Here is a 564,782-nt window from a genome sequence, read left to right on the forward strand (position 1 = left end):
CTAAATGAAGATTGCTGCCAGACAAAGGTTGCCACCACAGAAAGTTCTTCCTGCCCAAGAAGTGCCCAGGCTGCACCAACTGCACCTGAAGCCAAAGGTTCCAGACTTTTTTTTCATTAGGGAAAGAGCTGCTGTTCCCTTTTTTCTGCCCTGTGCTGCAATGGCCGGTCCCACCTCCTGGAATTTTGAATCCAAATGAAGATTCCTCCTAGACAAAAGGTGCCACCACAGAAAACTCTTGCTGCCCCAGAAGTGCCCAGGCTGCCCCAACAACTGCACCTGAAGCCAAAGCCTCCAGACTTTTTTTCCTGGTGGAAAGAGCTGCTGTTCCCTTTTTTCAGCCCTGCTCTGCAATGGCCTGTCCCACCTCCTGGAAAATTTACTCTAAATGAAGATTGCTGCCAGACAAAGGTTGCCACCACAGAAAGTTCTTCCTGCCCAAGAAGTGCCCAGGCTGCACCAACTGCACCTGAAGCCAAAGGTTCCAGACTTTTTTTTCATTAGGGAAAGAGCTGCTGTTCCCTTTTTTCTGCCCTGCGCTTCAATGGCCTGTCCCACCTCCTGGGAAATAGAATGTAAATAAAGATTCCTGCCAGACAAAAGTTGCCATCACAGAAAGTTCTTCCTGCCCAAGAAGTGTCCAGACTACCCGAACAACTGCATCTCCAATCCAAAGCCTCCAGACTTTTTTTCCTGGTGGAAAGAGCTGCTGTTCCCTTTTTTCAAGCCTGCGCTGCAATGGCCTGTCCCACCTCCTGGAATATTTTCTCTACATGAAGATTCCTGCCAGACAAAAAGTGCCACCACTGAAAACTCTTTGCTGCCCCAGAAGTGCCCAGGCTGCCCCAACAACTGCACCTCAAAGCCAAAGCTTCCAGCATATTTTTCCTGGTGGAAGGAGCTGCTGTTCCCTTTTTTCAAGCCTGCGCTGCAATGGCCTGTCCCACCTCCTGGAAAATTGAATCCAGCTGAAGATTCCTGCCAGACAAAAGGTGCCACCACAGAAATTTCTTGCTGCCCAAGAAGTGCCCAGGCTGCTTCACCAACTACACGTGAAGCCAAAGGTTCCAGACTTTTTTTCCTGGTGGAAAGAGCTGCTGTTCCCTTTTTTCTGCCCTGCGCTGCAATGGCCGGTCCCACCTCCTGGAATTTTGAATCCAAATGCAGATTCCTCCTAGACAAAAGGTGCCACCACAGAAAACTCTTGCTGCCCAAGAAGTGCCCAGGCTGCCCCAACACCTGCACCTGAAGCCAAAGCCTCCAGACTTTTTTTCCTGGTGGAAAGAGCTGCTGTTCCCTTTTTTCTGCCCTGCACTGCAATAGCCTGTCCCACCTCCTGGAAAATAGAATGTAAATAAAGATTCCTGCAGACAAAAAGTGCCACCACTGAAAACTCTTTGCTGCCCCAGAAGTGCCCAGGCTGCCCCAACAACTGCACCTCAAAGCCAAAGCTTCCAGCCTTTTTTTCCTGGTGGTTAGAGCTGATGTTCCCTTTTTTCAGTCCTGCGCTGCAATGGCCGGTCCCACTTCCTGGAAAATTTACTCTAAATGAAGATTCCTGCAGACAAAAGGTGGCACCACAGAAATTTCTTGCTGCCCAAGAAGTGCCCAGGCTGCTTCACCAACTACACGTGAAACCAAAGGTTCCAGACATTTTTCCTGGTGGAAAGAGCTGCTGTTCCCTTTTCTCAGCCCTGCGATGCAATGGCCGGTCCCACCTCCTGGAAAATTGAATCCAACTGAAGATTCCTGCCAGACAAAAGGTGCCACCACTGAAAACTCTTTGATGTCCAAGAAGTGCCCAGGCTGCCCCAACAACTGCACCTGAAGCCAAAGAATCCAGACTTATTTTCCTGGTGGAAAGAGCTGCTGTTCCCTTTTTTCTGCCCTGCGCTGCAATGGCCGGTCCCACCTCCTAGAATTTTGAATCCAAATGAAGATTCCTCCTAGACAAAAGGTGCCACCACAGAAAACTCTTGCTGCCCCAGAAGTGCCCAGGCTGCCCCAACAACTGCACCTGAAGCCAAAGCCTCCAGACTTTTTTTCCTGGTGGAAAGAGCTGCTGTTCCCTTTTTTCAGCCCTGCTCTGCAATGGCCTGTCCCACCTCCTGGAAAATTTACTCTAAATGAAGATTGCTGCCAGACAAAGGTTGCCACCACAGAAAGTTCTTCCTGCCCAAGAAGTGCCCAGGCTGCACCAACTGCACCTGAAGCCAAAGGTTCCAGACTTTTTTTTCATTAGGGAAAGAGCTGCTGTTCCCTTTTTTCTGCCCTGTGCTGCAATGGCCGGTCCCACCTCCTGGAATTTTGAATCCAAATGAAGATTCCTCCTAGACAAAAGGTGCCACCACAGAAAACTCTTGCTGCCCCAGAAGTGCCCAGGCTGCCCCAACAACTGCACCTGAAGCCAAAGCCTCCAGACTTTTTTTCCTGGTGGAAAGAGCTGCTGTTCCCTTTTTTCAGCCCTGCTCTGCAATGGCCTGTCCCACCTCCTGGAAAATTTACTCTAAATGAAGATTGCTGCCAGACAAAGGTTGCCACCACAGAAAGTTCTTCCTGCCCAAGAAGTGCCCAGGCTGCACCAACTGCACCTGAAGCCAAAGGTTCCAGACTTTTTTTTCATTAGGGAAAGAGCTGCTGTTCCCTTTTTTCTGCCCTGCGCTTCAATGGCCTGTCCCACCTCCTGGGAAATAGAATGTAAATAAAGATTCCTGCCAGACAAAAGTTGCCATCACAGAAAGTTCTTCCTGCCCAAGAAGTGTCCAGACTACCCGAACAACTGCATCTCCAATCCAAAGCCTCCAGACTTTTTTTCCTGGTGGAAAGAGCTGCTGTTCCCTTTTTTCAAGCCTGCGCTGCAATGGCCTGTCCCACCTCCTGGAATATTTTCTCTACATGAAGATTCCTGCCAGACAAAAAGTGCCACCACTGAAAACTCTTTGCTGCCCCAGAAGTGCCCAGGCTGCCCCAACAACTGCACCTCAAAGCCAAAGCTTCCAGCATATTTTTCCTGGTGGAAAGAGCTGCTGTTCCCTTTTTTCAAGCCTGCGCTGCAATGGCCTGTCCCACCTCCTGGAAAATTTACTCTAAATGAAGATTGCTGCCAGACAAAAGGTGCCACCACAGAAAGTTCTTGCTGCCCAAGAAGTGCCCAGGCTGCTTCACCAACTACACGTGAAGCCAAAGGTTCCAGACTTTTTTTCCTGGTGGAAAGAGCTGCTGTTCCCATTTTTATGCCCTACTCTGCAGTGGCCTGTCACATCTCCTGGAAAATAGAATGTAAATGGAGATTCCTGCCAGAAAAAAGGTGCCACCACAGAAAGTTCTTCCTGCCCAAGAAGTGCCCAGACTACCCCAACAACTGCACCTCAAAGCCAAAGCCTCCAGACTTTTTTTCCTGGTGGAAAGAGCTGCTGTTCCCTTTTTTCAAGCCTGCGCTGCAATGGCCTGTCCCACCTCCTGGAATATTTTCTCTACATGAAGATTCCTGCCAGACAAAAAGTGCCACCACTGAAAACTCTTTGCTGCCCCAGAAGTGCACAGGCTGCCCCCAAAACTGCACCTCAAAGCCAAAGCTTCCAGCCTTTTTTTCCTGGTGGAAGGAGCTGCTGTTCCCTTTTTTCAAGCCTGCGCTGCCATGGCCGGTCCCACCTCCTGGAAAATTGAATCCAAATGAAGATTCCTGCCAGACAAAAGGTGCCACCACAGAAAACTCTTTGATGTCCAAGAAGTGCCCAGGCTGCCCCAACACCTGTACCTGAAAGCCAAAGAATCCAGACTTTTTTACCTGGTGGAAAGAGCTGCTGTTCCCTTTTTTCTGCCCTATGCTGCAATGGCCGGTCCCACCTCCTGGAAAATAGGATGTAAATGAAGATTCCTCCTAGACAAAAGGTGCCACCACAGAAAATTCTTGCTGCCCCAGAAGTGCCCAGGCTACCCCAAGAACTGCACCTCAAAGCCAAAGCCTCCAGACTTTTTTTCCTGGTGGAAAGAGCTGCTGTTCCCTTTTTTCAAGCCTGCGCTGCAATGGCCTGTCCCACCTCCTGGAATATTTTCTCTACATGAAGATTCCTGCCAGACAGAAAGTGCCACCACTGAAAACTCTTTGCTGCCCCAGAAGTGCCCAGGCTGCCCCAACAACTGCACCTCAAAGCCAAAGCTTCCAGCCTTTTTTTCCTGGTGGAAGGAGATGCTGTTCACTTTTTTCAAGCCTGCGCTGCAATGGCCTGTCCCACCTCCTGGAAAATTGAATCCAAATGAAGATTCCTGCCAGACAAAAGGTGCCACCACAGAAAACTCTTTGATGTCCAAGAAGTGCCCAGGCTGCCCCAACAACTGCACCTGAAAGCCAAAGAATCCAGACTTTTTTACCTGGTGGAAAGAGCTGCTGTTCCCTTTTTTCTGCCCTGCGCTGCAATGGCCGGTCCCACCTCCTGGAAAATAGGATGTAAATGAAGATTCCTCCTAGACAAAAGGTGCCACCACAGAAAGTTCTTCCTGCCCAAAAAGTACCCAGGCTGCCCCAACAACTTCACCTCAAAGCCAAAGCTTCCAGCCTTTTTTTCCTGGTGGTTAGAGCTGCTGTTCCCTTTTTTCCTGCCCTGCACTGCAATGGCCGGTCCCACCTCCTGGAAAATAGAATGTAAATAAAGATTCCTGCAGACAAAAGGTGCCACCACAGAAAGTTCTTCCTGCCGAAAAAGTGCCCAGACTACCCCAACAACTGCACCTCAAAGCCAAAGCCTCCAGACTTTTTTTCCTGGTGGAAAGAGCTGCTGTTCCCTTTTTTCAGGCCTGCGCTGCAATGGCCGGTCCCACCTCCTGGAAAATTGAATCCAACTGAAGATTCCTGTCAGACAAAAGGTGCCACCACAGAAATTTCTTGCTGCCCAAGAAGTGCCCAGGCTGCTTCACCAACTACACGTGAAGCCAAAGGTTCCAGACTTTTTTTCCTGGTGGAAAGAGCTGCTGTTCCCTTTTTTCTGCCCTGCGCTGCAATGGCCGGTCCCACCTCCTGGAATTTTGAATCCAAATGCAGATTCCTCCTAGACAAAAGGTGCCACCACAGAAAACTCTTGCTGCCCAAGAAGTGCCCAGGCTGCCCCAACACCTGCACCTGAAGCCAAAGCCTCCAGACTTTTTTTCCTGGTGGAAAGAGCTGCTGTTCCCTTTTTTCTGCCCTGCACTGCAATAGCCTGTCCCACCTCCTGGAAAATAGAATGTAAATAAAGATTCCTGCAGACAAAAAGTGCCACCACTGAAAACTCTTTGCTGCCCCAGTAGTGCCCAGGCTGCCCCAACATCTGCACCTCAAAGCCAAAGCTTTCAGACTTTTTTTCCTGGTGCAAAGAGCTGCTGTTCCCTTTTTTCTGCCCTGCGCTGCAATGGCCGGTCCCACTTCCTGGAAAATTTACTCTAAATGAAGATTCCTGCCAGACAAAAGGTGCCACCACAGAAATTTCTTGCTGCCCAAGAAGTGCCCAGGCTGCTTCACCAACTACACGTGAAGCCAAAGGTTCCAGACTTTTTTTCCTGGTGGAAAGAGCTGCTGTTCCCTTTTCTCAGCCCTGCGATGCAATGGCCGGTCCCACCTCCTGGAAAATTGAATCCAAATGAAGATTGCTGCCAGACAAAAGGTGCCACCACTGAAAACTCTTTGATGTCCAAGAAGTGCCCAGGCTGCCCCAACAACTGCACCTGAAGCCAAAGAATCCAGACTTTTTTTCCTGGTGCAAAGAGCTGCTGTTCCCTTTTTTCTGCCCTGCGCTGCAATGGCCTGTCCCACCTCCTGGAATTTTGAATCCAAATGAAGATTCCTTCTAGACAAAAGGTGCCACCACAGAAAACTCTTGCTGCCCCAGAAGTGCCCAGGCTGCCCCAACAACTGCACCTGAAGCCAAAGCCTCCAGACTTTTTTTCCTGGTGAAAAGAGCTGCTGTTCCCTTTTTTCAGCCCTGCTCTGCAATGGCCTGTCCCACCTCCTGGAAAATTTACTCTAAATGAAGATTGCTGCCAGACAAAGGTTGCCACCACAGAAAGTTCTTCCTGCCCAAGAAGTGCCCAGGCTGCACCAACTGCACCTGAAGCCAAAGGTTCCAGACTTTTTTTTCATTAGGGAAAGAGCTGCTGTTCCCTTTTTTCTGCCCTGCGCTTCAATGGCCTGTCCCACCTCCTGGGAAATAGAATGTAAATAAAGATTCCTGCCAGACAAAAGTTGCCACCACAGAAAGTTCTTCCTGCCCAAGAAGTGTCCAGACTACCCGAACAACTGCATCTCCAATCCAAAGCCTCCAGACTTTTTTTCCTGGTGGAAAGAGCTGCTGTTCCCTTTTTTCAAGCCTGCGCTGCAATGGCCTGTCCCACCTCCTGGAATATTTTCTCTACATGAAGATTCCTGCCAGACAAAAAGTGCCACCACTGAAAACTCTTTGCTGCCCCAGAAGTGCCCAGGCTGCCCCAACAACTGCACCTCAAAGCCAAAGCTTCCAGCATATTTTTCCTGGTGGAAGGAGCTGCTGTTCCCTTTTTTCAAGCCTGCGCTGCAATGGCCTGTCCCACCTCCTGGAAAATTTACTCTAAATGAAGATTCCTGCCAGACAAAAGGTGCCACCACAGAAAACTCTTTGATGTCCAAGAAGTGCCCAGGCTGCCCCAACAACTGCACCTGAAAGCCAAAGAATCCAGACTTTTTTACCTGGTGGAAAGAGCTGCTGTTCCCTTTTTTCTGCCCTGCGCTGCAATGGCCGGTCCCACCTCCTGGAAAATAGGATGTAAATGAAGATTCCTCCTAGACAAAAGGTGCCACCACAGAAAGTTCTTCCTGCCCAAAAAGTGCCCAGGCTGCCCCAACAACTTCACCTCAAAGCCAAAGCTTCCAGCCTTTTTTTCCTGGTGGAAGGAGCTGCTGTTCCCTTTTTTCAAGCCTGCGCTGCAATGGCCGGTCCCACTTGCTGGAAAATTTACTCTAAATGAAGATTCCTGCAGACAAAAGGTGCCACCACAGAAATTTCTTGCTGCCCAAGAAGTGCCCAGGCTGCTTCACCAACTACACGTGAAGCCAAAGGTTCCAGACATTTTTCCTGGTGGAAAGAGCTGCTGTTCCCTTTTCTCAGCCCTGCGATGCAATGGCCGGTCCCACCTCCTGGAAAATTGAATCCAACTGAAGATTCCTGCCAGACAAAAGGTGCCACCACTGAAAACTCTTTGATGTCCAAGAAGTGCCCAGGCTGCCCCAACAACTGCACCTGAAGCCAAAGAATCCAGACTTATTTTCCTGGTGGAAAGAGCTGCTGTTCCCTTTTTTCTGCCCTGCGCTGCAATGGCCGGTCCCACCTCCTAGAATTTTGAATCCAAATGAAGATTCCTCCTAGACAAAAGGTGCCACCACAGAAAACTCTTGCTGCCCCAGAAGTGCCCAGGCTGCCCCAACAACTGCACCTGAAGCCAAAGCCTCCAGACTTTTTTTCCTGGTGGAAAGAGCTGCTGTTCCCTTTTTTCAGCCCTGCTCTGCAATGGCCTGTCCCACCTCCTGGAAAATTTACTCTAAATGAAGATTGCTCCCAGACAAAGGTTGCCACCACAGAAAGTTCTTCCTGCCCAAGAAGTGCCCAGGCTGCACCAAGTGCACCTGAAGCCAAAGGTTCCAGACTTTTTTTTCATTAGGGAAAGAGCTGCTGTTCCCTTTTTTCTGCCCTGCGCTTCAATGGCCTGTCCCACCTCCTGGGAAATAGAATGTAAATAAAGATTCCTGCCAGACAAAAGGTGCCACCACAGAAAGTTCTTCCTGCCCAAGAAGTGTCCAGACTACCCGAACAACTGCACCTCCAATCCAAAGCCTCCAGACTTTTTTTCCTGGTGGAAAGAGCTGGTGTTCCATTTTTCAGGCCTGCGCTGCAATGGCCGGTCCCACCTCCTGGAAAATTGAATCCAACTGAAGATTCATGCCAGACAAAAGGTGCCACCACAGAAATTTCTTGCTGCCCAAGAAGTGCCAAGGCTGCTTCACCAACTACACGTGAAGCCAAAGCGTCCAGATTTTTTTTCCTGGTGGAAAGAGCTGCTGTTCCCATTTTTATGCCCTACTCTGCAATGGCCTGTCGCATCTCCTGGAAAATAGAATGTAAATGGAGATTCCTGCCAGAAAAAAGGTGCCACCACAGAAAGTTCTTCCTGACCAAGAAGTGCCCAGACTACCCCAACAACTGCACCTCAAAGCCAAAGCTTCCAGACCTTTTTCCTGGTGGAAAGAGCTGCTGTTCCCTTTTTTCAAGCCTGCACTGCAATGGCCGGTCCCACCTCCTGGAAAATAGAATGTAAATAAAGATTCCTGCAGACAAAAGGTGCCACCACAGAAAGTTCTTCCTGCCCAAAAAGTGCCCAGACTACCCGAACAACTGCACCTCAAAGCCAAAGCCTCCAGACTTTTTTTCCTGGTGGAAAGAGCTGCTGTTCCCTTTTTTCAGGCCTGCGCTGCAATGGCCTGTCCCACCTCCTGGAAAATTGAATCCAACTGAAGATTGCTGCCAGACAAAAGGTGCCACCACAGAAATTTCTTGCTGCCCAAGAAGTGCCCAGGCTGCTTCACCAACTACACGTGAAGCCAAAGGTTCCAGACTTTTTTTCCTGGTGGAAAGAGCTGCTGTTCCCATTTTTATGCCCTACTCTGCAGTGGCCTGTCGCATCTCCTTGAAAATAGAATGTAAATGGAGATTCCTGCCAGAAAAAAGGTGCCACCACAGAAAGTTCTTCCTGACCAAGAAGTGCCCAGACTACCCGAACAACTGCACCTCCAATCCAAAGCCTCCAGACTTTTTTTCCTGGTGGAAAGAGCTGCTGTTCCCTTTTTTCAAGCCTGCGCTGCAATGGCCTGTCCCACCTCCTGGAATATTTTCTCTACATGAAGATTCCTGCCAGACAAAAAGTGCCACCACTGAAAACTCTTTGCTGCCCCAGAAGTGCCCAGGCTGCCCCAACAACTGCACCTGAAAGCCAAAGAATCCAGACTTTTTTACCTGGTGGAAAGAGCTGCTGTTCCCTTTTTTCTGCCCTGCGCTGCAATGGCCGGTCCCACCTCCTGGAAAATAGGATGTAAATGAAGATTCCTCCTAGGCAAAAGGTGCCACCACAGAAAGTTCTTCCTGCCCAAAAAGTGCCCAGGCTGCCCCAACAACTTCACCTCAAAGCCAAAGCTTCCAGCCTTTTTTTCCTGGTGGTTAGAGCTGCTGTTCCCTTTTTTCTGCCCTGCGCTGCAATGTCCGGTCCCACCTCCTGGAAAATTGAATCCAACTGAAGATTCATGCCAGACAAAAGGTGCCACCACAGAAATTTCTTGCTGCCCAAGAAGTGCCCAGGCTGCTTCACCAACTACACGTGAAGCCAAAGGTTCCAGACTTTTTTTCCTGGTGGAAAGAGCTGCTGTTCCCTTTTTTCAGGCCTGCGCTGCAATGGCCGGTCCCACCTCCTGGAATTTTGAATCCAAATGCAGATTCCTCCTAGACAAAAGGTGCCACCACAGAAAACTCTTGCTGCCCAAGAAGTGCCCAGGCTGCCCCAACACCTGCACCTGAAGCCAAAGCCTCCAGACTTTTTTTCCTGGTGGAAAGAGCTGCTGTTCCCTTTTTTCTGCCCTGCACTGCAATAGCCTGTCCCACCTCCTGGAAAATAGAATGTAAATAAAGATTCCTGCAGACTAAAAGTGCCACCACTGAAAACTCTTTGCTGCCCCAGAAGTGCCCAGGCTGCCCCAACAACTGCACCTCAAAGCCAAAGCTTCCAGCCTTTTTTTCCTGGTGGTTAGAGCTGCTGTTCCCTTTTTTCAAGCCTGCGCTGCAATGGCCGGTCCCACTTGCTGGAAAATTTACTCTAAATGAAGATTCCTGCAGACAAAAGGTGCCACCACAGAAATTTCTTGCTGCCCAAGAAGTGCCCAGGCTGCTTCACCAACTACACGTGAAGCCAAAGGTTCCAGACTTTTTTTCCTGGTGGAAAGAGCTGCTGTTCCCTTTTCTCAGCCCTGCGATGCAATGGCCGGTCCCACCTCCTGGAAAATTGAATCCAACTGAAGATTCCTGCCAGACAAAAGGTGCCACCACTGAAAACTCTTTGATGTCCAAGAAGTGCCCAGGCTGCCCCAACAACTGCACCTGAAGCCAAAGAATCCAGACTTATTTTCCTGGTGGAAAGAGCTGCTGTTCCCTTTTTTCTGCCCTGTGCTGCAATGGCCGGTCCCACCTCCTAGAATTTTGAATCCAAATGAAGATTCCTCCTAGACAAAAGGTGCCACCACAGAAAACTCTTGCTGCCCCAGAAGTGCCCAGGCTGCCCCAACAACTGCACCTGAAGCCAAAGCCTCCAGACTTTTTTTCCTGGTGGAAAGAGCTGCTGTTCCCTTTTTTCAGCCCTGCTCTGCAATGGCCTGTCCCACCTCCTGGAAAATTTACTCTAAATGAAGATTGCTGCCAGACAAAGGTTGCCACCACAGAAAGTTCTTCCTGCCCAAGAAGTGCCCAGGCTGCACCAACTGCACCTGAAGCCAAAGGTTCCAGACTTTTTTTTCATTAGGGAAAGAGCTGCTGTTCCCTTTTTTCTGCCCTGCGCTTCAATGGCCTGTCCCACCTCCTGGGAAATAGAATGTAAATAAAGATTCCTGCCAGACAAAAGTTGCCACCACAGAAAGTTCTTCCTGCCCAAGAAGTGTCCAGACTACCCGAACAACTGCACCTCCAATCCAAAGCCTCCAGACTTTTTTTCCTGGTGGAAAGAGCTGGTGTTCCATTTTTCAGGCCTGCGCTGCAATGGCCGGTCCCACCTCCTGGAAAATTGAATCCAACTGAAGATTCATGCCAGACAAAAGGTGCCACCACAGAAATTTCTTGCTGCCCAAGAAGTGCCCAGGCTGCTTCACCAACTACACGTGAAGCCAAAGGTTCCAGACTTTTTTTCCTGGTGGAAAGAGCTGCTGTTCCCATTTTTATGCCCTACTCTGCAATGGCCTGTCGCATCTCCTGGAAAATAGAATGTAAATGGAGATTCCTGCCAGAAAAAAGGTGCCAACACAGAAAGTTCTTCCTGACCAAGAAGTGCCCAGACTACCCCAACAACTGCACCTCAAAGCCAAAGCTTCCAGACTTTTTTTCCTGGTGGAAAGAGCTGCTGTTCCCTTTTTTCAAGCCTGCACTGCAATGGCCGGTCCCACCTCCTGGAAAATAGAATGTAAATAAAGATTCCTGCAGATAAAAGGTGCCACCACAGAAAGTTCTTCCTGCCCAAAAAGTGCCCAGACTACCCCAACAACTGCACTTCCAATCCAAAGCCTCCAGACTTTTTTTCCTGGTGGAAAGAGCTGCTGTTCCCTTTTTTCAGGCCTGCGCTGCAATGGCCTGTCCCACCTCCTGGAAAATTTACTCTAAATGAAGATTGCTGCCAGACAAAAGGTGCCACCACAGAAAGTTCTTGCTGCCCAAGAAGTGCCCAGGCTGCTTCACCAACTACACGTGAAGCCAAAGGTTCCAGACTTTTTTTCCTGGTGGAAAGAGCTGCTGTTCCCATTTTTATGCCCTACTCTGCAGTGGCCTGTCACATCTTTTGGAAAATAGAATGTAAATGGAGATTCCTGCCAGAAAAAAGGTGCCACCACAGAAAGTTCTTCCTGCCCAAGAAGTGCCCAGACTACCCCAACAACTGCACCTCAAAGCCAAAGCCTCCAGACTTTTTTTCCTGGTGGAAAGAGCTGCTGTTCCCTTTTTTCAAGCCTGCGCTGCAATGGCCTGTCCCACCTCCTGGAATATTTTCTCTACATGAAGATTCCTGCCAGACAAAAAGTGCCACCACTGAAAAATCTTTGCTGCCCCAGAAGTGCACAGGCTGCCCCCAAAACTGCACCTCAAAGCCAAAGCTTCCAGCCTTTTTTTCCTGGTGGAAGGAGATGCTGTTCCCTTTTTTCAAGCCTGCGCTGCAATGGCCTGTCCCACCTCCTGGAAAATTGAATCCAAATGAAGATTCCTGCCAGACAAAAGGTGCCACCACAGAAAACTCTTTGATGTCCAAGAAGTGCCCAGGCTGCCCCAACAACTGCACCTGAAAGCCAAAGAATCCAGACTTTTTTACCTGGTGGAAAGAGCTGCTGTTCCCTTTTTTCTGCCCTGCGCTGCAATGGCCGGTCCCACCTCCTGGAAAATAGGATGTAAATGAAGATTCCTCCTAGACAAAAGGTGCCACCACAGAAAGTTCTTCCTGCCCAAAAAGTACCCAGGCTGCCCCAACAACTTCACCTCAAAGCCAAAGCTTCCAGCCTTTTTTTCCTGGTGGTTAGAGCTGCTGTTCCCTTTTTTCCTGCCCTGCACTGCAATGGCCGGTCCCACCTCCTGGAAAATAGAATGTAAATAAAGATTCCTGCAGACAAAAGGTGCCACCACAGAAAGTTCTTCCTGCCGAAAAAGTGCCCAGACTACCCCAACAACTGCACCTCAAAGCCAAAGCCTCCAGACTTTTTTTCCTGGTGGAAAGAGCTGCTGTTCCCTTTTTTCAGGCCTGCGCTGCAATGGCCGGTCCCACCTCCTGGAAAATTGAATCCAACTGAAGATTCATGCCAGACAAAAGGTGCCACCACAGAAATTTCTTGCTGCCCAAGAAGTGCCCAGGCTGCTTCACCAACTACACGTGAAGCCAAAGGTTCCAGACTTTTTTTCCTGGTGGAAAGAGCTGCAGTTCCTTTTTTTCTGCCCTGCGCTGCAATGGCCGGTCCCACCTCCTGGAATTTTGAATCCAAATGCAGATTCCTCCTAGACAAAAGGTGCCACCACAGAAAACTCTTGCTGCCCAAGAAGTGCCCAGGCTGCCCCAACACCTGCACCTGAAGCCAAAGCCTCCAGACTTTTTTTCCTGGTGGAAAGAGCTGCTGTTCCCTTTTTTCTGCCTTGCACTGCAATAGCCTGTCCCACCTCCTGGAAAATAGAATGTAAATAAAGATTCCTGCAGACAAAAAGTGCCACCACTGAAAACTCTTTGCTGCCCCAGAAGTGCCCAGGCTGCCCCAACAACTGCACCTCAAAGCCAAAGCTTCCAGCCTTTTTTTCCTGGTGGTTAGAGCTGATGTTCCCTTTTTTCAGTCCTGCGCTGCAATGGCCGGTCCCACTTCCTGGAAAATTTACTCTAAATGAAGATTCCTGCAGACAAAAGGTGCCACCACAGAAATTTCTTGCTGCCCAAGAAGTGCCCAGGCTGCTTCACCAACTACACGTGAAGCCAAAGGTTCCAGACATTTTTCCTGGTGGAAAGAGCTGCTGTTCCCTTTTCTCAGCCCTGCGATGCAATGGCCGGTCCCACCTCCTGGAAAATTGAATCCAACTGAAGATTCCTGCCAGACAAAAGGTGCCACCACTGAAAACTCTTTGATGTCCAAGAAGTGCCCAGGCTGCCCCAACAACTGCACCTGAAGCCAAAGAATCCAGACTTATTTTCCTGGTGGAAAGAGCTGCTGTTCCCTTTTTTCTGCCCTGCGCTGCAATGGCCGGTCCCACCTCCTAGAATTTTGAATCCAAATGAAGATTCCTCCTAGACAAAAGGTGCCACCACAGAAAACTCTTGCTGCCCCAGAAGTGCCCAGGCTGCCCCAACAACTGCACCTGAAGCCAAAGCCTCCAGACTTTTTTTCCTGGTGGAAAGAGCTGCTGTTCCCTTTTTTCAGCCCTGCTCTGCAATGGCCTGTCCCACCTCCTGGAAAATTTACTCTAAATGAAGATTGCTCCCAGACAAAGGTTGCCACCACAGAAAGTTCTTCCTGCCCAAGAAGTGCCCAGGCTGCACCAACTGCACCTGAAGCCAAAGGTTCCAGACTTTTTTTTCATTAGGGAAAGAGCTGCTGTTCCCTTTTTTCTGCCCTGCGCTTCAATGGCCTGTCCCACCTCCTGGGAAATAGAATGTAAATAAAGATTCCTGCCAGACAAAAGGTGCCACCACAGAAAGTTCTTCCTGCCCAAGAAGTGTCCAGACTACCCGAACAACTGCACCTCCAATCCAAAGCCTCCAGACTTTTTTTCCTGGTGGAAAGAGCTGGTGTTCCATTTTTCAGGCCTGCGCTGCAATGGCCGGTCCCACCTCCTGGAAAATTGAATCCAACTGAAGATTCCTGCCAGACAAAAGGTGCCACCACAGAAATTTCTTGCTGCCCAAGAAGTGCCCAGGCTGCTTCACCAACTACACGTGAAGCCAAAGCGTCCAGAATTTTTTTCCTGGTGGAAAGAGCTGCTGTTCCCATTTTTATGCCCTACTCTGCAATGGCCTGTCGCATCTCCTGGAAAATAGAATGTAAATGGAGATTCCTGCCAGAAAAAAGGTGCCACCACAGAAAGTTCTTCCTGACCAAGAAGTGCCCAGACTACCCCAACAACTGCACCTCAAAGCCAAAGCTTCCAGACTTTTTTTCCTGGTGGAAAGAGCTGCTGTTCCCTTTTTTCAAGCCTGCACTGCAATGGCCGGTCCCACCTCCTGGAAAATAGAATGTAAATAAAGATTCCTGCAGATAAAAGGTGCCACCACAGAAAGTTCTTCCTGCCCAAAAAGTGCCCAGACTACCCCAACAACTGCACCTCCAATCCAAAGCCTCCAGACTTTTTTTCCTGGTGGAAAGAGCTGCTGTTCCCTTTTTTCAAGCCTGCGCTGCAATGGCCTGTCCCACCTCCTGGAATATTTTCTCTACATGAAGATCCCTGCCAGACAAAAAGTGCCACCACTGAAAACTCTTTGCTGCCCCAGAAGTGCCCAGGCTGCCCCAACAACTGCACCTCAAAGCCAAAGCTTTCAGACTTTTTTTCCTGGTGGAAAGAGCTGCTGTTCCCTTTTTTCTGCCCTGCGCTGCAATGGCCGGTCCCACTTCCTGGAAAATTTACTCTAAATGAAGATTCCTGCCAGACAAAAGGTGCCACCACAGAAATTTCTTGCTGCCCAAGAAGTGCCCAGGCTGCTTCACCAACTACACGTGAAGCCAAAGGTTCCAGACTTTTTTTCCTGGTGGAAAGAGCTGCTGTTCCCTTTTCTCAGCCCTGCGATGCAATGGCCGGTTCCACCTCCTGGAAAATTGAATCCAACTGAAGATTCCTGCCAGACAAAAGGTGCCACCACAGAAAACTCTTGCTGCCCAAGAAGTGCCCAGGCTGCTTCACCAACTACACGTGAAGCCAAAGGTTCCAGACATTTTTCCTGGTGGAAAGAGCTGCTGTTCCCTTTTCTCAGCCCTGCGATGCAATGGCCGGTCCCACCTCCTGGAAAATTGAATCCAACTGAAGATTCCTGCCAGACAAAAGGTGCCACCACTGAAAACTCTTTGATGTCCAAGAAGTGCCCAGGCTGCCCCAACAACTGCACCTGAAGCCAAAGCCTCCAGACTTTTTTTCCTGGTGGAAAGAGCTGCTGTTCCCTTTTTTCAGCCCTGCTCTGCAATGGCCTGCCCCACCTCCTGGAATTTTGAATCCAAATGAAGATTCCTCCTAGACAAAAGGTGCCACCACAGAAAACTCTTGCTGCCCCAGAAGTGCCCAGGCTGCCCCAACAACTGCACCTGAAGCCAAAGCCTCCAGACTTTTTTTCCTGGTGGAAAGAGCTGCTGTTCCCTTTTTTCAGCCCTGCTCTGCAATGGCCTGTCCCACCTCCTGGAAAATTTACTCTAAATGAAGATTGCTCCCAGACAAAGGTTGCCACCACAGAAAGTTCTTCCTGCCCAAGAAGTGCCCAGGCTGCACCAACTGCACCTGAAGCCAAAGGTTCCAGACTTTGTTTTCATTAGGGAAAGAGCTGCTGTTCCCTTTTTTCTGCCCTGCGCTTCAATGGCCTGTCCCACCTCCTGGGAAATAGAATGTAAATAAAGATTCCTGCCAGACAAAAGTTGCCACCACAGAAAGTTCTTCCTGCCCAAGAAGTGTCCAGACTACCCGAACAACTGCATCTCCAATCCAAAGCCTCCAGACTTTTTTTCCTGGTGGAAAGAGCTGCTGTTCCCTTTTTTCAAGCCTGCGCTGCAATGGCCTGTCCCACCTCCTGGAATATTTTCTCTACATGAAGATTCCTGCCAGACAAAAAGTGCCACCACTGAAAACTCTTTGCTGCCCCAGAAGTGCCCAGGCTGCCCCAACAACTGCACCTCAAAGCCAAAGCTTCCAGCATATTTTTCCTGGTGGAAGGAGCTGCTGTTCCCTTTTTTCAAGCCTGCGCTGCAATGGCCTGTCCCACCTCCTGGAAAATTTACTCTAAATGAAGATTGCTGCCAGACAAACGGTGCCACCACAGAAAGTTCTTGCTGCCCAAGAAGTGCCCAGGCTGCTTCACCAACTACACGTGAAGCCAAAGGTTCCAGACTTTTTTTCCTGGTGGAAAGAGCTGCTGTTCCCATTTTTATGCCCTACTCTGCAGTGGCCGGTCCCACCTCCTGGAAAATAGGATGTAAATGAAGATTCCTCCTAGACAAAAGGTGCCACCACAGAAAATTCTTGCTGCCCCAGAAGTGCCCAGGCTACCCCAAGAACTGCACCTCAAAGCCAAAGCCTCCAGACTTTTTTTCCTGGTGGAAAGAGCTGCTGTTCCCTTTTTTCAAGCCTGCGCTGCAATGGCCTGTCCCACCTCCTGGAATATTTTCTCTACATGAAGATTCCTGCCAGACAGAAAGTGCCACCACTGAAAACTCTTTGCTGCCCCAGAAGTGCCCAGGCTGCCCCAACAACTGCACCTCAAAGCCAAAGCTTCCAGCCTTTTTTTCCTGGTGGAAAGAGCTGCTGTTCCCTTTTTTCAAGCCTGCGCTGCAATGGCCTGTCCCACCTCCTGGAAAATTGAATCCAAATGAAGATTCCTGCCAGACAAAAGGTGCCACCACAGAAAACTCTTTGATGTCCAAGAAGTGCCCAGGCTGCCCCAACAACTGCACCTGAAAGCCAAAGAATCCAGACTTTTTTACCTGGTGGAAAGAGCTGCTGTTCCCTTTTTTCTGCCCTGCGCTGCAATGGCCGGTCCCACCTCCTGGAAAATAGGATGTAAATGAAGATTCCTCCTAGACAAAAGGTGCCACCACAGAAAGTTCTTCCTGCCCAAAAAGTACCCAGGCTACCCCAACAACTTCACCTCAAAACCAAAGCTTCCAGCCTTTTTTTCCTGGTGGTTAGAGCTGCTGTTCCCTTTTTTCCTGCCCTGCACTGCAATGGCCGGTCCCACCTCCTGGAAAATAGAATGTAAATAAAGATTCCTGCAGACAAAAGGTGCCACCACAGAAAGTTCTTCCTGCCCAAAAAGTGCCCAGACTACCCCAACAACTGCACCTCAAAGCCAAAGCCTCCAGACTTTTTTTCCTGGTGGAAAGAGCTGCTGTTCCCTTTTTTCAGGCCTGCGCTGCAATGGCCGGTCCCACCTCCTGGAAAATTGCATCCAAATGAAGATTCCTGCCAGACAAAAGGTGCCACCACAGAAATTTCTTGCTGCCCAAGAAGTGCCCAGGCTGCTTCACCAACTACACGTGAAGCCAAAGGTTCCAGACTTTTTTTCCTGGTGGAAAGAGCTGCTGTTCCCTTTTTTCTGCCCTGCGCTGCAATGGCCGGTCCCACCTCCTGGAATTTTGAATCCAAATGCAGATTCCTCCTAGACAAAAGGTGCCACCACAGAAAACTCTTGCTGCCCAAGAAGTGCCCAGGCTGCCCCAACACCTGCACCTGAAGCCAAAGCCTCCAGACTTTTTTTCCTGGTGGAAAGAGCTGCTGTTCCCTTTTTTCTGCCCTGCACTGCAATAGCCTGTCCCACCTCCTGGAAAATAGAATGTAAATAAAGATTCCTGCAGACAAAAAGTGCCACCACTGAAAACTCTTTGCTGCCCCAGAAGTGCCCAGGCTGCCCCAACAACTGCACCTCAAAGCCAAAGCTTCCAGCCTTTTTTTCCTGGTGGTTAGAGCTGATGTTCCCTTTTTTCAGTCCTGCGCTGCAATGGCCGGTCCCACTTCCTGGAAAATTTACTCTAAATGAAGATTCCTGCAGACAAAAGGTGCCACCACAGAAAACTCTTGCTGCCCCAGAAGTGCCCAGGCTGCCCCAACAACTGCACCTGAAGCCAAAGCCTCCAGACTTTTTTTCCTGGTGGAAAGAGCTGCTGTTCCCTTTTCTCAGCCCTGCGATGCAATGGCCGGTCCCACCTCCTGGAAAATTGAATCCAACTGAAGATTCCTGCCAGACAAAAGGTGCCACCACTGAAAACTCTTTGATGTCCAAGAAGTGCCCAGGCTGCCCCAACAACTGCACCTGAAGCCAAAGAATCCAGACTTATTTTCCTGGTGGAAAGAGCTGCTGTTCCCTTTTTTCTGCCCTGCGCTGCAATGGCCGGTCCCACCTCCTAGAATTTTGAATCCAAATGAAGATTCCTCCTAGACAAAAGGTGCCACCACAGAAAACTCTTGCTGCCCCAGAAGTGCCCAGGCTGCCCCAACAACTGCACCTGAAGCCAAAGCCTCCAGACTTTTTTTCCTGGTGGAAAGAGCTGCTGTTCCCTTTTTTCAGCCCTGCTCTGCAATGGCCTGTCCCACCTCCTGGAAAATTTACTCTAAATGAAGATTGCTCCCAGACAAAGGTTGCCACCACAGAAAGTTCTTCCTGCCCAAGAAGTGCCCAGGCTGCACCAACTGCACCTGAAGCCAAAGGTTCCAGACTTTTTTTTCATTAGGGAAAGAGCTGCTGTTCCCTTTTTTCTGCCCTGCGCTTCAATGGCCTGTCCCACCTCCTGGGAAATAGAATGTAAATAAAGATTCCTGCCAGACAAAAGGTGCCACCACAGAAAGTTCTTCCTGCCCAAGAAGTGTCCAGACTACCCGAACAACTGCACCTCCAATCCAAAGCCTCCAGACTTTTTTTCCTGGTGGAAAGAGCTGGTGTTCCATTTTTCAGGCCTGCGCTGCAATGGCCGGTCCCACCTCCTGGAAAATTGAATCCAACTGAAGATTCATGCCAGACAAAAGGTGCCACCACAGAAATTTCTTGCTGCCCAAGAAGTGCCAAGGCTGCTTCACCAACTACACGTGAAGCCAAAGCGTCCAGAATTTTTTTCCTGGTGGAAAGAGCTGCTGTTCCCATTTTTATGCCCTACTCTGCAATGGCCTGTCGCATCTCCTGGAAAATAGAATGTAAATGGAGATTCCTGCCAGAAAAAAGGTGCCACCACAGAAAGTTCTTCCTGACCAAGAAGTGCCCAGACTACCCCAACAACTGCACCTCAAAGCCAAAGCTTCCAGACTTTTTTTCCTGGTGGAAAGAGCTGCTGTTCCCTTTTTTCAAGCCTGCACTGCAATGGCCGGTCCCACCTCCTGGAAAATAGAATGTAAATAAAGATTCCTGCAGATAAAAGGTGCCACCACAGAAAGTTCTTCCTGCCCAAAAAGTGCCCAGACTACCCCAACAACTGCACCTCCAATCCAAAGCCTCCAGACTTTTTTTCCTGGTGGAAAGAGCTGCTGTTCCCTTTTTTCAGGCCTGCGCTGCAATGGCCTGTCCCACCTCCTGGAAAATTTACTCTAAATGAAGATTGCTGCCAGACAAAAGGTGCCACCACAGAAAGTTCTTGCTGCCCAAGAAGTGCCCAGGCTGCTTCACCAACTACACGTGAAGCCAAAGGTTCCAGACTTTTTTTCCTGGTGGAAAGAGCTGCTGTTCCCATTTTTATGCCCTACTCTGCAGTGGCCTGTCGCATCTCCTGGAAAATAGAATGTAAATGGAGATTCCTGCCAGAAAAAAGGTGCCACCACAGAAAGTTCTTCCTGCCCAAGAAGTGCCCAGGCTGCTTCACCAACTACACGTGAAGCCAAAGGTTCCAGACATTTTTCCTGGTGGAAAGAGCTGCTGTTCCCTTTTCTCAGCCCTGCGATGCAATGGCCGGTCCCACCTCCTGGAAAATTGAATCCAACTGAAGATTCCTGCCAGACAAAAGGTGCCACCACTGAAAACTCTTGCTGCCCCAGAAGTGCCCAGGCTGCCCCAACAACTGCACCTGAAGCCAAAGCCTCCAGACTTTTTTTCCTGGTGGAAAGAGCTGCTGTTCCCTTTTTTCAGCCCTGCTCTGCAATGGCCTGTCCCACCTCCTGGAAAATTTACTCTAAATGAAGATTGCTCCCAGACAAAGGTTGCCACCACAGAAAGTTCTTCCTGCCCAAGAAGTGCCCAGGCTGCACCAACTGCACCTGAAGCCAAAGGTTCCAGACTTTTTTTTCATTAGGGAAAGAGCTGCTGTTCCCTTTTTTCTGCCCTGCGCTTCAATGGCCTGTCCCACCTCCTGGGAAATAGAATGTAAATAAAGATTCCTGCCAGACAAAAGGTGCCACCACAGAAAGTTCTTCCTGCCCAAGAAGTGTCCAGACTACCCGAACAACTGCACCTCCAATCCAAAGCCTCCAGACTTTTTTTCCTGGTGGAAAGAGCTGGTGTTCCATTTTTCAGGCCTGCGCTGCAATGGCCGGTCCCACCTCCTGGAAAATTGAATCCAACTGAAGATTCATGCCAGACAAAAGGTGCCACCACAGAAATTTCTTGCTGCCCAAGAAGTGCCAAGGCTGCTTCACCAACTACACGTGAAGCCAAAGCGTCCAGAATTTTTTTCCTGGTGGAAAGAGCTGCTGTTCCCATTTTTATGCCCTACTCTGCAATGGCCTGTCGCATCTCCTGGAAAATAGAATGTAAATGGAGATTCCTGCCAGAAAAAAGGTGCCACCACAGAAAGTTCTTCCTGACCAAGAAGTGCCCAGACTACCCCAACAACTGCACCTCAAAGCCAAAGCTTCCAGACTTTTTTTCCTGGTGGAAAGAGCTGCTGTTCCCTTTTTTCAAGCCTGCACTGCAATGGCCGGTCCCACCTCCTGGAAAATAGAATGTAAATAAAGATTCCTGCAGATAAAAGGTGCCACCACAGAAAGTTCTTCCTGCCCAAAAAGTGCCCAGACTACCCCAACAACTGCACCTCCAATCCAAAGCCTCCAGACTTTTTTTCCTGGTGGAAAGAGCTGCTGTTCCCTTTTTTCAGGCCTGCGCTGCAATGGCCTGTCCCACCTCCTGGAAAATTTACTCTAAATGAAGATTGCTGCCAGACAAAAGGTGCCACCACGGAAAGTTCTTGCTGCCCAAGAAGTGCCCAGGCTGCTTCACCAACTACACGTGAAGCCAAAGGTTCCAGACTTTTTTTCCTGGTGGAAAGAGCTGCTGTTCCCATTTTTATGCCCTACTCTGCAGTGGCCTGTCGCATCTCCTGGAAAATAGAATGTAAATGGAGATTCCTGCCAGAAAAAAGGTGCCACCACAGAAAGTTCTTCCTGCCCAAGAAGTGCCCAGGCTGCTTCACCAACTACACGTGAAGCCAAAGGTTCCAGACATTTTTCCTGGTGGAAAGAGCTGCTGTTCCCTTTTCTCAGCCCTGCGATGCAATGGCCGGTCCCACCTCCTGGAAAATTGAATCCAACTGAAGATTCCTGCCAGACAAAAGGTGCCACCACTGAAAACTCTTTGATGTCCAAGAAGTGCCCAGGCTGCCCCAACAACTGCACCTGAAGCCAAAGCCTCCAGACTTTTTTTCCTGGTGGAAAGAGCTGCTGTTCCCTTTTTTCAGCCCTGCTCTGCAATGGCCTGTCCCACCTCCTGGAAAATTTACTCTAAATGAACATTGCTCCCAGACAAAGGTTGCCACCACAGAAAGTTCTTCCTGCCCAAGAAGTGCCCAGGCTGCACCAACTGCACCTGAAGCCAAAGGTTCCAGACTTTTTTTTCATTAGGGAAAGAGCTGCTGTTCCCTTTTTTCTGCCCTGCGCTTCAATGGCCTGTCCCACCTCCTGGGAAATAGAATGTAAATAAAGATTCCTGCCAGACAAAAGGTGCCACCACAGAAAGTTCTTCCTGCCCAAGAAGTGTCCAGACTACCCGAACAACTGCACCTCCAATCCAAAGCCTCCAGACTTTTTTTCCTGGTGGAAAGAGCTGGTGTTCCATTTTTCAGGCCTGCGCTGCAATGGCCGGTCCCACCTGTGGAAAATTGAATCCAACTGAAGATTCATGCCAGACAAAAGGTGCCACCACAGAAATTTCTTGCTGCCCAAGAAGTGCCAAGGCTGCTTCACCAACTACACGTGAAGCCAAAGCGTCCAGAATTTTTTTCCTGGTGGAAAGAGCTGCTGTTCCCATTTTTATGCCCTACTCTGCAATGGCCTGTCGCATCTCCTGGAAAATAGAATGTAAATGGAGATTCCTGCCAGAAAAAAGGTGCCACCACAGAAAGTTCTTCCTGACCAAGAAGTGCCCAGACTACCCCAACAACTGCACCTCAAAGCCAAAGCTTCCAGACTTTTTTTCCTGGTGGAAAGAGCTGCTGTTCCCTTTTTTCAAGCCTGCACTGCAATGGCCGGTCCCACCTCCTGGAAAATAGAATGTAAATAAAGATTCCTGCCAGACAAAAGGTGCCACCACAGAAAGTTCTTCCTGCCCAAAAAGTGCCCAGACTACCCCAACAACTGCACCTCCAATCCAAAGCCTCCAGACTTTTTTTCCTGGTGGAAAGAGCTGCTGTTCCCTTTTTTCTGCCCTGCGCTGCAATGGCCGGTCCCACCTCCTGGAATTTTGAATCCAAATGCAGATTCCTCCTAGACAAAAGGTGCCACCACAGAAAACTCTTGCTGCCCAAGAAGTGCCCAGGCTGCCCCAACACCTGCACCTGAAGCCAAAGCCTCCAGACTTTTTTTCCTGGTGGAAAGAGCTGCTGTTCCCTTTTTTCTGCCCTGCACTGCAATAGCCTGTCCCACCTCCTGGAAAATAGAATGTAAATAAAGATTCCTGCAGACAAAAAGTGCCACCACTGAAAACTCTTTGCTGCCCCAGAAGTGCCCAGGCTGCCCCAACAACTGCACCTCAAAGCCAAAGCTTCCAGCCTTTTTTTCCTGGTGGTTAGAGCTGATGTTCCCTTTTTTCAGTCCTGCGCTGAAATGGCCGGTCCCACTTCCTGGAAAATTTACTCTAAATGAAGATTCCTGCAGACAAAAGGTGCCACCACAGAAAGTTCTTCCTGCCCAAGAAGTGCCCAGGCTGCTTCACCAACTACACGTGAAGCCAAAGGTTCCAGACATTTTTCCTGGTGGAAAGAGCTGCTGTTCCCTTTTCTCAGCCCTGCGATGCAATGGCCGGTCCCACCTCCTGGAAAATTGAATCCAACTGAAGATTCCTGCCAGACAAAAGGTGCCACCACTGAAAACTCTTTGATGTCCAAGAAGTGCCCAGGCTGCCCCAACAACTGCACCTGAAGCCAAAGAATCCAGACTTATTTTCCTGGTGGAAAGAGCTGCTGTTCCCTTTTTTCTGCCCTGCGCTGCAATGGCCGGTCCCACCTCCTAGAATTTTGAATCCAAATGAAGATTCCTCCTAGACAAAAGGTGCCACCACAGAAAACTCTTGCTGCCCCAGAAGTGCCCAGGCTACCCCAACAACTGCACCTGAAGCCAAAGCCTCCAGACTTTTTTTCCTGGTGGAAAGAGCTGCTGTTCCCTTTTTTCAGCCCTGCTCTGCAATGGCCTGTCCCACCTCCTGGAAAATTTACTCTAAATGAAGATTGCTCCCAGACAAAGGTTGCCACCACAGAAAGTTCTTCCTGCCCAAGAAGTGCCCAGGCTGCACCAACTGCACCTGAAGCCAAAGGTTCCAGACTTTTTTTTCATTAGGGAAAGAGCTGCTGTTCCCTTTTTTCTGCCCTGCGCTTCAATGGCCTGTCCCACCTCCTGGGAAATAGAATGTAAATAAAGATTCCTGCCAGACAAAAGGTGCCACCACAGAAAGTTCTTCCTGCCCAAGAAGTGTCCAGACTACCCGAACAACTGCACCTCCAATCCAAAGCCTCCAGACTTTTTTTCCTGGTGGAAAGAGCTGGTGTTCCATTTTTCAGGCCTGCGCTGCAATGGCCGGTCCCACCTCCTGGAAAATTGAATCCAACTGAAGATTCATGCCAGACAAAAGGTGCCACCACAGAAATTTCTTGCTGCCCAAGAAGTGCCAAGGCTGCTTCACCAACTACACGTGAAGCCAAAGCGTCCAGAATTTTTTTCCTGGTGGAAAGAGCTGCTGTTCCCATTTTTATGCCCTACTCTGCAATGGCCTGTCGCATCTCCTGGAAAATAGAATGTAAATGGAGATTCCTGCCAGAAAAAAGGTGCCACCACAGAAAGTTCTTCCTGACCAAGAAGTGCCCAGACTACCCCAACAACTGCACCTCAAAGCCAAAGCTTCCAGACTTTTTTTCCTGGTGGAAAGAGCTGCTGTTCCCTTTTTTCAAGCCTGCACTGCAATGGCCGGTCCCACCTCCTGGAAAATAGAATGTAAATAAAGATTCCTGCAGACAAAAGGTGCCACCACAGAAAGTTCTTCCTGCCCAAAAAGTGCCCAGACTACCCCAACAACTGCACCTCCAATCCAAAGCCTCCAGACTTTTTTTCCTGGTGGAAAGAGCTGCTGTTCCCTTTTTTCAGGCCTGCGCTGCAATGGCCTGTCCCACCTCCTGGAAAATTTACTCTAAATGAAGATTGCTGCCAGACAAAAGGTGCCACCACAGAAAGTTCTTGCTGCCCAAGAAGTGCCCAGGCTGCTTCACCAACTACACGTGAAGCCAAAGGTTCCAGACTTTTTTTCCTGGTGGAAAGAGCTGCTGTTCCCATTTTTATGCCCTACTCTGCAGTGGCCTGTCGCATCTCCTGGAAAATAGAATGTAAATGGAGATTCCTGCCAGAAAAAAGGTGCCACCACAGAAAGTTCTTCCTGCCCAAGAAGTGCCCAGGCTGCTTCACCAACTACACGTGAAGCCAAAGGTTCCAGACATTTTTCCTGGTGGAAAGAGCTGCTGTTCCCTTTTCTCAGCCCTGCGATGCAATGGCCGGTCCCACCTCCTGGAAAATTGAATCCAACTGAAGATTCCTGCCAGACAAAAGGTGCCACCACTGAAAACTCTTTGATGTCCAAGAAGTGCCCAGGCTGCCCCAACAACTGCACCTGAAGCCAAAGAATCCAGACTTATTTTCCTGGTGGAAAGAGCTGCTGTTCCCTTTTTTCTGCCCTGCGCTGCAATGGCCGGTCCCACCTCCTAGAATTTTGAATCCAAATGAAGATTCCTCCTAGACAAAAGGTGCCACCACAGAAAACTCTTGCTGCCCCAGAAGTGCCCAGGCTACCCCAACAACTGCACCTGAAGCCAAAGCCTCCAGACTTTTTTTCCTGGTGGAAAGAGCTGCTGTTCCCTTTTTTCAGCCCTGCTCTGCAATGGCCTGTCCCACCTCCTGGAAAATTTACTCTAAATGAAGATTGCTCCCAGACAAAGGTTGCCACCACAGAAAGTTCTTCCTGCCCAAGAAGTGCCCAGGCTGCACCAACTGCACCTGAAGCCAAAGGTTCCAGACTTTTTTTTCATTAGGGAAAGAGCTGCTGTTCCCTTTTTTCTGCCCTGCGCTTCAATGGCCTGTCCCACCTCCTGGGAAATAGAATGTAAATAAAGATTCCTGCCAGACAAAAGGTGCCACCACAGAAAGTTCTTCCTGCCCAAGAAGTGTCCAGACTACCCGAACAACTGCACCTCCAATCCAAAGCCTCCAGACTTTTTTTCCTGGTGGAAAGAGCTGGTGTTCCATTTTTCAGGCCTGCGCTGCAATGGCCGGTCCCACCTCCTGGAAAATTGAATCCAACTGAAGATTCATGCCAGACAAAAGGTGCCACCACAGAAATTTCTTGCTGCCCAAGAAGTGCCAAGGCTGCTTCACCAACTACACGTGAAGCCAAAGCGTCCAGAATTTTTTTCCTGGTGGAAAGAGCTGCTGTTCCCATTTTTATGCCCTACTCTGCAATGGCCTGTCGCATCTCCTGGAAAATAGAATGTAAATGGAGATTCCTGCCAGAAAAAAGGTGCCACCACAGAAAGTTCTTCCTGACCAAGAAGTGCCCAGACTACCCCAACAACTGCACCTCAAAGCCAAAGCTTCCAGACTTTTTTTCCTGGTGGAAAGAGCTGCTGTTCCCTTTTTTCAAGCCTGCACTGCAATGGCCGGTCCCACCTCCTGGAAAATAGAATGTAAATAAAGATTCCTGCAGATAAAAGGTGCCACCACAGAAAGTTCTTCCTGCCCAAAAAGTGCCCAGACTACCCCAACAACTGCACCTCCAATCCAAAGCCTCCAGACTTTTTTTCCTGGTGGAAAGAGCTGCTGTTCCCTTTTTTCAGGCCTGCGCTGCAATGGCCTGTCCCACCTCCTGGAAAATTTACTCTAAATGAAGATTGCTGCCAGACAAAAGGTGCCACCACAGAAAGTTCTTGCTGCCCAAGAAGTGCCCAGGCTGCTTCACCAACTACACGTGAAGCCAAAGGTTCCAGACTTTTTTTCCTGGTGGAAAGAGCTGCTGTTCCCATTTTTATGCCCTACTCTGCAGTGGCCTGTCGCATCTCCTGGAAAATAGAATGTAAATGGAGATTCCTGCCAGAAAAAAGGTGCCACCACAGAAAGTTCTTCCTGCCCAAGAAGTGCCCAGGCTGCTTCACCAACTACACGTGAAGCCAAAGGTTCCAGACATTTTTCCTGGTGGAAAGAGCTGCTGTTCCCTTTTCTCAGCCCTGCGATGCAATGGCCGGTCCCACCTCCTGGAAAATTGAATCCAACTGAAGATTCCTGCCAGACAAAAGGTGCCACCACTGAAAACTCTTTGATGTCCAAGAAGTGCCCAGGCTGCCCCAACAACTGCACCTGAAGCCAAAGAATCCAGACTTATTTTCCTGGTGGAAAGAGCTGCTGTTCCCTTTTTTCTGCCCTGCGCTGCAATGGCCGGTCCCACCTCCTAGAATTTTGAATCCAAATGAAGATTCCTCCTAGACAAAAGGTGCCACCACAGAAAACTCTTGCTGCCCCAGAAGTGCCCAGGCTGCCCCAACAACTGCACCTGAAGCCAAAGCCTCCAGACTTTTTTTCCTGGTGGAAAGAGCTGCTGTTCCCTTTTTTCAGCCCTGCTCTGCAATGGCCTGTCCCACCTCCTGGAAAATTTACTCTAAATGAAGATTGCTCCCAGACAAAGGTTGCCACCACAGAAAGTTCTTCCTGCCCAAGAAGTGCCCAGGCTGCACCAACTGCACCTGAAGCCAAAGGTTCCAGACTTTTTTTTCATTAGGGAAAGAGCTGCTGTTCCCTTTTTTCTGCCCTGCGCTTCAATGGCCTGTCCCACCTCCTGGGAAATAGAATGTAAATAAAGATTCCTGCCAGACAAAAGGTGCCACCACAGAAAGTTCTTCCTGCCCAAGAAGTGTCCAGACTACCCGAACAACTGCACCTCCAATCCAAAGCCTCCAGACTTTTTTTCCTGGTGGAAAGAGCTGGTGTTCCATTTTTCAGGCCTGCGCTGCAATGGCCGGTCCCACCTCCTGGAAAATTGAATCCAACTGAAGATTCATGCCAGACAAAAGGTGCCACCACAGAAATTTCTTGCTGCCCAAGAAGTGCCAAGGCTGCTTCACCAACTACACGTGAAGCCAAAGCGTCCAGAATTTTTTTCCTGGTGGAAAGAGCTGCTGTTCCCATTTTTATGCCCTACTCTGCAATGGCCTGTCGCATCTCCTGGAAAATAGAATGTAAATGGAGATTCCTGCCAGAAAAAAGGTGCCACCACAGAAAGTTCTTCCTGACCAAGAAGTGCCCAGACTACCCCAACAACTGCACCTCAAAGCCAAAGCTTCCAGACTTTTTTTCCTGGTGGAAAGAGCTGCTGTTCCCTTTTTTCAAGCCTGCACTGCAATGGCCGGTCCCACCTCCTGGAAAATAGAATGTAAATAAAGATTCCTGCCAGACAAAAGGTGCCACCACAGAAAGTTCTTCCTGCCCAAAAAGTGCCCAGACTACCCCAACAACTGCACCTCCAATCCAAAGCCTCCAGACTTTTTTTCCTGGTGGAAAGAGCTGCTGTTCCCTTTTTTCAGGCCTGCGCTGCAATGGCCTGTCCCACCTCCTGGAAAATTTACTCTAAATGAAGATTGCTGCCAGACAAAAGGTGCCACCACAGAAAGTTCTTGCTGCCCAAGAAGTGCCCAGGCTGCTTCACCAACTACACGTGAAGCCAAAGGTTCCAGACTTTTTTTCCTGGTGGAAAGAGCTGCTGTTCCCATTTTTATGCCCTACTCTGCAGTGGCCTGTCGCATCTCCTGGAAAATAGAATGTAAATGGAGATTCCTGCCAGAAAAAAGGTGCCACCACAGAAAGTTCTTCCTGCCCAAGAAGTGCCCAGGCTGCTTCACCAACTACACGTGAAGCCAAAGGTTCCAGACATTTTTCCTGGTGGAAAGAGCTGCTGTTCCCTTTTCTCAGCCCTGCGATGCAATGGCCGGTCCCACCTCCTGGAAAATTGAATCCAACTGAAGATTCCTGCCAGACAAAAGGTGCCACCACTGAAAACTCTTTGATGTCCAAGAAGTGCCCAGGCTGCCCCAACAACTGCACCTGAAGCCAAAGAATCCAGACTTATTTTCCTGGTGGAAAGAGCTGCTGTTCCCTTTTTTCTGCCCTGCGCTGCAATGGCCTGTCCCACCTCCTAGAATTTTGAATCCAAATGAAGATTCCTCCTAGACAAAAGGTGCCACCACAGAAAACTCTTGCTGCCCCAGAAGTGCCCAGGCTGCCCCAACAACTGCACCTGAAGCCAAAGCCTCCAGACTTTTTTTCCTGGTGGAAAGAGCTGCTGTTCCCTTTTTTCAGCCCTGCTCTGCAATGGCCTGTCCCACCTCCTGGAAAATTTACTCTAAATGAAGATTGCTGCCAGACAAAGGTTGCCACCACAGAAAGTTCTTCCTGCCCAAGAAGTGCCCAGGCTGCACCAACTGCACCTGAAGCCAAAGGTTCCAGACTTTTTTTTCATTAGGGAAAGAGCTGCTGTTCCCTTTTTTCTGCCCTGCGCTTCAATGGCCTGTCCCACCTCCTGGGAAATAGAATGTAAATAAAGATTCCTGCCAGACAAAAGGTGCCACCACAGAAAGTTCTTCCTGCCCAAGAAGTGTCCAGACTACCCGAACAACTGCACCTCCAATCCAAAGCCTCCAGACTTTTTTTCCTGGTGGAAAGAGCTGGTGTTCCATTTTTCAGGCCTGCGCTGCAATGGCCGGTCCCACCTCCTGGAAAATTGAATCCAACTGAAGATTCATGCCAGACAAAAGGTGCCACCACAGAAATTTCTTGCTGCCCAAGAAGTGCCAAGGCTGCTTCACCAACTACACGTGAAGCCAAAGCGTCCAGAATTTTTTTCCTGGTGGAAAGAGCTGCTGTTCCCATTTTTATGCCCTACTCTGCAATGGCCTGTCGCATCTCCTGGAAAATAGAATGTAAATGGAGATTCCTGCCAGAAAAAAGGTGCCACCACAGAAAGTTCTTCCTGACCAAGAAGTGCCCAGACTACCCCAACAACTGCACCTCAAAGCCAAAGCTTCCAGACTTTTTTTCCTGGTGGAAAGAGCTGCTGTTCCCTTTTTTCAAGCCTGCACTGCAATGGCCGGTCCCACCTCCTGGAAAATAGAATGTAAATAAAGATTCCTGCAGATAAAAGGTGCCACCACAGAAAGTTCTTCCTGCCCAAAAAGTGCCCAGACTACCCCAACAACTGCACCTCCAATCCAAAGCCTCCAGACTTTTTTTCCTGGTGGAAAGAGCTGCTGTTCCCTTTTTTCAGGCCTGCGCTGCAATGGCCTGTCCCACCTCCTGGAAAATTTACTCTAAATGAAGATTGCTGCCAGACAAAAGGTGCCACCACAGAAAGTTCTTGCTGCCCAAGAAGTGCCCAGGCTGCTTCACCAACTACACGTGAAGCCAAAGGTTCCAGACTTTTTTTCCTGGTGGAAAGAGCTGCTGTTCCCATTTTTATGCCCTACTCTGCAGTGGCCTGTCGCATCTCCTGGAAAATAGAATGTAAATGGAGATTCCTGCCAGAAAAAAGGTGCCACCACAGAAAGTTCTTCCTGACCAAGAAGTGCCCAGACTACCCCAACAACTGCACCTCAAAGCCAAAGCCTCCAGACTTTTTTTCCTGGTGGAAAGAGCTGCTGTTCCCTTTTTTCAAGCCTGCGCTGCAATGGCCTGTCCCACCTCCTGGAATATTTTCTCTACATGAAGATCCCTGCCAGACAAAAAGTGCCACCACTGAAAACTCTTTGCTGCCCCAGAAGTGCCCAGGCTGCCCCAACAACTGCACCTCAAAGCCAAAGCTTCCAGACTTTTTTTCCTGGTGGAAGGAGCTGCTGTTCCCTTTTTTCAAGCCTGCGCTGCAATGGCCGGTCCCACCTCCTGGAAAATTGAATCCAAATGAAGATTCCTGCCAGACAAAAGGTGCCACCACAGAAAAAACTCCTGCTGCCCCAGAAGTGCCCAGGCTGCCCCAACAACTGCACCTCAAAGCCAAAGCTTTCAGACTTTTTTTCCTGGTGCAAAGAGCTGCTGTTCCCTTTTTTCTGCCCTGCGCTGCAATGGCCGGTCCCACTTCCTGGAAAATTTACTCTAAATGAAGATTCCTGCCAGACAAAAGGTGCCACCACAGAAATTTCTTGCTGCCCAAGAAGTGCCCAGGCTGCTTCACCAACTACACGTGAAGCCAAAGGTTCCAGACTTTTTTTCCTGGTGGAAAGAGCTGCTGTTCCCTTTTCTCAGCCCTGCGATGCAATGGCCGGTCCCACCTCCTGGAAAATTGAATCCAACTGAAGATTCCTGCCAGACAAAAGGTGCCACCACTGAAAACTCTTTGATGTCCAAGAAGTGCCCAGGCTGCCCCAACAACTGCACCTGAAGCCAAAGTATCCAGACTTATTTTCCTGGTGGAAAGAGCTGCTGTTCCCTTTTTTCTGCCCTGTGCTGCAATGGCCGGTCACACCTCCTGGAATTTTGAATCCAAATGAAGATTCCTCCTAGACAAAAGGTGCCACCACAGAAAACTCTTGCTGCCCCAGAAGTGCCCAGGCTGCCCCAACAACTGCACCTGAAGCCAAAGCCTCCAGACTTTTTTTCCTGGTGGAAAGAGCTGCTGTTCCCTTTTTTCAGCCCTGCTCTGCAATGGCCTGTCCCACCTCCTGGAAAATTTACTCTAAATGAAGATTGCTCCCAGACAAAGGTTGCCACCACAGAAAGTTCTTCCTGCCCAAGAAGTGCCCAGGCTGCACCAACTGCACCTGAAGCCAAAGGTTCCAGACTTTTTTTTCATTAGGGAAAGAGCTGCTGTTCCCTTTTTTCTGCCCTGCGCTTCAATGGCCTGTCCCACCTCCTGGGAAATAGAATGTAAATAAAGATTCCTGCCAGACAAAAGTTGCCACCACAGAAAGTTCTTCCTGCCCAAGAAGTGTCCAGACTACCCGAACAACTGCACCTCCAATCCAAAGCCTCCAGACTTTTTTTCCTGGTGGAAAGAGCTGCTGTTCCCTTTTTTCAAGCCTGCGCTGCAATGGCCTGTCCCACCTCCTGGAATATTTTCTCTACATGAAGATTCCTGCCAGACAAAAAGTGCCACCACTGAAAACTCTTTGCTGCCCCAGAAGTGCCCAGGCTGCCCCAACAACTGCACCTCAAAGCCAAAGCTTCCAGCATATTTTTCCTGGTGGAAGGAGCTGCTGTTCCCTTTTTTCAAGCCTGCGCTGCAATGGCCTGTCCCACCTCCTGGAAAATTTACTCTAAATGAAGATTCCTGCCAGACAAAAGGTGCCACCACAGAAAACTCTTTGATGTCCAAGAAGTGCCCAGGCTGCCCCAACAACTGCACCTGAAAGCCAAAGAATCCAGACTTTTTTACCTGGTGGAAAGAGCTGCTGTTCCCTTTTTTCTGCCCTGCGCTGCAATGGCCGGTCCCACCTCCTGGAAAATAGGATGTAAATGAAGATTCCTCCTAGACAAAAGGTGCCACCACAGAAAGTTCTTCCTGCCCAAAAAGTGCCCAGGCTGCCCCAACAACTTCACCTCAAAGCCAAAGCTTCCAGCCTTTTTTTCCTGGTGGTTAGAGCTGCTGTTCCCTTTTTTCTGCCCTGCACTGCAATGGCCGGTCCCACCTCCTGGAAAATAGAATGTAAATAAAGATTCCTGCAGACAAAAGGTGCCACCACAGAAAGTTCTTCCTGCCCAAAAAGTGCCCAGACTACCCCAACAACTGCACCTCCAATCCAAAACCTCCAGACTTTTTTTCCTGGTGGAAAGAGCTGCTGTTCCCTTTTTTCAGGCCTGCGCTGCAATGTCCGGTCCCACCTCCTGGAAAATTGAATCCAACTGAAGATTCATGCCAGACAAAAGGTGCCACCACAGAAATTTCTTGCTGCCCAAGAAGTGCCCAGGCTGCTTCACCAACTACACGTGAAGCCAAAGGTTCCAGACTTTTTTTCCTGGTGGAAAGAGCTGCTGTTCCCTTTTTTCAGGCCTGCGCTGCAATGGCCGGTCCCACCTCCTGGAATTTTGAATCCAAATGCAGATTCCTCCTAGACAAAAGGTGCCACCACAGAAAACTCTTGCTGCCCAAGAAGTGCCCAGGCTGCCCCAACACCTGCACCTGAAGCCAAAGCCTCCAGACTTTTTTTCCTGGTGGAAAGAGCTGCTGTTCCCTTTTTTCTGCCCTGCACTGCAATAGCCTGTCCCACCTCCTGGAAAATAGAATGTAAATAAAGATTCCTGCAGACAAAAAGTGCCACCACTGAAAACTCTTTGCTGCCCCAGAAGTGCCCAGGCTGCCCCAACAACTGCACCTCAAAGCCAAAGCTTCCAGCCTTTTTTTCCTGGTGGTTAGAGCTGCTGTTCCCTTTTTTCAAGCCTGCGCTGCAATGGCCGGTCCCACTTGCTGGAAAATTTACTCTAAATGAAGATTCCTGCAGACAAAAGGTGCCACCACAGAAATTTCTTGCTGCCCAAGAAGTGCCCAGGCTGCTTCACCAACTACACGTGAAGCCAAAGGTTCCAGACATTTTTCCTGGTGGAAAGAGCTGCTGTTCCCTTTTCTCAGCCCTGCGATGCAATGGCCGGTCCCACCTCCTGGAAAATTGAATCCAACTGAAGATTCCTGCCAGACAAAAGGTGCCACCACTGAAAACTCTTTGATGTCCAAGAAGTGCCCAGGCTGCCCCAACAACTGCACCTGAAGCCAAAGAATCCAGACTTATTTTCCTGGTGGAAAGAGCTGCTGTTCCCTTTTTTCTGCCCTGCGCTGCAATGGCCGGTCCCACCTCCTAGAATTTTGAATCCAACTGAAGATTCCTGCCAGACAAAAGGTGCCACCACAGAAAACTCTTGCTGCCCCAGAAGTGCCCAGGCTGCCCCAACAACTGCACCTGAAGCCAAAGCCTCCAGACTTTTTTTCCTGGTGGAAAGAGCTGCTGTTCCCTTTTTTCAGCCCTGCTCTGCAATGGCCTGTCCCACCTCCTGGAAAATTTACTCTAAATGAAGATTGCTCCCAGACAAAGGTTGCCACCACAGAAAGTTCTTCCTGCCCAAGAAGTGCCCAGGCTGCACCAACTGCACCTGAAGCCAAAGGTTCCAGACTTTTTTTTCATTAGGGAAAGAGCTGCTGTTCCCTTTTTTCTGCCCTGCGCTTCAATGGCCTGTCCCACCTCCTGGGAAATAGAATGTAAATAAAGATTCCTGCCAGACAAAAGGTGCCACCACAGAAAGTTCTTCCTGCCCAAGAAGTGTCCAGACTACCCGAACAACTGCACCTCCAATCCAAAGCCTCCAGACTTTTTTTCCTGGTGGAAAGAGCTGGTGTTCCATTTTTCAGGCCTGCGCTGCAATGGCCGGTCCCACCTCCTGGAAAATTGAATCCAACTGAAGATTCATGCCAGACAAAAGGTGCCACCACAGAAATTTCTTGCTGCCCAAGAAGTGCCAAGGCTGCTTCACCAACTACACGTGAAGCCAAAGCGTCCAGAATTTTTTTCCTGGTGGAAAGAGCTGCTGTTCCCATTTTTATGCCCTACTCTGCAATGGCCTGTCGCATCTCCTGGAAAATAGAATGTAAATGGAGATTCCTGCCAGAAAAAAGGTGCCACCACAGAAAGTTCTTCCTGACCAAGAAGTGCCCAGACTACCCCAACAACTGCACCTCAAAGCCAAAGCTTCCAGACTTTTTTTCCTGGTGGAAAGAGCTGCTGTTCCCTTTTTTCAAGCCTGCACTGCAATGGCCGGTCCCACCTCCTGGAAAATAGAATGTAAATAAAGATTCCTGCAGATAAAAGGTGCCACCACAGAAAGTTCTTCCTGCCCAAAAAGTGCCCAGACTACCCCAACAACTGCACCTCCAATCCAAAGCCTCCAGACTTTTTTTCCTGGTGGAAAGAGCTGCTGTTCCCTTTTTTCAGGCCTGCGCTGCAATGGCCTGTCCCACCTCCTGGAAAATTTACTCTAAATGAAGATTGCTGCCAGACAAAAGGTGCCACCACAGAAAGTTCTTGCTGCCCAAGAAGTGCCAAGGCTGCTTCACCAACTACACGTGAAGCCAAAGGTTCCAGACTTTTTTTCCTGGTGGAAAGAGCTGCTGTTCCCATTTTTATGCCCTACTCTGCAGTGGCCTGTCGCATCTCCTGGAAAATAGAATGTAAATGGAGATTCCTGCCAGACAAAAGGTGCCACCACAGAAAGTTCTTCCTGACCAAGAAGTGCCCAGACTACCCCAACAACTGCACCTCAAAGCCAAAGCCTCCAGACTTTTTTTCCTGGTGGAAAGAGCTGCTGTTCCCTTTTTTCAAGCCTGCGCTGCAATGGCCTGTCCCACCTCCTGGAATATTTTCTCTACATGAAGATCCCTGCCAGACAAAAAGTGCCACCACTGAAAACTCTTTGCTGCCCCAGAAGTGCCCAGGCTGCCCCAACAACTGCACCTCAAAGCCAAAGCTTCCAGCCTTTTTTTCCTGGTGGTTAGAGCTGCTGTTCCCTTTTTTCAAGCCTGCGCTGCAATGGCCTGTCCCACCTCCTGGAAAATTGAATCCAAATGAAGATTCCTGCCAGACAAAAGGTGCCACCACAGAAAAAACTCCTGCTGCCCCAGAAGTGCCCAGGCTGCCCCAACAACTGCACCTCAAATCCAAAGCTTTCAGACTTTTTTTCCTGGTGCAAAGAGCTGCTGTTCCCTTTTTTCTGCCCTGCGCTGCAATGGCCGGTCCCACCTCCTGGAAAATAGAATGTAAATAAAGATTCCTGCAGACAAAAGGTGCCACCACAGAAATTTCTTGCTGCCCAAGAAGTGCCCAGGCTGCTTCACCAACTACACGTGAAGCCAAAGGTTCCAGACTTTTTTTCCTGGTGGAAAGAGCTGCTGTTCCCTTTTCTCAGCCCTGCGATGCAATGGCCGGTCCCACCTCCTGGAAAATTGAATCCAACTGAAGATTCCTGCCAGACAAAAGGTGCCACCACTGAAAACTCTTTGATGTCCAAGAAGTGCCCAGGCTGCCCCAACAACTGCACCAGAAGCCAAAGGTTCCAGACTTATTTTCCTGGTGGAAAGAGCTGCTGTTCCCTTTTTTCTGCCCTGTGCTGCAATGGCCGGTCCCACCTCCTAGAATTTTGAATCCAAATGAAGATTCCTCCTAGACAAAAGGTGCCACCACAGAAAACTCTTGCTGCCCCAGAAGTGCCCAGGCTGCCCCAACAACTGCACCTGAAGCCAAAGCCTCCAGACTTTTTTTCCTGGTGGAAAGAGCTGCTGTTCCCTTTTTTCAGCCCTGCTCTGCAATGGCCTGTCCCACCTCCTGGAAAATTTACTCTAAATGAAGATTGCTGCCAGACAAAGGTTGCCACCACAGAAAGTTCTTCCTGCCCAAGAAGTGCCCAGGCTGCACCAACTGCACCTGAAGCCAAAGGTTCCAGACTTTTTTTTCATTAGGGAAAGAGCTGCTGTTCCCTTTTTTCTGCCCTGCGCTTCAATGGCCTGTCCCACCTCCTGGGAAATAGAATGTAAATAAAGATTCCTGCCAGACAAAAGTTGCCACCACAGAAAGTTCTTCCTGCCCAAGAAGTGTCCAGACTACCTGAACAAATGCACCTCCAATCCAAAGCCTCCAGACTTTTTTTCCTGGTGGAAAGAGCTGGTGTTCCATTTTTCAGGCCTGCGCTGCAATGGCCGGTCCCACCTCCTGGAAAATTGAATCCAACTGAAGATTCATGCCAGACAAAAGGTGCCACCACAGAAATTTCTTGCTGCCCAAGAAGTGCCAAGGCTGCTTCACCAACTACACGTGAAGCCAAAGCGTCCAGAATTTTTTTCCTGGTGGAAAGAGCTGCTGTTCCCATTTTTATGCCCTACTCTGCAATGGCCTGTCGCATCTCCTGGAAAATAGAATGTAAATAAAGATTCCTGCCAGAAAAAAGGTGCCACCACAGAAAGTTCTTCCTGACCAAGAAGTGCCCAGACTACCCCAACAACTGCACCTCAAAGCCAAAGCTTCCAGACATTTTTCCTGGTGGAAAGAGCTGCTGTTCCCTTTTTTCAAGCCTGCACTGCAATGGCCGGTCCCACCTCCTGGAAAATAGAATGTAAATAAAGATTCCTGCAGATAAAAGGTGCCACCACAGAAAGTTCTTCCTGCCCAAAAAGTGCCCAGACTACCCCAACAACTGCACCTCCAATCCAAAGCCTCCAGACTTTTTTTCCTGGTGGAAAGAGCTGCTGTTCCCTTTTTTCAGGCCTGCGCTGCAATGGCCTGTCCCACCTCCTGGAAAATTTACTCTAAATGAAGATTGCTACCAGACAAAAGGTGCCACCACAGAAAGTTCTTGCTGCCCAAGAAGTGCCCAGGCTGCTTCACCAACTACACGTGAAGCCAAAGGTTCCAGACTTTTTTTCCTGGTGGAAAGAGCTGCTGTTCCCATTTTTATGCCCTACTCTGCAGTGGCCTGTCACATCTCCTGGAAAATAGAATGTAAATGGAGATTCCTGCCAGACAAAAGGTGCCACCACAGAAAGTTCTTCCTGCCCAAGAAGTGCCCAGACTACCCCAGCAACTGCACCTCAAAGCCAAAGCCTCCAGACTTTTTTTCCTGGTGGAAAGAGCTGCTGTTCCCTTTTTTCAAGCCTGCGCTGCAATGGCCTGTCCCACCTCCTGGAATATTTTCTCTACATGAAGATTCCTGCCAGACAAAAAGTGCCACCACTGAAAAATCTTTGCTGCCCAAGAAGTGCACAGGCTGCCCCCAAAACTGCACCTCAAAGCCAAAGCTTCCAGCCTTTTTTTCCTGGTGGAAGGAGCTGCTGTTCCCTTTTTTCAAGCCTGCGCTGCCATGGCCTGTCCCACCTCCTGGGAAATAGAATGTAAATAAAGATTCCTGCCAGACAAAAGGTGCCACCACAGAAAGTTCTTCCTGCCCAAGAAGTGTCCAGACTACCCGAACAACTGCACCTCCAATCCAAAGCCTCCAGACTTTTTTTCCTGGTGGAAAGAGCTGGTGTTCCATTTTTCAGGCCTGCGCTGCAATGGCCGGTCCCACCTCCTGGAAAATTGAATCCAACTGAAGATTCATGCCAGACAAAAGGTGCCACCACAGAAATTTCTTGCTGCCCAAGAAGTGCCAAGGCTGCTTCACCAACTACACGTGAAGCCAAAGCGTCCAGAATTTTTTTCCTGGTGGAAAGAGCTGCTGTTCCCATTTTTATGCCCTACTCTGCAATGGCCTGTCGCATCTCCTGGAAAATAGAATGTAAATGGAGATTCCTGCCAGAAAAAAGGTGCCACCACAGAAAGTTCTTCCTGACCAAGAAGTGCCCAGACTACCCCAACAACTGCACCTCAAAGCCAAAGCTTCCAGACTTTTTTTCCTGGTGGAAAGAGCTGCTGTTCCCTTTTTTCAAGCCTGCACTGCAATGGCCGGTCCCACCTCCTGGAAAATAGAATGTAAATAAAGATTCCTGCAGATAAAAGGTGCCACCACAGAAAGTTCTTCCTGCCCAAAAAGTGCCCAGACTACCCGAACAACTGCACCTCAAAGCCAAAGCCTCCAGACTTTTTTTCCTGGTGGAAAGAGCTGCTGTTCCCTTTTTTCAGGCCTGCGCTGCAATGGCCGGTCCCACCTCCTGGAAAATTTACTCTAAATGAAGATTGCTGCCAGACAAAAGGTGCCACCACAGAAAGTTCTTGCTGCCCAAGAAGTGCCAAGGCTGCTTCACCAACTACACGTGAAGCCAAAGGTTCCAGACTTTTTTTCCTGGTGGAAAGAGCTGCTGTTCCCATTTTTATGCCCTACTCTGCAGTGGCCTGTCGCATCTCCTGGAAAATAGAATGTAAATGGAGATTCCTGCCAGACAAAAGGTGCCACCACAGAAAGTTCTTCCTGCCCAAGAAGTGCCCAGACTACCCCAACAACTGCACCTCAAAGCCAAAGCCTCCAGACTTTTTTTCCTGGTGGAAAGAGCTGCTGTTCCCTTTTTTCAAGCCTGCGCTGCAATGGCCTGTCCCACCTCCTGGAATATTTTCTCTACATGAAGATCCCTGCCAGACAAAAAGTGCCACCACTGAAAACTCTTTGCTGCCCCAGAAGTGCCCAGGCTGCCCCAACAACTGCACCTCAAAGCCAAAGCTTCCAGCCTTTTTTTCCTGGTGGTTAGAGCTGCTGTTCCCTTTTTTCAAGCCTGCGCTGCAATGGCCTGTCCCACCTCCTGGAAAATTGAATCCAAATGAAGATTCCTGCCAGACAAAAGGTGCCACCACAGAAAAAACTCCTGCTGCCCCAGAAGTGCCCAGGCTGCCCCAACAACTGCACCTCAAATCCAAAGCTTTCAGACTTTTTTTCCTGGTGCAAAGAGCTGCTGTTCCCTTTTTTCTGCCCTGCGCTGCAATGGCCGGTCCCACCTCCTGGAAAATAGAATGTAAATAAAGATTCCTGCAGACAAAAGGTGCCACCACAGAAATTTCTTGCTGCCCAAGAAGTGCCCAGGCTGCTTCACCAACTACACGTGAAGCCAAAGGTTCCAGACTTTTTTTCCTGGTGGAAAGAGCTGCTGTTCCCTTTTCTCAGCCCTGCGATGCAATGGCCGGTCCCACCTCCTGGAAAATTGAATCCAACTGAAGATTCCTGCCAGACAAAAGGTGCCACCACTGAAAACTCTTTGATGTCCAAGAAGTGCCCAGGCTGCCCCAACAACTGCACCTGAAGCCAAAGAATCCAGACTTATTTTCCTGGTGGAAAGAGCTGCTGTTCCCTTTTTTCTGCCCTGTGCTGCAATGGCCGGTCCCACCTCCTAGAATTTTGAATCCAAATGAAGATTCCTCCTAGACAAAAGGTGCCACCACAGAAAACTCTTGCTGCCCCAGAAGTGCCCAGGCTGCCCCAACAACTGCACCTGAAGCCAAAGCCTCCAGACTTTTTTTCCTGGTGGAAAGAGCTGCTGTTCCCTTTTTTCAGCCCTGCTCTGCAATGGCCTGTCCCACCTCCTGGAAAATTTACTCTAAATGAAGATTGCTGCCAGACAAAGGTTGCCACCACAGAAAGTTCTTCCTGCCCAAGAAGTGCCCAGGCTGCACCAACTGCACCTGAAGCCAAAGGTTCCAGACTTTTTTTTCATTAGGGAAAGAGCTGCTGTTCCCTTTTTTCTGCCCTGCGCTTCAATGGCCTGTCCCACCTCCTGGGAAATAGAATGTAAATAAAGATTCCTGCCAGACAAAAGTTGCCACCACAGAAAGTTCTTCCTGCCCAAGAAGTGTCCAGACTACCTGAACAACTGCACCTCCAATCCAAAGCCTCCAGACTTTTTTTCCTGGTGGAAAGAGCTGGTGTTCCATTTTTCAGGCCTGCGCTGCAATGGCCGGTCCCACCTCCTGGAAAATTGAATCCAACTGAAGATTCATGCCAGACAAAAGGTGCCACCACAGAAATTTCTTGCTGCCCAAGAAGTGCCAAGGCTGCTTCACCAACTACACGTGAAGCCAAAGCGTCCAGAATTTTTTTCCTGGTGGAAAGAGCTGCTGTTCCCATTTTTATGCCCTACTCTGCAATGGCCTGTCGCATCTCCTGGAAAATAGAATGTAAATAAAGATTCCTGCCAGAAAAAAGGTGCCACCACAGAAAGTTCTTCCTGACCAAGAAGTGCCCAGACTACCCCAACAACTGCACCTCAAAGCCAAAGCTTCCAGACATTTTTCCTGGTGGAAAGAGCTGCTGTTCCCTTTTTTCAAGCCTGCACTGCAATGGCCGGTCCCACCTCCTGGAAAATAGAATGTAAATAAAGATTCCTGCAGATAAAAGGTGCCACCACAGAAAGTTCTTCCTGCCCAAAAAGTGCCCAGACTACCCCAACAACTGCACCTCCAATCCAAAGCCTCCAGACTTTTTTTCCTGGTGGAAAGAGCTGCTGTTCCCTTTTTTCAGGCCTGCGCTGCAATGGCCTGTCCCACCTCCTGGAAAATTTACTCTAAATGAAGATTGCTACCAGACAAAAGGTGCCACCACAGAAAGTTCTTGCTGCCCAAGAAGTGCCCAGGCTGCTTCACCAACTACACGTGAAGCCAAAGGTTCCAGACTTTTTTTCCTGGTGGAAAGAGCTGCTGTTCCCATTTTTATGCCCTACTCTGCAGTGGCCTGTCACATCTCCTGGAAAATAGAATGTAAATGGAGATTCCTGCCAGACAAAAGGTGCCACCACAGAAAGTTCTTCCTGCCCAAGAAGTGCCCAGACTACCCCAGCAACTGCACCTCAAAGCCAAAGCCTCCAGACTTTTTTTCCTGGTGGAAAGAGCTGCTGTTCCCTTTTTTCAAGCCTGCGCTGCAATGGCCTGTCCCACCTCCTGGAATATTTTCTCTACATGAAGATTCCTGCCAGACAAAAAGTGCCACCACTGAAAAATCTTTGCTGCCCAAGAAGTGCACAGGCTGCCCCCAAAACTGCACCTCAAAGCCAAAGCTTCCAGCCTTTTTTTCCTGGTGGAAGGAGCTGCTGTTCCCTTTTTTCAAGCCTGCACTGCCATGGCCGGTCCCACCTCCTGGAAAATTGAATCCAAATGAAGATTCCTGCCAGACAAAAGGTGCCACCACAGAAAACTCTTTGATGTCCAAAAAGTGCCCAGGCTGCCCCAACAACTGCACCTGAAACCAAAGGTTCCAGACTTTTTTTCCTGGTGCAAAGAGCTGCTGTTCCCTTTTTTCTGCCCTGTGCTGCAATGGCCGGTCCCACCTCCTGGAAAATAGGATGTAAATGAAGATTCCTCCTAGACAAAAGGTGCCACCACAGAAAATTCTTGCTGCCCCAGAAGTGCCCAGGCTGCCCCAAGAACTGCACCTCAAAGCCAAAGCTTTCAGACTTTTTTTCCTGGTGGAAAGAGCTGCTGTTCCCTTTTTTCAAGCCTGCGCTGCAATGGCCTGTCCCACCTCCTGGAATATTTTCTCTACATGAAGATTCCTGCCAGACAAAAAGTGCCACCACTGAAAACTCTTTGCTGCCCCAGAAGTGCCCAGGCTGCCCCAACAACTGCACCTCAAAGCCAAAGCTTCCAGCCTTTTTTTCCTGGTGGAAAGAGCTGCTGTTCCCTTTTTTCAAGCCTGCGCTGCAATGGCCTGTCCCACCTCCTGGAAAATTGAATCCAACTGAAGATTCCTGCCAGACAAAAGGTGCCACCACAGAAAACTCTTTGATGTCCAAGAAGTGCCCAGGCTGCCCCAACAACTGCACCTCAAAGCCAAAGAATCCAGACTTTTTTTCCTGGTGGAAAGAGCTGCTGTTCCCTTTTTTCAGGCCTGCGCTGCAATGGCCGGTCCCACCTCCTGGAAAATTGAATCCAACTGAAGATTCCTGCCAGACAAAAGGTGCCACCACAGAAATTTCTTGCTGCCCAAGAAGTGCCCAGGCTGCTTCACCAACTACACGTGAAGCCAAAGGTTCCAGACTTTTTTTTCCTGGTGGAAAGAGCTGCTGTTCCCTTTTTTCTGCCCTGCGCTGCAATGGCCGGTCCCACCTCCTGGAATTTTGAATCCAAATGCAGATTCCTCCTAGACAAAAGGTGCCACCACAGAAAACTCTTGCTGCCCAAGAAGTGCCCAGGCTGCCCCAACACCTGCACCTGAAGCCAAAGCCTCCAGACTTTTTTTCCTGGTGGAAAGAGCTGCTGTTCCCTTTTTTCTGCCCTGCACTGCAATAGCCTGTCCCACCTCCTGGAAAATAGAATGTAAATAAAGATTCCTGCAGACAAAAGGTGCCACCACAGAAAACTCTTGCTGCCCCAGAAGTGCCCAGGCTGCCCCAACAACTGCACCTCAAAGCCAAAGCTTCCAGCCTTTTTTTCCTGGTGGTTAGAGCTGATGTTCCCTTTTTTCAAGCCTGCGCTGCAATGGCCGGTTCCACTTCCTGGAAAATTTACTCTAAATGAAGATTCCTGCAGACAAAAGGTGCCACCACAGAAATTTCTTGCTGCCCAAGAAGTGCCCAGGCTGCTTCACCAACTACACGTGAAGCCAAAGGTTCCAGACATTTTTCCTGGTGGAAAGAGCTGCTGTTCCCTTTTCTCAGCCCTGCGATGCAATGGCCGGTCCCACCTCCTGGAAAATTGAATCCAACTGAAGATTCCTGCCAGACAAAAGGTGCCACCACTGAAAACTCTTTGATGTCCAAGGAGTGCCCAGGCTGCCCCAACAACTGCACCTGAAGCCAAAGAATCCAGACTTATTTTCCTGGTGGAAAGAGCTGCTGTTCCCTTTTTTCTGCCCTGTGCTGCAATGGCCGGTCCCACCTCCTAGAATTTTGAATCCAAATGAAGATTCCTCCTAGACAAAAGGTGCCACCACAGAAAACTCTTGCTGCCCCAGAAGTGCCCAGGCTGCCCCAACAACTGCACCTGAAGCCAAAGCCTCCAAACTTTTTTTCCTGGTGGAAAGAGCTGCTGTTCCCTTTTTTCAGCCCTGCTCTGCAATGGCCTGTCCCACCTCCTGGAAAATTTACTCTAAATGAAGATTGCTGCCAGACAAAGGTTGCCACCACAGAAAGTTCTTCCTGCCCAAGAAGTGCCCAGGCTGCACCAACTGCACCTGAAGCCAAAGGTTCCAGACTTTTTTTTCATTAGGGAAAGAGCTGCTGTTCCCTTTTTTCTGCCCTGCGCTTCAATGGCCTGTCCCACCTCCTGGGAAATAGAATGTAAATAAAGATTCCTGCCAGACAAAAGGTGCCACCACAGAAAGTTCTTCCTGCCCAAGAAGTGTCCAGACTACCCGAACAACTGCACCTCCAATCCAAAGCCTCCAGACTTTTTTTCCTGGTGGAAAGAGCTGGTGTTCCATTTTTCAGGCCTGCGCTGCAATGGCCGGTCCCACCTCCTGGAAAATTGAATCCAACTGAAGATTGCTGCCAGACAAAAGGTGCCACCACAGAAAGTTCTTGCTGCCCAAGAAGTGCCCAGGCTGCTTCACCAACTACACGTGAAGCCAAAGGTTCCAGACTTTTTTTCCTGGTGGAAAGAGCTGCTGTTCCCATTTTTATGCCCTACTCTGCAGTGGCCTGTCGCATCTCCTGGAAAATAGAATGTAAATGGAGATTCCTGCCAGAAAAAAGGTGCCACCACAGAAAGTTCTTCCTGCCCAAGAAGTGCCCAGACTACCCCAACAACTGCACCTCAAAGCCAAAGCCTCCAGACTTTTTTTCCTGGTGGAAAGAGCTGCTGTTCCCTTTTTTCAAGCCTGCGCTGCAATGGCCTGTCCCACCTCCTGGAATATTTTCTCTACATGAAGATCCCTGCCAGACAAAAAGTGCCACCACTGAAAACTCTTTGCTGCCCCAGAAGTGCCCAGGCTGCCCCAACAACTGCACCTCAAAGCCAAAGCTTCCAGCCTTTTTTTCCTGGTGGTTAGAGCTGCTGTTCCCTTTTTTCAAGCCTGCACTGCAATGGCCTGTCGCATCTCCTGGAAAATAGAATGTAAATGGAGATTCCTGCCAGAAAAAAGGTGCCACCACAGAAAGTTCTTCCTGCCCAAGAAGTGCCCAGACTACCCGAAACACTGCACCTCAAAGCCAAAGCTTCCAGACTTTTTTTCCTGGTGGAAAGAGCTGCTGTTCCCTTTTTTCAAGCCTGCACTGCAATGGCCGGTCCCACCTCCTGGAAAATAGAATGTAAATAAAGATTCCTGCGGATAAAAGGTGCCACCACAGAAAGTTCTTCCTGCCCAAAAAGTGCCCAGACTACCCCAACAACTGCACCTCCAATCCAAAGCCTCCAGACTTTTTTTCCTGGTGGAAAGAGCTGCTGTTCCCTTTTTTCAAGCCTGCGCTGCAATGGCCTGTCCCACCTCCTGGAATATTTTCTCTACATGGAGATTCCTGCCAGACAGAAAGTGCCACCACTGAAAAATCTTTGCTGCCCCAGAAGTGCACAGGCTGCCCCCAAAACTGCACCTCAAAGCCAAAGCTTCCAGACTTTTTTTCCTGGTGGTTAGAGCTGCTGTTCCCTTTTTTCAAGCCTGCGCTGCCATGGCCGGTCCCACCTCCTGAAAAATTGAATCCAAATGAAGATTCCTGCCAGACAAAAGGTGCCACCACAGAAAACTCTTTGATGTCCAAGAAGTGCCCAGGCTGCCCCAACAACTGCACCTGAAACCAAAGAATCCAGACTTTTTTACCTGGTGGAAAGAGCTGCTCTTCCCTTTTTCCTGGCCTGTGCTGCAATGGCCGGTCCCACCTCCTGGAATATAGGATGTAAATGAAGATTCCTCCTAGACAAAAGGTGCCACCACAGAAAACTCTTGCTGCCCCAGAAGTGCCCAGGCTGCCCCAAGAACTGCACCTCAAAGCCAAAGCTTCCAGACTTTTTTTCCTGGTGGTTAGAGCTGCTGTTCCCTTTTTTCTGCCCTGCACTGCAATGGCCGGTCCCACCTCCTGGAAAATAGAATGTAAATAAAGATTCCTGCAGACAAAAGGTGCCACCACAGAAAGTTCTTCCTGCCCAAAACGTGCCCAGACTACCCCAACAACTGCACCTCAAAGCCAAAGCCTCCAGACTTTTTTTCCTGGTGGAAAGAGCTGCTGTTCCCTTTTTTCAGGCCTGCGCTGCAATGGCCTGTCCCACCTCCTGGAAAATTTACTCTAAATGAAGATTGCTGCCAGACAAAAGGTGCCACCACAGAAATTTCTTGCTGCCCAAGAAGTGCCCAGGTTGCTTCACCAACTACACGTGAAGCCAAAGGTTCCAGACTTTTTTTCCTGGTGGAAAGAGCTGCTGTTCCCTTTTTTCTGCCCTGCGCTGCAATGGCCGGTCCCACCTCCTGTAATTTTGAATCCAAATGCAGATTCCTCCTAGACAAAAGGTGCCACCACAGAAAACTCTTGCTGCCCAAGAAATGCCCAGGCTGCCCTAACAACTGCACCTGAAGCCAAAGCCTCCAGACTTTTTTTCCTGGTGGATAGAGCTGCTGTTCCCTTTTTTCTGCCCTGCACTGCAATAGCCTGTCCCACCTCCTGGAAAATAGAATGTAAATAAAGATTCCTGCCAGACAAAAAGTGCCACCACTGAAAACTCTTTGCTGCCCCAGAAGTGCCCAGGCTGCCCCAACAACTGCACCTCATAGCCAAAGCTTCCAGACTTTTTTTCCTGGTGGAAAGAGCTGCTGTTCCCTTTTTTCAAGCCTGCGCTGCAATGGCCGGTCCCACCTCCTGGAAAATTGAATCCAAATGAAGATTCCTGCCAGACAAAAGGTGCCACCACAGAAAAAACTCCTGCTGCCCCAGAAGTGCCCAGGCTGCCCCAACAACTGCACCTCAAAGCCAAAGCTTTCAGACTTTTTTTCCTGGTGGAAAGAGCTGCTGTTCCCTTTTTTCTGCCCTGCGCTTCAATGGCCTGTCCCACCTCCTGGAAAATAGAATGTAAATAACGATTCCTGCCAGACAAAAGGTGCCACCACAGAAAGTTCTTGCTGCCCAAGAAGTGCCCAGACTACCCGAAACACTGCACCTCAAAGCCAAAGCTTTCAGACTTTTTTTCCTGGTGGAAAGAGCTGCTGTTCCCTTTTTTCTGCCCTGCTCTGCAATGGCCAGTCCCACCTCCTGGAATTTTGAATTCAAATGAAGATTCCTCCTAGACAACAGGTGCCACCAGAAAAAACTCTTCCTGCCCCAGAAGTGCCCAGGCTGCCCCAACAACTGCACCTGAAACCAAAGAATCCAGACTTTTTTACCTGGTGGATAGTGCTGCTGTTTCCTTTTTTCTGCCCTGCGCTGCAATGGCCTTTCACAGCTTCTGGAAAATAGAGTGTAAATAAAGGTTCTTCCAGACAAAAGGTGCCACCACAGAAAGTTCTTCCTGCCCAAAAAGTGTCCAGACTACCCGAACAACTGCACCTCAAAGCCAAAACATCCAGACTTTTTTTCCTGGTGAAAGGAGATGCTGTGCTCTTTTTTCAGTCCTGCGCTGCAATGGCCGGTCCCACCTTCGGAAAAATTTACTCCAAATGAAGATTCCTGCCAGACAAAAGGAGCCACCAAAGAATACACTTCCTGCCCAAGAAGTGCCCAGGCTGCCCCAGCAACTGAACCTCAAAGTCAAACTTTCCAGACTATTTTTCCTGAGGGAAAAGGGTGCTAATTCCCTTTTTTTTAGCCCACTCCTGAATAGGTCAAAGTAACACCCAAAATAGACTCCAGATAAAGATTCCTGCCAGACAAAAGTTACCACCAAAGAAAACACTTCCTGCCCAAGAAGTGCCCAGGCTGCCCCAGCAACTGAACCTCAAAGTCAAATCTTCCAGACTTTTTTTCCTGGTGGAAAGAGCTGCTGTTCCCTTTTTTCAGCCCTGCTCTGCAATGGCCTGTCCCACCTCCTGGAAAATTTACTCTAAATGAAGATTGCTGCCAGACAAAGGTTGCCACCACAGAAAGTTCTTCCTGCCCAAGAAGTGCCCAGGCTGCACCAACTGCACCTGAAGCCAAAGGTTCCAGACTTTTTTTTCATTAGGGAAAGAGCTGCTGTTCCCTTTTTTCTGCCCTGCGCTTCAATGGCCTGTCCCACCTCCTGGGAAATAGAATGTAAATAAAGATTCCTGCCAGACAAAAGTTGCCACCACAGAAAGTTCTTCCTGCCCAAGAAGTGTCCAGACTACCTGAACAAATGCACCTCCAATCCAAAGCCTCCAGACTTTTTTTCCTGGTGGAAAGAGCTGGTGTTCCATTTTTCAGGCCTGCGCTGCAATGGCCGGTCCCACCTCCTGGAAAATTGAATCCAACTGAAGATTCATGCCAGACAAAAGGTGCCACCACAGAAATTTCTTGCTGCCCAAGAAGTGCCAAGGCTGCTTCACCAACTACACGTGAAGCCAAAGCGTCCAGAATTTTTTTTCCTGGTGGAAAGAGCTGCTGTTCCCATTTTTATGCCCTACTCTGCAATGGCCTGTCGCATCTCCTGGAAAATAGAATGTAAATAAAGATTCCTGCCAGAAAAAAGGTGCCACCACAGAAAGTTCTTCCTGACCAAGAAGTGCCCAGACTACCCCAACAACTGCACCTCAAAGCCAAAGCTTCCAGACATTTTTCCTGGTGGAAAGAGCTGCTGTTCCCTTTTTTCAAGCCTGCACTGCAATGGCCGGTCCCACCTCCTGGAAAATAGAATGTAAATAAAGATTCCTGCAGATAAAAGGTGCCACCACAGAAAGTTCTTCCTGCCCAAAAAGTGCCCAGACTACCCCAACAACTGCACCTCCAATCCAAAGCCTCCAGACTTTTTTTCCTGGTGGAAAGAGCTGCTGTTCCCTTTTTTCAGGCCTGCGCTGCAATGGCCTGTCCCACCTCCTGGAAAATTTACTCTAAATGAAGATTGCTACCAGACAAAAGGTGCCACCACAGAAAGTTCTTGCTGCCCAAGAAGTGCCCAGGCTGCTTCACCAACTACACGTGAAGCCAAAGGTTCCAGACTTTTTTTCCTGGTGGAAAGAGCTGCTGTTCCCATTTTTATGCCCTACTCTGCAGTGGCCTGTCACATCTCCTGGAAAATAGAATGTAAATGGAGATTCCTGCCAGACAAAAGGTGCCACCACAGAAAGTTCTTCCTGCCCAAGAAGTGCCCAGACTACCCCAGCAACTGCACCTCAAAGCCAAAGCCTCCAGACTTTTTTTCCTGGTGGAAAGAGCTGCTGTTCCCTTTTTTCAAGCCTGCGCTGCAATGGCCTGTCCCACCTCCTGGAATATTTTCTCTACATGAAGATTCCTGCCAGACAAAAAGTGCCACCACTGAAAAATCTTTGCTGCCCAAGAAGTGCACAGGCTGCCCCCAAAACTGCACCTCAAAGCCAAAGCTTCCAGCCTTTTTTTCCTGGTGGAAGGAGCTGCTGTTCCCTTTTTTCAAGCCTGCGCTGCCATGGCCTGTCCCACCTCCTGGGAAATAGAATGTAAATAAAGATTCCTGCCAGACAAAAGGTGCCACCACAGAAAGTTCTTCCTGCCCAAGAAGTGTCCAGACTACCCGAACAACTGCACCTCCAATCCAAAGCCTCCAGACTTTTTTTCCTGGTGGAAAGAGCTGGTGTTCCATTTTTCAGGCCTGCGCTGCAATGGCCGGTCCCACCTCCTGGAAAATTGAATCCAACTGAAGATTCATGCCAGACAAAAGGTGCCACCACAGAAATTTCTTGCTGCCCAAGAAGTGCCAAGGCTGCTTCACCAACTACACGTGAAGCCAAAGCGTCCAGAATTTTTTTCCTGGTGGAAAGAGCTGCTGTTCCCATTTTTATGCCCTACTCTGCAATGGCCTGTCGCATCTCCTGGAAAATAGAATGTAAATGGAGATTCCTGCCAGAAAAAAGGTGCCACCACAGAAAGTTCTTCCTGACCAAGAAGTGCCCAGACTACCCCAACAACTGCACCTCAAAGCCAAAGCTTCCAGACTTTTTTTCCTGGTGGAAAGAGCTGCTGTTCCCTTTTTTCAAGCCTGCACTGCAATGGCCGGTCCCACCTCCTGGAAAATAGAATGTAAATAAAGATTCCTGCAGATAAAAGGTGCCACCACAGAAAGTTCTTCCTGCCCAAAAAGTGCCCAGACTACCCGAACAACTGCACCTCAAAGCCAAAGCCTCCAGACTTTTTTTCCTGGTGGAAAGAGCTGCTGTTCCCTTTTTTCAGGCCTGCGCTGCAATGGCCGGTCCCACCTCCTGGAAAATTTACTCTAAATGAAGATTGCTGCCAGACAAAAGGTGCCACCACAGAAAGTTCTTGCTGCCCAAGAAGTGCCAAGGCTGCTTCACCAACTACACGTGAAGCCAAAGGTTCCAGACTTTTTTTCCTGGTGGAAAGAGCTGCTGTTCCCATTTTTATGCCCTACTCTGCAGTGGCCTGTCGCATCTCCTGGAAAATAGAATGTAAATGGAGATTCCTGCCAGACAAAAGGTGCCACCACAGAAAGTTCTTCCTGACCAAGAAGTGCCCAGACTACCCCAACAACTGCACCTCAAAGCCAAAGCCTCCAGACTTTTTTTCCTGGTGGAAAGAGCTGCTGTTCCCTTTTTTCAAGCCTGCGCTGCAATGGCCTGTCCCACCTCCTGGAATATTTTCTCTACATGAAGATCCCTGCCAGACAAAAAGTGCCACCACTGAAAACTCTTTGCTGCCCCAGAAGTGCCCAGGCTGCCCCAACAACTGCACCTCAAAGCCAAAGCTTCCAGCCTTTTTTTCCTGGTGGTTAGAGCTGCTGTTCCCTTTTTTCAAGCCTGCGCTGCAATGGCCTGTCCCACCTCCTGGAAAATTGAATCCAAATGAAGATTCCTGCCAGACAAAAGGTGCCACCACAGAAAAAACTCCTGCTGCCCCAGAAGTGCCCAGGCTGCCCCAACAACTGCACCTCAAATCCAAAGCTTTCAGACTTTTTTTCCTGGTGCAAAGAGCTGCTGTTCCCTTTTTTCTGCCCTGCGCTGCAATGGCCGGTCCCACCTCCTGGAAAATAGAATGTAAATAAAGATTCCTGCAGACAAAAGGTGCCACCACAGAAATTTCTTGCTGCCCAAGAAGTGCCCAGGCTGCTTCACCAACTACACGTGAAGCCAAAGGTTCCAGACTTTTTTTCCTGGTGGAAAGAGCTGCTGTTCCCTTTTCTCAGCCCTGCGATGCAATGGCCGGTCCCACCTCCTGGAAAATTGAATCCAACTGAAGATTCCTGCCAGACAAAAGGTGCCACCACTGAAAACTCTTTGATGTCCAAGAAGTGCCCAGGCTGCCCCAACAACTGCACCTGAAGCCAAAGAATCCAGACTTATTTTCCTGGTGGAAAGAGCTGCTGTTCCCTTTTTTCTGCCCTGTGCTGCAATGGCCGGTCCCACCTCCTAGAATTTTGAATCCAAATGAAGATTCCTCCTAGACAAAAGGTGCCACCACAGAAAACTCTTGCTGCCCCAGAAGTGCCCAGGCTGCCCCAACAACTGCACCTGAAGCCAAAGCCTCCAGACTTTTTTTCCTGGTGGAAAGAGCTGCTGTTCCCTTTTTTCAGCCCTGCTCTGCAATGGCCTGTCCCACCTCCTGGAAAATTTACTCTAAATGAAGATTGCTGCCAGACAAAGGTTGCCACCACAGAAAGTTCTTCCTGCCCAAGAAGTGCCCAGGCTGCACCAACTGCACCTGAAGCCAAAGGTTCCAGACTTTTTTTTCATTAGGGAAAGAGCTGCTGTTCCCTTTTTTCTGCCCTGCGCTTCAATGGCCTGTCCCACCTCCTGGGAAATAGAATGTAAATAAAGATTCCTGCCAGACAAAAGTTGCCACCACAGAAAGTTCTTCCTGCCCAAGAAGTGTCCAGACTACCTGAACAACTGCACCTCCAATCCAAAGCCTCCAGACTTTTTTTCCTGGTGGAAAGAGCTGGTGTTCCATTTTTCAGGCCTGCGCTGCAATGGCCGGTCCCACCTCCTGGAAAATTGAATCCAACTGAAGATTCATGCCAGACAAAAGGTGCCACCACAGAAATTTCTTGCTGCCCAAGAAGTGCCAAGGCTGCTTCACCAACTACACGTGAAGCCAAAGCGTCCAGAATTTTTTTCCTGGTGGAAAGAGCTGCTGTTCCCATTTTTATGCCCTACTCTGCAATGGCCTGTCGCATCTCCTGGAAAATAGAATGTAAATAAAGATTCCTGCCAGAAAAAAGGTGCCACCACAGAAAGTTCTTCCTGACCAAGAAGTGCCCAGACTACCCCAACAACTGCACCTCAAAGCCAAAGCTTCCAGACATTTTTCCTGGTGGAAAGAGCTGCTGTTCCCTTTTTTCAAGCCTGCACTGCAATGGCCGGTCCCACCTCCTGGAAAATAGAATGTAAATAAAGATTCCTGCAGATAAAAGGTGCCACCACAGAAAGTTCTTCCTGCCCAAAAAGTGCCCAGACTACCCCAACAACTGCACCTCCAATCCAAAGCCTCCAGACTTTTTTTCCTGGTGGAAAGAGCTGCTGTTCCCTTTTTTCAGGCCTGCGCTGCAATGGCCTGTCCCACCTCCTGGAAAATTTACTCTAAATGAAGATTGCTACCAGACAAAAGGTGCCACCACAGAAAGTTCTTGCTGCCCAAGAAGTGCCCAGGCTGCTTCACCAACTACACGTGAAGACAAAGGTTCCAGACTTTTTTTCCTGGTGGAAAGAGCTGCTGTTCCCATTTTTATGCCCTACTCTGCAGTGGCCTGTCACATCTCCTGGAAAATAGAATGTAAATGGAGATTCCTGCCAGACAAAAGGTGCCACCACAGAAAGTTCTTCCTGCCCAAGAAGTGCCCAGACTACCCCAGCAACTGCACCTCAAAGCCAAAGCCTCCAGACTTTTTTTCCTGGTGGAAAGAGCTGCTGTTCCCTTTTTTCAAGCCTGCGCTGCAATGGCCTGTCCCACCTCCTGGAATATTTTCTCTACATGAAGATTCCTGCCAGACAAAAAGTGCCACCACTGAAAAATCTTTGCTGCCCAAGAAGTGCACAGGCTGCCCCCAAAACTGCACCTCAAAGCCAAAGCTTCCAGCCTTTTTTTCCTGTGGAAGGAGCTGCTGTTCCCTTTTTTCAAGCCTGCGCTGCCATGGCCGGTCCCACCTCCTGGAAAATTGAATCCAAATGAAGATTCCTGCCAGACAAAAGGTGCCACCACAGAAAACTCTTTGATGTCCAAAAAGTGCCCAGGCTGCCCCAACAACTGCACCTGAAACCAAAGGTTCCAGACTTTTTTTCCTGGTGCAAAGAGCTGCTGTTCCCTTTTTTCTGCCCTGTGCTGCAATGGCCGGTCCCACCTCCTGGAAAATAGGATGTAAATGAAGATTCCTCCTAGACAAAAGGTGCCACCACAGAAAATTCTTGCTGCCCAAGAAGTGCCCAGGCTGCCCCAAGAACTGCACCTCAAAGCCAAAGCTTTCAGACTTTTTTTCCTGGTGGAAAGAGCTGCTGTTCCCTTTTTTCAAGCCTGCGCTGCAATGGCCTGTCCCACCTCCTGGAATATTTTCTCTACATGAAGATTCCTGCCAGACAAAAAGTGCCACCACTGAAAACTCTTTGCTGCCCCAGAAGTGCCCAGGCTGCCCCAACAACTGCACCTCAAAGCCAAAGCTTCCAGCCTTTTTTTCCTGGTGGAAAGAGCTGCTGTTCCCTTTTTTCAAGCCTGCGCTGCAATGGCCTGTCCCACCTCCTGGAAAATTGAATCCAACTGAAGATTCCTGCCAGACAAAAGGTGCCACCACAGAAAACTCTTTGATGTCCAAGAAGTGCCCAGGCTGCCCCAACAACTGCACCTCAAAGCCAAAGAATCCAGACTTTTTTTCCTGGTGGAAAGAGCTGCTGTTCCCTTTTTTCAGGCCTGCGCTGCAATGGCCGGTCCCACCTCCTGGAAAATTGAATCCAACTGAAGATTCCTGCCAGACAAAAGGTGCCACCACAGAAATTTCTTGCTGCCCAAGAAGTGCCCAGGCTGCTTCACCAACTACACGTGAAGCCAAAGGTTCCAGACTTTTTTCCTGGTGGAAAGAGCTGCTGTTCCCTTTTTTCTGCCCTGCGCTGCAATGGCCGGTCCCACCTCCTGGAATTTTGAATCCAAATGCAGATTCCTCCTAGACAAAAGGTGCCACCACAGAAAACTCTTGCTGCCCAAGAAGTGCCCAGGCTGCCCCAACACCTGCACCTGAAGCCAAAGCCTCCAGACTTTTTTTCCTGGTGGAAAGAGCTGCTGTTCCCTTTTTTCTGCCCTGCACTGCAATAGCCTGTCCCACCTCCTGGAAAATAGAATGTAAATAAAGATTCCTGCAGACAAAAGGTGCCACCACAGAAAACTCTTGCTGCCCCAGAAGTGCCCAGGCTGCCCCAACAACTGCACCTCAAAGCCAAAGCTTCCAGCCTTTTTTTCCTGGTGGTTAGAGCTGATGTTCCCTTTTTTCAAGCCTGCGCTGCAATGGCCGGTTCCACTTCCTGGAAAATTTACTCTAAATGAAGATTCCTGCAGACAAAAGGTGCCACCACAGAAATTTCTTGCTGCCCAAGAAGTGCCCAGGCTGCTTCACCAACTACACGTGAAGCCAAAGGTTCCAGACATTTTTCCTGGTGGAAAGAGCTGCTGTTCCCTTTTCTCAGCCCTGCGATGCAATGGCCGGTCCCACCTCCTGGAAAATTGAATCCAACTGAAGATTCCTGCCAGACAAAAGGTGCCACCACTGAAAACTCTTTGATGTCCAAGGAGTGCCCAGGCTGCCCCAACAACTGCACCTGAAGCCAAAGAATCCAGACTTATTTTCCTGGTGGAAAGAGCTGCTGTTCCCTTTTTTCTGCCCTGTGCTGCAATGGCCGGTCCCACCTCCTAGAATTTTGAATCCAAATGAAGATTCCTCCTAGACAAAAGGTGCCACCACAGAAAACTCTTGCTGCCCCAGAAGTGCCCAGGCTGCCCCAACAACTGCACCTGAAGCCAAAGCCTCCAAACTTTTTTTCCTGGTGGAAAGAGCTGCTGTTCCCTTTTTTCAGCCCTGCTCTGCAATGGCCTGTCCCACCTCCTGGAAAATTTACTCTAAATGAAGATTGCTGCCAGACAAAGGTTGCCACCACAGAAAGTTCTTCCTGCCCAAGAAGTGCCCAGGCTGCACCAACTGCACCTGAAGCCAAAGGTTCCAGACTTTTTTTTCATTAGGGAAAGAGCTGCTGTTCCCTTTTTTCTGCCCTGCGCTTCAATGGCCTGTCCCACCTCCTGGGAAATAGAATGTAAATAAAGATTCCTGCCAGACAAAAGGTGCCACCACAGAAAGTTCTTCCTGCCCAAGAAGTGTCCAGACTACCCGAACAACTGCACCTCCAATCCAAAGCCTCCAGACTTTTTTTCCTGGTGGAAAGAGCTGGTGTTCCATTTTTCAGGCCTGCGCTGCAATGGCCGGTCCCACCTCCTGGAAAATTGAATCCAACTGAAGATTGCTGCCAGACAAAAGGTGCCACCACAGAAAGTTCTTGCTGCCCAAGAAGTGCCCAGGCTGCTTCACCAACTACACGTGAAGCCAAAGGTTCCAGACTTTTTTTCCTGGTGGAAAGAGCTGCTGTTCCCATTTTTATGCCCTACTCTGCAGTGGCCTGTCGCATCTCCTGGAAAATAGAATGTAAATGGAGATTCCTGCCAGAAAAAAGGTGCCACCACAGAAAGTTCTTCCTGCCCAAGAAGTGCCCAGACTACCCCAACAACTGCACCTCAAAGCCAAAGCCTCCAGACTTTTTTTCCTGGTGGAAAGAGCTGCTGTTCCCTTTTTTCAAGCCTGCGCTGCAATGGCCTGTCCCACCTCCTGGAATATTTTCTCTACATGAAGATCCCTGCCAGACAAAAAGTGCCACCACTGAAAACTCTTTGCTGCCCCAGAAGTGCCCAGGCTGCCCCAACAACTGCACCTCAAAGCCAAAGCTTCCAGCCTTTTTTTCCTGGTGGTTAGAGCTGCTGTTCCCTTTTTTCAAGCCTGCACTGCAATGGCCTGTCGCATCTCCTGGAAAATAGAATGTAAATGGAGATTCCTGCCAGAAAAAAGGTGCCACCACAGAAAGTTCTTCCTGCCCAAGAAGTGCCCAGACTACCCGAAACACTGCACCTCAAAGCCAAAGCTTCCAGACTTTTTTTCCTGGTGGAAAGAGCTGCTGTTCCCTTTTTTCAAGCCTGCACTGCAATGGCCGGTCCCACCTCCTGGAAAATAGAATGTAAATAAAGATTCCTGCGGATAAAAGGTGCCACCACAGAAAGTTCTTCCTGCCCAAAAAGTGCCCAGACTACCCCAACAACTGCACCTCCAATCCAAAGCCTCCAGACTTTTTTTCCTGGTGGAAAGAGCTGCTGTTCCCTTTTTTCAAGCCTGCGCTGCAATGGCCTGTCCCACCTCCTGGAATATTTTCTCTACATGGAGATTCCTGCCAGACAGAAAGTGCCACCACTGAAAAATCTTTGCTGCCCCAGAAGTGCACAGGCTGCCCCCAAAACTGCACCTCAAAGCCAAAGCTTCCAGACTTTTTTTCCTGGTGGTTAGAGCTGCTGTTCCCTTTTTTCAAGCCTGCGCTGCCATGGCCGGTCCCACCTCCTGAAAAATTGAATCCAAATGAAGATTCCTGCCAGACAAAAGGTGCCACCACAGAAAACTCTTTGATGTCCAAGAAGTGCCCAGGCTGCCCCAACAACTGCACCTGAAACCAAAGAATCCAGACTTTTTTACCTGGTGGAAAGAGCTGCTCTTCCCTTTTTCCTGGCCTGTGCTGCAATGGCCGGTCCCACCTCCTGGAATATAGGATGTAAATGAAGATTCCTCCTAGACAAAAGGTGCCACCACAGAAAACTCTTGCTGCCCCAGAAGTGCCCAGGCTGCCCCAAGAACTGCACCTCAAAGCCAAAGCTTCCAGACTTTTTTTCCTGGTGGTTAGAGCTGCTGTTCCCTTTTTTCTGCCCTGCACTGCAATGGCCGGTCCCACCTCCTGGAAAATAGAATGTAAATAAAGATTCCTGCAGACAAAAGGTGCCACCACAGAAAGTTCTTCCTGCCCAAAACGTGCCCAGACTACCCCAACAACTGCACCTCAAAGCCAAAGCCTCCAGACTTTTTTTCCTGGTGGAAAGAGCTGCTGTTCCCTTTTTTCAGGCCTGCGCTGCAATGGCCTGTCCCACCTCCTGGAAAATTTACTCTAAATGAAGATTGCTGCCAGACAAAAGGTGCCACCACAGAAATTTCTTGCTGCCCAAGAAGTGCCCAGGTTGCTTCACCAACTACACGTGAAGCCAAAGGTTCCAGACTTTTTTTCCTGGTGGAAAGAGCTGCTGTTCCCTTTTTTCTGCCCTGCGCTGCAATGGCCGGTCCCACCTCCTGTAATTTTGAATCCAAATGCAGATTCCTCCTAGACAAAAGGTGCCACCACAGAAAACTCTTGCTGCCCAAGAAATGCCCAGGCTGCCCTAACAACTGCACCTGAAGCCAAAGCCTCCAGACTTTTTTTCCTGGTGGATAGAGCTGCTGTTCCCTTTTTTCTGCCCTGCACTGCAATAGCCTGTCCCACCTCCTGGAAAATAGAATGTAAATAAAGATTCCTGCCAGACAAAAAGTGCCACCACTGAAAACTCTTTGCTGCCCCAGAAGTGCCCAGGCTGCCCCAACAACTGCACCTCATAGCCAAAGCTTCCAGACTTTTTTTCCTGGTGGAAAGAGCTGCTGTTCCCTTTTTTCAAGCCTGCGCTGCAATGGCCGGTCCCACCTCCTGGAAAATTGAATCCAAATGAAGATTCCTGCCAGACAAAAGGTGCCACCACAGAAAAAACTCCTGCTGCCCCAGAAGTGCCCAGGCTGCCCCAACAACTGCACCTCAAAGCCAAAGCTTTCAGACTTTTTTTCCTGGTGGAAAGAGCTGCTGTTCCCTTTTTTCTGCCCTGCGCTTCAATGGCCTGTCCCACCTCCTGGAAAATAGAATGTAAATAACGATTCCTGCCAGACAAAAGGTGCCACCACAGAAAGTTCTTGCTGCCCAAGAAGTGCCCAGACTACCCGAAACACTGCACCTCAAAGCCAAAGCTTTCAGACTTTTTTTCCTGGTGGAAAGAGCTGCTGTTCCCTTTTTTCTGCCCTGCTCTGCAATGGCCAGTCCCACCTCCTGGAATTTTGAATTCAAATGAAGATTCCTCCTAGACAACAGGTGCCACCAGAAAAAACTCTTCCTGCCCCAGAAGTGCCCAGGCTGCCCCAACAACTGCACCTGAAACCAAAGAATCCAGACTTTTTTACCTGGTGGATAGTGCTGCTGTTTCCTTTTTTCTGCCCTGCGCTGCAATGGCCTTTCACAGCTTCTGGAAAATAGAGTGTAAATAAAGGTTCTTCCAGACAAAAGGTGCCACCACAGAAAGTTCTTCCTGCCCAAAAAGTGTCCAGACTACCCGAACAACTGCACCTCAAAGCCAAAACATCCAGACTTTTTTTCCTGGTGAAAGGAGATGCTGTGCTCTTTTTTCAGTCCTGCGCTGCAATGGCCGGTCCCACCTTCGGAAAAATTTACTCCAAATGAAGATTCCTGCCAGACAAAAGGAGCCACCAAAGAATACACTTCCTGCCCAAGAAGTGCCCAGGCTGCCCCAGCAACTGAACCTCAAAGTCAAACTTTCCAGACTATTTTTCCTGAGGGAAAAGGGTGCTAATTCCCTTTTTTTTAGCCCACTCCTGAATAGGTCAAAGTAACACCCAAAATAGACTCCAGATAAAGATTCCTGCCAGACAAAAGTTACCACCAAAGAAAACACTTCCTGCCCAAGAAGTGCCCAGGCTGCCCCAGCAACTGAACCTCAAAGTCAAATCTTCCAGACTTTTTTTCCTGGTGGAAAGAGCTGCTGTTCCCTTTTTTCAGCCCTGCGCTGCAATGGCCGGTCCCACCTCCTGGAAAATGGACTGTAAATGAAGATTCCTGCCAGACAAAAGGTGCCACCACAGAAAATTCTTGCTGCCCAAGAAGTGCCCAGGCTGCCCCAACAACTGCACCTGAAGCCAAAGCTTGTAAACTTTTTTCCTGGTGGAAGGAGCTGCTAATTCCCTTTTTTTTAGCCCTTTCCTGTGTAGGCCAAAGTAACTCCTTAAATAGACTCCAGATGAAGATTCCTGCCAGACAAAAGTTGCCACCACAGAAAGTTCTTGCTACCCAAGAAGTGCCCAGGCTACCCCTCCAAATGAACCTCAAAGTCAGACCTTCCAGACTATTTTTCCTGAGGGAAAGAGCTGCTAATTTCCTTATTTTTGGCCCACTCCTGAATAGATCAAAGTAACACCCAAAATAGACTCCAGATAAAGATTCCTGTGAGACAGAAGTTGCCACCACAGAAAACTCTTCCTGCCCAAGAAGTTCCCAGGCTGCACCAACTACACCTGAAGCCAGACTTTCCAGACATTTTTTCCTGAGGGAAAGAGCTGCTAATTCCCTTTTTTTTCAGCCCTTTCCTGTATAGGCCAAATTAATTCCTTAAATAGACTCCAAATGAAGATTCCTGCCAGACAAAAGGTGCCACCACAGAAAGCTCTTGCTACCCAAGAAGTGCCCAGGCTGCCCCAAAAACTGCACCTGAAACCAAGGGTTCCAGACTTTTTTTCCTGGTGGAAAGAGCTGCTGTTCCCTTTTTTCAGCCCTGCACTGCAATGGCGAATCCCACCTCCTGAAAAATTCACTACAACTGAAAGTTCCTGCCAGACCAAAGGTGCCACCACAGAATGGTCTTGCTGCCCAAGAAGTGCCCATGCTGCCCCACTAATTGCACCTCAAAGCCAAAGCTTCCAGACTTTTTTTCCTGGTGGAAAGAGCTGCTGTTCCCTTTTTCCAGCCCTGCTCTGCAATGGCCGGTCCCACCTCCTGAAAAATTGAATCCAACTGAAGATTCCTCCTAGACAAAAGGTACCACCACAAAAGCTCTTCCTACCCAAGAAGTGCCCAGACTGTCCCAACTACACCTGAAGCCAAAGCTTCCAGACTTTTTTTCCTGGTGGAAAGAGCTGCTGTTCCCTTTTTTCTGCCCTGCGCTGCAATGGCCGGTCCCACTGAAACAGGAGACCAGGCCCAAAAGAGTTAACTAAGAAATTTGGGCCTGCTAACAAGCTACCAACATCCAAGACGATCTGTGTTCGTTCTGTTATACTTACTGGACCAAAGCTTCAGAGAATAGTACAAGAACATGTAATAGGCCTAGAAGCAATAAATTAGAAATACAGCAGGATCAGGTAGACATTTGAATAGCAGAAATAGGCCGGGAGCCAGGGCTTTTCCCAAGCTTCAGTGAGCGGGTCAAGAACAATGGAAGAGAAGAAGGGTCAGGCTGAAGAAGATGAGTTTAAGCCCCCAGACCCACCAAAACTGAGGGCCAAGAGAAGCACCACCCCAAGCCCTGCCTGAGCTCCAGCTATACTCCGCCTCGCAGGGGACGCCGTCTCACAGGGGACACGGGAGAGGACGCTCTCCCGGGGGAATATCCCCTCTGGTCTGGTCTGGTCTGGTCTGGTTTTGTTTGTATTTGGCCAAGTATTGTTATTGTGTACCTGATATATCTTGCTTACCTTGAAACATCCAGGAGCACACAGTTAAAGGTATTATCATGCTAAGAGTTGCCATATGAGAGGTAGTGCTGAAGAGTTAACTATAAGCACATCACTTTGGATAAGATCTAGAATTAAGATTTGTCAGTTTTGCAACTGTTAGTTATATGTATGAGCCTTGTGTAACAGATGTAAGGTTTGCCTCCCCGACAGACAAGGCTGGGTCAGAACCAGTGTGCATATTGCAGAAAAGAGGGACACTGGAAACAAGAATGCCCTGAATTAACAGGTGGAAATGCAGGCACAGGAGAGGCTGTTGTTGCTTACAGAGTACTGAGTGAAGGGGGGGCCGGCAGGCCAGTGCTAGGGGACCTGCTGGTAAAAATTAAGCTAGGGGAAGAAAAAGAAGAATTAGATTTTCTAATTGATACTGGAGCTACATTTTCTGTTTTGAATTAATACCTAAAAGTGATAAATATGTTTAAGTCCTGGGTGCCACTGGCCAATCAGAAAAGCTTTCTTTTGAAATCCCTAAAGTTCAAAATTGGAAAACAAATGGGAGTGCATCAGTTTTTGTATTTACCAAATTTATCCAAACTCGTATTGGGCAGAGACCTACTAGAAAATCTGGGAGCTGTAATAGAATTCAAACAAGGTAAAATTGAACTTAAGGTAAAGGAAGAACAATTAATAGCAGCTCTGAGTTTAGCAATAAGCTATGTGGAGCCAAGCCAGGGTAATTCAAATGTCAATCAAATTTTAGATCAGGTATACCCAGGAGTTTGGGCTACTGAAACACCAGGAAAGTCAAAAAGAGCAGCTCCTATTGAAATAGAATTACAGACAGGAGCAAACCCAGTAGTTAGGAAGCAATATGCACTGAAGCTGGAAGATAGAAGAGGAATTGAGCCAATAATAGACAACTTTTTGAAATTAAGGTTATGTAGAGTGTGAATCAGATTGCAACACCCCAATTTTACCAGTCAAAAAGACAAATGGAACACATAGGTTGGCTCAGGATTTAAGAGCAGTAAATAAAATAGCTAAAACATACATGCAGCTGTTGCAAACCTATATACCTTATTAACAATATTAAAAGAAAGTGTAATTTGGTTCACAGTATTAGACTTAAGAGATGCCTTTTTCTGCCTTCCCTTAACACAGGAAAGTCAAAGGATATTTGCCTTCAAGTGGGAAAATCCCACCACAGGAAGGAAAACTCATCTCATTTGGACAGTGTTACCTTAAGGGTTAGAAAATATTCCCACAATTTTGGGAATTAATTAGCTAAAGAATTGGAACAATGGCAGTCACCACCGGGAAAGGGTGTACTTTTATAGTATGTGAATGATCTATTGATTGTTACTGAAAAACAAGGAGAATGTGTTCAATGGACAGTACCAAATATGCCTTTGGCATAGTTCACGCTCATGGAGCAATTTGGAAAAAAGAGGACTTTTAACTCTTCAAGGAAAAGTTGTGGAATATGCTGAAGAAACTCTATGATTGTTAGAAGCTGTACAGCTCCCCTCTCAGGTGGCAATTATGCACTGCCAAGGACACCTGAAAGGTAACACTGTCCTGGAAATAAGAAACAGAAAAGCTGATGCAGAAGCTGAATTAGCTGCTGCAAGAAGTAAAGAACTATCAGTAGCAGCTTTAGTGCTAGAAGAACTAGACACAGATCAACAGGTAGAATATCAAGAAACAGATTATAAGTGGATACATGAAAATGAAGGTAAGGTGTTAGACAATAGATGAAGTTAACTAAAAACAGATCAGTTAATACTGTTAGAAAAATTAGTGTGGCAATTTGTAAAAGTGAAACATGATAAAACTATTGGGGCTTAGACTCACTCTATTAGCATTTAAGGACTAGAGTAGCAGGACCAAATTTATTTATCACAATAGAGCAAGTCACATCCCAATGTGAACTTTGTCTTTAATACTGGAACAAAAATACACCAAAGGGCAATAAGTAAAGGGCATTTCCCAGGTGAAATTTGGCAAATTAATTTCTCTGAGCTCCCAAGAAAAGGGGGGGGGGGGTCCTGTTATCTCTTAGTTTTGACTGACGCATTTTCTGGATGGCCTGAAGCTTTCCCATGTAGAAAAAAATGAATCAAAAGGAGTGGTTAAAGTCTTGTTGAATGAGATTATACCATGGTTTGGAATGCCTAAGAGCATCTCTTCAGATAGAGGTTCACACTTTTGTGCATGAATTGTACAAGCAATAAGTAAAGCACTAAAAATCAATTGGCAACTGCATATGCCCTACACACTGCAAGTAAGTGGGCAAGTAGAAAAGATGAATCATCTCATTAAACAACAAATTGCTAAAATATGTCAAGAAACAAATTTTTATTGGTATCAAGCTTTACCTATTGCTTTAATCAGGCTAAGGGTCAAGCCAAGATCAAAAGAGAAACTGAGTCCATTTGAAATTCTATTGGGCAGACCCTACATGATGCAAGCTGTGAATAGTGAACCTGTAGATCAAATCAGTAATCAATATGTGTGTGATCATGTTATGGCTGTAGGAAAACAATTGCAGAAAAATGCTACAGTGGTGTTAGAACACCAACCCAAGCAGCCTGATTGTAAGTTACATCCATTCAACCCTGGTGATCAGGTATATGTTAAGAATCTTTCAGGAGATCCACTACGAGAGAAGTGGGATGGACCCCAGCAGGTGCTGATGACCACCTTCACAGTGATCTGGGTGAAAGAGAAACCCACGTGGATCCACTACTCTCGAGTCAAGAGGGTTCCAGAGGAAGCATGGACCTCGGGAGAGGACTCATCTACTATCAAGCCTCCTCAATGCTGATCTTTGGACTGATAAGTACATTGGTGTTAAATCAAACTCTTCCCCAAAAATTATTATGGTCTTAGGCCTATAATGGGAATTCTAGTCTATGATTTGCTATAAATACAGATATTCTGAATCCATCTGAACTGAACCAATACAATGCATCTGTTATAGTCCTCCAAGGAATGAGGGTACTGAATAATTGGTAAAATCCTGGTACCCCATACGATGCAAGTGTTTTAATAGGCACAGATTAGATGGTCACCCAGAACTGACGTTACTGTGAAATGTAATTAGTGGCTGATCAGTGTTGGCACACCTTCACTCTAGATAAATCAGTGTCTGTGATGTGTCAGTGGACATTCAGGGAAGGAAATATAACCAGGAGATTTCCAACCAGCAAATCTCCTACCACCCCATTGACTAAGACCACCACCAGTTCTACAACTCCTTCTTTAGCCTGTGAGAGTGTCCACAATTTAACTGATGCTGGACCTTACATGATTAGACACTCAAATGAGCAGAAGCTGTTGTTAGATCCCACATATTCACTGAAGAGGGTTCGAATAAACCTTCAAGTAAACATATCAAACATACAAGAAGATTGTCAGCCCTGTATTCCACAAAGCCTTAAAGGCTGGCATGCATAGATGATGGCCAGATCCCCTCGTACCTGAATTCAAAGAGATGTAACCGGATGGTTTGGCACAGGATTAGGTGTATTAAACACCATAGATAAGAAGTATTAGTGAATAAACTAAGTGCTGTCACATCTGATCTAGGAAAACTCAAAGTCCCTTTAAGATCATCTTTGCTCACTTTGGCAGAAACACAATCATTGGCAGTTAAATTGTTAACATTAGTAGCTAACCACACTGCAAAGGATTTCACCAAAATTATTGACTATGCTGGTGTCATCCATAAAAGGTTTGCATTTGCAATACAATGTCTCCAAACTCAACAGTGGGTACAATCTGTAGCTGCAAGAATATTAAGGGAAGGAACCTCAGGAATATTACCACAAGAAGTAAGAGAAATAATAGCTAGAAACAGTTCTACTACACAATTTGAGAAAAATTACCAAGCATGGTGGCAGTTAGTGAACTTCACTTACAACCCTCAACATGAACAAATTGAAGCTTATGTACTCACTATCAGTGCAGCTAAAGAAAAGACCATCTTTCCTATCCTGACATTAGGAGCCATACACCAAAATGTAATTGTCAGACCCATAGACCATAATGTTTGGGCAAGTTATGATCACACCAAGAAAAACTGGCAGCCAGTCAGTCAGTCCTGAGGCATGTATTCCTAAAGGACAATTAGGATATATCTGTGAAAATGCTGTCATAAGAAATGAAGATTTATGCTTAGATGCTGAAGATAGTGTGTGTACCTTTGAAATGCTTCCCCATACTAAAACCCAATCACAAGTCTATTATGTAGGAAATAGTTGTGCACGTGTTAGAATCTTTTGTGTTAATTTTACCATAGATACTTGTCATGAAGTAGTCAGTGGTACTAATTTTTTGTTTTACTAGAATAAAAGGCTGTGACTTTGATTATATCATTCTAGTGACTACTAGACAACTGATTGAAGCTGATTATACAATGTATCATGATGTGCCAAAATTGCAGATAGGAATGAACATTAATCTTCTAAAGCAATGCTTAAACATCCTGATATAGAAAAACTGGTCCAGGAAGTAAACAGAACGACTAAACGAATGCTCTGGCAAGTAGAACACGACACTGAGAGCATAAAAACTGTTCTAACCAAAGTGGAAAAAGTGGGAGAGCACCACTGGTGAGACATCTTTACAGGATACTCCCCTACAGCATCACAAGTGTTCCACTATTTGATACATCCAATACTGGTATTAGGAGCTGGCATGATTCTACTACTGGTCCTAATTGTTTGGCTATGGTACAAATCAAGCATCATGGTTAGAAGGATGCAGATAATGTGGGCTGTGATGAATACCTATCAAAATCCATTAGAACTTGACGAAAGAATTCATAAATTCTAAACAAAAAGGGGGGAATGAAACAGGAGGCCAGGCCCAAAAGAGTTAACTAAGAAATTTGGGCCTGCTAACAAGCTACCAACATCCAAAATAATCTGTACTCGTTCTGTTCTACTTACTGGACCAAAGCTTAAGAGAATAGTACAAGAACATGTAATAGGCCTAGAGGTGATAAATTAGAAATACAGCAGGATCAGGTAGACATTTGAATAGAAGAAATAGGCCGGGAGCCAGGGCTTTTCCCAAGCTTCAGTGAGCGGGTCAAGAACAATGGAAGAGAAGAAGGGTCAAGCTGAGGAAGATGGGTTTAAGACCCCAGACCCACCAAAATTGAGGGCCAAGAGAAGCACTGCCCCAAGCCCCGCCTGAGGTCCAGCTATACTCCACCTATTATTAATATGCATTGATAGATGTTGTAATGACTTGAATATGCATTTAATCCCATCTGAAGATTGTATAAAAATGCTGATTTTGTGTGAAGCCTTTGAGCAAGTTTGTCCAGTGTGAGCTGGCTTGCTCCCAACCTTGAATAAACAAATACCTTGCTGCTAAAAGATAAAAAAGTCTGTGAGCAGTTTCTTGGACCGATTTTTCGGATTCATGACATCATACCATTTCTGTGACATCACACTTCCCATGTGACATCACAGCTCCCCTGTGACATCACATCTTTATTGTGACATCAAGGATTCTCTATGACATCACATCCATCATATGACATCACATCATATCATCCCTGTGAAATCACATCCTCCCCGTGACATCACAGCTCTCCTGCGACATCACAGCTCCCCTGTGACATCACGTCTTTCCTGTGTCATCACATCTCCCTCATGACGTCACAGTCATCATATGACATCACATCTCTCCCGTGATATCATATAATCCCTGTGACATCACATCCTCCCCTGTGACATCACAGCTCTCGTGTGACATCACATCTCCCCATGACATCACATCTTCCCCGTGACATCACAGCTCCCCTCTGACATCACACCTCCACTGTGAATCACATCTCATCTATGATGTCACAACTATCGTGACATCATACCTCTTCTGTGAAATCATAACATCTCTGTGATGTCACATCCTCTCCTGTGACATCACAACTCCCCTATGACATCACAACCATCATTAGAATCACACCTCTCCTTTGATATAGTATCATCCCTGTGACATCACATCCTCCCTGTGACATCACATCCTTCCTGTGACATCATATCCTCCCTATGATGTCCTATCCATCATATGACATCACATCCTTTCTGTGACGTCACATCTCTATGACTTCACATCCATCATATGACATCACACCTCTCCTGTGATATCACATCGTCCCTGTGACATCACACCTCCCCATGATATCACAGCTCCCCTGTGACATCACATCCAGTCACATCCAGATCCATCCCAAGGCTGGGGGTGTGTGTGAGACAGGCAGAACCACAAATGCCTGCACAGCCCAGAGCAGTCAGTGTGGGGCTGTGCTTGCTGCTGCAGAGACCCCCAGGGAACAAATACAGGCAAGAGTTTGGGGGTGGGGGCTGTGTCCCTAAGGAGGACACTTGCCTGATTATTGCTTATTGTTTGTAATATCTTACAGATCTATCATACAACACCTAAGGATGGATTCTATAGAATATGTGCCATAGATATTTGGGTTGGGTCTGGCTGAGCTGCAGTTCAGTTCCCCACAGCAGCCCTCCCAGGGCTGGGCTTGGCATTGGCAGCTGGAAGGGGGTTGAGAACACCCCAGTGTTTTGGCCACTGCTGAGCACAGCACCAACACTGGGACATTCCTTCCTTAGCTGAGGGCAAGAGCCTGGCAGGGGACCCAAGTAGGCCAGCTGAGCCCAACTGACCCAAGGGACATTGCAGACCATGGGAGGTCAGCTCAGCTCTAAAAGCTGAGGCAGGGAGCAGGAGGGGGGCATTCATTGTCTGATGGCTGCCTGCTGAGGAACCGTCCCGCGGACCCAAGCCCTGCTCCTCGGGAGTGGCCGACCATGGCTGCTCATGGGAAGCAGAGAACAAACCCTGCTATCTTTTGCTTTAAATAAACTGCCTTATCTCAACCCACCAGTTGTTTTTTTTCCACCTTACTCTCTCCCCTGTCCTGTTGGGAAGGGGAGTGATAGAGCGGCTGGGAGGGCAGCTGATGTCCAGCCAAAGTCAACCCACCACACACCTGAACACTTCCAGAGACTCCACCACCTCCCTGGGCTACTTGTTCCAATGCCTGAACACTCTCTCAGTGGAAAAAGGTTTCTTTAATATCTAATGTGAACCTTGCTCAAAGCAATTTAAAGCCATTTCCTCTCTTCCTGTCACTATAGCCTTGGCAGACCAACCCACACCCCACTAAAACCTCCTTTCAGGTCATTGCAGAGAGCAATGAGGTCCCCCCTGAGCCTCCCCTTCTCCACACTCAACAAGCCCAGTTCCCTCAGCCGTCCCTCAGCAGACATGTTTTCCAGAGCCTTCCCCAGCTCCGTTCCCCTCTCTGGACACACTCCAGCCCCTCAAGGGCCTTTTGGCACTGAGGGGCCAGAACTGGACACAGCACTCCTGGTGGGGCCTCCCTAGTGCCCAGCACAGAGGGGCAATCAGTTCTCTGCTCCTGCTGGCCACACTCTTCTCCACAAAGGCCACGATGCCCTTGGCCTTCTTGCCCCCCTGGGCACACTCTGCCTCATATCCAGCTGCTGTCAAGCAGCACCCCCAAGTCCCTTCCTGCTGAGCTGCTCTCCAGCCCCTCTGCCCCCAGCCTGGAGCATTCCAGGGGTTGTTGGGATCCAAGAGCAGGCCCTGACACTTGGCCTTCTTGATCCAGCCTGTCCAGATCCCTCTGCAGAGCCTTCCTGCCCTCCAGCACATCCACACTCACACCCAACGTGGTGTTGTCCACGACTTTCCTGAGGGGACTGGAAGGCCACAATTAGGTCACTACAAAGCCTTCCCTTCTCCAGCCTCAACAATCCCAATTCTCTCAGCTTTTCCTCACAGAAAGGTTTCAATAGACCTCAAGTGGCTGAAGCCCTGGGTTTGGCCATCAGGCCTTGTCTTTCACTGCTGTGGTCTTTTAATAGAGCAACAGAGAATTGCAGCAAAAAACTGAAGAGAAAAACTTTGTAAATTTTGTTTCAGAATTGTTGCCTTGAACCTTTGGTCGAGGTTGGGAATGGTTTGTCTCCCTTGGCAGGGAGGGTCAGTACTCTTTGTCATTCTGACATGACTGCCCAGGTCCCTGATTTTATCGTGGCCAAAATACTGGGCTTGGAAACCAAACCAGGAGCTGGTAGGTAACAGCAGCTTGAAAAATGGGCTGATGCCTAATTGATGTGACAGAAGGAATGAAAGACTCGTGACAGCTTAGAAAAAAATTGGGCTTTTCAGTGCCTTCCTCAGGTTAGGATCACTGCCTGTGTCTTAGTGGAGGAAGATGTTTTTGTAACTTTATTGAAACTTGTTGATAAAATGTGCCTTAATTCCTAAGGAAACAACCACTGTGAAATCTTTAAAAACCAAATGGAGATTTCCAAAGTGTAGAAGTTGCTATTAATATTTTGGCCGTTCCTGTGGCATCTTTTTGGTGTATGAATAACTCTGAGAACAAGAACGTGTTCTTAATTATAACACATTGTCAGGTCTGTTTACTGCTAATTATTTTACAAGGTTGAGAGAAGAGTTTAAGATGAAAGTTGTGGGGTTACTTGCAAAGTTTTTGGTACAACCAATGTGGTTGAACCTGGTGCGGAAATTTGCCCTTAAGTTGGTTTTGGCAGATCTCATGAGTGTCTGAGGCAGAGGCCAACCCAACTGGAAAGAGCCTTTCAAGGGTGACTAAGATGTAACTAGATTACCTTTTTGAGAGGTGGGGAAAGCTGATGTCAGGAATAAAATTTCCTATGTTAAGCTTAGGTAAAAATATAATAATATAAAAATAATAAAATTATTTTAATGGTCTTATTTATGGGGTTTTCACTGTGCTTATGTTAGTACTTCTGAGTGTTTGATTGTGACAATAATGGAAAGCTTTGTGGTTTGTTTTTTTTTTTATTTTTCATGTTTTGATACTTTGGTCAAGGCATTAACATTAAAAATCATTCAAAATTTTAATTCATCTTCAAACACTGAAAGAGATTTGAAATGAGGTTAATGAGAACAGTGAGGGAAAAAAAAACCCGAGCCCAAAACCAAAACAACCCCAAAAACTGTTCATTTTTCCATTGTATTTTAAACAAGGAAGTCTGTAGAGCAGCAGAAAACAGGACACGTGGGCAGGTGTGAAAGTCAGACTGGGGCTTGTTGCACTGGTTCCAGTGCTCTTTGCTTCAGTGTAACTGGTCATTTATCGAGGAACAGGGTAGTGGTGAATTTGGCTTTCAGACTAAAATGAGGTTAAAGTTACACATATTCAAAAGAATAAACTGATGTTGGAGTGCAGATATTCAAAATCCTGAAGACCTTTTGAAACCTTTGTTGCGTGTCAGTCCTACGGCCGAAGCTCTTCCCGCAGTCGGGGCACTCACAGGGCTTCCCTTACTGGTGGGTCTGTTGGTGTTTGGTCAAGGTAGAGCTGTCGGTGAAGCTCTTCCAACACTCCCCACACTTGTAGGGCCTCTCCCCGGTGTGGATGTGCCGGTGGGTGAGGAGGGTGGAGTTCTGCTTGAAGCCCTTCCCGCAGTCGGTGCAGCGGAAGGGCCTCTCATCCGTGTGCGTCCGCTCATGTCTGAGGAGATGTGAGCTGGTCTGAAACCTCTTCCCACATTTCCCACATGTGTAGGGCCGTTCCTTGGTGTGGATGCGTTGGTGGGCGTGAAGATTGGAGCTGTCACTGAAACTCTTTCCACATTCCCCACATGTGTAGGGCCGCTCCCCAGTGTGGATGCGCTGGTGGCTGAGGAGGTTGGAGCTGCAGTTGAAGCTCTTCCCACATTCCCAACACGTGTAGGGCTGTTCCCCAGTGTGGATGTGCTGGTGGGAGTGGAGGGTGGAGCTGTGTCTGAAACTCTTCCCACATTCCCCACACCTGTAGGGACGTTCTCCAGTGTGGATGCGCTGGTGGCTGAGGAGGTTGGAGTTGCAGTTGAAGCTCTTCCCACATTCCCCACACTTGTAGGGACGTTCCCCAGTGTGGATGCGCTGGTGGGTACGGAGGTTGGAGCTGTCACTGAAGCCCTTCCCACATTCCCTACATGTGTAGGGCCATTCCCCACTGTGGATGCGCTGGTGTTGGATAAGGTTGGAACTTTGCCTGAAGCTCTTCCCACACTGACCACACGGGTAGGGACGTTCCCCAGTGTGGATGTGCTGGTGGGTGAGGAGGGTGTTGCTCCTGCTGAAGGTCTTCCCACATTCCAAGCACCTGAAGGGCTTCCCCCTGCTGGGAGGCTGCTCAGGGACCACCAGCTCAGAGCTCCCGCTCAAGCTCCGGCCGCCTTCCCAGCACAGGTTGGCTCTTTCCTCCTCAGAGCACCCTGGGCTGGCTTTGGAGCCCCTCCTGTGGGGGGATCTCCGGCCCTTTTCCTCCCCGCTGCCTTCCTGCGCCGGGGAGCCCTTCAAAACGGCCTCTCCCACCAGGGTCTCACGGGGGGATTTGTCCTCCGGGCTCTCCGTCCTCAGCTCGGGGCCTGGGGTAGGAAGCAAGAAGGACAGGGAGGGGATTTGCCTCCGGCCCACAGGGAAGGCCAAGGACATCCCCCCAACTCCGGCCCCGGCAGGACGGCGGCGCCAGCGGGGTTGTCCTGCAGCCGGGGCCATGCTCGGCTGACAGAGCCAGCACAACACCCGCCCAAAGGGACACTGACTGCCTCCTCACCTGCCTGGGGGGCCCAAGGCATCTTCCTCTTCCTCGCAGCCTCCTCCTCCATCCGCCCAAGCTTTGGGAAGGACAAATCCTGCTGGGAGGGAAAACAAGGGCTGAGTGCGTTGGCTTGGGGGTTCCTCCTGCCCAAGTCCATCCCTAGAACTCACCGGGCATCCTGTGTCCATAAAAACCTCCAAAACACCAAGATTCAGCCCAGAAATCCCAAACCAACATGATTCAGGTAAAAAACCTCTTGGAAATAGCGAGATGAACCTCCTCACAAACTACAAAAAGTTAAATTTAAGTGAAAAAATACACAAAATATGAAGATACAACCCAAAAAAAGGTGTTTAATTGGGAGGATGAGGAGAGTGAGGTCACTTCATGAGCACTTGATTGAGTTGCAATATATTAATCAAAAGCTGTATTAATGTAGTATCACTTAAAACTCTCCAGGGCTGTTCCTCAAGGTTCTCTGGCCCCCTGCCAGCCCAGGGCTGTTTCTCCAAACCACCAAACCACGTGTGCCAAACGCCCTGGTTGGTCAGTGCCGGCTGGAAGAGCGGGCACTCGGTGAGGGGATGAGAAAACTGCACCTGGGGCTGGGCTGAAAGAGGCTTCAGCACCACTTCTGATGGCCCAGGGGCAGCATCTGGCTTCTCCCAAACAGAGAGATGGCACTTGTTCCTCTGCAGGGAGTCAAGGGCAGGAGGGTGACTCCTGCTGCATGGATGGAATGGCAGAGGATCCCTTTGGTCCCCAGGATGGATCAGCACTTGGGGATACAAACTGCCCTCAGGCTCAGGATGCAGCTGCCAGCAGAGATTCACCTGCAAAGTCTGCAGTGAGTCAAGCTCTGGAGAGCAGGTGCGCAGGGACCTAAGGGGATTATGGACAGGGGCCCAGCAGAGACAGACAGGGCCTGCAGGGGAAGGCACACGGACAACCTGGCCCCCCACACTGCCAGGGTTGTCTCTGCTCCTCCTTGCAGGCTCCGTGGCCAGGCACAGTTTGTGTTCCTGGGTGCCCACCATCTCAGCACTTGGAGACGCTCAAATCAGCGCCCGCAGCTCTGCAGCAAAGCCCCAGCTCACCTGGCACACAGGGGATGGACACAGCACCTTCTCAGGGATGGGCATTCACAGCTTCGACTCTTCTCCACCACGGGGCTCTCCTTCCTCAGCAGCACCTCTGCCTTGCACTTATTCTCAGCCTCACCTCAGGGACAGCTCTGGGCTCACCTCCGCGCCACTTCTCAGCCTCACCTCAGGGCCTGGGCTCAAGGACAGGAACCTGCAGGGAGGGGACATCAGGTGCAAGCTCAGGGCTGCCTGCTTGCACTGGCCTCTGGGCTTCTTTCTCCTTCTACAACCAGCCCAGAACTCAGCCTGCTTTTCTAACACCACACATTTACAGACTAACCTTGGAGATAGATATGGACAGACATCTCTATCACCCTGGGGATAGAGCCTCAAGCATGTGCTGCCACAGGAATGGGAATCACAGAATCACAGAATCAGCTGGGTTGGAAAAGACCTCCGAGATCATCAAGCCCAACCCTGGATCCAACCCCGCCGTGCTTCCCAGACCATGGCACTGAGGCCACATCCACTCTCACCTTCAACACCTCCAGGGACACTGACTCCACCCCCTCCCTGCCCAGACCATTCCAAGGCCTGATTACTCTCTCAGCAAAAAATTGCTTCCTAATATCCAACCTAAACCTCCCCTGGCACAGCTCAAGACCCAGCCCTCTTGTCCTACTGCTGCTTCCTGGCAGAACAGCCCCACCCCCACCTGGCTCCAACCTCCTGGCAGGGACTTGCAAAGAGTGATTATTCATCCTGGGGACCTGAGGGAGCCTCTGCAATCCCATCCATGAGGCACAATCTGCTCTCCAGAGCTTGACTCACTGCAGACTTTGCAGGGAAATCTCTGCTCGCAGCTGCATCCTGAGCCCAAGGTCAGTTTGTATCCCCAAGTGCTGATCCAATGGGTGCCCTGGGATTGGAGCCTGGGGTCTAATTAACCTCTCCTGTGCTGCCAAACAGCAGGAGCTGTATGGTCAAGGGACAAACTCTGTGATCCCTGTCAGTGTCCATGGCCCCTGTCAGTGTCCTTCAGGGAAACTGGGAGGAGGAAATGAAGAAACTGGTTTGGAACTAAACTGATGTTAAAGTGGGAAAAACCTCCTTCCATGGAAATAAAACTTAATATTTCCTGGGATGAATGAGCTCATTCAGGGATGAAGGACTGGGACTTCTTTGGAGACTTGTGCTGGTTTCTTTGGACACTTGTCTTCCTTCAGAGAGCTCCTGGAAACACTCTGCTGTTCACTGTCCTGTCTGCAGCAGCAGATTGCAGTGGGATGGGAGAAATGCTTTTCTGAGCCTCTGGGGTGGACACAGGCACAGCCTGACCCTGAACCCAAGGGAAACAAAGACAAATTCCACGGTTTTAGCTGGAGCAAGGGTGGAGGGGTTTCCTGAGGGCAGCACTAACCAGACTGTTTTGTGTGTGTGTGAGACAGGCAGAACCACAAATGCCTGCACAGCCCAGAGCAGTCAGTGTGGGGCTGTGCTTGCTGCTGCAGAGACCCCCCGGGAACAAACCCAGGCAATACTTTGGGTTTATTCCTTGCTCTGTGTCAGTGGAATAGAATGTTCCACAGGAGCTCTGTCCCCCTCTGTGGCACCGGGTGGCTCGAAGCTGAAGAGGGGGGGGGTCAAGTGCAAGTTCCCTTCTGAAGTGTGTGTCCCTAAGGAGAACACTTGCCTTATTACTGCTTATTATTTGTAATATCTTATAGATCTATCATACAACACCTAAGGATGGATTCTATAGAATATGTGCCATATATATGATACAGAATATATCTGATTACTGCTTTATCTGTCTGCCCAGACAGATATTGTGTATGCAGAGATATTGTATTTGAGGGATATGTTCCTCTCAATACCCTGTGAGCTCCACTCCCAGTGCCAGCAAATTCCTGAAGCTCCCCCTTCTGTGCCCTGCAGGTTTTGGCAGATTTGCAAGAGCAGGGGAATCACTCCCTGCAGCCCCTTTGCACTGTAGGAAATGGGAGCCCTGTGCACATCCTGCTGCCTCCAGATTCCATTCTGGGTGTGGGAAGGACCCTGTGGGGAGCAAAGAAATGCCTGGTTCTGCAGGAGCTGCAGATGCTCAAGGGGCAGCAGGACCAAGTCAGGGGCCTGAAGGGGCCTGGGGGGCTTTGGGGTCCAGGAGAGTCCTTGGGGAGCTGGGGAGGGGCTTTGGGGATTGGGGGTACAGACCAGGACAGACCAGGACAGACCAGTACCTCCTCACTGCTCCCTGGATCTCTTCTGGAGCTAGGCCACCTTGTTCTGGGACACCTGAGGCCCCCCAGTGCCCTCCCAGTACAGCCCAGTGCCCCCAGTACAGCCCACTGTGTTCCTGCCCCAGGATGCCAGGTGATTCCTCTTGGGGAGGGGTTGGAATGGATTTGAGAGAGGGGCTGGAAGAGATTTGAAGGGATCTGGGGGGGTTGGATGGGGATTTGGTGTCTTTGGGTGTATTTGGGGGAGTTAAAAAGGGTTTTGGGGACATTGGGGCATCAAAGGGATCTGTTGGGGGAGGGGATTAAAGGGAAAATGGAGGCTAAGAGGCATTTGGAGAGGGTTAAAAGGGCTTGAGGGGGAAGAGGAGGAGCTCCATCATGAACATCTGAGTCCTGAGGACCCCCCCTGAGGACCCCCCCGAGACCTTCTTGGTGTCCCCAGTTCTTTCCTTGACACCTCAAGACCCCCCTGGTGTCTCCAATGTCTCCAGGGCCTCTCCATGGCCACAATTCCCCCCTTGACACCCCCAATTCCACTGCCCCCAAACCCCATCCCTGATGTCCCCAACCCTCCATCTCACCCCAGGAGCCCCCCCTGGACCCTCTGACCACAAACCCCACCCCCCACTATGTTCACAGAAAGGCCAAGGGCATCTGGGAACATGTTGGAGACAGTTGGGGGGCTTTGTGGGGCACTGGGTGATTACTGGGGGATACTGGGACACACTGGGGGGAACCAGGGGGCACTGGGAGGGACTGGGGGGTTACTGAGGGACACTGGGAGGGACTGTGAGGGACTGGAGGTGAACTGGGGCACACTGGGGGGCACTGGCAGAGAACTGGGGAGTTACTGGGGGATTACCAGGACACACAGGGGGGACACTGGCAGGTTACTGGGCCATACTGGGGGTTACTGGGTGCTCGCTGGAGGATCACTGGGCCATACTAGGGGGCAGTGGGAGGTCACTGGGACACACAGGGTGGTTACTGAGTGGGTTACTGGGCCATACTGAGAGTCACTGGGAGGTCATTGGGATATACTGGGGGTACTGGGATTCCCTTACCTGGATGTGGTAAATCTCCCCCCCTCGATTTTGTGGGGATTCCCTAGCACCTCTCCCCTGGGGGCTGGGAGATCCCACTGAACCCACTGCTGGGCTTTAGGGAACTCCCCCAAATCCCCTCAAAACCCTGAAATCCCCCCCTCGACTCATTGAAACCTACTCAGGAATCCCTAAAATGCCCTCAAAGACCTCATCCCTCCCCAGCACCCCCTAAACCCTCTCAGTAACCCACAAAACCCACCTGGGACTGCCACAAGCTCATTCAGGGACCCTTCAATCTCCCTCAGGGACCCTCAAAACCATCTGGGACCCTTTAAACGACTTGAGACCTCAAAACTGCCTAAAAGGTCCCGCAAAACCCCCCAGGACCCCCAAACCTCCTCATAGACCCTCAGGACCCCCAAACCTCCTCATAGACCCCCAAAGCCTACCTAGGACCCCTCCAAATCTCCTCAGAAACCAAACCCCTCAGAGACCGCAAAACCTCTTCAGGGACCTTCAGCTTCCCCCCTGAGTCTCCTCAGGATACCGAACCCCCTCAGGGACCCCTCACAACATCCTCGGAAACCCCCGAACCCCCGCGCTAAACCCTCCCGAGCCCTCCAGCCTTTCCACCCACAGCCGCGCTCCCCGCAGCCCCGGAGGGGATCCCCAGAGTCCCGCTCTCGCCACAGTCACCGCCAGATCTTACAGCGAACTGAAGGCCCCGGTGCCATCACCGATTCCGGAAGCCAACGCGGCGTTCTGCGCGCGCACCGCTTTTAGAAAAGACCACCGCACCCAATCAGCGCGCGGCCTCGCCCCCGCACACCCGCCGCTGCGCCTGCGCCTTGCGCAGTTTACTGTGGGAGTTGTAGTCCTTGCGGCGGATCATAGCGGCCCTTTGCATGTAAGCGGACGCAAGATAAGGCGGGGAATAAAGAAAAAAGAAAAAAGAAAGAAAAGAAAAGAAGGAAAAAGGATGAAATAAAGACAGAAAAACAAAAAACCAAAAAGTCCTACCCTCCTTTGCCGCAAGGACTTACAACTCCCACAATGCACCGCTAAAGCGGGTGTGTGGCAGAAGGCGGGCAGGGGCCGTGGCCACGCGCTGATTGGCTGCGGGGCGGGTCAGTAAAGGCGGTGCGCGCGCAGAGCCAGCGCCATGTTGGCTTCCGGAAATCCGTGGTGGCGGCGGCGGCGGCGGGTGCTTCGGTGAGCTGCGCGTGCTGGTGGGGGGGGTGGCGAGAGCGGGGTCTGGGGATCCCCTCGGGGGCTGCGGGGAGCGCGGGTGTGGGTGGAAGGGCTGGAGGGCTCGGGAGGGTTTAGCGCGGGGGTTCGGGGGTTCCTGGAGACGTTGTGAGGGGTCCCTGAGGGGGTTCGGTGTCCTGAGGGGACTCAGGGAGCAGGTTGAAGGTCCCTGAAGGGGTTTGGGAGTCTCCGAGGGGGTTTTGGTTTCTGAGGAGATTTTGGGGGTCCCAGGTGGGCTTTAGGGGTCTGTGAGGAAGTGTGGGGGTCCTGGAGGGCTTTGCGGGACCTTTTAGGCAGTTTTGGAGTCTCTAGAGGGTTTAAGGTGTCTCAGGCGATTTTGAGGGTGTTTGAGAGAGACTGGGGGGGCCTTTAATGGGCTTGGGGGGTCCCAGGTGGGTTTTGCGGGTCACTGAGAGGGTTTAGGGGGTGCTGGGGAGGGATGAGGTCTCTGAGGGAGATTTGAGGGGACCTTGAGGAGGTTTCAATGGGTCAAGGGGGGGATTTCAGGGTTTTGAGGGGATTTTGGGGGGTCCCCTAAAGCCCAGCAGTGGGTTCAGGGGGTCCCCCAGCCCCAAGGGGAGGGGTCCTAGAGATGCCCCCCAAAATCGAGGGGGGGAGATGTACCACATCCAGGTAAGGGAATCCCAGTACCCCCAGTATATTCCAATGCCCTCCCAGTGACCCTCATTATGGCCCAGTAACCCTCTCAGTGACCAGCCAGTGTGTCCCAGTGACCTCCCACTGCCCCCCAGTATGGCCCAGTGATCCTCCAGTGAGCACCCAGTAACCCCCAGTATGGCCCAGCAACCTGCCTGTGTCCCTCTTGTGTGTCCTGGTAATCCCCCAGTAACTCTCCAGTCCCTCCCAGTCCCTCCCAGTCCCTCCCAGTGTCCCTTAGTAACCCCCCAGTCCCTCCCAGTGCTCCCTGGTTCCCCCCAATGTGTCCCAGTACCCTCCAGTAATCCCCCAGTGCCCCCCAAAGCCCCCCAGCTGGCCCCAGTGTGTCCCCAGATGCCCTTGGCCATGCTGTGAGTTGGGGGGGGGCGTTTTTTTGATCAGAGGGTCCAGGGGAACTCCTTGGGCGAGATGGAGGGTTGGGGACATCAGGGATGCGGTTTGGGGACAGTGGGGTGAGGTTTGTGGACAGAAGAACTGGGGGTGCCAAGGGGGGAATTGGAGCCATGGAGAGGCCTTGGGGACATTAGAGACACCAGGGGGGTCTCGAGGTGTCAAGGGGGAAGCTGAAGACACCAAGAGGGTCTTGGGGACACCAGGAGGTGTCTCAGGACTCACCTGCTCTTGGTGCAGCCCCTCCTCTCTCCCCCAGGCCCCTTTAACCCCCCTAAGTGTCCCCAACCTCCATTTTTCCTTTAATCACCTCCCCCCCCCAGATCCCTTTGATGCCCCAATGCCCCCCAAACATGTTTTAACTCCCCCAAATGGACCCAAAACCCCCCAAATCCCCATCCAACCCCCTCCAGATCCCTTCAAATCTTCCCCAGTGAGTCAAGCTCTGGACAGTAGATTGTGCCCCATGGATGGGATTGCAGAGGCTCCCTCAGGTCCCCAGGATGAATCATCACTCTCTGCAAGTCCCTGCCAGGAGGTTGTAGCCAGGTGGGGTGGGGCTGTTCTGCCAGGAAGCAGCAGTAGGACAAGAGGGCTGGGTCTTGAGCTGTGCCAGGGGAGGTTTAGGTTGGATATTAGGAAGCAATTTTTTGCTGAGAGAGCAATCAGGCCTTGGAATGGGCTGGGCAGGGAGGGGGTGGAGTCAGCGTCCCTGGAGGTGTTGAAGGTGAGAGTGGATGTGGCCTCAGTGCCATGGTCTGGGAAGCACGGCGGGGTTGGATCCAGGGTTGGACTTGATGATCTTGGAGGTCTTTTCCAACCCCGCTGATTCTGTGATTCTGTGATTCCCATTCCTATGGCAGCACATTCTTGAGGCTCTATCCCCAGGGTGATAGAGATGTCTGTCCATATCTATCTCCAAGGTTAGTCTGTAAATGTGTGGTGTTAGCAAAGCAGGCTGAGTTCTGGGCTGGTTGTAGAAGGAGAAGGAAGCCCAGAGGCCAGTGCAAGCAGGCAGCCCTGAGCTTGCACCTGATGTCCCCTCCCTGCAGGTTCCTGTCCTTGAGCCCAGGCCCTGAGGTGAGGCTGAGAAGTGGCGCGGAGGTGAGCCCAGAGCTGTCCCTGAGGTGAGGCTGAGAATAAGTGCAAGGCAGAGGTGCTGCTGAGGAAGGAGAGCCCCGTGGTGGGAAGAGAGGCAAAGCTGTGAATGCCCATCCCCGAGCAGGTGCTGTGTCCATCCCCTGTGTGCCAGGTGAGCTGGGGCTTTGCTGCAGAGCTGCAGGCGCTGATTTGAGCGTCTCCAAGTGCTGAGATGGTGGGCACCCAGGAACACAAACTGTGCCTGGCCACGGAGCCTGCAAGGAGGAGCAGAGACAGCGGTGTCAGTGTGGGGGTCCAGGTTGTCCCTGTGCCTTCCCCTGCAGGCCCTGTCTGTCCCTGCTGGGCCCCTGTCCATCCCCATCAGGTCCCTGCCCGTCCCCCCCGGGCTGAGCTCCGCCCAGGAAGTGCCGTGGAGCTGAAGCTGCTGCCATCCCCCCCTGCAGCTGCTGCCCCAGGCAAGGGAGCAGCAAAGGCAGGGCCAGGAGCAGAGGCAGCAGCAGGGGAGCCCTGGGGGTGCCGGGAAGCTCTTGTGTGGGTCAGGAAAGAGGCGCTGGGCACGAGGCCGGGGCTGTGCTGAGCAGGCCCAGCCCTCACATCCCCCCAGCCAACGCCGGCTGCCCGGGGGGCTTGGGAGGGACCCCCAGCCCGTGTGCCCCACACTGAGCTGGCAGAGAGAGAGCCAAGGGACAGAACCACGGGCATGGCCACGGGTGAGGGACAGGCAGGGCCATTGCAGGGCCACGGTGAGGGCACAGCCTGTGGCAGCAGAGCTGCCCAGGGCCGGGGGCAGCCGGGGGTGTTGGTACCAGCCAGTGGTGGGGCTGAGCAGACCACGAGGCCTCTTGCAGAGCCCTGGAGCAGCTTCCCACTTGCCAGCCCTATTCTCAGGGCAGAGACATTTCTTTGGGCCAAAGAGCCGTAAAGCACTTGGCACTGACCACACTTTACCACCATCTGTTCTCCAACTGCTCTGCTGGTTCAGAGCAGCACAGTAGGACAATGGTGACCCCTGGTATCCTCGGGACAGCAATGTACAGAACCCAGAGAGGAGGAATGTCTGGGAACATGGCACTTGGAAGGCGAGAGTCAGAGGAGAAGGGACCCTTTGGACCCCCAACACTCTCAGCATCACAAAGAGGGACCCCCAGCATTCCAGACAGGGGAGACCCTCTGAACCCCAGAGGGGGCAGACCACAATGGGGGAACTCCTGGGAGCGTTTTTTTAGGCAGAATTTTCATATTTTGGAGTATTTTTTTCCTGAATCTCAACTTTTTGCAGTTTGAGGGGGGGCTTCATCTTGCTATTTCTGAGAGGGTTTTTTGCCTGAATCTGGGTGGTTTGGGTTTTTCTGGGCTGAATCTTGGTGTTTTGGAGGTTTTTATGGTCACAGGATGCCCGATGTGTTCTAGAGATGGACTTGGGCAGGAGGAACCCCCAAGCCAACACGCTCAGCCCTTGTTTTCCCCCCCCATCAGGATTTGTCCTTCCCAAAGCTTGGGCGGATGGAGGAGGAGGCTGCGAGGAAGAGGAAGATGCCTTGGGCCCCCCAGGCAGGTGAGGAGGAAGTCAGTGTCCCTTTGGGCGGGTGTTGTGCTGGCTCTGTCAGCCGAGCATGGCCCCGGCTGCAGGACAACCCCGCTGGCGCCGCCGTCCTGCCGGGGCCGGAGTTGGGGGGATGTCCTTGGCCTTCCCTGTGGGCCGGAGGCAAATCCCCTCCCTGTCCTTCTTGCTTCCTGCCCCAGGCCCCGAGCTGAGGACGGAGAGCCCGGAGGACAAATCCCCCCGTGAGACCCTGGTGGGAGAGGCCGTTTTGAAGGGCTCCCCAGCGCAGGAAGGCAGCGGGGAGGAAAAGGGCCGGAGATCCCCCCACAGGAGGGGCTCCAAAGCCATCCCAGGGTGCTCTGAGGAGGAAAGAGCCAGCCTGTGCCAGGAAGGCGGCCGGAGCTTGAGGGGGAGCTCTGAGCTGGTGGTCCCTGATCAGCCTCCCAGCAGGCAGAAGCCCTTCAGGTGTTTGGAATGTGGGAAGAGCTTCAGGAAGAGCTCCGACCTCCTCAAGCACCATCACATCCACAGTGGGGAACGGCCCTACCTGTGTGGGGAATGTGGGAAGTGTTTCAGGAACAGCTCCAACCTCCGCAGACACCAGCGCATCCACAGTGGGGAACGGCCCTACATGTGTGGGGAATGTGGGAAGAGCTTCAGTGACTTATCCACCCTCCGCAAACACCAGGTGATCCACACTGGGGTGCGGCCCTACACGTGTAGGGAATGTGGGAGGAGCTTTAGGGACAGCTCAAAGCTCCTCACCCACCAGCACATCCACACTGGGGAACGGCCCTACATATGTGGGGAATGTGGGAAGAGCTTCAGGGAGAGCTCCAGCCTGATCCGACACCAGCTTATCCATACTGGGGAACGACCCTACAAGTGCTTGGAATGTGGGAAGAGGTTTCAGACCAGCTCAGATCTCCTCGTGCACCAGCGGACGCACACGGATGAGAGGCCCTTCCGCTGCCCCCACTGCGGGAAAGGCTTCAAGCAGAACTCCACCCTCGTCACCCACCAGCGCATCCACAGCGGGAGAGGCCCTACAAGTGTGGGCAGTGTGGGAAGAGCTTCATCAAGAGCTCAACTGTGGGGAATCCTGCTGATTGAAAATGGAGGCATTGGTCCTGACAACATGTTGATGCACCCTGAGAGAGGAGAAAAACATCAAGAGAAAGCTGTCCCGTGAGAACAAGGACACTGTGCCATGAGAACAACAACTTATTTTGAACAAAATGGCTGAGAAAAATATAAACATGAGAAGAAAACAAGAACAGATGTGGAGAGGGACTGTGAGAAAGTAGGACTGAAAGGGTCCACCTATCAGCTGTGAAAATTCTAGTTTGTGTATTTGAATTGACCTATCTATGTAATATACATATGCCTAAAGAACTGTGTTTAAAGAGCTGTAAACTGCAGCTCCGGGCTGCTGCTGCTTCCTTTTCTTTCCAATAAACTTTCTTGCTGGATATTTTGTGTCGCGGTCCATTCCAACAGCGACATCTGGTGACTCCGACGCGGTACTGCATCTGTGTGGATATTGGACGGCAGAGAAGCCGATCGGGCGGCGGGAGGTTGCCGCGGGAACGGAGCTAGGTGAAGCATTGAGAGCAACGGAGAAGTTGCCCGGCTAGCCTAGAACCAAGACACCTGGAGAGGTGAGCCACTGAGAACATGGGGACAACTCTTAAGCAAAGAGGAATCTAGTGTTGTATCTATGTGGAAGTCTATCCTGCTTAAACGGGGAAGAAGTTAAACAACTGGCTTTGCGAAAGATACTACTTTGGTGCAAGGGACAGGGATATGAAGTGGACACTATTACTGCTTTTAGTCTCTCTACTTGGAAAGAAATTAGTGATAAGCTCTTTACTGCTGCCTCTAAGAGAGAGAGAGTTGCTGCTTCCTTCCTTACAACTTGGCGATTGTTATATGAAACAGTAAAAGACATTAAAGCACAGACTGGTAAAGACAAGACAGAACTTTCTGATCATAAGCCTGTGAGTTAAGTGCCTTTTGCCAATATCCCTGCACGCTCCCCGCCTCCCCCTCCTGCGCCTCCTCAATGCAAGTGTAGCTGGTGCTTGGAAGGCAGGTAAAGCTCTTGAGAACTTTTTTCTAGTCACTATGGGGGCAGACCATAAGTGCAAACGAAAGGCATGTGTTTATCGTCTGGAAAGTTCTGTTTTGCCTGGGAAGACATTGGAATGCTATTAGATGCTGTCATACAGAGAAATCATACAAAAGAAGAGTCGAGCGGAGCCGAAGGGAGCCGATGCGGGACCAGAGGTCACAGAGTGGAACCGCGAGCAGCCAAGCAGCCCCACCAAGATGAACGCAGTGCTAGCGATTCGGCAGTACACGTCCAAGATGATGGGGGACGGCGGCTACGGTGTGGAGGTGCTGCTGATGGACCGGGAGACGACCTTATGAACGCTGTGACTGATTTCCACCTTAAGAAGCTTTCTGCTTCTTGTCTGAGCAGTGCTGCAGAGCTGTGCTGCCATGTCAGGTCTGCCTGCTCCAAGTGCCTGCAGAATGGCGCCAGGTCCGGGTCCGGCGCCGCCGAGTCCGTTTGTGCCCGGCAGGCAGCGGTGGCCGCGGCACGGCTGCGACAGCAGCGCCCACAGCCTTGGGTGCCGGTGCGGTGGGCAGCGGCAGCAGTGGCTCCATGCGTGATTGCAGTGCCATGCCCAGCCCCAGCCAGGGGCTGACGGGATCGCTGTGGCTCTGGCGGCCCCGACTCAGAATGGTGTGCCCGCGCATGTGTGCCGGCAGCTCCTCAGGCAGTGGTGCAGGGGGGACCTTATCCCCCGCACTGCCGACAGCCATGGTCCCAAGCGGTGGGACGGGGGAGGGTCCCCTCCCCTTCTTCACAGCAAGTGTTTTTTCCCCTGGTACCCCTCCTCTCCCTAGAGCGGCGAGTTGATGACAGTAGCAATGGCTTCGGGGGGTGCAGTCGGGGGAGGGGGGAAGCTGTTTGTCTTTTTACCTCGTTACACCAACCACCCCCCCCTCTGAAACGTGCCTATTTGCAGCTATTTCTCCCTCTCCTATGTTTTTGTCTTAAGCAGACTCCATGATTAGGTTGCTAGTTCCTTCTGTTGATTTTCTCTGAGTGAACCCGTCCTCTCCTCCCCCTCCTCCCCCTCCTTCGTCCTCCGGCTGCAGGGGGTGGGGGAGCAGTGTTCAAGAGAAATGGGTGATGGGGGGGCAAAAGACGGAAAAAGGGAAAGACAACTTAAAACTGACAATACCCCAACTTACAAATCAAATAAGATTGCAGTGTTTTTACAGCAATAGGTGTTACACATGTTACAGGCAACCCTCATTTCTCCCACAAGCTAAAGTGTTGCTGAGCGTGCTCATGACATTCTCAAACGTTTTCTTCAAAAACAGAAAGGGAGACTGATGAAAGAATCCCTTGAAGCAAGATTAAAAATGAGGTAATGTACATGTTTAGCTTTTTGCATGTTGCAGAACGTTGTTAGGAATCTCCTATAGTTCACCATTTCGCATCTTTTACATGAAATTTGGCTGTTTCCCCCGGGGGCAGGGTGCGGGTAGAAAATTTGCACATGGAACGATGAGACGAAGGGGGTAGTCTTGCCCCCTGCAAAAGTAGTTCTATTGCCTTTATGACAGAGTATCATTGCTCTATGAGAAGGGTTGAAGATTTCCAAGATAATATCCTATATTTTCTTGCTGTATTCATCTTTTGCATGGAGAGTTATGCAGGATTTGCAGATTGTTGTTGGTGGCTATGCCATAAATTTCCTTTGAATTATGAAAGTAATAAGAAGTGCACAGCCAATGACTACTTGAAATGTGTGTGTGACTGATGAGTGTCTGAGGTGGCCACCTAAGTGTGACTGGAAAAAACTGTGTGAAAGAGAAAAGCTACATGAATGTGTAACTGTGTAAACTTAAAAATACTTTCCGTCGGTGTCGAGATTTTAAGAAGGTGTTAGGACTGAGGTTGAATAAGAGATTCTTACAGAAATTTGGTGTTCTATTTCAACCCTGTATGAAGATTGTGGAGGTTAAATCTCAGGTGAAGTTTTTCCACTGGTGTTGTTCCTTAGCTGTGTGAGCTGCGCAGGAGACCATTAGTTTTGGAGCAAGTAAAAACCATAAGCCAGCAAGCATTAGTGCAGGCTGCAGAGTTAGCAGAGCCCAGAGCATGGTGCACAACCATGCGTCCAGGTGCCCAGGAATCATTCTTACAATTCGTGGAAGAGCTGCAAGATGCTGTAGAGAAACAAGCTTTTGACACTCAGTTATAGAAGCTGCTAGTTACACAATTAACCAGAGATAATGCCAATATAGACTGTCAAAAAGTACTATCCTTGATGCAATGATGCAGGCTTGTGCCGGGGTGGGGTCCTTAGACCATCAAATAATTGCATTTGCATCTGCTATGGCAGTAGTGAGGGTCGTTTGAGCTTTTCTGTGTTTCCAGGATTTAAATCAGGAGTTGTTGATGTTGCTGCCTTGCTTGTTCAGCCCATTGCAGGGGGGCCCTTGCAGACTGTCAAGGCCATCCTGCGTGCCTTTTCAGGGGCATCTGCAGTATGGTGGATAGTGTGTCTTCAGGCCTCCTGGCTGGAGGCCAGAGCAGACCAGTTATGCTGATCAGTGTGCCAGAGCTGAAATGTTGTTTTAAAGAGTCCTTATATATTCTCTTAAAAACCCCTCCCATGCAGCAGCTGGTGGCAATATTCATTGTAAAACAGCTAGTCCTTCATCCTTAAGATGTGCCCTGCCCATTGCAGCTGTGTTCTCAGCAAAATAGCCTCACTACTTGTGACTGCTGCTTGTTTCATACTAGACGTATTGCTTGCGTAATTTGACTAGTGGATGTTTAGGATTATGCAAAGGCAACATGAGTTAAGTGCCTTGTTAATCGGTTGTTCTAATAGCACACTTGCAAGACGTTTTGTTCATGTTGCAATCATTGCTGCTAATTATACAAGGCAATTCTGTGTTATAGCTTTCACACCTTATCCACCACTGATAATTTCTAAAAGAGACACAAATAGCTCAACTTATACTTTTTGTGAGTTATGTTCCCCAAGCAGAGTTTCGTGAGTGTCGAAATGAAGAATTTGGTTCTACTGATGCACCACAAGTCTTTTGGTCACTGCTGATTTCTGCCCTAACCTGTACTCTTTGTGATGCTCAAAGCTTGCTGTTAATTGTCCAAACAAACAAACTTCTGTAGTCATGCCAGGGGTTGGGGTTGTGAGACTAGGAGGTACTGCTCAGAGTTTTCTTTTAGAACATACAGATCCTGTGTGACTTAAGCAATGGCTCCTACCTAGAGAACAGCTGTTGGCCCTGCAACAGCTTGTTAAAGAGCAGCTTGATTACATTGAACCATCTCAGAATCCTTTAATTACCCCGTCTTTGTGCTGAAGAAAAAATCTGTGAAATGACGACTGTTGTATGGTCTCAGACGAGTTGGTGCAGTCATGGTAACCATGTAAGCATTGGTTTATTGACCCCTTCTGTGCTTTCTGCTGAATAACCCATTGTTGTTATTAATTTGACAAGTTGTTTTTTCACAATCCAGTTAGACCCCAGTAATAGAGAAAAATTTGCATTTTCAGTTCCATCTATTATTCGTGCAGAACCTTTCGAGCGTTATCCACAGAAAACCCTCTCCCATGGAATGAAGAGCTTTTCTATAATTTGTCAGTCCTTTATGATTCCAACATTATTTTCTGTACTAATGCAATTTTCTGACTGTCTTTTGTTGTCATTATATAAATGATATTTCTGCCGACTGTAGCCACTGAGGATCAGCTGGGTGTGTTGGACACTGAAACCAGAAAGAGTTTACAATTCTTTGGCCTAGTAGTTTCTCCTGACACGGTGCAGTGAGAGGTACCCTGGAAATATTTAGGGTTCACGTACACAAAAAGCAGTCATTCCTCAACCAATTCAATTGGGTATTAATGTTAAAACTCTTACTGACATACAGTAGCTATTAAAGTCTTTAAATTAGATTGCATCATACTTGAAATTGCCAAACACCCACCTGGCACCTCTATTTGACCTGCTCAAACATTCTGACAATTTTCAGGAACTGAGGGAACAGACTGAGAGAACTGACTAACAGAGCAGTTTGAACCATCCAACAAGTAGAGCAAGCTTTACATTCTAAATTTGTTTCACACATTGATCATTGTCAAATTGTCTAATTTTTCATTTTTGCATATCACAGAGTTCCTTTTGTCAAAAACCTGCTCCTGGATTGTTTGAGCACATAGCTCAAATCACCATTAAGGCTAGAGGAAGATGCATAGAGAGTACTGGCAGAGATCCAGCTCACATTGCTGTACCTGTACACTCTCATTACTTTGAGTGGTGTCTGACAAACATATATGAAATGCAAACTGCTTTAGCTGGGTTCCACGGCCAAATTTCTTATCATTCATTAGTCCATAGAAGGAGTGCAATGTCTGGGTCACCTTAATGAAGGCCTTGAATCAAACCACCTTTTGTGCCTTGCTTGCATGGCCTGAGCAGCCTTTTCCTACCTGTCTGGTAGGAGTTCTGTTAAATGGCAGTGAGGCCAGCCTTATAGCAGCCTCAGACCCCTGACAAAGTCGTTTTGTACAGTTATGCGGCAGTATATAGGCAGTTGGGATTTGTTGCAAGAAAATTGCCCTCTGGTCTGTTTCTCATATGTGGAGACAGGGCCTGACCAGGAATTCCCAAAGGGATAACAGGGGAACCTTGTACCATAGGTCGTGTAGGATTGTTAACACCTTCTCACAAAGTGCCCTTTAACCACAGTGGGAAAAAAAAAAAAAAAAAAAAAAAAAGAAGAGCCCCTAGATGGTCTTACAGTCTTGAGGAAGACAGGTAAAGCTGCGGTAGTGTGGAAATAAAATTTGGATGACAGCATCAAATTGTTCATCAAGAAAATTCTCCTCAAATTGTGGAACATCGAGCTGTAACCCTTGCTTTTCAGTTTTTTCCTAATCAACCTTTGAATGTTATTGCTGACTCTGCATATGTTGTTAATTTGTTACAGTGACTTGCTCAGGTGGTGTTGTATTGTCCATTTCCAGGTCTTATTTTTCAAGCATTGTTTGTACTCTAAAGAACTCCTTTGCAGAGGCTTGTTCCAGCAGGTTTGCTATGCTTCGATCCAGCACAGCTTCATGGTTCTTCACCTCTTTTAGAGTTTTGGGAAAAACACGCTGTGCTTTGCCAAAAGCCTCCTCCAAATTGATGATCTTGTGGTCCCCGTGGGAGCTGAGGACAGAGCACATGTAAGGGGGGTACTTTTGGATTAGATGATCAATGGAGCACAGAGGCGTGAGAAAGGAATCATATTAGGATGTGAAACCAGCTGAGTATGGTACAATGTAACTTCATGGCACAAGCGAATTGTAAGGTCCATTGTACTTTTTGGCAAGTCAGCTGGATATCCCCTATTATCAGAGCTGAGTTCTTCCTTGGTTTTGCTACATATTGCAAGATAGATACATCTACCCTTGAAACACAATGGTAGAGGTCATACATAGGGGTGAGAAAGATGATGATGGGAGGAAGATTCTGTGGGCAGGGGTCGCTGGCCCCTTGCCCTACAGCAGGGCATGCACAGACTGTTGCTATCAGGGGATGAACAGGCGGGGTTTGGCTGCCACTCAGGCATCACCTTATACTGCGTACTGGCCCTACGTGGTGTAATGTAGAGCTGATAAAATGGGGTGTCAGGACTGCTGGGGTGAGCGATCCTCATCCTGCCATGGAGACTGTGTTGTTCCGCCGGGACGCCCGCTAAGCACGGGCACCGACCAGCTGCTGCAGATCCTGGCAGCCCTGGCCTGTATGTGTGGGTAAGCACAGTTTATTGATAGGAAGCTTCTGAGAGAACAAACTTTTTAATATCCTTTTAGTGTTCCTTTAATTCCCCTTTTATGTTTATGGTATTTTTCCTTTAGTTTCCCTCTTTACTAACCAATATCGTGTTATCCATAATAATGTGTTAAGATCCTTTTTTGGTATCCCTTTTCACTAGTTAATACTGTATTAAATGATGTTCGTAGTATTTGTTTTAATGCCACCCGATAAGGTAGTTAGTTTGTATCCTTTTTTAGTTTTTAATTCCTCTTGCTAAGTTTATTACTATTATTATTATTCTCACTGTAATAAAAGATATTTTGTGTGTTTGAGTATTTCTGGCACTTGTCTTTATTCCGGACATGTATCCAAGCGAACGGTTACAATCACAGCTCCTCTGTGACATCAGATCTTTCCTGTGACATCACATCCTCCCCATGATATCACACCTGCTCTGTGACATTACGTCCTTCCTGAGACATCACATCTTCCCTATGGCGTCACATCCATCATAAGACATCACATCTCCCTTGTGATATCAGATCATCCCTGTCATGTCATGTCCTCCCTTGTGACATCACAGCTCCCCTGTGACATAACATCCTCCCTGTGACATCACATCCGTCCTGTGACATCCACATCTCCCTTATGACATCATATCGGTCCTGTGACATCACATTTTTCGTGTGATATCACAGCTCCCCTGTGATGTCACATGCATCATATGACATCACATCTCTCATGTGATAACATATTATCCCTGTGACATCACATCCTCCCTTCTGACATCACACGTTCCTGTGACAACACACCTCCCTGTGACATCACATCTGTCCTATGATATCACATCCATCACATGATATCACATATATCCTGTGATATCATATCACTGTGATGTCACGTGCTCCCCTGTGACCTCACATCGTCCCTGTGACATCACAGCTCCCTATGATAACACATCCACCCTGTGACATCACATTTCCCCTATGACATCACATCCATCATATGGTATCAAATAATCCCTGTGACATAACATCCTCCCCTGTGACATCACATCTCCCCTATAACATCACACCTCCCCATGATATCACAGTTGCCCAGTGACATCATACCCTCCCTGTGACATCACACCTCCCCTGTGACATCATATCCTTGTTGTGACATCAAGGCTCCTTTATGATGTTACATCCATCATATGACATCACATCTCTCCAGTGATATCATGTCATCCCTCTGACATCACACCGGCCCTGTGACAGCCCGTGACATCACATTGCCCCTGTGACATCACAGCTCCCCTATGACATCACATTTTTCTTTGACATCAAATCTCCCATATGGCATCATGTCCATCATATGACATCACATCTTTTCTGTGATATCATAGAATCCCTGTGAATGCACGTCCTCCCCATGACATCACATCCTTCCTGTGACATCATGTCCTCCCTGTGACATCACACCTCCTCCTGACATCACATCCATCCTTGTGACATCACAACTATAATATGACATCACATCTCCCCTATGACATCACACCTCCCCTGTGACATCAAACCTCTACTGTGATATCATATCATGCCTGTGATGTCAGGTCCTCCCCTGTGACATCACATCCTCCCCGTGACATCACAGTTCCCCTATGACATCATAACCTTTCTATGACATCACATCTCCCCTATGATGTCACATCCTTCATATGATATCACATCTCTCTTGTGATATCCTATCATCCCTGTGACGTGACATGCTCCCCTGTGACATCACAGCTCTCCTATGATTTGACACCCATCATATGACATCACATTCTTCCTGAGACATCACATTTCCCAAATGACATTGCATCCTCCTCGTGACATCAGAGTTCCCCTGTGACATCACATCCTTTCTGTGACATCACATCTACCAATGTCACAACCATAATATGTCATCACATCTCCCCTGTGACATCACATCCAGTGACATCTAGATCCATCCCAAGGCTGGGGGTGTGTGTGAGACAGGCAGAACCACAAATGCCTGCACAGCCCAGAGCAGTCAGTGTGGGGCTGTGCTTGCTGCTGTAGAGACCCCCAGGGAACAAACCCAGGCAGGAGTTTGGGGGGGGTGTCCCTAAGGAGGACACTTGCCTTATTGTTGCTTCTTATTTGTAATATCTTACAGATCTATCACACAACACCTAAGGATGGATTCTACAGAATATGTGCCATAGATATTTGGGTTGGGTCTGGCTGAGCTGCAGTTCAGTTCCCCACAGCAGCCCTCCCAGGGCTGGGCTTGGCATTGGCAGCTGGAAGGGGGTTGAGAACACCCCAGTGTTTTGGCCACTGCTGAGCACAGCACCAACACTGGGACATTCCTTCCTTAGCTGAGGGCAAGAGCCTGGCAGGGGACCCAAGTAGGCCAGCTGAGCCCAACTGACCCAAGGGACATTGCAGACCATGGGAGGTCAGCTCAGCTCTAAAAGCTGAGGCAGGGAGCAGGAGGGGGGCATTCATTGTCTGATGGCTGCCTGCTGAGGAACCGTCCCACGGACCCAAGCCCTGCTCCTCGGGAGTGGCCGACCATGGCTGCTCATGGGAAGCAGAGAACAAACCCTGCTGTCTTTTGCTTTAAATAAACTGCCTTATCTCAACCCACCAGTTGTTTTTTTTTCCCACCTTACTCTCTCCCCTGTCCTGTTGGGAAGGGGAGTGATAGAGCAGCTGGGAGGGCACCTGGTGTCCAGCCAAAGTCAACCCACCACACACCTGAACACTTCCAGAGACTCCACCACCTCCCCGGGCTACTTGTTCCAATGCCTGAGCACTCTCTCAGTGGAAAAAGGTTTCTTTAATATCTAATATGAACCTTGCCCAAAGAAGTTTAAGGCCATTCCCTCACAATCTTTCACTATAGCCTTGGCAGAAGAGACCGACCCCAACTCCACTAAAAACCTCCTTTCAGGTCACTGTAGAGAGCAATGAGGTCCCCCCTGAGCCTCCCCCTCGCCAGACTCAACAAGCCCAGTTCCCTCAGCCGTCCCTCAGCAGACATGTTTTCCAGAGCCTTCCCCAGCTCCGTTCCCTTCTCTGGACACGCTCCAGCCCCTCAAGGACCTTTTGGCACTGAGGGGCCAGAACTGGACACAGCACTCCAGGTGGGGCCTCCCCAGTGCCCAGCACAGAGGGGCAATCAGTTCTCTGCTCCTGCTGGCCACACTCTTCTCCACAAAGGTCATGGACCCCTTGGCCTTCTTGCCCCCCTGGGCACACTCTGCCTCATATCCAGCCACTGTCAAGCAGCACCCCCAAGTCCCTTCCTGCTGAGCAGCTCTCCAGCCCCTCTGCCCCCAGCCTGGAGCGTTCCAGGGGGTTGTTGGGACCCAAGGGCAGGCCCTGACACTTGGCCTTATTGATCCAGCCTGTCCAGATCCCTCTGCAGAGCCTTCCTGCCCTCCAGCACATCCACACTCACACCCAACGTGGTGTTGTCCACGACTTTCCTGAGGGGGCACTCGATCCCCTGGCCCAGATCATCCCCAACGATGTTAAACAGGAGCAGCCCCAACCCTGAGCCCTTGGGAACCCCACTAGTGACCAGCCCCACCTGGATTTCCTTCCATTCCCCACCACTCCCTGGGCCATCAGACACTTTGTCACCCAGCAAACAGTTCCCCGGGCAAGCCATGAGCAGCCAGTTTGTGCAGGAGATGCTGGGGGAGATGGTGCCAAAGGCTTTCTGGAATTCCAGAGAGACACATCCCCAGCCTTTCCCTCAGCTGCTGAGCGGGTCCTTTGTCAGAGAAGATGAGGTTGGTCAGGCAGGACCTGCCTTTCCCAACCCCACACTGGCTGGGCCTGATCCCCTGGTTGTCCTGCCCGTCCCATGGGATGGCACTGAGGAGGATCTGCTGCATGGACTTCCCAGGTCCTGAGGCCAATGGGACAGGCCAGGAGTTGCCCAGATGCTCCTTTTGGCCCTTCCTGGGGATGGGCATCCCATGTGCTTGTTGCCAGTCAGCTGGGACTTGTGCAGTTGTGCAGCACTGCTGGGGAATGAGTGAGAGTGGCTTGGCCAGCTCTTTCTCCAGCTCCCTCAGGATTCTTGGCTGCATCCCATGTGGGCCCAGGCACTTGGGGGGGTCTCACTGGCAGAGTAGGTCACTGACCATTTCCTCCTGCATTGTGGGGGCTTCACTCAGCTCCCCAGCACCAGCTTCGAGCCAAAGCCTGCCTGCCAGGTGTCCAAGGGGTCAGTTCTGCTGCCCCCTCCTTCCTTCCCCCACAATGGAAAACTCCCTCATTTTGGGTCCCTGTGCCCCAGACGGCTCCAACCACCACCTCACCCACCAGTCCCACAATCATGGAATGCTTTGGCTTGGGAGGGGCCTTCAAGAGCATCTCAGCACCCTCAGAGTCAAGAATTCCTTCCTACTATTTCCTCCAACCCTGCCCTCAATCTGTGTGAAACCACTGCCCCTTGTCCTGTCACTCCAGGCCCTTGTCCAAAGTCTCTCTCCATCTTTCTGGTTGGCTCCCTTCAGGCACTGGAAGGCCACAATCAGGTCAGCACAAAGCTTTCTCTTCTCCAGCCTGAACAATCCCATTTATCTCAGCCCTGAGATATTTCTGAACCTCCCAGAATCCAGGGGCCATTGGGACCCTGCAGAACCTCCTGCATTCCAGTGGTCCTTGTGAAACTGCAGGCTCTCCTGGAACCCAAGGATTCCTGGAACACTGCAGAGCTCACGGAACCAAAGGGCCACTGTCCCACTGCAGCTCCTCCTGAAGCACAAGGGACCCTGGGACAGTGGGAAATCTCCTGGAATCCAAAGGGCATTTTGGGACTGCAGGGCCTCGTGGAACAAAAGGAACCTTTGGAGACTGGGGAAGCTCATGGAATCCAGGGGCCATTGGGACATGTGGGGCCTCCTGGAAGAAAAGGAACCCTGAGAATTTCTGTGGGAACAAGTTGAGGCAGGAGCAGCTGCATTCAGTTAATCAGGATCCAAAAGGAGTGTTTTGGCCTTGACTGGTGTTTTCCATCCAGAGAGTGCTGTTTGCCAAAGTGGAAACCACTTGGAACGCTCTGCATGGTAGCCTGTGTTTTTCTCTGGTGGCTGAACACAGCCAGCACATGAGGGGAGGGGAATGTGTGAGATCAGGGCACTGCTTTTGGGCCATGCTGGGAATTCCAGTGGACTAAAAGACAAACTTCAGATGCTGTTTCCAAAGGAACCCCAATGAAAGGGGGACGCCGGAAAGATGGGCGGACAAGTCCCGCAATGGAACTCTGTGTGTGCAGACTCATTTTCTCCTTCAGTGCCCACAGGAGAGAGGGCAAAAAGTGGGGGTTGGGACCCCAAAACTGTTTGGGGGGAAAATTGGAGATTGAGGGGACAATGGGAAAGTGGGAGGAACAGGGAAAAGGGTGGAAAAGGAGGTATAGTCTGGCAAGTCCCACAGTCCCATGGGGGTCTATGGGCATAAGGGGGCTAGGAAAGGGGGGGGACAGGCCTTGAGCTTCCAACTTCCTGTGGGGTGCTGGGGGCTGCTGGATCCAATCTCAGCCTTCAATTATGCCAACAGAATCAATTTAGAGGAATTAGAGAGGTGCGACTGAAAAACTTCTGTCCCCCAGGTTTTAATGATGGCAAATCAGATCTATTGATAGAAATGAATTTATTTAGGGTTCCAAATGATCAGACAAAAGATCTTCATCAAAATTATTTATTGCACAATAGACACACTAAAACTAGCAGGAGTACAGGATAAGATAGGACAGTGCTCTACACTAAAGCAATTGTTGAAGCCAATTGTTGAAGCTGGCAAAAAAGCAATAATTCCTAATTAGAGACGGATGGAACTCCCCCAGACCAATGCTGGTGGGGAGATCTCTGCTCTAAACTTCCAGGACTGACACCCCAAGAAGGGTTCTGTTGCAAGAACCAGCCACTGGGAAAGGGGACTGGCCCTTTCTGGTCGAAAGGGATGGACTGACAGTCACTGGACTCCAGGGGTTGCCTCACCATCAGGGGGTTCATTTGGGGTGGAAGCAGCGGCCGAAGCTCTTCCCACAGTCGGGGCACTCACCGGGGTTCTATTATCGGTGGGTCCGTTGGTGTCTGGTCAAGTTAGAGCTCTGGGGAAAGCTCTTCCCACACTCCCCACACTTGTAGGGCCTCTGCCCGGTGTGGATGTGCTGGTGGGTGACAAGGTTGGAGTTCTGGTTGAACCCCTTCCCACAGTCAGTGCAGTGGAAGGCCCACTTCCCTGTATGTGCCTGCTTGTGCTTCAGGAGATATGAGCTGGTCTGAAACCTCTTCCCACAATCCAAGCACTTGTAGGGCCTTTCCCCGGTGTGAATGCGCTGGTGGACATGGAGGGTGGAGCTCTCCCTGAAGCTCTTCCCACATTCCCCACATGTGTAGGGCCGTTCTCCAGTGTGGATGCGCTGGTGACTGCGGAGGTTGGAGCTGTCACTGAAGCTCTTCCCACATTTCCCACAGGTGTAGGGCCGTTCTCCAGTGTGGATGTGCTGGTGGCTGAGGAGGTGGGTGCTCTGCCTGAAGCTCTTCCCACATTCCAAGCATTTGAAGGGCTTCTCCATGCTGGGAGGATGCTCAGGGACCACCAGGTCAGAGCTCCCCCTCAAGCTCCGGCCGCCTTCCCGGCACAGGCTGGCTCTTTCCTCCTCAGAGCACCCTGGGATGGCTTTGGAGCCCCTCCTGTGGGGGGATCTCCGGCCCTTTTCCTCCCCGCTGCCTTCCTGCGCCGGGGAGCCCTTCAAAACGGCCTCTCCCACCAGGGTCTCACGGGGGGATTTGTCCTCCGGGCTCTCCGTCCTCAGCTCGGGGCCTGGGGCAGGAAGCAAGAAGGACAGGCAGGGGATTTGCCTCCGGCCCACAGGGAAGGCCAAGGACATCCCCCCAACTCCGGCCCCGGCAGGACGGCGGCGCCAGCGGGGTTGTCCTGCAGCCGGGGCCATGCTCGGCTGACAGAGCCAGCACAACACCCGCCCAAAGGGACACTGACTTCCTCCTCACCTGCCTGGGGGGCCCAAGGCATCTTCCTCTTCCTCGCAGCCTCCTCCTCCATCCGCCCAAGCTTTGGGAAGGACAAATCCTGATGGGGGAGAAAACAAGGGCTGAGCGCGTTGGCTTGGGGGTTCCTCCTGCCCAAGTCCATCTCTAGAGCTCACCGGGCATCCTGTGTCCATAAAAACCTCCAAAACACCAAAATTCAGCCCAGAAAAACCCAAACCACCCAGAATCAAGCAAAAAAGCCCTCAGAAATAGCAGGAAGTCCACCACCTTCCAAAAGCTGAAATTCAGCCAAACAATACTCCAAAATATGAAGATTCAGACAAAAAATATCTCCCAGGAGTTCCCTCTCTCTGGTCTCTCCCCTCTGGGGTTCGGAGGGTCTCCCCTGTCTGTCACGCTGGGGGTCCCACTTAGGGATTCTGGGAGTGTTGGGGTCCCAAGGGTTCCTTCTCCTGTGACTCTTGCCTTTAAGTGCCGCATTCCCAGACATTCCCCCTCTCCAGGTTCTCCATTCTGTTTTCTCAGGGATCCCAGGGGTCTCCACTGTCCAGGTTTGCCCTTCTCTGTGCCCTCCGTTTAAGGCTCCTGGGGGTCCTAGGGCTCCTCCCTCTCCGTGCTCCCCCCTCCAGGTTGCCAGGGGTCCCCCAGCTCCACCATCGCCCCGCTCCGCCCTCCACACTCGGCAGCTCCCGGGCTCCACACCCACCCCGGGCACTCCCGGGGGGCCCCAAACCCGCTGTGTCCCCCCCGCTGGCACCGGGCTGACAATGGAGCCGGCGGGGCCTGACCCAGCAACACCAACCCCCACCGTGGGGGGGACCCGCATCCCCCCGCCCACTGTAGGGGCTCTGCCCCCAACCCAGCCCAGCACCCCCAAAAAACACCTCCAAGAGCCCCCAAGGGCACAGCCCTGCACAAGGGCCAGCTGTGCCCAAGGCAACCAAACAGCCCCACAGGCAGGGGAACACCAGAGGTTGCCCCAGGGCAATGACAGCAGGAAGTGGATCGGGCCCCCTGACACGTGGGTGGGCTCTGGGTTCAGCCTGACCAGGGGCAATTTGGCACCAACAGCACGGCCCCGACCGCTGGCTCAGCACAGGGGGCCCGAGCTCTCCCCTCTCTCCAGCCTCCACCACTCTACAAGGATCAAGTCATGGGGACAACAAGGCAGCCCCACAGCACATCCACTCCCATTCTCCCTCCTCCCCCTAGCCCCCCTCTCCCACCCCTTTCCCGGGCTGTTCTCCAGTGTGGCTGTGCTTGTGCCGGAGCAGATGAGAGCTTCGGCTAAAGCTCTTCCCACACTCTCCACACTTGTAGGGTTTCTCCCCAGTGTGGATGCGCCCGTGGGTGAGGAGGTTGGAGTTCCGCTTGAATCCCTTCCCGCAGTCCATGCAGCGGAAGGGCCTCTCATCCGTGTGTGTCTGCTCATGCAGGAGGAGATTTGAGCTGGTCTGAAACCTCTTCCCACATTTAAAGCACTTGTAGGGCCGTTCTCCAGTGTGGATGCGACGGTGGGTGCAGAGATTGGAGCTACGGCTGAAGCTCTTCCCACATTCCCCACACGTGTAGGGCCGTTCCCCAGTGTGCATGTGCTGGTGTTGGAGCAGGGTGGAGCTACGGTTGAAGCTCTTCCCACATTCCAAGCACCTGAAGGGCTTATCCCTGCTGGGAGGATGCTCAGGGACCGCCAGCTCAGAGCTCCCCCTCAAGCTCCAGCTCCCTTCCTGGCACAGGCTGGCTCTTTCCTCCTCAGAGCACCCTGGGATGGCTTTGGAGACCCTCCTGCGGGGGGATCTCCGGCCCTTTTCCTCCCCGCTGCCTTCCTGCGCCGTGGAGCCCTTCAAAACAGCCTCTCCCACCAGGGTCTCACGGGGGGATTTGTCCTCCGGGCTCTCCGTCCTCAGCTCGGGGCCTGGGGCAGGAAGCAAGAAGGACAGGGAGGGGATTTGCCTCCGGCCCACAGGGAAGGCCAAGGACATCCCCCCAACTCCGGCCCCGGCAGGACGGCGGCGCCAGCGGGGTTGTCCTGCAGCCGGGGCCATGCTCGGCTGACAGAGCCAGCACAACACCCGCCCAAAGGGACACTGACTGCCTCCTCACCTGCCTGGGGGGCCCAAGGCATCTTCCTCTTCCTCGCAGCCTCCTCCTCCATCTGCCCAAGCTCTGGGAAGGACAAATCCTGATGGGGGGAAAACAAGGGCAGACTGCATTGGCTTGGGTGTTCCTTCTGCCCAAGTCCATCTCTAGAACTCAGCGGGCATCCTGTGTCCATAAAAACCTCCAAAACACCAAGATTCAGCCCAGAAAAGCCGAAATCACCCAGATGCAGGCAAAAAAATCCCTCAGAAATAGTAAGAAGATCCTCATCCCCCCAAACCGCACAAAGCTGAAATTCAGATGAAAAATACTCCAAAATACGATGATTAGCCCCCTCTCCCTCCTCATAGCCCCCCTCTCCCACCCCTTTCCCACCCACCCCCCAAACCCCGGCTCCCCCCAGCTCCCTTTGGGGGTGACCCACCATCCCTCACGCTCCCTTTGGGGGTCCCACCCGCTCTTTTCACTTCTCTCATCCCTTTCCCATCGTGGCCGCTCCGCTCACCCGACAGCGGCAGGAAGGGCAGGGACAGGGGTGGAGCAGCAACAGCAACAGCAAGAGAACAATTCCCCCCCCATCCCGCAGGTGCCCTGGAAGGGGGAACTTGTCCCAGATATCCTGGGGGGAGGGCGAGGAGGTCGTGACATATTTGGGCTGCCAGCACAGATTTCCCTGCAAAGTCTGCACTGAGTCAAGCTCTGCACAGGGGATTGTGCCCCATGCATGGAATTGCAGAGGCTCCCCCAGGTCCCCAGAATCAATCAGCAACCAGGAATATGCACAATAAAAGGCCCCTACGAAGATTTTGGGGGGAGTGTCCTGTAGGGAGGGGACAGTGTCACCCCACCAGAGCAGGGCTGGCAAGTGGGAGGCTGCTCCAGGGCTCTGCAAGAGGCTTCGTGCTCTGCTCAACCCCAGCACTGCCTGGTACCAACACCCCCGGCTGCCCCCGGCCCTGGGCAGCTCTGCTGCCACAGGCTGTGCCCTCACCGTGGCCCTGCAATGGCCCTGCCTGTCCCTCACCCGTGGCCCTGCCCGTGGCCCTGTCCCTTGGCTCTCTCTCTGCCACCTCAGTGTGGGGCACACGGGCTGGGGGTCCCTCCCAAGCCCCCCGGGCAGCCGGCGTTGGCTGGGGGGATGTGAGGGCTGGGCCTGCTCAGCACAGCCCCGGCCTCGTGCCCAGCGCCTCTTTCCTGACCCACACAAGAGCTTCCCGGCCCCCCCAGGGCTCCCCTGCTGCTGCCTCTGCTCCTGGCCCTGCCTTTGCTGCTCCCTTGGCTGGGGCAGCGGCTGCAGGGGGGGGATGGCAGCAGCTTCAGCTCCATGGCACTTCCTGGGGGGAGCTCAGCCCGGGGGGGACGGGCAGGGACCTGATGGGGATGGACAGGGGCCCAGCAGGGACAGACAGGGCCTGCAGGGGAAGGCACAGGGACAACCTGGCCCCCCACACTGCCACCACTGTCTCTGCTCCTCCTTGCAGGCTCCGTGGCCAGGCACAGTTTGTGTTCCTGGGTGCCCACCATCTCAGCACTTGGAGACGCTCAAATCAGCGCCCGCAGCTCTGCAGCAAAGCCCCAGCTCACCTGGCACACAGGGGATGGACACAGCACCTGCTCGGGGATAGGCATTCACAGCTTTGCCCCCTTCCCCACCACAGGGCTCTCCTTCCTCAGCAGCACCTCTGCCTTGCACTTATTCTCAGCCTCACCTCAGGGACAGCTCTGGGCTCACCTCCGCGCCACTTCTCAGCCTCACCTCAGGGCCTGGGCTCAAGGACAGGAACCTGCAGGGAGGGGACATCATGTGCAAGCTCAGGGCTGCCTGCTTGCACTGGCCTCTGGGCTTCCTTCTCCTCCTACAACCAGCCCAGAACTCAGCCTGCTTTTCTAACACCACACATTTACAGACTAACCTTGGAGATAGATATGGACAGACATCTCTATCACCCTGGGGATAGAGCCTCAAGCATGTGCTGCCATAGGAATGGCAATCACAGAATCACAGAATCAGCGGGGTTGGAAAAGACCTCCAAGATCATCAAGTCCAACCCTGGATCCAACCCCGCCGTGCTTCCCAGACCATGGCACTGAGGCCACATCCACTCTCACCTTCAACACCTCCAGGGACGCTGACTCCACCCCCTCCCTGCCCAGCCCATTCCAAGGCCTGATTACTCTCTCTGCAAAAAATTGCTTCCTAATATCCAACCTAAACCTCCCCTGGCACAGCTCAAGACCCAGCCCTCTTGTCCTACTGCTGCTTCCTGGCAGAACAGCCCCACCCCCACCTGGCTCCAACCTCCTGGCAGGGACTTGCAGAGAGTGATGATTCATCCTGGGGACCTGAGGGACCCTCTGCAATCCCATCCATGGGGCACAATCTGCTCTCCAGAGCTTGACTCACTGCAGACTTTGCAGGGAAATCTCTGCTCGCAGCTGCATCCTGAGCCCAAGGTCAGTTTGTATCCACAGGTGCTGATCCAATGGGTGCCCTGGCATTGGAGCCTGGGGTCTAATTAACCTCTCCTGTGCTGCCAAACAGCAGGAGCTGTACGGCCAAGGGACATACTGTGATCCCTGTCAGTGTCCATGGCCCCTGTCAGTGTCCTTCAGGGAAAGTGGGAAGAGGAAATGAAGAAACTGGTTTGGAACTAAACTGATGTTAAAGTGGGAAAAACCTCCTTCCATGGAAATAAAACTTAGACAGTTTTTCCTGGGCTGAACGACTGGGATGAAAGACTGGGACTTCTGTGGACACTTCTGCTGGTTTCTTTGGACACTTGTGTTCCTTCAGAGAGCCCCTGGAAACACTCTGCTGTTCACTCCCAGTGCCACCAGTGCCTGGGTCCTGTCTGCAGCAGCAGATTGCAGTGGGACGGGAGAAATGCTTTTCTGAGCCTCTGGGCTGGACACAGGCACAGCCTGACCCTGAACCCAAGGGAAACAAAGACAAATTCCATGGCTTTAGCTGGAGCAAGGGTGGGGGGTTTTCCTGAGGGCAGCACTACACCAGACTTTTGTGTGTGTGTGTGAGACAGGCAGAACCACAAATGCCTTGTTATTGCTTATTGTTTGTAATATCTTATAGATATATCATACAACACCTATGAATGGATTCTGTAGAATATGTGCCACAGATATGATACAGAATATATCTGATTATTGCTTTATCTGTCTGTCCAGACAGATATTGAGTATGAAGAGTATATTGAGTATTTGAGGGATATGTTCCTCTCACTACCCTGTGAGCTCCACTCCCAATGCCAGCAAATTCCTGAAGCTCCCCCTTCTGTGCCCTGCAGGTTTTGGCAGATTTGCAAGAGCAGGGGAATCATTCCCTGCAGCCCCTTTGCACTGTAGGAAATGGGAGCCCTGTGCACATCCTGCTGCCTCCAGATTCCATTCTGGGTGTGGGAACGAACCTGTGGGGAGCAAAGAAATGCCTGGTTCTGCAGGAGCTGCAGATGCTCAAGAGGTAGCAGGACCAAGTCAGGGGCATGGGGGGGCATGGGGGGCTTTGGGGTGTGGGAGGGTCCTGGGGGAGATGGGGAGGGGCTTTGGGGATTGGGGGTACAGACCAGTACAGACCAGTACAGACCAGGACAGACCAGGACAGACCAGTACCTCCTCACTGTTCCCCAGATCTCTCCTGGAGCTGGGCCACCTTGTCCTGGGACACCTGAGCCCCCCCCAGTGCCCTCCCAGTACAGCCCAGTGCCCCCAGTACAGCCCACTGTGTTCCTGTCCCAGGGTGCTGGGTGATCCCTCTTTGAGGGGGGTTGGAAGTGATTTGAGGGGGGGGCTGTGGGAGATTTGGGGGGATCTGAAGAGTTTGGATGGGGATTTGGGGGTTTTGAGTGCCTTTAGGGAAGTTAAAAGAGGTCTTGGGGACATTGGGGGGTCAGAGGTACCTATGGGGGGAGGGGATTAAAGGGGAAATGGAGGTTAGGAGACATTTGGGAGGGGTTAATGAGGCCTGGGTGGGCAGAGGAGGGGCTGCACCAAGAGCAGGTGAGTCTTGAGACCACCCCTAGTGTCCCCAAGACCCTCTTGGTGTCCCCAGTTCCACCCCTGACACCCTGAGACCCCCCTGGTGTATCCAATGTCCCCAGGGCCTCTCCATAGCCCTAATTCCCCCCTTGACATCCCCAATTCCACTGTCCACAAACCCCTCCCCACTGTCCCCAAGGCCCATCCCTGATGTCCCCAACCCTCCATCTCACCCCAGGAGCCCCCCCTGGACCCTCTGATCACAAAAACGCCCCCACACACACTCACAGAAAGGCCAAGGGCATCTGGGGAAACATTGGGGACAGTTGGGGGGCTTTGCAGGGCACTGGGTGATTACTGGGGGATTACCAGGACACACTGGGGGGAACTGAGGGACACTGAGAGGGCACTGGGAGGGACTGGGGAGTTGCTGGGGGATTACCAGGACACACGGGGAGACACTGGCAGGTTACTGGGCCATACTGGGGGTTACTGGGTGCTCACTGCAGGATCACTGGGCCGTCCTGGGGGGCAGTGGGAGGTCACTGGGACACACTGGCTGGTCACTGAAGGGGTCACTGGAAAGTCACTGGGATATACTGGGGTCTAGGGATCCCCTTACCCAGATGTGGTACATTCCCCCCCCCGGATTTTGGGGGCCATCCCTAGGACCCCTTCTTTTTGGGGCTGGGGGACCCCCTGGACCCACTGCTGGGCTTTAGGGGACCCCCCAAAATGCCCTCAAAACCCCTGAAATCCCCCCTCGACACATCAAAACATTCTCAAGGTCCCCTCAAATGCCCTCAGAGGCCTCATCCCTCCCCAGCACCCCCTAAACCCTCTCAGTGACCCGCAAAACCCACCTGGGACCCCCCAGTCCCCTTTAGGGACCCCCCCAATCCCCCTCAGAGACCCTCAAAAACAATTAACACCCCGTAAACCCCCTAGAGACCCCAAAAATGCCTAAAAGGTCCCGCCAGGACCCCCAAACCTCCTCAGAGACCCCCAAACCCCACCTGGCACCCCCCAAATCTCCTCAGACACCAAAACCCCCTCAGAGACCCCCAAACCCCTTCAGGAACCTTCAACCACCCCCTGAGTCCCCTCAGGACACCGAACTCCTTCAGGGACCCCTCAAAACCTCCTCGGTTATCCCGAACCCCCCCGCTAAACCCTCCCGAGCCCCCCCGGGGGACTCACAGCACTCAGAGCGAACCGCAGGCCCCGCCGCCATCACCGAGTCCCGGCTGCGCGCGCACCGCGTTCAGAGAACGCCGCCGCAGCCAATCAGCGCGCGGCCACGCCCCCGCAGCCCCGCCCCCGCCCCTGCCGCGTTGGCTGCCGGGAATCGGTGATGGCGGCGGGTCGGTCGGTGAGCTCTGAGTGCAGGCGGGGGGTGCGGGAGAGCGGGGTCTGGGGATCCCCTCGGGGGCTGCGGGGAGCGCGGCTGTGGGGGGAAAGGCTGGAGGGCTCGGGAGGGTTTAGCGCGGGGGGTTCGGAGGTTCGGAGGACCCTCTCGGGGGCCGCGGGGCCCAGAGGCCTCCCAAGAACCCGGAAGGGTGATTCGATTCCTGAGAAAGTCCCTCAGAGAAAAAAATTCAAAACCACCCAACCAGAAAAAGAACCCTAAAAAAAGGAAAAGTGAGAAAAAGGTGAAGGAAAAACTGCAAGGGCCAGGATGATTTTATTACTTTGCTTCAGTTTTTCCTTGGTCTCCTCCTTCTCAGATTCTTTGCTCTCTTCCTTTACAGAAAGCTCTTCTGCTGTTCTGTGGTTTTGTGGTCCCTTAGGGGCTTTTCGAGGTCCCTGAGGAGGTTTTGGGGGGCTCTGAGAAGCTTTTGTGTCGTGAAGGGACTTAGGGGGGAGGTTGAAGGTCCCTGAAGGGGTTTGGGAATCCCTGAGGGAGTTTTGGAGTCTCCGAGGGAATTGGGAGGTCCTGGGGGGCTTTGGGGGTAGGGTCTTTGAAAGAGTTTTGGAGGTTTCTAGAGGGATTTATGGAGTCCCAGACTGTTTTGAGGGTCCCTGAGGGGGTTTTGGGGTCCCTGAAAGGGCCTGGGGGGTGCCAGGTGGGTTTTGCAGGTCACTGAGAGGGCTTAGGGTGTCCTGGGGGGAGATGAGGTCTCTGAGGGGATTTGAGGTGTCTTTGAGGAGGTTTTGATGGGTCCAGAGGTGGATTTCTGAGAGGATTTCAGGGGGTTTGCCTGGATTTTGGGGGGTCTCCGTGTCAGTCCTGTCTGGCCACGGCCAACTAAAACTCCTATGATGCCATTTCCCATCCCACCACAGCACCTCTGCCAGCCCAGCAAACCAACCCCAGGGAAAGGGGATCCCAATTCCCCCCTCGAACCCCAGAGACCCCCAAAACTCAGCACACAGAGACCCCAAAGACAGGGGGGCCCAGGTGTCCCCTAAAGCCCAGCAGTGGGGTTCAGGGGATCTCCCAGCCCCCAGGGGAAGGAGTCCTGGGGGTGCCCCCAAAAGTCCAGGGGGAGCAGAACCAACTAAGGGGATCCCAGTGCCCCCAGTATAGCCCAGTGACCTCCCACTGACCCTCAGTACGGCCCAGTAACCCCCTCAGTGACCACCCAGTGTGTCCCAGTGACCTCCCACTGCCCTCCAGGATGACCCAGTGATCCTCCAGTGAGCACCCAGTAACCCCCAGTATGGCCCAGTAACCTCCCAGTGTCCCCCCGTCTGTCCTGGTAATCTCCCAGTAACTCCCCAGTCCCTCCCAGTGCTCCCTGGTTCCCTCCAGTGTGTCCCAGTATCCCCCAGTAATCCCCCAGTGCCCCAGAAAGCCCCCCAGTTTTCCCAAACATGTCCCCAGATGCCCTTGGCCTTTCTGTGAGCAGGGTGGTGGGGTGTTTTTGTGGTCAGAGGGTCCAGGGGGTCTCCTGCGGTGAGATGGAGGGTTGGGGACATCAGGGATGGGGTTTGGGGACAGTAAGGTTAAGTTTGGGGACACTGGAATTGGGGGTGTCAAGGGGGGACTTGGGGCTGGGGAGGCCCTGGGGACATTGGAGACACGAGGGGGGTCTTGGGGTGTCAAGGAAAGAACTGGGGACACCAAGAAGGTCTTGGGGACACCAGGAGGGGGTCTCAGGACTCACCTGCTCTTGGTGCAGCCCCTCCTCTCCCCCCCAGGCCTCTTTAACCCCCCAAAAATGTCCCTTAATCTCCATTTTCCCTTTAATCCCCTCCCCTCACAGATCCCTTTGATGCCCCAATGCCACAAAAACCCTTTTTAACTCCCCCAAATACACCCAAAGACCCCCAACTCCCCCCAAATCCTCATCCAACCCCCCCAAATCCCTTCAAATCTCCCCCAGCCCCCCCTCAAATCACTTCCAACCCCCCTCCACGAGGGATCATCTGGCACCCTGGGACAGGAACACAGTGGACTGTACTGGGGGCACTGGGCTGTACTGGGAGGGCACTGGGGGGGCTCAGGTGTCCCAGGACAACGTGGCCCAGCTCCAGGAGAGATCTGGGGAGCAGTGAGGAGGTACTGGTCTGTCCTGGTCTGTCCTGGTCTGTACCCCCAATCCCCAAAGCCCCTCCCCAGCTCCTCCAGGACCCTCCCGCACCCCAAAGCCCCCCAGGCCCCCTTCAGGCCCCTGACTTGGTCCTGCTGCCCCTTGAGTGTTTCCAGCTGCTGCAGAACCAGGCATTTCATCAGCAAATGTGCAGGTGACACCAAGCTGGGGGTGTGTTGATGTTCTGGAAGGCAGGAGGGCTTTGGAGCACAGGTGGTGTGAGGAGAGGCTGAGGGAGCTGGGGGTGTTGAGGCTGGAGAAGAGGAGGCTCAGGGGAGACCTCCTGACTGTCTGCAAGTCCCTGCCAGGAGGTTGGAGCCAGGTGGGGGTGGGGCTGTTCTGCCAGGAAGCAGCAGTAGGACAAGAGGGCTGGGTCTTGAGCTGTGCCAGGGGAGGTTTAGGTTGGATATTAGGAAGGAATTTTTTCCCAAGAGAGTAATCAGGCCTTGGAATGGGCTGGGCAGGGAGGGGGTGGAGTCAGCGTCCCTGGAGGTGTTGAAGGTGTGAGTGGATGTGGCATCAGTGCCATGGTCTGGGAAGCAAGGCGGGGTTGGATCCAGGGTTGGACTTGATGATCTTGGAGGTCTTTTCCAACGTGGCTGATTCTGTGATTCTGTGATTGCCATTCCTATGGCAGCACATGCTTGAGGCTCTATCCCCAGGGTGATAGAGATGTCTGTCCATATCTATCTCCAAGGTTAGTCTGTAAATGTGTGGTGTTAGAAAAGCAGGCTGAGTTGTGGGCTGGTTGTAGAAGGAGAAAGAAGCCCAGAGGCCAGTGCAAGCAGGCAGCCCTGAGCTTGCACCTGATGTCCCCTCCCTGCAGGTTCCTGTCCTTGAGCCCAGGCCCTGAGGTGAGACTGAGAAGTGGCGCGGAGGTGAGCCCAGAGCTGTCCCTGAGGTGAGGCTGAGAATAAGTGCAAGGCAGAGGTGCTGCTGAGCAAGGAGAGCCCTGTGGTGGGGAAGACACAGAAGCTGTGAATGCCCATCCCCGAGAAGGTGCTGTGTCCATCCCCTGTGTGCCAGGTGAGCTGGGGCTTTGCTGCAGAGCTGCGGGCGCTGATTTGAGCGTCTCCAAGTGCTGAGATGGTGGGCACCCAGGAACACAAACTGTGCCTGGCCACGGAACCTGCAAGGAGGAGCAGAGACAGCCCTGGCAGTGTGGGGGGCCAGGTTGTCCCTGTGCCTTCCCTGCAGGCCCTGTCTGTCCCTGCTGGGCCCCTGTCCATCCCCATCAGGTCCCTGCCCGTCCCCCCCGGGCTGAGCTCCCCCCAGGAAGTGCCGTGGAGCTGAAGCTGCTGCCATCCCCCCCCTGCAGCCGCTGCCCCAGCCAAGGGAGCAGCAAAGGCAGGGCCAGGAGCAGAGGCAGCAGCAGGGGAGCCCTGGGGGGGCCGGGAAGCTCTTGTGTGGGTCAGGAAAGAGGCGCTGGGCACGAGGCCGGGGCTGTGCTGAGCAGGCCCAGCCCTCACATCCTCGCAGCCAACGCCGGCTGCCCGGGGGGCTTGGGAGGGACCCCCAGCCCGTGTGCCCCACACTGAGCTGGCAGAGAGAGAGCCAAGGGACAGGGCCACGGGCAGGGCCCCGGGTGAGGGACAGGCAGGGCCATTGCAGGGCCACGGTGAGGGCACAGCCTGTGGCAGCAGAGCTGCCCAGGGCCGGGGGCAGCCGGGGGTGTTGGTACCAGGCAGTGCTGGGGCTGAGCAGAGCACGAAGCCTCTTGCAGACCCCTGGAGCAGCCTCCCACTTGCCAGCCCTGCCCTGGTGGGGTGACACTGTCCCCTCCCTACAGGACACTCCCCCCAAATCTTTGTGGGGGCCTTTTGTGTCTATTCCTGGTTGCCGATTCCTGCTGGGGACCTGAGGGAGCCTCTGCAATCCCATCCATGGGGCACAATCTCCTCTCCAGAGCTTGACTCCCTGCAGACTTTGCAGGGAAATCTGTGCTGGCAGCCCGAGTATGTCATGACCACCCGCACTCTCCCCAGGATATTTGGGACGAGTTCCCCTTCCCGGGTGCCCGTGGGATTGGGGGGAAGGCACTTGTTTTCCTGCTGTTCATGTTCCTGCTCCGCCCCTGTCCCTGCCCTTCCTGCAGCTGTCGGGTGATTGGGAAAGGGGCGAGAGAAGCCCCAAGAGCCTGAGACGGGGGAGCGGAGAAGGGGAAGCCTGGACAGTGGGGACCTCTGGGATTCCTGGGACAACAGAGTGGAGAACCCTGGAGAGGGGGAATATCTGGGAATGCGGCACCCGTAAGGCGAGAGTCACAAGAGAAGGAACCCTTGGGACCCCCAACACTCCCAGCATCCCTGAGTGGCACCCGCAGCATTCCAGACAGGGGAGACCTTCTGAACCCCAGAGGGGAGAGACCAGAGAGGGGGAACTTCTGGGAGAATTTTTTGGCTAATCTTCATATTTTGGAGTATTTTTAGCTGAATTTCAACGTTTTGCAGTTTGAGGGACTAAGGGTCTTCTTGCTATTTCTGAAGGTTTTTTGCCTGAATCTCATTGGTTTGGGTTTTTCTGGGCTGAATCGTGGTGTTTTGGAGGTTTTTATGGACACAGGATGCCCAGTGAGTTCTAGAGATGGACTTGGGCAGGAGGAACCCCCAAGCCAACGCGCTCAGCCCTTGTTTTCCCCCCCATCAGGATTTGTCCTTCCCAAAGCTTGGGTGGATGGAGGAGGAGGCTGCGAGGAAGAGGAAGATGCCTTGGGCCCCCCAGGCAGGTGAGGAGGAAGTCAGTGTCCCTTTGGGCGGGTGTTGTGCTGGCTCTGTCAGCCCAGCATGGCCCCAGCTGCAGGACAACCCCGCTGGCGCCGCCGTCCTGCCGGGGCCGGAGTTGGGGGGATGTCCTTGGCCTTCCCTGTGGGCCGGAGGCAAATCCCCTGCCTGTCCTTCTTGCTTCCTGCCCCAGGCCCCGAGCTGAGGATGGAGAACCCGGAGGACAAATCCCCCCGTGAGACCCTGGTGGGAGAGGCCATTTTGAAGGGCTCCACGGCGCAGGAAGGCAGCGGGGAGGAAAAGGGCCGGAGATCCCCCCACAGGAGGGGCTCCAAAGCCATCCCAGGGTGCTCTGAGGAGGAAAGAGCCAGCCTGTGCCAGGAAGGCGGCTGGAGCTTGAGGCGGAGCTCTGAGCTGGTGGTCCCTGATCAGCCTCCCAGCAGAGAGAAGCCCCTCAGGTGCTTGGAATGTGGGAAGAGCTTCAGTAGGAGCAGCACCCTCCTCAGCCACCAGCACATCCACACTGGGGAACATCCCTACACGTGTAGGGAACCTGGGAAGAGCTTCAGTGACAGGTCCACCCTCCTCAGCTTCAGTGACAGGTCCACCCTCCTCAGCCACCAGCACATCCACACTGGGGAACGGCCCTACAAGTGTAGGGAATGTGGAAAGAGCTTCAGTAAAAGCTCTACCCTCCTAACCCACCAGCACATCCACACTGGAGGACGGCCCTACACATGTAGGGAATGTGGGAAGAGCTTCAGCCAGAGCTCCACCCTCCGCACCCACCAACGCATTCACACTGGGGAACGGCCCTACAAGTGCTTGGAATGTGGGAAGAGGTTTCAGACCAGCTCATATCTCCTCCTGCATGAGCGGACGCACACGGATGAGAGGCCCTTCTGCTGCACCGACTGCGGGAAGGGCTTCAACCGGAACTCCACCCTCGTCAGGCACCGGCGCATCCACAGCGGGGAGAGGCCCTACAAGTGTGGGGAGTGTGGGAAGAGCTTCACCCAGAGCTCTAATTTGACCAAACACCAACGGACCCACCGGTAAGAGAAACCCTACCAGTGCCCCGACTGTGGGATAAGGTTCAGCCATTGCTTCCACCCCGAATGAAGCCCTTGATTGTGAGGCAACCCCTGGAGTCCAGTGACTGTCACTCCATCACTTTTGACCAGAAAGGGCCAGTCCCCTTTCACAGGGGCAGGTTCTTTCAACAGAATCCTTCCTGGAGGATGTTTGGAGATTCCTGCCTTGGCTGGGGCCCCCCAAAGTCACTGCTGGAGGCTGAGAGCAGAGATCTCCCCCCGAGCGTTGGTCTGGGGGAGTTCCATCCATCTCTAATAAAGAATTATTGCTTTTGTGCCAGCTTGAGTAGAATTGCTTCAACAATTGCTTTAGTGTAGAGCACTGTCCTATCTTATGCTGTACTCCTGTTAGTTTTAGTGTGTATTTTGTGCAGTAAATAATTCTGATGAAGATCTTTTGTCTGATCATTTGTAACCCTAAATAATTCATTTGTATCAATAGATCTGACTTGCCATCATTAAAACCTGGGAAACAAAAGTGGTTCAGTCACACCTCTGTAATTCCCCTAAACTTAAAAGTGTTGGCATGATCGAAGGCTGAGATTGGATCCAGCAGCCCACAGCACCCCACAGTCAGTTGGGAGCTCAGGGGGGCCACCCCCCTTTTGCCAACCCCCCTGTGCCCAAAGACCCCCATGGGACCATCAGACCGGTCAAACCACCCCCCCCTTTTCCACCCTTCTCCCTATTTCTCCCACTTTTTCATTGTCCCCTCAATCCCCCATTTCCCCCCTGAACACTTTTGGGGTCCCAACCCCCACTTTTTGCCCCCTCTCCTGTGGGTGCTGAAGGAGAAAATGAGGCTGCACACACAGAGTTCCATTTTGGGACTTGTCCTCCCATCTTTCCGGCATCCCCCTTTCATTGGGGTTCCTTTGGAAACAGCACCTGGGCTTTGTCTTTTAGTCCACTGGAATTCCCAGCATGGCCCCAAAGCAGTGCCCTGATCCCACATATTCCCCTCCCCTCATGTGCTGGCTGTGTTCAGCCACCAGACAAAAACACAGAGAAAAGACCATGCAGGGCATTCCAAGTGGTTTCCACTTTGGCAAACTGCACTCTCTGGATGGAAAACACCAGTCAAGGCCAAAACACTCTTTGGTGATCCTGATTAACTGAATGCAGCTGCTGCTGCCTTAACTTGTTCCCACAAAAATTCTCAGGGTTCCTTTGCTTCCAGGAGGCCCCACATGTCCCAATGGCCCCTGAATTCCATGAGCCTCCCCAGTCTCCAAAGGGTTCCTTTAGTCCCACGAGGCCCTGCAGTCCCCAAATGCCCTTTGGATTCTCAGAGATTTCCCACTGTCCCAGGGTCCCTTGTGCTTCAGAAGGAGCTGCAGTGGGACAGTGGCCCCTTGGTTCCGTGAGCTCTGCAGTGTTCCAGGAATCCTTGGGTTCCAGGAGAGCCTGCAGTTTCACAAGGAGCACTTGAATGCAGGAGGTTCTGCAGGGTCCCAATGGCCCCTGGATTCTGGGAGGTTCAGAAATATCTCAGGGCTCCCTTGGTTCCAGGAGATTTGACAGTGTCCTAGAATTCCTTTGATTTGATGAGGCCCTGGATTGTCCCAATGGACTCCTGATTCCATCAGCCCCCTCAATGTCCCAATGGTCCCTTGGTTCCATGAGTTTCTGCAGCGTCCCAGGGTTCCTTTTGTTCCATGGGGAGCTGCAGTGTCACAATGGGCCCTGAATTCCAGGAGTTTTGCCAGGGTGACAGTGCTGCCTTGATTCCATGAGATTCCATAGTGTCCCAGGGCTCCTTTGGCTCCAGAAGGCCCTGCAGTGTCCCAATGGTCCTTGGTTCCATGAGGTTCCACCATGTCCTTGCTGGAACATGCGTGGCTGTAATGCTGCCCCACCTGCAGAGCTGCCTCCAGCTCTGGGCTCCAGCCCAGGAAGGACATGGACCTGCTGGAGCGAGTCCAGAGGGGAGCAGCAAGAGGATCAGAGGGATGGAGCAGCTCTGCTGTGAGGAAAGGCTGAGAGAATTGGCATTGTTCAGGCTAGAGAAGAGAAGGCTTTGGGGTGACCTAATTGTGGCCTTGCAGTGCCCAAAGGGAGCCAACCAGAAAGATGGAGAGAGACTTTGGACAAGGGCCTGGAGTGACAGGACAAGGGGCAGTGGCTTCACACGGATAGAGGGAAGGGTTGGAGGAGATAGGAAGGAATTCTTTCCTCTGAGAGTCCTGAGTTGCTCTTTGAGGCCCCTCCCAAGCCAAAGCATTCCATGATTGTGGGACTGGTGGGTGAGGTGGTGGTTGGAACCATCTGGGGCACAGGGACCCAAAATGAGGGAGTTTTCCATTGTGGGGGAAGGAAGGAGGGGGCAGCAGAACTGACCCCTTGGACACCTGGCAGGCAGGCTTTGGCTGGAAGCTGGTGATGGGGAGCTGAGTGAAGCCCCCACAATGCAGGAGGAAATGGTCAGTGACCTGCTCTGCCAGTGAGACCCCTCCAAGTGCCTGGGCCCACATGGGATGCAGCCAAGAGTCCTGAGGGAGCTGGAGAAAGAGCTGGCCAAGCCACTCTCACTCATTCCCCAGCAGTGCTGCACAACTGCACAAGTCCCAGCTGACTGGCAACAAGCACATGGGATGCCCATCCCCAGGAAGGGCCAAAAGGAGCATCTGGGCAACTCCTGGCCTGTCCCATTGACCTCAGGACCAGGGAAGTCCATGCAGCAGATCCTCCTCAGTGCCATCCCATGGCACGGGCAGGACAACCAGGGGATCAGGCCCAGCCAGTGTGGGGTTGGGAAAGGCAGGTCCTGCCTGACCAACCTCATCTTCTCTGACAAAGGACCCACTCAGCAGCTGAGGGAAAGGCTGGGGATGTGTCTGTGGAATTCCAGAAAGCCTTTGGCACCATCTCCCCCAGCATCTCCTGCACAAACTGGCTGCTCATGGCTTGCCCGGGGAACTGTTTACTGGGTGACAAAGTGTCTGAAGGCCCAGGGAGTGGTGGGGAATGGAAGGAAATCCAGGTGTGCATGGTCACTAGTGGGGTTCTCAAAGGTTCAGGGTTGGGGCTGCTCCTGTTTCACATCGTTCTGGGTGACCTGGGCCAGGGGATCAAGTGCCCCCTCAGGAAAGTGGTGGACAACACCACGTTGGGTGTGAGTGTGGATGTGCTGGAGGGCAGGAAGGCTCTGCAGAGGGATCTGGACAGAATGGATCAAGAAGGCCAAGTGTCAGGGCCTGCCCTTGCGTCCCAACAACCCCTTGGAATGCTCCAGGCTGGAGGCAGAGGGGCTAGGGAGCTGCTCAGCAGGAAGGGACTTGGGGGTGCTGCTTGACAGCGGCTGGATATGAGGCAGAGTGTGCCCAGGGGGCAAGAAGGGCAAGAGCATCGTGGCCTTTGTGGAGAAGAGTGTGGCCAGCAGGAGCAGAGGACTGATTGCCCCTCTGTGCTGGGCACTGCTGAGGCCCCACCTGGAGTGCTGTGTCCAGTTCTGGCCCCTCAGTGCCAAAAGGCCCTTGAGGGGCTGGAGCGTGTCCAGAGAAGGGAACGGAGCTGGGGAAGGCTCTGGAAAACATGTCTGCTGAGGGACGGCTGAGGGAACTGGGCTTGTTGAGTCTGGAGAAGGGGAGGCTCAGGAAGGACCTCATTGCTCCCTACAATGACCTGAAAGGAGGTTTTTAGTGGGGTGGGGATTGGTCTGCCAAGGCTATAGTGACAGGAAGAGAGGAAATGGCTTTAAATTGTGTTGGCAAGGTTCATATTAGATATTAAAGAAACCTTTTTCCACTGAGAGAGTGTTCAGGCACTGGAACAAGTAGCCCAGGGAGGCAGTGGAGTCTCTGGAAATGTTCAGGTGTGTGGTGGGTTGATTTTGGCTGGACACCTGGTGCCCTCCCAGCTGCTCTATCACTCCCCTTCCCAACAGGACATGGGAGAGAGTAAGGTGGGAAAAACAAAATAGTGGGTTGGGATAAGGCAGTTTATTCAAAGCAAAAAGCAGAACAAAGCTTGGTCACACAGAAGCCAAAGACAGCAGGGTTTGTTCTCTGCTTCCCATGAGCAGCCATGGTTGGCCACTCCCGAGGAGCAGGGCTTGGGTCCGCGGGACGGTTCCTCAGCAGGCAGCCATCAGACAATGAATGCCCCCCTCCTGCTCCCTGCCTCAGCTTTTAGAGCTGAGCTGACCTCCCATGGTCTGCAATGTCCCTTGGGTCAGTTGGGCTCAGCTGGCCTACTTGGGTCCCCTGCCAGGCTCTTGCCCTCAGCTAAGGAAGGAATGTCCCAGTGTTGGTGCTGTGCTCAGCAGTGGCCAAAACACTGGGGTGTTCTCAACCCCCTTCCAGCTGCCAATGCCAAGCCCAGCCCTGGGAGGGTTGCTGTGGGGAACTGAACTGCAGCTCAGCCAGACCCAACCCAAATATCTATGGCACATATTCTATAGAATCCATCCTTAGGTGTTGTATGATAGATCTGTAAGATATTACAAATAATAAGCAATAATAAGGCAAGTGTCCTCCTTAGGGACACCTCCCCGAAACTATTGCCTGGGTTTGTTCCCTGGGGGTCTCTGCAGCAGCAAGCACAGCCCCACACTGACTGCTCTGGGCTGTGCAGGCATTTGTGGTTCTGCCTGTCTGACACACACCCCCAGCCTTGGGATGGATCTGGATGTCAGTGGATGTGATGTCACAGGGGAGCTGTGATATCACGGGGTGGTGTGATGTCACAGGGACGATGTGATGTCACAGGGGAGGATGTGATATCACAGGAGAGGTGTGATGTCATATATGGATGTGAAGTCATAGAGATGTGATGTCACAGAAAGGATGTGATGTCATATGATGGATGTGACATCATAGGGATGATGTGACATCATAGGGAGGATGTGATGTCACAGGAAGGATGTGATGTCACATGGAGGATTTGATGTCAGAGGGAAGGATGTGATATCAAAGGAGAGGTGTGACGTCATATGATGGTTGTGACGTCATAGGGGAGATGTGATGTCACAATGGAGGTGTGATGTCAGAGGGGAGCTGTGATGTCATGGGGAAGATGTGATGTCATGGGGAGATGTGATGTCACATGAGAGCTGTGATGTCACAGGGGAGGATGTGATATCACATGAGAGATGTGATGTCATGTGATGACTGTGACGTCATGAGGGAGATGTGATGACACAGGAAAGATGTGATGTCACAGGGGAGCTGTGATGTCTCGGGGAGGATGTGATTTCACAGGGATGATATGATGTGATGTCATATGATGGATGTGATGTCATAGAGAATCCTTGACGTCACAAGAAAGATGTGATGTCACAGGGGAGCTGTGATGTCACATGGGAAGTGTGATGTCACAGAAATGGTATGATGTCATATGATGGATGTGTCACCATAGGCGAGATGTGAAGTCACAGGGCAGCTGTGATGTCACAGTCGAGCACGGGATGTTACAGGGATTATATGAGATCACAGGAGAGATGTGATGTCATATGATGACTGTGACGTCATGAGGGAGATGTGATGACACAGGAAAGATGTGATGTCACAGGGGAGCTGTGATGTCGCAGGAGAGCTGTGATGTCGCAGGAGAGCTGCTTAAACCAACCACCATGCTATGAAGTTAGCAGTCTATTAAAAGATTGCAGGCATGATGCGAGCTGGGGCCTATGGGGGGACTAGACACTTTCTTTGCTTTTCAACACAGGGCCCTTCTTCCGTGAGGCCCAGCACCCCATGCACTGTTATTTATAATCTTGTGTGGACTCGTAAACTAAGAGGTTTCCTTCATATGTTGCAGTAGTTAGAGAGGAGAGAGAGAGATTCAAAACAATCCTTGCCACTTGCTATAAAACCACTGGGACAAAACATATATAAACAACACCCATCTCCATGAAAGACAATAAAACATAATATCAATAACTATGGTATTGTCTGGCAACCTGACAGCACTATTCAAACTATACAAGCAATCCACCTTTTCAAAGCCTTTCCAGTCTGGATATGATACAGAATTTTGAGTTTGTTTTTCAAATTTTAGCTAAATTCATAATACAAATTCAATTATATTATAACCCTCTATACTGGAGAAAAATGCAAGTTTTGACTCTAACTCTGATCCTCGCCCACCAGCAATACAACACCACATACGGAAGGAATAAGTCAAAACACATTGTTGGTGACAGAGACTTTCTTAACTCTGGAATAGGAGATTCAGGGATCTATTAGGGCAAGAGGCCTGCTATATAAGAAAGAAAAAACCAATGCATTTTGTTCTTCAAGATGCATGGCCTGCATTCAATGGCTAATGCATGGCTGTAGTTATTGTTCTGATTAATACAAAGATGACAAAAGCAATTAGAACAGTTTCTCTCATTTACTGTATTCTGCATCATCGTCTCAGTCTCGGGCTTGGCTCACCAGAGCCACAGATTGGCTCCTCTTATTCATGAGAATTACTAATGATAGATTGAGAGTGAATACTTTTTGATTTGTGATATAACTAAACGAATAAGGATCACTTGAAGGCATATTAAAGGTATTGCTAGTTATATTAATTACAACATCGGGTGCATCTCAGGTCTTTTCAATACAGACTATACATTTTTTGCACTTGGGATCAAATTAAAGATTTAGTTTTGTTTTCTCTCTTTTTCCAAAATTATAATGGATGGAGAAGGCCAGATTCCAGCTTACAGCTGGTTCTTTAGATGTGATCCATATTATCTGCTTGTATTTTTAGGGTTTTTTGTCTATGAAATTCTGGTAAGAGAACAAAATTCACAACATAAGCAGCACAAAGGAGAGCAAATAACTGGTTGTAAGATCATGTAAAAATCAGCTGAGTAAACTTTTTAAACACAATTCTAAAGCTGTGATCAGCATAATGCCAACCCAGGGGAAGGCCTCTGGCTTTAACCACTTGTATTCACAGCACCAGCTGTGGGGTTGCTTCAAGAAGACAGTTCCCCCACTCCGGCAGACTGAGGGTCTAGAGAAACCCTGAGCAAAGTACACACAGAACCTGACAGGGTCACTCCACTGTCACGGTCACTTCTCAGTTTATAACAGGGAGATAGAAAGATGTTTTATCTAAGAGTTAAGGAAATCCTCAGCCTACTGGCTTTCCATTTATCTTATTTGCAAAGTTGTAGTTTTTAGAAAGCAGGGGGGTTCTACACCCCACCCCCAGCCCCGAGAAACTGGTAATTTAAACTTTTTTGAGTTCGGCCAGAGGAGGTTTAAGCCTCCCACTCGGTTCCTAGGCAACAAACTATCTCTATTGTGTGAGCTATTAACACCTGATCTCTTTCTCTGCTAAGGCAAAGGGCAAGTTTTGCAGGAGGGCTTTTTATCATTTTTGTCAAAACCCTGTTTGTTTGGGTTTTTTTTCTGAATACAAAGTTTTGGCAGAAGGTTTTTATAGGGGTACAATACAATCAAGAAGGCATTTCACTAAAACTTTTGTACAAAGCCTCATTTCCCGGAAAAACTCCCTAAAACTGTCTGCATACTAGCTTGCAGTTAAACGCAATTCTTTGGTTTTAAGTTCTCTCCAAGTGATTAGAAGGACTAAAGAGAGAGATTTTGCTTTCTTTTCTCAACCACTTACATGCTTGGTTTCTGCAGGGCAAATCCCCGGTCTCTCCCTAATTTCCAAATGGCAGGAGTTAAAGATGGAAACAAGAACTATGGAAAGGTGTGTACTTGTTTGTTTTAAATACTTATTCCCCAAGAGGAACAGAAAAGGGAAAGAAGACTCTTTTGTTTCTCTTTCTGACTGCAGCCTCTCCTGCCCTTCTTACTCACTCTCCCCCCTGTCCCCCTTCCCCGCGGGGCGGGGAGGAAGAGAGAAAAGGCTGGAGCTACTTTTCGTTTCTTTTCTTGCTGCCGCAGTCCCCACCGAGCTCGCCATCGCTCTGCTGTTCCCCGGGCCGCCCCGCAGCCGTGGAACTCCTGGGGACCCCCGCACAAGTCTGGCCGGCTCTGCAGAAGCAGCTCCCGGCGCTGCCGCCCGCTCCGCCACCGCCTCTGTCGCTGGGGTCCCTCTGCCGCTCCGCCGCCTCCTGCCCTGGCTACCGGCGCTGCCTTCCCCCGGCACGCCGGGCTCAGGCAGCAGTTTGAATAACCCTAAAGTGAATTTCTATGCTCTTGTGTTCACCTGCGACGCTCTAACGGGAGGAGAGTCTCCCGGACTCTCATCTCTGGGGTTCAACAGTGACTGACAAACTTATGGTCGCTTCTCCACACACACACAGCCCCCAACACACACACACGCCAGCACGGTACCGTCAGCAACACTGTGAGCTCACGGCGACATTGGACACACAACACAATTAACACGAGAGTTAACAGAGATATGGGAAGGCAGTTCTCTAGCCTGCCTCTCCTGTCAACGAGAAGTGGCACTTTTTCGGGGTTGCTCTGTTCTTGTTTCCCTCTGGGGCTGCTCCGTTCCTGGTTTTTTCTTGCATTGGTGCTGCCGGGCTGTCCTCTCGCCGGCTCCCGGGCACTCCGGCCCTACCCGTGCGGCGCTGCCAGCTCTGCTCCGCCACGCCCTTAGGATTCTCCAGCAGCCGGAGTGGCTCTCTGGTGTTCGTCTGCACCACAACTCCGCGCGGGGTGGCAGCGGCCACGACTGGAACTCGCACTGTTCGATCGGTGCAGTGCACACTGGGCAGCGATGTGCTACCCCTTCCAGCAGGGCGACTGCATGGCCGAAAAGTCTCGTATCAGCGGCGAGGAGGGGTGGCCTTTCTCCTTTTACTGTCTCTGAGGGTGATTTGCTGGGGTTTTCTTTATTTTCTGGCTTGAAGGGTGGTGATTTTTTAGAAGCATGATCTTTTGAAGTTTTAAAGACCGTTCGCCACAGTTTCAGGATGCTGGCAGCCTGCTTAAGAGACTCAGTGGCTGCATTAAAAAGCACTCTCCCTGCAGAGTCCCAAATGTCTGTACCAAATGCTGACTGAGCACCTACCCCATTTCTTTTGCACCAACTATATAAGGTGCAGAGCACACATTTCTGATATTTCACACTGTGCTTCTCTAGTATCTCTGTTAGCACTATGCCAACAGATTCCTCCTCCACGGATATCTGTGCTTCCATTATTTATTCCCCAATGGCTCACCTTCTTTCCAGGTGTCTGTAAGTCTTGACTTACTCTTCGGCTCTAAGGTCTGCTGACAAATGCTACATTGGGGTTCCATCCTCACTGCTCTGAGGTCCACAGTCACTGCTCTCAGGTCCATGGCAATAAATCCCCTCCCTACTGCTCTAAGGTCTGCGGCAAATCTTCTGCAATAAATCTTCTCTATCACCACTCTAAGGTCTGCGGTCTTTCCAAGGAATTCTCCTTGCAGTAAATCTTCTGTGCAATAAATCACGTCAGGGTTCACCAATTGAGGACAGCCAAGAATGCACTCAGATAGCAGGGAAAGGCACACGGCTACTTTATTGCTCTCAAATGTTTCTTTTATACTCTTTGTATACTCATGTTACAACATAATTGGTTAAAAGTCTCAAACATAAAACACTGTAGGTACTTTCATTGGTGACACAGAAGACACTGTACATACTTTCATTGGTGACACTACACACATTTGGATTGGTGACCTTTGGTCTCAGCTGCATTACGTTTGTTCTGTCTGGCATTGCAGTAAATATTTCCTTAGAGTTGTTTACATTCCTCTGCAACTTCAGAGCTGCAACTGCTCAAATTCAAGGCCTACCATCCGGTCATTTCCCACAGGGAGGTGTGATGTCATAGGAGAGATGTGATGGCACAGGGACGATGTGATGTCACAGGAGGACATGTCGTCACATGATATCACGGACATGTCGTCATATGATATCACAGGAGAGGTGTGATATCATATGATAGATGTGACACCATAGGGCAGATGTGATGTCACAGGGGAGCTGTGATGTAGCTCTGCAGAGCCCTGACAGTGCCACTGCAATCCCAAGCTGCATTGCCCGGGTCAACACTCAGCACAGCCAAGGCCACAACCCTTCCTGAAAGGTGTCCCTTCTGGGCAGGGCCAGGGGGACAAACCCCTCCATCTGTCCCTGCACATGTTGTGTCCAATTCTCAGCCCCCACTTAGGGACAAAGTCAGGCTACATTGGGTGTTTAGCTTGGCATTTTCTTCACTCTTTTGTGCTTCCAACACACCCCCCCCAGTCTGGGCAGAGTCTGGCCCCCCAGAGAACACAAGATCTGACTAGTTGTGGCTCCCACTGCAGTGGCTGCAACTTGGGCCACGATATGTGCCAGGAGTAGAGAGGTCCCTCCCCACAGAAACTTCTTGGCAATGGAGTTCTTAAGAAAACAGGACAGGCTGTGGGGATCACTTGCAGGGCACAGTCAGGGACATGTCTTGACCAGCCTCCTGTTTAACAGCACCAGTTTTTCCATTCTCTTTTCTCTGTTTTCTCATGCTTGTTCCTCCAGTAACCATTGTGATCCTACTCTTGCTTTGGTTCTTTCCTAGACATCCCAGGACAAGTCTTGCCCAGTCCCCAAATCCCCTTTCTGTCTGCCCATCATGAGTCTCAGACCCCGAGGCCAAATCCCCCATCCTCAGCTAAAGGGTCACCCTGAGAGGTTCTGCCTATGACCCACTTGCTTAAAGTTTCATACAGATACCTTGGAACTTCCTTTGAAACCTTGGAACTTCCTCGGAATTAATTTGTTACCTTTTGGGCTTAGAATGGCTTCTTCAAAAACATGGTAATTCATGTCCTCAACATGGAAATACTTTGGAGAAGGAGTTTGGGATATTAGACTCAAAGAATCACAGAATGGTTTGGCTTGGAATGGATATAAAAGCTCATGTGGTCCGAACTCCTGCACATAGACAGTGACATCTTCACTAATTGAGGCTGCTCAAAGTTCCTGACCTTGGACAAATCCAGGGATGGGACATCCTCTTCTCTGGGAACCTGTTGCAGTTCTTGTCAGACCCATTGGCAAATATTTCCTCCTATTATCCAATAGAAAGCTCCCCTATTCCAGTTTAAATCCATTGCACCATATTCTGCCAATACTGGCCTTGGTAAAACATATCACTGTGACTATCTTAGAGTATGAACACAATGTTTTCATCTGCAAACACCTTGGAGAGTGCTCAGGGATGTCCCTACAAAAAGTTTGTCCCCATCTTTCTTAGAAGCCTCTGTGGTGGTGCATCCTCCCCCCATTGTCCTCAGGCCTGGTTGATGATCTCAAAAGCTCCTGACAAGCCTTGACCAAACCAGCTGAGCAATGAAGAGCCCCTGGACTGTGCCAGGGGTGTGGGGAAGTGTCCCTGGACTGGACCAGGTGCTCCTGGATGATAAAGGTGGGAACAATCCGGAGTGGATCAGCTGGGGAACACAGGATAATCAGTCATCCCATGAAAGCCTTGGAACATTTCCTGCCTGAATTGTAGCCCAAATGGACCAGATTGGATAGAATTCCCAAATATTTTGGAAACTCCAGTCATTACTGACACCAGGATGGAAATTCAGCAAATAACTAAAGCCAGTCCCCTTGGGAGCCCACAACCAAGGGGGCTGAGGGAGGCCCTGGCAGCTCCCCAGCACCTCCCTCTCAGTGGGACACCTCTGGCAGCCTCTCCCAGCTCGGGAACCCTCCAGTTTGCAACACTCCAAAGACCCTCGCTGGTTCCCAGGACAATTCTGATCCCCCTCAACAAACACTCCTCCAGCTGTGACCCTTGTCTGTTGGCAAACACAAAGGGATTTGGGGGAGTGTTTCCCTGACAACAAGGAGAATTTGGGAGAGGGACCTTTCCACACCCAGCTCTTGATGTGTGCACACATCTCTGCCTGGGTGTGGGTGTGAATTGACTGTGGGGTGAAGGTTGTTCTTGGGAATCTATAATTCAGTCACTGTTAAAATTGTAGCAAATGCTATTGAATCACTTGATAACTGTTAAACTGGTCAATAATTAAATGCTAATAATCTCTCTTGCCCCTTTATATTTGTGTCCAAATCCTTTGCACCCTGACCCTCTTGCATCCCAAGGCTCTGTGTAAATCATTCCCTTTCATCAAAAAATATATATTTTTTGTGACATCCACTTTAAAATCTTCCTCCTTAGGTAAACTACAAAACAACTCCAATTAGTTGTTGACGTCTTGAGGACAATTAAAGAAAGAAAAATAATTTGGTTTTCAATGTTTTAATGGGTCCCACGGTGTGTTTGGAGTTGCATCAGCTGTCAGTCCAAGATGGGCCATGTCAGAACTGGTGAGGTTGGGGGGTGAGGAGCAAGGTTGATCATCCAGGGTCAGTGTGGATCTCCTGAGGAGACACTCAGCATCAAAATCACTTGGAGAACACCTCTATCACCTCTTCTCTGAACTAAAATATATCCATTCTTTGAATTAAAAAAAAAGTACAAACTTTGAAAACTTGTTTTGAAATTGCCTTGAAGACAATTAAAGGAAGACAAAGAGATCCTGGGGGATTTCTGGAAATTAATGAGCCCCACGGTGTGTTTGCAGCCCAGCCCATGATCCTGAGGTACTGAGAGAAGATTGAAGCAGCTGCTGAAGAAGTCAGAAGCCAAACTCCAAGTCCCTTGAAGCATTGCTGGGCCCCACTGAGGGCAGGCCCTGCCAAAGCCTCCCCAGGGACTCCTTGGAGCAGCTCCTTGGAGGCCAGGAGTGCAGGCAGACAAAGGCTCTGGGCAGGCCCCTGCAATGCTGAGCAAAGCCTGCCTTGGTTTTGTGGAGCACAAAGGCCAAGGCCTGAGCCCCAGGCCCTGGCCCAGCAGATCCTGTCCCTCCCGGCTGGCTCAGGGCTGTTTGGGGGGCACTGGGATGGGAGGGGGAGGAACAACAAAGGCCCAAAACTGGGCAACCCCTGCCAGGCTCCTGAGGGAGGGGCGAGGCAGAAACCAAGTGCAGAACCTGCCAGGCAAGTTGCTTGTGGTGGCCTGAGTGGCAGAGGCAGCTGCCAGAGGCAAGGGGACAAAGGCCTGGGTGCCTTTGGGCCTTGCAGCCCTGCCAGAGCCCTTGGCCATCTCTCCTGCAGGGCTGTCCTGCCCTGGCCCTGCTGCTGCTCTGGCCTTGCAGGCTGCACACACCCCTCCTGCTTTCCCACCCCCCTCCCAGCAGCATTTCCAGACCCTCCCTGATGTCTCTGCACCAGCTCTGGCTGTTGCCATGTGCACTTGGCCTTCTGAACTTGGATCCTGAGCCCCTGTGCCACAGGACATCCCTCCCAGAGCCCAGGCCCTTCTCCTGGGGGTCACTGCAGAGCTGAGCAGATCCAGGTCACCTCCCATTCCTCTGCCAACCCCCTGGGCCTGCTCTGGGCTCTCCAGGTCCTTGCCCTGCTCCCAAGGGCTGTGGGGGTGCTTAATGTTCAGGGCTTGGGGTTTAGAGCTCAGGGTGGGGATTAGACAGAGCTTTGGGAGGTTTGTGGCACTGTCTGGTTCATGATCAGGGGAAGAGCTTTTTGGGCTGAGTTAGGATAAAAGCTTGTTTTTTAACATTGATAATACAGTTTTGGGATTGGGGTGGGCATTAGAGGACAAATAAGAGTCTGGAGTTCTGGTTTGGGGCTTTTTCTGGCTTGGAAGTAGAGCAGTGGATTCCTTTCCATGGGTGGAGCAGCACTTTTGAGTGGTGTTAGAACTTGAGGTTCCAAAGTGCATAAAGGTCAATCAGGAGTGTTTGCAGTCAGTGTTTCAGCACTCTCAGCATTCCCTGAACCTGTTTTTACCTCATCAAAATCTTTCCTCTCTCTTGGCCAAGCCCCTCTTTCCTTCCCCAATTTTCTTATTCCTTTTGTCCCAGTTCTTCCCAGGCTCCTCAGAACTTTCATCAGGATGGGCTCAGCTTTGTGATGATGCTGTGCAACCTCATGGAATCAAGGAGCCACTGTGTCAAACTGCAGAACCTCATGGAATTATGGGGCCATTGTGACCCTGGGGAAACCCTTGGAATCAAGAGGCCACTGGGACGCTCCAGGGCCCCATGGAGCCAAAGGAACCCAGAGACAGTGGGCAAGCGTTTGAAATAAAGGGGCCATTGTGACACTGCAGAAACCCATGGAATCAGGAGGCCATTGTGGCACTGCAGGGCCTCTTGGAAACAAAGAAACCCTGGGCCACAGTGGAATTTCATGGAATCAAGAAGCCATTGTGACACTGGGGAACCTCATGGAACAAAAGGAATCCAGGGGCACTGTGGGACTTCATGGAATCAAGGGGCAGTTATAACACTGCAGAGCCTTATGGATCCAAAAGAACACAGGGAAACTGTGGAATCTCGTGGAACCAAGGGACTGGTAGGGCCTCATGGAACAAAAGGAACCCTGAGACATTTTGGAAGCTCATGGGACAAAACGTCCATTGTGCCACTGCAGGGCCTCATGAAAATAAAGGAACACAGGGACACTGAAATGTGGTGGAAAAAAGGGGCCGTTTTGACATGTGGGACGTCATGGAAACAAAGGAACCCTGAGACCTTTTGGAACCTCATGGAACCAAGGGGCCATTCTGACCCTGAGGAACCTCATGGACTCAAGGGGCCACTGTGACACTGCAGGGCCTCATGGAACCAAAGGAACCCTGAGACATTTCAGAGCCTCATGGAACCAAGGGGCCACTGTGCCTCCCCAGAACTCCATGGAATCAAGCAGAGCCGCTGCCTCCCCCCCGCCGCCGCACGGACTGGAGTCCTCGGCTCTGCCCCGCTTGGACACCTCTGGAGTCAGCGTGTTCTTGGGCAGCACAACTGATCTCAGACCAGAGAGTTTCCCACCTTTTGCTTTGCCCCCTCTTTTCCCCAGGCACAGGGCAGCCTCTTCCCATGGCCCCTCTGCTCACACAGGGTGTCCTGCTCTTCTCCTGGCACATCCCATCTCCCCGCAGAGCCTTTCCCCAGGGGAACACGTCTGTGCTGGCCTGAGCAGCCCTTCCTGCACCCCCTGCCTGTGCTCCCCACAGCCCCCGAGATGGGGGGGCTGCTCTGCAGAGCACGGGGGCTGTGAGGCCCGGGGCCATGGGGGACTCTGTTGGGCTGTGCTGCTCCAGCTGGGAGGCAGAGCCAGCTGATGGTGCTCCCTGCCACTGACCACCTCCCACAGAGGCTCCTGTGTGGCCATGGAGGGGGCTCAGAGGGGCCCTGCCTTGTTCCAGAGCTGGGACATGGCTTTGGGGGCTGCTCTTCGTCAACCTACCCCATGCAGTGCTACAGGCTGGGCAAAGAGTGGCTGAAGAGCAGCCAGGCAGAAAGGGACCTGGGGGTACTAATTGACAGGAAGCTCAACATGAGCCAACAGTGTGCCCAGGTGGCCAAGAAGGCCAATGGGATCTTGTCCTGTATCAAAAATAGCATGGCCAGCAGGAGCAGGGAAGTGATCCTTCCCCTGTACTCTGCATTGGTGAGGCCACACCTTGAGTATTGTGTTCAGTTCTGGGCCCCTCAGTTCAGAAAGGATATTGAGGTGCTGGAGCGGGTCCAGAGAAGAGCAACAAGGCTGGTGAAGGGACTGGAGCATAAGTCCTATGGGGAGAGGCTGAGGGAGCTGGGGTTGTTTAGCCTGGAGAAGAGGAGGCTCAGAGGTGACCTCATCACTGTCTATAACTACCTGAAGGGAAGTTCTAGCCAGGTGGGGGTTGGTCTCTTCTCTCAGGCACTCAGCAATAGGACAAGGGGGCACGGGCTTAAGCTCCACCAGGGGAAATTTAAGTTGGATATCAGGAGAAAATTCTTTACAGAGAGAGTGATCAGGCATTGGAATGGGCTGCCCAGAGAGGTGGTGGATTCACCATCCCTGGAGATTTTTAAACGCAGATTGGACGTGGCACTGAGTGCCATGATCTAGTAAATGGACTGGATTTGGACCAAGGGTTGGACTCGATGATCTCGGAGGTCTTTTCCAACCCAATCGATTCTATGATTCTATGATTCTAACCTGTGGAAGTTCACTGAGGTCAAGAGAAGTCATTTGCAAGAGTTTTCCCTGTACCTGCTGTGTCCCCTGGGCTTGCAGAGCTGTTTGCCCCTTCACAGCAAGATTTAGTACTTGATCTCTGGTAACTCCACCCTGGGCAGGATTCTGCTCCAGGGCTCCATTCACTGCTGACTGGATGGGATGAGCTGTCCCTGCAGATCCTCTGTGCTCTCCTGCAGTTCTTCATTTCCTACAGACAAGTCCTCACCTGCCATCAGAGCCCTCACAAGCTGCAGAGCCCCAGGCAGGTGACTTGGAGATCATTTGTCATCTCCATTGGCCATTGGCCACCAACACACAACATCTGAACCAGCCCTCAGTCCCTGAAGTCCCAGTGGATCCCTGACCTCACTGCACTGTCTCCATGAGAAACAAGCAAAGCAACAAGACTTTTGACAGTCTAATCCTTGGACTTCTTCTCCATACCAGTGTTGGGAAAAGACCTCAGCCTTCAGGAAGTGCCTGGAGGGGAACCCCTTTGCTGCTGGAACTGCTGTTGTGGAGCCCAGCCCTGTCCCAGCAGTGCCCAGGGCCTGTCCCTGCCTGTGCTCACAGGCCTGACCCACAGCAGGACAGTGACTGAGCTGCCAGAGCACTCAGGCCTTGGGCACAGACAGGAAAGGAGAGGGTGGGAGTGCAAAGAGAGCAGCTCTGAACAGACCCAGTTCTGGGGCTCCCTGGCAGTGCTGGGACTCTTTTCCCCTCCACATCTGCAAACATGGAAATGCCCTCCAGCTTCAGGGGAGGTGTTGGAGGAAGAATCTGGAAAAAAGAATTTGTGTCCTTTCTTACACTCAGAGATTGTGATTCCTCATGTACAAACTAACACAGGGAGGATGTTTGACAAATACCTTGCTGCACAAGCTTTTAATTTGTTTAAATGCACACAAAGAATGATTCCTGATTTGTACATTTTGTGGGTCAAACAAAAGAGGTAGAGAGTGAATTATATGGGATGAAGAATAAAATTTCAGTGTTAATGACATGAACAGATGAACAAAAAGAAAGCCCACCACCACCACCACTATCAAAAGCATTAGAAGGCAGGCTGGAGGCAAAATGAGTTACGCCATGAGTGTTCTGCAGAAGAAAAGATGCAATTTATTGCTTCTCAAAAAACATGGAGTTATCATTTTTCTCAGGGCATCCTTGAGCTCCTGGTTCCTGAGGCTGTAGATGAGGGGGTTCAGTGCTGGAGGCATCACTGAGTACAGAACTGCCACCGCCAGATCCAGGGATGGGGAGGAGATGGAGGGGGGCTTCAGGTAGGAAAACACGACAGTGCTGACAAACAGGGAGACCACGGCCAAGTGAGGGAGGCACGTGGAAAAGGCTTTGTGCCGTCCCTGCTGAGAGGGGATCCTCAGCACAGCCCTGAAGATCTGCACATAGGAGAAAACAATGAAAATGAAACACCCAAATATTAAACAGGCACTCATCACAGTGAGCCCGATTTCCCTGCGGTAGCCTGAGTGTGAGCAGGAGAGCTTGAGGATGGCAGGGATTTCACAGAAGAACTGGCCCAGGGCATTGCCCTGGCACAGGGGTAGGGAAAATGTGTTGGCTGTGTGCAGCAGAGCATTGAGAAATGCAGTGGCCCAGGCAGCTGCTGCCATGTGGGCACAAGCTCTGCTGCCCAGGAGGGTCCCGTAGTGCAGGGGTTTGCAGATGGCAACATAGCGGTCGTAGCACATGATGGTGAGGATGGAATACTCTGCTCCAAATAAGAATATGAGGAGAAAAACCTGTGTAGCACATCCTGTGTAGGAGATGGTTGTGGTGTTATGGAGGGAATTGTGCATGGCTTTGGGGACAGTGGTGCAGATGCAGCCCAGGTCTGTGAGGGAGAGGTTGAGCAGGAAGAAGCCCATGGGGGTGTGCAGGTGGTGGTCGCAGGCTACTGCACTGAGGATGAGGCCGTTGGCCAGGAGGGCAGCCAGGGAGATGGCCAGGAAGAGCCAGAAGTGCAGGAGCTGCAGCTCCCGCCTGTCTGGGAGCGCCAGGAGGAGGAACTGGGTGAGGGAGCTGCTGTTGGACATTCGTTGTTTCTTAGCATAGGGCCTGTTCAGAAAAGGAAAGGACAGGGAACAGTTAAAACAGACCTCTGTGAAAAAGCAACTTCATTTCTAAAATAAATCAATGTGTCAAATGTCACCAAATGCACTGCCAAGGAGTCAGTTTTGCTCTGCTCCAAGGGGACATGGAATTTTTTGGTAGAGCTCTCACACACACAAGTAATATCAGATGTAAGAGACCTTGAATACAAAAGTTCCATCTCTACACTCATGACTCAGAAGAGCTGGGGCTGCAGAGCAGAAGCTTAGTCTGAGCTTAGAATAATTGTTACTGTGGTTTTTATTTTTGCCATCACACCTGGGGAAGGTTCTTTTCCACTGCAGGAATCCTCATTTCTATGGCCCAGCACACAGTGCCCAGCAGAGCTCCAGGGAAGGGTCCCCACAGCTGCCTGAACGACCCCTCCCCCAGGCCTTGGGGGCTCTTGCCCCCCACTCCCTGCCCAGGGCTCTGCTGCCTGGAGCTGTCCCTGCCAGCAGCTGCTTCCTGGGCTCAGAGCTGGACACTACCAGTGCTGCCAGAGCCCATCCCAGCCCTGGGGGCTCAACTCTGCCCTGCAGAGCCCTCCCAGCAGCACAGGGCACTGCCCAGAGGCATCTCTGCCTGGGCAGGTTCTGATGGCAATGTCAGAGCAACCCTGAGGAGGATGGAAAAGTGACACTGGGGTGTCTAAAGGACAGTTTTGATGTCTGATACTCTCAGGTTCAATCCCCTCTAATCTAACAGAGTTCAAGTTTCAGTGTCTCCTCCTGTGCACAGAGATAGATTTCCCTGTCACAGTCAGCACCCAGACAACCCAAAGTATAACACTGAAAGAACTGGTTCATTCTCTTGAAGGTACCCCCTGTCTGTCTGTGCCTCTTGCAAATACCTTCTGGGAAATTTCCTGCTTTGATCAGGAGCTGTGACCAGCCCTCATCCCTGCAGCCCACTTTGGAGATCAGAAGGACTCTGCCCTGCTCTGCCCTCCCAGGAGTTGTTCCTTCCCCACAGCCCTTCTCCCCCAGCCCCGTGGCAGCTCCTTGGCCAGGCTGAGAGCTGACCCTGGCAGGCAGCAGAGTCCCTGCCCCAGCACACAGAGCCCTGGGGGCAGGACCCTGCTCTGCACCACAGCCCTGGGCACCCCTGGCTGCACCCCCACCTTCCCACCCCACAGCCAGCCCTGGCACAGGGAACCTTCTGGCCCTGGGCCTCTGATGGGGCAGCAGCAAGTCCTGCTCTGCAGCAGCTTCTCCTGCTGCACCCCAGCAAATCCAGCAGAGCCATCCTGACAGCTCCTGCCACTGCTGCCATTTGGCAGCTGGGAGAGGCACTTGCAGGAACTCACCTGCACTGCTCTGCAGCCAGAGCCTGACCGTGGCAAAGGGCTGGCAAGGTTCCTGCCCTGAGCAGCTCTGCCCTGTCCTCCCACCCCAGGATCCCTTGAACCTCCTGCTCCCTTCTCCTCTCTGCCTTTGCTGCCTGCAGCTCCTGCCCTGCTCTGCCATATGGCCACTTCCCCTGCACTGCAGCAACTGGGAGAGTCCTGCTGAAAGATCCCAGAAGCTGTGGGATGTGCCAGCTTTAGGAGATGCCTCCAGGAAGAGAAGCTGAACTTTCCTACAGCCAGAGAATTCTTCCTTCAAATCCTGGGAAGGTTTCTCCTGTAGTGAGAGCTCAGTCACCTTCCAGCCCAGGCTGCCTCTCATCTCTCTGCCTTCTCTCCTGTGCCCTGGGTGCTGCAGGCAGTGCCCTCAGCCCTGCTGGGCTGTGCAGAGGAGCTGCTCACCAGCAGAGCTGTTTCTTTGAAGCTCTTCTTCCTTGCCAGGAGCTCCCTGTGTGCCAGGAGCCTGGCCCAGCTCAGCAGCACAGCAACAGCCCCAGGCAGCCCTTTCTCTGCCCCTCTGGGCTCCCTCCAGCTGTCCCTGGGGCTCCAGGGAAACCTGCTGGCACATAACTGAAGGAAATAATGATGTTCCTTCTCTCAGTTGGGCACAGACACACTTCTTTCAGCACTGTCATTTTTCCAAACACACACAGAGTTCAAGAGTCCCCTTTTCATGTCCCATCATTAGACAGGAAACGCAGACAGTGCCCAGAAGGGATCTCCTTCACCTGCACTGAGGGAAGGGACTCAGCTGAGTCAACTGAGGTGTCTCCTTGTGGCTCTGCAGACCTGGGGCCAGAAGGACACTCAGCTCCCTCCACAACCCCCATGGGCTGGGATTCCTCCTGCCCCACTTCAGTGGGCAAAAAACAGGCCCCTGCAGGTGACTCCTTGTCCCAGCTCACATGGGAATGAAGGAAGACCAAAGCCAGGAGTGACCTGCTGGGACACAAACCCCTGGTTCCTTCTGAGGGGCCAGAGGTGGCTGAGATTCCTGCTGGGAACTGCAGGCTCCAATGGAGCAGTTCCTAGGGACAGGGCAGCAGCTGTGGGATCTTCTTGGAGGCTGCTGGGACATTGCTTTGGCCAACTTCAGTGGCAGAAGGGGCCCACAGGTAGGACAGGGGAACCTGTCACTGTTCCTTCTGTCCAGGGCAGCCCATAGGTGTGTTCAGGTGACCAAATGGAGTCAGGTGGCACAGGGAGAGAGGTCTCTCTCCTGTTCTTTATCAGAGGTATTTTCTACATGTCTTCAGAGTACAATGGCAGTTGTCTCCTGGACATCCCTTCACTGCTGAACCAAATTCAGGGCAGCTGAGCCTGGACTGAACAGCCAAAGAGGGGCCTGTAGTGCCAGGGGAGGTGCCAGGGCTCTGCAGCACAAGTGCAGCAGCTGCCATGGACAGCACAGGGCCTGTGCAGGAACCCTGTCCCCATTCCCAGCAGTTTTGGGACAGGCACCACCCAGGGCTTCTCAGACACATTGGGTGTATTTGGGGCAGGGAGTGAATCCCAGCCCTGCAGGGACACAAAGGCTGTCCCTTCTCTGCCCAGCCAAGGCCAGGCCAGGCACGAGTCCAGAGCACATCAGCCCAGGCTGTCCACACTTGTTTCCTCCCTCTGCTGGCTCTTCTCTCCCCCAGCATTTCAGCAGCATGTGCTGATCTCCTCAGGGATCAGGTCTGGGATTTTCCCCCTGGGCCTGAGTCCCAGCACGTCCACCCCCAAGGCCATTGTCAGCAAAGCCTCTGCACACCCCAGCTCTCGGGGCTTTCAGAGCAGCTTTCCCCACTGCAAGTCTGTTCTTACCCCGGTGCCCCCGCTGAGGGGCTGCAGCCAGACAGGCCCCAATGCCCTGCGTGTGGGGCACAGGCAGGAGGAGCTGCAGCCCCAAGTCTCTCTTCATTCCACTTGCAGGCAATAACAGCCCAGGCCTGCTGAGACAGTTCCCAGGTTGCAGGGCTGTGATGGGTTGGGAGAGAAGGCCAAGGAGACACAGGACAGAAAGAGCAGGAGAGAGGTGTCCTCAGCAGGAAGGAGCTTCTTGGACCTGTGGAGCTGCTCTAGGGGATGAACAACTTGGGTGAACTTTTGTGGGTGAGGGTGAGAGGAGAGAGTGGTTTGGGTGACACTGTGGAGTGAGAAAAAGAGCCCATTCCAGTTGTCTTTGATAACCCTGGAATTCACTGGAAAGGCACCACGACAGGATGCAAAGAGTCCCAGAGGTTTGTGCAGGGTCTTGGTGAAGACACCCCTTGGGACACAGGCCTTTAGAGCACAGCTGGCAGGTTGGTGGACGACAGGGAGGTTCATCTGCATCTGCTTCTCTCCAAGAGGAAAAAGAGTTTACCATAGTAACTGACTGTAGCTATGGGAATGTATGCTGGTTGCCATGGTAACCGACCATAGCAACAAGAATGTATGCTGGTTGCCATGATAACTGCCCATAGCAATGGAAATGTCTGATGGTTGCCATGGTAACTGACTGTAACAACAGAAATGTATGCTGGTTGCCATGGTAACCGACCATAACACTGGGAATGTGTCATGTTTGCCATGGTAACTGACTGTAACAACGGGAATGTATTCCGCTTGCCATGGTAACCGACCATAGGAATGTGACTTTATGATGGTTGCCATGGTAATTGAGCATAGCGATGTGACTCTGTGATGGTTGCCATGGTAACAAACCGTAGCAATGGAAATGTGTGATGGTTGCCATGGTGACTGTAGCAACGGAAATGATTGATGCTTGCCATGGTAACCAACTGTAGCAATGGGAATGTATGATGGTTGCCATGGTAACTGACCATAGCAGTGGGAAGTATGATGATTGCCACGGTAACTGACCATAGCAATGGAAATGTGTCATGGTTGCCATGGTAAACTGACTGTAGCAACTGGAAGTATGATGTTTGCCATGGTAACTGACTGTAGGAAGAGGAATGTATGATGGTTGCCACAGTAACTGACCATAGAAATGACAATGTATTGTGGTTGCCATGGTCACGGCCTGTACCAGTGGGAAGTATGTTGTTTGCCATGGTAACTGACTGTAGCAACGGGAATGTATGTTTTCCATGGGAACTGACTGTAGCAACGAGAACGTATGTTAGTCGCCATGGTAAACAATCATAGCAACCTGACTGTATGATGGTTTCCATGGTAACTGACCATAGCAATGCTAATGTATGATGGTTGCCATGGTAACCTACTGTAGCAATGGGAATGTATGGTGGTTCTTATGGTAACTGACCGTGGGAATGAGAATGTGTGCTGGTTGCCATAGTAACTGACCGCAGCAGTGGGAAGTATGATGATTGCCATGATAACTGACTGTAGGAATGGGAATGTATGCTGGTTGCCATGGTAACTGACCATAGAAACTGGAATTCACATGGTTGCCACGCTAACTGATCATAGCAACGTGGCTGTATGATGGTTGCCATGGCAACTGATTGTAACAGTGGACCGTATGATGGTTGCCACGGTAACCAACCACAGCAATGGGGATGTGTGATGGTTGCCATGGTAACCGACCATAGCAAAGGGAATGTATGATGGTTGCCATGGTAAACGACTGTAGGAATGGGAATGTATGATGGTTTCCATGGTAACCAACCGTAGCAATTGGATTGTATGCTGGTTTCCATAGTGACTGACCGTAGCAACGCGGCTGGATGATGGTTGCCATAGTAACTGATAGTAGCAATGGGACTGTGTGATGGTTGCCAGGGTAACTGACTGTGGAAATGGCAATGTATGATGTTTGCTATGGTAACTGACAGTAGGAATGGGAATGTATTATGGTTGCCATGGTAACTGACAGTAGGAATGGGAATGTAATATGGTTGCCATGGTAACTAACTGTAGCAACGGGAGTATATGCTGGTTGCCATTGGTAACTGACTGTACCTGTGGGAAGTATGATGGTTGCCATGGTAACTGACTGTAGCAATGAGAATGTATGCTGTTTTCCATGGTAACTGCCCATAACAATGGAAATGTCTGATGGTTGTCATGGTAACCAGCCATAGCAATGGGAATGTATGCTGGTTGCCATGGTAACTGACTGTGGTAACAGGAATGTATGATGGTTGCCATGGTAACTGACCATGGCAATGGGAATGTGTGATGGTTGCCATGGTAGCTGTGTGTAGCAGTGGGAATGTCTAAAGGTTGTCATGGTAACTGACCATAGAAATGGGAATGTGTGATGGTTGCCATGGTAACCGATTGTACCAGTGTGAAGTATGATGGTTGGCTGTAGTAACTGACTGTAGAAAAGGGAATGTATGATGGTTGCCATGGTAACTGACTGTACCAATGGCAATATATGATGGTTGCCGTGGTAACTTACCATGGCAATGAGAATGTATGCTGGTTGCCATGGTAACCAAACATACCAGTGGGAAAGTATGATCATTGTCACGGTAACTGACTGTAGGAATGGGAATGTCTGATGGTTGCCATGGTAACCGACCGTATCAATGCAACTGTATGATGGTTTCCATGGTAACTCACCGTAGCAATGGGAATGTATGATGGTTGCCATGGTCACTGACTGTACCAGTGGGAAGCATTATGGTTGCCATGGTAACTGACCATAGCAGTGGGAAGTATGCTGTTTGCCACAGTAAATGACTGTAGCAATGGGAATGTACTATGGTTGCCATGGTAACCGACCATAGCAATGACAATGTATTACGGTTGCCATGGTAACTGACTGTGGCAATGGGAATGTATTCTATTTGCCATGGTAACTGACCATAGCAATGAGAATGCATGCTGGTTGTCATGGCAACTGTGATTTCCTTAGACTATGAGCATGATATTTTCATCTGCAAAAACATTAGTGAGTGTCCAGAAATCTCCCAAGATGGGCTTTAAAGGTCTCAAGCACATGAGCACTAGAGAGGGGCTAAGGAGCTGCGGCCTCAATGGTGTGGAGACTGAGGACAGTACAGGACAGCCCTGAGAGGGCTTGAAAAGAGGATTTAGAGATGGTGGATCCATTTGTCAGAGCAGAAAGGAGCATGAGAAAGAAAGAATTAATGCCAAATGCAGCTGGGGAGGTCCCGAGTGGACGTGAGGAAAAAGGAATTTCACTCCATGGAAAACACTGGGCTGGAACACATCACATAGAAGGAGTCTGGATGAGCCCAAGGCTTTGTGTGTGCAGGAAGAGCCAAGGAGGACGCAGAGATGTCAGTGCAGGAAGGTGCCAGCCAGGTGGGGCAGCCAGGGGGATGAGGACAACCTGCAGGGAAAGGGGCAGGGCATGGACACCGTAGGACAGCCTGGGCTGGAGAGGAGACAGGGATGGGGAGAAGCTGAAAGGCCCTGACAGAGCCACCTTCTGCAGGCCTTTGGCCAGGGCTGCTGTCTGTGCCCCTGATGCCAGGAGGAGGGGAGTGGCCCTTGCAGCCCTGGGGCCTCATGGCCTCCTTGTCCCTGCTCAGCAGCCTGGCAGGTGCCACCCCATGGTCCTGCCCTTGGCACTGCACATCTCACATCCCAGTGCCCCAGGAAGAGCTCTGAGGAATGAGATAGGGACAGGATGTCCCTTTTCACGGGGTTGGGGCTAAGGGCTTGGCCCTTTGGACTAATAAAACAATCCAGGTTTCCTTATCATCAGAGCCACCTTTCCCCTGCTTGTCCCTACTTGTCATCACTGCAATTTTCTGTTCCAACTGGAATCTGGGGACACTTTCACAGTCGTGTCCCTCAGTGGGACCCAGTAACAGTACAAGAAACTTCAGTATTTCAAACTCATTTTGACTTCTTGAAAAGTTGTTTGAACTTACTCTCAGGGACTGAGTTTCACGTAAACAACGCAAACCCCCTCTGGGGGTCATTAAAGACCTGGAGCTGTTGCTGTGCTGCTGAGCTGGGCTGGGCTCCTGGCACACAGGGAGCTCCTGGTAACCAAGAAGAGCTTCAAAGAGACAGCTCTGCTGGTGAGCTGCTCCTCTGCACAGCCCAGCAGGACTGAGGGCACTGCCTGCAGCACCCAGGGCACAGGAGAGAAGGCAGAGAGATGAGAGGCAGCCTGGGCTGGGAGGTGACTGAGCTCTCACTACAGGAGAAACCTTCCCAGGATTTGAAGGAAAAATTCTCTGGCTGTAGGAAAGTTCAACTTCTCTTCCTGGAGGGATCTCCTGAAGCTGGCACATCCCACAGCTTTTAGGTTTTTTCAGCAGAACTCTCCCAGTTGCTGCAGTGCAGGGGAAGTGGCCATATGGCAGAGCAGGGCAGGAGCTGCAGGCAGCAAGGGCAGAGAGGAGAAGGGAGCAGGAGGTTCAAGGGATCCTGGGCTGGGAGGACAGGGCAGAGCTGCTCAGGGCAGGAACCTTGCCAGCCCTTTCCACAGTCAGGCTGTGGCTGCAGAGCAGTGCAGGTGAGTTCCTGCAAGTGCCTCTCCCAGCTGCCAAATGGCAGCAGTGGCAGGAGCTGTCAGGATGGCTCTGCTGGATTTGCTGGGGTGCAGCAGGAGAAGCTGCTGCAGAGCAGGACTTGCTGCTGCCCCATCAGAGGCCCAGGGCCAGAAGGTTCCCTGTGCCAGGGCTGGCTGTGGGGTGGGAAGGTGGGGGGGCAGCCAGGGGTGCCCAGGGCTGTGGTGCAGAGCAGGGTCCTGCCCCCAGGGCTCTGTGTGCTGGGGCAGGGACTCTGCTGCCTGCCAGGGTCAGCTCTCAGCCTGGCCAAGGAGCTGCCACGGGGCTGGGGGAGAAGGGCTGTGGGGAAGGAACAACTCCTGGGAGGGCAGAGCAGGGCAGAGTCCTTCTGATCTCCAAAGTGTGCTGCAGGGATGAGGGCTGGTCACAGCTCCAGATCTAAGCAGCAAATTTCCCAGAAGGTATTTACAAGAGGCACAGACAGACAGGGGGTACCTTCAAGAGAAAGAACCAGTTCTTTCAGTGTTATACTCTGGGTTGTCTGGGTGCTGACTGTGACAGGGAAATTAATCTCTGAGCACAGGAGGAGACAATGAAACTTGAACTCTGTTAGATTAGAGAGTGCTGAACCTGAGAGTATCAGACATCAAAACTGTCTAATAGATGCATCAGTGCCACTTTTCCAGCCTCCTCGGGGTTGCTCTGACATTGCCATCAGAGCCCTACAGCCAGAGATGCCCCTGGGCAGTGCCCTGTGCTGCTGGGAGGGCTCTGCAGGGCAGAGCTGAGCCCCCAGGGCTGGGAAGGGCTCTGGCAGCACTGGCAGGGCCCAGCCCTGGGCCCAGGGAAGCAGCTGCTGGCAGGGACAGCTCCAGGTAGCAGAGCCCTGGGCAGGGAGTGGGGGGCAAGTGCACCCAAGGCCTGGGCGAGAGGGTGTTCAGGCAACTCTGCTGGGCACTGTGTGCTGGGCCATAGAAATGAGGCTTCCTGCAGTGGAAAAGAACCTTCCCCAGATGTGATGGTAAAAATAGAAAACACAGGTATTTATTCTAAGGTCCTTATTCTAAGGACAGACTAAGCTTCTGCTCTGCAGCTCCAGCTCTTCTGAATCATGGGTGTAGAGAGGGAACTTTTGTATTCAAGATGTGTTACAACTGACATTCCTTGTGTGTCTGAGAGCTTTACCAAAAAAGTTATATGTCACACCACAGCAGAGCAAAACAGACTCCTTGGCAGTGAATTTGGTGACATTTGACACATTGATTTCTTTTAGAAATGGAGTGGCTTTTCCACAGAGGTCTGTCTTAACTGTTCCCTGTCCTTTCCTTTTCTGAAACAGATCCTGTGCTAAGAAATAACAAATGTCCAACAGCAGCTCCATTTCCCAGTTCCTCCTCCTGGCATTTGCAGACAGGCGGGAGCTGCAGCTCCTGCACTTCTGGTTCTTCCTGGCCATCTCCCTGGCTGCCCTCCTGGCCAACGGCCTCATCCTCAGCGCCGTAGCCTGTGACCACCACCTGCACACACCCATGGGCTTCTTCCTGCTCAACCTCTCCCTCACAGACCTGGGCTGCATCTGCACCACTGTCCCCAAAGCCATGCACAATTCCCTCTGGGACACCAGGACCATCTCCTACATGGGATGTGCTGCACAGCTCTTTTTCTTTTATTTCTTCATGTCAGCAGAATTTTCCCTCCTCACCATCATGTGCTACGACCGCTATGTTGCCATCTGCAAACCCCTGCACTACGGGACCCTCCTGGGCAGCAGAGCTTGTGCCCACATGGCAGCAGCTGCCTGGGCCACTGGCTTTCTCAATGCTCTGCTGCACACAGCCAGTACATTTTCCCTGCCCCTGTGCCAGGGCAATGCCCTGGGCCAGTTCTTCTGTGAAATCCCTGCCATCCATAAGCTCTCCTGCTCACACTCAGGCTACCTCAGGGAAATTGGGCTCATTGGGGTTAGTGTCTGTTTAGGATCTGGTTGTTTCATTTTCATAGTTTTCTCCTATGTGCAGATCTTCAGGGCTGTGCTGAGGATCCCCTCTCAGCAGGGAAGGCACAAAGCCTTTTCCACGTGCCTCCCTCACCTGGTTGTGGTCTCTCTGTTTGTCAGCACTGCCACATTTTCCGACCTGAAGCCCCCCTCCAACTCCTCCCCATCCCTGGACCTTGTGGTGGCAGTTCTGTACTCAGTATTACCTCCAGCACTGAACCCCCTCATCTACAGCCTCAGGAACCAGGAGCTCAAGGATGCCCTGAGAAAAATGATGACTAGATGCTTTTCAAGAGCAAGATCCTGCCTCTTTTCTTCTGCACTACACTCATTGTGTAGCCATTTACTGGCCCAGCCTGCTTTCTAAATCTTTTGAGAGTGGTGGTGGGGGCCATTTCCTACATTTTTTCCTCTTTAAATGTTGTTAACACTGAAATTTATTCTTCATCTCATACTTAATTCACTCTCTAACTCTTTGTTTTGACCCACAATTGTGTAAATGAGGGATCATTCTCTGTGTGCATCTAAAGAAAATAAAAGTTTCTGCAGCAATTTCTTTGTCAAACATCCTGATTTTGTTATTCTGTACATAAGGAATCACAATCTCTGAGTAGAATAAAGGACTTGATTTTTTTTTCCAGATTCTCCCTCCAACTTCCCTGAAACTGGAGGGCAGTGTCTGTGTGCAGAGGAGAAGGGGTAAAGAGTCCTGGTACAGGAGCACTGCCAGGGAGCAGCAGCTCTTGGCCTTTTCAGAGATGATCTTTTTCCACTGCCTCCCTCTCCTTTCTGCTCCTTGCCCAAGGCCTGAGTGCTCTGGCAGCTCAGTCCCTGCTGTGTGTCACTCCTGTGACCATGGGCAGGGACAGGCCCTGGGCACTGCTGGTACAGAGCTGGGCTCCTTAACATCATTTCCATCAGGAAAGGGGATCCCCCTGGGCATTTCCTGAAGAATTTGTTCTTTTTGAAAGGTTGGTGTAAAGAACAAGGCCAAGGAATAGACTCTGCACAGTCTCATTGCTTTGCTTGTTTCCCCATTCAGTCCCTGCAGTGAGAGAAGCGACTCACTGGGGTACTTGAGGGCCTGAGGGCTGGTTCAGATGTTCTGTGCTGGTGGTCAGTGGCAAATGGTCTCCAAGTCACCTCCCTGGGGCTCTGCAGCTTGTGAGGGCTCTGATGGCAGGTGAGGACTTGTCTGTAGGAACTCAGGAAGTGCAGGAGAGCACAGAGGATCTGCAGGGACAGCCCGCCCCATCCAGTCAGCAGGGAATGGAACCCTGGAGCAGAATCCTGCCCAGGGTGGAGTTACCAGAGATCAAGTACTAAATCTGCCTGTGAACTGGTAAAGGAGAGTTCTGCAACCCCAGGGGCTGCAGTAGGAACAGAGAATGGACTCTGGGGAGTGACTTGCCTCACCCACAGTGAACTCCCCTTGTGCCTCCCCAGTTCAGGGGGGGCTGTACCAGAGCCAGGGGTGGGCTTTCCAGGAGGGTGTCCTGAAGAACTCTCCAGCCCACAGGCTGCATGGAGTGGAGCCCTGCCCTGCCCTTTGTGCCATTGGAAACAGCCCATGGTCCTGCCCAGCCTTGTTCTTGGCTACTGAGCCTTCCAGGACTATGGCAGAGGGTGGAGAGGAGTGATCCCCATCCTGCTGAGTCTGCTCCCCACCCTGACCAGCATGGTCAGTGCAGGGCCACCCCAGGGTGCCACAGCCCCTCCCTGTGCAGAGCAGCACCTCCAGCTCAGGGCCCTGCAGGGATCCCAGGCTGGGATCTGCAACTGGCCAAGGCAGCCTGGACACACTGACCTGGGCAAAGGGATGTCCCTGCAGAAGAGCAAGGCAGCATTTCTGGGCCTGCAGAGAGGAATCCCTGACACAGAGAAAGCTCTTTCTGCAGCCCCCCTGGGGACAGGCTGCTCTGTCCCTGGGCCAGGACTCTGGGCTGGGCTGGGCAGAGGGGCTGGCACTGAGGGGCACAGTCAGGCTGTGCTGGGCATCTCCTGGAGGTGACACCAGGGCTCCTGCAGTTTCCCTGACCTCCATTTCCTCCTGCCATGCTGAGTGTCCAGCCCCTGAGCTGATGGGGATGCTGAGACTCCTCTCTGTGCCCCAGGAGCTGTTGTGCCCCTCAGAGGGGCTGGGGCTGTGGGGGGAGTGCCCAGAGCTCTGCAGCAGCCTGGGCTGGGCACTGCTGTGGGGCCAGACCAGACTGGGCTGCTCCACCAGTTGACCTCTATAATGATATCACTTCTAATTTTCTCCTGAAGAACCATGAGAATATGTGTTGTCTCCTGAGCACTAGACTGGAACTGTGGGATAATAGAAAAGGTTTTGGAGTAGCGGATATTGAGAAGGCTGGGCAGTGTCACTGGGAGACCTCTCCCAAACCCTTGGAAAGGCCAGAGCCATCCCAGAGCTTCTTGAGGCCTTGGCAAAGGCAGACATGGAACCAGTCTGCAAACAGGGCAGCAGGAGGGTTGGGAGAGTTCCAGACTGCTCAGGCTCAGCAAGGAAGGGGATAGGGCAAGTCCTCCTGCAGCCATTGCCAGGCATTGGAAGGACAAGGCAGGGATTGCAGAACCCCTGTGGGAGGGAAAAGAAGGGGATGTTGTGTGCCCAGACTTTATCAAGGCCTTTGACATGGTCTCCTGTGGTCTCCTTAGAGCCGGACTGGTGACAGCTGGACTGGCCAACTGAAACATGTGGTGAGTGGGAAGTTGAATGACTGATGAGGGTCAAAAATCATGGCACAAATTCCTCTTGGCAGCAACTCCCAGGTGACATCCATCAGGGACCAGCCCTTGACCATTCCTATGGAACATCTTTATTATGTCTCTGGATGATGGGATGAAATGCACTTTCCACTCCTTTGTGGGTGATGCCAAGTTGCAGCGAGTCTGTTAGAAACCTCATCCAGTTAATGGTGACTTGTACAAAAATGTGGTCAAGATGACTGAGTTGGAGAAACTTGTCCTACCATCAGGTGCCCAGCAAGGCCCAAGACAGTGAAGGAAAAACTCATGGATCAGAGGAAAGGAAAATCAAAAGGAGGGAAAAAGACCAAACACAACCAAACCAAACCCAAACAAACACAGAATGACAGAATATGCTGAGTTGGAAGGGACCCACAAGGATCATCCAGTCCAACCCAACTGTTCCATTGCCATCTGCCCCCACCCCAGCAGGCTCTGGAGCAAAGCACGGCTGAGGTCCAGCACAGCTCTGCTCTGACAGAAAGAACCTGCAGTCAGGGAGAGGAAGAGGACAAAGTCTTGTTTGACCAGCCTGAGGAATAATGGGATCAATGACCTCCTCTATTCCTGGGCACTTGAATGACCCAGTGGATCAGGTTTGGTAGCAGGGAGGGGGCTGCAGGTTTCCCTTAGGGAAGAGGAGAGCAAGAGTTGATTCTGTGTCAGAGAGAGCCAGTTTCAGGTGGCTCCAAAATGGACCAGCCCGTGCCCAAACTGAGGTAAAAAGCAATTCCAGAGGCACCTCTGTGATCACCCTTTGGAGAAAGGACAAAATCCAGGGTGCTGTAATCCAGAGAGGAGTGAGACAAATGTGGGAGAAACAACCCTGCAGGCACCAAGGGGAGTGGAGAAGGAGTGAGAGAGAGCCTTGTTGGGCACCTGGCAGCCAAAATCCAACCCCTAGCCCTGAGAGCCACAGCTGAGCCCAGCACAAAGCTCCTTTAGGTCTGGAGGTTCTTTGCAGCAGCTTTTTAGCAGAACTGCCAGCTGGGCCATCAAAGGGGATGCTCAGCTGGGTCTGAAACCTGGGTGATCCCTGTCAGCCTTGGCTCTGTAGGAATGAACTACAGAATCCTAAATAGTTTGTGTCAGATGGGACCTTTATAGGACATCTAGTCCAATGAACAGGGACACGTTCAATTAGATCAGGTTGCTCAGAGCCCTTTCTAACCTGGCCTTGAATGTTTCCAAGGGTGGGGCATCTATGACCTTTCTGGGTGACCCGTGCCAGTGTTTCACCACCCTCAGTGTAAAAAATTTCTTCCTTATATCTAGTTCCAATCTGCTCTTTTTTAGTTGAAAACCATTATCACTCGTCTTATTACAACTAAGTCTGTCCCCATCCTTCTTATAGGTATGATCTCAGGAGCTCCTGACAAGCCTTGACCAAACCAGCTGAGCAATGAAGAGCCCCTGGACTGGACCAGGGTGTGGTGAAGTGTCCCTGGACTGGACCAGGTACTCCTGGATGATACAGATGGGAACAATCCAGAGGGGAACAGCTGGGGAACACAGGATAATCAGTCATCCCATGAAAGCCTTGGAACATTCCCTGCCTGAATCACAGCTCTAATGGAACAGTTTGGATCCAATTCCCAAATATTTTGGAAACTCCAGTCATTCCTGACACCAGGATGGAAATTCAGCAGGTAACTAAAGCCAGTCACCTTGTGAGCCCACACCCAGCAGGGCTGAGGGAGGCCCTGGCAGCTCCCCAGCACCTCCCTCTCAGTGGGACACCTCTGGCAGCCTCTCCCAGCTCGGGAACCCTCCAGTTTCCAACACTCCAAAGACCATCCCTGATGCCCAGGAAAATTCTGATCCCCCTCAACAAACACTCCTCCAGCTGTGACCCTTGTCTGTTGGGAAACACAAAGGGATTTGGGGGAGTGTTTCCTGACAACAAGGAGAATTTGGGAGAGGGACCTTTCCACACCCAGCTCTTGATGTGTCCACACATCTTTGCCTGGGTGTGGGTGTGAATTGACTGTGATGTGAAGGTTGTTGTTATGAATCTATAATTCAGTCACTGTTAAAATTGTAGCACATGCTATTGAATCACCTGATAACTGTTCAATTGGTCAATGATTAAGTGCTACTAATGTCTTTTGCCTCCTTGTCTTTGGATCCAAATCCTTTGCGCCCTGACCCTCTTGCATCCCAAGGCTCTGTGTAAATCATTCTCTTTCATCAAAAAATATTTTTTTTTCATGATGTCCACTTTAAAATCTTCCTCCTTAGCTAAACTACAAAATAACTCTAATTAGTTGTTGATATCTTGAAGACAATTAAAGAAAGAAAAATAATTTGTTTTTCCATGTTTTAATGGGTCCCACAGTGTGTTTGGAGTTGCATCAGCTGTCAGTCCAAGATGGGCCATGTCAGAACTGGTGAGGTTGGGGGGTGAGGAGCAAGGTTGATCACCCAGGGTCAGTGTGGATCTCCTGAGGAGACACTCAGCATCAAGATCACTTGGAGAACACCTCTATCATCTCTTCTCAGAACTAAAAAATATCCATAATTAAATTAAAACAACAAAAGTACAAATTTGAAGACTTGTTTTGAAATTGCTTTGAAGACAAAGGAAGACAAAGAGATCCTGAGGGATTTCTGCATTTTAATGAGCCCCACGGTGCGTTTGCAGCCCAGCCCATGATCCTGAGGTACTGAGAGAAGATTGAAGCAGCTGCTGAAGAAGTCAGAAGCCAAACTCCAAGTCCCTTGAAGCATTGCTGGGCCCCACTGAGGGCAGGCCCTGCCAAAGCCTCCCCAGGGACTCCTTGGAGCAGCTCCTTGGAGGCCAGGAGTGCAGGCAGACAAAGGCTCTGGGCAGGCCCCTGCAATGCTGAGCAAAGCCTGCCTTGGTTTTGTGGAGCACAAAGGCCAAGGCCTGAGCCCCAGGCCCTGGCCCAGCAGATCCTGTCCCTCCCGGCTGGCTCAGGGCTGTTTGGGGGGCACTGGGATGGGAGGGGGAGGAACAACAAAGGCCAAAACTGGGCAACCCCTGCCAGGCTCCTGAGGGAGGGGCGAGGCAGAAACCAAGGGCAGAACCTGCCAGGCAAGTGGCTTGTGGTGGCCTGAGTGGCAGAGGCAGCTGCCAGAGGCAAGGGGACAAAGGCCTGGGTGCCTTTGGGCCTTGCAGCCCTGCCAGAGCCCTTGGCCATCTCTCCTGCAGGCTGTCCTGCCCTGGCCCTGCTGCTGCTCTGGCCTTGCAGGCTGCACACACCCCTCCTGCTTTCCCACCCCCTCCCAGCAGCATTTCTAGACCCTCCCTGATGTCTCTGCACCAGCTCTGGCTGTTCCCTGGAACACAAAGCCATGGGCTGATCCTGACTCCCTCTGGGTGACCTCTTGCACCACAAGGGTCCCTGTTGAGTGATATTTCTTTTTCCTCACCTTCAGTCCCAACCTTCCATGCTACTCCTTGTGGAGATTTCATTTTATTTCCAATACGGAGAAAAGCTCCATCCTGTCAGGTCTCCTCTAGACCCTCTCCAGTTCTTCCTCATTCCTCCAGAATGGGGAACCTCACAGACAGACAGACCAGTCCAGATGTGGTGAGCCCAGGGATGAGTCCTGGGGTGACAACTCCCTTGTCTGGGTGCCCACACTCCCCCCAAGGCAGCCCCATGTGCAGTTGGCCTTAAATCAAGGGACCATTCTGATTCTTTGTAAAGTCACAGAATCAAGTGGCACCGTGACACTGCAGGGCCTCATGGAACCAAAGGAATGCAGGGACACTGTGGAATCTCATGGAACCAAGGGACCATTGTGACATGTGGGGTCTCTTTGGAACAAAAGGAACCCTGAGACATCTCAGAACCTCCTGGAACCAAGGGGCCACTGTGCCTCCCCAGAACTCCATGGAATCAAGCAGAGCCGCTGCCTCCCCCCCACCGCCGCACGGACCGGAGTCGCCGGCTCTGCCCCGCTTGGACACCTCTGGAGTCAGCGTGTTCTTGGGCAGCAAAACTGATCTCAGACCAGAGAGTTTCCCACATTTTGCTTTGCCCCCTCTCTCCCCGGTTTTGTTTTTTTTTACTTTGTTCATTCAGGAGGAAAAGGGGAAAGAGAGGCACATGTTGATCCCTGTTTGTATCTCTTTACAAAAGGGAGTTGGGGCAGATGGGTAGAGAGGAGGCAATTTCTCTCTCTGCTGTTGCTTTGAATAGTTCTGTTGGTATTGCTGTTTTTGCTGCTGTATTTCTTGTCAGTAAACTCTTATTGTTTTCACCTCTACCTCCTTATATTTTGTCTCCTTGTACTGGTAGGGAATAAAAGGGGAGTGAGTTCTTTTTATTGGAGTTCCCACCCCAATACATGTCTTTAAACCAGGACAGGTTACTCAAGGGTTCCCTGAAATTTGGCATCATTCACAAATGACTAGAAAATGCATTTTGTCTCATTATATCGAGAGCTCTTCTGCATTGGTGTTCAAGGGCTGATCACTGAGGGATTTCATCAGGAAGTTGCTGCCAAGAGGACTTTGTACCATGGATTTTATTTGACACTCTTCATTCAGCCAGCTTCCCACCCACCACATCTTCCACGTCTTCAGTCCAGCTCTCACCAGTCTGGCCATAAGGAGACCACAGGAGACCATGTCAAGGGCCTTGATGAAATCTGGGCACACAACATCTTCTATTCCCTCCCACAGGGGTTCTGCAATCCCTGCCTTGTCCTTCCAATGCCTGGGAATGGCTGCAGGAGGACTTGCCATATCCCCTTCCCTGCTGAGCCTGAGCAGTCTGGAAGTCTCCCAACCCTCCTTGCTGCCCTGTTTGCAGACTGCTTCCATGTCTGCCTTTGCCAAGGCCCCAGGAAGCTCTGGGATGGCTCTGGCCTTTCCAAGGGTTTGGGAGAGGTCTCCCAGTGACACTGCCCAGCCTTCTCAATAGCCCTGACACCAAAACCTTTTCCATATCCCACACTTCCAGAGGAGTACCCAGGACACAACACAGGTTGTCCTGGTGGTTCTGGAGAATGAGAAGGGATTTCTTCCTAGAGACCAACCCCTCCAATTGGATCTGAGTGCAGCTGACAGGTTTCCTCAGCATTTTCCCTGGTGCCTCCCTGCCCTGAAGGTTTCTGGCCATCAGGCTGGAGCTGAGGGGGTTGGGCAAGTGCCTGAGGAAGGGGGTAGAACAAGGGCTGTGTCCAACTGTGCCAGGAGGGCTGTGCTGGGCAAGGATGAGGAGGCTGCAGAAAACAGTGGCCCTTGGGAGGTGAGAGGAGCAGCTGGAGAGACCTTGTGCCTGCCCATGCTGGGCAGGAGCTGCCCCAGGATGGCAGCTCTGAAGCACTCCCAGGATGTCCCTGTGAACAGGAGGGGAAGACTGGATCTAAAAATGAAACCTGGAAAGCAGAGAGCAGGAGTGTCATGGGGACACTGCAGGAGAGTTCCAGCCCTGGAGCAAGGTCACACAAGAAGTGACCCAGTACATGCAGTGGCCTCAGAAGATCCCACAGCATCCTGGAGATGCTGGAAGGGAGCCCAGCTCTGCTTCACAAGTTCCCAGGGCCTGTCCCTGCCTGTGTTCGAAGGGCTTCCAGCCCACAGGACTGTGCTCAGAGAGCACTCAGGCCTTACAGCGAGAAAGGGGCTCAGGAGGACAGTGTGGAAGTGGCAAGAGAGCAGCTCTGCAAAGACCAAGCCCTGCTGCTCCCTGGCAGTGCTGCTGGGCTGGGATTATTGTCCCCTTCCCCTTTGCAAATACACCCTGTCCTGCAGTGTGCTGTCCTTTAGGAGCATCTAAGAAGAAGGGTTTTGGACAAAGAAGGCACTGCAGGGTCCTTTATTTTGTTAAAATCCTCAGTGAGCACAATTCACCATTTGTACATGTCTGGGACAAATTCAGTGGGTAGACACTAAATTAGAAGGTAGATGCATAATATTTAATTGCACAGAAAATTATTGCAAGAACAACCTGATGACCTCCACGAAAAACCTGAGCAGGAAGGCTGGTCCATTAAGGAGTCCCATTCTGAATGCTACACACCAGAAACCTGGCACATAATTGCTCCGGAAAAGCATCCAGTCAGTGTTTTCCTTATGGCATCCTTGAGCTCCTGGTTCCTGAGGCTGTAGATGAGGGGATTCAGTGCTGGAGGCACCACTGAGTACAGAACAGACACAATCAGATCCAGAGATGGGAAGGAGATGGAGGGGGGCTTGAGGTTGGAAAATATGCCAGTACTGATAAACAGGGAGAGCACGGCCAGGTGAGGGAGGCACGTGGAAAAGGCTTTGTGCCGTCCCTGCTGAGAGGGGATCCTCAGCACAGCCCTGAAGATCTGCACATAGGAGAACACAATGAAAATGAAAAAACCATACCCTAAAAAAGCACTAACCACAATGAGCCCAAGTTCCCTGCGGTAGCCTGAGTGTGAGCAGGAGAGCTTGAGGATGTGTGGGAGTTTACAGAAGAACTGGCCCAGGGCATTGCCCTGGCACAGGGGCAGGGAAAATGTATTGGCTGTGTGCAGCAGAGCAGTGAGAAACCCAGTGGCCCAGGCAGCTGCTGCCATATGGGCACAAGCTCTGCTGCCCAGGAGGGTCCCGTAGTGCAGGGGTTTGCAGATGGCAACGTAGCGGTCGTAGCACATGATGGTGAGGAGGGAAAACTCTGTTCCAAGAAAGAAGACAAGCAGGAAGACCTGTGTAACACATCCTGTGTAAGAGATGGTTGTGGTGTTGCGGAGGGAGTTGTGCATGGCTTTGGGGACAGTGGTGCAGATGCAGCCCAGGTCTGTGAGGGAGATGTTGAGCAGGAAGAAGCCCATGGGGGTGTGCAGGTGGTGGTCACAGGCTACGGCGCTGAGGATGAGGCCGTTGGCCAGGAGGGCAGCCAGGGAGATGGCCAGGAAGAGCCAGAAGTGCAGGAGCTGCAGCTCCCGCCTGTCTGCGAATGCCAGGAGGAGGAACTGGGTGAGGGAGCTGCTGTTGGACATTTGCTGTTCCTTAGGACAGGGTCTGTTCTGAAAAGGAAAGCACAAGGAACAATTAAGACAGCCCCCTCTCAGCAAAGCCAGTGCAGTTTTCAGGGAAATCCCCTCCACGTCAAGGCATTTCTTTTCTCTGGTTTGTGCTCTCTGAGGGTGCTGTGAGGAGCAGGAGCTCTGGCCATGTGCTGCCAAGGACTCAGCTTTGCTCTGCTGCAGTGCAGACATGGAGCTGCTTTGGAACAGCTCTCATGATCACAGGGGATGTCACATGGAACCCAGCTTTGATGGAAAAGTTCAATTCCTGTACTGTTGTCTTGGAGAAATTTTGGCTGCAGGAGAGAGGCACAGTGTATCCTTAAAATAATTTTGACTGGATTTTTTGGTTACAGTTATAACACGTGTGGGGTGTTTTTTTAGGGGCAAATTTTTCTGATGACAAATCTGAAGAGTGTTGAGACAGGACAGGCAGAAGGGCTGAGCTCTCCATTGCTTATTGCAGAGCCAGGAGAGCTGCAGTGCTTCTCAGCCTGTTTCCCATCTGCCCTGCACTTTCCCTTGGGCTGCCTTGAAGATGACTTCACACACAGATTCCTCTTTAAAAACCCCACCAAGATCTGTGCTGAGAGCAGGGCAGCACTACTTGAAAGGGCAGCTCTGTGAAGTGTCCCCTGTGCCAGCCCAGAGGTGCAGCTGTGCTGGACAGAGCAGGACAGGAGCCCTCCTGCAGGGAAGCCAAGGGCTGGGACAGGAGAGTGCCCACCCCCAAGGGAAGGCTCAGCACTGCCCAGGATCCTGTGCTCATCTCTGATCCTGCCTGAAATATTCACCTTAGAGAGTAAAAGAGTTGGAATTTCAGTGCAGCCTCCTGAACTGAGAGAACAATGTCTATGCTACAATGCCCAAGCAGGAAACACACCTCAGGACTAATTCCTTTCCTGTAGCCCCTGTCTTTTCTGAGCTTTGCAAAACATTCTCCATTCAATATGCTGCAGTGATCCGGAGCTTTGAGCAGGTCTGACCCTGCAACAGCAAGACATGGAAAAGAACCTCCCTCCCCTGCCAGGTTTGCTCCTTGCCCACAGCCCTTCTGCCCCAGCCCTGGCAGCAGCTCCCCGGGCCGGCTGAGAGCTGCCCCTGGCAGGCAGCAGAGTCCCTGCCCAGCACAGCACCCTGGGCTGCAGGACCCTGCTCTGCCCCACAGCCCTGGGCACCCCTGCTTGCACTCCCAGCTTCACAGCTCTTTCAAAGGGCCTCCAAACAGCCCCCTGCTCACCCATCCCATCAGCTGGGGCTGGGCCAGCTTTAGGAGATGCCTCCAGGAGCTGCCCCTGCACTGCCCTGCAGCCACAGACTCACCATGTGCAGCCCTGCCAAGATTCCTCCTGCAGGGAGCTCTCAGCCCTCCTGCCAGTGCTGAGCCCCTTGAAGCTGTTTCTGTGCCCTGCTGGTGTCCCTGAACTGCCCTGGCAGTGCCCTCAGCCCTGCTGGGCTGTGCAGAGGAGCTGCTCACCAGCAGAGCTGTCTCTTTGAAGCCCTTCTTGCTTGCCAGGAGCTCCCTGTGTGCCAGGAGCCTGGCCCAGCTCAGCAGCACAGCAACAACCCCAGGCATTTCATGACCCTCAGGGTGGTTTGGTGTTGTTTACATGAGACTCAGTCCCTGAGAGGAAGTTCAAACAACTTCTCAAGAAGTCAAAATGAGATTGAAACACTGAAGTTTCTTGTAGTGCTAATGAGTCTCACTGAGGGACACAACTGAGAACTTCTCCCTGGGTTCCAGTTAGAGCAGAAAACTGCAGACAGTGATGACAAGGATGGACAAGCAAGGGAAAGGTGGCTCTGATGCTGAATAAACCTTGACTTGTTTCCTTAATCCAATGGGCCAAGCCCTGATCCCCAGCCCCTGGGAAGGCAGATCCTGTCCCTGCCTCATTCCTCAGGGCTCTTCCTGGGGCACTGGGATGTGGGATGTGCAATGCCAAGGGCAGGACCATGGGGTGGCACCTGCCAGGCTGCTGAGCAGGGACAAGGAGGCCATGAGGCCCCAGGGCTGCAAGGGCCACTCCCCTCCTCCTGGCATCAGGGGCACAGACAGCAGCCATGGCCAAAGGCCTGCAGAAGGTGGCTGTGTCAGGGCCTTTCAGCTTCTCCCCATCCCTGTCTCCTCTCCAGCCCAGGCTGTCCTACGGTGTCCATGCCCTGCCCCTTTCCCTGCAGGCTGTCGTCATCCCCCCGGCTGCCCCACCTGGCTGGCACCTTCCTGCACTGACATCTCTGTGTCCTCCCTGGCTCTTCCTGCACACACAAAGCCTGGGGCTCATCCAGACTCCTCCTGGGTGACGTGTTCCAGCACAGTGTTTTCCATGGAGTGAAATTCCTTTTTCCTCATGTCCACTCAGGACCTCCCCAGCTGCATTTGGCATTAATTCTTTCTTTCTCATGCTCTTTTCTTCTCCGACAAAAGGATCCACCATCTCTAAATCCTCCCTTCAAGCCCTCTGAGGGCTGTCCTGTACTGTCCTCAGTCTCCACATCAGTGAGGCCACAGCTCCTTAGCCCCTCTCTAGTGCTCATGTGCTTGAGACCTTTAAAGCCCATCTTGGGAGATCTCTGGGCACTCACAGATGTTTTTGCAGATGAAAATGTCATGCTCCTAGTCTAAGGAAATCTCAGTGATACTTTTTACCAAGGCCTGTAGTGGCAGAACATGGGGCAGTGGCTTTGAACTGAAAGAGAAGAGTTTTATACTGGATAATAGGAGGAAAGATTTAACAATAAGGGCAGCAAGAACTGGAAGAGGTTTTCAGAGAAGTAGATGTCCCATCCCTGCATTTGTCCAAGGTCACGGTGTGTGAGTAACCTCAATGAGTAAAAGATGTCACTGCCCACCTCCAGGGATTTGGACCAGATGACCTTTTAGCTCCCTTCCAACCCAAACCATTCTGTGATTCTTTGAGTCCCAAACTCCTTCTCCAAAGAATTTCCATTTCTAGGACATGAATTGCCAAGTCTTGGAGAAACCATTCTAAGCCCAAAAGGTAACAAATTAATTCCAAGGAAGTTCCAAGGTATCTGTATGAAACTTGAAGCAAGTGGGTCAATGGCAGAACCTCTGAGGGTGACCTTGCAGCTGAGGATGGGGGATTCGGCCTCGGGCTCTGAGACTCATGATGGGCAGCCAGAAAAGGGATTTGGGGAGTGGGCAAGACTTGTCATGGGATGTCTAGGAAAGAACCAAAGCAAGGGTAGGATCACAGTGGTTTCTGGAGGAACAAGCATGAGAAAACAGAGAGAAAAGAGGCTGAAGAAGCTGGTCATGTTAAACAGGAGGCTGGTCAAGACACATCCTTGGCTGTGCCCTGCAAGTGATCCCCACACCCTGTCCCATTTTCTTAATAAATCCATTGCCAAGAAGTTTCTCTGTCCAGGGACCTCTCTGCTCCTGACACAGATTGTGGCCCAAGTTGCAGCCACTGCAGCAGGAGCCACAACTAGTCAGGTCTGGTGTTCTTTGGGGGGCCAGACTCTGCCCAGACTGGGGGGTGTGTGTTGGAAGCACAAAAGAGTGAAGCAAATGCAAAGCTAAACACCCAATGTAGCCTGACTTTGTCCCTAAGTGGGGGATGAGAATTGGACACAACATGTGCAGGGACAGATGGAGGGGTTTGTCCCCCTGGCCCTGCCCAGAAGGGACACCTTTCAGGAAGGGTTGTGGCCTTGGCTGTGCTGAGGGTTGTCCCGGGCAATGCAGCTTGGGATTGCAGTGGCACTGTCAGGGCTCTGCAGAGCTCCTGGCAGTTCATGCATTTGTCCCCAGCAATGCCAGAGAACTGCAGGGGTTGCAGTCAATCACTTGTGCTCTTTGGGACCCCGACTGGCTCTGCTGAATGGGAGCAGGCCTGGAGTTCCCAGACTGTTCCTGCATCCAGGGTCGGGCCTGCAGTGACGTTTGTGCAGCATTAAATTGGTGCAGTGGCAGGATGGCCATGGATCCATTCCTGCAGAAACACAATGGGGCTCCATCCCAGGCAGGGATAGAATGGGCCCCAAAATGTTGGAAGAAGCAGGGAGTTTTGGCACTGTGGAACCCCATGGAACCAAAGGAACCCTGGGACATGGCAGAACCTCATGGAATAAAGGGGACATTGTGACCCTGCAGCACCTCATGGAACCAAAGGGAATCTGGGACGTGGCAGGGCCTGATGGAAACAAAGGGACCCTGGGACACTGCCAAAACTCAGGGAACCAAAGGAACTCTGGGACATGGTACAATCTCCTGGAATCCAGGGGCCATTGGAATACACTGGGGCCTCCTGGAACCAAAGGGAACATGGGATATTGCGGAACCTCATGGAATCAAAAGGACCCCGGGACTTTGTGGAATGTCAGGGAATCAAGGGGCCAGTGTGACATCACAGAACCTTTTGGAACCAAAGGGAACCAATGGGACATTGCGGAATCTCATGGAATCAAGGGTCCATTGTGACCCTGTGGAACCTCACAGAATCCAGGGGCCATTATGATTCTGCAAGGCCTTCTGGAGTCGAAGGGTCCATTGTGACACTGTGGAATCTCGTGGAATCAAGGGTCCATTGTGACACTGGGGAAAATGATGGAATCAGTGGGCCATTGCAACACTGTGGGGTTTTATGGAGCCAAAGAACACTGGGAAACAGTGCAACCTTCTGAAATCAAGGAGCCATTGTCCCACTGCGGAGCCTCAAGGAATAAGGGATCCAATCTTTGCCTCAGATTTTGTCAACACATTAAATTTAAGGAATTACAGAAGTGTGATTAAACCACTTTTGTCCCTCGGGTTTTAATGACTGGTCAAATGAGAATATTTCTATAAAATGAAACATTTATTCTTACAAATGATCAGACAAAAGATATTAATCAGAATTATTTACTGCACAATACAAAGCATAAAACTACAAGTACTACAGTGTAAGATGGGATAGTGAATTATATTGAAACAATTATTGAAACATTTATATTAAAGCTAGCCAAAAGAAATAATGATCACATAGAGATCTGATATAAGTCACCCAGACCAACGGTCGTGGGAAATTTCTTAGGCTCAGCCTTGAGGAGTGTCCTTGGAGGGCGTCCCCACCCAAGGCAGGAATCTCCCCACAATTACCCCAAGAAGGGCTGTGTTAGAAGAACCTGCCTGTAGGAAAGGGGACTGGACTTCTCTAGTAGGAAGGCATTGACTGCTCCTCCCAAATGGACAGGCCAGTTACCAGCTTCTCTGTCCCATCCAACTTCCAAAAGCAGGATGTGTGTTTGGAGTTGGGTGAACCAGGCTGGTTTGAGCATCAATCAACACCAAAACCATTCCCATGGTGCCACCAGTAACTCTCAGATCTCACAGACAGCTTGCATGAGAGCTGGCACTGTTGGCATTGTCTGATGGGATTTTAGGCCTTATCAGGGTAGGCCCTCCTGCCACCCGGGCAGAGAGGTTGGCTGTGAAAGTCCATCCTGGAGATGCACAGGGAGCCAAGAGTTGGGCTCCTGAGTGACATCCAACAATGGACAGGTGGATGGGACTGACCAGATGAAAGTGTCTCAGGTAGAGCACCTGGCACTTGGCCTTGTTGAACCTCCTCCAAGTGGCCTGGGCCCATGGATCCAGCCTGTCCAGATCCCTCTGCAGAGCCTTCCTGCCCTCCAGCACATCAACACTCCCCCCCAGCTGGGTGTCCCCTGGGAACTGCCTGAGGCTGCACTCGATACCCTTGTGCAGATCATTGAGAAAGAGATTGAACTGCCCCGAACCCAGTGCTGAGCCCTGGGGAACACCACTGGATGGAACTCCATTGCCCACCACTCCTTGGGCCTGGCCATCCCCACAGGTGTTTCCCCAGTGAACAGATACTACAGAGGATGTTTGATAACGTTTCTGTCACCCCAGATTATTGGAATAAATGAAAATTTACTCTGCACAACACAGAAATTCATTCACTTTCTCTTTTCCTCCCTCTGTGGATCGAAGGAACTTGTGACTTCAGTGTGTGACTCACTGTGTGCAAAGGGCAAATATGGACAGAATCCAGGGCAGGGAGTGTTGGGGGGATCTTGGGATCTGTGCTTGGCACAGAAGGTGTTTGCCATTGGTCTAAGACTATCTACTGTGCAAAGTGGACTTCAGTGGAGGCCATGTGGACTTAATATATAGCATGGGAAGGATTTCTGTTTTTTATTGAGCTGTGCCTTCCTCTGTTTTTGTTTGCTGGCCATAAATGAACATCCCTCTGTGTCTTGGGCAGCTCTTTCTCCAAGCCAAGCAGGTGGGAGTTGGTGCCAAGGAGCTGAAACCTGCAGGTCCAGCCTTGAGTGGAGGAAGCTGAGATTTGCCCAAGGCTGCTTTGAGTGCCAGGGGTTTGATGAGGGAATGGTGGGGTGGGGATAGGGATAAAGTCTGATGGATTGTCAGACATAAAAGGGTCTTGATTTTCTTATCTATTCAGGCTGAACTGGGACATGCCTGGGATCAATATCAAATGGAGATGGCTGATATCAATGTATAAACAGGAAAAATGTAAACAGGCCACAAAAAAGGAAGTATTTTCTCATTTCTTCTTTAATATATTTATTTTGAATGCACTTCTGAGATTCTGAGATCTAATTAACCACAAAACAAATGAAGACTTACAAGTAAATTATCTCCAAGGGGCTTGTCTGCTTAAGATGCCAACACTGAAAATAGAGTGTGGAGGAATGAGCAGACAAGGAGACCATCTCTGGGGCTGGGGAAGCAGGAACTCAGAGTCACTGGTTACAGGTGGCAAATGGACTGTGGGATGTTTCTGGGAGAGCCCCTAAAGGCTGTTCTGGTTTCAGGGGGAGTACAGTTAAATTTCTTCCCTGTGGCCGGTGCAGGGCTGTGTTTTGGTTTGTGCTGAACACAGGGTTGATAATCACAGAATCACAGAATATGCTGAGTTGGAAGGGACCAACAAAGATCATCCAGTCCAACCCTTAGCCCTGCACAGGACCATCCCCAAGGGTCACACCATGAGCCTGAGAGGATCATGCAAACACTTCTTGAGCTCTGTCAGCCTTGGTGCTGTGCCCACTGCCCTGGGGAGCTTGGTCAGTGCCCAAGCACCCTCTGGGGGAAGAATCTTTTTCTAAGACCCAACCGGACCCTGACCTGACACAACTCCAGGCCATTCCCTCAGTCCTGTCCCTGGTCCCCCTAGGGCAGAACTCAGGGTCTGCCCCTCCTCTGCCCCTGCCCAGGAAGTTGTATCTGCAGTGAGGTCTCCCCTCAGTCTCTTCTTCTCCAGCTGAACACACCAAGTGCCCTCAGTGTCCTCACACGCCTTCCCCCCAAGGCCCTTCCCCATCTTCCTTGCCCTCCTTTGGACACTCTCTAATGGCTCAATCTCTCCCTTCTCTTGTGTCCCCCCAAACTGCCCCAATGGTGCAGGTGAGGCCGCCCCAGGGCAGAGCAGAGCGGGACAATCCCCTCCCTGGCCCGGCCGGCCATGCTGGGCCTGATGCCCCCAGGACAGGCTTGGCCCTCCTGGCTGCCAGGGCACTGCTGACTCAGGGCCAACTGGCCACCCACCAGCACCCCCAGGGCCCTTTCCCGGCACTGCTTTCCAGCCTCTCCTTCCCAGTCTGTCCGTCCATGCGGGGTTGCCCCATCCCAGGGCAGAATCCGGCACTTCCCCCTGTTGAAGTTCTCAGGGCTCCTAAAGAGCCATGAGGTCACAGGATGTCACAGGGCTCCATGGTGACCTTCCAGGTGTCATCCTGAGGAATCTCCTGGAATCAAAGGACATTGTGACCCTTCAGGGCCATATGGAGTCAAGGGGGCCATTGTGACACTGGAAACTCATGGAATGAAGGGACCATTATTACACTGCTGAATCCCATGGAATCAAAGGGCCATTGTGACCCTGCAGGGCCTTATGGAGCTGAAGGGACCATTGTGAAACTGCCAAACCTCGCAGAGTCAAGAGTCCAGTGAGACAATGAAGGTTATCTATGAACCAAAGGTAACATGGAAAGCACAGAAACTCATGGCATCAAGGGGTCATTGTGACACTGTGGAATCTCAGGGAATAAAGAGGTCTTTGTGACACTGCAGGGTCTCATGGACCCTTGTCTGCCGGGAAGCACAAAGGGATTTGGGGGAGTGTTTCCCTGACAACAAGGAGAATTTTGGAGAGGGACCTTTACCCACCCAGCTCTTGATGTGTCCACACATCTCTGCCTGGGTGTGGGTGTGAATTGACTGTGGTGGGAATGTTGTTGTTGTGAATCTATAATTCAGTCACTGTTAAAATTGTAGCAAATGCTATTGAATTACTTGATAACTGTTAAACTGGTCAATAATTAAATGCTATTAATCTCTTTTGCCCCCTTATCTTTGGATCCAAATCCTTTGCACCCTGACCCTCTTGCATCCCAAGGCTCTGTGTAAATCATTCCTATTCATCAAAATATACATATTTTTCATGACTTCCACTTTAAAACCTTCCACCTTAGCTAAACTAAAAACAACTCCAGTTAGCTGTAGAAGTCTTGAAGACTTGAAGACAATTAAAGGAATAGAAATAATTTGGTTTTCCTGTGTTTTAATGGGTCCCACAGTGTGTTTGGAGCTGCATCAGCTGTCAGTCCAAGATGGGTCATGTCAGAACTGGTGAGGTTGGGGAGTGAGGAGCAAGGTTGATCATCCAGGGTCAGTGTGGATCTCCTGAGGAGACACTCAGCCTCAAGATCACTTGGAGAACACCTCTGTCACCTCTTCTTTGAACTAAAAAATTATCCATCATTGAATTAAAAAAAATACAAATTTTGAAGAGTTGTTTTGAAATTGCCTTGAAGACAATTAAAGGAAGACAAAGAGATCCTGAGGGATTTCTGCATTTTAATGAGCCCCACGGTGTGTTTGCAGCCCAGCCCATGATCCTGAGGTACTGAGAGAAGATTGAAGCAGCTGCTGAAGAAGTCAGAAGCCAAACTCCAAGTGCCTTGAAGCATTGCTGGGCCCCACTGAGGGCAGGCACTGCCAAAGCCTCCCCAGGGACTCCTTGGAGCAGCTCCTTGGAGGCCAGGAGTGCAGGCAGACAAAGGCTCTGGGCAGGCCCCTGCAATGCTGAGCAAAGCCTGCCTTGGTTTTGTGAAGCACAAAGGCCAAGGCCTGAGCCCCAGGCCCTGGCCCAGCAGATCCTGTCCCTCCCGGCTGGCTCAGGGCTGTTTGGGGGGCACTGGGATGGGAGGGGGAGGAACAACAAAGGCCCAAAACTGGGCAACCCCTGCCAGGCTCCTGAGGGAGGGGCGAGGCAGAAACCAAGGGCAGAACCTGCAAGGCAAGTTGCTTGTGGTGGCCTGAGTGGCAGAGGCAGCTGCCAGAGGCAAGGGGACAAAGGCCTGGGTGCCTTTGGGCCTTGCAGCCCTGCCAGAGCCCTTGGCCATCTCTCCTGCAGGCTGTCCTGCCCTGGCCCTGCTGCTGCTCTGGCCTTGCAGGCTGCACACACCCCTCCTGCTTTCCCACCCCCCTCCCAGCAGCATTTCTAGACCCTCCCTGATGTCTCTGCACCAGCTCTGGCTGTTGCCATGGGCACTTGGCCTTATTACCTTGGATCCTGAGCCCCTGTGCCACAGGACATCCCTCCCAGAGCCCAGGCCCTTCTCCTGGGGGTCACTGCAGAGCTGAGCAAATCCAGGTCACCTCCCATTCCTCTGCCAACCCCCTGGGCCTGCTCTGGGCCCTGCAGGTCCTTTCCCTGCTCCTAAGGGCTGTGGGGGTGCTTAATGGTCAGGACCTGGGGTTTAGAGCTCAGGGTCAGGATTAGGCAAAACTTTTAGAGGTTTGTTGTTCTGCTGGCAGTGTCTGGGTCATTAGAGCAGTGGATTCCTTTCAATGGGAGAGGCAGCACTTTTAGGTTGGGGCTTGAGTTTACAAATAAGATAAAGGTCTATCAGGAATATTTGCATAGTCAGTGTTTCAGCACCCTCAGCATTACCTGACTCTGTTTTTACCTCATCAAAATCTTTCCTCTCTGTTGGCCAAGCCTCAATTTCCTTCCCTTCCCCAATTAATTTATCCCTTTTTTTCCAGTTCCCCTTAACCTCACCAAAACCTCCATCTGGGTGGGGTCAGTTTTGTGATGACACTGTGCAACCTCATGGAATCAGGGAGCCATTGTGACACTGCAGGGCCTCATGGAAACCAAGGAACACAGGGACACTGAAATCTTGTGCAGTGAAGGGGCCATTAAACACTTGGGGCCTCATGGCAAGAAAGGAACCCTGAAACATTTTAAAAACTCATGGATCCAAGCAGCCATTTGGAAAGTGCAGGCCCTCATGGAAACAAAGGAACCCGGGGACATAATGGAAGCTCATGGATCCAAGGGGCCATTGTGAGACTGGGGAACCACATGGAAAAAACAGGAACCCAGGGACACTGTGGAACTTTGTGGAATGAAGGAGCCACTCTGACAGTGAGGAACCTTATGGGCTCAAGGGGCCATTGTAGCACTGCAGGGCCCCAGGGAACCCAAGGAACCCTGGGACACTGTGGAATCTACTGGAATCAATGGGCCACTTTGATGCTGCAGAACTGCATGGAATCAATGGTCATTGTGACACTACAGGGCCTCATGGAACCAAAGGAATGCAGAGACACTGGGGAATATCATGGAACCAAGGGGCCATAGTGACACTGAAGAGTCTCATGGCACCCCCTGTGCCTCCCCAGAACTCCATGGAATCAAGCAGAGCTGCTGCCTCCCCCCCGCTGCCCTGCTTGGACACCTCTGGAGTCAGCGTGTTCTTGGGCAGCACAACTGATCTCAGACCAGAGAGTTTCCCACATGTTGCTTTGCCCCCTCTTTCCCCTGGTTTTGTTTTTTGTTCTTTGTTCATTCAGGAGGAAAAGGGGGAAGGGAGGCACGTGTTGATCCCTGTTCTCACCTGTTTACAAAAGGGAGTTGGGGCGGAAGCAGAGAGAGGAGACAATTTGAACTCTTCTGTTGGTATTGCTGATTTTGCTGCTATATTTCTTGTCAGTAAACTCTTATTTTTTTCACTTATACCTCCTTGTATTTTGTCTCCCTATAGTGGTGGGCAATAAAAGGGGAGTGAGTTATTTTATTGGAGTTCCCACCCCAATATGTGTCTTTAAACCTGGACAGGTTGCTCAAGGGCTCCCTAAAAATTTGGCATCATTCACAAAGGACTAGAAAATACATTTTGTCCCATTGTACAGAGAGATAATAAAGATGTTCTACAGTGGTGTTCAAGGGCTGGTCACTGAGGGATTTCATCAGGAAGTTGCTGCCAAGAGGACTTTCTACCATGGATTTTATTGGACACTCTGCATTCAGCCAACTTCCCACCCACCACATCTTCCACTTCTTCAGTCCAGCACCCACCAGTCTGGCCATAAGGAGACCACAGGAGACCATGTCAAGGGCCTTGATAAAGTCTGGGCAAAAAACATCCCCTTCTATTCCCTCCCACAGGGGTTCTGCAATCCCTTCCTTGTCCTTCCAGTGCCTGGGAATGGCTGCAGGAGGACTTGCCCTATCCCCTTCCCTGCTGAGCCTGAGCAGTCTGGAACTCTGCCAACCCTCTTTGCTGCCCTGTTTGCTGACTGGTTCCATGTCTGCCTTTGCCAAGGCCCCAGGAAGCTCTGTGATGGCTCTGGCCTTTCCAAGTGTTTGGGAGAGGTCTCCCAGTGACACTGCCCAGCCTTCTCAATATCCCTGACACCAAAAGCTTTTCTATTATCCCACAATTCCAGAGGAGTGCCCAGGACACAACACAGGTTGTCCTGGTGGTTCTGGAGAATGAGTTGTGATTTCTTCCTCGAGGCCAACCCCTCCAATTGGGTTTGAGTGCAGCTGAAAGGTTCCCTCAGCACTTTCCCCGGTGCCTCCCTGCCCTGAAGGTTTCTGGCCATCAGGCTGGAGCTGAGGGGGTTGGGCAGGTGCCTGAGGAGGGGGTAGAACAAGGGCTGTGTCCAACTGTGCCAGGAGGGCTGTGCTGGGCAAGGATGAGGAGGCTGCAGAAAACAGTGGCACTGGGGAGGGGAGAGGGGCAGGTGGAGAGACCTTGTGCCTGCCCACGCTGGGCAGGAGCTGCCCCAGGATGGCAGCTCTGAAGCACTCCCAGGATGTCTCTGTGAACAGGAGGGGAAGATTGGATCTGAAAATGAAACCTGGAAAGCAGAGAGCAGGAGTGTCATGGTGTCACTGCAGGAGAGTTCCAACCCTGGAACAAGGTCACAGAAGAAGTGACCCAGTACATGCAGTGGCCTCAGAAGATCCCACAGCATCCGGGAGATGCTGGAAGGGAACCCAGCTCTGCTTCAGGGCCTGTCCCTGCCTGTGCTCCAAGGGCTTCCAGCCCCCAGGACTGTGCTCAGAGAGCACTCAGGCCTTACAGCGAGAAAGGGGCTCAGGAGGACAGTGTGGAAGTGGCAAGAGAGCAGCTCTGCAAAGACCAAGCCCTGCTGCTCCCTGGCAGTGCTGCTGGGCTGGGATTATTGTCCCCTTCCCCTTTGCAAATACACCTTGTCCTGCAGTGTGCTGTCCTTTAGGAACATCTGAGAAGAAGGGTCTTGGACAAAGAAGGCACTGCAGGGTCCTTTATTTTGTTTAAATAGTCAGAGAGCACAATACATCATTTATACATCTCTGAGTCAAATTTAATGGGTAGACACTAAATTAGAAGGCAGATGCATAATAATATTTCATTGTACGGAAAATTACTGCAAGAAGCACCCAATGACCTCCATGAAAAACCTAAGCAGGAAGGCTGGGTCATTAAGGAGTCCCATTCTGAATGCTACACACCAGAAAACCAGAACTTTATTGCTCCTGAAAAGCATCCAGTCATAATTTTCCTCAGGGCATCCTTGAGCTCTTGATTCCTGAGGCTGTAGATGAAGGGGTTCAGTGCTGGAGGTACCACTGAGTACAGAACTGACAGGGCCAGATCCAGTGATGGGGAGGAGATGGAGGGGGCTTGAGGTTTGAAAATATGCCAGTGCTGAGGAACAGGGAGAGCATGGCCAGGTGAGGGAGGCACGTGGAAAAGGCTTTGTGCCTTCCCTGCTGAGAGGGGATCCTCAGCACAGCCCTGAAGATCTGCACATAGGAGAAAACAATGAAAACAAAGCAACTGGACAGTAAACAGGCACTAACCACAATGAGCCCAAGTTCCCTGAGGTAGCCTGAGTGTGAGCAGGAGAGCTTGAGGATGTGTGGGATTTCACAGAAGAACTGGCCCAGGGCATTGCCCTGGCACAGGGGCAGGGAAAATGTACTGGCTGTGTGCAGCAGAGCATTGAGAAAGCCAGTGGCCCAGGCAGCTGCTGCCATGTGGGCACAAGCTCTGCTGCCCAGGAGGGTCCCGTAGTGCAGGGGTTTGCAGATGGCAACGTAGCGGTCGTAGCACATGATGGTGAGGAGGAAATACTCTGCTGTGATGAAGAACAGAAAGAAAAAGGCCTGTGCAGCACATCCCATGTAGGAGATAGTTGTGGTGTTATGGAGGGAATTGTGCATGGCTTTGGGGACAGTGGTGCAGATGCAGCCCAGGTCTGTGAGGGAGAGGTTGAGCAGGAAGAAGCCCATGGGGGTGTGCAGGTGGTGGTCACAGGCTACGGCGCTGAGGATGAAGCCGTTGGCCAGGAGGGCAGCCAGGGAGATGGCCAGGAAGAGCCAGAAGTGCAGGAGCTGCAGCTCCCGCCTGTCTGCGAATGCCAGGAGGAGGAACTGGGTGAGGGAACTACTGTTGGCCATTTGCTGCTTCCCAGCACAGGGACACTGTTCAGAAACATGAAAAGACAGAGAGAAGTTAAGACAGGCTCCTCTAAGCAAAGCCACTTTATTTCTCATAGAAATCCCCTGAACTGAAACGCTTTTCCTTTCCCTTGTTTGTGCTGGCTGAGGGTGCTGTGAGGAACAGGAGCTCTGCTCATGTGCTGCCAAGGGCTGTTTTCCCCTTCTCCAGTGGGGACATGGAGCTGCTCTGCCACAGCATCAAACACTCCCAAGGGATGTCAGGCATCATCCACCTTTAAGGGAAAAGTTCAATCTCCACTCTCAAGACATGGAAGGGCTTAGCATGTCCCTTAAATAATGTTGTCTGTGTTTATTATTTTTGGTGGTTGCATCTGGTACCTGTTCTTGTCAGGAGTACAAATCATCATTTTTATGATGCCAAATGTAACAAGACTTTAAACAAGAGAGGACAAACAGCTCAGCTCTCCATACCTTAGTGCAGAGCCAGGAGAGCTGCACTGTCCCTCCGTCTGTTCCCATCTGCCCTGTGCTTTCCCTCGTCCTACCTGAACATAACTTCACATGCAAATTAATTTTTAATAAACACAAATACCTACAGTCTGATGAGTGCAGGGCAGCACTGTTTAAAAGGGCAGCTTTGTTAAATCTTCTCTGTTCCAACCCAGCAATACAGCATTGCCCAGGGGAATCTCTGGCTGTGCAGGCTCTGATGGCAACGTCAGAGCAACTCTGAGGAGACTGGAAAAGTGACCCAGAGACACATGTAAGACACAGGAGTGGTGATTTCTGATGTTGCCTGGTCTTATCTCCTCTAAGAGAAATAGATTTGGAGTTTCAGTGCCTCCTCCTGAACTGTGAGATTAATTTTTAGGATCAATTTCCCACCCAGAAAACACATATTTAAAGATGGAAAGAACAGGATCCTTGACTTTCAGGTATCCCATGACTGGCTGTGCTTTCTTAAAACTCCTTTGAGAAATGTTCTGTAATGACCTGGAGTTGTGAGCAGCCCTCACAACCTGCAACCTACTCTAAACAGGGGAAGAGCCCTTCCCTGCCCTCCCAGGAGTTGCTCCTTGCCCACAGCCCTTCTGCCCCAGACCTGGCAGCAGCTCCCCGGGCCGGCTGAGAGCTGCCCCTGGCAGGCAGCAGAGTCCCTGCCCGGCACAGCGCCCTGGGCTGCAGGACCCTGCTCTGCCCCACAGCCCTGGGCACCCCTGCCTGCACCCCTGGCTTCACAGCTCTTCCAAAGTGCCCCAAAACAGCCCCTGCTCACCCATCCCATCAGCTGGGGCTGGGCCAGCTTTAGGAGATGCCTCCAGGAGCTGCCCCTGCACTCCCTGCAGCCACAGACTCACCGTGTGCAGCCCTGCCAAGATTCCTCCTGCAGGGAGCTCTCAGCCATCCTGCCAGTGCTGAGCCCCTTGAAGCTCTGTCTGTGCCCTGCTGGTGTCCCTGAGCTGCCCTGGCAGTGCCCTCAGCCCTGCTGGGCTGTGCAGAGGAGCTGCTCACCAGCAGAGCTGTCTCTTTGAAGCTCTTCTTGGTTACCAGGAGCTCCCTGTGTGCCAGGAGCCCGGCCCAGCTCAGCAGCACAGCAACAGCCCCAGGCATTTCATGGCCCTCAGGGGACATTGAGGTTGTTTACATGAGACTCAGTCCCTGAGAGGAAGTTCAAACAACTTTTCAAGAAGTCAAAGTGAGATGGAAACACTGAAGTTTCCTGTAGTGCTAATGAGTCTCACTGAGGGACACAACTGAGAAAGTGTCCCCAGGTTCCAGTTAGAGCAGAAAACTGCAGACAGTGATGACAAGGATGGACAAGCAAGGGAAAGGTGGCTCTGATGCTGAATAAACCTTGACTTGTTTTCTTAATCCAACGAGCCAAACCCTGACCCCCAGCCCCTGGGAAGGCAGATCCTGTCCCTGCCTCATTCCTCAGGGCTCCTCCCGGGGCACTGGGATGTGGGATGTGCAATGCCAAGGGCAGGACCATGGGGTGGCACCTGCCAGGCTGCTGAGCAGGGACAAGGAGGCCATGAGGCCCCAGGGCTGCAAGGGCCACTCCCCTCCTCCTGGCCTCAGGGGCACAGACAGCAGCCATGGCCAAAGGCCTGCAGAAGGTGGCTCTGTCAGGGCCTTTCAACTTCTCCCCATCCCTGTCTCCTCTCCAGCCCAGGCTGTCCTACGGTGTCCATGCCCTGCCCCTTTCCCTGCAGGCTGTCGTCATCCCCCCGGCTGCCCCACCTGGCTGGCACCTTCCTGCACTGACATCTCTGTGTCCTCCCTGGCTCTTCCTGCACACACAAAGCCTTGGGCTCATCCAGACTCCTGCTTTGTGACATATTGCACCACAACACTGACCTTGGAGGGAAATTTCTGACTTCTTGTCACCAGTCAAGGCCACCCCAGCTGCCCTTGGTGGCACTAGTTCTTTCTTAGGCTGTTTTCTGACAGGAAGAAAAGCTCCACCAGCTCTGACACCCCCCTTCCAGACCTCTCAGTCTACTCCTCTACTGTCCTCAATCTTCACACCACTGACCCCTGAGTTTTCAGCCTCTATATACAGGTCATGTGCTTGAGGCCCCAAATTCCTTCCTGAGGGATATCTGGGACCTCTCCAAGGTTTTGGAAGATGACAATAGAGTGCTCTGATCCCAGGAAACACAGAGCGACACTTTTTTCCAAGGGTTGTCTTGGCAGAATGAGGCACAATCTCATTAAACTTTCTGGCACAAGGGAGCTCTGAGCTCTGGGTATGGAGGGAGGTCCAAGTGCCAACCACTGGAGTGGGAGCTACAAATCATCAGGGCTTGTGTTCTTTGGAGGGCCAGACACTGGTGAGAGTGGGGGGTGTGTGTGCACATGGAAGGACTTGAAGGGCACAATGAACTGTCTCAAAACACTGTCTAAGCAGGAAAATCCCATAAGACACCACAACACATAAGCACTGGTGGCAAACAGGAAGGCCTTTAATTCCAAGGCCTAAAGGGAGGTGAAGCTTTGGAAGTAGCCCCCAGGACAGACTTGCACTGTGCAGACTGGGGGAAAGAGCAGACAGCCCCAACAGGAAGCCAGGGCTGGTAAGGCAGGACCCTTGATTCCATGGGTTCGCAAAATGTCTCAGGACTCCTTTGGTTCTAGGAGGCCTCACATATCCCAGTGGCCCCTCGGTTCCATGAGATTAGGGAAGGGTTAAATGGGGTATTAGGAAGAATTTCTTGATTGTGATGGTAGTGAGGCCCTGGCACAGGTTACTCAGAGAAGTTCTGGCTGCCCCATCCCTGGAAGTGTTCACGGCCAGGTTGGATGGGGCTGTGAGTTCTGAGTGTAGTGGAAGGTGTCCCTGCCCATGGCAGGGGGTTGGACTGAGATGCTCTTTAAGGTCCCTTCCAACCCAAACCATTCCATGGTTCTGTGACTGGTGTGGGATGTGGTGGTCAGATCTGATGGGCACAGAGACCCCAAAATGATGGAGTTTTCTGTTGTGTGGAAAGGAAGGAGGGAGCAGGAGAACTGACAGCCTGGACTGCTGGTGGTCAGACTTTGTTCTGTTTGGGAGACTGGGTGTGAGTGCAGATGTGCTGGGGGGCAGGAAGGCTCTGCAGAGGGATCTGGACAGGCTGGATCAAGAAGGCCAAGTGTCAGGGCCTGCCCTTGGGTCCAACAACCCCCTGGAACGCTCCAGGCTGGGGGCAGAGGGGCTGGAGAGCTGCTCAGCAGGAAGGGACTTGGGGGTGCTGCTTGACAGGGGCTGGATATGAGGCAGAGTGTGCCCAGGGGGGCAAGAAGGCCAAGGGCATCGTGGCCTTTGTGGAGAAGAGTGTGGCCAGCAGGAGCAGAGAACTGATTGCCCCTCTGTGCTGGGCACTGGGGAGGCCCCACCTGGAGTGCTGTGTCCAGTTCTGGCCCCTCAGTGCAAAAAGGCCCTTGAGGGGCTGGAGCGTGTCCAGAGAAGGGAACGGAGCTGGGGAAGGCTCTGGAAAACATGTCTGCTGAGGGACGGCTGAGGGAACTGGGCTTGTTGAGTGTGGAGAAGGGGAGGCTCAGGGGGGACCTCATTGCTCTCTGCAATGACCTGAAAGGAGGTTTTAGTGGGTGTGGGGGTCGGTCTCTTCTTTAAAGCCTTTAGTGACAGGAAGAGAGGAAACGGCCTTAAATTGCTTTGGGCAAGGTTCCTATTAGATATTCCAAAACCCTTTTTCCCCTGAGAGAGTGCTCAGGCATTGGAACAAGTAGCCCAGGGAGGTGGTGGAGTCTCTGGAAGCATTCAGGTGGCATCTGGATGTAGAGCTTCGGGATGGGATTTAGGGGTGATTCTGGTGGTGCTGGGTTGACAGTTGGACTAGAAGATCTGGAAGGTCTCTTCCAACCTTGATGATTCTGTGATTCTCTGACCTGTCATCCCTGTTTGCAGGTTTGTGCTCTAACAAGACCCTGGGGATGTTTTCTCAGCTGGGTCCACAGAGATTGTTTTGTGTGAGCTTTTTTCCTCTACCATCAAAACAAGGAGTAATTAATGCTCAATCCAGCAGATGGATTAGCAGGATACCCAGGGGTGCACCAAGTACCTTCCAGTGAGAAGCACAAGAGACCAGGAGACAGTGACAATATTGTTCTAATGTTAATCTCACAGGAGCACAGAGTGAGATCACTTCTGAGTTATGTTTCTTTAATTAGTGATTGGGAATAAAGAGAAAAATCACATAGTTGATGACACTCTAAGATTTATTTCACACTCTTAACAATAAGGTATTTTCCAGCTGGACTCTGAATAAGGTTCCATGGTATATTGCAAATTTCTATCTCAAGTTAACAGTCTTCTGTTAACTTCTTCTTCCCAAAGAAATTCTCAGCAGCTAACACCCTTTCATCATCTTGCTCTTTCCGTGTTGGCTTGGCTTCTTTCCTGTTTTATCCCTTCTCAGCCACTCATGCCAGAGGCAATATTGAGGAAGGAACTGGGTTTTAAAAAAGAGAAAATGCAAGAACTTCCTTCAGGCAGTCAGTTCTTCTGGGCAGGGCTGTCTGACTCCTGGTGTGTTTCCCTCCATGTGCTCAGCACCGGCACAGGGCACACTGAGGGAGGTCTCCAAACTTTCCTGTAGGTGATTCCATCAAAACTAATCCCCTCCCAGGGCATCACAAGATGATGCTAATCAGCTCTTCCAAGTCAAAGGATACTTTTCCCCCAGGGCAGAAAAGATGGAAACATGCTACCGGTGCAAGAGAGGGACAGCGGAGGCCCATCCTCTGCCCTGGGGGCAGTGACCCAGATTCCCTGTTTGTCCTCTAGTCCCTCTGGGAGCCCTGAGGTTTCCCTCTGGTCCCCTCTGGCTCCCTGTGCTTGGAAAGCCATCCAAATCCATTCTGGTGAGGGGAGGTGGTGATGCAGCAACAGCAGATGCCTCGTGGGATGCCTGGACACCCCTGGGGAGGCAGAGCTGGGGCCACTCATTCTGTGCCCTGTCCTGGCTGGGTGCTGGGGGGACTGCCCTGAGGAGAGACCAAGGAGGCTTCTCCTGGGGAAAGCCTCAGCCAAAGCTCAACTTCCCAAACAAGTCTGGGGCTGGGGGTGTGCCAAGGGGGAAGTTGTCCTGCAGGCAGCAGGGCAGGACAAGCAGGACGCAGTCTGCTCAGGACACGGCGCATCTGAATGACACCATGGGTTTGGGCCCATTGTTGCTGCTTTATTAAATCACAGCTGCCTCCAACTGGCTCAGTGGGAACAGAAGAGCAGTGCTCGTAGTTTGAATTGTGGTTCTTGGTGAAGATTTGATGGCATCAGGATTCCAGTTCTCCTGCCTGTAGGAAGGACAGAGTTTCTTTTTTGTGATAAGATCCATGCCTGGAAAGCTCCCCAGGCAGCCATCAGGCCCTAACATGGCATCAGGGCAGTTGGCAGCAGTCCCCCCAACACCTGCCTCCCAGCCCACGCCAAGCCACTGCCTTACCCACAGCCCCAGAGCCCTGGATGCCACCATGGATGTCCCTGACACCACCCTGCTCACCAGCTCAGGTGTCTCACACAGCGCCTGGGAGGCTGGGAATGTTGGAAGCTCTTCATGGATGTGGACATTGGTGCCTGAAGAGCTTCTGGCCTGAATCGAGGGCTCGGTGTTGGTCCTAAAGCCTCCAGGATGCCGATGGTCTGTTCTGCCAGGCAAGAGACGACTTCACTGCTGTCTGTCTTCAAGGGCTGAAGGGCTGTGAGAAAAAAAACAGAGCCGAGATGAAACTCCAGACATCCCTCCAGCCCATGTTCCCCACTCACGGCTGCAGATCTCATCCAGTTGCTCTGTGCTTCGGTTCCTCAGGTGCCCATTTTCCAGCTCCAGGGGGACAGGGCCAGTCAAACCATGACAACTTGGCAGAGACGTCTTCAACTGCTTCTGCTTCCTCAGCACTGCTGAGCCCAGGTGGTCTCTGAAGGGGCAGATGGAGAAATCCTGCATGTTGCTGCTCTCCTGGGAGGAAGGAGGAAAGGTGAGCTTTGGAAACAGCAGCCCCCTGCCCACAGTGAAAGGGGATGGGGATGGTGGCTGAGGGAGATGCCCTGGGCTCAGATTCCAGAGCAGGGACAAGTTGCACTGGGCTGCAAGGCCCAGAAGCCACCAGAGCCCAGGGGAGCAGAGCCTGTTGCCAGAGCTGCTGACAGGGCTGGGCTGCAGGGGAATTCTCACAGCCCAGTGCCCATCTCAGGGCTCACAAACCCACATCAGCCTTACCATGTTGAGGAAGCATGAGAGGTTCTCCACCAGATCCTCAGTGGCTGGGCAGGCCTTTATCTTCTCCAGGTTTGTACACATCAGGTTTTTAGAGACCATCACAATCTCTGTCCAGGAGTCTTCACTGCCAAGAGACAGGAGCTCCATCATGTTTGGCACCAGGAGCTCCAGTTTTCCTGAGCAGTGGGACCAGTGCACTCCACAGAGACATCTTCAGTTGCTTGTTGTTCCTCAGCACTGCTGAGCCCAGGTGGTCTCTGAAGAGGCAGATAAAGGCCTCTCGCATGTCGCTGCTCTCCTGGGAGGAAGGAGGAAAGGTGAGCTTTGGAAACAGCAGCCCCCTGCCCACAGTGAAAGGGGATGGGGATGGTGGCTGAGGGAGATGCCCTGGGCTCAGATTCCAGAGCAGGGACAAGTTGCACTGGGCTGCAAGGCCCAGAAGCCACCAGAGCCCAGGGGAGCAGAGCCTGTTGCCAGAGCTACTGACAGGGCTGGGTGCAGGGCAGCTCTCACTGCCCAGTGCCCATCTCAGGGCTCACAAACCCCCATCAGCCTTACCGTGTCAAAGAAGCGCGAGAGGTTCTCCACTAGATACTCATCCATGGCTCTGGCCGTTTTCTTCTTCAGGTTTGGACACATCAGGTTTTTAGGATCATCACATCCTCTGTCCAGGAGTCTTCACTGCCAACCCACAGGAGCTCCATCATGTGTGGCACCAGGATCTCCAGTTTTCCTGCCTGTATGAAGGACAGAGTTTCTTTTCTGTGTTAAGATCTATGCCTGGAAAGCTCCCCAGGCAGCCACCAGGCCCCAACATGGCATCAGGGCAGTTGGCAGCAGTCCCCCCAACACCTGCCTCCCAGCCCACGCCAAGCCACCGCCTTACCCACAGCCCCAGAGCCCTGGATGCCACCATGGCTGTCCCTGACACCACCCTGCTCACCAGCTCAGGTGTCTCACACAGCGCCTGGGAGCCTGGGAATGTTGGAAGGTCCTCATAGGTGTGGACGTCGGCGCCAGAAGAGCAGTGCTTCTGGCCTGAATCGAGGGCTCGGTGTTGGTCCTAAAGCCTCCAGGATGCTGATGGTCTGTTTTGCCAGGCAGGAGACGAATACATTGCTGTCTGTCTTCAAGGGCTGAAGAGCTGTGAGCAAAAGAAACGGAGCCGAGATGAAGCCCTGTGTCTGCAGAGACCTCCAGACGTCCCCTCCAGCCCATGTTCCCCACTCACCGCTGCAGATCTCATCCAGTTGCTCTTGGCTTCGGTTCCTCAGGTGCCGCGTGGCCACCCCTAGGCACAAAGCTCCATCAGCCCCTGCTCCCCAGCGGGCTCCCAGCAGCACGGCCCCTGGCCCTGCCCTCCTCCCCCTCAGCCGGGATGAGCCCAGGAAGCACCAGGAGCTCAGGGGGGTGGAACTCAGCCCAGTGGCCACCAAGCCCAGCCACGTGGGCAGGGGTGGCAGAGGGAGGCCCAGGCCCAGCCTGCAGCAGCCGGGGCTCAGGTAGCCCCAGGGCTGGGCCTGGCTGTGGCTGCAGGAGCAGGGACAGGGGCCAGCTTGCCCAAAGAGGGACCCCGGGGGCTGGGGCTCACCGATGAACCTGATGGCCGCCTCTCGCACACTGGCCTCAGGGTCCTTGAGGTAGCTCAGGCCCTGACGCAGGTACTCTTCAGCCCTGCTCCTGTCCTTCCCCACCTGGAGAGAGCACAAGGACACAGGCATGGCACAGAGCCCCCCCGCTGGCTGCAGCAGGCCCTCCTGCCAGCACTCAGTGTTGCCCAGAGCCCTCTCTCCCGCTGGCTGCAGGGAAGGGAGAGGGGCCTGCAGAGGAGCCCCTGGGGCTCTGTTCTTGGAGGGCACACACTGGGCTGCAGCTCCAGCCTCTGGGCTCTGGGCCCACACAGTGGGCTCTGCCTGTGGGGTAAGCCTCACCCAACCTGCACCCTGGCACTTGGCCTTACCAAGCACTCGCCAATCCTCCACATCTGCTGCTTCTTCACCAGCTCTTTCAGCTCCCTCCACTTGAGCAGCTTTGCTGCAGCAAGGAGTGCTTCCTGGGCGGCCTGCATGGAAGCAGAAGGGGTGAGGTAGCAGCATGGCTGGCAAAGGAGAGCTCTTGGCTTTCTTGCTGGGGAGATTCTGCCCTCAGGATTTGGGACATGCCCTCACCAAAGTGTCTAGGGGACTTGGGAGGACAGCCCCCTAGGACAGGGCCTGAGGCTGGAAGCCCTGGCCTTGGACACATGCCAGGGACAGCAGAGAAGCCTGTGGGGATGTGCCTGTTCAGGCTTTGGTGGTCACAGTCTGCTGACGAGCCCTACTGGAGCCCTAGGGCAGCTGTTGGAAATGGCTGTGCCAGCTTCTCCATCCCTGCTGGCGCTGGCTCTGCAGGGACCTTTCCCACGGCTTGCGCTGGGCCACGGCTGCCCACTGCCAGCAGCCCTTGCCCTGCTGCCTGGGCCCCACAGGGCGGGCCAGCCCACCTCTCTCTGTGCCAGTGCTCAGCCTTCCAATGTGTACCTTGGCCACGCTCGGGGGCTGGTCACTTGTGCGAATGAGCAGCGGGACCAGTGCACTCCACAGAGACGTCTTCAATTGCTTGTTGTTCCTCAGCACTGCTGAGCCCAGGTGGTCTCTGAAGAGGTAGATAAAGGCCTCTCGCATGTCGCTGCTCTCCTGGGAGGAAGGAGGAAAGGTGAGCTTTGGAAACAGCGGCCCCCTGCCCACAGTGAAAGGGGATGGGGATGGTGGCTGAGGGAGATGCCCTGGGCTCAGATTCCAGAGCAGGGACAAGTTGCACTGGACTGCAAGGCCCAGAAGCCACCAGAGCCCAGGGGAGCAGAGCCTGCTGCCAGAGCTGCTGCCAGGGCTGGGTGCAGGGCAGCTCTCACTGCCCAGTGCCCATCTCAGGGCTCACACTCCCACATGAACCTTACCATGTCAGGGAAGCGTGGGAGGTTCTTCACCAGCTCAAATGGCCCTGGTGAGGGAGTGCTGCCATGGTGGGCACAGAACCCCAGAGTGATGGAATCCCAAAAGAGTTTGGGTTGGAAGGGACCTTTCGAGGCCATCTGGTCCAACCCCCCTGCCATGGGCAGGGACATCTGCCACCAGACCAGTTTGTTCCAGGCATCAGCCCGAGTGGGGGACATGGGCCAGTGCCCACTGCCAGCAGCAGGAATCCGGGCAGGGCGAGGATCCATTGCTTGGCTTTGGGCTCTCTGATGGCCCAGGGGAATGCCATGAGGATGGGAAGCAAAGCCTGGAGCGCTTAGAGGTCCAAAGCCTTAAACATCAGCCCCTCCGGCTCCCAAACCTTCTCCCAGATCCCTTTGGCTGCAGCAGGAAGGGCAGCAGGAGGTTTCCTGCCTGCTGTGGGGGCAGCGCTGCAGGGGCCGCTCATGTCAGACCCCCCTCTCTGCTGGGGACAGCTTTGCTCTTGGGGACACCGCTCTGCCCCAGCCCAGGGACACCAGCACTGCCCAGGGCCGGCACCTTCCCAAGGGGGACCCCTCTGGGCACAGGTCCCCCCACCCCCAGGGACCCCTGCCTTTATAAAAACATCTATAAAATGTATTTACATTGTACGGGCCTGTAAAACAACAACAATCTATGAAATGCATTTACAGAACAACAATAAAGCAACAACATATAAACCATATATAGAATGTATTGACAGGAGAAGAATCTTTTGAAAGCAAAAATCTTCTAAGAACAACACTCTATAAACCTTATTTAGAGACCAACAACAAAAGAGCAGCACATCAAATGTATGCACAGGAGATTCACATCCGTGTCCGGTCTGTCTGCCAGTCCTGGAAGAAAAGCCAGGATGGAGTCCAGCTGGGGATGGGAGCTGGATCCGGCAGGATGCTGAGGGGGTCTGTGGGGCTGGGAGGGATCTGCGGGGCTGGGGGCATCTGTGGAGCTTTTTTAGTTTACAGTTAGGTATTTATCTTTGTTTAAGAAATGGATGCTTTTCCGTAGCATAATTGATACAGAAAAAAACTCTATCCCAAGCAAATTATCCAAAAACATTCATAAGGTATTGTGCATAGAAGCTGGAAAATAACCCTTGGAGTAATCTGAAGCTGGACACTGATGTGGGCTATTCCAAACACAACGTCTGGCACACAAGGTAGACAAAATAGAAAAGCTGACAAGGTCCAGCAAGAGCTGGTGAGCCAGGGACTACTTGCTGCCTAGGTGTGAAGAGCAATAAAAGCCTCCAGCCAAGGGGAGTTGATTTCACATGAGTTGTCATTGACAGAAGGGGAAACTTTTTCAGTCAGAACAACGGGTCACCAGAAACGAAGACTTGTTTTTTTCTACAAAGTGGAAGGAAAATAAAGGAAAGAGTGAGGCTGTAGCTCTACACAATCATCATGAGATAGACTAGAACTAAAACTGAGGCAAAGGACTTCAATAAGTGCAGCATTGTTCACACTTATGGCTGTGTCCTGGTTCCAGGGGCTGGGACCAGTTTATCACGATGTGGTATAACCCAAACTGTGCATCCTTTTAAACCTGCCCAGTGTGTGACAGGAATTCCTGTCACAGGAACCCCCCCAAGCAGTGCAGGAGGAGCCTCCCAAGCAGCAGTTGCAGGGCAGCAGGGACCGACCTGAGCTGCCTTTGGTGCCCAGGAACTCCCCCCACACAGCCCCTCTCCTGCCCCGGGGGACCACCAGAACAGGGGCAGCCCAAAGGACTGGACTGGAGCAATTCAACAGACATTTTGGGGCCATTTTATGGACATTTTGCAGGGGTGGTGCAAAGACTAAGGGAAGGAGACCTGTGTGTTATAGCAAAGAATGGGGAGGGGGTGGTGGGGGGTAAAGTTGTATTGAGTCGTGTGGGGCCTGGGCATGATGGGACTGGTGTGGAATAAGGGCTGGAATGTGCTGGTTTGGGCCGGGGTGGAGTTAATTTTCTTTGCAGGGGCTGGTGTGGAGCTGTGTTTGGGCTTGTGCTGAGCACAGGCTTGAGAACACAGAGGTGGTTTTGTTAGTGCTGAGCTTACCCAGAGCCAAGGCCTTTCCTGCCCCTGGCACAGACACACTGGGGAGGTGCTGGGGGTGTGTGGGAGGCTGGGAGGGGACACAGCCAGGACAGGTTTGGAGTGATGGAGATTGTTTTCCCAAGCCACCATTCCATGGGATAGGGCCCTGCTCTCCTGGAGGTGCTGAACACCTGCCCAACCGTGGGAAGTAGGGAATGAATTCCCTGTTTTATTTTGCTCCTGCGTGCAGTTTTTGCTTGTCCTTATTAAAGTCTTTATCTCAACCCATGAGTTTTCCAGCTTTTCCCCTCCCAGTTCTCTCCATGGTCCTGCTGGTGGGGGAGTGAGCAGTGGCCAGGAGGGGCTTGGGGGCTGCATGGGGTGAAACCACAACAGCCTTTGTTGGTGTCCAGGGTGGGGTTGGGAGTGTTGGAGGTACCCACAGATGTATCTGGGATGGGCTGCTGAAATTTGCAGCTGCTGGTGCTGTCTGGGGCTCCTGGCTGTGTGTCAGAGTCTGGGACTCCTTGGTGGCTGGCACTCCGTGTGAACTTGAGCTGAAGGGCCTGTGACCTGTGGGGGAGTCCAGGGTGGAGCAGAGACCCACCTGCAACCTGGGGAGGAGCCCACACTGGAGCAGATTTGCTGGCAGGACTTGTGACCCCTATTATCAACATAAGACTCCAATCTTTCAGTTTAAGGCCATTGCCCCATGTTCTGCCAATACAGGCCTTCGTAAAACGTATCCCTGTGATTTCCTTAGACTGTGAGCACCATGTGTTCATCTGCAAACACCATGGAGAGTACCCAGGGATCTCCCAAGAAAAGATTTGAAGGCCTCAAGCCCATGACCACTCTGTAGGGACTAAGGAGCTCTGGGCTCCATGGTGTGGAGACTGAGGACAGTGCAGGGGTAGCCAGAGAGGGTTGAAGGGTGGTTTCAAGAATGAAGGATCCTTTTGTCATAGCAGGAAACAGCATGAGAAATAAAGAAACAATGCCAAGTTCAGCTGGAGAGATCCAGACTGGAAACAAAGAGAACGGAGTTTCACCCTGAGGGCAATGGTGTGCTGCAACACATCACCAGAAGGAGTCTGGATGAGCCCAAGGCTTTGTGTGTGCAGGAAGAGCCAGGGAGGACACAGAGATGTCAGTGCAGGAAGGTGCCAGCCAGGTGGGGCAGCCGGGGGGATGACGACAGCCTGCAGGGAAAGGGGCAGGGCATGGACACCGTAGGACAGCCTGGGCTGGAGAGGAGACAGGGATGGGGAGAAGCTGAAAGGCCCTGACACAGCCACCTTCTGCAGGCCTTTGGCCATGGCTGCTGTCTGTGCCCCTGATGTCAGGAGGAGACAAGTGGCCCTCACAGCCCTGGGGCCTCATGGCCTCCTTGTCCCTGCTCAGCAGCCTGGCAGGTGCCACCCCATGGTCCTGCCCTTGGCATTGCACATCCCACATCCCAGTGCCCCAGGAAGAGCCCAGAGGAATGAGGCAGGGAGACAATCTGCCTATAAAGGAAGCTCAGGGCTTCGCCCGTTAGATTAAGGAAAAAGCATCAGAGCCACCTTTCCCTTGCTTGTCCATCCTTGTCATCACTGTCTGCAGTTTTCTGCTCTAACTGGAACCTGGGGACACGTTCTCAGTTGTGTCCCTCAGTGAGACTCATTAACACTACAAGAAACTTTAGTGTTTCAATCTCACTTTGACTTCTTGAGAAGTTGTTTGAATTTACTCTCAGGGACTGAGTCTCATGTAAACAACATCAACCCCCCTGAGGGTCATGAAATGCCTGGGGCTGTTGCTGTGCTGCTGAGCTGGGCCGGGCTCCTGGCACACAGGGAGCTCCTGGTAACCAAGAAGAGCTTCAAAGAGACAGCTCTGCTGGTGAGCAGCTCCTCTGCACAGCCCAGCAGGGCTGAGGGCACTGCCAGGGCAGCTCAGGGACACCAGCAGGGCACAGAAACAGCTTCAAGGGGCTCAGCACTGGCAGGAGGGCTGAGAGCTCCCTGCAGGAGGAATCTTGGCAGGGCTGCACACGGTGAGTCTGTGGCTGCAGGGAGTGCAGGGGCAGCTCCTGGAGGCATCTCCTAAAGCTGGCCCAGCCCCAGCTGATGGGATGGGTGAGCAGGGGCTGTTTTGGGGCACTTTGGAAGAGCTGTGAAGCCGGGGGTGCAGCCAGGGGTGCCCAGGGCTGTGGGGCAGAGCAGGGTCCTGCAGCCCAGGGTGCTGTGCTGGGCAGGGACTCTGCTGCCTGCCAGGGGCAGCTCTCAGCCGGCCCGGGGAGCTGCTGCCAGGGCTGGGGCAGAAGGGCTGTGGGCAAGGAGCAAACCTGGCAGCTGAGGGAGGATCTTTTCCATGTCTCCGTGTTGCAGGGTCAGACCTGCTCACAGCTCCAGATCAGTACACCATATTGAATGGAGAATGTTTTGCAAAGCTCAGAAAAGACAGGGGCTACAGGAAAGGAATTAGTCCTGCTGGTAGTTTCCTGCTTAGGCATTGTAGCATAGACATTGTTCTCTCAGGTCAGGAGGCTGCACTGAAATTCCAACTCTTTTACTCTCTAAGGTGAATATTTCAGGCAGGATCAGAGATGAGCACAGGATCCTGGGCAGTGCTGAGCCTTCCCTTGGGGGTGGGCACTCTCCTGTCCCAGCCCTTGGCTTCTCTGCAGGAGGGCTCCTGTCCTGCTCTGTCCAGCACAGCTGCACCTCTGGGCTGGCACAGGGGACACTTCACAGAGCTGCCCTTTCAAGCAGCGCTGCCCTGCTCTCAGCACAGATCTTGGTGGGGTTTTTAAAGATGAATCTGTGTGTGAAGTCATCTTCAAGGCAGCCCAAGGGAAAGTGCAGGGCAGATGGGAAACAGTCTGAGAGGCACTGCAGCTCTCCTGGCTCTGCAATAAGCAATGGAGAGCTCAGCCCTTCTGCCTGTCCTGTCTCAACACTCTTCAGATTTGTCATCAGAAAAATTTGCCCCTAAAAAAACACCCCAGGTGTTATGATTGTAAACAAAAAATCCTGTCAAAATTATTTTAAGCATACACTGTGCCTCCCTTCTGCAGCCCAAATTGCTCCAAGACAACAGTACAGGAATTGAGTTTTTCCATCAAAGCTGGGTTCCATGTGACATCCCCTGTGACCATGAGAGCTGTCCCAAACCAGCTCCATGTCTGCACTGCAGCAGAGCAAAGCTGAGTCTTTGGCAGCACATGGGCAGAGCTCCTGCTCCTCACAGCACCCTCAGAGAGCACAAACCAGAGAAAAGAAATGCCTTGACGTGGAGGGGATTTCCCTGAAAACTGCACTGGCTTTGCTGAGAGGGGGCTGTCTTAACTGTTCCCTGTGCTTTCCTTTTCTGAACAGACCCTGTCCTAAGGAACAGCAAATGTCCAACAGCAGCTCCCTCACCCAGTTCCTCCTCCTGGCATTCGCAGACAGGAGGGAGCTGCAGCTCCTGCACTTCTGGCTCTTCCTGGCCATCTCCCTGGCTGCCCTCCTGGCCAACGGCCTCATCCTCAGCGCCGTAGCCTGTGACCACCACCTGCACACCCCCATGGGCTTCTTCCTGCTCAACCTCTCCCTCACAGATCTGGGCTGCATCTGCACCACTGTCCCCAAAGCCATGCACAATTCCCTCTGGGGCACCACAACCATCTCCTACCATGGATGTGCTGCACAGGTCTTCCTGCTTGTCTTCTTTCTTGGAGCAGAGTTTTCCCTCCTCACCATCATGTGCTACGACCGCTACGTTGCCATCTGCAAACCCCTGCACTACGGGACCCTCCTGGGCAGCAGAGCTTGTGCCCACATGGCAGCAGCTGCCTGGGCCACTGGGTTTCTCATTGCCCTGCTGCACACAGCCAATACATTTTCCCTGCCCCTGTGCCAGGGCAATGCCCTGGGCCAGTTCTTCTGTGAAATCCCTGCCATCCTCAAGCTCTCCTGCTCACACTCAGGCTACCGCAGGGAAATTGGGCTCATTGGGGTTATTGCCTGTTTAATGTTTGGTTGTTTCATTTTCATTGTGTTCTCCTATGTGCAGATCTTTAGGGCTGTGCTGAGGATCCCTTCTCAGCAGGGACGGCACAAAGCCTTTTCCACGTGCCTCCCTCACCTGGCTGTGGTCTCCCTGTTTATCAGCACTGCCACATTTGCCCATCTAAAGCCCCTCTCCATTTCCTCCCCATCCCTGGACCTGGTGGTGGCAGTTCTGTACTCAGTGGTGCCTCCAGCACTGAACCCCCTCATCTACAGCCTGAGGAACCAGGAGCTCAAGGATGCCCTGAGGAAAATGATGACTGGATGTTTTTTTAAGAAGCAGTAACCTACCTCTTTTCTTCTGCAGAACATTCATTGTGTAACATATTTTGGGCCCAGCCTGCCTTCTAAAGCTTTTCGTAGTTTTTGGGTTGGGGGCTTCCATGTTTTTTCCCTCTGTTCATGTCATTAACACTGAAATTTTATTCTTCATCCCATCAAATTCACCCTCTACCTCTTTTTTTTCACCCACAAAATATAGAAATGAGGAGTCATGCTTTGTGTGCATTTAAACAAAATAAAAGTTTGTGCAGCAAGGTATTTGTCAAACATCCTCCCTGTGTTAGTTTGTACATGAGGAATCACAATCTCTGAGTGTAAGAAAGGACACAAATTCTTTTTTCCAGATTCTTCCTCCAACACCTCCCCTGAAGCTGGAGGACATTTCCATATTTGCAGATCTGGGGAGGAAAAGAGTCCCAGCACTGCCAGGGAGCACCAGAACTGGGTCTGTTCAGAGCTGCTCTCTTTGCACTCCCACCCTCTCCTTTCCTGTCCGTGCCCAAGGCCTGAGTGCTCTGGCAGCTCAGTCACTGTCCTGCTGTGGGTCAGGCCTGTGAGCACAGGCAGGGACAGGCCCTGGGCACTGCTGAGACTGGGCTGGGCTCCACAACAGCAGTTCCAGCAGCAAAGGGGTTCCCCTCCAGGCACTTCCTGAAGGCTGAGGTCTTTTCCCAACACTGGTATGGAGAAGAAGTCCAAGGATTAGACTCTCCAAAGTCTTGTTGCTTTGCTTGTTTTTCCATGGAGACAGTGCAGTGAGGTCAGGGACCCACTGAGACTTCAGGGACTGAGGGCTGGTTCAGATGTTGTGTGTTGGTGGCCAATGGCCAATGGAGATGACAAATGATCTCCAAGTCACCTGCCTGGGGTTCTGCAGCTTGTGAGGGCTCTGATGGCAGGTGAGGACTTGTCTGTAGGAACTCAGGAAGTGCAGGAGAGCACAGAGGATCTGCAGGGACAGCCCGTCCCATCCAGTCAGCAGGGAATGGGGCCCTGGAGCAGAATCCTGCCCAGGGTGGAGTCACAAAGAGATCAAGTACTAAATCTTGCTGTGAAGTGGCAAACAGAGCTCTGCAAGCCCAGGAGACACAGCAGGTACAGGGAAAACTCTTGCAAGTGACTTGTGTTCCCCTCAGTGAATTTCCACAGGTCGCTCAAGAGCAGCCCCCAAAGCCATGTCCCAGCTCTGGAACAAGGCAGGACCCCTCTGAGCCCCCTCCATGGCCACACAGGAGCGTCTGTGGGAGGTGGTCAGTGGCAGGGAGCACCATCAGCTGGCTCTGCCTCCCAGCTGGAGCAGCACAGCCCAACAGAGTCCCCCATGGCCTCGGGCCCCACAGTCCCCATGCTCTGCAGAGCAGCCCCCCCAGCTCGGGGGCTGTGGGGAGCATGGGCAGGAGGTGCAGGAAGGGCTGCTCAGGCCAGCACAGACGTGTTCCCCTGGGGAAAGGGTCTGTGGGGAGATGGGATGTGCCAGGAGAAGAGCAGGACACCCTGTGTGAGCAGAGGGGCCATGGGAAGAGGCTGCCCTGTCCCTGGGGAAAAGAGGGGGCAAAGCAAAAAGTGGGAAACTCTCTGGTCTGAGATCAGTTGTGCTGCCCAAGAACACGCTGACTCCAGAGGTGTCCAAGCAGGGCAGAGCCGGCGACTCCGGTCTGTGTGGCGGCGGGGGGGAGGCAGCAGCTCTGCTTGATTCCATGGAGTTCTGGGGAGGCACAGTGGTTCCAGGAGGCTCTTCACTCTCACTATTGGCCCTTGGTTCCATGAGGGTCTGAGATGTCTCAGGGTTCCTTTGGTTCCAAAGAGGCCTCGCGTGTCACAGTGGCCCCTTGGTTCCATGAGATTCCACAGTATTCCCGCATTCCTTTGGTTCCATGAGGCCCTGCAGTGTTATAATGACTCCTGATTCTATGAGGTTCCAATTTCTCCACAAGTTTCTTTGGCTCTATAGGGCCCTGCAGGGTCAAAACGGCCCCTGGATTCCATGAGTTTCCACAGTGTCCTCAGGTCCATAGTGTCACAGTGTCACAATGCCTCCTTGATTTGCAGTGTCCCAGGGAGAGCCTGCACTGTCCAAATGGCCTCTTGATTCCATAAGGTTCTGCAGTGACACAATGGCACCCCAATTCCATGTGATTGCACAGTGTCCCCAGGTTCCTTTGGCACCATAATGCCCTGTAGTGTCACAGTGATCCCTTGAGTCCATGTGGTGTCCTCAGTGTCACAATGACCCCTTGATTCCATGAAGTTGCATAGTGTCTCTAGGTTCCCTTTTTCCACGAGTTTCCCCAGTGTCACAATGGCCCCTTGATTCCGTTGGGTTCCCCAGTGTCCCAAGGTCCATTTGGCTCCAAAAGGGCCCTGTAGTGTCGCAGTGGCCTCTTGATTTTATGAGGTTCCACTGTGTCCTGGCATTTCTTTGTTTCCATGAGGCACCACAGTGACACAATGGCCCCTTGATTCCATGAGGTTCCAAAATGTTTCAGGGTTCTTTTTGTTCCACAAGGCCCCAGATATTAAACGGCCCCTGATTCTACAAGATTTCACACCACAGTGTCCCTGTGTTCCTTAGTTTCCATGAGGCCCTGCAGTGCCACAATGGCCCCTTGATTCCATGAGGTTGCACAGTGTCATCACAAAGCTGACCCCACCCAGATGGAAGTTTGGGGGACATTAGGAGCAACTGAGAAAAAAAGGATTGGATATTTGGGGAAGGAAAGAGGGGCTTGTCCAACAGAGGGGAACGAATTTTATGAGGTAAAAACAGGTTCAGTTAAGGCTCGGGGTGCTGAAACACTGACTGTGCAAACACTCCTGATGGACTTTTACGCTATTTCTAACCTCAAGCCCCAATCCAAAAGTGCTGCCCCTCCCAATGAAAGGAATCCACTGCTCTAATCCCAACCTCAACTTGACCTCAAAGGCTAAGCCCAAACCCAGAACTCCAGACTCTTATTTGTACTCCAATGCCCACCCCAATCCCAAACCTGCATTGTTGGTATGAAAAGCCAAACTTTAATCTTAACCCAGCCCAAAACACTAATCATGGACCAGACACTGCCAGCAGAACCACAAACCTCCCAAAGTTCTGCCTAATCCCAACCCTGAGCTCTAAACCCCAAGCCCTGACCATTCAGCACCCCCACAGCCCTTGGGAGCAGGGCAAGGACCTGCAGGGCCCAGAGCAGGCCCAGGGGGTTGGCAGAGGAATGGGAGGTGACCTGGATCTGCTCAGCTCTGCAGTGACCCCCAGGAGAAGGGCCTGGGCTCTGGGAGGGATGTCCTGTGGCACAGGGGCTCAGGATCCAAGTTAATAAGGCCAAGTGCACATGGCAACAACCAGAGCTGGTGCAGAGACATCAGGGAGGGTCTAGAAATGCTGCTGGGAGGGGGTGGGAAAGCAGGAGGGGTGTGTGCAGCCTGCAAGGCCAGAGCAGCAGCAGGGCCAGGGCAGGACAGCCTGCAGGAGAGATGGCCAAGGGCTCTGGCAGGGCTGCAAGGCCCAAAGGCACCCAGGCCTTTGTCCCCTTGCCTCTGGCAGCTGCCTCTGCCACTCAGGCCACCACAACCAACTTGCCTGGCAGGTTCTGCCCTTGGTTTCTGCCTCGCCCCTCCCTCAGGAGCCTGGCAGGGGTTGCCCAGTTTTGGGCCTTTGTTGTTCCTCCCCCTCCCATCCCAGTGCCCCCCAAACAGCCCTGAGCCAGCCGGGAGGGACAGGATCTGCTGGGCCAGGGCCTGGGGCTCAGGCCTTGGCCTTCGTGCTCCACAAAACCAAGGCAGGCTTTGCTCAGCATTGCAGGGGCCTGCCCAGAGCCTTTGTCTGCCTGCACTCCTGGCCTCCAAGGAGCTGCTCCAAGGAGTCCCTGGGGAGGCTTTGGCAGTGCCTGCCCTCAGTGGGGCCCAGCAATGCTTCAAGGCACTTGGAGTTTGGCTTCTGACTTCTTCAGCAGCTGCTTCAATCTTCTCTCAGTACCTCAGGATCATGGGCTGGGCTGCAAACACACCGTGGGGCTCATTAAAATGCAGAAATCCCTCAGGATCTCTTTGTCTTCCTTTAATTGTCTTCAAGGCAATTTCAAAACAAGTCTTCAAAATTTGTACTTTTTTTGTTTTAATTCAATGATGGATATTTTGTAGTTCAGAGAAGAGGTGATAGAAGTGTTCTCCACGTGGTCTTGATCCTGAATGTCTCCTCAGGAGATCCACATTGACCCTGGATGGTCAACCTTGCTCCTCACCCCCCAACCTCACCAGTTCTGACATGGCCCATCTTGGACTGACAGCTGATGCAACTCCAAATACACTGTGGGACCCATTAAAACACTGAAAAACAAATTATTTCCCTTCCTTTAATTGTCTTCAAGTCTTCAAGACTTCTACAGCTAATTGGAGTTGTTCTGTAGTTTAGCTAACGAGGAAGATTTTAAAGTGGACGTTCCAAAAAATAATTTTTTTGATGAAAGGGAATGATTTACACAGAGCCTTGGGATGCAAGAGGGTCAGGGTGCGAAGGATTTGGATCCAAAGATAAGGGGGCAAAAGAGATTAGTAGCACTTAATCACTGACCAATTGAACAATTAGCAAGTGGTTCAATAGCATTCCCTACAATTTTAACAGTGACTGAATTATAGATTCACAACAACATTCCCACCACAGTCAATTCACACCCACACCCAGGCAGAGATGTGTGCACACATCAAGAGCTGGGTGTGGAAAGGTCCCTCTCCCAAATTCTCCTTGTTGTCAGGGAAACACTCCCCCAAATCCCTTTGTGTTTCCCAACAGACAAGGGTCACAGCTGGAGGAGTGTTTGTTGAGGGGGATCAGAATTGTCCTGGGCATCAGAAATGGTCTTTGGAGTGTTGCAAACTGGAGGGTTCTGGAGCTGGGAGAGGTTGCCAGAGGTGTCCCACTGAGAGGGAGGTGCTGGGGAGCTGCCAGGGCCTCTCTCAGCACTGTTGGTTGTGGACTCACAAGGGGACTGGCTTTAGTTATCTGCTGAATTTCCATCCTGATGTCAGGAATGACTGGAGTTTCCACAGTATTCGGAAATTTTATCCAAACTGTTCCACTTGGGTTATGATTCAGGTAGGGAATGTTCCAAGGTTTTCAGGGGATGACTCCTTATCCTGTGTTCCTGAGCTCTTACACTCATCCAAATCAGCTGGATGGTTTATTGACAATGTGTCCCAAGGGGCAGCACCTCCGATGCCATAGAAACCCCTCCCCTGGATTAGGAAACCTTTGGAATTCAGGAGGTGTTCCAGCGGAGCATGAAAATGAACAGCAGCTTTCCTAAAGCCCAGACCCCAGCAGAACAAAGGCAGGCCCCCTCAGTGTCAGAGCAAAGGTCCCCCATCCCTGTGTCCCTGTGGCCGCTGAGGCGGCAGCGCAGGCCCGAGGCGGTGCCGGGTCCCGGTGCAGCCGGGGCAGAGCGGCGGCTGCGCGAGCGGCAACCCCGGCGGTGAGTGCGGCAGCCCCGTGGGAGCGGCGGCTCCGGGCACAGACGCCGGCGGCAGCCGCTGTGGCTCCTGGAACCGAGTGGCCACTGGGACACTGCAGGGCCTCCTGGAGTCCAGGGGCCGGTGGGACACTGGGGAGCCTCTTGGAGCCAAGGGAACCCTGGGATGTTTTGGAACATCCTGGAATCAAGGAGCCATTGTGACGCCGCAGGCCCCCATGGAACTAAAGGAACCCTGAGAGTTTTTGCAACCTCATGGAATCAAGGGGCTGTTTCTGGCAAGATGCTCTGCTTTGATAATACCTAAAAATAGTCAGAGATTGCAAACAATGCACACTCTCTGTGATGAGTTACTGCTGGTGTCAAGGTGCTGTTTTTAATGTTGAATTATTCTAAACTCAAAATGCTTCATGAAAGTTCAAACACACATCCTGCTTTCTGAAGCAGGATTTGACAGATAAGCTGCTCCCTGGCCTGCAAATATGTCTGGCAGTCAAACCCTTGATAACTATAAAAGCCCCGTCCAACTGTCATGTGGCAGATTGTTCCCCAGACTTCCTTGAAGTGTGTGGAGTTTCTGCCATGAAGCAGGGACAGCTCTTCATGGTCACTGCCCAGGGGTTGGCCGGAAGAAAAAAGAATTACCCCCTGTCCTTGTGGGGTGAGTTACCTCAATCTCTGCTTCAGGATTGTTTCTTTTTGCTGGCTTTGATCCAATTGCTTTAATAGAGTTACTTTGATAGACTCCACTGTCCTATCTTACACTATACTACTAGGGGTTTTTGGCTTTTATAATTTGAAGTAAATAATTCTCTTTAAGGTCTTTCATCTGTTCACTTTTCTGATCAATTTTTTGTTCATTTGTCATAATAAATCATTGTTTTTATAGAAATATTTCTGATTTGCCATCACTAAAACCTGCAGGACAAAGTGATTGAATCACACCTCTATAATTCCTTCAACTGAAACCAAAGTCTGAGCCTGAGACTGGATCCAGCCCCCCCCAGGCTCCTCTCTGAGAAGGAATTTAGAAAGCAAGGGGGTCCTTTGTGCACCTCGTAGCTCAACGAGTTTAGCACAGAATCCCCCTGCACACACACAAACACACAGGCATGGGAATCTACACACACACTCCTGTTCATCCCTACACAGACATAACCCAGACAGACTCGCAGGGGAACTCCACACACCATTCCCACATCACAACATGAGAACGGTTAGAAAAACATAAAATATGTACAGCAACCATCACTGCACTGCAGCATTCACAGGATGTGACACCTGTGTCCATTTTTAAATGTTACAGCCATTCTACACAGCCTTTATTTCCTGTCAGCTGAGTATTCTATCAGGTGCATTCTAAGATGAAACTCCAGGCACATGAACAGCTGAATCTGTTCCACATTTAAACGCTGTTGCACATTTTTAAATGGAGAAAGTAGGGAAACTGCTCAGTGTTCAAATGAATGAAACACAGTGAGCCACAAAAGGCAAAAGTACATAGTGTGCAGCAGCTTTGTGGAGTTACAGATCTGCTCAATGTTTTATGTTTGGCATTCAGAGACCATGTTTAAATTTATTAAACTACTCCCATTCTGACACACACACCCCCGTTTTGGACTGTTTCAGTTGCCTTTTCTTCTTCCAACAGCTGTGACAACTGCTAAAACAGTCAGTAAAATTAAGTCTCCTCTATAATCCTTTAGTCAATGTTACATTTTAATCAGAGGTTGAGGAAGATTTCCTGTTATGAACGCCCTGATTAATTTAAACTTATTAAACTGACACATATGTCAAAATGAGCAGATATAGTTATTACATCTGTTAGCTCATTCACTATTAGTAATTATTAGTGCCATTGTTATTGCTGAAAGTGCAAAAATTCAAGACTGCAGCTGGCTTTAAGTTATTGCATTCTTTAACATGCTCTGCCTTAAAATCAAAGCATACCTAGTGATGGTCAGACAGATGTCTCTGCACTCTCAAAATGTTCAGACAATTTTTATCTCGAATCCTCTCTCCCCTCACCCATAACACAAGAACTGCAGAAACTACAACACCTATTTCATATTCCTTATGCTCACATGTGCATATGCATGTCACAATATATAGTCAAATCACAATTACTATGAATATTATTAATGTGTTAAACTGTAGGGTTTGTTAATTGAAGCAGATATGTTTCTGAATGTTAGTTCTTTCTCTGTGTCCATTCAATCCCATACATTCAATCTCAAGCCCTGCACTCACACAATATACTGAGCATGTTTTAAGATGGCTTTTAATTGAGCCAAAGAGGAAGAAAAAAATTAGTTCGAACCTTGCACCAGAGCCAAAAAGACATGTGCCCCAATTTCATTGAAATGCATCTACTCTAAGAGGCTTATCTAAACTAATCATTCAAATTAACTGTAAGAAGGGACATTCAAGAAAGCTCCTTTGGGGAGGTTGGGGGGGGACAAAGCATTCACAAAAAAAACCCCAAAAAACACCAAAAAAAGCCCAACCTAACACCCAACTTATCGTCTCTTTATATATTTTATAAAAAACGTGTCACTGTAGTAAAAGATGTAGAAACTGCATTCTTATATTTCTGAAGCTGTCTTACACTATACACAGTGCACTGATCTATAAACCATATCTGAAAGGGGACCCTCCTCTGTTTATTTTCTGTTATTTACCCCGGAACATCACAGTGGGTTTTCCCTGCGCCCCCTTCCCAAACTGTGCTCCCCCCAGCCAGGCTGTTTGCTACTTCCCGCATCATTTCAGCACCGTGGGATCGCCGCCATTCCCTTTTCCTGCCTGGCTCAATTCCCCCCAGCCCTGCGCTGTGCAGGCAGTAAGGACAGCGAGTGGGCAGCTCCCTCTAGCACACTGTCACCTCCCGAGCAGCCTCTGCGCCGCTGCGGCCGGGGCGATGCGGTCCCTGCTCTTCCTGGCGGTGCAGGGAGAGCGGCTCCGGCAGGCAAAGTTCTCCCCAGTCCATGTGTGCCCAGCCTTGGAACAAAGCCTTGGAAATCTTTTATCCATACACGGGATGACTGGAACCATCACTTACAGCAGGGTTATCTCTATGTGCTGTCTTTATGTTGTCTGACATCTAACGCATGGGTTTAAAAAAAGAGATTAAAGTGGTTGCGCTTTTTAAATGTGCAAGGAACACTGAATTCAACCCTCCCACTTGAATCAATAACACTACAATAAATACCCACATCAGAAAAGCATCTCTTTTAAGTCCTGAAAACCAGAAAAGGGACTTTCCACATGGGTGTCCTGTCATCCAGAACTATTAGGGAAGAATTCAACATAATAAAGAAGTCTATAAGTGTTCTGTGCAAGATCAAGGTGAGATTCTCTATCTTCTAACATTTCACTGACCTAGGAAGCAAGAATTTGTCACAGAATTAATACTGGAGAAAAAATGAGACCAGTGAAAGATCCTGAGCTCAGGAGAACCTGACTGTGCTGGGGAATCAGAGCTTTCACCCTGGGAAATGAACTGCTCTGAAAGAGTGGGAAGAAACCAGGAACAAAGGCTGAGTTCAAATGCTCCAGAGTAAACAACTCCTTCCTCACCAAAAGGTCTGAGCTCCCCTTAACTCATCTCTCGACATCCATGGAAATAAAAGAGCCTGACCTTGAATCCAAGGGAAACAAATTCCAGGGCTTAAGCTGGAGCAAGGTGGGGGGGATGTGTCACTCCTCTATGACATCACATGCTCTCAGTGATGTCACATCCTTCCTGTGACATCACACCTACCTTATGACATCACATCCTCCCCATGACAGCACGTCCCCCCTATGACATCATGTCCTCCCCTGTGACATCACATCTGCCCTGTGACATCACATCCTCCCCAGGACATTGCATCCTTGTTGTGATATCAAGGCTCCTCTATGATGTCACATCCATCATATGACATCACATCTCTCCTGTGATACCATATCATCCCTGTGACGTCTCATCCTCCCCTGTGACATCACATTGTCCCTGTGGCATCACAGCTCTGCTGTGACATCACATCCTTCCTGTATCTTATATCATCCCCGTGACATCACACCTCCCTGTGACATCCCATGCTTGCCTGTGACATCGCATCCTCCCTGTGACATCACATCCTTCTTGTGACATCACATCTCCCTTGTGACATCACATTCTTTTTGCGACATTAAGGCCCCTCTATGACATCACATCCATCATATGACATCACACCTCTCCTACGATCTCCTATCATCCCTGTGACGTCACGTCCTCCGCATGCCATAAAAACTCCTTTATGATGTCACATTCCATCATATGACGTCACATCTCTAATGTGGTCTCATATAATCCCTGTGACATCACATCCTCCCTGTGACATCAGGTCCTCCCCTGTGACATCACACCCGTCCTGTGACATTACATCTTCCCCTATGACTTCACAATCATCATATAACATCACACCTCCACATGACATCACAGCTCCCCTATGACATCACATCTTTCTTGTGACATCACATCTCTCCTGTGATATCATATCATCCCTGTGATGTCACATCCTGCCCTGTGACATCATATCATCCCTGTGTCATCAAGGCTTCCCTATGATGTCACATCCATCATATGACATCACACATCTCCTGAGATATCATATCCTCCCTTTGACATCATGGCATGCCCTGTGAGATCACATCATCCCCATGACATCTCAGCCCCCCCGTGACATCACATCCTCCCTGTTACATCACATTCTTCTTGTGACATCACAGTTTGCATATGACATCACACCCCTCCTGTGACATCACATCTCCCATATGACATCACAACCATATGGCATCACATCTCTCTTATGACGTCACATCCATCATATGACATCACACCCTACCTGACACGTCGCACCTGCCCGTGACATCACATCCTTCATGTGACATCACATGTCCCCTATGACATCACAGCCACCATATGACATCACATCTCCCCTATGACAGCACGCCTACCTTGTGACATCACATCCTTCCTGTGACATCACATCTCCCCTATGAGGAGATGTGATATCCATCATATTCTGGGATAATGCAGGACCACATGAAATCAAAGGAATTCTGGGACACTGTCGAACCTCCTGCAACCAAGGGTTCCTGCTGACATGTGTGTCCTCCTGGAACCAAGGGAGCCCAGAGATATTTCTGAACCTCCCAGAATCCAGGGGCCATTGGGACCCTGCAGAACCTCCTGCATTCAAGTGCTCCTTGTGAAACTGCAGGCTCTCCTGGAACCCAAGGATTCCTGGAACACTGCAGAGCTCACGGAACCAAGGGGCCACTGACCCACTGCAGCTCCATCTGAAGCACAAGGGACCCTGGGACAGTGGGAAATTTCTGAGAATCCAAAGGGCATTTGGGGACTGCAGGGCCTCATGGAACTAAAGGAACCTTTGGAGACTGTGGAAGCTCATGGAATCAAGGGGCCATTGTGACATGTGGGGCCTCCTGGAAGCAAAGGAACCCTGAGAATTTTTATGGGAAAAAGTTAAGGCAGGAGCTGCTGCTCTCAGTTAATTCAGATCAACAAGGAGTGTTTTGGCCTTGACTGGTGTTTTCCATCCAGAGAGTGCTGTTTGCCAAAGTGGAAAACCACTTGGAATGCTCTGCATGGTAGCCTGTGTTTTTGTCTGGTGGCTGAACACAGCCAGGACATGAGGGGAGGGGAATGTGTGGGATCAGGGCACTGCTTTGGGGCCATGCTGGGAATTCCAGTGGACTAAAAGACAAAGCCCAGGCACTGCTTCCAAAGGAACCCCAATGAAAGGGGGACACCGGAAAGATGGGCGGACAAGTCCCACAATGGAACTCTGTGTGTGCAGCCTCATTTTCTCCTTCAGCACCCACAGGAGAGGGGGCAAAAAGTGGGGGTTGGGCCCCCAAAACTGTTCAGGTGGAAAATTGGAGACTGAGGGGACAATGGGAAAGTGGGAGGAACAGGGAGAAGGGTGGAAAAGGGGAGGTGGTCTGGCAGGCCTGATGGCCCCATGGGGGTCTTTGGGCACAGGGGAGTTGGCAATGGGTGGTGGCCCCCCTGAGCTCCCAACTTACTCTGGGGTTCTGGAGGCTGCTGGATCCAATCTCAGCCTTGGGACAACTGAAACAACAGTTTCAGTTTAGAGAAATTAGAGAGGTGTAAGTGAACCACTTTTGTCCCCAAGGTTTTAATGATGGCAAATCAAATCTATTGATTTATTAAGGGTTCCAAATGACCAGACAAAAGATCTTCATCAGAATTATTTACTGCACAATAGAAACACTAAAACTACCAGGAGTACAGGATAAGATAGGACAGTGTTCTACACTAAAGCAATTGTTGAAGCAATTCTACTCAAGCTGGCACAAAGCAATAATTCTTAATTGGAGATGGATGGGACTCCCACAGACCAATGCTTGTGAAGAGATCTCTGCTCTCAGCCTCCAGCAGTGACCTTGGGGGGTCCCCAGCCAAGGCAGGAATCTCCACACACCCCCCAAGAAGGGTTCTGTTGGAAGAACGTGCCTCTGTTAAAGGGGACTGGCCCTTTGTGGTGGAAAGGGATGGACTGACAGTCACTGGACTCCAGGGGTTGCCTCAACACCAGGGGCTTCATTAGGGGTGGAAGCAGCGGCCGAAGCTCTTCCTGCAGTCGGGGCACTGGTAGGGCTTCTCTTACTGGTGGGTCCGTTGGTGTTTGGTCAAGACACCGATCTGGGTGAATCTCTTCCCACACTCCCCGGTGTGGATGCGCCGGTGGGTGACAAGATGGGATTTCTCCTTGAACCGTTTCCCGCAGTCGGTGCAGCAGAAGGGCCTCTCATCCGTGTGCGTCCGCTCATGCGTGTAGAGATTCCCCCTGGTTGGAAACCTCTTCCCACATTCCAAGCACTTGTAGGGCCGTTCCCCAGTGTGGATGCGATGGTGTTTGCGGAGGGTGGAGCTATGACTGAAGCTCTTCCCACATTCCCTACACGTGTAAGGACATTCTCCAGTGTGGATGTGCTGGTGGGAATGAAGGTGAAAGCTCCGGTTGAAGCTCTTCCCACATTCCTCACATGTGTACGGCCGTTCCCCACTGTGGATGCGCTGGTGGGTGCGGAGGTGGTACCTCCGGCTGAAGCTCTTCCCACATTCCTCACACTTGTAGGGCCGTTCCCCGCTGTGGATGCGCTGGTGGGTGCGGAGGTGGTAGTTCTGGCTGAAGCTCTTCCCACATTCTCCACACGTGTAGGGACGTGCCCCAGTGTGCATGTCCTGGTGTCGGAGCACGTGAGAGCTCTGACTGAAGCTCTTCCCACATTCCAAGCACCTGAAGGGCTTCTCTCTGCTGGGAGGCTGATCAGGGACCACCAGCTCAGAGCTCTGGCTCAAGCTCCAGCCGCCTTCCTGGCACAGGCTGGTTCTTTCCTCCTCAGAGCACCCTGGGATGGCTTTGGAGCCCCTCCTGCGGGGGGATCTCCGGCCCTTTTCCTCCCCGCTGCCTTCCTGCACCGTGGAGCCCTTCAAAACGGCCTCTCCCACCAGGGTCTCACGGGGGGATTTGTCCTCCGGGCTCTCCGTCCTCAGCTCGGGGCCTGGGGCAGGAAGCAAGAAGGACAGGGAGGGGATTTGCCTCCGGCCCACAGGGAAGGCCAAGGACATCCCCCCAACTCCGGCCCCGGCAGGACGGCGGCGCCAGCGGGGTTGTCCTGCAGCCGGGGCCATGCTCGGCTGACAGAGCCAGCACAACACCCGCCCAAAGGGACACTGACTGCCTCCTCACCTGCCTGGGGGCCCAAGGCATCTTCCTCTTCCTCACAGCCTCCTCCTCCATCCGCCCAAGCTTTGGGAAGGACAAATCCTGATGGGGGGAAAACAAGGGCTGAGCGCATTGGCTTGGGGGTTCCTCCTGCCCAAGTCCATCTCTAGAACTCACCGGGCATCCTGTGATCATAAAAACCTCCAAAACACCAAGATTCAACCCAGAAAAACCCAAACCACCGAGATTCAGGCAAAAAACCCCTCAGAAACAGAAGGATGAACCCCTCCCCCTAAACTGCAAAAAGTTAAGATTCAGCCAAAAAATACTCCAAAATATGAAGATTCAGCTCAGAAAAAGGTGTTTAATTGGGAGGATGAGGGAAGTGAGGTCATTTCATGGGGACTTGATTGAGTTGCTATATGTTAATCAAAAGCTGTATTACTGTAGTGTAACTTAAAACTCTCCAGGGCTTTTCCTCGAGGTTCTCTGGCCCCCTACTAGTTCGGGGCTGTTTCTCCAAACCACCAAACCACGTGTGCCAAACACCCCGGTTGGTCAGTGCCGACTGGGGGAGCGGGCACTCGGTGAGGGGATGAGAAAACTGCACCGGGAGCTGGGTTGAAAGAGGCTTCAGCACCACTTCTGATGGCCCAGGGGCAGCATCTGGCTTCTCCCAAACAGAGAGAGGGCACTTGTTCCTCTGCAGGGAGTCAAAGGCAGGAGGGTGACTCCTGCTGCATGGATGGAATGGCAGAGGATCCCTTGGGTCCCAAAGATAGATCAGCACTTAGGGATACAAATTTCTCTGCAAAGTCTGCAGTCAGTCTCCTCTCCTCTGGAGAGGAGATTGTGGCCATGGATGGGATTGCAGAGGCTCCCTCAGGCCCCCAGAAGGAATCAGCAACCAGGAAGAGACACAAAATGCCCTCTAAAGAGTTCGGGGGAAGTGTCCTGAAGGGAGGATAAAGTGTCACCCCACCAGGGCAGGGCTGGCAAGTGGGAGGCTGCTCCAGGGGTCTGCAAGAGGCCTCGTGCTCTGCTCGGCCCCACCACTGCCTGGTACCAACACCCCTGGCTGCCCCCGGCCCTGGGCAGCTCTGCTGCCACAGGCTGTGCCCTCACCGTGGCCCTGCAATGGCCCTGCCTGTCCCTCACCCGTGGCCCTGCCCGTGGCCCTGTCCCTTGGCTCTCTCTCTGCCAGCTCAGTGTGGGGCACACGGGCTGGGGGTCCCTCCCAAGCCCCCCGGGCAGCCGGCGTTGGCTGGGGGGATGTGAGGGCTGGGCCTGCTCAGCACAGCCCCGGCCTCGTGCCCAGCGCCTCTTTCCTGACCCACACAAGACCTTCCCGGTCCCCCAGGGCTCCCCTGCTGCTGCCTCTGCTCCTGGCCCTGCCTTTGCTGCTCCCTTGGCTGGGGCAGCGGCTGCAGGGGGGGGATGGCAGCAGCTTCAGCTCCACGGCACTTCCTGGGGGGAGCTCAGCCTGGGGGGACGGGCAGGGACCTGATGGGGATGGACAGGGGCCCAGCAGGGACAGCCAGGGCCTGCAGGGGAAGGCACAGGGACAACCTGGCCCCCCACACTGCCAGGGTTGTCTCTGCTCCTCCTTGCAGGCTCCGTGGCCAGGCACAGTTTGTGTTCCTGGGTGCCCACCATCTCAGCACTTGGAGACGCTCAAATCAGTGCCCACAGCTCTGCAGCAAAGCCCCAGCTCACCTGGCACACAGGGGATGGACACAGCACCTGCTCAGGGATGGGCATTCACAGCTTCATCTGTTTTTTCCCACCACGGGGCTCTCCTTCCTCAGCAGCACCTCTGCCTTGCACTTATTCTCAGCCTCACCTCAGGGACAGCTCTGGGCTCACCTCCGCGCCACTTCTCAGCCTCACCTCAGGGCCTGGGCTCAAGGATAGGAACCTGCAGGGAGGGGACATCAGGTGCAAGCTGAGGGCTGCCTGCTTGCACTGGCCTCTGGGCGTCTTTCTCCTTCTACAACCAGCCCAGAACTCAGCCTGCTTTTCTAACACCACACATTTACAGACTAACCTTGGAGATAGATATGGATAGACATCTCTATCACCCTGGGGATAGAGCCTCAAGCATGTGCTGCCACAGGAATGGCAATCAGAGAACCACAGAATCAGCGGGGTTGGAAAAGACCTCCAAGATCATCAAGTCCAATCCTGGATCCAACCCCGCCGTGCTTCCCAGACCATGGCACTGATGCCACATCCACTCTCACCTCCAACACCTCCAGGGACACTGACTCCACCCCCTCCCTGCCCAGACCATTCCAAGGCCTGATTACTCTCTCAGCAAAAAATTCCTTCCCAATATCCAAACTAAACCTCCCCTGGCACAGCTCAAGACCCAGTCCTCTTGTCCTACTGCTGCTTCCTGGCACAACAGCCCCACCCCCACCTGGCTACAACCTCCTGGTAGGGACTTGTAGAGAGTGATGATTCATCCTGGGGACCTGAGGGACCCTCTGCAATCCCATCCATGGGGCACAATCTACTCTCCAGAGCTTGACTCACTGCAGACTTTGCAGGGAAATCTCTGCTCACAGCGGCATCCTGAGCCCAAGGTCAGTTTGTATCCCCAAGTGCTGATCCAATGGGTGCCCTGGGATTGGAGCCTGGGATCTAATTAACTTCTCCTGTGCTGCCAAACAGCAGGAGCTGTACGGCCAAGGGACAAACTGTGATCCCTGTCAGTGTCCATGGCCCCTGTCAGTGTCCTTCAGCGAAACTGGGAGGAGGAAATGAAGAAACTGGTTTGGAACTAAACTGGTGTTAAAGTGGGAAAAAGTTCGTTCCATGGAAATAAAACTTAGACGGTTTTTCCTGGGCTGAACAAGCTCATTCAGGGATGAAGGACTGGGACTTCTGTGGACACTTGTGCTGGTTTCTTTGGTCACTCGTGTTCCTTCAGAGAGCCCCTGGAAACACTCTGCTGTTCACTCCCAGTGCCACCAGTGCCTGGGTCCTGTCTGCAGCAGCAGATTGCAGAAGGAGAGGAGAAATGCTTTTCTGAGCCTCTGGGCTGGACACAGGCACAGCCTGACCCTGAACCCAAGGGAAACAAAGACAAATTCCACGGTTTTAGCTGGAGCAAGGGTGGAGGGGTTTCCTGAGGGCAGCACTAACCAGACTGTTTTGTGTGTGTGTGAGACAGGCAGAACCACAAATGCCTGCACAGCCCAGAGCAGTCAGTGTGGGGCTGTGCTTGCTGCTGCAGAGACCCCCAGGGAACAAACCCAGGCAATACTTTGGGTTTATTCCTTGCTCTGTGCCAATGGGAGTAGAATGTTCCACAGGAGCTCTGTCCCCCTCTGTGGCACCGGGTGGCTTGAAGCTGAAGGGGGGGGTGTCAAGTGCAAGTTCCCTTCTGAAGTGTGTGTCCCTAAGGAGGACACTTGCCTTGTTATTGCTTATTATGTGTAATATCTTATAGATATATCATACAACACCTAAGGATGGATTCTATAGAATATGTGCCATATATATGATACAGAATATATCTGATTATTGCTTTATCTGCCTGTCCAGACAGATATTGTGTATGCAGAGAGATTGTATTTGAGGGATATGTTCCTCTCAATACCCTGTGAGCTCCACTCTCAAGGCCAGCAAATTCCTGAAGCTCCCACTTCTGTGCCCTGCAGGTTTTGGCAGATTTGCAAGAGCAGGGGAATCATTCCCTGCAGCCCCTTTGCACTGTAGGAAATGGGAGCCCTGTGCACATCCTGCTGCCTCCAGATTCCATTCTGGGTGTGGGAACAACCCTGTGGGGAGCAAAGAAATGCCTCGTTCTGCAGGAGCTGGAGATGCTCAAGGGGCAGCAGGACCAAGTCAGGGGCCCAGGGGGCTTTGGGGTCCAGGAGGGTCCTGGGAGAGCTGGGGAGGAGCTTTGGGGATTGGGGGTACAGACCAGCACAGAGCAGGACAGACCAGTACAGACCAGTACCTCCTCACTGTTTCCCAGATCTCTCCTGGAGCAGGGCCACCTTGTTGTGGGACACCTGAGCCCCCCCAGTGCCCTCCCAGTACAGCCCAGTGCCCCCAGTACAGCCCACTGTGTTCCTGTCCCAGGGTGCCAGGTGATCCCTCTTTGAGGGGGGTTGGAAGTGATTTGAGGGGGGGTTGTGGGAGATTTGGGGGGGATCTGAAGAGTTTGGATGGGGATTTGGGGGTTTTGGGTACCTTTAGGGAAGTTAAAAGAGGTCTTGGGGACATTGGGGGGTCAGAGGTACCTATGGGGGGAGGGGATTAAAGGGGAAATGGAGGTTAGGAGACATTTGGGAGGGGTTAATGAGGCCTGGGCGGGCAGAGGAGGGGCTGCACCAAGAGCAGGTGAGTCTTGAGACCCCCCCTGGTGTCCCCAAGACCCTCTTGGTGTCCCCAGTTCCACCCCTGACACCCTGAGACCCCCCTGGTGTATCCAATGTTCCCAGGGACTTCCCAGAGCCCTAATTCCCCCCTAGGCACCCCCAATTCCACTGTCCCCAAACCCCTCCCCACTGTCCCCAAGGCCCATCCCTGATGTCCCCAACCCTCCATCTCACCCCAGGAGCCCCCCCGGACCCTCTGACCACAAAAACACCCCACTCATGCTACCAGAAAGACCAAGGGCATCTGGGGAAACATTGGGGACAGTTGGGGGGCTTTGTGGGGCCCTGGGTGATTACTGGGGGATACTGGGACACACTGGGGGGAACTGAGGGACACTGGGAGGGACTGGGGAGTTACTGGGAAATTACCAGGACACACGGGGAGACACTGGGAGGTTACTGGGCCATACTGGGGGTTACTGGGTGCTCACTGCAGGATCACTGGGCCATCCTGGGGGGCAGTGGGAGGTCACTGGGACACACTGGGTGGTCACTGAAGGGGTCACTGGAAAGTCACTGGGATATACTGGGGTCTAAGGATTCCCTTACCCGGATATGGTACATTTCCCCTCCCCCGGATTTTGGGGGCCATCCCTAGGACCCCTCCTCTTTGGGGCTGGGGGACCCCCTGGACCCACTGCTGGGCTTTAGGGGACCCCCCAAAATGCCCTCAAAACCCCTGACATCCCCCCCTCGACACATCAAAACCTTCTCAAGGTCCCCTCAAAGGCCCTCAGAGACCTCATCCCTCCCCAGTACCTTCTAAACCCTCTCAGTGACCCGCAAAACCCACCCGGGACCCCCCGAGTCCCCTTTAGGGACCCCCCAATCCCCCTCAGAGACCCTCAAAACCGTCTAAGACCCCGTAAACCCCCTAGAGACCCCAAAACTGCCTAAAAGGTCCCGCCAGGACCCCCAAACCCCCTCAGAGACCCCCAAACCCCACCTGGCACCCCCCAAATCTCCTCAGAAACCAAAACCCCCTCAGAGACCCCCAAACCCCTTCAGGAACCTTCAACCACGCCCTGAGTCCCCTCAGGACACCGAACTCCCTCAGGAACCCCTCAAAACCTCCTCGGTTATCCCCGAACCCCCCCGCTAAACCCTCCCGAGCCCCCCCGGGGGGACTCACAGCACTCAGAGCGAACCGCAGGCCGCGCCGCCATCACCGAGTCCCGGCTGCGCGCGCACCGCGCTCAGAGAACGCCGCCGCAGCCAATCAGCGCGCGCCCACGCCCCCGCAGCCCCGCCCCCGCCCCTGCCGCGTTGGCTGCCGGGAATCGGTGATGGCGGCGGGTCGGTCGGTGAGCTCTGAGTGCAGGCGGGGGGTGCGGGAGAGCGGGGTCTGGGGATCCCCTCGGGGGCTGCGGGGAGCGCGGCTGTGGGGGGAAAGGCTGGAGGGCTCGGGAGGGTTTAGCGCGGGGGGTTCGGAGGTTCGGAGGACCCTCTCGGGGGCCGCGGGGCCCGGAGGCCTCCCAAGAACCCGGAAATGGTGATTCGATTCCTGAGAAATTCCTTCGGAAAAAAAAATTCGAAACCACCCAACCAAAAAAAGAACCCTGAAAAAAGGAAAAGTGAGAAAAAGGTGAAGGAAAAACTGCAAGAGCTAGGATGATTTTATTGCTTTGCTTCAGTTTTTCCTTGGTCTCCTCCTTCTCAGATTCTTTGCTCCCTTCCTTTACAGAAAGCTCTTCTGCTGTTCTGTGGTTTTGGGGTCCCTTAGGGGCTTTTAGGGGTCCCTGAGGGGGTTTTTGGGGGCTCTGAGGAACTTCGGTGTCGCGAAGGGACTTAGGGGGGAGGTTGAAGGTCCCTGAAGGGGTTTGGGAATCCCTGAGGGAGTTTTGGAGTCTCCGAGGGAATTGGGAGGTCCTGGGGGGCTTTGGGGGTAGGGTCTTTGAAGGAATTTTGGAGGTTTCTAGGGGGATTTAGGGAGTCCCAGAGGGTTTTGAGGGTCCCTGAGGGGGTTTTTGGGGTCTTTGAAAGGGCCTGGGGGTCCCAGGTGGGTTTTGCAGGTCACTGAGAGGGCTTAGGGTGTCCTGGGGGGTAGATGAGGTCTCTGAGGGGATTTGGGGTGTTTTTGAGGAGGTTTTGTTGGGTCCAGAGGTGGATTTCTGAGGGGATTTCAGGGGTTTTGCGTGGATTTTATGGAGTCTCCGTGTCAGTCCTGTCTGGCCACGGCCAACTAAAACTCCTATGAGGGCATTTCCTGTCCCACTACAGCGCCTCTGCCAGCCCAGCGGACCAACCCCAGGGAAAGGGGATCCCAATTCCCCCCTCGAACCCCAGAGACCCCCAAAACTCAGCATACAGAGACTCAGCATACAAAGACACCCTTTAGGTGGGTTCAGGGGATCTCCCAGCCCTCAGGGGAGGGGTCCTGGGGGTGCCCACAAAAGTCCAGGGGGAGATGTACCACATCCGGATAAGGGGATCCCAGTGCCCCCAGTATATCCCAGTGACCTCCCAGTTACCCTCAGTATGACCCAGTAACCCCCTCAGTGACCACCCAGTGTATCCCAGTGACCTCCCACTGCCCCCCAGTATGGCCCAGTGATCCTGCAGTGAGCACCCAGTAACCCCCAGTATGGCCCAGTAACCTCCCAGTGTCTCCCTGTGTGTCCTGGTAATCCCCCAGTAACTCCCCAGTCCCTCCCAGTGTCCCTCAGTTCCCCCCAGTTGTCCCAGTATCCCCCAGTAATCACTCAGTGCCCCTCAAAGCCCCCCAACTGTCCCTAATGTGTCCCCAGATGCCCTTGGCCTTTCTGTGAGTGTGGGAGGCAGTGTGTTTTTGTGGTCAGAGGGTCCAGGGGGGCTCCTGGGGTGAGATGGAGGGTTGTGGCCATCAGGGATGGGTTTGGGGACAATGGGGACAGTGGGGAGGGGTTTGTGGACAGTGGAATTAGGGATGTCAAGGGGAGAGTTGGGGCCATGGGGAGGCCCTGGGGACATTGGAGACACCAGGGGGGTCTCGGGGTGTTAAGGGGGGAACTGGGGACACCAAGAGGGTCTTGGGGACACCAGAGGGACACTCTCAGGAATCACCGGCTCGTGGAGCTGCTCCTCCCCACCCAAGCCCCTTTAACCCCCCCTTAATGTCCCCAACCTCCATTTTTCCTTAAATCCCCTCCTCCCATAGATCCCTTTGATGCCCAAATGCCCTCCAAACCCATTTTAACTCCCCTAAATGCACCCAAAGATCCCCAAAACCACCCAAATCCCGATCCAACCACCCCCCAGATTGCCCATTTCTCCTTCAGCCCCCCCTCAAATCCTTTCCACCCACCCACCCACCCCCCCCAAAGAGGGATCACCCGGCACCCTGGGACAGGAACACAGTGGGCTGTACTGGGGGCACTGGGCTGTACTGGGAGGGCACTGGGGGGGCTCAGGTGTCCCACGACAATGTGGCCCAGCTCCAGGAGAGATCTGGGGAGCAGTGAGGAGGTACTGGTCTGTCCTGGTCTGTCCAGGTCTGTACTGGTCTGTACTGGTCTGTCCTGGTCTGTTCCCCCAATCCCCAAAGCCCCTCCCCAGCTCCCCCAGGATCCTCCCACACCCCAAAGCCCCCCAGGCCTCCCCAGGCCCCTGACTTGGTCCTGCTGCCCCTTGAGCATCTGCAGCTGCTGCAGAACCAGGCATTTCATCAGCAAATGTGCAGGTGACACCAAGCTGGGGGTGTGTTGATGTGCTGGAAGGCAGGAGGGCTCTGCAGAGGGACCTGGCCCAGCTGGATCCATGGGCTGATTGCAAGGGGATGAGGTTCCAGCAGGCCAAGGGCCGGGTCCTGCCCTTTGGCCACAAGAAGCCCCGTCAGCCCCCCGGGCTGGGGCCAGAGTGTCTGGAGAGCAGGCAGGCAGAAAGGGAGCTGGGAGTGTGGATGGACAGGAAGCTGAAGAGGAGGCAGAGTGTGGCCAGGTGGCCAAGAGGGCCAGTGGCTGGTGTCCTGTGTGAGGAAGAGTGTGTCAGCAGGAGCAGGGAAGTGATTGTTGGGCTGGAGTGAGCGCTGGTGAGGCCACCCCTGGAGTGCTGTGTCCAGCTCTGGGCCCCTGAGTTGAGGAAGGCCCTGGAGGGGCTGGAGCAGGTGCAGAGAAGAGCAGCGAGGCTGGGGAAGGGAGTGGAGCACAAGTGGTGTGAGGAGAGGCTGAGGGAGCTGGGGGTGTTGAGGCTGGAGAAGAGGAGGCTCAGGGGAGACCTCCTGACTGTCTGCAAGTCCCTGCCAGGAGGTTGGAGCCAGGTGGGGGTGGGGCTGTTGTGCCAGGAAGCAGCAGTAGGACAAGAGGGCTGGGTCTTGAGCTGTGCCAGGGGAGGTTTAGGTTGGATATTAGGAAGCAATTTTGTACAGAGAGAAGTGAAAAGAGCGGGTGGGACCCCCAAAGGGAGCTTGAGGGGCGGTGGGTCACCCCTAAAGGGAGCTGGGGGGAGCCGGGGTTTTGGGGGCTGATGGGAAAGGGGTGAGACAGGGGGTAAGAGGAGGGGGGAGAGCGGGAGTGGGATTGTTGGGGTGCCTCGGTGTCCCCATGCCTTGATCCCTGGAGTGTGGGGGAGGCTGAAGGGAGGGAGGAGCTTCAAGAGCCTGGAGAGGGGGGGCACGGAAAAGGGGAAGTCTGGACAGTGGGGACCCCTGGGATCCCCTAGGACAACAAAGTGCAGAACCTGGAGAGGGGGAATGTCTGGGAATGCGGCATCCAGAAGGCGAGAGTCAGAGGAGAAGGGACCCCTGGGACCCCCAACACTCCCAGCATCCCTAAGTGGGACCCCAAGCATCCCCAGAGGGGGGAAACCAGAGAAGGGGAACTCTTAGGAGAATTTTTTTGGGCTAATCTTCATATTTTAGAGTATTTTTTAGCTGAATGTCAACTTTTTGCGGGCAGGAGTCTTCTCACTATTTCTGAAGGGCTTTTGCCTGAATCTCGATGATTTGGGGTTTTCTGGACTTCATGTTGGTGTTTTGGAGGTTTTTATGGTCACAGGATGCCCGGTGAGTTCTAGAGATGGACTTGGGCAGGAGGAACCCCCAAGCCAACGCACTCAGCCCTTGTTTTCCCCCCATCAGGATTTGTCCTTCCCAAAGCTTGGGCAGATGGAGGAGGAGGCTGCGAGGAAGAGGAAGATGCCTTGGGCCCCCCAGGCAGGTGAGGAGGAAGTCAGTGTCCCTTTGGGCGGGTGTTGTGCTGGCTCTGTCAGCCGAGCATGGCCCCGGCTGCAGGACAACCCCGCTGGCGCCGCCGTCCTGCCGGGGCCGGAGTTGGGGGGATGTCCTTGGCCTTCCCTGTGGGCCGGAGGCAAATCCCCTCCCTGTCCTTCTTGCTTCCTGCCCCAGGCCCCGAGCTGAGGACGGAGAGCCCGGAGGACAAATCCCCCCGTGAGACCCTGGTGGGAGAGGCCGTTTTGAAGGGCTCCCTGGCGCAGGAAGGCAGCGGGGAGGAAAAGGGCCGGAGATCCCCCCACAGGAGGGGCTCCAAAGCCATCCCAGGGTGCTCTGAGGAGGAAAGAGCCAGCCAGTGCTGGGAAGGTGGCCGGAGCTTGAGCCAGAGCTCTGAGCTGGTGGTCCCTGATCAGCCTCTCAGCAGGGAGAAGCCCTTCAGGTGCTTGGAATGTGGGAAGAGCTTTAGGAAGAGCACCCATCTCCTCACCCACCAGCACATCCACACTGGGGCACGGCCCTATACATGTGGGAATTGTGGGAAGAACTTCAGTGACCGGTCCACCCTCCACACCCACCGTCGCATCCACACTGGGGAACGGCCCTACACGTGTGGGGAATGTGGGAAGAGCTTCAGTCAGAGCTCCAATCTCCGCACCCACCAGCGCATCCACACTGGGGAACGACCTTACAAGTGCTCGGAATGTGGGAAGAGGTTTCAGACCAGCTCCAGTCTCCTCCTGCATGAGCGGACGCACACGGATGAGAGGCCCTTCCGCTGCACCGAGTGCGGGAAGGGCTTCAAGCAGAACTCCCACCTCGTCACCCACCGGCACATCCACACTGGGGAGAGGCCCTACAAGTGTGGGGAGTGTGGGAAGAGCTTTACCCAGAACTCTACCTTGACCCAACACCAATGGACCCACCAGTAAGGGAAGCCCTACCAGTGCCCCGACTGCAGGAAGAGCTTCGGCCGCTGCTTCCACCCCAATGAACCCCTTGATGGTGAAGCAACCCCTGGAGTCCAGTGACTGTCAGTCCATCCCTTTCGACCACAAAGGGCCAGTCCCCTTTCCCAGGGGCAGTTTCTTCCAACAGATCCCTTCTTGGGGGGTGTGTGGAGATTCCTGCCTTGGCTGGGGACCCCCCAAGGTCACTGCTGGAGGCTGAGAGCAGAGATCTCCCCACGAGCATTGGTCTGGGGGAGTTCCATCCATCTCTAATTAAGAATTATTGCTTTTGTGCCAGCTTGAGTAGAATTGCTTCAACAATTGCTTTAGTGTAGAGTACTGTCCTATCTTATCCTGTACTCCTGGTAGTTTTAGTGTTTCTATTGTGCAGTAAATAATTGTGATGAAGATCTTTTGTCTGATCATTTGTAACCCTAAATAATTCATTTCTATAAATAGATTTTATTTTCCATCATTAAAACCTGGGGGACAAAACTGTTTCAGTCACACCTCTGTAGTTCCTCTAAACTGAAGCTGTTGTCATAATCCAAGGCTGAGATTGGATCCAGCAGTCCCCAGCACCCCACAGTAAATTGGGAGCTCAGGGGGGTCACCCCCCTTTGCCAACCCCGCTGTGCCCAAAGACCCCCATGGGACTGTCACACCTCCCCTGTGATATCACATCCTTGTTGTGACATCAAGGCTCCTCTGTGACATCACATCAATCCTATGACATCACATCTCCCCTGTGACATCACAGCCAGTCACATTCAGATCCATCCCAATGTTGGGGGTGTGTGTGAGACAGGCAGAAGCACAAATGCCTGCACAGCCCAGAGCAGTCAGTGTGGGGCTGTGCTTGCTGCTGCAGAGACCCCCAGGGAACAAACCCAGGCAGGAGTTTGGGGGACTGTGTGTGTGTCCCTAAGGAGGACACTTGCCTTATTATTGCTTATTATTTGTAATATCTTACAGATCTATCACACAACACCTAAGGATGGATTCTATAGAATATGTGCCATAGATATTTGGGTTGGGTCTGGCTGAGCTGCAGTTCAGTTCCCCACAGCAGCCCTCCCAGGGCTGGGCTTGGCATTGGCAGCTGGAAGGGGGTTGAGAACACCCCAGTGTTTTGGCCACTGCTGAGCACAGCACCAACACTGGGACATTCCTTCCTTAGCTGAGGGCAAGAGCCTGGCAGGGGACCCAAGTAGGCCAGCTGAGCCCAACTGACCCAAGGGACATTGCAGACCATGGGAGGTCAGCTCAGCTCTAAAAGCTGAGGCAGGGAGCAGGAGGGGGGCATTCATTGTCTGATGGCTGCCTGCTGAGGAACCGTCCCGCGGACCCAAGCCCTGCTCCTCGGGAGTGGCCGACCATGGCTGCTCATGGGAAGCAGAGAACAAATCCTGCTGTCTTTTGATTCTGCGTGTTCAAGCATTGCTTTACTTTTTGCTTTAAATAAACTGCCTTATCTCAACCCACCAGTTGTTTTTTTTCCCACCTTACTCTCTCCCCTGTCCCGCTGGGAAGGGGAGTGATAGAGCAGCTGGGAGGGCACCTGGTGTCCAGCCAAAGTCAACCCACCACACACCTGAACCCTTCCAGAGACTCCACCACCTCCCCGGACTACTCGTTCCAATGCCTGAACACTCCCTCAGTGGAAAAAGGTTTCTTTAATATCTAATATGAAGTTGCCCAATGCAATTTAAGGCCATTAAAGAATCATAGAATAGATTAGGTTGGAAAAGACCTGCAAGATCATCAAGTCCAACCCCTGATCCAACTCCAGTTACTATATCATGGCACTAAGGGCCACGTCCAATCTCTTTTTAAAAACCTCCAGGGATGGTGAATCCACCACTTCTCTGGGTAGGCCGTTCCAATGCCTGATAACCCTCTCTGTAAAGAATTTCTTCCTAACATCTAACCTAAACCTCCCCTGGCAGAGCTTGAGCCCATGTCCCCTTGTCCTATTGTTGGTTGCCTGGGAGAAGAGACCAACCCCCGCCTGGCTATAACCTCCCTTCAGGTAGTTGAAGAGAGTGATGAGGTCACCTCTAAGCCTTCTCTTCTCCAGACTAAACAACCCCAGCTCCCTCAGCCTCTCCTCATAGGACTTGTGCTCAAGTCCCTTCACCAGCCTCGTTGCTCTTCTCTGGACCCGCTCCAGCACCTCAATATCCTTCCTGAACTGAGGGATTTTCCTGCTTTGACAGTGTTTTGAGACAGTTCATTGTGCCCTTCAAGTCATTCCATGTGCACACACACACGCCACTCTCACCAGTGTCTGGCCCTCCAAAGAACACAAGCCCTGATGATTTGTAGCTCCCACTCCAGTGGTTGGCACTTGGACCTCCCTCCATACCCAGAGCTCAGAGCTCCCTTGTGCCAGAAAGTTTAAAGAGATTGCCAAGACAACCCTTGGAAAAAGGTGTCCCTCTGTGTTTCCTGGGAGAAGAGCACTCTATTGTCATCTTCCAAAACCTTGGAGAGGTCCCAGAGATCTCCCAGGAAGGAATTTGGGGCCTCAAGCACATGACCCATATATAGAGGCTGAGGACTCAGGGGTCAGTGGTGTGAAGATTGAGGACAGTAGAGGAGTAGCCTGAGAGGTCTGGAAGGGGGGTGTCAGAGCTGGTGGAGCTTTTCTTCCTGTCAGAAAACAGCCTAAGAAAGAACTAGTGCCACCAAGGGCAGCTGGGGTGGCCTAGACTGGTGACAAGAAGTCAGAAATTTCCCTCCAAGGTCATTGTTATGGTGCAATATGTCACAAAGCAGGAGTCTGGATGAGCCCAAGGCTTTGTGTGTGCAGGAAGAGCCAGGGAGGACGCAGAGATGTCAGTGCAGGAAGGTGCCAGCCAGGTGGGGCAGCCGGGGGGATGACGACAGCCTGCAGGGAAAGGGGCAGGGCATGGACACCGTAGGACAGCCTGGGCTGGAGAGGAGACAGGGATGGGGAGAAGCTGAAAGGCCCTGACAGAGCCACCTTCTGCAGGCCTTTGGCCAGGGCTGCTGTCTGTGCCCCTGATGCCAGGAGGAGGGGAGTGGCCCTTGCAGCCCTGGGGCCTCATGGCCTCCTTGTCCCTGCTCAGCAGCCTGGCAGGTGCCACCCCATGGTCCTGCCCTTGGCATTGCACATCCCACATCCCAGTGCCCCAGGAAGAGCCCTGAGGAATGAGGCAGGGACAGGATGTGCCTTCCCAGGGGCTGGGGGTCAGGGCTTGGCCCTTTGGATTAAAGAAACAAGTCAAGGTTTTTTCAGCATCAGAGCCACCTTTGCCTTGCTTGTCCATCCTTGTCATCACTGTCTGCAGTTTTCTGCTCTAACTGGAATCTGGGGACACTTTCACAGTCATGTCCCTCAGTGGGACCCATTAACAGTACAAGAAACTTCAGTATTTCATTTTGACTTCTTGAGAAGTTGTTTGAACTTACTCTCAGGGACTGAGTCTCATGTAAACAACATCAATCCCCCTGAGGGTCATGAAATGCCTGGGGCTGTTGCTGTGCTGCTGAGCTGGGCCGGGCTCCTGGCACACAGGGAGCTCCTGGCAAGCAAGAAGAGCTTCAAAGAGACAGCTCTGCTGGTGAGCAGCTCCTCTGCACAGCCCAGCAGGGCTGAGGGCACTGCCTGCAGCACCCAGGGAAGAAAAGCAAGGCAGAGAGAGGTCACACACAGCCTGGGCTGGGAGGGAAGTCGAGAGGAAGATCCACTGGAGGAGGAATCTTTCCAGGCTTCCTCACGGTGAGTCAGCATGAAGGGCAATGTGTCTGCAGTTGGTGCAAAGATCTCCTAACGCTGGCACATCCCACTCCCTGCTGCACCATCCCAGGCACATCCCAGCAGGGTTCCCTTCTCCCAGGGATGGCTTCAGGGTTGTGAAGCCGGGCTGTGCCACCCAGGCTGCCCCAAGCTGTCCTGCAGAGCAGGGTCCTGCAGCCCAGGGCTGTGCCGGGGCAGGAGCTCTGCCACTGCCAGGGGCAGCTCTCAGCCAGGCTGGGGAGCTCCCTCGGGGCTGGGCAGAGGCTGGGGGTGGAAAGAGCAAAGCCTGGCAGGGCAGGGCAGGTTTCTTCTGCTATCGAGTGAGAGTTTTGTGGGTCACAGGGCTGCTCACAGAACCAGAGCAACCCAGGATATTTTCCAGGGGATACTTCAAGGGGAAGGTGCAAGGAGGGATTTCTCTCAAGCTCTCAAGCCACATGCCTGGTGGTTTGTGTTCCAGAGAGAACTGTAAAGAGCTGTCCAGGGCTGAGAACAACTTGCTAGCACTGTTGGTGTCTGGGAGGTGGCACAGCTGGCTCAGGGTGATGCTGCCCTGAGTGCCCAGTGGGCTCTGCTCTGGCCTCTCCCAGCTGGACCCTCCCTGTGCGTTTCCTTGGTTCTCAGCTTGCCCCTGGTCCTGAGGTTGTTCCCTCCTTCTCTCAGTCAGGCTCACTGGGAGGGGAGTTCAAGCTACACAGTCCAACACTGATCCCGGGATTCCCCTATGGCAGGTGTGTCCCTGGGAATGAGACATTCCACTTGTCCTCTGCCCTGTGGGCTGTGGGCAGTGAAGTCTGTGGGCCTGGGTAAGGAGCTCTTTTTCCCTCAATCAGACCCCGTCATTAGGACACTTGGCTCTTTTCTGAGGTGTCCTTCCAAGCTGGGAGCTGCCCTGGAGAATGCAAATCATCCTCCCAGCACAGCTGTGTTCTCTGAAAGCCCCAGTAAAGAGGGGCAGAGATGCTGTGCCCGTGCCAGGAGATGCTGTTGGGTTGGGGAGATGAGCAACAGGTGTCCTTGGCTCCAAGTGGGTGCTGAGCCCTTGAGACAGGCTGAGACCTTGAGGGGTCTGGGATGGATCCCTCTGCTCTCAACAGTGTCTGGTGGCTTTTCAGACCCAAATGGGAGTGTCATCAATGTCCATCTCAGGAAGAAGCAAAGCCAGGGCAGTTGGGAACAAGAGAAAGGGACAGAGCAGCTCCCCTCACTCTGCACTAAGCCCCAGACAATCCTCCTGCCGGGCAGGACCTGCTCTGTTCTCCCAGAGTGCATCAGAAGTGCTGAGGGGTTTTGACATCCAGGAACACTCCACAGCAGAGATGAGGGAATTGGAAAAAAAAATAAATAAAATGAAACAAACCTGTGACACTGCCTTCTGCTGTCCTGGTTTTTCTCAGAAACTGGGAGTGCAGTGGGAGCAGTTTCATCTGACACAGCTGAACATCAGGATGGGCCCCTTTGCCCACCATGCCCATGACCCCACTGGTGCAGAGCAGGGCTGAGCCCTCACAACCAGTGGGCAGAGGGTCTGCTCCTCATGGAAGATGTAGTGAGCCCCGAGCAGGGCTCCAGCCATAGAGCTGAAGGAGAGACTCCTAGAAAAGGAAAACCAACGGAGCAGTGAGAGGGGTGTTGGAAAGCAGCTTTGATTTTTCTTAGAATGTTCTGCCCTAACTTGTCACTGTTATTTCTGACATGAACAGGTCCCCATGGCTAGAGGCAGCAAATGTCCAACAGCAGCTCCCTCACCCAGTTCCTCCTCCTGGCATTTGCAGACAGGAGGGAGCTGCAGCTCCTGCACTTCTGGCTCTTCCTGGCCATCTCCCTGGCTGCCCTCCTGGCCAACGGCCTCATCCTCAGCGCCGTAGCCTGTGACCACCACCTGCACACACCCATGGGCTTCTTCCTGCTCAACCTCTCCCTCACAGACCTGGGCTGCATCTGCACCACTGTCCCCAAAGCCATGCACAATTCCCTCTGGGACACCACAACCATCTCCTACATGGGATGTGCTGCACAGCTCTTTTTCTTTGTCTTTTTCATCTCAGCAGAGTTTTCCCTCCTCACCACCATGTGCTACGACCGCTACGTTGCCATCTGCAAACCCCTGCACTACGGGACCCTCCTGGGCAGCAGAGCTTGTGCCCACATGGCAGCAGCTGCCTGGGCCACTGGGTTTCTCAATGCTTTGCTGCACACAGCCAGTACATTTTCCCTGCCCCTGTGCCAGGGCAATGCCCTGGGCCAGTTCTTCTGTGAAATCCCTGCCATCCTCAAGCTCTCCTGCTCACACTCAGGCTACCTCAGGGAAATTAGCCTTCTTGCAGTTTGTGGTTTTCTGTTTTTAGTGTGCTTTGTTTTCATTGTTTTCTCCTATGTGCAGATCTTCAGGGCTGTGCTGAGGATCCCCTCTCAGCAGGGACGGCACAAAGCCTTTTCCACGTGCCTCCCTCACCTGGCCGTGGTCTCCCTGTTTCTCAGCACTGGCATATTTTCCTACTTGAAGCCCCCCTCCATCTCCTCCCCATCCCTGGACCTTGTGGTGGCAGTTCTGTACTCGGTGGTGCCTCCAGCACTGAACCCCCTCATCTACAGCCTGAGGAACCAGGAGTTCAAGGATGCCCTAAGGAAAATGAAGACTACATGTTTTTGAGACACAATAAACTGCCTCTTTTCTTCTGCAGAACACTCATTGTGTAACACATTTTGGGCCCAGCCTGCCTTGCTAAGCTTTTGATAGTGTTTGGGACGGGGGCCTTCCCTGTTTTTTTCCTCTGTTCATGTCATTAACACTGAAATTTTATTCTTCGTCCCATATACAATTCACTCTCTACCTCTTTTTTTTCACCCACAAAGTATAGAAATCAGAAATAATGTTCTGTGTGCATTTAAACAAAATAAAAGTTTGTGCAGCAAGGTATTTGTCAAACATTCTCCCTGTGTTAGTTTGTACATGAGGAATCACAATCTCTGGAATCACTGCCAGGGAGCACCAGAACTGGGTCTGTTCAGAGCTGCTCTCTTTGCACTCCCACCCTCTCCTTTCCTGTCCGTGCCCAAGGCCTGAGTGCTCTGGCAGCTCAGTCACTGTCCTGCTGTGGGTCAGGCCTGTGAGCACAGGCAGGGACAGGCCCTGGGCACTGCTGGGACAGGGCTGGGCTCCACAACAGCAGTTCCAGCAGCAAAGGGGTTCCCCTCCAAGCACTTCCTGAAGGCTGAGGTCTTTTCCCAACACTGGCATCGAGAAGAACTCCAAGGAATAGACTCTCCAAAGTCTTGTTGCTTTGCTTGTTTCTCTATGGAGACAGTGCAGTGAGGTCAGGGACCCACTGGGACTTCAGGGACTGAAGGCTGGTTCAGATGTTGTGTGTTGGTGGCCGATGGCCAATGGAGGTGACAAATGATCTCCAAGTCACCTGCCTGGGGCTCTGCAGCTTGTGAGGGCTCTGATGGCAGGTGAGGACTTGTCTGTAGGAACTCAGGAAGTGCAGGAGAGCACAGAGGATCTGCAGGGACAGCCCATCCCATCCAGTCAGCAGGGAATGGAGCCCTGGAGCAAAATCCTGCCCAGGGTGGAGTCACCCAGAGATAAAGTACTGAATCTTGCTGTGAAGTGTCAAATAGAGCTCTGCAAGCCCAGAGGACACAGCAGGTACAGGGAAAACTCTTGCAAGTGACTTCTCTTGACCTCAGTGAACTTCCACAGGTCGATCAAGAGCAGCCCCCAAAGCCATGTCCCAGCTCTGGAACAAGGCAGGACCCCTCTGAGCCCCCTCCATGGCCACACAGGAGCGTCTGTGGGAGGTGGTCAGTGACAGGGAGCACCATCAGCTGGCTCTGCCTCCCAGCTTGTCCAGCACAGCCAAAGGCTCTGAGATGTCTCAGGGTTCCTTTGGTTCCATGAGGCCCTGCAGTGTCACAGTGGCCCCTTGAGTCCATGAGGTTCCTCAGTGTCAGAACAGTCCCTTGGTTCCATGAGCTTCCAAAATGTCTCAGGGTTCTTTTTCTTCCATGAGGCCCCACATGTCAAAATGGCCCCTTGGTTCCACCACATTTCAGTGTCCCTGTGTTCCTTTGTTTCCAAAGGCCCTGCAGTGCCACAATGGACGTTTTGTTCCATGAGCTTCCAAAATGTCTCAGGGTTCCTTTTTTTCCATGAGGCCCCGCATGTCCCTTGGTTCCATGAGATTCCACAATTTCCCTGTGTTCTTTTGGATCCATAAGGCCCTGTAGTGTCACAACTGCCCCTCGATTCCATGAAGTCCCACAGTGTCCCTGGATTCCTTTTCTTCCATGAGGTTCCCCAGTGTCACAATGGCCTCTTGATTCCATGAAATTCCACTGTGGCCCAGGGTTTCTTTGTTTCCAAGAGGCCCTGCAGTGCCACAATGGCCTTCTGATTCCATGGGTTTCTTCAGTGTCACAATGGCCCCTTTATTTCAGGAGGTTGCCCATTGGCCCTGGGTTCCTTTGGCTCCATGGGGCCCTGGAGTGTCCCAGTGGCCTCTTGATTCCAAGGGTTTCCCCAGTGTCACAATGGCCCCATAATTCCATGAGGTTCTGCAGTTTCACAGTGGCTCCTTGATTCCATGAGGTTGCACAGTGTTATCACAAAGCTGAGCCCATCCTGATGAAAGTTCTGAGGAGGTTGGGAAGAACTGGGACAAAAGAGAAGGAAAACTGGGGAAGGAAAGAGGGGCTTGATCAACAGAGAGGAAGGATTTTGATGAGGTAAAACCAGGTTCAGAGAATGCTGAGGGTGCTGAAACAATGACTGGGCAAACACAACTGTTAGGCCGTTACTCTCTTTGTAACCTGAAGCCCCAACACTACCTAAAAGTGCTGCCCCTCCCATGGAAAGGAATCCACTGCTCTAATTCCAACCCAGAAAAAGCCCAATCCCAGAACTCCAGACTCTTATTTGTCCTCCAATGCCCACCCCATTCCCAAACCTGTATTACCTGGATGAAAAGCCAAGCTTTAATCCTGATCCAGCCCAACAAGCTCTTCTCCTAATCATGAACTGCCAGCAGAACAACAAACCTCCCAAAGTTCTGCCTAATCCCAACTCTGAGCTCTAAACCCCAAGCCCTGACCATTAAGCACCACCACAGCCCTTGGGAGCAGGGCAAGGACCTGCAGGGCCCAGAGCAGGCCCAGGGGGTTGGCAGAGGAATGGGAGGTGACCTGGATCTGCTCAGCTCTGCAGTGACCCCCAGGAGAAGGGCCTGGGCTCTGGGAGGGATGTCCTGTGGCACAGGGGCTCAGGATCCAAGTTAATAAGGCCAAGTGCACATGGCAACAACCAGAGCTGGTGCAGAGACATCAGGGAGGGTCTAGAAATGCTGCTGGGAGGGGGGTGGGAAAGCAGGAGGGGTGTGTGCAGCCTGCAAGGCCAGAGCAGCAGCAGGGCCAGGCCAGGCCAGCCTGCAGGAGAGATGGCCAAGGGCTCTGGCAGGGCTGCAAGGCCCAAAGGCACCCAGGCCTTTGTCCCCTTGCCTCTGGCAGCTGCCTCTGCCACTCAGGCCACCACAAGCAACTTGCCTGGCAGGTTCTGCCCTTGGTTTCTGCCTCGCCCCTCCCTCAGGAGCCTGGCAGGGGTTGCCCAGTTTTGGGCCTTTGTTGTTCCTCCCCCTCCCATCCCAGTGCCCCCCAAACAGCCCTGAGCCAGCCGGGAGGGACAGGATCTGCTGGGCCAGGGCCTGGGGCTCAGGCCTTGGCCTTTGTGCTCCACAAAACCAAGGCAGGCTTTGCTCAGCATTGCAGGGGCCTGCCCAGAGCCTTTGTCTGCCTGCACTCCTGGCCTCCAAGGAGCTGCTCCAAGGAGTCCCTGGGGAGGCTTTGGCAGTGCCTGCCCTCAGTGGGGCCCAGCAATGCTTCAAGGCACTTGGAGTTTGGCTTCTGACTTCTTCAGCAGCTGCTTCAATCTTCTCTCAGTACCTCAGGATCATGGGCTGGGCTGCAAAAACACCGTGGGGCTCATTAAAATGCAGAAATCCCTCAGGATCTCTTTGTCTTCCTTTAATTGTCTTCAAGGCAATTTCAAAACAAGTCTTCAAAGTTTTTACTTTTTTTTTTAAATTCAATGATGGATATTTTGTAGTTCAAAGAAGAGGTGACAGAGGTGTTCTCCAAGTGATCTTGATGCTGAGTGTGCCCTTTCGGAGATCCACACTGACCATGTAGGATCAACCTTGCTCCTCATCCCCCAACCTCACCAGTTCTGCCATGGCCCATCTTGGACTGACAGCTGATGCAACTCCAAACACACTGTGGGACCCATTAAAACACTGAAAAACAAATTATTTTCATTCCTTTAATTGTCTTCAAGTCTTCAAGACTTCTAGAGCTAATTGGAGTTGTTTTGTAGTTTAGCTAAGGAGGAAGATTTTAAAGTGCAAGTCATGAAAAAAATATATTTTTTGATGAAAGGGAATGATTTACACAGAGCCTTGGTATGCAAGAGGGTCAGGGCACAAAAGAATTGGATCCAAAGATAAGGGGACAAAAGACATTACTAGCACTGAATCATTGACCAATTGAACAGTTATCAGGTGATTCAATAGCATTTGCTACAATTTTAACAGTGACTGAATTATAGATTCACAAGAACAACATTCCCACCACAGTCAATTCACACCCACACCCAGGCAGAGATGTGTGCACACATCAAGAGCTGGGTGTGGAAAGGCCCCACTCCCAAATTCTCCTTGTTGTCAGGGAAACACTCCCCCAAATCCCTTTGTGTTTTCCACCAGACCAGGGTCACAGCTGGAGGAGTGTTTATGGAGGGAGATCAGAATTGTCCTGGGCACCAGTGAGGGTCTTTGGAGTGTTGGAGGGTTCCCGAGCTGGGAGAGGCTGCCAGAGGTGTCCCACTGAGAGGGAGGTGCTGGGGAGCTGCCAGGGCCTCCCTCAGCCCCGCTGGTTGTGGGCTCACAAGGTGACTGGCTTTAGTTATCTGCTGAATTTCCATCCTGGTGTCAGGAATGACTGGAGTTTCCAAACTATTTGGAAATTCCATCCGAACAGTTCCATTTTGGTTATGATTCAGGCAGGGAATATTCCACGGTTTTCAGGGGATGACTCCTTATCCTGTGTTCCCCAGCTCTTACACCCATCCCAGTCAGCTGGATGGTTTATTGACAATGTGTCCCAAGGGGCAGCACCTCCGATGCCATAGAAACCCCTCCCCTGGATTAGGAAACCTTTGGAATTCAGGAGGTGTTCCAGTGGAGCATGAAAATGAACAGCAATTTTCCTAAAGCCCAGACCCCAGCAGAACAAAGCCAGGCCCCCTCAGTGTCAGAGCAAAGGTCCCCCATCCCTGTGTCCCTGTGGCCGCTGAGGCGGCAGCGCAGGCCCGAGGCGGTGCCGGGTCCCGGTGCAGCCGGGGCAGAGCGGCGGCTGCGCGAGCGGCAACCCCGGCGGTGAGTGCGGCAGCCCCGTGGGAGCGGCGGCTCCGGGCACAGACGCCGGCGGCAGCCGCTGTGGCTCCTGGAACCGAGTGGCCATTGGGACACTGCAGGGCCTGCTGGAATCCAGGGGCCGGTGGGACACTGGGGAGCCTCTTGGAGCCAAGGGAACCCTGGGATATTCAGGAACATTGTGGAATCAAGGAGCCATTGTGACGCCGCAGGCCCCCATGGAACTAAAGGAACCCTGAGAGTTTTTGCAACCTCATGGAATCAAGGGGCTGTTTCTGGCAAGATGCTCTGCTTTGATAATACCTAAAAATAGTCAGAGATTGCAAACAATGCACACTCTCTGTGATGAGTTACTGCTGGTGTCAAGGTGCTGTTTTTAATGTTGAATTATTCTAAACTCAAAATGCTTCATGAAAGTTCAAACACACATCCTGCTTTCTGAAGCAGGATTTGACAGATAAGCTGCTCCCTGGCCTGCAAATATGTCTGGCAGTCAAACCCTTGATAACTATAAAAGCCCCGTCCAACTGTCATGTGGCAGATTGTTCCCCAGACTTCCTTGAAGTGTGTGGAGTTTCTGCCATGAAGCAGGGACAGCTCTTCATGGTCACTGCCCAGGGGTTGGCCGGAAGAAAAAAGAATTACCCCCTGTCCTTGTGGGGTGAGTTACCTCAATCTCTGCTTCAGGATTGTTTCTTTTTGCTGGCTTTGATCCAATTGCTTTAATAGAGTTACTTTGATAGACTCCACTGTCCTATCTTACACTATACTACTAGGGGTTTTTGGCTTTTATAATTTGAAGTAAATAATTCTCTTTAAGGTCTTTCATCTGTTCACTTTTCTGATCAATTTTTTGTTCATTTGTCATAATAAATCATTGTTTTTATAGAAATATTTCTGATTTGCCATCACTAAAACCTGCAGGACAAAGTGATTGAATCACACCTCTATAATTCCTTCAACTGAAACCAAAATCTGAGCCTGAGACTGGATCCAGCCCCCCCCAGGCTCCTCTCTGAGAAGGAATTTAGAAAGCAAGGGGGTCCTTTGTGCACCTCGTAGCTCAACGAGTTTAGCACAGAATCCCCCTGCACACACACAAACACACAGGCATGGGAATCTACACACACACTCCTGTTCATCCCTACACAGACATAACCCAGACAGACTCGCAGGGGAACTCCACACACCATTCCCACATCACAACATGAGAACCATTAGAAAAACATAAAATATGTACAGCAACCATCACTGCACTGCAGCATTCACAGGATGTGACACCTGTGTCCACTTCTGAAATGTTACAGCCATTCTACACAACCTTTATTTCCTGTCAGCTGAGTATTCTATCAGTTGCATTCTAAGATGAAACTCCAGGCAGATGAACAGCTGAACTTGTTCCACATTTAAACGCTGTTGCACATTTTTAAATGGAGAAAGGGAAACTGCTAAGTGTTCAGATGAATGAAACACAGTGAGCCACAAAAGGCAAAAGTACATAGTGTGCAGCAGCTTTGTGGAGTTACAGATCTGCTCAATTTTTTATGTTTGGCATTCAGAGACCATGTTTACATTTATTAAACTACTCTTGTTCTGCCCCCTCACCCCTTTTTTGGAGTGTTTCAATTGCCTTTCCTTCTTCCAACAGCTGTGACAACTGTTAAAACAATCAGTAAAATTAAGTCCCCTCTATAATCCTTTAGTCAACGTTACATTTTAATCAGAGGTTGAGGAAGATTTCCTGTTACAAGTGCACTGATTCATTTAAAATTATTAAACTGACACATATGTCAAAATGAGCAGAAACATTTATTGCATCTGTTAGCTCATTCACTATTAGTAGTTATTAGTGCTATGTTATTGTTGAAAGAGCAAAAATTCAAGACTGCAGCTGGCTTTAAGTTATTGCATTCTTTAACATGCTCTCCCTTCAAATCAAAGCATACCTAGTGATGGTCAGACAGATGTCTCTGCACTCTCAAAATGTTCAGACAATTTTTAGCTTGAATCTTCTCTACCCTCACCCATAACACAAGAACTGCAGAAACTACAATACCTATTTCGAATGTCCCTTTGCTCACATGTGCATATGCAGGTCACAATATATAGTCAAATCACAATTGCTATGGATATTATTAATGTGTCGAACTGTGGGGTTTATTAACTGAGACAGGGAAGCAGATATGTTTCTGAATGTTAGTTCTTTCTCTGTGTCCACTCAATCCCACACACCTCAAGCCCTGCACCCACACAATATATTGGGAGTGTTTTAAGATGGCTTTTAATTGAGCCAAAGAGGAAGAAAAAAATTAGTTCAAACCTTGCACCAGAGCCAAAAAGACATGTGCCCCGATTTTATTGAAATGCATCTACTCTAAGAGGCTTATCTAAACTAATCATTCAAATTAACTGTAAGAAGGGACATTCAAGAAAGCTCCTTTGGGGAGGTTGGGGGGGACAAAGCATTCACAAAAAAACCCCCAAAAAACACCAAAAAAAGCCCAACCTAACACCCAACTTATCGTCTCTTTATATATTTTATAAAAAACGTGTCACTGTAGTAAAAGATGTAGAAACTGCATTCTTACATTTCTGAAGCTGTCTTACACTATACACAGTGCACTGATCTATAAACCATATCTGAAAGGGGACCCTCCTCTGTTTATTTTCTGTTATTTACCCCGGAACATCGCAGTGGGTTTTCCCTGCGCCCCCTTCCCAAACTGTGCTCCCCCAGCCAGGCTGTTTGCTACTTCCCGTATCATTTCAGCACCGTGCGATGGCCGCCATTTCCTTTTCCTGCCTGGCTCAATTCCCCCCAGCCCTGCGCTGTGCAGGCAGTAAGGACAGCGAGTGGGCATCTCCCTCTAGCACACTGTCACCTCCCGAGCAGCCTCTGCGCCGCTGCGGCCGGGGCGATGCGGTCCCTGCTCTTCCTGGCGGTGCAGGGAGAGCGGCTCCGGCAGGCAAAGTTCTCCCCAGTCCATGTGCGCCCAGCCTTGGAACAAAGCCTTGGAAATCTTTGATCCATACACGGGATGACTGGAACCATCACTTACATCAGGGTTATCTCTATGTGCTGTCTTTATGTCATCTGATATCTAATGCATGGGTTTTAAAACAACAGATTAAAGGGGTTGCACTTTTTAAAGGTGCAAGGAACACTCAATTCAACCCTCCCAGTTGAATCAATAACACTCCAATAAATACCCACATCAGAAAAGCATCTCTTTTTAGTCCTGAAAACCAGAAGAGGGACTTTCCACGTGGGTGTCCTGTCATCCAGAACTAGAAGGGAAGAATTCAATAGAATAAAGAAGTCTATAAGTGTTCTGTCCAAGATCAAGGTGAGATTCCCCTTCTTCTAATATTTCACTGACCTAGGAAGCAAGAATTTGGCACAGAATTAATACCGGAGAAAAATGGGACCAGTGAAAGATCCTGAGCTCAGGAGAACCTGACTGTGCTGGGGAATCAGAGCTTTCACCCTGGGAAATGAACTGCTCTGAAAGAGTGGGAAGAAACCAGGAACAAAGGCTGAGTTCAAATGCTCAAGAGTAAACAACTCCTTCCTCACCAAAAGGTCTGAGCTCCCCTTAACTCATCTCTAGACACCCATGGAAATAAAACAGCCTGACCTTGAACTCAAGGGAAACGAAGACAAATTCCACAGCTTTAGCTGGAGCAAGGCTGGGGGAGGGATGTGTCACACCTCTATGACATCACATGTTCCCCATGACATCACATCCTTCCTGTGACAGCACACCTGCCCTATGACATATCTCCCATATGACGTCACATCCATCATATGACATCACATCTCTCCTGTGATTACATATCATCCCTGTGACGTCACATCCTCCCCAGTGAAATCACAGCTCTCCTGTGACATCACATTATTCCTGTGACATCACACCTCCCCGTGACATCACATATCTCCTATGATGTAACATCCATCATATGACATCACATCTCTCCTTTGATATATCATCCCTGTGAAATCAAATCTCCCTGTGTCATCACAGCTCCACTATGATATCACATTCTCCTTTAGGACATCACATCTCCCCTGTGAAATCACACCTCCCCTATGACATCACACCTCTCCTGTGACATCACAGCTGACATCACATCCATCATATGACATCACATCTCTCCTGTGATATCATATCATCCCTGTGCCGTCACCTCCTCCCCTGTGACATCACATTCTTCCTGTGACATCACATCTCCCCTATGACATCATATCCATCATATGACAACACATCTCCCCTATGACATCACACCTCCCCATGACATCACAGCTCCCTGACATCACAGCTGATGTCACATTGATCATACGATATCACATCCTTCCTGTGACATCACATCTCCCCTATGACATCACATCTCTCCTGTGATATATCATCCCTCTGACATCACATCCTCCACGTGACATCACAGCCCACTGTTACATCACACCTCTCCTGTGACATCTCATGCTTCCTCTGATATCACAACGCCCCTATGATATCACATCCATCCTATGACAGCACACCTCTCCTGTGATATCATATCATCCCTGTGACATCACACCTCTCCTCTGACATTACAGCTCCGCTATGACATCATATCCTCCCCTGTGACATTACATCTCTCCTGTGACATTACAGCTCTGCTATGACATCATATCCTCCCCTGTGACATTACATCTCTCCTATGACATCACAGCTCCCCATGACATCACACCCTTCCTGTGACATCACATCTCCCCTATGACATCACATCCATCATATGCCATCATATCTCTCCTGTGATATCATATCATCCCTCTGACATCACACCCGCCCTGTGAAATCACATCATCCCTGTGACATCACAGTTACTGTATGACATCACATCTATCCTGTGACATCACATCTCTCTGATGACATCACACCCACCATATGACATCACATCTCTCCTGTGATACCATATCATCTCTGTGACGTCACATCTCCCCTATGACATCACATCCTTTCCATGACATCACACCCGCCCTGTGACATCACATCTCTCCTATGACATCACATCCATCATATGACATCACACCTCTCCTGTGATCTCATATCATCCCTGTGCTGTCACGTCCTCCTCGTGACATCACATCATCACTGTGACATCACAGCTCCCCTGTGACATCATATCCTTCCTGTGATATCACATCTCTCGTCATATCATATCATCCCTGTGACATCCCGTGCTCATCTGTGACATCACACCTCCTGTGACATCACATCTCTCTTGTGATATCACATCACTGTTGTGACATCAAGGCTCCTCTATGACATCATATCCGTCATATGACATCACATATCTCCTGTGACATCACATCCAGTGACATCCAGATCCATCCCAAGGTTGGGGGTGTGTCAGACAGGCAGAACCACAAATGCCTGCACAGCCCAGAGCAGTCAGTGTGGGGCTGTGCTTGCTGCTGCAGAGACCCCCAGGGAACAAACACAGGCAGTAGGTTGGGGGGTTGTGTGTGTGTCCCTAAGGAGGACACTTGCCTTATTATTGCTTATTATGTGTAATATCTTACAGATCTATCACACAACACCTAAGGATGGATTCTATAGAATATGTGCCAGAGATATTTGGGTTGGGTCTGGCTGAGCTGCAGTTCAGATCCCCACAGCAGCCCTCCCAGGGCTGGGCTTGGCATTGGCAGCTGGAAGGGGGTTGAGAACACCCCAGTGTTTTGGCCACTGCTGAGCACAGCACCAACACTGGGACATTCCTTCCTTAGCTGAGGGCAAGAGCCTGGCAGGGGACCCAAGTAGGCCAGCTGAGCCCAACTGACCCAAGGGACATTGCAGACCATGGGAGGTCAGCTCAGCTCTAAAAGCTGAGGCAGGGAGCAGGAGGGGGGCATTCATTGTCTGATGGCTGCCTGCTGAGGAACCGTCCCGCAGACCCAAGCCCTGCTCCTCGGGAGTGGCCGACCATGGCTGCTCATGGGAAGCAGAGAACAAACCCTGATGTCTTTTGCTTTAAATAAACTGCCTTATCTCAACCCACCAGTTGTTTTTTTTTTCCACCTTACTCTCTCCCCTGACCTGCTGGGGAGTGATAGAGTAGCTGGAAGGGCACCTGGTGTCCAGCCAAGGTCAACCCACCACACACCTGAACACTTCCAGAGACTCCACCACCTCCCTGGGCTACTCGTTCCAATGCCTGAACATTCTCTCAGTGGAAAAAGGGTTTTTTTAACACCTAATCTGAACCTCACCTGATACAGCTTTAGGTCATTTCCTCTCTTCCTGTCACTAAAGGCTTTGCAGAACAGACCAACCCCCACCCCACTAAAAACCCCTTTCAGGTCATTGCAGAGAGCAATGAGGTCCCTCCTGAGTCTCCCCTTCTCCACACTCAACAAGCCCAGTTCCCTCAGCCGTCCCTCAGCAGACATGTTTTCCAGAGCCTTCCCCAGCTCCGTTCCCTTCTCTGGACACGCTCCAGCCCCTCAAGGGCCTTTTGGCACTGAGGGGCCAGAACTGGACACAGCACTCCAGGTGGGGCCTCCCCAGGGCCCAGCACAGAGGGGCAATCAGTTCTCTGCTCCTGCTGGCCACACCCTTCTCCACAAAGGCCACGATGCCCTTGGCCTTCTTGCCCCCCTGGGCACACTCTGCCTCATATCCAGCCCCTGTCAAGCAGCACCTCCAAGTCCCTTCCTGCTGAGCAGCTCTCCAGCCCCTCTGCCCCCAGCCTGGAGCATTCCAGGGGGTTGTTGGGAGCCAAGGGCAGGCCCTGACACTTGGCCTTATTGATCCAGCCTGTCCAGATCCCTCTGCAGAGCCTTCCTGCCCTCCAGCACATCCACACTCACACCCAACGTGGTGTTGTCCACGACTTTCCTGAAGGGGCACTCGATCCCCTGTCTCAGATCATCAATAATGATGTTAAACAGGAGCAGCCCCAATCCTGAGCCCTTGGGAACCCCACTAGTGACTGGTCCCACCTGGATTTCCTTCCATTCCCCACCACTCCCTGGGCCATCAGACACTTTGTCACCCAGCAAACAGTTCCCAGGCAAGCCATGAGCAGCCAGTTTGTGCAGGAGATGCTGGGGGAGATGGTGCCAAAGGCTTTCTGGAATTCCAGAGAGACACATCCCCAGCCTTTCCCTCAGCTGCTGAGCGGGTCCTTTGTGAGAGAAGGAGATGAGGTTGGTCAGGCAGGACCTGCCTTTCCCAACCCCACACTGGCTGGGCCTGATCCCCTGGTTGTCCTGCCCCTGCCATGGGATGGCACTGAGGAGGATCTGCTGCATCGACTTCCCTGGTCCTCAGGTCAATGGGACAGGCCAGGAGTTGCCCAGATCCTCCTTTTGGCCCTTCCTGTGCATGGGCATCCCATGTGCTTGTTGCCAGTCAGCTGGGACTTGTGCAGTTGTGCAGCACTGCTGGGGAATGAGTGAGAGTGGCTTGGCCAGCTCTTTCTCCAGCTCCCTCAGGACTCTTGGCTGCATCCCATGTGGGCCCAGGCACTTGGGGGGGTCTCACTGGCAGAGCAGGTCACTGACCATTTCCTCCTGCATTGTGGGGGCTTCACTCAGCTCCCCATCACCAGCTTCCAGCCAAAGCCTGCCTGCCAGGTGTCCAAGGGGTCAGTTCTGCTGCCCCCTCCTTCCTTCCCCCACAATGGAAAACTCCCTCATTTTGGGTCCCTGTGCCCCAGACGGCTCCGACCACCACCTCACCCACCAGTCCCACAATCATGGAATGCTTTGGGTTGGGAGGGGCCTTAAAGAGCATCTCAACATCCTCATAGAAAAGAATTCCTTCCTACTATTTCCTCAAACCCTGCACTCGATCCGTGTGAAACCACTGCCCCTTGTCCTGTCACTCCAGGCCCTTGTCCAAAGTCTCTCTCCATCTTTCTTGTTGGCTCCCTTCAGGCACTGGAAGGCCACAATTAGGTCACCCCAAAGCCTTCTCTTCTCCAGCCTGAACAATGCCAATTCTCTCAGCCTTTCCTCACAGCAGAGCTGCTCCATCCCTCTGATCCTCTTGCTGCTCCCCTCTGCACTCGCTCCAACAGGTCCATGTCCTTCCTGTGCTGGAGCCCAGAGTTGGAGGCAGCTCTGCAGGTGGGGCAGCATTACAGCCACGCATGTTCCAGCAAGGACATGGTGGAACCTCATGGAACAAAGGACCATTGTGACACTGCAGGGCCTTCTGGAGCCAAAGGAGCCCTGGGATACTGAGGAATCTCATGGAATCAAGGGACCACTGTCACCCTGGGAAAAATCCTGGAATTCAGGGCCCATTGTGACACTGCAGCTCCCCATGGAACAAAAGGAATCCTGGGACGCTGCAGAAACTCATGGAACCAAGGGACCATTGTGACATTGAGGGGGCTGATGGAATCGGGAGTCCATTGGGACAATCCAGGGCCTCATGAAATCAAAGGAATTCTGGGACACTGTTGAATCTCCTGGAACCAAGAGTTCCTGCTGACATGTGTGTCCTCCTGGAACCAAGGGAGCCTGGAGATATTTCTGAACCTCCCAGAATCCAGGGGCCATTGGGACCCTGCAGAACCTCCTGCATTCAAGTGCTCCTTGTGAAACTGCAGGCTCTCCTGGAACCCAAGGATTCCTGGAACACTGCAGAGCTCACAAAGCCAAGGAGCCACTGTCCCACTGCAGCTCCTTCTGAAGCACAAGGGACCCTGGGACAATGGGAAATCTCCGAGAATCCAAAGGGCATTTTGGGTTTGCAAGGCCTCATGGAACTAAAGGAACCTTTGGAGACTGGGGAAGCTCATGGAATCCAGGGGCCAATGGGACATGTGGGGCCTCCTGGAAGCAAAGGAACCCTGAGAATTTCTGTGGGAACAAGTTAAGGCAGCAGCAGCTGCATTTAGTTAATCAGGATCCAAAAGGAGTGTTTTGGCCTTGACTGGTGTTTTCCATCAGGGAGTGCTGTTTGCCAAAGTGGAAACCACTTGGAACGCTCTGCATGACCAGCCTGTGTTTTTCTCTGGTGGCTGAACACAGCCAGCACATGAGGGGAGGGGAATGTGTGGGATCAGGGCACTGCTTTTGGGCCATGCTGGGAATTCCAGAGGACTAAAAGACAAAGCCCAGGCACTGTTTCCAAAGGAAACCCAATAAAAGGGGGACGCCGGAAAGATGGGAGGACAAGTCCCAAAATGAAACTCTGTGTGTGCAGCCTCATTTTTTCCATCAGTGCCCACAGGAGAGGGGGCAAAAAGTATTGGTTGGGACCCCTAAACTGTTTTGGAGGAAAATTGGAGATTGAGGGGACAATGGGAAAGTGGGAGGAACAGGGAGAAGGGTGGAAAAGGGGGGGTGGTCTGGTGAGTCTGATGGTCCCATAGGTGTCTTTGGACACTGGGGGGCTGAGAAAGAGGGGTGGCCCCCCTCAGCTCCCAACTTCCTGTGGGGTGCTGGGGGCTGCTGGATCCAATCTAAGCCTTGGATTATGCCAACAGTTTCAGTTTAGAGGAATTACAGAGGTGTGACTGAACCACTTTAGTCCCCCAGGTTTTAATGATGGCAAAACAGATCTATTGATAGAAAGGAATTTATTTACAGTTACAAATGATCAGACAGAAGATCTTCATCAGAATTACTTACTGCACAATAGAAACACTAAAACTAAGAGGAGTACAGCATAAGATAAGACATTGCTCTACACTAAATCAATTGTTGAAGCAATTCTACTCAAGCTGACACAAAAGCAAGAATTCTTAATTAGAGATGGATGGAACTCCCCCAGACCAACACTTGTGGAGAGATCTCTGCTCTAAACTTCCAGGACTGACCCCCCAAGAAGGGTTCTGTTGGAAGAAGCTGCCCCTGGGAAAGGGGACTGGCCCTTTGTGGTTGAAAGGGATGGACTGACAGTCACTGGACTCCAAGGGTTGCCTCACCATTGGGGGGTTCATTCTGGGTGGAAGCAGCAGACAAAGCTCTTCCTGCAGTCGGGGAACTTGTACGGTTTGCCTTACCAGTGGGTTTGTTGGTGTTTGGTTAGGGTAGAACTGTGGGGGAAGCTCTTCCCACACTCCCCACACTTGTAGGGCCTCTCACCGGTGTGGACACGGCAGTGGGTGCTGAGGTGAAAGTTGTACTTGAAGCCCTTCCCACAGTCGGTGCAGCGGAAGGGCCTCTCATCTGTGTGCGTCCGCTCATGTGTGAGGAGATGTGAGGTGGTCCTAAACCTCTTCCCACAATCCCCACACTTGTAGGGCCGTTCCCCGGTGTGGATGCGTTGGTGAATGGGGAGGTAGGAGCTGTCACTGAAGCTCTTCCCGCATTCTCCACACTTGTAGGGCCTCTTCCTGGTGTGGATGTGCTGGTGGGTGCGGAGGTGGGAGCTCCGGCGGAAGCTCTTCCCACATTCCCCACACTTGTAGGGTCGTTCTCCAGTGTGGATGCGCTGGTGGATGAGGAGTTTGGAGTTTTCCCTGAAGCTCTTCCCACATTCCCCACAAGAGTAGGGCCGTTCCCCAGTGTGGATGCGCCGATGGGTGTGGAGGTGGGAGCTCTGCCTAAAGCTCTTCCCACATTCCCCACAAGAGTAGGGACGTTCACAACTGTGGATGTGCTGGTGGGTGCGGAGGTTGGAGCTGTAACTGAAGCTCTTCCCACATTCCAAGCACCTGAAGGGCTTCTCTCTGCTGGGAGGCTGATCAGGGACCACCAGCTCAGAGCTCTGCCTCAAGCTCCGGCCGCCTTCCCAGCACAGGCTGGCTCTTTCCTCCTCAGAGCACCCTGGGATGGCTTTGGAGCCCCTCCTGTGGGGGGATCTCCGGCCCTTTTCCTCCCCGCTGCCTTCCTGCGCCGTGGAGCCCTTCAAAACGGCCTCTCCCACCAGGGTCTCACGGGGGGATTTGTCCTCCGGGCTCTCCGTCCTCAGCTCGGGGCCTGGGGCAGGAAGCAAGAAGGACAGGGAGGGGATTTGCCTCCGGCCCACAGGGAAGGCCAAGGACATCCCCCCAACTCCGGCCCCGGCAGGACGGCGGCGCCAGCGGGGTTGTCCTGCAGCCGGGGCCATGCTCGGCTGACAGAGCCAGCACAACACCCGCCCAAAGGGACACTGACTGCCTCCTCACCTGCCTGGGGGGCCCAAGGCATCTTCCTCTTCCTCGCAGCCTCCTCCTCCATCCAACCAAGCTTTGGGAAGGACAAATCCTGATGGGGGGAAAACAAGGGCTGAGCGTGTTGGCTTGGGGGTTCCTCCTGCCCAAACGTCCATCTCTAGAGCTCATCGAGCATCCTGTGTCCATAAAAACCTCCAAACCACCAAGATTCAGCCCAGAAAAACCCAAACCTCCGAGATTCAGGCAAAAACACTCAAAAATAGCACAAAGACCCTCACCCACCCAAACTGCAAAAAGCTGAGGTTCAGCTAAAAAACTACTCCGAAATATGAAGGTTAACCTAAAGAAATTCTCCCAGGTGTTACCCCTCTCTGGTCTGTCCTTTCTGGGCTTGGAAACAGCTTCCCTTTCTGAGATGCTGGGGGTCCCACTCAGGGATGCTGGGAGCATTGGGGGTCCCAAGGGTCCTTTCTCCTCTGACTCTCGCCTTCGGGATGCCAAGTTCCCAGACATTCCCCCTCTCCAGGTTCTCCACTTTGTTGTCCTGGGGATCCCAGGGGTCCCCACTGCCAGGGTTTTCCCTTCTCTGGGCTCCTCCTCCAGGCTGCCGGGGGTCCCCCAGCTCCGGCATCTCCCCACTCCGCCCTCCACACTCGGCAGCTCCCGGGCTCCACACCCACCCCCGGCACTCCCAGGGGGCCCCAAACCCGCTGTGTCCCCCCCTGTCAGCACCGGGCTGACAATGGAGCCGGCGGGGCCTGACCCTGACTATGGACCCGGCGGGACCTGCATCCCCCCGCCCACCACCGCGGCTCTGCCACCAACCCAGCCCGGCACCCGCAAAAAACACCTCTCGCCCACCCCCAAGAGCCCCGAAGGGCACAGCCCTGCACAAGGGCCAGCTGTGCCCAAGGCAACCAAACAGTCCCACAAGCAGGGGGACACCAGAGGCTGCCCCAGGGAAATGAGAGCAGGGAGCAGATCGAGCCCCCTGACACGTGGGTGGGCTCTGGGTTCAGCCTGACCAGGGGCAATTTGGCACCAACAGCACGGCCCCGACCGCTGGCTCAGCACAGGGGGCCCGAGCTCCCCCCTCTCCAGGCTCTCGGAGCTCTCACAGCTCCCCCCTCTCTCCAGCCTCCCCCGCTCTCCAGGGATCAAGGCATGGGGACAGAGAGTGATCTCCATGGCAGCCACGCTCCACGCTCCTGCTCTCCTCCCACTCCTTAGCCCCCCTCTCCAACCCTGTTCCCATTGGCCCACAAACCCTGGCTCCCCCCAGCTCCCTTTGGGGGTGACCCACCATCCCTCACGCTCCCTTTGGGGGTCCCACCCGCTCTTTTCGCTTCTCTCACCCCTTTCCCATCGTGGCCGCTCCGCTCACCCGACAGTGGCAGGAAGGGCAGGGACAGGGGCGGAGCAGCAACAGCAACACCAGGAGAACAACCACCCCCCACCATCCCGCTGGTGTCCGGGAAGGGGGAACTCATCCCGAATATCCTGGGGGGAGTGTGGGGGATCGGGACATACTCGGGCTGCCAGCACAGATTTCCCTGAAAAGTCTGCACTGAGTCAAGCTCTGCAGAGGAGATTGTGCCCCATGGATGGGATTGCAGAGGCTCCCTCAGGTCCTCAGCAGGAATCAGCAACCAGGAATAAACACAAAAGGCCCCCCTGAAGATTTCTGGGGGAGTGTCCTGTAGGGAGGGGACAGTGTCACCCCACCAGGGCAGGGCTGGCAGGTGGGAGGCTGCTCCAGGGCTCTGCAAGAGGCCTCGTGCTCTGCTCGGCCCCAGCACTGCCTGGTACCAACACTCCCGGCTGCCCCCGGCCCTGGGCAGCTCTGCTGCCACAGGCTGTGCCCTCACCGTGGCCCTGCAATGGCCCTGCCTGTCCCTCACCCGTGGCCCTGCCCGTGGCCCTGTCCCTTGGCTCTCTCTCTGCCAGCTCAGTGTGGGGCACACGGGCTGGGGGTCCCTCCCAAGCCCCCCGGGCAGCCGGCGTTGGCTGGGGGGATGTGAGGGCTGGGCCTGCTCAGCACAGCCCCGGCCTCGTGCCCAGCGCCTCTTTCCTGACCCACACAAGAGCTTCCCGGCCCCCCCAGGGCTCCCCTGCTGCTGCCTCTGCTCCTGGCCCTGCCTTTGCTGCTCCCTTGGCTGGGGCAGCGGCTGCAGGGGGGGGATGGCAGCAGCTTCAGCTCCACGGCACTTCCTGGGGGGAGCTCAGCCTGGGGGGACGGGCAGGGACCTGATGGGGATGGACAGGGGCCCAGCAGGGACAGCCAGGGCCTGCAGGGGAAGGCACAGGGACAACCTGGCCCCCCACACTGCCACAGCTGTCTCTGCTCCTCCTTGCAGGCTCCGTGGCCAGGCACAGTTTGTGTTCCTGGGTGCCCACCATCTTAGCACTTGGAGACGCTCAAATCAGCGCCCGCAGCTCTGCAGCAAAGCCCCAGCTCACCTGGCACACAGGGGATGGACACAGCACCTTCTCAGGGATGGGCACTCACAGCTTTGTCTCTGCCCCACCACTGGGCTCTCCTTCCTCAGCAGCACCTCTGCCTTGCACTTATTCTCAGCCTCACCTCAGGGACAGCTCTGGGCTCACCTCCGCGCCACTTCTCAGCCTCACCTCAGGGACACCTCTGGGCTCAAGGACAGGAACCTGCAGGGAGGGGACATCAGGTGCAAGCTGAGGGCTGCCTGCTTGCACTGGCCTCTGGGCTTCTTTCTCCTTCTACAACCAGCCCAGAACTCAGCCTGCTTTTCTAACATCACACATTTACAGACTAACCTTGGAGATAGATATGGACAGACATCTCTATCACCCTGGGGATAGAGCCTCAAGCATGTGCTGCCATAGGAATGGCAATCACAGAATCACAGAATCAGCCAGGTTGGAAAAGACCTCCAAGATCATCAAGTCCAACCCTTGATCCAACCCTGCCGTGCTTCCCAGACCATGGCACTGAGGCCACATCCACTCTCACCTTCAACACCTCCAGGGACGTTGACTCCACCCCCTCCCTGCCCAGCCCATTCCAAGGCCTGATTACTCTCTCGGCAAAAAATTCCTTCCTAATATCCAACCTAAACCTCCCTTGGCACAGCTCAAGACCCAGCACTCTTGTCCTACTGCTGCTGCCTGCCAGAACAGCCCCACCCCCACCTGGCTCCAACCTCCTGGCAGGGACTTGCAGACAGTCAGGAAGTCTCCCCTGAGCCTCCTCTTCTCCAGCCTCAACACCCCCAGCTCCCTCAGCCTCTCCTCACACCACTTGTGCTCCACTCCCTTCCCCAGCCTCGCTGCTCTTCTCTGCACCTGCTCCAGCCCCTCCAGGGCCTTCCTCAACTCAGGGGCCCAGAGCTGGACACAGCACTCCAGGGGTGGCCTCACCAGCGCTCACTCCAGCCCAACAATCACTTCCCTGCTCCTGCTGACACACTCTTCCTCACACAGGCCACCAGCCATTGGCCCTCTTGGCCACCTGGCCACACTCTGCCTCCTCTTCAGCTTTCTGTCCATCCACACTCCCAGGTCCCTTTCTGCCTGCCTGCTCTCCAGCCACTCTGGCCCCAGCCCGGGGGGCTGACGGGGCTTCTTGTGGCCAAAGGGCAGGACCCGGCCCTTGGCCTGCTGGAACCTCATCCCCTTGCAATCAGCCCATGGATCCAGCTGGGCCAGGTCCCTCTGCAGAGCCCTCCTGCCTTCCAGCACATCAACACACCCCCAGCTTGGTGTCACCTGCACATTTGCTGATGAAATGCCTGGTTCTGCAGCAGCTGCAGATGCTCAAGGGGCAGCAGGACCAAGTCAGGGGCCTGGGGGGGTCTGGGGGGCTTTGGGGTCTAGGAGGGTCCTGGAGGAGCTGAGGCGGGCTTTGGGGATTGGGGGTACAGACCAGGACAGACCAGGACAGACCAGTACCTCCTCACTGCTCCCCACATCTCTCCTGGAGCTGGGCCACGTTGTCGTCTGACACCTGAGCCCCCCCAGTGCCCTCCCAGTACAGCCCAGTGCCCCCAGTACAGCCCACTGTGTTCCTGTCCCAGGGTGCCGGGTGACCCCTTCTTTGGGAGGGGCTGGAAGGGATTTGAGAGTAGGCTGGGGGAGATTTGGTGGGGAGGTTGGATAGGAAGTAGGGGGGTTTTGGGGTGCTTTGGGTGCATTTAGGGGAGTTAAAAGGGGTCTTGGGAGGGCAGAGGGATCTGTAGGGGGAGGAGATTAAAAGTAAAATGGGGGTTGGGAGACATTTGGGAGGGGTTAATGATGTCTAGGGGGAAAGAGGAGGGGCAGCACCAAGAGCATGTGAGTCCTGATACCCCCCTGGTGTTCCCAAGACCTTCTCGGTGTCCCTAAATCTCCCCTTAACACCCTGAGACCCCCCTGGTGTCTCCAATGTCCCCAGGGCCTCTCCATGGCCATAATTCCTCCTAATTCCACTGTCCCCATACCCCACCCCACTGTCCCCAAACCCCAGCTCTGATGTCCCCAGCCTTCCATCTCACCCCAGGAGCCTCCCCTGGACCCTCTGACACCAAAATCTTCCCCCTCCCCCCGCTCACAGAAAGGCCAAGGGCATTTGAGGTCACACTGGGGACAGTCGGGGGGCTTTGGGGGGCCCTGGGGGATTACTGGGGGATACTGGGACACATTGGGGAGGACCAGGGGGCACTGGGAGGACTGGGGCATTACTGAGGACACTGGGAGGGCACTGGGAGGGACTGGAGGGAACTGGGGCACACTGGGGGTCACTGGCAGAGAACTGGGGAGTTACTGGGGGATACCAGGACACACGGGGGGACACTGGGAGGTTACCAGGCCATACTGGGGGGAACTGAGTGCTCCCTGGGATACATTGGGTGGTCACTGGGGGGTTACTGGGCCATCCTGAGGGTCACTGGGAGGTTATTGGGATATACAAGGGGCACTGGGATCCCCTTACCCGGATTCAGTATATCTACCCCCTCTGATTTTGGGGAGCATCCCTAGGACCCCCTCCCTGGGGGCTGGGGGACCCCCTAAACACACTGCTGGGCTTTAAGGGACTCCAAAAAGTCCCCTCAAAACCCCCGAAATTCCCTCAGAAATCCATTCCAGGACCCATCGAAATCTCCTCAAGGACCCCCCAACTCCCCTAAGAGACCTCACCCACCCCCCCGGACCCCCTAAACTCTCTCAGTGACCCACAAAACACACCTGGGACCCCCCCAAGCCCATTCAGGGATCCCCCCAGTCCCTCTAAGGGAGCCTCAAAGCCGTCTGGAACCCCCTAGAGACCACAAAAACTGCTGCAAACGTCACCGCAAAACCCAACCAGGACCCCCAAACCCCCTCAGAGATCCCCCAAGCCCACCTGTGAGCCCCCAATCTCCTCAGTAACCCAAACTCCCTGAGAGACTCCCAAACCCCTTCAGGGACCTTCAACCTCCCCCCCCCGGGGCCCCTCAGGACACCGAACCCCCTCAGGGACCCCTCAAAATCTCCTCGGGAACCTCCGAACTCCCCCCCTAAGCCCTCCCGAGCCCTCCAGCCTTTCCACCCCCAGCCGCGCTCCCCGCAGCCCCCGAGGGGATCCTCAGACCCCGCTCCCCCCGCAGACCCCCCCAGCTCACACACCCAAGCGCAGCTTTTCCCGGGGCCGCCGCCCCCGAATCCCCCACGCGCCAAAGATGGCGCCCTTCGCGCGCTTCGGGTGGAGACACCCCCGCCGCAGCCAATCAGCGCGCGGCCACGCCCCCTGCCCGCCCTCCGCCCCGCCCCCGCCTCGCGCGGGGCACCCCGGGAGATTCCCCAGTCAGTGCCCGGGAACAGCCCCGGCAGCGCAGCCCCCAAGGGCACACGATGGGCTGTGGGCTGGAGAGGACCCTCCTCAGCCTGGGCAGCAGGGCTGCAGGGGGGGATTCCCTGACCCTCCCCAGATGGGCCCTTCCTGCCCACCAGCTCCTGCTCCAAAGGGCTCCCACACACCCTGGGCCACTTGTCCCACTTGGGCACTGGAGCTGCCCCAGGGCATCTCTGGGCAGTGGCCAGCTCTGGGACTGCTCTGGCAAGTCATGGCCTGAAGCCACGAGTGTGGAATTTAGGAGACACTTGAAACCTCTGGAGAACAGAATTCTTGGTAATTGCTGAAGGCTTCCAGGCCAGCATTGCCAGACTTTTGATTTTTTTTTTTTAATCTCAACAATTTTTCTCCACTTGTTTTCATTGACAACACCTTCTATATATTCTATTAAGCTGATTCTTTCATTGTCTACATGAATAGTTTTGTGCAGCTACTTATCAAAGTAAATATCCCACCAGTGAGTCAATTATGGAAACCTGGCTCAGAGGAAGCTCCTGATTTTTGGGGCACCTTTCATCTCTCTAATTTTGCCTCTTTTGTTCTTCCTCTCCCTATTTTTGTCTTGAAAAAGCTCTCCAGGATGTGTGTGCCTGGGAGTGTTTTCATCCTCTGAGCTGTGCCCTGTGCCATGGGACAGGGGACAAATGCACCTTCCAGAGAAATCTGCCCCTCCTGCTCACAGAAGCCCTCTGAGTGCCCAGGTGAGATGGTGCCCAGGCTGCTTTGCTGGTGTGGAATGAAAGGGCCAGGCCAGAAAGGCAGAGGAGGGTGATGGAGGAGACAGGGCCATTTGCAGGGGATGTGTGTGAGGCTGGGGAGATGAATGTCCCTGGGCCAGTGAAGGCTGTTCCTGGAGTCACCCCAGAAGTGTCAGGGCTCTGACAGGGCTCCAGAGGGCATCCTCAGTGCCCCTCCTCCCTCCACTTTTGAGGGGTCCCACTCCCCTCCCACTCAGTTTGGGGTCCCACCACCCCTTCTGTCCCCTCTGACCCCCCTTTTCCCACTGACCGCCCCCTTCCCACCCCCCACTCACCCGAGAGCTCCTCGCCCGCAGCCGGGGGGGCTCCCAGCACCTCCAGTGCCCAGAGAAGTCCCCCCAGAGAAGGGGTTGGGTGGGATCCTGGGTGGGCTTTGAGTATGTTTAGGCAGTCCTCCAGAGCCTGTGTGGAGGTTTAGGGTGTTCAAAGTGTGCTGGGTGCCTTATTGAGGGGCAGGTGCCCTCCCAGAGCCCCCCCAGAGCGGGCTGACAGGGGGGAACACAGAGGGGTCCCCATTCCCGATCCATCCCGGGGCCTGTTCTGCCCCCCCCCCCCAAACTCGGCTCCACCCCTTGGGATTCCCCCAAGCCCCTTCCCCACTGCCCCCCAATAACCGGAACTGGGGAGAACTGGGAAGCTTTCCTGGGATCAGGAGTGACAGCAGGGGAGGGGGGGACACACGACCCCCCCAAAATCCTCACAGGGACAGGGGGGGTCCAGGCTGGGCCCGAGGCCCCGGGGAGGGGCTGCAGCCGCCGCCGGCTCAGGAGCTCTGTGGGGAGAGAAAAGGGGGTGACACCGGGGTGGGGGGTCCCCGGGGGGGCACAGACGCTCTGGGGGGACACACGACCCCCTGGGACCCCCCTCACCTTCTGGCGCAGGTAGAAGCCGAGCCCCAGCGCCAGGGAGACGAAGGCCAAGAGGAAGCCCCCGGCCCCTCCTTGGCAGCAATTGCTCAGGCTGATGGAGCCCGGCAGGGCCGGGGCCGCCGGCGGTGTCCGATCCCGGCAGGAAGCGGGGAGGGCCCCGGGGAGCGGCGGCGGCGGGCGGGGCCCTGGGGGAGCCGCCCCGAGGGGTCCCCGCCGCCCGTGGCACTGAAGGAGCCGCCCCGGGACGGGCCCTGGCGGGGGTCGCCAGAGAGGGGGGGCGAGCTCGGAACGGAATCAGCTCCGGAGAATAAACCAAGGGAAACCAAAGGGCCGCGCCGGGGGAGTCTCCGCCGCCCCGGAGCTAAAAGAGCTGCCCCGCGGGACGGGCGAGGAGGGGCGGCGGTGAAACAGTCGCCCGGGGTGTGGCGAGGGAGGCGGGAATGGGATAAAAGAGAGAGAATAGAGGGAGAAATCGCTTTGTCTCCCCCCTCCCTCCCCACCCCAGCTCCCTTTTGTATACAGATAAAACCAGAGATCAGCATGTGATCTCTATCAGCATGTGATCTTCTATTCCCCCTTTTCCCTCAGGGGAACAAAAAACAAAAAAGAAAACCTTGGGAAAGAGGGGGGAAAGCCAACATTGGAAAACTATCTTGTTTGAGATAAGTTATGCTGCCAAAGGAAAAGCTGACTCCAGAGGTGCCCCAGCCCTGCAGAGCCCCCACCCTGCCCACTCACACACTTCAGCTCAACATTGGGGTTTTCCCCTCCCTGGCACTGCCCAGTCCAGCCCCTCCCTGGTCCCCCCATCTCCCTGCCCCTGCCCCAGCCCAGCAGAGCAGCACACTCAGGTCTGGCCCTGCAGCAGGACATGGAGGCCATGGAGCTCAGGGACAGGCCCTCTGGGTCTGCAATGCTCAGCACATCATCAGCTCAGGCAGCTCCTGCAGCCCCAGGGCCAGCCCCGCTCCCCAGCACAGCAGCAGAGAATCGGCCCCGGGCTCCTCAGGCCCCATTTGCCATCTCCGGGGGCACTGGCCACCACCAGCACCAGCTGGAGCAGCCTCAGCCCCTCCAGCCCCCACAGTGGCACCCTGAGGGCAGCACACGGACTCCAGGGAGAAACCAGCAAGGCAAGGACCCTCTGGAGAGTCTGCTCCTTGGCCTTGTTCTTGAGAGCCCTGGAGAAGAAGAGCTGAGGCTTCAGGCTGTGCCCGGAGCAAATGGAGCCCCTTGTGTGGTGGAAAGAGTGCAGTGGAGCCCAGCTCATGCCAGCAGTGCCATGGCCACAGGACTGACCCAGCCCAGCCCAGGGACCAAGGCCCAGAGCACTGAGGCCTCAGCCGAGGCCCAGAAGGGGAGGGGGGCAGGAGAAAAAGAGCAGCTCTCAACAGGCCAAATGCTGCTGCTCCCTGGCACTGCTGCTGTGCTGGGACTCTGTTTCCCTGCCCCTCTGCACACAGGCACTGCCCTGCCAGACTCATCAGAGGTCTCAGAAGGTTGAACTCAGAGAAAACAAGTCACTGAAGGATCCCTGACTTTGTTTCAATGCATTCCTCATTTACACAGGCTCTGAGTTAAATTCAAGATGTAGACAGTGACCCAGACATGGGATGAATAATCAATCTTCACTGTACACAACTTTATCCCAGGAGAAAAACCCCATGAAAACCCTAACCCAGCACCACAAAACCCTGAGCAGGCAGGCTGGAACAAGGAGTCCCATTCTGAATGCTATGGAAGAGAAAACAGGCCATTTGTGCCTTCAGAAAAGCATCCAGTCATCATTTCCCTCAGGGCATCCTTGAAGCAAAAGATTTCTTAAGAGAGATGCCAGAGCTTGGCAGCAGGCTGTCCTTCTCAGCTTGGAAAATCTCTGCTAACTTACCTAGCAATGGTACAAACCCCCCACGTTAATGTTGTCAAACAGCTGCACCTGCAGGATTCATGTTCCAGCATTACCTAATGCACAGTTATCACACCTCGTTTTAAAATTAAAGGAGAGGGAAAAAAAAGTGGGGGGTGGGGGGAGACTCCCCACCCCAGTGATCCATCAAGTGTACATCCTGGCCACTGCTCCCAAGAAATTTAATATATGCTAAAGAGATATAAAAACACATCAAAAGCTTTCAGATATAAAAGTGTTTCAGAAGCTAGATTTTAAGATTGCCAAATGGGTTTTTGCCAGATTATAAAGTTGACTGAAATGCCAGGATACTGCATTTTGGAAGCAGCAGCAGCAGCTCACATATTGCCTTGTATTGGTGTCTGAAGTGTATTGCTGATTCCAAAGCTGGACTATCATCATCTGTGGGGGAGAGTAGATAAATAAATGAATAAAAATTCACATTCCCTACCAACCCTGCTGCCTTGAAGCACTCTTTTCAAGTGTGGCCTCCACAGGAAAAATAAAGTTAAGACCACTTTATTTTGATTATAGTGCTTTCCCCTGGCAGGAATTTATATTTCAGTTAGAATCTTTGAACCATTCCATTTTCAGTGAGGCATTTTTATATTTACAATTGACATCTTCAGAGAAGAATGAAACCTTTGAGCAACAGTTCTGAAGCATGAAGGTTGCCTGCAGGATATACTAAAATTATTTTACATCCCAATGGAGCCTGTTGTTTTTAGCTAAAATTTAATAAACCTTAAATCAATGACCTTTCTTTTACTGAAAGCCTGCCCTTTGGAAAACTAACTTTCCCGAGAAACATATTTGGGTGAATAAATGCCAAACAAAGGGCTATTGAAATCTAAACATTTTGTCAATTTATAGCTTGTGAACATTTAGTTCCTAAATTCCCAACTGCTACCTAATGTACAGAACAGTGGTGCCTTGGTTGAATCACATATCATTGATTTCAGAGTGTCACAGGGATCTCATTGACAGGAATCAATTAGAATCCAAAATCAATCAAATATGTTCATGCACTATCATTCAGCGAATTTGAATATCCCCAAATTAATTGTAAGCATGTGAAAGAACCTAGAAACAAATTTTGAAAAGGTACAAAAATAAAAATCAGTCAACTTTGAGAAGATAATAGTGCATCTGAGCATGTTTCATGCCTGCTGGGGTAAGTTAATGGTGAATCACACCTTCCCTTCCCAGCACAGGCTGAGATATATTCTTTTTGGAACATGAAAATACCCAGGGACTGAAGGCAGAGGACACACCAGTCAATGATCCAGCATTATTTTATGAACAGCCTGTTACACACCCAATATCAAACATGCTGCCAGGATATTAAAAAATGCACAAGGATGTGACACTCTGAAAAACTGCACATTGTGAGTTAGCCACTGCACTTCAGGGAGAAAGAAAGGAGAGAATTCCTGAATCTCTACCAAAAGCAGGAATAGATGTGGCCACTGATCCAAAGAGCAGTTACAGTTGCTGAGGACTCCTCTCTGAACACATTCACCTGTAATTCTGTCAAGGTAATAAATCCTTCCACTCCTTACAGCACACTCAAAAGCACCCTGCTATTTAATTTCAATGGAAAAATGGCCCAAAGTGTCTAAAACATTTCCTTTTGCTCATGTAAAAGTGCTGGCATTTTACTTCCTTCCTGATAAGCCAGTGCCAATGGACCTGATCATTCTTTTCTTATTCAAAGCACATCAGTAGTTCCAAAGCACTCTCCATCTTATCAGGTGTCTGAACAGCACAGTTACTGAAAACAGTTTGTCCTGCTCCTCTCTCCTTCTGCCAGGCTATCAGATAAACCCAACTAACTCTCTGTATTTACACACAATCCAACATAAGCTGTGTCTTCAACCCACTGTAGCCTGTTTCTGGCATGTTACAGGTTTGCTGCTTGACATTAGTTGTACCCAAAACAGCAGCAGTGAATTAGCTTAGAACAAAAATATAGTCACTCCATAGCACAGAACACAAAAGGGACACAGGATAGGAAAAAAAAAAAGAGAAACCTTTTGTGAAGGAAGAATGATCACTCTCATCTCAGTAGTTCACAGGTATTTATCTGGTGCTACTTGAAAAAGAGCATGGAAGCAGCAGGATTCAAATGCATTCAAAACAGACCTGACACAGGCCTCAAGAGTAGAAAAATAATTTCTTTTTTTTGTTTATTTTATTCTCCTGTCCTCTAGGAACTGTCTCTGATTTGCAAGGGGTGAGAAAGTGAAAGGAAAATGGTTACAGCATCTGAAAGCATTTAAATGCCTTTACAGTTTTTGTCTTTAACAAGACTGATTTTCATGATCCAACCTTCATTTGGCACTAAAAGACCCCCACAAAAACAAACCAAAAAAACACTCTCTCCCAAACAAGCCTCTCAGCAACTCTCCTTTTCATTCAGTGTCTCAGATACAGAATTTTCAGTGCTGACTACTGAGGAATAACACAAGATCAACTCCTTCAGAAGGGCCACAGCTTTGAAGGTTTTGCTTCCTGCCCAGCCCTAGGGAATAGGCACAGCATCTCCCTTCCTTCTTCTCAGGATGACAGGATATCCTCGGGATGAGCCCAGTGTTGGAAGAGTTAAACACTAACCTGGCTGTGCCCTGGGCACTCTCAGCTGGCTAAATGAAAAGTTCTGGAAGGCCAGGAGAAATCCTGAGTTGCAGCTCTTTGATTAAGTACAGCCTTCTTTAGAAGCTGAAGCTCCAGCCCCTGAGTGGAGGCTCCTTCCCACCACTTCTCCCACTGACAGACCCCCTGAGCAGTAAAATATCAAACATAAAAAGACAGTGGCATTCATCTTCCACAAAGACAGGACCAAATCCTGCACCCAATTTGATGACAGAAAAAAAATTTAAAAGGAAATAAAGAATACACAGAAAATTTCTTGATCCTTTGTTACATTTCCAGTATATGGAGAACTACACAAACTGCCAGTAGCAGAGTGCTCAGAGTACATAAAGGAGTGTGATTTCACCATTTTGTTAAATATTGGTTTTACTAGATTTTCGTGTCTTGTATTTCTTTGAAAATATTCACGTGTGAGATTGAAAAAAGTGTTTCTTTCAAAAACAGCTCTAGAAACCAACCCAGAAACAGGGGGAGAGGGGTGAAAGAGCAGCAGTCACACGTACAAGAATGGTCTGAATAAAGCAAGTCACCTCCTGCCCACCCATCCTGGCACCTGCTGGGAAGGAATTTTGGAAATGCTGAGGAACAAGCCAGCACTACATTTTAGATATGACTTTTTCATCTCTACATCTACAGGGCTTTAAACTGTTTCATGTCTGTAAGGGGGGTACTTTTGAATTAGATGATCAATGGAGCATAGAGGCGTGAGAAAGGAATCATATTAGGATGTGAAACCAGCCAGAGTATGGTACAATGTAACTTCATGGCACAAGCGAATTGTAAGGTCCATTGTGCTTTTTAGCAAGTCAGCTTGATATCCCCTATTATCAGAGCTGAGTTCTTCCTTGGTTTTGCTACATATTGCAAGACAGATACATCTACCCTTGAAACACAGTGATAGAGGTCATACATAGGGGTGAGAAAGATGATGATGGGAGGAAGATTCTGTGGGCAGGGGTCGCTGGCCCCTTGCCCTACAGCAGGGCATGCACAGACTGTTGCTATCAGGTGATGAACAGGCGGGGTTTGGCTGCCACTCAGGCATCACCTTATACTGCGTGCTGGCCTTACGTGGTGTAATGTAGAGCCTTTAAAATGGGGTGTCAGGACTGCTGGGGTGAGCGATCCTCATCCTGCCATGGAGACTGTGTTGTTCCACCGGGACGCCCGCTAAGCACGGGCACCGACCAGCTGCTGCAGATCCTGGCAGCCCTGGCCTGTCTGTGTGGGTAAGCACAGTTTATTGACAGGAAGCAACTGAGAAAGCAAATGTTTTATATCCTTTTTTAATATCCTTGTAATTCCCTTTTTACTAGTTAATACTGTATTAAAAGCCACTCATAGTATTGTTTTAATATCCTTTAAATGTTCCTTTAATTCCCTTATTACTAGTTAATACTATAATAAAAGCCGTTCATAGTATTGTATGAATGCCAACTGATAAAGCAGGTTTTTTGTATTCTTTTTTAGCTTTTGATTCTCTTTGCTAGTTTTTATTCTCACTGCAATAAAAGATTTTTTGTAGTGTTTGAATGTCTGTTGCACTTGTTTTATTCCGGGCATGTATTCAAATGAACTAATACACAGGGGCACAGCTCTTTGGGGCAGGAGACGGGCAGCAGCCTTGCCAGGACTCGGGGTAGTGGCAGGTCTCCTTGGGCCAGGACTTGCCACAGCTGCTGATTTGGGTGCAGCCCTGGCCAAAAGGCTCCCAGCAGCATTGGTCCCCTTGCCCACACCTTCCTTCTCGGTGTCAGCCCCCCTGTTTAGGATGGCCACCAGCCAGCACTTCTCCCAAGGAGGCCGTGCCAGCTTGTGTGGAAGGCCCCGTGCCCTTCCTGCTGCAACTGAGTCGGCGGCCGAGGGGGCTCCTTGTGCTGCCGTGAGCAGGCACAGGAGGGGAGTGTTTGCTCATTTCTTGAGCCGTTCCTACAGTTCAGGTCCAGCCAGATTAGATACTTCAGAGAGCGGATTCCCTCCAAGGTGGGGCAGGTTGGCGGGGCTGGGGGAGGCCCCAGGCCACGTGGCACTGTGTCCCAGGGCCCTTTGTGACACGCTGGGCACGGCCGGTGGGATGGAAGGGGGCAGGGTGTCCAAGGGCCCTTTATGACCCGCGGTGACAGAGGTGCTGCTGGTGACACGGCCACAGTGTCAACAGTGCTCCTCGGAGCAGGCGACGGGACAGGACGGGACAGAGCGGTGCTGTGCGGAGCCCCCGCGCAGCCAACTCGTGCCTTGCTGACCCGGAGCGTTTTGGAGGATTTTCTCGCTTTCAGGTGACCTCGAGGCATTTCCACAGGATTTGGAGACCCGGAGTTTCTCCGAGGTGTCTCTAATTCCTGTGGCAGGTGCCCTTGAGACCCTTTTGCAGGACTTGGAGACCCGGAGTTTCTCCGAGGTGTCTCTAAGCCCTGTGGCAGGTGCTCTTAAGACCCTTTTGCAGGACTTGGAGACCCGGAGCTTCTCCGAGGTGTCTCCAATCCCTGCGGCAGGTGGCCTCAAGGCCATTCAGCAGGACTTAGGGCCCGGAGTTTCTCCGAGGTTCTCTTTCTCTCTTGCAGGTGCCCTGGACACCAGACTGTGGCATGGCAGGGAGACGCTTCAGCCTGCTCAGGCTGTTCCGGAGGAAGAAGGAGGAGGAAAGCCCTGGGGCTGCTCCAGCACAGCAGCCTGAAGAGGTGCAGCAGGTGCAGCCCCCGCAGGAGGGTGAGTGCTGGAGCTGGGCCACAGGGCTGGTGGCTGCAACCCCCTTGGCCTCATCCTGTCCCATCCCCTCTGGACATGCCCAGGGAAAGGGAGGGGGGCAGAGGGGCTGAACTTCTGGCAGCCGTGCTCCATCCACTGGGCATCCCGGGGCTGGCCCTGCCTGTGGAGGCCAGGCCTGGGCTGTGTTCTCCGGCCTCTCCCGCACACCCTCAGCTCTGAGCACGCTCGCTCTTTGCCAGATGCAGGCCAGGAGCGGACAGAAGAGCAGCTCCGTGCCCGTGGCCGCTTCCGCAGGGCAGCACAGGTACCTGCAGCCATCCCTGCCTGGGCTGGGCCTGCTCTCACTGCTCAGCCCAGCACCGCTGTCGCAGCCCTCCAGGGGACATCCCTCTCTTCCCTGCCCTTCTTTCTCCTGCAGACATTTATGAAATTCATGGGCAGTCGGCGTAGAAAGGCCAGGATCACACCAGCTGATGTCCAGGCCCAGCCTGACACCATCCCGACCCAGGTGACAAATCCTGATGTCAGCACCGCGTCGACTGCTGCCCCAGCAAAGTGTGACACCGCAACCACTGATCACACAACCCACTGGGACACCACGTCCACCGATGATGAGTCAAACTGTGACTCTGTGCTGCCTGGTCTCACGGAGGAGGCCGACGCCACAACGACGGAGGGCGTGGCGAGCACTGACGCCGCGCCTGTTCAGCGCCTGGCCGATACCCCCAGCCTGGAGTTTCTTGAGGAGAGAGCTGTCTCTGCTGAAGTAAGCAGCCTGTGGCCCCCCAAGCTGGGTGCGCCGGGCCCCCTCAGCCTTTGAGGCTGGCACAGTGTGCTGGGAAGGGAAGCATTTCTCCGTGGAAGCTGGGCAAGTTGCTCACTCTGGCAGCTCTCCACTTCTCCCCTGTGCATCCTCCAGGCCAGACTGTGGGACCTGGGGACCTGGGGCTGCTCAAGGCATCTCCAGTCCCTGGGGCAGGTGCCCTTGAGGCCAGACAGTGGGACTGGATAAGGCGAGGCATTTCCCAGGCTTCTCTCTTGCAGCTGCCTTCAAGGCACGACTGCAGGACTTGGAAAGCCAAAGCTTTTTTAATGGCATCTCTGCTGCAGGTAGCCATAACACCAGACGGAGACATGCAGCAGAGACCCCCTACGGTGCCCAAGCTGGCCTGGGTGAAGAAGGAGGAGAAGGAGGAAAGCCCTAGGGCTGCTCCAGCACAGCAGCCTGAAGAGGTGCAGCAGGTGCAGCCCCCGCAGGAGGGTGAGTGCTGGAGCTGGGCCACAGGGCTGGTGGCTGAAGTCCCCTTGGCCTCATCCTGTCCCATCCCCTCTGGACATGCCCAGGGAAAGGGAGGGGGGCAGAGGGGCCGGGGCTGATCTCCCGGCAGTCGTGCTCCATCCACTGGGCATCCCGGGGCTGGCCCTGCCTGCTCCTGGAGCCCAGGCCTGGGCTGTGTTCTCCGGCCTCTCCCGCACACCCTCAGCTCTGAGCACGCTCGCTCTTTGCCAGATGCAGGCCAGGAGCAGACAGAAGAGCAGCTCCGTGCCCGTGGCCGCTTCCGCAGGGCAGCACAGGTACCTGCAGCCATCCCCGCCTGGGCTGGGCCTGCTCTCACTGCTCAGCCCAGCACCGCTGTCGCAGCCCTCCAGGGGACATCCCTCTCTCTTCCTTGCCTTTCTCCTGTAGCTGGTTTGCAGATTCATCAGGTGCATTTGGCATGAAGAGGCCACTTTCATGGCCACTTGGGACACGGCAAACTCGGACCTCTTCAATGCCCAGACCAGCGCTGCCCTGCTGGATTTGCTTGTGGAGAATGGTGTCTACAAAGCAAAGCAAGTAAGAAGCCTGTGGCCAGGGCTCCAGTCCCCCAGGGATGCTGTGGCCCCTCACGTCGGCTGCTCTGGGTCCCCTCAGCCTTTGAGACCAGCAGAGATTGGTGGCAAGGGGAGCACTTCTTGGGGGAAGCTGGGCAAGTTACTGGCTCTGGCAGCTCTCCAACTGTCCCCCGTGTCCCCTCCAGGTGCCGGCCATAGTCAGGTGCATCCACCAGTGGCTCACGTCCAATGTGTCTGATGAGCACAGGCTGGACAAGACTCTGGTCCTGCTGACCAAGGCACACCCCATGGATGTTGCAGTGACCCTGCTGCGCTCTGCCCCAGCCTGTGACAGGTATGGGGCCCACCTGCCTTGAGGGCTCACCTGCCTTTAGACTCCATCCCCCTGGACAGTCGTTCCCAAATGGGGTGCCAGAGACATGGAGACTTCCAGGACACTCCATCTCCTCTCTTTGCCAGCTTTGGCATGTCAGCCTCCAATCCTGAGGCCAGCCTGCCTCCCTGCCCCACAAGGCACCGTGGCTCTGTCACCTGGGCCCCGCAGCTGCCCAGGCCACAGAGCTGTGTCCCAGACCCCCCTGAGCCAGAGTTGTGACTCCACAGAGCTGCTCGCACCATGTGGAAGACGCTCATCTCCTCCAGATGGACTAAGGAGCCGGTGCTGCAGATCCTCTTCCATGTGCTGGAATACTGGCCAGCGCACAGGAGACGCACCTCTGATGGGGATGAGAGGGATGTCTTTGCCCTGGCTGTGAGTTTCTTGAGCTGGCCTCTGCTCGCCCCCAGGTTGCCTCTGGGATGCCTTTCCATCCTCCCTCACCACTGCTTCTCCCTGCCCCAGGCACTGGGCTGCAAGCCTGGCTTAGGGGCAGGTTCAGGGACACCAGGCTGGGGGATCCCCCTGTGTCTCCTCTGGCCTGTCCCTGCCACGCTTGGGCCCTGCCACATGGACATCTGGGCCCTGAGAGCTGTCTCTGGGTGCTTTGTCTTTGGCAGGGAACTGTGGCACTCTGGGAGATCATCCAGCTGTCCCACTCCTGGTGCCCAAGTGCATTGAAGGACAATTTCCCGCGCCTCCTTCTGACTCTGCTCTTCCAAGTTTTCATCAGCACAGAGGAGATGTCAGAGGAGGTCGAGACCTTCTGGAGGCGATGTCGGGAGCAGCGCAGCCTTCCCCCCAACCCCAACAGGTGCTCCATCCCAGTCCCCTCTCCCTGCCACGCCCTCGGGGCTGGGGCCAGGGCCCTGTGCCTGACCTGGGCTGTGCTCTGCACACAGGTTTACAGTGCAGACTGTTAAAGCCCTGCTGCGCCAGCTGCTGGATGAGAACGTGTTGATGGCGATCGGTCGCAAGAGTGGCTGGGACATGCTCCTCAAGGCTGACAGCCACCACTATGCAGTGGGTCTGCTGGCCAGGTGAGAGCCCTTTCTCCCCACTGCCCCACACCCCCACAGGTCATTTCTGCCCTGTGCACAGGCCACCCCTCACAGTGCCCGTGCTGCTGGGCCAGAGGGCCTTGGCAGCCAGGGATGGCTGAGCAGAGTGGAAAAGGCGGAGAGGGGCGGCTGCACAGGAGGAGCCACCTCCCAAAGTGCCCACGTCCTCTCCTGGGCTGGTGGTCAAAGACCAGGCCTGTGTGAGTCAGTCCCAGGAGAGCTTTGCCCACCTGGCTCAGGGTCTCTGTCACCTTTATTCCCCCTTGCAGGGAGCTGTGCCGTGTCTCCCGCTCCTTCGGTCGCCGCATCGCCGTCAGCCTGCTCCCGCGGCTCAGCAGGGGAGAGCCCCTGTGGGAACTGCCTGCCCTGGCGTTCCTGGTGGAGGTGAGCCTGATGGCGAGCGCTGCCTGGCCCAGCTGCCTCCCCCTCTCTGCCCTCTCACAGCCGCAGCCGCCCGGGACGGTGCCTGCACCCTGTGCTGCTGCCTGGGCCCAGCCCCGGGCGGGTCCGGGCTCCTGCCGGCCGGGCACCCCGTCACTGCTCCCTGCCTTTCAGGTCCTGTACTGCCTGAACCCCAGACAATATGGGCCCAGCGTCCTGCAGATTATTTCCAGGCACCTGCGCAGTCAGTGCCCGGAGAGGCGTCGCCTGGCGCTCCGAGGCCTGGTGGTGCTCAGCAAGGCTCCCTCAATGGTGAGCAGGGGGCAGGGGCTGAAGCCGGGCCGGCAGCGTGCGGCTGTGCAAGGCAGTAGCTTGGCCTTGGCTGGCCTTTGGCAGCTGTGGCAGCTGCTCCCAGCTCTCCTCCTCCCCATTCAGCTGCCCGACTCCTTTGGGAGGCACCTTTGGCCTCTGGGCCCCGCGGCAGCAGCGTGGGGCTGCACCACAGCATTGTGTTCCACACAGGCTAAGAGCATCTGGAGCCTGAATGAAAGCCTCCTGGAGCTACTGCAGGATGCAGACACGGACGCGGTTGAGATGACTCTCACTGTGTTCATCAATGTGCTGGGCTTGAAAATCATCCAAATATCCACCCCTACTGCCCTGAAGTTGCTTGAGGCGCTGCGGCCACTCTTTGACAACGTAAGGCTCTGTGCCCCTCATTGTGGGCACTGAGTGCTGCCAGGAAACTTTGGGCCCAGTGTCTTTTCAGGCCTGTGCCCCGGTGGGACTGGAGAAGCCAGTGCTGAGGTCTTTTCCTCTTCCTTTGCACCAGGAGCACAGCCAGCTGCAGCAGCTCTCCATGCTCCTCTTCCGGGAGCTGATGGAAGCAACAGAGAGGAGCAAGAGCCTAAAGCCACACGTGTACCTGAGTCTGGTGCCATTCTACTTCAACTGGCACAATGAGAACCAACGTGTGGCAGAGGTGAGGACTTGTGGGCTCTGGTGTCCCCATGGCAGGAGGCTGCTGTGCCTCCTGCCCTGGCCCATGGTCGCCTGCAGCCACCTCCTGGCCTTGGTGCAGGGATGCGGGTGCTGTGCCCTGGGCTGCGGTGCCATGGCCCGCTCTCTGTTGCTGTGCAGGCCTCTCGGAGAGCACTGTTTGGTGCAGCCAGGTTCCTGAAGTGGAGGGATCTTGAGCACTTGGTGACCATGGAGCAGCCGTGGAGGTTTCCCGAGTGCCTGGTAAGGACGGCCCCAAAGCCCCAGCCCCTGGCTCCCCGGGAGCACCTAGCCCTCTGCTCCCCCCAAAGCCCGGCCCCAGCAGCTGCTGGCCAGGCCTCAGGGCTCTGTGGGCAGGGGAGCCCCGTGCTGGGGGCAGGGAGTGCCCGGCCAAGGGGCAGAGCCTGAGCCCAGCCTTCCCTCCATGCCCTGGCGCTCTTTGCAGCTGGAAAAGGACAGGAGCCGAGTGGGCCAGTACGTGCGCCAGGCCCTGCCGTTCCTGGAGAGCCCAGAGGAGCCCCTGCGAAAGCTGGCCATCAAGTTTCTGGGTGAGCCACAAGGCCGGGGTCCCTCCCCACCCCGCTGCAGCTCGGCCCCAGCCCCGGCTGCTGCAGCGGCAGCAGGATGCGGCCCAGGGCATGTGGAGCCCCGAGTGGCCCCGAGCGCCTGCTGCCGCCCTGTGCCAGCCCAGCCCTGGGGCGTCCCCATGTGGGAAGGCCCCGGGCTCAGCCCTGCCAGGGCAGGAGGCTGTGTGGCCGGGCTGGCAGCGCCGCTGCGGGGGACCTGTGCCTCTGGGGCCTGACAGGCTCTGTGTTCCCAGGGATCGCCGCCAGGTCCATGAAGCAGGAGCAGCCAGAGCTGCAGCTCATCTGCCAAGGTGAGCGAGGGCACCCTCCAGCTGATCCCCTTGGGCCCTGCTCCCTCCTGGCCATGGCAAGAGCTGGCTGGGATGGCCCTGGCAGGAGGGGCTCCTCACGTCCCCACACCCCTGGCCTCTCACCTTGGCTCTCTTCCTTTCTCCTCCAGCCCTTCAAGACATGACTGATGACAGCCCTGCCGTCTCAAACCTGGCCCAGGAAACGCTCCACATCATCAGAGCTGTACGGAGAACTTCATTCTTCCCATTCTGGTAGTCTCCGTTGCTGCCTCTTCCAGCCCGTAGAGGCGTGACAGAAAACATCAGACTCACCATGGCAGGCCTGGCAATTCAACACTGCTACGTGCTGAGAGCTGTACAGATGGCTCCCTACTGCAGATTCCAGCAGCTCCAAGACTGGCTGTGCAGGGTGTGGAAGACCCGGCCTTTTCCGCAGGGCAGTGTCTGCCTGTGCTGCTGCAGCTCTGTGGAGAACTGATGCAGGAAGCTCCATCTCCTGGGGCCACCTGAGCCTGTGGGGAAGATGCCTCTTCCCTGCAAGCACCTCCTTTGAGCCCAGCATGGGAACATGACCAACATGTTATCATGCACAGAGGCCCAGGAGTTTTTTTTTTGGTGCCCAGTGTGCACAGGGCCTTGGGGAAGAGGGGAAAATAGCTCCTTGTGCTCAGCAACACTTGCCCCGCTGTGCAGCGTGTCAGCAAAAGACCAGCAGGGGAGGGGGCGCTGGGAGGCCAGGAAGGGGTGAGGTGCTGTGGAGGCCCTGATGGGACAAGGGAGCAGGAAGTCTTGAGGGGAATCTGGGAGGTGGTGGGTGGCAGAAGGCTGCGAGACGACAGACTGGGCGCAGGCCCCGAGGGGCAGGGTGGAGGGAAAAGCCCCCAGGACTTGGGGGGGCAGAGGCCATAAGCAGCCCCCAGGCAGCCACCTTCTTCCCTGCCAGCCGGCTGCTCTCGTGCTTTCCCGAGGCCTCTCCCAGCCCTGTGGCAGAAGCCCTGGAGGCCAGGCCTCAGCAGCAGGGTGGGCACACCCCCAAGGGGGCCAGGTTGGCCTGGCTGGGGACAAGGAGGGCAAGGGGGCCCTGCCAGGGCAGGTCCGCCGGGTGCTGCCGGCGAGGGGCAGTGGCACAGGCAGGGCTGGCGGCCAGCCCGGGCCCCCACAGCTGCCCAGGCCATGGGGCTGTGGCCGACACCCCCCTGAGCCAGAGCTCTGGGCCCGCAGAGCTGCTGCCACCACGGGCAGGGCGCTGGGCTCCTCGGGCAGGGCTGCGCACTCGCTGCTGCCCAAGCGGCTCCGCGCCCCACAGACAACAGCACCAGAGGCTGCCCAGGAGCAGCAGCACCCACAACGCCTGGGCCTCCTCACCCAGGCACCCACACCCGCCAGGACACCAAAAGTGGGCAGACTGTGGGCACAGTTGCACCCGCTTTGGCAAAAGGCTTCAGGGCAAGTGGCCACCACAGCTTTCCAGTGACTCCCCAGCCTCACAGCAACCCTTGGCAGCTCCAGCTGCAGCCTGACATCCTGACTGACTTCAGTGGCCCTGCTTGAGGCTGGACACACCTTCCACACTCAGGTGTCCCCAGCCAGCACCACTGGTGCCATCCTTAGAGACTCTGCTGGGACACCAGCCTCGGGCTGCAGCTGTTCAACCTCTCCTCCACACAGGCACCTTCAAAACACGGCCATGGGCTTCTAAACTCTACATCCAGCACTTGAGGGCAACAAAGGAAGAAGCGGCAGAAGCTGAAGCAAAGCAGGGCCTGGTGTGGCGGAGCTTCAGGGATGGAGGCAAGTAAGCACCGTGGTGTCTGCTGAAGAGATGGCCCAGTTCACCAGCTCACACTTTGCTGCTGGACGTTCCTCCTTTGGTCCTGCTGGAGCCCATTCCCTACCAGTGCATGGCCCTGCCTTGTTCCTGGATCCAATCACCGGGAGCCCTGGCAACAAGTGGGCCCTGTGTCCACCTGAGAGCAGAAACTGGCAGAATGTCTCTGCTTCCAGTACTTCTCTTGGCTGCTCCTTCAGGCGGGTGGCACCTTCAGGGGAGACACAGAACAGCTTCTCATGCCAGACTTCTCCCTGTCCCCTGCACTTCCCCAATGGACTGGACATCAGCTGCTGGCCACAGCTGAGCACACAGACACTGGAGTGTTGAACATGCGAAACTGGGCTGATTTTTTTTCCAGAAGGCAAGAAAACAAGCAAAAAGAACACAAGGAAGCTTGAGAGTCTCTCTGTCCAATCTAATTGTCCTCTGAAACTCAGCAGCTGATGGTGGCTTTGTGCTGCTGCTAATCACTTCCACCCAAAAATCATGCCAGGAAGGAGCAACGGCTTCTGACAGATGACAAGTCTTGCCACTAATTGCTCCAGCTGCCGCTCCCAACAGCCACCTGCAAGAGGGCAGACCTCAGTGCCCCTTGGCTTTGGCTGCCCTCTGGTAGAGAAGTCCCCCGGGGGCACAGCTCTTTGGGGCAGGAGACAGGCAGCAGCCCTGAATCCAAAAAATCGGTCTGAAAAACTGCTCAGAGACTTTTTTATCTTTAAGCAGCAAGGTATTTGTTTATTCAACGTTGGGAGCAAGCCAGCTCGCGCTGGACAAATTTGCTCGCTGGCTCCTCAGAAAATCAACACTTTTATACAATTTTCAGATATGATTAAATGCATATTCAAGTGATTACAACATCTATCAATGCATATTAATAATAGGCGGAGTATAGGTGGAGCTCAGGCAGGGCTTGGGGTGGTGCTTCTCTTGGCTCCCCATTTCGGAGGGTAGTTCCCATCTTCCTCCATAGGGGAAGGGGCTTCAACTCATCTTCCTCAGCTTGACCCTTCTTCCTTTCCATTGTTCTTGACCCGCTCACTGAAGCTTGGAAAAGGCCCTGGCTCCAGGCCTATTTCTCCTATTCAAATGTCTACCTGATCCTGTTATATTTCTAATTTATTGCTTCTAGGCCTATTACATGTTCTTGCACTATTCTCTGAAGCTTTGGTCCAATAAGTAGAACAGAATGAGCACAGATCATTTTGGATGTTGGTAACTTGTTTGCAGGCCCAAATTTCTTAGTTAACTCTTTTGGGCCTGGCCTCCTGTTTCAGCCTTGCCAGGACTTGGGGTGGTGGCAGGTCTCCTTGGGCCAGGACCTGCCAGAGGCTTTCCCTCAAGAATCCCAAGAGGAGGCAGGGAATGCTGAGCAGAGCAAGCCCTGCCCGGATGTCCCATCAGGATGACACTGTTCTAGGGGGAATTCACTGTATCTGCTAACTCTTCCTGACTGGCTTAATGACTCAGCCATGGTGTGTCCCTGTCACTCAGATCCCTTCTTGGCCGCACCTGATGTTGTGATTCGTGTGACTGACCATACCTTTACCATCCCTGTAAGTAATCCTTCTTATTTTAGTTGTCATGGCTGAGCTTCGTGAACGAACATTTGGGGAGGGCTCTACCCAAGTTTGTTGCAAGCGCGTTGGTGGCTAAAAAGGCCAATACAAGACAGGCATGTCCGGTTGCAAAAGGTACAACAGAAAGACTCCTTAGGTGGTATATTCTGCAAGGCAAGATTCTTTCTGCCTTGTCTTTTCTCCTCAAGGGTGATCCGGCGTGCTTTCTCGAAAGCATCAGCTGCATTATAGATAGTGTGTCTCCAGGCCTCACGATTGGAGGCCAGAGTAGACCAGTGATGGTGATCAATGTGGCCAAGGCTGAGATGTTGTTTCAGGGAGTCCTTGTATCTTCTCTTTGGGGCTCCTCTCTTGCGGCAGCCGGTGGCAAGTTCACCATAAAGGAGGATCTTAGGGAGGCGGTGGTTGGTCCTTCATCCTGGAGACGTGCCCTGCCCATTGCAGCTGTGTTCTCAGCAACATGGCCTCAATACTTGTGACTGCTGCTTGTTCTAGAACAGATGTGTTGGTCCTACAAACTGATTTACATGTGCACATGAGCAAAACATGAAAATGCAAATATATTGTTTGTACTCAGTGTCTCTCCAAGTGTCTATTTATAGATTTGGCTCTTTTTCAATATTTTTTATTCCAAATGTTTTCAAATCTTTGCATGTGTATGTGTTCTCTCATATAAAAATCACCCATAAGGAATCCCTATGCATGTGTCATTTGATGGGGTCACTTTTCTGTGTTCAGTTCCCTGGAATACACCCTCCTTAAAATATGACAGCTGATCCACTTGGAAACTCACCAAAGGACAGGTGAGCTTCATTTCTACTTTCCCTCATTATCTCCTAAGTTTTGATATTCAGGGGCTGAAACATGAGGGTCTTTCCTTCTGTCCTGATCTGTCTCCTCTAAGCCCTCCTTTTCCTGTTCCCGTGGCTTCCACTACCTTGTTAGCTTGTCATCCCCCCCGCTTTACACCCCCAAATAACACGTTTTTCCTCTCCCCCTGTGAGCCATCACTACTTATCTATCAACCATCTGCCATCCAAGCCAGCAGCTCTCTTCCCTGCCAGTGCTGCTGCTTGGAGAACCAGAAATCCTGGGCTGTCCTTTGCCTGTTGATAAACAAAGCAATTGGCTTCTTCCCCAGGGACTGAGAGTGTCACCTCCCCCAGACTGGGGCCTGGAATTCCAACCACATTCCTGACCTTGGGTTTCAGTTACCCATCAGTTTGGGGGAGGGGAAAAGAAAAAAGGTGAAGAGATTACAGCAGCAAGTAAACTGGGGCTAAGTGTACCTTCATTTTCTCAAGCTGTTCTGGAGAAATAAATAAAAATAGTATTATGGGGAAAAAAAGTTCAAGCCAGGTATCAGTTTACTGAATTTGATCAGGGAATACAGAATAGGAACATGCCTGCAAACACACATCTGCACTAACTTCTCAAACTGTACAGTGCAAAGTCTTCCCACAAGGAGTCTGTACAAAACAGTGGGAATGGAATCAGAGAGGGGAAGGAAAAAATCATCAGCAGTGCCTGTGCCAGTCAAGGGGCATTACTGAGCAGCACCTACATTTCCATGGCTCTCTGGGCAGGTCATTTTTCATGTGTGCCAAACAGCACATCTTGAAGCTTCTTCCCATTGAAATACTACTGACATTTCAGGGCATCTGAACAGCCAGATTCTTAAAGCACAACGACCTCAAGGCAAGGGAAGAAGTGAGATTCAGTGGCACTTGGCAGAAGCTGCCCAGTGCATTGTGTCAAATGGGTATTTACCAAAAGGAGCAACAAGCTCAAGCCATCAGGGAAAGAGCCAGATGATGAAAGGGTGTTAGCTGCTGAGAATTTCTTTGGGAAGAAGTAGACTGTTAACTTAAGATAGAAATTTGCAATATACCATGGAACCTTATTCAAAGTCCAGCTGCAAAATACATTAGTGTTAAGAGTGTGAAATAAATCCTAAAGTGTCATCAACTATGTGATTTCTCTTTATTCCCAATCACTAATTAAAGAAACATAACTCAGATGTGATCTCACTCTGTGCTCCAGTGACATTAACATTAGAACAATATTGTCACTGTCTACTGGTCTCTTGTGCTTCTCACTGGCAGGCATTTGGTGCACCCCTGGATATCCTGCTAATGAGGTAAAAAACTAATGCTTCTAATATTTCAGATTTTCCTCTCCTGTTTGTACACAGTTGGACAAACTGGACCAAGTTATTCCTTGAAAGCCATCTCCTGGATTTATCATTAATTACTCCTTGTTTTGATCGTAGAGGAAAAAAGCTCACACAAAACAATCTCTGTGGACCCAACAGAGAAAACATCCCCAGGATCCTGTTAGAGCACAAACCCGCAAACAGGGATGACAGGTCAGAGAATCACAGAATCATCAACGTTGGAAGAGACCTTCCAGATCTTCTAGTCCAACTGTCAACCCAGCACCACCAGAATCACCCCTAAACCCCATCCCAAAGCTCTACCTCCAGATGCCACCTGAATGCTTCCAGAGACTCCACCACCTCCCTGGGCTACTTGTTCCAATGCCTGAGCACTCTCTCAGGGGAAAAAGGGTTTTTGAATATCTAATCTAAGCCTCACCTGATGCACCTTAAGGCCGTTTTCTCTCTTCCTGTCACTAAAGGCTTTGCAGAAGAGACCAACACCCACACCCACTAAAACCTCCTTTCAGGTCATTGCAGAGAGCAATGAGGTCTCCCCTGAGCCTCCCCTTCTCCACACTCAACAATCCCAGTTCCCTCAGCCATCCCTCAGCAGACATGTTTTCCAGAGCCTTCCCCAGCTCCGTTCCCTTCTCTGGACACGCTCCAGCCCCTCAAGGGCCTTTTGGCACTGAGGGGCCAGAACTGGACACAGCACTCCAGGTGGGGCCTCCCCAGTGCCCAGCACAGAGGGGCAATCAGTTCTCTGCTCCTGCTGGCCACACTCTTCTCCACAAAGGCCACGATGCCCTTGGCCTTCTTGCCCCCCTGGGCACACTCTGCCTCATATCCAGCCGCTGTCAAGCAGCACCCCCAAGTCCCTTCCTGCTGAGCAGCTCTCCAGCCCCTCTGCCCCCAGCCTGGAGCGTTCCAGGGGGTTGTTGGGACCTGGGCAGGCCCTGACACTTGGCCTTATTGATCCAGCCTGTCCAGATCACTCTGCAGAGCCTTCCTGCCCTCCAGCACATCCACACTCACACCCAGATCAGTCAGTCTCCCAAACAGACCAAAGTCTGACCACCAGCAGTCCAGGCTGTCAGTTCTGCTGCCCCCTCCTTCCTCCACCCAGAATGGAAAACTCCCATTTTGAGGTCTCTGTGCCCAAGACAGTTCTTACCACCACATCCCCCACCAGTCACAGAATCATGGAATGGTTTGGGTGGGAAGGGACCTTAAAGAGCATCTCAGTCCAACCCCCTGCCATGGGCAGGGACACCTTCCACTAGACTCAGAGCTCAGAGCCCCATCCAACCTGGCCTTGAACACTTCCAGGGATGGGGCAGCCAGAACTTCTCTGAGCAACCTGTGCCAGGATCTCACTACCATCACAGTCCAGAAATTCTTCCTAATATCCCATCTAACCCTTCTCTTTCTCAGTGTGAAGCCATTCCCCTTGTCCTGTCACTCCAGACACTTGTAAATAGTCTCTCTCCATCTTTCTGGTTGGCTCCCTTCAGGCACTGCAAGGCCATAATTAGGTCACCCCAAAGCCTTCTCTTCTCCAGCCTCAACAATCCCAATTCTCTCAGCCTTTCCTCACAGCAGAGCTGCTCCATCCCTCTGATCACCTTGCTGTTCCCCTCTGCACTCACTCCAACAGGTCCATGTCCTTCCTGTGCTGGAGCCCAGAGCTGGAGGCAGCTCTGCAGGGGTGACAACATTGCAGCCATGTGTGTTCCAGCAAGGACACTGTGGAACCTCCTGGAGTAAAGGGGCCATTGTGACACTGCAGGGCCTTCTGGAGCCAAAGGAACCCTGGGACACTGCGGAAACTCATGGAATCAAGGGAGCATTGTGACAGTGTGAAAACTCATGGAATTAAGAGGCCATTGGGATACTGCAAGGCCTCATGGAACCAAAGTAACCCTTGGAGACTGCGGAAACTCATGGAATCAAGGGGCCATTGTGGTGCTCCAGGGCCTCATGAAATCAAAGGAATCCTGGGACACTGTGGAACCTCATGGAACCAAGGGTTCATTGTACCATGAAGGGTCTCATGGAACTAAGGGAGCCCTGAGACATTTCAGGACCTCATAGAATCAGGGGGCCACTGTGACACTGAGGAACCTCAGGGATTCAAAGGCCACTGTGACACTGCAGGGCTCATGGAACCAAAGGATTCCTGGGACACTGTGGAATCTCATGGAACCAAGGGGACACTGTGATATGTGGGGCCTCCTAGAACCAAAGGAGTCCTGAGACATTTTGCAAACCCATGGAATCAAGGGTTCATTATCACACTACAGAGCCTTACGAAGCCAAATGGACCCTGTGACTCTGTGGAACCTCATGGAATCCAGTGGCCATTCCCACACTGTAAAACCTCATGGATACTGTCAGGTTCCCATTATGAAAAGACGGCTCTGCCCAAATTCAGCTGCAAAGGAGACCATGTGCCAAAGTCAGCAGTCCAGCTTTGATTTAACAGTAAATAGGAGGGAGAGAAAGAAACAGAAAGAGAGAAGAAGAGAGTGGTGGGAAGCCAGTGAGAGAGAGACAGAGATGAAGTAAATGTATCACACCATGGAGATCCCTGAGGCTCCCACCGGCCCTTCTTCACCCTGCTCTGCTCGGTGGAGGGTCCCCAAGTTGTGCTTCTGGGCTATCACTTTTATACAGCCCAAGCCCCGGGTATTCAGGGGGGTAGATGCTGTTCCCACAGCTTGGGCTGGCACATCTACCAGGACTTGCTTCCTTTCCCAAAACTTGCCACGGTGGGAGTTTTGCCCGGTGTGCTTCCAGTCTGCAGGTGGGAATCTTTGTCTGGATGGGTTCCCCAGACCTGCCTTACCAGCCCTGGCTTCCTATTGGGGCTGTCTGCTCTTTCCCCCAGTCTGCACAGTGCAATTCTGTCCTGGGGGCTACTTCCAAAGCTTCACCTCCCTTTAGGCCTTGGAATTAAAGGTCTTCCTGTTTGCCACCAGTGCTTATGTGTTGTGGCGCCTTATGGGATTTTCCTGCTTTTACAGTGTTTTGAGACAGTTCATTGTGCCCTTCAGGTCCTTCCATGTGCACACACACACAGCAGTCTCAGCAGTGTCTGGCCCTCCAAAGAACACAAGACCTGAGGATTTGTAGTTCCCACTCCAGTGGTTGGCACTTGGACCTCCCTCCATACCCAGAGCTCAGAACTCCCTTGTGCCAGGAAGGTTAAAGATATTGTGCCTCATTCTGCCAAGACAAACCTTTGAACAAAATGTCCCTCTGTGTTTCCTGGGATAAGAGCACTCTATTGTCATCTTCCAAAACCTTGGAGAGGTCCAAGAGATCTCCCAGGAAGGAATTTGGGGCCTCAAGCACATGACCCGTATATAGAGGCTGAGGACTCAGGGGTCAGTGGTGCGAAGATTGAGGACAGTAGAGGAGTAGCCTGAGAGGTCTGGAAGGGGAGTGTCAGAGCTGGTGGAGCTTTTCTTCCTGTCAGAAAACAGCCTAAGAAAGAACTAGTGCCACCAAGGGCAGCTGGGGTGGCCTAGACTGGTGACAAGAAGTCAGAAATTTCCCTCTGAGCTCAGTGTTGTGGTGCAATATGTCACAAAGCAGGAGTCTGGATGAGCCCAAGGCTTTGTGTGTGCAGGAAGAGCCAGGGAGGACGCAGAGATGTCAGTGCAGGAAGGTGCCAGCCAGGTGGGGCAGCCGGGGGGATGACGACAGCCTGCAGGGAAAGGGGCAGGGCATGGACACCGTAGGACAGCCTGGGCTGGAGAGGAGACAGGGATGGGGAGAAGCTGAAAGGCCCTGACACAGCCACCTTCTGCAGGCCTTTGGCCATGGCTGCTGTCTGTGCCCCTGATGCCAGGAGGAGGGGAGTGGCCCTTGCAGCCCTGGGGCCTCATGGCCTCCTTGTCCCTGCTCAGCAGCCTGGCAGGTGCCACCCCATGGTCCTGCCCTTGGCATTGCACATCCCACATCCCAGTGCCCCGGGAAGAGCCCAGAGGAATGAGGCAGGGACAGGATCTGCCTTCCCAGGGGCTGGGGTTCAGGCCTTGGCCCTTTGGATTAAGAAAACAAGTCCAGTTTTCCTCAGCATCAGAGCCACCTTTCCCTTGCTTGTCCATCCTTGTCATCACTGTCTGCAGTTTTCCGCTCTAACTGGAACCTGGGGACATGTTCTCAGTTGTGCCCCTCAGTGAGACTCATTAGCACTACAAGAAACTTAAGTGTTTCCATCTCACTTTGACTTCTTGAAAAGTTGTTTGAACTTACTCTCAGGGACTGAGTCTCATGTAAACAACATCAACATCCCCTGAGGGTCATGAAATGCCTGGGGCTGTTGCTGTGCTGCTGAGCTGGGCTGGGCTCCTGGCACACAGGGAGCTCCTGACAACCAAGAGGAGCTTCAAAGAGACAGCTCTGCTGGTGAGCAGCTCCTCTGCACAGCCCAGCAGGGCTGAGGGCACTGCCTGCAGCACCCAGGGCACAGGAGAGAAGGCAGAGATGAGAGGCAGCCTGGGCTGGGAGGTGACTGAGCTCTCACTACAGGAGAAACCTTCCCAGGATTTGAAGCAAGAATTCTCTGGCTGTAGGAAAGTTCAACTTCCCTTCCTGGAGGCATCTCCTAAAGCTGCCACATCCCACAGGTTCTAGGATCTTTCAGCAGGACTCTCCCAGTTGCTGCAGTGCAGAGGAAGTGGCCATATGGCAGAGCAGGGCAGGAGCTGCAGGCAGCAAGGGCAGAGAGGAGAAGGGAGCAGGAGGTTCAAGGGATCCTGGGGTGGGAGGACAGGGCAGAGCTGCTCAGGGCAGGAACCTTGCCAGCCCTTTGCCACGGTCAGGCTGTGGCTGCAGAGCAGTGCAGGTGAGTTCCTGCAAGTGCCTCTCCCAGCTGCCAAATGGCAGCAGTGGCAGGAGCTGTCAGGATGGCTCTGCTGGATTTGCTGGGGTGCAGCAGGAGAAGCTGCTGCAGAGCAGGACTTGCTGCTGCCCCATCAGAGGCCCAGGGCCAGAAGGTTCCCTGTGGCAGGGCTGGCTGTGGGGTGGGAAGGTGGGGGTGCAGCCAGGGGTGCCCAGGGCTGTGGTGCAGAGCAGGGTCCTGCCCCAGGGCTCTGTGTGCTGGGGCAGGGACTCTGCTGCCTGCCAGGGTCAGCTCTCAGCCCGGCCAAGGAGCTGCCACGGCCCTGCAGGGAGAAGGGGTGGGTGGAAGGAGTGACCCCTCAGGGCAGGGCAGGGCTGGGCAGGGCCCTTCAGCTGCAGGCTCAGGGCTCCTCACAGCTTCAGCTCCACCTCCTCCATTTCCAGGGGCCCTTCTCAGGAAGCACATCCCCCCAGAACACCTCCCCCTTCCCAGCCACCACAGGCTGTCTGGGATCTGCTCTGCAGCCCCTGCCCAGGCACAGCTGCCCCTGGGCACTGGGGTGGGGATGGCTCTGGCAGCACTGGCAGGGAGCTGAGCTGGGCACAGGCAGGGGCTGCTGGCAGGAACAGCTCCTCACCCAGAGACAGGCAGGCAGGGAGAGGCAGCTGCTGCCACAAGGGCTGGGCAGGGGGATGGGGGCCCCTCCCTGCTGTCCCTGTGGCACAGACCCCTTCCCTGAGCAGCTCCTGCCTGGGCTCCTTTCCCAGCCTAAGCAGAGCCTGTGCCCTCAGGCCCACGGGGGCTGGGCTGTGCATTGCCCTGCAGCAGCCAGAGCCCAGGCAAGGACAGGGCCCTGATTTCCAGCTGTCTCTCTGTGTCCCTCCTCCCTTGGCAGCAGCACTGTGGCATTTCACTGCTATCTCCTGCTGCCTGGGCTCTCCTTGTTCTCACCATTGGGTTTTCTGAGCCAGTGTGGGGGTTGGGGGTGGCAGATTCCTGTCCAGACACAAACCCTTTGGGTGCTGCTGTGGGGATGTGTCTGTGGGAGCCAAGTGCCCAAGTGCCCTCCAGGCACCTTCAGGGTATTCAGCTGTTTGCCTGGGTGTCCTGCAGGGCTGCAGGTGCCCTCCAGAAGGGCACAGCTCTGCCATAGGATCTCTGTGCTGCACAGGATCTCCACGGAGAAAACTCCTCAGTGCTAAATCCATGGAAACGCTCTGGGCAGCTGTACTTGGGAGCTGCAATGATCCCTGTGTGTGGCAGTCTGGGAGGATAGAGATGAGATCCTAATCAGGCATCCTGAGGAGAGGCAAGGATTCTGTCAATGTGCTCTTTGAACCAGGATTCCTCTGCTCCCAGAAGTGCCTTGTTTCTTTTTGCAGGGAATTCCTAAGGGCCATCCCCTTTCAGCTCCAAGCTGCCAGCCAGGGGCAGCTGTGAACAGCAAAGATGGCCAGCTCTTGTCTCTGCACCAAGAGACCATCCCTTTGCCTCTCAGGACTCACAAGATTTCACTTGGAGCACATGAGAAATGTCAGAGATTTCAACCATCCAAACTCACTCCTGGCAAGAGGAACTGGAACAAAATCAAGTCCCCCAAATCCCCTCCCTCTGTTCTGCCCTTGGGCAAACTGTGACCAGCAGTTCTGGAAATACTTTGATGCATCACAAGTGCATTTAATTGGAGGTCACCCTGTGCTCCAAGTTGCCTCTCACTGCACAGCAAGAAGGATTCCTTGGGAGCCCATTCCAGGGTCCCTGCTCTCAGTGCCCCCTTCAGCCAGGAAAACCCAGAGCTCAGGGAGAGGGATGCAGAGATATCTTCCTGAAAAGAGGCCCTGAATGCTGAATTGCTATGAGACATGCAAGATGTTTTGCTGATTGAGTCTGGCCTAATTCAGTTCTGCCTTTTTTCTCCTCAACAGAAAACAATAACCTGAGGCAGCAAATGTCCAACAGCAGCTCCATGCCCCAGTTCCTCCTCCTGGCATTCTCAGACAGGAGGGAGCTGCAGCTCCTGCACTTCTGGCTCTTCCTGGGCATCTCCCTGGCTGCCCTCCTGGCCAACGGCCTCATCCTCAGCGCCGTAGCCTGTGACCACCACCTGCACACCCCCATGGGCTTCTTCCTGCTCAACCTCTCCCTCACAGACCTGGGCTGCATCTGCACCACTGTCCCCAAAGCCATGCACAATTCCCTCTGGGACACCACAACCATCTCCTACATGGGATGTGCTGCACAGCTCTTTTTCTTTCTGTTCTTCATGTTAGCAGAGTATTTCCTCCTCACCATCATGTGCTACGACCGCTACGTTGCCATCTGCAAACCCCTGCACTACGGGACCCTCCTGGGCAGCAGAGCTTGTGCCCACATGGCAGCAGCTGCCTGGGCCACTGCGTTTCTCGATGCTCTGCTGCACACAGCCAATACATTTTCCCTGCCCCTGTGCCAGGGCAATGCCCTGGGCCAGTTCTTCTGTGAAATCCCACACATCCTCAAGCTCTCCTGCTCACACTCAGGCTACCTCAGGGAAATTGGGCTCATTGGGGTTACTGGCTGTTTAGTGTTTGGTTGTTTCATTTTCATTGTGTTCTCCTATGTGCAGATCTTCAGGGCTGTGCTGAGGATCCCCTCTCAACAGGGACGGCACAAAGCCTTTTCCACGTGCCTCCCTCACCTGGTCGTGGTCTCCTTGTTTGTCAGCACTGGCATATTTTCCAATCTCAAGCCCCCCTTCATCTCCTCCTCATCCCTTGATGTGGCCCTGTCAGTTCTATACTCTGTGGTGCCTCAAGCACTGAACCCCTTCATCTTCAGTCTGAGGAACCAGGAACTCAAGGATGCCCTGAGGAAAACGATGACTGGATGCTTTTCAGGAGCAATAAAGTGCCTGTGTTCTGATGCATAGCATTCAGAATGGGACTCCTTAATGGACCAGCCTTCTTGCTCAGGTTTTTCGTGAAGGTCATTGGGTTATCCTTGTAATATTTTTCTCTGCAATTAAATATTATTATGCATCTGCCTTCTAATTTAGTGTCTACCCATTGAATTTGACCCAGAGATGTATAAATGATGAATTGTATTCTGACTATTTAAACAAAATAAAAGACCCTGCAGTGTCTTCTTTGTCCAAGACTCTTCTGCTCTGATGTTCCTAAAGGACAGCACACTGCAGGACAGGATGTATTTGCAAACAGGAAGGGGACAATAATCCCAGCCCAGCAGCAATGCCAGGGATCAGCAGTACTTGGTCTTTCCAGAGCTGCTCTCTTGCCACTTCCACACTGTCCTCCTGAGCCCCTTTCTCGCTGTAAGGCCTGAGTGCTCTCTGAGCACAGTCCTGGGGGCTGGAAGCCCTTGGAGCACAGGCAGGGACAGGCCCTGGGAACTTGTGAAGCAGAGCTGGGCTCCCTTCCAGCATCTCCAGGACGCTGTGGGATCTTCTGAGGGCACTGCATGTACTGGGTCACTTCTTCTGTGACCTTGCTCCAGGGATGGAACTCTCCTGCAGTGTCACCATGACACTCCTGCTCTCTGCTTTCCAGGTTTCAATTTTAGATCCACTCTTCCCCTCCTGTTCACATGGACATCCTGTGAGTGCTTCAGAGCTGCCATCCTGGGGCAGCTTCTGCCCAGCGTGGGCAGGCACAAGGTCTCTCCAGCTGCTCCTCTCCCCTCCCCAGTGCCACTGTTTTCTGCAGCCTCCTCCTCCTTGCCCAGCACAGCCCTCCTGGCTATTGAGAAGGCTGGGCAGTGTCACTGGGAGACCTCTCACAAACACTTGGAAAGGCCAGAGCCATTCCAGAGCTTCCTGGGGCCTTGGGAAAGGCAGACATGGAACCAGTCTGCAAACAGGGCAGCAAGGAGGGTTGGCAGAGTTCCAGACTGCTAAGGCTCAGCAGGGAAGGGGATAGGGCAAGTCCTCCTGCAGCCATTCCCAGGTTTTGGAAGGACAAGGCAGGGATTGCAGAAACCCTGTGGGAGGGAATAGAAGAGGATGTTGTGTGTCCAGAACTGGAAAGGGTCTAGAGGAGATTTGACAGGATGGAGCTTTTCTCTGTTTTGGAAACACAATGAAATCTCCACAAAGAGTAGCATTGAAAGTTCAGACTGAAGGTGAGGAAAAAGAAATATCACTCAATAGGGACCCTTGTGCTGCAAGAGCTCACCCAGAGGGAGTCAGGATCAGCCCATGGCTTTGTGTTCCAGGGAACAGCCAGAGCTGGTGCAGAGACATCAGGGAGGGTCTAGAAATGCTGCTGGGAGGGGGGTGGGAAAGCAGGAGGGGTGTGTGCAGCCTGCAAGGCCAGAGCAGCAGCAGGGCCAGGGCAGGACAGCCTGCAGGAGAGATGGCCAAGGGCTCTGGCAGGGCTGCAAGGCCCAAAGGCACCCAGGCCTTTGTCCCCTTGCCTCTGGCAGCTGCCTCTGCCACTCAGGCCACCACAACCAACTTTCCTGGCAGGTTCTGCCCTTGGTTTCTGCCTCGCCCCTCCCTCAGGAGCCTGGCAGGGGTTGCCCAGTTTTGGGCCTTTGTTGTTCCTCCCCCTCCCATCCCAGTGCCCCCCAAACAGCCCTGAGCCAGCCGGGAGGGACAGGATCTGCTGGGCCAGGGCCTGGGGCTCAGGCCTTGGCCTTTGTGCTCCACAAAACCAAGGCAGGCTTTGCTCAGCATTGCAGGGGCCTGCCCAGAGCCTTTGTCTGCCTGCACTCCTGGCCTCCAAGGAGCTGCTCCAAGGAGTCCCTGGGGAGGCTTTGTCAGTGCCTGCCCTCAGTGGGGCCCAGCAATGCTTCAAGGCACTTGGACTTTGGCTTCTGACTTCTTGAGCAGCTGCTTCAATCTTCTCTCAGTACCTCAGGATCATGGGCTGGGCTGCAAACACACCGTGGGGCTCATTAAATTCCAGAAATCCCTCAGGATCTCTTTGTTTTCCTTTAATTGTCTTCAAGGCAATTTCAAAACAAGTCTTCAAAGTTTTTACTTTTTTTTTTAATTCAATGATGGATATTTTGTAGTTCAAAGAAGAGGTGATAGAGGTGTTCTCCAAGTGATCTTGATGCTGAGTGTCTCCTCAGGAGATCCACACTGACCATGTATGATCAACCTTGCTCCTCACCCCCCAACCTCACCAGTTCTGACATGGCCCATCTTGGACTGACAGCTGATGCAACTCCAAACACACTGTGGGACTCATTAAAACACGGAAAAACAAATTATTTTCATTCCTTTAATTGTCTTCAAGATGTCAACAAAAAATTGGAGTTGTTTTGTAGTTTTGCTAAGGAGGAAGATTTTAAAGTGGACGTCACAAAAAATACATATATATTTATGTAAAGGAATGATTTACACAGAGCCTTGGGATGCAAGAGGATCAGGGTGCAAAGGATATAGAAACAAAGACAAGGGGGCAAAAGACATGAGTAGCACTTAATCATTGACCAATTGAGCAGTTTTCAAGTGATTAAATAGCATTTGCTGCAATTTTAACAGTGACTGAATTATAGATTCACAATAACAACATTCCCACCACAGTCAATTCACACCCACACCCAGGCAGAGATGTGTGGACACATCAATAGCTGGGTGGGTAAAGGTCCCTCTCCCAAATTCTCCTTGTTGTCAGGGAAACACTCCCACAAATCCCTTTGTGTTTCCCACCAGACAAGGGTCACAGCTGGAGGAGTGTTTGTTGAGGGGGGTCAGAGTTGTCCTGGACATCAGCGAGGGTCTTTGGAGTGTTGCAAACTGGAGGGTTCCCGAGCTGGGAGAGGCTGCCAGAGGTGTCCCACTGAGAGGGAGGTGCTGGGGAGCTGCCAGGGCCTCCCTCAGCCCCGCTGGTTGTGGGCTCCCAAGGTGACTGGCTTTAGTTATCTGCTGAATTTCCATCCTGGTGTCAGGAATGACTGGAGTTTCCAAAATATTTGGGAATTGTATCCAAACTGTTCCATTTTGGTTATGATTCAGGCAGGGAATATTCCAAGGTTTTCATGGGATGACTGATTATCCTGTGTTCCCCAGCTCTTACACCCATCCCAGTCAGCTGGATGGTTTATTGACAATGTGTCCCGAGGGGCAACACCTCCGATGCCATAGAAACCCCTCCCCCTGGATTAGGAAACCTTTGGAATTCAGGAGGTGTTCCAGTGGAGCATGACAATGAACAGCAATTTCCCTAAAGCCCAGACCCCAGCAGAACAAAGCCAGGCCCCCTCAGTGGCAGAGCAAAGGTCCCCCATCCCTGTGTCCCTGTGGCCGCTGAGGCGGCAGCGCAGGCCCGAGGCGGTGCCGGGTCCCGGTGCAGCCGGGGCAGAGCGGCGGCTGCGCGAGCGGCAACCCCGGCGGTGAGTGCGGCAGCCCCGTGGGAGCGGCGGCTCCGGGCACAGACGCCGGCGGCAGCCGCTGTGGCTCCTGGAACCGAGTGGCCATTGGGACACTGCAGGGCCTCCTGGAATCCAGGGGCCGGTGGGACACTGGGGAGCCTCTTGGAGCCAAGGGAATCCTGGGATATTTTGGAACATCATGGAATCAAGGGACCATTGTGACACCGTAGGGCCTCATGGAACCAAAGGAACCCTGACAGTTTTTGGAACCTCATAGAATTAAGGTGCCATTTCTGGCAGGATGCTCTGCTCTGATAATACCTAAACAATGGTCAGAGAATGCAAACAATGCACACTCTCTGTGATGAGTTACTGCTGGTGTCAAGGTGCTGTTTTTAATGTTGAATTATGCTAAACCCAAAACGCTTCATGAAACTTCAAATACACATCTTGCTTTTTGAAGCTGGTTTTGACAGATAAGCTGCTCCCTGGCCTGCAAATATGTCTGGCAGTCAAACCCTTGATAAGTGTAAAAGCCCCGTCCAAGTGTCAAGGCGCAGATTGTTCCCCAGATTTCCCTGAAGTGTGTGGAGCTTCTGCCATGAAGCAGGGACAGCTCTTCATGGTCACTGCCCAGGGGTTGGGTGGAAGAAAAAGAATTAACCCCTGTCATTGTGTGATGAGTTACCTCAATCTCTGCTTCAGGATTGTTTCTTTTTGCTGGCTTTGATCCAATTACTTTAATAGAATGACTTTGTTAGACTGCACTGTCCTATCTTACACTATACTGCTAGGAGGTTTTGGCTTTTTTACTGTGCAGGAAATAATTCTGTTTAAGGTCTTTCATCTGGTCACTTTTCTGATCAATTTTTTATTCATTTGTCATAATAAATCATTGTTTTTATAGAAATATTTCTGATTTGCCATCACTAAAACCTGCAGGACAAAGTGATTGAATCACACCTCTATAATTCCTTCAATTGAAACCAAAATCTGAGTCTGAGATTGGATCCAGCCACAGGCAGGCTCCTCTCTGAGAAGGACTTTAGAAAGCAAGGGGGTCCTTTGTGCACCTCGTAGCTCAGCGAGTTTAGCACAGAATCCCCCTGCACACACACAAACACACAGGCATGGGAATCTACACACACACTCCTGTTCATCCCTACACAGACATAACCCAGACAGACTCGCAGGGTAACCCCACACACCATTCCCACATCACAACGTGAGAACGGTTAGAAAAACATAAAATATGTACACCAACCATCACTGCACTGCAGCATTCACAGGATGTGACACCTGTGTCCACTTTTGAAATGTTACAGCCATTCTACACAACCTTTATTTCCTGTCAGCTGAGTATTCTATCAGTTGCATTCTAAGATGAAACTCCAGGCAGATGAACAGCTGAACTTGTTCCACATTTAAACGCTGTTGCACATTTTTAAATGGAGAAAGGGAAACTGCTCAGTGTTCAAATGAATGAAACACAGTGAGCCACAAAAGGCAAAAGTACATAGTGTGCAGCAGCTTCCTGGAGTTACAGATCTGCTCAATTTTTTATGTTTGGCATTCAGAGACCATGTTTAAATTTATTAAACTACTCTTGTTCTGCCCCCTCACCCCTTTTTTGGAGTGTTTCAATTGCCTTTCCTTCTTCCAACAGCTGTGACAACTGTTAAAACAATCAGTAAAATTAAGTCCCCTCTATAATCCCTTAGTCAACGTTACATTTTAATCAGAGGTTGAGGAAGATTTCCTGTTACAAGTGCACTGATTCATTTAAAATTATTAAACTGACACATATGTCAAAATGAGCAGAAACATTTATTGCATCTGTTAGCTCATTCACTATTAGTAATTATTAGTGCTATTGTTATTGCTGAAAGAGCAAAAATTCAAGAGTGCAGCTGGCTTTAAGTTATTGCATTCTTTAACATGTTCTCCCTTAAAATCAAAGCATACCTAGTGATGGTCAGACAGATGTCTCTGCACTCTCAAAATGTTCAGACAATTTTTAGCTTGAATCCTCTCTACCCTCATCCATAACACAAGAACTGCAGAAACTACAATACCTATTTCCTATGTCCTTATGCTCACATGTGCATATGCCTGTCACAATATGTAGTCAAATCACAATTACTATGGATATTAATTATGTGTCAAACTCTGGGGTTTATTAATTGAGACAGGGAAGCAGATATGTTTCTGAATGTTAGTTCTTTCTCTGTGTCCATTCAATCCCATACATTCAATCTCAAGCCCTGCACTCACACAATATACTGGGAGTGTTTTAAGATGGCTTTTAACTGAGCCAAAGAGGAAGAAAAAAATTAGTTCAAACCTTGCACCAGAGCCAAAAAGACATGTGCCCCAATTTCACTGAAATGCATCTACTCTAAGAGGCTTATCTAAACTAATCATTCAAATTAGCTGTAAGAAGGTACATTCAAGACAGTTCCTTTGGGGAGGTTGGGGGGGACAAAGCATTCACAAAAAAAAAACCAAAAAACACCAAAAAAAGCCCAACCTAACACCCAACTTATCATCTCTTTATATATTTTATAAAAAACGTGCCACTGTAGTAAAAGATGTAGAAACTGCATTCTTATATTTCTGAAGCTATCTTACACTATACACAGTGCACTGATCTATAAACCATATCTGAAAGGGGACCCTCCTCTGTTTATTTTCTGTTATTTACCCCGGAACATCACAGTGGGTTTTCCCTGCGCCCCCTTCCCAAACTGTGCTCCCCCCAGCCAGGCTGTTTGCTACTTCCCGTCTCATTTCAGCACCGTGGGATCGCCACCATTCCCTTTTCCTGCCTGGCTCAATTCCCCCCATCCCTGCGCTGTGCAGGCAGTAAGGACAGCGAGTGGGCAGCTCCCTCTAGCACACTGTCACCTCCCGAGCAGCCTCCGCGCCGCTGCGGCCGGGGCGACGCGGTCCCTGCTCTTCCTGGCGGTGCAGGGAGAGCGGCTCCGGCAGGCAAAGTTCTCCCCAGTCCATGTGCACCCAGCCTTGGAACAAAGCCTTGGAAATCTTTGATCCATACACGGGATGACTGGAACCATCACTTACATCAGGGTTATCTCTACGTGCTGTCTTTATGCCCTCTGACATCTAATGCATGGGTTTTAAAACAACAGATGAAAGGGGTTGCACTTCTTAAAGGTGCAAGGAACACTCAATTCAACCCTCACAGTTGAATAAATAACACTACAATAAATACTGACATCAGAAAAACATCTATTTTAAGTCCTGAAAACCAGAAAAGGGACTTTCCACGTGGGTGTCCTGTCATCCAGAACTAGAAGGGAAGAATTCAATAGAATAAAGAAGTCTATAAGTGTTCTGTCCAAGATCAAGGTGAGATTCTCTCTCTTCTAACATTTCACTGACCTAGGAAGCAAGAATTTGGCACAGAATTAATACCGGAGAAAAATGAGACCAGTGAAAGATCCTGAGCTCAGGAGAACCTGACTGTGCTGGGGAATCAGAGCTTTCACCCTGGGAAATGAACTGCTCTGAAAGAGTGGGAAGAAACCAGGAACAAAGGCTGAGTTCAAATGCTCAAGAGTAAACAACTCCTTCCTCACCAAAAGGTCTGAGCTACCCTTAACTCATCTCTCGACATCCATGGAAATAAAAGAGCCTGAACTTGAATCCAAGGGAAACAAATTCCAGGGCTTAAGCTGGAGCAAGGTGGGGGGGATGTGTCACTCCTCTATGACATCACATGCTCTCAGTGATGTCACATCCTTCCTGTGACATCACACCTACCTTATGACATCACATCCTCCCCATGACACCACATCCCCTCTATGACATCATGTCCTCCCCTGTGACATCACATCTGCCCTGTGACATCACATCCTCCCCAGGACATTGCATCCTTGTTGTGATATCAAGGCTCCTCTATGATGTCACATCCATCATATGACATCACATCTCTCCTGTGATACCATATCATCCCTGTGACGTCTCATCCTCCCCTGTGACATCACATTGTCCCTGTGGCATCACAGCTCTGCTGTGACATCACATCCTTCCTGTATCTTATATCATCCCCGTGACATCACCACCTCCCTGTGACATCCCATGCTTGCCTGTGACATCGCATCCTCCCTGTGACATCACATCCTTCTTGTGACATCACATCCTCCCTGTGACATCACATTCTTTTTGCGACATTAAGGCCCCTCTATGACATCACATCCATCATATGACATCACACCTCTCCTACGATCTCCTATCATCCCTGTGACGTCACGTCCTCCGCATGCCATAAAAACTCCTTTATGATGTCACATTCCATCATATGACGTCACATCTCTAATGTGGTCTCATATAATCCCTGTGACATCACATCCTCCCTGTGACATCAGGTCCTCCCCTCTGACATCACACCCTTCCGGTGACATTACATCCTCCCCTATGACTTCACAATCATCATATAACATCACACCTCCACATGACATCACAGCTCCCCTATGACACCACATCTTTCTTGTCACATCACATCTCTCCTGTGATATCATATCATCCCTGTGATGTCACATCCTGCCCTGTGACATCATATCATCCCTGTGTCATCAAGGCTTCCCTATGATGTCACATCCATCATATGACATCACACATCTCCTGAGATATCATATCCTCCCTTTGACATCATGGCATGCCCTGTGACATCACATCGTCCCCATGACATCTCAGCCCCCCCGTGACATCACATCCTCCCTGTTACATCACATTTTTCTTGTGACATCACAGTTTGCATATGACATCACACCCCCTCCTGTGACATCACATCTCCCATATGACATCACAACCATATGGCATCACATCTCTCTTATGACGTCACATCCATCATATGACATCACACCCTACCTGACACGTCGCACCTGCCCGTGACATCACATCCTTCATGTGACATCACATGTCCCCTATGACATCACAGCCACCATATGACATCACATCTCCCCTATGACAGCACGCCTACCTTGTGACATCACATCCTTCCTGTGACATCATATCTCCCCTATGAGGAGATGTGATATCCATCATATTCTGGGATAATGCAGGACCACATGAAATCAAAGGAATTCTGGGACACTGTCGAACCTCCTGCAACCAAGGGTTCCTGCTGACATGTGTGTCCTCCTGGAACCAAGGGAGCCCAGAGATATTTCTGAACCTCCCAGAATCCAGGGGCCATTGGGACCCTGCAGAACCTCCTGCATTCAAGTGCTCCTTGTGAAACTGCAGGCTCTCCTGGAACCCAAGGATTCCTGGAACACTGCAGAGCTCACGGAACCAAGGGGCCACTGACCCACTGCAGCTCCATCTGAAGCACAAAAGACCCTGGGACAGTGGGAAATTTCCAAGAATCCAAAGGGCATTTGGGGACTGCAGGGCCTCATGGAACTAAAGGAACCTTTGGAGACTGTGGAAGCTCATGGAATCCAGGGGCCATTGTGACATGTGGGGCCTCCTGGAAGCAAAGGAACCCTGAGAATTTTTATGGGAAAAAGTTAAGGCAGGAGCTGCTGCTCTCAGTTAATTCAGATCAACAAGGAGTGTTTTGGCCTTGACTGGTGTTTTCCATCCAGAGAGTGCTGTTTGCCAAAGTGGAAACCACCTGGAACGCTCTGCATGGCAGCCTGTGTTTTTGTCTGGTGGCTGAACACAGCCAGCACATGAGGGGAGGGGAATGTGTGGGATCAGGGCACTGCTTTGGGGCCATGCTGGGAATTCCAGTGGACTAAAAGACAAAGCCCAGGTGCTGTTTCCAAAGGAACCCCAATGAAAGGGGGACACCGGAAAGATGGGCGGACAAGTCCCGTAATGGAACTCTGTGTGTGCAGCCTCATTTTCTCCTTCAGCACTCACAGGAGAGAGGGCAAAAAGTGGGGGTTGGGCCCCCAAAACTGTTCAGGTGGAAAATTGGAGACTGAGGGGACAATGGGAAAGTGGGAGGAACAGGGAGAAGGGTGGAAAAGGGGAGGTGGTCTGGCAGGCCTGATGGCCCCATGGGGGTCTTTGGGCACAGGGGAGTTGGCAATGGGTGGTGGCCCCCCTGAGCTCCCAACTTACTCTGGGGTTCTGGAGGCTGCTGGATCCAATCTCAGCCTTGGGACAACTGAAACAACAGTTTCAGTTTAGAGAAATTAGAGAGGTGTAAGTGAACCACTTTTGTCCCCAAGGTTTTAATGATGGCAAATCAAATCTATTGATTTATTTAGGGTTCCAAATGACCAGACAAAAAATCTTCATCAGAATTATTTACTGCACAAGACAAACACTAAAACTACCAGGAGTACAGGATAAGATAGGACAGTGCTCTACACTAAAGCAATTGTTGAAGCAATTCTACTCAAGCTGGCACAAAGCAATAATTCTTAATTGGAGATGGATGGAACTCCCCCAGACCAATGCTCGTGGGGAGATCTCTGCTCTCAACCTCCAGCAGTGACCTTGGGGGGTCCCCAGCCAAGGCAGGAATCTCCACACACCCCCCAAGAAGGGTTCTGTTGGAAGAACGTGCCTCTGTTAAAGGGGACTGGCCCTTTGTGGTCAAAAGGGATGGACTGACAGTCACTGGACTCCAGGGGTTGCCTCAACACCAGGGGCTTCATTAGGGGTGGAAGCAGCGGCCGAAGCTCTTCCCGCAGTCGGGGCACTGGTAGGGCTTCTCTTACCGGTGGGTCCGTTGGTGTTTGGTCAAGGCAGAGCTCTGGGTGAATCTCTTCCCACACTCCCCACACTTGTAGGGCCTCTCCCCGGTGTGGATGCGCCGGTGGGTGACAAGATGGGATTTCTCCTTGAACCGTTTCCCGCAGTCGGTGCAGCAGAAGGGCCTCTCATCCCTGTGCGTCCGCTCATGCGTGTAGAGATTGCCCCTGGTTGGAAACCTCTTCCCACATTCCAAGCACTTGTAGGGCCGTTCCCCAGTGTGGATGCGATGGTGTTTGCGGAGGGTGGAGCTGTGACTGAAGCTCTTCCCACATTCCCTACACGTGTAAGGACATTCTCCAGTGTGGATGTGCTGGTGGGAACGAAGGTGAAAGCTCCGGTTGAAGCTCTTCCCACATTCCTCACATGTGTACGGCCGTTCCCCGCTGTGGATGCGCTGGTGGGTGCGGAGGTGGTAGTTCTGGCTGAAGCTCTTCCCACATTCTCCACACGTGTAGGGACGTGCCCCAGTGTGCATGTCCTGGTGTCGGAGCACGTGAGAGCTCTGACTGAAGCTCTTCCCACATTCCAAGCACCTGAAGGGCTTCTCTCTGCTGGGAGGCTGCTCAGGGACCACCAGCTCAGAGCTCTGGCTCAAGCTCCAGCTGCCTTCCTGGCACAGGCTGGGTCTTTCCTCCTCAGAGCACCCTGGGATGGCTTTGGAGCCCCTCCTGCGGGGGGATCTCCGGCCCTTTTCCTCCCCGCTGCCTTCCTGCACCGTGGAGCCCTTCAAAACGGCCTCTCCCACCAGGGTCTCACGGGGGGATTTGTCCTCCGGGCTCTCCGTCCTCAGCTCGGGGCCTGGGGCAGGAAGCAAGAAGGACAGGGAGGGGATTTGCCTCCGGCCCACAGGGAAGGCCAAGGACATCCCCCCAACTCCAGCCCCGGCAGGACGGCGGCGCCAGCGGGGTTGTCCTGCAGCCGGGGCCATGCTCGGCTGACAGAGCCAGCACAACACCCGCCCAAAGGGACACTGACTTCCTCCTCACCTGCCTGGGGGGCCCAAGGCATCTTCCTCTTCCTCACAGCCTCCTCCTCCATCCGCCCAAGCTTTGGGAAGGACAAATCCTGATGGGGGGGAAAACAAGGGCTGAGCGCGTTGGCTTGGGGGTTCCTCCTAGAACTCACTGGGCGTCTTGTGTCCATAAAACCCTCCAAAATACCAAGATTCAGGCAAAAAAAACCCCAGAAATAGCAAGAAGACACTCGCCCCCCCAAACTGCAAAAAGTTAGAGTTAAACCAAAAAATACTCCAAACTATGAACATGCAGCCCAAAAAAATTCTCCCAGAAGTTCCCCATCTCTGTTCTCTTCCCTCTGGGGTTCAGAGGGTCACCCCTGACTGACCCTCTGACTCCTCTGTGGTGTTGGGGGTCCCAAGGGTCCCTTCTCCTCTGACTCTCGCCTTTGGGTGCACGTTCCCAGACATTCCTCCTCTCCAGGTTCTCCACTTCGTTGTCCCAGGGATCCCAGGGGTCCCCACTGTCCAGGCTTCCCCTTCTCCGTGTCCCCCATTTCAGGCTCCCAGGGGTCCTGAGGCTCCTCCCTCTCCGTGCTCCCCCCTCCAGGCTGCCAGGGGTCCCCCAGCTCTGCCCTCCACACTCCGCAGCTCCCGGGCTCCACACCCACCCCCGGCACTCCCAGGGGGCCCCAAACCCGCTGTGTCCCCCCCGCCGGCACCGGGCTGACAATGGAGCCGGCGGGGCCTGACCCAGCAACACCAACCCCCATCGCAGGGGGGGACCCACACAAGGGCCAGCTGTGCCCAGGGCAACCAAACAGCCCCACAGGTGGGGGGACACCAGAGGCTGCCCCAGGGCAATGAGAGCAGGGAGCGGATTAGGCTCCCTGACACGTGGGTGGGCTCTGGGTTCAGCCTGACCAGGGGCAGTTTGGCACCAACAGCACGGCCCCGACCGCTGGCTCAGCACAGGGGGCCCGAGCTCCCCCCTCTCCAGGCTCTCAGGGCTCTCTAAGCTCCCCCCTCTCTCCAGCCTCCCCCGCTCTCCAGGGAACAAGGTATGGGGACAATAAGGCACCCCCACTGCACATCCACTCCCACTCTCCCTCCCTCCCTCCTCCCCCTACCCCCCTTTCCCACCCCTTCTTCGAGCTGTTCTTCTGTGTGGATGTGCTTGTGCCGGATCAGGTGGGAGCTGTGGCTAAAGCTCTTCCCACACTCCCCACACTTGTAGGGCCTCTCCCCGGTGTGGATGCGCCGGTGGGTGACAAGGTGGGAGTTCTGCTTGAAGCCCTTCCCACAGTCGGTGCAGCGGAAGGGCCTCTCATCTGTGTGCGTCCGCTGGTGCACGACGAGATCTGAGCTGGTCCGACACCTCTTCCCACACTCCCCACACTTGTAGGGCCGTTCTCCAGTGTGGATGCGTTGGTGGGTGCGGAGGGTGGAGCTGTCCCTGAAGCTCTTCCCACATTCCCCACATGAGTAGGGTCGTGCCCCAGTGTGGATGTGCTGGTGCTTGAGGAGGTCACAGCTCTGCCTGAAGCTCTTTCCACATTCCAAGCATCTGAAGGGCTTTTCTCTGCTGGGAGGCTGCTCAGGGACCACCAGCTCAGAGCTCCGCCTCAAGCTCTGGCCGCCTTCCTGGCACAGGCTGGGTCTTTCCTCCTCAGAGCACCCTGGGATGGCTTTGGAGCCCCTCCTGCGGGGGGATCTCCGGCCCTTTTCCTCCCCGCTGCCTTCCTGCACCGGGGAGCCCTTCAAAACGGCCTCTCCCACCAGGGTCTCACAGGGGGATTTGTCCTCCGGGCTCTCCGTCCTCAGCTCGGGGCCTGGGGCAGGAAGCAAGAAGGACAGGGAGGGGATTTGCCTCCGGCCCACAGGGAAGGCCAAGGACATCCCCCCAACTCCGGCCCCGGCAGGACGGCGGCGCCAGCGGGGTTGTCCTGCAGCCGGGGCCATGCTCGGCTGACAGAGCCAGCACAACACCCGCCCAAAGGGACACTGACTTCCTCCTCACCTGCCTGGGGGGCCCAAGGCATCTTCCTCTTCCTCGCAGCCTCCTCCTCCATCCGCCCAAGCTTTGGGAAGGACAAATCCTGATGGGGGGAAAACAAGGGCTGAGCGCATTGGCTTGGGGGTTCCTCCTGCCCAAGTCCATCTCTAGAACTCACCAGGCATCCTGTGATCATAAAAACCTCCAAAACACCAAGATTCAACCCAGAAAAACCCAAACCACCGAGATTCAGGCAAAAAACCCCTCAGAAACAGAAGGATGAACCCCTCCCCCTAAACTGCAAAAAGTTAAGATTCAGCCAAAAAATACTCCAAAATATGAAGATTCAGCTCAGAAAAAGGTGTTTAATTGGGAGGATGAGGGAAGTGAGGTCATTTCATGGGGACTTGATTGAGTTGCTATATGTTAATCAAAAGCTGTATTACTGTAGTGTAACTTAAAACTCTCCAGGGCTTTTCCTCGAGGTTCTCTGGCCCCCTACTAGTTCGGGGCTGTTTCTCCAAACCACGTGTGCCAAACACTGTGGTTGGTCAGTGCCGACTGGGGGAGCGGGCACTCGGTGAGGGGATGAGAAAACTGCACCGGGAGCTGGGCTGAAAGAGGCTTCAGCACCACTTCTGATGGCCCAGGGGCAGCATCTGGCTTCTCCCAAACAGAGAGAGGGCACTTGTTCCTCTGCAGGGAGTCAAAGGCAGGAGGGTGACTCCTGCTGCATGGATGGAATGGCAGAGGATCCCTTGGGTCCCAAAGATAGATCAGCACTTAGGGATACAAATTTCTCTGCAAAGTCTGCAGTCAGTCTCCTCTCCTCTGGAGAGGAGATTGTGGCCATGGATGGGATTGCAGAGGCTCCCTCAGGCCCCCAGAAGGAATCAGCAACCAGGAAGAGACACAAAATGCCCTCTAAAGAGTTCGGGGGAAGTGTCCTGTAGGGAGGATAAAGTGTCACCCCACCAGGGTGGGGCTGGCAAGTGGGAGGCTGCTCCAGGGCTCTGCAAGAGGCCTCGTGCTCTGCTCGGCCCCACCACTGCCTGGTACCAACACCCCCAGCTGCCCCCGGCCCTGGGCAGCTCTGCTGCCACAGGCTGTGCCGTCACCGTGGCCCTGCAATGGCCCTGCCTGTCCCTCACCCGTGGCCCTGCCCGTGGCCCTGTCCCTTGGCTCTCTCTCTGCCAGCTCAGTGTGGGGCACACGGGCTGGGGGTCCCTCCCAAGCCCCCCGGGCAGCCGGCGTTGGCTGGGGGGATGTGAGGGCTGGGCCTGCTCAGCACAGCCCCGGCCTCGTGCCCAGCGCCTCTTTCCTGACCCACACAAGAGCTTCCCGGTCCCCCAGGGCTCCCCTGCTGCTGCCTCTGCTCCTGGCCCTGCCTTTGCTGCTCCCTTGGCTGGGGCAGCGGCTGCAGGGGGGGGATGGCAGCAGCTTCAGCTCCACGGCACTTCCTGGGGGGAGCTCAGCCCGGGGGGACGGGCAAGGACCTGATGGGGATGGACAGGGGCCCAGCAGGGACAGCCAGGGCCTGCAGGGGAAGGCACAGGGACAACCTGGACCCCCACACTGACAGGGCTCTCTCTGCTCCTCCTTGCAGGTTCCGTGGCCAGGCACAGTTTGTGTTCCTGGGTGCCCACCATCTCAGCACTTGGAGACGCTCAAATCAGTGCCCACAGCTCTGCAGCAAAGCCCCAGCTCACCTGGCACACAGGGGATGGACACAGCACCTGCTCAGGGATGGGCATTCACAGCTTCATCTGTTTTTTCCCACCACGGGGCTCTCCTTCCTCAGCAGCACCTCTGCCTTGCACTTATTCTCAGCCTCACCTCAGGGACAGCTCTGGGCTCACCTCCGCGCCACTTCTCAGCCTCACCTCAGGGCCTGGGCTCAAGGACAGGAACCTGCAGGGAGGGGACATCAGGTGCAAGCTGAGGGCTGCCTGCTTGCACTGGCCTCTGGGCTTCTTTCTCCTTCTACAACCAGCCCAGAACTCAGCCTGCTTTTCTAACACCACACATTTACAGACTAACCTTGGAGATAGATATGGACAGACATCTCTATCACCCTGGGGATAGAGCCTCAAGCATGTGCTGCCACAGGAATGGCAATCACAGAATCACAGAATCAGCGGGGTTGGAAAAGACCTCCAAGATCATCAAGTCCAACCCTGGATCCAACCCCGCCGTGCTTCCCAGACCATGGCACTGATGCCACATCCACTCTCACCTCCAACACCTCCAGGGACACTGACTCCACCCCCTCCCTGCCCAGACCATTCCAAGGCCTGATTACTCTCTCAGCAAAAAATTCCTTCCCAATATCCAAACTAAACCTCCCCTGGCACAGCTCAAGACCCAGCCCTCTTGTCCTACTGCTGCTTCCTGGCAGAACAGCCCCACCCCCACCTGGCTCCAACCTCCTGGCAGGGACTTGCAGACAGTCAGGAGGTCTCCCCTGAGCCTCCTCTTCTCCAGCCTCAACACCCCCAGCTCCCTCAGCCTCTCCTCACACCACTTGTGCTCCAGAGCCCTCCTGCCTTCCAGCACATCAACACACCCCCAGCTTGGTGTCAGCTGCACATTTGCTGATGAAATGCCTGGTTCTGCATCTGCTGAAGATGCTCAAGGGGCAGCAGGACCAAGTCAGGGGCCTGGGAGGGGCTGGAGGAGCTGGGGAGGGGCTTTGGGGATTGGGGGTACAGACCAGTACTGACCAGTACAGACCAGGACAGACCAGTACCTCCTCACTGCTCCCCAGATCTCTCCTGGAGCTGGGCCACTCTGTCCTGGGACACCTGAGCCCCCCCAGTGCCCTCCCAGTACAGCCCAGTACCCCCAGTACAGCCCACTGTGTTCTTGTCCCAGGGTGCCGGGTGATCCCTCTTTGAGGGGGTTGGAAGGGATTTGAGGGGGGGCTGGGGGAGATTTGGGGGGATCTGGGGGTGTTTGATTGGAATTTGGGGGTTTTGGGGGCCTTTGGGTGCATTTGGGGGAATTAAAAGGTCTTTGGGGCACTGGGGGGTCAAAGGGATCTGTAGGAGGAGAGGATTAAATTTAAAGGGGTGTTGGGGGATATTTGAGGGGGCTAATGGGGCCCTGGGGGGAGAGGAGGGTCAGCACCACCAGCTTGCGATGCTGCAGTTCGGTGTTAAACCCAACCCTGAGACCCCCCTGGTGTCCCCAAGACCCTCTTGGTGTCCCCAGTTCCCTCCTTAACACCTCAAGACCCCCCTGGTGTCTCCATTTCTCGCAGGGCCTCCCCACGGCCCCAATTCCCCCTTGACACCCCCAATTCCCTTGTCCACAAATCCCTCCCAACTGTCTCCAAACCCCATCCCTGATGTCCCAAATTCTGCATCTCACCCCAGGACCACCCTGGACACTGACCCCAAAAACACCCCCCCCCCCCCCCACACACTCACAGAAAGGCCAAAGGCATCTGGGAATATGTTGGGAACAGCTGAGGGGCTCTGAGGGGCACTGGGTGATTACTGGGGGATACTGGGACACACTGGGGGAAACCAGGGAGCACTGGGAGGGACTGGGGGGAACTGAAGAATGCTGGGAGGGCACTGAGAAGGACTGGGGAGTTACTGGGGGATTACCAGGACACACAGGGGGACACTGGCAGGTTACTCGGCCATACTGGGGGTTACTGGGTGCTCACTGCAGGATCACTGGGCCATACTGGGGGGCAGTGGGAGTCACTGGGACACACTGGGTAGTCACTGAGGGGGTTACTGGGCTGTACTGAGGGTCACTGGGAGGTCACTGGGATATACCGGGGGCACTGGGATCCCCTTACCCAGATGTGGTACATCTCCTCCCCCGGATTTGGGGAGCATCCCTAGGACCCCTCCCTTGGGGCCTGGAAGATCCCCTGAACCCCACTGCTGGGCTTTAGGGGACCCCCGGGCCCCCCTCCCTGTGGGGTCTCTGTGTGCTGAGTGTTGGGGGTCTCTGGGGTTCGGGGGGGTCACTGGGATCCCAGTTCCCTGGGGTCGGTCCACCAGGCCGGCAAGGGCGCTGTGGTGGGAAAAGTAATGGCGGATCGCGCACAGCCTCATGGGAGTTGCAGTTTCCTCATGAGTACTCCGCCGGCGCGCCTGCGCAGTGCAGCCAGGGCGCTCGATCAGCCCCCCACCCCCTCCGCGGCTTCCAGGCCTCGCGCTCTGCCCTTCGGGAACCCCCGAACCCCTCGGCTAAACCCTCCCGAGCCCTCCAGCCTTTCCACCCACACCCGCGCTCCCCGCAGCCCCCGGGGGGATCCCCGGAGCCCCGCTCTCCCGCAGGCCCCGCCAGCTCACAGTGCAGCACGGAGCCAGCGCCATCTTTGCTTCCCGGAAGCAACCACGGCGCTCTGCGCGCGCACCGCCTGTACAGAGCCCCCGCTCCCCCTCCCCTCCGCCCGCCGCGCTCCCGTCGGGAATGTTCGCACGGGCGGTGCCGCAGCGCCCTCAGCCTGAACTGAACCTGGTTTTACCTCATGAAATCTTTGATCTCTGGTAGCCAAGCCCCTCTTTCCTTCCCCAACTGTCTTGTCCTTTGGGGGGGGTCATAGCGGCCCTTTGCACTTGAGCGGACTGAGGTTTCTACCACAAAGGGCCAGTCCCCTTTCCCAGGGGCAGCTTCTTCCAACAGAACCCTTCGTGGGGGTGTGTGCAGATTCCTGCCTTAGCTGGGGACCCCCCCAGGGTCACTGCTGGAGGTTGAGAGCAGAGATCTCCCCATGAACGTTGGTCTGAGGGAGTTCCATCCATCTCTAATTAAGAATTATTGCTTTTTTGCCAGCTTGAGTAGAATTGCTTCAACAATTGCTTTAGTGTAGAGCACTGTCCTATCTTATCCTGTACTCCTGGTAGTTTTAGTGCTTCTATTGTACAGTAAATAACTGTAATGAAGATCTTTTGTCTGATCATTTGTAACCCTAAATAAATTGATTTCTATCAATAGATCTGATTTACCATCATTAAAACCTGGGGGACCTAAATGGTTCAGTCACACTTCTGTAATTCCTCTAAACTGAAACTGTTGGCATAACCCAAGGCTGAGATTGGATCCAGCAGCCCCCAACACCCCACAGGAAGTTGGGAGCTCAGGGGGCCATCCCCCTTTGCCAACCCCCCTGTGCCCAAAGACCCTCATAGGACCATCCAACCCACCAGACCACCCTCCCTTTTCCACCCTTCTCCCTGTTCCTTCCACTTTTCCGTAGTCCCCTCAATCCCCACCCCATCCCCAGATTACTCTGGGGGTCCCAACCCCCATTTTTCCCTCCTCTCACATCTTCCACATCATCCCCCAATCCCCAGCTTCCTCCAACTCAGTATGGGGTCCTACCACCCCAAAAAGGGGTTAGGTGGAGTCCTGGATGGGCTCTGAGTATGTTTGGGGGGTTCTCCAGGGCCTGTGGGGAGATTTAGGGGGGTCCCAGCACCTTTTGGGGTGAGCTGGATGCCTTTTAAGGCGCAGGTGCCCCACCAAGACCGTCCCAGAGCGGGTTGACACAGGGGGAACACAGGGGGGTCCCCATTCCCGATCCATCCTGGGGCCGCTTCTGCCCCCCCCAAACTCGGCTCCACGCCTTGGGATCCCCCCAAGCCCCTCCCCCACTGCCCCCCAATAACCGGGACTGGGGAGAACTGGGAAGCTTTACTGGGATCACTGGGAGCAGCCGGGTGGAGGCAGAGTGGCAGCAGGGGAGGGGGGACACACGACCCCCCAAAATACTGAAGGGGATGGGAGGTGTCCAGGCTGGGCCCGAGGCCCCGGGGAGGGGCTGCGGCCGCCGCCAGCTCAGGAGCTCTGTGGGGAGAGAAAAGGGGGTGACAGCGGGGTGGGGGGACAGGGGGGACACCGGGATACACCAAGACCCGGACTGGATCCAGTGGGACCAGTACTGGGATCACTGGGAGCACCTGGCAGCACGTTGGAGGCAACTGGGATATACTGGGAGTAGCTGGGAGTACCTGGAACCACACTGGCAGCAACTTGGATCATACTGGGAGCAACTGGGCCTCTGCTGGGATCATACTGGGAGTGACTACAATAATCCTGGGAGTGTGTGAGAGGGACTGCAGCCATACTGGGGATGAGTGGGATCAAACTGGCTTTGTACTGGAAGTGTCTGGAAGTCACCGGTATCATACTGGTGGCAACTGTGATTGTACTGGGATCATACTGGGATCAGAGTAGGATCATACTGGGAGCAACTGGTTCTATGCTAGGGGCAGCTGGGAACTACTAGGATCCCACTGGGAGGAAGTGGGAGCAACTGGGACCATGCTGGGCACAACTGGGATCATATTGGGAGCAACTGTGCCCACATTGAAGGTGGCTGGGGTCATACTGGGAGTGACTGGGAGCATTCTGAGGGCAGTTGGGACCATGTTGGCACAACTGGGATATACTGGGAGCAAGTGGGATCATGCTGGAAGTGATTGGGATCATACTGGGAGGCACTAGGACCCCACTGGGGGTGACTGAGAGTGGCTGTGAGCAACTGGGATCATGCTGGAAGCTACTGGGAGCATTCAGGAGTGAGTGGGACCACACTGGGGGCAACTGGGATATACTGGGAGAGACCAAGAGTGACTGGGATCATACTGGGACTGCCTGGGAGTGTACTGGGAGTGACTGGGAGCATGCTGAGGTCAGCTGGGATATACTGGGAGAGACTGGGAGTGACAGGGATCCTACTGGGAGGGACTGGAACTCTAGTGGGGTGACTGGGAGCAAGTGGGACCCTGCTGGGGGCTAATGGTTTTATCCTGGGAGTGCCAGGGAATGTCTGGGTTCATCCTGGGTGTGAGTGCCACCATACAGGGTGCCGCTGGGATCATACTGGAGTCATACTGGGAGGGACTGGGAGGGACTGGAACTGCAGTGGAGTGACTGGGAGCAACTGGGACCATGCAGGGTGGTAACTTGGATCCTACTAGGAGAGACTGGGATCATACTGGGACTGACTGGGAGCATGTTGGAGGCAACTGGGATAATATTGGCAGTGGTTGAGAGTGACTGGGACTATACTGGGAGTGACTGGAATCATAGTAGGGGTGAATGGGAGTAACTGGAACCATGGTGGGGGCAACTGGGATCCTACTGGGAGCAGCTGAGCCCCTGCTGGGGTCATACTGGGGTCATACTGGAACTGACTGCAATAATACTGGGAGTGTGTGAGAGGGACTGCAGCCATACTGGGGATGAGTGGGATCAAACTGGCTTTGTACTGGAAGTGTCTGGAAGTCACTGGTATCATACTGGTGGCAACTGTGATTGTACTGGGATCATACTGGATCAGACTAGGATCATACTGGGAGCAACTGGTTCTATGCTAGGGGCAACTGGGAGCTACTAGGATCCCACTGGGAGGAAGTGGGAGCAACTGGGACCATGCTGGGCACAACTGGGATCATAATGGGAGCAACTGGGCCCACAGTGAGGGTGGCTGGGGTCATACTGGGAGTGACTGGGAGCATTCTGAGGGCAGTTGGGACCATGTTGGTGCAACTGGGATATACTTGGAGCAAGTGGGATCACACTGGAATTGACTGGGATCATACTGGGAGGCACTAGGACCCCACTGGGGGTGACTGGGAGTGGCTGTGAGCAACTGGGATCATACTGGAAGCTACTGGGAGCAACTGGGAGTGAGTGGGACCACACTGGGGGCATCTGGGATATAGTAGGAGAGACCAGGAGTGACTGGGATCATACTGAGAATGACTGGGAGCGTACTGGGAGTGACTGGGGGGTCACTGGGGAGCATGGGAGCATGCTGGAGGCAACTGGGATATACAAGGAGTGGCTGGGAGTGACAGGGATCATACTGGGAGGGACTGGAACCCTGCTGGGGGCAACTGGGATCCTACTGGGAACAGCTGGGCCCCTACTGGGGTCCTGTTGGGGTCTTACTGGGAGTGACTACAATACTACTGAGAGTGTGTGAGAGGGACTGCAGCCATACTGGGGATGAGCGGGATCAAACTGGCTTTGTACTGGAAGTGTCTGGAAGTTACTGGGATCATACTGGGGATGACTGGACTCATACTGGGATCATACTGGGAGCAATTGGGACCATGCAGGGGGCAAATGGCATCCTCCAGGGAGTGACTGGGAGTGACTGGGGCCATACTGGACTCAGAGTGGGAGTCCCTGAGAGTGAAAGGAACCATCCTGGGGGTGGCTGGGAGCAACTGGGACCACCTTGGGGGCAACTGGGATCCTATTGGGAGTGACTGGCAGTAACTGGGATCATAGTGGGAGTGACCACCACCATACTGGAATCACAGTGGGAGTGACTGTAAGGGACCAGGATCAAACTGGGAGTGACTGGAACTACACAGGGGGGAACTGGGAGCCAGTGGGGCCAGGCTGGAAGCCAACTGGGAACATCCTTGGAGCAACTGGGATCATGCTGGAAGCAACTGGGAGTAACTGGGAGTGACAGGGTGCATGCTGGAGGCAACTGGCATAAACTGGGAGTGACTGGGATCATCTTGATGGAAACTGGAACCATCCTGGGGCAAGTGGAAGTAACCGGGTGTGACTACGAGCATGCTGAGGGCAACTGGGATATACTGGAAGTGTCTGCAACCATCCTGGGGGTGACTGGGACCACGCTGGGAGCGACTTGGACCATGCTGGGGGCAACTGGGAGGAACTGGGAGTGAATGGATCTACAGTGGGACAACTGGGATTGATTGGGACCATGCTGGGGGAAGACTGGGATCATACTTGGATTGACTGGATCTATGCTGGAGGCAACTGGGAGAAACTGGGACTATGCAGGGGGCAACTGCAATCGTACTGGGATCATAATGGGATCAGACCAGGATCATAATGGGAGCAACTGGGTCTGTGCTAGGGGCAACTAGGAGCAACTGGGATCACACTGGGAGGAACTGGGAGCTACTGGGACCCTCCTAGGGACAACTGGGATCATACTGGGAGCAACTGGGCCCACAGTGAAGGTGGCTGGGGTCATACTGGGGGTGACTGGGAGCATTCTGAGGGCAGCTGGGACCATGTTGGCACAACTCATCACTGGTTGCCAAAGTCATCACATACCTAAAATAAACCTGAAACTCTGCTTTTCAGTTAACCTGCTGGCTTGCAGTCAAATTATCAGGCAATGCAATTACAAACTACTAGAAGAGGATCAAAACTGCATTCAGCAGGTGTGTTTTGGAAAAAAAATCCTAAAATTTCCTGGTGTTGCCAATCAAAACAGCTGTTTAAATTACACTTTTATGAATCCCAAAAATCCAATGGGATTGAACAAGCTCTTGGTAGAAGACAACCTGCTGGCATATCTAAATTGTCTTTGGATTTGCTGCAACATTACAAAACAGACATTTACTTGGAACTGGCAAAATCAGCATGAAAAATCTAATCAACTAATATGGGAGTTGGTTGTTGTGAGGAAAACAAAGTTTCCTGGTCTTCAGCTGATATTGCCAAAATGACAAATTTAAGTATCAACAACAGTATCTCAGATGTATTTTGGAGCTCAAGCCACCCATCAAAGTGTTTACTGGCAACAAATGGAACACTAATCCTGATTTTCAATCAGAGAGTTTATTCATTGTTCTAACCAAACATACTTGGAGTTATATTTGGGTTTAATAGTGCTAAAAAGCCATACAGATTCTCTGCCAGTAAAATAAGGGACTGGGAAAAACACTGTGACCACTTCTCTCCCCACACCACCCAGTGGCAAACACAAGAGACCCATGTGTAGGCTTGTGTAGGTTGCACTGACAAATATTAATTAGGTATTTTACTTAGAGAGTCTCTTCACTGGGTAGCAAAATAAATCTTCTGGGAGGAAAATTCTGTGATTTTCCACAGAAATTTTTGTTGTCGGGTTCCAGTGACAATGTCTAATTAACATCCATTTATATCCCAACCATTACTGACCTTTCGCTGGACTTTGTTAACTACAGAGACAAATACTCAAGACCTCTGTGTTCTTTTTTCACCTTTTAAAATTAGTTTCCAACAGAAGGAGCTGCAAAAACATCCTACAGTTTTCTTCAAAAACTTTAAAGTCAAAAAAAGACTGAAGTTACAAGACAAATCATAAAACTTTTTCTTCATCCTCTTTTCAGGCAGGCCAAGATTACAACAGTTGTAAAGTGTTCTGCCGTGTGTTTCCTCATCATTTCTTACTTGGTCATCTTGACCTTGTTTATCTGTCTGTCTGCACACACCTTTGGCAGCAACCCTACAGCAACCCTACAGCCCAAAAGAGACAGAACACTCTTCATCAGCAGAATCCATCCCAAGAGGGAATTGCCTCCCACCCTCCCACCTTCTGTATTGGACAGAGAGACTGGTTTTCTTGCTCCTGCCCCTGCCTTGCCACAACTTGGCACGGCAGGAGTTAGCTGGTGAAATCAGAGCAGGGAAGTCCTCAGATGGCAATACTGAAACTGCCCAGGAGGATGTCAGCAGAGCCCTGCCTTACATGACATTGTGTGCAACCGCTCATGGGATGAGCTTCTACACACGGGAAACAACCACAGGCACAGGTGTACACACGTACAAAGGTACAGGGCAGTGCCCAGGGAGGCTCTTGCACAGCTTCACACTGAAATACCTGTGTGCATATACACACCTGTACAAACACTGCACCAAAACACAGCCGTGTATCCCTGCACACTGAAGGACAGCGTTCAAGGCCGGGGGAACGAGGCTCCGAGCCTTTGACTGCAGGTTTTGGGGGGTTGGAACTGGGTGATCTTCAAGGTCCCTTCCCACTCGCCCCATCCTGCGGTTCTGTGACACACATCCCTGGCCCAGGGACACCCCGCGGTGCCCCCGCCCAGCCGTGTCCCCACACACGGACACAGCCCGTGCACAGGGCCCGTCCCGCGGCCCCCCCGCCGCTCCCGCGGGGAGCAGGACGCGCTCTCCCGGCGGCGATCCCGGAGCTCCCGCCCCCGGCGCTGCCTGGCAGCGGGTGCCGGGGGCCTTCGGGGCCACTCGGGAGCGCGGCTGTTCCGCACACGGAGACGCTTTTCTCCCTCAGCACGTCCCGTGTAACAACTGCTGGGCTTGCACCGCCTGTGCCAGGGGTAGAACCATCCCCGTAAGGTCACTTGATCTGATCTGTCACAAACGCCGTGAAAACGTGGAACAAAAGCGTTCTCACAGCAGTGACTGTCCCCCTGGACTCAGCACTGGGGAGGACACACGTCAAGTTCTGCGTCCAGTTCTGGAGCCCTCAGTTTAGGAAGGACATTGAGGTGCTGCAGCAGGTCCAGAGAAGGGCAACAGAGCTGGTGAAGGATCTGCAGTGCATGTCCTGTGAGGAGCGGCTGAAGGAGCTGGGGGGGTTTAAGCTGCAGAAAAGGAGGCTCAGGGGAGACCTTGTCACTCTCTACAACCACCTTAAAGGAGGTTGTAGCCAGTGGGGATCGGCCTCTTCTCCCAGGTAACAAGTGACAGGACAACAGGACACAATCTTAAGCTGTGCCAGGGGAGGTTTTGGGTGGACATGAGGAAGAATTTCTTCACTGAAAGCGTGATTAGACGTGGGAATGGACTGCCCAGGGAGGGGGTCGAGTCACTGTCCTTGGAGGTGTTTAAGAAACAACTGGATGTGTGCCATGGTCTGGTTGACATGGTGGTGTTGGGTCATAGGTTGGACTTGATGATCTCAGAGATCTTTTCCAGCCTAATTAATTCTGTGATTCTGTGAACTGGGATACAGCCTTTTTCAGCAGGATGCTCCAAAGGGCCACAGCAGACCTCGATGATCAGGACGGGATCTACATTCGATACCGTACTGATGGAAGCCTTTTCAACCTAAGGCGACTGAAGGCCCACACTAAGACCTTAAATCATCTTGTCCAGGAGCTGCTTTATGCTGACCCCGCTGCCCTTGTTGCCCACACAGAAGCAGCTCTGCAGCGTTTAACATCCTGCTTTGCAGACGCTGCTGAGCTCTTTGGGCTGGAAGTCAGCTTAAAGAAGACAGAGGTTCTCCATCAACCTGCACCTCAGGAAGTCTTCCTTCATCCCCATATCACCATTGGCCAATCAGTGCTCAAACCAGTTCAGCAGTTTAATTACCTGGGTAGCCTCATCTCCTCGGATGGTGAGATTGACCGAGAGATAGACAACAGGTTAGCAAAGGCATAGAGAGCTTTTGGAAAGCTTCATAAAAGAGTATGGCATAATAAACACTTGAAGAAAAGTACAAAGATCAGTGTTTACAGAGCCATAGTGCTGTCCACTCTCTTATACGGATCTGAATCATGGGTCATCTACCGCCACCACCTGTGACTCCTAGAACGCTTCCATCAACGCTGCCTCTGTACAATCCTAAACATCCACTGGTCAGATGATGTGACCAACACATCTGTTCTAGAACAAGCAGCAGTCACAAGTATTGAGGCCATGTTGCTGAGAACACAGCTGCGATGGGCAGGGCACGTCTCCAGGATGAAGGACCAACCACCGCCTCCCTAAGATCTTGCTTTATGGTGAACTTGCCACCAGCTGCCGCAAGAGAGGAGCCCCAAAGAGGAGATACAAGGACTCCCTGAAACAACATCTCAGCCTTGGCCATATTGATCAACATAACTGGTCTACTCTGGCCTCCAATCGTGAGGCCTGGAGACACACCATCTATAACGCTGCTGATGCTTTTGAGAACGCAGCAGGATCACCCTCGAGGAGAAAAGACAACGCAGAAAGAATCGTGCCTTGCAGAATATGCCACCTAAGGAGTCTTTCTGCTGTGCCTTTTGCAATTGGATATGTCTGTCTCGTATTGGCCTCATAAGTCACCAGCGTGCCTGTAACAAACGTTACAGGCCTTCCTAAATCATCGTTCGCAAAGCCTCGCCATGATGATGATGAGCTGGAGCAAGATGGGGGGGGATGTGTCACTTCTCTATGACATCACATGCTCCCTGTGACACCACATCCTTCCTGTGACATCACACCTCCCCTATGACATCACATCCATCATATGATATCACATCTCTCCTGTGATATCATCCCTGTGACGTCGCATCCTCCCTGTGACATCCCAGCTCTCCTGTGACATCACATCCTTCCTGTGACATCACACCTGTCTGTGACATCACATCTCTCCTATGACGTCACATACACCATATGACATCACACCCTTCCTGTGACATCACAGCTCCCCTGTGACATCATAGCTGATGTAACATCCATCATATAACATCACATCTCTCCTGTAATACCATATCATCCCTGTGATATTACACATGCCCTGTGACATCACATCCTCCATGTGACATCACATCCTTCATGTGACATCACCACTCCCCTATGATGTCACATCCATCATATCACATCTCTCCTGTGATATCATATAATCTCTGTGACATCATATCATCTCTGTGACATCACATCCTCCCCATGACATCACAGCTCCTCTGTGACATCACATCCTCCCTGTGACATCAGAGCCGACATCACATCCATCATATGGCATCACACCTCTCATGTGATATCATATAATCCCTGTGACGTCACATCCTCCCCTGTGACATCACATTGTCCCTGCAACATCAAAACTCCCCTATGACATCACATCCTTGCTATGCAGTCACATCACCCTTATGACATTACACCTCCCTTGTGACATCACAGCTCCCCTGTGACATCACACCTAACCTGTGACATCACATCCATCCCTGTAACATCACACGTCTCTTGTGACTTCACATCCTTCCTGTGACATCACATCTGTCCTAGGATGTCACATCCATCATATGACATCACATCTCTTCTGTGATATCATATCATCCCTGTGACATCACGTCCTCTCCTCTGACATCACATCCTCTCCATGACATCACACCTCCCCTATGACATCACATCCTCCAATCTGATATCACATCCTCCCTGTGACATCACAATATCCCCTGTGACATCACATCCTTGTTGTGACATCACATCTCCCCTGACATCACATCTCCCCTATGACATCAGATTCTCCCTGTGACATCACAGCTCCTCTATGACAACACACCTTCACATCACATCACAGCCCCCTGTGACACCACAGCTGACATCTGTCCATCATATGACATCACATCCTTCCTGTGACATCACATCTTTTCTATGACATCAGATCCATCATATGACATTTCAACTCTCCTGTGATATATCATTCTTCTGACGTTACGTCCTCCCCTGTGACATCACACCTTCCCTATGACATCACACCCCCTTGTGACATCAAAGCTGACGTCACATCCATCATATGACATCACATCTCTCCTGTGAAATCATATCATCCCTGTGACATCACATCCTCCCTGGGACATCACAGCTGCCTTATGATATCACATCCCCCGTAACATCACATTCTTCCTGTGACATCACATCTCACCTATGATGTCACATTCATCATATGGCATAACATCTCATAGTGATATCACAACTCCCCATGACATCGCAGCCTCCTGTGACATCACAGCTGACGTCACACCCATCGTTTGACATCACATCCTTCTCAAGACATCACATCTCCCCTGTGACATCACATCTCCCCTAAGAGGTCACATCCATCATTTGACATCACACCTCTCCTGTGATATCATAGCATTCCTCTGACATCAAACCTGCCCCATGACATCAGATACTTCCTGTAACATCATAGCTCCCCCATGACGTCACATCCATCACATGACATCATGTCTCTCCTGTGATATCATATCATCCCTGTGACGTCACAGCTCCCCTGTGACATCACACCCTCCCCTGTGACATCACACATCTCCTGTGACATCACATCTCCCCCATGACATCACATCCATGATATGAAAACATATTCTTCCCGTGACATCACAGCTCCCCATGACATCACAGCTCCCATATGACATTACCTCCTCCCCTGTGACATCACACCTCTCCTATGACATCACATCCTCCCCGTGTAATCACATCCTTCCTATGACATCATATCTCCCCTATGACATCACATCCATCATATGACATCACATCCCTCCTGTGACATCACATTTCCTCTATGACAGCACACCTCCCCATGACATCATATGTCCCCTATGACATCAGATCTCCCCTGTGATGTCACAACCATCATATGACATCACACCTGTCTGGTGATATCATATCATCCCTATGATGTCACATTCTCCTCTGTGACATCACATCCTCCCCATGACATCACAAAAGCACCAAATTCAGCTGCAAAGGAGACCATGTGCCAAAGTCAGCAGTCCAGCTTTGATTTAACAGTAAAGAGGACGGAGAGAGAAAGAAAGAAATAGAGAGAGAGAGAGAAGAAGGAGGTGGTGGGAAGCCAGTGAGAGAGAGACAGAGATGAATTAAATGTATCACACCATGGAGATCCCTGAGGCTCCCACCGGTCCTTCTTCACCCTGCTCTGCTCGGTGGAGGGTCCCCAAGTTGTGCTTCTGGGCTATCACTTTTATACAGCCCAAGCCCCGGGTATTCAGGGGGGTAGATGCTGTTCCCACAGCTTGGGCTGGCATGTCTACAAGGACTTGCTTCCTTTCCCACACCTTGCCACGGTGGGAGTTTTGCCCAGTGTGCTTCCAGTCTGCAGGTGGGAATCTTTGTCTGGATGGGTTCCCCAGACCTGCCTTACCAGCCCTGGCTTCCTGTTGGGGCTGTCTGCTCTTTCCCACACTCTGCACAGTGCAATTCTGTCCTGGGGGCTACTTCCAAAGCTTCACCTCCCTTTAGGCCTTGGAATTAAAGGCCTTCCTGTTTGCCACCAGTGCTTATGGGTTGTGGCGCCTTATGGGATTTTCCTGCTTTGACAGTGTTTTGAGACAGTTCATTGTGCCCTTCAAGTCCTTCCATGTGCACACACACACACCACTCTCAGCAGTGTCTGGCCCTCCAAAGAACACAAGCCCTGATGATTTGTAGCTCCCACTCCAGTGGTTGGTACTTGGACCTCCCTCCATACCCAGAGCTCAGAGCTCCCTTGTGCCAGAAAGTGTAAAGAGATTGTGCCTCATTCTGCCAACACAGCCCTTGGAAAAAAGTGTCCCTCTGTGTTTCCTGGGATAAGAGCACTCTATTGTCATCTCCCAAAACCTTGGAGAGGTCCCAGAGATCTCCCAGGAAGGAATTTGGGGCCTCAAGCACATGACCCGTATATAGAGGCTGAGGACTCAGGGGTCAGTGGTGTGAAGATTGAGGACAGTAGAGGAGTAGCCTGAGAGGTCTTGAAGGGGGGTGTCAGAGCTGGTGGAGCTTTTCTTCCTGTCAGAAAACAGCCTAAGAAAGAACTAGTGCCACCAAGGGCAGCTGGGGTGGCTTAGACTGGTGACAAGAAGTCAGAAATTTCCCTCCAAGGTCACTGTTGTGGTGCAATATGTCACAAAGAAGGAGTCTGGATGAGCCCAAGGCTTTGTGTGTGCAGGAAGAGCCAGGGAGGACGCAGAGATGTCAGTGCAGGAAGGTGCCAGCCAGGTGGGGCAGCCGGGGGGATGACGACAGCCTGCAGGGAAAGGGGCAGGGCATGGACACCGTAGGACAGCCTGGGCTGGAGAGGAGACAGGGAGGGGGAGAAGCTGAAAGGCCCTGACACAGTCACCTTCTGCAGGCCTTTGGCCAGGGCTGCTGTCTGTGCCCCTGATGCCAGGAGGAGGGGAGTGGCCCTTGCAGCCCTGGGGCCTCATGGCCTCCTTGTCCCTGCTCAGCAGCCTGGCAGGTGCCACCCCATGGTCCTGCCCTTGGCATTGCACATCCCACATCCCAGTGCCCCAGGAAGAGCCCTGAGGAATAAGGCAGGGACAGGGACTGGGGGTCAGGCCTTGGTCCTTTGGATTAAGGAAACAAGTAAAGGTTTATTCAGCATCAGAGCCACCTTTCCCTCGCTTGTCCATCCTTGTCATCACTGTCTGCAGTTTTCTGCTCTAACTGGAACCTGGGGACATGTTCTCAGTTGTGTCCCTCAGTGAGACTCTTTAGCACTACAAGAACCTTTAGTGTTTCAATCTCACTTTGACTTCTTGAGAAGTTGTTTGAACGTCCTCTCAGGGACTGAGTCTCATGTAAACAACGCCAAACCCCCCTGAGGGTCATGAAATGCCTGAGGCTGTTGCTGTGCTGCTGAGCTGGGCTGGGCTCCTGGCACACAGGGAGCTCCTGGCAAGCAAGAAGAGCTTCAAAGAGACAGCTCTGCTGGTGAGCAGCTCCTCTGCACAGCCCAGCAGGGCTGAGGGCCCTGCCTGCAGCACCAAGGGCAGGGGAGTGAGACAGAGAGAAGTTAAAGGCTGTCAGACGTAGAATGATGCTGAGACCTCACTGGGGGAGAATTTTTAACAGATCTTGGCACAGGAAGTCTGTTCATGCAGGGCAATGGGACTGCAGCTTTTGGAGGCATCTGGGAAAGCTGGCACTGCCCATCAACTACTGATTCTCTAAGTGCAACTCGAGAGTATCTGGAGTGCAGAGGAGGAGGACATGCTCAGAGCTTCAGCTCCCACTCAGAATATTTCCAAGATAAAGATTTTTATAAGGTTAAAGAAATTTCCTGAGATTGTGCTTCCAGTTTCCTACTCTTGAGGAATGGGAGGAATAAATCATTAAGAAAGTATTAATTTTGAGAGGTCCCTGAGACATATGAACTGTGAGTGCTCAGTAGGTCTGTCTGAGCTTCCTAATGTGCTTTCAGCCACTGCTCTGCCTGTGGGCAGCACCAGCATCACCTCTGCTAGACCCATCGGGACTGGTCTGAGATGTCCTTTTTGCACTTGCAAACGGAATATGACCCCTACCAGTGCAGCCTGTGGTGCTGGGGAAGGAGCTGAGTCTGCTTAAATCAAATGCCATCATAAGGACACTTGGCTGTCTCCCTGAGGTTTCCTTCCAAGTTGTGAATTTCCCTCCAGGTTGGAAACCTGTCCCTTAACATCTCCTTGTTATGTGAAACCCCTGTACAGAAGCACAGTGCTGCTAAAACAGTGAAAATGCTGTTGAGTAGGGACCCAGCACTGGAGCTGAAGGAAGATCTCCTAGGAAATCAAAAGACTGTCTGTGTGTGCCCTGGGGAGTATCTGTAGAATACAGCTTTGACTTTGTTTAGCTAAGTCCACGCTAACTGGCCTCTTACTGTCTTCTTCTCCTGTGTTGGAAACAAACACCCAGAGGCAGCAAATGTCCAACAGCAGCTCCATGGCCCAGTTCCTGCTCCTGGCATTCTCAGACAGGCGGGAGCTGCAGCTCCTGCACTTCTGGCTCTTCCTGGCCATCTCCCTGGCTGCCCTCCTGGCCAATGGCCTCATCCTCAGCGCCGTAGCCTGTGACCACCACCTGCACACCCCCATGGGCTTCTTCCTGCTCAACCTCTCCCTCACAGACCTGGGCTGCATCTGCACCACTGTCCCCAAAGCCATGCACAATTCCCTCTGGGACACCAGGACCATCTCCTACATGGGATGTGCTGTACAGGCCTTTTTCTTTTATTTCTTCCTCTCAGCAGAGTTTTCCCTCCTCACCATCATGTGCTACGACCGCTACGTTGCCATCTGCAAACCCCTGCACTACGGGACCCTCCTGGGCAGCAGAGCTTGTGCCCACATGGCAGCAGCTGCCTGGGCCACTGCCTTTCTCAATGCTCTGCTGCACACAGCCAATACATTTTCCCTGCCCCTGTGCCAGGGCAATGCCCTGGGCCAGTTCTTCTGTGAAATCCCACACATCCTCAAGCTCTCCTGCTCTCACTCAGGCTACCTCAGGGAACTTGGGCTTATTGTGTTTAGTGTCTGTTTAATGTTTGGTTGTTTCGTTTTCATTGTTTTCTCCTATGTGCAGATCTTCAGGGCTGTGCTGAGGATCCCCTCTCAGCAGGGACGGCACAAAGCCTTTTCCACGTGCCTCCCTCACCTGGCCGTGGTCTCCCTGTTTGTCAGCACTGGCGCATTTTCCGACCTGAAGCCTCCCTCCATCTCCTCCCCATCTCTGGATCTGGCCCTGTCAGTTCTGTACTCAGTGGTTCCTCCAGCACTGAACCCCCTCATCTACAGCCTGAGGAACCAGGAGCTCAAGGATGCCGTAAGGAAAATGATGACTGTGTTTTTTGAGAAGCAATAAACTTCGTCTTTTCTTCTGCAGAACACTCATTGTGTAACTTATTTTGGGCCTGGCCTGCCTTCTAAAGCTTTTCGTAGTGGTGGTGGGTTTTCCTTTTTTGTTCATCTGTTAATATTAACAACACTGAAATTTTATTCTTCATCCCATATAATTCACTCTCTACCCCTTTTTTTTCACCCACAAAATATAGAAATCAGAAATCATGCTTTGTGTGCATTTAAACAAAATAAAAGCTTGTGCAGCAAAATATTTGTCAAACATCCTCCCTGTGTTAGTTTGTACATGAGGAATCACAATCTCTGAGTGTAAGAAAGGACACAAATTCTTTTTTCCAGATTCTTCCTCCAACACCTCCCCTGAAGCTGGAGGGCATTTCCATGTTTGCAGATGTGGAGGGGAAAAGAGTCCCAGCACTGCCAGGGAGCCCCAGAACTGGGTCTGTTCAGAGCTGCTCTCGTTGCACTCCCACCCTCTCCTTTCCTGTCCGTGCCCAAGGCCTGAGTGCTCTGGCAGCTCAGTCACTGTCCTGCTGTGGGTCAGGCCTGTGAGCACAGGCAGGGACAGGCCCTGGGCACTGCTGGGACAGGGCTGGGCTCCACAACAGCAGTTCCAGCAGCAAAGGGGTTCCCCTCCAGCCCCTTCCTGAAGGCTGAGGTCTTTTCCCAACATTGGTATCGAGAAGAAGTCCAAGGAATAAACTCTCCAAAGTCTTGTTGCTTTGCTTGTTTCTCCATGGAGACAGTGCAGTGAGGTCAGGGACCCACTGGGACTGCAGGGACTGAGGGCTGGGTCAGATGTTGTGTGTTGGTGGCCGATGGCCAATGGAGATGACAAATGATCTCCAAGTCACCTGCCTGGGGCTCTACAGCTTGTGAGGGCTCTGATGGCAGGTGAGGACTTGTCTGTAGGAACTCAGGAAGTGCAGGAGAGCACAGAGGATCTGCAGGGACAGCCCGTCCCATCCAGTCAGCAGGGAATGGAGCCCTGGAGCAGAATCCTGCCCAGGGTGGAGTCACCAGAGATCAAGTGCTAAATCTGCCTGTGCACTGGTAAAGGAGAGTTCTGCAACCCCAGGGGACGCAGCAGGAACAGAGAAAGGACTCTGGCCAGTGACTCGTCTCACCTGCCCAGCCTTGTTCTTGGCTACTGAGCCTTCCAGGACTATGGCAGAGGGTGGAGAGGAGTGATCCCCATCCTGCTGGGTCTGCTCCCCACCCTGACCAGCATGGCCAGTGCAGGGTCAGCCCAGGGTGCCACAGCCCCTCCCTGTGCAGAGCAGCACCTCCAGCTCAGGGCCCTGCAGGGATCCCAGGCTGGGATCTGCAACTGGCCAAGGCAGCCTGGACACACTGACCTGGGCAAAGGGATGTCTCTGGAGAAGAGCAAGGGAGCATTTCTGGGCCTGCAGAGAGGAATCCCTGACACAGAGAAACCTCTTTCTGTAGCCCCCCTGGGGACAGGCTGCTCTGTCCCTGGGCCAGGACTCTGGGCTGGGCTGGGCAGAGGGGCTGGCACTGAGGGGCACAGTCAGGCTGTGCTGAGCATCTCCTGGAGGTGACACCAGGGCTCCTGCAGTTTCCCTGACCTCCATTTCCTCCTGCCACGCTGAGTGTCCAGCCCCTGAGCTGATGGGGATGCTGAGACTCCTCTCTGTGCCCCAGGAGCTGCTGTGCCCTTCAGAGGGGCTGGGGCTGTGGGGGGAGTGCTCAGAGCTCTGCAGCACCCTGGGCTGGGCACTGCTGTGGGGCCAGACCAGACTGGGCTGCTCCACCAGTTGACCTCTATAATGAAATCACTTCTAATTTTCTCCTGAAGAACCACGAGAATATGTGTTGTGTCCTGAGCACTAAACTGGAACTGTGGGATAATAGAAACGGTTTGGTGTCAGGGATATTGAGAAGGCTGGACAGTGTCACTGGGAGACCTCTCCCAAACACTTGCAAAGGCCAGAGCCATCCCAGAGCTTCCTGGGGCCTTGGGAAAGGCAGGCATGGAAGCAGTCTGCAAACAGGGCAGCAAGGAGGGTTGGGAGAGTTCCAGACTGCTCAGGCTCAGCAGGGAAGGGGATAGGGCAAGTCCTCCTGCAGCCATTCCCAGGCATGGGAAGGACAAGGCAGGGATTGCAGAACCCCTGTGGGAGGCAAAAGAAGGGGATGTTGTGTGCCCAGATTTCATCAAGGCCCTTGACATGGTCTCCTGTGGTCTCCTTATGGCCAGACTGGTGAGAGCTGGACTGAAGACGTGGAAGATATGGTAGGTGGGAAGTTGGCTGAATGAAGAGTGTCAAATAAAATCCATGGTACAAAGTCCTCTTGGCAGCAACTTCCTGATGAAATCCCTCAGTGGTCAGCCCTTGAACACCACTAGAGAACATCTTTATTATCTCTCTGTACAATGGGACAAAATGCATTTTCAAGTTCATTGTGGTTGATGCCAAATTTCAGGGAGCCCTTGAGCAACCTGCCCTGGTTTAAAGACACATTTTGGGGCAGGAATTCCAATAAAATGAATTCACTTCCATTTTATTCCCCACCAGCACAAGGAGACAAAATACAAGGAGGTATAATTGAGAAAATAAGAGCTTACTGACAAGAAATACAGCAGCAAAACCAGCAATACCAACAGAACAGTTCAAAGCAACAGCAGAGAGAGAAATTGCCTACTCTCTCTCCCCCTGTCCCAAATCCCTTTTGTAAATGGATAAAAACAGGGATCAACATGTTTCCCTTCTCCCTTTTCCCCCAGAATGAACAAAGAACAAAAAAAAAAAAAAACTATGGGAAAAGAGGGGGCAAAGCAAAATCTGGAAAATTCTATGGTCTAAGATAAGCTGTGCTGCCCAAGAACACGTTGACTCCAGAGGTGTCCAAGCGGGGCAGAGCCGGCGACTCCGGTCCGTGCGGCGGCGGGGGGGAGGCAGCGGCTCTGCTTGATTCCATGGAGTTCTGGGGAGGCACAGTGGGCCCTTGGTTTCAGGAGGTTCTGAGATGTCTCTGGGTTCCTTTTGTTCAAAGAGACCCCGCATGTCACAGTGGTCTCTTGGTTCCATGAGATTCCACAGTGTCTCTGCATTCCTTTGGTTCCATGAGGCCCTGCAGTGTCACGGCGCCACTTGATTCCGGGACATTACAAAGAATCAGAATGGCCCCTTGATTTAAGGCCAACTGCACATGGGGCTGCCTTAGGTGGAGTGTGGGCACCCAGACAAGGGAGTTGTCACCCCCCTGGGCTCAGCCCTGGGGTCACCACATCTGGACTGGTCTGTCTGTCTGTGAGGTTCCCCATTCTGGAGGAATGAGGAAGAACAGGAGAGGGTCTAGAGGAGATCTGACAGGATGGAGCCTTTCTCTGTATTGGAAATAGAATGAAATCTCCACAAAAAGTAGCATTGAAAGTTCAGACTGAAGGTGAGGAAAAAGAAATGTCACTCAACGGGGACCCTTGTGCTGAAAGAGGTGACCCAGAGGGAGTCAGGATCAGCCCATGGCTTTGTGTTCCAGGGAACAGCCAGAGCTGGTGCAGAGACATCAGGGAGGGTCTAGAAATGCTGCTGGGAGGGGGTGGGAAAGCAGGAGGGGTGTGTGCAGCCTGCAAGGCCAGAGCAGCAGCAGGGCCAGGGCAGGACAGCCTGCAGGAGAGATGGCCAAGGGCTCTGGCAGGGCTGCAAGGCCCAAAGGCACCCAGGCCTTTGTCCCCTTGCCTCTGGCAGCTGCCTCTGCCACTCAGGCCACCACAAGCAACTTGCCTGGCAGGTTCTGCCCTTGGTTTCTGCCTCGCCCCTCCCTCAGGAGCCTGGCAGGGGTTGCCCAGTTTTGGGCCTTTGTTGTTCCTCCCCCTCCCATCCCAGTGCCCCCCAAACAGCCCTGAGCCAGCCGGGAGGGACAGGATCTGCTGGGCCAGGGCCTGGGGCTCAGGCCTTGGCCTTTGTGCTCCACAAAACCAAGGCAGGCTTTGCTCAGCATTGCAGGGGCCTGCCCAGAGCCTTTGTCTGCCTGCACTCCTGGCCTCCAAGGAGCTGCTCCAAGGAGTCCCTGGGGAGGCTTTGTCAGTGCCTGCCCTCAGTGGGGCCCAGCAATGCTTCAAGGCACTTGGACTTTGGCTTCTGACTTCTTGAGCAGCTGCTTCAATCTTCTCTCAGTACCTCAGGATCATGGGCTGGGCTGCAAACACACCGTGGGGCTCATTAAATTCCAGAAATCCCTCAGGATCTCTTTGTCTTCCTTTAATTGTCTTCAAGGCAATTTCAAAACAAGTCTTCCAAGTTTGTACTTTTTTTGTTTTAATTCAATTATAGATATATTTTAGTTCAGAGAAGAGGTGATAGAGGTGTTCTCCAGGTGATCTTGATGCTGAGTGTCTCCTCAGGAGACCACACTGACCCTGGATGATCAACCTTGCTCCTCACCCCCCAGCCTCACCAGTTCTGACATGGCCCATCTTGGACTGACAGCTGATGCAACTCCAAACACACTGTGGACCCATTAAAACACTGAAAAACAAATTATTTTCATTTCTTTAATTGTCTTCAAGTCTTCAAGACTTCTAGAGCTAATTGGAGTTGTTTTGTAGTTTAGCTAATGAAGAAGATTTTAAAGTGGACATCATGAAAAATACATTTTTTTTGATGAAAGAGAATTATTTACACAGAGACTTGGGATGCAAGAGGGTCAGGGCAGGAAGGATTTGGATCCAAAGACAAGGGGGCAAAAGACATTAGTAGCATTTAATCATTGACCAATTGAACAGTTATCAGGTGATTCAATAGCATGTGCTGCAATTTTAACAGTGACTGAATTATAGATTCACAAGAACAACATTCCCACCACAGTCAATTCACACCCGCACCCAGGCAGAGATGTGTGGACACATCAGTAGCTGGGGGTGGAAAGGTCCCTCTCTCAAATTCTCCTTGTTGTCAGGGAAACACTCCCCCAAATCCCTTTGTGTTTTCCACTAGACCAGGGTCACAGCTGGAGGAGTGTTTGTTGAGGGGCGTCAGAATTGTCCTGGGCATTAGCGAGGGTCTTTGGAGTGTTGGAAACTGGAGGGTTCCCGAGCTGGGAGAGGCTTCCAGAGGTGTCCCAGTGAGAGGGAGGTGCTGGGGAGCTGCCAGGGCCTCCCTCAGCCCCGCTGGTTGTGGGCTCACAAGGGGACTGGCTTTAGTTATCTGCTGAATTTCCATCCTGGTGTCAGGAATGACTGGGGTTTCCACAGTATTTGGAAATTCCATCCGAACAGTTCCATTTTGGTTATGATTCAGGCAGGGAATATTCCAAGGTTTTCAGGGGATGACTCCTTATCCTGTGTTCCCCATCTCTTACACCCATCCCAGTCAGCTGGATGGTTTATTGACAATGTGTCCCGAGGGGCGGCACCTCCGATGCCATAGAAACCCCTCCCCTGGATTAGGAAACCTTTGGAATTCAGGAGGTGTTCCAGTGGAGCATGAAAATGAACAGCAATTTTCCTAAAGCCCAGACCCCAGCAGAACAAAGCCAGGCCCCCTCAGTGTCAGAGCAAAGGTTCCCCATCCCTGTGTCCCTGTGGCCGCTGAGGCGGCAGCGCAGGCCCGAGGCGGTGCCGGGTCCCGGTGCAGCCGGGGCAGAGCGGCGGCTGCGCGAGCGGCAACCCCGGCGGTGAGTGCGGCAGCCCCGTGGGAGCGGCGGCTCCGGGCACAGACGCCGGCGGCAGCCGCTGTGGCTCCTGGAACCGAGTGGCCACTGGGACACTGCAGGGCCTCCTGGAGTCCAGGGGCCGGTGGGACACTGGGGAGCCTCTTGGAGCCAAGGGAACCCTGGGATGTTTTGGAACATCATGGAATCAAGGAGCCATTGTGACACTGCAGGGCCTCGAGGAACCAAAGGAACCCTCAGAGTTTTTGCAACCTCATGGAATCAAGGGTCTGTTTCTGGCAGGATGCTCTGCTTGGATAATACCTAAAAAATGGTCAGAGAATGCAAACAATGTAAGGTCTCTGTAGTGAGTTACTGCTGGTGTCGAGGTGCTGTTTTTAATGTTGAATTATGCTAAACCCAAAATGGTTCCTGAAACTTCAAACACACATCCTGCTTTCTGAAGCAGGATTTGACAGATAAGCTGCTCCCTGGCCTGCAAATATGTCTGGCAGTCAAACCCTTGGTAACTATAAAAGCCCCGTCCAACTGTCATGGGGCAGATTCTTCCCCAGACTTCCTTGACATGTGTGGAGCTTCTGCCATGAAGCAGGGACAGTTCTTCATGGTCACTGCCCAGGGGTTAAGTGAAAGAGAGAGAACTACCCCCTGTCCTTGTGGGTTGAGTTACCTCAATCTCTGCTTCAGGATTGTTTCTTTTTGCTGGCTTTGATCCAATTGCTTTAATAGAGTTACTTTGATAGACTCCACTGTCCTATCTTACACTATACTGCTAGAGGTTTTTGCCTTTTATAATTTGAAGTAAATAATTCTCTTTAAGGTCTTTCATCTGTTCACTTGTCTGATCAATTTTTTGTTCATTTGTCATAATAAATCATTGTTTTTATAGAAATATTTCTGATTTGCCATCACTAAAACTTGCAGGACAAAGTGATTAAATCACATCTCTATAATTCCTTCAATTGAAACCAAAATCTGAGCCTGAGACTGGATCCAGCCACAGGCAGGCTCCTCTCTGAGAAGGAATTTAGAAAGCAAGGGGGTCCTTTGTGCACCTCATAGCTCAAAAAGTTTAGCACAGAATCCCCCTGCACACACACAAACACACAGGCATGGGAATCTACACACACACTCCTGTTCATCCCTACACAGACATAACCCAGACAGACTCGCAGGGGAACTCCACACACCATTCCCACATCACAACATGAGAACGGTTAGAAAAACATAAAATATGTACACCAACCATCACTGCACTGCAGCATTCACAGGATGTGACACCTGTGTCCACTTTTGAAATGTTACAGCCATTCTACACAACCTTTATTTCCTGTCAGCTGAGTATTCTATCAGCTGCATTCTAAGATGAAACTCCAGGCAGATGAACAGCTGAACTTGTTCCACATTTAAACGCTGTTGCACATTTTTAAATGGAGAAAGGGAAACTGCTAAGTGTTCAGATGAATGAAACACAGTGAGCCACAAAAGGCAAAAGTACATAGTGTGCAGCAGCTTCCTGGAGTTACAGATCTGCTCAATTTTTTATGTTTGGCATTCAGAGACCATGTTTAAATTTATTAAACTACTCTTGTTCTGCCCCCTCACCCCTTTTTTGGAGTGTTTCAATTGCCTTTCCTTCTTCCAACAGCTGTGACAACTGTTAAAACAATCAGTAAAATTAAGTCCCCTCTATAATCCCTTAGTCAACGTTACATTTTAATCAGAGGTTGAGGAAGATTTCCTGTTACAAGTGCACTGATTCATTTAAAATTATTAAACTGACACATATGTCAAAATGAGCAGAAACATTTATTGCATCTGTTAGCTCATTCACTATTAGTAATTATTAGTGCTATTGTTATTGCTGAAAGAGCAAAAATTCAAGAGTGCAGCTGGCTTTAAGTTATTGCATTCTTTAACATGTTCTCCCTTAAAATCAAAGCATACCTAGTGATGGTCAGACAGATGTCTCTGCACTCTCAAAATGTTCAGACAATTTTTAGCTTGAATCCTCTCTACCCTCATCCATAACACAAGAACTGCAGAAACTACAATACCTATTTCCTATGTCCTTATGCTCACATGTGCATATGCCTGTCACAATATGTAGTCAAATCACAATTACTATGGATATTAATTATGTGTCAAACTCTGGGGTTTATTAATTGAGACAGGGAAGCAGATATGTTTCTGAATGTTAGTTCTTTCTCTGTGTCCATTCAATCCCATACATTCAATCTCAAGCCCTGCACTCACACAATATACTGGGAGTGTTTTAAGATGGCTTTTAATTGAGCCAAAGAGGAAGAAAAAAATTAGTTCAAACCTTGCACCAGAACCAAAAAGACATGTGCCCCAATTTCACTGAAATGCATCTACTCTAAGAGGCTTATCTAAACTAATCATTCAAATTAGCTGTAAGAAGGTACATTCAAGACAGCTCCTTTGGGGAGGTTGGGGGGGACAAAGCATTCACAAAAAAAAACCCAAAAAACACCAAAAAAAGCCCAACCTAACACTCAACTTATCATCTCTTTATATATTTTATAAAAAACGTGCCACTGTAGTAAAAGCTGTAGAAACTGCATTCTTATATTTCTGAAGCTATCTTGCACTATACACAGCGCGCTGATCTATAAACCATATCTGAAAGGGGACCCTCCTCTGTTTATTTTCTGTTATTTACCCCGGAACATCACAGTGGGTTTTCCCTGCGCCCCCTTCCCAAACTGTGCTCCCCCCAGCCAGGCTGTTTGCTACTTCCCGTCTCATTTCAGCACCGTGGGATCGCCACCATTCCCTTTTCCTGCCTGGCTCAATTCCCCCCATCCCTGCGCTGTGCAGGCAGTGAGGACAGCGAGTGGGCAGCTCCCTCTAGCACACTGTCACCTCCCGAGCAGCCTCTGCGCCGCTGCGGCCGGGGCGACGCGGTCCCTGCTCTTCCTGGCGGTGCAGGGAGAGCGGCTCCGGCAGGCAAAGTTCTCCCGAGTCCATGTGCACCCAGCCTTGGAACAAAGCCTTGGAAATCTTTTCTCCATACACGGGATGACTGGAACCATCACTTACATCAGGGTTATCTCTATGTGCTGTCTTTATGTCATCTGATATCTAATGCATGGGTTTTAAAACAACAGATGAAAGGGGTTGCACTTTTTAAAGGTGCAAGGAACACTCAATTCAACCCTCCCAGTTGAATCAATAACACTCCAATAAATACCCACATCAGAAAAGCATCTCTTTTAAGTCCTGAAAACCAGAAAAGGGACTTTCCGCATGGGTGTCCTGTCATCCAGAACTAGAAGGGAAGAATTCAATAGAATAAAGAAGTCTATAAGTGTTCTGTCCAAGATCAAGGTGAGATTCTCTCTCTTCTAACATTTCACTGACCTAGGAAGCAAGAATTTGGCACAGAATTAATACCAGAGAAAAATGAGACCAGTGAAAGATCCTGAGCTCAGGAGAACCTGACTGTGCTGGGGAATCAGAGCTTTCCCCCTGGGAAATGAACTGCTCTGAAAGAGTGGGAAGAAACCAGGAACAAAGGCTGAGTTCAAATACTCCAGAGTAAACAACTCCTTCCTCACCAAAAGGTCTGAGCTACCCTTAACTCATCTCTAGACATCCATGGAAATAAAAGAGCCTGACCTTGAACCCAAGGGAAACAAAGAGAAATTCCATGGCTTTAGCTGGAGCAAGGTTGGGAGCCTTGACATCACGTGATCCCCGTGACATCACAGTTCCCATGTGACATCACACCTCCCATATGACATCACAACCATCACATGACATCACATCTCCCCTATGACATCACACCTCCCCTGTGACACCAGAGCTGACATCTGATCCATCATATGACATCACATCTCTCCTGTGATATCATATCATTCCTGTGACATCCCATCCTCCCCGTGACATCATATCTCCCCTATGATGTCACCTCCTCCCCTGTGACATCACATCCTTCCTGTGACATCATATCTCTCCTGTAATATCATATCAACCCTGCCCTGTGATATCACATCCTCCCTGTGACATCACAGCTCCCCTGTGACATCACATCATCTCAGTGACATCACATCCTTCCTGTGACATCACATCTCCCCTATGACATCACATCCTTCCTGTGACATCACAGCTCCCCTGTGGCATCACATCTCCCATATGACATCACATCCATCATATAACATCACACCTCTCCTGTGATCTCATATCATCCCTGTGACGTCAAGTCCTCCCCGTGACATCACAGTTCCCTCTGACATCACCCCTCCACTGTGACATCACATCTGCCCTATGGTGTCACATCCATCATATGACATCACACCTCTCCCGTGATATCATATAATCCCTGTGTCGTCCTGTCCTCCTGTGACATCACATTGTCCCTGTGGCATCACATCTCCCCTATGACATCACACCTCCCTGTGGGAAAGGACTGGATGGTAGGCCTTGAATTTGAGCAGTTGCAGCTCTGAAGTTGCAGAGGAATGTAAACAACTCTAAGGAAATATTTACTGCAATGCCAGACAGAACAAACGTAATGCAGCCGAGACCAAAGGTCACCAATCAAAATGTGTGTAGTGTCACCAATGAAAGTATGCACAGTGTCTTCTGTGTTACCAATGAAAGTATCTACAGTGTTTTATGTTTGAGACTTTTAACCAATTCTGTTGTAGCACGATAGTATACAAAGACTATAAAAGAAACATTTGAGAGCAATAAAGTAGCCATGTGCCTTTCCCTGCTATCTGAGTGCATTCTTGGCCGTCGTCAATTGGTGAACCCCGATGTGATTTATTGTGCAGAAGATTTACTGCAAGGAGAATTCCCTGCATAAGACTGCAGACCTTAGAGTGGTGATAGAGAAGATTTATTGCAGAAGATTTGCTGCAGACCTTAGAGCGGTAGGGAGGGGATTTATTGCCATGGATCTGAGAGCAGTGACTGTGGACCTCAGAGCAGTGAGGATGGAAGCCCAATGTAGCATTTGTCGGCGGACCTTAGAGCTAAAAAGTAAGTCAAGACCTACAGACACCTGGAAAGAAGGTGAGCCATTCAGGAATAAATAATGGAAGCACAGATATCCATGGAGGAGGAATTTGTTGGCATAGTGCTAACAGAGATACTAGAGAAGCACAGTGTGAAATATCAGAAATGTGTGCTCTACACCTTATATAGTTGGTGTAAAAGAAATGGGGTAGATGCTCAGTCAGCATTTGGTACAGACATTTGGGACTCTGCAGGGAGAGTGCTTTTTAATGCAGCCACTGAGTCTCTTAAGCAGGCTGCCAGCATCCTGAAACTGTGGCGAACTGTCTTTAAAACTTCAAAAGATCATGCTTCTAAAAAATCACCACCCTTCAAGCCAGAAAATAAAGAAAAACCTAGCAAATCACCCTCAGAGACAGCAAAAGGAGAAAGGCCACCCCTCCTCGCCGCTGATAGGAGACTTTTCGGCCATGCAGTCGCCCTGCTGGAAGGGGTAGCACATCGCTGCCCAGCGTGCACTGCACCGATCGAACAGTGCGAGTTCCAATCGTGGCCGCTGCCACCCCGCGCGGAGTTGTGGTGCAGACGAACACCAGAGAGCCACTCCGGCTGCTGGAGAATCCTAAGGGCGTGGCGGAGCAGAGCCGGCAGCGCCGCACGGGTAGGGCCGGAGTGCCCGGGAGCCGGCGAGAGGACAGCCCGGCAGCAGCAATGCAAGAAAAACCAGGAACGGAGCAGCCCCAGAGGGAAACAAGAACAGAGCAACCCCGGAAAAGTGCCTCTTCTCGTTGACAGGAGAGGCATGCTAGCAAAGAAAGTGGCTAGTCCCCCCATAGGCCCCAGCTCGCATCATGCCTGCAATCTTTTAATAGACTGCTAACTTCATAGCATGATGGTTGGCTTAAGTTGTTTGAATGTTTTGTCTAACTTGTGCATTGCTTTACTGAATGCCCTCGTTGAGTGAATTTTGATCACGCCCTGGATATTTTTCTTCATGCTCTTCATGCTCTTGGGTTCTTCACAGCACACAAGCCTTGGCCATTTAACACAAGCAGTGACAGTGCCTGGTGCCTGATTGTATTGCACTACCTGCTTTGTCCTACGTGATTCTCTACAGCCTTTTATTAGTAACTGACAGCCAACCACTTCGTGCTATAGAACCTAAATTCCTCTCATAGAGCCAAATTACAAAAATTCTGAAATTTGAAATTCTTTTGTGAAAATTGTTTAATAGTCCAGGCTCTACTTTGCAGAAATTCTACAAGTTCATTCTGTGCTCTGGACCCGTGAGATTGAGCACTCCTATTCATCTGTTCCAACTTGGAGACTAAGTCTACATTCAAAAGTAGGATGCTGACCCCCTGTATGCTGACTGCAAAGAGATTATGATTACTTACAGCCACAGCATAGCATGCAAGTGACCCTGGCTGACCCAATGATGCAGGAACAGCTGGAGCCTATTCCGTTCTCTTCACTAAAGATGGATATGATTACAAAGAGATTATTGTCTACGCTTTTACTATTAGTCCTTTGTTGTGGATATTTTATGTTGTTTTCTTTGTTTTTCATCAATATGCTGCTTAACTTGTTCAACAATGGCCTGGTCCAACCACAGACCATGCGGTGGGAATGTATTTGTGCTGAACTGGATGATGCAAGCGCTGATAGACGGGAACTTTGTCCCTGACACAATCATCTTGTATAACTTGAGATTAATTGGTATTTTGAATCTAGTTGACAACCCTCCAAAAACATTTGACAGAAACAGTGAAAAAGAAGATGATGTTAAGACAGACCCCCGAGATACAGCACGCCATAGGCAACTTATATAAAAACCTGTCCTTACACAGGACACTAAGCTCAAAGTCAACAAAGCAAGGCTTTTTATTCATGTAACAACTAACCTAACAGTTTAATTTCAGTACAAAAGAAAAAAAAAACAAAAAAAAGAGGAAGGGGAGGGAGTGAGGAAACACAGGTTCATGAGATGGTCCTACTAACTGTTTTTTTGAAGTTTTTTATTTAAACAGCCAAAATTGTTTTAAGATGCATACATGAAAGTGGTGGAGAAGTAGAGCTTTTGAAGTTTTTGTAGTAACTACTGACAAGTTCTCTTTGAAGTCCAAAAGCCCATTAGCATAGAAAAGTGTGTGTTTTGCTTTAAAAATAGAAGGAGTATATATTTACCTTTAAACTATAAGAATGTTTGTATGTATTTGGGTTTTGAATTGAACGTGAAGCAGAAATATGTTTATGTTTTCCAAGTTATACTTTCAAAAAAACAAGAAATACATAATTAGATCTTACTCACCTGAGGGCAAAACAGAAGAATGATAATTTTTCAGCTCACACCCAGAAAACACAGTAAAATACAATTCAAAAGTATGTTTGTGTGAGAGCATGAAGTGATGGCCATCACGCATGAAAGTTGTGTGAATGTATGCATGTGAATGTATGAATATATGATTATGAATATATTCTGGTTTTGCTCACAAATGCATAAACTATATTACCTCACATATGCATAAGCACCTTTAGATAAAAAATAAGAGACACATAACCCTGAGTTAAATGAAGTTTCGTTTGCAGAAGAAGTTTTGTGTATTTTATTATGTGTCCCCTGTTTGATATCTTGTGTTCAACGAGTGATTGGTCAGAATTTCTCCCAAACCTTATTTTTCAATTTAAAAACAAAAAGGAGGAATTGTGGGAAACAACTGGATGGTAGGCCTTGAATTTGAGCAGTTGCAGCTCTGAAGTTGCAGAGGAATGTAAACAACTCTAAGGAAATATTTACTGCAATGGGGGATGGAACAAACGTAATGCAGCTGAGACCCAATCTGAGTGCATTCTTGGCCGTTGTCACCTCCCCATGGCATCACAGCTGCCCTGTGACATCACATCCTTCCTGTGACATCACATCTCTCCTGTGATCTCATATCAACCCTGTAACATCCCGTGCTCGACTGTGACATCACAGCTGCCCTGTGACTTCACATCTCCCCTATGGTGACACATCCATCATATGACATCATACCATTTCTGTGACATCACACTTCCCATGTGACATCACAGCTCCCCTGTGACATCACATCTTTGTTGTGACATCAAGGATTCTCTATGACATCACATCCATCATATGACATCACATCATAGCATCCCTGTGAAATCACATCCTCCCCGTGACATCACAGCTCTCCTGCGACATCACAGCTCCCCGGTGACATCACATCTTTCCTGTGTCATCACATCTCCCTCATGACATCACATCCAGTGACATCCAGATCCATCCCAAGGTTGGGGGTGTGTGTGAGACAGGCAGAACCACAAATGCCTGCACAGCCCAGAGCAGTCAGTGTGGGGCTGTGCTTGCCGCTGCAGAGACCCCCAGGGAACAAACCCAGGCAGTAGGTTGGGTTTATTCCTTGCTCTGTGCCAATGGAATAGAATGTTCCACAGGAGCTCTGTCCCCCTCTGTGGCACTGGGTGGCTTGAAGCTGAAGAGAGGGGGGGTCAAGTGTAAGGTCCCTTCTGAAGTGTGTGTCCCTAAGGAGGACACTTGCCTTATTATTGCTTATTATTTGTAATATCTTATAGATCTATCATACAACACCTAAGGATGGATTCTATAGAATATGTGCCATAGATATTTGGGTTGGGTCTGGTTGAGCTGCAGTTCAGTTCCCCACAGCAGCCCTCCCAGGGCTGGGCTTGGCATTGGCAGCTGGAAGGGGGTTGAGAACACCCCAGTGTTTGGGCCACTGCTGAGCACAGCACCAACACTGGGACATTCCTTCCTTAGCTGAGGGCAAGAGCCTGGCAGGGGACCCAAGTAGGCCAGCTGAGCCCAACTGACCCAAGGGACATTGCAGACCATGGGAGGTCAGCTCAGCTCTAAAAGCTGAGGCAGGGAGCAGGAGGGGGGCATTCATTGTCTGATGGCTGCCTGCTGAGGAACCGTCCCGCGGACCCAAGCCCTGCTCCTCGGGGGTGGCCGACCATGGCTGCTCATGGGAAGCAGAGAACAAACCCTGCTGTCTTTGGCTTCTGTGTGCACAAGCTTTGTTCTGCTTTTTGCTTTAAATAAACTGCCTTATCCCAACCCATTATTTTGTTTTTTCAACCTTACTTTCTCCCATGTCCTGTTGGGAAGCGGAGTGATAGAGCAGCTGGGAGGGCACCTGGTGTCCAGCCAAAGTCAACCTACCACACACCTGAACACTTCCAGAGACTCCACCACCTCCCTGGGCTACTTGTTCCAATGCCTGAGCACTCTCTCAGGGGAAAAAGGGTTCTTCAATATCTAGTATGAACCTTGCCCAAAGCAATTAAAGGCCATTTCCTCTCAACGTTTCACTACAGCCTTGGCAGAAGAGACCAATCCCCACACCCACTAAAACCTCCTTTCAGGTCATTGCAGAGAGCAATGAGGTCCCCCCTGAGCCTCCCCTTCTCCAGACTCAACAAGCCCAGTTCCCTCAGCCGTCCCTCAGCAGACATGTTTTCCAGAGCCTTCCCCAGCTCCGTTCCCTTCTCTGGACACGCTCCAGCCCCTCAAGGGCCTTTTGGCACTGAGGGGCCAGAACTGGACACAGCACTCCAGGTGGGGCCTCAGCAGTGCCCAGCACAGAGGGGCAATCAGTTCTCTGCTCCTGCTGGCCACACTCTTCTCCACAAAGGCCACGATGCCCTTGGCCTTCTTGCCCCCCTGGGCACACTCTGCCTCATATCCAGCCCCTGTCAAGCAGCACCCCCAAGTCCCTTCCTGCTGAGCAGCTCTCCAGCCCCTCTGCCCCCAGCCTGGAGTGTTCCAGGGGGTTGTTGGGACCCAAGTGCAGGCCCTGACACTTGGTCTTATTGATCCAGCCTGTCCAGATCCCTCTGCAGAGCCTTCCTGCCCTCCAGCACATCCACACTCACACCCAGCTGGGTATTGTCCATGACTTTACTGAGGGGACTGGAAGGCCACAATTAGGTCACCCCAAAGCCTTCCCTTCTCCAGCCTCAACAATCCCAATTCTCTCAGCTTTTCCTCACAGAAAGGTTTCAATAGACCTCAAGTGACTGAAGCCTTGGGTTTGGCCATCAGGCCTTGTCCTTCACTGCTGTGGTCTTTTAATAGAGCAACAGAGAATTGCAGCAAAAAACTGAAGAGAAAAACATTGTAAAATTGTTTCAGAATTGTTGCCTTGAACCTTTGGTCGAGGTTGGGAATGGTTTGTCTCCCTTGGCAGGGAGGGTCAGTACTCTTTGTCATTCTGACATGACTGCCCAGGTCCCTGATTTTATCGTGGCCAAAATACTGGGCTTGGAAACCAAACCAGGAGCTGGTAGGTAACAGCAGCTTGAAAAATGGGCTGATGCCTAATTGATGTGACAGAAGGAATGAAAGACTCATGACAGCTAAGAAAAAAATTGGGCTTTTCAGTGCCTACCTCAGGTTAGGATCACTGCCTGTGTCTTAGTGGAGGAAGATGTTTTTGTAACTTTATTGAAACTTGTTAGTAAAATGTGCCTGAATTCCTAAGGAAACAACCACTGTGAAATCTTTAAAAACCAAATGTAGATTTCCAAAGTGTAGAAGTTGCTATTAATATTTTGGCCGTTCCTGTGGCATCTTTTTTGTGTATGAACAACTCTGAGAACAAGAACGTATTCTTAATTATAACACATTATCAGGTCTCTTTACTGCTAATTATTTTACAAGGTTGAGAGAAGAGTTTAAGATGAAAATTGTGGGGTTACTTGCAAAGTTTTTGGTAAAACCAATGCAGTTGAACCTGGTGGGAAATTTGCCCTTAAGTTGGTTTTGGCAGATCTCATGAGTGTCTAAGGCAGAGGCCAACCCAACTGGAAAGAGCCTTTCAAGGGTGACTAAGATGTAACTAAATTACCTTTTTGAGAGGTGGGGAAAGCTGATGTCAGGAATTAAATTTCCTTATGTTAAGCTTAGTAAAAATATAATAATATATAAATATTAAAATTATTTTAATGGTCTTATGGGGTTTTCACTGTGCTTAAGTTCGTACTTCTGAGTGTTTGATTGTCACAATAATGGACAGCTTCGTAGTGTTTTTTTTTTTTATTATTATTTTTCACGTTTTGATACTTTGGTCAAGGCATTAACATTAAAAATCATTCAAAATTTTAATTCATTTTCAAACACCGAAATAGATTTGAAATGAGGTTAATGAGAACAGTGAGGGGGGGGAAAAAACCCGAGCCCAGAACCAAAACAACCCCAAAAACTGTTCATTTTTCCATTGTATTTTAAACAAGGAAGTCTGTAGAGCAGCAGAAACAGGACACGTGGGCAGGTGTGTGAAAGTCAGACTGGGGCTTGTTGCACTGGTTCCAGTGCTCTTTGCTTCAGTGTAACTGGTCATTTTGAGATGAGACTGGGGAAACTGGGCTGCCAAGGCAGAGACCACTGGCTGGCCCCACTGGTTTTTGCTGGGCAGTGGGTAATTTCTGCCTCACTTGTCAGAATCAGCCCACGGTTATCAGGGAACGGGGTAGTGGTGAATTTGGCTTTCAGACTAAAATGAGGTTAAACTTACACATATTCCAAAGAATAAATTGATGTTGCAGTGCAGATACTCAAAATCCTGAAGACCTTTTGAAACCTTTTTTGTGTGTCAGTCCTACAGCCGAAGCTCTTCCTGCAGTTGGGGCACTGGTAGGGCTTCCCTTACTGATGGGTCCGTTGGTGTCTGGTCAACTTACAGCTCTGGGTGAAGCTCTTCCCACACTCCCCACACTTGTAGGGCCTCTCCCCGGTGTGGATGCGCCGGTGCCTGACGAGGGTGGAGTTCTGCTTGAAGCCCTTCCCGCAGTCGGTGCAGCGGAAGGGCCTCTCATCCGTGTGCGTCCGCTGGTGCACGAGGAGATCTGAGCTGGTCTGAAACCTCTTCCCACATTCCAAGCACTTGTAGGGCCGTTCTCCAGTGTGGATGCGCTGGTGGGCGCGGAGGTTGGAGCTCTGGTTGAAGCTCTTCCCACATTCCCCACACTTGTAGGGCCGTTCCCCGGTGTGAATTCGCTGGTGGATATAGAGGTGTGAGCTGTTCCTGAAGCTCTTCAAACATTCCCTACATATGTAGGGCCGTTCCCCAGTGTGGATGTGCTGGTGGCTGAGGAGGTTGGTGCTTGTCCTGAAGCTTTTCACACATTCCGAGCACCTGAAGGGCTTCTCCCTGCTGGGAGGCTGCTCAGGGACCACCAGCTCAGAGCTCCCCCTCAAGCTACGGCCGCCTTCCCGGCACAGGCTGGCTCTTTCCTCCTCAGAGCACCCTGGGCTGGCTTTGGAGCCCCTCCTGCGGGGGGATCTCCGGCCCTTTTCCTCCCCGCTGCCTTCCTGCGCCGGGGAGCCCTTCAAAACGGCCTCTCCCACCAGGGTCTCACGGGGGGATTTGTCCTCCGGGCTCTCCGTCCTCAGCTCGGGGCCTGGGGCAGGAAGCAAGAAGGACAGGCAGGGGATTTGCCTCCGGCCCACAGGGAAGGCCAAGGACATCCCCCCAACTCCGGCCCCGGCAGGACGGCGGCGCCAGCGGGGTTGTCCTGCAGCCGGGGCCATGCTCGGCTGACAGAGCCAGCACAACACCCGCCCAAAGGGACACTGACTGCCTCCTCACCTGCCTGGGGGGCCCAAGGCATCTTCCTCTTCCTCGCAGCCTCCTCCTCCATCCGCCCAAGCTTTGGGAAGGACAAATCCTGATGGGGGGGAAAACAAGGGCTAAGCGCGTTGGCTTGGGGGTTCCTCCTGCCCAAGTCCATCTCTAGAACTCACCGGGCATCCTGTGTCCATAAAAACCTCCAAAACACCAAGACTCAGCCCAGAAAAACCCAAACCACCGAGATTCAGGAAAAAACCCTCTTAGAAATAGTGAGACGAATCCCCCACATACTGCAAAAATTTTAGACTCAGCTAAAAAGTACTCTAAAATACCAAGATTCAGCCATAAAAACTCTCACAGGAGTTCCCCCTCTCTGGTCTCTCCCCTCTGGGGTTCAGAGGGTCTCCCCTGTCTGGGATGCTGGGAGTCCCACTTAGGGATGCTGAGAGTGTTGGGGGTCCCAAGGACCACTTCTCCTGTGACTCTCGCCTTTGGGGTGCCGCGTTCCCAGACATTCCCCCTCTCCAGTTTCTCCACTTCGTTGTCCCGGGAATCTCAGAGGTCCCCACTTTCCAGGTTTCCCCTTCTCCACAGCCCCTTCTCCAGGCTCTCGGGGCTCTCACAGCTCCCCCCTCTCTCCAGCCTACCCCGCTCTCCAGGGATCAAGGCATGGGGACACCAAGGCAACCCCACAGCAACTCCGCTCCTGCTCTCCCCCCTCTCCCACCCTTTCCCACTGGCCCCCCAAATCCTCGCTCCCCCCAGCTCCCTTTGGGGGTTACCCACTGCCCCTCGCGCTCCCTTTGGGGGTCCCACCCGCTCTTTTTGCTTCTCTCGCCCCTTTCCCATCGTGGCCGCTCCGCTCACCCGACAGCGGCAGAAAGGGCAGGGACAGGGGTGGAGCAGGAACAGCAACAGCAGGAGAACAATCGCCCCCCCATCCCATGGGTGTCCAGAAAGGGGGAACTCGTCCAGAATATCCTGGGGGGAGCGTGGGGGGTCATGACATACGTGGGCTGCCAGCACAGATTTTCCTGCAAAGACTGCAGTGAGTCAAGCTCTAGAGAGGAGATTGTGCCCCATGGATGGGATTGCAGAGGGGCCCTCAGGTCCCCAGAAGCAATCAGCAACCAGGAATATAGAAAAAAGGGGAGTGTCCTATAGGGAGGGGACAGTGTCACCCCACCAGGGCAGGGCTGGCAAGTGGGAGGCTGCTCCAGGGCTCTGCAAGAGGCCTCCTGCTCTGCTCAGCCCCAGCACTGGCTGGTACCAACACCCCCGGCTGCCCCCGGCCCTGGGCAGCTCTGCTGCCACAGGCTGTGCCCTCACCGTGGCCCTGCAATGGCCCTGCCTGTCCCGCACCCGTGGCCCTGCCCGTGGCCCTGTCCCTTGGCTCTCTCTCTGCCAGCTCAGTGTGGGGCACACGGGCTGGGGGTCCCTCCCAAGCCCCCCGGGCAGCCGGCGTTGGCTGGGGGGATGTGAGGGCTGGGCCTGCTCAGCACAGCCCCGGCCTCGTGCCCAGCGCCTCTTTCCTGACCCACACAAGAGCTTCCCGGCCCCCCCAGGGCTCCCCTGCTGCTGCCTCTGCTCCTGGCCCTGCCTTTGCTGCTCCCTTGGCTGGGGCAGAGGCTGCAGGGGGGGATGGCAGCAGCTTCAGCTCCACGGCACTTCCTGGGGGGAGCTCAGCCAGGGGGGACGGGCAGGGACCTGATGGGGATGGACAGGGGCCCAGCAGGGACAGACAGGGCCTGCAGGGGAAGGCACAGGGACAACCTGGCCCCCCACACTGCCAGGGCTGTCTCTTTGCTGCTCCTCCTTGCAGGCTCTGTGGCCAGGCACAGTTTGTGTTCCTGGGTGCCCACCATCTCAGCACTTGGAGACGCTCAAATCAGCGCCTGCAGCTCTGCAGCAAAGCCCCAGCTCACCTGGCACACAGGGGATGGACACAGCACCTGCTCGGGGATGGGCATTCACAGATTCTGTCTCCTCCCCTCCACGAGGGTCTTCCCCACCACGGGGCTCTCCTTCCTCAGCAGCACCTCTGCCTTGCACTTATTCTCAGCCTCACCTCAGGGACAGCTCTGGGCTCACCTCCGCACCACTTCTCAGCCTCACCTCAGGGCCTGGGCTCAAGGACAGGAACCTGCAGGGAGGGGACATCAGGTGCAAGCTCAGGGCTGCCTGCTTGCACTGGCCTCTGGGCTTCTTTCTCCTTCTACAACCAGCCCACAACTCAGCCTGCTTTGCTAACACCACACATTTACAGACTAACCTTGAAGATGTATATGGACAGACATCTCTATCACCCTGGGGATAGAGCCTCAAGCATGTGCTGCCATAGGAATGGCAATCACAGAATCACACAATCAGCCACGTTGGAAAAGAGCTCCGAGATCATCAAGTCCAACCCTGGATCCAACCCCGCCGTGCTTCCCAGACCATGGCACTGAGGCCACATCCACTCTCACCTTCAACACCTCCCCCTCCCTGCCCAGCCCATTCCAAGGCCTGATTGCTCTCTTGGGAAAAAATTGCTTCCTCATATCCAACCTAAACCTCCCCTGGCACAGCTCAAGACCCAGCCCTCTTGTCCTACTGCTGCTTCCTGGCAGAACAGCCCCACCCCCACCTGGCTCCAACCTCCTGGCAGGGACTTGCAGACAGTCAGGAGGTCTCCCCTGAGCCTCCTCTTCTCCAGCCTCAACACCCCCAGCTCCCTCAGCCTCTCCTCACACCATCTGTGCTCCACTCCCTTCCCCAGCCTCGCTGCTCTTCTCTGCACCTGCTCCAGCCCCTCCAGGGCCTTCCTCAACTCAGGGGCCCAGAGCTGGACACAGCACTCCAGGGGTGGCCTCACCAGCGCTCAGTCCAGCCCAACAATCACTTCCCTGCTCCTGCTGACACACTCTTCCTCAGCCAGGTCCCTCTGCAGAGCCCTCCTGCCTTCCAGCACATCAACACACCCCCAGCTTGGGGTCACCTGCACATTTGCTGATGAAATGCCTGGTTCTGCAGCAGCTGCAGATGCTCAAGGGGCAGCAGGACCAAGTCAGGGGCCCGGGGGGCTTTGGGGTGCGGGAGGGTCCTGGGGGAGCTGGGGAGGGGCTTTGGGGATTGGGGGTACAAACCAGGACAGACCAGTGCAGACCAGTACCTTCTCACTGCTCCCTGGATCTCTCTTGGAGCTGGGCCACGTTGTCCTGGGACATCTGAGCCCCCCCAGTGCCCTCCCAGTACAGCCCAGTGCCCCCAGTACAGCCCACTGTGTTCCTGTACCAGGGTGCCCCCCTCTTTGGGGAGGTTGGAATGGAGTTGAGGGGAGGGGGCTGGGGGAGATTTGAAGGGATCTGGGGGTTCGGATGGGGATTTGGGGGCGTTTAGGGGTCTTTGGGTGTATTTGGGGGAGTTAAAACAGCTTTTGGGGGCATTGGGGCATCAAAGGGATCTGTGGGGGGAGGGGAGTAAAGGGAAAATGAAGGTTAAGGGACATATGGGGAGGTTAAAGAGGTCTGGGGGGGAGATGAGGGGCTGCACCAAGAGCAGGTGAGTCCTGAGACCTCCCCGGTGTCCCCAAGACCCTCTTGGTGTTCCTAATTCCCCCTTGACACTCCAAGACAAGCCTGGTGTCTCCAGTGTCCCCAGGGCCTCCCCATTGCCATTACTGCCCCCTTGACACCCCCAATTCCACTGGCCCCAAGCCCCATCCCTGATGTCCCCAACCCTCCATCTCACCCCAGGAGCCCCCCCTGGACCCTTTGACCCCAAAAATGCCCCCCCACATGCTCACAGAAAGGCCAAGGGCATCTGGGGACACGTTGGGGACAGTCGGGGGGCTTTGGGGGGCACTGGGGGATTACTGGGGGATACTGGGACACACTGGGGGGAACCAGAGGGCACTGGGAGGGACTAGAGGGTTACTGAGGGATCCTGGGAGGGCACTGGGAGGGACTTGGGAGTTACTGGGGGATTATCAGGACACAGGGAGAGACACTGGCAGGTTACTGGGCCATACTGGGGGTTACTGGGTGCTCACTGGAACATCACTGGGCCATACTGGGGGGCAGTGGGAGGTCACTGGGACACACTGGCTGGTCACTGAGGGGGTTACTGGGCCGTACTGAGGGGCACTGGGAGCCCCTTACCCGGATGTGGTACATCTCCCCCCCGGACTTTAGGGGGCACCCCCAGGACTCCTTCCCCTGGGGGCTGGGAGATCCCCTGAACCCCACTGCTGGGCTTTAGGGAACCCCCGGGCCCCAGTCCCTTTGGGGTCTCTGTGTGCTGCGTGTTGGGGGTCTCTGGGGTTCGGGGGGGGGCATTGGATCCCCTTTCCCTGGGGTCGGTCCGCCGGGCCGGCAGGGGGCGCTGTGACGGGAGCGGTAATGGCGGGTCGCGGGTCATGCCGGCGGGTAACGCCGGCGCGCCTGCGCAGTGCACCCAGGGTGCTGGGACAGCCCCACCCCCCCCACGCGGGTTCCAGGCCCCGCGCTCTGACCCTCGGGAACCCCCGAACCCCTCGGCTAAACCCTCCCGAGCCCTCCAGCCTTTCCACCCACAGCCGCGCTCCCCGCAGCCCCGAGCGGATCCCCAGAATCGCGCTCTCCGAGCGCAGCCTCACCTCCACCGCTACCGCTGCCCCGCAGACAACATGGCGCTCTGCGCACGCCCCGCCTCTCGAGCCCCCGCCGCAGCCAATCAGCGCTCGGCCCGTCCCCGCCCCGTCCCTGCCGGCCCCGCCCTGTCGGGTGAGCGGGGCGGGCACGGCGGGAAAGCGGCGGGGGGGAAAGAGCGGGGGGGACCCCAAAGGGAGCGTGAGGGGCGGGGGGTCACCCCCAAAGGGAGCTGGGGGGAGCCGGGCTGTGAAGGGACTGCTTTTCCAAACTGCCCTGCTTATCCCGCATGTGCACACTTCTCCCCTGCTGGGATCTGGCCCAGACAAACCTGAAAATACCTGGAAGTGCCACCTCCACCAGCACTTCCTCCACAGCTGCTTTCAAGGATTTCTCTTCAATTTGCCAAGGAAATGCTTCCAGATCATACTTCCATCTACAAGTCAGAACACCAGCCTGCACCAGGACTCCTGCTTGTTTTCCCTGCACTTGCTGACAGGAGGTGCAGAGGCAGGATGTCAGCACTTCATTACCAACAGCCTTAACGGGGCATGACTCCACTTTTTAACCTTGGAAGAAGAGCAGCTTTTCCTTTTCCTCTCCTGTTTTTTGGGGTTTGTTTTTTTTTACCTTCTGAATAAAAGAACACATGTGTAAATTGAAATAATCTGAACCCAACTTTTAAGAAGACTGACACCTTTGAGCAGCTTCCTCTTAACCCTCTCTCCATGTTGGAGGAGTGGCCAGATGAAGAGTTACCAGCCCATCCTGGCTTCCAGAATGGCACAGCTGGTGGTTAGAGATTCATCTCACAGTTATCTAGAATATGCCCAAACTTGTTCTGCCCTTCCTAATTCCTAACTCAGACCAATGGCTCCAAACCCAGCATCTGGGAGGCTGATTAGGTTGGCAAGAACATTTCCCTGTGTGATAACAGTGTGGGCACAAGGACTGGGAGTGTGTCATAAGAAATCTGACTTGCATACATGGGGTAGGAGACAAAAAAAACACAGATAAGCAGAAAATGTTTGCAAGGAAGAATTGGCAGCAAATCTGTCAGAAGATTAGTGCAGGTGACTATCAAATACAGGAGAAAACATGATGAAAGGAGTAACTCATGACTCTTTATCTGAGCTATGAAATGAACAGTAACTTCAGCCACTGATGATTTTGTTTAAATACAGAAGTGAGTTTGCAGTTGTAGCATTTTCCACATTAAAGCCTACAGCTGGTAAATAATAAAATAAGCAATTAAAAAGCAATCAAGCTTGCTGCATGAAAACCTCTCAAACAGGCTGCTTCAAACAACAACAGTCTTCTTGCTCCCCTCCTTCCCCCAAGCCTCAAAACTTCACCACATCTCAGGTCTGTACTACTCACACACATCACTTGGCAGAGGAAAGCCACACAAAACAAAAGATAAAGAATAATGACTTGTTTTGGTAGGTACTGATGGTCACGTGTGTGGAATGGGAGGTCCCAAGAGGAGTGTCAGCTTGGTGGATGGTCCCTCTTGGGAAGTACAGGAAGTCACCTGGCTGCAAGAAAATTGATATATTCAGGGCACCAGGTCAAACCTTATTGCAGTCAGAGAAAATACTCTCTGAGCAGACAGTCTGACAATATATATCCTTTAGAATCACAAAATGGAGCAGTCCTGCAATGTACACTTTAATAACAGAAAGAACACTAAGCCAGAAGTTCAGAACCTTAAACTTTCCAACCTGCTGTCAATATTTGCTGAAAACGTGAAACAAGCTTTTTAACATCACAGAACACACAGACTCCCACTGAGCTGCAGGAAGAGGACAAAGAAGCAGCTGAGATGGACCTGCTGGCAACACAGTGGGCTGGCAGAGGAGCAGTGAAATGGGGATTTGGTCAGATCACATCAAAAGAAAAGGCTAGTATTCCACGAGAAAAGCCAAATATTCTATAAAAATGGTAATCTGTTACAATACTGTTGTCTGAGATTTTCAGTTAAAGCACTTAAAAAACAGGTACGACCTTCCTCCTCCTCCTCCCTATCTTTCTTCTCACCTATGTAAATTAAAACTCCACACTGAAAAAAAACTAGATAAGGAAAGTCAAGACAAGAAAGGTGTAAAGCACATAAAATTGCCTCCAAGAAGGAAATAAAAGTTTACTTATGGCTTGTCCTGTAAACACCTATAGAGTTGGACAGCACAGTCAAAGAAAACTGCCTTCCTTACCAGAGTGGGGACTACACCAACCAAGAGTATTCTGAATTCTCTTCATTTGAAAGATGGAGAAAGGAAATATTCTAGAAAGATGTTTAGGGAGGAAATAGAGTCAAACAACAGCACCCCCCTCAGAGGCAGCCACAAAGAGACAACCAAACTTTGACACCGGCCACCCAGAAGAAATGGGTCACAGGAAGTGAACAACAGCAAACAGAAGAAAAATAAATTAAAAACTTGGATAACTTTTAAGCCCATCATTATTCCATAAAAATGAAAGGCACTGAAGTCTGGTCCCAAATATTCCAGAAATGAAAAAGGGAACTGTAATTTACTGGACTTTGCATCACCCAGTACACGATGACGATTGAATATTCCCCTCTGTCAAACAACACAGCTCATGATGTCAGCATCCCATCCAATGGGTCACACTATTCCTAAAACACCTACACCATCCAACATGTCACACTATTCCTAAAACACCTACACCCAAATGCAGCTCTGGACACTGAGAAGAGCAGAGAGAGGCTCCATAACAGGCCAAAAGGCAGAGAAACTCCTGAGGATTCCAACATGGAGCAGCACCACCAGCTGGACAAGTAACACTTCAAAAGCAGGTCAAACAGAACAGGACAAGCACCAGATTCCCTGCTGACACTCAGTAATCTTCATGAAATGTTCCTTTTATTCCAAAAATCAACCACCAACCAAACACTTGAATTTCACGTTTGGAAAAAGGAAGAGCAATTAATACAGCAAGTTTATGTGGGGTTTGGTTCATGCTTTTCTTTATCAGCCAAGGATAAATATTTAAATCTCACTCACCAGAACAGTGACAATGTTCAGTGCAGCAGTAAGTCTCAGTGCACAGAAGGATTAGCCTGAGGGATTACAGGCAGCATGTAAAAGCATAAAAATGTTTTAGAACCATACACAAACCCAGTGTTTTTTCTGCACACAACTCCACAAACATGACCTAGGAGTCAGGGTGCCCAACCTGGAGAGTACTAGTCAATTTACAGAAATAACTGGGGTTTTTGGCCCATTATTTAAATACTAGAAGCAAAGGATACCTTTAAAAAAGGATACAGACAACTATCACCCAAATTTCTCGTGCTCGCAGTGTGCAAACCCTCCCCTCAGTTTCACAGCCACAATCACTGTCTGCAAGAAATGGACCACTTTTAACTTTTCTGGCAATCACAGCCCAGACCACCTAAGGCAATGAAATTCTCATACCTTTAATATGAACTCATGTGTGGGATTCCCAATCCTATCTTCTGATTCCACATCATATTCCCGAGCTAAAGGCACCCTTGGTTTATGGAGCCGCCAGTGTTTCTCGCCTTCCAGCTGAAGGATAAACACCTGCAAAAGACCATAAATCCAAATCCATAAGGAAGTAATTCCTTTCACATTCACTTTTAGATAGCTACAATTCAGAGAAATTTAAATTTGAACTAATTTTTTTTGTCTCTATTTAGAGACAACAGACAGAGGAGCTGTGAAGTGGGATCTGTTTTATCCTAAGGCAGGCATTTGGAAATCCCTGTTTCTCTCCAGCCACTTAAGTAAGTGCTAGAGAACTAACCCAAAAGGAACATCTGCCACACAAATATCCAAAATTTCAGGTGAAAGAGGCTTATCCCCAACAGAGCATCAGAAACCTCCATAGGGTGCCCAATGGGGGTAGATGGCATGAGTTAGAAATGCTGGATGTGAGGCTGCTGAATAACAAGCATAAGGAAAATGAAACTCCAGGTGTATTGAATGGAAATGAAAATATTAAAAAGCAAAATATACATATAAGGATTGGATTTTTTGATTTGGTTTAAGTGGGATAGTCCAATTTTTTCTTTATAACGCAGTGTATATTTGTATGTTTCTTTTAGAAGCTGATTTAAAATGCATTTGGACCACAGGAATTCATCATATCAGTAACTTCTTAAAAACAGCAGGACCAACAAGCACAACCAGTCTGCTGTTACAGTCCAGCTGAAGAAAGAGCAAGTACTTAGTAAAGGAAAAAGGACTTGTAAATTCTTGGGGCCTGAATGAAGTGAAAATGAAAAAACAGGTGCTAGAAAGCTTCTGCAGCTGGGAAAACAAACTTCTCTTTTTATCTAAGGGAAATACCAGGTCTGGAAAACCCAGTTTGCATGATATTATGATTAGATATTACTATTAGTAAATTTTCAGCAAAAACATGTAAGAAAAACGACTACAAGGAAACACAAATAAAAAAACCCATTTTCCTATAATGTTTAGTGGGGGGGAGGGTTAGAAGCACACACACAACAGCAAACACTGCCATCAGTAAAAGCCCATGCACAATTTCACAGGCAAGGTTGTGCTGTCCTACCTCAACATCATCATAGTGAGGAGGAAGGCCCTGGGATCCCTGGGGAGGGATGTAAACATTGGACCCCACCAGAGACCCAAAGTAGCACTCCAGCTTCTCCTGAATCTTCCACAGCTCCTCCTGTAAAACAAAAAAGATGCTGTTACTTGCTGAAGAGCTCAGCCAAGCCCAGCCCACATCCTCCCCATGGCTTGGGAAGAATGATCACATCAGGGACACAGAGGCTGGGAAGGAAGGTGCTCTGTACCAGTGTTTCTCCTGAAGGAGAGCACTGGAGATGCAAAGGGGATCTGCCATGAGAGTCATTGCTAAGCCAAAAAGTCTGGTGCCCCAACCTGGGTTTGTTCTCTTCCCTGTGCCATCTTTAGGCTGCACAACCAGACAGACAAGGCTGAACAGAGGAAAATAATCCCACAAACAGCAAAACACCATAAGACAATAAGCACATGCAGGACCTGCATTCTCTCACCAGAGAGAACATACAAAGGTTAGAGACCTTTCACCAGTTACTCCAATCATTTGGGAATATTCAAAACCAAACTTGACTCATCCACACCCCACATGTGACACACAAGGCACCGAAGGGAAACAGCAGAACGTGCCAAGTACCAGATCCACACAAGTGCAGCTTGGCCATTAAAGCTGACAGCAGCCAGGAACACTATACCTGGGACTCAGCTTGTATTTGGCATCTTATTTGGGTCCACCTCACAATTCAATTGTGTTGACACCTTCAAGACTACCTGAATCAAAGCACCTCCAAGAATCCAAGTCCTTTACACAACTGTGCAGCACCACTGTCTCGTTCTCAAACTCAAGGACTGAGAACACTCAGCTAAAATGGGCTGGTACCTTTCCACGGTGCAATTCACTGGCAAGAACACTGGAAATACTTCACATGGTTTCACACCTTACCCTCCATTAAAGGGAAGTGGCTCAAAAGCCACAAAGTTTGCACAAGGAAACAGTGGGGCAGAAGGGATAATTTAAGCACAGATGCCTAATCATCAATTTTGTGCATTTGTTTTTGTTTCCAAACTTTTATGTGACAGAGCAAAATTTTAAAAAGAATATATTATTATACATATTATAGCATGAATCAGATTTTGTTCTTACTGCAGAGCAGTGAAACATGATGGACAGTGCAAAAGTATAAACTGTGTTTTAATACAGCTCATGTAAAGATTTCAGCAGGTCATCAATGTCAACCACTTGCCCTGGGGACAGAGATGAAGCCATGTCTAGTGCAACTCAAGCAAAACACACCACATTATTAAGCCAACATCAATTATATCCAGTGAAACAATCCCACCTTAAATCTCTGAGGCTGATGAAACTCTATTGTTGCCTTTTTCTGGTCAAAATCCTTCTTCAGCTGCACGTAATTCACTTTGCCTTCTTTATTTAAAACCTTCTTCTTTCCATTCACACACTGCAGATATTCACATCTCGCCCATAGTACAGGCCCTGGCTGCACAGCTCCTTCAAGTCTGACAGCTGGAACAGGGACAGGCAGTAAGCAGCCACCTGGGGATCATTTCTCTGGATGAGCAGTGGCTTTTGCTCCCAGTACTCCTTGAAAAACACCTCTTCTTTGATGGGGGAGATCAAGCTCCCGAAGAGGCTGTCTGGGTTCTCAAAACTCAGGACTGAGGGAGAACAAGCTGCTTCCAGCTTTGCTCGTTTACACTGTGCCTGTGTTTCTTTTCCCATTTCAGCATGCTTCCCTCCTTTCTTGGGCATGGTTCCTGTTCAAGAGGAGAGAGGACCAAAACAATCAACCAGCAACACAACCTCAAGAGCTCACGGGCCCAGAGCAACAACTCTTACCCTACCCAGTGGGATATCAGAGTATCCCGGGAACAGCTCTGGTTTCAGAGCCTCACTATTTGCTCCAAAGCATTAAGAGTTTACAGAAGACAGGGAACATTGTTAGGCCTTCCTGTTGATGCTCTGTAATTACTACATTTACAAGTTTAAAACTTGTAAAATTTACCAGTTCAAGAACTAAAAGGCCAAGATTCTGCTTTCAGTCCTGTCGAGCTGTCAAACTTTGTTTATGTAGAACAAAAAGAATTCTTTCATACAAGCACAGACATTTCATTTTAAAGCTGGAAGTCATTTACTTGGTTTTTCCCAGGCAGAGAGTATGATTGTGTACCATTATGCCAAAATAAAGAAGTTGATCTACAAATGCTTTGGCTGCCAAATTCTCAGGAAAGTAAATGGGAAAATCAAGTAACGGTAGGTAACTGTGCAAGTCTGGAAAGCCAACACCTGAGAAGTTTGAACGTGCTGATGCCATAATTCCTAAGTAAAAATGACAGCTCTACTCCCTACACCCATTTGATAGGAAATGCTATCAATTTGTTGAGATACTTTTATTTACACAGATCCCGTATTTTGAAACTTCAACTCCAGTTCTGGTATTTACATGCAGCACTAAGTTCTTCTGTGCAGCAGGACACCCTTGCTGGCCCACTAACTCCTGGGCAGTGTTTCATCAGCAGCTCCTGCACAGCCTGTCCCTCAACAGTAACCGAGGGTCACCTCAGCCCTGCAGGAGGGAATTCACATCACCTCCTTCCTGAGAGAATGAACATTCCCAACTGCAGCATGAGGCAAGGGAATGCGTAAAAAATTAAAGACTGAAAATCAGTCCCTGACTGACAGCAAGCTCTGAAGGTGCTGCTGAAGGCACCAAGATCTAAAGCTGACATCCCCAAATGACAGCAACACAAATGCAACCAAGCCTGGATTAATAGTTTTGAATTCCAGACCTAAATCCATTGTACCAACCTCTCAGCTCATTCACACTGATTTAAAGAAGTTACATTCAGATATTTACTATTCATAGAACGCAGCTTCATTTACAACACGTGCTGTTCTGTAGCGTTCTGCTGGTTATTACAGCTGTTCCAAGCCCCCTGCCATGGGCAGGGATACCTTCCACAAGATCTAGTTGCTCAAAACCCCATCCAACAGGATCCAACCAGGCCTTGAGCACTGCCAGGGATGGGGCATCCACAGCTTCTCGGGGCAACCTGAGCCAATGCCTCACCACCCTCCAGCAGAAAAAAATTCTCCCTTACATTTAGTCTAAACCTAAACCGTTCAGCTTAAACCCATTGCCCCTTGTCCTGCAGCTACAGGCCCTCATAAAAAGTCCCTCTCCATCTTTCTTGCACCACTTAAGTCCTGACAGGCTGCAAGGAGGTCTCCACAGAGACTTCTCCAGATTGAGCCATCCCAACTCTTCCAGCCTGTCTCCGCAGCTGCTCCATCCCTCTCATCATCTTCCTGGCCTTCCCTGCACTTGATCCAACAGGTCTGTGCCCTTCTCACGCTGGGAGCTCCAGAGCTGGATGCAGCGCTCCAGGTGGAGAATCACCAGAGCGCGGCAGAGGGGCAGAACCCCCTCCCTCACCCACGGCCCGCTGAATGGGATGCAGGATACGCCCGGATTTCTGGGCTGGGAGCTCAGCGCCAGCTCAGCCCCAACTTTCCACCCACCAGCACCCCCAATTCCTTCCGTGCCGGGCTGGAGGACAAACCCCAGCGCAGAACCCCACACGGGAGCAGCTGCTCCCCGCCAGGGCTGTTCCCTCCCACACCACGGCAGCTCCCTGGGAAGCGGCGGGAATACCGCCGGGCACAGCGGGAATACCGCCGGGCACAGCGGGAATAGCGCCGGGCACAGCGGGAATAGCGCCGGGCACAGCGGGAATAGCGCCGGGCACAGCGGGAATACCGCCGGGCGCAGCGGGAATACCGCCGGGCACAGCGGGAATACCGCCGGGAACAGCGGGAATAGCGCCGGGCACAGCGGGAACACCGCCGGGCACAGCGGGAACACCGCCGGGCACAGCGGGAATCCCGCCGGGCACAGCGGGAATCCCGCCGGGCACAGCGGGAATACCGCCGGGCACAGCGGGAATACCGCCGGGCACAGCGGGAATAGCGCCGGGCACAGCGGGAATAGCGCCGGGCACAGCGGGAATACCGCCGGGCACAGCGGGAATCCCGCCGGGCACAGCTGGAATACCGCCGGGCACAGCGGGAATACCGCCGGGCACAGCGGGAATACCGCCGGGCACAGCGGGTACACCGCCGGGCACAGCGGGAATACCGCCGGGCACAGCGGGAACACCGCCGGGCACAGCGGCTCCGAGGACACGCGGTGTCCCCGCTCCCCCCTCCCGGCTCCCGCCGCCTCCATCCAGCCCCTTCCCGTCCCGCGGCCCCGCACTCACCCGGGCAGGAGGGAGGATCGCGTGGGATCGGGGCGGGCCGGGATGGATCGGGGCGGGCAGGGGAGGCGAGGCCAGGCAGGATGTGCCGGCTGGAAGCGGGAGGCGGTCCTGCCGCGCTGGGAGTCACGGGAGGAGCCGCTTCCGGGCGGCCAGTAGGAAATCCGGCGGCATTCCAGTGTCATTCCAGTGGGTATTCCAGTAGGAACGCAGCAGCACTAAGGTTAATCAATCTGCTTCATCCAACGGTGCCTGGGCTTCAGCTGCGTTATTTATTTTTTTTTCCTGGACCAAAAATCTTCTTCTAGAGTCTCCCTGAGTCTCCCTCAAAGAAAACTTTGGAATCCTCACCGAGCACGTGAAAACTTCCAGAAATATTTTTAGATGCCTGTTAATGGTTTGGTTTACGTTGGCTAATGATGTCAGAAACAAAAGAAAATGTTAGGTAGGCTCTGCTGAAGCTTTGTTCTTGTGTACTGGCTTGAAGGATACGAAGCAGAACTAGCAGAAATAAAAAAGGTGGATTTTGGAAACCTCAGCAGCCTTACAGTGCACGGCTGATGTTGGTACAAAGTTACACTGCCATAAGTGTAACTAGAAGGACCTTTCAATGACAGGTAAGAGAGGGGACTGTGTCCTGTCAACAACTTAAGGAGGGAATAACAGAGCCTTGCACGTCTCCAACACCAGTTCAAATCCTTCCCTTTACGGAAAGTGGTTTTCAGTCTTGTTCCTCCTCACAGTGTGGTTGTTACACAGTCATAACTTCTGCTTCCCTGGCACTAGCTGGATCCTTTGGAACAAATGTCGTGATTCCAGTGGGTTCTGCATTCATGGATGCATCCAGCAAATTCCTGTGTGCTGAGCAGAGAAAGTGGCAAAGTATAATATATAGAAAAGGGGGATGGAGGACAGAAAAAGGCAAACGCTGCTCATACTGTTCAGTCCTTGTTTCTTTACCACCTGGACCGCTCTGTCGCCAGCTGACCAAAATATCATGGTCACTTGAACATGAAATAAGGATTAATCAGCATGTGGCTGGGTTACTAGCAGAGAGATTTTGCTAGGGGTGAACCTGCAGCTGTCCTAATTGTAGAAATGTGTACAAATTAGATAAAAAAATTTAAGTTTCTCTAGAAAGCTTTTTTTTTTATAGGCCTGTGAGCTTCAAAGAAAAAGAAGACAATCTCCACTTTCTAATTCTGAGTTCATCACTACATCCCTCAACATACAGGACATTTTGCAAAACTTATTAAACTTCAAATATTTTAATGTAAATGCTCACCAATAGTTGGGATATTCAAAGTGAAAAATAGGTCACTGTCATGAAATTCTCTTTCTTTCTTTCATGAGAATTAGCAAGCTTTGAAGAAGGAAGTAGTTCTCCAGACTTAAAAGGTTGCATCACCTAAATTAACACTCACAGGATGTTTTCTCACTACAGATGGGTGTACCAGCAGATGCTAAAACTAGAGAGGCCACATCCTGCACCTCAGCCGGTCACAGACACCATTAAAAGATGTTATTTCTGTTCCAAAAATCCACAAAGTACCTCAACATAACTGCCTGAACACCATCAGGGTGAATATTCAAACAAATACACATTTACATAATGGCTGTGGTGTTTTTAATTTGCTGTGGGACATAAACCCCACACATCTGACCGGTGGTGCTGGACAAGATCGTCCAGTGACGAAGGCAAGTGCTTCCAACTCCAGGGCTGTCTCTTGAGCCGCCTCTAGAGTAGAATATCAGGGAATATCTCCGCATCTCTGTTCCTTCCTGCGATAGCCTCCATCCCTTCCCCAAGCTCTGGCAGTCCTGGTGGACTGCAGGCAGATTAGCCTCTGCCTGAGGGACAAAATCCATCCTATACGGGAAGGACTTCAAGTATTTCAGTTTTGAGCCAGTAGGGCACTGCAGTACTGTTGTGTAAACACTAAATAAGGAGAAGGGGAAGGAAGAAAATAGAAACTTTTTTATTTTGGTTGCAAATAGGTTTTTTTCACGTGGGGTGAGGGTGGATATTTGGGAAAGGTTCTTCCCTCGGAGGGTGGTTGGCACTGGACCAGGCTCCCCAGGGCAGTGGTCACAGCACCAAGGCTGGCAGAGTTCAGGCACACGGTGTGACTCTTGGGGTCGGTGCTGTGCCGGGCAAAGGCTTGGACTCGACGCTCCTCGTGGGTCCCTTCCACCTCAGCACGTTCTGTGATGGTGCGATGAGTTCCCTCTCTTTCAACACTTTTGTTCTTTTCAGGGCTCCTCGCTGCCCGGGGCCCGAAGCCCGCCTTCCGCGCGCCTGCTTCCCTGCCCGTTGTGGCGGCCGCAGCCAGGCGCTGAGTGCCCGCTCCCGGGCGGGCACGGCCGCTCGCTCCAGGAGTGGGGCGGCAGCGCCGGCGCCCCGAGGATTCCCGGGATTCCCTCGGCGGTTTCCAGGCAACGCTCCCCGCGCGCTCCTCGCTCCAGGGCCGAACGTGCGCAGCCAATGGGAGGCGGCGGAGTGGGCGGGGCGAGGCGGGGATTGGGCGGGGCGGGGGCGGGGCCGAGAGGGGCGGTTGGTGGGGTTTGGGTGGGAGCGGGCGGGGCCGGGAGCGGGAGCGCTGCCGCTGAGCGGCCCCCGGGCAGCGGCCCCCGGGCAGCGGCCCCCGGGCAGCGGCCCCCGGGCAGCGGCCCCCGGGAGAGAGACCCCCGGCGAGTGGTCCCCGGCGAGTGGTCCCCGGTGCGTGGTCCCCGGTGCGCGGCCCTGGGGGAGGGACCCCTGTGCGCGGCCCCCCGGCGAGTGGCCGCTGTTGAGCGACCCCCGGCGAGTGACCCCCAGTAAGTGACACCCAGTGAGCGACTCGCGGGGAAGAAACCGCGGTAAGTGACCGTGACCCCTGCGGACGGACCCCCGGTGAGCGGCCCCGAGGGAGAGACCCCTGGCAAGTGACCCCCGGACAGTCAGCCCCCGGTGCACGGCCCCCGGGGGTGTCTGTCCGGGGCTGGGCGCGTTCCTTCCCCGTGCAGAGCCGAGCGGGGCCGTGGCGGGAGCGGGGCCGGAGCGGAGCCGGCCGGGGGGGCAGAGGGGAGCCCTGAGCCGCCTTCTGCCGAGGGGGCTGCTGGAAAGGAGCCTGCGCTGGGAGGAGCGGGGGACGTGGCCCGAGGCTGAGGCGGGGGAGCTTCAGGTCAGCTCCTGGAGAAAGGTTTCTGGCTGTGTTTTTCGGGGGGGGCTCGGGCACTGCAATGGGTTGCCCGGGCGGAGCCAGCACCCCGGCAGGTGTTTCAGAGGCGCCTGCATCTGGCCATGGCTGACAGGCTTTAGTGGTTTGGGGGTTGCTGGGGCAGTGCTGGGCTGACAGTTGGACTTGATGGAATCATGGAACGTGCTGAGTTGGGAGGGTCCCACCGGCACCGTGGAGTCCAGCTCTTGAGTTTTAGGCACCACTAAAGGAACTGAATCTGGATCGAGCTGTGTGGCTCCAAAAACTCTTCTGCCCCTAGTCTACACTGCCAAGTAAAACAAAACAGACCGTGCAAAATAGAGGCCTGTGTTCCCCCCAAAGGGAATGCAGGCAGTTACAAACCAGGACAATAAATCAAAGCTCAGAGCTTACATTCATGGTCCCCACAGTTGTATGACACATCAAACCAGTCCTCTGTTCATTACCCGTGTTGAACTCTCATCAGGAACCCCAGACTTTCTTGTGTGTATTTGTATAGATATGTATAGATATGTATAGGTAGATAGATGTACATACATAGATATGTATAGGTATATATTTGTGTGTATCTCTGTAAGATTCTGTATCTTTGGATGTGATATTGGCATGCTATTGTTGTGTGGCAACAGGTGGACTTAAAAGGTTACAACACTTTAGGAGATCGCCTTTCTGCTTATGGGTCCTATTTTTTAAAGAAGGTATCAAGAAAAGAACTCTTTAGCCAAATATAAGTTAAGACATTAATCAGAGCAAATGTATGGATTTTTATTTCCAATTGTACAACAAGTCATTCAACTATTTGCATACTCTAAAGCTGGGTTGGAAACTTCTCCCTCAGAAATAAGAAAAACTGTTTTCCGAGGCTGTTACTGAGAGCCATGGCAGAGTTTCCAATAACAACTCCCCATTCTTGAAATGCAAAGCCTGAAAAATGAAACAAGCGTTAACCTGGAATTCTTGTTGCCAGCACTGATCTGGACAGAAGTTATTAGAGAGTGGAGCAAAGCTAGCACCACAAACAACCTTGGGCTCTGCATTTGTTGGTCATGGCAACAAAGTTTTGCTTTTCAACCCATCTGCTAAGGAAATCTTGCCAGAACTGTGAGCTTATAACACTACTTTTCTTAAGAAGTTAGGAGGCCTTAATCCAGTGTACACAGAGGAGACCCTGAAGTAGGAGAGAGTCCAGTTGCTGATGATCAGTGCAGATGAGGAATCAGCTCTGCTGCGTAGGCTTCAAGCTTTGTGATTTTTACAAGTGGACTCTTTCAAATCTGTTGTAGAAGAAACAGTCTTTTCTGTTTGATCAACTTTCCACTTTCAGAATACTGGAGTTTATCCCTCAAATTCAGCCTGTAGTTTCAAAAGATAAAAATCCTTACAGGAAACCTTTCAGCCTCAGTAGCCAATTGCAACATGCCCAGGGAAGTTCAGCAACAGCACCATTCATTAAATGAACTGTTCTGGACCAGCCATCCCAGAGAGATTGAGCTCCAGTGCTAAACCCCATAGAGTGCCAAGTGCCATAAGAGCTGATTTTTGGCTTCGCTGAGATTCTCTCTGGTTTCCTTTGGTGTAGCTGGCACATCTGGAGCAAAGGGTCTGGGCAAAAGTAAATCCTTAGAAGGGTCCAGTACAAATCATGTGACAAGATTAGCGATTTCTCTAATTGAGGAAGTATATTAGATACAGGAATGCATTTTTCTACCTCCTCTTTCCGCACTGCTGCTGTATTCCTTCATCATGCCCTGTGAGCAGTCCCAGTGTTCTGTGATTGACGCCATAAGGGACTTGCTAACAGGGAACAAACACCTCCGAGACAAAAGGTGCCACCACAGGAAGCTCTTGCTACCCAAGAAGTGCCCAGGCTGCCCCAACAACTGCACCTGAAGCCAAAGGATCCAGACTACCTTTCCTGGGAGAAAGGGCTGCTGATTCCCTTTTTTCAGCCCTGCGCTGCAATGGACGGTCCCACCTTTTGAAAAATTGAATCCAGCTGAAGATTGCTGCCAGACAAAAGGTGCAACCACAGAAAAATCTAACTGCCTAAGAAGTGCCTAGGCTGCGCCAACATCTGCACCTCAAAGCCAAAGCTTCCAGACTTATTTTCCTGGTGGAAAGAGCTGCTGTAGCCTTTTTTCAGCCCTACGCTACAACAGCCTGTCTCACCTCCTGGAAAATTGAATCCAACTGAAGATTTGTGCCAGAAAAAAGGAGCCACCAAAGAAAACTCTTCCTGCCCAAGAAGTGCCCACACTGCCCCAACAACTACACCTGAATTAAAGGTTCCAGATTTTTTTTCCTGGTGGAAAGAGCTGATGTTCCCTTTTTTTAGCCCTGCTCTGAAATGGCCGGTCCCACCTTTTAAATATTGAATTCAAATGAAGATTCCTGCCAGACAAAAGGTGCCACCACAGAAAGCACTTTGCTGCCCAAGAAGTGCCCAGGCTGCCCCAACAACTGCACCTGAAGCCAAAGCTTCAAGACTTTCTTTCCTGGTGAACAGAGCTGCTGTTCCCTTTTTTCAGGCCTGCTCTGCAATGCCCAGTCCCACCTCCTTTTAAAAAATTGAATCCAACTTAAGATTCCTGCCAGACAAAAGGTGCCACCACAGAAAGTTCTGCCTGCCCAAGAACTGCCCAGGCTACCCCAACAACTACACCTGAAGCCAAAGCTTCCAGAATTTTTTTCCTTAGGGAAAGCTACTGTTCCCTTTTTTTCAGCCCTGTACTGCAATGGCCGGTCCCACCTCCTGAAAAATTGAATCCAACTGAAGATTCCTGCCAGACAAAAGGTGCCACCACAGAAAGTTCTTGCTGCCAGAGAAGTGCCCAGGCTGCCCCACCAACTGAACCTCAAAGTCAAACCTTCCAGACTATTTTTCCTGAGGGAAAGTGCTGCTAATTCTCCTTTTTTTGGCCCACTCCTGAAAAGGTCAAAGTAACACCCAAAATAGACCGCAGATAAAGATTCCTGCCAGAGAAAAGGTGCCACCACAGGAAACTCTTGCTGCCCAAGAAGTGCCCAGGCTGCCCCAACAACTGCACCTCAAAGCCAAAACTTCCAGACTTTTTTTCCTGGTGGAAAGAGCTGCTGTTCCCTTTTTTCTGCCCTGCGCTGTAATGGCCAGTCCCACCTCCTGGAAAATTGAATCCAAATGAAGATTCCTGCCAGACAAAAGGTGCCACGAAAGAAAACACTTCCTGCCCAAGAAGTGCCCGGGCTGTCCCAACAACTGCACCTCAAAGCCAAAGCTTCCAGATGTTTTTTCCTGGTGGAAAGAGCTGCTGTTCCCTTTTTTCTGCCCTGTGCGGCAATGGCTTGTCCCACCTCCTGAAAAATTGAATCCAAATAAAGATTCCTGCCAGACAAAAGGTGCCACCAGAGAAAAGTCTTCCTGCCCAAAAAGTGTCCAGGCTGCCCCACCAACCGCACCTGAAGCCAAATGTTCCAGCCTTTTTTTCCTGGTGGAAAGAGCTGCTGTTCCCATTTTTCAGCCCTGCGCTGCAATGGCCGGTCCCACCTCCTGGAAAATGTAATATAAATGAAGATTAGTGCCTGATAAGACATGCCACCACGGAAAGGTCTTTACTGCCCAAGAAGTGCCAAGGCTGCCCCAACAATTGCACCTCAAAGCCAAGTTATCCAGACTTATTTATTTTAGGGAAAGAGCTGCTGTTCCCTTTTTTCAGCCCTGCGCTGCAATGGCCGGTCCCTCCTCCTGGAATTTTGAATCCAAATGAAGATTAGTGCCAGACAAAAGGTTCCACCACAGAAAGTTATTGCTGCCTAAGAAGTGCCAGGGCTGTCCCAAAAACTGCACCTCAAAGCCAAATCTTCCAGATGTTTTTTCCTGGTGGAAAGAGCTGCTGTTCCCTTTTTGCAGGCCTGCGCTGCAATGGCCGGTCCCACCTCCTGGAAAATTGAATCCAACTGAAGATTCCTGCGAGACAAAAGGTGCCACCACAGAAAACTCTTCCTGCCCAAGAAGTGCCAGGGCTGTCCAACAACTACACCTGAAGCCAAAGCTTCCAGACTTTTTTTTTCCTGGTGGAAAGAGCTGCTGTTTCCTTTTTTCAGCCCTGCTCTGCAATGGCCGGTCCCACCTCCTGGAAAATGCAATGTAAATGAAGATTCCTGCCAGACAAAAGTTGCCACCACAGGAAGCTCTTGCTGCCCAAGAATTGCCCAGGCTGCCCCAACAACTGCACCTCAGAGCCAAAGGATCCAGACTTTTTTCCTTAGGGAAAGAGCTGCTGTTCCCTTTTTTCAGCCCTGTGCTTCAATCGCCGATCCCACTGAAACGGGAGGTTAGGCCCAAAAGAGTTAAGTAAGAAATTTGGGCCTGCTAACAAGCTACCAACATCCAAGATGATCTGTGCTCGTTCTGTTCTACTTACTGGACCAAAGCTTCAGAGAATAGTACAAGAACATGTATTAGGCCTAGAAGCAATAAATTAGAAATATAAGAGGATCAGTTAGACATTTGAATAGGAGAAATAGGCCTGGAGCCAGGGCTTTTCCCAAGCTTCAGTGAGCAGGTCAAGAACAATGGAAGAGAAGAAAGGTCAGGCTGAAGAAGATGAGTTTAAGCCCTTAGACCAACCAAAATTGAGGGCCAAGACAAGCACCGCCCCAAACCCCACCTGAGCTCCAGCTATACTCCACCTATTATTAATATGCATTGATAGATGTTGTAATCACTTGAATATGCATTTAATCACATCTGAAGATTGTATAAAAATGCTGATTTTGTGTGAAGCCTTTGAGCAAGTTTGTCCAGCGCAAGCTGGCTTGCTCCCAACATCAAATAAACAAATACCTTGCTGCTTAAAGATAAAAAAAAGTCTCTGAGCAGTTTCTCGGACCAATTTTTCGGATTCACTTGGCGACCTGCAGCAGCACACCTTCTCCACCCGGCTGCAGAATCCCCCGGAGGACGGGACCCCCTTGGGCGCCCTCGGGTAAGTCTTTTTACCTGAAGGGGCTCCCTTCTTCGGTGGCTTCTTGCGGGGGCTGGACAAGAACACTGCCTATTGATAAAAGGTATTTGTATCTGGTTTCTGGTTTTGTTTGTTCTGGTTCTGGATACCCGTGAGTCGAGGCGGGACGCCGTCTCGCAGGGGACACGGGAGAGGACGCTCTCCCGGGGGAATATCCCCTCTGGTCTGGTCTGGTCTGGTTTTGTTTGTATTTGACCAAGTATTGTTATTGTGTACCTGATATATCTTGCTTACCTTGAAACATCCAGGAGCACACAGTTAAAGGTATTATCATGCTAAGAGTTGCCATATGAGAGGTAGTGCTGAAGAGTTAACTATAAGCACATCACTTTGGATAAGACCTAGAATTAAGATTTGTCAGTTTTGCAACTGTTAGTTATATGTATGAGCCTTGTGTAACAGATGTAAGGTTTGCCTCCCCGGCAGACAAGGTTGGGTCAGAACCAGTGTGCATATTGCAGAAAAGAGGGACACTGGAAGCAAGAATGCCCTGAATTAACAGGTGGAAATACAGGCACAGGAGAGGCTGTTGTTGCTTACAGAGTACTGAGTGAAGGGGGGGCCTGCAGGCCACTGCTAGGGGACCTGCTGGTAAAAATTAAACTAGGGGAAGAAAAAGAAGAATTAGATTTTCTAATTGATACCAGGGCTATATTTTCTGTTTTGAATTAATACCTAAAAATGATAAATATGTTTAAGTCGTGGGTGCCACTGGCCAATCAGAAAAGCTTTCTTTTGAAACCCCTCAAGTTCAAAATTGGAAAACAAATGGGAGTGCATCAGTTTTGGTATTTACCAAATTTATCCAAACTGGTATTGGGCAGAGACCTACTAGAAAATCTGGGAGCTGTAATAGAATTCAAACAAGGTAAAATTGAACTTAAGGTAAAGGAAGAACAATTAATAGCAGCTCTGAGTTTAGCAATGAGCTATGTGGAGCCAAGCCAGGGTAATTCAAATGTCAATCAAATTTTAGATCAGGTATACCCAGGAGTTTGGGCTACTGAAACACCAGGAAAGTCAAAAAGAGCAGCTCCCATTGAAATAGAATTACAGACAGGAGCAAACCCAGTAGTTAGGAAGCAATATGCACTGAAGCTGGAAGACAGAAGAGGAATTGAGCCAATAATAGACAACTTTTTGAAATTAAGGTTTTGTAGAGTGTGAATTAGATTGCAACACCCCAATTTTACCAGTCAAAAGACAAATGGAACACATAGGTTGGCTCAGGATTTAAGAGCAGTAAATAAAATAGCTAAAACATACATGCAGCTGTTGCAAACCTATATACCTTATTAACAATATTAAAAGAAAGTGTAATTTGGTTCACAGTATTAGACTTAAGAGATGCCTTTTTCTGCCTTCCCTTAACACAGGAAAGTCAAAGGATATTTGCCTTCAAGTGGGAAAATCCCACCACAGGAAGGAAAACTCATCTCATTTGGACAGTGTTACCTTAAGGGTTAGAAAATATTCCCACAATTTTGGGAATTAATTAGCTAAAGAATTGGAACAATGGCAGTCACCACCGGGAAAGGGTGTACTTTTATAATATGTGAATGATCTATTGATTGTTACTGAAAAACAAGGAGAATGTGTTCAATGGACAGTACCAAATATGCCTTTGGCATAGTTCACACTCATGGAGCAATTTGGAAAAAAGAGGACTTTTAACTCTTCAAGGAAAAGTTGTGGAATATACTGAAGAAACTCTATGATTATTAGAAGCTGTACAACTCCCCTCTCAGGTGGCAATTCTGCACTGCCAAGGACACCTGAAAGGTAACACTGTCCTGGAAATAAGAAACAGAAAAGCTGCTGCAGAAGCTGAATTAGCTGCTGCAAGAAGTAAAGAACTATCAGTAGCAGCTTTAGTGCTAGAAGAACTAGACACAGATCAACAGGTAGAATATCAAGAAACAGATTATAAGTGGATACATGAAAATGAAGGTAAGGTGTTAGACAATAGATGAAGTTAACTAAAAACAGATCAGTTAATACTGTTAGAAAAATTAGTGTGGCAATTTGTAAAAGTAAAACATGATAAAACTATTGGGGCTTAGACTCACTCTATTAGCATTTAAGGACTAGAGTAGCAGGACCAAATTTATTTATCACAATAGAGCAAGTCACATCCCAATGTGAACTTTGTCTTTAATACTGGAACAAAAATACACCAAAGGGCAATAAGTAAAGGGCATTTCCCAGGTGAAATTTGGCAAATTAATTTCTCTGAGCTCCCAAGAAAAAGAGGGAGAGTCCTGTTATCTCTTAGTTTTGACTGACACATTTTCTGGATGGCCTGAAGCTTTCCCATGTAGAAAAAAAATGAATCAAAAGGAGTGATTAAAGTCTTGTTGAATGAGATTGTACCATGGTTTGGAATGCCTAAGAGCATCTCTTCAGATAGAGGTTCACACTTTTGTGCATGAATTGTACAAGCAATAAGTAAAGCACTAAAAATCAGTTGGCAACTGCATATGCCCTACAGACTCCAAGCAAATGGGCAAGTAGAAAAGATGAATCTAAAATATGTCAAGAAACAAATTTTCATTGGTATCAAGCTTTACCTATTGCTTTAATCAGGCTAAGGGTCAAGCCAAGATCAAAAGGGAAACTGAGTCCATTTGAAATTCTATTGGGCAGACCCTACATGATGCAAGCTGTGAATAGTGAAGCTGTAGATCAAATCAGTAATCAATATGTGTGTGATCATGTTATGGCTGTAGGAAAACAATTGCAGAAAAATGCTACAGTGGTGTTAGAACACCAACCCAAGCAGCCTGATTGTAAGTTACATCCATTCAACCCTGGTGATTGGGTATATGTTAAGAATCTTTCAGGAGATCCACCACGAGAGAAGTGGGATGGACCCCAGCAGGTGCTGATGACCACCTTCACAGTGATCTGGGTGAAAGAGAAACCCACGTGGATCCACTGCTCTCGAGTCAAGAGGGTTCCAGAGGAAGCATGGACCTCGGGAGAGGAATCATCTACTATCAAGCCTTCTCAATGCTGATCTTTGGACTGATAAGTACATTGGTGTTAAATCAAACTCTTGCCCAAAAATTATTATGGTCTCAGGCCCATAATGGGAATTCTAGTCTATGATTTGCTATAAATACAGATATTCTGAATTCATCTAAACTGAACCAATACAATGCATCTGTTATAGTCCTCCAAGGAACAAGGATACTGAATAATTGGTAAAATCCTGGTACCCCATACGATGCAAGTGTTTTAATAGGCACAGATTAGATGGTCACCCAAAACTGACGTTACTGTGAAATGTAATTAGTGGCTGATCAGTGTTGGCACACCTTCACTCTAGATAAATCAGTTTCTGTGATGTGTCAGTGGACATTCAGGGAAGGAAATATAACCAGGAGATTTCCAACCAGCAAATCTCCTACCACCCCATTGACTAAGACCACCACCAGTTCTACAACTCCTTCTTTAGCCTGTGAGAGTGTCCACAATTTAACTTATGCTGGACCTTACATGATTAGACACTCAAATGAGCAGAAGCTGTTGTTAGATCCCACCAATTCACTGAAGAGGGTTCGAATAAACCTTCAAGTAAACATATCAAACATACAAAAAGATTGTCAGCCCTGTATTCAGCAAAGCCTTAAAGGCTGGCATGCATAGATGATGGCCAGATCCCCTCGTACCAGAATTCAGAGAGATGTAACCGGATGGTTTGGCACAGGATTAAGTGTATTAAACACCATAGATCAAGAAGTATTAGTGAATAAACTAAGTGCTGTCACATCTGATCTAGGAAAATTCAAAGTCCCTTTAAGATCATCTTTGCTCACTTTGGCAGAAACACAATCATTGGCAGTTAAATTGTTAACATTAGTAGCTAACCACACTGCAAAAGATTTCACCAAAATTATTCACTATGCTGGTGTCATCCATAAAAGGTTTGCATTTGCAATACAATGTCTCCAAACTCAACAGTGGGTGCAATCTGTAGCTGCAGGAATATTAAGAGAAGGAACTTCAAGAGTATTACCACAGGAGGTAAGAGAAATAATAGCTAGAAACAGTTCTACTACACAATTTGAGAAAAATTACCAGGCGTGGTGGCAGTTAGGGAACTTCACTTACAACCCTTAACATGAACAAATTGAAGTTTATGTGCTCACTATCAGTGCAGCTAAAGAAAAGACCATCTTTCCTATCCTGACATTAGGAGCCATACACCAAAATGTGATTGTCAGACCCATAGACCACAATGTTTGGGCAAGTTATAATCACACCAAGAAAAAGTGACAATCAGTCAGTCCTGAGGCATGTATTCCTAAAGGACAATTAGGATATATCTGTGAAAATGCTGTAGTAGAAAATGAAGATTTATGCTTAGATACTGAAGATAGTGTGTGTACCTTTGAAATTCTTCCCCATACTAAAACCCAATCACAAGTCTATTATGTAGGAAATGGTTGTGCATGTGTTAGAATCTTTTGTGTTAATTTTACCATAGATACTTGTCATGAAGTAGTGAGTGGTACTAATTTTTTTGTTTTACTAAAATAATAGGCTGTGACTTTGATTATATCATTCTAGTGACTACTAGACAATTGATTGAAGCTGATTATACAACGTATCACGATGTGCTAAAATTGCAGACAGGAATGAACATTAATCTTCTAAAGCAATGCTTAAACATCCTGATATAGAAGAACTGGTCCAGGAAGTAAACAGAACGACTAAACGAATGCTCTGCAAGTGGAACACAACACTGAGAATATAAAAACTGTCTTAACCAAAGTGGAAAAAGTGGGAGAACATCACTGGTTGGATATCTCTACTGGATACTCCCCCACGGCATCACAAGTGTTCCACTATTTGATACATTCAATATTGGTTTTAGGAGCTAGCATGATTATACTGCTGATCCTAATTATTTGGCTATGGTACAAATCAAGCATCATGGTTAGAAAGATGCAGATAATGTGGGCTGTGATGCACACCTACCAAAATCCATTAGAGCTTGACGAAGGAATTTGTAAATTCTAAACAGAAAGGGGGGAATGATATAGGAGGCTAGGCCCCAAAGAGTTAACTAAGAGATTTGGGTCTGCAAACAAGTTGATTTGGGCCTGCAAACAAGTTACCAATATTAAAACGATCTGTACCCGTTCTGTTCTACTTACTGGACCAAAGCTTAAGAGAATAGTACAAGAACATGTAATAGGCTTAGAAGCAATAAATTAGAAGTATAACAGGATCAGGTAGACATTTGAATAGGAGAAATAGGCCTGGAGCCAGGGCCTTTTCCAAGCTTCAGTGAGCGGGTCAAGAACAATGGAAAGGAAGAAGGATCAAGCTGAGGAAGAGGAATTAGAGACCCCTGCCCTATGGATGAAGATCGGAACTACCCCTCGAAATGGGGAGCCAAGAGAAGCACCGCCCCAAGCCCCGCCTGAGCTCCACCTATACTCCACCTATTATTAATATGCATTGATAGATGTTGTAATCACTTGAATATGCATTTAATCATATCTGAAAATTGTATAAAAGTGTTAATTTTCTGAGGAGCCGGCGAGCAAGTGTTGAATTGCCAGGCCTGCCATGGCGAGTCTGATGTTTTCTGTCTCGCCTCTACGGGCTGGAAGAGGCAGCAACGGAGACTACCAGAATGAGAAGAATGAAGTCCTCCGTACAGCTCTGATGATGTGGAGCGTTTCAATGGCCAGGTTTGAGACGGCAGGGCTGTCATCAGTCATGTCTTGAAGGGCTGGAAGAGAAAGGAAGAGAGCCAAGGTGAGAGGCCAGGGGTGTGGGGACGCGAGGAGCCCCTCCTGCCAGGGCCATCCCAGCCAGCTCTTGCCATGGCCAGGAGGGAGCAGGGCCCAAGGGGATCAGCTGGAAGGTGCCCTCGCTCACCCTGGCAGATGAGCTGCAGCTCTGGCTGCTCCTGCTTCATGGACCTGGCGGCGATCCCTGGGAACACAGAGCCTGTCAGGCCCCAGAGGCACAGGTCCCCCGCAGCGGCGCTGCCAGCCCGGCCACACGGCCTCCTGCCCTGGCAGGGCTGAGCCCGGGGCCTTCCCGCATGGGGACGCCCCAGGGCTGGGCTGGCACAGGGCGGCAGCAGGCGCTCGGGGCCACTCGGGGCTCCACATGCCCTGGGCCGCATCCTGCTGCCGCTGCAGCAGCCGGGGCTGGGGCCGAGCTGCAGCGGGGTGGGGAGGGACCCCGGCCTTGTGGCTCACCCAGAAACTTGATGGCCAGCTTTCGCAGGGGCTCCTCTGGGCTCTCCAGGAACGGCAGGGCCTGGCGCACGTACTGGCCCACTCGGCTCCTGTCCTTTTCCAGCTGCAAAGAGCGCCAGGGCATGGAGGGAAGGCTGGGCTCAGGCTCTGCCCCTTGGCCGGGCACTCCCTGCCCCCAGCACGGGGCTCCCCTGCCCACAGAGCCCTGAGGCCTGGCCAGCAGCTGCTGGGGCCGGGCTTTGGGGGGAGCAGAGGGCTGGGTGCTCCTGGGGAGCCGTGGGGCGGCCCTGCCCCACAGCCCAGCTGGGCCGGGGCTCTATGGCAGCCTGGCTGTGGGGGCAAGGGAGCCTGGAAAAGAGCCCGCACGCCCCAGGGAAGGGAGCAGTGTGTGGGGCACAGGCTGGTGTCTGTGGGTGCAGCAGTGGACACAGGCACCCTGCCAGCCCCACACATTGGGCATCAGGGGCTGGGGCTTTGGGGCCGTCCTTACCAGGCACTCGGGAAACCTCCATGGCTCCTCCATGGTCACCAAGTCCTCAAGATCCCACCACTTCAGGAACTTGGCTGCACCAAACAGTGCTCTCCAAGAGGCCTGCACAGCAACAGAGAGCGGGCCATGGCACCGCAGCCCAGGGCACAGCACCCACATCCCTGCACCAAGGCCAGGAGGAGGCTGCAGGCGACCATGGGCCAGGGCAGGAGGCACAGCAGCCTCCTGCCATGGGGACACCAGAGCCCACGAGTCCTCACCTCTGCCACACGCTTGTTCTCATTGTGCCAGTTGAAGTAGAATGGCACCAGACTCAGGTACACGTGTGGCTTTAGGCTCCTGCTCCTCTCTGTCGCCTCCATCAGCTCCTGGAAGAGGAGCATGGAGAGCTGCTGCAGCTGGCTGTGCTCCTGGTGCAAAGGAAGAGGAAAAGACCTCAGCACTGGCTTCTCCAGGCCCATCGGGGCACAGGCCTGAAAAGACACTGGGCCCAAAGTTTCCTGGCAGCACTCAGTGCCCACGATGAGGGGCACAGAGCCTCACGTTGTCAAAGAGTGGCCGCAGAGCCTCAAGCAACTTCAGGGCTATTGGGCTGGATATTTTGACCATTTGGAAGCGCAGAATGTTGATGAACGCGGAGAGGGTCATCTGAACTGCGTCCGTGTCTGCATCCTGCAGTAGCTCCAGGAGGCTTTCACTCAGGCTCCGCATGCTCATAGCCTGTGTGGAACACAATGCTGTGGTGCAGCCCCACGCTGCTGCCGCGGGGCCCAGAGGCCAAAGGTGCGTCCCAAAGGAGTCGGGCAGCTGAACGGGGAGGAGGAGAGCTGGGAGCAGCTGCCACAGCTGCCAAAGGCCAGCCAAGGCCAAGCTACTGCCTTGCACAGCCGCACGCTGCCGGCCCGGCTTCAGCCCCTGCCCCCTGCTCACCATTGAGGGATCCCTGCTAAGCACCACCAGGCCTCGGAGCGCCAGGCGACGCCTCTCCGGGCACTGACTGCGCAGGTGCCTGGAAATAATCTGCAGGACGCTGGGCCCATATTGTCTGGGGTTCAGGCAGTGCAGGACCTGAAAGGCAGGGAGCAGTGACAGGGTGCCCGGCCAGCAGGAGCCCAGACCCGCCCGGGGCTGGGCCCAGGCAGCAGCACAGGGTGCAGGCACCGTCCCGGGCGGCTGCAGCTGTGAGAGGGCAGAGAGGGGGAGGCAGCTGGGCCAGGCAGCGCTCGCCATCAGGCTCACCTCCACCAGGAACGCCAGGGCAGGCAGTTCCCACAGGGGGTCTCCCCTGCTGAGCCGCGGGAGCAGGCTGACGGCGATGCGGTGACCGAAGGGGAGGGAGACACGGCACAGCTCCCTGCAAGGGGGAATAAAGGTGCCAGAGACCCTGAGCCAGGTGGGCAAAGCTCTCCTGGGACTGACTCACACAGGCCTGGTCTTTGACCACCAGCCCAGGAGAGGTCGTGGGCACTTTGGGAGGTGGCTCCTCCTGTGCAGCCGCCTCTCTCCGCCTTTTCCACTCTGCTCAGCCATCCCTGGCTGCCAAGGCCCTCTGGCCCAGCAGCACGGGCACTGTGTGGGGTGGCCTCTGCACAGGGCAGAAATGACCTGTGGGGGTGTGGGGCAGTGGGGAGAAAGGGCTCTTACCTGGCCAGCAGACCCACTGCATAGTGGTGGCTGTCAGCCTTGAGGAGCATGTCCCAGCCACACTTGCGACCGATCGCCATCAACACGTCCTCATCCAGCAGCTGGCGCAGCAGGGCTTTAACGGTCTGCACTGTAAACCTGTGTGCAGAGTACAGCCCAGGTCAGGCACAGAGCCCTGGCCTCAGCCCCAAGGGCGTGGCAGGGAGAGGGGACTGGGATGGAGCACCTGTTGGGGTTGGGGGGAAGGCTGCGCTGCTCCCGGCATCGCCTCCAGAAGGTCTCGACCTCCTCTGACATCTCCTCTGTGCTGATGAAAACTTGGAAGAGCAGAGTCAGAAGGAGGCGCGGGAAATTGTCCTTCACTCCCCCTGGGCACCAGGAGTGGGACAGCTGGATGATCTCCCAGAGTGCCACAGTTGCCTGCCAAAGACAAAGCACCCAGAGACGGCTCTCAGGGCCCAGATGTCCATGTGGCAGGGCCCAAGCGTGGCAGGGACAGGCCAGAGGAGACACAGGGGGATCCCCCAGCCTGGTGTCCCTGAACATGCCCCCAAGCCAGGCTTGCAGCCCAGTGCCTGGGGCAGGGAGAAGCAGTGGTGAGGGAGGATGGAAAGGCATCCCAGAGGCAACCTGGGGGCGAGCAGAGGCCAGCTCAAGAAACTCACAGCCAGGGCAAAGACATCTCTCTCATCCCCATCAGAGGTGCGTCTCCTGTGCGCTGGCCAGTATTCCAGCACACGGAAGAGGATCTGCAGCACCGGCTCCTTAGTCCATCTGGAGGAGATGAGTGTCTTCCACATGGTGCGAGCAGCTCTGTGGAGTCACAACTCTGGTTCAGGGGGGTCTGGGACACAGCTCTGTGGCCTGGGCAGCTGCAGGGCCCCGGTGACAGAGCCACGGTGCCTTGTGGGGCAGGGAGGCAGGTTGGCCTCAGGATTGGAGGCTGACATGCCAAAGCTGGCAAAGACAGGAGCTGGAATGTCCTGGAAGTCTCCATGTCTCTGGCACCCCATTTGGGAACGACTGTCCAGGGAGATGGAGTCTAAACGCAGGTGAGCCCTCAAGGCAGGTGGGCCCCATACCTGTCACAGGCTGGGGCAGAGCGCAGCAGGGTCACTGCAACATCCGTGGGGTGTGCCTCGGTCAGCAGGACCAGAGTCTTGTCCAGCCTGTGCTCAGCAGACACATTGGACGTGAGCCACTGATGGATGCACCTGACTATGGCCGGCACCTGGAGGGGACATGGGGGACAGTTGGAGAGCTGCCAGAGCCAGTAACTTGCCCAGCTTCCCCCAAGAAGTGCTCCCCTTGCCACCACACTCTGCTGGTCTCAAAGGCTGAGGGGACCCAGAGCAGCCAGCGTGAGGGGCCACAGCATCCCTGGGGGACTCGAGCCCTGGCCACAGGCTGCTTACTTGCTTTGCTTTGTAGACACCATTCTCCACAAGCAAATCCAGCAGGGCAGCGCTGGTCTGGGCATTGAAGAGGTTTGCCATGTCCCCAGTGGCCATGAAAGTGGCCTCTTCATGCCAAATGCACCTGATGAATCTGCAAACCAGCTACAGGAGAAAGGCAAGGAAGAGAGAGGGATGTCCCCTGGAGGGCTGCGACAGCGGTGCTGGGCTGAGCAGTGAGAGCAGGCCCAGCCCAGGCGGGGATGGCTGCAGGTACCTGTGCTGCCCTGCGGAAGCGGCCACGGGCAGGGAGCTGCTCTTCTGTCCGCTCCTGGCCTGCATCTGGCAAAGAGCGAGCGTGCTCAGAGCTGAGGGTGTGCGGGAGAGGCCGGAGAACACAGCCCAGGCCTGGGCTCCAGGAGCAGGCAGGGCCAGCCCCGGGATGCCCAGTGGATGGAGCACGGCTGCCAGGAGTTCAGCCCCGGCCCCTCTGCCCCCCTCCCTTTCCCTGGGCATGTCCAGAGGGGATGGGCAGGATGAGGCCAAGGGGGCTGCAGCCACCAGCCCTGTGGCCCAGCTCCAGCACTCACCCTCCTGCGGGGGCTGCACCTGCTGCACCTCTTCAGGCTGCTGTGCTGGAGCAGCCCTAGGGCTTTCCTCCTTCTCCTCCTCCTTCACCCAGGCCAGCTTGGGCACCGTGGGGGGTCTCTGCTGCATGTCTCCGTCTGGTGTTATGGCTACCTGTAGCAGAGATGCCATGGAAAAGCTTTGGCTCCCCAAGTCCTGCAGTCGTGCCTTGAAGGCAGCTGCAAGAGAGAAGCCTGGGAAATGTCTCGCCTCATCCCGTCCCACTGTCTGGCCTCAAGGGCACCTGCCCCAGGGACTGGAGATGCCTTGAGCAGCCCCAGGTCCCCAGGTCCCACAGTCTGGCCTGGAGGATGCACAGGGGAGAGGTGGAGAGCTGCCAGAGTGAGCAACTTGCCCAGCTTCCCCCGAGAAATGCTTCCCTTCCCAGCACACTGTGCCAGCCTCAAAGGCTGAGGGGGCCCAGCGCACCCAGCTTGGGGGGCCACAGGCTGCTTACTTCAGCAGAGACAGCTCTCTCCTCAAGAAACTCCAGGCTGGGGGTATCGGCCAGGCGCTGAACAGGCGCGGCGTCAGTGCTCGCCACGCCCTCCATCGTTGTGGCGTCGGCCTCCTCCGTGAGACCAGGCAGCACAGAGTCACAGTGTGACACATCATCAGTGGACGTGGTGTCCCAGTGGGTTGTGTGATCACTGGTTGCGGTGTCACACTTTGCTGGGGCAGCAGTCGACGTGGTGCTGACATCAGGATTTGTCAGCTGGGTCGGGATGGTGTCAGACTGGGCCTGGACATCAGCTGGTGTGATCCTGGCCTTTCTACGCCGACTGCCCATGAATTTCATAAATGTCTGCAGGAGAAAGAAGGGCAGGGAAGGGAGGGATTTCCCCTGGAGGGCTGCGACAGCGGTGCTGGGCTGAGCAGTGAGAGCAGGCCCAGCCCAGGCGGGGATGGCTGCAGGTACCTGTGCTGCCCTGCGGAAGCGGCCACGGGCACGGAGCTGCTCTTCTGTCCGCTCCTGGCCTGCATCTGGCAAAGAGCGAGCGTGCTCAGAGCTGAGGGTGTGCGGGAGAGGCCGGAGAACACAGCCCAGGCCTGGGCTCCAGGAGCAGGCAGGGCCAGCCCCGGGATGCCCAGTGGATGGAGCACGGCTGCCAGGAGTTCAGCCCCTCTGCCCCCCTCCCTTTCCCTGGACATGTCCAGAGCAGATGGGACAGGATGAGGTCAAGGGGGCTGCAGCCACCAGCCCTGTGGCCCAGCTCCAGCACTCACCCTCCTGCGGGGGCTGCACCTGCTGCACGTCTTCAGGCTGCTGTGCTGGAGCAGCCCCAGGGCTTTCCTCCTCCTTCTTCCTCCGGAACAGCCTGAGCAGGCTGAAGCGTCTCCCTGCCATGCCACAGTCTGGTGTCCAGGGCACCTGCAAGAGAGAAAGAGAACCTCGGAGAAACTCCGGGCTCTAAGTCCTGCAGAATGGCCTTGAGGCCACCTGCCGCAGGGATTGGAGACACCTCGGAGAAGCTCCGGGTCTCCAAGTCCTGCAAAAGGGTCTTGAGAGCACCTGCCACAGGGCTTAGAGACACCTCGGAGAAACTCCTGGTCTCCAAGTCCTGCAAAAGGGTCTCAAGGGCACCTGCCACAGGGATTAGAGACACCTCGGAGAAACTCCGGGTCTCCAAATCCTGTGGAAATGCCTCGAGGTCACCTGAAAGCGAGAAAATCCTCTTAAACGCTCCGGGTCAGCAAGGCACGAGTTGGCTGCGCGGGGGCTCCGCACAGCACCGCTCTGTCCCGTCCTGTCCCGTCGCCTGCTCCGAGGAGCACTGTTGACACTGTGGCCGTGTCACCAGCAGCACCTCTGTCACCGCGGGTCATAAAGGGCCCTTGGACACCCTGCCCCCTTCCATCCCACCGGCCGTGCCCAGCGTGTCACAAAGGGCCCTGGGACACAGTGCCACGTGGCCTGGGGCCTCCCCCAGCCCCGCCAACCTGCCCCACCTTGGAGGGAATCCACTCTCTGAAGTATCTAATCTGGCTGGACCTGAACTGTAGGAACGGCTCAAGAAATGAGCAAACACTCCCCTCCTGTGCCTGCTCACGGCAGCACAAGGAGCCCCCTCGGCCGCCGACTCAGTCGCAGCAGGAAGGGCACGGGGCCTTCCACACAAGCTGGCACGGCCTCCTTGGGAGAAGTGCTGGCTGGTGGCCATCCTAAACAGGGGGGCTGACACCGAGAAGGAAGGTGTGGGCAAGGGCACCAATGCTGTTGGGAGCCCTTTGGCCAGGGCTGCACCCAAATCAGCAGCTGTGGCAAGTCCTGGCCCAAGGAGACCTGCCACTGCCCCGAGTCCTGGCAAGGGTGCTGCCTGTCTCCTGCCCCAAAGAGCTGTGCCCCTGTGTATTAGTTCATTTGAATACATGCCCGGAATAAAACAAGTGCAACAGACATTCAAACAGTACAAAAAATCTTTTATTGCAGTGAGAATAAAAACTAGCAAAGAGAATCAAAAGCTAAATAAGAATACAAAAAAACTGCTTTATCATTTGGCATTCATACAATACTATGAACGGCTTTTATTATAGTATTAACTAGTAATAAGGGAATTAAAGGAACATTTAAAGGATATTAAAACAATACTACGAGTGGCTTTTAACACAGTATTAACTAGTAAAAAGGGAATTACAAGGATATTAAAAAAGGATATAAAACATTTGCTTTCTCAATTGCTTCCTCTCAATAAACTGTGCTTACCCACACAGACAGGCCAGGGCTGCCAGGATCTGCAGCAGCTGGTCGGTGCCCGTGCTTAGCGGGCGTCCCGGTGGAACAACTCAGTCTCCATGGCAGGATGAGGATCGCTCACCCCAGCAGTCCTGACACCCCATTTTATCAGCTCTACATTGCACCACGTAGGGCCAGCACGCAGTATAAGGTGATGCCTGAGTGGCAGCCAAACCCCGCCTGATCATCACCTGATAGCAACAGTCTGTGCGTGCCCTGCTGTAGGGCAAGGGGCCAGCGACCCCTGCCCACAGAATCTTCCTCCCATCATCATCTTTCTCACCCCTATGTATTACCTCTATCACTGTGTTTCAAGGGTAGATGTATCTATCTTGCAATATGTAGCAAAACCAAGGAAGAACTCAGCTCTGATAACAGGGGATATCAAGCTGACTTGCTAAAAAGCACAATGGACCTTACAATTCACTTGTGCCATGAAGTTACATTGTACCATACTCTGGCTGGTTTCACATCCTAATATGATTCCTTTCTCACACCTCTATGCTCCATTGATCATCTAATCCAAAAGTACCCCCCTTACAGACATGAAACAGTTTAAAGTCCTGTAGATGTAGAGATGAAAAAGTCATATCTAAAATGTAGTGCTAGCTTGTTCCTGAGCATTTCCAAAATTCCTTCCCGTCAGGTGCCAGGATGGGTGGGCAGGAGGTGACTTGCTTTATTCAGACCATTCTTGTACGTGTGACTGCTGCTCTTTCACCCCTTTCCCCCTAATTCTGGGTTGGTTTCTAGAGCTGTTTTTGAAAGAAACATTTTTTTCAATCTCACACGTGAGTATTTTCAAAGAAATACAAGATGTGAAAATCTAGTAAAACCAATATTTAACAAAATGGTGAAATCACACTCCTTTATGTACTCTGAGCACTCTGCTACTGGCAGTTTGTGTAGTTCTCCATATACCGGAAATGTAACTAAGGATCAAGAAATTTTCTGTGTATTCTTTATTTCCTTTTAAATTTTTTTTCTGTCATCAAATTGACTGCAGGATTTGGTCCTGTCTTTGTGGAGGATGAATGCCACTGTCTTTTTATGTTTGATATTTTATTACTTAGGGGGACTGTCAGTGGGAGAAGTGGTGGGAAGGATCCTCCCCTCAGGGGCTGGAGCTTCAGCTTCTAAAGAAGGCTGTACTTAATCAAAGAGCTGCAACTCAGGATTTCTCCAGTGTTCCAGAACTTTTCATTTAGCCAGATGAGAGTGCCCAGGGCACAGCCAGGTTAATGTTTAACTCTTCCAACACTGTGCTCATCCCGAGGATATCCTGTCATCCTGAGAAGAAGGAAGGGAGATGCTGTGCCTGTTCCCTAGGGCTGGGCAGGGAGCAAAATCTTCCAAGCCGTGGCCCTTCTGAAGGAGTTGATCTTGTGTTATTCCTCAGTAGTCAGCACTGAAAATTCTGTATCTGAGACACTGAATGAAAAGGAGAGTTGCTGAGAGGCTTGTTTGGGGGAGAGTATTTTTTTGGTTTGTTTTTGTGGGGGTCTTTTAGCACCAAATGAAGGTTGGATCATGAAAATCAGTCTTGTCACAGACAAAAACTGCAAAGGCATTTAAACACTTTCAAACACTGTAACCATTTTCCTTCCTTTCACTTTCTACCCCTTGCAAATCAGAGACAGTTCCTAGAGGACAGGAGAATAAAATAAACAAAAAAAAAAAGAAATTATTTTTCTACTCTTGAGGCCTGTGTCAGCTCTGTTTTGAATGCATTTGAATCCTGCTGCTTCCCTGCTCTTTTTCAAGTAGCACCAGATAAATACCTATGAACTGCTGAGATGAGAGTGATCATTCTTACTTCACAAAAGGTTTCTCTTTTATTTTCCTATCCTGTGTCCCTTTTGTGTTCTGTGCTATGGAGTGACAATATTTTTGTTCTAAGCTAATTCACTGCTGCTGTTTTGGGTACAACTAATGTCAAGCAGCAAACCTGTAACATGCCAGAAACAGGCTACAGTGTGTTGAAGACACAGCTTATGTTTGATTGTGTGTAAATACAGAGAGTTAGTTGGGTTTATCTGATAGCCTGGCAGAAGGAGAGAGGAGCAGGACAAACTGTTTTCAGTAACTGTGCTGTTCAGACACCTGATAAGATGGAGAGTGCTTTGGAACTACTGATGTGCTTTGAATAAGAAAAGAATAATCAGGTCCATTGGCACTGGCTTATCAGGAAGGAAGTAAAATGCCAGCACTTTTACATGAGCAAAAGGAAATGTTTTAGACACTTTGGGCCATTTTTCCATTGACATTAAATAGCAGGGTGCTTTTGAGTGTGCTGTAAGGAGTGGAAGGATTTATTACCTTGACAGAATGACAGGTGAATGTGTTTAGAGAGGAGTCCTCAGCAACAGTAACAGCTCTTTGGATAAGTGGCAACATCTATTCCTGCTTTTGGTAGAGATTCAGGAATTCTCTCCTTTCTTTCTCCCTGAAGTGCAGTGGCTCCCTTACAATGTGCAGTTTTTCAGAGTGTAACATCCTTGTGCATTTTGTAATATCCTGGCAGCATGTTTGATATTGGGCGTGTAATAGGCTGTTCATAAAATAATGCTGGATCATTGACTGGTGTGTCCTCTGCCTTCAGTCCCTGGGTATTTTCATGTTCCAAAAAGAATATATCTCAGCCTGTGCTGGGAAGGGAAGGTGTGATTCACCATTAACTTACCCCAGCAGGCATGAATCATGCTCAGATGCACTATTATCTTCTCAAAGTTGACTGATTTTTATTTCTGTACCTTTTCAAAATTGATTTCTAGGTTCTTTCACATGCTTACAATTAATTTGGGGATATTCAAATTCGATGACTGATAGTGCACAAACATATTTGATTGATTTTGGATTCTAATTGATTCCTGTCAATGAGATCCCTGTGACACTGAAATCAATGATATGTGATTCAACCAAGGCACCACTGTTCTGTACATTAGGTAGCAGTTGGGAATTTAGGAACTAAATGTTCACAAGCTATAAATGGAGAAAATGTTTAGATTTCAATAGCCCTTTGTTTGGCATTTATTCACCCAAATATGTTTCTTGGGAAAGTTAGTTTTCCAAAGGGCAGGCTTTCAGTAAAAGAAAGGTCATTGATTTAAGGTCTATTAAATTTTAGCTAAAAACAATAGGCTCCATTGGGATGTAAAAAAATTTAAGTATTTACTGCAGGCAACCTTCATGCTTTAGAGCTGTTGCTCAAAAGTTTCATTCTTCTATGAAGATGTCAATTGTAAATATAAAAATGCCTCCCTGAAAATGTAATGGTTCAAAGATTCTAACTGAAATAAAAATTCCTGCCCGGGGAAAGCACTATGATCAAATAAAGTGGTCTTAACTTTATTTTTCCTGTGGAGGCCACACTTGAAAAGAGTGCTTCAAGGCAGCAGGGTTGGTAGGGAATGCCAGGTTTTATTTATTTATTTAACTTCTCTCCCCCACAGATGATGATAGTCCAGCTTTGGAATCAGCAATACACTTCAGCCACTAATACAAGGCAATATGTGAGCTGCTGCTGCTTCCAAAATGCAGTATCCTGGTATTTCAGTCAACTTTATAATCTGGCAAAAACCCACTGTCTACATCTTGAATTTGACCCAGAGCCTGTGTAAATGAGGAATGCATTGAAACAAAGTCAAGGATCCTTCAGTGACTTGTTTTTGTGAGTTCAGTCTTCTGAGACCTCTGATGAGTCTGGCAGGGCAGTGCCTGTGTGCAGAGGGGTAGGGAAAGAGAGTCCCAGCAGAGCAGCAGTGCCAGGGAGCAGCAGCATTTGGCCTGTTGAGAGCTGCTCTTTTTCTCCTGCCCCCCTCCCCTTCTGGGCCTTGGCTGAGGCCTCAGTGCTCTGGGCCTTGGTCCCTGGGCTGGGCTGGGTCAGTCCTGTGGCCATGGCACTGCTGGCATGAGCTGGGCTCCACTGCACTCTTTCCACCACACAAGGGGCTCCATTTGCTCCGGGCACAGCCTGAAGCCTCAGCTCTTCTTCTCCAGGGCTCTCAAGAAGAAGGCCAAGGAGCAGACTCTCCAGAGGGTCCTTGCCTTGCTGGTTTCTCCCTGGAGTCCGTGTGCTGCCCTCAGGGTCCCACTGTGGGGGTTGAGGGGCTGAGGCTGCTGCAGCTGGTGCTGGTGGTGGCCAGTGCCCCTGGAGATGGCAAATGGGGCCTGAGGAGCCCGGGGCCGATTCTCTGCTGCTGTGCTGGGGAGCGGGGCTGGCCCTGGGGCTGCAGGAGCTGCCTGAGCTGAGGATGTGCTGAGCATTGCAGACCCAGAGGGCCTGTCCCTGAGCTCCAGGGCCTCCATGTCCTGCTGCAGGGCCAGACCTGAGTGTGCTGCTCTGCTGGGCTGGGGCAGGGGCAGGGAGATGGGGGGACCAGGGAGGGGCTGGACTGGGCAGTGCCAGGGAGGGGAAAACCCCAATGTTGAGCTGAAGTGTGGGAGTGGGCAGGGTGGGGGCTCTGCCGCCGCTGGGGCACCTCTGGAGTCAGCGTTTCCTTTGGCAGCACAACTTATCTCAGACAAGATAGTTTTCCAATGTTGGCTTTCCCCCCTCTTTCCCAAGGTTTTCTTTTCTGTTTTTTGTTCCCCTGAGGGGAAAAGGGGGAATAGAAGATCACATGCTGATCTCTGGTTTTATCTGTATACAAAAGGGAGCTGGGGTGGGGAGGGAGGGGGGAGACAAAGCGATTTCTCTCTCTATTCTCTCTCTTTTATCCCATAACCGCCTCCCTCGCCACACCCCGGGCGACTGTTTCACCGCCGCCCCTCCTCGCCCGTCCCGCGGGGCAGCTCTTTTAGCTCCGGGGCGGCGGAGACTCCCCCGGCGCGGCCCTTTGGTTTCCCTTGGTTTATTCTCCGGAGCTGATTCCGTTCCGAGCTCGCCCCCCCTCTCTGGCGACCCCCGCCAGGGCCCGTCCCGGGGCGGCTCCTTCAGTGCCACGGGCGGCGGGGACCCCTCGGGGCGGCTCCCCCAGGGCCCCGCCCGCCGCCGCCGCTCCCCGGGGCCCTCCCCGCTTCCTGCCGGGATCGGACACCGCCGGCGGCCCCGGCCCTGCCGGGCTCCATCAGCCGGAGCAATTGCTGCCAAGGAGGGGCCGGGGGCTTCCTCTTGGCCTTCGTCTCCCTGGCGCTGGGGCTCGGCTTCTACCTGCGCCAGAAGGTGAGGGGGGTCCCAGGGGGTCGTGTGTCCCCCCAGAGCGTCTGTGCCCCCCCGGGGACCCCCCCACCCCGGTGTCACCCCCTTTTCTCTCCCCACAGAGCTCCTGAGCCGGCGGCGGCCGCAGCCCCTCCCCGGGGCCTCGGGCCCAGCCTGGACCCCTCCTGTCCCTGTGAGGATTTTGGGGGGGTCGTGTGTCCCCCCCTCCCCTGCTGCCACTCCTGATCCCAGGAAAGCTTCCCAGTTCTCCCCAGTCCCGGTTACTGGGGGGCAGTGGGGAAGGGGCTTGGGGGAATCCCAAGGGGTGGAGCCGAGTTTGGGGGGGGCAGAACAGGCCCCGGGATGGATCGGGAATGGGGACCCCCCTGTGTTCCCCCCTGTCAGCCCGCTCTGGGGGGCTCTGGGAGGGAACTAACCCCTCAATAAGGCACCCAGCACACTTTGAAAGGTGCAGGGAACCCCCTAAACCTCCACACAGGCTCTGGAGGACTGCCTACACACACTCAAAGCCCACCCAAGACCCCACCCAACCCCTTCTCTGGGGGGACTTCTCTGGGCACTGGTGGTGCTGGGAGCCCCCCCGGCTGTGGGCGAGGAGCTCTCGGGTGAGCGGGGGGTGGGAAGGGGGCGGTCAGTGGGAAAAGGGGGGTCAGAGGGGACAGAAGGGGTGGTGGGACCCCAAACTGAGTGGGAGGGGAGTGGGACCCCCCAAAAGTGGGGGGAGGAGGGGCACTGAGGATGCCCTCTGGAGCCCTGTCAGAGCCCTGACACTTCTGGGGTGACTCCAGGAATGGCCTTCACTGGCCCAGGGACATTCATCTCCCCAGCCTCACACACATCCCCTGCAAATGGCCCTGTCTCCTCCATCACCCTCCTCTGCCTTTCTGGCCTGGCCCTTTCATTCCACACCAGCAAAGCAGCCTGGGCACCATCTCACCTGGGCACTCAGAGGGCTTCTGTGAGCAGCAGTGGCAGATTTCTCTGGAAGGTGCATTTGTCCCCTGTCCCATGGCACAGGGCACAGCTCAGAGTGTGAAAACACTCCCAGGCACACACATCCTGGAGAGCTTTTTCAAGACAAAAATAGGGAGAGGAAGAAGAAAAGAGGCCAAATTAGAGAGATGAAAGGTGCCCCAAAAATCAGCAGCTTCCTCTGAGCCAGGTTTCCATAACTGAATCACTGGTGGGATATTTACTTTGATAAGTAGCTGCACAAAACTATTCATGTAGACAATGAAACAATCAGCTTAATATATTATATAGAAGGTGTTGTCAATGGAAACAAATGGAGAAAAATTGTTGAGATTAACAAAAAAAAAAAGAAAATCAAAGGTCTGGCAATGCTGGCCAGGAAGCCTTCAGCAATTATCAAGAGTTCTGTTCTGCAGAGGTTTCAAGTGTCTCCTAAATTCCACACTCGTGGCTTCAGGCCATGACTTGCCAGAGCAGTGCCAGAACTGGCCACTGCCCAGAGATGCCCTGGGGCAGCTCCAGTGCCCAAGTGGGACAAGTGGCCCAGGGTGTGTGGGAGCCCTTTGGAGCAGGAGCTGTTGGGCAGGAAGGGCCCATCTGGGGAGGGTCAGGGAATCCCCCCCTGCAGCCCTGCTGCCCAGGCTGAGGAGGGTCCTCTCCAGCCCACAGCCCATCGTGTGCCCTTGGGGGCTGCGCTGCCGGGGCTGTTCCCGGGCACTGACTGGGGAATCTCCCGGGGTGCCCCGCGCGAGGCGGGGGCGGGGCGGAGGGCGGGCAGGGGGCGTGGCCGCGCGCTGATTGGCTGCGGCGGGGGTGTCTCCACCCGCAGCGCGCGAAGGGCGCCATCTTTGGCGCGTGGGGGATTCGGGGGCGGCGGCCCCGGGAAAAGCTGCGCTTGGGTGTGTGAGCTGGGGGGGTCTGCGGGGGGAGCGGGTCTGGGGATCCCCTCGGGGGCTGCGGGGAGCGCGGCCGGGGGTGGAAAGGCTGGAGGGCTCGGGAGGGCTTAGCAGAGGAGTTCAGGGGTTCCCGAGGAGATTTTGAGGGGTCCCTGAGGGGGTTCGGTGTCCTGAGGGGCCCCAGGGGGGGAGGTTGGCGGTCCCTGAAGGGGTTTGGGAGTCCCTGAGGGAGTTTTGGTTTCCGAGGAGATTAGGGGGTCACAGGTGGGCTTGGGGGATCTCTGAGAGGGTTTGGGAGTCCTGGGTGGGTTTTGCGGGGACGTTTGCAGCAGTTTTTGTGGTCTCTAGATGGTTCCAGACGGCTTTGAGTCTCCCTTAGAGGGACTGGGGGGATCCCTGAATAAGCTTGGGGGGTCCCAGGTGTGTTTTGCAGGTCACTGAAAGGGTTTAAGGGGTCCGGGGGGGGAATGAGGTCTCTTAGGGGAGTTGGGGGGTCCCTGAGGAGGTTTCGATGGGTCCTGGGGTGGATTTATGAGAGGATTTCAGGAGTTTTGAGGGGATTTTGTGGAGTTCTCTAAAGCCAGCAGTGGGTTTGGGGGGTCCCCCAGCCCCCAGGGGAGGGGTCCTAGGGATGGTCCCCAAAATCGGTGGGTGTAGATATACTACATCTGGGTAAGGGGATCCCAGTGCCCCCAGTATATCCCAATAACCTCCCAGTGACCCTCAGTATAGCCCAGTAACCCCGCAGTGTCCTCCCGTGTGTCCTGGTATCCCCCAATAACTTCCCAGTTCTCTGCCAGTGCCCCCCAGTGTGCCCCAGTTCGTCCCCAGGCCCTCCCAGTGCCCTCCCAGTGTCCCTCAGTAACCCCCCAGTCTCTCCCAGTGCCCCCTGGTTCCCCCCAGTGTGTCCCAGTATCCCCCAGTAATCACCCAGTGCCCCCCAAAGCCCCTCAACTGTCCCCAGTGTGTCCCCAGATGCCCTTGGCATTTCTGTGACTGTGGCAGGGAGGGGGGATGATTTTGGTGTCAGAGGGTCCAGGGTGGGCTCCTGGGGTGAGATGGAAGGTTGGGGACATCAGGGATGGGGTTTGGGGACAGTGGAATTGGGGGAATTATGGCCATGGAGAGGCCCTGGGGACATTGGAGACACCAAGGGGGTCTCAGGGATTTAAGGGGGGAATTAGGGACACCAAGAAGGTCTTGGGAACCCCGGGGGGTCTCAGGACTCACCTGCTCTTGGTGCTGCCCCTCCTCTTTCCCCCTAGACATCATTAACCCCCCCAAATGTCTCCCAACTCCCATTTTCTTTTAATCCCCTCCCCGTACAGATCCCTTTGACCTCCCAAGACCCCTTTTAACTCCCCTAAATGAACCCAAAGCACCCCAAAACTCCCCAAATTCCTATCCAACCCCCCCCTAGATCCCCTGAAATCTCCCCCAGCCCCGCCTCAAATCCCTTCCAACTTCCCCCCCAAAGAGGGATCACCCGGCACCCTGGGACAGGAACACAGTGGGCTGTACTGGGGGCACTGGGCTGTACTGGGAGGGCACTGGGGGGGGCTCAGATGTCCCAGGACAACGTGGCCCAGCTCCAGGAGAGATCTGGGGAGCAGTGAGGAGGTACTGGTCTGTCCTGGTCTGTCCTGGTCTGTACTGGTTTGTACCCCCAATCCCCAAAGCCCCTCCCCAGCTCCCCCAGGACCCTCTCGCACCCCAAAGCCTCCCAGGCCCCCCAGGCCCCTGAGTTGGTCCTGCTGCCCCTTGAGCATCTGCAGCTGCTGCAGAACCAGGCATTTCATCAGCAAATGTGCAGGTGACCCCAAGCTGGGGGTGTGTTGATGTGCTGGAAGGCAGGAGGGCTCTGCAGAGGGACCTGGCCCAGCTGGATCCATGGGCTGATTGCAAGGGGATGAGGTTCCAGCAGGCCAAGGGCCGGGTCCTGCCCTTTGGCCACAAGAAGCCCCGTCAGCCCCCCGGGCTGGGGCCAGAGTGTCTGGAGAGCAGGCAGGCAGAAAGGGAGCTGGGAGTGTGGATGGACAGAAAGCTGAAGAGGAGGCAGAATGTGGCCAGGTGGCCAAGAGGGCCAATGGCTGGTGGCCTGTGTGAGGAAGAGTGTGTCAGCAGGAGCAGGGAAGTGATTGTTGGGCTGGAGTGAGCGCTGGTGAGGCCACCCCTGGAGTGCTGTGTCCAGCTCTGGGCCCCTGAGTTGAGGAAGGCCCTGGAGGGGCTGGAGCAGGTGCAGAGAAGAGCAGCGAGGCTGGGGAAGGGAGTGGAGCACAAGTGGTGTGAGGAGAGGCTGAGGGAGCTGGGGGTGTTGAGGCTGGAGAAGAGGAGGCTCAGGGGAGACCTCCTGACTGTCTGCAAGTCCCTGCCAGGGGGTTGGAGCCAGGTGGGGGTGGGGCTGTTGTGCCAGGAAGCAGCAGTAGGACAAGAGGGCTGGGTCTTGAGCTGTGCCAGGGGAGGTTTAGGTTGGATATGTGGAAGCAATTTTGTACAGAGAGAAGTGAAAAGAGCGGGTGGGACCCCCAAAGGGAGCTTGAGGGGCGGTGGGTCACCCCTAAAGGGAGCTGGGGGGAGCCGGGGTTTTGGGGGCTGATGGGAAAGGGGTGAGACAGGGGGTAAGAGGAGGGGGGAGAGCTAGAGCGGGATGGTGGGGGTGCCTCGGTGTCCCCATGCCTTGATCCCTGGAGTGTGTGGGAGGCTGGAGAGAGGGAGGAGCTTCAAGAGCCTGGAGAGGGGGGGCACGGAAAAGGGGAAGTCTGGACAGTGGGGACCCCTGGGATCCCCTAGGACAACAAAGTGCAGAACCTGGAGAGGGGGAATGTCTGGGAATGCGGCACCCTGAAGGCGAGAGTCAGAGGAGAAGGGACCCCTGGGACCCCCAACACTCCCAGCATCCCTAAGTGGGACCCCAAGCATCCCCAGAGGGGGGAAACCAGAGAAGGGGAACTCTTAGGAGAATTTTTTTGGGCTAATCTTCATATTTTAGAGTATTTTTTAGCTGAATGTCAACTTTTTGCGGGCAGGAGTCTTCTCACTATTTCTGAAGGGCTTTTGCCTGAATCTCGATGATTTGGGGTTTTCTGGACTTAATGTTGGTGTTTTGGAGGTTTATATGGTCACAGGATGCCCGGTGAGTTCTAGAGATGGACTTGGGCAGGAGGAACCCCCAAGCCAACGCGCTCAGCCCTTGTTTTCCCCCCATCAGGATTTGTCCTTCCCAAAGCTTGGGCGGATGGAGGAGGAGGCTGCGAGGAAGAGGAAGATGCCTTGGGCCCCCCAGGCAGGTGAGGAGGAAGTCAGTGTCCCTTTGGGCGGGTGTTGTGCTGGCTCTGTCAGCCGAGCATGGCCCCGGCTGCAGGACAACCCCGCTGGCGCCGCCGTCCTGCCGGGGCCGGAGTTGGGGGGATGTCCTTGGCCTTCCCTGTGGGCCGGAGGCAAATCCCCTGCCTGTCCTTCTTGCTTCCTGCCCCAGGCCCCGAGCTGAGGACGGAGAGCCCGGAGGACAAATCCCCCCGTGAGACCCTGGTGGGAGAGGCCGTTTTGAAGGGCTCCCCGGCTCAGGAAGGCAGCGGGGAGGAAAAGGGCCGGAGATCCCCCCGCAGGAGGGGCTCCAAAGCCAGCCCAGGGTGCTCTGAGGAGGAAAGAGCCAGCCTGTGCCGGGAAGGCGGCCGGAGCTTGAGGGGGAGCTCTGAGCTGGTGATCCCTGAGCAGCCTCCCAGCAGGGAGAAACCCTTCAGGTGTTTGGAATGTGGGAAGAGCTTTAGGAGGAGCACCAACCTTCTCACCCACCAGCACATCCACACTGGAGAACATCCGTACACGTGTGGTCAATGTGGAAAGAGCTTCAGGAGCAACACCACTCTGATCCAGCACCAGATTATCCACAGTGCGGAAAGGCCTTACAGATGTGGGGAGTGTGGGAAGAGCTTCAGGCAGAGCTCCAGCCTCTGCATCCACCAGCGCATCCACACTGGGGAACGGCCCTACATGTGTGGGGAATGTGGGAAGAGCTTCACTGACAGCTCCAACCTGATCCGACACCAGCGTATCCACACCATGGAACGGCCCCACACGTGTGGGGAATGTGGGAAGAGCTTCATGCGAAAATACCACCTCTTCACCCACCAGCGCTTGCACACTGGGGAACGGCCCCACACGTGTGGGGAGTGTGGGAAGAGCTTCATTGACAGCTCTGGCCTCCATGTGCACCGTCGCATTCACACCGGGGAACGGCCCTACAAGTGTGTTGAGTGTGGGGAAAGCTTCAGGACCAGCTCCAGCCTCCGCTCTCACCATCTCATCCACAGCGGGGAACGGCCCTACAAGTGCTTGGAATGTGGGAAGGGGTTTCAGACCAGCTCAGATCTCTTGAAGCACAAGCCGACACACACAGGGGAGTGGGCCTTCCACTGCACCTACTGCGGGAAGGGCTTCAACCAGAACTCCACCCTTGTCATACACCGGCGCATCCACACTGGAGAGAGGCCCTACAAGTGTGGGGAGTGTGGGAAAAGGTTTAAACGCAGCTCACATGTCATCCAGCACCAGCGGACACACACGGATGAGAGGCCCTTCCGCTGCACCGACTGCGGGAAAGGCTTCAACCAGAACTCCGCCCTCGTCACCCACCGGCGCATCCACACTGGAGAGAGGCCCTACAAGTGTGGGGAGTGTGGGAAAAGCTTCACCGACAGCTCTGGCTTGACCCAACACCAACGGACCCACCAGTAAGGGAAGCCCCGACTGCGGGAAGAACAGTCGCTGCTTCCACCCCTAATGAACCCCCTGATGGTGAGGCAACCCCTGGAGTCCAGTGACTGTCACTCCATCCCTTTTGACCACAAAGGGCCAGTCCCCTTTCACAGGGGCAGGTTCTTCCAACAGAACCCTTCCTGGGGGGTGTGTGGAGATTCCTGCCTTGGCTGGGGACCGCCTATGGTCCCTCCTGGAGGTTGAGAGCAGAGATCTCCTCACCAGTGTTGGTGTGGGGGAGTTCCATCCATCTCTAATTAACAATCATTGCTTTTGTGCCAGCTTGAGTAGAATTGCTTCAACAATTGCTTTAGTGTAGAGCACTGTCCTGTCTTATCCTGTACTCCTGGTAGTTTTAGTGTTTCTATTGTGCAGTAAATAATTCTGATGAAGATCTTTCGTCTGACCATTTGGAACCCTAGATAATTCATTTCTATCAATAAATATGATTTTCCATCATTAAAAACTGGGAAAAAAAAGTGTTTCAGTCCCACCTCTGTAATTTTTCTAAACTGCAACTGTTGGCATAAAGCAAGGCTGAGATTGGATCCAGCAGCCCCCAGCACCCCACAGTAAGTTGGGAGGTCAGGGGGGCTAGCCCCCTTTTGCCAACCCCCTTGTGCCCAAAGACCTCCATGGGACTGTTGGACCCACCAGACCACCTCCCCTTTTCCACCCTTCTCCCTGTTCCTTCCACCTTTTCATGGTCCCCTCATCCCCAGCCCCCCCTTTGATCACTTTAGGGGTCCTAACCCCTACTTTTTCCCCCCTCTCTCACCACTTCCATATCATCCCTCTAATTCCCCAGCCCTCTCATGCTCAGTTTGGGGTCCCACCACCCCTTTATCCCCTCTGACCCCCACTTTTCCAACCAACCTCCCCCTTGTCACCCTCCGCTCACCCGAGAGCTCCTCACCTGCAGCCGGGGGGGCTCCCAGCACCACCAGTGCCCAGAGAAGTCCCCCCAGAGAAGGGGTTGGGTGGGGTCTTGGGTGGGCTTTGAGTATGTTTAGGCAGTCCTGCAGAGCCTGTGTGGAGGTTTAGGGGGTTCCCAGCACCTTTCAAAGTGTGCTGGGTGCCTTATTGAGGGCTTAGTTCCCTCCCAAAGCCCCCCAGAGCGGGCTGACAGGGGGGAACACAGGGGGGTCCCCATTCCCGATCCATCCCGGGGCCTGTTCTGCCCCCCCCAAACTCAGCTACACCCCTTGGGATTCCCCCAAGCCCCTTCCCCACTGCCCCCCAATAACCGGGACTGGGGAGAACTGGGAAGCTTTCCTGGGATCAGGAGTGGCAGCAGGGGAGGGGGGGACACACGACCCCCCCCAAAATCCTCACAGGGACAGGAGGGGTCCAGGCTGGGCCCGAGGCCCTGGGGAGGGCCACCGCCGGCTCAGGAGCTCTGTGGGGAGAGAAAAGGGGGTGACACCGGGGTGGGGGGTCCCCGGGGGGGCACAGACGCTCTGGGGGGACACACGACCCCCTGGGACCCCCCTCACCTTCTGGCGCAGGTAGAAGCCGAGCCCCAGCGCCAGGGTGACGAAGGCCAAGAGGAAGCCCCCGGCCCCTCCTTGGCAGCAATTGCTCAGGCTGATGGAGCCCGGCAGGGCCGGGGCCGCCGGCGGTGTCCGATCCCGGCAGGAAGCGGGGAGGGCCCGGCGGGGTCTGATAGAAATAAATCAAAGCAGATCTCTCTCTTTCTTTTACCCCCTGGGCAGTGACCATCAAGAGGTGTCCCTGCTTCACAGCAGAAGCTGCACACACTTCAACAAAGTCTGTGGAAGAATTTGCTCCATGAAAGTTGGCCCTGGGCTTTTATGCTTATCCAGTGATGGATGGCCAGTCACATATTCCCAGGCCAGTGAGCAGCTGATCTGTCAAACTCTGCTTCCAAAAGCAGGATGTGTGTTGGAAGGTTGGGGAACCAGGCTGGGTTTGGCACAATTCAACACTAAACCAACCCCTTGGCACCAGCAGTAACTCACACAGAGAGTTTGCAGTGCTTGCATTCTCCCATCAGATTCTTTTCCAGGCAGAACATCCTGCTACAAGGGGTCTGTTACCACCCACCCCAGAAAGGGGGGGGTAACCCAGGTTCTTATTAATAAATCCCTTGGGGTGGATTAGAGTGAAAAGAGACCGAATAATTGGTGTTTGAAAACATATAAGTAGGGCTTATTTCAGAACAGTTTTGTTTCAAAGGTAAACAGGTATGTTGCCATTTTGGGTGTTACCATCTCTATCTCTCATCTACAGCAATGTGGCATAAAGAGAACCTTTAGGGAAAATGCATAAGGGAGAGAAAGGAAAGACAGGATAAGGGTGAGGGAGAGTAAGGGAAAGCAAAGCTGAGAGTGGAAAGATGTCTATAGTCACTGCCCACGGGGTCCAGAGATGGAACTTGGGAGTTGCAGCTTCCATGTCTGTCAGTTGAAGTGGTGGCCTTGATCTGTTGGGGGTGGGGGAGGGAAGCCCCCACACTCCAAGAAGTTATGAGTTATTATATCCATGGACAGTGTCCCAGGCCATGCCACAAACCCCCAACATCTCCTGGGCCTGCACAGAGTTCCCATGAGGGGCCTGGGAAAAGGGTTTTTCCTGCCTTTCAGGATTGGCAGAGGGGGGATGGGCTTTGATGGGACATCAGAGGTCTAATGCAAAAGTCCTGCAGAAGCCTGCAAGAGTCCCTTGGCAATCCTGGAATGCACAAATCATGAACCATTTCAGTCTCTGACACCATCCCGTGATTTATGCATTCAATAATTTCTCTTCTTTGGTCGTTCACTGTGAATCTTCTTTGTGGGCAGTGCCTTTTGTGTAGTGGACAGAAAGAGAGAAGAGAAAAGAAAAGGAAGAGAGAGCACAAATCTTTTCCCAATGTGATGCAATTTCCAAAAAACCTTACAGAAAAATAGTAAGCATACGGGACATAACAGGATCTCAATAGCTACAATCAAATTTCCTAATACTAACAAAGTTACAAACATCAGGATTTAATACTGACACAAATCTAATTTTCATTAGCCACTCTCTCCACCCTGTGAGTAATCAGAGTATCCTTTAATGCGTGGTGGGTGTGAGGGATTCCATAATAATGTGTCTGTTAGAGGGGCCAATGTGTCTTGAAATTGGACCTGAAATTACACATCAGTTCTTCTGCAAATACATTGAGTTACTTGGGAGTTGGTACAAGGCTTTCTTATATTCTCTTCCGGTAACACTTTCTTTTCTTTTGTCTAGATTTAGTTTAATTTGTTAATATTTTGAGAAATTTAGCCAAATATAAAATTTGATGCCTACTGAGGCAGAGGGTCAATGCATCTAATACATATTTGTATGATTCCAAATATGCAAATTCTTGTACCAACTCCCAGGCTAAATTTGATTGAGTTTCTTGATTCTCAATTGATTAAGACAGAATCAAGACATATCTAAAAACTTCTCCCAAGCCAATTTGTTTTTCAATAAAAAGACAAAATAAACTTGGCAAAAATTAAACTAGCAATACATAAAATGGCTTGTCTTACACAATCTTACCAGTGAGTTGCTCATGATAAAAACACCAATAAGTCAACAATTATTAATAAGCTGATCATACAAGCAATTTGGGGAGTAGAGGAGACACACGATGTTTGTGGTAAACTTTTACATATTGCAAAACTCCTGAGACAAAAATACACACAGACGTGCATATCACAAAGTTATTAAGATAAAAACACAAACACATGCAAACAACCAGTGCTGCAAAGAACAGTAGAACTCTCCAGTCCTGTTGCTGCTTCGTTTTCTCATGGCATACTTTTAAACTGATAACAGAAGCAGTTGTGGGGGCAGTTATCTCTTCTGCCCATTGCAGCAATTGAAAGCTTTATTGCTCTCACGCAGTTTGATCTCATCTGCTGGCAGGTTCCTGCAAAAAGAGGAAATCTGGGCCGCTATGGACCCATTATTAAAAAGAAGGAATTATCTATTTATCCCACTATTTTTCTTATCTGGCATGATGCCACTAGAGTAGCAATAATGGAGAAGTCTGGAATGTTTTCTTCAAAAAACAAATAAACCCAGAGCATTTACACCTCAGCATCTTTGCTCTAGGGTGACCAAGGTGTCAGAGGGAATACACACTGCTACTTCTTCTGCGGGAATTTGAAGTCCATGTGTCAAACTGTGGGGTTTGTTAATTGAGACAGAGAAGCAGATATGTTTCTGAATGTTAGTTCTTTCTCTGTGTCCATTCAATCCCACATGCCTCAAGCCCTGCACTCACACAATATATTGGGTTCCTGTGGTCGACCCCACGCACTTGGCACGGGTGCGCTCCGGGCGCGGCGGCGGCGGGCGAGGACCAAAAGCTCGCCTGCCTCTGATCAAGGGCTCAAAGCCCCGCCCTGAGCTCATGAATATGCAGCAGGGCAGGACATTTGCATCCCATGGGACGGCCCATTGGTGGGGCAGCGGCCAATCAGGCGCCAGGGGCGTGGGGGTGGCAGGCATCGTACCTGTCACATCACAGCTCCCTTGTGACATCAAATCCTCCCTGTGACATCACATCCTTCCTGTGACGTGACATCTTTCCTGTCACTTTACATCTCGCCTATGACATCACATCCTTCCTGTGAAATCACACCTCTCCTGTGATATCATATAATCCCTGTGACATCACATCCTTCCCATGACATCACACCTCCTCTATGATGTCCCAACTATAATATGACATCACATCTCCCCTGTGACATCAAATCTTTCCTGTGACATAGCATCTTTCTTGTGACATCACATCCTCCTCTGTGACATCACATCTCCCATATGATATCACACCTCTCCTGTGATATTGTATCATCCCTGTGACATCACATCCTTCCTGTGACATAACATCTCCTCTATGATGTCCCGTCCATCATATGACATCACAGCTCTCCTGTGATATCATATGATACCTGTGATGTCACATCCTTCCTGTGACATCACATCATCCCTGTCACATCACATCTCTCGTATGACGTCACATCCATCATATGACATCACATCCTTTATGTGACATCACATCTCCCCTATGATGTCACATCCTTCCTGTGACATCACACGTGCTCTGTGACATCTCATCCTTCCTGTGACATCATGTCCTCCCCTGTGACATCACATCTCCCCTATGACATCACGCCTTTCCTATGATGTCACAACCATCATATTACATCACACCTCTCCTGTGATATCATATCATCCCTGTGATGTCACGTCCTCACCTGTGACGTCAAATCCTCCCACTGACATCATATTTCCTCTATGACATCACATCCTTCCACTGGCATCACATCTCCCCTATGACATCACAACCATGATATGACATCATATCCTTCCTGTGACATCACATCTCCCCTATGATGTCACATCCATCATATGGCATCACAACTACCCTGTGATACCATATAATCCCTCTGACATCACATCTCCCCTATGACATCACATCTCCCCTGTGACATCACATCCAGTGACATCCAGATCCATCCCAAGGTTGGGGGTGTGTCTGAGACAGGCAGAACCACAAATGCCTGCACAGCCCAGAGCAGTCAGTGTGGGGCTGTGCTTGCTGCTGCAGAGACCCCCAGGGAACAAACCCAGGCAAGAGTTTGGGGGTGGGGGCTGTGTCCCTAAGGAGGACACTTGCCTGATTATTGCTTATTAGTTGTAATATCTTATAGATCTATCACACAACACCTAAGGATGGATTCTACAGAATATGTGCCAGAGATATTTGGGTTGGGTCTGGCTGAGCTGCAGTTCAGTTCCCCACAGCAGCCCTCCCAGGGCTGGGCTTGGCATTGGCAGCTGGAAGGGTGTTGAGAACACCCCAGTGTTTTGGCCACTGCTGAGCACAGCACCAACACTGGGACATTCCTTCCTTAGCTGAAGGCAAGGGAGCAGGAGGGGGGCATTCATTGTCTAATGGCTGCCTGCTAAGGAACCGTCCCGCGGACCCAAGCCCTGTCCTCAGGAGTGGCTGCTCCTGGGAAGCAGAGAACAAACCCTGCTGTCTTTTGCTTCTGTGTGCGCAAGCATCGCTTTGCTTTTTGCTTCAAACAAACTGACTTATCTCAATCCACGAGTTGTTTTTTTTTTTTCCACCTTCTACTCTCCCCTGTCCCGCCGGGAAGGTTCTGACCACCACATCCCCCACAAGTCACAGAATCATGGAACGGTTTGGGTGGGAAGGGACCTTAAAGACCAACTTGTTCCAACCCCCTGACACTACACCACGTTGTTCTGAGACCCATCCAGCCTGCCCTTGAACACTTCCAGGGATGGGGCAGCCACAGCTCCACTGAGCAACCTGTGCCAGGATCTCAACACCCTCACAGTCAAGAATTTCTTTCTAATATCCCATATAACCCTTTCCTCTGTCAGTGTGAAGCCATTCCCCTTTGTCCTGTCACTCCAAGACTTTGTAAATAGTCTCTCTCCATCTTTCTTGTTGGCTCCTTCAGGCACTGGAAGGCCACAATAAGGTTACCCTGGAGCCTTCTCTTTTCCAGTCTGAACAATGCCAATTCTCTCAGCCTTTCCTCACAGCAGAGCTGCTCCATCCCTCTGATCCTATTGCTGGTCCCCTTTGGACTCGCTCCAACAGGTCCATGTCCTTCCTGTGCTGGACCCCAGAGCTGGAGGCAGCTCTGCAGGGGTGACAACATTACAGCCCTGTGTGTTCCAGCAAGGACACTGTGGAACCTCCTGGAGTAAAGGGGCCATTGTGACACTGTAGGGCCTTCTGGAGCCAAAGGAACCCTGGGACACTGTGGAATCTCATGGAACCAAGGGTTCATTGTGCCATGAAGGGCCTCATGGAACCAAGGGAGCCCTGAGACTTTTCAGGACCTCATAGAATCAGGGGCCACTGTGACACTGAGGAACCTTGGGGACTCAAAAGCCACTGTGACACTGCAGGGCCTCATGGAACCAAAGGAACCCTGAGACTTTTCAGAACCTCATGGAATCAAGGGGCCACTGTGACACTGCAGGGTCCCATGGAACCAAAGGATTCCTGGGACACTGTGGAATCTCATGGAACCAAGGAGCCACTGTGATATGTGGGGCCTCCTAGAACCAAAGGAGACCTGAGACATTTTGCAAACCCATGGAATCAAGGGTCCATTATCACACTACAGACCCTTACGAAGCCAAATGGACCCTGCGACTCTGTGGAACCTCATGGAATCCAGTGGCCATTCCCACACTGTAAAACCTCAAGGATACTCTCAGGTTCCCATTATGAAAATTCAGCTGCCCAAATTCAGATGCAAAGGAGACCATGTGCCAAAGTCAGCAGTCCAGTTTTGATTTAACAGTAAATAGGAGGGAGAGAGAGAGAAAGAAATAGAAAGAGAGAGAAGAAGAGGGTGGTGGGAAGCCAGTGAGAGAGAGACAGAGATGAAGTAAATGTATCACACCATGTAGATCCCTGAGGCTCCCACTGGTCCTTCTTCCCCCTGCTCTGCTCGGTGGAGGGTCCCCAAGTTGTGCTTCTGGGCTATCACTTTTATACAGCCCAAGCCCTGGGTATTCAGGGGGGTAGATGCTGTTCCCACAGGTTGGGCTGGCACATCGACAAGGACTTGCTTCCTTTCCCACAGCTTTCCATGGTGGGAGTTTTACCCTCTGTGCTTCCAGTCTGCAGGTGGGAATCTTTGTCTGGATGGGTTCCCCAGACCTGCCTTACCAGCCCTGGCTTCCTGTTGGGGCTGTCTGCTCTTTCCCACACTCTGCACAGTGCAATTCTGTCCTGGGGGCTACTGCCAAAGCTTTACCTCCCTTTAGGCCTTGGAATTAAAGGCCTTCCTGTTTGCCACCAGTGCTTGTGTGTTGTGGTGCCTTATGGGATTTTCCTGCTTTGACAGTGTTTTGAGACAGTTCATTGTGCCCTTCAAGTCCTTCCATGTGCACACACACACACCACTCTCAGCAGTGTCTGGCCCTCCAAAGAACACAAGCCCTGATGATTTGTAGCTCCCACTCCAGTGGTTGGCACTTGGACCTCCCTCCATACCCAGAGCTCAGAGCTCCCTTGTCCCAGAAAGTTTAAAGAGATTGTGCCTCATTCTGCCAAGACAACCCTTGGAAAAAGTGTCCCTCTGTGTTTCCTGGGAGACGAGCACTCTATTGTCATCTTCCAAAACCTTGGAGAGGTCCCAGAGATCTCCTAGAAAGGAATTTGGGGCCTCAAGCACAGGACCCGTATATAGAGGCTGAGGACTCAGGGGTCAGTGGTGTGAAGATTGAGGACAGTAGAGGAGTAGCCTGAGAGGTCTGGAAGGGGGGTGTCAGAGCTGGTGGAGCTTTTCTTCCTGTCAGAAAACAGCCTAAGAAAGAACTAGTGCCACCAAGGGCAGCTGGGGTGGCCTAGACTGGTGACAAGAAGCAAGAACTTTCCCTCCAAGGTCAGTGTTGTGGTGCAATATGTCACAAAGAAGGAGTCTGGATGAGCCCAAGGCTTTGTGTGTGCAGGAAGAGCCAGGGAGGACGCAGAGATGTCAGTGCAGGAAGGTGCCAGCCAGGTGGGGCAGCCGGGGGGATGACGACAGCCTGCAGGGAAAGGGGCAGGGCATGGACACCGTAGGACAGCCTGGGCTGGAGAGGAGACAGGGAGGGGGAGAAGCTGAAAGGCCCTGACACAGCCACCTTCTGCAGGCCTTTGGCCATGGCTGCTGTCTGTGCCCCTGATGCCAGGGGGAGACAAGTGCCCCTTGCAGCCCTGGGGCCTCATGGCCTCCTTGTCCCTGCTCAGCAGCCTGGCAGGTGCCACCCCATGGTCCTGCCCTTGGCATTGCACATCCCACATCCCAGTGCCCCAGGAAGAGCCCTGAGGAATGAGACAGGGACAGGATCTACCTTCCCAGGGGCTGGGGGTCAGGGCTTGGCCCTTTGGATTAAGAAAACAAGTCAAGATTTCTTCAGCATCAGAGCCACCTTTCCCTTGCTTGTCCATCCTTGTCATCACTGTCTGCACTTTTCTGCTCTAACTGGAATCTGGGACATGTTCTCAGTTGTGTCCCACTGTGAGACTCATTAGCACTACAAGAAACTTTGATGTTTCAATCTCATTTTGACTTCTTGAGAAGTTGTTTGAACTTACTCTCAGGGACTGAGTCTCAGGTAAACAACATCAAACCCTCCAGGGGGTCATGAAATGCCTGGGGCTGTTGCTGTGCTGCTGAGCTGGGCCGGTCTCCTGGCACACAGGGAGCTCCTGGCAAGCAAGAAGAGCTTCAAAGAGACAGCTCTGCTGGTGAGCAGCTCCTCTGCACAGCCCAGCAGGGCTGAGGGCACTGCCTGCAGCACCCAGGGCACAGGAGAGAAGGCAGAGAGATGAGAGGCAGCCTGGGCTGGGAGGTGACTGAGCTCTCACTACACGAGAAACCTTCCCAGGATTTGAAGGAAGAATTCTCTGGCTGTAGGAAAGTTCAACTGCCTTCCTGGAGGCATCTCCTAAAGCTGCCACATCCCACAGGTTCTAGGATCTTTCAGCAGGACTCTCCCAGTTGCTGCAGTGCAGGGGAAGTGGCCATATGGCAGAGCAGGGCAGGAGCTGCAGGCAGCAAGGGCAGACAGGAGAAGGGAGCAGGAGGTTCAAGGGATCCTGGGGTGGGAGGACAGGGCAGAGCTGCTCAGGGCAGGAACCTTGCCAGCCATTTGCCACGGTCAGGCTCTGGCTGCAGAGCAGTGCAGGTGAGTTCCTGCAAGTGCCTCTGCCAGCTGCCAAATGGCAGCAGTGGCAGGAGCTGTCAGGATGGCTCTGCTGGATTTGCTGGGGTGCAGCAGGAGAAGCTGCTGCAGAGCAGGACTTGCTGCTGCCCCATCAGAGGCCCAGGGCCAGAAGGTTCCCTGTGGCAGGGCTGGCTGTGGGGTGGGAAGGTGGTGGTGCAGCCAGGGGTGCCCAGGGCTGTGGGGCAGAGCAGGGTCCTGCCCCCAGGGCTCTGTGTGCTGGGGCAGGGACTCTGCTGCCTGCCAGGGTCAGCTCTCAGACTGGCCAAGGAGCTGCCACGGGGCTGGGGGAGAAGGTGTGGGTGGAAGGAGTGACCCCTCCTGGGAGGGCAGAGCAGGGCAGGGCTGGGTAGGGCCCTTCAGCTGCAGGCTCAGGGCTCCTCACAGCTTCAGCTCCACCTCCTCCATTTCCAGGGCCCCTTCTCAGGAAGCACATCCCCCCAGAACACCTCCCCCTTCCCAGCCACCGCAGGCTGTCTGGGATCTGCTCTGCAGCCCCTGCCCAGGCAGAGCTGCCCCTGGGCACTGGGCTGGGGATGGCTCTGGCAGCACTGGCAGGGAGCTGAGCTGGGCACAGGCAGGGGCTGCTGGCAGGAACAGCTCCTCACCCAGAGACAGGCAGGCAGGGAGAGGGAGCTGCTGCCACAAGGGCTGGGCAGGGGGATGTGGGCCCCTCCCTGCTGTCCCTGTGGCACAGACCCCTTCCCTGAGCAGCTCCTGCCTGGGCTCCTTTCCCAGCCTAAGCAGAGCCTGTGCCCTCAGGCCCACGGGGGCTGGGCTGTGCATTGCCCTGCAGCAGCCAGAGCCCAGGCAAGGACAGGGCCCTGATTTCCAGCTGTCTCTCTGTGTCCCTCCTCCCTTGGCAGCAGCATTGTGGCATTTCACTGCCATCCCCTGCTGCCTGGGCTCTCCTTGTTCTCACCAGTGGGTTTTCTGAGCCACTGTGGGGTTTGGAGGGGGCAGATTCCTGTCCAGACACAACCCCTTTGGGTGCTGCTGTGGGGATGTGTCTGTGGGAGCCAAGTGCCCAAGTGCCCTTCAGGCACCATCAGGGTATTCAGCTGTTTGCCTGGGTGTCCTGCAGGGCTGCAGGTGCCCTCCAGAAGGGCACAGCTCTGCCATAGGATCTCTGTGCTGCACAAGATCCCCATGGAGAAAACTCCTCAGTGCTAAATCCATGCAAATGCTCTGGGCAGCTGTACTTGGGAGCTGCAATGATCCCTGTGTGTGGCAGTCTGGGAGGAGAAAGATGAGATCCTAATCAGGCATCCTGAGGAAAGGCAAGGATTCTGTCAATCTGCTCTTTGAACCAGGATTCCAGATTCCTCTGCTCCCAGAAGTGCCTTGTTCTTTTTTTAAGGGAATTCCTAAGGGCCAACCCCCTTCCGCTCCAAGCTGCCAGCCAGGGGCAGCTGTGAACAGCAAAGATGGCCAGCTTTTGTCTCTGCACCAAGAGACCATCCCTTTGCCTCTCAGGACTCACAAGATTTCACTTGGAGCACATTAGAAATGTCAGAGATTTCAACCATCCAAACTCACTCCTGGCAAGAGGGACTGGAACAAAATCAAGTCCCCCCAGATCCCCTCCCTCTGTTCAGCCCTTGGGCAAACTGTGACCAGCAGTTCTGGAAACACTTTGATACATCACAAGTGCATTTAATTGGAGGTCACCCTGTGCTCCAAGTTGCCTCTCACTGCACAGCAAGAAGGATTCCTCGGGAGCCCATTCCGGGGTCCCTGCTCTCAGTGTCCCCTTCAGCCAGCAAAACCCAGAGCTCAGGGAGAGGGATGCAGAGGGATCTTCCTGAAAAGAGGCCCTGAATGTTGAATTGCTATGAGACATGCAAGATGTTTTGCTAATTGAGTCTGGCTTAATTCAGTTCTGCCTTTTTTCCCCTCAACAGAAAACAATAACCAGAGGCAGCAAATGTCCAACAGCAGCTCCCTCACCCAGTTCCTCCTCCTGGCAGTCGCAGACAGGCGGGAGCTGCAGCTCCTGCACTTCTGGCTCTTCCTGGCCATCTCCCTGGCTGCCCTCCTGGCCAACGGCCTCATCCTCAGCGCCGTAGCCTGTGACCACCACCTGCACACCCCCAGGTACTTCTTCCTGCTCAACCTCTCCCTCACAGACCTGGGCTGCATCTGCACCACTGTCCCCAAAACCATGCACAATTCCCTCTGGAACACCGGAACCATCACCTACACAGGATGTGCTGCACAGCTCTTTTTCTTTGCCTTCTTCATCTCAGCAGAGTTTTCCCTCCTCACCATCATGTGCTACGACCGCTACGTTGCCATCTGCAAACCCCTGCACTACGGGACCCTCCTGGGCAGCAGAGCTTGTGCCCACATGGCAGCAGCTGCCTGGGCCACTGGCTTTCTCAGTGCTTTGCTGCACACAGCCAATACATTTTCCCTGCCCCTGTGCCAGGGCAATGCCCTGGGCCAGTTCTTCTGTGAAATCCCACACATCCTCAAGCTCTCCTGCTCACACTCAGGCTACCTCAGGGAAATTGGGCTCATTCGGGTTACTGCCTGTCTAATATTTGGTGGTTTTGTTTTCTTTGTTTTCTCCTATGTGCAGATCTTCAGGGCTGTGCTGAGGATCCCCTCTCAGCAGGGACGGCACAAAGCCTTTTCCACCTGCCTCCCTCACCTGGCTGTGGTCTCCCTGTTTATCAGCACTTTATTCTTTGCCCACCTGAAGCCCCCTTCCATCTCCTCCCCATCTCTAGATCTTATTGTGTCACTCATGTATTCAGTGGTGTCTCCAACACTGAACCCCCTCATCTACAGCCTGAGGAACCAGGAGCTCAAGGATGCCCTGAGGAAACTCATAACTGGGTGTTTTTCAGAAGCAATAAACTCTCCTTCTTCTGCTTGTTATGTACCTCATTAAAGGCCAATCCTTTTATGTACTTCATTAAAGGCCCACCATATCTTCTCTGTTTTTTACTCTTGGGCTGTTATTTTTGTGAGAATTGGTTCACACCAAAAAATCTTTATATCTATAAAGATCTATATAAAGATATATATATCTCTTTATATAGATATAAACACCGTTTTCAATTCAGTGTTTGCCTTTCTAGCCTGGCCCACAGGCTGTACAAATTGGCAATTGTACTCACTGTGTGCTCAAACCAAATAAAGAACTCTGCCTTGACTTGTTTGCCTGACATCTTTCCTCTCTGACTTCTCTGCAGCTGCAGGGTGGGTGCCTCTGTGCAGAGCTGGGCCAGAAAAGAGTCCCAGCAGAGCAGCACTGCCAGGGAGCAGCAGCCCTTCTCCTGCCTGGCCTCCTCTCCCTTCCCTTCCACACTGTCCTGCAGAGCCCTGTGTTCCTGGAGGCCTCAGTGCTCTGGCAGTCGGTCCCAGTCCTGCTGCAGGACTGTCCAGGGACTGCAGGCAGGGACAGCCACGGGCACTGCTGGCACAGAGCTGACCTCTGCAGCAGCACTGCCATCCTGCAGGGGCATCTCCTCAGGCCAGGGCCTCAAAGCTTCCATCTGCTTTCCACTTTGCTCTCCAGGATGTGCCCAACACAACGCCCTGCAGAGGAAAACAGCAGTGACCAGCACAAGGGTGGGAGTGCTCAGGGTGGGGGCACCCAGCAGTGCCCTGGCACAGCCAGCGCCGCTCCCAGCACTGGCCTCTCACCCCAGGCCATTGGGCTTGTTCTTCCCTCCAAGGAGGGACAGCAAATGACCAGCTCAGGAGTCCATGTTTGCACTGCATGCACAAGACATGCCCCTGTGTCACGGCTTGGGGCTGGGGGGGTGGAAGGCTTAGACAAAGTTGATGGCAGAAGCCGTCTCATTGAGCTACGAGGGGCAGAAAGGACCCCCTTGCTTTCCAAATTCCTTCTTAGAGAGGAGCCTGGGGGTGGCTGGATCCAATCTCAGGCTCAGATTTTGATTTAAACTGAAGGAATTATAGAGGTGTGATTCAAACACTTTGTCCTGCAGGTTTTAGTGATGGCAAATCAGAAATATTTCGATAAAATGAATCGTTTATTATGACAAATAAACAGACAATTGATCAGAGAAATGAATAGATGAAATACCTTAAATTTACAGAATTATTTCCTGCACAGTATAAAAGCCAAAACGTCCTAGCAGTATAGTGTAAGATAGGACAGTGCAGTCTATCAAAGTCATTCTTTTAAAGCAATTGGATCAAAGCCAGCAAAAAGAAACAATCCTGAAGTAGAGACTGGGGTAACTCACCCCACAACGACAGGGGATAATTCTCTCTCTTTCACTTTACCCCTGGGCAGTGACCATGAAGAGCTGTCCCTGCTTCATGGCACAAGCTCTACACACTTCAAGGAAGTCTGTGGAAGAATCTGACACATCAAAGTTAAGACGGGGCTTTTATAGTTATCAAGGGTTTGACTGTCAGACATATTTGCAGGCCAGGGAGCAGTTTATCGGTCAAATCCTGCTTCAGAAAGCAGGATGTGTGTTTGAAGTTTCAAGAAGCATTTTGGGTTTAGCATAATTCAACATTAAAAACAGCACCTTGACACCAGCAGTAACTCACTACAGAGACCTTGCATTGTTTGCATTCTCTGACCATTTTTTAGGTATTATCCTGGCAGAGCATCCTGCCAGAAATGGCCCCTTGATTCTATGAGGTTGCAAAAACTCTGAGGGTTCCTTTGGTTCCTCGAGGCCCTACGGTGTCACAATGGCTCCTTGATTCCAGGATGTTCCAAAACATCCCAGGGTTCCCTTGGCTCCAAGAGGCTCCCCAGTGTCCCACCGGCCCCTGGATTCCAGGAGGCCCTGCAGTGTCCCAATGGCCACTCGGTTCCAGGAGCCACAGCGGCTGCCGCCGGCGTCTGTGCCCGGAGCCGCCGCTCCCACGGGGCTGCCGCACTCACCGCCGGGGTTGCCGCTCGCGCAGCCGCCGCTCTGCCCCGGCTGCACCGGGACCCGGCACCGCCTCGGGCCTGCGCTGCCGCCTCAGCGGCCACAGGGACACAGGGATGGGGGACCTTTGCTCTGCCACTGAGGGGGCCTGGCTTTGTTCTGCTGGGGTCTGGGCTTTAGGAAAATTGCTGTTCATTTTCATGCTCCGCTGGAACACCTCCTGAATTCCAAAGGTTTCCTAATCCAGGGGGAGGGTTTTCTATGGCATCGGAGGTGCCGCCCCTCGGGACACATTGTCAATAAACCATCCAACTGATTTGGATGGGTGTAAGAGATGGGGAACACGGGGTAGCCTTGGAACATTCCCTACCAGAATCGTAACCCAAATGGAACGGTTAGGATACAATTCCCAAATAGTTTGGAAACTCCAGTCATTCCTGACACCAGGATGGAAATTCAGCAGATAACTAAAGCCAGTCCCCTTGGGAGCCCACAACCAGCAGGGCTGAGGGAGGCCCTGGCAGCTCCCCAGCACCTCCCTCTCAGTGGGACACCTCTGGCAGCCTCTCCCAGCTTGGGAACCCTCCAGTTTGCAACACTCCAAAGACCCTTGCTGATGCCCAGGACAATTCTGATGCCCCTCAACAAACACTCCTCCAGCTGGGACCCTTGTCTTGGCAAACACAAAGGGATTTGGGGGAGTGTTTCCCTGACAACAAAGAGAATTTGGGAGAGAGGGATCTTTCCGCACCCAGCTATTGATGTTTCCACACATCTCTGCCTGGGTGTGGGTGTGAATTGACTGTGGTGGGAATGTTGTAGTTTTGAATCTATAATTCAGTCACTGTAAAATTGCACCAAATGCTATTGATTCACTTGATAATTGTTTGATTGGTCAATGATGAGTGCTACTAATGTCTTTTGACTCCTTGTCCTTGAATCCAAATCCTTTGCACCCTGACCCTCTTGCATCTCAAGGCTCTGTGTAAATAATTTCCTTTCATAAAAATATATATCTTTTTCATGACGTCCAGTTTAAAATCTTCCTCCTTAGCTAAACTACAAAACAACTCCAATTAGTTGTTGATGTCTTAAAGACAATTAAAGAAAGAAAAACAATTTGTTTTTCAATGTTTAAATGGGTCCCACAGTGTGTTTGGAGTTGCATCAGCTGTCAGTCCAAGATGGGCCATGTCAGAACTGGTGAGGTTGGGGGCTGAGGAGCAAGGTTGATCATCCAGGGTCAGTGTGGATCTCCTGAGGAGACACTCAGCATCAAGATCACTTGGAGAACACCTCTATCACCTCTCCTCTGAACTACAAAATATCCCTAATTGAATTAATACAAAAAATGTACAAACTTTGAAGACTTGTTTTGAAATTGCCATGAAGACAATTAAAGGAAGACAAAGAGATCCTGAGGGATTTCTGCATTTTAATGAGCCCCACGGGGTGTTTGCAGCCCAGCCCATGATCCTGAGGTACTGAGAGAAGATTGAAGCAGCTGCTGAAGAAGTCAGAAGCCAAACTGCAAGTGCCTTGAAGCATTGCTGGGCCCCACTGAGGGCAGGCCCTGACAAAGCCTCCCCAGGGACTCCTTGGAGCAGCTCCTTGGAGGCCAGGAGTGCAGGCAGACAAAGGCTCTGGGCAGGCCCCTGCAATGCTGAGCAAAGCCTGCCTTGGTTTTGTGGAGCACAAAGGCCAAGGCCTGAGCCCCAGGCCCTGGCCCAGCAGATCCTGTCCCTCCCGACTGGCTCAGGGCTGTTTGGGGGGCACTGGGATGGGAGGGGGAGGAACAACAAAGGCCAAAACTGGGCAACCCCTGCCAGGCTCCTGAGGGAGGGGCGAGGCAGAAACCAAGGGCAGAACCTGCCAGGCAAGTTGCTTGTGGTGGCCTGAGTGGCAGAGGCAGCTGCCAGAGGCAAGGGGACAAAGGCCTGGGTGCCTTTGGGCCTTGCAGCCCTGCCAGAGCCCTTGGCCATCTCTCCTGCAGGCTGTCCTGCCCTGGCCCTGCTGCTGCTCTGGCCTTGCAGGCTGCACACCCCCCTCCTGCTTTCCCACCCCCTCCCAGCAGCATTTCTAGACCCTCCCTGATGTCTCTGCACCAGCTCTGGCTGTTCCCTTGAACACAAAGCCATGGGCTGATCCTGACTCCCTCTGGGTGAGCTCTTGCAGCACAAGGGTCCCCGTTGAGTGACATTTCTTTTTCCTCACCTTCAGTCTGAACCTTCAGTGCTACTCTTTGTAGAGATTTCATTCTATTTCCAATATGGAGAAAAGTTCCATCCCTTCAAGTCTCCTCTACTTCCTCTCCAGTTCTTCCTCATTCCTCCAGAGTGGGGAACCTCACAGACAGACCGACCAGTCCAGATGTGGTGACCCCAGGGCTGAATCCAGGGGGGTGACAACTCCCTTGTCTGGGTGCCCACACTCCCCCCAAGGCAGCCCCATGTGCAGTTGGCCTTAAATCAAGGGGCCATTCTGATTCTTTGTAACATCACAGAATCAAGTGGCACTGTGACACTGCAGGGCCTCATGGAACCAAAGGAATGCAGGGACACTGTGGAATCTCATGGAACCAAGGGACCATTGTGACATGCGGGGTCTCTTTGGAACAAAAGGAACCCTGAGACATCTCAGAACCTCCTGGAACCAAGGGGCCACTGTGCCTCCCCAGAACTCCATGGAATCAAGCAGAGCCGCTGCCTCCCCCCCGCCGCCGCACGGACCGGAGTCGCCGGCTCTGCCCCGCTTGGACACCTCTGGAGTCTGAGTGTTCTTGGGCAGCACAACTGATCTCAGACCAGAGTGTCCCAGAGTTTGCTTTGCCCCCTCTTTTCCCGTGGTTTTGTTTTTTGTTCTTTGTTCATTCAGGAGGAAAAGGGGGAAGGGAGGCACGTGTTGATCCCTGTTCTCATCTGTTTACAAAAGGGAGTTGGGGCAGGAGCAGAGAGAAGAGACAGTTTCGCTCTCTGCTCTTGCTTTGAACTGTTCTGTTGGTATTGTTGTTTTTGCTGATATATTTCTTGTCAGTAAACTCTTATTTTTTCACTTATACCTCCTTGTATTTTGTCTCTTTGTACTGGTGGGGAATAAAAGGGGAGTGAGTTCATTTTACTGGAGTTCCCGCCCTGATATGTGTCTTTAAACCAGGACAGGTTGCTCAAGGGCTCCCTGAAATTTGGAATCATCCACAAAGGACTTGAAAATACATTTTCTCCTAATGTACAGACAGATAATAAAGATGTTCTATAGTGGTGTTCAAGGGCTGATCACTGAGGGATTTCATCAGGAAGTTGCTGCCAAGAGGACTTTGTACCATGGATTTTATTTGACCCTCTTCATTCAGCCAACTTCCCACCCACCACATCTTCCACTTCTTCAGTCCAGTTCTCACCAATCTGGCTCTAAGAGACCGGAGGAGACCATGTCAAGGGCCTTGATAAAGTCTGGGCACACAACATCCTCTTCTATTTCCTTCCACAGGGGTTCTGCAATCCCTACCTTGTCCTTCCAATGCCTGGGAATGGCTGCAGGAGGACTTGCCCTATCCCCTTCCCTTCCCCGGAGTGTCATGGTGTCACTGCAGGAGAGTTCCAGCCCTGGAGCAAGGTCACAGAAGAAGTGACCCAGTCCATGCAGTGGCCTCAGAAGATCCCACAGCATCCTGGTGATGCTGTAAGGGAGCCCAGCTCTGCTTCACAAGTTCCCAGGGCTTGTCCCTGCCTGTGCTCCAAGGGCTTCCAGCCCCCAGGACTGTGCTCAGAGAGCACTCAGGCCTTACAGTGAGAAAGGGGCTCAGGAGGACAGTGTGGAAGTGGCAAGAGAGCAGCTCTGCAAAGACCAAGCACTGCTGCTCCCTGGCAGTGCTGCTGGGCTGGGATTATTGTCCCCTTCCCGTTTGCAAATACACCCTGTCCTGCAGTGTGCTGTCCTTTAGGAACATCTAAGAAGAAGGGTCTTGGACAAAGAAGGCACTGCAGGGTCCTTTATTTTGTTTAAATACTCAGAGAGCACAATTCATCATTTATACAGTGTCAGTGTCAAAATGAAAAGATGGACACTAAATTAGAAGGCAGATGCATAATAATATTTAATTGCACAGAAAATTATTGAAAAAACCCAGTGACCTCCTCCAAAAACCACAGCAGGAAGGCTGGGCCAAAAAAGGAGTCCCATTCTGAATGCTACACACCAGAAAACAGGCACTTCATTGCTCCTGAAAAGCATCCAGTCATCATTTTTCTGAGGGCATCCTTGAGCTCCTGGTTCCTGAGGCTGTATATGAAGGGGTTTAGTGTTGGAGGCACGACCGAGTACAGAACTGACACAATCAGATCCAGGGATGGGGAGGAGATGGAGGGAGGCTTCAGGTAGGCAAATGTTGCAGTGCTGGTAACAACAGAGACCACGGCCAGGTGAGGGAGGCAGGTGGAAAAGGCTTTGTGCCGTCCCTGCTGAGAGGGGATCCTCAGCACAGCCCTGAAGATCTGCACATAGGAGAACACAATGAAAACAAAACAACCAAATATTAAACAGGCACTAACCACAATGAGCCCAGTTTCCCTGAGGTAGCCTGAGTGTGAGCAGGAGAGCTTGAGGATGGCAGGGATTTCACAGAAGAACTGGCCCAGGGCATTGCCCTGGCACAGGGGCAGGGAAAATGTATTGGCTGTGTGCAGCAGAGAATTGAGAAACCCAGAGGCCCAGGCAGCTGCTGCCATGTGGGCACAAGCTCTGCTGCCCAGGAGGGTCCCGTAGTGCAGGGGTTTGCAGATGGCAACGTAGCGGTCGTAGCACATGATGGTGAGGAGGAAATACTCTGTTGACATGAAGAAGAAAAAGAAAAAGAGCTGTGCAGCACATCCCATGTAGGAGATGGTTGTGTTGTTCCAGAGGGAATTGTGCATGGCTTTGGGGACAGTGGTGCAGATGCAGCCCAGGTCTGTGAGGGAGAGGTTGAGCAGGAAGAAGCCCATGGGGGTGTGCAGGTGGTGGTCACAGGCTACGGCGCTGAGGATGAGGCCGTTGGCCAGGAGGGCAGCCAGGGAGATGGCCAGGAAGAGCCAGAAGTGCAGGAGCTGCAGCTCCCGCCTGTCTGCGAATGCCAGGAGGAGGAAGTGGGTGAGGGAGCTGCTGTTGGACATTTGCTCCTTCCTTAGGACAGGGTCTGTTCAGAAAAGGAAAAGACACGGAACAATTAGGAGATACACCTCTCAGCAAAGATACTTCGTCTTTCATAGTAATCCCCCCAAAATAATTGTATTTCCCTTATGCTGGCTCAGAGTGGTGTGAGCAGCAAGAATTCTGGCCATGTGCTGCCAAGGGCTCAGCTTTGCTCTGCTGCAGGGGGGACATGGAGCTGTTTTGTGACAGCTCTGATGATCACAGGGTATGTCAGATGTAACTTACCTTTAATGGAAAAGCTTAATTTCTGACCCCCCTAATCACAAGACTCTGGACTGCAGAACAGAGGCTTCTATTGTCCTTAGAATAATTCTTCTGTTACATATGTTCCACCATTAAATCTGCAGAGTGTTCTTTTTAGGAGTAAAAATTCTCATTTTTATTGCTAAAAATGTGAAGAATCTTTAGAAAAGACAAGAGACAAAAGGGCTCCGCTCCCTGTGGTTTAAAGCAGAGCCAGGAGAGCTGCAGAGTCCTTCAGCCTGTTTCCTATCTGCCCTGCTCTTTCCCTTGGGCTGCATTCACTTTGATTTCACACAAATAAATATTAAAAACCACATCCACAAATATGTGTGCAGTGATGAGAGCAGGACAATGTTGTTTCCAAGGTCAACTCTGAGAAGTATCCCCTGTGCCAGCCCAGAGGTGCAGCTGTGCTGGACAGAGCAGGACAGGAGCCCTCCCACAGAGAAGCCAAGGGCTGGGACAGGAGAGTGCCCACCCCCAAGGAAAGGCTCAGCATTGCCCAGGATCCTGTGCTCATTTCTGATCCTGCCTGAAATATTCATCTCCGAGAGGAAACACACCTCAGGACTAATTCCTTTCCTGTAGCCCCTGTCTTTTGTGAGCTTTGCAAAAAATTCTCCATTCAATGTGGTGTAGTGGTCCAGAGTTGTGAGCAGGTCTGACCCTGCAACAGCAAGACATGGAAAAGATCCTCCCTCAGCTGCCAGGTTTGCTCCTTGCCCACAGCCCTTCTGCCCCAGCCCTGGCAGCAGCTCCCCGGGCCAGCTGAGAGCTGCCCCTGGCAGGCAGCAGAGTCCCTGCCCAGCACAGCACCCTGGGCTGCAGGACCCTGCTCTGACCCACAGCCCTGGGCACCCCTGCCCGCACCCCCGGCTTCACAGCTCTTCCAAACTGCCCCAAAACAGCCCCTGCTCACCCATCCCATCAGCTGGGGCTGGGCCAGCTTTAGGAGATGCCTCCAGGAGCTGCCCCTGCACTGCCCTGCAGCCACAGACTCACCATGTGCAGCCCTGCCAAGATTCCTCCTGCAGGGAGCTGTCAGCCCTCCTGCCAGTGCTGAGCCCCTGGAAGCTCTGTCTGTGCCCTGCTGGTGTCCCCGAGCTGCCCTGGCAGTGCCCTCAGCCCTGCTGGGCTGTGCAGAGGAGCTGCTCACCAGCAGAGCTGTCTCTTTGAAGCTCTTCTTGCTTGCCAGGAGCTTCCTGTGTGCCAGGAGCCCGACCCAGCTCAGCAGCACAGCAACAGCCCCAGGCATTTCATGACCCTCAGGGGGGTTTGATGTTGTTTATGTGAGACTCAGTGCCTGAGAGGAAGTTCAAACAACTTTTCAAGAAGTCAAAGTGAGATTGAAACACTAAAGTTTCTTGTAGTGCTAATGAGTCCCACTGAGGGACACAATTGAGAACGTGTCCCCAGGTTCCAGTTAGAGGAGAAAAGTGAAGACAGTGATGACAAGGATGGACAAGCAAGGGAAAGGTGGCTCTGATGCTGAATAAACCTTGACTTGTTTCCTTAATTCAGAGGACCAAGCCCTGACCCCAGACCCTGGGAAGGCAGATCCTGTGCCTGCCTCATTCCTCAGGGCTCTTCCTGGGGCACTGGGATGTGGGATGTGCAGTGCCAAGGGCAGGACCATGGGGTGGCACCTGCCAGGCTGCTGAGCAGGGACAAGGAGGCCATGAGGCCCCAGGGCTGCAAGGGGCACTCATCTCCTCCTGGCATCAGGGGCACAGACAGCAGCCATGGCCAAAGGCCTGCAGAAGGTGGCTCTGTCAGGGCCTTTCAGCTTCTCCCCCTCCCTGTCTCCTCTCCAGCCCAGGCTGTCCTACGGTGTCCATGCCCTGCCCCTTTCCCTGCAGGCTGTCGTCATCCCCCCGGCTGCCCCACCTGGCTGGCACCTTCCTGCACTGACATCTCTGCGTCCTCCCTGGCTCTTCCTGCACACACAAAGCCTTGGGCTCATCCAGGCTCCTTCTTTGTGACATATTGCACCACAACACTGACCTCAGAGGGAAATTTCTGACTTCTTGTCACCAGTCTCGGCCACCCCAGCTGCCCTTGGTGGCACTAGTTCTTTCTTAGGCTGTTTTCTGACAGGAAGAAAAGCTCCACCAGCTCTGACACCCCCCTTCCAGACCTCTCAGGCTACTCCTCTACTGTCCTCAATCTTCACACCACTGACCCCTGAGTCCTCAGCCTCTATATACGGGTCATGTGCTTGAGGCCCCAAATTCCTTCCTGGGAGATCTCTGGGTCCTCTCCAAGGTTTTGGAAGATGACAATAGAGTGCTTTTATCCCAGGAAACACAGAGGGACACTTTTTTCCAAGGGCTGTCTTGGCAGAATGAGGCACAATCTCTTTAAACTTTCTGGCACAAGGGAGCTCTGAGCTCTGGGTACGGAGGGAGGTCCAAGTGCCAACCACTGGAGTGGGAGCTACAAATCATCGGGGCTTGTGTTCTTTGGAGGGCCTGACACTGGTGAGACTGCTCTGTGTGTGTGTGCACATGTAAGGACCTGAAAGGCACAATGAACTGTCTCAAAACACTGTCAAAGCAGGAAAATCCCTCAGTTCAGGAAGGATATTGAGGTGCTGGAGCGGGTCCAGAGAAGAGCAACGAGGCTGGTGAAGGGACTTGAGCACAAGTCCTATGAGGAGAGGCTGAGGGAGCTGGGGTTTTTTAGTCTGGAGAAGAGAAGGCTTAGAGGCGACCTCATCACTCTCTTCAACTACCTGAAGGGAGGGTATAGCCAGGCGGGGGTTGGTCTCTTCTCCCAGGCAACCAACAATAGGACAAGGGGACATGGGTTCAAGCTCTGCCAGGGGAGGTTTAGGTTAGATGTTAGGAAGAAATTCTTGACAGAGAGGGTTATCAGGCATTGGAACGGCCTACCCAGAGAGGTGGTGGATTCACCGTCCCTGGAGGTTTTTAAAAAGAGATTGGACGTGGCCCTTAGTGCCATGATATAGTAATTGGAGTTGGATCAGGGGTTGGACTTGATGATCTTGGAGGTCTTTTCCAACCTAATCTATTCTATGATTCTATAATAGCCTTAAATTGCATTGGGCAAGTTCATATTAGATATTAAAGAAACCTTTTTCCACTGAGGGAGTGTTCAGGCATTGGAACGAGTAGCCCGGGGAGGTGGTGGAGTCTCTGGAAGGGTTCAGGTGTGTCGTGCGTTGACTTTGGCTGGACACCAGGTGCCCTCCCAGCTGCTCTATCACTCCCCTTCCCAGCAGGACAGGGGAGAGAGTAAGGTAGGAAAAAAACCCAACTTGTGGGTTGAGATAAGGCAGTTTATTTAAAGCAAAAAGTAAAGCAATGCTTGAACACGCAGAATCAAAAGATAGCAGGGTTTGTTCTCTACTTCCCATGAGCAGCCCTGGTCGGCCACTCCCGAGGAGCAGGGCTTGGGTCTGTGGGACGGTTCCTCAGCAGGCAGCCATCAGACAATGAATGCCCCCCTCCTGCTCCCTGCCTCAGCTTTTAGAGCTGAGCTGACCTCCCATGGTCTGCAATGTCCCTTGGGTCAGTTGGGCTCAGCTGGCCTACTTGGGTCCCCTGCCAGGCTCTTGCCCTCAGCTAAGGAAGGAATGTCCCAGTGTTGGTGCTGTGCTCAGCAGTGGCCAAAACACTGGGGTGTTCTCAACCCCCTTCCAGCTGCCAATGCCAAGCCCAGCCCTGGGAGGGCTGCTGTGGGGAACTGAACTGCAGCTCAGCCAGACCCAACCCAAATATCTCTGGCACATATTCTATAGAATCCATCCTTAGGTGTTGTGTGATAGATCTATAAGATATTACAAATAATAAGCAATAATAAGTCAAGTGTCCTCCTTAGGGATACACCCTCCAAAGCTACTGCCTGGGTTTGTTCCCTGGGGGTCTCTGCAGCAGCAAGCACAGCCCCACACTGACTGCTCTGGGCTGTGCAGGCATTTGTGCTTCTGCCTGTCTCACACACCCCCAACCTTGGGATGGATCTGGATGTGACTGGATGTGATGTCACAGGGGAGATGTGATATCATGGGGAGCTGTGATGTCACAGGGACGATGTGATGTCACAGGGAGGATGTGATGTCAGAGGGGAGGATGTGATGTCACAGGGATGATACGATATCAAAGGTGTGATGTCATATGATGGTTGTGATGTCATAGGGGAGTTGTGATGTCACAGGAGAGGATGTGACATCACAGAGATGTTATGATTTCACAGAAAAGGTGTGATGTCATATGATGGTTGTGATGTCATAGGGGAGATGTGATGTCACAGTGGAGGTATGATGTCAGAGGGGAGCTGTGATGTCACGGCGAAGATGTGATGTCATGGGGAGATGTGATGTCACATGAGAGCTGTGATGTCACAGGGGAGGATGTGACATCACAGGGATTATGTGATATCACAGGAGAGATGTGATGTCATATGATGACTGTGATGTCATGAGGGAGATGTGATGACACAGGAAAGACATGATGTCACAGGGGAGATGTGATGTCGCAGGAGAGCTGTGATGTCACGGGGAGGATGTGATTTCACAGGGATGATCTGATGTGATGTCATATGATGGATTTGATGTCACAGAGAATCCTTGATGTCACAACAAAGATGTGATGTCACAGGGGAGCTGTGATGTCACATGGGAAGTGTGATGTCACAGAAATGGTATGATGTCATGAATCCAAAAAATCGGTCCAAGAAACTGCTCAGAGACTTTTTTATCTTTAAGCAGCAAGGTATTTGTTTATTCGACATTGGGAGCAAGCCAGCTCACGCTGGACAAACTTGCTCAAAGGCTTCACACAAAATCAGCATTTTATACAATCTTCAGATGTGATTAAATGCATATTCAAGTGATTATAACATCTTTCTATGCATATTAATAATAGGCAGAGTATAGCTGGAGCTCAGGCGGGGCTTGGGGCGGTGCTTCTCTTGGCCCTCAATTTTGGGGGGTCTGGGGGCTTAAACTCATCTCCCTCAGTTTGACCTTCCTTCTTTTCCATTGTTCTTGACCCGCTCACTGAAGCTTGGAAAAAGCCCTGGCTCCAGGCCTATTTCTTCTATTCAAATGTCTACCTTATCCTACTGCATTTCTAATTTATCACCTCTAGGCCTATTACATGTTCTTGTACTATTCTCTTAAGCTGTGGTCCAGTAAGTAGAACAGAACGAGTACAGATCGTCTTGGATGTTGGTAGCTTGTTAGCAGGCCCAAATTTCTTAGTTAACTCTTTTGGGCCTGGCCTCCTGTTTCAGTCCCCCCTTTTACTCATAACTTACGAGTTCCTTCGTCAGGTTCCAATGGGTTTTGATAGCTATGCATCACTGCCCACATTATCTGCATCCTTTTGACCATGGTATTTAATTTGTACCATGGCTAGACATTTAAGACCAATTGTAGAATCATGTCAATTCCTAAAACCAATATTGGATGCATTAAATAGTGAAACACTTGTGATGCTGTAGGGGAGTATCCTGTAAAGATGTCTCACCAGTGGTGCTCTCCCACTTTTTCCATTTTGGTTAAAATGGTTTTTATGTTTTCAGTGTCATGTTCTACTTGCCAGAGCATTCGTTTAGTCGTTCTGTTTACTTCCTGGACCAGTTTTTCTATATCAGGATGTTTAAGCATTGCTTTGAAAAGATTAATGTTCATTCCTGTCTGTAATTTTGGCACATCATGATACATTGTATAATCAGCTTCAATCAGTTGTCTAGTAGTCACTAGAATGATATAATCAAAGTCACAGCCTATTATTTTAGTAAAACAAAAAATTAGTACCACTCACTACTTCATGACAAGTATCTATGGTAAAATTAACACAAAAGATTCTAACACATGCACATCCATTTCCTACATAATAGACTTGTGATTGGGTTTTAGTATGGGGAAGCATTTCAAAGGTACACACACTATCTTCAGCATCTAAGCATAAATCTTCATTTCTTACAACAGCATTTTCACAGATATATCCTAATTGTCCTTTAGGAATACATGCCTCAGGACTGACTGATTGTCACTTTTTCTTGGTGTGATTATAACTTGCCCAAACATTATGGTCTATGGGTCTGACAATTACATTTTGGTGTATGGCTCCTAATGTCAGGATAGGAAAGATGGTCTTTTCTTTAGCTGCACTGATAATGAGTACATAAGCTTCAATTTGTTCATGTTGAGGGTTGTAAGTGAAGTTCCCTAACTGCCACCACGCTTGGTAATCTTTCTCACATTGTGTAGTAGAACTGTTTCTAGCTATTATTTCTCTTACCTCCTGTGGTAATACTCTTGAAGTTCCTTCTCTTAATATTCCTGCAGCTACAGATTGTACCCACTGTTGAGTTTGGAGACATTGTATTGCAAGTGCAAACCTTTTATGGATGACACCAGCATAGTGAATAATTTTGGTGAAATCTTTTGCAGTGTGGTTAGCTACTAATGTTAACAATTTAACTGCCAATGATTGTGTTTCTGCCAAAGTGAGCAAAGATGATCTTAAAGGGACTTTGAATTTTCCTAGATCAGATGTGACAGCACTTAGTTTATTCACTAATACTTCTTGATCTATGGTGTTTAATACACTTAATCCTGTGCCAAACCACCCGGTTACATCTCTTTGAATTCTGGTACGAGGGGATCTGGCCATCATCTATGCATGCCAGCCTTTAAGGCTTTGTTGAATACAGGGCTGACAATCTTTTTGTATGTTTAATATGTTTACTTGAAGGTTTATTCGAACCCTCTTCAGTGAATATGTGGGACCTAACAACAGCTTCTGCTCATTTGAGTGTCTAATCATGTAAGGTCCAGCATAAGTTAAATTGTGGACACTCTCACGGGCTAAAGAAGGAGTTGTAGAACTGGTGGTGGTCTTAGTCAATGGGGTGGTAGGAGATTTGCTGGTTGGAAATCTCCTGGTTATATTTCCTTCCCTGAATGTCCACTGACACATCACAGAAACTGATTTATCTAGAGTGAAGGTGTGCCAACACTGATCAGCCACTAATTACATTTCACAGTAATGTCAATTCTGGGTGACCATCTAATCTGTGCCTATTAAAACACTTGCATTGTATGGGGTACCAGGATTTTACCAATTATTCAGTACCCTTGTTCCTTGGAGGACTATAACAGATGCATTGTATTGGTTCAGTTCAGATGAATTCAGATTATCTGTATTTATAGCAAATCATAGACTAGAATTCCCATTATAGGCCTGAGACCATAATAATTTTTGGGCAAGAGTTTGATTCAACACTAATGTACTTATCAGTCCAAAGATCAGCATTGAGGAGGCTTGATAGCAGATGATTCCTCTCCCGAGGTCCATGCTTCCTCTGGAACCCTCTTGACTCGAGAGCAGTGGATCCACGTGGGTTTCTCTTTCACCCAGATCACTGTGAAGGTGGTCATCAGCACCTGCTGGGGTCCATCCCACTTCTCTCGTGGTGGATCTCCTGAAAGATTCTTAACATATACCTGATCACCAGGGTTGAAGGGATGTAACTCACAATCAGGCTGCTTGGGTTGGTGTTCTAACACCACTGTAGCATTTTTCTGCAATTGTTTTCCTACAGCCATAACATGATCACACACATATTGATTACTGATTTGATCTACAGCTTCACTATTCACAGCTTGCATCATGTAGGGTCTGCCCAGTAGAATTTCAAATGGACTCAGTTTCCCTTTTGATCTTGGCTTGACCCTTAGCCTGATTAAAGCAATAGGTAAAGCTTGATACCAATGAAAATTTGTTTCTTGACATATTTTAGATTCATCTTTTCTACTTGCCCATTTGCTTGGAGTCTGTAGGGCATATGCAGTTGCCAATTGATTTTTAATGCTTTACTTATTGCTTGTACAATTCATGCACAAAAGTGTGAACCTCTATCTGAAGAGATGCTCTTAGGCATTCCAAACCATGGTATAATCTCATTCAACAAGACTTTAACCACTCCTTTTGATTCATTTTTTTCTACATGGGAAAGCTTCAGGCCATCCAGAAAATGTGTCAGTCAAAATGAAGAGATAACAGGACCCCCTCCTTTTCTTGGGAGCTCAGAGAAATTAATTTGCCAAATTTCACCTGGGAAATGCCCTTTACTTATTGCCCTTTGGTGTATTTCTGTTCCAGTATTTCAGACAAAGTTCACATTGGGATGTGACTTGCTCTATTGTGGTAAATAAATTTGGTCCTGCTACTCTAGTCCTTAAATGCTAATAGAGTGAGTCTAAGCCCCAATAGTTTTATCATGTTTTACTTTTACAAATTGCCACACTAATTTTTCTAACAGTATTGACTGACCTGTTTTTAGTTAACCTCACCCATTGTCTAACACCTTACCTTCATTTTCATGTATCCACTTATAATCTGTTTCTTGATATTCTACCTGTTGATCTGTGTCTAGTTGTTCTAGCACTAAAGCTGCTACTGATAGTTCTTTACTTCTTGCAGCAGCTAATTCAGCTTCTGCATCAGCTTTTCTGTTTCTTATTTCCAGGACAGTGTTACCTTTCAGGTGTCCTTGGCAGTGCATAATTGCCACCTGAGAGGGGAGTTGTACAGCTTCTAATAATCATAGAGTTTCTTCAGTATATTCCACAACTTTTCCTTGAAGAGTTAAAAGTCCTCTTTTTTCCAAATTGCTCCATGAGTGTGAACTATGCCAAAGGCATATTTGGTACTGTCCATTGGGCACATTCTTCTTGTTTTTCAGTAACAATCAATAGATCATTCACATATTATAAAAGTACACCCTTTCCCGGTGGTGACTGCCATTGTTCCAATTCTTTAGCTAATTAATTCCCAAAATTGTGGGAATATTTTCGAACCCTTAAGGTAACACTGTCCAAATGAGATGAGTTTTCCTTCCTGTGGTGGGATTTTCCCACTTGAAGGCAAATATCCTTTGACTTTCCTGTGTTAAGGGAAGACAGAAAAAGGCATCTCTTAAGTCTAATACTGTGAACCAAATTACACTTTCTTTTAATATTGTTAATAAGGTATATAGGTTTGCAACAGCTGCATGTATGTTTTAGCTATTTTATTTACTGCTCTTAAATCCTGAGCCAACCTATGTGTTCCATTTGTCTTTTTGACTGGTAAAATTGGGGTGTTGCAATCTGATTCACACTCTACATAACCTTAATTTCAAAAAGTTGTCTATTATTGGCTCAATTCCTCTTCTATCTTCCAGCTTCAGTGCATATTGCTTCCTAACTACTGGGTTTGCTCCTGTCTGTAATTCTATTTCAATGGGAGCTGCTCTTTCTGACTTTCCTGGTGTTTCAAAAGCCCAAACTCCTGGGTATACCTGATCTAACATTTGATTGACATTTGAATTACCCTGGCTTGGCTCCACATAGCTCATTGCTAAACTCAGAGCTGCTATTAATTGTTCTTCCTTTACCTTAAGTTCAATTTTACCTTGTTTGAATTCTATTACAGCTCCCAGATTTTCTAGTAGGTCTCTGCCCAATAAGAGTTTGGATAAATTTGGTAAATACCAAAACTGATGCACTCCCATTTGTTTTCCAATTTTGAACTTTAGGGATTTCAAAAGAAAAAATCGGTCTGAGAAACTGCTCAGAGACTTTTTTATCTTTAAGCAGCAAGGTATTTGTTTATTCGACGTTGGGAGCAAGGCAGCTCACGCTGGACAAACTTGCTCAAAGGCTTCACACAAAATCAGCATTTTTATACAATCTTCAGATGTGATTAAATGCATATTCAAGTGATTACAACATCTATCTATACATATTAATAATAGGTAAAGTATAGGTGGAGCTCAGGCGGGGCTTGGGGCGGTGCTTCTCTTGGCCCTCAATTTTGGTGGGTCTGGGGGCTTAAACTCATCTTCTTCAGCCTGACTCTTCTTCTCTTCCATTGTTCTTGACCCGCTCACTTAAGCTTGGGAAAAGCCCTGGCTCCTGGCCTATTTCTCCTATTCAAATGTGTACCTTATCCTACTGCATTTCTAATTTATCACCTCTAGGCCTATTACATGTTCTTGTACTATTCTCTTAAGCTTTGGTCCAGTAAGTAGAACAGAACGAGCACAGATAGTCTTGGATGTTGGTAGCTTGTTAGCAGGCCCAAATTTCCTAGTTAACTCTTTTGGGCCTGGCCTCCTGTTTTAGTGGGATCGGTCATTGCAGCGCACGGCAGAAAAAAGGGAACAGCAGCTCTTTCCACAAGGAAAAAAAGGCTGGAAGCTTTGGCTTCAGGTGTAATTGTTGGGCAGCCTGGGCACTTCTTGGGCAACAAAGAGCTTTCTGTGGTGGCACCTTTTGTCTGGCAGGAATCTTCAGTTGGATTCAATTTTCCAGGAGGTGAGACCGGCCATTGCAGCGCAGGGCAGAAAAATGGACACAGCAGCTCTTTCCACCAAGAAAAAAAGTCTGGAAGCTTTGGCTTAAGGTGTAGTTGGTACAGTCTGGGAACTTCTTGGGTAGGAAGAGTTTTTTGTGGTGGTACCTTTTCTCTAGGAGGAAACTTCATTTGCAGTAAATTTTCCAGGAGGTGGGACCGGCCATAGCAGAGCAGGGCTGAAAAAAGGGAACAGCAGCTCTTTCACTAAAGAAGAAAAAAGGCTGGATGCTTTGGCTTTGAGATGCAGTTGTTGGGGCAGCCTGGGCACTTCTTGGGCAGCAAAGAGCTTTCTGTGGTGGCACCTTTTGTCTGGCAGGAATCTTCAGTTGTATTCAATTTTTCAGTAGGTGGGACCGGCCATTGCAGCACAGGGCTGAAAAAAGGGAACAGCAGCTCTTTCCACCAGGAAAAAAAGTCTGGAAGCCTTGGCTTCAGCTGTAGTTGTTGGTGCAGCCTGGGTACTTCTTGGGCAACAAAGATCTTTCTGTGGTGGCACCATTTGTCTGGCAGGAATCTTCAGTTGGATTCAATTTTTCAGGAGGATGGACAAGCCATTGCAGCACAGGGCTGAAAAAAGGGAACAGCAGCTCTTTCCACCAAGAAAAAATGTCTGGAACCTTTGGCTTCAGGTTTAGTTGTTGGGGTAGCCTGGGCACTTCTTGGGGAGCAAGAACTTTCTGTAGTGGCACCTTTTGTCTGTCAGGAATCTTCAGCTGGATTCAATTTTTCAGGAGGTGGGACAGGCCATTGCAGCGCAGGGCACAAAAAAGGGAACAGCAGCTCTATCCACCAGGAAAAAAGGTCTGGAAGATTTGAGGTGCAGTTGTTGGGGCAGCCTGGGCACTTCTTGGGCAGGAAGACCTTTCTGTGGTGGCACATTTTCTCTGGCAAGGATCTTCATTTAGATTCAATTTTTGAGGAGGTGGGACAGGCCATTGCAGCGCAGGCCTGAAAAAAGGGAACAGCAGCTCTTTCTCTGAGGAAAAAAAGGCTGGAAGCTTTGGCTTTAGGTGTAGTTGTTGGGGCAGCCTGGGCACTTCTTGTGCAGCAAGAGCTTCCTGTGGTGGCAACTTTTGTCTGGCAGGAATCTTTATCTGGAGTCTATTTTGGGTGTTACTTTGACCTATTCAGGAGTGGGCTAAAAAACAAAAGAAATTAGCAGTCCTTTCCCTGAGGAAAAATAGTCTGGAAGGTTTGACTGTGAGGTTCAGTTGTTGGGGCAGCCTGGGCACTTTATGGGAGGAAGAGCTTTCTGTGGTGGCACCTTTTGTTTGCAAGGAATCTTCATTTGGATTGAAGTTTTCAGGAGTTGGGACCAGCCATTGCAACGCAGGGCTGAAAAAAGGGAACAGTAGCTCTTTCCACCAGGAAAAACAGTCTGGATCCTTTGGCTTCAGGTGCAGTTGTTGGAGCAGCCTGGGCACTTCTTGGGCAGCAAAGAGCTTTCTGTGGTGACACCTTTTGTCTGGCAGGAATCTTCATTTACAGTAAATTTTCCAGGAGGTGGGACAGGCCATTGCCGCGCAGGCCTGAAAAAAGGGAACAGCAGCTCTTTCTCTGAGGAAAAAAAGGCTGGAAGCTTTGGCTTCAGGTGCAGATGGTGGGGCAGCCTGGGCACTTCTTGGGCAGCAAGAACTTTCTGTGGTGGCACCTTTTGTCTGGCAGGAATCTTCATTTGGATTCAATTTTGGGAGGTGGGACCGGTCATTGCAGCTCAGGGCAGAAAAAAGGGAACAGCAGCTCTTTCCACCAGGAAAAAAAGGCTGGAAGCTTTGGCTTTGAGGTGCAGTTTGTGGGGCAGCCTGGGCACTTCTTGGGCAGCAAGAGCTTCCTGTGGTGGCAACTTTTGTCTGGCAGGAATCTTCATCTGGAGTCTATTTAAGAAGTTACTTTGGCCTATACAGGAAAGGGCTAAAAAAAAGGGAATTAGCAGCTCTTTCCCTAAGGAAAAAAAGTCTGGAAGCTTTGGCTTCAGGTGCAGTTGTTGGGGCAGCCTGAGCACTTCTTGGGCAGCAAGAACTTGCTGTGGTGGCACCATTTGTTTGGAAGGAATCTTCATTTGGATTGAAGTTTTCAGGAGGTGGGACCGGCCATTGCAGAGCAGGGCAGAAAAAAGGGAACAGCAGCTCTTTCCCTGAGGAAAAAAAGTCTGGAAGCTTTGGCTTCAGGTGCAGTTATTGGGACAGCCTGGGCACTTCTTGGGCAGCAAGAACTTTCTGTGGAGGCACCTTTTGTCTGGCAGGAATCTTCAGTTGGACTCAATTTTTCAGGAGTTGGGACCGGCCATTACAGTGCAGGCCTGCCAAAAGGGAACAGCAGCTCCTTGCATCGGGAAAAAGAGTCTGGAAGCTTTGAGGTGCAGTTGTTGGGGCAGCCTGGGCACTTCTCTGGCAGCAAGAACTTTCTGTGGTGGCACCTTTTGTTAGGCAGGAATCTTCATTTGGATTGAATTTTTCAGGAGGTTGGACCGGTCACTGCAGCGCAGGGCACAGAAAAGGGAACAGCATCTCCTTCCACCAGGAAAAAATGGATGGAAGCTTAGGCTTCAGGTGTAGTTGGTGGGGCAGCCTAGGCACTTCTTGAGCAGCAAGAACTTGCTGTGGTGGCACCTTTTGTCTGGCAGGAATCTTCAGTTGGATTCAATTTTTCAGGAGGTAGGACCGGCCATTACAGCGCAGGCCTGCAAAAAGGGAACAGCAGCTCTTTCCACCAGGAAAAAAAGTCTGGAACCTTTGGCTTCAGGTGTAGATGTTCGGGCAGCCTGGGCACTTCTTGGGCAGGAAGAGCTTTCTGTGGTGGCACCGTTTATTAGGCAGGAATCTTTATTTGGATTGAAGTTTTAATGAGGTGGGACCAGCCATTGCAGTGCTAGCCTGAAAAAAGGGAATACCAGCTCTTTCCATCAGGAAAAAATGTCTGGAAGCTTTGGCTTCAGGTGCAGTTGTTGGGGCAGCCTGGGCACTTCTTGGGCAGCAAAGAGCTTTCTGTGGTAAGACATTTGTCTGTCAGGAATCTTTATCTGGAGTCTATTTTGGGTGTTACTTTGACCTATTCATGAGTGGGCTAAAAAAAAAGGAATTAGCAGCCCTTTCCCTGAGGAAAAATAGTCTGGAAGGTTTGACTTTGAGGTTCAGTTGTTGGGGCAGCCTGGGCACTTTATGGGAGGAAGAGCTTTCTGTGGTGGCACCTTTTGTTTGCAAGGAATCTTCATTTGGATTGAAGTTTTCAGGAGTTGGGACCGGCCATTGCAGCGCAGGGCTGAAAAAAGGGAACAGTAGCTCTTTCCACCAGGAAAAACAGTCTGGATCCTTTGGCTTCAGGTGCAGTTGTTGGAGCAGCCTGGGCACTTCTTGGGCAGCAAGAGCTTCCTGTGGTGACACCTTTTGTCTGGCAGGAATCTTCATTTACAGTAAATTTTCCAGGAGGTGGGACAGGCCATTGCAGCGCAGGCCTGAAAAAAGGGAATACCAGCTCTTTTCCTAAGGAAAAAATGTCTGGAAGCTTTGGCTTCAGGTGTAGATGGTGGGGCAGCCTGGGCACTTCTTGGGCAGCAAGAACTTTCTGTGGTGGCACCTTTTGTCTGTCAGGAATCTTCAGTTGGATTCAGTTTTTCAGGAGGTTGGTGCGGCCATTGCAGCGCAGGGCAGAAAAAAAGGAACAGCAGCTCTTTCCACCAGGAAAAAGAGTTTGGAAGCTTTGGCTTTGAGGTGCAGTTGTTGGGGCAGCCTGGGCACTTCTTGGGCAGCAAAGAGCTTTCTGTGGTAAGACATTTGTCTGTCAGGAATCTTTATCTGGAGTCTATTTTGGGTGTTACTTTGACCTATTCAGGAGTGGGCTGAAAAAAAAGGAATTAGCAGCCCTTTCCCTCAGGAAAAATAGTCTGGAAGGTTTGACTTTGAGGTTCAGTTGTTGGGGCAGCCTGGGCACTCCTTGGGAGGAAGAGCTTTCTGTGGTGGCACCTTTTGTTTGGAAGGAATCTTCATTTGGACTGAACTTTTCAGGAGTTGGGACCGGCCATTACAGCGCAGGCCTGCAAAAAGGGAACAGCAGCTCTTTCCACCAGGAAATAGAGTCTGGAAGCTTTGGCTTTGAGGTGCAGTTTTTGGGGTAGCCTGGGCACTTCTTGGGCAGCAAGAGCTTCCTGTGGTTGCACCTTTTGTCTGCCAGGAATCTTTATCTGGAGTCTATTTCGGGTGTTCCTTTGACCTATTCATGAGAGGGCTAAAAAAAAAGGAATTAGCAGCCCTTTCCCTCAGGAAAAATAGTCTGGAAGGTTTGACTTTGAGTTCATTTGGTGGGGCAGCCTGGGCACTTCTTGGGCAGCAAGAACTTGCTGTGGTGGCACCTTTTGTCTGGCAGGAATCTTCATCTGGAGTCTATTTAAGGAGTTACTTTGGCCTATACAGGAAAGGGCTAAAAAAAAGGGAATTAGCAGCTCTTTCCACCAGGAAAAAAAGTCTGGAAGCTTTGGCTTCAGGTGCAGCTGTTGAGGCAGCCTGGGCACTTCTTGGGCAGGAAGACCTTTCTGTGGTGGCACATTTTCTCTGGCAGGAATCTTCATTTAGATTCAATTTTTGAGGAGGTGGGACAGGCCATTGCAGCGCAGGCCTGAAAAAAGGGAACAGCAGCTCTTTCCACCAGGAAAAAAAGTCTGGAAGCTTTGGCTTTGAGGTGCAGTTGTTGGGGTAGCCTGGGCACTTCTTGGGCAGGAAGAGTTTTCTGTGGTGGTACCTTTTGTCCGGCAGGAATCTTCAGTTGGATTAAATATTTCAGGAGGTGGGACAGGCCATTGCAGCACAGGGCTGAAAAAAGGCAACAGCAGCTCTTTCCACCAGGAAAAAAGTCTGGAAGGTTTGACTTTGAGTTGCAGTTGTTGGGGCAGCCTGGGCACTTCTTGGGAGGAAGAGCTTTCTGTGGTGGCACCTTTTGTTTGGAAGGAATCTTCATCTGGACTGAAGTTTTCAGGAGTTGGGACCGGCCACTACAGCGCAGGGCAGAAAAAAGTGAACAGCAGTTCTTTCCACCAGGAAAAAAAGGCTGGAAGCTTTGAGGTGCAGTTGTTGGGGCAGCCTGAGCACTTCTTGAGCAGGAAGACCTTTCTGTGGTGGCACCTTTTGTCTGGCAGGAATCTTCAGTTGGATTCAATTTTTCAGGAGGTGGGACCGGCCATTGCAGCGCAGGGCTGAAAAAAGGGAACAGCAGCTCTTTCCACCAGGAAAAAAAGGCTGGATCCTTTGGCTTTGAGGTTCAGTTGTTGGGGTAGCCTGGGCACTTCTTGGGCAGTAAAGAGCTTCTTGTGGTGGCAACTTTTGTCTGTCAGGAATCTTTATCTGGAGTCTATTTTGGATGTTACTTTGACCTATTCAGGAGTGGGCTAAAAAAAAGGGAATTAGCAGCCCTTTCCCTCAGGTGAAATAGTCTGGAAGGTTTGACTTTGAGGTTCAGTTGTTGGGGCAGCCTGGGCACCTCTTGGGCAGGAAGAGTTTTCTGTGGTGGCAACTTTTGTCTGGTAGGAATCTTTACTCGGATTCAATCTTCCAGAAGGTGGGACCGGCCATTGCAGCGCAGGGCATCCAAAAGTTAACAGCAGCTCTTTCCACCAGGAAAAAATGTCTGGAAGCTTTGGCTTCAGGTGTAGATGTTGGGGCAGCCTGAGCACTTCTTGGGCAGGAAGTGTTTTCTTTGGTGGCACCTTTTGTCTGGCAGGAATCTTCAGTTGGAGTAAATTTTTCCAGGAGGTGGGACCGGCCATTGCAGCACAGGGCAGAAAAAAGGGAACAGCAGCTCTTTCAAGCAGGAAAAAAAGTCTGGAAGCTTTGAGTTGCAGTTGTTGGGGCAGCCTGGGCACTTCTTGGGCAGCAAGAGCTTTCTGTGGTGGCACCTTTTGTCTGGCAGGAATCTTCAGTTGGATTCAATTTTTCAGGAGGTGGGACCGGCCATTGCAGCACAGGGCTGAAAAAAGGGAACAGCAGCTCTTTTCACCAGGAAAGAAAATCTTGAAGCTTTGGCTTCAGGTGCAGTTGTTGGGGTAGCCTGAGCACTTCTTGGGCAGCAAAGTGCTTTCTGTGGTGGCACCTTTTGTCTGGCAGGAATCTTCATTTGAATTCAATATTTCAAAGGTGGGACCGGCCATTTCAGAGCAGGGCTAAAAAAAGGGAACAGGAGCTCTTTCCACCAGGAAAAAAAATCTGGAACCTTTAATTCAGGTGTAGTTGTTGGGGCAGTGTGGGCACTTCTTGGGCAGGAAGAGTTTTCTTTGGTGGCTCCTTTTTTCTGGCACGAATCTTCAGTTGGATTCAATTTTCCAGGAGGTGAGACAGGCTGTTGTAGCGTAGGGCTGAAAAAAGGCTACAGCAGCTCTTTCCACCAGGAAAATAAGTCTGGAAGCTTTGGCTTTGAGGTGCAGATGTTGGCGCATCCTAGGCACTTCTTAGGCAGTTAGATTTTTCTGTGGTTGCACCTTTTGTCTGGCAGCAATCTGCAGCTGGATTCAATTTTTCAAAAGGTGGGATCGGCCAGTGCAGCGCAGGGTTGAAAAAAGGGAATCAGCAGCCCTTTCCCCCAGGAAAGGAAGTCTGGATCCTTTGGCTTCAGGTGCAGTCGTTGTGGCAGCCTGGGCACTTCTTGGGCAGCAAGAGCTTCCTGTGGTGGCACCTTTTGTCTCGGAGGTGTTTGTTCCCTGTTAGCAAGTCCCTTATGGCGTCAATCACAGAACACTGGGACTGCTCACAGGGCATGATGAAGGAATACAGCAGCAGTGCGGAAAGAGGAGGTAGAAAAATACATTCCTGTATCTAATATACTTCCTCAATTAGAGAAATCACTAATCTTGCCACATGATTTGTACTGGACCCTTCTAAGGATGTACTTTTGCCCAGACCCTTTGCTCCAGTTGTGCCAGCTACACCAAAGGAAACCAGAGAGAATCTCAGCGAAGCCAAAAATCAGCTCTTATGGCACTTGGCACTCCATGGGGTTTAGCACTGGAGCTCAATCTCTCTGGGATGGCTGGTCCAGAACAGTTCATTTAATGAATGGTGCTGTTGCTGAACTTCCCTGGGCATGTTGCAATTGGCTACTGAGGCTGAAAGGTTTCCTGTAAAGATTTTTATCTTTTGAAACTACAGGCTGAATTTGAGGGATAAACTCCAGTATTCTGAAAGTGGAAAGTTGATCAAACAGAAAAGACTGTTTCTTCTACAACAGATTTGAAATAGTCCACTTGTAAAAATCACAAAGCTTGAAGCCTACTCAGCAGAGCTCATTCCTCATCTGCACTGATCATCAGCAACTGGACTCTCTCCTATTTCAGGGTCTCATCTGTGTACACTGGATTAAGGCCTCCTAACTTCTTAAGAAAAGTAGTGTTATAAGCTCACAGTTCTGGCAAGGTTTCCTTAGCAGATGGGTTGAAAAGCAAAACTTTGTTGCCATGACCCACGAATGCAGAGCCCAAGGTTGTTTGTGGTGCTAGCTTTGCTCCACTCTCTAATAACTTCTGTCCAGATCAGTGCTGGCATCAAGAATTCCAGGTTAACGCTTGTTTCATTTTTCAGGTTTTGCATTTCAAGAATGGGGAGTTGTTATTGGAAACTCTGCCATGGCTGTCAGTAACAGCCTCGGAAAACAGTTTTTCTTATTTCTGAGGGAGAAGTTTCCAACCCAGCTTTGGAGTATGCAAATACTTGAATGACTTGTTGTACAATTGGAAATAAAAATCAATACATTTGCTCTGATTAATGTCTTAACTTATATTTGGCTAAAGAGTTCTTTTCTTGATACTTTCTTTAAAAAATAGAACCCACAAGCAGAAAGGTGATCTCCTAAAGTGTTGTAACCTTTTAAGTCCACTTGTTGCCACACAACAACAGCATGCCAATATCACATCCAAAGATACAGAATCTTAGAGAGATACACACAAATATATACCTATACATATCTATGTATGTATATCTATCTACCTGTACATATCTCTACATATCTATACAAATACACACAAGAAAGTTTGGGGTTCCTGATGAGAGTTCTACACGGGTAATGAACAGAGGACTGGTTTGATGTGTCATACAACTGTGGGGACCATGAACGTATGTTCTGAGCTTTGATTTACTGTCCTGGTTTGTAACTGCCTGCCTTCCCTTTGGGGGGAACACAGGCCTCTATTTTGCACGGTCTGTTTGGTTTTACTTGGCAGTGTAGACTAGGGGCAGAAGAGTTTTTGGAGCCAAACAGATCGATGCAGATTCAGTTCCTTTAGTGGTGCCTAAAACTCAGGAGCTGGACTCCACGGTGCCGGTGGGACCCTCCCAACTCAGCACGTTCCATGATTCCATCAAGTCCAACTGTCAGCCCAGCACTGCCCCAGCAACCCCCAAACCACTAAAGCCTGTCAGCCATGGCCAGATGCAGGAGCCTCTGAAACACCTGCCGGGGTGCTGGCTCCGCCTGGGCAACCCATTGCAGTGCCCGAGCCCCCCCGAAAAACACAGGGAGAAACCTTTCTCCAGGAGCTGACCTGAAGCTCCCCTGCCTCAGCCTCGGGCCACGTCCCCCGCTCCTCCCAGCGCAGGCTCCTTTCCAGCAGCCCCCTCGGCAGAAGGCGGCTCAGGGCTCCCCTCTGCCCCCCCGGCCGGCTCCGCTCCGGCCCCGCTCCCGCCACGGCCCCGCTCGGCTCTGCACGGGGAAGGAACGCGCCCAGCCCCGGACAGACACCCCCGGGGGCCGCGCACCAGGGGACCCTGCCCTGGGGTCACTTGCGGGTCATTCACCGGGGGTCCCTCCCTGGGGTTCCCTCCGCAGGGGTCACTTACCGGGGCTTCTTCCCCGCGGGTCTCTCACTGGGTGTCACTGGGGGTCGCTCACCGGGGGTCGCTCACCAGCGGCCACTCGCCGGGGGGCCGCGCACCGGGGACCACTCGCCGGGGGCCGCTGCCCGGGGGCCGCTGCCCGGGGGCCGCTGCCCGGGGGCCGCTGCCCGGGGGCCGCTGCCCGGGGGCCGCTGCCCGGGGGCCGCTGCCCGGGGGCCGCTGCCCGGGGGCCGCTGCCCGGGGGCCGCTGCCCGGGGGCCGCTGCCCGGGGGCCGCTGCCCGGGGGCCGCTGCCCGGGGGCCGCTGCCCGGGGGCCGCTGCCCGGGGGCCGCTGCCCGGGGGCCGCTGCCCGGGGGCCGCTGCCCGGGGGCCGCTGCCCGGGGGCCGCTGCCCGGGGGCCGCTGCCCGGGGGCCGCTGCCCGGGGGCCGCTGCCCGGGGGCCGCTGCCCGGGGGCCGCTGCCCGGGGGCCGCTGCCCGGGGGCCGCTGCCCGGGGGCCGCTGCCCGGGGGCCGCTGCCCGGGGGCCGCTGCCCGGGGGCCGCTGCCCGGGGGCCGCTGCCCGGGGGCCGCTGCCCGGGGGCCGCTGCCCGGGGGCCGCTGCCCGGGGGCCGCTGCCCGGGGGCCGCTGCCCGGGGGCCGCTGCCCGGGGGCCGCTGCCCGGGGGCCGCTGCCCGGGGGCCGCTGCCCGGGGGCCGCTGCCCGGGGGCCGCTGCCCGGGGGCCGCTGCCCGGGGGCCGCTGCCCGGGGGCCGCTGCCCGGGGGCCGCTGCCCGGGGGCCGCTGCCCGGGGGCCGCTGCCCGGGGGTCGCTCAGCAGCAGCGCTCCCGCTCCCGGCCCCGCCCGCTCCCACCCAAACCCCACCAACCGCCCCTCTCGGCCCCGCCCCCGCCCCGCCCAATCCCCGCCTCGCCCCGCCCACTCCGCCGCCTCCCATTGGCTGCGCACGTTCGGCCCTGGAGCGAGGAGCGCGCGGGGAGCGTTGCCTGGAAACCGCCGAGGGAATCCCGGGAATCCTCGGGGCGCCGGCGCTGCCCCCCCACTCCTGGAGCGAGCGGCCGTGCCCGCCCGGGAGCGGGCACTCAGCGCCTGGCTGCGGCCGCCACAACGGGCAGGGAAGCAGGCGCGCGGAAGGCGGGCTTCGGGCCCCGGGCAGCGAGGAGCCCTGAAAAGAACAAAAGTGTTGAAAGAGAGGGAACTCATCGCACCATCACAGAACGTGCTGAGGTGGAAGGGACCCACGAGGAGCGTCGAGTCCAAGCCTCTGCCCGGCACAGCACCGACCCCAAGAGTCACACCGTGTGCCTGAACTCTGCCAGCCTTGGTGCTGTGACCACTGCCCTGGGGAGCCTGGTCCAGTGCCAACCACCCTCGGAGGGAAGAACCTTTCCCAAATATCCACCCTCACCCCACGTGAAAAAAACCTATTTGCAACCAAAAAACAAAAGTTTCTATTTTCTTCCTTCCCCTTCTCCTTATTTAGTGTTTACACAACAGTACTGCAGTGCCCTACTGGCTCAAAACTGAAATACTTGAAGTCCTTGCCGTATAGGCTGGATTTTGTCCCTTAGGCAGAGGCTAATCTGCCTGCAGTCCACCAGGACTGCCAGAGCTTGGGGAAGGGATGGAGGCTATCGCAGGACGGAACAGAGATGCGGAGATATTCCCTGATATTCTACTCTAGAGGCGGCTCAAGAGACAGCCCTGGAGTTGGAAGCACTTGCCTTCATCACTGGACAATCTTGTCCAGCACCACTGGTCAGATGTGTGGGGTTTATGTCCCACAGCAAATTAAAAACACCACAGCCATTATGTAAATGTGTATTTGTTTGAGTATTCACCCTGATGGTGTTCAGGCAGTTATGTTGAGGTACTTTGTGGATTTTTGGAACAGAAATAACATCTTTTAATGGTGTCTGTGACCGGCTGAGGTGCAGGATGTGGCCTCTCTATTTTTAGCATCTGCTGGTACGCCCATCTGTAGTGAGAAAACATCCTGTGAGTGTTAATTTAGGTGATGCAACCTTTTAAGTCTGGAGAACTACTTCCTTCTTCAAAGCTTGCTAATTCTCATGAAAGAAACAAAGAGAATTTCATGACAGTGACCTATTTTTCACTTTGAGTATCCCAACTATTGGTGAGCATTTACATTAAAATATTTGAAGTTTAATAAGTTTTGCAAAATGTCCTGGATGTTGAGGGATGTAGTGATGAACTCAGAATTAGAAAGTGGAGATTGTCTTCTTTTTCTTTGAAGCTCACAGACCTATGAAAAAAAAGCTTTCTAGAGAAACTTAAATTTTTTTATCTAATTTGTACACATTTCTACAATTAGGACAGCTGCAGGTTCACCCCTGGCAAAATCCCTCTGCTGGTAAGCCAGCCACATGCTGATTAATCCTTATTTCATGTTCAAGTGACCATGATATTTTGGTCAGCTGGCGACAGAGCGGTCCAGGTGGTAAAGGAACAAGGACTGAACAGTATGAGCAGCGTTTGCCTTTTTCTCTCCTCCATCCCCCTTTTCTATATATTATACTTTGCCACTTTCTCTGCTCAGCACACAGGAATTTGCTGGATGCATCCATGAATGCAGAACCCACTGGAATCACGACATTTGTTCCAAAGGATCCAGCTAGTGCCAGGGAAGCAGAAGTTATGACTGTGTAACAACCACACTGTGAGGAGGAACAAGACTGAAAACCACTTTCCGTAAAGGGAAGGATTTGAACTCGTGTTGGAGATGTGCAAGGCTCTGTTATTCTCCCTCCTTAAGTTGTTGACAGGACACAGTCCCCTCTCTTACCTGTCATTGAAAGGTCCTTCTAGTTACACTTATGGCAGTGTAACTTTGTACCAACATCAGCCGTGCACTGTAAGGCTGCTGAGGTTTCCAAAATCCACCTTTTTTATTTCTGCTAGTTCTGCTTCGTATCCTTCAAGCCAGTACACAAGAACAAAGCTTCAGCAAAGCCTACCTAACATCTTCTTTTGTTTCTGACATCATTAGCCAATGTAAACCAAACCATTAACGGGCATCTAAAAATATTTCTGGAAGTTTTCACGTGCTCGGTGAGGATTCCAAAGTTTTCTTTGAGGGAGACTCAGGGAGACTCTAGAAGAAGATTTTTGGTCCAGAAAAAAAAAAAATAAATAACGCAGCTGAAGCCCAGGCACCGTTGTATGAAGCGGATTGATTAACCTTAGTGCTGCTGCGTTCCCACTGGAATACACACTGGAATGACACTGGAATGCCGCCGGATTTCCTACTGGCCGCCCGGAAGCGGCTCCTCCCGTGACTCCCAGCGCGGCAGGACCGCCTCCCGCTTCCAGCCGGCACATCCTGCCTGGCCTCGCCTCCCCTGCCCGCCCCGATCCATCCCGGCCCGCCCCGATCCCACGCGATCCTCCCTCCTGCCCGGGTGAGTGCGGGGCCGCGGGACGGGAAGGGGCTGGATGGAGGCGGCGGGAGCCGGGAGGGGGGAGCGGGGACACCGCGTGTCCTCGGAGCCGCTGTGCCCGGCGGTATTCCCGCTGCGTCCGGCGGTATTCCCGCTGTGCCCGGCGGTATTCCCGCTGTGCCCGGCGGTGTTCCCGCTGTGCCCGGCGGTATTCCCGCTGTGCCCGGCGGTATTCCCGCTGTGCCCGGCGTTAATTCCGCTGTGCCCGGCGCTATTCCCGCTGTGCCCGGCGGTATTCCCGCCGCTTCCCAGGGAGCTGCCGTGGTGTGGGAGGGAACAGCCCTGGCGGGGAGCAGCTGCTCCCGTGTGGGGTTCTGCGCTGGGGTTTGTCCTCCAGCCCGGCACGGAAGGAATTGGGGGTGCTGGTGGGTGGAAAGTTGGGGCTGAGCTGGCGCTGAGCTCCCAGCCCAGAAATCCGGGCGTATCCTGCATCCCATTCAGCGGGCCGTGGGTGAGGGAGGGGGTTCTGCCCCTCTGCCGCGCTCTGGTGATTCTCCACCTGGAGCGCTGCATCCAGCTCTGGAGCTCCCAGCGGGAGAAGGGCACAAACCTGTTGGATCAAATCCGGGGAAGGCCAGGAAGATGATGAGAGGGATGGAGCAGCTGCGGAGACAGGCTGGGAGAGTTGGGATGGCTCAATCTGGAGAAGTCTCTGTGGAGACCTCCTTGCAGCCTGTCAGGACTTAAGTGGTGCAAGAAAGATGGAGAGGGACTTTTTATGAGGGCCTGTAGCTGCAGGACAAGGGGCAATGGGTTTAAGCTGAACGGTTTAGGTTTAGACTAAATGTAAGGGAGAATTTTTTTCTGCTGGAGGGTGGTGAGGCATTGGCTCAGGTTGCCCCGAGAAGCTGTGGATGCCCCATCCCTGGCAGTGCTCAGGGCCTGGTTGGATCCTGTTGGATGGGGTTTGGAGCAACTAGATCTTGTGGAAGGTATCCCTGCCCATGGCAGGGGGCTTGGAACAGCTGTAATAACCAGCAGAACGCTACAGAACAGCACGTGTTGTAAATGAAGCTGCGTTCTATGAATAGTAAATATCTGAATGTAACTTCTTTAAATCAGTGTGAATGAGCTGAGAGGTTGGTACAATGGATTTAGGTCTGGAATTCAAAACTGTTAATCCAGGCTTGGTTGCATTTGTGTTGCTGTCATTTGGGGATGTCAGCTTTAGATCTTGGTGCCTTCAGCAGCATCTTCAGATCTTGCTGTCAGTCAGGGACTGATTTTCAGTCTTTAATTTTTTACGCGTTCCCTTGCCTCGTGCTGCAGTTGGGAATGTTCATTCTCTCAGGAAGGAGGTGATGTGAATTCCCTCCTGCAGGGCTGAGGTGACCCTCGGTTACTGTTGAGGGACAGGCTGTGCAGGAGCTGCTGATGAAACACTGCCCAGGAGTTAGTGGGCCAGCAAGGGTGTCCTGCTGCACAGAAGAACTTAGTGCTGCATGTAAATACCAGAACTGGAGTTTAAGTTTCAAAATACGGGATCTGTGTAAATAAAAGTATCTCAACAAATTGATAGCATTTCCTATCACATGGGTGTAGGGAGTAGAGCTGTCATTTTTACTTAGAAATTATGGCATCAGCACGTTCAAACTTCTCAGGTGTTGGCTTTCCAGACTTGCACAGTTACCTACCGTTACTTGATTTCCCCCTTAACTTTCCTGAGAATTTGGCAGCCAAAGCATTTGTAGATCAACTTCTTTATTTTTGCATAATGGTACACAATCATACTATCTGCCTGGGAAAAACAAAGTAAATGACTTCCAGCTTTAAAATGAAATGTCTGTGCTTGTATGAAAGAATTCTTTTTGTTCTACATAAACAAAGTTTGACAGCTCGACAGGACTGAAAGCAGAATCTTGGCCTTTTAGTTCTTAAACTGGTCAATTTTACAAGTTTTAAACTTGTAAATGTAGTAACTACAGAGCATCAACAGGAAGGCCTAACAATGTTCCCTGTCTTCTGTAAATTGTTAATGCTTTGGAGCAAATAGTGAGGCTCTGAAACCAGAGCTGTTCCCGGGATACTCTGATATCCCACTGGGTAGGGTAAGAGTTGTTGCTCTGGGCCCGTGAGCTCTTGAGGTTGTGTTGCTGGTTGATTGTTTTGGTCCTCTCTCCTCTTGAACAGGAACCATGCCCAAGAAAGGAGGGAAGCATGCTGAAATGGGAAAAGAAACACAGACACAGTGTAAACGAGCAAAGCTGGAAGCAGCTTGTTCTCCCTCAGTCCTGAGTTTTGAGAACCCAGACAGCCTCTTTGGGAGCTTGATCTCTCCCATCAAAGAAGAGGTGTTTTTCAAGGAGTACTGGGAGCAAAAGCCACTGCTCATCCAGAGCAATGATCCCCTGGTGGCTGCTTACTGCCTGTCCCTGTTCCAGCTGTCAGACTTGAAGGAGCTGTGCAGCCAGGGCCTGTACTTTGGGCGAGATGTGAATATCTGCAGTGTGTGAATGGAAAGAAGAAGGTTTTAAATAAAGAAGGCAAAGTGAATTACATGCAGCTGAAGAAGGATTTTGACCAGAAAAAGGCAACAATACAGTTTCATCAGCCTCAGAGATTTAAGGTGGGATTGTTTCACTGGATATAATTGATGCTGGCTTAATAATGTGGTGTGTTTTGCTTGAGTTGCACTAGACATGGCTTCATCTCTGTCCCCAGGGCAAGTGGTTGACATTGATGACCTGCTGAAATCTTTACATGAACTGTATTAAAACACAGTTTATACTTTTGCACTGTCCATCATGTTTCACTGCTCTGCAGTAAGAACAAAATCTGATTCATGCTATAATATGTATAATAATATATTCTTTTTAAAATTTTGCTCTGTCACGTAAAAGTTTGGAAAAAAACCCAAATGCACAAAATTGATGATTAGGCATCTGTGCTTAAATTATCCCTTCTGCCCCACTGTTCCCTTGTGCAAACTTTGTGGCTTTTGAGCCACTTCCCTTTAATGGAGGGTAAGGTGTGAAACCACGTGAAATATTTCCAGTGTTCTTGCCAGTGAATTGCACCATGGAAAGGTACCAGCCCATTTTAGCTGAGTGTTCTCAGTCCTTGAGTTTGAGAACGAGACAGTGGTGCTGCACAGTTGTGTAAGGGACTTGGATTCTTGGAGGTGCATTGATTCAGGTAGTCTTGAAGGTGTCAACACAACTGAATTGTGAGGTGGACCCAAATAAGATCCCAAATACAAGCTGAGTCCCAGGTATAGTGTTCCTGGCTGCTGTCAGCTTTAATGGCCAAGCTGCACTTGTGTGGATCTGGTACTTGGCACGTTCTGCTGTTTCCCTTCGGTGCCTTGTCTGTCACATGTGGGGTGTGGATGAGTCAAGTTTGGTTTTGAATATTCCCAAATGATTGGAGTAACTGGTGAAAGGTCTCTAACCTTTGTATGTTCTCTCTGGTGAGAGAATGCAGGTCCTGCATGTGCTTCTTGTCTTATGGTGTTTTGCTGTTTGTGGGATTATTTTCCTCTGTTCAGCCTTGTCTGTCTGGTTGTGCAGCCTAAAGATGGCACAGGGAAGAGAACAAACCCAGGCTGGGGCACCAGACTTTTTGGCTTAGCAATGACTCTCATGGCAGATCCCCTTTGCATCTCCAGTGCTCTCCTTCAGGAGAAACACTGGTCCAGAGCACCTTCCTTCCCAGCCTCTGTGTCCCTGATGTGATCATTCTTCCCAAGCCATGGGGAGGATGTGGGCTGGGCTTGGCTGAGCTCTTCAGCAAGTAACAGCATCTTTTTTTTTTACAGGAGGAGCTGTGGAAGATTCAGGAGAAGCTGGAGTGCTACTTTGGGTCTCTGGTGGGGTCCAATGTTTCCATCACTCCCCAGGGATCCCAGGGCCTTCCTCCTCACTATGATGATGTTGAGGTAGGACAGCACAACCTTGCCTGTGAAACTGTGCATGGGCTTTTGCTGATGGCAGTGTTTGCTGTTGTGTGTGTGCTTCTAACCCTCTCCCCCACTAAACATTATAGGAAAATGTTTTTTTTTTTTTTATTTGTGTTTCCTTGTAGTCGTTTTTCTTACATATTTTTGCTGAAAAATTACTAATAGTAATATCTAATCATAATATCATGTAAACTGGGTTTTCCAGACCTGGTATTTCCATTAGATAAAAAGAGAAGTTTGTTTTCACAGCTGCAGAAGCTTTCTAGCACCTGTTTTTTCATTTTCACTTCATTCAGGCCCCAAGAATTTACAAGTCCTTTTTCCTTTACTAAGTACTTGCTCTTTCTTCAGCTGGACTGTAACAGCAGACTGGTTGTGCTTGTTGGTCCTGCTGTTTTTAAGAAGTTACTGATATGATGAAATCCTGTGGTCCAAATGCATTTTAAATCAGCTTCTAAAAGAAACATACAAATATACACTGCGTTATAAAGAAAAAAATGGACTATCCCACTTAAACCAAATCAAAAAATCCAATTCTTATATGTATATTTTGCTTTTTAATATTTTCATTTCCATTCAATACACCTGGAGTTTCACTTTCCTTATGCTTGTTATTCAGCAGCCTCACATCCAGCATTTCTAACTCAGGCCATCTACCCCCATTGGGCACCCTATAGAGGTTTCTGATGCTCTGTTGGGGATAAGCCAAAATTAGTTCAAATTTAAATTTCTCTGAATTGTAGCTATCTAAAAATGAATGTGAAAGGAATTACTTCCTTATGGATTTGGATTTATGGTCTTTTGCAGGTGTTTATCCTTCAGCTGGAAGGCGAGAAACACTGGCGGCTCTATAAACCAAGGGTGCCTTTAGCTCGGGAATATGATGTGGAATCAGAAGATAGGATTGGGAATCCCACACATGAGTTCATATTAAAGGTATGAGAATTTCACTGCCTTAGGTGGTCTGGGCTGTGATTGCCAGAAAAGTTAAAAGTGGTCCATTTCTTGAAGGCAGTGATTGTGGCTGTGAAACTGAGGGGAGGGTTTGCACACTGCGAGCATGAGAAATTTGGGTGATAGTTGTCTGTATCCTTTTTTAAAGGTATCCTTTGCTTCTAGTATTTAAATAATGGGCCAAAAACCCCAGTTATTTCTGTAAATTGACTAGTACTCTCCAGGTTGGGCACCCTGACTCCTAGGTCATGTTTGTGGAGTTGTGTGCAGAAAAAACACTGGGTTTGTGTATGGTTCTAAAACATTTTTATGCTTTTACATGCTGCCTGTAATCCCTCAGGCTAATCCTTCTGTGCATGAGACTTACTGCTGCACTGAACATTGTCACTGTTCTGGTGAGTGAGATTTAAATATTTATCCTTGGCTGATAAAGAAAAGCATGAACCAAACCCCATATAAACTTGCTGTATTAATTGCTCTTCCTTTTTCCAAACCTGAAATTCAAGTGTTTGGTTGGTGGTTGATTTTTGGAATAAAAGGAACATTTCATGAAGATTACTGAGTGTCAGCAGGGAATCTGGTGCTTGTCCTGTTCTGTTTTACCTGCTTTTGAAGTGTTACTTGTCCAGCTGGTGGTGCTGCTCCATGTTGGAATCCTCAGGAGTTTCTCTGCCTTTTGGCCTGTTAGGGAGCCTCTCTCTGCTCTTCTCAGTGTCCAGAGCTGCATTTGGGTGTAGGTGTTTTAGGAATAGTGTGACCCATTGGATGGGATGCTGACATCATGAGCTGTGTTGTTTGACAGAGGGGAATATTCAATCGTCATCGTGTACTGGGTGATGCAAAGTCTAGTAAATTACAGTTCCCTTTTTCATTTCTGGAATATTTTGGACCAGACTTCAGTGCCTTTCATTTTTATGGAATAGTGATGGGCTTAAAAGTTATCCAAGTTTTTAATTTATTTTTCTTCTGTTTGCTGTTGTTCACTTCCTGTGACCCATTTCTTCTGGGTGGCTGGTGTCAAAGTTTGGTTGTCTCTTTGTGGCTGCCTCTGAGGGGGGTGCTGTTGTTTGACTCTATTTCCTCCCTAAACATCTTTCTAGAATATTTCCTTTCTCCATCTTTCAAATGAAGAGAATTCAGAATACTCTTGGTTGGTGTAGTCCCCACTCTGGTAAGGAAGGCAGTTTTCTTTGACTGTGCTGTCCAACTCTGTAGGTGTTTACAGGACAAGCCATAAGTAAACTTTTATTTCCTTCTTGGAGGCAATTTTATGTGCTTTACACCTTTCTTGTCTTGACTTTCCTTATCTAGTTTTTTTTCAGTGTGGAGTTTTAATTTACATAGGTGAGAAGAAAGATAGGGAGGAGGAGGAGGAAGGTCGTACCTGTTTTTTAAGTGCTTTAACTGAAAATCTCAGACAACAGTATTGTAACAGATTACCATTTTTATAGAATATTTGGCTTTTCTCATGGAATACTAGCCTTTTCTTTTGATGTGATGTGACCAAATCCCCATTTCACTGCTCCTCTGCCAGCCCACTGTGTTGCCAGCAGGTCCATCTCAGCTGCTTCTTTGTCCTCTTCCTGCAGCTCAGTGGGAGTCTGTGTGTTCTGTGATGTTAAAAAGCTTGTTTCACGTTTTCAGCAAATATTGACAGCAGGTTGGAAAGTTTAAGGTTCTGAACTTCTGGCTTAGTGTTCTTTATGTTATTAAAGTGTACATTGCAGGACTGCTCCATTTTGTGATTCTAAAGGATATATATTGTCAGACTGTCTGCTCAGAGAGTATTTTCTCTGACTGCAGTAAGGTTTGACCTGGTGCCCTAAACATATCAATTTTCTTGCAGCCAGGTGACTTACTGTACTTCCCAAGAGGGACCATCCACCAAGCTGACACTCCTCTTGGGACCTCCCATTCAACACACGTGACCATCAGTACCTACCAAAACAAGTAATTGTTCTTTATCTTTTGTTTTGTGTGGCTTTCCTCTGCCAAGTGATGTGTGTGAGGAGTACAGACCTGAGATGTGGTGAAGTTTTGGGGCTTGGGGGAAGGAGGGGAGCAAGAAGACTGTTGTTGTTTGAAGCAGCCTGTTTGAGAGGTTTTCATGCAGCAAGCTTGATTGCTTTTTAATTGCTTATTTTATTATTTACCAGCTGTAGGCTTTAATGTGGAAAATGCTACAACTGCAAACTCACTTCTGTATTTAAAGAAATCTCTCATCAGTGGCTGAAGTTACTGTTCATTTCATAGCTCAGATAAAGAGTCATGAGTTACTCCTTTCATCATGTTTTCTCCTGTATTTGATAGTCACCTGCACTAATCTTCTGACAGATTTGCTGCCAGTTCTTCCTTGCAAACATTTTCTGCTTATCTGTGTTTTTTTTTTATCTCCTACCCCATGTATGCAAGTCAGATTTCTTATGACACACTCCCAGTCCTTGTGCCCACACTGTTATCACACAGGGAAATGTTCTTGCCAACCTAATCAGCCTCCCAGATGCTGGGTTTGGAGCCATTGGTCTGAGTTAGGAATTAGGAAGGGCAGAACAAGTTTGGGCATATTCTAGATAACTGTGAGATGAATCTCTAACCACCAGCTGTGCCATTCTGGAAGCCAGGATGGGCTGGTAACTCTTCATCTGGCCACTCCTCCAACATGGAGAAAGGGTTAAGAGGAAGCTGCTCAAAGGTGTCAGTCTTCTTAAAAGTTGGGTTCAGATTATTTCAATTTACACATGTGTTCTTTTATTCAGAAGGTAAAAAAAAACTAACCCCAGAAAACAGGAGAGGAAAAGGAAAAGCTGCTCTTCTTCCAAGGTTAAAAAGTGGAGTCATCCCTCGTTAAGGCTGTTGGTAATGAAGTGCTGACATCCTGCCTCTGCACCTCCTGTCAGCAAGTGCAGGGAAAACAAGCAGGAGTCCTGGTGCAGGCTGGTGTTCTGACTTGTAGATGGAAGTATGATCTGGAAGCATTTCCTTGGCAAATTGAAGAGAAATCCTTGAAAGCAGCTGTGGAGGAAGTGCTGGTGGAGGTGGCACTTCCAGGTATTTTCAGGTTTGTCTGGGCCAGATCCCAGCAGGAGAGAAGTGTGCACATGCGGGATAAGCAGGGCAGTTTGGAAAAGCAGTGAGTAGCTGAAGACAGTTGCTGGCAGATGGAGACTATGGGGGCAAAAGAAGGGAAGTAGTGAGGAGTAGATGTCTAATTCCTTTCACTGGCCAGAGTTCTTCCCTCCCACTGTGTAGCAGACAGTGGAACACTTGAGTGGAGATGATAAAAAGATATTGAGACTACAAAAAGTGGCACTTTTTCCTAAACTAAAGTAGTGTCTAGAGATCAGAGCTGACAGCCAGGAGTGCTGAGGGAGAACAAGAGCAGAGGGTGAAGTGTATGTTGGAGGACAGGCCCTGCCCTGCTGCCTGCCCTGGGTGGGTGGGAGTTCTGCTGGCAGCCCTGGATGTTTGTCCATTAAATCAGCCTCAGGGTGTGGGAGGGAAGAAGGTCCCCCATGGACAGGGCAGCACTTTGGCGTGAGCCTCTTCCTGCCCAGGTCGACTCAAGCTGGGCCCAGAAGGTGCAGGCAGGAGTAGGATCCTCCCTCTCCTCCTCTGGTTTATTGTTACAAGTGGGGAACAGAAGCACAGGGATCAAAGCCAGCCAATGTTTTTGGTTAAGGATGTAGGCTAAGAATGGGGATTTAATGCAAACAAGACACCTACAAACTGCCTGTCAGGTGTCATTAAAATCCCTGCAGGCATCTTGGTTTTGGGGTCGTCATTAAGTTTCTAGTCAAGCTGAAAACTGATGCCCTGTTGGATTTGATAACCCTGGGTACGTTTCCTCCTGCAATAGAAATGTCTCAAAAGCACATGAAGTGACAAAACCAACCCCACCCACTTCACTGTGTGCAGTGGGGCTGTATGTGCCTGTGGCTGGATGATAAAGACCCCAGGAGGAATTCATCAATCCCTTCAGCTGCAGTCACTGATAAATGGCAAGCACCTGGAAGCAGAAGAAACTGGACCCTTCTCAAGCCCTTCTCAAGTTGTGATGCCTGTTTTATTTCAGTGCAGCTATTTCAGGAACTTTTTTTTTTGTTTGTTTCTTCCTGTCCATCAGCTCTTGGGGAGATTTCTTACTGGATGCAATTCCTGGCCTGGTGTTTGACACAGCAAAAGATGACGTGGCGCTGCGGACGAGCATCCCGAGGCAACTGCTGATGGTAGGTAGGTGGGACTGAGGGAATAATGGGGCACCCTGGTGGAACTTCAGCACTTGATCTGCTCTGAAGGCTCAGTGCAATGGCACTGCCTTGTCTAGCAGCCCAGCCACTTCTTTTGAAGTCTTCAGGATGACTCTTCTGAGGTTGGCTCCATCTCAAGCATTGCCTAATTCATTACACTGCTTTTCTTTCCTATCACAGTGTCCTTGTATGGCTTGTTTCCTTCTAAAAGTAATGCTATTTGCTTGGGATCTCTCAGGCATAATTCCTCTGAGGCCAAGCTTTTCAGTCTTTAAAAGTGAGTGGATATGTAAATTGTTGTGTGACCTCTTTATGGTGATCCTGTCGTGCTGATCAGCTCCAGGAGGAACAAGTGTCTCTTCAACTGCATTTGCTTGTCCTTTAGCATTGCAGCAGCCCCAGAGCAAGGGAAAGTGAGCTTTCATGGGGAATGTGTGAAACAAACCAAGGTGGTTGTTTTGGGACTAAGTGTTAACCTTGCAGAGATAAAAGAGGAGTGTCCAGAGTTTTACAGCATTTCTGTCCTGGCTTAGGCCTGATCTGTGCAGCTTGAATTCACGTGTGGACATTTAGCAGGTGAATGCAGCTGACTCCACCAAAAAGCTGAGCAGCCTTTTGAGGAGGCTTGCAGACCACCTGGACCACCCCAGGGAACTGAGGTCATCTGACATGAAGAAGGACTTCATGATGCACCGGCTGCCGCCTTGCTTGGGATGTGACTCCGATTCCTTGACTCCAGGTGGGTTTTGAAGTTACTAAAACTGGCTGATGCCATGGTAGAGCTGTTGCTAACTCTGCTCCTCTTGGGACTTTTAGTATTTTATGGTAGGCAAAGATCCCAGTCCAGCATCAGCTTCATGTGCCGTGAGGCCCCACGTGTGTGTTTGCTCCCCGTGTCTAGTGGGAGAGATGACACTCCCTTCGAGTGGAATAAAGATTCTCCTAGACTGGAACTGGCAGCTGTGATAAACTGTATCCCGAGAGCATTTAACTGGTAGCAGTTTTCCCTGGGCTCTAGCTTGCTATTTATTATAGTTATTTGCAGACAGGAAAGGTGAGAGAATTAAAAAATCTCTTTCTCCTTGCCCCCTCCACAACCAGTTTGAGGACATGTGGGTGTTGAAACATAGCTTAACAAACAGTCCAGCCTTGAGAGAGTGGGGAGAGCACAGGGGGCTCAGTTTAACCGTTTGTCTGGTTTTCTGCCTTTCTAAGGAGGATTTATTTTTCTTAGGTGGGAGATTGCCAAAAATAGACAGCAAAATCAGACTGCAGTTCAGAGATCACACTCTCATCTCCGTGGAACCAGATCAGGAGAATGCTGTGGGTACAGTGAAGCCACCTCTGTACATTTGGGGTGGGCTGGGGAGTGCATGTGAGGCATGTGAGTTGTTGCTCTCCTGTGCAAAAGGTCTGTAAGGGTCATGCAGTTACACTGAGCTGGATCCTGCATCCCAGTAGGGTTTGTTAGGATACTGTGGGGTTGTTTGTTGAGTGATATGGCACATTCCAACCTTCTGGAGGGGGGCTTCAAAACTAAATTTTTGTTGAGTGATATGGCACATTCCAACCTTCTGGAGGGGGGCTTCAAAACTAAATTCAGCCTATGATTCTGTAGGGGAGGTACATGGCTTTTGTCTCAGGTTTGATGGGGTAGATCATTACAGCAGCTAAATGGCCTCTACAGGTCTTGATACTAGGGGTTTTTTTCTATTCTTTGTATTTAAGAACAGGAATAATTTATAAAAATAGGTTTTTCTCAAGAGAGGGAATTCTGCTGGTTGCAGCTGCTGCTGTGGCTGCATTTAGTCTTCACTTCTGGGTTATCTCTGTATCCAAGCAGGTGCCAGGGGCACTACTGAGTTGTTCCACAACATTGATACATGCATCTTGCATTATGCTGTGTTTATTCCCTAGGGATCACTGCCATGCTAACCCCATGTTAGATTCTGTATCCAATGGAACACACTGCAGGGGTGTTCATTTTAGGGTAGGGTGGGTCAGCACTGTGAGTAAAGACCTACCTTGTTCTGAAATGTACTTTTCAGGTTGTCTCTGTTCCTGCTCGCAGGTACAGTGTGCTTTTGCTGGGTCATAAATCCTTCCTAAGCATGGCTTTGAGCTTTGGAACCTTTATTTCTGCTTTTTGGGCAGTGAGATGCTGTGTCTTAGCTCTGTGATCCGAAACACTCGAATGGCAAAACAGGGCACAGTCTGTCCTTGTCTTGGTAATTACAGCAAGGCTTTTTGCCTGGCACTTATTTTTCTTTGGAAGTCAATCTCACTGGTCCTCCAGAGCTGAGGTTGTACACTGGCACCTGAACAACATGTGCAGATCCCAGAACATTCCTTCTTGCCCTTGAAGGCTCCAGGCCTGGGAATGGAGCTCCTCTGTGGTTGTGTCAAACTATATCCAAAGACTGCGTGTGGCAGCTAGAAATAAACTTCTGTTAGCTTCCAAAAATCATGGGTAGGGCTAGGCAAGAGTGTAAGTTTAAGGCTATTTAATTCTTCCATGTGTAAACCACAGGAGAAAGCCACATGCTGTAAACATCCCCACCTCAAAAAGCGTGCTAGAACACGGAATAGAGTTCAGCATTTTCCCTACGAAGATAAAACAGGCCTGGATAAAACCGAGTCTTCTGGAGAATGCTCTCAGGGACACCAGTGCCATGTGGAAAGGGAGCACATTCCTGCTGCTCCCTACCCACAGCCTCACACACTGCTGTGCAATAAGGACACTGCTCTCAGCTGAAGGATTTTTTTTCTGTTTCTTCTTCCCCAGCAGACTCAGGGGCTGCACTTTCCTTTGTCATACTTGGAAGCACTGAAGCAGATTTGGAGTAGCAGCACTTCATGTTAAAGAGCTCAACCTCACCTCAGATGAAGAGAAGGAAAACCTTGCCTTGTCCCTGTGGAGTGAATGTCTGATTGAAGTTCTTTGATGCTTCTGTGAATTAGCTGCTCCTCTAAAGGAGTGTTTCTGTCTATTAAGCATCTCCTGAGAGCGAGGCTTATTAAATTACTTTTTTATCCATCCAGCCTCTGGTTTGTGGTGCTGTCTAAACAAATACTTGCTTTTCTTTCCTCAGTTTTAGGAAACTGGGCATGGGGAAAAACAGGTAAGCTGCTCACTGTCTAGTGAGCTACAGCTCCATGTCTGGGGATGCACAAAGTCACTCCTAGTAACACCAATGCTGTGGTATCCCCTTCCATCTGGAGAGCTGCTAAAGTTATACATGGGGCAGGATCCAGAACCTTGGGCATGGAACAGTAACTTGTGTTTTGTAAAGTTCAGCAGCAAGAAAACACGTTTGTTCAGCTTGACTGCCCTGACAGGACAGAAGCTTCTCAGTAGAAGCTGTGTGTGTGTAACAGTTCGTTTGGATACATGTCCGGAATAAAGACAAGTGCCAGAAATATTCAAACACACAAAATATCTTTTATTACAGTGAGAATAATAATAATAGTAATAAACTTAGCAAGAGGAATTAAAAACTAAAAAGGATACAAACTAACTACCTTATCGGGTGGCATTAAAACAAATACTACGAACAGCATTTAATACAGTATTAACTAGTGAAAAGGGATACCAAAAAAGGATCTTAACACAATATTATGGATAACACGATATTGGTTAGTAAAGAGGGAAACAAAAGGAAAAATACCATAAACATAAAAGGGGAATTAAAGGAACACTAAAAGGATATTAAAAAGTTTGTTCTCTCAGTTGCTTCCTCTCAAAAAACTGTGCTTACCCACACAGACAGGCCAGGGCTGCCAGGATCTGCAGCAGCTGGTCGGTGCCCGTGCTTAGCGGGCGTCCCCACGGAACAACACAGTCTCCATGGCAGGATGAGGATCGCTCACCCCAGCAGTCCTGACACCCCATTTTATCAGCTCTACATTGCACCACGTAGGGCCAGTACCCAGTATAAGGTGATGCCTGAGTGGCAGCCAAACCCCACCTGTTCATCACCTGATAGCAACAGTCTGTGCATGCCCTGCTGTAGGGCAAGGGGTGAGCGACCCCTGCCCACATAATCTTCCTCCCATCATCATCTTTCTCACCCCTATGTATGACCTCTGCCACTGTGTTTCAAGGGTAGATGTATCTATCTTGCAATATGTAGCAAAACCAAGGAAGAACTCAGCTCTGATAATAGGGGATATCAAGCTGACTTGCTAAAAAGCACAATGGACCTTACAATTCGCTTGTGCCATGAAGTTACATTGTACCATACTCTGGCTGGTTTCACATCCTAATATGATTCCTTTCTCACGCCTCTATGCTCCACTGATCATCTAATTCAAAAGTACCCCCCTTACACCTGCCCCTGCCATGGGATGGCACTGAGGAGGATCTGCTGCATGGACTTCCCCGGTCCTGAGGTCAATGGGACAGGACAGGAGTTGCCCAGATCCTCCTTTTGGCCCTTCCTGGGGATGGGCATCCCATGTGCTTGTTGCCAGTCAGCTGGGATTTCTTCAGTTCTGCAGCACTGCTGGGGAATGAGTGAGAGTGGCTTGGCCAGCTCTTTCTCCAGCTCCCTCAGGACTCTTGGCTGCATCCCATGTGGGCCCAGGCACTTGGGGGGGTCTCACTGGCAGAGCAGGTCACTGACCATTTCCTCCTGCATTGTGGGGGCTTCACTCAGCTCCCCATCACCAACTCTCAGCCCTGGGAGCTGGGGATCCTGAGGACAACTGCTTTGGGTGTTAAAGACTGAGGAAAATAGAACATTAAGTCTCTCAGCCTTTTCTTCCTCCCCTGACACTGTGCTGCCCTCTGCATCCAGCAGAGGACGGAGACTCTCCTGCACCCTCCTTGTGCAGCCCAGGGATTTAGAGACACATTCTTTGCTGTCTATAAGTGCAGTGGCCAAATTCAGTTCCAGTTTGTCTTTGGCCTTTCTAATTTTCCTTCTACATGACCTCACCACATCCTTGTCTTCTCCCAAGTTTCCTGCCCCTCCTTCAGAGGTGAGACACTGCCTTTTTTGCCCTGAGTTCCAGTCTGAGTTCCCTGTTAAAGCAAGTTGTGCTTTTTGCCCCCCTGCTTGTCTTAGGGCACATGGGTACAGCTCCTAGAGCTTGAAGATTTCCTTTTTAAAGCACATTCAGCCTTCCTGGACTCTTTCGTCCTTCAGGAATGACTCCCAAGGGATTCCATCCATCATTCTCCTGGGAATGCCAAAGCCTGCCTGCCAGGTGTCCAAGGGGTCAGTTCTTCTGCCCCCTCCTTCCTTCCCCCACAAGGGATAACTCCCTCATTTTGTGTCCCTGTGCCCCAGACAGCTCTGACCACCACCTCACCCACCAGAGCCAGAATCACGGGATGCTTTGGCTTGGGAGGGATCTTAAAGAGCATCTCAGCACCCTCAGAGTCAAGAATTTCTTCCTACTGTCTCCTCCAACCCTTTCCTCTATCCGTGTGAAGCCACTGCCCCTTGTCCTGTCACTCCAGGACCTTGTCCAAAGTCTCTCTCCATCTTTCTTGTTGGCTCCCTTCAGGCACTGCAAGGCCACAATTAGGTCATCCCAAAGCCTTCTCTTCTCCAGGCTGAACAATCCCAATTCTCTCAGCCTTTCCTCGCAGCAGAGCTGCTCCATCCCTCTGATCCTCTTGCTGCTCCCCTCTGCACTCGCTCCAACAGGTCCACGTCCTTCCTGGGCTGGAGCCCAGAGCTGGAGGCAGCTCTGCAGGTGGGGCAGCATTACAGCCACACATGTTCCAGCAAGGACATGGTGGAACCTCATGGAACCAAGGACCATTGTGACACTGCAGGGCCTTCTGGAGCCAAAGGAGCCCGGGGACATTATGGAATCTCATGGAATCAAGGCAGCACTGTCACCCTGGGAAAACTCCTGGAATTCAGGGCCCATTGTGACACTGCAGCTCCCCATGGAACAAAAGGAACCCTGGGACGCTGCAGAAACTCATGGAATCAAGGGACCATTGGGACATTGAGGGGGTTGATGGAATCAGGAGTCCATTGGGACAATCCAGGGCCTCGTGAAATCAAAGGAATTCTGGGATACTGTCAAACCTCCTGGAACCAAGGGTTACCTGCTGACATGTGTGTCCTCCTGGAACCAAGGGAGCCCTGAGATATTTCTGAACCTCCCAGAATCCAGGGGCCATTGGGACCCTGCAGAACCTCCTGCATTCAAGTGCTCCTTGTGAAACTGCAGGCTCTCCTGGAACCCAAGGATTCCTGGAACACTGCAGAGCTCACAGAACCAAGGGGCCACTGTCCCACTGCAGCTCCTTCTGAAGCACAAGGGACCCTGGGACAATGGGAAATCTCCGAGAATCCCAAGGGCATTTTGGGACTGCAGGGCCTCATGGACCTAAAGGAACCTTTGGAGACTATGGAAGCTCATGGAATCCAGGGACCATTGTGACATGTGGGGCCTCCTGGAAGCAAAGGAACCCTGAGAATGTCTGTGGGAACAAGTTAAGGCAGCAGCAGCTGCATTCAGTTAATCAGGATCCAAAAGGAGTGTTTTGGCCCTGACTGGTGTTTTCCATCCAGAGAGTGCTGTTTGCCAAAGTGGAAACCACTTGGAACGCTCTGCATGGCAGCCTGTGTTTTTGTCTGGTGGCTGAACACAGCCAGCACATGAGGGGAGGGGAATGTGTGGGAGGCACTGCTTTTGGGCCATGCTGGGAATTCCAGTGGACTAAAAGACAAAGCCCAGGTGCTGTTTCCAAAGGAACCCCAATGAAAGGGGGATGCTGGAAAGATGGGAGGACAAGTCCTGGAATGGAATTCTGTGTGTGCAGCCTAAACTGTTTGGGGGGGAGAAATTGGAGATTGAGGGGACAATAGGAAAGTGGGAGGAACAGGGAAAAGGGTGGAAAAGGAGGGATAGTCTGGCAGGTCCCACAGTCCCATGGGGGTCTTTGGGCACAATCGGGCTAGGAAAGGGGGGGGCAGGCCTTGAGCTCCAAACTTCCTGTGGGGTGCTGGGGGCTGCTGGATCCAATCTCAGCTTTGGGTAATGACAACAGTTTCAGATTAGAGGAATTACAGAGGTGTGACTGAATCACTTTGGTCCCCCAGGTTTTAATGATGGCAAATCAGATCTATTGCTAGAAATGAATTTATTTAGAGATACAAATGATCAGACAAAAGATCTTCATCACAATTAGTGCACAATATACACACTAAAACTACCAGGAGTACAGGATAAGATAGGACAGTGCTCTACACGAAAGCAATTGTTGAAGCAATTCTACTCAAGCTGGCACAAAAGCAATGATTATTAATTGGAGATGGATGGAACATCCCCAGACCAACGCTCGTGGGGAGATCTCTGCTCTCAACCTCCAGCAGTGACCTTGGGGGTTCCCAGCCAAAGCAGGAATCTGCACACACACCCCTCCAAGAAGGGTTCTGTTGGAAGAAGCTGACCCTGGGAAAGGGGACTGGCCCTTTGTGGTCGAAAGGGATGGACTGACAGTCACTGGACTCCAGGGGTTGCTTCACCATCAGGGGGTTCATTCGGGGTGGAAGCAGCGGCCGAAGCTCTTCCCGCAGTCGAGGCACTGGAAGGGCTTCCCTTACTGGTGGGTCCGCTGGTGTCTGGTCAAGTTAGAGCTCCGGGTAAAGCTCTTCCCACACTCCCCACACTTGTAGGGCCTCTCCCCGCTGTGGATGCGCTGGTGGGTGACGAGGGTGGAGTTGTGCTTGAAGCCCTTCCCACAGTCAGTGCAGCGGAAGGGCCTCTCATCCGTGTGCGTCCGCTGGTGCACGAGGAGACGGTGGCTGGTCTGAAACCTCTTCCCACATTCCGAGCACTTGTAGGGTCGTTCACCGGTGTGGATGAGCTGGTGGATGTGGAGGCTGGAGCTGTGCAAGAAGCCCTTCCCACATTCCCCACACACATAGGGCTGTTTCCCAGTGTGGATGCGCTTGTGGGTGCAGAGGGTGGAGCTCTGGCTGAAGCTCTTCCCACATTCCCCACATGTGTACGGTCGTTCCCCAGTGTGGATGTGCTGGTGCTGGATCAGGTTGAAGCTGTCCCTGAAGCTTTTCCCACATTCCCCACATGAGTAGGGCCATTCCCCAAAGTGGATGTGCTGGTGGCGGATGAGGCTAGAGCTGTGGGTGAAGCTCTTCCCACATTCCAAGCACTTGAAGGGCTTCTCCCTGCTGGGAGGCTGATCAGGGACCACCAGGTCAGAGCTCCCCCTCAAGCTCCAGCTGCCTTCCCGGCACAGGCTGGCTCTTTCCTCCTCAGAGCACCCTGGGATGGCTTTGGAGCCCCTCCTGCGGGGGGATCTCCGGCCCTTTTCCTCCCCGCTGCCTTCCTGCGCCGGGGAGCCCTTCAAAACGGCCTCTCCCACCAGGGTCTCACGGGGGGATTTGTCCTCCGGGCTCTCCGTCCTCAGCTCAGGGCCTGGGGCAGGAAGCAAGAAGGACAGGCAGGGGATTTGCCTCCGGCCCACAGGGAAGGCCAAGGACATCCCCCCAACTCCGGCCCCGGCAGGACGGCGGCGCCAGCGGGGTTGTCCTGCAGCCGGGGCCATGCTCGGCTGACAGAGCCAGCACAACACCCGCCCAAAGGGACACTGACTTCCTCCTCACCTGCCTGGGGGGCCCAAGGCATCTTCCTCTTCCTCGCAGCCTCCTCCTCCATCCGCCCAAGCTTTAGGAAGGACAAATCCTGATGGGGGGGAAAACAAGGGCTGAGCGTGTTGGCTTGGGGGTTCCTCCTGCCCAAGTCCATCTCTAGAACTCACCAGGCATCCTGTGACCATAAAAACCTCCAAAACACCAAGATTCAGTCCAGAAAAACTCAAACTTCCTAGATTCAGGCAAAAACCCTCTCAAAAAGAGAAAGAAGACCCTCGCCCACCCAAACTGCAAAAAGTTGAGATTCAGCTAAAAAACTACTCCAAAATATGAAGGTTAACCCAAAGAAATTCTCCCAGGAGTTACCCATCTCTGGTTTGTCCCCTCTGGGGTTGGGAACAGCTTCCCTTTCTGAGATGCTGGGGGTCCCTCTCAGGGATGCTGGGAGTGTTGGGGGTCCCAAGGCTCCCTTCTCCTCTGACTCTCGCTTTCAGGATGCCAAGTTCCCAGACATTCCCCTTCTCCAGGTTCTCCACTTTGTTGTCCCAGGGATCCCAGGAGTCTCCACTGTCCAGGTTTCCCCTTCTCCACGCTCCCCATTTCAGGCTCACGGGGGTCCCGGGGCTCCTCCCTCTCCATGCTCCCCCCTCCAGGTTGCCAGGGGTCCCCCAGCTCCGGCATCTCCCCGCTCCGCCCTCCACACTCAGCAGCTTCCGGGCTCCACACCCACCCCCGGCACTCCCGGGGGGCCCCAAACCCGCTGTGTCCCCCCCGCTGGCACCGGGCTGACAATGGAGCCGGCGGGGCCTGACCCAGCAACACCAACCCCCACCATGGGGGGGGACCCACATCCCCCCGCCCACCGCCGGGGCTCTGCCACCAACCCAGCCCGGCACCCCCAAAAAACACCTCCTGCCCACCCCCAAGAGCCCCCATGGGTGGAGCAAAACAGCAACAGGAGGAGAACAATCACCCCCCCATCCCACAGGTGCCCGGGAAGGGGGAACTCGTCCCAAATATCCTGGGTGTAGCGTAGGGGGTCATGACATACTCGGGCTGCCAGCACAGATTTCCCTGCAAAGTCAGCAGTGAGTCAAGCTCTGGAGAGGAGATTGTGCCCCATGGATGGGATTGCAGAGGCTCCCTCAGGTCCCCAGCAGGAATCAGCAACAAGGAATAGACACAAAAGGCGCCCACAAAGATTTCAGAGAAAGTGTCCTGTAGGGAGGGGACAATGTCACCACACCAGGGCGGGGCTGGCAAGTGGCAGGCTGCTCCAGGGGTCTGCAAGAGGCCTTGTGCTCTGCTTGGCCCTACCAGTGCCTGGTACCAACACCCCCGGCTGCCCCTGGCCCTGGGCAGCTCTGCTGCCACAGGCTGTGCCCTCACCGTGGCCCTGCAATGGCCCTGCCTGTCCCTCACCCGTGGCCCTGCCCGTGGCCCTGTCCCTTGGCTCTCTCTCTGCCAGCTCAGTGTGGGGCACACGGGCTGGGGGTCCCTCCCAAGCCCCCCGGGCAGCCGGCGTTGGCTGGGGGGATGTGAGGGCTGGGCCTGCTCAGCACAGCCCCGGCCTCGTGCCCAGCGCCTCTTTCCTGACCCACACAAGACCTTCCCGGCCCCCCAGGGCTCCCCTGCTGCTGCCTCTGCTCCTGGCCCTGCCTTTGCTGCTCCCTTGGCTGGGGCAGTGGCTGCAGGGGGGGGATGGCAGCAGCTTCAGCTCCACAGCACTTCCTGGGGGGAGCTCAGCCCGGGGGGGATGGGCAGGGACCTGATGGGGATGGACAGGGGCCCAGCAGGGACAGACAGGGCCTGCAGGGGAAGGCACAGGGACAACCTGGTCCCCCACACTGACACCGCTGTCTCTGCTCCTCCTTGCAGGCTCCGTGGCCAGGCACAGTTTGTGTTCCTGGGTGCCCACCATCTCAGCACTTGGAGACGCTCAAATCAGCGCCCGCAGCTCTGCAGCAAAGCCCCAGCTCACCTGGCACACAGGGGATGGACACAGCACCTTCAAGGGGATGGGCACTCACAGCTTTGCCTCTCTTCCCACCACGGGGCTCTCCTTCCTCAGCAGCACCTCTGCCTTGCACTTATTCTCAGCCTCACCTCAGGGACAGCTCTGGGCTCACCTCCGCGCCACTTCTCAGCCTCACCTCAGGGCCTGGGCTCAAGGACAGGAACCTGCAGGGAGGGGACATCAGGTGCAAGCTGAGGGCTGCCTGCTTGCACTGGCCTTTGGGCTTCTTTCTCCTTCTACAACCAGCCCAGAACTCAGCCTACTTTGCTAACACCACAGATTTACACAGTAACCTTGGAGATAGATATGGACAGACATCTCTATCACCCTGGGGATAGAGCCTCAAGCATGTGCTGACATAGGAATGGGAATCAGAGAATCACAGAATCAGCCACGTTGGAAAAGACCTCCAAGATCATCAAGTCCAACCCTGGATCCAACCCCGCCGTGCTTCCCAGACCATGGCACTGAGGCCACATCCACTCTCACCTTCAACACCTCCAGGGACGCTGACTCCACCCCCTCCCTGCCCAGCCCATTCCAAGGCCTGATGACTCTCTCACCAAAAAATTGCTTCCTAAAATCCAACCTAAACCTCCCCTGGCACAGCTCAAGACCCAGCCCTCTTGTCCTACTGCTGCTTCCTGGCAGAACAGCCCCACCCCCACCTGGCTCCAACCTCCTGGCAGGGACTTGCAGACAGTCAGGAGGTCTCCCCTGAGCCTCCTCTTCTCCAGCCTCAACACCCCCAGCTCCCTCAGCCTCTCCTCACACCATCTGTTCTCCAGAGCCCTCCTGCCTTTCAGCGCATCAACACACCCCCAGCTTGGTGTCACCTGCACATTTGCTGATGAAATGCCTGGTTCTGCAGCAGCTGCAGATGCTCAAGGGGCAGCAGGACCAAGTCAGGGGCCTGGGGGGCTTTGGGGTGCAGGAGGGTCCTGGGGGAGATGGGGACGGGCTTTGGGGATTGGAGGCACAGACCAGGACAGACCAGTACCTCCTCACTGCTCCCCACATCTCTCCTGGAGCTGGGCCATGTTGTCCTGGGACACCTGAGCCCCCCCAGTGCCCTCCCAGTGCCTCCAGTACAGCCCACTGTGTTCCTGTCCCAGGGTGCCGGGTGATCCCTCTTTGGTGGGTTGGAAGGGATTTGAGGGGGGGGGCTGGGAGAGATTTAGGGGGATCTGGGAGGGGGGGGTTGGATAGGAATTTGGGGGGTTTTGGGGTGCTTTGGGTGTATTTAAGTGAGTTAAAAGGGGTCTTGGAAGGTCAAAGGGATCTGTAGGGGGAGGGGATTAAAAGGAAAATGGGGGTTGGGAGACATTTCTGGGGGTTAATGATATCTAGGGGGAAAGAGGGGGAGCAGCACCACGAGCAGGTGAGTCCTGATACTCCCCTGGGGTTCCCAATACTTTCTTGGTGTCCCTAATTCCCCCCTTAACACCCTGAGACCCCCCTGGTGTCTCCCATGTCCCCAGGGCCTCTCCATGGCCATAATTCCCCCAATTCCACTGTCCCCATACCCCACCCCACTGTCCCCAAACCTCAACTCTGATGTCCCCAAACTTCCATCTCACCCCAGGAGACCTCCCTGGATCCTCTGACACCAAAATCATCCCCCCTCCCCGCCACACTCACAGAAAGACCAAGGGCATCTGGGGACACACTGGGGACAGTTGGGAGGCTTTGTGGGGCACTGGGTGATTACTGGGGGATACTGGGACACACTGGGGGGAACCAGGGGGCACTGGGAGGGACTGGGGGGCTACTGAGGGACACTGGGAGGGCACTGGGAGGGACTGGGGGGGAACTGGGGCACACTGGGGGTCACTGGCAGAGAACTGGGGAGTTACTGGGGGATACCAGGACACACGGGGGGGACACTGGGAGGTTACTGGGCCATACTGGGGGTTACTGGGTGCTCACTGAGATACATTGGGTGGTCACTGGGGGGTTACTGGGCCATCCTGAGGGTCACTGGGAGGTTATTGGGATATACTGGGGGCACTGGGATCCCTTTACCCGGTTGTATTATATCTCCCCCCAAGATTTTGGAGGGCATCCCTAGGACCCCTCCCCTGGGGGCTGGGGGACCCCCTGAACGCACTGCTGGGCTTTAGGGGACTCCACAAAATCCTCTCAAAACCCCCAAAATCCCCTCATAGATCCACCCCAGGACCCATCGAAACCTCCTCAAGGACCCCCCAACTCCCCTAAGAGACCTCACCCCCCCCCCCCGAACCCCCTAAACCCTCTCAGTGAACCGCAAAATGCACCTGGGACCCCCCAAGCCCATTCAGGGATCCCCCCAGTCCCTCTAAGGGAGACTCAAAGACGTCTGGAATCACCTAGAGACCACAAAAACTGCTGCAAACGTCCCCGCAAAACCCACCCAGGACCCCCAAACCCCCTCAGAGATCCCCCAAGCCCACCTGTGAGACCTTAATCTCCTCAGAAACCAAAACTCCCTGAGAGACTCCCAAACCCCTTCAGCGACCTTCAACCTCCCCCCTCGAGTCCCCTCAGGACACCGAACCCCCTCAGGGACCCCTCAAAATCTCCTCGGGAACCCCCGAACTCCTCTGCTAAGCCCTCCCGAGCCCTCCAGCCTTTCCACCCCCAGCCGCGCTCCCCGCAGCCCCCGAGGGGATCCCCAGACCCGCTCCCCCCGCAGACCCCCCCAGCTCACACACCCAAGTGCAGCTTTTCCCGGGGCCGCCGCCCCCGAATCCCCCACGCGCCAAAGATGGCGCCCTTCGCGCGCTGCGGGTGGAGACACCCCCGCCGCAGCCAATCAGCGCGCGGCCACGCCCCCTGCCCGCCCTCCGCCCCGCCCCCGCCTCGCGCGGGGCACCCCGGGAGATTCCCCAGTCAGTGCCCGGGAACAGCCCCGGCAGCGCAGCCCCCAAGGGCTCACGATGGGCTGTGGGCTGGAGAGGACCCTCCTCAGCCTGGGCAGCAGGGCTGCAGGGGGGGATTCCCTGACCCTCCCCACATGGGCCCTTCCTGCCCACCAGCTCCTGCTCCAAAGGGCTCCCACACACCCTGGGCCACTTGTCCCACTTGGGCACTGGAGCTGCCCCAGGGCATCTCTGGGCAGTGGCCAGCTCTGGGACTGCTCTGGCAAGTCATGGCCTGAAGCCACGAGTGTGGAATTTAGGAGACACTTGAAACCTCTGCAGAACAGGACTCTTGATAATTGCTGAAGGCTTCCTGGCCAGCATTGCCAGACCTTTGATTTTCTTTTTTTTTTTTTTAATCTCAACAATTTTTCTCCATTTGTTTCCATTGACAACACCTTCTATATAATCTATTAAGCTGATTCTTTCATTGTCTACATGAATAGTTTTGTGCAGCTACTTATCAAAGTAAATATCCCACCAGTGATTCAGTTATGGAAACCTGGCTCAGAGGAAGCTCCTGATTTTTGGGGCACCTTTCATCTCTCTAATTTTGCCTCTTTTTTTTCTTCCTCTCCCTACTTTTGTCTTGAAAAAGCTCTCCAGGATGTGTGCCTGGGAGTATATTCATCCTCTGAAGTGTGCCCTGTGCCATGGGAGAGGGGACAAATGCACCTTCCAGAGAAATCTGCCCCTCCTGCTCACAGAAGCCCTCTGAGTGCCCAGGTGAGATGGTGCCCAGGCTGTTTTGCTGGTGTGGAATGAAAGGGCCAGGCCAGAAAGGCAGAGGAGGGTGATGGAGGAGACAGGGCCATTTGCAGGGGATGTGTGTGAGGCTGGGAGATGAATGTCCCTGGGCCAGTGAAGGCTGTTCCTGGAGTCACCCCAGAAGTGTCAGGGCTCTGACAGGGCTCCAGAGGGCATCCTCAGTGCCCCTCCTCCCTCCACTTTTGGGAGGTCCCACTCCCCTCCCACTCAGTTTGGGGTCCCACCACCCCTTCTGTCCCCTCTGACCCCCCTTTTCCCACTGACTACCCCCTTCCCACCACCCCCTCACCCGAGAGCTCCTCGCCCGCAGCCGGGAGGGCTCCCAGCACCACCAGTGCCCAGAGAAGGGGTTGGGTGGGATCCTGGGTGGGCTCTGAGTATGTTTAGGCAGTCCTGCAGAGCCTGTGTGGAGGTTTAGGGGGTTCCCAGCATCTTTCGAAGTGTGCTGGGTGCCTTATTGAGGGGCAGGTGCCCTCCCAGAGCCCCCCAGAGCGGGCTGACAGGGGGGAACACAGGGGGGTCCCCATTCCCGATCCATCCCGGGGCCGGTTCTGCCCCCCCCAAACTCGGCTACACCCCTTGGGATTCCCCCAAGCCCCTTCCCCACTGCCCCCCAATAACCGGGACTGGGGAGAACTGGGAAGCTTTCCTGGGATCAGGAGTGGCAGCAGGGGAGGGGGGGACACACGACCCCCCCAAAATCCTCACAGGGACAGGGGGGTCCAGGCTGGGCCCGAGGCCCCGGGGAGGGGCTGCAGCCGCCGCCGGCTCAGGAGCTCTGTGGGGAGAGAAAAGGGGGTGACACCGGGGTGGGGGGTCCCCGGGGGGGCACAGACGCTCTGGGGGGACATACGACCCCCTGGGACCCCCCTCACCTTCTGGCGCAGGTAGAAGCCGAGCCCCAGCGCCAGGGAGACGAAGGCCAAGAGGAAGCCCCCGGCCCCTCCTTGGCAGCAATTGCTCAGGCTGATGGAGCCGGGCAGGGCCGGGGCCGCCGGCGGTGTCCGATCCCGGCAGGAAGCGGGGAGGGCCCCGGGGAGCGGCGGCGGCGGGCGGGGCCCTGGGGGAGCCGCCCCGAGGGGTCCCCGCCGCCCGTGGCACTGAAGGAGCCGCCCCGGGACGGGCCCTGGCGGGGGTCGCCAGAGAGGGGGGGCGAGCTCGGAACGGAATCAGCTCCGGAGAATAAACCAAGGAAAACCAAAGGGCCGCGCCGGGGGAGTCTCCGCCGCCCCGGAGCTAAAAGAGCTGCCCCGCGGGACGGGCGAGGAGGGGCGGCGGTGAAACAGTCGCCCGGGGTGTGGCGAGGGAGGCGGGAATGGGATAAAAGAGAGAGAATAGAGAGAGAAATCGCTTTGTCTCCCCTGCCCCAACTCCCTTTTGTATACAGATAAAACCAGGGATCAACATGTGCTTCCCTTCCCCCTTTTCCCCTCAGGGGAACTGAAAACAAAAAGGAAAACCATGACAAAGAGAGAGAAAAGCCAGCGCTGGAAAACTATCTTGTCTTAGATAAGGTGTGCTGCCAAAGGAAATGCTGACTCCAGAGGTGCCCTAGGTGGGGCAGAGCCCCCACCCTGCCCACTCACACACTTCAGCTCAACACTGGGGTTTTCCCCTCCCTGGCACTGCCCAGTCCAGCCCCTCCCTGGTCCCCCCATCTCCCTGCCCCTGCCCCAGCCCAGCAGAGCAGCACACTCAGGTCTGGCCCTGCAGCAGGACATGGAGGCCATGGAGCTCAGGGACAGGCCCTCTGGGTCTGCAATGCTCAGCACATCATCAGCTCAGGCAGCTCCTGCAGCCCCAGGGCCAGCCCCGCTCCCCAGCACAGCAGCAGAGAACCGGCCCCGGGCTCCTCAGGCCCCATTTGCCATCTCCAGGGGCACTGGCCACCACCAGCACCAGCTGGAGCAGCCTCAGCCCCTCAACCCCCACAGAGGGACCCTGAGGGCAGCACACGGACTCCAGGGAGAAACCAGCAAGGCAAGGACCCTCTGGAGAGTCTGCTCCTTGGCCTTGTTCCTGAGAGCCCTGGAGAAGAAGAGCTGAGGCTTCAGGCTGTGCCCGGAGCAAATGGAGCCCCTTGTGTGGTGGAAAGAGTGCAGTGGAGCCCAGCTCATGCCAGCAGTGCCATGGCCACAGGACTGACCCAGCCCAGCCCAGGGACCAAGGGCCAGAGCACTGAGGCCTCAGCCGAGGCCCAGAAGGGGAGGGGGGCAGGAGAAAAAGAGCAGCTCTCAACAGGCCAAATGCTGCTGCTCCCTGGCACTGCTGCTGTGCTGGGACTCTGTTTCCAAGCCCCTCTGCACACAGGCACTGCCCTGCCAGACTCATCAGAGGTCTCAGAAGACTGAACTGAGAGAAACAAGTCACTGAAGGATCCTTGACTTTGTTTCAATGCATTCCTCATTTACACAGGCTCTGGGTCAAATTCAAGATGTAGACAGTGAACTAGACATGGGATGAATAATCAATATTCACTGTACACAACTTTATCCCAGGAGAAAACCCACATGAAAACCCTAACCCAGCACCACAAAACCCTGAGCAGGCAGGCTGGAACAAGGAGTCCCATTCTGAATGCTATGGAAGAGAAAACAGGCCCTTTGTGGCTTCAGAAAAGCATCCAGTCATCATTTCCCTCAGGGCATCCTTGAAGCAAAAGATTTCTTAAGACAGATGCCAGAGCTTGGCAGCAGGCTGTCCTTCTCAGCTTGGAAAATCTCTGCTAACTTCCCTAACAATGGTACAACCCCCCCACAGTAATGTTGTCAAACAGCTGCATCTGCAGGATTCATGTTCCAGCATTGCCTAATGCACAATTATCACACCTCTTTTTAAAATTAAAGGAGAGGGAAAAAAAAAGCTGGGGGTGAGGGGAGACTCCCCACCCCAGTCATCCATCAAGTGTACATCCTGGCCACTGCTCCTAAGGAATTTAATATATGCTAAAGAGATATAAAAAGACATCAAAAGCTTTCAGAAATAAAAGTACTTTAGAAGCTAGATTTCAAGATTGCCAAGTGGGTTTTGGCCAGATTATAAAGTTGACTGAAATGCCAGGATACTGCATTTTGGAAGCGGCAGCAGCTCACATATTGCCTTGTATTAGTGGCTGAAGTGTGTTGCTGATTCCAAAGCTGGACTATCATCATCTGTGGGGGAGAGTAGATAAATAAGTAAATAAAAACATTCCCTACCAACCCTGCTGCCTTGAAGCACTCTTTTCAAATGCAGCCTCCACAGGAAAAAAAAGTTAAGAGCACTTTCTTTTGATTATAGTGCTTTCCCCAGGCAGGAATTTTTATTTCAGTTAGAATCTTTGAACCATTCCATTTTCAGTGAGGCATTTTTATATTTACAGTTGACATCTTCAGAGAAGAATGAAACCGTTGAGCAACAGCTCTAAAGCATGAAAGTTGCCTGCAGGAAATACTTAAATTATTTTACATCCAAATGGAGCCTGTTGTTTTTAGCTAAAATTTAATAGACCTTAAATCAATGACCTTTCTTTTACTGGAAGCCTGCACTCTAAAAAACTAACTTTCCCAAGAAAAATATTTGGGTGAATAAATGCCAAAAAAGGGCTATTGAAATCTAAACATTTTCTCCATTTATAGCTTGTGAACATTTAGTTCCTAAATTCCCAACTGCTACCTAATGTACAGAACAGTGGTGCCTTGGTTGAATCACATATCACTGATTTCAGAGTGTCACAGGAATCTCATTGACAGGAATCAATTAGAATCCAAAATCAATCAAATATGTTCATGCACTATCATTCATCAAATTTGAGTATCCCCAAATTAATTGTAAGCATGTGAAAGAACCTAGAAATCAATTTTGAAAAGGTACAGAAATAAAAATCAGTAAACTTTGAGAAGATAATAGTGCATCTGAGCATGTTTCATGCCTACTGGGGTAAGTTAATGGTGAATCACACCTTCCCTTCCCAGCACAGGCTGAGATATATTCTTTTTGGAACATGAAAATACCCAGTGACTGAAGGCAGAGGACACACCAGTCAATGATCCAGCATTATTTTATGAACAGCCTGTTACACACCCAATATCAAAGTGCTGCCAGGATATTACAAAATGCACAAGTGTGTTACACTCTGAAAAACTGCACATTGTAAGTGAGCCACTGCACTTCAGGGAGAAAGATAGGAGAGAGTTACTGAATCTCTACCAGAAGCAGGAATAGATGTGGCCACTTATCCAAAGAGCTGTTCTTGTTGCTGAGGACTCCTCTCTGAACACATTCACCTGTCATTCTGTCAAGGTAATAAATCCTTCCACTCCTTACAGCACACTCAAAAGCACCCTGCTATTTAATGTCAGTGGAAAAATGGCCCAAAGTGCCTAAAACATTTCCTTTTGCTCATGTAAAAGTGCTGGCATTTTACTTCCTTCCTGATAAGCCAGTGCCAATGGACCTGATTATTCTTTTCTTATTCAAAGCATATCAGTAGTTCCAAAGCACTCTCAGTCTTATCAGGTGTCTGAACAGCACAGTTACTGAAAACAGTTTGTCCTGCTCCTCTCTCCTTCTGCCAGGCTATCAGATAAACCCAACTAACTCTCTGTATTTACACACAGTCAAACATCAGCTGTGTCTTCAACCCACTGTAGCCTGTTTCTGGCATGTTACAGGTTTGCTGCTTTACATTAGTTGTACCCAAAACAGCAGCAGTGAATTAGCTTAGAACAAAAATACAGTCACTCCATAGCACGGAACAGAAAAGGGACACAGAATAGGAAAAAAAAAGAGAAACCTTTTGTGAAGTAAGAATGATCACTCTCATCTCAGTAGTTCATAGGTATTTATCTGGTGCTACTTGAAAAAGAGCCTGGAAACAGCAGGATTCAAATGCATTCAAAACAGACCTGACACAGGCCTCAAATGTAGAAAAATAATTTCTTTTTTTGTTTATTTCATTCTCCTGTCCTCTAGGAACTGTCTCTGATTTGCAAGGGGTGAGAATGTGAAAGAAAGGAAAATGGTTACAATGTCTGAAAGCGTTTAAATGCCTTTACAGTTTTTGTCTGTAACAAGACTGATTTTCATGATCATGATCATTTGGACCTAAAAGACAAAAACAAACCAAAAAAACACTCTCCCCCAAACAAGCCTCTCAGCAACTCTCCTTTTCATTCAGTGTCTCAGATACAGAATTTTCAGTGCTAACTACTGGACTGTTCTCACATGCATAGGGGTAGCTAATTATATTTCAGCAGGTTATCATATAAATAAATGTGCACAATTCTGTACAAGGACACTCTAAATGGCTTGATTAGACCGAGAACAAGGAACTTCTATTCCATACACCCTGATATACCAACTTACCACAGCACATGGCCATCCTTCTCCAATTTCAGACTTAAGGTTCTGTGTTAGTGTCACAAACAGTAAGAATTTTTTGGTTTGTTTTGCCTCATAAATTATTTTGATCTAAATCCTTAAATTTCATCAGGATTTCATACAAATTCAGAATGGTGACCCACGGTAAAAATCAGACATTCAGTGGTACAGGAAAACAGCACATGCTTATCTTACACTGTCTGAAAGTACCTACATTGCTCTAATTTTCATTAGATACATTAACAGATATTTCTTCTAGAAAGTAGAGGAAGCTGAAGTGAAAAAAATAATTTTATTTCAATTTTAAAAGAATTGGGAAACGACACTCTGATTAAAAAGCTACACTACTTAAAACAGGAAAATAATTGGAAATTAGACAAGATTCCCTTTAATGCAAACCTGCTATATTAAGGAATAGCAAAAAGAAAAGCCCCTCTTTGAAGGAAATAAAAATTAGTTGAAAAAACATTACAAGTGTTGCCACCTCTCCGGGCAGCCCCTTCCAAAGCCTGACAACCATTTCCATCAAGAAAAGCTTCCTCATGATCACACACAAAGCCTCCTGAGGCCTTCAGTGCACCCCAAGCCCCCCAGAAGAAACCACCCTGCCAGGGCTTTCCATGCCACAAATGTAATACAGAGCTCTTCACTCATTTCCAGCTTCAAGCTCTGGAGCCCCAGCACTTCCCAGGAGCTCTGGGATCCTCTGCAGCGCACTCAGGGCTGAGTGTTCCTTCATGATTCCATCCTTCAGTGCCTAGGGAGGGTCACCGGAGACCCTTTGAGGCTGCACAGCTGCAATGCAGGGCTCAGTGGGGCATTTTGTGGTACTGGAGATGGAATTTGGAGTCCACCAAGGAAACGTGTGGCTCTGCAGCTACAATTCAAGGCCGATGGGGATAGTTTGGGATACCAGGGATGAAATTTGAGGCCCCCTGCAGAAAACTAAAGGGCTCTGTGCCTGTAGTTTGGGGACAAGTGAAGCCTTTTGGGGTGTTGGAGGGGGATTTGGGCCCTGCAGCTGTGACATTCCAATCTCTGGGAGACAGCCAACCCCCGCAGCCACACTCAGCCCAAAGCCCCCCCCAGACCTGCCACCCTCCATCTCCCAGAGCTGCTGACACATCCCACTGCCTAAAATAAGCATGACTGCCCCAAAAGTGCCACCTCAGCAGGCCTGGGGGGATGGACTAAGGGAGGGGAGGGAGCCCAAGCTGCTGTGGGGGAAGTTTGAGGGCAGTGGTCATGATGTGGGATAATCTGGAGTCTGGCAATGTCTCCGGGTGAGCTCCTGGTCCTGTGGCAGCTGCAGCACAGGGCTTGCTGCTGTGCCACCTCCTGGGGTGCTGGGTCTGGGAGGACACAGGGGTCACAGAGTGGGGCACCGTGTGGGGACACAGGGATAACTGTGGCTGCCCAGGCTGGAGAAGAGAAGGTTTTGGGGTGACCTTCCAGCCCCTTCCAGTGCCTAAAAGATGCTCCAAGGGAGCTAGAGATGGATTTTGGACGAGGGCCTGGAGTGACAGGACAAGGGGGAATAGCTTCACACCGGCAGAGGGCAGGGTGACATTGGCAGTGGCCATGAAATGGGGTGAGAAGGCTCGGGCAGCAGCTTGTCCTTTAGCCAAGGCGGCTTCTCCCGGGGAAAGCCCCAGCCAGGGCTCAGCTTGTCCCACAAGCCTGGGGCCAGGGGTGCTGAGGGGGGAGCGTCCCGCTGCCTGCGGGACAGCCCAGGAAGGACACGGTCGGCTCGGCACACTCAGCACCGCGCAGCTGAAGGACACCAGGGCTTTGGGCACGTTGTTGCAGCTTTATTCAGCCCCAGTCCTTTAGCCAAGGCAAGCTGCACCTCTGCCGGGCTCACGGCCAGCAGCAGCGCAGTGCTCGCAGGAGGCCTCTTGGTCTTTGCTGCACGCAAGGACTCCTCAGAATGGAGGTTGTCCGAGCTGCCAGGGAGCTGACAGAGATGTCCCAGTCATTCTCCAAGGGCTGAAGTGCTGCGACGGAGAGAAACAGAGCCCAGATAAAACCCCCCGTCTGCAGAGAGCCTCTGGATTCCCGACAGACCACACTCCCCACTCACCGCTCAGGATGTCAGCCTGACTCTCTGTGGTCTGCTCCCTCAGGCGCCGTGTGATGAGTCCTGGGCACAGAGCTCCATTAGCCCCTGCTCCCCAGCCTGCTCCCAGCAGCAGGGCCCCCAGACCTACCCTCCTCCCCCTCAGCAGGGCTGAGCCCAGGAGCCCCCAGAAGCTCAGGGCAGTGGGACTGAGCAAGGCGGCCACCAAGCCCCGCTGCGTGGGCAGGGCTGGCAGAGGGAGGCAAGGCCCTGCCCGGGGTGGCCGGGGCTGGGGCAGCCCCAGGACTGCCCCTCGTTGCTGGGGTAGCCCCAGGACTGCCCCTCGTTGCTGGGGCAGCAGTGGCACAGGGGCCAGGCTGCACCAGAGGCACCGCAGGGGCTGGCACTCACTGATGAACCTGACGGCCGCCAGGCGCACGTTGGCCTGAGGGTCCTGCAGGTAGGGCAGGCTCTGGTGGATGAAGTCTTCAGCCCTGCTCCTGCTCTTCTGCAGCTGCAGAGAGAACAAGGCATGTCTCTCCAGGGCTGTCACTGGGGCAGTTGGCTGGAGCAGTGCCTCCCGCCAGCACCCCCTGGGACGGAGAGGCCTCCCCTCCTGCTGGCTACAGGGAAGGGACAGGGGCCAGCAGAAGAGCCCCTGGGGCTCTGTTCTTGAGGGCAGCAACAGGGATGCAGCTCCAGGCTCTGCCCAGCTGCAGAGCCCCCAGCCCAGACATGGGATGGGGGCAGCCCTCCCCCAGCCCGGGCCCCTCAGCTTGTCCTTACCAAGCACGCTCCAAGCTCCCACAGCCGCTCTCTCTGCAGCAGGTGCTTGAGCGTCTTCCACTTCAGCAGCTCTGCGGCAGCAAGAAGGGCTTCCCTGGAGGCCTGCAGGACAGCATGAGCTGAGAGATGGCCTGGGGCCTGGGCAAGGAGACATCTTGGCTCTGTTCCTGGGGGATCCTGCCTTTAGGAAGCTGGGACATGCCCTAGCCCAAATGTCTGCGAGCCTTTTGGGGACAACCCTGGAGGACAGGCATGGAGGTCCAAAGGCATGGCCTCTGACACAGCCTGTGGGGATGCCCCTGCTCAGGCCGTGGTGGTCACGGGCTGCTGCTGAGCCCTGCAGGAGCAGGCAGGGCAGGTGTTGCACAGGGCCGTGCCAGCTTCTCTGGCCCTGCTGGCGCTGGCTCTGCATGGACCTTCCCACGGGCTGTGCTGGGGGAGCGCTCCCCGCTGCCAGCAGCCCCTGCCCCGATGCCTAGGAGCCCTGGGGGTGTCAGCCCAGCCCTCTGTGTGTCAGGGCTCAGCCTTCAAACCTGTACCTTGGCCACGCTGGGGACCTGGTCGCTCATGCGGAAGAGGAGAGGCACCAGTGCTCGCCACACCTCCTTCCTCATCCTCTTCTCATCCCTGCCGACCACCAACTGCAGCAGCTCCGTGAGCATGCGGATGGAGAGCTCTCGCAGCTCGCTGCACTCCTGGCAGGAAGCAGGAAAAGGGAGCTTTGCAAACAGCAGCTCCCTGCCCACAGTGCAGAGGGCCGTGATCATGGCTGAGGGGAGGGCAGCGGCTCCGGCCTCACATCCCAGAGGAAGCAGGACTGGGCTGCATGGCCCAGAAGCCATCCCAGGAGAGCCCAGGGGAGCAGAGCTGGCTCCAAGTGCTGCTCGCAGGGCTGGGCTGCAGGGCAGCTGTCGTTGCCCAGCGCCCATCTGAGGGGCTCAGGCTCCACATCAGCCTTACCGAGTCAAAGAGGGGCAGGAGCCTCCCCACAAGCTGCACAGCGATGAAGCTGGCCTTGGTCTTCTTCAGCTGACGCAGAACGTTTCGCAAGGCCAGCAGGATCTTCATCTGGGCATCTTCGCTGCCAGCTTGCAGGATCTTCATCATGCCCGGCAGGAAGAGTTCGATGTTTCTGGCCTGTAGAGAGAAGAGAATGTCCATTGGGTGAAGAGGGCCGTGCCTGAAAAGCTCCCCAGGCAGCCACCCCAGGCCCCACCATGGCAGGGAGGGTGTTTGGAGCAGTCACCCCACGTTCTGAGTCCCAGGCCAGGCCAAACCACTGCTTTCCACACAGCCCCAGCCCCCATTTGCCAACAGGGCTGCCCCTGACACCGCCCTGCTCACCATCTCGGCTCTCTGTGACAGCCCGATGAGCCCTTCCAGCAGCAGCCTGGCCGTCCTCTCGTTTGGACAGCCCTGGTGGCTCTCGATGTCGGGCTCGTCAGCCAAATCCTCCCACTCAGCCTTCCTGGAGGATGACTGCAGGAGCAAACAGAGCTGTGAGGGGCCAGCAGAGCCTGCAGGGCTGGCGGGAGGGGACCAGGGCCTTTAGTGGTCACTCACAGCCATGGGCTGGGTGCGGGGGCCTTCTGCGGAGCAGTGGAAGCACTGTCTGTGCAGCAGGTTGGCAAAGTCCTCCAAGATCTTGGCCAGCGTCTCCGGCATGGAGGACATCAGCTCCCACAGCTCCGGCGCAGTGCTGGAAGGCAGAGCACTGTCAGCAGGGCTGCCTCAGCCACAGTGCTGTGGCCTGGAGCAGCCCCCAGAACCCACCCCTTGGAGCCCTGGCTGCGTGTCCCCGGGGGCCCTGCCCACGTGGGCAGGACGGGGCTGAGGGCGTGTTCCCCGTGGGGCTGGAGCACCGTGCTGGCTCTGGGCTGGCTGGGCCAGCTTTGGCTGCTGTGAAGCCAGACCAGCCAGCAGGGCTGGAAAGCGTGGGGGGATGGAGGGCCTGACTCTGCAGGCTGTCCTGCAGCATTCCTTGGCTCTGGCAGCCAGAGAGTCTTGGGGTCCCTCTCCCCACAGGGAACAAGCCCACCCTCAAGGCCATCAGGGCCAGTACCTGTCTCCTTGAAGAGCCGCCTTGCACAGGAGGATGACCACTGTGGTGGGGTACAGGTTGGTCATCAGGTGAAGCAGTGACTCCGCTTTCTCCCACGCTGCCTGTGTGCTGCAGTATGGCAGGCTCTCAAGGATGCTGGTGACTATCTTGGGCGCCTGCAGGGGATACAGGTGAGGATGGCACTGCCCCCGGAGTGCAGCCATGTCCTTAGTTGCCCTTCCCATTCCTCTCTGCTGCCTTGAGGTGGCTTGGGGGGCCCAAGTCACCTGTGCTTGGGAGGGAGGGATGCAGGGAGGAACAAGGCCCAAGAGGGCTGAAGGGCACGACAATGCAGCCACAGGCCACTTACGTCCGTCAGCCAGACGTTCGGGTCTTCCAAGGCCACATCCAGCAGGCTGCTGGGCACCTGCTGGTCGAGGATGCTGGCATCTCCCAACGCCTCGATGGCCACGAGGATGACATCCGTCCTCTCGTGGGACTGCAGGTATTTTCCAAAGGTCTATGGCAGCAAGGAAGGAAGAGATGTTGCGCTGAGTGCCCTGATGGTGCTGCTTGGCTGAGCAGCTCGAGGACGTGCCCACCACTGCTGACAGCAGTGCCCACAGCAAAGCTGGCAGCAGTGCCTGCAGTCCCTGCATGGCAGAGGATGAGCAGAGAGGGCCCTCCTGCTGGGGGAGAAGGGCTCATGGGCACAGGCTGCTGGCCCCACTGAGAACCAGGGACTTGCTGGTGGCCAGGAGCACTGGAGCTCCTGCTGGGGCTAAAGCTGCTGCTGGGCCACTGGAGTGCAGCCCTCGTGCTGTCCCTGCTCAAGGACGGCGTGAACCCTCTCCCCAGGGAGCTGAGGGCACGCCAGCCCCACTGCTGCGGGGTCCTTTGGCTCACACCAGTGCCCTGCTGGTGCCACGGACAGGAGTCCCAGCAAGGGCGCAGCTCCTCACCTTGGCACAGTCCCTGGCGCTCAGAGAACACAGCGCGGAGGTGGTCACGGCTTCCCAGTGGACTTGGTCTGCTCTGTCCTTTAGCCTGGATTCGACTAAACACCGGGGCAAACACACAAGAGTCAGGAAGGCAGAGCAGCTTTGCCAGCAAGCTCACCAAACCTCCCTGGCATCTGCTGGCAAGGGGGCAGGACAGGAGCAGCCCAGGATTTCAGGAGGGCATCAGGAACAGCTTCTTGCTACAGGCACTGGAGGGACCAGCCAGGGTGGGGGATCTGCTCTTCCCCACCAGGGAAGATGTGGCTTTGGGACAGGGAAGTCAAGAGGGGCTTTGGTTGTGGGGCCCACAAACCAGCGGGCTGCAAGATCCTGAAAGGAAGGGGAGGAAGGAGAGCAGCAGCAAACAGATCCTGGCCTTGAGCAGAGCACTCAGCCTCTGCAGCAAAGTGGCAAGTGGGAAGCTCTGGGAAGCAGCTGGGAGGGGCAAAGGGGGTCAGGAAGCAAATCTATCAGGAGATAGAGCAGATAAAGCCCAGCACTGCTCTGCCTTTTTTACTTACAGATGAACTCAGCCAGGGCAAAAAGAGCATGGAAAGCTGCACAGCTTGTCTGTTCCTCGGAGAACCGGAAAAGGATGAGATGCCCCAGCAGCTTTCCTAGGAGTGGGAGCTGGATCTCCCCAGAGCAGACAGGTCCAGCAGTGCCTCTTCTGGCGTTGGCATTGGCCTGGATGAGGGAGGCATGAGCAGAAGGGCTGAGGGCACAAAGGTGGTGCCAAAGCCCCCCTCCCGAGAGTCTGCCCAGGGCTGGATTCCTGGAGAGACCAGGCTTTCCAGAACCCTGCGTCCCCGTCTCTCAGAGCAGCAATGTGGGCAGCAGCCCTGGCATGGAGAGCAGCAGGGATGGGGGCATGGCCTGGCTGCAGGGGGCCTGGTCCTTACCTGCAGAGTGGAATAGTCAGACAGCACACGGGCCAGCACATCGATCCTTGCCATGGCCCTCTCCCTCACAGCCTCTCTCTCGCATCTGGTGAAGTCCAGCAGCAGCTGGGACAAGAGAAGCAGCGGGTGAGCCCTGGGAGCAGACTCCAACACCAGCAGCACAGCTCCACTGCTGGGCCACGCTTGCCCCATCCCTCAAGGGTTCCTCTCCCCTCCAGCAAAGTCTGCAGTGGGGTGTCTGCCCCTGGATTCCCACCCAGGTCGGGCACACAGGCCCAGAGCCAACCTCATGGCGAAGGAGGAGGGCAGGTGCCACCCTCTGCAGCCCCTGTGCTCCACAAGAGCCTGGGGCCTGCCCCTGCTTCCCCACAGGAGGTGGGCACCCTCCCTGCAGGGCACTCTGCCTGTTCAGCACTGCTCTGGGCACCACTCAGCCAGCAGTGGGCAAACCCTCCCCTCCAGGCTGAGGAACAGCCCTGGGAACCCCCCCTTTTTGCTTGTGCCAGACCTCCAAGATGCCCTGCAGCTCCTCGCTGACTCGAGAGGCAGGAAAGCTGAGCACCACTGTCCTCAGCATGCTGTCCATGGAGTTCAGGGTCTGCAAGGAACACAGAGAGCAGTGGCAGTCATTCTGCTGTTCCTCCCAGCCCCAGGAGAGCCATCTGAACCCCCTGTGCCACAGGAGGAGGAGGAGGATGCCCACACTTCCCTGAAGAGACATGGGCATAGACAGTCTTAGGGGGCAGAGCTGCCTGTGGCACGGGATGCGGCCAGGCCCATGGGAAAAGGACAGAGGCATGAGGGTGGGAAAGACCCTGCCCTGCCTGGGATCCCTGCTCCTGTGGCAGCATGGGGTAGCCAGGGAGCAGGCCAGAGGGGCTGGAGGCCCCTGGAGCTTAGCCAGCACTTACCTTGATATAGAGGGCAAGGTCTGCTTTTGGCATTTCCTTCTCTGCAGGCAGCCAGAAGACACTTGAGAAACACGCGCGGAGGAGACTTTTGGCTTTGCCCTCCAGCACTGTGTCCACCAAGCTGCAGGGAGAGGGCAGGACACGGGTTGCACACGGGTGCTGGGAGCAGCCCCTCGACGACTCGTGTGGGTGGCATCGGACCTCTGGGCCAAGGGGCCCACGACAGATGGGCAGGTACCTCAATTTCTCCAGAGCCAGCATGGAAAGATGCCGAAGGTCTGTGCACAGCTGGTCCCTTGGCTCTTCTTCCAGCAGCGCCTGCAGAGCACAACCGGGATGGCACCTGGCAGCTGCCAGCACCCAGGGCCTCCAGTCCCTGACCCGCCCAAGAGCTGTCCACACAGGCTGCCTGTGCCAGGGGGCTTTGCTCCCTTCACCACATTGCCCAGAGTGCCCTCACCTTGATGTTCTCTGCCAGCTGGTACATGTCGCAGAACAGATCCAGGCCCTGGGTCAGGCCGTGGCTCAAGGCGCTTCTGCACAGCACGGAGATGCTCTGAAGAAATGTGGCCTTGTCTCTCTCCTCCTGCCAGCCAGGGGACAGAGACACAAACACGGATTGTGAGTGGGCAGACACAGCCAGCGGGACCACAGCACAGGGGGTGCAGTGCCCTGCGGGAGAAGCAGCCCTGCCCTGCCAGCACCCCTCCAGCAGCCCGGCAGCAGAGCCCCTGCCAGCAGACAGCAGCACAGCCGCCCTCCAGCTGGCCACAGTTACCTTGTTGGGGCTGGTGACAAAGGCCAGGATGGAATCAACAGCTTCCTGCTCCTCCTTGTAGATGGGCAACCAGCTGGCATCTAAGGGGGGAAGGAGCAGGGAGACCTGCAGAGGGTCCAGCGAGAGGAGGGAGCAGAGGATATCTGCCCTCCACCCAGCTCTCTGCCCACTGCCTTGGCACGGCCTTCCCTTGCAGCTCCTGGCTGGAGGGTGCCCAGCAGAGGAGCTGCCATGCCTGGGAAAGCCCCAGTGTCCTGGGCTGAGGAAAGCAATGGCAGACAGTCAGGAAAGGCCCAGGCTCCCACAGCACGACAGACTCATGCCAGCCCAGCTGGTCCTCTCTGCCCACACCCCAGAGTCCCTCTGCCCTGTCCTTCTTTGGGAGAGGCTGTGCTGGGGCCACGCTCCAGCCCTGAGCAGTCCCAGCTTTCAGGCAACATCATGGCTGACCCCCGGGACCCTCATTGTCAGCTGGCCAGGAAAGTGGGATCCCGGTGTGCTACAGGGTGTGCTGGTGGGCCCCAGCCCTGTCCAGCCCCACAGGGCCCCTCACTCACCGAGCTTGAGGGGCTGCATGGTGGTCACCTCGTAGGAGGACGGAAGCTGCAGACCTGGAGAGCGGCTCTCCTGGGAAGAGCTGTCTTCCATCCAGGCCTGCCTGGGGCAGGCGGGGGGTCTCTTCTCCATCCTGTGAATCAAAGAACACAGGGGAGCCTGCCTACGGAGGGCGTCCGAATGGTGGAGTCGAACACCCTCGGGAAAAATGCCGCGGCCAAATCGCCTCAGGCAAAGTGCCTCAGGCAAAAGGCCTCAGCAAAAGGCCTCAGCCAAAAGGCCAAGGCAAAGTGCCTCAGGCAAAAGGCCTCAGCAAAAGGCCTCGGCCAAAAGGCTAAGGCAAAGTGCCTCAGCCAAAAGGCCAAGGCAAAAGGCCTCAGCCCAAAGGCCAAGGCAAAGTGCCTCAGCCAAAAGGCCAAGGCAAAAGGCCTCAGCCAAAAGGCCAAGGCAAAGTGCCTCAGCCAAAAGGCCTCGGCAAAGTGCCTCAGCCCAAAGGCCAAGGCAAAGTGCCTCAGGCAAAGCGCCTCGGCCAAAAGACCTCAGCCCAAATGCCTGAGGCAAAAACGCTTTGGCAAAGCGCCGCAGCCAAACTCCGCGTTCCCACGGGGCCACCAAGGGTCGTGGACAAGACGTGGACTGCAGTCGGGGGCTTCTCGCCAGCACCGCACTCCTCTCCTGTCCAGTCGCCGTCCTGACGGACACTGACCCACCGTGGGCCACGGTCGTGCTGAGCACACCTGCTGCAGTGGGTGTCACAAAGGGCCCCTCTGTGACCCGCTACTGGCCACTAGCCACAGGTCCCAGTGCTTGTTGACATGGCACCTGCCCCCAGCAACGGGTCCCAGGGAGCCACCACGCAGGCAGGAACAGGCAGGGTGTCCCTGGGGACACAGGCCTGCCTCAGCCCTGGGCGCCCAGCTGCCCTCAGAGTGTCTCCAGGCCCCACTTTGCTCTCATGTCTCCTCGGGACATCTCAAGAAGCTCCATGTTCAGACAGCCCTGCGTGCCCCCAGGACATCCCTTTCCTGTCCCCACACTGCAGAGTCTGGCCTCAGAGCACTTCAGTCACATTAAATGCATAACATTTGCTCAAGCTTAACTGAAACCATGGCTTTTGTTGCATCTTCTCTTTCTCCCACTGACCAGCAAGAGTTTTTCCCCACTCAACAGCTCTTCCAGCACCGGGCCGCTCAGGAGCCCTCCCAAGGCCTTCGCCGCACCCCAGGTCCCTGCGTGGCACCTCGAGCTGCCCCAGGGGTGGCTGAGTGGCCCTGCCAGGCTGGCGGAGACTTGAGGGGGGGTTAGGGATGAAGGGGGGAGGATGGCACCCAGGGAGATTCCTTGGATTCACCAAGGAAGGCCTAGACTAAACTACCCCAGGGATCCAGCTGGAAGGGCCAGGCTCCTCAGCATGCTGGGAGCTGTCATCTGCTGGCACAGCCCAGCTGAGCGGCCGCATTGGTCCATCTGAGGGGCCAGGAGCTGTAGTCCTGCTGCTCTTGCCTCAGTTCTGTGTCTCTTCTACACAATCAGACCAAAGAAGCCCCCAGAAGCCCAAAGGCCCGGGAACAGCCCCTCTCTGACAGCCCCAGAGGTGCCCGGAGCTGCCTGCCAGCCCAGCTGGCCCTCGCTGCCCACAGCCCAGAGCCCCTCTGCCCTGTCCTTCTCTGGGAGAGGCTGTGCTGGGGCTGCACTCCAGCCCTGAGCAGTCCCAGCTTTCAGGCAACATCATGGCTGAACCCCGGGACCCCTGTGGGTCAGGAAAAATACACAGCTCAGGGGGGGCAACCCCTACAATAAATAACTCAAGTGGCCGTTGTTTTTCTGCTTTGCTCGATCCTGGAAGGCGCTGCTGCAGCGGGCCCGTGTCTAAAGCTGCTCTTTCCAAGTCTCATAGTCCTGGTGTTCGCCTACAAAAAATTGATGAATTTAAAAAAAAGAAAAGATGTGGCAATGCTGTTCATGAAGCCTTCAACAGTCACCAAGAGTTCTGTTCTGCAGAGATTTCAACTATTTCCTAAATTCCACACTTGTGGCTTCAGGCCACCAATATGGCTTGGCCATTAAAGCTGACATCAGCCAGGAACACTATACCTGGGACTCAGCTTGTATTTGGGATCTTATTTGGGTCCACCTCACAATTAAATTGTGTTGACACCTTCAAGGCTACCTGAATCAAAGCACCTCCAAGAATCCAAGTCCTTTACACAACTGTGCAGCACCACTGTCTCGTTCTCAAACTCAAGGACTGAGAACACTCAGCTAAAATGGGCTGGTACCTTTCCATGGTGCAATTCACTGGCAAGAACACTGGAAATGTTTCACATGGTTTCACACCTTACCCTCCATTAAAGGGAAGTGGCTCAAAAGCCACAAAGTTTGCACAAGGAAACAGTGGGGCAGAAGGGATAATTTAAGCACAGATGCCTAATCATCAATTTTGTGCATTTGTTTTTGTTTCCAAACTTTTATGTGACAGAGCAAAATTTTAAAAAGAATATATTATTATACGTATTATAGCATGAATCAGATTTTGTTCTTACTGCAGAGCAGTGAAACATGATGGACAGTGCAAAAGTATAAACTGTGTTTTAATACAGCTCATGTAAAGATTTCAGCAGGTCATCAATGTCAACCACTTCCCCTGGGGACAGAGATGAAGCCATGTCTAGTGCAACTCAAGCAAAACACACCACATTATTAAGCCAGCATCAATTATATCCAGTGAAACAATCCCACCTTAAATCTCTGAGGCTGATGAAACTGCATTGTTGCCTTTTTCTGGTCAAAGTCCTTCTTCAGCTGCACGTAATTCACTTTGCCTTCTTTATTTTAAACCTTCCTCTTTCCATTCACACACTGCAGATATTCACATCTCGCCCATAGTACAGGCCCTGGCTGCACAGCTCCTTCAAGTCTGACAGCTGGAACAGGGACAGGCAGTAAGCAGCCACCAGGGGATCATTTCTCTGGACGAGCAGTGGCCTTTGCTCCCAGTACTCTTTGAAAAACACCTCTTCTTTGATGGGAGAGATCAAGCTCCTGAAGAGGCTGTCTGGGTTCTCAAAACTCAGGACTGAGGGAGAACAAGCTGCTTCCAGCTTTGCTCGTTTACACTGTGTCTGTGTTTCTTTTCCCATTTCAGCATGCTTCCCTCCTTTCTTGGGCATGGTTCCTGTTCAAGAGGAGAGAGGACCAAAACAATCAACCAGCAACACAACCTCAAGAGCTCACGGGCCCAGAGCAACAACTCTTACCCTACCCAGTGGGATATCAGAGTATCCTGGGAACAGCTCTGGTTTCAGAGCCTCACTATTTGCTCCAAAGCATTAACACTTTACAGAAGACAGGGAACATTGTTAGGCCTTCCTGTTGATGCTCTGTAATTACTACAAGTTTAAAACTTGTAAAATTTACCAGTTTAAGAACTAAAAGGCCAAGATTCTGCTGTCAGTCCTGTCAAGCTGTCAAACTTTGTTTATGTAGAACAAAAAGAATTCTTTCATACAAGCACAGACATTTCATTTTAAAGCTGGAAGTCATTTACTTTGTTTTTCCCAGGCAGAGAGTATGATTGTGTACCATTATGCAAAAATAAAGAAGTTGATCTACAAATGGTTTGGCTGCCAAATTCTCAGGAAAGTTAAGGGGAAAATCAAGTAAGGGTAGGTAACTGTGCAAGTCTGGAAAGCAAACACCTGAGAAGTTTGAACGTGCTGATGCCATAATTTCTAAGTAAAAATGACAGCTCTACTCCCTACACCCATTTGATAGGAAATGCTATCAATTTGTTGAGATACTTTTATTTACACAGATCCCGTATTTTGAAACTTAAACTCCAGTTCTGGTATTTACATGCAGCACTAAGTTCTTCTGTGCAGCAGGACACCCTTGCTGGCCCACTAACTCCTGGGCAGTGTTTCATCAGCAGCTCCTGCACAGCCTGTCCCTCAACAGTAACCGAGGGTCACCTCAGCCCTGCAGGAGGGAATTCACATCACCTCCTTCCTGAGAGAATGAACATTCCCAACTGCAGCATGAGGCAAGGGAACGTGTAAAAAATTAAAGACTGCAAATCAGTCCCTGACTGACAGCAAGATCTGAAGATGCTGCTGAAGGCACCAAGATCTAAAGCTGACATCCCCAAATGACAGCAACACAAATGCAACCAAGCCTGGATTAACAGTTTTGAATTCCAGACCTAAATCCATTGTACCAACCTCTCAGCTCATTCACACTGATTTAAAGAAGTTACATTCAGATATTTACTATTCATAGAACGCAGCTTCATTTACAACACGTGCTGTTCTGTAGCGTTCTGCTGGTTATTACAGCTGTTCCAAGCCCCCTGCCATGGGCAGGGATACCTTCCACAAGATCTAGTTGCTCAAAACCCCATCCAACAGGATCCAACCAGGCCTTGAGCACTGCCAGGGATGGGGCATCCACAGCTTCTCGGGGCAACCTGAGCCAATGCCTCACCACCCTCCAGCAGAAAAAAATTCTCCCTTACATTTAGTCTAAACCTAAACCGTTCAGCTTAAACCCATTGCCCCTTGTCCTGCAGCTACAGGCCCTCATAAAAAGTCCCTCTCCATCTTTCTTGCACCACTTAAGTCCTGACAGGCTGCAAGGAGGTCTCCACAGAGACTCCTCCAGATTGAGCCATCCCAACTCTCCCAGCCTGTCTCCGCAGCTGCTCCATCCCTCTCATCATCTTCCTGGCCTTCCCCGGACTTGATCCAACAGGTCTGTGCCCTTCTCACGCTGGGAGCTCCAGAGCTGGATGCAGCGCTCCAGGTGGAGAATCACCAGAGCGCGGCAGAGGGGCAGAACCCCCTCCCTCACCCACGGCCCGCTGAATGGGATGCAGGATACGCCCGGATTTCTGGGCTGGGAGCTCAGCGCCAGCTCAGCCCCAACCTTCCATCCACCAGCACCCCCAATTCCTTCCGTGCCGGGCTGGAGGACAAACCCCAGCGCAGAACCCCACACGGGAGCAGCTGCTCCCCGCCAGGGCTGTTCCCTCCCACACCACGGCAGCTCCCTGGGAAGCGGCGGGAATACCGCCGGGCACAGCGGGAATATCGCCGGGCACAGCGGGAATACCGCCGGGTACAGCGGGAACACCGCCGGGCACGGCGGGAATACCGCCGGGCACGGCGGGAATATTGCCGGGCACAGCGGGAATACCGCCGGGCACAGCGGGAATAGCGCCGGGCACAGCGGGAATAGCGCCGGGCACAGCGGGAATACCGCCGGGCACAGCGGGAATAGCGCCGGGCGCAGCGGGAATACCGCCGGGCACAGCGGGAATACCGCCGGGCACAGCGGCTCCGAGGACACGCGGTGTCCCCGCTCCCCCCTCCCGGCTCCCGCCGCCTCCATCCAGCCCCTTCCCGTCCCGCGGCCCCGCACTCACCCGGGCAGGAGGGAGGATCGCGTGGGATCGGGGCGGGCCGGGATGGATCGGGGCGGGCAGGGGAGGCGAGGCCAGGCAGGATGTGCCGGCTGGAAGCGGGAGGCGGTCCTGCCGCGCTGGGAGTCACGGGAGGAGCCGCTTCCGGGCGGCCAGTAGGAAATCCGGCGGCATTCCAGTGTCATTCCAGTGTGTATTCCAGTGGGAACGCAGCAGCACTAAGGTTAATCAATCTGCTTCATACAACGGTGCCTGGGCTTCAGCTGCGTTATTTATTTTTTTTTCCTGGACCAAAAATCTTCTTCTAGAGTCTCCCTGAGTCTCCCTCAAAGAAAACTTTGGAATCCTCACCGAGCACGTGAAAACTTCCAGAAATATTTTTAGATGCCTGTTAATGGTTTGGTTTACGTTGGCTAATGATGTCAGAAACAAAAGAAAATGTTAGGTAGGCTTTGCTGAAGCTTTGTTCTTGTGTACTGGCTTGAAGGATACGAAGCAGAACTAGCAGAAATAAAAAAGGTGGATTTTGGAAACCTCAGCAGCCTTACAGTGCACGGCTGATGTTGGTACAAAGTTACACTGCCATAAGTGTAACTAGAAGGACCTTTCAATGACAGGTAAGAGAGGGGACTGTGTCCTGTCAACAACTTAAGGAGGGAGAATAACAGAGCCTTGCACATCTCCAATACCAGTTCAAATCCTTCCCTTTACGGAAAGTGGTTTTCAGTCTTGTTCCTCCTCACAGTGTGGTTGTTACACAGTCATAACTTCTGCTTCCCTGGCACTAGCTGGATCCTTTGGAACAAATGTTGTGATTCCAGTGGGTTCTGCATTCATGGATGCATCCAGCAAATTCCTGTGTGCTGAGCAGAGAAAGTGGCAAAGTATAATATATAGAAAAGGGGGATGGAGGAGAGAAAAAGGCAAACGCTGCTCATACTGTTCAGTCCTTGTTCCTTTACCACCTGGACCGCTCTGTCGCCAGCTGACCAAAATATCCTGGTCACTTGACCATGAAATAAGGATTAATCAGCATGTGGCTGGGTTACCAGCAGAGAGGTTTTGCCAGGGGTGAACCTACAGCTGTCCTAATTGTAGAAATGTGTACAAATTAGATAAAAAAATTTAAGTTTCTCTAGAAAGCTTTTTTTTTATAGGCCTGTGAGTTTCAAAGAAAAAGAAGACAATCTCCACTTTCTAATTCTGAGTTCATCACTACATCCCTCAACATCCAGGACATTTTGCAAAACTTATTAAACTTCAAATATTTTAATGTAAATGCTCACCAATAGTTGGGATATTCAAAGTGAAAAATAGGTCACTGTCATGAAATTCTCTTTATTTCTTTCATGAGAATTAGCAAGCTTTGAAGAAGGAAGTAGTTCTCCAGACTTAAAAGGTTGCATCACCTAAATTTACACTCACAGGATGTTTTCTCACTACAGATGGGCGTACCAGCAGATGCTAAAAATAGAGAGGCCACATCCTGCACCTCAGCCGGTCACAGACACCCTTAAAAGATGTTATTTCTGTTCCAAAAATCCACAAAGTACCTCAGCCTAACTGCCTGAACACCATCAGGGTGAATACTCAAACAAATACACATTTACATAATGGCTGTGGTGTTTTTAATTTGCTGTGGGACATAAACCCCACACATCTGACCGGTGGTGCTGGACAAGATCGTCCAGCGACGAAGGCAAGTGCTTCCAACTCCAGGGCTGTCTCTTGAGCCGCCTCTAGAGTAGAATATCAGGGAATATCTCCGCATCTCTGTTCCGTCCTGCGATAGCCTCCATCCCTTCCCCAAGCTCTGGCAGTCCTGGTGGACTGCAGGCAGATTAGCCTCTGCCTAAGGGACAAAATCCAGCCTATACGGCAAGGACTTCAAGTATTTCAGTTTGGAGCCAGTAGGGCACTGCAGTACTGCTGTGTAAACACTAAATAAGGAGAAGGGGAAGGAAGAAAATAGAAACTTTTTTTTTTTTGGTTGCAAATAGGTTTTTTTCACGTGGGGTGAGGGTGGATATTTGGGAAAGGTTCTTCCCTCCGAGGGTGGTTGGGCACTGGACCAGGCTCCCCAGGGCAGTGGTCACAGCACCAAGCCTGGCTGAGTTCAGGCACACGGTGTGACTCTTGGGGTCGGTGCTGTGCCGGGCAAAGGCTTGGACTCGACGCTCCTCGTGGGTCCCTTCCACCTCAGCACGTTCTGTGATGGTGCGATGAGTTCCCTCTCTTTCAACACTTTTGTTCTTTTCAGGGCTCCTCGCTGCCCGGGGCCCGAAGCCCGCCTTCCGCGCGCCTGCTTCCCTGCCCGTTGTGGCGGCCGCAGCCAGGCGCTGAGTGCCCGCTCCCGGGCGGGCACGGCCGCTCGCTCCAGGAGTGGGGGGGCAGCGCCGGCGCCCCGAGGATTCCCGGAATTCCCTCGGCGGTTTCCAGGCAACGCTCCCCGCGCGCTCCTCGCTCCAGGGCCGAACGTGCGCAGCCAATGGGAGGCGGCGGAGTGGGCGGGGCGAGGCGGGGATTGGGCGGGGCGGGGGCGGGGCCGAGAGGGGCGGTTGGTGGGGTTTGGGTGGGAGCGGGCGGGGCCGGGAGCGGGAGCGCTGCCGCTGAGCGACCCCCGGGCAGCGGCCCCCGGGCAGCGGCCCCAAGACCCCCGGCGAGTGGTCCCCGGTGCGCGGCTCCGGGGGAGGGACCCCCTGTGCGCGGCCCCCCGGTGAGCGACCCCCAGTAAGTGACACCCGGTGAGCGACCCGCGGTGAACAAGCCCAGGTAAGTGACCCCTGCGGAGGGAACCCCAGGGAGGGACCCCCGGTGAATGACCCGCGGTGAACAACCCCTGGCAAGTGACCCCCGGGGACAGTCCCCCGGTGCGCGGCCCCCGGGGGTGTCTGTCCGGGGCTGGGCGCGTTCCTTCCCCGTGCAGAGCCGAGCGGGGCCGTGGCGGGAGCGGGGCCGGAGCGGAGCCGGCCGGGGGGGCAGAGGGGAGCCCTGAGCCGCCTTCTGCCGAGGGGGCTGCTGGAAAGGAGCCTGCGCTGGGAGGAGCGGGGGACGTGGCCCGAGGCTGAGGCAGGGGAGCTTCAGGTCAGCTCCTGGAGAAAGGTTTCTGGCTGTGTTTTTCGGGGGGGGCTCGGGCACTGCAATGGGTTGCCCAGGCGGAGCCAGCACCCCGGCAGGTGTTTCAGAGGCGCCTGCATCTGGCCATGGCTGACACGCTTTAGTGGTTTGGGGGTTGCTGGGGCAGTGCTGGGCTGACAGTTGGACTTGATGGAATCATGGAACGTGCTGAGTCGGGAGGGTCCTACCGGCACCGTGGAGTCCAGCTCCTGAGTTTTAGGCACCACTAAAGGAACTGAATCTGCATCGAGCTGTTTGGCTCCAAAAACTCCTCTGCTCCTAGTCTACACTGCCAAGTAAAACAAAACAGACCGTGCAAAATAGAGGCCTGTGTTCCCCCCAAAGGGAAGGCAGGCAGTTACAAACCAGGACAGTAAATCAAAGCTCAGAACATACGTTCATGGTCTCCACAGTTGTATGACACATCAAACCAGTCCTCTGTTCATTACCCGTGTAGAACTCTCATCAGGAATCCCAAACTTTCTTGTGTGTATTTGTATAGATATGTAGAGATATGTATAGGTAGATAGATATACATACATAGATATGTATAGGTATATATTTGTGTGTATCTCTGTAAGATTCTGTATCTTTGGATGTGATATTGGCATGCTATTGTTGTGTGGCAACAAGTGGACTTAAAAGGTTGCAACACTTTAGGAGATCACCTTTCTGCTTATGGGTCCTATTTTTTAAAGAAGGTAACAAGAAAAGAACTCTTTAGCCAAATATAAGTTAAGACATTAATCAGAGCAAATGTACTGTTTTTTATTTCCAATTGTACAACAAGTCATTCAAGTATTTGCATACTCCAAAGCTGGGTTGGAAACTTCTCCCTCAGAAATAAGAAAAACTGTTTTCCGAGGCTGTGACTGACAGCCATGGCAGAGTTTCCAATAACAACTCCCCATCCTTGAAATGCAAAGCCTGAAAAATGAAACAAGCGTTAACCTGGAATTCTGGTTGCCAGCACTGATCTGGACAGAAGTTATTAGGGAGTGGAGCAAAGCTAGCTCCACAAACAACCTTGGGCTCTGCATTTGTTGGTCATGGCAACAAAGTTTTGCTTTTCAACCCATCTGCTAAGGAAACCTTGGCAGAACTGTGAGCTTATAACACTACTTTTCTTAAGAAGTTAGGAGGCCTTAATCCAGTGTACACAGATGAGACCCTGAAATAGGAGAGAGTCCAGTTGCTGATGATCAGTGCAGATGAGGAATCAACTCTGCTGAGTAGGCTTCAAGCTTTGTGATTTTTACAAGTGGACTCTTTCAAATCTGTTGTAGAAGAAACAGTCTTTTCTGTTTTATCAACTTTCCAATTTCAGAACACTGGAGTTTATTCCTCAAATTCAGCCTGTAGTTTCAAAAGATAAAAATCCTTACAGGAAACCTTTCAGCCTCAGTAGCCAATTGCAACATGCCCAGGGAAATTCAGCAACAGCACCATTCATTAAATGAACTGTTCTGGCCCAGCCATCCCAGAGAGATTGAGCTCCAGTGCTAAACCCCATAGAGTGCCAAGTGCCATAAGAGCTGATTTTTGACTTCGCTGAGATTCTCTCTGGTTTCCTTTGGTGTAGCTGGCACATCTGGAGCAAAGGGTCTGGGCAAAAGTACATCCTTAGAAGGGTCCAGTACAAATCATGTGGCAAGATTAGCGATTTCTCTAATTGAGGAAGTATATTAGATACAGGAATGTATTTTTCTACCTCCTCTTTCTGCACTGCTGCTGTATTCCTTCATCATGCCCTGTGAGCAGTCCCAGTGTTCTGTGATTGACGCCATAAGGGACTTGCTAACAGGGAACAAACACCTCCGAGACAAAAGGTGCCACCACAGAAAGCTCTTGCTGCCCAAGAAGTGCCCAGGCTGCCCCAACAACTGCACCTGAAGCCAAAGGATCCAGACTTTCTTTCCTGGGGGAAAGGGTTGTTGATTCCATTTTTTCAGCCCTGCTCTGCAATGGCCGGGCCCACCTTTTGAAAAATTCAATACAAATGAAGATTCCTGCCAGACAAAAGGTGCCACCAAAGAAACCTCTTGCTACCCAAGAAGTGACCAGTCTTTCCCACACAGTGCACCTCAAAGCCAAAGCTTCCAGACTTTCATTCCTTACGAAAAGAGCTGCTGTTCCCTTTTTTCTGCCCTGCTCTGCAATGGCCGGTCCCAATTCCTGAAAAATTCAATCCAAATGAAGATTCCTTCCAAACAAAAGTTGCCACCACAGAAAGCTCTTCCTGCCCAAGAAGTGCCCAGGCTGCCCCAACAACTGAACCTCAAAGCCAAACCTTCCAGACTCTTTTTCCTGGGGGAAAGGGCTGCTAATTCCCTTTTTTTTAGCCCACTCCTGAATAGGCCAAATAAACGCCAAAAATAGATTCCAGATAAAGATTCCTGCCAGACAAAAGTTGCCACCACAGAAAGCTCTTGCTACCCAAGAAGTGCCCAGGCTGCCCAACCAACAGCGCCTCCAAGACAAAGCTTCCAGACTATTTTCCTTGTGGAAAGAGCTGCTGTTCCCTTTTTTCAGGACTGCGCTGCAATGGCAGGTTCCACCTCCTGAAAAATGGAATCCAGATGAAGATTCCTTCCAAACCAAAGGTGCAACCACAAAAACTCTTCCTCCCAAAGAAGTGCCCAGGCTACCCCAACAACTGCACCTGAAGTCAAAGCTTCCAGACTTTTTTTCCTGGTGGAAAGAGTTGCTAATCCCCTTTTTTTTAGCCCATTCCTGTATTGGCCAAAGTAACTCCTTAAATAGACTCCAGATGAAGATTCCTGCCAGACAAAAGGTGCCACCACAGAAAGCTCTTTGCTGCCCAAGAAGTGACCAGGCTACCCCAACAACTGAACCTCAAAGCCAAAGGATCCAGACATTTTTTCCTTAGGGAAAGAGCTGCTCTTCACTTTTTTCAGCCCTGAGCTTCAATGGCCGGTCCCACCTCCTGAAAAATTGAATCCCAGTGAAGATTCCTGCCAGAAAAAGGTGCCAGCACAGAAAACTCTTCCTGCCCAAGAAGTGCCCAGGCTGCACCAACTACACCTGAAGCCAAAGCTTCCAGACATTTTTTCCTGGTGGAAAGAGCTGCTGTTCCCTTTTTTCAGCCCTGCTCTGCAATGGCCGGTCCCACCTCCTGGAAAATTGAATCCAAATGAAGATTCCTGCCAGACAAAAGGTGCCACCACAGAAAGCTCTTGCTGCCCCAGAAGTGCCCAGGCTGCCCCAACAACTGCACCTGAAGCCAAGGCTTCCAGACATTTTTTCCTGGTGGAAAGAGCTGATAATTCCCTTTTTTTTAGCCTTTTCCTGTATAGGCCAAAGTAACTCCTTAAAAAGACTCCAGATGAAGATTCCTGCCAGACAAAAGGTGCCACCAAAGAAAACACTTCCTGCCCAAGAAGTGCCCAGGCTGCCCCAACAACTGAACCTCAAAGTCAAACCTTCCAGACTATTTTTCCTGAGGGAAAAGGGTGCTAATTCCCTTTTTTTTAGCCCACTCCTGAATAGGTCAAAGTAACACCCAAAATAGACTCCAGATAAAGATTCCTGCCAGACAAGTTACCACCAAAGAAAACACTTCCTGCCCAAGAAGTGCCCAGGCTGCCCCAACAACTGCAACTCAAAGTCAAATCTTCCAGACTTTTTTTCCTGGTGAAAAGAGCTGCTGTTCCCTTTTTTCAGCCCTGCTCTGCAATGGCCGGTCCCATCTCCTGGAAAATGGACTGTAAATGAAGATTCCTGCCAGACAAAAGGGGCCACCACAGAAAATTCTTGCTGCCCAAGAAGTGCCCAGGCTGCCCCAAGAACTACACCTGAAGCCAAAGCTTGTAAACTTTTTTCCTGGTGGAAAGAGCTGCTAATTCCCTTTTTTTTAGCCCTTTCCTGTATAGGCCAAAGTAACTCCTTAAATAGACTCCAGATGAAGATTCCTGCCAGACAAAAGTTGCCACCACAGAAAGCTCTTCCTGCCCAAGAAGTGCCCAGGCTGCACCAACTACACCTGAAGCCAAAGCTTCCAGACATTTTTTCCTGGTAGAAAGAGCTGCTGTTCCCTTTTTTCAGCCCTGCGCTGCAATGACTTGTTCCACTTCCTGAAAACTTCAATCCAACTGAAGATTCCTGACAGACAAAAGGTGCCACCACAGAAATATCTTTGCTACGAAAGAGGTGCCCAGGCTGCACCACCTATACCTGAAGGCAAAGCTTCCAGACATTTTTTCCTGGTGGAAAGAGCTGCTGTTCCCTTTTTTCAGCCCTGCGCTGCAATGACTTGTTCCGCTTCCTGAAAACTTCAATCCAAATGAAGATTCCTGCCAGACAAAAGGTGCCACCACAGAAAGTTCTTGCTGCCAGAGAAGTGCCCAGGCTGCCCCAACAACTGCACCTGAAGCCAAAGCTTCTAAACTTTTTTTCCTGGTGGAAAGAGCTGCTGTTCCCTTTTCTCAGCCCTGCACTGCAATGACTTGTTCCACCTCCTGAAAAATTTATCTCAGCTCAAGATTCCTGCCAGACAAAAGGTGCCACCACAGAAAACACTTCCTGCCCAAGAAGTGCCCAGGCCACGCCAAAAACTACACCTGAAGCCAAAGGATCCAGACTTTTTTTCCTGGTGGAAAGAGCTGCTGTTCCCTTTTTTCAGCCCTGCTCTGCAATGGCCGGTCCCACCTCCTGGAAAATTGAATCCAAATGAAGATTCCTGCCAGACAAAAGGTGCCACCAAAGAAAACACTTCCTGCCCAAGAAGTGCCCAGGCTGCCCCAACAACTGAACCTCAAAGCCAAAGGTTGCAGACAATTTTTCCTGGTGGACAGAGCTGCTAATTCCCTTTTTTTTAGCCCTTTCCTGTATAGGCCAAAGTAACTCCTTAAATAGACTCCAGATAAAGATTCCTGACTAACAAAAGGTGCCACCACAGAAAACTCTTGCTGCCCAAGAAGTGCCCAGGCTGCCCCAACAACTGCACCTCAAAGCTTCCAGACTTTTTTCCTGGTGGAAAGAGCTGCTGTTCCCTTTTTGCAGCCCTGCGCTGCAATGGCCGGTCCCACCTCCTCAAAAATTGAATCCAAATGAAGATTCCTGCCAGACAAAAGGTGCCGCCACAAGAAGCTCTTGCTGCCCAAGAAGTGCCCAGGATGCCCAACAACTGCACCTCAAAGGCAAAGCATGCAGACTTTTTTTCCTGGTGGAAAGAGCTGCTAATTCCGTTTTTTTAGCCCTTTTCTGGATAGGCCAATGTAACTCTTTAAATAGACTCCAGATGAAGATTCCTGCCAGACAAAAGTTGCCACCACAGAAAGCTCTTGCTGCCCAAGAAGTGCCCAGGCTGCCCCACCAACTGAACCTCAAAGTCAAACCTTCCAGACTATTTTTCTTCAGGGAAAGGGCTGCTAATTCCATTATTTTTAGCCCATTTCTGAATAGGTCAAAGTAACATCCAAAATAGACTCCAGATAAATATTCCTGCCAGAGAAAAGGTGCCGCCACAAGAAGCTCTTGCTGCCCAAGAAGTGCCCAGGGTGCCCAACAACTGCACCTCAAAGGCAAAGCTTGCAGACTTTTTTTCCTGGTGGAAAGAGCTGCTGTTCCCTTTTTTCAGCCCTGCGCTGCAATGGCCGGTCCCACCTCCTGAAAAATTGAATCCAAATGAAGAATCCTCCTAAACAAAAGGTGCCACCACAGAAAACTCTTGCTGCCCAAGAAGTGCCCAGGCTGCCCCAACAACTGCACCTGAAGCCAAGGGATCTAGACTTTTTTTCCTGGTGGAAAGAGCTGCTGTTCCCTTTTTTCAGCCCTGTGCTGCAATGGCCAGTCCCACCTTCTGGAAAATTGAATCCAACTGAAGATTCCTGCCACCCAAAAGGTGCCACCACAGAAAGTTCTTGCTGCCCAAGAAGTGCCCAGGCTGCCCCAACAACTGCACCTGAAGCCAAAGCTTCCAGACATTTTTTCCTGGTGGAAAGAGCTGCTGTTCCCTTTTTTCTGCCCTGCGCTGCAATGGCCGGTCCCATCACCTGGAAAATAGAGTGTAAATAAAGATTCCTGCCAGACAAAAGGTGCCACCACAGAAAGTTCTTCCTGCCCAGAAAGTGCCCAGACTACCCCAACAACTGCACCTCAAACCAAAGCCTCCAGACTTTTTTTCCTGGTGGAAAGAGCTGCTGTTCCCTGTTTTCAGGACTACGCTGCAGTGGCCTGTCCCACCTCCTGGAATTTTGGATCCAAATGAAGATTTCTCCTAGACAAAAGGTGCCACAACAGAAAACTCTTGCTGCCCAAGAAGTGCCCAGGCTGCCCCAACAACTGCACCTGAAAGCCAAAGCTTCCAGACTTTTTTTCCTGGTGGAAAGAGCTGCTGTACCCTTTTTTCTGCCCTGCGCTGCAATGGCCTGTCCCACCGCCTGATAAATTTACTCTAAATGAAGATTCCTGGCAGACAAATGTGCCACCACAGAAAACTCTTGCTGCCCAAGAAGTGCCTAGGCTGCCCCACCAACTACACCTGAAGCCAAAGCTTCCAGACGTTTTTTCCTTAGGAAAAGAGCTGCTGTTCCCTTTTTTCTGCCCTGCGCTGCAATGGCCGGTCCCACTTCCTGGAAAATAGAATGTAAATGAAGATTCCTCCTAGACAAAAGGTGCCACCACAGAAAACTCTTGCTGCCCAAGAAGTGCCCAGGCTGACCCAACAACTACACCTGAAGCCAAAGCTTCCAGACTTTTTGTTCCAGGTGGAAAGAGCTGCTGTTCCCTTTTTTCAGCCCTGCGCTGCAATGGCCTGTCCCACCTCCTGGAAAATTTTCTCTAAATGAAGATTCCTGCTAGACAAAAAGTGCCACCAGAGAAAACTCTTTGCTGCCCCAGAAGTGCCCAGGCTGCCCCAACAACTGCACCTCAAAGCCAAAGCTTCAAGACTTTTTTTCCTGGGTGAAAGAGCTGCTGTTCCCTTTTTTCAGCCCTGCGCTGCCATGGCCGGTCCCACCTGCTGGAAAATTGAATCCAGCTGAAGATTCCTGCCAAACAAAAGGTGCCACCACAGAAAAAACTCTTGCTGCCCAAGAAGTGCCCAGGCTGCCCCAACAACTGCACCTCAAAGCCAAAGCTTCCAGACTTTTTTTTCTGGCAGAAAGAGCTGCTGTTCCCTCTTTTCAGCCCTGCTCTGTAGTGGCCTGTCCCACCTGCTGGAAAATTGGATATAAATGAAGACTCGTGCCAGACAAAAGGTGCCACCACAGAAGGCTCTTTGATGCCCAAGAAGTGCCCAGGCTGCCCCAACAACTGCACCTGAAGCCAAAGTTTCCAGACTTTTTTTCCTGGTGGAAAGAGCTGCTGTTCCCTTTTTTCTGCCCTGCGCTGCTATGGCCGGTCCCACATCCTGGAATTTTGAATCCAAATGAAGATTCCTCCTAGACAAAAGGTGCCACCAGAAAAAACTCTTCCTGCCCCAAAAGTGCCCAGGCTGCCCCAACAACTGCACCTGAAGCCAAAGCTTCCAGACTTTTTGTTCCAGGTGGAAAGAGCTGCTGTTCCCTTTTTTCAGTTCTACTCTGCAATGGCTTGTCCCACCTCCTGGAAAATTGAATCCAACGGAAGATTCCTCCTAGAAAAAAGGTACCACCACAAAAGCTCTTCCTACCCAAGAAGTGCCCAGACTGTCCCAACTACACCTGAAGCCAAAGCTTCCAGACTTTTTTCCTGGTGGAAAGAGCTGCTGTTCCCTTTTTTTAGCCCTGCGCTGCAATGGCCGGTCCCACCTCCTGGAAAATTGAATCTAACTGAAGATTCCTGCCAGACAAAAGGTGCCACCACAGAAAGATCTCCATGCCCATGAAGTGCCCAGGCTGCACCAACAACTGCACCACAAAGCCAAAGGATCCAGACTTTTTTTTTTCGAGGAAAGAGCTGCTGTTTCACTTTTTTCAGTCCTGCGCTGCTATTGCCGGTCCCACCTCCTGAAAATTAGAGTCCAACTGAAGATTCTTACCAGAGAAAAGGTGCCACCACAGAAAACTCTTTGCTGCCCAAAAAGTGCCCAGGCTGCCCAAGAACTACACCTGAAGCCAAAGCTTCCAGTCCTTTTTTCCTGGTGGAAAGAGCTGCTGTTCCCTTTTTTCAGCCCTGCGCTGCAATGGCCAATCCCACTGAAACAGGAGGCCAGGCCCAAAAGACTTAACTAAGAAATTTGGGCCTGCTAACAAGCTACCAACATCCAAGATGATCTGTGGTCGTTCTGTTCTACTTATTGGACCAAAGCTTCAGAGAATAGTACAAGAACATGTAATAGGCCTAGAAGCAATAAATTAGAAATACAGCAGGATCAGGTAGACATTTGAATAGAAGAAACAGGCCTGGAGCCAGGGCTTTTCCCAAGCTTCAGTGAGCGGGTCAAGAACAATGGAAGAGAAGAAGGGTCAGGCTGAAGAAGATGAGTTTATGCCCCCAGACCCCCCAAAATTGAGGGCCAAGAGAAGCACTGCCCCAAGCCCCGCCTGAGCTTCATCTATACTCCGCCTATTATTAATATGCATTGATAGGTGTTGTAATCACTTGAATATGCATTTAATCACATCTGATGATTGTTTAAAAATGCTGATTTTGTGTGAAGCCTTTGAGCAAGTTTGTCCAGCGCGAGCTGGCTTGCTCCCAACGTCGAATAAACGAATACCTTGCTGCTTAGAGATAAAAAAAGTCTCTGAGGAGTTCCTCGGACCGATTTTTCGGATTCATTTGGCGACCTGCAGCAGCACACCTTCTCCACCCGGCTGCGGAATCCCCCGGAGGACGGGACCCCCTTGGGCACCCTCGGGTAAGTCTTTCTACCCGAAGGGGCTCCCTTCTTCGGTGGCTTCTTGCGGGGGCTGGACAAGAACACTGCCTGTTGATAAAAGGTATTTGTATCTGGTTTCTGGTTTTGTTTGTTCTGGTTCTGGATACCCATGAGTCGAGGCGGGACGCCGTCTCGCAGGGGACACGGGAGAGGACGCTCTCCCGGGGGAATATCCCCTCTGGTCTGGTCTGGTCTGGTTTTGTTTGTATTTGGCCAAGTATTGTTATTGTGTACCTGATATATCTTGCTTACCTTGAAACATCCAGGAGCACACAGTTAAAGGTATTATCATGCTAAGAGTTCCCATATGAGAGGTAGTGCTGAAGAGTTAACTATAAGCACATCACTTTGGATAAGACCTAGAATTAAGATTTGTCAATTTTGCAATTGTTAGTTATATGTATGAGCCTTGTGTAACAGATGTAAGGTTTGCCTCCCCGACAGACAAGGTTGGGTAGAACCAGTGTGCATATTGCAGAAAAGAGGGACACTGGAAGCAAGAATGCCCTGAATTAACAGGTGGAAATACAGGCATAGGAGGGGCTGTTGTTGCTTACAGAGTACTGAGTGAAGGGGGGGCGGCAGGCCAGTGCTAGGGGACCTGCTGGTAAAAATTAAGCTAGGGGAAGAAAAAGAAGATATAGATTTTCTAATTGATACCAGGGCTACATTTTCTGTTTTGAATTAATACCTAAAAATGATAAATATGTTTAAGTCGTGGGTGCCACTGGCCAATCAGAAAAGCTTTCTTTTGAAACCCCTAAAGTTCAAAATTGGAAAACAAATGGGAGTGCATCAGTTTTGGTATTTACCAAATTTATCCAAACTCGTATTGGGCAGAGACCTACTAGAAAATCTGGGAGCTGTAATAGAATTCAAACAAGGAAAAATTGAACTTAAGGTAAAGGAAGAACAATTAATAGCAGCTCTGAGTTTAGCAATGAGCTATGTGGAGCCAAGCCAGGGTAATTCAAATGTCAATCAAATTTTAGATCAGGTATACCCAGGAGTTTGGGCTTTTGAAACACCAGGAAAGTCAAAAAGAGCAGCTCCCATTGAAATAGAATTACAGACAGGAGCAAACCCAGTAGTTAGGAAGCAATATGCACTGAAGCTGGAAGATAGAAGAGGAATTGAGCCAATAATAGACAACTTTTTGAAATTAAGGTTTTGTAGAGTGTGAATCAGATTTCAACACCCCAATTTTACCAGTCAAAAAGACAAATGGAACACATAGGTTGGCTGAGGATTTAAGAGCAGTAAATAAAATAGCTAAAACATACATGCAGCTGTTGCAAACCTATATACCTTATTAACAATATTAAAAGAAAGTGTAATTTGGTTCACAGTATTAGACTTAAGAGATGCCTTTTTCTGCCTTCCCTTAACACAGGAAAGTCAAAGGATATTTGCCTTCAAGTGGGAAAATCCCACCACAGGAAGGAAAACTCATCTCATTTGGACAGTGTTACCTTAAGGGTTCGAAAATATTCCCACAATTTTGGGAATTAATTAGCTAAAGAATTGGAACAATGGCAGTCACCACCTGGAGAGGGTGTACTTTTATAATATGTGAATGATCTATTGATTGTTACTGAAAAACAAGGAGAATGTGTTCAATGGACAGTACCAAATATGCCTTTGGCATAGTTCACACTCATGGAGCAATTTGGAAAAAGAGGACTTTTAACTCTTCAAGGAAAAGTTGTGGAATATACTGAAGAAACTCTATGATTATTAGAAGCTGTACAACTCCCCTCTCAGGTGGCAATTATGCACTGCCAAGGACACCTGAAAGGTAACACTGTCCTGGAAATAAGAAACAGAAAAGCTGATGCAGAAGCTGAATTAGCTGCTGCAAGAAGTAAAGAACTACCAGTAGCAGCTTTAGTGCTAGAAGAACTAGACACAGATCAATAGGTAGAATATCAAGAAACAGATTATAAGTGGATACATGAAAATGAAGGTAAGGTGTTAGACAATAGATGAAGTTAACTAAAAACAGATCAGTTAATACTGTTAGAAAAATTAGTGTGGCAATTTGTAAAAGTAAAACATGATAAAACTATTGGGGCTTAGACTCACTCTATAAGCATTTAAGGACTAGAGTAGCAGGACCAAATTTATTTATCACAATAGAGCAAGTCACATCCCAATGTGAACTTTGTCTTTAATACTGGAACAAAAATACATCAAAGGGCAATAAGTAAAGGGCATTTCCCAGGTGAAATTTGGCAAATTAATTTCTCTGAGCTCCCAAGAAAAGGGGGGGGGGGGGTCCTGTTATCTCTTAGTTTTGACTGACACATTTTCTGGATGGCCTGAAGCTTTCCCATGTAGAAAAAAATGAATCAAAAGGAGTGGTTAAAGTCTTGTTGAATGAGATTATACCATGGTTTGGAATGCCTAAAAGCATCTCTTCAGACAGAGGTTCACACTTTTGTGCATGAATTGTACAAGCAATAAGTAAAGCACTAAAAATCAACTGGCAACTGCATATGCCCTACAGACTCCAAGCAAATGGGCAAGTAGAAAAGATGAATCTAAAATACGTCAAGAAACAAATTTTCATTGGTATCAAGCTTTACCTACTGCTTTAATCAGACTAAGGGTCAAGCCAAGATCAAAAGGGAAACTGAGTCCATTTGAAATTCTATTGGGCAGACCCTACATGATGCAAACTGTGAATAGTGAAGCTGTAGATCAAATCAGTAATCAATATGTGTACAATCATGTAGGAAAACAATTGCAGAAAAATGCTACAGTGGTGTTAGAACACCAACCCAAGCAGCCTGATTGTAAGTTACATCCCTTCAACCCTGGTGATCAGGTATATGTTAAGAATCTTTCAGGAGATCCACCACGAGAGAAGTGGGATGGACCCCAGCAGGTGCTGATGACCACCTTCACAGTGATCTGGGTGAAAGAGAAACCCACGTGGATCCACTGCTCTCGAGTCAAGAGGGTTCCAGAGGAAGCATGGACCTCGGGAGAGGAATCATCTACTATCAAGCCTCCTCAATGCTGATCTTTGGACTGATAAGTACACTGGTGTTAAATTAAACTCTTGCCCAGAAATTATTATGGTCTCAGGCCTATAATGGGAATTCTAGTCTATGATTTGCTATAAATACAGATATTCTGAATTCATCTGAACTGAACCAATACAATGCATCTGTTATAGTCCTCCAAGGAACAAGGGTACTGAATAATTGGTAAAATCCTGGTACCCCATACGATGCAAGTGTTTTAATAGGCACAGATTAGATGGTCACCCAGAACTGACGTTACTGTGAAATGTAATTAGTGGCTGATCAGTGTTGGCACACCTTCACTCTAGATAAATCAGTTTCTGTGATGTGTCAGTGGACATTCAGGAAAGGAAATATAACCAGGAGATTTCCAACCAGCAAATCTCCTACCACCCCATTGACTAAGACCACCACCAGTTCTACAACTCCTTCTTTAGCCTGTGAGAGTGTCCACAATTTAACTGATGCTGGACCTTACATGATTAGACACTCAAAGGAGCAGAAGCTGTTGTTAGATCCCACATATTCACTGAAGAGGGTTCAAATAAACCTTCAAGTAAACATATCAAACATACAAAAAGATTGTCAGCCCTGTATTCAACAAAGCCTTAAAGGCTGGCATGCATAGATGATGGCCAGATCCCCTCGTACCTGAATTCAAAGAGATGTAACCGGATGGTTTGGCACAGGATTAAGTGTATTAAACACCATAGATCAAGAAGTATTAGTGAATAAACTAAGTGCTGTCACATCTGATCTAGGAAAATTCAAAGTCCCTTTAAGATCATCTTTGCTCACTTTGGCAGAAACACAATCATTGGCAGTTAAATTGTTAACATTAGTAGCTAACCACACTGCAAAGGATTTCACCAAGATTATTGACTATGCTGGTGTCATCCATAAAAGGTTTGCACTTGCAATACAATGTCTCCAAACTCAACAGTGGGTACAATCTGTAGCTGCAAGAATATTAAGGGAAGGAACCTCAGGAATATTACCACAAGAAGTAAGAGAAATAATAGCTAGAAACAGTTCTACTACACAATTTGAGAAAAATTACCAAGCATGGTGGCAGTTAGGGAACTTCACTTACAACCCTCAACATGAACAAATTGAAGCTTATGTACTCACTATCAGTGCAGCTAAAGAAAAGACCATCTTTCCTATCCTGACATTAGGAGCCATACACCAAAATGTAATTGTCAGACCCATAGACCATAATGTTTGGGCAATTTATGATCACACCAAGAAAAACTGGCAGCCAGTCAGTCCTGAGGCATGTATTCCTAAAGGACAATTAGGATATATCTGTGAAAATGCAGTCGTAAGAAATGAAGATTTCTGCTTAGATGCTGAAGATAGTGTGTGTACCTTTGAAATGCTTCCCCATACTAAAACCCAGTCACAAGTCTATTATGTAGGAAATGGATGTGCATGTGTTAGAACCTTTTGTGTTAATTTTACCATAAATACTTGACATGAAGTAGTGAGTGGTACTAATTTTTTTGTTTTACTAAAATAATAGGCTGTGACTTTGATTATATCATTCTAGTGACTACTAGACAACTGATTGAAGCTGATTATACAGTGTATCATGATGTGCTGAAATTGCAGACAGGAATGAACATTAATCTTCTAAAGCAATGCTTAAACATCCTGATATAGAAAAACTGGTCCAGGAAGTAAACAGAACGACTAAACGAATGCTCTGGCAAGTAGAACACGACACTGAAAACATAAAAACCATTTTAACCAAAGTAGAAAAAGTGGGAGAGCACCACTGGTGGGATATCTTTACAGGATACTCCCCTACAGCATCACAAGTGTTTCACTATTTAATGCATCCAATATTGTTTTTAGGAGTTGGCATGATTCTACAATTGGTCTTAAATGTCTAGCCATGGTACAAATTAAATACCATGGTCAAAAGGATGCAGATAATGTGGGCAGTGATGCATACCTATCAAAACCCATTGGAACTTGACGAAGGAATTCGTAAGTTATGAGTAAAAGGGGGGACTGAAACAGGAGGCCAGGCCCAAAAGAGTTAACTAAGAAATTTGGGCCTGCTAAGAAGCTACCAACATCCAAACCGATCCGTGCTCATTCTGTTCTACTTATTGGACCAAAGCTTAGGAGAATAGTACAAGAAAATGTAATAGGCCTAGAGGTGATAAATTAGAAATGCAGTAGGATAAGGTAGACATTTGAATAGAAGAAATAGGCCTGGAGCCAGGGCTTTTCCCAAGCTTCAGTGAACGGGTCAAGAACAATGGAAAAGAAGGAAGGTCAAGCTGAGGAAGATGAGTTTAAGCCCCCAGACCCACCAAAATTGAGGGCCAAGAGAAGCACCGCCCCAAACCCCGCCTGAGCTCCAGCTATACTCTGCCTATTATTAATATGCATAGATAGATGTTGTAATCACTTGAATATGCATTTAATCACATCTGAAGATTGTATAAAAATGCTGATTTTGTGTGAAGCCTTTGAGCAAGTTTGTCCAGCGCGAGCTGGCTTGATCCCAGCATCGAATAAACAAATACCTTGCTGCTTAGAGATAAAAAAGTCTCTGAGCAGTTTCTTGGACCGATTTTTCGGATTCATGACATCATACCATTTCTGTGACATCACACTTCCCATGTGACATCACAGCTCCCCTGTGACATCACATCTTTGTTGTGACATCAAGGATTCTCTATGACATCACATCCATCATATGACATCACATCATATCATCCCTGTGAAATCAGATCCTCCCCGTGACATCACAGCTCCCCTGTGACATCACATCTTTCCTGCGTCATCACATCTCCCTCATGACGTCACAGTCATCATATGACATCACATCTCTCCTGTGATATCATATAATCCCTGTGACATCACATCCTCCCCTGTGACATCACAGCTCTCATGTGACATCACATCTCCCCATGACATCACATCTTCCCCGTGACATCACAACTCCCCTCTGACATCACACCTCCACTGTGACATCACATCTCCCCTATGACATCACAACCATCATATGACATCAAACCTCTTCTGTGAAATCATAACATCTCTGTGACATCACATCCTCCCCTCTGACATCACATCCTTCCTGTGACATCACATCATCCCTATGATGTCACATCATTCTATGACGTCACATCCTTTCTGTGACATCACATCTCTATGACTTCACATCCATCATATGACATCACACCTCTCCTGTGATATCACATCCTCCCCCGTGACATCACATCGTCCCTGTGACATCACACCTCCCCATGATATCACAGCTCCCCTGTGACATCACATCCAGTCACATCCAGATCCATCCCAAGGTTGGGGGTGTGTGTGAGACAGGCAGAACCACAAATGCCTGCACAGCCCAGAGCAGTCAGTGTGGGGCTGTGCTTGCTGCTGCAGAGACCCCCAGGGAACAAACCCAGGCAGTAGTTTTGGGGAGGGTGTGTCCCTAAGGAGGACACTTGCCTTATTATTGCTTATTATTTGTAATATCTTACAGATCTATCACACAACACCTAAGGATGGATTCTATAGAATATGTGCCATAGATATTTGGGTTGGGTCTGGCTGAGCTGCAGTTCAGTTCCCCACAGCAGCCCTCCCAGGGCTGGGCTTGGCATTGGCAGCTGGAAGGGGGTTGAGAACACCCCGGTGTTTTGGCCACTGCTGAGCACAGCACCAACACTGGGACATTCCTTCCTTAGCTGAGGGCAAGAGCCTGGCAGGGGACCCAAGTAGGCCAGCTGAGCCCAACTGACCCAAGGGACATTGCAGACCATGGGAGGTCAGCTCAGCCTTAAAAGCTGAGGCAGGGAGCAGGAGGGGGGCATTCATTGTCTGATGGCTGCCTGCTGAGGAACCGTCCCGCGGACCCAAGCCCTGCTCCTCGGGAGTGGCTGACCAGGGCTGCTCATGGGAAGCAGAGAACAAACCCTGCTTTCTTTTGATTCTGCGTGTTCAAGCATTGCTTTACTTTTTGCTTTAAATAAACTGCCTTATCTCAACCCACAAGTTGGGTTTTTTTCCCACCTTACTCTCTCCCCTGTCCTGCTGGGAAGGGGACTGATAGAGCAGCTGGGAGGGCACCTGGTGTCCAGCCAAAGTCAACCCACCACACACCTGAACCCTTCCAGAGACTCCACCACCTCCCTGGGCTACTCGTTCCAATGCCTGAACACTCCCTCAGTGGAAAAAGGTTTCTTTAATATCTAATATGAACTTGCCCAATGCAATTTAAGGCCATTATAGAATCATAGAATAGATTAGGTTGGAAAAGACCTCCAAGATCATCAAGTCCAACCCCTGATCCAACTCCAGTTACTATATCATGGCACTAAGGGCCACGTCCAATCTCTTTTTAAAAACCTCCAGGGATGGTGAATCCACCACCTCTCTGGGTAGGCCGTTCCAATGCCTGATAACCCTCTCTGTCAAGAATTTCTTCCTAACATCTAACCTAAACCTCCCCTGGCAGAGCTTGAGCCCATGTCCCCTTGTCCTATTGTTGGTTGCCTGGGAGAAGAGACCAACCCCCGCCTGGCTATAACCTCCCTTCAGGTAGTTGAAGAGAGTGATGAGGTCACCTCTAAGCCTTCTCTTCTCCAGACTAAACAACCCCAGCTCCCTCAGCCTCTCCTCATAGGACTTGTGCTCAAGTCCCTTCACCAGCCTCGTTGCTCTTCTCTGGACCCGCTCCAGCACCTCAATATCCTTCCTGAACTGAGGGATTTTCCTGCTTTGACAGCGTTTTGAGACAGTTCATTGTGCCCTTCAAGTCCTTACATGTGCACACACACACACAGAGCAGTCTCACCAGTGTCTGGCCCTCCAAAGAACACAAGCCCTGATGATTTGTAGCTCCCACTCCAGTAGTTGGTACTTGGAGCTCCCTCCGTACCCAGAGCTCAGAGCTCCCTTGTCCCAGAAACTTTAAAGAGATTGTGCCTCATTCTGCCACGACAGCCCTTGGAAAAAAGTGTCCCTCTGTGTTTCCTGGGATAAGAGCATTCTACTGTCATCTTCCAAAACTTTGGAGAGGACCCAGAGATCTCCCAGGAAGGAATTTGGGGCCTCAAGCACATGACCCGTATATAGAGGCTGAGGACTCAGGGGTCAGTGGTGTGAAGATTGAGGACAGTAGAGGAGTAGCCTGAGAGGTCTGGAAGGGGGGTGTCAGAGCTGGTGGAGCTTTTCTTCCTGTCAGAAAACAGCCTAAGAAAGAACTAGTGCCACCAAGGGCAGCTGGGGTGGCCTAGACTGGTGACAAGAAGTCAGAAATTTCCCTCTGAGGTCAGTTTTGTGGTGCAATATGTCACAAAGAAGGAGTCTGGATGAGCCCAAGGCTTTGTGTGTGCAGGAAGAGCCAGGGAGGACGCAGAGATGTCAGTGCAGGAAGGTGCCAGCCAGGTGGGGCAGCCGGGGGGATGAGGACAGCCTGCAGGGAAAGGGGCAGGGCATGGACACCGTAGGACAGCCTGGGCTGGAGAGGAGACAGGGATGGGGAGAAGCTGAAAGGCCCTGACAGAGCCACCTTCTGCAGGCCTTTGGCCAGGGCTGCTGTCTGTGCCCCTGATGCCAGGAGGAGACGAGTGCCCCTTGCAGCCCTGGGGCCTCATGGCCTCCTTGTCCCTGCTCAGCAGCCTGGCAGGTGCCACCCCATGGTCCTGCCCTTGGCATTGCACATCCCACATCCCAGTGCCCCAGGAAGAGCCCTGAGGAATGAGGCAGGGACAGCATCTGCCTTCCCAGGGGCTGGGGGTCAGGGCTTGGCCCTTTGGCTTAAGGAAACAAGTCAAGGTTTCTTCAGCATCAGAGCCACCTTTCCCTTGCTTGTCCATCCTTGTCATCACTATCTGCAGTTTTCTGCTCTAACTGGAACCTGGGGACACTTTCTCAGTTGTGTCCCTCAATGAGACTCATTAGCACTACAAGAAACTTCAGTGTTTCCATCTCACTTTGACTTCTTGAGAAGTTGTTTGAACTTCCTCTCAGGGACTGAGTCTCATGTAAACAACATCAACATCCCCTGAGGGTCATTAAATGCCTGGGGCTGTTGCTGTGCTGCTGAGCTGGGCCAGGCTCCTGGCACACAGGGAGCTCCTGGCAAGCAAGAGGAGCTTCAAAGAGACAGCTCTGGGCAGGAGCAGCTCCTCTGCACAGCCCAGCAGGGCTGAGGGCACTGCCTGCAGCACCCAGGGCACAGGAGAGAAGGCAGAGAGATGAGAAGCAGCCTGGGCTGGGAGGTCACTGAGTTTTCACTATGGGAGAAACCTTCTTAGGATTTGAAGGAAGAATTCTCTGGCTGTAGGAAAGTTCAACTTGCCTTCCTGGAGGGATCTCCTACAGCTGCCACATCCCACAGCTTCCAGGATCTTTCAGCAGGACTCTCCCAGTTGCTGCAGTGCAGAGGAAGTGGCCATATGGCAGAGCAGGGCAGGAGCTGCAGGCAGCAAGGGCAGACAGGAGAAGGGAGCAGGAGGTTCAAGGGATCCTGGGCTGGGAGGACAGGGCAGAGCTGCTCAGGGCAGGAACCTTGCCAGCCCTTTGCCACAGTCAGGCTCTGGCTGCAGAGCAGTGCAGGTGAGTTCCTGCAAGTGCCTCTCCCAGCTGCCAAATGGCAGCAGTGGCAGGAGCTGTCAGGATGGCTCTGCTGGATTTGCTGGGGTGCAGCAGGAGAAGCTGCTGCAGAGCAGGACTTGCTGCTGCCCCATCAGAGGCCCAGGGCAAGAAGGTTCCCTGTGGCAGGGCTGGCTGTGGGGTGGGAAGGTGGGGGTGCAGCCAGGGGTGCCCAGGGCTGTGGGGCAGAGCAGGGTCCTGCCCCCAGGGCTCTGTGTGCTGGGGCAGGGACTCTGCTGCCTGCCAGGGTCAGCTCTCAGCCCGGCCAAGGAGCTGCCACGGGGCTGGGGGAGAAGGTGTGGGTGGAAGGAGTGACCCCTCAGGGCAGGGCAGGGCTGGGCAGGGCCCTTCATCTGCAGGCTCAGGGCTCCTCACAGCTTCAGCTCCACCTCCTCCATTTCCAGGGCCCCTTCTCAGGAAGCACATCCCCCCAGAACACCTCCCCCTTCCCAGCCACCACAGGCTGTCTGGGATCTGCTCTGCGGCCCCTGCCCAGGCAGAGCTGCCCCTGGGCACTGGGCTGGGGATGGCTCTGGCAGCACTGGCAGGGAGCTGAGCTGGGCACAGGCTGGGGCTGCTGGCAGGAACAGCTCCTCACCCAGAGACAGGCAGGCAGGGAGAGGGAGCTGCTGCCACAAGGGCTGGGCAGGGGGATGGGGGCCCCTCCCTGCTGTCCCTGTGGCACAGACCCCTTCCCTGAGCAGCTCCTGCCTGGGCTCCTTTCCCAGCCTAAGCAGAGCCTGTGCCCTCAGGCCCACGGGGGCTGGGCTGTGCATTGCCCTGCAGCAGCCAGAGCCCAGGCAAGGACAAGGCCCTGATTTCCAGCTGTCTCTCTGTGTCCCTCCTCCCTTGGCAGCAGCATTGTGGCATTTCACTGCCATCCCCTGCTGCCTGGGCTCTCCTTGTTCTCACCAGCGGGTTTTCTAAGCCACTGTGGGGTTTGGGGGTGGCAGATTCCTGTCCAGACACAACCCCTTTGGGTGCTGCTGTGGGGATGTGTCTGTGGGAGCCAAGTGCCCAAGTGCCCTCCAGGCACCTTCAGGGTCTTCAGCTGTTTGTCTGGGTGTCCTGCAGGGCTGCAGGTGCCCTCCAGGAGGCCACAGCTCTGCCATAGTATCTCTGTGCTGCACAGGATCCCCATGGAGAAAACTTCTCAGTGCTAAATCCATGGAAATGCTCTGGGCAGCTGTACTTGGGAGCTGCAATGGTCCCTCTGTGTGGCAGTCTGGGAGGATAGAGATGAGATCCTAATCAGGCATCCTGAGGAAAGGCAAGGATTCTGTAAATCTGCTCTTTGAACTGAGATTCCTCTGCTCCCAGAAGTGCCTTGTTTCTTTTTGCAGGGAATTCCTAAGGCCATCCCTCTTCAGCTCCAAGCTGCCAGCCAGGGGCAGCTGTGAACGGGAAAGATGGCCAGCTCTTGTCTCTGCACCAAGAGACCACCCCTTTGCCTCTCAGGACTCACAAGATTTCACTTGGAGCACAAAGTCCCCCAAATCCCCTCCCTCTGTTCTGCCCTTGGCCAAACTGTGACCAGCAGTTCTGGAAACACTTTGATACATCACAAGTGCATTTAATTGGAGGTCACCCTGTGCTCCAAGTTGCCTCTCACTGCACAGCAAGAAGGATTCCTCGGGAGCCCATTCCAGGATCCCTGCTCTCAGTGCCCCCTTCAGCCAGCAAACCCCAGAGCTCGGGGAGAGGGATGCAGAGAGATCTTCCTGAAAAGAGGCCCTGAATGTTGAATTGCTATGAGACATGCAAGATGTTTTGCTGATTGAGCTTGGCCTAATTCAGTTCTGCCTTTTTTCTCCTCAACAGAAAACAATAACCAGAGGCAGCAAATGCCCAACAGCAGCTCCATGCCCCAGTTCCTCCTCCTGGCATTCGCAGACAGGAGGGAGCTGCAGCTCCTGCACTTCTGGCTCTTCCTGGCCATCTCCCTGGCTGCCCTCCTGGCCAACGGCCTCATCCTCAGCGCCGTAGCCTGTGACCACCACCTGCACACCCCCAGGTACTTCTTCCTGCTCAACCTCTCCCTCACAGACCTGGGCTGCATCTGCACCACTGTCCCCAAAGCCATGCACAATTCCCTCTGGGACACCACAACCATCTCCTACAAGGGATGTGCTGCACAGCTCTTTTTCTTTGCCTTCTTCATCTCAGCAGAATTTCCCCTCCTCACCATCATGTGCTACGACCGCTACGTTGCCATCTGCAAACCCCTGCACTACGGGACCCTCCTGGGCAGCAGAGCTTGTGCCCACATGGCAGCAGCTGCCTGGGCCACTGGCTTTCTCTATTCTCTGCTGCACACAGCCAATACATTTTCCCTGCCCCTCTGCCATGGCAATGCCCTGGGCCAGTTCTTCTGTGAACTCCCACACATCCTCAAGCTCTCCTGCTCACACTCAGGCTACCTCAGGGAAATTGGGCTTCTCTGGTTTACTATCTCTTTAGGACTTGGCTGTTTTGTTTTCATTGTTTTCTCCTATGTGCAGATCTTCAGGGCTGTGCTGAGGATCCCCTCTGAGCAGGGATGGCACAAAGCCTTTTCCACGTGCCTCCCTCACCTGGCCGTGGTCTCCATTGTTGTCAGCACTGCCACATTTGCCAACATGAAGCCCTCCTCCATCTCCTCCCCATCCATAGACCTGATGGTGTCAGTTCTGTACTCGGTGGTGCCTCCAGCACTGAACCCCCTCATCTACAGCCTCAGGAACCAGGAACTCAAGGATGCCATAAGGACAATGATGACTGGATGTTTTTTTTTTAAGAAGCAATAAACTGCCTCTTTTCTTCTGCAGAACATTCATTGTATAACACATTTTGGGCCCAGCCTGCCTTCTAAAGCTTTTCGTAGTAATTGGGTTGGGGGGCTTCCCTGTTTTTTCCCTCTGTTCATGTCATTAACACTGAAATTTTATTCTTCCTCCCATCAAATTCTTTCTCTACCTTCTTTTTTTCACCTACAAAATATAGAAATCAGAAATCATGCTTTGTGTGCATTTAAACAAAATAAAAGTTTTTGCAGCAAGGTATTTGTCAAACATCCTGCCTGTGTTATTTTGTACATGAGGAATCACAATCTCTGAGTGTAAGAAAGGACACAAATCCTTTTTCCCTGATCCTTCCTCCAAGACCTCCCCTGAAGCTGGAGGGCATTTCCATGTTTGCAGATCCGGAGGGGAAAAGAGTCCCAGCACTGCCAGGGAGCCCCAGAACTGGATCTGTTCAGAGCTGCTCTCGTTGCACTCCCACCCTCTCCTTTCCTGTCCGTGCCCAAGGCCTGAGTGCTCTGGCAGCTCAGTCACTGTCCTGCTGTGGGTCAGGCCTGTGAGCACAGGCAGGGACAGGCCCTGGGCACTGCTGGGACAGGGCTGGGCTCCACAGCAGCAGTTCCAGCAGCAAAGGGGTTCCCCTCCAGGCACTTCCTGAGGGCTGAGGTCTTTTCCTAACACTGATATGGAGAAGAAGTCCAAGGATTAGACTGTCAAAAGTCTTGTTGCTTTGCTTGTTTGTCCATGGAGACAGTGCAGTGAGGTCAGGGACCCACTGGGACTGCAGGGGCTGAGGGCTGGTTCAGATGTTGTGTGTTGGTGGCCGATGGTCAATGGAGGTGACAAATGATCTCCAAGTCACCTGCCTGGGGCTCTGCAGCTTGTGAGGGCTCTGATGGCAGGTGAGGACTTGTCTGTAGGAACTCAGGAAGTGCAGGAGAGCACAGAGGATCTGCAGGGACAGACCGTCCCATCCAGTCAGCAAGGAATGGAGCCCTGGAGCAGAATCCTGCCCAGGGTGGAGTTACCAGAGATCAAGTACTAAATCTTGCTGTGAAGTGGCAAACAGAGCTCTGCAAGCCCAGGGGACACAGCAGGTACAGGGAAAACTCTTGCAAGTGACTTGTGTTCCCCTCAGTGAACTTCCACAGGTCGATCAAGATCAGCCCCCAAAGCCATGTCCCAGCTCTGGAACAAGGCAGGGCCCCTCTGAGCCCCCTCCATGGCCACACAGGAGCCTCTGTGGGAGGTGGTCAGTGGCAGGGAGCAGCATCAGCTGGCTCTGCCTCCCAGCTGGAGCAGCACAGCCCAACAGAGTCCCACATGGCCCTGGGCCCCACAGCCCCATGCTCTGCAGAGCAGCCCCCCCAGCTCAGGGGCTGTGGGGAGCACAGGCAGGGGGTGCAGGAAGGGCTGCTCAGGCCAGCACAGACGTGTTCCCCTGGGGAAAGGCTCTGTGGGGAGATGGGATGTGCCAGGAGAAGAGCAGGACACCCTGTGTGAGCAGAGGGGCCATGGGAAGAGGCTGCCCTGTGCCTGGGGAAAAGAGGGGGCAAAGCAAAATGTGGGAAACTCTCTGGTCTGAGATCAGTTGTGCTGCCCAAGAACACGCTGACTCCAGAGGTGTCCAAGCGGGGCAGAGCCGGCGACTCCGGTCTGTGTGGCGGCGGGGGGAAGGCAGCAGCTCTGCTTGATTCCATGGAGTTCTGGGGAGGCACAGTGGTTCCAGGAGGCTCTTCACTCTCACTATTGGCCCTTGGTTCCATGAGGGTCTGAGATGTCTCAGGGTTCCTTTGGTTCCAAAGAGGCCTCGCGTGTCACAGTGGCCCCTTGGTTCCATGAGATTCCACAGTATTCCCGCATTCCTTTGGTTCCATGAGACCCTGTAGTGTCATAATGACTCCTGATTCTATGAGGTTCCAATTTCTCCACAAATTTCTTTGGCTCTATAGGGCCCTGCAGGGTCAAAACAGCCCCTGGATTCCATGAGTTTCCACAGTGTCCTCAGGTTCATAGGACATTCAGTGTCACAATGCCTCCTTGATTTGCAGTGTCCCAGGGAGAGCCTGCACTGTCCAAATGGCCTCTTGATAACATAAGGTTCTGCAGTGACACAATGGCACCCCAATTCCATGAGGCTGCACAGTGTCCCCAGGTTCCTTTGGCACCATAATGCCCTGTAGTGTCGCAGTGGTCCCTTGAGTCCATGTGGTGTCCTCAGTGTCACAATGACCCCTTGATTCCATGAAGTTGCATAGTGTCTGTAGGTTCCATTTTTCCACAACTTTTCCCAGTGTCACAATGGCCCCTTGATTCCATAGGGTTCCCCAGTGTCCCAAGGTCCATTTGACTCCAAAAAGGCCCTGTAGTGTCGCAGTGGCCCCTTGATTTTATGAGGTTCCACTGTGTCCCAGGGTTCCTTTGTTTCCATGAGTCACCGCAGTGACACAATGGCTCCCTGGTTCCATAAGGTTCAAAAAGGTTTCAGGGTGCCTTTGGTTCCACGAGGTCCCAAATGTTAAATGGTCCCCTGATTCCACAAGATTTCACAGTGTCCCTGTGTTCCTGTCTTTCCATGAGGCTCTGCAGTGCCACAATTGCCTCTTGATTCCATGAGGTTGCACAGTGTCATCACAAAGCTGACCCCACCCAGATGAATGTTTTGGGGAGATTAGGAGGAACTGGGACAAAAAAGATTGGATATTTGGGGAAGGAAAGAGGGACTTGTCCAAGAGAGAGGAAAGATTTTGATGAGGTAAAAACAGATTCAGGGAATGCTGAGGGTGCTGAAACACTGACTGTGAAAACATTCCTAATGGACCTTTATCCTCTTTGTAACCTCAACCCCCAACACTACCCAAAATTTCTGCCCCTCCCACTGAAAGGAGTCCACTGGTCTAATTCCAAGCCAGAAAACCCCCAAACCCAGAACTCCAGACTCTTATTTTTACTCCAATGCCCACCTCAATCCCAAACCTGTATTACCAGTATGAAAAGCCAAGCTTTAATCCTAACCCAGCCTAAAAATCTCTTCTCCTAAACATGAACCAGATACTGCCAGCAGAACCACAAACCTCCCAAAGTTCTGCCTAATCCCCACCCTGAGCTCTAAACCCCAAACCCTGACCATTCAGCACCCCCACAGCCCTTGGGAGCAGGGCAAGGACCTGCAGGGCCCAGAGCAGGCCCAGGGGGTTGGCAGAGGAATGGGAGGTGACCTGGATCTGCTCAGCTCTGCAGTGACCCCCAGGAGAAGGGCCTGGGCTCTGGCAGGGATGTCCTGTGGCACAGGGGCTCAGGATCCAAGTTCAGAAGGCCAAGTGCCCATGGCAACAGCCAGAGCTGGTGCAGAGACATCAGGGAGGGTCTAGAAATGCTGCTGGGAGGGGGTGGGAAAGCAGGAGGGGTGTGTGCAGCCTGCAAGGCCAGAGCAGCAGCAGGGCCAGGGCAGGACAGCCTGCAGGAGAGATGGCCAAGGGCTCTGGCAGGGCTGCAAAGCCCAAAGGCACCCAGGCCTTTGTCCCCTTGCCTCTGGCAGCTGCCTCTGCCACTCAGGCCACCACAAGCAACTTTCCTGGCAGGTTCTGCACTTGGTTTCTGCCTCGCCCCTCCCTCAGGAGCCTGGCAGGGGTTGCCCAGTTTTGGGCCTTTGTTGTTCCTCCCCCTCCCATCCCAGTGCCCCCCAAACAGCCCTGAGCCAGCCGGGAGGGACAGGATCTGCTGGGCCAGGGCCTGGGGCTCAGGCCTTGGCCTTTGTGCTCCACAAAACCAAGGCAGGCTTTGCTCAGCATTGCAGGGGCCTGCCCAGAGCCTTTGTCTGCCTGCACTCCTGGCCTCCAAGGAGCTGCTCCAAGGAGTCCCTGGGGAGGCTTTGGCAGTGCCTGCCCTCAGTGGGGCCCAGCAATGCTTCAAGGCACTTGGAGTTTGGCTTCTAACTTCTCGAGCAGCTGCTTCAATCTTCTCTCAGCACCTCAGGATCATGGATGCAGCTGTAAACACACTGTGGGGCTCATTAAATTCCAGAAATCCCTCAGGATCTCTTTGTCTTCCTTTAATTGTCTTCAAGGCAATTTCAAAACAAGTATTCAAAATTTGTACTTTTTTTGTTTTAATTCAATTATGGATATTTTTAAGTTCAGAGAAGAGGTGATAAAGGTGTTCTCCAAGTCATCTTCATGCTGAGTGTCTTCTCAGGAGATCCACACTGACCATGTATGATCAACATTTCTCCTCATCCCCCAACCTCACCAGTTCTGACATGGCCCATCTTGGACTGACAGCTGATGCAACTCCAAACACACTGTGGGACCCATTAAAACACTGAAAACCAAATTATTTTCATTCCTTTAATTGTCTTCAAGTCTTCAAGACTTCTAGAGCTAATTGGAGTTGTTTTGTAGTTTAGCTAAGGAGGATGACTTTAAAGTGAAAGTCATGAAAAATATATATTTTTTCATGAAAGGGAATGATTTACACAGAGCCTTGCGATGCAAGAGTGTCAGGGCACAAACGAATTGGATCCAAAGATAAGGGGACAAAAGACATTACTAGCACTTAATCATTGACCAATTGAACAGTTATCAGGTGATTCAATAGCATGTGCTACAATTTTAACAGTGACTGAATTATAGATTCACAAGAACAACATTCCCACCACAGTCAATTCACACCCACACCCAGGCAGAGATGTGTGGACACATCAAGAGCTGGCTGTGGAAAGGTCCCTCTCCAAAATTCTCCTTGTTGTCAGGGAAACACTCCCCCAAATCCCTTTGTGTTTGCCAACAGACAAGGGTCCCAGCTGGAGGAGTGTTTGTGGAGGGGGATCAGAATTGTCCTGGGCATCAGCGCCGGTCTTCGGAGTGTTGCAAACTGGAGGGTTCCCGAGCTGGGAGAGGCTGCCAGAGGTGTCCCACTGAGAGGGAGGTGCTGGGGAGCTGCCAGGGCCTCCCTCAGCCCCACTGACTGTGGGCTCCCAAGGGGACTGGCTTTAGTTATCTGCTGAATTTCCATGCTGGTGTCAGGAATGACTGGAGAATCATAGAATCATAGAATAGATTGGGTTGGAAAAGACCTCCAAGATCATCAAGTCCAACCCCTGATCCAACTCCAGTTACTATATCACGGCACTAAGGGCCACGTCCAATCTCTTTTTAAAAACCTCCAGGGATGGTGAATCCACCACCTCTCTGGGTAGGCCGTTCCAATGCCTGATAACCCTCTCTGTAAAGAATTTCTTCCTAACATCTAACCTTAACCTCCCCTGGCAGAGCTTGAACCCATGTCCCCTTGTCCTATTGTTGGTTGCCTGGGAGAAGAGACCAACCCCCGTCTGGGTATAACCTCCCTTCAGGTAGTTGAAGAGAGTGATGAGGTCGCCTCTAAGCCTTCTCTTCTCCAGACTAAACAACCCCAGCTCCCTCAGCCTCTCCTCATAGGACTCGTGCTCAAGTCCCTTCAGCAGCCTCATTGCTCTTCTCTGGACCCGCTCCAGCACCTCAATATCCTTCCTGAACTGAGGGGCCCAGAGCTGAACACAATACTCAAGGTGTGGCCTCACCAATGCAGAGTACAGGGGAAGGATCACTTCCCTGTTTCTGCTGGCCACACTGTTCCTGATGCAGGCCAGGATGCCATTGGCCTTCTTGGCCACCTGGGCACACTGCTGGCTCATGTTCAGCCTCCTGTCGATCAGGACCCCCAAGTCCCTTTCTGCCTGGCTGCTCTCCAGCCACTCTGTGCCCAGCCTGGAGTGCTGCAGGGGGTTGTTGTGGCCAAAGTGCAGGACCCGGCACTTGGCTTTATTGAACTTCATCCCGTTGGAATCAGCCCATCTCTCCAGTCTATCCAGATCCCTCTGCAGAGCCCTCCTGCCTTCCAGCAGGTCGAAACTCCCTCCCAATTTGGTGTCATCAGCAAATTTGCTGATGATGGACTCAATCCCCTCATCTAAATCATCAATAAAGATGTTAAAAAGGACTGGACCCAGCACTGACCCCTGGGGAACACCACTGGTGACTGGTCGCCAGCTGGATGCAGCTCCATTCACCAGCACTCTCTGGGCCCGACCCTCCAGCCAGCTCCTGACCCAGCACAGGGTGCCCCTCTCCAAGCTGTGGGCTGCCAGCTTTTCCAAGAGTATATTATGGGAGACAGTGTCAAAGGCCTTGCTGAAGTCTAGATAGACCTCATCCACAGCCTTCCCCTCATCCACCAGGTGGGTCACCTGATCATAAAAAGAGATCAGGTTGGTCAGAAAGGACCTGCCCCTCCTAAACCCATGCTGGCTGGGTCTAATCCCTTGTCCATCCTGAAGGTGCTGTGTGATTGCACTCAGGATGATCTGCTCCATAACCCTGCCAGGCACCGAGGTCAGGCTGACAGGTCTGTAGTTGCCAGGGTCCTGCTTGCAGCCTTTTTTGTGGATTGGGGTGACATTCGCCAACCTCCAATCATCTGGGACCTTCCCAGAGAGCCAGGACTGTTCTTACTGTCCAAGCATAAGCTGATCCCCTGAGGAGCCTGTGGAATGTAACCCCTCAAGCACTAAATTCCTTCCCCTGTGCCAAAGACACAGGTTTGTTGTTGCTGCCCCTCCCGCCGAGCACCAGCTCCATCTCCTGCTCCTGCCCAGCGGCTTTGCAGAAATCCAGGGCTGGGTGTGGATTGAAGGCTGTGGCAAGGGACAGGATAAAGTTGCTTGTCTTCCACCCTTGGTGTCTCAGTGTTTGTGATCTTGGGAATCCTCACAAACCTGGAACAATGGCAGATTATCTGTTGTTGTAAGATATGTACCTAGAGATTGTTTTGATATGTGTTTACATTTTCCTTGAAAGTACAACTGATTGAAAATACAACTGATAGAAAATAGTGTATAAAAAACAAGGAAAAAGGAAAAAAAAGAAAAAGAAAAAGAAAAAGAAAAACAAAGAAAAGGAAGAAAAAAAAAGAAAAAGGAGGAAAAAAGAGAAAACAAGTAAGAAAAAACAGGAAAAAATTTGAAAAAAAAAACAAAGAAAAAAAGAAGAACGAGAAAGAAAAAAAAAGAGAAAAATGAAAGAAGAAAGAAAAAAGAAAGAAAAGAAAGAAATAAAAAAGAGAAAATAAAAGAAGACAGAAAAACTAAAACCCAACAAGTCCGGTCCTCCCCCACCGCAGGGAATACAACTCCCACAATGCACCGCGCAGGTGGGGGCGTGGCGAAGGGCGGGCAGGGGCGGTGGCTGCGCGCTGATTGGCTGCGGGGCGGGTCTGTAAAGGCGGAGGGCGCGCGGAGCGAGCGCCATTTTGGCCTCGTGGTCGGGAGTGAGGAGGACTCGCCTGCGGCCGCTGCACTTCGCTGGGTGAGTTGGCGGGGGGGCGGCGAGAGCGGGGTCTGGGGATCCCCTCGGGGGCTGCGGGGAGCGCGGGTGTGGGTGGAAAGGCTGGAGGGCTCGGGAGGGTTTAGTGGGGGGATTCGGGGGTTCCCGGGGACGTTTTGAGGGGTCCCTGCAGGGACTCAGGGGGGAGGTTGAAGGTCCCTGGAGGGTTCTGGGGGGCTCTGATGGGGGTTTTGTTTTCTGAGAAGATTTGGGGTGTCCCAGGTGGGCTTTGGGGGTCTCTGGGGAGGTTTAGGGTTCCTGGGAGGCTTTGTGGGGAACTTCGAGGCAGTTTTGGGGTCTCTAGGGGGGTGTCCCAGATGATTTGGAGGGCCTGTGGGGGGGATTGGGGGTCCCTGAATGGGCTTGGGGAGTCTCAGGTGGGTTTTGTGGGTCACTGAGAGGGTTTAGGGGGTGCTGGGGAGGGATGAGGGGTCCTTGAGGAGGTTTCGATGGGTCGAGGGGGGGATTTCAGGGGTTTTGAGGGGATTTTAGGGGGTCCCCTAAAGCCCAGCAGTGGGGTTCAAGGGGGCCCCCAGAGGCGGGGTCCTAGGGATGCACTTCGAAATCCAGGGGGGGAGATGTACCACATCTGGGTAAGGGGATCCCAGTGCCCCCAGTATATCCCAGTGACCTCCCAGTTACCCTCAGTATGGCCCAGTAACCCCCTCAGTGGCCAGCCAGTGTGTCCCAGTGACCTCCCACTGCCCCCCAGTATGGCCCAGTGATCCTGCAGTGAGCACCCAGTAACCCCCAGTATGGCCCAGTAACCTGCCAGTATCCCCACTGTTGTCCGGGTATCCCCCAGTAACTCCCCAGTTCAATGCCAGTGCCCCCCAGTGTGCCCTAGTTCCCCCCCAGGCCCTCCCAGTGCCCTCCCAGTGTCCCTCAGTAACCCCCCAGTCCTACCAAAGCTCTCTGGTTCCCCCCAGTGTGTCCCAGTATCCCCCAGTAATCACCCAGTGCCCCACAAAGCCCCCCAACTGTCCTCAGATGCCCTTGGCCTTTCTATGGGAGGGGGAGCATTTTGGGGGTCAGAGAATCCAGAGAAGAGCAGCGAGGCTGGGGAAGGGAGTGGAGCACACGTGGTGTGAGGAGAGGCTGAGGGAGCTGGGGGTGTTGAGGCTGGAGAAAAGGAGGCTCAGGGGAGACCTCCTGAATGTCTGCAAGTCCCTGCCAGGAGGTTGGAGCCAGGTGGGGGTGGGGCTGTTGTGCCAGGAAGCAGCAGTAGGACAAGAGGGCTGGGTCTTGAGCTGTGCCAGGGGAGGTTTAGGTTGGATATTAGGAAGCAATTTTTTGCCTAGAGAGTAATCAGGCCTTGGAATGGTCTGGGCAGGGAGGGGGTGGAGTCAGCGTCCCTGGAGGTGTTGAAGGTGAGAGTGGATGTGGCCTCAGTGCCATGGTCTGGGAAGCACGGCGGGATTGGATCAAGGCTTGGACTTGAGGACCTCGGAGGTCTTTTCCAATGTGGCTGATTCTGTGATTCTCTGATTGCCATTCCTATGGCAGCACATGCTTGAGGCTCTATCCCCAGGGTGATAGAGATGTCTGTCCATATCTATCTCCAAGGTTAGTCTGTAAATGTGTGGTGTTAGCAAAGCAGGCTGAGTTCTGGGCTGGTTGTAGAAGGAGAAAGAAGCCCAGAGGCCAGTGCAAGCAGGCAGCCCTGAGCTTGCACCTGATGTCCCCTCCCTGCAGGTTCCTGTCCTTGAGCCCAGGCCCTGAGGTGAGGCTGAGAATAAGTGCAAGGCAGAGGTGCTGCTGAGGAAGGAGAGCCCTGTGGTGGGGAAGACCTTAAGCTGTGAATGCCCATCTCTGAGAAGGTGCTGTGTCCATCCCCTGTGTGCCAGGTGAGCTGGGGCTTTGCTGCAGAGCTGCGGGCGCTGATTTGAGCGTCTCCAAGTGCTGAGATGGTGGGCACCCAGGAACACAAACTGTGCCTGGCCACGGAGCCTGCAAGGAGGAGCAGAGACAGCAGTGGCAGTGTGTGGGTCCGGGTTGTCCCTTTGCCTTCCCCTGCAGGCCCTGTCTGTCCCTGCTGGGCCCCTGTCCATCCCCATCAGGTCCCTGCCCGTCCCCCCCGGGCTGAGCTCCCCCCAGGAAGTGCCGTGGAGCTGAAGCTGCTGCCATCCCCCCCCTGCAGCCGCTGCCCCAGCCAAGGGAGCAGCAAAGGCAGGGCCAGGAGCAGAGGCAGCAGCAGGGGAGCCCTGGGGGGCCGGGAAGGTCTTGTGTGGGTCAGGAAAGAGGCGCTGGGCACGAGGCCGGGGCTGTGCTGAGCAGGCCCAGCCCTCACATCCCCCCAGCCAACGCCTGTGGAGCTTTTTGGTTGCCTTGGGCACAGCCGGCCCTTGTGCAGGGCTGTGCCCTTGGGGCCTCTTCGGGGTGGGCAGGAGGTGTTTTTTGGGGGTGCCGGGCTGGGTTGGTGGCAGAGCCCCAGCGGTGGGTGGGGAGATGCAGGTTCCCCCCTTGAGGTGGGGGTTGGTGTTGCTGGGTCAGGCCCCGCCAGCTCCATTGTCAGCCCGGTGCCGGCGGGGGGGACACAGCGGGTTTGGGGCCCCCCGGGAGTGCAGGGGGTGGGTGTGGAGCCCGGGAACTGCTGAGTGTGGAGGGCGGAGCGGGGAGATGCCGGAGCTGGGGGACCCCCGGCAGCCTGGAGGGGGGAGCACGGAGAGGGAGGAGCCCCGGGAGCCTGGAAGGGGGGACGGAGAAGGGGAAGCCTGGACAGTGGAGACCCCTGGGATCCCCGGCACAACGAAGTGCAGAACCTGGAGAGGGGGAATGTCTGGGAACGCAGCACCCCAAAGGCGAGGGTCAGAGGAGAAGGAACCCTTAGGACCCCCAACACTCTTAGCATTTCTAAGTGGGACCCCCAGCATCCCAGACAAGGGAGACCCTCCAAACCCCAGAGGGGAGAGACCAGAGAGGAGGAACTTTTGGGAGAGATTTTTTTGGCTAATCTTCATATTTTGGAGTATTTTTTAGCTGAATTTCAACTTTTTACAGTTTGAGGGGCTAAGGGTCTTCTTGCAATTTGTGAGGGATTTTTGTGTGAATCTCGGTGGTTTGGGTTTTTCTGGGCTGAATCTTGGTGTTTTGGAGGTTTTTATGGACACAGGATGCCTGGTGAGTTCTAGAGATGGACTTGGGCAGGAGGAACCCCCAAGCCAACACGCTCAGCCCTTGTTTTCCCCTCCAGATGGATTTCTCCTTCCTGAAGCTTGGGTGGATGGAGGAGGAGGCTGCGAGGAAGAGGAAGATGCCTTGGGCCCCCCAGGCAGGTGAGGAGGAAGTCAGTGTCCCTTTGGGCGGGTGTTGTGCTGGCTCTGTCAGCCGAGCATGGCCCCGGCTGCAGGACAACCCCGCTGGCGCCGCCGTCCTGCCGGGGCCGGAGTTGGGGGGATGTCCTTGGCCTTCCCTGTGGGCCGGAGGCAAATCCCCTGCCTGTCCTTCTTGCTTCCTGCCCCAGGCCCCGAGCTGAGGACGGAGAGCCCGGAGGACAAATCCCCCCATGAGACCCTGGTGGGAGAGGCCGTTTTGAAGGGCTCCCCGGCGCAGGAAGGCAGCGGGGAGGAAAAGGGCCGGAGATCCCCCCGCAGGAGGGGCTCCAAAGCCAGCCCAGGGTGCTCTGAGGAGGAAAGAGCCAACCTGTGCCAGGAAGGCGGCTGGAGCTTGTGGGGGAACTCTGACCTGGTGGTCCCTGAGCAGCCTTCCAGCAGGGAGAAGACCTTCAGGTGCTTGGAATGTGGGAAGAGCTTCAGGGACAGCTTCAACCTGCTCAGACACCAGCACATCCACACTGGGGCACGTCCCTACAGGTGTAGGGAATGTGGGAAGAGCTTCAGGGACAGCTTCAACCTGCTTAGACACCAGCAAATCCACACTGGGGCACGTCCCTACAGGTGTAGGGAATGTGGGAAGAGCTTCAGGGACAGCTTCAACCTGCTTAGACACCAGCAAATCCACATTGGGGAACGGCCCTACAAGTGTGGGGAATGTGGCAAGGGGTTTCAGACCAGCTATGATCTGAAGCACAAGCTGACACACACAGGGGAGTGGGCCTTCCACTGCACCTACTGTGGGAAGGGATTCAAATGGAACTCCACCACCGGCGCATCCACATCGGGGAGAGGCCCTACAAGAGGATTGTTCTGGGGGAGTTCCATCCATCTCTAATTAAGAATTATTGCTTTTGTGCTAACTTGAGTAGAATTGCTTTCACAATTGCTTTAGTGTAGAACACTGTCCTATCTTATCCTGTAATTCTGGTAGTTTCAGTATGTATATTGTGCAGTAAATAATTCTGATGAACATCTTTTGTCTGATCATTTGGAACCGTAAACAATTCATTTCTATCAATAAATCTGATTTTCTGTCATTAAAACTTGGGAAACAAAAGTTGTTGAGTCACAGCTCTGTAATTCCTGTAAACTGAAACTGCTGACATAAAGCAAGGCTGAGATTGGATCCAGCAGCCCCCAGCACCCCACAGTAAGTTGGGAGCTCAGGGGGCCATCGCCCTTTCCCAGCCCCTCTCTGCCCAAAGACCCCCATGGGACTGTCAGACCCACCAGACCACCCCCCCTTTTCCACCCTTCTCCCTGTTCCTTCCACCTTTTCATGGTCCCCTCATCCCCAGCCCCCCACCGAGCAGTTTAGGGGTCCTAACCCCTACTTTTTTCCCCCTCTCTCACCAATTCCATATCATTTCTCCAGTCCCCCGCCCTCTCATTCTCAGTTTCAGGTCCCACCACCCCTTTATCCCCTCTGACCCCTGCTTTTCCCAGTGACCTCCCCCTTCTCACCCCCTGTTCACCGGAGAGCTCCTCACCTGCAGCCAGGGGGGCCTCCCAGCACCACCAGTGCCCAGAGAAGTCTCCCCAGAAAAAAGGCTCGGTTGGGTCCTGGGTGGGCTTTGAGTGTGTTTGGGGGTCCTTAGGGAGCTGTGGGGAAGCTTTCAGGGTATCCTGGCACGTTTTGGTGTGTGCTGGGTGCCTATTGAGAAGGGAAATCATAGGGGGGTCCCCATTCCCGATCCATCCTGGGGCCAGGTTCTGCCCCCCCTCGAACTCAGCTCCACCCCTTGGGATTCCCCCAAGCTTTTCCCCCAGTACCCCCGAATAACCGGGACTGGGGAGAACTGGGAAGCTTTACTGGGATCACTGGGAGCAGCCGGGCAGATGCAGAGTGACAGCAGGGGAGGGGGGGACACACGACCCCCCAAAAATCCTCACAGGGACAGGAGGGGTCCAGGCTGGGCCCGAGGCCCCGGGGAGGGGCTGCGGCCGCCGCCGGCTCAGGAGCTCTGTGGGGAGAGAAAAGGGGGTGACACCGGGGTGGGGGGTGCCCGGGGGGGCACAGACGCTCTGGGGGGACACACGACCCCCTGGGACCCCCCTCACCTTCTGGCGCAGGTAGAAGCCGAGCCCCAGCGCCAGGGAGACGAAGGCCAAGAGGAAGCCCCCGGCCCCTCCTTGGCAGCAATTGCTCAGGCTGATGGAGCCCGGCAGGGCCGGGGCCGCCGGCGGTGTCCGATCCCGGCAGGAAGCGGGGAGGGCCCCGGGGAGCGGCGGCGGCGGGCGGGGCCCTGGGGGAGCCGCCCCGAGGGGTCCCCGCCGCCCGTGGCACTGAAGGAGCCGCCCCGGGACGGGCCCTGGCGGGGGTCGCCAGAGAGGGGGGGCGAGCTCGGAACGGAATCAGCTCCGGAGAATAAACCAAGGAAAACCAAAGGGCCGCGCCGGGGGAGTCTCCGCCGCCCCGGAGCTAAAAGAGCTGCCCCGCGGGACGGGCGAGGAGGGGCGGCGGTGAAACAGTCGCCCGGGGTGTGGCGAGGGAGGCGGGAATGGGATAAAAGAGAGAGAATAGAGAGAGAAATCGCTTTGTTTCCCCCACCCCAGCTCCCTTTTGTATACAGATAAAACCAGGGATCAACATGTGCTTCCCTTCCCCCTTTTCCCCTCAGGGGAACCAACACAAAAGAGAAAACCTTGGGAAAGAGAGAGAAAAGCCAACTCTGGAAAACTATTTGGTCTTAGATAAGGTGTGCTGCCAAAGGAAACACTGACTCCAGAGGTGCCCTCGGTGGGGCAGAGCCCCCACCCTGCCCACTCACACACTTCAGCTCAACATTGGGGTTTTCCCCTCCCTGGCACTGCCCAGTCCAGCCCCTCCCTGGTCCCCCCATCTCCCTGCCCCTGCCCCAGCCCAGCAGAGCAGCACACTCAGGTCTGGCCCTGCAGCAGGACATGGAGGCCATGGAGCTCAGGGACAGGCCCTCTGGGTCTGCAATGCTCAGCACATCATCAGCTCAGGCAGCTCCTGCAGCCCCAGGGCCAGCCCCGCTCCCCAGCACAGCAGCAGAGAATCGGCCCCGGGCTCCTCAGGCCTCATTTGCCATCTCCAGGGGCACTGGCCACCACCAGCACCAGCTGGAGCAGCCTCAGCCCCTCCAGCCCCCACAGTGGGACCCTGAGGGCAGCACACGGACTCCAGGGAGAAACCAGCAAGGCAAGGACCCTCTGGAGAGTCTGCTCCTTGGACTTCTTCTTGAGAGCCCTGGAGAAGAAGAGCTGAGGCTTCAGGCTGTGCCCGGAGCAAATGGAGCCCCTTGTGTGGTGGAAAGAGTGCAGTGGAGCCCAGCTCATGCCAGCAGTGCCATGGCCACAGGACTGACCCAGCCCAGCCCAGGGACCAAGGCCCAGAGCACTGAGGCCTCAGCCAAGGCCCAGAAGGGGAGGGTGGCAGGAGAAAAAGAGCAGCTCTCAACAGGCCAAATGCTGCTGCTCCCTGGCACTGCTGCTGTGCTGGGACTCTCTTGCCCTGCCCCTCTGCACACAGGCACTGCCCTGCCAGACTCATCAGAAGTCTCAGAAGATTGAACTCACAAAAACAAGTCACTGAAGGATCCCTGACTTTGTTTCAATGCATTCCTCATTTACACAGACTCTGGGTCAAATTCAAGATGTAGACAGTGAACTAGACATGGGATGAATAATCAGTATTCACTGTACACAACTCTATCCCAGGAGAAAAACCACATGAAAACCCTAAGCCAGCACCACAAAAACCTGAGCAGGCAGGCTGGAACAAGGAGTCCCATTCTGAATGCTATGGAAGAGAAAACAGGCAGTTTGTGGCTTCTGTAGAGCATCCAGTCATCATTTTCCTCAGGGCATCCTTGAAGTAAAAGATTTCTTAAGACAGATGCCAGAGCTTGGCAGCAGGCTGTCCTTCTCAGCTTGGAAAATCTCTGCTAACTCACCTAACAATGGTACAAACCCCCCACATTAATGTTGTCAAACAGCTGCACCTGCAGGATTCATGTTCCAGCATTACCTAATGCACAATTATCACACCTCTTTTTAAATTTAAAGGGGAGGAAAAAAAAATGTCATCCATCAAGTGTACATCCTGGCCACTGCTCCCAAGAAATTTAATATATGCTAAAGAGATATAAAAAGACATCAAAAGCTTTTAGAAATAAAAGTGCTTCAGAAGCTAGATTTTAATATTGCCAAGTGGGTTTTTGCCAGATTATAAAGTTGACTGAAATGCCAGGATACTGCATTTTGGAAGTGGCAGCAGCTCACATATTGCCTTGTATTAGTGGCTGAAGTGTATTGCTGATTCCAAAGCTAGATTATCATCATCTGTGGAGAAGAATAAATAAATAAATAAATAAAACCTGGAAATCCCCACCAACCCTGCTCCCTTGAAGCACTCTTTTCAAGTGTGGCCTCCACAGGGAAAAAAAAAGTTAAGACTAGTTCATTTTGATTATAGTGCTTTCCCCAGGCAGGAATTTTTATTTCAGTTAGAATCTTTGAACCATTACATTTTCAGTGAGGCATTTTTATATTTACAGTTGACATCTACATAGAAGAATGAATCCTTTGAGCAACAGCTCTAAAGCATGAAGATTGCCTGCAGTAAATATTTAAATTATTTTACATCCCAATGGAGCCTGTTGTTTTTAGCTAAAATTTAATAGACCTTAAATCAATGACCTTTCTTTTACTGAAAGCCTGCTCTTTGGAAAACTAACTTTCCCGAGAAACATATTTGGGTGAATAAATGCCAGACAAAGGGCTATTGAAATCTAAACATTTTCTCCATTTATAGCTTGTGAACATTTAGTTCCTAAATTCCCAACTGCTACCTAATGTACAGAACAGTGGTGCCTTGGTTGACTCACATATCATTGATTTCAGAGTGTCACAGGGATCTCATTGACAAAAATCAATTAGAATCCAAAATCAATCAAATATATTCATGCACTATTATTCAGCGAATTTGAATATCCCCAAATTAATTGTAAGCATGTGAAAGAACCTAGAAATCAATTTTGAAAAGGTACAGAAATAAAAATCAGTCAACTTTGGGAAGATAATAGTGCATCTGAGCATGTTTCATGCCTGCTGGGGTAAGGTAATGGTGAATCACACCTTCCCTTCCCAGCACAGGCTGAGATATATTCTTTTTGGAACATGAAAATACCCAGGGACTGAAGGCAGAGGACACACCAGTCAATGATCCAGCATTATTTTATGAACAACCTGTTACACGCCCAATATCAAACATTCTGCCAGGATATTACAAAATGCACAAGTGTGTTACACTCTGAAAAACTGCACATTGTAAGTGAGCCACTGCACTTCAGGGAGAAAGAAAGGAGAGAATTCCTGAATCTCTACCAAAAGCAGGAATAGATGTGGCCATTTATCCAAAGAGGTGTTATTGTTTCTGAGGACTCCTCTCTAAACACATTCACCTGTCATTCTGTCAAGGTAATAAATCCTTGCACTCCTTACAGCACACTCAAAAGCACCCTGCTATTTAATTTCAATGCAAAAATGGTCCAAAGTGTCTAAAACATTTCCTTTTGCTCATGTAAAAGTGCTGGCATTTTACTTCCTTCCTGATAAGCCAGTGCCAATGGACCTGATTATTCTTTTCTTATTCAAAGCATATCAGTAGTTCCAAAGCACTCTCCATCTTATCAGGTGTCTGAACAGCACAGTTACTGAAAACAGTTTGTCCTGCTCCTCTCTCCTTCTGCCAGGCTCTCAGATAAACCCAACTAACTCTCTGTATTTACACACCATCAAACATAAGCTGTGTCTTCAACCCACTGTAGCCTGTTTCTGGCACGTTACAGGTTTTCTGCTTGACATTAGTTGTACCCAAAACAGCAGCAGTGAATTAGCTTAGAACAAAAATATAGTCACTCCATGGTAGGTAACACAAAAGGGACAAATGATAGGAAAAAAAAAAAAAGAGACATTTTGTGAAGTAAGAATGATCACTCTCATCTCAGTAGTTCATAGGTATTTATCTGGTGCTACTTGTAAAAGAGCCTGGAAGCAGCAGGATTCAAATGCATTCAAAACAGACCTGACACAGGCCTCAAGAGCAGAAAAAAAATATTTTTTTTTTGTTTATTTTATTCTCCTGTCCTCTAGGAATTGTCTCTGATTTGCAAGGGGTGAGAAAGTGAAAGAAAGGAAAATGGTTACAGCATCTGAAAGCAATTAAATGCCTTTACAGTTTTTGTCTGTGACAAGACTGATTTTCATGATCCAACCTTCATTTGGCACTAAAAGACCCCCACAAAAACAAACCAAAAAAACACTCTCCCCCAAACAAGCCTCTCAGCAACTCTCCTTTTCATTCAGTGTCTCAGATACAGAATTTTCAGTGCTGACTACTGAGGAATAACACAAGATCAACTCCTTCAGAAGGGCCACGGCTTTGAAGGTTTTGCTTCCTGCCCAGCCCTACGGAACAGGCACAGCATCTCCCTTCCTTCTTCTCAGGATGACAGGATATCCTCGGGATGAGCCCAGTGTTGGAAGAGTTAAACATTAACCTGGCTGTGCCCTGGGCACTCTCAGCTGGCTAAATGAAAAGTTCTGGAATGCAGGGAGAAATCCTGAGTTGCAGTTCTTTGATTAAGTACAGCCTTCTTTAGAAGCTGAAGCTCCAGCCCCTGAGTGGAGGATCCTTCCCACCACCCCCTCCCACTGACAGTCCCCCTGAGCAATAAAATATCAAACATAAAAAGACAGTGGCATTCATCCTCCACAAAGACAGGACCAAATCCTGCAGCCAATTTGATGACAGAAAAAAAATTTAAAAGGAAATAAAGAATACACAGAAAATTGCTTGATCCTTAGTTACATTTCCAGTATATGGAGAACTACACAAACTACCAGTAGCAGAGTGCTCAGAGTGTGATTTCAGCATTTTGTTTAAATATTGGTTTTACTAGATTTTTGTGTCTTGTATTTCTTTGAAAATATTCACGTGTGAGATTGAAAAAAGTGTTTCTTTCAAAAACAGTTCTAGAAACCAACCCAGAATTAGGGGGAAAGGGGTGAAAGAGCAGCAGTCACACGTACAAGAATGGTCTGAATACAGCAAGTCACCTCCTGCCCACTCATCCTGGCACCTGCTGGGAAGGAATTTTGGAAATGCTTAGGAACAAGCTGGCACTACATTTTAGATATGACTTTTTCATCTCTACATCTACAGGGCTTTAAACTGTTTCATGTCTGTAAGGGGGGTACTTTTGAATTAGATGATCAATGGAGCATAGAGGCGTGAGAAAGAAATCATATTAGGATGTGAAACCAGCCAGAGTATGGTACAATGTAACTTCATGGCACAAGCTAATTGTAAGGTCCATTGTGCTTTTTAGCAAGTCAGCTTGATATCCCCTATTATCAGAGCTGAGTTCTTCCTTGGTTTTGCTACATATTGCAAGATAGATACATCTACCCTTGAAACACAGGGATAGAGGTCATACATAGGGGTGAGAAAGATGATGATGGGAGGAAGATTCTGTGGGCAGGGGTCGCTGGCCCCTTGCCCTCCAGCAGGGCACGCACAGACTGTTGCTATCAGGTGATGAACAGGTGGGGTTTGGCTGCCACTCAGGCATCACCTTATACTGGGTACTGGCCCTACGTGGTGCAATGTAGAGCCTTTAAAATGGGGTGTCAGGACTGCTGGGGTGAGCGATCCTCATCCTGCCATGGAGACTGTGTTGTTCCGTGGGGACGCCCGCTAAGCACAGGCACCGACCAGCTGCTGCAGATCCTGGCAGCCCTGGCCTGTCTGTGTGGGTAAGCACAGTTTATTGATAGGAAGCAACCGAGAAAGCAAATGTTTTATATCCTTTTTTGATATCCCTTTAGTTCCATTTTTTCAAGTTAATACTATAACAAAAGCTGTTCGTAGTATTCTATGAATGCCAACCGATAAAGCAGTTTTTTTGTATTCTTTTTCAGCTTTTGATTCTCTTTGCCTGTAGTTTTTTCTGTTCTCACTGCAATAAAAGATTTTTTGCAGTGTTTGAATGTCTGTTGTACTTGTCTTTATTCTGGGCATGTATTCAAATGAACTAATACACAGGGGCACAGCTCTTTGGGGCAGGAGACGGGCAGCACCCTTGCCAGGACTCAGGGCAGTGGCAGGTCTCCTCTGGCCAGGACTTGCCACAGCTGCTGATTTGGGTGCAGCCCTGGCCAAAGGGCTCCCAACAGCATTGGTGCCCTTGCCCACACCTTCCTTCTCGGTGTCAGCCCCCCTGTTTAGGATGGCCACCAGCCAGCACTTCTCCCAAGGAGGCCGTGCCAGCTTGTGTGGAAGGCCCCGTGCCCTTCCCGCTGCGACTGAGTCGGCGGCCGAGGGGGCTCCTTGTGCTGCCGTGAGCAGGCACAGGAGGGGAGTGTTTGCTCATTTCTTGAGCCGTTCCTACAGTTCAGGTCCAGCCAGATTAGATACTTTAGAGAGTGGATTCCCTCCAAGGTGGGGCAGGTTGGCGGGGCTGGGGGAGGCCCCAGGCCACGTGGCACTGTGTCCCAGGGCCCTTTGTGACACGCTGGGCACGGCCGGTGGGATGGAAGGGGGCAGGGTGTCCAAGGGCCCTTTATGACCCGCGGTGACAGAGGTGCTGCTGGTGACACGGCCACAGTGTCAACAGTGCTCCTCGGAGCAGGCGACGGGACAGGACGGGACAGAGCGGTGCTGTGCGGAGCCCCCGCGCAGCCAACTCGTGCCTTGCTGACCCGGAGCGTTTTAGAGGATTTTCTCATTTCCAGGTGACCTCGAGGCATTTCCACAGGATTTGGAGACCCGGAGTTTCTCCGAGGTGTCTCTAATTCCTGTGGCAGGTGCCCTTGAGACCCTTTTGCAGGACTTGGAGACCCGGAGCTTCTCCGAGGTGTCTCCAATCCCTGCGGCAGGTGGCCTCAAGGCCATTCTGCAGGACTTAGGGCCCGGAGTTTCTCCGAGGTTCTCTTTCTCTCTTGCAGGTGCCCTGGACACCAGACTGTGGCATGGCAGGGAGACGCTTCAGCCTGCTCAGGCTGTTCCGGAGGAAGAAGGAGGAGGAAAGCCCTGGGGCTGCTCCAGCACAGCAGCCTGAAGAGGTGCAGCAGATGCAGCCCCCGCAGGAGGGTGAGTGCTGGAGCTGGGCCACAGGGCTGGTGGCTGCAGTCCCCTTGGCCTCATCCTGTCCCATCCCCTCTGGACATGCCCAGGGAAAGGGAGGGGAGCAGAGGGGCTGAACTCCTGGCAGCCGTGCTCCATCCACTGGGCATCCCGGGGCTGGCCCTGCCTGTGGAGCCCAGGCCTGGGCTGTGTTCTCCGGCCTCTCCCGCACACTCTCAGCTCTGAGCGCGGTCGCTCTTTGCCAGATGCAGGCCAGGAGCGGACAGAAGAGCAGCTCCGTGCCCGTGGCCGCTTCCGCAGGGCAGCACAGGTACCTGCAGCCATCCCTGCCTGGGCTGGGCCTGCTCTCACTGCTCAGCCCAGCACCGCTGTCGCAGCCCTCCAGGGGACATCCCTCTCTTCCCTGCCCTTCTTTCTCCTGCAGACATTTATGAAATTCATGGGCAGTCGGCGTAGAAAGGCCAGGATCACACCAGCTGATGTCCAGGCCCAGCCTGACACCATCCCGACCCAGCTGACAAATCCTGATGTCAGCACCGCGTCGACTGCTGTCCCAGCAAAGTGTGACACCGCAACCACTGATCACACAACCCACTGGGACACCACGTCCACCGATGATGAGTCAAACTGTGACTCTGTGCTGCCTGGTCTCACGGAGGAGGCCGACGCCACAACGATGGAGGGCGTGGCGAGCACTGACGCCGCGCCTGTTCAGCGCCTGGCCGATACCCCCAGCCTGGAGTTTCTTGAGGAGAGAGCTGTCTCTGCTGAAGTAAGCAGCCTGTGGCCCCCCAAGCTGGGTGCGCTGGGCCCCCTCAACCTTTGAGGCTGGCACAGTGTGCTGGGAAGGGAAGCATTTCTCGGGGGAAGCTGGGCAAGTTGCTCACTCTGGCAGCTGTCCACCTCTCCCCTGTGCATCCTCCAGGCCAGACTGTGGGACCTGGGGACCTGGGGCTGCTCAAGGCATCTCCAGTCCCTGGGGCAGGTGCCCTTGAGGCCAGACAGTGGGACTGGATAAGGCGAGGCATTTCCCAGGCTTCTCTCTTGCAGCTGCCTTCAAGGCACGACTGCAGGACTTGGAAAGCCAAAGCTTTTTTAATGGCATCTCTGCTGCAGGTAGCCATAACACCAGACGGAGACATGCAGCAGAGACCCCCTACGGTGCCCAAGCTGGCCTGGGTGAAGAAGGAGGAGAAGGAGGAAAGCCCTAGGGCTGCTCCAGCACAGCAGCCTGAAGAGGTGCAGCAGGTGCAGCCCCCGCAGGAGGGTGAGTGCTGGAGCTGGGCCACAGGGCTGGTGGCTGAAGTCCCCTTGGCCTCATCCTGTCCCATCCCCTCTGGACATGCCCAGGGAAAGGGAGGGGGGCAGAGGGGCCGGGGCTGATCTCCCGGCAGTCGTGCTCCATCCACTGGGCATCCCGGGGCTGGCCCTGCCTGCTCCTGGAGCCCAGGCCTGGGCTGTGTTCTCCGGCCTCTCCCGCACACCCTCAGCTCTGAGCACGCTCGCTCTTTGCCAGATGCAGGCCAGGAGCGGACAGAAGAGCAGCTCCGTGCCCGTGGCCGCTTCCGCAGGGCAGCACAGGTACCTGCAGCCATCCCCGCCTGGGCTGGGCCTGCTCTCACTGCTCAGCCCAGCACCGCTGTCGCAGCCCTCCAGGGGACATCCCTCTCTCTTCCTTGCCTTTCTCCTGTAGCTGGTTTGCAGATTCATCAGGTGCATTTGGCATGAAGAGGCCACTTTCATGGCCACTTGGGACACGGCAAACTCGGACCTCTTCAATGCCCAGACCAGCGCTGCCCTGCTGGATTTGCTTGTGGAGAATGGTGTCTACAAAGCAAAGCAAGTAAGAAGCCTGTGGCCAGGGCTCCAGTCCCCCAGGGATGCTGTGGCCCCTCACGTCGGCTGCTCTGGGCCCCCTCAGCCTTTGAGACCAGCAGAGATTGGTGGCAAGGGGAGCACTTCTTGGGGGAAGCTGGGCAAGTTACTGGCTCTGGCAGCTCTCCAACTGTCCCCCGTGTCCCCTCCAGGTGCCGGCCATAGTCAGGTGCATCCACCAGTGGCTCACGTCCAATGTGTCTGATGAGCACAGGCTGGACAAGACTCTGGTCCTGCTGACCAAGGCACACCCCATGGATGTTGCAGTGACCCTGCTGCGCTCTGCCCCAGCCTGTGACAGGTATGGGGCCCACCTGCCTTGAGGGCTCACCTGCCTTTAGACTCCATCCCCCTGGACAGTCGTTCCCAAATGGGGTGCCAGAGACATGGAGACTTCCAGGACACTCCATCTCCTCTCTTTGCCAGCTTTGGCATGTCAGCCTCCAATCCTGAGGCCAGCCTGCCTCCCTGCCCCACAAGGCACCGTGGCTCTGTCACCTGGGCCCCGCAGCTGCCCAGGCCACAGAGCTGTGTCCCAGACCCCCCTGAGCCAGAGTTGTGACTCCACAGAGCTGCTCGCACCATGTGGAAGACGCTCATCTCCTCCAGATGGACTAAGGAGCCGGTGCTGCAGATCCTCTTCTGTGTGCTGGAATACTGGCCAGCGCACAGGAGACGCACCTCTGATGGGGATGAGAGGGATGTCTTTGCCCTGGCTGTGAGTTTCTTGAGCTGGCCTCTGCTCGCCCCCAGGTTGCCTCTGGGATGCCTTTCCATCCTCCCTCACCACTGCTTCTCCCTGCCCCAGGCACTGGGCTGCAAGCCTGGCTTAGGGGCAGGTTCAGGGACACCAGGCTGGGGGATCCCCCTGTGTCTCCTCTGGCCTGTCCCTGCCACGCTTGGGCCCTGCCACATGGACATCTGGGCCCTGAGAGCTGTCTCTGGGTGCTTTGTCTTTGGCAGGGAACTGTGGCACTCTGGGAGATCATCCAGCTGTCCCACTCCTGGTGCCCAAGTGCATTGAAGGACAATTTCCCGCGCCTCCTTCTGACTCTGCTCTTCCAAGTTTTCATCAGCACAGAGGAGATGTCAGAGGAGGTCGAGACCTTCTGGAGGCGATGTCGGGAGCAGCGCAGCCTTCCCCCCAACCCCAACAGGTGCTCCATCCCAGTCCCCTCTCCCTGCCACGCCCTCGGGGCTGAGGCCAGGGCTCTGTGCCTGACCTGGGCTGTGCTCTGCACACAGGTTTACAGTGCAGACTGTTAAAGCCCTGCTGCGCCAGCTGCTGGATGAGGACGTGTTGATGGCGATCGGTCGCAAGAGTGGCTGGGACATGCTCCTCAAGGCTGACAGCCACCACTATGCAGTGGGTCTGCTGGCCAGGTGAGAGCCCTTTCTCCCCACTGCCCCACACCCCCACAGGTCATTTCTGCCCTGTGCACAGGCCACCCCTCACAGTGCCCGTGATGCTGGGCCAGAGGGCCTTGGCAGCCAGGGATGGCTGAGCAGAGTGGAAAAGGCGGAGAGGGGCGGCTGCACAGGAGGAGCCACCTCCCAAAGTGCCCACGTCCTCTCCTGGGCTGGTGGTCAAAGACCAGGCCTGTGTGAGTCAGTCCCAGGAGAGCTTTGCCCACCTGGCTCAGGGTCTCTGTCACCTTTATTCCCCCTTGCAGGGAGCTGTGCCGTGTCTCCCGCTCCTTCGGTCGCCGCATCGCCGTCAGCCTGCTCCCGCGGCTCAGCAGGGGAGAGCCCCTGTGGGAACTGCCTGCCCTGGCGTTCCTGGTGGAGGTGAGCCTGATGGCGAGCGCTGCCTGGCCCAGCTGCCTCCCCCTCTCTGCCCTCTCACAGCCGCAGCCGCCCGGGACGGTGCCTGCACCCTGTGCTGCTGCCTGGGCCCAGCCCCGGGCGGGTCCGGGCTCCTGCCGGCCGGGCACCCCGTCACTGCTCCCTGCCTTTCAGGTCCTGTACTGCCTGAACCCCAGACAATATGGGCCCAGCGTCCTGCAGATTATTTCCAGGCACCTGCGCAGTCAGTGCCCGGAGAGGCGTCGCCTGGCGCTCCGAGGCCTGGTGGTGCTCAGCAGGGATCCCTCAATGGTGAGCAGGGGGCAGGGGCTGAAGCCGGGCCGGCAGCGTGCGGCTGTGCAAGGCAGTAGCTTGGCCTTGGCTGGCCTTTGGCAGCTGTGGCAGCTGCTCCCAGCTCTCCTCCTCCCCATTCAGCTGCCCGACTCCTTTGGGAGGCACCTTTGGCCTCTGGGCCCCGCGGCAGCAGCGTGGGGCTGCACCACAGCATTGTGTTCCACACAGGCTAAGAGCATGCGGAGCCTGAGTGAAAGCCTCCTGGAGCTACTGCAGGATGCAGACACAGATACAATTCAGATGACCCTCTCCGTGTTCATCAATGTGCTGGGCTTGAAAATCATCCAAATATCCACCCCTACTGCCCTGAAGTTGCTTGAGGCGCTGCGGCCACTCTTTGACAACGTAAGGCTCTGTGCCCCTCATTGTGGGCACTGAGTGCTGCCAGGAAACTTTGGGCCCAGTGTCTTTTCAGGCCTGTGCCCCGGTGGGACTGGAGAAGCCAGTGCTGAGGTCTTTTCCTCTTCCTTTGCACCAGGAGCACAGCCAGCTGCAGCAGCTCTCCATGCTCCTCTTCCGGGAGCTGATGGAAGCGACAGAGAGGAGCAAGAGCCTAAAGCCACACGTGTACCTGAGTCTGGTGCCATTCTACTTCAACTGGCACAATGAGAACCAACGTGTGGCAGAGGTGAGGACTTGTGGGCTCTGGTGTCCCCATGGCAGGAGGCTGCTGTGCCTCCTGCCCTGGCCCATGGTCGCCTGCAGCCACCTCCTGGCCTTGGTGCAGGGATGCGGGTGCTGTGCCCTGGGCTGCGGTGCCATGGCCCGCTCTCTGTTGCTGTGCAGGCCTCTCGGAGAGCACTGTTTGGTGCAGCCAGGTTCCTGAAGTGGAGGGATCTTGAGCACTTGGTGACCATGGAGCAGCCGTGGAGGTTTCCCGAGTGCCTGGTAAGGACGGCCCCAAAGCCCCAGCCCCTGGCTCCCCGGGAGCACCTAGCCCTCTGCTCCCCCCAAAGCCCGGCCCCAGCAGCTGCTGGCCAGGCCTCAGGGCTCTGTGGGCAGGGGAGCCCCGTGCTGGGGGCAGGGAGTGCCCGGCCAAGGGGCAGAGCCTGAGCCCAGCCTTCCCTCCATGCCCTGGCGCTCTTTGCAGCTGGAAAAGGACAGGAGCCGAGTGGGCCAGTACGTGCGCCAGGCCCTGCCGTTCCTGGAGAGCCCAGAGGAGCCCCTGCGAAAGCTGGCCATCAAGTTTCTGGGTGAGCCACAAGGCCGGGGTCCCTCCCCACCCCGCTGCAGCTCGGCCCCAGCCCCGGCTGCTGCAGCGGCAGCAGGATGCGGCCCAGGGCATGTGGAGCCCCGAGTGGCCCCGAGCGCCTGCTGCCGCCCTGTGCCAGCCCAGCCCTGGGGCGTCCCCATGCGGGAAGGCCCCGGGCTCAGCCCTGCCAGGGCAGGAGGCTGTGTGGCCGGGCTGGCAGCGCCGCTGCGGGGGACCTGTGCCTCTGGGGCCTGACAGGCTCTGTGTTCCCAGGGATCGCCGCCAGGTCCATGAAGCAGGAGCAGCCAGAGCTGCAGCTCATCTGCCAAGGTGAGCGAGGGCACCCTCCAGCTGATCCCCTTGGGCCCTGCTCCCTCCTGGCCATGGCAAGAGCTGGCTGGGATGGCCCTGGCAGGAGGGGCTCCTCACGTCCCCACACCCCTGGCCTCTCACCTTGGCTCTCTTCCTTTCTCCTCCAGCCCTTCAAGACATGACTGATGACAGCCCTGCCGTCTCAAACCTGGCCCAGGAAACGCTCCACATCATCAGAGCTGTACGGAGAACTTCATTCTTCCCATTCTGGTAGTCTCCGTTGCTGCCTCTTCCAGCCCGTAGAGGCGAGACAGAAGACATCAGACTCGCCATGGCAGGCCTGGCAATTCAACACTGCTACGTGCTGAGAGCTGTACAGATGGCTCCCTACTGCAGATTCCAGCAGCTCCAAGACTGGCTGTGCAGGGTGTGGAAGACCCGGCCTTTTCCGCAGGGCAGTGTCTGCCTGTGCTGCTGCAGCTCTGTGGAGAACTGATGAGGAAGCTCCATCTCCTGGGGCCACCTGAGCCTGTGGGGAAGATGCCTCTTCCCTGCAAGCACCTCCTTTGAGCCCAGCATGGGAACATGACCAACATGTTATCATGCACAGAGGCCCAGGAGTTTTTTTTTGGTGCCCAGTGTGCACAGGGCCTTGGGGAAGAGGGGAAAATAGCTCCTTGTGCTCAGCAACACTTGCCCCGCTGTGCAGCGTGCCAGCAAAAGACCAGCAGGGGAGGGGGCGCTGGGAGGCCAGGAAGGGGTGAGGTGCTGTGGAGGCCCTGATGGGACAAGGGAGCAGGAAGTCTTGAGGGGAATCTGGGAGGTGGTGGGTGGCAGAAGGCTGCGAGACGACAGACTGGGCGCAGGCCCCGAGGGGCAGGGTGGAGGGAAAAGCCCCCAGGACTTGGGGGGGCAGAGGCCATAAGCAGCCCCCAGGCAGCCACCTTCTTCCCTCCCAGCCGGCTGCTCTCGTGCTTTCCCGAGGCCTCTCCCAGCCCTGTGGCAGAAGCCCTGGAGGCCAGGCCTCAGCAGCAGGGTGGGCACACCCCCAAGGGGGCCAGGTTGGCCTGGCTGGGGACAAGGAGGGCAAGGGGGCCCTGCCAGGGCAGGTCCGCCGGGTGCTGCCGGCGAGGGGCAGTGGCACAGGCAGGGCTGGCGGCCAGCCCGGGCCCCCACAGCTGCCCAGGCCATGGGGCTGTGGCCGACACCCCCCTGAGCCAGAGCTCTGGGCCCGCAGAGCTGCTGCCACCACGGGCAGGGCGCTGGGCTCCTCGGGCAGGGCTGCGCACTCGCTGCTGCCCAAGCGGCTCCGCGCCCCACAGACAACAGCACCAGAGGCTGCCCAGGAGCAGCAGCACCCACAACGCCTGGGCCTCCTCACCCAGGCACCCACACCCGCCAGGACACCAAAAGTGGGCAGACTGTGGGCACAGTTGCACCCGCTTTGGCAAAAGGCTTCAGGGCAAGTGGCCACCACAGCTTTCCAGTGACTCCCCAGCCTCACAGCAACCCTTGGCAGCTCCAGCTGCAGCCTGACATCCTGACTGACTTCAGTGGCCCTGCTTGAGGCTGGACACACCTTCCACACTCAGGTGTCCCCAGCCAGCACCACTGGTGCCATCCTTAGAGACTCTGCTGGGACACCAGCCTCGGGCTGCAGCTGCTCAACCTCTCCTCCACGCAAGCACCTTCAAAACACGGGCATGGCCTTCTAAGCTCTACATCCAGCACTTGAGGGCAACAAAGGAAGAAGCGGCAGAAGCTGAAGCAAAGCAGGGCCTCGTGTGGCGGAGCTTCAGGGATGGAGGCAAGTAAGCACCGTGGTGTCTGCTGAAGAGATGGCCCAGTTCACCAGCTCACACTTTGCTGCTGGACGTTCCTCCTTTGGTCCTGCTGGAGCCCATTCCCTACCAGTGCATGGCCCTGCCTTGTTCCTGGATCCAATCACCGGGAGCCCTGGCAACAAGTGGGCCCTGTGTCCACCTGAGAGCAGAAACTGGCAGAACGTCTCTGCTTCCAGTACTTCTCTTGGCTGCTCCTTCAGGCGGGTGGCACCTTCAGGGGAGACACACAACAGCTTCTCATCCCAGACTTCTCCCTGTCCCCTGCACTTCCCCAATGGACTGGACATCAGCTGCTGGCCACAGCTGAGCACACAGACACTGGAGTGTTGAACATGCGAAACTGGGCTGATTTTTTTTCCAGAAGGCAAGAAAACAAGCAAAAAGAACACAAGGAAGCTTGAGAGTCTCTCTGTCCAATCTAATTGTCCTCTGAAACTCAGCAGCTGATGGTGGCTTTGTGCTGCTGCTAATCACTTCCACCCAAAAATCATGCCAGGAAGGAGCAACGGCTTCTGACAGATTACAAGTCTTGCCACTAATTGCTCCAGCTGCCGCTCCCAACAGCCACCTGCAAGAGGGCAGACCTCAGTGCCCCTTGGCTTTGGCTGCCCTCTGGTAGAGAAGTCCCCCGGGGGCACAGCTCTTTGGGGCAGGAGACAGGCAGCAGCCCTGAATCCAAAAAATCGGTCTGAAAAACTGCTCAGAGACTTTTTTATCTTTAAGCAGCAAGGTATTTGTTTATTCAACGTTGGGAGCAAGCCAGCTCGCGCTGGACAAACTTGCTCGCTGGCTCCTCAGAAAATCAACACTTTTATACAATTTTCAGATATGATTAAATGCATATTCAAGTGATTACAACATCTATCAATGCATATTAATAATAGGCGGAGTATAGGTGGAGCTCAGGCAGGGCTTGGGGTGGTGCTTCTCTTGGCTCCCCATTTCGGAGGGTAGTTCCCATCTTCCTCCATAGGGGAAGGGGCTTCAACTCATCTTCCTCAGCTTGACCCTTCTTCCTTTCCATTGTTCTTGACCCGCTCACTGAAGCTTGGAAAAGGCCCTGGCTCCAGGCCTATTTCTCCTATTCAAATGTCTACCTGATCCTGTTATATTTCTAATTTATTGCTTCTAGGCCTATTACATGTTCTTGCACTATTCTCTGAAGCTTTGGTCCAATAAGTAGAACAGAATGAGCACAGATCATTTTGGATGTTGGTAACTTGTTTGCAGGCCCAAATTTCTTAGTTAACTCTTTTGGGCCTGGCCTCCTGTTTCAGCCTTGCCAGGACTTGGGGTGGTGGCAGGTCTCCTTGGGCCAGGACCTGCCAGAGGCTTTCCCTCAAGAATCCCAAGAGGAGGCAGGGAATGCTGAGCAGAGCAAGCCCTGCCCGGATGTCCCATCAGGATGACACTGTTCTAGGGGGAATTCACTGTATCTGCTAACTCTTCCTGACTGGCTTAATGACTCAGCCATGGTGTGTCCCTGTCACTCAGATCCCTTCTTGGCCGCACCTGATGTTGTGATTCGTGTGACTGACCATACCTTTACCATCCCTGTAAGTAATCCTTCTTATTTTAGTTGTCATGGCTGAGCTTCGTGAACGAACATTTGGGGAGGGCTCTACCCAAGTTTGTTGCAAGCGCGTTGGTGGCTAAAAAGGCCAATACAAGACAGGCATGTCCGGTTGCAAAAGGTACAACAGAAAGACTCCTTAGGTGGTATATTCTGCAAGGCAAGATTCTTTCTGCCTTGTCTTTTCTCCTCAAGGGTGATCCGGCGTGCTTTCTCGAAAGCATCAGCTGCATTATAGATAGTGTGTCTCCAGGCCTCACGATTGGAGGCCAGAGTAGACCAGTGATGGTGATCAATGTGGCCAAGGCTGAGATGTTGTTTCAGGGAGTCCTTGTATCTTCTCTTTGGGGCTCCTCTCTTGCGGCAGCCGGTGGCAAGTTCACCATAAAGGAGGATCTTAGGGAGGCGGTGGTTGGTCCTTCATCCTGGAGACGTGCCCTGCCCATTGCAGCTGTGTTCTCAGCAACATGGCCTCAATACTTGTGACTGCTGCTTGTTCTAGAACAGATGTGTTGGTCCTACAAACTGATTTACATGTGCACATGAGCAAAACATGAAAATGCAAATATATTGTTTGTACTCAGTGTCTCTCCAAGTGTCTATTTATAGATTTGGCTCTTTTTCAATATTTTTTATTCCAAATGTTTTCAAATCTTTGCATGTGTATGTGTTCTCTCATATAAAAATCACCCATAAGGAATCCCTATGCATGTGTCATTTGATGGGGTCACTTTTCTGTGTTCAGTTCCCTGGAATACACCCTCCTTAAAATATGACAGCTGATCCATTTGGAAACTCACCAAAGGACAGGTGAGCTTCATTTCTACTTTCCCTCATTATCTCCTAAGTTTTGATATTCAGGGGCTGAAACATGAGGGTCTCTCCTTCTGTCCTGATCTGTCTCCTCTAAGCCCTCCTTTTCCTGTTCCCGTGGCTTCCACTACCTTGTTAGCTTGTCATCCCCCCCGCTTTACACCCCCAAATAACACGTTTTTCCTCTCCCCCTGTGAGCCATCACTACTTATCTATCAACCATCTTCCGTCCAAGCCAGCAGCTCTCTTCCCTGCCAGTGCTGCTGCTTGGAGAACCAGAAATCCTGGGCTGTCCTTTGCCTGTTGATAAACAAAGCAATTGGCTTCTTCCCCAGGGACTGAGAGTGTCACCTCCCCCAGACTGGGGCCTGGAATTCCAACCACATTCCTGACCTTGGGTTTCAGTTACCCATCAGTTTGGGGGAGGGGAAAAGAAAAAAGGTGAAGAGATTACAGCAGCAAGTAAACTGGGGCTAAGTGTACCTTCATTTTCTCAAGCTGTTCTGGAGAAATAAATAAAAATAGTATTATGGGGAAAAAAAGTTCAAGCCAGGTATCAGTTTACTGAATTTGATCAGGGAATACAGAATAGGAACATGCCTGCAAACACACATCTGCACTAACTTCTCAAACTGTACAGTGCAAAGTCTTCCCACAAGGAGTCTGTACAAAACAGTGGGAATGGAATCAGAGAGGGGAAGGAAAAAATCATCAGCAGTGCCTGTGCCAGTCAAGGGGCATTACTGAGCAGCACCTACATTTCCATGGCTCTCTGGGCAGGTCATTTTTCATGTGTGCCAAACAGCACATCTTGAAGCTTCTTCCCATTGAAATACTACTGACATTTCAGGGCATCTGAACAGCCAGATTCTTAAAGCACAACGACCTCAAGGCAAGGGAAGAAGTGAGATTCAGTGGCACTTGGCAGAAGCTGCCCAGTGCATTGTGTCAAATGGGTATTTACCAAAAGGAGCAACAAGCTCAAGCCATCAGGGAAAGAGCCAGATGATGAAAGGGTGTTAGCTGCTGAGAATTTCTTTGGGAAGAAGTAGACTGTTAACTTAAGATAGAAATTTGCAATATACCATGGAACCTTATTCAAAGTCCAGCTGCAAAATACATTAGTGTTAAGAGTGTGAAATAAATCCTAAAGTGTCATCAACTATGTGATTTCTCTTTATTCCCAATCACTAATTAAAGAAACATAACTCAGATGTGATCTCACTCTGTGCTCCAGTGACATTAACATTAGAACAATATTGTCACTGTCTACTGGTCTCTTGTGCTTCTCACTGGCAGGCATTTGGTGCACCCCTGGATATCCTGCTAATGAGGTAAAAAACTAATGCTTCTAATATTTCAGATTTTCCTCTCCTGTTTGTACACAGTTGGACAAACTGGACCAAGTTATTCCTTGAAAGCCATCTCCTGGATTTATCATTAATTACTCCTTGTTTTGATCGTAGAGGAAAAAAGCTCACACAAAACAATCTCTGTGGACCCAACAGAGAAAACATCCCCAGGATCCTGTTAGAGCACAAACCCGCAAACAGGGATGACAGGTCAGAGAATCACAGAATCATCAACGTTGGAAGAGACCTTCCAGATCTTCTAGTCCAACTGTCAACCCAGCACCACCAGAATCACCCCTAAACCCCATCCCAAAGTGCCACATCCAGATGCCACCTGAATGCTTCCAGAGACTCCACCACCTCCCTGGGCTACTTGTTTCAATGCCTGAGCACTCTCTCAGGGGAAAAAGTGTTTTTGAATATCTAATCTAAGCCTCACCTGATGCACCTTAAGGCCGTTTTCTCTCTTCCTGTCACTAAAGGCTTTGCAGAAGAGACCAACACCCACACCCACTAAAACCTCCTTTCAGGTCATTGCAGAGAGCAATGAGGTCTCCCCTGAGCCTCCCCTTCTCCACACTCAACAATCCCAGTTCCCTCAGCCATCCCTCAGCAGACATGTTTTCCAGAGCCTTCCCCAGCTCCGTTCCCTTCTCTGGACACGCTCCAGCCCCTCAAGGGCCTTTTGGCACTGAGGGCCCAGAACTGGACACAGCACTCCAGGTGGGGCCTCCCCAGTGCCCAGCACAGAGGGGCAATCAGTTCTCTGCTCCTGCTGGCCACACTCTTCTCCACAAAGGCCACGATGCCCTTGGCCTTCTTGCCCCCCTGGGCACACTCTGCCTCATATCCAGCCCCTGTCAAGCAGCACCCCCAAGTCCCTTCCTGCTGAGCAGCTCTCCAGCCCCTCTGCCCCCAGCCTGGAGCATTCCAGGGGTTGTTGGGACCCAAGGGCAGGCCCTGACACTTGGCCTTATTGATCCAGCCTGTCCAGATCACTCTGCAGAGCCTTCCTGCCCTCCAGCACATCCACACTCACACCCAGATCAGTCAGTCTCCCAAACAGACCAAAGTCTGACCACCAGCAGTCCAGGCTGTCAGTTCTGCTGCCCCCTCCTTCCTCCACCCAGAATGGAAAACTCCCATTTTGAGGTCTCTGTGCCCAAGACAGTTCTTACCACCACATCCCCCACCAGTCACAGAATCATGGAATGGTTTGGGTGGGAAGGGACCTTAAAGAGCATCTCAGTCCAACCCCCTGCCATGGGCAGGGACACCTTCCACTAGACTCAGAGCTCAGAGCCCCATCCAACCTGGCCTTGAACACTTCCAGGGATGGGGCAGCCAGAACTTCTCTGAGCAACCTGTGCCAGGATCTCACTACCATCACAGTCCAGAAATTCTTCCTAATATCCCATCTAACCCTTCTCTTTCTCAGTGTGAAGCCATTCCCCTTGTCCTGTCACTCCAGACACTTGTAAATAGTCTCTCTCCATCTTTCTGGTTGGCTCCCTTCAGGCACTGCAAGGCCATAATTAGGTCACCCCAAAGCCTTCTCTTCTCCAGCCTCAACAATCCCAATTCTCTCAGCCTTTCCTCACAGCAGAGCTGCTCCATCCCTCTGATCACCTTGCTGTTCCCCTCTGCACTCTCTCCAACAGGTCCATGTCCTTCCTGTGCTGGAGCCCAGAGCTGGAGGCAGCTCTGCAGGGGTGACAACATTGCAGCCATGTGTGTTCCAGCAAGGACACTGTGGAACCTCCTGGAGTAAAGGGGCCATTGTGACACTGCAGGGCCTTCTGGAGCCAAAGGAACCCTGGGACACTGCGGAAACTCATGGAATCAAGGGAGCATTGTGACAGTGTGAAAACTCATGGAATTAAGAGGCCATTGGGATACTGCAAGGCCTCATGGAACCAAAGTAACCCTTGGAGACTGCGGAAACTCATGGAATCAAGGGGCCATTGTGGTGCTCCAGGGCCTCATGAAATCAAAGGAATCCTGGGACACTGTGGAACCTCATGGAACCAAGGGTTCATTGTACCATGAAGGGTCTCATGGAACTAAGGGAGCCCTGAGACATTTCAGGACCTCATAGAATCAGGGGGCCACTGTGACACTGAGGAACCTCAGGGATTCAAAGGCCACTGTGACACTGCAGGGCTCATGGAACCAAAGGATTCCTGGGACACTGTGGAATCTCATGGAACCAAGGGGACACTGTGATATGTGGGGCCTCCTAGAACCAAAGGAGTCCTGAGACATTTTGCAAACCCATGGAATCAAGGGTTCATTATCACACTACAGAGCCTTACGAAGCCAAATGGACCCTGTGACTCTGTGGAACCTCATGGAATCCAGTGGCCATTCCCACACTGTAAAACCTCATGGATACTCTCAGGTTCCCATTATGAAAAGACGGCTCTGCCCAAATTCAGCTGCAAAGGAGACCATGTGCCAAAGTCAGCAGTCCAGCTTTGATTTAACAGTAAATAGGAGGGAGAGAAAGAAACAGAAAGAGAGAAGAAGAGAGTGGTGGGAAGCCAGTGAGAGAGAGACAGAGATGAAGTAAATGTATCACACCATGGAGATCCCTGAGGCTCCCACCGGTCCTTCTTCACCCTGCTCTGCTCGGTGGAGGGTCCCCAAGTTGTGCTTCTGGGCTATCACTTTTATACAGCCCAAGCCCCGGGTATTCAGGGGGGTAGATGCTGTTCCCACAGCTTGGGCTGGCACATCTACCAGGACTTGCTTCCTTTCCCAAAACTTGCCACGGTGGGAGTTTTGCCCGGTGTGCTTCCAGTCTGCAGGTGGGAATCTTTGTCTGGATGGGTTCCCCAGACCTGCCTTACCAGCCCTGGCTTCCTATTGGGGCTGTCTGCTCTTTCCCACACTCTGCACAGTGCAATTCTGTCCTGGGGGCTACTTCCAAAGCTTCACCTCCCTTTAGGCCTTGGAATTAAAGGTCTTCCTGTTTGCCACCAGTGCTTATGTGTTGTGGCGCCTTATGGGATTTTCCTGCTTTTACAGTGTTTTGAGACAGTTCATTGTGCCCTTCAGGTCCTTCCATGTGCACACACACACAGCAGTCTCAGCAGTGTCTGGCCCTCCAAAGAACACAAGACCTGAGGATTTGTAGTTCCCACTCCAGTGGTTGGCACTTGGACCTCCCTCCATACCCAGAGCTCAGAACTCCCTTGTGCCAGGAAGGTTAAAGATATTGTGCCTCATTCTGCCAAGACAAACCTTTGAACAAAATGTCCCTCTGTGTTTCCTGGGATAAGAGCACTCTATTGTCATCTTCCAAAACCTTGGAGAGGTCCAAGAGATCTCCCAGGAAGGAATTTGGGGCCTCAAGCACATGACCCATATATAGAGGCTGAGGACTCAGGGGTCAGTGGTGCGAAGATTGAGGACAGTAGAGGAGTAGCCTGAGAGGTCTGGAAGGGGAGTGTCAGAGCTGGTGGAGCTTTTCTTCCTGTCAGAAAACAGCCTAAGAAAGAACTAGTGCCACCAAGGGCAGCTGGGGTGGCCTAGACTGGTGACAAGAAGTCAGAAATTTCCCTCTGAGCTCAGTGTTGTGGTGCAATATGTCACAAAGCAGGAGTCTGGATGAGCCCAAGGCTTTGTGTGTGCAGGAAGAGCCAGGGAGGACGCAGAGATGTCAGTGCAGGAAGGTGCCAGCCAGGTGGGGCAGCCGGGGGGATGACGACAGCCTGCAGGGAAAGGGGCAGGGCATGGACACCGTAGGACAGCCTGGGCTGGAGAGGAGACAGGGATGGGGAGAAGCTGAAAGGCCCTGACACAGCCACCTTCTGCAGGCCTTTGGCCATGGCTGCTGTCTGTGCCCCTGATGCCAGGAGGAGGGGAGTGGCCCTTGCAGCCCTGGGGCCTCATGGCCTCCTTGTCCCTGCTCAGCAGCCTGGCAGGTGCCACCCCATGGTCCTGCCCTTGGCATTGCACATCCCACATCCCAGTGCCCCAGGAAGAGCCCTGAGGAATGAGGCAGGGACAGGATCTGCCTTCCCAGGGGCTGGGGTTCAGGCCTTGGCCCTTTGGATTAAGAAAACAAGTCCAGTTTTCCTCAGCATCAGAGCCACCTTTCCCTTGCTTGTCCATCCTTGTCATCACTGTCTGCAGTTTTCCGCTCTAACTGGAACCTGGGGACATGTTCTCAGTTGTGCCCCTCAGTGAGACTCATTAGCACTACAAGAAACTTAAGTGTTTCCATCTCACTTTGACTTCTTGAAAAGTTGTTTGAACTTACTCTCAGGGACTGAGTCTCATGTAAACAACATCAACATCCCCTGAGGGTCATGAAATGCCTGGGGCTGTTGCTGTGCTGCTGAGCTGGGCTGGGCTCCTGGCACACAGGGAGCTCCTGACAACCAAGAGGAGCTTCAAAGAGACAGCTCTGCTGGTGAGCAGCTCCTCTGCACAGCCCAGCAGGGCTGAGGGCACTGCCTGCAGCACCCAGGGCACAGGAGAGAAGGCAGAGATGAGAGGCAGCCTGGGCTGGGAGGTGACTGAGCTCTCGCTACAGGAGAAACCTTCCCAGGATTTGAAGCAAGAATTCTCTGGCTGTAGGAAAGTTCAACTTCCCTTCCTGGAGGCATCTCCTAAAGCTGCCACATCCCACAGGTTCTAGGATCTTTCAGCAGGACTCTCCCAGTTGCTGCAGTGCAGAGGAAGTGGCCATATGGCAGAGCAGGGCAGGAGCTGCAGGCAGCAAGGGCAGAGAGGAGAAGGGAGCAGGAGGTTCAAGGGATCCTGGGGTGGGAGGACAGGGCAGAGCTGCTCAGGGCAGGAACCTTGCCAGCCCTTTGCCATGGTCAGGCTGTGGCTGCAGAGCAGTGCAGGTGAGTTCCTGCAAGTGCCTCTCCCAGCTGCCAAATGGCAGCAGTGGCAGGAGCTGTCAGGATGGCTCTGCTGGATTTGCTGGGGTGCAGCAGGAGAAGCTGCTGCAGAGCAGGACTTGCTGCTGCCCCATCAGAGGCCCAGGGCCAGAAGGTTCCCTGTGCCAGGGCTGGCTGTGGGGTGGGAAGGTGGGGGTGCAGCCAGGGGTGCCCAGGGCTGTGGTGCAGAGCAGGGTCCTGCCCCAGGGCTCTGTGTGCTGGGGCAGGGACTCTGCTGCCTGCCAGGGTCAGCTCTCAGCCCGGCCAAGGAGCTGCCACGGCCCTGCAGGGAGAAGGGGTGGGTGGAAGGAGTGACCCCTCAGGGCAGGGCAGGGCTGGGCAGGGCCCTTCAGCTGCAGGCTCAGGGCTCCTCACAGCTTCAGCTCCACCTCCTCCATTTCCAGGGGCCCTTCTCAGGAAGCACATCCCCCCAGAACACCTACCCCTTCCCAGCCACCACAGGCTGTCTGGGATCTGCTCTGCAGCCCCTGCCCAGGCACAGCTGCCCCTGGGCACTGGGGTGGGGATGGCTCTGGCAGCACTGGCAGGGAGCTGAGCTGGGCACAGGCAGGGGCTGCTGGCAGGAACAGCTCCTCACCCAGAGACAGGCAGGCAGGGAGAGGCAGCTGCTGCCACAAGGGCTGGGCAGGGGGATGGGGGCCCCTCCCTGCTGTCCCTGTGGCACAGACCCCTTCCCTGAGCAGCTCCTGCCTGGGCTCCTTTCCCAGCCTAAGCAGAGCCTGTGCCCTCAGGCCCACGGGGGCTGGGCTGTGCATTGCCCTGCAGCAGCCAGAGCCCAGGCAAGGACAGGGCCCTGATTTCCAGCTGTCTCTCTGTGTCCCTCCTCCCTTGGCAGCAGCACTGTGGCATTTCACTGCTATCTCCTGCTGCCTGGGCTCTCCTTGTTCTCACCATTGGGTTTTCTGAGCCAGTGTGGGGGTTGGGGGTGGCAGATTCCTGTCCAGACACAAACCCTTTGGGTGCTGCTGTGGGGATGTGTCTGTGGGAGCCAAGTGCCCAAGTGCCCTCCAGGCACCTTCAGGGTATTCAGCTGTTTGCCTGGGTGTCCTGCAGGGCTGCAGGTGCCCTCCAGAAGGGCACAGCTCTGCCATAGGATCTCTGTGCTGCACAGGATCTCCACGGAGAAAACTCCTCAGTGCTAAATCCATGGAAGTGCTCTGGGCAGCTGTACTTGGGAGCTGCAATGATCCCTGTGTGTGGCAGTCTGGGAGGATAGAGATGAGATCCTAATCAGGCATCCTGAGGAGAGGCAAGGATTCTGTCAATGTGCTCTTTGAACCAGGATTCCTCTGCTCCCAGAAGTGCCTTGTTTCTTTTTGCAGGGAATTCCTAAGGGCCATCCCCTTTCAGCTCCAAGCTGCCAGCCAGGGGCAGCTGTGAACAGCAAAGATGGCCAGCTCTTGTCTCTGCACCAAGAGACCACCCCTTTGCCTCTCAGGACTCACAAGATTTCACTTGGAGCACATGAGAAATGTCAGAGATTTCAACCATCCAAACTCACTCCTGGCAAGAGGAACTGGAACAAAATCAAGTCCCCCAAATCCCCTCCCTCTGTTCTGCCCTTGGGCAAACTGTGACCAGCAGTTCTGGAAATACTTTGATGCATCACAAGTGCATTTAATTGGAGGTCACCCTGTGCTCCAAGTTGCCTCTCACTGCACAGCAAGAAGGATTCCTTGGGAGCCCATTCCAGGGTCCCTGCTCTCAGTGCCCCCTTCAGCCAGCAAAACCCAGAGCTCAGGGAGAGGGATGCAGAGATATCTTCCTGAAAAGAGGCCCTGAATGCTGAATTGCTATGAGACATGCAAGATGTTTTGCTGATTGAGTCTGGCCTAATTCAGTTCTGCCTTTTTTCTCCTCAACAGAAAACAATAACCTGAGGCAGCAAATGTCCAACAGCAGCTCCATGCCCCAGTTCCTCCTCCTGGCATTCTCAGACAGGAGGGAGCTGCAGCTCCTGCACTTCTGGCTCTTCCTGGCCATCTCCCTGGCTGCCCTCCTGGCCAACGGCCTCATCCTCAGCGCCGTAGCCTGTGACCACCACCTGCACACCCCCATGTACTTCCTCCTGCTCAACCTCTCCCTCACAGACCTGGGCTGCATCTGCACCACTGTCCCCAAAGCCATGGACAATTCCCTCTGGGACACCACAACCATTTCCTACATGGGATGTGCTGCACAGCTCTTTTTCTTTCTGTTCTTCATGTTAGCAGAGTATTTCCTCCTCACCATCATGTGCTACGACCGCTACGTTGCCATCTGCAAACCCCTGCACTACGGGACCCTCCTGGGCAGCAGAGCTTGTGCCCACATGGCAGCAGCTGCCTGGGCCACTGCGTTTCTCGATGCTCTGCTGCACACAGCCAGTACATTTTCCCTGCCCCTGTGCCAGGGCAATGCCCTGGGCCAGTTCTTCTGTGAAATCCCACACATCCTCAAGCTCTCCTGCTCACACTCAGGCTACCTCAGGGAAATTGGGCTCATTGGGGTTACTGCCTGTTTAGTGTTTGGTTGTTTCATTTTCATTGTGTTCTCCTATGTGCAGATCTTCAGGGCTGTGCTGAGGATCCCCTCTCAACAGGGACGGCACAAAGCCTTTTCCACGTGCCTCCCTCACCTGGTCGTGGTCTCCTTGTTTGTCAGCACTGGCATATTTTCCAATCTCAAGCCCCCCTTCATCTCCTCCTCATCCCTTGATGTGGCCCTGTCAGTTCTATACTCTGTGGTGCCTCAAGCACTGAACCCCTTCATCTTCAGTCTGAGGAACCAGGAACTCAAGGATGCCCTGAGGAAAACGATGACTGGATGCTTTTCAGGAGCAATAAAGTGCCTGTGTTCTGATGCATAGCATTCAGAATGGGACTCCTTAATGGACCAGCCTTCTTGCTCAGGTTTTTCGTGAAGGTCATTGGGTTATCCTTGTAATATTTTTCTCTGCAATTAAATATTATTATGCATCTGCCTTCTAATTTAGTGTCTACCCATTGAATTTGACCCAGAGATGTATAAATGATGAATTGTATTCTGACTATTTAAACAAAATAAAAGACCCTGCAGTGTCTTCTTTGTCCAAGACTCTTCTGCTCTGATGTTCCTAAAGGACAGCACACTGCAGGACAGGATGTATTTGCAAACAGGAAGGGGACAATAATCCCAGCCCAGCAGCAATGCCAGGGATCAGCAGTACTTGGTCTTTCCAGAGCTGCTCTCTTGCCACTTCCACACTGCCCTCCTGAGCCCCTTTCTCGCTGTAAGGCCTGAGTGCTCTCTGAGCACAGTCCTGGGGGCTGGAAGCCCTTGGAGCACAGGCAGGGACAGGCCCTGGGAACTTGTGAAGCAGAGCTGGGCTCCCTTCCAGCATCTCCAGGACTCTGTGGGATCTTCTGAGGGCACTGCATGTACTGGGTCACTTCTTCTGTGACCTTGCTCCAGGGATGGAACTCTCCTGCAGTGTCACCATGACACTCCTGCTCTCTGCTTTCCAGGTTTCAATTTTAGATCCACTCTTCCCCTCCTGTTCACATGGACATCCTGTGAGTGCTTCAGAGCTGCCATCCTGGGGCAGCTTCTGCCCAGCGTGGGCAGGCACAAGGTCTCTCCAGCTGCTCCTCTCCCCTCCCCAGTGCCACTGTTTTCTGCAGCCTCCTCCTCCTTGCCCAGCACAGCCCTCCTGGCTATTGAGAAGGCTGGGCAGTGTCACTGGGAGACCTCTCACAAACACTTGGAAAGGCCAGAGCCATTCCAGAGCTTCCTGGGGCCTTGGGAAAGGCAGACATGGAACCAGTCTGCAAACAGGGCAGCAAGGAGGGTTGGCAGAGTTCCAGACTGCTAAGGCTCAGCAGGGAAGGGGATAGGGCAAGTCCTCCTGCAGCCATTCCCAGGTTTTGGAAGGACAAGGCAGGGATTGCAGAAACCCTGTGGGAGGGAATAGAAGAGGATGTTGTGTGTCCAGAACTGGAAAGGGTCTAGAGGAGATTTGACAGGATGGAGCTTTTCTCTGTTTTGGAAACACAATGAAATCTCCACAAAGAGTAGCATGGAAGGTTCAGATTGAAAGAGAAGAAAAAAAAATATCACTCAATGGGGACCCTTGTGCTGCAAGAGGTGACCCAGAGGGAGTCAGGATCAGCCCATGGCTTTGTGTTCCAGGGAACAGCCAGAGCTGGTGCAGAGACATCAGGGAGGGTCTAGAAATGCTGCTGGGAGGGGGGTGGGAAAGCAGGAGGGGTGTGTGCAGCCTGCAAGGCCAGAGCAGCAGCAGGGCCAGGGCAGGACAGCCTGCAGGAGAGATGGCCAAGGGCTCTGGCAGGGCTGCAAGGCCCAAAGGCACCCAGGCCTTTGTCCCCTTGCCTCTGGCAGCTGCCTCTGCCACTCAGGCCACCACAAGCAACTTTCCTGGCAGGTTCTGCCCTTGGTTTCTGCCTCGCCCCTCCCTCAGGAGCCTGGCAGGGGTTGCCCAGTTTTGGGCCTTTGTTGTTCCTCCCCCTCCCATCCCAGTGCCCCCCAAACAGCCCTGAGCCAGCCGGGAGGGACAGGATCTGCTGGGCCAGGGCCTGGGGCTCAGGCCTTGGCCTTTGTGCTCCACAAAACCAAGGCAGGCTTTGCTCAGCATTGCAGGGGCCTGCCCAGAGCCTTTGTCTGCCTGCACTCCTGGCCTCCAAGGAGCTGCTCCAAGGAGTCCCTGGGGAGGCTTTGTCAGGGCCTGCCCTCAGTGGGGCCCAGCAATGCTTCAAGGCACTTGGAGTTTGGCTTCTGACTTCTTCAGCAGCTGCTTCAATCTTCTCTCAGTACCTCAGGATCATGGGCTGGGCTGCAAACACACTGTGGGGCTCATTAAATTCCAGAAATCCCTCAGGATCTCTTTGTTTTCCTTTAATTGTCTTCAAGGCAATTTCAAAACAAGTCTTCAAAGTTTTTACTTTTTTTTTTAATTCAATGATGGATATTTTGTAGTTCAAAGAAGAGGTGACAGAGGTGTTCTCCAAGTGATCTTGATGCTGAGTGTCTCCTCAGGAGATCCACACTGACCATGTATGATCAACCTTGCTCCTCACCCCCCAACCTCACCAGTTCTGACATGGCCCATCTTGGACTGACAGCTGATGCAACTCCAAACACACTGTGGGACTCATTAAAACACGGAAAAACAAATTATTTTCATTCCTTTAATTGTCTTCAAGATGTCAACAAAAAATTGGAGTTGTTTTGTAGTTTTGCTAAGGAGGAAGATTTTAAAGTGGACGTCACAAAAAATACATATATATTTATGTAAAGGAATGATTTACACAGAGCCTTGGGATGCAAGAGGATCAGGGTGCAAAGGATATAGAAACAAAGACAAGGGGGCAAAAGACATGAGTAGCACTTAATCATTGACCAATTGAGCAGTTTTCAAGTGATTAAATAGCATTTGCTGCAATTTTAACAGTGACTGAATTATAGATTCACAATAACAACCTTCACACCACAGTCAATTCACACCCACACCCAGGCAGAGATGTGTGGACACATCAATAGCTGGGTGGGTAAAGGTCCCTCTCCCAAATTCTCCTTGTTGTCAGGGAAACACTCCCACAAATCCCTTTGTGTTTCCCACCAGACAAGGGTCACAGCTGGAGGAGTGTTTGTTGAGGGGGGTCAGAGTTGTCCTGGACATCAGCGAGGGTCTTTGGAGTGTTGCAAACTGGAGGGTTCCCGAGCTGGGAGAGGCTGCCAGAGGTGTCCCACTGAGAGGGAGGTGCTGGGGAGCTGCCAGGGCCTCCCTCAGCCCCGCTGGTTGTGGGCTCCCAAGGTGACTGGCTTTAGTTATCTGCTGAATTTCCATCCTGGTGTCAGGAATGACTGGAGTTTCCCAAATATTTGGGAATTGTATCCAAACTGTTCCATTTTGGTTATGATTCAGGCAGGGAATATTCCAAGGTTTTCATGGGATGACTGATTATCCTGTGTTCCCCAGCTCTTACACCCATCCCAGTCAGCTGGATGGTTTATTGACAATGTGTCCCGAGGGGCAACACCTCCGATGCCATAGAAACCCCTCCCCCTGGATTAGGAAACCTTTGGAATTCAGGAGGTGTTCCAGTGGAGCATGAAAATGAACAGCAATTTCCCTAAAGCCCAGACCCCAGCAGAACAAAGCCAGGCCCCCTCAGTGGCAGAGCAAAGGTCCCCCATCCCTGTGTCCCTGTGGCCGCTGAGGCGGCAGCGCAGGCCCGAGGCGGTGCCGGGTCCCGGTGCAGCCGGGGCAGAGCGGCGGCTGCGCGAGCGGCAACCCCGGCGGTGAGTGCGGCAGCCCCGTGGGAGCGGCGGCTCCGGGCACAGACGCCGGCGGCAGCCGCTGTGGCTCCTGGAACCGAGTGGCCATTGGGACACTGCAGGGCCTCCTGGAATCCAGGGGCCGGTGGGACACTGGGGAGCCTCTTGGAGCCAAGGGAATCCTGGGATATTTTGGAACATCATGGAATCAAGGGACCATTGTGACACCGTAGGGCCTCATGGAACCAAAGGAACCCTGACAGTTTTTGGAACCTCATAGAATTAAGGTGCCATTTCTGGCAGGATGCTCTGCTCTGATAATACCTAAACAATGGTCAGAGAATGCAAACAATGCACACTCTCTGTGATGAGTTACTGCTGGTGTCAAGGTGCTGTTTTTAATGTTGAATTATGCTAAACCCAAAACGCTTCATGAAACTTCAAATACACATCTTGCTTTTTGAAGCTGGTTTTGACAGATAAGCTGCTCCCTGGCCTGCAAATATGTCTGGCAGTCAAACCCTTGATAAGTGTAAAAGCCCCGTCCAAGTGTCAAGGCGCAGATTGTTCCCCAGATTTCCCTGAAGTGTGTGGAGCTTCTGCCATGAAGCAGGGACAGCTCTTCATGGTCACTGCCCAGGGGTTGGGTGGAAGAAAAAGAATTAACCCCTGTCATTGTGTGATGAGTTACCTCAATCTCTGCTTCAGGATTGTTTCTTTTTGCTGGCTTTGATCCAATTACTTTAATAGAATGACTTTGTTAGACTGCACTGTCCTATCTTACACTATACTGCTAGGAGGTTTTGGCTTTTTTACTGTGCAGGAAATAATTCTGTTTAAGGTCTTTCATCTGGTCACTTTTCTGATCAATTTTTTATTCATTTGTCATAATAAATCATTGTTTTTATAGAAATATTTCTGATTTGCCATCACTAAAACCTGCAGGACAAAATGATTGAATCACACCTCTATAATTCCTTCAATTGAAACCAAAATCTGAGTCTGAGATTGGATCCAGCCACAGGCAGGCTCCTCTCTGAGAAGGACTTTAGAAAGCAAGGGGGTCCTTTGTGCACCTCGTAGCTCAACGAGTTTAGCACAGAATCCCCCTGCACACACACAAACACACAGGCATGGGAATCTACACACACACTCCTGTTCATCCCTACACAGACATAACCCGGACAGACTCGCAGGGTAACCCCACACACCATTCCCACATCACAACATGAGAACGGTTAGAAAAACATAAAATATGTACACCAACCATCACTGCACTGCAGCATTCACAGGATGTGACACCTGTGTCCACTTCTGAAATGTTACAGCCATTCTACACAACCTTTATTTCCTGTCAGCTGAGTATTCTATCAGTTGCATTCTAAGATGAAACTCCAGGCAGATGAACAGTTGAACTTGTTCCACATTTAAACGCTGTAGCACATTTTTAAATGGAGAAAGGGAAACTGCTCAGTGTTCAAATGAATGAAACACAGTGAGCCACAAAAGGCAAAAGTACATAGTGTGCAGCAGCTTCCTGGAGTTACAGATCTGCTCAATTTTTTATGTTTGGCATTCAGAGACCATGTTTAAATTTATTAAACTACTCTTGTTCTGCCCCCTCACCCCTTTTTTGGAGTGTTTCAATTGCCTTTCCTTCTTCCAACAGCTGTGACAACTGTTAAAACAATCAGTAAAATTAAGTCCCCTCTATAATCCCTTAGTCAACGTTACATTTTAATCAGAGGTTGAGGAAGATTTCCTGTTACAAGTGCACTGATTCATTTAAAATTATTAAACTGACATTTATGTCAAAATGAGCAGATACATTTATTGCATGTTAGCTTATTAAATATTAGTAATTATTAGTGCTATTGTTATTGCTGAAAAAGCAAAAATTCAAGACTCCAGCTGGCTTTAAGTTATTGCACTCTTTAACATGCTCTACCTTAAAATCAAAGCACACCTAGTGATGGTCAGACAGATGTCTCTGCACTCTCAAAATGTTCAGACAATTTTTATCTCAAATCCTCTCTACCCTCACCCATAACACAAGAACTGCAGAAACTACAACACCTATTTCCTATGTCCTTATGCTCACATGTGCATATTCAGGTCACAATATATTGTCAAATCACAATTGCTATGGATATTATTAATGTGTCAAACTGTGGGATATATTAATTAAGTCAGAGAAGCAGATATGTTTCTGAATGTTAGTTCTTTCTCTGTGTCCACACAATCCCACACACCTCAAGCCCTGCACTCACAGAATATATTGGCACTGTAAGGGCTTCCCTTACCGGTGGGTCTGTTGGTGTGAGGTCAAGGTAGAGCTCTGGGCAAAGCTCTTCCCACACTCCCTACAAGTGTAGGGCCTTTCCCCGGTGTGGATGCGCCGGTGCCTGACGAGGGTGGAGTTCTGGTTGAAGCCCTTCCCACAGTCGGTGCAGCGGAAGGGCCTCTCATCCGTGTGCGTCCGCTCATGCGTGTAGAGATTGGAGCTGGTGCTAAACCTCTTCCCACATTCCAAGCACTTGTAGGGCCGTTCTCCAGTGTGGATGCGCTGGTGGGAGCGGAGGGTGGAGCTCTGCCTGAAGCTCTTCCCACATTCCCCACACCTGTAGGGCTGTTCCCCACTGTGGATGTGCTGGTGGGTGCGGAGGTTGGAGCTGTCACTGAAGCTCTTCCCACACTCCTCACACGTGTAGGGCCGTTCTCCACTGTGGGTGCGCTGGTGGCTGAGGAGATCAGAGCTGTCTCTGAAGCTCTTCCCACATTCCCTACACATGTAGGGCCGTTTCCCTGTGTGGATCTGCTGGTGCCGGATCAGGTGGAAGCTGTTCCTGAAACTCTTCCCACATTCCAAGCACCTGAAGGGCTTCTTTCTAGTGGGATGTTGCCTTGGGACCACGACCTTGGAGTTCCTGCTCAAGGTCCTGCCACCTTCCCGGCACAGGCTGGCTCTTTCCTCCTCAGAGCACCCTGGGATGGCTTTGGAGCCCCTCCTGCGGGGGGATCTCCGGCCCTTTTCCTCCCCGCTGCCTTCCTGCGCCGGGGAGCCCTTCAAAACGGCCTCTCCCACCAGGGTCTCACGGGGGGATTTGTCCTCCGGGCTCTCCGTCCTCAGCTCGGGGCCTGGGGCAGGAAGCAAGAAGGACAGGGAGGGGATTTGCCTCCGGCCCACAGGGAAGGCCAAGGACATCCCCCCAACTCCGGCCCCGGCAGGACGGCGGCGCCAGCGGGGTTGTCCTGCAGCCGGGGCCATGCTCGGCTGACAGAGCCAGCACAACACCCGCCCAAAGGGACACTGACTTCCTCCTCACCTGCCTGGGGGGCCCAAGGCATCTTCCTCGCAGCCTCCTCCTCCATCCGCCCAAGCTTTGGGAAGGACAAATCCTGATGGGGGAGAAAACAAGGGCTGAGCGCGTTGGCTTGGGGGTTCCTCCTGCCCAAGTCCATCTCTAGAACTCACCGGGCATCCTGTGACCATAAAAACCTCCAAAACACCAAGATTCAGCCCAGAAAAACCCAAACAACCAAGATTCAGGAAAAAAAAGTCTCAGAAATAGCAAGAAGATCCTCGTCCCCCAAACTGCAAAAAGTTGAGATTCAGCTAAAAAATACTCCAAAATATGAAGATTCAGGCCAAAAAAAGGTGATGGCGACTGAATTTTACCCTCCAGCAGGAAAGTCATTTGATTTCAAGCTCGTCTTCAAGGGGCGCCCTGGGACTGGAGCCTGGGCTCTAATTAACCTCTCCTGTGCTGCCAAACAGCAGGAGCTGTATGGCCAAGGGACAAACTCTGTGATCCCTGTCAGTGTCCATGGCCCCTGTCAGTGTCCTTCAGGGAAATTGGGAGGAGGAAATGAAGAAATTGGTTTGGAACTAAACCGGTGTTAACATGGGAAAAACCTCCTTCCATGGAAATAAAACTTAGACAGTTTTTCCTGGGCTGAACAAGCTCATTCAGGGATGAAGGACTGGGACTTTTGTGGACACTTGTGCTGGTTTCTTTGGACACTTGTGTTCCTTCAGAGAGCCCCTGGAAACACTCTGCTGTTCACTCCCAGTGCCACCAGTGCCTGGGTCCTGTCTGCAGCAGCAGACTGCAGTGGGACAGGAGAAATGCTTTTCTGAGCCCCTGGGCTGGACACAGGCACAGCCTGACCCTGAACCCAAGGGAAACAAAGACAAATTCCATGGCTTTAGCTGGACCAAGGTTGGGGGGGTTTCCTGAGGGCAGCACTAACCAGACTTTTGTGTGTGTGTGAGACAGGCAGAACCACAAATGCCTGCACAGCCCAGAGCAGTCAGTGTGGGGCTGTGCTTGCTGCTGCAGAGACCCCCAGGGAACAAACCCAGGCAGGAGTTTGGGTTTATTCCTTGCTCTGTGTCACTGGAATAGAATGTTCCACAGGAGCTCTGTCCCCCTCTGTGGCACTCGGTGGCTCGAAGCTGAAGAGGGGGGGAGGTCAAGTGCAAGGTCCCTTCTGAAGTGTGTCCCTAAGGAGGACACTTGCCTTATTACTGCTTATTATTTGTAATATCTTACAGATCTATCATACAACACCTAAGGATGGATTCTATAGAATATGTGCCATATATATGATACAGAATGTATCTGATTATTGCTTTATCTGTCTGTCCAGACAGATATTGTGTATGCAGAGAGATTGTATTTGAGGGATATGTTCCTCCAATACCCTGTGAGCTCCACTCCCAATGCCAGTAAATTCCTGAAGCTCCCCCTTCTGTGCCCTGCAGGTTTTGGCAGATTTGCAAGAGCAGGGGAATCATTCCCTGCAGCCCCTTTGCACTGTAGGAAATGGGAGCCCTGTGCACATCCTGCTGCCTCCAGATTCCATTCTGGGTGTGGGAACGACCCTGTGGGGAGCAAAGAAATGCCTGGTTCTGCAGGAGCTGCAGATGCTCAAGGGGCAGTACGACCAACTCAGGGGCCTGGGGGGCTTTGGGGTCCAGGAGAGTCCTTAGGCAGCTGGGGAGGGGCTTTGGGGATTGGGGGTACAGACCAGGACAGACCAGGACAGACCAGTACCTCCTCACTGCTCCCTGGATCTCTCCTGGAGCTGGGCCACCTTGTTCTGGGACACCTGAGGCCCCCCCAGTGCCCTCCCAGTACAGCCCAGTGCCCCCAGTACAGCCCAGTGTGTTCCTGCCCCAGGATGCCAGGTGATTCCTCTTGGGGAGGGGTTGGAATGGATTTGAGAGAGGGGCTGGAAGAGATTTCAAGGGATCTGGGGGGGTTGGATGGGGATTTGGTGTCTTTGGGTGTATTTGGGGGAGTTAAAAAGGGTTTTGGGGACATTGGGGCATCAAAGGGATCTGTTGGGGGAGGGGATTAAAGGGAAAATGGAGGCTAAGAGACATTTGGAGAGGGTTAAAAGGGCCTGAGGGGGAAGAGGAGGAGCTCCATCATGAACATCTGAGCCCTGAGGACCCCCCCTGGTGTCCCCAAGACCTTCTTGGTGTCCCCAGTTCTTTCCTTGACACCTCAAGACCCCCCTGGTGTCTCCAATGTCCCCAGGGCCTCTCCATGGCCACAATTCCCCCCTTGGCACCCCCAATTCCACTGTCCCCAAACCCCATCCCTGATGTTCCCAACCCTCCATCTCACCCCAGGAGCCCCCCTGAACCCTCTGACCACAACCCCCCCCCCCCTTATGTTCACAGAAAGGCCAAGGGCATCTGGGGACATGTTGGAGACAGTTGGGGGGCTTTGTGGGGCACTGGGTGATTACTGGGGGATACTGGGACACACTGGGGGGAACCAGGGGGCACTGGGAGGGACTGGGGGGTTACTGAGGGACACTGGGAGGGACTGTGAGGGACTGGAGGTGAACTGGGGCACACTGGGGGGCACTGGCAGAGAACTGGGGAGTTACTGGGGGATTACCAGGACACACAGGGGGGACACTGGCAGGTTACTGGGCCATACTGGGGGTTACTGGGTGCTCACTGGAGGATCACTGGGCCATACTGGGGGGCAGTGGGAGGTCACTGGGACACACAGGGTGGTTACTGAGTGGGTTACTGGGCCATACTGAGAGTCACTGGGAGGTCATTGGGATATACTGGGGGTACTGGGATCCCCTTACCTGGATGTGGTACATCTCCCCCCCAGACTTTGGGGGGATTCCCTAGCACCTCTCCCCTGGGGGCTGGGAGATCCCGCTGAACCCACTGCTGGGCTTTAGGGAACTCCCCAAAATCCCCTCAAAACCCTGAAATCCCCCCCTTGACTCATTGAAACCTACTCAGGAATCCCTAAAATGCCCTCAAAGACCTCATCCCTCCTCAGCACCCCCTAAACCCTCTCAGTAACCCACAAAACCCACCTGGGACTGCCACAAGCTCATTCAGGGACCCTTCAATCTCCCTCAGGGACCCTCAAAACCATCTGGGACCCTTTAAACGACTTGAGACCTCAAAACTGCCTAAAAGGTCCCGCAAATCCCCCCAGGACCCCCAAATCTCCTCATAGACCCCCAGGACCCCCAAACCTCCTCACAGACCCCCAAAGCCCACCTAGGACCCTCCAAATCTCCTCAGAAACCAAACCCCTCAGAGACCGCAAAACCTCTTCAGGGACCTTCAGCTTCCCCCCTGAGTCTCCTCAGGATACCGAACCCCCTCAGGGACCCCTCACAACATCCTCGGAAACCCCCGAACCCCCGCGCTAAACCCTCCCGAGCCCTCCAGCCCTTCCACCCACACCCGCGCTCCCCGCAGCCCCAGAGGGGATCCCCAGAGTCCCGCTCTCGCCACAGTCACCGCCAGATCTTACAGCGAACTGAAGGCCCCGGCGCCATCACCGATTCCGGAAGCCAACGCGGCGTTCTGCGCGCGCACCGCTTTTAGAAAAGACCAGCGCACCCAATCAGCGCGCGGCCTCGCCCCCGCACACCCGCCGCTGCGCCTGCGCCTTGCGCAGTTTACTGTGGGAGTTGTAGTCCTTGCGGCGGATCATAGCGGCCCTTTGCATGTAAGCGGACGCAAGATAAGGCGGGGAATAAAGAAAAAAGAAAAAAGAAAGAAAAGAAAAGAAGGAAAAAGGATGAAATAAAAACAGAAAAGCAAAAAACCAAAAAGTCCTACCCTCCTTTGCCGCAAGGACTTACAACTCCCACAATGCACCGCTAAAGCGGCTGTGTGGCAGAAGGCGGGCAGGGGCCGTGGCCGCGCGCTGATTGGCTGCGGGGCGGGTCAGTAAAGGCGGTGCGCGCGCAGAGCCAGCGCCATGTTGGCTTCCGGAAATCCGTGGTGGCGGCGGCGGCGGCGGCGGCGGCGGCGGCGGCGGCGGGTGCTTCGGTGAGCTGCGCGTGCTGGCGGGGGGGGGTGGCGAGAGCGGGGTCTGGGGATCCCCTCGGGGGCTGCGGGGAGCGCGGGTGTGGGTGGAAAGGCTGGAGGGCTCGGGAGGGTTTAGCGCGGGGTTTCGGGGGTTCCTGGAGACGTTGTGAGGGGGTTCGGTGTCCTGAGGGGACTCAGGGAGCAGGTTGAAGGTCCCTGAAGGGGTTTGGGAGTCTCCGAGGGGGTTTTGGTTTCTGAGGAGATTTGGGGAGTCCCAGGTGGGCTTTAGGGGTCTGTGAGGAAGTGTGGGGGTCCTGGAGGGCTTTGCGGGACCTTTTAGGCAGTTTTGGAGTCTCTAGGGGGTTTAAGGTGTCTCAGGCGATTTTGAGGGTGTTTGAGAGAGACTGGGGGGGCCTTTAATGGGCTTGGGGGGTCCCAGGTGGGTTTTGCGGGTCACTGAGAGGGTTTAGGGGGTGCTGGGGAGGGATGAGGTCTCTGAGGGGGATTTGAGGGGACCTTGAGGAGGTTTCAATGGGTCAAGGGGGGGATTTCAGGGTTTTGAGGGGATTTTGGGGGGTCCCCTAAAGCCCAGCAGTGGGTTCAGGGGGTCCCCCAGCCCCAAGGGGAGGGGTCCTAGAGATGCCCCCCAAAATCGAGGGGGGGAGATGTACCACATACAGGTAAGGGAATCCCAGTACCCCCAGTATATCCCAATGCCCTCCCAGTGACCCTCATTATGGCCCAGTAACCCTCTCAGTGACCAGCCAGTGTGTCCCAGTGACCTCCCACTGCCCCCCAGTATGGCCCAGTGATCCTCCAGTGAGCACCCAGTAACCCCCAGTATGGCCCAGTAACCTGCCTGTGTCCCTCTTGTGTGTCCTGGTAATCCCCCAGTAACTCTCCAGTCCCTCCCAGTCCCTCCCAGTGTCCCTTAGTAACCCCCCAGTCCCTCCCAGTGCTCCCTGGTTCCCCCCAATGTGTCCCAGTACCCTCCAGTAATCACCCAGTGCCCCCCAAAGCCCCCCAGCTGTCCCCAGTGTGTCCCCAGATGCCCTTGGCCATGCTGTGAGTTGGGGGGGGCGTTTTTTTGATCAGAGGGTCCAGGGGAACTCCTTGGGCGAGATGGAGAATTGGGGACGTCAGGGATGGGGTTTGGGAACAGTGGGGAGGGGTTTGTGGACAGAAGAACTGGGGGTGCCAAGGGGGGAATTGGAGCCATGGAGAGGCCTTGGGGACATTAGAGACACCAGGGGGGTCTCGAGGTGTCAAGGGGGAAGCTGAGGACACCAAGAGGGTCTTGGGGACACCAGGAGGTGTCTCAGGACTCACCTGCTCTTGGTGCAGCCCCTCCTCTCTCCCCCAGGCCCCTTTAACCCCCCTAAGTGTCCCCAAGCTCCATTTTTCCTTTAATCACCTCCCCCCCCAGATCCCTTTGATGCCCCAATGCCCCCCAAACATGTTTTAACTCCCCCAAATGGACCCAAAACCCCCCAAATCCCCATCCAACCCCCTCCAGATCCCTTCAAATCTTCCCCAGTGAGTCAAGCTCTGGAGAGGAGATTTTGCCCCATGGATGGGATTGCAGAGGCTCCCTCAGGTCCCCAGGATGAATCATCACTCTCTGCAAGTCCCTGCCAGGAGGTTGGAGCCAGGTGGGGGTGGGGCTGTTCTGCCAGGAAGCAGCAGTAGGACAAGAGGGCTGGGTCTTGAGCTGTGCCAGGGGAGGTTTAGGTTGGATATTAGGAAGCAATTTTTTGTCTAGAGAGTAATCAGGCCTTGGAATGGGCTGGGCAGGGAGGGGGTGGAGTCAGCGTCCCTGGAGGTGTTGAAGGTGAGAGTGGATGTGGCATCAGTGCCATGGTCTGGGAAGCACGGCGGGGTTGGATCCAGGGTTGGACTTGATGATCTCGGAGGTCTTTTCCAACCCAGCTGATTCTGTGATTCTGTGATTCCCATTCCTATGGCAGCACATTCTTGAGGCTCTATCCCCAGGGTGATAGAGATGCCTGTCCATATCTATCTCCAAGGTTAGTCTGTAAATGTGTGGTGTTAGAAAAGCAGGCTGAGTTCTGGGCTGGTTACAGGAGGAGAAGGAAGCCCAGAGGCCAGTGCAAGCAGGCAGCCCTCAGCTTGCACATGATGTCCCCTCCCTGCAGGTTCCTGTCCTTGAGCCCAGGCCCTGAGGTGAGGCTGAGAAGTGGCGCGGAGGTGAGCCCAGAGCTGTCCCTGAGGTGAGGCTGAGAATAAGTGCAAGGCAGAGGTGCTGCTGAGGAAGGAGAGCCCCGTGGTGGGGAAGAGAGGCAAAGCTGTGAATGCCCATCCCCGAGAAGGTGCTGTGTCCATCCCCTGTGTGCCAGGTGAGCTGGGGCTTTGCTGCAGAGCTGCAGGCGCTGATTTGAGGGTCTCCAAGTGCTGAGATGGTGGGCACCCAGGAACACAAACTGTGCCTGGCCACGGAGCCTGCAAGGAGGAGCAGAGACAGCGGTGTCAGTATGTGGGGCCAGGTTGTCCCTGTGCCTTCCCCTGCAGGCCCTGGCTGTCCCTGCTGGGCCCCTGTCCATCCCCATCAGGTCCCTGCCCGTCCCCCCCGGGCTGAGCTCCCCCCAGGAAGTGCCGTGGAGCTGAAGCTGCTGCCATCCCCCCCCTGCAGCCGCTGCCCCAGCCAAGGGAGCAGCAAAGGCAGGGCCAGGAGCAGAGGCAGCAGCAGGGGAGCCCTGGGGGGGCTGGGAAGCTCTTGTGTGGGTCAGGAAAGAGGCGCTGGGCATGAGGCCGGGGCTGTGCTGAGCAGGCCCAGCCCTCACATCCCCCCAGCCAACGCCGGCTGCCCGGGGGGCTTGGGAGGGACCCCCAGCCCGTGTGCCCCACACTGAGCTGGCAGAGAGAGAGCCAAGGGACAGGGCCACGGGCAGGGCCACAGGTGAGGGACAGGCAGGGCCATTGCAGGGCCACGGTGAGGGCACAGCCTGTGGCAGCAGAGCTGCCCAGGGCCGGGGGCAGCCGGGGGTGTTGGGACCAGCCAGTGCTGGGGCCGAGCAGAGCACGAGGCCTCTTGCAGAGCCCTGGAGCAGCTTCCCACTTGCCAGCCCTATTCTCAGGGCAGAGACATTTCTTTGGGCCAAAGAGCCCTAAAGCACTTGGCACTGACCACACTTTACCACCTTCTGTTCTCCAACTGCTCTGCTGGTTCAGAGCAGCACAGTAGGACAGTGGTGACCCCTGGTATCCTCGGGACAGCAATGTACAGAACCCAGAGAGGGGGAATGTCTGGGAACACGGCACTTGGAAGGCGAGAGTCAGAGGAGAAGGGACCCTTTGGACCCCCAACACTCCCAGCATCACAAAGTGGGACCCCCAGCATTCCAGACAGGGGAGACCCTCTGAACCCCAGAGGGGGCAGACCACAATGGGGGAACTCCTGGGAGCGTTTTTTTAGGCAGAATTTTCATATTTTGGAGTATTTTTTTCCTGAATCTCAACTTTTTGCAGTTTGAGGGGGGGCTTCATCTTGCTATTTCTGAGAGGGTTTTTTGCCTGAATCTGGGTGGTTTGGGTTTTTCTGGGCTGAATCTTGGTGTTTTGGAGGTTTTTATGGACACAGGATGCCCGATGTGTTCTAGAGATGGACTTGGGCAGGAGGAACCCCCAAGCCAACGCGCTCAGCCCTTGTTTTCCCCCCATCAGGATTTGTCCTTCCCAAAGCTTGGGCGGATGGAGGAGGAGGCTGCGAGGAAGAGGAAGATGCCTTGGGCCCCCCAGGCAGGTGAGGAGGAAGTCAGTGTCCCTTTGGGCGGGTGTTGTGCTGGCTCTGTCAGCCGAGCATGGCCCCGGCTGCAGGACAACCCCGCTGGCGCCGCCGTCCTGCCGGGGCCGGAGTTGGGGGGATGTCCTTGGCCTTCCCTGTGGGCCGGAGGCAAATCCCCTCCCTGTCCTTCTTGCTTCCTGCCCCAGGCCCCGAGCTGAGGACGGAGAGCCCGGAGGACAAATCCCCCCGTGAGACCCTGGTGGGAGAGGCCGTTTTGAAGGGCTCCCCGGCGCAGGAAGGCAGCGGGGAGGAAAAGGGCCGGAGATCCCCCCGCAGGAGGGGCTCCAAAGCCATCCCAGGGTGCTCTGAGGAGGAAAGACCCAGCCTGTGCTGGGAAGGCGGCCGGAGCTTGAGGGGGAGCTCTGAGCTGGTGGTCCCTGAGCAGCCTCCCAGCACGGAGAAGCCCTTCAGGTGTTTGGAATGTGGGAAGAGCTTCAGGAAGAGCTCCGACCTCCTCAAGCACCATCACATCCACAGTGGGGAACGGCCCTACCTGTGTGGGGAATGTGGGAAGTGTTTCAGGAACAGCTCCAACCTCCGCAGACACCAGCGCATCCACAGTGGGGAACGGCCCTACATGTGTGGGGAATGTGGGAAGAGCTTCAGTGACTTATCCACCCTCCGCAAACACCAGGTGATCCACACTGGGGTGCGGCCCTACACGTGTAGGGAATGTGGGAAGAGCTTTAGGGACAGCTCAAAGCTCCTCACCCACCAGCACATCCACACTGGGGAACGGCCCTACATATGTGGGGAATGTGGGAAGAGCTTCAGGGAGAGCTCCAGCCTGATCCGACACCAGCTTATCCATACTGGGGAACGACCCTACAAGTGCTTGGAATGTGGGAAGAGATTTCAGACCAGCTCAGATCTCCTCGTGCACCAGCGGACGCACACGGATGAGAGGCCCTTCCGCTGCCCCCACTGCGGGAAGGGCTTCAAGCAGAACTCCCACCTCGTCACCCACCAGCGCATCCACAGCGGGAGAGGCCCTACAAGTGTGGGGAGTGTGGGAAGAGCTTCATCAAGAGCTCAACTGTGGGGAATCCTGCTGATTGAAAATGGAGGCATTGGTCCTGACAACATGTTGATGCACTCTGAGAGAGGAGAAAAACATCAAGAGAAAGCTGTCCCGTGAGAACAAGGACACTGTCCCATGAGAACAACAACTTATTTTGAACAAAGTGGCTGAGAAAAATATAAACATGAGAAGAAAACAAGAACAGATGTGCAGAGGGACTGTTAGAAAGTAGGACTGAAAGGGTCTACCTATCAGCTGTGAAAATTCTAGTTTGTGTATTTGAATTGACCTATCTATGTAATATACATATGCCTAAAGAACTGTGTTTAAAGAACTGTAAACTGCAGCTCCGGGCTGCTGCTGCTTCCTTTTCTTTCCAATAAACTTTCTTGCTGGATATTTTGTGTCACGGTCCGTTCCAACAGCGACATCTGGTGACTCCGACGCGGTACTGCACCTGCGTGGATATCAGACGGCAGAGAAGCCGATCGGGCGGCGGGAGGTTTCCGCAGGAACGGAGCTAGGTGAAGCATTGAGAGCAACGGAGAAGTTGCCCGGCTAGCCTAGAACCAAGACACCTGGAGAGGTGAGCCACTGAGAACATGGGGACAACTCTTAAGCAAAGAGGAATCTAGTGTTGTATCTATGTGGAAGTCTATCCTGCTTAAACGGGGAAGAAGTTAAACAACTGGCTTTGCGAAAGATACTACTTTGGTGCAAGGGCCAGGGATATGAAGTGGACACTATTACTGCTTTTAGTCTCTTTACTTGGAAAGAAATTAGTGATAAGCTCTTTACTGCTGCCTCTAAGAGAGAGAGAGTTGCTGCTTCCTTCCTTACAACTTGGCGATTGTTATATGAAACAGTAAAAGTCATTAAAGCACAGACTGGTAAAGACAAGACAGAACTTTCTGATCATAAGCCTGTGAGTTAAGTGCCTTTTGCCAATATCCCTGCACACTCCCTGCGTCCCCCTCCTGCGCCTCCTCAATGCAAGTGTAGCTGGTGCTTGGAAGGCAGGTAAAGCTCTTGAGAACTTTTTTCTAGTCACTATGGGGGCAGACCATAAGTGCAAACGAAAGGCATGTGTTTATCGTCTGGAAAGTTCTTTTTTGCCTGCTGCGGTTGATGTTTCTATCTATCTGGGAAGACATTGGGATGCTATTAGATGCCATCATACAGAGAAATCATACAAAAGAAGAGTCGAGCGGAGCCGCAGGGAGCCGATGTGGGACCAGAGGTCACAGAGTGGAGCCGTGAGCAGCCAAGCAGCCCCACCAAGATGAACGCAGTGCTAGTGATTCGGCAGTACATGTCCAAGACGATCGGGGACGGCGGCTACGGTGTGGAGGTGCTGCTGATGGACCGGGAGACGACCTTATGAACGCTGTGACTGATTTCCACCTTAAGAAGCTTTCTGCTTCTTGTCTGAGCAGTGCTGCAGAGCTGTGCTGCCATGTCAGGTCTGCCTGCTCCAAGTGCCTGCAGAATGGCGCCGGCCTGGGTCCAGCACCACCGAGTCCATTTGTGCCCAGTGGGCAGTGGCGGCCGCGGTGCGGCTGTGACGGCAGCACCCACAGCCTTGGGTGCCGGTGCAGTGGGCAGCGGCAGCAGTGGCTCCGTGCGTGATTGCGGTGCCGTGCCCGGCCCCAGCCGGCGTGCTGCCAGGGGCCGACGGGATCGCTGTGGCTGTGGCAGCCCTGACTCGGAGCGATGTGCCCGCGCATGTGTGCCGGCAGCTCCCCGGGCAGCGGTGGGGGGGGACCTTATCCCCCGCACTGCCGACAGCCACGGTCCCAAGCGGTGGGACGGGGGAGGTTCCCCTCCCTTTCTTCGCAGCGAGTGTTTTTTCCCCTGGTACCCCTTCTCTCCCTAGAGCGGCGAGTTGATGACAGTAGCAACGGCTTCGGGGGGGTGCAGTCGGGGGAGGGGGGAAGCTGTTTGTCTTTTTTCCTCATTACACCAACCACCCCCCCCTCTGAAACGTGCCTATTTGCAGCTATTTCTCCCTCTCCTATGTTTTTGTCTTTTCTTAAGCAGACTCCGTGATTAGGTTGCTAGTTCCTTCTGTTGATTTTCTCTGAGTGAACCCGTCCTCTCCTCCCCTCCTTCATCCTCCGGCTGCGGGGGGTGGGGGAGCAGTGTTCAAGAGAAACAGGGAACGGGGGGGGGGGGGGGGCAAGATGGAAAAAGGGAAAGACAACTTAAAATTGACATTACCCCAACTTATAAATCAAATAAGATTGCAGCGTTTTTACAGCAATAGGTGTTACACATGTTACAGGCAACCCTCATTTCTCCCACAAGCTAAAGTGTTGTTGAGCGTGCTCATGACATTCTCAAACGTTTTCTTCAAAAACAGAAAGGGAGACTGATGAAAGAATCCCTTGAAGCAAGATTAAAAATGAGGTAACGTACATGTTTAGCTTTTTGCATGTTGCAGAAGGTTGTTAGGAATCTCCTATAGTTCACCATTTCGCATCTTTTACATGAAATTTGGCTGTTTCCCCTGGGGGCAGGGTGCGGGTAGAAAATTTGCAGACGGAATGATGAGACGAAGGGGGTAGTCTTGCCCCCTGCAGAAGTAGTTCTATTGCCTTTATGACAGAGTATCATTGCTCTATGAGAAGGGTTGAAGATTTCCAAGATAATATCCTGTATTTTCTTGCTGTATTCATCTTTTGCATGGAGAGTTATGCAGGATATGCAGATTGCTGTTGGCGGCTATGCCATAAATTTCCTTTGAATTATGAAAGTAATAAGAAGTGCACAGCCAATGACTACTTGAAATGTGTGTGTGACTGTCGAGTGTCTGAGATGGCCACCTAAGTGTGACTGGAAAAAACTGTGTGAAAGAGAAAAGCTACATGAATGTGTAACTGTGTAAACTTAAAAATACTTTCCGTTGGTGTCGAGATTTTAAGAAGATGTTAGCACTGAGGTTGAATAAGAGATTCTTACAGAAATTTGGTGTTCTATTTCAACCCTGTATGAAGATTGTGGAGGTTGAATCTCAGGTGGAGTTTTTCCACCGGTGTTGTTCCTTAGCTGTGTGAGCTGCACAGGAGACTGCTAGTTTTGGAGCAAGTAAAAACCATAAGCCAGCAAGCATTAGTGCAGGCTGCAGAGTTGGCAGAGCCCAGAGCATGGTGCACAACCATGCGTCAGGGTACCCGGGAACCATTGCAATTCGTGGAAGAGCTGCAAGATGCTGTAGAGAAACAAACTTTTGACACTCAGTTATAGAAGCTGCTAGTTACACAATTAACCAGAGATAATGCCAATATAGACTGTCAAAAAGTACTATCCTTGATGCAATGATGCAGGCTAGTGCCGGGGTGGGGTCCTTAGACCATCAAATAATTGCATTTGCATCTGCTATGGCAGTAGTGAGGGTCGTTTGAGCTTTTCTGTGTTGTCCAGGGTTTAAATCAGGAATTGTCTATGTTGCTGCCTTGCTTGTTCAGCCCGTTGCAGGGAGACCCTTGCAGACTGTCAAGGCCATCCTGCGTGCCTTTTCAAGGGCATCTGCAGTGTTGTGGATTGTAGCATGGGACCCTTGTATAACAAGGAATGATTGATGCTCCTCGTGCGATGGTGTGGTCAAAGAGAATTTATTCAAACTCGCGCGCTCTTTTATCCTTACATACCATGTGACTTTCTTAGCCAACCAGCTTACTAACTCTGGGGCATGCTCCTTGGGCTCTGTACCTGGGCACATCCTCTGTGCCACCTTTGACCCGCCCCCTACACATCCCCTCTTTTAATTATATTAAGAAGTCACAAAAACAGTATGAACAAAAATGCAAACAACAATGCAAACAACAATTTTAACAATCAGAACATTATAAAACTACTAAGCTTCGCAGTGACCCGGCACATTGCTTGCTCAGTTTCTTAACTCTAATGTAAACCTTTTTTAAAAACCTTCTTATATTCCTATAGGGTAGTGCAACTTGGATAATTACTTTATTAACTTGGGGCTTATCTTAACTGTGTATAAACTTATAACCTTTTAATCTGAGGGTTTTTTAATAACTGGGGATTTCAAACTTTATTTAAGAACAGGGTAATCTTAGCAAACTACAATTTCTTAAAAGCGACCTGTGGCTGAGGTAATGTTATTTGTGAGGTGTTTGTTTTTTATTATTTGACCAGTCACACAACTATTTTCATTCACACACTCATATCATACATCGGTGGCCACCGCACACTAAACACACACGTGAACACACACACACACACACATTCCAGAGACTGCTTTTCACCACGTTGGTCATTTCTTAATGTAAACTTAAAAACATAACTCTTTTCCAAACTTCTGCGTTGCTCTGGTTCCTGCTGCTGTGGTCACATATTTGAATAGGGTTTTACACACCTGGAAGAAACCTGCTTGAGTTCTTTTTTATAACTTTTAGGCATAGCTTTCTCTCCATGTCACAAACCTAGGTATTTCTTCTATCGTCCTGAAATCAAATCTTACTATGATTAGCAACTTGGGAGAAACAAACGCCTGAGGTGTGTGCTGCTTTTCAGACCTGCTTCTTTCAGCACTGTCACAACTCAAAAATTGATAACATACATGGCTTTATACAGATGTTCTTACAGGTTACACCAGTTCTCCCCCCTTTTGTTTAAACTTAGCACGTTTTTCAATATGTGTTTTTACTGTTTTATGGATTAGTGTGAAATGCTTGATGTGAGAATTTTCCTATTTCATAGGAAGTAACAGCTTAATTTTAATGTTAATCCATTTTAGAGTACCAAAGGTTTGCTAAGCAAGTAACTCATGTGTTTTACACTTTTATGTTTTGTCTAGTGAATGTAGTAGCAGTTATGTTTTGTGACTGTATATCTATTTGTATGTACAATTTCAATATGTCCAATTCAAAAATGTATATCTCTGATCGCCAAGCCTCATTTGCTATTAACTCTCTAGGGTGGTTTCCTGACAGTGTGGCATACTTTGATGATGTAGCTTTATTGATTGTTATTTTGAATGGTCTCTTAGAGAACCTGTATTCTGATGGAGAATGAATGAGGCAATTGCTTGCCTTAAAACTCTGGGTATAGTGTTAAACATTGCTGCTTTAGCAGCTTTTCGGTTTCTGTCAGTCATTGGCTGTGGCAGGTCAGGATGTGATTTTGTGTGCATTTGTATACAAATCATACCTTTTGTAACTCACAGGAACCAACTAGAATGCATTTCAAAAAACAGGTAAGGGTTAACAATATCTCAAGGAAATTAACTTTCAAAACAGATTATCAACCTCATAGCATAATGAGCACAATCATAACATCAAAGGATTGTTTTAAAATTTTCCCAAGGTAATGACAATCAGTCCAGAACTATACAAAAGCTTAGTTCATGGCTTGTAGTTTTCTCACTGTTCTGTGGCAGGATTTATTTTAAGTCTTCTGCAGCATATCATGCTTTCCTAGATGCATGTGTGAAGGCCCTGAGGCCTTTCATTGGTTCAGTTTTGCATCTGGTGTGGTCTTTAAAGGTAAACTGTTGATTTCTGCCACAATCTGTGCTTAAGGAGATGGATTAAAATATTACCACCAAAACTTGCCAGGGCATCTTGAAATCCAGCGTCCTCAGCTGTCATCCTATCCAAATTGTCCTTTCAAAGCTGGAATGTTGGTAAAGGCAGGATTTCTTCTGTCCAGATCCTCAGTCGTGCTCTGCCCTAAATGACAAGCTTACAAACTCAATAGCAACTTACACAGATTTAGGTGGTGGGGTATGACTGAAAGAGCTGTTTTAGAACTAACAGCGGCTTCTCTCAGTTTGATCCCACTGAAACAAAACTGCAATGCTTCATACCTGCTGGAAACAAAAACTAGGCAGATTTGCTTTTCAGGATCTCTTCTGATTTGTTTGCTCTTTGTTACCTTGGTATAATTCTCTAACATTTGGTTTGCCTCAGCAGCTAGCAATTCGTCAGACTTTAAGTTGGAGTTCTCCCCTAGCAACACAAGGAGAGGGTGTAGGTCCCCTCTGTTTATGGCTAAAACCGGTTTTAAGCAACTGGTAGTTCTCTGAGGTTTCTGCAACTCCTGTAAACACAAATGTTTTTTACCTCGAGCTGTGTCACCTGTGTAGAGCTTTTTTGCTGTGTTGTCCTGTCCATGGCAAGTCCAGAATTGTGGTTGTTGGATTCTTCCTGAAACAACCTGAAGATCTGCACCTTGGGCAGTTTTGGTTAAAACAGCAGGAACAATTAGCAGTTCATTTCTTGTGGCATTGGTTATTAATGTGTCCTCTGCATAATGATGTATTATGGCTGTCTGATACTTCATCGAGGTATTTTGCATCCCCTGAGGAGGTACAGCCCAGCAGTGAGTTTGAATAGTCTGTGCACTGCTTAAAACCATGATGGGAAAGAGGGGTTTCTGGGCATCCTCAGGGTGACAGAGAATGGTAAAGGAATGGTTTTTTGAATCAGTTACCACTTGTGACAAATTTGCTAGAAACATGTTTTTTTTGTTTGGTTTTTTTTTGTTTTTTTTTTTTTTTTTTTGTTTGTTTTGTTTTTTTGTTTTTTGTTTTTTGTTTTTTGTTTTTTTTTTGTTTGTTTGTTTTGGTTTTTTTTTTGTGGTCAAAGATTCCCAAGTCAAACTAATAGACCTGATAACCGGAAACTACCACTTATATACCTGATTCAGGGTGAAATATCTCGCTTAATATAAGCTAAATTTGTCCCTTTCGGATCGCCATATGTAGCATGGGACCCTTGTATAACAAGGAATGATTGATGCTCCTCGTGCGATGGTGTGGTCAAAGAGAATTTATTCAAACTCGCGCGCTCTTTTATCCTTACATACCATGTGACTTTCTTAGCCAACCAGCTTACTAACTCTGGGGCATGCTCCTTGGGCTCTGTACCTGGGCACATCCTCTGTGCCACCTTTGACCCGCCCCCTACAGTGGATAGTGTGTCTTCAGGCCTCCTGGCTGGAGGCCAGAGCAGACCAGTTATGTTGATCAGTGTGCCAGAGCTGAAGTGTTGTTTTAAAGAGTCCTTATATATTCTCTTAAAAACCCCTCCCATGCAACAGCTGGTGGCAATATTCATTGTAAAGCATGATCTTGGGGAGGCAGCTGGTCCTTCATCCTTGGGACATGCCCTGCCCATTGCAGCTGTGTTCTCAGCAAAATAGCCTCACTACTTGTGACTGCTGCTTGTTTCCTACCAGATGTATTGCTTGCATAATTTGACTAGTGGATGTTTAGGATTGTACGAAGACAACACAAGTTAAGTGCCTTGTTAATCGGTTGTTCTAATGGCACATTTGCAAGACCTTTTGTTCGTGTTACTGTAGTTTTCATACCTTATCCACCACTGATAATTTCTAAAAGAGACACAAATAGCCCACCTTATACTTTTTGTGAGTTATGTTCCCCAAGCAGAGTTTCGTGAGTGTCGAAATGAGAAATTTGGTTCTACTGATGCACCACAAGTTTTTTGATCACTGCTGATTTCTGCCCAGCATCCACACCTAACCTGTACTCTTTGTGATAATCAAAGCTTGCTGTTAATTGTCCAAACAAACAAACTTCTGTAGTCATGCCAGGGGTTTGGGTTGTGAGACCAGGAGGTACTGCTCAGAGTTTTCTGTGTGACTTAAGCAATGGCTCCTACCTAGAGAACAGCTGTTGGCCCTGCAACAGCTTGTTAAAGAGCAGCTTGATTACATTGAACCATCTCAGAATCCTTTAATTACCCCGTCTTTGTGCTGAAGAAAAAATCTGTGAAATGACGACTGTTGTATGGTCTCAGACGAGTTGGTGCAGTCATGGTTACCATGTAAGCATTGGTTTATTGACCCCTTCTGTGCTGAATAACCCATTGTTATTATTAATTTGACAAGTTGTTTTTTTCACAATCCAGTTAGACCCCAGTAATAGAGAAAAATTTGCATTTTCAGTTCCATCTATTATTCGTGCAGAACCTTTCGAGCGTTATCCACAGAAAACCCTCTCCCATGGAATGAAGAGCTTTTCTATAATTTGTCAGTCATTTATGATTCCAACATTATTTTCTGTACTAATGCAATTTTCTGACTGTCTTTTGTTGTCATTATATAAATGATATTTCTGCTGGCTGTAGCCACTGAGGATCAGCTGGGTGTGTTGGACACTGAAACCAGAAAGAGTCTACAATTCTTTGGCCTAGTAGTTGCTCCTGACATGGTGCAGTGAGAGGTACCCTGGAAATATTTAGGGTTCACGTACACAAAAAGCAGTCATTCCTCAACCAGTTCAATTGGGTATTAATGTCAAAACTCTTACTGACATACAGTAGCTATTAAAGTCTTTAAATTAGATTACATCGTACTTGAAATTGCCAAACACCCAACTGGCACCTCTATTTGACCTGCTCAAACATTCTGACAATTTTCAGGAACTGAGGGAACAGACTGAGAGAACTGACTAACAGAGCAGTTTGAACCATCCAACAAGTAGAGCAAGCTTTACATTCTAAATTTGTTTCACATGTTGATCATTGTCAAATTGTCTAATTTTTCATTTTTGCATATCACAGAGTTCCTTTTGTCAAAAACCTGCTCCTGGATTGTTTGAGCACATAGCTCAAATCACCATTAAGGCTAGAGGAAGATGCATAGAGAGTACTGGCAGAGATCCAGCTCACATTGCTGTACCTGTACACTCTCATTACTTTGAGTGGTGTCTGACAAACATATATGAAATGCTAACTGCTTTAGCTGGGTTCCACGGCCAAATTTCTTATCATTCATTAGTCCATAAGAAGGAGTGCAATGTCTGGGTCACCTTAATGAAGGCCTTGAATCAAACCACCTTTTGTGCCTTGCTTGCATGGCCCGAGCAGCCTTTTCCTACCTGTCTGGTAGGAGTTCTGTTAAATGACAGTGAGGCCAGCCTTATAGCAGCCTCAGACCCCTGACGAAGTCATTTTGTACAGTTATGCGGCAGTGTACAGGCAGTTGGGATTTGTTGCAAGAAAATTGCCCTCTGGTCTGTTTCTCATATGTGGAGACAAAGCCTGACCAGGAATTCACGAAGGGGTAACAGGGGAACCTTGTACCATAGGTCGTCTAGGATTGTTAACACCTTCTCACAAAGTGCCCTTTAACCACAGTGGAAAAAAAAAAAAAAAAAAAAAAAAAAGAAGAGCCCCTAGATGGTCTTACAGTCTTGAGGAAGACAGGTAAAGCTGCGGTAGTGGGGAAATAAAATTTGGATGGCAGCATCAAATTGTTCATCAAGAAAATTCTCCTCAAATTGTGGAACATCGAGCTGTAACCCTTGCTTTTCAGTTATTTCCTAATCAACCTTTGAATGTTATTACTGACTCTGCATATGCTGTTAATTTGTTACAGTGACTTGATCAGGTGGTGTTGTATTGTCCATTTCCAGGTCTTATTTTTCAAGCGTTGTTTGTACTCTAAAGAACTCCTTTGCAGAGGCTTGTTCCAGCAGGTTTGCTATGCTTCGATCCAGCGCAGCTTCATGGTTTTTCACCTCTTTTAGAGTTTTGGAAAAAACACGCTGTGCTTTGCCAAAAGCCTCCTCCAAACTGATGATCTTGTGGTCCCCGTGGGAGCTGAGGACAGAGCACATGTAAGGGGGGTACTTTTGGATTAGATGATCAATGGAGCATAGAGGCGTGAGAAAGGAATCATATTAGGATGTGAAACCAGCCAGAGTATGGTACAATGTAACTTCATGGCACAAGCGAATTGTAAGGTCCATTGTGCTTTTCAGCAAGTCAGCTTGATATCCCCTATTATCAGAGCTGAGTTCTTCCTTGGTTTTGCTACATATTGCAAGATAGATACATCTACCCTTGAAACACAATGGTAGAGGTCATACATAGGGGTGAGAAAGATGATGATGGGAGGAAGATTCTGTGGGCAGGGGTCGCTGGCCCCTTGCCCTACAGCAGGGCATGCGCAGACTGTTGCCATGAGGTAATGATCAGGTGGTGTTTGGCTGCCACTCAGGCATCACCTTATACTGGGTACTGGCCCTACGTGGTGCAATGTAGAGCTGATAAAATGGGGTGTCAGGACTGCTGGGGTGAGCGATCCTCATCCTGCCATGGAGACTGTGTTGTTCTACCTGGACGCCCGCTAAGCACGGGCACCGACCAGCTGCTGCAGATCCTGGCAGCCCTGGCCTGTCTGTGTGGGTAAGCACAGTTTATTGACAGGAAGCAACTGAGAGAACAAACTTTTTAATATCCTTTTAGTGTTCCTTTAATTCCCCTTTTATGTTTATGGTATTTTTCCTTTAGTTTCCCTCTTTACTAACCAATATCGTGTTATCCATAATATTGTGTTAAGATCCTTTTTTGGTATCCCTTTTCACTAGTTAATACTGTATTAAATGCTGTTCGTAGTATTTGTTTTAATGCCACCCGATAAGGTAGTTATTTTGTATCCTTTTTAGTTTTTAATTCCTCTTGCTAAGTTTATTACTATTATTATTATTCTCACTGTAATAAAAGATATTTTGTGCGTTTGAATATTTCTGGCACTTGTCTTTATTCCGGACATGTATCCAAACGAACTGTTACACACACACAGCTTCTACTGAGAAGCTTCTGTCCTGTCAGGGCAGTCAAACTGAACAAACGTGTTTTCTTGCTGCTGAACTTTACAAATGAAAAAAAACAAGTTACTGTTCTATGCCCAAGGTTCTGGATCCTGCCCCATGTATAACTTTAGCAGCTCTCCAGATGGAAGGGGATACCACAGCATTGGTGTTACTAGGAGTGACTTTGTGCATCCCCAGACATGGAGCTGTAGCTCACTAGACAGTGAGCAGCTTACCTGTTTTTCCCCATGCCCAGTTTCCTAAAACTGAGGAAAGAAAAGCAAGTATTTGTTTAGACAGCAACACAAACCAGAGGCTGGATGGATAAAAAAGTAATTTAATAAGCCTCGCTCTCAGGGGATGCTTAATAGACAGAAACACTCCTTTAAGGGAGCAGCTAATTCACAGAAGCATCAAAGAACTTCAATCAGACATTCACTCCACAGGGACAAGGCAAGGTTTTCCTTCTCTTCATCTGAGGTGAGGTTAAGCTCTTTAACATGAAGTGCTGCTACTCCAAATCTGCTTCAGTGCTTCCAAGTATGACAAAGGAAAGCGCAGCCCCTGAGTCTGCTGGGGAAGAAGAAACAGAAAAAAAATCCTTCAGCTGAGAGCAGTGTCCTTATTGCACAGCAGTGTGTGAGGCTGTGGGTAGGGAGCAGCAGGAATGTGCTCCCTTCCCACATGGCACTGGTGTCACTGAGAGCATTCTCCAGAAGACTCGGTTTTATCCAGGCCTGTTTTATCTTCGTAGGGAAAATGCTGAACTCTATTCCGTGTTCTAGCACGCTTTTTGAGGTGGGGATGTTTACAGCATGTGGCTTTCTCCTGTGGTTTACACATGGAAGAATTAAATAGCCTTAAACTTACACTCTTGCCTAGCCCTACCCATTATTTCTGGAAGCTCACAGAAGTTTATTTCTAGCTGCCACATGCAGTCTTTGGATATAGTTTGACACAACCACAGAGGAGCTCCATTCCCAGGCCTGGAGTCTTCAAGGGCAAGAAGGAATGTTCTGGGTTCTGCACATGTTGTTCAGGTGCCAGTGTACAACCTCAGCTCTGGAGGACCAGTGAGATTGACTTCCAAAGAAAAATAAGTGCCAGGCAAAAAGCCTTGCTGTAATTACCGAGACAAGGACAGACTGTGCCCTGTTTTGCCATTCGAGTGTTTCGGATCACAGAGCTAAGACACAGCATCTCACTGCCAAAAAAGCAGAAATAAAGGTTCCAAAGCTCAAAGCCATGCTCAGGAAGGATTTATGATCCAGCAAAAGCACACTGTACCTGCGAGCAGGAACAGAGACGACCTGAAAAGTCCATTTCAGAACAAGGTAGGTCTTTACTCACAGTGCTGACCCACCCTACCCTAAAATGAACACCCCTGCAGTGTGTTCCATTGGATACAGAATCTAACATGGGTTTAGCATGGCAGTGATCCCTAGGGAATATCTGCTGGCCTATCCAGTAGCCTCAGTAGAGGATGTGCTAAGGACACACCAGTAAGAGCTGCTTTTAGTTGCTCCAGTAGCTTTGCTCACTGGGCCATAAGGCATGCACCAGAAATCCTGTTAACATCTCCAGTGTTTAATTAAGCATGAGATCACATTGCTCAGTTCCACTGTTAAACTGCCTCTGTGGTGCAGCCTCAGCTCATCTGGGCACTGCAGGGCTGGGCAGAAAGGCTCTGGGTGCTGAGGATCACGGCAGAACCCAGGCCCTGCTGCCATTTTGGGCAAGCTCATCTCAGGCAGCAAAACCCACCATGGAAAGATAATTTTTGGTGTGTCTGCAGGAACAAACCTGGGCCGTGCCATCCTCACTGGCAGTGTCATCTGTCCCCATCATGGGAGTGTCTCTCCTGTTCCTTAAGGAATGATACCCATAAACCATCTCCCTGCGAATTTCATCCTAAAAGACAGCAGGGAGGAAACAGTTACATGTGATCCACAGCCTCAGACTCATCTCACTGCACTTGCCAATGCTCCTTAATTCTGGAGTCACTCTTACAACAAAGCATGCAAGTCACCCTCCCAAATGAATTTTCCAACAGCCACCTCCGACAGCAATAAGGGACTCTCCAAAACACCTCTGAAAATTTATTTACAATCATCTTCTGCCTTAAAACTGCCCCTGCTAGAGTCCCAGGAGTGATGCTGTACAGAAAACAGGCCATTTAAGGGAAAGTAGTAATGAACAGGTGTGCCTCAACACATTTCCAGTCTGATACTGATCTGTTTCTTAAAAATCACATGCCCATCATCAGTCCTTGGTCAGAGCTGTGCAAAGCAATTCAGAGCTCTCTGGGCAGGTTGCACATGGAATTTGTGGACACAAGTCTTCCATGTGTTCTGTCATCCTGGGTTGATCTGTGTGACATCAGAAGGCAAGGTGGCCCAAAAATTGGGGGGAAAAAGTCTCCAAAACCTACACAGTCTCAATATGGAAAGTTATGGTGTGTTTTTCTTGGGAAACATTCAATTCATCCAAACAAACCCCAAACTGTACAAGATAATCTTTGCTGTGTGTCCCGCCCCCCCTTTTTTTTTTTTAAAGTGAGATAAAAAGCACTTCTACAATTTCATACTAAAAAACCTTCATGGATAAGAAGCAGTATAAACACAGCATAATGCAAGATGCATGTATCAATGTTGTGGAACAACTCAGTAGTGCCCCTGGCACCTGCTTGGATACAGAGATAACCCAGAAGTGAAGACTAAATGCAGCCACAGCAGCAGCTGCAACCAGCAGAATTCCCTCTCTTGAGAAAAACCTATTTTTATAAATTATTCCTGTTCTTAAATACAAAGAATAGAAAAAAAACCCTAGTATCAAGACCTGTAGAGGCCATTTAGCTGCTGTAATGATCTACCCCATCAAACCTGAGACAAAAGCCATGTACCTCCCATACAGAATCATAGGCTGAATTTAGTTTTGAAGCCCCCCTCCAGAAGGTTGGAATGTGCCCTATCACTCAACAAACAACCCCACAGTATCCTAACAAACCCTAATGGGATGCAGGATCCAGCTCAGTGTAACTGCATGACCCTTACAGACCTTTTGCACAGGAGAGCAACAACTCACATGCCTCACATGCACTCCCCAGCCCACCCCAAATGTACAGAGGTGGCTTCACTGTACCCACAGCATTCTCTTGATCTGGTTCCACGGAGATGAGAGTGTGATCTCTGAACTGCAGTCTGATTTTGCTGTCTATTTTTGGCAATTTCCCACCTAAGAAAAATAAATCCTCCTTAGAAAGGCAGAAAACCAGACAAACGGTTAAACTGAGCCCCCTGTGCTCTCCCCACTCTCTCAAGGCTGGACTGTTTGTTAAGCTATGTTTCAACACCCACGTGTCCTCCAACTTGTTGTGGAGGGGGCAAGGAGAAAGAGATTTTTTAATTCTCTCACCTTTCCTGTCTGCAAGTAACTATAATAAATAGCAAGCTAGAGCCCAGGGAAAACTGCTACCAGTTAAAAGCTCTCGGGATACAGTTTATCACAGCTGCCAGTTCCAGTCTAGGATAATCTTTATTCCACTCTAAGGGAGTGTCATCTCTCCCACTAGACACGGGGAGCAAACACACACGTGGGGCCTCACGGCACATGAAGCTGATGCTGGACTGGGATCTTTGCCTACCATAAAATACTAAAAGTCCCAAGAGGAGCAGAGTTAGCAACAGCTCTACCATGGGATCAGCCAGTTTTAGTAACTTCAAAACCCACCTGGAGTCAAGGAATCGGAGTCACATCCCAAGCAAGGCGGCAGCTGGTGCATCATGAAGTCCTTCTTCATGTCAGATGACCTCAGTTCCCTGGTGTGGTCCAGGTGGTCTGCAAGCCTCCTCAAAAGGCTGCTCAGCTTTTTGGTGGAGTCAGCTGCATTCACCTGCTAAATGTCCACACGTGAATTCAAGCTGCACAGATCAGGCCTAAGCCAGTACAGAAATGCTGTAAAACTCTGGACACTCCTCTTTTATCTTTGCAAGGTTAACACTTAGTTCCAAAACAACCACCTTTGTTTGTTTTACACATTCCCCATGAAAGCTCACTTTCCCTTGCTCTGGGGCTACTGCAATGCTAAAGGACAAGCAAATGCAGTTGAAGAGACACTTGTTCCTCCTGGAGCTGATCAGCACGACAGGATCACCATAAAGAGGTCACACAACAATTTACATATCCACTAACTTTTAAAGACTGAAAAGCTTGGCCTCAGAGGAATTATGCCTGAGAGATCCCAAGCAAATAGCATTACTTTTAGAAGGAAACAAGCCATACAAGGACACTGTGATAGGAAAGAAAAGCAGTGTAATGAATTAGGCAATGCTTGAGATGGAGCCAACCTCAGAAGAGTCATCCTGAAGACTTCAAAAGAAGTGGCTGGGCTGCTAGACAAGGCAGTGCCATTGCACTGGGCCTTCAGAGCAGATCAAGTGCTGAAGTTCCACCAGGGTGCACCATTATTCCCTCAGTCCCACCTACCTACCATCAGCAGTTGCCTCGGGATGCTCGTCCGCAGCGCCACGTCATCTTTTGCTGTGTCAAACACCAGGCCAGGAATTGCATCCAGTAAGAAATCTCCCCAAGAGCTGATGGACAGGAAGAAACAAACAAAAAAAAAGTTCCTGAAATAGCTGCACTGAAATAAAACAGACATCACAACTGGTGTCATGGGCTGGAAACCCCGAGAATTCCAAATCTGCTTAGTGCCTTTGGCCCTCCCGTTACTGCTCTGTAGCCTCAGGCAAAGGCTCATGCACATGTGTGTCCTCACCACCCTCAGGTCAGTGGCACTTCCACAGAGGGAAGGAACTGGCTTGAGAAGGGTCCAGTTTCTTCTGCTTCCAGGTGCTTGCCATTTATCAGTGACTGCAGCTGAAGGGATTGATGAATTCCTCCTGGGGTCTTTATCATCCAGCCACAGGCACACACAGCCCCACTGCACACAGTGAAGTGTGGGGGGTTGGTTTTGTCACTTCATGTGCTTTTGAGACATTTCTATTGAAGGAGGAAATGTACCCAGGGTTATCAAATCCAACAGGGCATCAGTTTTCAGCTTGACTAGAAACTTAAGTACGACCCCAAAACCAAGATGCCTGCAGGGATTTTAATGACACCTGACAGGCAGTTTGTAGGTGTCTTGTTTGCATTAAATCCCCATTCTTAGCCTACATACTTAACCAAAAACATTGGCTTTGATCCCTGTGCTTCTGTTCCCCACTTGTACCAATAAACCAGAGGAGGAGAGGGAGGATCCTACTCCTGCCTGCACCTTCTGTGCCCAGCTTGAGTCGACCTGGGCAGGAAGAGGCTCACGCCAAAGTGCTGCCCTGTCCATGGGTGACCTTCTTCCCTCCCACACCCTGAGGCTGATTTAATGGACAAACATCCAGGGCTGCCAGCAGAACTCCCACCCACCCAGGGCAGGCAGCAGGGCAGGGCCTGTCCTCCAACATACACTTCACCCTCTGCTCTTGTTCTCCCTCAGCACTCCTGGCTGTCAGCTCTGATCTCTGGACACTACTTTAGTTTAGGAAAAAGAAAAAGTGCCACTTTTTGCAGTCTCAATATTTTTTTATCATCTCCACTCAAGTGTTCCACTGTCTGCTACACAGTGGGAGGGAAGAACTCTGGCCAGTGAAAGGAATTAGACATCTACTCCTCACTACTTCCCTTCTTTTGCCCCCATAGTCTCCATCTGCCAGCAACTGTCTCCAGCTACTCACTGCTTTTCCAAACTGCCCTGCTTATCCCACATGTGCACACTTCTCTCCTGCTGGGATCTGGCCCAGACAAACCTGAAAATACCTGGAAGTGCCACCTCCACCAGCACTTCCTCCACAGCTGCTTTCAAGGATTTCTCTTCAATTTGCCAAGGAAATGCTTCCAGATCATACTTCCATCTACAAGTCAGAACAGCAGCCTGCACCAGGACTCCTGCTTGTTTTCCCTGTACTTGCTGACAGGAGGTGCAGAGGCAGGATGTCAGCACTTCATTACCAACAGCCTTAACGGGGCATGACTCCACTTTTTAACCTTGGAAGAAGAGCAGCTTTTCCTTTTCCTCTCCTGTTTTTTGGGTTCAGGTTTTTTTTACCTACTGAATAAAAGAACACATGTGTAAATTGAAATAATCTGAACCCAACTTTTAAGAAGACTGACACCTTTGAGCAGCTTCCTCTTAACCCTCTCTCCATGTTGGAGGAGTGGCCAGATGAAGAGTTACCAGCCCATCCTGGCTTCCAGAATGGCACAGCTGGTGGTTAGAGATTCATCTCACAGTTATCTAGAATATGCCCAAACTTGTTCTGCCCTTCCTAATTCCTAACTCAGACCAATGGCTCCAAACCCAGCATCTGGGAGGCTGATTAGGTTGGCAAGAACATTTCCCTGTGTGATAACAGTGTGGGCACAAGGACTGGGAGTGTGTCATAAGAAATCTGACTTGCATACATGGGGTAGGAGATTAAAAAAAAACACAGATAAGCAGAAAATGTTTGCAAGGAAGAATTGGCAGCAAATCTGTCAGAAGATTAGTGCAGGTGACTATCAAATACAGGAGAAAACATGATGAAAGGAGTAACTCATGACTCTTTATCTGAGCTATGAAATGAACAGTAACTTCAGCCACTGATGAGAGATTTTTTTAAATACAGAAGTGAGTTTGCAGTTGTAGCATTTTCCACATTATAGCCTACAGCTGGTAAATAATAAAATAAGCAATTAAAAAGCAATCAAGCTTGCTGCATGAAAACCTCTCAAACAGGCTGCTTCAAACAACAACAGTCTTCTTGCTCCCCTCCTTCCCCCAAGCCCCAAAACTTCACCACATCTCAGGTCTGTACTACTCACACACATCACTTGGCAGAGGAAAGCCACACAAAACAAAAGATGAAGAATAATTACTTGTTTTGGTAGGTACTGATGGTCACGTGTGTGGAATGGGAGGTCCCAAGAGGAGTGTCAGCTTGGTGGATGGTCCCTCTTGGGAAGTACAGTAAGTCACCTGGCTGCAAGAAAATTGATATATTTAGGGCACCAGGTCAAACCTTATTGCAGTCAGAGAAAATACTCTCTGAGCAGACAGTCTGACAATATATATCCTTTAGAATCACAAAATGGAGCAGTCCTGCAATGTACACTTTAATAACATAAAGAACACTAAGCCAGAAGTTCAGAACCTTAAACTTTCCAACCTGCTGTCAATATTTGCTGAAAACGTGAAACAAGCTTTTTAACATCACAGAACACACAGACTCCCACTGAGCTGCAGGAAGAGGACAAAGAAGCAGCTGAGATGGACCTGCTGGCAACACAGTGGGCTGGCAGAGGAGCAGTGAAATGGGGATTTGGTCAGATCACATCAAAAGAAAAGGCTAGTATTCCACGAGAAAAGCCAAATGTTCTATAAAATGGTAATCTGTTACAATACTGTTGTCTGAGATTTTCAGTTAAAGCACTTAAAAAACAGGTACGACCTTCCTCCTCCTCCTCCCTATCTTTCTTCTCACCTATGTAAATTAAAACTCCACACTGAAAAAAAACTAGATAAGGAAAGTCAAGACAAGAAAGGTGTAAAGCACATAAAATTGCCTCCAAGAAGGAAATAAAAGTTTACTTATGGCTTGTCCTGTAAACACCTATAGAGTTGGACAGCACAGTCAAAGAAAACTGCCTTCCTTACCAGAGTGGGGACTACACCAACCAAGAGTATTCTGAATTCTCTTCATTTGAAAGATGGAGAAAGGAAATATTCTAGAAAGATGTTTAGGGAGGAAATAGAGTCAAACAACAGCATCCCTCTCAGAGGCAGCCACAAAGAGACAACCAAACTTTGACACCAGCCACCCAGAAGAAATGGGTCACAGGAAGTGAACAACAGCAAACAGAAGAAAAATAAATTAAAAACTTGGATAACTTTTAAGCCCATCATTATTCCATAAAAATGAAAGGCACTGAAGTCTGGTCCCAAATATTCCAGAAATGAAAAAGGGAACTGTAGTTTACTAGACTTTGCATCACCCAATACACGATGACGATTGAATATTCCCCTCTGTCAAACAACACAGCTCATGATGTCAGCATCCCATCCAATGGGTCACACTATTCCTAAAACACCTACACCATCCAACATGTCACACTATTCCTAAAACACCTACACCATCCAACATGTCACACTATTCCTAAAACACCTACACCCAAATGCAGCTCTGGACACTGAGAAGAGCAGAGAGAGGCTCCATAACAGGCCAAAAGGCAGAGAAACTCCTGAGGATTCCAACATGGAGCAGCACCACCAGCTGGACAAGTAACACTTCAAAAGCAGGTAAAACAGAACAGGACAAGCACCAGATTCCCTGCTGACACTCAGTAATTTTCATGAAATGTTCCTTTTATTCCAAAAATCAACCACCAACCAAACACTTGAATTTCACGTTTGCAAAAAGGAAGAGCAATTAATACAGCAAGTTTATGTGGGGTTTGGTTCATGCTTTTCTTTATCAGCCAAGGATAAATATTTAAATCTCATTCACCAGAACAGTGACAATGTTCAGTGCAGCAGTAAGTCTCAGTGCACAGAAGGATTAGCCTGAGGGATTACAGGCAGCATGTAAAAGCATAAAAATGTTTTAGAACCATACACAAACCCAGTGTTTTTTCTGCACACAACTCCACAAACATGACCTAGGAGTCAGGGTGCCCAACCTGGAGAGTACTAGTCAATTTACAGAAATAACTGGGGGGTTTGGCCCATTATTTAAATACTAGAAGCAAAGGATACCTTTAAAGAAGGATACAGACAACTATCATCCAAATTTCTCGTGCTCGCAGTGTGCAAACCCTCCCCTCAGTTTCACAGCCACAATCACTGCCTTCAAGAAATGGACCACTTTTAACTTTTCTGGCAATCACAGCCCAGACCACCTAAGGCAATGAAATTCTCATACCTTTAATATGAACTCATGTGTGGGATTCCCAATCCTATCTTCTGATTCCACATCATATTCCCGAGCTAAAGGCACCCTTGGTTTATAGAGCCGCCAGTGTTTCTCGCCTTCCCGCTGAAGGATAAACACCTGCAAAAGACCATAAATCCAAATCCATAAGGAAGTAATTCCTTTCACATTAATTTTTAGATAGCTACAATTCAGAGAAATTTAAATGTGAACTAATTTTTTCTGTCTCTATTTAGAGACAACAGACAGAGGAGTTGTGAAGTGGGATCTGTTTTATCCTAAGGCAGGCATTTGGAAATCCCTGTTTCTCTCCAGCCACTTAAGTAAGTGCTAGAGAACTAACCCAAAAGGAACATCTGCCACACAAATAGCCAAAATTTCAGGTGAAAGAGGCTTATCCCCAACAGAGCATCAGAAACCTCTATAGGGTGCCCAATGGGGGTAGATGGCATGAGTTAGAAATGCTGGATGTGAGGCTGCTGAATAACAAGCATAAGGAAAATAAAACTCCAGGTGTATTTAATGGAAATGAAAATATTAAAAAGCAAAATATACATATAAGGATTGGATTTTTTTATTTGGTTTAAGTGGGATAGTCCAATTTTTTCTTTATAATGCAGTGTATATTTGTATGTTTCTTTTAGAAGCTGATTTAAAATGCATTTGGACCACAGGAATTCATCATATCAGTAACTTCTTAAAAACAGCAGGACCAACAAGCACAACCAGTCTGCCGTTACAGTCCAGCTGAAGAAAGAGCAAGTACTTAGTAAAGGAAAAAGGACTTGTAAATTCTTGGGGCCTGAATGAAGTGAAAATGAAAAAACAGGTGCTAGAAAGCTTCTGCAGCTGTGAACACAAACTTCTCTTTTTATCTAATGGAAATACCAGGTCTGGAAAACCCAGTTTACATGCTATTATGATTAGATATTACTATTAGTAATTTTTCAGCAAAAATATGTAAGAAAAACGACTACAAGGAAACACAAATTAAAAAAAAAAAACACATTTTCCTATAATGTTTAGTGGGGGGGAGGGTTAGAAGCACACACACAACAGCAAACACTGCCATCAGCAAAAGCCCATGCACAGTTTCACAGGCAAGGTTGTGCTGTCCTACCTCAACATCATCATAGTGAGGAGGAAGGCCCTGGGATCCCTGGGCAGTGATGTAAACATTGGACCCCACCAGAGACCCAAAGGAGCACTCCAGCTTCTCCTGAATCTTCCACAGCTCCTCCTGTAAAAAAAAAAGATGCTGTTACTTGCTGAAGAGCTCAGCCAAGCCCAGCCCACACCCTCCCCATGGCTTGGGAAGAATGATCACATCAGGGACACAGAGGCTGGGAAGGAAGGTGCTCTGTACCAGTGTTTCTCCTGAAGGAGAGCACTGGAGATGCAAAGGGGATCTGCCATGAGAGTCATTGCTAAGCCAAAAAGTCTGGTGCCCCAACCTGGGTTTGTTCTCTTCCCTGTGCCATCTTTAGGCTGCACAACCAGACAGACAAGGCTGAACAGAGGAAAATAATCCCACAAACAGCAGAACACCATAAGACAATAAGCACATGCAGGACCTGCATTCTCTCACCAGAGAGAACATACAAAGGTTAGAGACCTTTCCCCAGTTACTCCAATCATTTGGGAATATTCAAAACCAAACTTGACTCATCCACACCCCACATGTGACAGACAAGGCACCGAAGGGAAACAGCAGAACGTGCCAAGTACCAGATCCACACAAGTGCAGCTTGGCCATGAAAGCTGACAGCAGCCAGGAACACTACACCTGGGACTCAGCTTGTATTTGGGATCTTATTTGGGTCCACCTCACAATTCAATTGTGTTGACACCTTCAAGACTACCTGAATCAAAGCACCTCCAAGAATCCAAGTCCTTTACACAACTGTGCAGCACCACTGTCTCGTTCTCAAACTCAAGGACTGAGAACACTCAGCTAAAATGGGCTGATACCTTTCCATAGTGCAATTCACTGGCAAGAACACTGGAAATATTTCACATGGTTTCACACCTTACCCTCCATTAAAGGGAAGTGGCTCAAAAGCCACAAAGTTTGCACAAGGAAACAGTGGGGCAGAAGGGATAATTTAAGCACAGATGCCTAATCATCAATTTTGTGCATTTGGTTTTGTTTCCAAACTTTTATGTGACAGAGCAAAATTTTAAAAAGAATATATTATTATACATATTATAGCATGAATCAGATTTTGTTCTTACTGCAGAGCAGTGAAACATGATGGACAGTGCAAAAGTATAAACTGTGTTTTAATACAGCTCATGTAAAGATTTCAGCAGGTCATCAATGTCAACCACTTCCCCTGGGGACAGAGATGAAGCCATGTCTAGTGCAACTCAAGCAAAACACACCACATTATTAAGCCAGCATCAATTATATCCAATGAAACAATCCCACCTTAAATCTCTGAGGCTGATGAAACTGCATTGTTGCCTTTTTCTGGTCAGAATCCTTCTTCAACTGGATGTAATTCACTTTGCCTTCTTTATTTAAAACCTTCTTCTTTCCATTCACACACTGCAGATATTCACATCTCACCCATAGTACAGGCCCTGGCTGCACAGCTCCTTCAAGTCTGACAGCTGGAACAGGTAAGCAGCCACCAGGGGATCATTTCTCTGGATGAGCAGTGGCTTTTGCTCCCAGTACTCCTTGAAAAACACCTCTTCTTTGATGGGGGAGATCAAGCTCCCAAAGAGGCTGTCTGGGTTCTCAAAACTCAGGACTGAGGGAGAACAAGCTGCTTCCAGCTTTGCTCGTTTACACTGTGTCTGTGTTTCTTTTCCCATTTCAGCATGCTTCCCTCCTTTCTTGGGCATGGTTCCTGTTCAAGAGGAGAGAGGACCAAAACAATCAACCAGCAACACAACCTCAAGAGCTCACGGGCCCAGAGCAACAACTCTTACCCTACCCAGTGGGATATCAGAGTATCCTGGAAACAGCTCTGGTTTCAGAGCCTCACTATTTGCTCCAAAGCATTAACAGTTTACAGAAGACAGGGAACATTGTTAGGCCTTCCTGTTGATGCTCTGGAATTACTACATTTACAAGTTTAAAACTTGTAAAATTTACCAGTTTAAGAACTAAAAGGCCAAGATTCTGCTTTCAGTCCTGTCGAGCTGTCAAACTTTGTTTATGTAGAACAAAAAGAATTCTTTCATACAAGCACAGACACTTCATTTTAAAGCTGGAAGTCATTTACTTTGTTTTTCCCAGGCAGATAGTATGATTGTGTACCATTATGCCAAAATAAAGAAGTTGATCTACAAATGGTTTGGCTGCCAAATTCTCAGGAAAGTTAAGGGGAAAATCAAGTAACGGTAGGTAACTGTGCAAGTCTGGAAAGCCAACACCTGAGAAGTTTGAACGTGCTGATGCCATAATTTCTAAGTAAAAATGACAGCTCTACTCCCTACACCCATTTGATAGGAAATGCTATCAATTTGTTGAGATACTTTTATTTACACAGATCCCGTATTTTGAAACTTAAACTCCAGTTCTGGTATTTACATGCAGCACTAAGTTCTTCTGTGCAGCAGGACACCCTTGCTGGCCCACTAACTCCTGGGCAGTGTTTCATCAGCAGCTCCTGCACAGCCTGTCCCTCAACAGTAACCGAGGGTCACCTCAGCCCTGCAGGAGGGAATTCACATCACCTCCTTCCTGAGAGAATGAACATTCCCAACTGCAGCACGAGGCAAGGGAATGCGTAAAAAATTAAAGACTGAAAATCAGTCCCTGACTGACAGCAAGCTCTGAAGATGCTGCTGAAGGCACCAAGATCTAAAGCTGACATCCCCAAATGACAGCAACACAAATGCAACCAAGCCTGGATTAATAGTTTTGAATTCCAGACCTAAATCCATTGTACCAACCTCTCAGCTCATTCACACTGATTTAAAGAAGTTACATTCAGATATTTACTATTCATAGAACACAGCTTCATTTACAACACGTGCTGTTCTGTAGCATTCTGCTGGTTATTACAGCTGTTCCAAGCCCCCTGCCATGGGCAGGGATACCTTCCACAAGATCTAGTTGCTGAAAACCCCATCCAACAGGATCCAACCAGGCCTTGAGCACTGCCAGGGATGGGGCATCCACAGCTTCTCGGGGCAACCTGAGCCAATGCCTCACCACCCTCCAGCAGAAAAAAATTCTCCCTTACATTTAGTCTAAACCTAAACCGTTCAGCTTAAACCCATTGCCCCTTGTCCTGCAGCTACAGGCCCTCATAAAAAGTCCCTCTCCATCTTTCTTGCACCACTTAAGTACTGACAGGCTGCAAGGAGGTCTCCACAGAGACTTCTCCAGACTGAGCCATCCCAACTCTCCCAGCCTGTCTCCGCAGCTGCTCCATCCCTCTCATCATCTTCCTGGCCTTCCCTGGACTTGATCCAACAGGTCTGTGCCCTTCTCACGCTGGGAGCTCCAGAGCTGGATGCAGCGCTCCAGGTGGAGAATCACCAGAGCGCGGCAGAGGGGCAGAACCCCCTCCCTCACCCACGGCCCGCTGAATGGGATGCAGGATACGCCCGGATTTCTGGGCTGGGAGCTCAGCGCCAGCTCAGCCCCAACTTTCCATCCACCAGCACCCCCAATTCCTTCCGTGCCGGGCTGGAGGACAAACCCCAGCGCAGAACCCCACACGGGAGCAGCTGCTCCCCGCCAGGGCTGTTCCCTCCCACACCACGGCAGCTCCCTGGGAAGCGGCGGGAATACCGCCGGGCACAGCGGGAATACCGCCGGGCACGGCGGGAATAGCGCCGGGCACGGCGGGAATAGCGCCGGGCACGGCGGGAATAGCGCCGGGCACAGCGGGAATACCGCCGGGCACAGCGGGAACACCGCCGGGCACAGCGGGAATACCGCCGGGCACAGCGGGAATCCCGCCGGGCACAGCGGGAATAGCGCCGGGCACTGCGGGAATACCGCCGGGCACAGCGGCTCCGAGGACACGCGGTGTCCCCGCTCCCCCCTCCCGGCTCCCGCCGCCTCCATCCAGCCCCTTCCCGTCCCGCGGCCCCGCACTCACCCGGGCAGGAGGGAGGATCGCGTGGGATCGGGGCGGGCCGGGATGGATCGGGGCGGGCGAGGGGAGGCGAGGCCAGGCAGGATGTGCCGGCTGGAAGCGGGAGGCGATCCTGCCGCGCTGGGAGTCACGGGAGGAGCCGCTTCCGGGCGGCCAGTAGGAAATCCGGCGGCATTCCAGTGTCATTCCAGTGTGTATTCCAGTGGGAACGCAGCAGCACTAAGGTTAATCAATCTGCTTCATACAACGGTGCCTGGGCTTCAGCTGCGTTATTTATTTTTTTTTCCTGGACCAAAAATCTTCTTCTAGAGTCTCCCTGAGTCTCCCTCAAAGAAAACTTTGGAATCCTCACCGAGCACGTGAAAACTTCCCAGAAATATTTTTGGATGCCTGTTAATGGTTTGGTTTACGTTGGCTAATGATGTCAGAAACAAAAGAAAATGTTAGGTAGGCTTTGCTGAAGCTTTGTTCTTGTGTACTGGCTTGAAGGATACGAAGCAGAACTAGCAGAAATAAAAAAGGTGGATTTTGGAAACCTCAGCAGCCTTACAGTGCACGGCTGATGTTGGTACAAAGTTACACTGCCATAAGTGTAACTAGAAGGACCTTTCAATGACAGGTAAGAGAGGGGACTGTGTCCTGTCAACAGCTTAAGGAGGGAGAATAACAGAGCCTTGCACATCTCCAACACCAGTTCAAATCCTTCCCTTTACGGAAAGTGGTTTTCAGTCTTGTTCCTCCTCACAGTGTGGTTGTTACACAGTCATAACTTCTGCTTCCCTGGCACTAGCTGGATCATTTGGAACAAATGTCGTGATTCCAGTGGGTTCTGCATTCATGGATGCATCCAGCAAATTCCTGTGTGCTGAGCAGATAAAGTGGCAAAGTATAATATATAGAAAAGGGGGATGGAGGAGAGAAAAAGGCAAATGCTGCTCATACTGTTCAGTCCTTGTTCCTTTACCACCTGGACCGCTCTGTCGCCAGCTGACCAAAATATCATGGTCACTTGAACATGAAATAAGGATTAATCAGCATGTGGCTGGGTTACCAGCAGAGAGATTTTGCCAGGGGTGAACCTACAGCTGTCCTAATTGTAGAAATGTGTACATATTAGATAAAAAAATTTAAGTTTCTCTAGAAAGCTTTTTTTTTCATAGGCTTGTGAGCTTCAAAGAAAAAGAAGACAATCTCCACTTTCTAATTCTAAATTCATCACTACATCCCTCAACATCCAGGATATTTTGCAAAATTTATTAAACTTCAAATATTTTAATGTAAATGCTCACCAATAGTTGGGATATTCAAAGGGAAAAATAGGTCACTGTCATGAAATTCTCTTTATTTCTTTCATGAGAATTAGCAAGCTTTGAAGAAGGAAGTAGTTCTCCAGACTTAAAAGGTTGCATCACCTAAATTAACACTCACGGGATGTTTTCTCACTACAGATGGGCGTACCAGCAGATGCTAAAAATAGAGAGGCCACATCCTGCACCTCAGCCGGTCACAGACACCATTAAAAGATGTTATTTCTGTTCCAAAAATCCACAAAGTACCTCAGCCTAACTGCCTGAACACCATCAGGGTGAATACTCAAACAAATACACATTTACATAATGGCTGTGGTGTTTTTAATTTGCTGTGGGACATAAACCCCACACATCTGACCGGTGGTGCTGGACAAGATCGTCCAGTGACGAAGGCAAGTGGTTCCAACTCCAGGGCTGTCTCTTGAGCCGCCTCTAGAGTAGAATATCAGGGAATATCTCTGCATCTCTGTTCCGTCCTGCGATAGCCTCCATCCCTTCCCCAAGCTCTGGCAGTCCTGGTGGACTGCAGGCAGATTAGCCTCTGCCTAAGGGGCAAAATCCAGCCTAAACGGCAAGGACTTCAAGTATTTCAGTTTTGAGCCAGTAGGGCACTGCAGTACTGTTGTGTAAACACTAAATAAGGAGAAGGGGAAGGAAGAAAATAGAAACTTTTTTTTTGGTTGCAAATAGGTTTTTTTCACGTGGGGTGAGGGTGGATATTTGGGAAAGGTTCTTCCCTCCGAGGGTGGTTGGGCACTGGACCAGGCTCCCCAGGGCAGTGGTCACAGCACCAAGGCTGGCAGAGTTCAGGCACACGGAGTGACTCTTGGGATCGGTCCTGTGCCGGGCAAAGGCTTGCACTCGACGCTCCTCGTGGGTCCCTTCCAACTCAGCACGTTCTGTGATGGTGCGATGAGTTCCCTCTCTTTCAACACTTTTGTTCTTTTCAGGGCTCCTCGCTGCCCGGGGCCCGAAGCCCGCCTTCCGCGCGCCTGCTTCCCTGCCCGTTATGGCGGCCGCAGCCAGGCGCTGAGTGCCCGCTCCCGGGCGGGCACGGCCGCTCGCTCCAGGAGTGGGGGGGCAGCGCCGGCGCCCCGAGGATTCCCGGGATTCCCTCGCCGGTTTCCAGGCAACGCTCCCCGCGCGCTCCTCGCTCCAGGGCCGAATGTGCGCAGCCAATGGGAGGCGGTGGAGTGGGCGGGGCGAGGCGGGGATTGGGCGGGGCGGGGGCGGGGCCGAGAGGGGCGGTTGGTGGGGATTGGGTGGGAGCGGGCGGGGCCGGGAGCGGGAGCGCTGCCGCTGAGCGACCCCCGGGCAGCGACCCCCGGGCAGCGGCCCCCGGGCAGCGACCCCCGGGCAGCGGCCCCCGGGCAGCGGCCCCCAAGACCCCCGGCGAGTGGTCCCCGGTGCGCGGCCCCGGGGGAGGGACCCCCCGTGCGCGGCCCCCCGGCGAGCGACCCCCAGTAAGTGACACCCGGTGAGCGACCCGCGGTGAACAAGCCCAGGTAAGTGACCCCTGCGGAGGGAACCCCAGGGAGGGACCCCCGGTGAATGACCCGCGGTGAACAACCCCTGGCAAGTGACCCCCGGGCAGGGACCCCCGGTGCGCGGCCCCCGGGGGTGTCTGTCCGGGGCTGGGCGCGTTCCTTCCCCGTGCAGAGCCGAGCGGGGCCGTGGCGGGAGCGGGGCCGGAGCGGAGCCGGCCGGGGGGGCAGAGGGGAGCCCTGAGCCGCCTTCTGCCGAGGGGGCTGCTGGAAAGGAGCCTGCGCTGGGAGGAGCGGGGGACGTGGCCCGAGGCTGAGGCAGGGGAGCTTCAGGTCAGCTCCTGGAGAAAGGTTTCTGGCTGTGTTTTTCGGGGGGGGCTCGGGCACTGCAATGGGTTGCCCAGGTGGAGCCAGCACCCGGCAGGTGTTTCAGAGGCGCCTGCATCTGGCCATGGCTGACACGCTTTAGTGGTTTGGGGGTTGCTGGGGCAGTGCTGGGCTGACAGTTGGACTTGATGGAATCATGGAACGTGCTGAGTTGGGAGGGTCCCACCGGCACCGTGGAGTCCAGCTCCTGAGTTTTAGGCACCACTAAAGGAACTGAATCTGCATCGAGCTGTTTGGCTCCAAAAACTCTTCTGCCCCTAGTCTACACTGCCAAGTAAAACAAAACAGACCGTGCAAAATAGAGGCCTGTGTTCCCCCCAAAGGGAAGGCAGGCAGTTACAAACCAGGACAGTAAATCAAAGCTCAGAGCTTACATTCATGGTCCCCACAGTTGTATGACACATCAAACCAGTCCGCTGTTCATTACCCATGTAGAACTCTCATCAGGAACCCCAAACTTTCTTGTGTGTATTTGTATAGATATGTATATATACACATACCTATGTATAGATATCTATTTCTGTGTATCTCTATAAGATTCTGTATCTTTGGATGTGATATTGGCATGCTATTGTTGTGTGGCAACAAGTGGACTTAAAAGGTTACAAGACTTTAGGAGATCACCTTTCTGCTTGTGGGTTCTATTTTTTAAAGAAGGTATCAAGAAAAGAACTCTTTAGCCAAATATAAGTTAACGGCTCCTCGCTGCCCGGGAGCCGAAGCCCGCCTTCCGCGCGCCTGCTTCCCTGCCCGTTGTGGCGGCCGCAGCCAGGCGCTGAGTGCCCGCTCCCGGGCGGGCACGGCCGCTCGCTCCAGGAGTGGGGGGGCAGCGCCGGCGCCCCGAGGATTCCCGGGATTCCCTCGCCGGTTTCCAGGCAACGCTCCCCGCGCGCTCCTCGCTCCAGGGCCGAACGTGCGCAGCCAATGGGAGGCGGCGGAGTGGGCGGGGCGAGGCGGGGATTGGGCGGGGCGGGGGCGGGGCCGAGAGGGGCGGTTGGTGGGGTTTGGGTGGGAGCGGGAGCGCTGCCGCTGAGCGGCCCCCGGGCAGCGGCCCCCGGGCAGCGGCCCCCGGGCAGCGGCCCCCGGGAGAGTGACCTCCGGCGAGTGGTCCCCGGTGCGCGGCCCCGGGGGAGGGACCCCCCGTGCGCGGCCCCCCGGCGAGTGGCCGCTGGTGAGCGACCCCCGGTGAGCGACCCCCAGTAAGTGACACCCGGTGAGCGACCCGCGGGGAAGAAGCCCCGGTAAGTGACCCCTGGGGAGGGAGCCCTGGTGAGTGACCCGCGGTGAATAACCCCTGGCAAGTGACCCCCGGGGAAGGACCCCGGTGCGCGGCCCCCGGGGGTGTCTGTCCGGGGCTGGGCGCGTTCCTTCCCCGTGCAGAGCCGAGCGGGGCCGTGGCGGGAGCGGGGCCGGAGCGGAGCCGGCCGGGGGGGCAGAGGGGAGCCCTGAGCCGCCTTCTGCCGAGGGGGCTGCTGGAAAGGAGCCTGCGCTGGGAGGAGCGGGGGACGTGGCCCGAGGCTGAGGCAGGGGAGCTTCAGGTCAGCTCCTGGAGAAAGGTTTCTGGCTGTGTTTTTCGGGGGGGGCTCGGGCACTGCAATGGGTTGCCCGGGCGGAGCAGTCTACACTGCCAAGTAAAACAAAACAGACCGTGCAAAATAGAGGCCTGTGTTCCCCCCAAAGGGAAGGCAGGCAGTTACAAACCAGGACAGTAAATCAAAGCTCAGAGCTTACATTCATGTTCTCCACAGTTGTATGACACATCAAACCAGTCCTCTGTTCATTACCCGTGTAGAACTCTCATCAGGAACCCCAAACTTTCTTGTGTGTATTTGTATAGATATGTAGAGATATGTATAGGTAGATAGATATACATACATAGATATGTATAGGTATATATTTGTGTGTATCTCTGTAAGATTCTGTATCTTTGGATGTGATATTGGCATGCTATTGTTGTGTGGCAACAAGTGGACTTAAAAGGTTACAACACTTTAGGAGATCACCTTTCTGCTTATGGGTCCTATTTTTTAAAGAAGGTATCAAGAAAAGAACTCTTTAGCCAAATATAAGTTAAGACATTAATCAGAGCAAATGTATTGATTTTTATTTCCAATTGTACAACAAGTCATTCAACTATTTGCATACTCCAAAGCTGGGTTGGAAACTTTTCCCTCAGAAATAGAAAAACTGTTTTCCGAGGCTGTTACTGACAGCCATGGCAGAGTTTCCAATAACAACTCCCCATTCTTGAAATGCAAAGCCTGAAAAATGAAACAAGCGTTAACCTGGAATTCTTGTTGCCAGCACTGATCTGGACAGAAGTTATTAGAGAGTGGAGCAAAGCTAGCACCACAAACAACCTTGGGTTCTGCATTCGTTTGTCATGGCAACAAAGTTCTGCTTTTCAACCCATCTGCTAAGGAAATCTTGCCAGAACTGTGAGCTTATAACACTACTTTTCTTAAGAAGTTAGGAGGCCTTAATCCAGTGTACACAGATGAGACCCTGAAATAGGAGAGAGTCCAGTTGCTGATGATCAGTGCAGATGAGGAATCAGCTCTGCTGAGTAGGCTTCAAGCTTTGTGATTTTTACAAGTGGACTATTTCAAATCTGTTGTAGAAGAAACAGTCTTTTCTGTTTGATCAACTTTCCACTTTCAGAATACTGGAGTTTATCCCTCAAATTCAGCCTGTAGTTTCAAAAGATAAAAATCCCTACAGGAAACCTTTCAGCCTCAGTAGCCAATTGCAACATACCCAGGGAAGTTCAGCAACAGCACCATTCATTAAATGAACTGTTCTGGACCAGCCATCCCAGAGAGATTGAGCTCCAGTGCTAAACCCCATAGAGTGCCAAGTGCCATAAGAGCTGATTTTTAGCTTCACTGCGATTCTCTCTGGTTTCCTTTGGTGTAGCTGGCACATCTGGAGCAAAGGGTCTGGGCAAAAGTACATCCTTAGAAGGGTCCAGTACAAATCATGTGACAAGATTAGCGATTTCTCTAATTGAGGAAGTATATTAGATACAGGAATGTATTTTTCTACCTCCTCTTTCCGCACTGCTGCTGTATTCCTTCATCATGCCCTGTGAGCAGTCCCAGTGTTCTGTGATTGACGCCATAAGGGACTTGCTAACAGGGAACAAACACCTCCGAGACAAAAGGTGCCACCACAGGAAGCTCTTGCTGCCCAAGAAGTGCCCAGGCTGCCACAACGACTGCACCTGAAGCCAAATGATCCAGACTTTCTTTCCTGGGGGAAAGGGCTGCTGATTCCCTTTTTTCATCCCTGAGCTGCAATGGACGGTCCCACCTTTTGAAAAATTGAATCCACCTGAAGATTTCTGCCAGACAAAAGGTGCAACCACAGAAAAATCTAACTGCCTAAGAAGTGCCTAGGCTGCGCCAACATCTGCACCTCAAAGCCAAAGCTTCCAGACTTTTTTCCTGGTGGAAAGAGCTGCTGTGCCTTTTTTCAGCCCTACGCTACAACAGCCTGTCCCACCTCCTGAAAACTTCAATCCAAATGAAGATTCCTGCTAGACAAAAGGTGCCTCCACAGGAAGCTCTTGCTGCCCAAGAAGTACCTAGGCTGCCCCACCAACAGCACCTCAAAGCCAAAGCTTCCAGCCTTTTTTCCTGGTGGAAAGAGCTGCTGTTCCGTTTTTTCAGCCCTGTGCTGCAATGACCTGTCCCACCTCCTTAAAAATTGAATCCAACTGAAGATTCCTGCCAGACAAATGTCTTACCACAGAAAGGTCTTCCTGCCCAAGAAGTGCCCAGGCTGCCCCAACAACTGCACCTCAAAGCTTCCAGACTTTTTTTCCTGATGGAAAGAGCTGCTGTTCCCTTTTTTCTGCCCTGCGCTGCAATGGCCGGTCCCACCTCCTGAAAAACTGAATCTAAATGAAGATCCTTGCCAGAGAAAATGTGCCACCACAGAAAGGTCTTCCTGCCCAAGAAGTGCCCAGACTACGCAAAAACTGCACCTCAAAGCCAAAGCTTCCAGACATTTTTTCCTGGTGGAAAGAGCTGCTGTTCCTTTTTTTCTGCCCTGCGCTGCAATGGCCGGTCCCACCTCCTGAAAACTTCAATCCAAATGAAGATTCCTGCCAGACAAAAGGTGCCACCACAGAAAGTCTTGCTGCCCAAGAAGTGCCCAGGCTGCCCCATCAAATGAACCTCAAAGTCAAACCTTCCAGACTTTTTTTTCCTGATGGAAAGAGCTGCTAATTCCCTTTATTTTGGCCCACTCCTGAATAGGTCAAAGTAACACCCAAAATAGACTCCAGATAAAGATTCCTGCCAGACAAAAAGTGCCACCACAGGAAGCTCTTGCTGCCCAAGAAGTGCCCAGGCTGCCCCAACAACTGCACCTCAAAGCCAAAGCTTCCAGACTGTTTTCCTGGTGGAAAGAGCTGCTGTTCCTTTTTTTCTGCCCTGCGCTGCAATGGCCGGTCCCAACTCCTGAAAACTTCAGTCCAAATGAAGATTCCTTCCAAACAAAAGGTGCCACCACAGAAAGCTCTTCCTCCCAAGAAGTACCCAGGCTGCCCCAACAACTGAACCTCAAAGTCAAACCTTCCAGACTATTTTTCCTGAGGGAAAGGGCTGCTAATTTTTTTTTTTTTTAGCCCACTCATGAATAGGTCAAAGTAACATCCAAAATAGACTCCAGTAAAAGATTCCTGCCAGACAAATGTCTTACCACAGAAAGCTCTTTGCTGCCCAAGAAGTGCCCAGGCTGCCCCAACAACTGCACCTCAAAGCCAAAGGATCCAGCCTTTTTTTCCTGGTGGGAAGAGCTGCTGTTACCTTTTCAGCCCTGTGCTGCAATGGCCTGTCCCACTTTCTGGAAAATTGAATCCAAATAAAGATTCCTGCCAGACAAAAGGTGCCACCACAGAAAGGTCTTGCTGCCCAAGAAGTGCCCAGGCTGCCCCAACAACAGCACTTCAAAGCCAAAGCTTCCAGCCTTTTTTTCCTGGTGGAAAGAGCTGCTGTTCCCTTTTTTCAGCCCTGTGCTGCAATGGCCTGTCCCACTTTCTGGAAAATTGAATCCAAATGAAGATTCCTGCCAGACAAAAGGTGCCACCACAGAAAATTCTTGCTGCCCAAGAAGTGCCTAGGCTGCCCCACCAACTACACCTGAAGCCAAAGCTTCCTGACATTTTTTCCTTAGGAAAAGAGCTGCTGTTCCCTTTTTCCTGCCCTGCGCTGCAATGGCCAGTCCCACCTCCTCAAAAATTGAATCCAACTGAAGATTCCTGCCAGACAAAAGGTGCCACCACAGAAAGTTCTTGCTGCCCAAGAAGTGCCCAGGCTGCCCCAACAACTACACCTGAAGCCAAAGCTTCCAGACTTTTTTTCTGGTGGAAAAAACTGCTGTTCCCTTTTTTCAGCCCTGTACTGCAACGGCCTGTCCCACCTTCTGGAAAATTGAATCCAACTGAAGATTCCTGCCAGACAAAAGGTGCCACCACAGAAAGGTCTTCCTGCCCAAGAAGTGCCCAGGCTGCGCAAAAACTGCACCTCAAAGCCAAAGCTTCCAGACATTTTTTCCTGGTGGAAAGAGCTGCTGTTCCTTTTTTTCTGCCCTGCGCTGCAATGGCCGGTCCCACCTCCTGAAAACTTCAATCCAAATGAAGATTCCTGCCAGACAAAAGGTGCCACCACAGAAAGTCTTGCTGCCCAAGAAGTGCCCAGGCTGCCCCACCAAATGAACCTCAAAGTCAAACCTTCCAGACTTTTTTTTCCTGATGGAAAGAGCTGCTAATTCCCTTTTTTTTGGCCCACTCCTGAATAGGTCAAAGTAACACCCAAAATAGACTCCAGATAAAGATTCCTGCCAGACAAAAGGTGCCACCACAGAAAGTTCTTCCTGCCCAAGAAGTGCCCAGGGTGCCCAACAACTGCACCTCAAATCCAAAGCTTCCAACCTTTTTTTCCTGGTGGAAAGAGCTGCTGTTCCCTTTTTTCAGCCCTGCTCTGCAATGGCCGATCCCACCTTCTGGAAAATTGAATCCAACTGAAGATTCCTGCCAGACAAAAGGTACCACCACAGGAAGCTCTTCCTGCCCAAGAAGTGCCCAGCCTGCACGAACTACACCTTAAGCCAAAGCTTCCATCTATTTTTTCCTGGTGGAAGGAGATGCTGTTCCCTTTTCTGTGCCCTGCGCTGCAATGACCGGTCCCACCTCCTGAAAAATTGAATCCAACTGAAGATTCCTGCCAGACAAAAGGTGCCACCACAGAAAGCTCTTGCTGCCCAAGAAGTGCCCAGGCTACCCCAACATCTGCACCTGAAGCCAAAGCTTCCAGACTTTTTTTCCTGGTGGAAAGAGCTGCTGTTCCCTTTTTTTTGCCCTGCGCTGCAATGGCCGGTCCCAACTCCTGAAAACTTCAGTCCAAATGAAGATTCCTTCCAAACAAAAGGTGCCACCACAGAAAGCTCTTCCTCCCAAGAAGTGCCCAGGCTGCCCCAACAACTGAACCTCAAAGTCAAACCTTCCAGACTATTTTTCCTGAGGGAAAGGGCTGCTAATTTTTTTTTTTTTAGCCCACTCATGAATAGGTCAAAGTAACACCCAAAATAGACTCCAGAAAAAGATTCCTGACAGACAAATGTCTTACCACAGAAAGCTCTTTGCTGCCCAAGAAGTGCCCAGGCTGCCCCAACAACTACACCTGAAGCCAAAGCTTCCAGACTTTTTTTCTGGTGGAAAGAGCTGCTGTTCCCTTTTTTCAGTCCTGCGTTGCAATGGCCTTTCCCACCTCCTGAAAAATTTACTCCAACTGAAGATTCCTGCCGGACAAAAGGTGCTAACACAGAAAATTCTTGCTGCCCAAGAAGTGCTCAGGCTGCCCCAACAACTGCACATCAAAGCCAAAGCTTCCAGACTTTTTTTCCTTAGGAAAAGAGCTGCTGTTCCTTTTTTTCAGCCCTGTGCTGCAATGGCCTGTCCCACTTTCTGGAAAATTGAATCCAACTGAAGATTCCTGCCAGACAAAAGGTGCCACCACAGAAAGGTCTTGCTGCCCAAGAAGTGCCCAGGCTGCCCCAACAACAGCACTTCAAAGCCAAAGCTTCCAGCCTTTTTTTCCTGGTGGAAAGAGCTGCTGTTCCCTTTTTTCAGCCCTGTGCTGCAATGGCCTGTCCCACTTTCTGGAAAATTGAATCCAAATGAAGATTCCTGCCAGACAAAAGGTGCCACCACAGAAAATTCTTGCTGCCCAAGAAGTGCCTAGGCTGCCCCACCAACTACACCTGAAGCCAAAGCTTCCAGACTTTTTTTCTGGTGGAAAAAACTGCTGTTCCCTTTTTTCAGCCCTGTACTGCAACAGCCTGTCCCACCTTCTGGAAAATTGAATCCAACTGAAGATTCCTGCCAGACAAACGCTGCCACCACAGGAAGCTCTTGCTGCCCAAGAAGTACCCAGGCTGCCCCACCAACTGCACCTCAAAGCCAAAGCTTCCAGAGTTTTTTTCCTGATTGAAGGAGCTGCTGTTCCCTTTTTTTTTGCCCTGTGCTCCAATGGCCGGTCCCACCTCATGAAAAACTGAATCTAAATGAAGATCCTTGCCAGAGAAAATGTGCCACCACAGAAAGGTCTTCCTGCCCAAGAAGTGCCCAGGCTGCGCAAAAACTGCACCTCAAAGCCAAAGCTTCCAGACATTTTTTCCTGGTGGAAAGAGCTGCTGTTCCTTTTTTTCTGCCCTGCGCTGCAATGGCCGGTCCCACCGCCTGAAAACTTCAATCCAAATGAAGATTTCTGCCAGACAAAAGGTGCCACCACAGAAAGTCTTGCTGCCCAAGAAGTGCCCAGGCTGCCCCACCAAATGAACCTCAAAGTCAAACCTTCCAGACTTTTTTTTCCTGATGGAAAGAGCTGCTAATTCCCTTTATTTTGGCCCACTCCTGAATAGGTCAAAGTAACACCCAAAATAGACTCCAGATAAAGATTCCTGCCAGACAAAAGGTGCCACCACAGGAAGCTCTTGCTGCCCAAGAAGTGCCCAGGCTGCCCCACCAACTGCACCTCAAAGCCAAAGCTTCCAGACTGTTTTCCTGGTGGAAAGAGCTGCTGTTCCTTTTTTTCTGCCCTGCGCTGCAATGGCCGGTCCCACCTCCTGAAAACTTCAATCCAAATGAAGATTCCTGCTAGACAAAAGGTGCCACCACAAAAGTTCTTGCTGCCCCAGAAGTGCCCAGGGTGCCCAACAACTGCACCTCAAATCCAAAGCTTCCAGCCTTTTTTTCCTGGTGGAAAGAGCTGCTGTTCCCTTTTGGATGCCCTGCGCTGCAATGGCCTGTCCCACCTTCTGGAAGATTGAATCCAAATAAAGATTCCTACCAGACAAAAGTTGCCACCACAGAAAGTTCTTGCTGCCCAAGAAGTGCCCAGGCTGCCTCAACAACTGAACCTCAAAGTCAAACCTTCCAGACTATTTTTCCTGATGGAAAGGGCTGCTAATTCCCTTTTTTTTAGCCCACTCCTGAATAGGTCAAAGTAACATCCAAAATAGACTCCAGATAAAGATTCCTGCCAGACAAAAGTTGCCACCACAGGAAGCTCTTTACTGCCCAAGAAGTGCCCAGGCTGCCCCAAGAACTGCACCTCAAAGCCAAAGCTTCCAGAGTTTTTTTCCTGATTGAAGGAGCTGCTGTTCCCTTTTTTTTTGCCCTGTGCTCCAATGGCCGGTCCCACCTCATGAAAAACTGAATCTAAATGAAGATCCTTGCCAGAGAAAATGTTCCACCACAGAAAGGTCTTCCTGCCCAAGAAGTGCCCAGGGTGCCCAACAACTGCACCTCAAATCCAAAGCTTCCAGACTTTTTTTCCTGGTGGAAAGAGCTGCTGTTCCCTTTTTTCAGCCCTGCTCTGCAATGGCCGATCCCACCTTCTGGAAAATTGAATCCAACTGAAGATTCCTGCCAGACAAAAGGTACCACCACAGGAAGCTCTTCCTGCCCAAGAAGTTCCCAGCCTGCACGAACTACACCTTAAGCCAAAGCTTCCATCTATTTTTTCCTGGTGGAAGGAGATGCTGTTCCCTTTTCTGTGCCCTGCGCTGCAATGACCGGTCCCACCTCCTGAAAAATTGAATCCAACTGAAGATTCCTGCCAGACAAAAGGTGCCACCACAGAAAGCTCTTGCTGCCCAAGAAGTGCCCAGGCTACCCCAACATCTGCACCTGAAGCCAAAGCTTCCAGACTTTTTTTCCTGGTGGAAAGAGCTGCTGTTCCCTTTTTTTTGCCCTGCGCTGCAATGGCCGGTCCCAACTCCTGAAAACTTCAGTCCAAATGAAGATTCCTTCCAAACAAAAGGTGCCACCACAGAAAGCTCTTCCTCCCAAGAAGTGCCCAGGCTGCCCCAACAACTGAACCTCAAAGTCAAACCTTCCAGACTATTTTTCCTGAGGGAAAGGGCTGCTAATTTTTTTTTTTTTAGCCCACTCATGAATAGGTCAAAGTAACACCCAAAATAGACTCCAGAAAAAGATTCCTGACAGACAAATGTCTTACCACAGAAAGCTCTTTGCTGCCCAAGAAGTGCCCAGGCTGCCCCAACAACTACACCTGAAGCCAAAGCTTCCAGACTTTTTTTCTGGTGGAAAGAGCTGCTGTTCCCTTTTTTCAGCCCTGCGTTGCAATGGCCTTTCCCACCTCCTGAAAAATTTACTCCAACTGAAGATTCCTGCCGGACAAAAGGTGCTAACACAGAAAATTCTTGCTGCCCAAGAAGTGCTCAGGCTGCCCCAACAACTGCACATCAAAGCAAAAGCTTCCAGACTTTTTTTCCTTAGGAAAAGAGCTGCTGTTCCTTTTTTTCTCCTCTGTGCTGCAATGGCCGGTCCCACCTCCTGAAAAATTCAATCCAACTGAAGATTCCTGCCAGACAAAAGGTGCCACCACGGAAAGGTCTTGCTGCCCAAGAAGTGCCCAGGCTGCCCCAACAACAGCACTTCAAAGCCAAAGCTTCCAGCCTTTTTTTCCTGGTGGAAAGAGCTGCTGTTCCCTTTTTTCAGCCCTGTGCTGCAATGGCCTGTCCCACTTTCTGGAAAATTGAATCCAAATAAAGATTCCTGCCAGACAAAAGGTGCCACCACAGAAAATTCTTGCTGCCCAAGAAGTGCCTAGGCTGCCCCACCAACTACACCTGAAGCCAAAGCTTCCTGACATTTTTTCCTTAGGAAAAGAGCTGCTGTTCCCTTTTTCCTGCCCTGCGCTGCAATGGCCGGTCCCACCTCCTCAAAAATTGAATCCAACTGAAGATTCCTGCCAGACAAAAGGTGCCACCACAGAAAGTTCTTGCTGCCCAAGAAGTGCCCAGGCTGCCCCAACATCTACACCTGAAGCCAAAGCTTCCAGACTTTTTTTCTGGTGGAAAAAACTGCTGTTCCCTTTTTTCAGCCCTGTACTGCAATGGCCTGTCCCACCTTCTGGAAAATTGAATCCAACTGAAGATTCCTGCCAGACAAACGTTGCCACCACAGGAAGCTCTTGCTGCCCAAGAAGTGCCCAGGCTGCCCCACCAACTGCACCTCAAAGCCAAAGCTTCCAGAGTTTTTTTCCTGATTGAAGGAGCTGCTGTTCCCTTTTTTTTTGCCCTGTGCTCCAATGGCCGGTCCCACCTCATGAAAAACTGAATCTAAATGAAGATCCTTGCCAGAGAAAATGTGCCACCACAGAAAGGTCTTCCTGCCCAAGAAGTGCCCAGGCTGCGCAAAAACTGCACCTCAAAGCCAAAGCTTCCAGACATTTTTTCCTGGTGGAAAGAGCTGCTGTTCCTTTTTTTCTGCCCTGCGCTGCAATGGCCGGTCCCACCTCCTGAAAACTTCAATCCAAATGAAGATTCCTGCCAGACAAAAGGTGCCACCACAGAAAGTCTTGCTGCCCAAGAAGTGCCCAGGCTGCCCCACCAAATGAACCTCAAAGTCAAACCTTCCAGACTTTTTTTTCCTGATGGAAAGAGCTGCTAATTCCCTTTATTTTGGCCCACTCCTGAATAGGTCAAAGTAACACCCAAAATAGACTCCAGATAAAGATTCCTGCCAGACAAAAGGTGCCACCACAGGAAGCTCTTGCTGCCCAAGAAGTGCCCAGGCTGCCCCACCAACTGCACCTCAAAGCCAAAGCTTCCAGACTGTTTTCCTGGTGGAAAGAGCTGCTGTTCCTTTTTTTCTGCCCTGCGCTGCAATGGCCGGTCCCACCTCCTGAAAACTTCAATCCAAATGAAGATTCCTGCTAGACAAAAGGTGCCACCACAGAAAGTTCTTGCTGCCCAAGAAGTGCCCAGGGTGCCCAACAACTGCACCTCAAATCCAAAGCTTCCAGCCTTTTTTTCCTGGTGGAAAGAGCTGCTGTTCCCTTTTGGATGCCCTGCGCTGCAATGGCCTGTCCCACCTTCTGGAAGATTGAATCCAAATAAAGATTCCTACCAGACAAAAGTTGCCACCACAGAAAACTCTTCCTGCCCAAGAGGTGCCCAGGCTGCCTCAACAACTGAACCTCAAAGTCAAACCTTCCAGACTATTTTTCCTGAGGGAAAGGGCTGCTAATTCCCTTTTTTTTAGCCCACTCCTGAATAGGTCAAAGTAACATCCAAAATAGACTCCAGATAAAGATTCCTGCCAGACAAAAGTTGCCACCACAGGAAGCTCTTTACTGCCCAAGAAGTGCCCAGGCTGCCCCAAGAACTGCACCTCAAAGCCAAAGGATCCAGCCTTTTTTTCCTGGTGGAAAGAGCTGCTGTTCCCTTTTTTCAGCCCTGCGCTGCAATGGCCGGTCCCACCTCCTGGAAAAATTTACTCCAAATGAAGATTCCTGCCAGACAAAAGGTGCCACCAAAGAAAACACTTCCTGCCCAAGAAGTGCCCAGGCTGCCCCAACATCTACACCTGAAGCCAAAGCTTCCAGACTTTTTTTCCTGGTGGAAAGAGCTGCTGTTCACTTTTTTCAGCCCTGCTCTGCAATGGCCGGTCCCACCTTCTGGAAAATTGAATCCACCTGAAGATTCCTGCCAGACTAAAGGTGCCACCACAGGAAGCTCTTCCTGCCCAAGAAGTGCCCAGCCTGCACGAACTACACCTTAAGCCAAAGCTTCCATCTATTTTTTCCTGGTGGAAGGAGATGCTGTTCCCTTTTCTGTGCCCTGCGCTGCAATGACCGGTCCCACCTCCTGAAAAGTTGAATCCAACTGAAGATTCCTGCCAGACAAAAGGTGCCACCACAGAAAGCTCTTGCTGCCCAAGAAGTGCCCAGGCTACCCCAACATCTGCACCTGAAGCCAAAGCTTCCAGACTTTTTTTCCTGGTGGAAAGAGCTGCTGTTCCCTTTTTTCTGCCCTGCGCTGTAATGGCCGGTCCCAACTCCTGAAAACTTCAGTCCAAATGAAGATTCCTTCCAAACAAAAGGTGCCACCACAGAAAGCTCTTCCTCCCAAGAAGTGCCCAGGCTGCCCCAACAACTGAACCTCAAAGTCAAACCTTCCAGACTATTTTTCCTGAGGGAAAGGGCTGCTAATTTTTTTTTTTATCCCACTCATTAATAGGTCAAAGTAACATCCAAAATAGACTCCAGAAAAAGATTCCTGACAGATAAATGTCTTACCACAGAAAGCTCTTTGCTGCCCAAGAAGTGCCCAGGCTGCCCCAAGAACTGCACATCAAAGCAAAAGGATCCAGCCTTTTTTTCCTGGTGGGAAGAGCTGCTGTTCCCTTTTTTCAGCCCTGTGCTGCAATGGCCTGTCCCACCTCCTGAAAAATTTACTCCAACTGAAGATTCCTGCCGGACAAAAGGTGCTAACACAGAAAACTCTTCCTGCCCAAGAAGTGCCCAGGCTACCCTAACAACTGCACTTCAAAGCCAAAGCTTCCAGCCTTTTTTTCCTGGTGGAAAGAGCTGCTGTTACCTTTTCAGCCCTGTGCTGCAATGGCCTGTCCCACTTTCTGGAAAATTGAATCCAAATAAAGATTCCTGCCAGACAAAAGGTGCCACCACAGAAAGGTCTTCCTGCCCAAGAAGTGCCCAGGCTGCGCAAAAACTGCACCTCAAAGCCAAAGCTTCCAGACATTTTTTCCTGGTGGAAAGAGCTGCTGTTCCTTTTTTTCTGCCCTGCGCTGCAATGGCCGGTCCCAACTCCTGAAAACTTCAATCCAAATGAAGATTCCTGCCAGACAAAAGGTGCCACCACAGAAAGTCTTGCTGCCCAAGAAGTGCCCAGGCTGCCCCACCAAATGAACCTCAAAGTCAAACCTTCCAGACTTTTTTTTCCTGATGGAAAGAGCTGCTAATTCCCTTTATTTTGGCCCACTCCTGAATAGGTCAAAGTAACACCCAAAATAGACTCCAGATAAAGATTCCTGCCAGACAAAAGGTGCCACCACAGAAAGTTCTTGCTGCCCAAGAAGTGCCCAGGGTGCCCAACAACTGCACCTCAAATCCAAAGCTTCCAACCTTTTTTTCCTGGTGGAAAGAGCTGCTGTTCCCTTTTTTCAGCCCTGCTCTGCAATGGCCGATCCCACCTTCTGGAAAATTGAATCCAACTGAAGATTCCTGCCAGACAAAAGGTACCACCACAGGAAGCTCTTCCTGCCCAAGAAGTGCCCAGCCTGCACGAACTACACCTTAAGCCAAAGCTTCCATCTATTTTTTCCTGGTGGAAGGAGATGCTGTTCCCTTTTCTGTGCCCTGCGCTGCAATGACCGATCCCACCTCCTGAAAAATTGAATCCAACTGAAGATTCCTGCCAGACAAAAGGTGCCACCACAGAAAGCTCTTGCTGCCCAAGAAGTGCCCAGGCTACCCCAACATCTGCACCTGAAGCCAAAGCTTCCAGACTTTTTTTCCTGGTGGAAAGAGCTGCTGTTCCCTTTTTTCTGCCCTGCGCTGTAATGGCCGGTCCCAACTCCTGAAAACTTCAGTCCAAATGAAGATTCCTTCCAAACAAAAGGTGCCACCACAGAAAGCTCTTCCTCCCAAGAAGTGCCCAGGCTGCCCCACCAACTGCACCTCAAAGCCAAAGCTTCCAGAGTTTTTTTCCTGATTGAAGGAGCTGCTGTTCCCTTTTTTTTTGCCCTGTGCTCCAATGGCCGGTCCCACCTCATGAAAAACTGAATCTAAATGAAGATCCTTGCCAGAGAAAATGTGCCACCACAGAAAGGTCTTCCTGCCCAAGAAGTGCCCAGGCTGCGCAAAAACTGCACCTCAAAGCCAAAGCTTCCAGACATTTTTTCCTGGTGGAAAGAGCTGCTGTTCCTTTTTTTCTGCCCTGCGCTGCAATGGCCGGTCCCACCTCCTGAAAACTTCAATCCAAATGAAGATTCCTGCCAGACAAAAGGTGCCACCACAGAAAGTCTTGCTGCCCAAGAAGTGCCCAGGCTGCCCCACCAAATGAACCTCAAAGTCAAACCTTCCAGACTTTTTTTTCCTGATGGAAAGAGCTGCTAATTCCCTTTATTTTGGCCCACTCCTGAATAGGTCAAAGTAACACCCAAAATAGACTCCAGATAAAGATTCCTGCCAGACAAAAGGTGCCACCACAGGAAGCTCTTGCTGCCCAAGAAGTGCCCAGGCTGCCCCACCAACTGCACCTCAAAGCCAAAGCTTCCAGACTGTTTTCCTGGTGGAAAGAGCTGCTGTTCCTTTTTTTCTGCCCTGCGCTGCAATGGCCGGTCCCACCTCCTGAAAACTTCAATCCAAATGAAGATTCCTGCTAGACAAAAGGTGCCACCACAAAAGTTCTTGCTGCCCAAGAAGTGCCCAGGGTGCCCAACAACTGCACCTCAAATCCAAAGCTTCCAGCCTTTTTTTCCTGGTGGAAAGAGCTGCTGTTCCCTTTTGGATGCCCTGCGCTGCAATGGCCTGTCCCACCTTCTGGAAGATTGAATCCAAATAAAGATTCCTACCAGACAAAAGTTGCCACCACAGAAAACTCTTCCTGCCCAAGAGGTGCCCAGGCTGCCTCAACAACTGAACCTCAAAGTCAAACCTTCCAGACTATTTTTCCTGAGGGAAAGGGCTGCTAATTCCCTTTTTTTTAGCCCACTCCTGAATAGGTCAAAGTAACATCCAAAATAGACTCCAGATAAAGATTCCTGCCAGACAAAAGTTGCCACCACAGGAAGCTCTTTACTGCCCAAGAAGTGCCCAGGCTGCCCCAAGAACTGCACCTCAAAGCCAAAGGATCCAGCCTTTTTTTCCTGGTGGAAAGAGCTGCTGTTCCCTTTTTTCTGCCCTGCGCTGCAATGGCCGGTCCCACCTCCTGGAAAAATTTACTCCAAATGAAGATTCCTGCCAGACAAAAGGTGCCACCAAAGAAAACACTTCCTGCCCAAGAAGTGCCCAGGCTGCCCCAACATCTACACCTGAAGCCAAAGCTTCCAGACTTTTTTTCCTGGTGGAAAGAGCTGCTGTTCACTTTTTTCAGCCCTGCTCTGCAATGGCCGGTCCCACCTTCTGGAAAATTGAATCCAACTGAAGATTCCTGCCAGACAAAAGGTGCCACCACAGAAAGCTCTTGCTGCCCAAGAAGTGCCCAGGCTGCCCCACCAAATGAACCTCAAAGTCAAACCTTCCAGACTTTTTTTTCCTGATGGAAAGAGCTGCTAATTCCCTTTATTTTGGCCCACTCCTGAATAGGTCAAAGTAACACCCAAAATAGACTCCAGATAAAGATTCCTGCCAGACAAAAGGTGCCACCACAGAAAGTTCTTGCTGCCCAAGAAGTGCCCAGGGTGCCCAACAACTGCACCTCAAATCCAAAGCTTCCAACCTTTTTTTCCTGGTGGAAAGAGCTGCTGTTCCCTTTTTTCAGCCCTGCTCTGCAATGGCCGATCCCACCTTCTGGAAAATTGAATCCAACTGAAGATTCCTGCCAGACAAAAGGTACCACCACAGGAAGCTCTTCCTGCCCAAGAAGTGCCCAGCCTGCACGAACTACACCTTAAGCCAAAGCTTCCATCTATTTTTTCCTGGTGGAAGGAGATGCTGTTCCCTTTTCTGTGCCCTGCGCTGCAATGACCGGTCCCACCTCCTGAAAAATTGAATCCAACTGAAGATTCCTGCCAGACAAAAGGTGCCACCACAGAAAGCTCTTGCTGCCCAAGAAGTGCCCAGGCTACCCCAACATCTGCACCTGAAGCCAAAGCTTCCAGACTTTTTTTCCTGGTGGAAAGAGCTGCTGTTCCCTTTTTTTTGCCCTGCGCTGCAATGGCCGGTCCCAACTCCTGAAAACTTCAGTCCAAATGAAGATTCCTTCCAAACAAAAGGTGCCACCACAGAAAGCTCTTCCTCCCAAGAAGTGCCCAGGCTGCCCCAACAACTGAACCTCAAAGTCAAACCTTCCAGACTATTTTTCCTGAGGGAAAGGGCTGCTAATTTTTTTTTTTTTAGCCCACTCATGAATAGGTCAAAGTAACACCCAAAATAGACTCCAGAAAAAGATTCCTGACAGACAAATGTCTTACCACAGAAAGCTCTTGCTGCCCAAGAAGTGCCCAGGCTACCCCAACATCTGCACCTGAAGCCAAAGCTTCCAGACTTTTTTTCCTGGTGGAAAGAGCTGCTGTTCCCTTTTTTCTGCCCTGCGCTGTAATGGCCGGTCCCAACTCCTGAAAACTTCAATCCAACTGAAGATTACTGCCAGACAAAAGGTGCCACCACAGAAAGCTCTTGCTGCCCAAGAAGTGCCCAGGCTGCCCCACCAAATGAACCTCAAAGTCAAACCTTCCAGACTTTTTTTTCCTGATGGAAAGAGCTGCTAATTCCCTTTATTTTGGCCCACTCCTGAATAGGTCAAAGTAACACCCAAAATAGACTCCAGATAAAGATTCCTGCCAGACAAAAGGTGCCACCACAGAAATTCTTGCTGCCCAAGAAGTGCCCAGGGTGCCCAACAACTGCACCTCAAATCCAAAGCTTCCAACCTTTTTTTCCTGGTGGAAAGAGCTGCTGTTCCCTTTTTTCAGCCCTGCTCTGCAATGGCCGATCCCACCTTCTGGAAAATTGAATCCAACTGAAGATTCCTGCCAGACAAAAGGTACCACCACAAGAAGCTCTTCCTGCCCAAGAAGTGCCCAGCCTGCACGAACTACACCTTAAGCCAAAGCTTCCATCTATTTTTTCCTGGTGGAAGGAGATGCTGTTCCCTTTTCTGTGCCCTGCGCTGCAATGACCGGTCCCACCTCCTGAAAAATTGAATCCAACTGAAGATTCCTGCCAGACAAAAGGTGCCACCACAGAAAGCTCTTGCTGCCCAAGAAGTGCCCAGGCTACCCCAACATCTGCACCTGAAGCCAAAGCTTCCAGACTTTTTTTCCTGGTGGAAAGAGCTGCTGTTCCCTTTTTTTTGCCCTGCGCTGTAATGGCCGGTCCCAACTCCTGAAAACTTCAGTCCAAATGAAGATTCCTTCCAAACAAAAGGTGCCACCACAGAAAGCTCTTCCTCCCAAGAAGTGCCCAGGCTGCCCCACCAACTGCACCTCAAAGCCAAAGCTTCCAGAGTTTTTTTCCTGATTGAAGGAGCTGCTGTTCCCTTTTTTTTTGCCCTGTGCTCCAATGGCCGGTCCCACCTCATGAAAAACTGAATCTAAATGAAGATCCTTGCCAGAGAAAATGTGCCACCACAGAAAGGTCTTCCTGCCCAAGAAGTGCCCAGGCTGCGCAAAAACTGCACCTCAAAGCCAAAGCTTCCAGACATTTTTTCCTGGTGGAAAGAGCTGCTGTTCCTTTTTTTCTGCCCTGCGCTGCAATGGCCGGTCCCACCTCCTGAAAACTTCAATCCAAATGAAGATTCCTGCCAGACAAAAGGTGCCACCACAGAAAGTCTTGCTGCCCAAGAAGTGCCCAGGCTGCCCCACCAAATGAACCTCAAAGTCAAACCTTCCAGACTTTTTTTTCCTGATGGAAAGAGCTGCTAATTCCCTTTATTTTGGCCCACTCCTGAATAGGTCAAAGTAACACCCAAAATAGACTCCAGATAAAGATTCCTGCCAGACAAAAGGTGCCACCACAGGAAGCTCTTGCTGCCCAAGAAGTGCCCAGGCTGCCCCACCAACTGCACCTCAAAGCCAAAGCTTCCAGACTGTTTTCCTGGTGGAAAGAGCTGCTGTTCCTTTTTTTCTGCCCTGCGCTGCAATGGCCGGTCCCACCTCCTGAAAACTTCAATCCAAATGAAGATTCCTGCTAGACAAAAGGTGCCACCACAAAAGTTCTTGCTGCCCCAGAAGTGCCCAGGGTGCCCAACAACTGCACCTCAAATCCAAAGCTTCCAGCCTTTTTTTCCTGGTGGAAAGAGCTGCTGTTCCCTTTTGGATGCCCTGCGCTGCAATGGCCTGTCCCACCTTCTGGAAGATTGAATCCAAATAAAGATTCCTACCAGACAAAAGTTGCCACCACAGAAAACTCTTCCTGCCCAAGAGGTGCCCAGGCTGCCTCAACAACTGAACCTCAAAGTCAAACCTTCCAGACTATTTTTCCTGAGGGAAAGGGCTGCTAATTCCCTTTTTTTTAGCCCACTCCTGAATAGGTCAAAGTAACATCCAAACTAGACTCCAGATAAAGATTCCTGCCAGACAAAAGTTTCCACCACAGGAAGCTCTTTACTGCCCAAGAAGTGCCCAGGCTGCCCCAAGAACTGCACCTCAAAGCCAAAGGATCCAGCCTTTTTTTCCTGGTGGAAAGAGCTGCTGTTCCCTTTTTTCTGCCCTGCGCTGCAATGGCCGGTCCCACCTCCTGGAAAAATTTACTCCAAATGAAGATTCCTGCCAGACAAAAGGTGCCACCAAAGAAAACACTTCCTGCCCAAGAAGTGCCCAGGCTGCCCCAACATCTACACCTGAAGCCAAAGCTTCCAGACTTTTTTTCCTGGTGGAAAGAGCTGCTGTTCACTTTTTTCAGCCCTGCTCTGCAATGGCCGGTCCCACCTTCTGGAAAATTGAATCCAACTGAAGATTCCTGCCAGACAAAAGGTGCCACCACAGAAAGCTCTTGCTGCCCAAGAAGTGCCCAGGCTGCCCCACCAAATGAACCTCAAAGTCAAACCTTCCAGACTTTTTTTTCCTGATGGAAAGAGCTGCTAATTCCCTTTATTTTGGCCCACTCCTGAATAGGTCAAAGTAACACCCAAAATAGACTCCAGATAAAGATTCCTGCCAGACAAAAGGTGCCACCACAGAAAGTTCTTGCTGCCCAAGAAGTGCCCAGGGTGCCCAACAACTGCACCTCAAATCCAAAGCTTCCAACCTTTTTTTCCTGGTGGAAAGAGCTGCTGTTCCCTTTTTTCAGCCCTGCTCTGCAATGGCCGATCCCACCTTCTGGAAAATTGAATCCAACTGAAGATTCCTGCCAGACAAAAGGTACCACCACAGGAAGCTCTTCCTGCCCAAGAAGTTCCCAGCCTGCACGAACTACACCTTAAGCCAAAGCTTCCATCTATTTTTTCCTGGTGGAAGGAGATGCTGTTCCCTTTTCTGTGCCCTGCGCTGCAATGACCGGTCCCACCTCCTGAAAAATTGAATCCAACTGAAGATTCCTGCCAGACAAAAGGTGCCACCACAGAAAGCTCTTGCTGCCCAAGAAGTGCCCAGGCTACCCCAACATCTGCACCTGAAGCCAAAGCTTCCAGACTTTTTTTCCTGGTGGAAAGAGCTGCTGTTCCCTTTTTTCTGCCCTGCGCTGCAATGGCCGGTCCCAACTCCTGAAAACTTCAGTCCAAATGAAGATTCCTTCCAAACAAAAGGTGCCACCACAGAAAGCTCTTCCTCCCAAGAAGTGCCCAGGCTGCCCCAACAACTGAACCTCAAAGTCAAACCTTCCAGACTATTTTTCCTGAGGGAAAGGGCTGCTAATTTTTTTTTTTTATCCCACTCATTAATAGGTCAAAGTAACATCCAAAATAGACTCCAGAAAAAGATTCCTGACAGATAAATGTCTTACCACAGAAAGCTCTTTGCTGCCCAAGAAGTGCCCAGGCTGCCCCAACAACTGCACCTCAAAGCCAAAGCTTCCAGACTTTTTTTCCTGGTGGAAAGAGCTGCTGTTCCCTTTTTTCAGGCCTGCTCTGCAATGGCCGGTCCCACCTCCTGAAAAATTTACTCCAAATGAAGATTCCTGCCAGACAAAAGGTGCCACCAAAGAAAACACTTCCTGCCCAAGAAGTGCCCAGGCTGCCCCAACATCTACACCTGAAGCCAAAGCTTCCAGACTTTTTTTCCTGGTGGAAAGCGCTGCTGTTCCCTTTTTTCAGCCCTGCTCTGCAATGGCCGGTCCCACCTCCTGGAAAATTGAATCCACCTGAAGATTCCTGCCAGACAAAAGGTGCCACCACAGGAAGCTCCTCCTGCCCAAGAAGTTCCCAGCCTGCACGAACTACACCTTAAGCCAAAGCTTCCATCTATTTTTTCCTGGTGGAAGGAGATGCTGTTCCCTTTTCTGTGCCCTGCGCTGCAATGACCGGTCCCACCTCCTGAAAAATTGAATCCAACTGAAGATTCCTGCCAGACAAAAGGTGCCACCACAGAAAGTTCTTGCTGCCCAAGAAGTGCCCAGGCTACCCTAACAACTGCACTTCAAAGCCAAAGCTTCCAGCCTTTTTTTCCTGGTGGAAAGAGCTGCTGTTCCCTTTTTTCAGCCCTCTGCTGCAATGACCTGTCCCACTTTCTGGAAAATTGAATCCAAATAAAGATTCCTGCCAGACAAAAGGTGCCACCACAGGAAGCTCTTCCTGCCCAAGAAGTGCCTAGGCTGCCCCAACAACTACACCTGAAGCCAAAGCTTCCAGACATTTTTTCCTTAGGAAAAGAGCTGATATTCCCTTTTTTCTGCCCTGCGCTGCAATGGCCGGTCCCACCTCCTCAAAAATTGAATCCAACTGAAGATTCCTGCCAGACAAAAGGTGCCACCACAGAAAACACTTCCTGCCCAAGAAGTGCCCAGG

General features: G+C 51.8%; 19 protein-coding genes, 2 long non-coding RNA genes and 3 pseudogenes across 21 annotated transcripts; 12 read left to right on the forward strand and 12 right to left on the reverse strand.

Moving 5' to 3' along the window:
- Nucleotides 1-80,876, forward strand: part of LOC135405029 (zinc finger protein 271-like) — a 278,014-nt pseudogene extending 197,138 nt beyond the window's left edge.
- LOC135405325 (zinc finger protein 239-like) lies at nucleotides 68,304-69,999 on the reverse strand. Its single transcript, XM_064640000.1, has one exon. The coding sequence runs from the start codon at nucleotides 69,965-69,967 to the stop codon at nucleotides 68,810-68,812; it is 1,158 nt and encodes a 385-aa protein (XP_064496070.1). The 5' UTR covers nucleotides 69,968-69,999; the 3' UTR covers nucleotides 68,304-68,809.
- A 12,472-nt stretch (nucleotides 80,877-93,348) lies between the features above and the next one.
- LOC135405030 (gastrula zinc finger protein XlCGF7.1-like) lies at nucleotides 93,349-94,278 on the reverse strand. The gene has a single exon (XM_064639749.1). The coding sequence runs from the start codon at nucleotides 94,231-94,233 to the stop codon at nucleotides 93,349-93,351; it is 885 nt and encodes a 294-aa protein (XP_064495819.1). The 5' UTR covers nucleotides 94,234-94,278.
- A 1,221-nt stretch (nucleotides 94,279-95,499) lies between these two features.
- On the reverse strand, nucleotides 95,500-95,883 carry LOC135405031 (zinc finger protein 239-like). The gene has a single exon (XM_064639750.1). It carries the CDS (start codon nucleotides 95,881-95,883, stop codon nucleotides 95,500-95,502), a length of 384 nt encoding a protein of 127 aa, XP_064495820.1.
- Nucleotides 95,884-124,715: 28,832 nt separating this feature from the next.
- Nucleotides 124,716-125,706, reverse strand: LOC135405402 (olfactory receptor 14J1-like). The gene has a single exon (XM_064640098.1). The coding sequence runs from the start codon at nucleotides 125,704-125,706 to the stop codon at nucleotides 124,732-124,734; it is 975 nt and encodes a 324-aa protein (XP_064496168.1). The 3' UTR covers nucleotides 124,716-124,731.
- A 9,500-nt stretch (nucleotides 125,707-135,206) lies between these two features.
- Nucleotides 135,207-135,867, forward strand: LOC135404682 (olfactory receptor 14J1-like). Its single transcript, XM_064639420.1, has one exon. It carries the CDS (start codon nucleotides 135,211-135,213, stop codon nucleotides 135,865-135,867), a length of 657 nt encoding a protein of 218 aa, XP_064495490.1. The 5' UTR covers nucleotides 135,207-135,210.
- A 38,159-nt stretch (nucleotides 135,868-174,026) lies between these two features.
- LOC135404683 (olfactory receptor 14A16-like) lies at nucleotides 174,027-175,029 on the forward strand. The gene has a single exon (XM_064639421.1). The coding sequence runs from the start codon at nucleotides 174,091-174,093 to the stop codon at nucleotides 175,027-175,029; it is 939 nt and encodes a 312-aa protein (XP_064495491.1). The 5' UTR covers nucleotides 174,027-174,090.
- A 12,134-nt stretch (nucleotides 175,030-187,163) lies between these two features.
- LOC135404684 (zinc finger protein 721-like) lies at nucleotides 187,164-411,948 on the reverse strand. Its single transcript, XM_064639422.1, has 6 exons — nucleotides 410,939-411,948; nucleotides 304,125-304,628; nucleotides 266,857-267,298; nucleotides 264,722-265,302; nucleotides 219,915-220,586; nucleotides 187,164-187,818 (listed from the first exon to the last, which is right to left on the reverse strand). The coding sequence occupies exons 1-6, from the start codon at nucleotides 411,901-411,903 to the stop codon at nucleotides 187,164-187,166; spliced, it is 3,819 nt and encodes a 1,272-aa protein (XP_064495492.1). The 5' UTR covers nucleotides 411,904-411,948.
- Nucleotides 204,156-205,417, forward strand: LOC135405484 (olfactory receptor 14J1-like). Its single transcript, XM_064640185.1, has one exon. It carries the CDS (start codon nucleotides 204,209-204,211, stop codon nucleotides 205,133-205,135), a length of 927 nt encoding a protein of 308 aa, XP_064496255.1. The 5' UTR covers nucleotides 204,156-204,208; the 3' UTR covers nucleotides 205,136-205,417.
- LOC135404685 (olfactory receptor 14J1-like) lies at nucleotides 253,530-254,607 on the forward strand. The gene has a single exon (XM_064639423.1). It carries the CDS (start codon nucleotides 253,648-253,650, stop codon nucleotides 254,605-254,607), a length of 960 nt encoding a protein of 319 aa, XP_064495493.1. The 5' UTR covers nucleotides 253,530-253,647.
- LOC135405482 (olfactory receptor 14J1-like) lies at nucleotides 285,872-286,807 on the forward strand. The gene has a single exon (XM_064640183.1). The coding sequence runs from the start codon at nucleotides 285,872-285,874 to the stop codon at nucleotides 286,805-286,807; it is 936 nt and encodes a 311-aa protein (XP_064496253.1).
- Nucleotides 311,015-315,972, reverse strand: LOC135405531 (ribosomal oxygenase 2-like; annotated as a pseudogene).
- On the reverse strand, nucleotides 334,083-336,339 carry LOC135404686 (maestro heat-like repeat-containing protein family member 7). The gene is made up of 7 exons (XM_064639425.1): nucleotides 336,115-336,339; nucleotides 335,698-335,845; nucleotides 335,202-335,452; nucleotides 335,033-335,170; nucleotides 334,628-334,742; nucleotides 334,282-334,456; nucleotides 334,083-334,195 (listed from the first exon to the last, which is right to left on the reverse strand). Exons 2-7 carry the CDS (start codon nucleotides 335,830-335,832, stop codon nucleotides 334,083-334,085), a joined length of 927 nt encoding a protein of 308 aa, XP_064495495.1. The 5' UTR covers nucleotides 335,833-335,845; nucleotides 336,115-336,339.
- On the forward strand, nucleotides 350,723-351,562 carry LOC135405535 (zinc finger protein 436-like). Its single transcript, XM_064640244.1, has one exon. The coding sequence runs from the start codon at nucleotides 350,807-350,809 to the stop codon at nucleotides 351,548-351,550; it is 744 nt and encodes a 247-aa protein (XP_064496314.1). The 5' UTR covers nucleotides 350,723-350,806; the 3' UTR covers nucleotides 351,551-351,562.
- Nucleotides 363,190-364,248, forward strand: LOC135405426 (olfactory receptor 14J1-like). Its single transcript, XM_064640123.1, has one exon. It carries the CDS (start codon nucleotides 363,249-363,251, stop codon nucleotides 364,218-364,220), a length of 972 nt encoding a protein of 323 aa, XP_064496193.1. The 5' UTR covers nucleotides 363,190-363,248; the 3' UTR covers nucleotides 364,221-364,248.
- Nucleotides 370,383-372,170, reverse strand: LOC135404687 (olfactory receptor 14J1-like). Its single transcript, XM_064639426.1, has 2 exons — nucleotides 372,104-372,170; nucleotides 370,383-370,987 (listed from the first exon to the last, which is right to left on the reverse strand). Exons 1-2 carry the CDS (start codon nucleotides 372,168-372,170, stop codon nucleotides 370,383-370,385), a joined length of 672 nt encoding a protein of 223 aa, XP_064495496.1.
- LOC135405320 (ribosomal oxygenase 2-like) lies at nucleotides 396,270-404,838 on the forward strand (annotated as a pseudogene).
- A 12,840-nt stretch (nucleotides 411,949-424,788) lies between the features above and the next one.
- LOC135405651 (uncharacterized) lies at nucleotides 424,789-425,374 on the reverse strand. The gene is made up of 2 exons (XR_010425906.1): nucleotides 425,082-425,374; nucleotides 424,789-424,995 (listed from the first exon to the last, which is right to left on the reverse strand). It is a non-coding gene; the product is annotated as an uncharacterized LOC135405651 (long non-coding RNA).
- A 996-nt stretch (nucleotides 425,375-426,370) lies between these two features.
- LOC135404688 (uncharacterized) lies at nucleotides 426,371-428,543 on the reverse strand. The gene is made up of 7 exons (XM_064639427.1): nucleotides 428,487-428,543; nucleotides 428,255-428,404; nucleotides 427,906-428,060; nucleotides 427,407-427,542; nucleotides 427,188-427,322; nucleotides 426,804-426,980; nucleotides 426,371-426,538 (listed from the first exon to the last, which is right to left on the reverse strand). The coding sequence occupies exons 1-7, from the start codon at nucleotides 428,541-428,543 to the stop codon at nucleotides 426,371-426,373; spliced, it is 978 nt and encodes a 325-aa protein (XP_064495497.1).
- A 70,731-nt stretch (nucleotides 428,544-499,274) lies between these two features.
- LOC135405032 (olfactory receptor 14J1-like) lies at nucleotides 499,275-500,505 on the forward strand. The gene has a single exon (XM_064639751.1). The coding sequence runs from the start codon at nucleotides 499,546-499,548 to the stop codon at nucleotides 500,503-500,505; it is 960 nt and encodes a 319-aa protein (XP_064495821.1). The 5' UTR covers nucleotides 499,275-499,545.
- Nucleotides 500,506-505,740: 5,235 nt separating this feature from the next.
- On the reverse strand, nucleotides 505,741-507,047 carry LOC135405572 (zinc finger protein 239-like). Its single transcript, XM_064640279.1, has one exon. The coding sequence runs from the start codon at nucleotides 506,701-506,703 to the stop codon at nucleotides 506,212-506,214; it is 492 nt and encodes a 163-aa protein (XP_064496349.1). The 5' UTR covers nucleotides 506,704-507,047; the 3' UTR covers nucleotides 505,741-506,211.
- A 7,980-nt stretch (nucleotides 507,048-515,027) lies between these two features.
- LOC135405350 (zinc finger protein 239-like) lies at nucleotides 515,028-516,284 on the forward strand. Its single transcript, XM_064640035.1, has one exon. It carries the CDS (start codon nucleotides 515,043-515,045, stop codon nucleotides 516,162-516,164), a length of 1,122 nt encoding a protein of 373 aa, XP_064496105.1. The 5' UTR covers nucleotides 515,028-515,042; the 3' UTR covers nucleotides 516,165-516,284.
- Nucleotides 516,285-522,650: 6,366 nt separating this feature from the next.
- On the forward strand, nucleotides 522,651-526,569 carry LOC135405725 (uncharacterized). Its single transcript, XR_010425983.1, has 2 exons — nucleotides 522,651-524,324; nucleotides 525,454-526,569. It is a non-coding gene; the product is annotated as an uncharacterized LOC135405725 (long non-coding RNA).
- Nucleotides 526,570-527,951: 1,382 nt separating this feature from the next.
- Nucleotides 527,952-536,824, reverse strand: LOC135405591 (ribosomal oxygenase 2-like). The gene is made up of 6 exons (XM_064640299.1): nucleotides 536,716-536,824; nucleotides 533,545-533,648; nucleotides 531,125-531,227; nucleotides 530,365-530,530; nucleotides 529,781-529,869; nucleotides 527,952-528,546 (listed from the first exon to the last, which is right to left on the reverse strand). Exons 3-6 carry the CDS (start codon nucleotides 531,125-531,127, stop codon nucleotides 528,382-528,384), a joined length of 423 nt encoding a protein of 140 aa, XP_064496369.1. The 5' UTR covers nucleotides 531,128-531,227; nucleotides 533,545-533,648; nucleotides 536,716-536,824; the 3' UTR covers nucleotides 527,952-528,381.
- Between the last annotated feature and the right edge of the window lie 27,958 nt (nucleotides 536,825-564,782).

The sequence above is a fragment of the Pseudopipra pipra genome, chromosome W (genome assembly GCF_036250125.1).
Source record: "Pseudopipra pipra isolate bDixPip1 chromosome W, bDixPip1.hap1, whole genome shotgun sequence".
In the NCBI taxonomy this organism is placed as follows: domain Eukaryota; kingdom Metazoa; phylum Chordata; class Aves; order Passeriformes; family Pipridae; genus Pseudopipra; species Pseudopipra pipra.

Coding starts and splice junctions, on each gene's coding strand:
- LOC135404682 (XM_064639420.1), top strand. CDS start 135,211: ATGTGCTACGACCGCTATGTTGCCATCTGCAAACCCCTGCACTACGGG.
- LOC135404686 (XM_064639425.1), bottom strand. CDS start 335,832: ATGTGGAAGACACTCATCTCCTCCAGATGGACTAAGGAGCCGGTGCTG. Junction 334,743..335,032: donor GCAGTGGGTCTGCTGGCCAG/GTAAGAGCCCTT, acceptor TCCCCCTTGCAG/GGAGCTGTGCCGTGTCTCCC. Junction 334,196..334,281: donor GCTGAAGCCGGGCCGGCAGC/GTGCGGCTGTGC, acceptor CTCCCCGTTCAG/CTGCCCGACTCCTTTGGGAC.
- LOC135405484 (XM_064640185.1), top strand. CDS start 204,209: ATGTCCAACAGCAGCTCCCTCACCCAGTTCCTCCTCCTGGCATTTGCA.
- LOC135405030 (XM_064639749.1), bottom strand. CDS start 94,233: ATGGCCCCGGCTGCAGGACAACCCCGCTGGCGCCGCCGTCCTGCCGGG.
- LOC135405031 (XM_064639750.1), bottom strand. CDS start 95,883: ATGCACACTGGGGAACGGCCCTACACGTGTGGGGAATGTGGGAAGAGC.
- LOC135405591 (XM_064640299.1), bottom strand. Junction 529,870..530,364: donor CTCCGATTCCTTGACTCCAG/GTGGGTTTTGAA, acceptor TATTTTTCTTAG/GTGGGAAATTGCCAAAAATA. Junction 528,547..529,780: donor AACCAGATCAAGAGAATGCT/GTGGGTACAGTG, acceptor GCTGTCTTTTAG/GATGAAATTCGCAGGGAGAT.
- LOC135405402 (XM_064640098.1), bottom strand. CDS start 125,706: ATGTCCAACAGCAGCTCCCTCACCCAGTTCCTCCTCCTGGCGCTCCCA.
- LOC135405325 (XM_064640000.1), bottom strand. CDS start 69,967: ATGTCCTTGGCCTTCCCTGTGGGCCGGAGGCAAATCCCCTCCCTGTCC.
- LOC135404684 (XM_064639422.1), bottom strand. CDS start 411,903: ATGGCCCCGGCTGCAGGACAACCCCGCTGGCGCCGCCGTCCTGCCGGG. Junction 304,629..410,938: donor AGACACCAGCGGACCCACCA/GTAAGGGAAGCC, acceptor GCAGCCTCCCAG/CAGGGAGAAGCCCTTCAGGT. Junction 267,299..304,124: donor AGACACCAACGGACCCATCA/GTAAGGGAAGCC, acceptor GCAGCCTCCCAG/CAGAGAAAAGCCCTTCAGAT.
- LOC135405572 (XM_064640279.1), bottom strand. CDS start 506,703: ATGTGTAGGGAATGTGGGAAGAGCTTCAGAGACAGCTCTGATCTCCTC.
- LOC135405350 (XM_064640035.1), top strand. CDS start 515,043: ATGGCCCCGGCTGCAGGACAACCCCGCTGGCGCCGCCGTCCTGCCGGG.
- LOC135405032 (XM_064639751.1), top strand. CDS start 499,546: ATGTCCAACAGCAGCTCCATGCCCCAGTTCCTCCTCCTGGCATTCTCA.
- LOC135405426 (XM_064640123.1), top strand. CDS start 363,249: ATGTCCAACAGCAGCTCCCTCACCCAGTTCCTCCTCCTGGCAGTCGCA.
- LOC135404685 (XM_064639423.1), top strand. CDS start 253,648: ATGTCCAACAGCAGCTCCATGCCCCAGTTCCTCCTCCTGGCATTCTCA.
- LOC135404687 (XM_064639426.1), bottom strand. CDS start 372,170: ATGAATATTTCAGGCAGGATCAGAAATGAGCACAGGATCCTGGGCAAT. Junction 370,988..372,103: donor TGCTGAGCCTTTCCTTGGGG/GTGGGCACTCTC, acceptor TCATGTGCTACG/ACCGCTACGTTGCCATCTGC.
- LOC135405535 (XM_064640244.1), top strand. CDS start 350,807: ATGTGTGGGGAATGTGGGAAGAGCTTCACTGACAGCTCCAACCTGATC.
- LOC135404688 (XM_064639427.1), bottom strand. CDS start 428,543: ATGCAGGGACTGCAGGCACTGCTGCCAGCTTTGCTGTGGGCACTGCTG. Junction 428,061..428,254: donor CGAACGTCTGGCTGACGGAC/GTAAGTGGCCTG, acceptor TATCCCCTGCAG/GCGCCCAAGATAGTCACCAG. Junction 426,981..427,187: donor TGTCACAGAGAGCCGAGATG/GTGAGCAGGGCG, acceptor TTCTCTCTACAG/GCCAGAAACATCGAACTCTT.
- LOC135405482 (XM_064640183.1), top strand. CDS start 285,872: ATGTCCAACAGCAGCTCCATGGCCCAGTTCCTGCTCCTGGCATTCTCA.
- LOC135404683 (XM_064639421.1), top strand. CDS start 174,091: ATGTCCAACAGCAGCTCCCTCACCCAGTTCCTCCTCCTGGCATTCGCA.